Here is a 566343-nt window from a genome sequence, read left to right as displayed (position 1 = left end):
ATACTGTTCGTGCATTGCCTCGGATCCCAGGAGTTGGTGAATTGGGAACTTTCCCATTTCGACTTGACGTCTCCCGTCGCGCCGTCTTATTTACTAACTCTCCAGTCTAATGCGGCTTCCTTGAGGCGCCGAGAGTTCCTCCAGAGACTGAAATCCACGCCGAGGGCTCTGCACTGACTAAAACAAGTTAACTTACATCGCGTGCAAAGTTAATTCTGCTCGACAACAAGTTACGGTTTTTATAAAAATATCACAAAACGATTGCACCAGTGATTTTGAAAATAACACACTTCTACTTTATAAATAATTTAATTGCTAAAACACTTACATGAGATAATGTTACTTCCAGATATATTTAACTCAAAAAGCGGCTCGTCAAAAAAAAACCCCTCAAACATTACAGTGGGGTGTTAACAAATAATAACCTGTCTAAGTAAACTTTGCCATTACTGACAAAAATATTATATTAATATTTCAAGCAAAGATAAGATTACGAGTCTAGCCTGATAAAACATTTTTTTTATAAAAATGTAAGAAATTTTGATAATTTTATGTCAGTGACATAAATGAAAAACGAAATTAAATATTTTTGGCATCCTTTACTGAAAGCAAAGCAAAAAAAATTCAAATCAACTATCTACATTGACATTATAGTAGGTTAACGTCTTTGACTCTTCAAGAGCATTTAGCGCGCGGAAAAGGGAAATATCTCAAAAAGAAATATTTGAAGCGACCGGGAGCACAAAAGTTTCAAAGTCTCGAGGGGGCGGAAGACTCCTACTCCTTTCCCTATTGCAAATAACCGCGCGCGCAATTCCCACCCTCGCCTTCGCAGCTCGAAATGTTATTCCCTGTAACGAGATTCGCCTGCATAATTCCATCGCAGCGTTGTCCCTAGGGAAGGAAGGGGGGTAGTTTAAAAATGGGGGGGGGGGGCACGGTACCCCCGGCGGCCGGGACAAACAATGGAGAGGTTTTCTTAACGCCTCTTCATTCGAGGGGCCCCGTTCTTTCATGTCGCCGCCCCGAGGCGCTGTCGTTAATTAGCACCCCCCCCCCTCCACCGCCCAACCAAGTCAACGCCGCGCCGATTTCGCTAATTAAAACGCGCGCACCAAGCGCCCTGGAACACTACACAATTAGCTTCCATATCAAAATTTGTAAATAGCAGAATCCACCTGAAAAAAAAACATTAATAAATAATTGCATTAGACGTTCCGTAGCAGAGTATCAAATAAAGCTTAAATTCTTAAGAGTGTCAAAATAAATAATGTAACGGGAAGTCAAAGAAACGTAGAAGACCGATATAAAAGATGAAATATAGAATTATTAAAAGAAAAAAAACCTAATAGAACAAAAACAGTACACGATATAGAAGTGAAACTTCTTTGGTAATTCAAACGTCGACTAGTAAGTATATCGTAAGGGGCAAAACGGCACAGAGAGAGGAAACGATAAAGTAGACAATTTTCTAAATAAATATTTCTTACTGTTGAAATACACCATAAATAAAATCTGAGCGTGTTACTGTTTCTTCAAATAATTCTACAATTTGGAACACGTCATTTTTCTGACCGAAATATGAAATTCATAACAGGTAGCTCTGTCTATGCGGAAAATTCAGGCACTGTCTCAACAGAGCTCTCTGCGCTGCTGGTTGAACAAGAAAGAACGGTAGTGCGCTAGTATCAAATACAAATTTAAGGTATTCACAGCTGTCTGTGTAGGATACCTATATATATTTTCTTAAACAAGCTCAAGCGCACACTCTCTGTCTTATACATTCGTTCATATATTTCTCTCGGTTCTATTTTTTTGGTGCGGAGGACGAATAATCGCACATAGAGGAGAACGAAAACGAGCACAGCAACGTATAAAGCAAAGTGATCTTATATCTCTTTGGCCAAGTGGTGTACCTATTCTCTATCTTTTTCGCTTCAGTAACGTTTCACAGCAATGTTTCACGAAAACTTTGCATTAAAATTCGGCCTTTAGATTTTACTCTCATTGCACACAAAGAAGTTTCTATTCAATAACTGACACGAAAGGAACGCTTGGATGTTACAGAATGAGCTTAAAGTTTTTTTGTACTCTTACACATGTGTACACATGTCAAGATTGAGAAAGTGACAAAAATTTTACAGTCAAGAGAGATTTATATAAAATAAATTCGCAGAACTTTATAACTCACTAGATGCCCGACCCGGCTTCGCTCGGCTATACTAATGGAAAAAATTTAAGCCACATCTCCCATTTACAGTAATGGTAAATAAAAAAAATTCAGTGAAAATTTATTACAATGCTGTATAATGTACCGGAGAGAAAATGAATAGTACCGATGGTTTCCCGACTCGTGCACGCAAGGTACAACTGATGTACCCGTACTTCGCTACGGCAGTCTACAGGCAGATCACTCTTGATCCGCTCATTATACATGCCCCTCCTTGTGGGTACGCCACTGACACGCGATGCCCGTTGCCATGGAGACGCAGAAGGCATGAACAATTAAAATCCTGTTCTCATGCAGATAAAGTACCCACTGTTGCCTGGTTTTAACCACCCATGGGATATAATTTTCGGAAAATGTCATTCTGCGTAACATTAGGAACATTACTGTGAAGTTTCAAGTCGGTAAAATATATATACTTGAAAAAAGGGCAATAAAAAACCAATTAAACACAGAGAGAGGAAAAAAAATAGTTCAGGTTTGCGATTTAAAGTGATAAAAAGTATTTAAATACTAATTGAACTCTTATGAGGGCAATGATTGCTTCGTTGTTAATATCACACGGGTGTTTTTTACTTGTATGGGAAAATTAAGAATGATAAGGCATCTAGTGCGTGGCAACAATGTTAATAGGCAATAGAAAATAAACTTCTAGCGCCTGCGGCATTGTCAACACACACTTCGTACGTGTACTGCATGTTGTATGTAACCCCCTCCAACGCATTTGATTCTAAATTGGACTTTTAGTAAGGATCCCTAATGTTATTGATAATATAATATAGCCTATAGCCTTTCTCGATAAATTTACTAACCAACACTGAAAGAATTTTTCAAATCGGACAAGTGGTTCCTGAGATTAGCGCGTTCAAACAAAGAAACAAACTCTTCAGCTTTATAATATTAGTATGGATTGCAGTTTAATGACTATTTGATCTTCTGTAGAGATAAAAAAACAAAGCCTGTGTTGGTCTTTAAGGCAAACTCCTGTTACACTTATTGATACTGACGAGGCATTGGAAGTTTGTGCATTCTGACATATTTAATAGGATTTAATTTTTAATTTTAATATTTGACTAAGTGGAGACAGCACTGTTTGGCTAGTTTTGATGAAGTACCGTTACACATTTAGGTGAACATAATTCTCAATCACATTTTATTTCATAATACCAGCCGAACGCAACTAAAACAATTAAATTGTAATACTAAATATGCTCAAAAGAACCCTCAACCCTAAGAATTCTTCAAAATATTCGGAGTCTTATTCGCGTGGATCCCATAAAACCACTTCCGCCTAGGATGGATTCTCTTACGTGAGAGCACAGCAACTTACAGTGTTGCAACTTCATTACAAGTACGTTAAAATATAAATATATGTAATATCCTAGTAGTGCTGTGATAGTGGTACCACGGAGAACGACTTTTGAAATGAGAATTATTTACAACCGTTTTGGGTTTAAATGGAGTTGACGACGTACCAAAGCGCAACGGAAAGTGAAAATCTCAGATGGGCCTATTCAATGGTGGATTTAGGGCAAGACTCTATGCAGGTTTTCCAGTCGCCATTCCTGTCTCAATTTCAAACCTCCATTACAGAAATGCATTGAGTACTTTAATTTTTTTTAGTTTTACCGATCAAGGATAATATTGGAGTGCGAATTTTTGCTTCTAGCGTGAGTGGAGGCCACGCGCCCGTTTTTGTTTGTATGCTTATAAATAGGGGCAAGCATATTTCGCTGATAAATCTGAACGCCTATTAGACTGCAAAAAGGTATACGCGCACCAGCGGTTTCTTCTTTGTGATTGGCGGCCGTCTGGCGAGAGATTTCGTTGCCTCAACTGACCGAGCCACACAGACGCGTTTGCTACCGCACTGAATTACTGTGATTGGGGTTGTAAAAGAATCGTCGTGTACCTGAAAGAAAGACACCAAATAGCGAAACAGTGACGCTGTTACAGTGTTTTAACTTTCAGCTGATAGAGGAATCTTTTCGCGAAATATGCATGCCCCTACTTATAAACAGAGACCGGAAAAATTCGCGGATTCATTTCGTGATAGGCTGAAATTCAAACATGTGTACAATTCTGCTGGTTCTGCTATTTGCTCGCAGTTTAACTGGAGCTCTCTGGGCCAATGAGAGACTATCGACCAAAGAAGCGTCGAATCACAAGCTACCCAGTGGAGACGCCTCACAATTTAGTACCCCTTGAACACGCGTGTTTACTTGAGAAACGCAGAGGTCCCTACTTATAAACTAAAAAAACAAGTGAATGGTGGTTTTCTTTCTGCTCCTCGCGGGTTGGCCGGTGATTCCAGGCAGGCGGTCCACGAATAAGGAATCTTCAGTTGAAGGTCCGCCGGGGAAGAAGCGCACGAGAAGAACGGAGGTACTCTGGTTCTCAGTGTCTTGCCCTAGCCGGCTACGGGACGACGCGAAGCCCCGAAGGAAGCAATATTACATAAACCCTTCCGGTTTGGGCGCCGCGGAGGGAGGTTTTTATTTGAAGAGTGGGATGTGGAGAGACCTCGTTGAGGGGGAGTGGGGGCCGAAGGGGACCACATCCGCCGGGGGAGGGATTTAGCGGGTCCTCTGGAGGCGGCACCGCCACCGCCTCCAGACGCAATATCTCAGGCCGACACTCCGGAGTCCATCCTCTGAGTCCGTCATCGTCCGTGCGGCGGGATCAGCCCACGTCCGGGATCTCCCGGGGTCGTTACTCAGAGTACACAGTGTCGCGGCGCAAAGCTTTTTTAAACAAAAATGACACTTTTATTTATTTACTAGCTGAAGTAGTCCGGCGTTGCCCGGGCTGAACACACCATGACTAGAGACCTGCAAAATTCGCGGTTTCGATGGCCTTCAGGATGGACTGCACATACCCCTGTACACTCGGGCAAATAACGCAAGTTAATTGGCTGCCGACTTGTAAGTCGTCTCAGCTGGTTTGTCTGTGATTCGAACCTCCTTTGGTTGGATGTTTATAACTGGTTGAGATTCGTCCAGATGAACAGTAAGCCAATAGCAAAATTATCTAAGAGGTATTTTTGTTTGAATTCTAGCCTATCACCGAATTAATCCACGAATTTTGCAGGTCTCTAATCATAACATATGTAACATCACTACCGAGTGTCAAGTCTGTGAAAAAAAAAAGGAAATTTAGATTTTAAAGCCCCGTTGATTACTAAGTCACATTGCATCAAGGCTACGCATCAGCAAACCAGGGACGGAAATCTTAAACAGCTTTATTTTGATGGAAGGCAGGTAACCCCTAGGCAAGAAATGACGGACGCAGCAAACGAAAGCGCGATAAATATTCAAAGCAACGACATCTATTGACGCAGTTCTAAACGAAACGGTTATTAGCACCTTTAGTTCGCTAGCAGCCATGAGATTTACTAAACGGATAGGATTCGCCAAGGAAGAGGATAGGAAGTAGCCAGACCTTACTATATAACCGTGTGGCGGACATAGAGAAATGACACAAATTCACTGTTTGTGTGTTTATGACCTAACTCCTGCGATTTCCTATTATGAAACTGAATTCACAGTTTTTTCACTCCATTAGGAATGTAATTTCATAAATATATGTAGTCTATATCACTCTCCGGCCCAAAAAAAACTATATGCAAAAAAAGTGTAGATTCGTTGCTCTGTTGCTGCGTGAAAGAAGTACACACAGATAAACACACTTTCGCATTTATCATATTAGTAGGTATTCTTTTGTCTTATTTTAAGTGGCAATGTTAAGGCGTGGCACCTTGTCTTACACTTAACCACATACTTCTTTACAAAGTAGGTACATGCAAGATAAACTTAATAAAAACTATAGTCAAGAAAAACGATAAGTAGTTACAAACACAGTAAAATAAAAATATTAAATAGACAAATCACAAGCAATTATAAAATAACAACAAATAAACAACAAAGACATAAAATAACGATATTTCGTAAAAATTCACAGACAACAAACGTTTCTTAAGTGTTATTTTTTTTTATGAATTTTTAGGTTTATTTTTATTTGTACTTACAAAATATCTTTGAGTACAAGCCTCAGCAAGATATTTCTTTGTTTGCCGACTGTGTGGGAGAATTGTTTTCACGCTTTATTAAAAAAAATTTCTCTGTGTATTTACGTTTCGTTTCAGACATAACAAGTCGCTCGCTGGGACGGATGGACCTTCGCCTTCAGGCTATCACATACAGTACGTTCAGAGGAAGGGAGGATAGAGACTTGGGGACATTGGTCGTGGGGAATAGGGGGGGGGGGGGAGAGGGGTCACCTCGGCCGACCTAGAGCTCCGCGACCCCTGTCAAACTGCCGCATAACCGTATTTTCCTTGCGGGCGGTGGGGGTTGTCAGTCTGACCCCCTTGACTAAGGGGGGGAGGGGGGTAATTTCGTGGTGTAAACCGACAGATTTAAGCAGCCGCGCGTGACCCCGAACTAGGGCTGCGTGCTTTCAATCCCCTCCCCCCACTCCTTACCACCTCGCGGGCACTTACCGGAAGGGGGGGGGGGGACTAATGCCCGACCGTATTGGCCGCACCTCTCCACCCCTGCTCGAAACTGCCAATGGTTAGCTCTGAATAAGGGGAAGGGAGGGGGAGGGGGGCATGTGTGAGTCCCGCTTCTCTCAGCACGGCCGAGGAAACACAAACGACAGATACTAACCGCGAAGATGCATTGAAAACACAGATATACCTTCAACATACGAAATAAACAAAGACGATATTTCTCCGATTATTAGGAAAAAAAACATTTGTGTAATAGTTAAAATACAATATTGAATTATATTTCACTATTTATTCAAAAGTTTTCAAATTAATTTTTTGTATCACATAATTTGTAAAGTATTTTTTTCCTAAAATTTAAAATTTACAGCTGGCACCAATTTTATTCGGTGGTTTCATAAATATATATCTAAATACTATATTTTTACGTTGTGTTAATTTTACACACGCATGAATTTAATTCATACTTTACAAAATAGGGTCAAATAATCTTTAAAATAAATGTTACCATATATTAAATTAATACGTAAATAGAAAATTATATAAAATATTTTAGTTTTCGAACAAAAAGAAAGGTAGGAATATAGGAACTTACAAATTTTATTCCCATACAAATGCCTTATATGATACGTATTTTAAGTCTTAGGTTGTGTTTTGACAATGTTTGATTTTTTTAGACGCACATAAAGCAACAAATAAATAAGGATCATCAGAAGTTGTGAGTCAAGTTAAGGTGGGTATCTAATTAAATACACAGCAAGGAATATTATTGAATGGTCAGAGACAATTTACAAACATCGCAGTTTTAAAGAGGTTCTCCATTAAAAACAATTTTTTTGTAAAATATTTGTTTAATCATTTCATATATATGAGGAATAATTTTCATTTGCACAGTATTAAAATTAATTAAGTTTTTATAAAATTATTTGTGTACATATATTGAAATAATGTGTTCTTTTATAGTCATCATTTTTCAACGGGTGACTTATGTAGGCGCCTTACAACTAACTGGTACCAAATAGTGTACATATCTATTTCAATGCAATGCAATACCATCAAGTCCTTGCGATGTTTCAGAGAAAAGGCGTCTAAATTTTCGTATTTCATTGCAATGAGTAACATTATTTTTAAAAATACATTTTTTTTGTAAGGAAATGCGAAGACAGTAGTGTGACTAACACAGATGCAGTTTGGGCAGCGCCGTCTGGAGGAAGCGCGTGAACGCTCGGCTGGACAGTTTCAGCCAATGAGAAGCGGGCCCGGAGGTCTCGGGAGGCGGCAGCGGACGTGTTCAGACCCGCCGCCGGTCGCTACAGGCAGAGCCGCTAAGCCTGCGCCTGGCACCGGCCCGCGATGCAACCCGCCGTGACGGGTTCCCCTCCAAAGCCGCAACGCTCAAGCGTCCTGACAACCCCCCTTCCAGGAGTCGGCGCTGGGTATACACGCGGGAGGAGGGGTTTGCGGCGGGGGTTGCAGGGGGGTGTGAGAGGGGCTGCGTAACAAGCAGGGGCGCCCCTTCACGCGGCACCTGGACCGCCTAGCGCGTGAGCTCAGCTAGCCCCAGCGGGGCTTCCCGCCAGTCACCTGTCTCCGCGGGGTCTGGCCTCGAACAAGACTGCTCTGTCCTTATACAACAGTATACAACAGTATACAACCGTATACATGGCCGAGGGACCACTTGTCTTCTTGACTGGCTAAAAAAAAAAAAAAAAATTACCATGGCTCCATCTGGGCCTACGCTGCCACCTGTGGACGAAATATCCTAATTAACAAAGTCCAAAACGAATGCTCGACAGCATGGCCTGGACCAGAGACGTGTAATTTTCTTCAACTCACATCCAAATTATAGTTTAATGAGCCTTCCCCCTCCCCCCCAAAAAAAAAGAGACTTCCACTGCCGGCCGCCAAGTTGTCGAATGAGCAATGCGACCACCGAGACACCGTCTTCTGCCACTGAGGGGAGATAGAGCCATCATATGTCAGTCACAGAGGTTCTTACCATTTCCGCCAGTAATAAGACACCGTGATTCATTGCGGTCTTTGTCCACGGAACCGATCATACAATTTCTATTATCTTTGAAAGATTTGTGCAATGGGAGTGCATGACTTTATGTAAGCTTTTGGACATACGCCATTGCTAAGCACATGTATGTCTGTAGAATACACATGTTTGTACAGACATGCATGTGCTTAGCAATGGCGTATGTCCAAAAGCTTACATTAAGACAGAAGAGACATATGTCTTCTACAGACATACATGTGCTTAGCACATCTTTCAAAGATAATATCAATGCCCGGCATGGACCCGGTATGCATATTTCTCCGAGGAAGTTGGAAAATATTTATTCTACAGACATACATGTTCTTAGCAATAGCGTATGTCCAAAAGCTTACATCAAGTCATACAATTTCTGTTACCAAGCAAAAGGCACAACTGTCTCTCCCTCTTGTCCCACTTTACCACTGGTGTAATTTTCCATAAACATTGCATCAGCCTGCTTCACAACCTACACCCGTGTCAGTGAAGACAGCACAGTCCAACACAGAGACGAATACAAACACGTGCATACGAAGAGGATGGAGGATGAAACAAAGACAACGGTAAATTGTGACCTTTTTTTTTTTAGATTAACAAACAATTTTAACGGATTCAATAGTATGTCAACTAAGGGAGTAATGAATATTTTTTTGACCTCCAAAACTGGTTTATTTCCACGCCTTGGTTGGACGTACCAAAAATTTATCGACGTGCACTAAAGATTGCAGTTTAGTTGAGATCTGTGTTTTCAGTCAGTCCAGCATTCATACACGAGTTTCGTTGCGTTAAAAAAATAAAGCGCACAATCATAGCTATCTTCCCTTGACACGGGTGCTGAAACAGAGGTCTGTTGTTTGCAGGAAGCGCGCTAGGTACTCTGGGGCGTGTGCTCTGGGGCGAGACTGCTAGCCAGCTACACAGGCGCTGTGTTTATCAAGCGACCTGGTGCATGCACGTAGGGGAGAGGGCGGGGAGGGGGTAAGTGGGTCGGGAAAGAAGGAAGGAGGAAGTGTCTCGTGTCGGCGCGACGGCAGCGCTCCCGGCGGAGACCGCCGCAAGCTGCAGACCACGTCAAGCGCACGTTCCCCGTCGAGGCACACCAGGCCGCGGGGCTGGGAAATTTCATTAGCTAATAGAACTTCATTCGAAATTCAATTATTGAAATCAACCAAATTTGGCTAATACACCGCACTGCAACTGTGTCTGGAAATACGAAACAATAATTCATGATATTGCGTTTATTTACATTATGGTTTGCCTCTAGTAACAATAGCTCATTTCAGACAGAAATTAACAATAATTTGTTTATAACCTGTTTGAAAACTAAAACATATATATTATTTGAATAACAATATATAACAAGCCTAATACAACATTCTTGAAAAATGTACCATTTTTAAAACAAGAGAGCTGACATTACAAATGTATGATAATAATTGACCAAAACAAATATTATATTACAGTTTATTTAAGATAAATACAATAAAATTTTCAAGATAAACTAATTTTAAAAAACTTACTTGTAATATTTTAAATATATCTGTTACTTGTTATGCCACTCCAGTTAGTTTCCTTAATGTTCCGGGTGTATTTTGTTATGAGTGCTAAAATTAATTTATATGTATGTATGTGTTTGTGGCAAGTGAATATTATTTCAGGATCTTTATTTATTCATGTTATTATCTTTACAGTGCGGACTCAAACGGTTTCAAGTCTTCCTTCCCGTTCCTCTTCTTTTTCAGAAGTTCGTGATTCCTTTTTTTCTTGCTTCAGATATATATCGACCAGTCACTTGTCGTTTGGGTGGCATAATTGATTTTACAGAGAAATTAATGCTTTGTGACGACTGACAAAAATACATTTCAAAAAAGGAAAGGAAATGCATGTGATATATATTATCTGATGTCGACCGGTAATAGGAATTTCACAATCAACACCACTTGCTATGTCAAACACGCACTAAAAAGTCTTGTTCGTTTTATTAAGTTTTGTCATGCATGCTCACTCACATAACGAAAAACTATGAACTGCACAAAACTGTGTTAAATAAACACTTTTGTTGAAACAACTTGCGCTCCATCTATTGTAAAGAGGTAGTATTGATTCAGAATTCTTTGCACGCGTACGCACAGCTACTCACCAAAATTTCATCCCAATCTGATAAATGGTATAGGAACGCTTAAGGGACAAAGAGTGAAACATTCAATCAATTTTATATACAGTATGTCCATAAAGAATGTCTCAGTTATACATTTTAATAGTATTAACTGTAAGCTCTATAGTATAGTCACAATTAAGGAGTAACTGAAACAGCACGCGTGAGTACTGCTTTGTTGTTTTCTCGCTTGCAGCGCCACCTAGGCAATATGGCGACTCCTGAATGGCTCTTTACACCAATCAGCACGATGGATTCCCTCCCCACTGGAATCTGTTTGTACGAGAGTGGTTGAACGTCGAATTCACTGACCAATGGATTGGTCGAAATGGTCGAGAACGACAGAGCTCTTCTATTCCGCTGGGCTCCACGTTCACCAGACATAACGCCATGCGATTGGTTTTCTCTTTCTGGTTTTATAAAAGATCGTGTCTACGTTCCGCCGCTACCTAATTATTTTATAGAGTTGAGACAAAGAATTGAAGAGGCTATTGCTTCCAACACTCCAGACTTGCTAACCAAATTGCGGGAAGAATTGGACTTGAGGTTGGATGTGTGCCGTATAACTAAATGTGCACATATTGAAGAACATTTGTAAGAAAAACTAGATTAGTTTACCTTCAACTCGATGTATGCTTTGTTGTAAGTAGTCTAAATTAAACTGTTGTAATATACCGTTGAAAATGGGGCATGCTTTATATACAGAGAGAGCTCTGTGCCATGGTGCTGAAGGCCCCGCGGCGCCGGCAAGTTGGTAACGACGGAGCGCTTGCGGGGGGTTGGCGCGCCTGTACGTGATCCCGCACCGCGCTGCTACGTGCTGCGGTGGTGGTGTCGGCGCAGCGGCCCCTGATCCCGTATACCGGCCCGCATTACGCGACGGCGCGGCGTGTTGCTTCCCGGGCCCTGGCCACATCGTTACCGGCCCGGACTGCTGCGCTGCGGGCGGTATCGAGACGCGGCGCAGGCGGCGTCGTTAAAGGGACCCGCCCACGTGACCGGCAGTCTGCATGTCCGAGGGTCAGGAGCGAGACAGCGGCGTTGTGAAGGTGGCACGAGCAAGGAACATTATCTTCTTAGTGAATTAGCTTCTTTATCTGAAGGAACTGTTACAAATGTAACATGATGAAATAAATTACTGTTTTTTATCATTTAGAGTTAATTATTATTAATAGCAAAAACGTAATAAATGTTAAGAAAAAATTTCTTCAAAAATATATAAAATAACCACATTCATTATCTAAAGTACATTTCTAATAAGAACTAGTACTGTAGTGATTGAAAATTCATAGAATAAATAAATAATATTACTGTCTACTATTTTATTTGATTAAGATTCGTACAATGAGGCCACAGGTCCCTTCAATTAAAGGCCGGGTTGGAGATATTCGATTTGACTTAGTGTTGTTTTTTAAGTCTCTTCGCCTCCTTGTTGCGGAAGGCAATGGAAGACCATCCTGAATCACTCTCTTGATGCCTCATTTCTTCCACGGCACGAATCATAATGCAGTCTAGCAAATTGTGACATATAATGACGTACCATATCACGTCAAAACATGATAATTTTTAATAAAAAATTAGTTGTCTGTAAAGTTGGTTTACGGACGATAGCTTAACGTGACAACATCATAACAAAACATTGATGAAATGATTGATCCAGAAGAAAAGGAAATATATTCGGCCTGAGACTGAGCCGTTATAGGTTTTTGCAACCAAACCATTTAGGCATTAAAAATGTTATATTCTTTAAGGAAGAATTTTTTTTTAATTTTTCTATATTTTGTATGATAAAATCTACCTCTGCATGCTTATATGAATAAAATTGACAATTTTTTATTGAATTATCACTATTATGTATGGATAAAAAGGAGTGAAATTAAATGTACAATTTAATTAACAAATTTACTTTTATTTGCATTCATTAATTCAAATATATTTATTACGTTTGAAGTGTCGGGCAAGTCGTATTTATTTTTTAAAATACAAAAAAAAAATTCACTTTGGCCGGGATTCGAACCGTTGTCCTGTGGATTGGTAGTAAGCGATGCTAACCGCTCGGCCACGAAGCCATTTGGAAATTATTGTTTCAGATGTTATAAATTAATGATATTCAACGCACAATATTTGTTTGAATATCTTATTCTCTGTTGGACTCGAAATATTTACACGCTCGTGGGCTCATAACTATAATACGGTGTGTGATTTAGTTGATGAAATAATATCTCATGACAAATAATTACCAATGTCAAACTAAAGCGTGAAAAGTATCATACCAGCAATAAATATTTAGTTATACAGCTAAAACAATACTCATACAACACTGTTTAAATATACTGATATACACTAGTAATTAAAATAATACGTACTTGTAAGAACGCCATTTCCTTGCGAATATACTCCCGTGGCGCGGTGCACAACAATAACCTCGAACCCCGTTATGTTGTCGTCTGCCCCAAGCCGTGTGTGGCGACATGTGCAGGCGTAATCCAACCGGCGCGACCCGCCTATCCCTGCAACATGGCGGGGTGAAACCTGAGCAGTACGCCAACACGTGCCGACCGAGTTCTCTGTACCGTCCGCAACATACCAGAGAGATGTCACGCATGCGTAAACAGGACACATCCATAGTGGGACATCCGTAGTGGAACAATTTTTCGTGCGTGCAGCCAGCGTTCATCGATTTATTAGACATTGTCACGTCAAAAGGCTAAATCACATGTCCAATTCTGGCCAGATCACACCAGTGGCGAATTTTGGGATATGCGACATTGGAGCTTATCAGAGGATATTGTGGGGGGTTATGTATGAAATATATGTATATTTAGTTGAATTGGAAGACAGAAATTTGAAAAAGTAATAAATCCTTAGAATATTTTAATGCATATTTTTTGTATACATATTTATAACTTTATTTTTGGGTATTGTGGGGGAGAGGTTGAATCGCCCGTGTCATAGGTATGCTCTGGGACACCCATGAATTAAGTGCCAAAGACTGGATGGCGGTTTTTCAAGTGGGTATCAATTCACCGATGGCCAGCCACATGAGGAAAACAAAACAGATGTTTGAAGGGTGTCGCGTGGGTGACACGTAGCGCGGGATACTAAGGTACGCCACCGCCTCGAACTGGTCGTGTCCGAGCACAACGAGCTCTCTCTGCCGGCGACCAGGCGCCCTCGGCGGGCGGTGCAGATTATCTAGACCTTACGGCCGGCGTTCTTATGTTCCCCTCCCACATATGCGCCCTAATAGGGTAGCGTGGGAGAGGCGTTCCAGTTCGCTTTTAATAACATTCCAGAGCTTTTAAAGTTAACAGAACTGTTAGGGATCGCTCCCTGTTGTTGATCGGGAGGGTATTGGGACTTCGGCTCCGACCAGCGGCTGGGGTCACCAGCCCAGCATAGTCGCCGCCTCAGCCCCTCGCCTCGGCCAGTACAAGTTATTAGGCTCACGCCTCATGAAATCATCAAAACTCCCCCAGGCAACTGATCAAGCAAGGGTGTAATCCTGGTTAGGAGAAAAGATGGGTCTTTTACATGCATGACACTGTTGCCAGTGCCCAACATGAGTTCCGAGAACCAGGAAATAGATTTGCCATTTCCAATCGCAGCATGTTGCTGGCGAGCGCACGGCTAGGTTGAGAGTTTGAGAAGAGCCATCCCAACTTCGGCCCCGCCGACACACCCCCAGCTCCATCGTAAACCCCCAGACCACCTACAGGGCCAGCCCCCTCTGTGGAATCTGAGTAGAGCCGTCACGGAACCATACCTCTCACATCCCTGTGACCCCTCGGTGACCCAGTTGCTCGTGATCCAGCCGAGGCCTAGCCTACCTCTACCAGCTCAGCAGGCTAGTAGCTCAGCACTTCCACTCGTCAACAGGGCGGGGACCCCTCGGAGTGTTCTCCAAGCATAGGAGGACCACTACCACCACGTTTGCTACTCCAATCCTGATCCTGAGCCATTAGAGGAAATCTCAGCAGGGAACTATCACAGTAAAGGATCAGTCCCAGGGTACCCTTCATTTTCAGGTATAGTGCTTTCCCGGACAGCCTCACAGTGGCCGAGCTCCCCCGAATCAGGACATGGATGCCCTTGGGTAATTCAATATCAGCTTGTCTCCCGCCTGAAGGTTGCAGCTGTGCCAATGCCCGGGTAGGTAAGGTATCACCAGACCAAAGACTGCCCAAATTACCGACTCTTAGACTATCCTCCGCCCAAAAGCCTTGCCAGAGCCCGGGTGCCCTTACCGGGAGAACACCTCCACCACGCCACCGCCCTTCGCTATTCCATATGCATCATGAATTCTTCACATGAAACCAATGCTCTGAGACACCACCTAGGGTTTGGGGGTCCAAAACCCTCCAGATAGATTTTCGGCAGGGCGAGGCGCAGTCACCCGTCCACAGCCTACTTGTCTACCAGAATACCCGCTTCGACACACCGACGAAGTCCTCAAATTACTATGACGGAGGAATTTCCATCCATGACTTTTCCAGGTTTTAAAGTAGCTTCCTTGACTTTCCCTGACCGATTTAAACCTTTCCGACTTTTCCTTAACTCTCCAGGATGTGTAAACCGTGTTAGTATATCAGCAACGGCGCCACGAGAAGGCTAAGGGTTTGCCGTAAGCGGGAGAGGCCATGCATTCGCAACGCACGCCCGTTTCGGCAACCTGGCGAGATGTTCACTCGGATGCCAGAGCCGGCTACAGCTCCGACACGTCGTAGGTCAGCAATCGTTCCCCCGCGGGGACCCGGGCCCCTTGGCCAGCCCTCGGCCAGTGCAGTGCTCGCTCGAGGACTGGGGTGACCCCGCGGGCAGTTGGGGGCAGCCGGGGGGTGGAGGCCTGGTCGCCGGGAGGGGGCTAGGATCAGCGAGGATCGCCCAGGCCCGCAGCTCGCCCGGCGCGACCCTCCACACGAGTGGCCGCGCGCGCGTACACTCACGTGCGCTGCTCGTCGAGTGGCTCGATAACGAGCTGCCGAGCAGGCTAATCCGCCCGTGGAGCTCACCGACTGGCCAGGTGCTTCATAAGCATTATTATTATTTTTTTTTCAAATGTTTGTACTGAATTATCAAAGCAAACCATTCTTACGAAACTGGGTTAATCCATTGCCATTCTTTTCACGAGTGTAGATATGTAAATGTTTGTTATATTAACCAAAAAAACACAATAACATTTATTTACATTTGCTTATAGTATTTAAAATAAATGGTTTACATGAAACTTAAATAATTTTTTTTTAGGTGAATAATATACTATGCATCTTTCATTCTGTATATGTTATGAATTAAAACTTATAATAATGAGTAGAACTTATATTTTTTATTAATTTGCTGTAATTAAATTTCAAGTCCATAATTTAGTTATTTGCGAGTATGAAAATAATGAACATTAATAATTTTTTTTTAAAAGTTCTTTAGCACATCACAAACCTAAAATTTTTACTGGTACTTTATCCAGCAAAGAATATATGAAACTACACATACTACCACTCATTATATTTAAAAAGTCTAAACAATATTTCCCTGTATTTATAATTGTTGTTCATTTGTATTTTTTTGGTGCATTGTGAAAATTTATAATGGCAGTGCAACAAAATTTTCACAGGATGAAGAAAGGCTACAAACAATAAACCAAATACAAATAAACGTTACTTATTTGCTTTTTAAATATTATACTTTAGTGATTGATTTTGAATACATGTTCATGCAATTAAAATCCTTTATTTATTGTGAACATTAGTGATAGAAATTGTGTTTATAAACTTGTTCAAGTGATTTGCAAGTGTATTAAAATAAGTAAAATTATTTTTCCTTGTGTATGAAGATGTCAACTTCCATTGTCTCTAGCAGAGAGTGTCTGTGAGAGGTTTAGTTGTATCCTGACCGTTTTCATGGAAGTTTTTGTAAGTTTGTGTTCCCGAATGTATGATTTATTTGCTTTACAAACTGTAACATTAATATTTAATAAATAATTAAGATTAATTTTAATATACACTCAGCATGTTTATTATTTTCATTATTAATTACAATTAATCTTGGTTATTTAACAAAATTAAATAATTAATTTTTTGTTAAATAATTATTTTTTTTCAAATGTTTAAATTAATTTTGAATACTTAGCAATTTGTTCAAAAAAATTTATTTGATCAAATTTATGCTTTACCAACCGTATTTATAATAAATACTACTCCAGACCTTATATTATTTTATTTCTAGTATAATTTACATGCAAATTTAAAAGTTTGTATTTTATTACGCCAAGTAAGTATAACTTATGGCACGCGTTCATAATAACGCTCATAACGATCTTAATAAATATTTTTTATAAGTGTAAGCAATATTTTCAGCATACCTTTTAAAAGTAAAACATGAAGACCACAGTAGAATATCATGATAAAAATAAATTATTCCCTGTGAAACAATATGAGTCCGCGCATCTACGCTCACTCTCAGACAGAACTGCGTGTTTCAAGAAATGAAATAATAAATAATATCTGTAGATTCGTCGCTAAAAAAAAAAAAAAATAACAGCTTCCTTTTATAAGCTATAAAATTAATGGAGCTTTATCTGCACAATAGAAAACCATTAACGATCCGGTTATTGATGACTGCTGCGAACAAACAAAACTTTTTATGACCTGTTTTACTGCCGACTGAAGGGGAATGGCGGTAATTTATGGTTCGCGACGCTCGCTGACAATGCTTTATGTTGCGTTTGCAATCCCGGTCTCCGTAAAGCTTTCGCGGGTGGCAGCGTTTGAAGCTTGGACCCCACACTGGATATCAAGAAATTGGTATTGCATGACACAGTAGAATTATTTTCTCCCAATAAAAAAAAGGGGGGGGGGTTTGTCTGTAAAGTCGGTTCACGGACGGTAATTTTAAGTGATAACGTCATAAGAAAACATTGATGAAAAATTGCATACTTTTTTTAATTTTCAAATATTATTTAAAGTTTCTGCAAATTGAATTTTAATAATTTGTTTAAATATAATCACGAACAATTAGTTAAGAAGCCCGCCTTAACCTGCTTGATATTATAGAAGATTTTCTCGCACGGTGGTTGGCCGGTTCTTGCACGCTCGGCTAAGGCGGAACGTGACAATTTTTCGTGCGTGCAGCTGGCGTTCATCGATTTATAAGACGTTGTCACGTCAAAAACGGGTTGTGTTTGAAATTAAAATCCGTTGGTAAAGATATTGGCTCACCTAGTTAGAAACAATGCTTCCGCAGTGTCGCAGTACGAAATGATGTGGCGAACTCAACGTGAGTACAGGAACAGCATTACAGGATTTTTTATTTTTTTTTTCAGTTTGCAACCAGAACTTGCTACGTGGCTTATCGTTCCCAGTGCGCAGCCATTTCAGCGGGAAAGCTCTTTTTGTAAATCCAAGGAGTGAGCTTTATCGAGTGTCGGCCAGCGGGTGGCTGATGGGAGGGATAGAGTTCACTGAAGTAAGAGGCTCAGGAGCGGATTGCAGGTTTGAGGGTCACGTGTTCTGAGCAGCGAACATGGCGACCGGCTGCCAGGATAATAGCACAAAGAACTCAATCTCCCGCCCTATTCTCTCTTTCTCTTCTCTCTCCTTCTTCTCTCTCTTCTTCCTTTCCCTTCTTCCGCAACCAGCTTGAGTTTTGACGCGCTGACCACAGAGACCAAAAAGCTGGTTCTTGCTTAAATAAATGTTCTCAAGCCTCCTGCCAGATATCAATCAATATCCTTCCACCACGCGCCTAAATACGATCGCCGTGAATGCAGTGGCTTCTTGGTATTATTCGAGCAAATTGAATTGTATCTTTATTGGAAATGTAAAGGAATTTCCTTCACTAACATGTTTAAATGTACAGAAACAAACAAAAAAACAACTAAATAATTTATTCTAGATGCCACCAGTTTCAAACTTATTTTTTTTTGTAACAGGTTAAGTCGAGGAAATACTTGATTGCTATCATGACGATCAAACTACGTGCGCACAAGAGTGTGAACTTTTTATGTCGATCCCAGTTTTCGAAAAGCAGTATGTTTCAAGAATTTATTTAAAAATATTTTTAAAAAGCCTGTTGGGACTAAAATCAAAATTAATCTCAGAAGTATACCGAAAAACCAAACTGTTCTTAAAACTAATTGAAAAACTCAATGCAAAAAATATTCCACTTGAAGCGCTTTTTAGGACCCCCAGGAAAGTTGTAACCTTTGTTTTATTTTTATACTTCCCAGCTGAGCATTGTAGATGAACAACTAAAACGTTTTTAATAAATACTGTCGAAACAAGTTATTCCGGGCAAAGGTCGGCCTAGCCTCACCATCTCCACCTCCTAGGTATGAACCCGTTAGGGTATGCTAGGAGCACTACTTTGATCTTACGTGCTATCCAGGCATAACCTGAGGTATATAGTCTGGGTAATAGTTGGCCTTATTTGTTCCAATCTGCCGTATGAATCGTGCAACAAACCATTCGTTGTGCCATAACAGAGAATAACTTATCCATTCTGTTCACCGCTGTGCCTGCAGCCGGAATAAAGCATTGTCATTTGTTAGTAAAACCACAGGCACCGTGTCCACAATTTTGAAAACGGCGGTGGATGTTGCAAATCTTTAAAATTATGGAAAATCTGTCGCCTGCTACCCCGTGCCGGGGCGAGCAGCCCACATCCGTCCCTACCAGGACAGCCAGTTACAATCATTCTTTTTGAACCCAGCTGACTCTGACTTCACCATGGCTAGTCGCGTACACACGGTAGAGACGAAAAAATAAAATTAAACACTTGATTAGGTGTTGAGTATATTATTGCAGGGTTCATACAAATTACTTTGTAAGCAAACATTTAAATTTATTCTGACATAAAAAAAGGGATAAATAATAATTCACTTAATACTCACAAGTGGCATTTTAGACATAAAACTTACAATCCTTACGTGATGCCCGGCCGTAGCGATCACGTTACCTACAACACCAAGGCCTTGCCTTTGCATAAGTCTAAGTCCGTAGTTGAAGGACGGAGGGGAGGGGGAGTCCACACCAAAGCTTGCGCACCGTCCCAAACCAACTTCTTCTTCCATCAATAACAAATAAAGTTTTACTTACAATAATTCTCGCCGTGTAGTAGAAATTTACTAAAACTGTAGCGCACGCGGCACCTCCAGGTACCCTGGGTGTATACTCGGCGTAGGTGACACATGTAGCACAGTCAAATGGCAGCGGAGTTCGCACTTCGGGGCGAGGTGCTTTAACATTCGCGACTCACGAGAAGTTCAAGATCGCTTACGGTAAATACGTGGCCGTTCCTTCCAAATTACAAAATAAATAAATAAATAAATAAATAAACCAGCTGATGCAGGACCCGGCAATGATAGCACTGCGTAGCACTCTCCAGGATTAACAGTTAACAACGACCGTGTGGGTCGCGTTCCTACTCCTGTGCACGGAGCTACACCGACACCCCATATTCACAGCTGTTCCGTCGTCGGTCAACGCCCGCAAGTCACTTTCTCCCCCAGAGTCCAAACAATCTCTCCCCTGCATACGTCACACACCCGTGACGTCATCCACCTCCCTCCGCTAATTCCCCTCTTTCATACGTGGACAAGTCCATTCAACAGAGGTAAATGGCCGCACAGAATACCAAAGTCTTTAATTAATTTTAAATGAGACTTTTGAAGACGTAAATAAAAATAACTATAAAAGCATTTACTAAAAAAATTACGTTAACATAAAATTAAACATAATTAAACATTAAACATAATAACATGAGACACCAGAAGTGTCTCAAAGCTCAAAACTCACAGAATTTGTATTGCATAAAACGTCGTCCCTAATGGCATTAAAATTTATCTTATTTATAGTATAGTGAAGTAAAATTGGCAAATCAGTGTTGTTCGTTTTATCAATTTTACATTTTCAGGTTAACATGAATTGATGAAAAACTTTATTTTAGTAGTGATTTTAATTTTTTTAATGCTGTTTACAAAATGGATAAAAAATAATTCCATAGGAGATTTTGAAGCTTTCTGACAATACCTGAATATATATATATATATATATAATTTTTTTTTAAAGGGAAAACCCCATATTGCTTCCAAAGAGCCTTTCAGGTCATTTTCTTGACCGGACAACCAATAATGAGTTAAGTTTCATGCGAAAGGGAAGACCTAACGCGTAATGCACTCAGCCAGTTCAGCATTATACTGTGTCATCACTACGCCAGAGAGCCGTTCCCTCGGGTACCAGTGATAATCGACAATTGAAATAAACGCTTAATTAAATTAAAACAGACTCGTCGCGGACGCAACGGAAAATTGATAATTTATAACTTCCCCCTCCGGAACGGCTCGCGGCCATTTGTAACAATTTCCTTTCGCGTAATTAGTTCAGGGAACAAATGACGCGCGAAAACTGCCGGCCAGCCCTCGCGCTAACAGAGATGTCATAAACACGGGACTCCGTTCGTTTCCAAACAGGGAATTTCAGTTAAAACAGCGTGTTGTGGCTGCGTCAGTATACTTGCTCGTGTGAGGTTGGTATTATCGTCTGTTTTCCAGTCCCCTGCGAGTATTGTTTCTGCTTGATAACACTGTGACTGTACAGCCGTTAACTTACGATTGCAATATGTTCTCAAAACCATAATAAATTATCAACTTCATCATCATCATCATCATCATCATCATCATCATCATCGACTGGTTCCAGCCTACGGCCGGTTCGGCAAAGTATAACGCCTCCATGTTCCTCTGTCCTTCCACCATTTATCCTCCTTCACTACGTCCCATTCTTCTCCTCTCTACTGCACTCCTTTAACCATCTGCTCTTCCCATCCATCTCCTTGGTCTTCTTTGGGGTCTTCTTCCCATTTACTTCAGCTCTTCATTTTCCTAGGCAGCCTCTCTTTCCGCATTCTCCGGACATGATTCTCAAACGGTATTACTTCTAAGGTGGGTTTATAAGTCAGGTGCCTTTTCCACGAAAATTTATATCGCGTTACAATATATCTCGCTTCTTAAATCTCGCCACAAGTTACGTAAACTACCAAATAAACTGAAACACCAACTGCTCGTAACAACAACAAAATATCTGTGAGCTTGTTTGCCCTCTTCTCTACAGAACACAAAATAGATATCGACGGGTAAAATAAAGTTAGAAAATGCTTTTACGCCATCTCGGTTTGAAACAGAAAAAAAAAACGTTTTTTTTTTTAAATTGTGTTTTTTTTTGTTTCGTTACGCCCTATGGAAGTAAAGTTTTATTATGTTTTTATTTTTTGTTCGGTGAGGCGATTGGCGGACATGTTTTACACCACTGCGCGTGTCGGTATATTCGACGTTGTGAATGTTCCCCCCTCAAACTCCTCTTGTCACCGACAGCCCTGACGCTCCCTCATTTGGCCATGCGGACAACCAAACCCATTAGCTGTTCGCACAGACCACCTCCCCCCTCCGGCTCTGCTGGCGACCAACCCTCGACCGCGCTCCTCCCCGCTAGCGCCGGGCTCTGGTTGGCTGCGACAAGTGGACACGGCGCGCGCAAAGTGCATTATTTAGTTGGCCGGGTGGCCGCGGGGGTGCGCGTTCCCCCCCCCCCCCCCCCCTCTACATCAGGCTGCGGGACGAACAGCACGTGATCCGTTCCTCGCACGACGGCCTGCCCCAGCGAAACCATCTCGTTATTTCCGTGCATTCTTATTTCGGTCGAGAAACAACGGCCATCATACGCACATGTGTATTTTTTTTTAAATTTGTTTATCAAAACGGTGGAAGGGACGTGCACTCTTTTTAAAATATTTTCAAAATTTCTCAAAGGAAAGGACTTATATGTGTGGAAATGTTATCTACTTGAACATATTAATGTGAAATAACCGAAAGAATCTTAAACGATACAATTAAAAATGAAATAAATCCACATATACGGAACTGAGTCGGAAACCTAACACATCAAACCATATCACTCGTTACAATAGAAATAAAATGATTTGTACATAAATGTAGTTAAATAAATAAAATGAAGTCAAATTACATTAAAAATCATCAAAATAACCCATTTATAACGAAAAAAGTGTACTTTAATATAATCAAATTTCAATGATTAAATGCTCGCATAATAAATCAAAGGAAACATCAGAAATGTGTGGTAATCTTTCCTTACTGAACATTTTAATTATATTTCATAATTTTAATTATTCACGTGAAATTTCTAATATTCCTTTGTCGTATCGTAGATATTAAGCAGGCATTTTACTGTTTGTTAACTCGCTTACCTGAACATCACCTCAGTCATGACAAGGGTCTTCGTCTTTTGACTTTAGAGAAGGATACGATTGTGGCTTTGTATTACCTGGGGACAATTCACGAGGCTCTCTGCAGGTACAACCTCATGGCAGTCTCGCTCAGATCATTAACTGAGTAACGGAAACTGCCACGTGCGCAAATGCACACACATGCAGTGAGGAAAATTGGCCAGAGTGTCCGGTGATAGAGTTGTGGCGTGCGCCACTCTTTGTCAAACATTTTATTCCGATGCCAGATCTTTGTATATGGTGACTTATAAGCCATGATAGTAGTACCCGTCAAGTCATTCCAACCAGTTCTCCCCCCCCCCCTCCCCTCAGTCCGTCCAAAACCTTTGTCCATCAGAAAAATAAAGCCTACACTTATTGCAATTGTGTCAAGGTCGACAATGACGTCATCCCAGATTTTTGCATTTAAATTTCCGCAGGTTATTTTTCAAGTTACCTTTTTTATTAATTTTTTATTTGATGCTGGTTGATTTTATTTAATGGTATAACTTATCAACTATTTAGTTTAGACATTTGGTTTACTAATCTGGTAAATTTAGTTTTAATATTTGGTCAGGTTGGCTACACTAGCGCCAGAACACTACACAGCCAAGTTGCGAGAGCTTTCTGGCACGCCGCACGTGCGTGGGATGTACTTTTAAACTTTCATTCGCGAGAGAAAATTTTTCCAGAGGGAAATTTCGCGTTCACGTAATAAATATATATGTAATTTAAGGGGCCTAACTTCTTACACACGTGAGAGTGTCAGGATTCTGACAACACCCGAGTAAACTCGGGAAGGAATAGGGTTGTGAACGAGGGGGGATTAGTAGAGACCGGAAAATTTCGCGGATTCGTTTCGCGATAGGCTGAAATTCAAACATGTGTACAATTCTGCTGGTTCTGCTATTGGCTCGCATTTTGACTGGAGCTTCTCTGGGCCAATGAGATACTATCGACCAAAGAAGCGTCGAATCACAAGCTACCCAGTGGAGACGTCTCACAAATTTAGTACCCAATGAACACGCGTGTTTACTTGAGAAATGCAAAGGATAATGGAGGCTATCCTATAGGTCATTGAATCCGCAAATTTTTCCGGTCCCTAGGGATTAGGCAGGAGGAAATTCAAGATCTTTTTAGCTGAATTCGATATCTTCGCACTAAACGATCATATATTTCCCTTTGTCTGAGAAATGGTAAGGTGTGCCCAAGTATCACTCATTTAACACTTTATTCATTACCTTTACACGTATCTGCAACATACGGGTTGAGTCGCGACATGCCTGTACTCTACTCCCTCTAGCTTGGTTCCGGAGATCCCCAAAGGGGCTGACACGCAACCCGCTCTACTCTTAATACACAGACAGACAGACAGACAGACAGATAGACACACAGACACTCACTTCAAAGTGTGTCCTGAACACCTCTCGATGCAAACAACACTCCCGCGCTCTCTTCCTAGCTCGTACCGACCCGTCACCACTGCACGCGTCCGCCCAACTGACCTCTCGTCAGCTCCGTTGCGAGTCAGCGCGATTCCTCCACAAAATAATCTGAACTGGCGAATAACCAAGCACGCCTCTAACTGACGGGCTTCCGGAGGGAGGGGGGGCCGAACTCAGAGCTGACGATGAGAGTACTCGCACACCCGTACAGACTACCTCACAAAAAAAAAACTATTTTTTACCTAACTTACACAAATATTAATATTTTTTTTTAATTCCCCAACTACTACGTGCTTTTATAACCTTCCCATATTCATCTTTTTAAGTTATACTTCTTTAGGCGCGTTATGGAAATATGACGACAAAAAAATTTTACGATGCGCGCGCAGTATTTAACAAAAATCGATAGGATGAAAAAACTGTAAATAAAAATAGAAATTATATATGTACGTTTAAAGCATAATTTTTTAGTAATTTATATTAAATACTGCACCATATAAATAAAAAAATATTTTTTTGTGAATATTAGTGATAGAAATTTTATTTTTAAACTTGTTCAAGTGTTTTAAAATGTATTTATGTAATTGAGGTTATGTTCCCGTATTTAAATTATATTTGCATCATAAATTATAACGTTATTATTAAATACATAAATAAAATTAAGTTACAATACTCATACATCCTATTATTGAATAAAGTTATCTTGATTATTTTTTTAAATTAAATAATAATTTTATACATGTATTTATGTTGGATACTGAGAATTAGTTCAAATTATTGTATATTATTGAATTCATGCTTTACCCACAGTATGTATATCACTCCAGAACTTTGAAAATATTAATTCTACTAATTATTCGCATTAAAATTTAAATTTTTTTTTACTACGCCATCTAAGTATAAATTAAAACGCACGTACTTATGTACACGCAACTTTTATTAGAATTCTATATTAACAAATATTATTTAGACACTAAATTCTGGAATTTTTATGTACGTGTGATTTACCTTCATTATAATTATCAATCTGCAAATATAACAATTGTGTTAAACAATCTAAAAATTTTAGCCAAAGTGTTTCTAGTGAAAAAAATTTCGTCTTCATAGAAATAAATATTTTCACGTCTTGAATAAGCTTCGTCTTGAAAATTCTCAATGTAAACAACGATATTATCGAAATAAAACTGCAGATTAATTGATATTAATGTATATATTTGTATTCGTTAAAAGTTCTTTTTTTATTTTACATTTTTAAATTAAGCACATTATGTGCTACTATTTTAAAATTGATATTCATTTACGTATCTCCATTGAATAGGTTTATATCGCTTTAGATTGGACTCATTGCCGAGTAAAAATGACTTCTAGTGTCGAAGTCACGGTTTTTTTATTTAAGGTCAATTGTTGTTAAGGTCTCGTCATCGGAGAGAGTTGTTTGCCGGAGCACTTAACGAGCTTTCATTGACTCGCGCGTGTTTTGTTTTATTGCCACTGTTTCAAGACTGCGAGGAAAGTCTGAAGTCCGTGGCAGGGTTTGTCTGCAGTGCTTGCGAACAAATGCAATCCTGAGTATCTCCCCTGCTCGCCGATATGCACTGTCAGAGGGGAGGAAGTTGAATTCCCGACAGGATCTCGGGCGTGGGAGAAGGGAAAGAAGCGCCGAGGGTAGGTTTTGAGGAGGGTTTGTTCAAGGGGGGTTCAGGGGGATCGCTTACACTGCACCGCGCGCCCCCGCGTGTGGCGGTGGGAACGTGGCGTTGGAGATCCAATACTTGGTCTCCAGGGGACACCCCCTTTCCCATTCACCTCGTCTTCCCACCCGCCCGTTCAGAAAACACCCCCGGGGGCGCGACAGTTCTCCCCGAGAATCGCATTTACATCCCCCTTTCGCGCCTCTTCCTTATATCTCCATATTCGGCTCCTCCGGCGTCACTCCCCGCTCTTCCCTCCCGCGATATTCGTTTGTTTCCACACACATGCTCCAGTTCGCCCCGGACGTATGCCCCGCTCCTTTCAGCTTTGTTTGCGCCTCTGCGCTCCTGCGAGGCGTGTCTGGCTCCGGATCCGCGATCTTGCGGCCGGACACAGATCTATTTCAACTCGAGCTTCGTTGATCCTATCGCTTTTTATCCGTATTATTTGGTTTTCCTAACTATAAATTAGTATTTTTTTTATTTAAAGAAGTCCATTTCAAAACCGGCTGGCTTTATTAAGTTTCAAAGAGTGGCTGAGTATTAGGGAAGTTGTGATAACCGATGTTAAACTACCGAATAAATTAAGTGTGGCTGTACTTTTCGCGTTTTCAGAACATTCCTCCCCCCCCCCCAACCACCGTAAAACCCTACATTGATAGAGCGTAGGTTGTTTGCTCTTACGAAACGTTTATTAACTAGGTAAAATAATTTTGAAGTCAGTTTTGTTTCGTTCAAATTTATAAAAAAAAATAATATAATTATCTTAATTATCGGGCGATGTAGAGCGTAGACAGCATTCCAAGACCAATGAGTTTTTTTTTGTTGTAAAATGCACCCTATTCACTCACCTGCTGTTACCTATGATCACTTCAAATACCGAAAGCAGCTTTGGCAATAACAAGTTGCTGCATTTAGAAGCATAACGCATAAAAATGTACCTATACCTCTACACCTTTACCTCTTATAATCAGAAATTAAGTTACACAGCGCGTCAGATTTCCTCCTTGAAAAAGGCATTTAAAAATTATGAAAAATTAAACCTGGAAGGAAAATATTGCATTCAACCTAACATTTAATTTTTAGTCTTGGCCATGTGGCTATAGAAACATTTTAGACAGGTAAAGTCCGTTTTTATACATCTACAAGATTAATACCAACAAACTGCAATTCTTTTCTGTTCATAATCAAGAATTTCATTTAAAAAACAACATAAAAATGTTGGGGGACAAAAGAAAAGAGAAACGTTTGCCTGAGAAGGGAACACAATTTTGGTTGAGAATATTTTTTTCCTTAAGAAATAATAACTTACTGAAGAAGCCGAAAAAGTGTTGTACGATGGTAAAGTTAACCACTTGTATTTGATCAAACAATTGTTTCTTATGGATATTCATTTATTCATAATTGATTCTGGCTTGTACTTTGTACCTTCAACATATCAGAGACATATAAACTTTCCCCATTATTCTTCTGTTTTGGCTTCATCCTGAAAACAATCTAGACCGACATTTTACGTTTTGGTCTCTATTGTCTTCGTTCGAGACTGCAGCGAGTAGCCTGACTCTGGGCGTGGATGACGCAACAGAAACAGACCCGGGATCAGTGAGTCCAACAGTTCCTTGGAATGTGTTGGAATGTTCTCGGCCTCAACGACCGTTGCAGCCAACGAGTATTTAGGCCCACCGAGCAGGCGACCAGCCACTCGGTTCCATCAGGAGTCGCCAGGAGACTCGCTTCCAGGAAGTCTGCCGAGACCAGCCCGACGACACGACAGAAGAGGGCGACACGGAGAAACATGGCGGACGACGGCAGTATGGGTTTCACGAGTTTGAGTCCTCCACCAACGAGTGGCTACTCGCGGGGCGAGTTGTGGTGCCCGACAGCGAGTAGCGCCCGAAGTCATTGTCAAAGCACTCGTCAACGTCACAGCACCAGCCACGACCCGTGACTCGCTGGGCGAGTGTACGACTGCAGAGCGAGTGGACCGAAACGGCTGCCTCAAAGCGACGAGCACTGAGGAGTGGCTACTCGCTGGGCGAGTAACCCGGGCCCACTACACCGACACGACTACAGGCCATGACCCAGAGGGTAGCAGGACCGAAGGCGAGTAGTTTCTCACCAATGAGCCACGTCACTGGGCGGCTGACAGTGAACTCGATTTTGAATTGTAATTTTCAAAAGTAATATTTATGTAACCATAGCCATAGTGATGTGAGATAATATTTATTTAATTAAATTTGTTTTAAGGATCTATTTAATTACATATATATGTTTTGATATTTATCGTAATAAATGAGCGTATCTTCTAATAATATTAGAATTATCTATATTATTATCATTCCAATAAGTATTAATCGTATTCAAAAGTAATCCAAGTATCTTGGTGATGTATCAGAAATATTGTGGTATTAGTTTATGTAATCAAAACTTTTGCTAACATGCATCCCTAGTGTAAAATCCCTGGGTTATGGAAGCAAGCTCAGATTTCCCCTTAATTTTTTTATTTGTTTACCGTGGTATGTCAAAGTTATTTTGGGTTGTAATAAATTAATCTAAACGATGTTTAGTGCTTCTAAATTTCGACCTCTCTCTCTTCCCGTTATCCTGGTGGTTTATAAAATAAACCTACAATAAAACGTTCTTTGTTTATTGATGGTACTTATTTTTATTTAAAGGCAATTAATGTAAATTTGACCGATAGCTGGCCTGCAATAACGGTTGGTCACAAATTTTGTCACAATTAATTTAATAAACGTTATTCGCGAGCTATAAAATGTCACGTAAGTGATAGGATTCATAAATAACTGTGTGAATTTTCACAGCTATAAAATATCACGTAGGTAATATTTGGTAACAAACATATTTACATAAAATAAAATTCAAGCGAGCTGTTTTATTAAATTTAAAGAATTAGCATTGCTTTAAGAAAGTGCACTAATAAACATGGTGTGTCATAATATGTTCTACGGAGACTTAAGGATGTCATGCTATTCTGGAGATTTTTAAAAATTAAACATTTTGTTATTATTTAAGGCCAGAAAAAATAATATTATATTAAAATATGTGATTGTGGACTAAAATTAGGATATTTGTATGTCTAATATTATTTAAACTTCTGAACCCACGCTAGCTTCGACACAACCTGAAACACTCTAAAACTGTAGATTTTTTAATTTATCACGTGGAAACAAACTAAGCTTAGAAGTTTCTTTTAGACACCACTTCCAAGCGTGGCAGTTATTAGATCATAAAAAGGCTTTATCTTTCTTAGTGTCTGGAAATATTTATATAAATATATTCAAATATAATAAGTTTAAATTAATCTCTACGGGCTACCACTAATTTTAAAATAAAGTCGAACGTGAAACGTTATAACTACCTACCTTACATTCTGGCAAATATAAAAAGAAACGCAATTATGTTTTTTTTCTCCAGACATTACCCTTTATTAACATTATAAAAAGGCCTTACTGTTGTGGTTTCAAAGATTTTCTAATAATAGTACACCATTTATACAGCGTATTGTAAACTCATTGTTAATAGAAAAGTTTAAAAATAATTTGCTCTCTACATGACGATCCATTTAGATCAATATCAAAGGACAGTGTATATTTGCGATACAATTTTCGGTCGATGTGTTTAGGGATGATAAAAAACTCGAGCTGGCGCGCTGATGAAATGATTTCGTTGTTGCTGGAAAGCGATTACGAGTGCACAGCATTATCGCAGAATTGTCGATGGCCTACAAATCACCCTAACACGCGCGCATCCAGACCCTTTCAAACCGCACCTATCGTTTCAGTGGTTTCCCGATCGATAACGTTAATAAATTATCATCAAAAATATCTGAATGAGAGCAAACTGGTGAAATACCATATACCACAGCTTGTTAACCTGATTATATGAATGGAACTAGTGACTTTATGAAATTGGTAACTAGGTTTACTAACCTCTTTTATTAAAAATTTCTTCTAGATGAAAAAAAAAATTTGAAAATTAAATTCATTTCTGAAACTTATCAAAGAATTTTTTTTATAAAAACTGGGAAACGATTGATGAATAAAAAAATTCCAATCATATAAACTTTTGCGTGTGAAAATTGTGATGACTTATCTAGCCAAAAAAAAAAAAAAAAAAAAAAAATGCACACAAGCCGATTCTGACATTTAGCGTTTATGTATAAACTCATACGTTAAATTTACTTTAGGCTTTAACTATGGGAAATATGGCTAGTAGTTTTACGGTGATTTGTAAAAATGATTACTTATTCTAAAAATGATTTTTTTTAAGATATGTCGTAATATTTTCGTTGGCAGTTTATCATCCTTTTGGATGTAACTAAACCTTCTCTTGCAAAAAAAAAAATATTTATTTTAAACAAGTAATTTACCTTACACACACACTAACCTTGCATGTATTTTACAGTGAGATTAAAAAAAATTATTTTGTGAGTAGGGACGAACTTTGGAGGTTTGAATTACCAAGGATATAGTCCATGATAAGGAATTCGGGAAGAGTGTTGTATCATAAACACTCTGACGTGATAGTGAAAATCTCCAAACCTATGTCCTCTATAGTATTATTTTCCTCCTGACAGATTATTCCGACCTTACGGCCGACGTTCTCACGTTACCCTCCCACATATGCGCCCTAATAGGGTAGGGTGGGAGTAACATTCCCGTTCTCTTTTATAAACATTCCAGAGATTATTATTTTAAACAGAACTGTGAGGGATCACTCCCTGTTGTTGATCGGGAGGGTATTAGAGCTTCGGCACCGACCAGCGGCTGGGACCATCAACCCGGCATGGTTACCGCCTCAGCCCCTCTACCACACTCAGCTAACCAGACAGTTGGCTGTGTCCCGTGCCCTAAGACTTTCTCAGCACTGCTGGCGCCTTCCCCGTTCTCCCACATCACACAGGGACCCCTCAAAACACCCGGTGAACCCGCGGTCCGGTGGAGGCCCTATCCAAGCCTCTGCCAGCTGTCCAGGCTAGTGCCGGAGCCGTGTCGTCGCTAACCTTGTTGACTCCTCACATGGCTAGAGAACCCTCGGAGTCTGCTCCAAGCGATCGGAGCACCACCACCAAGTACGAGTACTACCCAATCAGAATTATGGGCCTAGAGGAAACTTCAACGGGACACCTTTTAGTCTTTCATATAAATACCTCGCTTCGAGGGACGAAGGAGGTAGAAGTCTGCTGGTGGACGACAGTCAGAGAAACTCGCAAACTCGAAACATTGACCTTCATCGCCACCTCTAGGACACCAAGTTGGTAATCCCTTACTGTACTCGTACTCACCGTAAAGTTGCCACAAGGACTCGGAAGAAATTGCGAGTCAACAAAGGCTGATTAATGATGCTCGTTCGGACTTTAAAAAAAAATCCGGCATAACGAGTAACGGGCTGACAGAGGTTGGCGTGTGGCGACAGCGTGGTTCTGAGCAGGCGAGTGGGAAAGGTGCACGGTGTACCTGATTAAGGACTTAACTGCCACGTAGCAGTTTACGTGTCGTTACCTTGTCAAAGGAACACGCAACTTGCAGCAGCGGGTTATCGAGATGCGGGGACCACGATTGCGGCCCGAGGTTGTTGTGTTGTTGACGTCCTTGCTGCCTGCGTTAAGGATAGGAGTCCTGGCGAGTCCTGGCGAGCCGGGTTGTGTCCTTCCGCGCCCTGGAGTGGTCAGCGACTCCGAGGGGGCAAGGATCCTGAGGGACATAAGGTCGACTCGTGACCTCGCTTGTTGAGAGGAGTCGTCCTTGTCAAGCCGACGACGTCCACGGACATCCCATCCTCCACCAGACGTCAACACACACAAGACCAGAGCGAGTTGCGTCCAGATCATAACCGCATAGCCACAGACGTTCGCCATAAAGACACACCGTGTACTTTATCATATACACGGCCTCTTTTGGACAATATAGCTGAATGGCTTATGGTAAACTGTAACGTAACATAATTTTCAATTGATATGGAGTAACTGTTACTGATTTTAATAACCAATAATTAGCCATGCGGTGGTCCCTTTTGTAATAGGGATTATATAAAGATCATTTTTTTACTAATTTGTGATTAACACGTGTTTTAAAAAGTGTATTTATTATTTTTTATATTATATTTATTAACGCCCCACGCAATATTTTCAATGTAAATAGAGGGACTATATAGTCTTTTGGTCTTCCATAGCTTCTTATTTGTGGGTTTTTTCAAGCTATATATAAATTGCTACTTTTTCCTAATGAGTAATCTAAGTGAAAGATTAATAATTTTCAGTAACTTTGACAGTGTAGCAGGTTATTTGTCTCACGACAGCGCTTTGTGCATTTGCTTGATATAAAGGCACATTCAGTTACGAGTCACGCGATTGCCTCTTTAAGGTTGATGTGCACGCATGTATTAAGGCTCTCTGCTGACTGATAAATTGTTTGCCCGCAGAATACTGTTGCATTGAGTTGAGCTGTGTGAAGACTTTCATTGCACGGCATATCATACGAATTTCACAGATGTTTAGTTATCGTCAGTTGTAAAGGGTTGTGATATCTATAATAAAAATGATTTTGTTACCTCTCAGCACTTGGTACACATTCTCTTGAAGAGGTCACCGCTAGGAAGATGTCATCTCGTGCGCCAGAATTCTTCTCCCCTCATCTCTCTCCATGGTACCATGACGTCACGTTTTTTCCTACATGTGCCGCCCCTCTTCTGCTTGACGCATGCGCGGTGGCGCCTGCTTTAAGCATACCTAAGCACAGGTTTTGACGAGGCCTCGCCTCTTTCGTGGTCAGAATTTGTAGCCGTGCGTTAGTCAGTCAAAGGTCACCTCTGGGGCGGGAACCTCAGGATCTGCATGGCCGAGTTTGGAGTTCAAAAGTTTTCATGGTTTGTCGTTGGTGTGTGTGTTGCACTACGGCTGCAGTAAATTAACGTAATTTTCACTTCAAGTGCTTTTACTATGTTCCGTTTCGATCACCGTCGTATAATCTTAAATTTTTAATTACTTTGTTTTGGAGTGGTGAAGTGAAGTGTTTGCACTGAAGTCGACCAACGACCACGAGGCCATGCAGTGTCTCGGTGTGTCCCTGGTGGCAGAGAGTGGTCCTCCTGTGCGTGGCTTCTGGAAGTTCAGCTCGGGCGCGTGATCGCGCGGGCTGTTATCTCAGCGGCCTGCAGGATGCAGCAGCAGCCTCCGAGTCGGTCCAGCGGCTCCGGGACGCAGGCGTGTTGACAGGGGCCCTTCGAGCTCCGAGCCATTATCCGCTTCTTAGGGATCGGCCGGGGAAAGAGACGGTAGGTGCAAGGGAAAAGGTGGAAGGGGGAGAGAAAAAAAGCAGGAATCCCTTTCAATCGCCGCGGAAAACTCCATCCCTCTCAAACGGTCTGCCTTCCCGTCGCCCCAAGCCGCTCCACTTCGGGTTTTCCTTCTCCTGCGAACCCCTTCCCGTTTCAACCCCTCCCTTTTTTTTTTTTTTGGCAAACCCAATTCTTCCTCCAGCCCTTTCGCCAGCGTAAATCTTCCCCCAGCACCGAAATTGCACTTTCTGTTTCCCTTTCTTCTTACCGTCACTTTGTTTTCGCTCGCCGAAGACTCGAAGAAGTGGTGGTGGGGGCTTCTGCCACCACCCCTCCTCCACCCCTGACTCGTGCGTCAAGCTGCGTGGAGCTCCCCACCCCCCCTCCCCCCTCGAGAGATCCTTGGTGGCCGTAGTCGCTAGGGCCTCATCCACTCGGGACGAAGCAACAGTCTCCATCACAGCAGTTATTAAACTGTGGCACTGAGTCGCAAGCCTTGCGACTCCAAGACAAACACGAAAATATATTTTCCTTCTCTTAATGCCCTACCTCGCCAAACGTTCTCAGTCACTGAGTTTTCTGGTAACTTATTTTACTGTAGTGAAATTCGTACTGTTTTTACAACACATGAACAGAACAAATCATTTCTAATGTAAACTTTGTCCCCAGATAAACACATTAGGTTTTATTTGTAAGAAGTCTGGAAATTTCTCATCACTAAAATTCTTGGTCAAACTAACTGTCTTATGGTCGCCCAAAATTAAATTAATTTGTATTTTTCTGCAGCAGGAAAATGCATTAAACTTATCTTCTACAAGTTGAAGTACCCGGCGTTTCCTGGGCTTAAGAGGCGTTATTTTGGAGGATGGAGTATTTGTTGGAAATGTCTAATATAGAGTGATTATTTTCTTTAGCCCAAAATGATTTCTAAAAAAATTTCACCCATCCTAGATATAGCTGTAGATTTGATATACAGGTTTATTCTATATATGAACGACCAACCTCAGCTGCAAATATAGTATGATTAAATAAGTTGGAAACATCTGCGCGACCTATGATCTAAAGTGTTTCCCAAGGCCGGCATACATTTTTGAAATCGGGGGTGTACAAAATTAATTAATGTAAATAAATAGACAAAGTATTTGAAATAGAACACCAAATGTCTGGAACACGTTTCATCGAATAAAATTATACAACCTCCGCAAATTTTGTCACTGCAAGCGACAACGGAAACTTACAAGCAACCTGGCATCATTATGTGACACTCTTTCGAGTGCCACGTTGTGTTTGCTCAGGCTGTGTGTGTGATCGAGGCGCGGGCGCAAATAGTGCACGCTATCTGTGTGAAAGCGCGCGCGGCGATCTGAGTTAGTTGCTGGTTTTGTCGCGCGGCGTTGCGATCTGGTGTGTTTTTTTGTGCTGTTGGTACGCGAGGGAATTTAGCGCTTGGGTGAAGGTATTGGCAGGAGTGGGCGTGTGTTAGGAGTTGGTAGGAGACAGCTGGTGGAGTGAGTTGATGCGAGTCGCTTAAACGAGGAATGTCGTACCTACTGAAGAGAAGGGTTGGAGGAGGAGTAAAAGGCGGTTAACTGTGAGGAAGCTTTCGCAACAAATGACGAGACGTTACAAAAAATAAAAATTTAGCTGCGCGCCCGAGAAAAGAGTACAACGGAATAGAGGCTCACATTTCTTCGATTAGCTAACGAGAGTTATGAATTCAATCAGCATTAGTTTCACGAGGGATTGTGACGATGAGTAAGCAAGTGGAGAAAGAAATGAAGCCGAACTGCGTCGGAGTATTGGACTGATCACGAGAATAAAACGTTTTGCTCTCATAAATCTACACGTTGGGGTGCCAGAAGTTGTAATAATATTTTTTGCAGAGGAAAAGAAGGCAGTTTACTGCAGAGAGAGTTTTTCATGGCGAATGAAGATATGAAGAGTGCTGCTACGAGGATGCCGTGTTCTACCTGCTTGGATATTGAAGTAGAAGCTGGAGTCTACGAATAGAAGTTTTGTGAAATCAGTGCAGCAGTGATGTCAGCGCGGCGACTTCAAGGCACGTCAGCGGCTGGAGAGAATGGGGCCGCTCCTCCGACACTTCTGTAAATTGCTAGGGGCAATTTGATTTTTCTTCATAGATCAGTTTTCCTTCAAACTGTAAGTGTTGACATTTTTTTTTTGTGGATCTATGGAAGATTTATTTCTCTCTTAATTAGGAGTCTAGGCATGTGTAGGTTTTCCTCAGATTTAATATATTTTTTTGTCTCGTGGAGTTGTGCTCTGATTGACCGCTATGTTGTATCGCTTTTCTTTCGTTGTGCTTTTTGGTGCCGACTAACTATTCGGCTGTAAAATCCGGCGACTAGGAAATGCTGAGGCTTAGTCAGGTTTGCCACACAAATAGGATGAGTAGTTAAAAAAATATATATTACTTTCCTGCTAAAGTAAAGTTGATTTTTTTCCGTTGGAATTTAAATTATATTTATTATATTTATTGGTGCTCACCTTGTTTATCTTCATAAACTAAATTCGTAACGGAAATAGTGAACTGAGGAAACTTTTGTTCTTGGTTAGGTATAACTATAATACTTGTTAGGTGATTATTAATTTTAAAAATGTTTTGTGGTATTATATTGTGATTACAAGGGACATAGTAGGTATATACTTTATTGCCAGTCCAGCTTGAAGCATTTTACCAAAATAGGTGTTTTATTATAATTTGTTATAGCACAAGTGCAGGTACATTCTTAAATACTCAGTAACTCTATCTTGGTGCTAAAAATGTATTTATTATTGTGAATAGGCCAGTGACCTAATGTGTATGATATTGATGTGTGTAATAGTACCTGAACAAGTAATTTAAATATTTTTATATCGATTGTTTATATATTCTATTTTGCTATATATATATATTATTTTTTTATGAGATTTTTAGTGGGGTTAAGTGGTCTGGTGTAACCGGTGCACCGGACGACGGGGGCAGGTGGTTCCAGAATTTGTGAGGCTGGAGGTTGTATTGGAGGGGAACGGCCTGTATGCCCCCTTTGCTAGAGACCTTGACCCCCATTGATTATTCTATTTTATGTGTCTATTTTATATGATTTTAAGACTATTGGAGTCTGTAAACTGAAGTTATGCCTTCTTCTGATGTGGAATATTTACTGTGTATATTTTTCTTTTGGAACTGAATATTATAAATTAATACCATCAGCCTGGGTTTAATATTATTGTAATCCAGCCTTCTGCTTGGTCCCTATAAGTGTTTTCTGGCCCGGTCAGGCAAAAGAGGGGGTTACAATTATACATACGAGAACATAACCTTACTTGTCTAAATACATTTACAAAATACTCTTGAAAAAGTTTATAAACCCGTTTTCTATAACAAATATTTACAGCAAATATTTATGGATACATTGACCAGTATTCAATGTAAATCACTTAAGTATCAGAATCGAAAGAACATTTATTTGTACCTGGTCTTTTTTTTTCTGTTCATCCTGTGAAAATTTCGTTGCATGGTGCGCGCGCATCGTAAAACTTCGCACTCAAACTTTTTTTTTGACGTGATAACGTCTAATAAATCGATGAACGCCGGCTGTACGCACGAAAAATTGTCACGTTCCGCCTGAGCCGACCGTGCAAGAACCGGCCAACCACCGTGCGAGAAAATCTTCTATAATATACAAACAGGTTAAGGTGGGCTTTTTAACTAATTGTTCGTGATTATATTTTAAACAAATTATTTAAATTAAATTTGGAAAAAAAACTGTAAATATTTTTTTGAAAATTAAAAAAGTATGCAATTTGACATGAATGTTTTCTTATGACGTTATCACGTAAAATTATCGTCCGTAAACAGACTTTACAGATAATCCCCCCCTTTTTTTCATGACGTGCCTAAGGAAGTGTAACTTGGAAAACTAAACGCTGGTGTTGAGACGAGCTCCGCGGAGTGAAGGGAAGGATTTCGGGGGGCAAAGCGTCGCAAGAAGGCCCTGGGCCGCAGTTTGTTGGCCAAAGACACAGCCGTCTCCCGGATCACTCCCCGGGGGGCCACAGCTCTGAGCCGCCCGACGAACGCGCCCTCCGCAGCCGGCAATAAAAGTCGCTCGCGCGAAACAAACCCATTTGCAGTGGCGCCCGTCTCTTGAACCGCGCCCCGCCGCGCCGACTTTAACCGCGCCTGCGAGCGCCTTGCAGTACACACACACACCCGCGGCAATTAACCCGGTACACCCGCACTCTTGCCCGACTACACTTGCGACTCGGATACCGAGTGCCTTCAAAGACACGTGCGCGCACCAAAAGTGAATTCGCAGATTCAATGACCTCTAGGATAGCTTCCATTATCCTCTGCATATCTCAAGTAAACACGCGTGTTCATTGGGTACTAAATTTTGTGAGGCGTCTCCACTGGGTAGCTTGTGATTCGAACGCTTCTTTGGTCGATAGTCTCTCATTGGCCCGGAGAGCTCCAGTTAAACTGCGAGCCAATAGCAGAACCAGCAGAATCGTACACATGTTTTGAATTTCAGCCTATCACGAAATGAATCTGCGAATTTTTCCGGTCTCTAAGCATTAGGTGTAGGAATACCCGTTAAAGACACTATTGACAAATCCAGCTTTAACCAAGAATACATTTTAAGGGTGTTTAACACCTTTGGATTAATGTGTGCGTGCCAGAACTGAAACTTCTTGCCTATTATACTATTAGGTGTAGGAAACATAATTCTCTTTGGCGGAGGTTGCAGATTGAAAAAAAAACATGGTAAAATAATTTAAATCGTATAGTGAACGTAATTCATCTTCATTTTTTTAAATTATTTCTGCTGTTTTGTTCTCTCTTTTTTTCCGTCTTTTTCGTTTTCATTATCTTTATCTCCTCCTTTTCTTTTTTCACATTTGCATGCATTGTTATCCACTTCTGAGCTATGGTCTAAATTTCAAGTATCTATCTCATCGTGAAGTTAGTTTAAAATCAATTACAAAATTCCGCCCGGACAGACGTACAAGAAAGCGAGTTTATAAAAAAAACATGGAAACATGATAAAAAAACATATCTATATGCAAGTATGCGAGCGATAAATTATGCTATCGCGCAAGTTTGCAAGTATGCAAGTGTTTGAGGATGCTGCGTCATTTGTACCTCTCTCCTGCACTCTCTACCCGGTTTCCCCACCGCGTATCTAACTATTCCTCTCATACGATAGGATAAAATTTTCATAATGCACGAAAATTGTTGGTCCACTTCAGCAAAACAAGTTTCACTTTTAAAATGTCCTGCACGGATGTTCGCCGCGAACATTCTTCTTTTCATCACTTTTCTGACACTACAGAATTCTCATTATTCTGCTGTAAATCGGCACTTAAAGCAACACTATTCAATTACACTGACGAGTGTTGTAGCACAAAGAAGAGCCGCTTTCTAAATATTATTCATACTGGATTTTTTTTTAAATTAATGGTTGATTTGTAAAATATAACCATATATATATATAACCTACGCTATTGCACTATTGCACCTACCGCAGGAGAAACCTAGAGTTTCACAGCGCGTTTGGCATGTATTTCAGTCCACCTTCCCCACCTGATAATCCTGGCATTCCCGGTCGCACACTCAACGGGGAAAAATAAAATGTTACACTGTGGTTAGATAGTTTCCGAAAAAAAAATATGTTAAGGTTTTTTTAAGCTACACAAAAATAGAATTAAATGCATGAACGATAAAGTTCATATAATGAAATTTATGATTTTTATTTTGCATAGCTAAACTAAGTTGTTTTTAGGAATGTTAAAAATAAATTAATATTCACGAAACCAAGTTTGTGTGTTAGTGCTTCTTGTCAATTTATACTACGTACGGTATATTCAGTATATTACCCGTAATACCTTAAAAAAAAACTAAAGATTACAAAAATCTTGATTATCTTTAATGAATTTTTCACCAATTTATCTCTAAAAAAATTTTAAATGGAAAAAAAAAATAGGCAATGTTACAACAAAGCAATTTTAAATTTCTTTCAGGCGAGGTCATGCTCCACGCGTGGACAGGGCCGGTGCAAGGTAAATTGGCGCCCTAGGCGAAAAACCTTAATGCATCCCCCCCCCCTAGCCGGACACCCCAAAAAATTTTTTCCTTGCCTCAAAATACATCACGTAATCCTAAGATTTTGTCAACAATCAAATGTAAGCAGGCTTGTGATTTTGTTTTACTGTTTTACTTATTGCAAATCATAAACAGGTCACCGTGTACTTTAAATAATTACTTATATATCAATATAAACATTCCAAACTGTTACAAAATTCCATTTTCATCTAGTTTCAATAACCGTTAAACATATTACATCAGCTGTTATGTGTCGTGCTGCGCCGCCCCCAGCTACTTGGCGCCCTGGGCGGTTGCCTGGTTCGCCTGTACGGACGCGCCGGCCCTGCGCGTGGAGACGGTCGTTCCAGAAGGAAGAGAGTTGGCAGGAGCGCATGTTCTTCCCGCCCGCCTCGGCATCCACGCGCGTCCGTCATCAATCACGCGACGGGCGCCATTCGTCATGCCAGCGAGCAGACGGCTGACGAGAGAGATGCCTGAAGAACGACAGCTGGCCCCGCCCACATCACCGCAGGACCGGCACCTCCTGCGAGGAGATACTCTTCCTTCGAGCGAGATCGATCGCAAGCGGCATCGACCTTCAGGAAACAAGCACCCAACGCTGGACCGTTCATTTAAGTTTGAAACATCGGAAATGGTATAAAAGGATAAGGGAAAGTTACATATAATCAGGGACCGGAAAAAATTCGCGGATTCAATGACCTCTAGGATAGCCTCCATTATCCTCTGCATTTCTCAAGTAAACACGCGTGTTCATTGGGTACTAAATTGTGAGGCGTCTCCACTGGGTAGCTTGTGATTCGACGCTTCTTTGGTCGATAGTCTCTCATTGGCCAAGAGAGATCCAGTTAAACTGCGAGCCAATAGCAGAACCAGCAGAATTGTACACATGTTTGAATTTCAGCCTATCACGAAAAGAATCCGGGAATTTTTCCGGTCTCTACAATACGCACACACACATAAACTTAACTTAATTTAACTTTTTAACTAAGCACTTTAGAATATAATATTTTTGCAACTCCGCAACCAAAAAAATATATATATTTTGACGTGTCCATCGAATAACTACAAAAACCAATAATAGTTTAGTTACTTAAAAAAGGAAAATTCAATATTCAAAACTAAATTTCTAAATAGAACTTTGCCTGAATGCTTAATATCTTAGACAACAATAATTCATCAATTTTTTTTGCAGTGAAATTGTGTATTTGATAGAGTCAGGAAAATGTAATTAATAATGTTATAAGATGAAAACTCTGCCAAAATTGTTTTCGTTGTTGATTTTAAATTCATATATGTTTTTGAACTTGTATTTATTTTTGATAGCTAAAAAATACAATGCCGTAGAATCTTAATCTGCAGTGATTATTTTGTGTTTTTTTAAATAATAACATAGTTGAATAATGACGTGGTGACATAGATAATCAACACACAATTACAAAATATAATTTAAAGAGGGTTTACACAGAATTTATTATTTTACCCTTAAAATTTAAAGAATCGAATGGAAAAAATTTATACTAACATTTTAGTTCTTTTTTTTTTTACTTTAAGAAATTTTGTTTCACTAAAACTACAACCATTTGTCAGGTAAGCATTTTTTAATACAAAAATTATTTGCTGGAAAGTAAAGTAAAATTCTTCTTAAATAAGAAACCATAGATACATCTGGAAAAATATAATTTAAAAATAGGTTCGAATAATTTGTAGAGTAAAAATGATATAATTGTGTTTGCATTGTTCATGATTTTTCATCGTTTATTCTTTAACGTTAGTCCAAAAAAATTGAAATTATTATTTTATCTAATTTTTCATTCAGAACTTAGAGATAAATATAAAAATTTTCATTTTAAAATTATTTAATCTATAAACTATAGTTTGAGAGAATGTGAAAGATAACTTTAGTGACCATGAAGTAAGTTTAGAAATACATTTCAATTGTAAATTTACAGTACATATGAACGGCAAATTTAGGATTCATTTATTTTTTTCTTTTCTAAATGAATTAAAAAATGTGAGTCAAATAGTAGATATGATAGTATAGGTACTCTTTTTTTAATTCCTATCATACACTTTTGTTTTTAACATAACATTCCAAAAAACCCAGATACTGATTGAAACATAGCAGTAGGAAGTAAATTTTGTATTAAAAAATTCTGTCATCTTATATAGGGTTTCCTGGAACTTTTTTTGAAGGGGGAGAAGTTTCAATTTTTTTTTAGAGTTTTTAGAGTGTCTAAATATTAAGGAAAAAATCTTGGAAAACAGTGATTAAAAGGAAGAGAAGAGTTACGGGTGATCCCCAACAGTTCCTTTGGGAGTGTCTTACTTTGCTCGCAGAGGGGTGGGTTGTGTCGGAAGTGGTTCCAGGGTTGGGGCGGGAACGTTTATAAAAACCCAGCGGAACTTTCCTTACCTCGCTAGCTGTCTGCGAGACGAGGAACTTTCAAGTTGTTTCTTTCAGCGGGGGTAATCCCGGCGGTACCTGGAGATACATCGAACCGGTTAGCACTGGAATAAACTGGCGTTAAAGCGTCGAGGTAGTTGAAGGTGCTGGTTTTTTTTTTTTTTCCAACTGGGGCCGCATCTGGAAAGATAAAAAAAACTAGGAATGAAAGCAGAAGAGATGTGACTGCAAACCTTTTTCTTCTTGTTATTTTCACGGACACATTTTTACTTTTCACATGGTCACATGATAAATAAGGCTTAATGTATCCTTGAAATCAAACCATTAAAAACAAAAAAAACGTAATAAGTTAGAATTCAGAACAGTTTAAAGCAACCATTTAAATATTCCTCGTAAATAAACTTATAAAATAATAAGGAATATATTAAAATACAATTTTAGGTCTTAAAAGTTTATTAACGCGAGCATGATAAACATAAAAAGTCTATTCATAGTTTTCCATAAACTCCCCGACGTTTCCTGAAACTTTCTTAACGCTTGCCAAACACGGAAGTTTCTCTCCTCAGCTAATTCTCGTGACGTCATCGCGTCACTACTCAGCTGTTTCTCGTGACGTCATCACGTCGCTCCTCGTACTCTGCACATAAAACGCTTAAGTTCACGTGTGGCCTATAAATTTTTTTATAAAAATAAAATTTAACAAAAAATATAATAAAAGAAGTAATAAATAAATTTCGTTTCATGAATTGTTTAAAAGCCTGAAATAATTAAAAAGATAAAAAAATAATTAAAGTTTCCAAAAAGGAACTTGAATAAAAATAATTTACCAATGTAGTAAAAATGTATCCTGGGGGACTTTTAACACGGTGTAACCAATGGAAAATTTGGACAATTCATACATCAAATATATATATATATATACATACATTGTAAAATTTCTTACCTTATAAGTTTAAATTTATTTAAATTAATTAATAAATTATAAAACTTCTTGTCGGAACGTTTAAGGAAGGTATTGACAATGTCCTATACTAAGGCGTATTGCGAGAAAACATTGAAAAAAATGACCATTTAAAAACCTGATCAGAATTCGAACGCAGGTGTTCCACAATTCACGATCCAGTTTTTAAATATTCCATCGACTCACTCCGTGACTCTCGTGGCAGTTAAAACCTTTGCAAAAAATTACTTTTTTTTTTCGTTTACTTTCACATTTTATTGAATGTCTGGATCCGTTTTATTTGTGAGCGCGAGTGACGGATTTGCCGAGCGGCGAGGAACTACTGTGACGAGGAGCTCCAATGCGGACTCTAAACGAGCTTCAACCCTAACGGCGTGTTCTTGTTCATCGCGTCTCCCGCCACACGGACACGTTATTAATTACGGCCGGACATGTCCTCGCTAATTAGTTCCCTTTGCCCGCGGGACGATCGAGGCTGGCGAGTTTCGTTAGTCGGCAAATCTCCCTGGCCTTGGACATCCATCCTATTTACGGTCTTTAAACGATTCATGTGATGGGAGATTTCGATTTAATAGTATTTTCTATACATGCGCCAATTCAGTTCTGCACTGTTTGTCATGGGGAAAAAAAACACTCAAGAATGCAATATAAAAATGAAATCATAAACCAACAGGCAACAAGCCTAAATCAGCTAATGTCAAACAGTTGGACCCAAAAATGAACCCAAACAAGTATTATGGACAACACAATGACGACAGCAAAGATGAACACATTCAGTCTAAAATAATAGTCAGCACAAGAATAGTGTGGAGGGAATTTAGTCGTGAAAAAAAAATAACAGCAGAAACGAAAAAATTGGGCTATCAAGGACGAGAAACTTTCAACAAACTCAGGAAATGTAGACAGACAACAAACCTGGACAACGAAGCAAACATATGAACACAACGATGAAAATAAACAGGTTAATCGACAAGACAAAGACAAAAGTACCGACGAATACAGTAGGTTTCGAATGACAAAAAATATTTGCAACGTTTCGGGAACTAGCATCTGTTTCCATCATCAGGTACAAACAGACTGAACCATCATGTTTTTTTTTCTTATAATTTAAATTCTTGTGAAAAAAAGTATCTGCCTATCAACGGATGAACATTTACAATTGGCTGCGGAAGAGGTAAAATGGGTTCTTTGCATTCCATGTGATGCATTAATTATACACCACAGTAAGAATCATAAGCCTAATATTTTACAGCAAAGAATAGAAGGATATTTTAAATTCTCAAAGTATAATAAAGTGGCGTTCATATGGACAGTTTTATTTATTTCCTGTCTGCCTTTAAATCATTTAATTTTTTTTTGGGTTTATTAAAATTTAACACAGAACTGTATTTAAATTTATTAATTTTGAGCCAGTTTTACAGGATTCGCAATAAACCAATTTTACATTTAATAACACCCGGTTACGGGAAGACGTTATTAACTGTGCCGACCAAAATTTCGAAACAAATAAATAGATAAATAATAATTCTGTTGATCTCAGAGTTGGTCACAGTGCACGCACTAATTGTCCCCGACGCCGACGGGGCTCTCGTAATGAACGCCAGGGTGGCACGGTTGGCAGCATTGCCGCGGGGGAACTAATCTGATTGGCTGCAGCGAACCGCGAGGGGCATACGTAATTCGCCGTGGAGCGCCTCTCCAGCGGCTGTGGACCGCCGCCCGTCGCGGGCTCTTAATCAAGTTGATTTCATTCCTCGCCCACAGACCCCCTGGCCGGGGGGGGGGGGTGGGGTTAGGGGGCTCTTTGACCGGCGGGGAGTCCTTTGAGCATCGCGGTCAGCGCAGAAGAACCGGAGACAGAAGGAGACAGCCGAGCGCGGCATCTGTGAGACCAGGCACCACAACAACCCAGAGAACCACCGCACGCACAGAGACAGCTGGGCAGAATTAAAGACGGCAGTACTCCAATCAATAGGATCCCTCCAACTAAACCGATCAAGCCATTCTCACGTCAAGCACTGTTGTGGGCTTTCACAAAACCACGCTACACAAAAAGTTTATGAAGCTTCTCTGCCTTGGACAGTTAATTTTCCCAACAACTTCCCGAGGTTTCGCCTTCAAATGACAACGTTGTCCGGTTGCTCATTTAACTAATGCTTATTCCCTAGCAAGGATTGTCAGGTATTTCTCTATGTAAGTGCTGTGATTGTTTAATGTTCATGTCTTTGGAAAAAAAATATATATGTTATGTTGGAGAGCCTGTAAAAATATTAACAAATAATAATTTACATGTGCATACTATATAAAACTGTAACAAAATATATATGAAAGCAGACCTATGTAATGCATGTTTTATTTATGAAAAGCAGAAATATGTAATGCAAGTTTTATTTATAAAAAGCAGAACATATCATCATTATTTCAAGCAGACTCAGTGAATATTTATTATTTTATTGTGACTAGAAATGTATAAGTTTTAACAAATTATTGGCACCCACGAACACTATATAAGTTCTTACTAATATTCTGGCAATTTAAAAAAAACTGCTATAGTCTGTTTCACGCTTAGATTGCAGTAGAGAATACCTTTGTTTATTGCGGATTTTATGTACACGGACACTCCTTCCGCTTGGACCTAGACCAGCTTACACAGTCTGTATTGAAAAATTTCAAAAAAAGATTATTAGGTTTATTGAATGGTGTAGACCTATTCCTTTCCTTTTACCCTGAGTGAGCACTGAGCAAGAGGCAATTAGCCTCGTGTAGTTCTGGAATGTAAGATGGCATTTACGAGGCTGGACAGCTTCAGGAATGCAAGAGAAGCTGTACAAGGCTTGAATGATATCATGCAAATATAGAGATTTATTCTACGGTAATGTGCAGAGAATGGGGAAAATACAGTGTCTGCCGCGTATGTCGGGTCCAACGGATCCTTCTTGGCAGCGCATTCTTACCACAGTCTTGGCAGGAAGGGGGGGGGGGGTAGTGAATAGGCGGAATAGTGGCCACTAAAATATTTGGGCGGTTGTGAAATGCCAACATTAAAAATAAAGTTTTAAATATGAAGAAAGCACAGAAATTTATTAAACTTAATTGACTAAAATATAAAAGTAATTTTACAGACATTATTATTAAAGAATTTATGGAATTGTGTATTAACGATGTGTCGTATTAAGTATAATTGCAAACTATTATACCTTGGAAAAATTGTTGACACTGTTGAATTATACTTTTTTGTTTTGTTTTGGTAGCAATGAAATAAGCATAGCTGGCTTGTGCACACGTGCATGCGTTTGCTCGTGTGATTTTTTTTTTCATTTGAAACTGAACTTATGATTTTCAACACACGTACTTTGTGGCTATACAGTTTTTTTTTAAGTTTCGAAACAAGAGATAAAGCTTTTTAACACAGTGTTTTGGTTGTCACGTATTGGAAAAAAAGATGATTTGTAATATTCACGGTTAGTATTCCGAGCAACGAAAGACCGGAAAAAAAATTAATCGAGACAGCGTGCATTTCCAATTCGGAAAGTTGACAAAAATTTTTGGGTTGTTAGGTCTCGCTCATGAACACTGCGGAAATCGCTGATTTGCAAGGAAAACGAGAACGTCAGTTGTGGCATTGAGTTGCGACGCTCCAGGTCTTCCTTGCTCTGTGGTGGCGGTGACCTGCGTGTTCCTCGCGGCCAGGAAAGTAGTCCGGGCGAGCGGCGGAGGGAAGTAGTTCCTGGGGCGGAGCGCTACAGTGACGTGCCCGCTATCTGCCGCGCCTCGCGGCACAATGAGCGGTCCCGCGCGGCCGCAGACGCCGGGGGGAATGTCCTCCGGCAGAAGATAATCCCTCGTTAATTGACAGCCTCCCAGCTCCTCGAGCTGTTCTCTCGGAGGAACAGAAGGAGATGTGCGAACTAAATCGTGGTCGGCACCGGTGCGACAAGAACAAGCAACTCCTGTTATCATTTTAACAGTTGTTCAGGAACTGGTCGAATTACCAGCGTTGAGACTTTTTTTGGAAACACCTCTGTAGAGCAGTCAGTTAGATACAGTAATTTTAATTTTACCAACTCTAAAAAAAAATACTTCTTGAAATAGTCATATGTAAAAATAAAAATATTATAATTAGGGCCATGCATATTTCGTGAAAAGATTCCGAGACTAGTTGAAAGTTAAACACACTGTAGCATAGTCTATGTTTCGTGATTGTGTGAGTTTCTTTCAGGAACATGACAATTGTTAAAAACACCAATCACAGTAATTAATTGCGGAAGAAAATGCGTCCTGAGTGGCTCAGCCAAATAAGGCAACTACTACTCTCACGGACGGCCGCCAATCACAAGGAACAAACCGCTGGTGCGCGTATACATTGTTGCAGTCTAATAGGCGTTTATATTTATTCGCGAAAATTGCCTGCCCCTAATTATAATGTATCAAACGATTAGACCAAAATACTGTATAACCTATTAAGTAATGCAGAGCGTTCTAAAATACTTTTAATTTTATAGATACATTTTTAGACAAATATGTTTGTCTGAAGTCAGTATTTTTTTTTTTAAACAACTCATAAAGTTTTTTGATTTCTTTTTTTCCTTCAGGGGTCAGGTATAGAGACCTGAAAAATTCGTGGGTTCATTTCGTGTTATGCTAAAGTTCAAATAATTATAATTTAGTGCTGCTTCTGTCATTGGTTCACTGTTAATCTTGAGGAATGAGGGCCAATTAGAGACCCTCACTCATAGAAGTGTCGAATCACAGACACTCAGTCGAGACGACTCACAAGTCAGCAGCCAATGAACAGTTGGCCTTTTCCCCTAGTGTGTAGAGAAATTTGGAGTCTTTCCTGGAGGTCATTGAACCCGCGAATTTTTCCGGTCTTTTGTCAGGTAGTGGAGCATGACTTTAGCGCAAGATCGGTTCACACGGACGTCATCGCCAACAGCTGTCCGGAGAAATGACCGTCAAGGATTTGAGGAGGAGCCCACAGACGTGACGACAGTCAAGGCTTGTGCAGACAAGTTTTCTCACTTCGCATTGATGATCGGACAACAGTGCTGCTGACACGCTTTTGGAGGCGGTGATCCGGTTATCAGCTGGGATTTTTTTTTTTTTCTCTCAATCACGCGTAACACACCAAAGGTTTTGACCTTCATACTAAGCACATGTGCCAAATGAGACTCCGTGACAGTAGAACCATCTCTACGTTTAGTAGTTTTGACAAGACATAATTGCAAACTTTGAAAAATATATACATCTATGTTCGAACAAACATGGTGACAAAGCTATTTAACATTTTAATTGTTAACTTTGATATTATGAACGCTGCACAACATATTTTATTTATTTTTAAAACTAAAGAGTGTTATAAAAAAGAAGCAATTCTTCAAACATTTGTGCACAGTTACAAACACAATTTTTTTTAACGTAACTACTACGGATGTTAAATTGCATGGGTTTAAAGAATTTTTATTTCTTCCGATAATGTAACGCCTTAATTGGTCAAACAGTGATCACATAGGAAAGGCTTCACTGTGCACAGGCAGATCCGATCTATAGCCTGTAGTGAAACGTATCCGTGAAAAAAATCAAGAGTGTTTGTATATGAAATGTAAAAGGAAATTAGCTGGGGGAGAGTGCTGCACACCCTTAAACCCCTCTCGTAGTCCACTCCTGGGAGCTCTGGTCGCAGCGGCGGCGCTGACATGGACGCCAAGGCGTCCCGCGGGGCGCCGCGACGCTGGCGCAACACCCCCCCCCCCCCTCCTCGGGGGACGCTGGTCCCCGCTGGCGTAATCACGCCCGGTCATCGCCGGTAATTGGCGGCGCCGGAGGTCGGGACTAGGGCCGTTGGCGCGATTAGGGGCGGGATGACGTCTGCGGCAGGGGCGGGCTTTTCAGGGGGGGAGGGGATACATCTATCCCCTCCTCCCTCCTCTCATTATCATACTTACGTACGCGCTTTAGAAGATAGGCTACACTTTCTTGGCGTTATACGTACTAACTTGAATTCTGGCATGCATATAATTAATGGAAATAAAAAAGAGACCGGAAAAATTCGCGTATCAATTTCGTGATAGGCTGATATTCAAGCATGTGTACAATTCTTCTGGTTCTGAAATTGGCTCGCAGTTTAACTGGAGCTCTCTGGACCAATGAGAGACTATTGGCCAATGAACCATTAAAACTTGCCTTTTAAGGAACAACAATCCTAATTATTAATTTCTGAAAATTACGTTCTGCAGAGGGCACTTTTGTCTACGTTTACACTCTTTGTATGGCTAAACTTGACATTATGTAAAATGTAATTGAAAAAAAAAATAATTCAATTGATACCACTCTTTCTTCCTTTTTAAATGAATATTTTAATGTTGAAAAAATTTTTTTGATAGTTTTGGCTAAGAAGTTATTAAATATTTAAAATTTATAATTTTTGGCGATTTTTTTTGGGTTAAAAATCGTACCTATCACGCGAGCTTTGAAGTGGCTATATGGAGGTGTTTTTAAAAAACCGAGTAAAAATTTTTGTTTTCATTGTGTGGGTATAAAGATAAAATACTTTATGCACGAGCTTGTATCTCTCATATCAGTCTTGTGCTTTTATTTTCTCGCAGACAGGCGTGTTCATTGTAACGGAAATGTAAAAGGAACATTATGACCATACAATGAATAAACCAACGCAACTATTTTAACAGATATGTGCAAGCACCACTTTTTCACAAGCATTTTATCTGAATTCTAATAATTTTGCGCTGTCTGCGGAATGTAAATAATTTGCTTTGACTGTTGCGGTTTAGCGGTTTATTCACCCAACGCGATTAATATCGTAAATTGTGCGAAAACTGTTATTCATGAATTAGAAATCGCCCCCGGTTTAGGTTACTTAAACATTCATGAGCATTAAACACGTTAATTTCCTGGAATTCAATGTTTGAAATCATGTGTGTGTAATTAGTTTAGAATATTTACTGGCCTAAATATTTTGTTTTATCTATTGCTGATGCCTATGATTAATCTAAGACTAACCAACAAACTACTTTAGTTATATTTTGAAAAAGCCAAGTATCATTAGTAAAAACCTATTTTTACATTTATTAAATTTTAGTTATTAACTACACTAAAGTAATTAGAAACAGATATGCAGAAAACCACGAGCATTTGCCTTGAGTCATTTCAGGTTTGCAAGGAAAACCACAGTCAAATTATTCGCATTGGGACTCTAACCCGGTTAACACCAGTGGTGGACGCAGAGGATGATTGGGCGATATATTCCTATCTCCAACACCCCCTCACCCCCCCCCCCCCATTTTGAAAAAAATTATATACAAATTATCAGGGCCATAAGTCGATGTGTTAATGGCAATAGCAATGCAAGTATTTTTAAATACAAATGAGTTCAAATTGTATTTTTTTCTGATTTTTCTATAAATCCTTCCCCCCTCAAACAATCCTGTAGGCTATCCGCTAACTGGTTACCCTTGAAAGTCAGATACAATTGTTCTGTCTTGACCTTGTTCCTTAAATAACGTACCACATTTTTGTGTATAATCATATATTTTAGAGTTTATGGAATTGCTTTTTTTGCTGTGGGTCTGTTTTAATGTTTGTTTTAGAGATCACCTTATGGCTTTTGCCGATTTTACCTCAGAGCTTACTGGTATGGCTAGGCCTCACCACCTTGGTACACTCACTACGAGATAAGTTGAGTCTTTTTTGCCATGTGTTGCAAGTTAAATTTAGATTATGACAGCAGTAATTTTATGATGGATTATTACTTTTTATTTTGAATTTTGTTTATTACATTTAAAAAAATCGTATTCAATGTGTGAATGCACCTTGCAGCAACGGCAGAAAAAGTGTCACCTCGTCTTGAACAGAGTGTATCTGCGCTGCTGGAGGTGGCGTGCGCAAGCCCCTCCCTTGGCAGATTCCAGGAAATCCTGTGTGGGAATAACTGTGCATTCCTGGCTCGGAACATGTTCAGAGGAGACAAGGGCATCGGCAGACGATGTGTTCGCTTTTGTCCCGGGGTATCAATTGCGTCACAAGCTGTAAAAGTAAGTAAGTTATTTACTCCAAAATACGGTTCCTAAACTTCATTCCTTCAAGCATCCGACTTCATTCTTTACTAATTCTACGCACTCCTTACGGTGGTAATTGTTTTTTTACAAAATGGTTTTCTGGGACATTTGGCTAATTTTTTTTTTAATATTTCAACTAAACGCATGTTTAATTTTTTTTTTCCCTTCGATCATGGTATGCTCTGAGCCAGGCATGCACAGTTATTCCCAGAGACCGGAAAAATTCGCGGATTCATTTCGCGATAGGGTTGAAATTCAAACATGTGCACAATTCTGCTGGTTCTGCTGTTGGCCTCGCCGTTTAACTGGAGCTCTCCGCACCAATGAGAGACTTATCGACCAAAGAAGCGTCGAATCACAAGCTACCCAGCGGAGACGCCTCACAATTTAGTACCCAATGAACACGCGTGTTTACTTGAGAAATGCAGAGGATTAATGGAGGCTATCCTAGAGGTCATTGAATCAGCGAATTTTTTTCGGTCCCTACCTTTAGCGGGACGAAGTTGCCTCGGGTGACGGCGAGGCGAGGACCTATGCCACGGCCGCCTCAGAGAGGGTTGGCGGTATGGAGGGTCCGCTCCAGGCCCGAGTGCGACGAGGCGTCCCGTGGTCGTGTTGCACTGACGCGTGGAGCCCTGCAAACCCGACGGCGCTCGTCGCGGGAGACCACCGGGTGCAGGGCACCGAGGTCCGACGACCTCGTCCGCCGCCGCCGGGCGAAACAGCAGCCACACGTCGACCTCTCCCAACTCGCCGGCCCTCGCGGAGCGGAGTCACTAACGAGCCAACTTCCACCGCCGCGACTCTCCCGTCGTTAGCCTCTGTCGTTCGAACTTGCTTCGTCCCGCTTCAGCGCTCCGAACGGCAGGGTCCAGTGTCGGTAAGTCAGAGTCGGGTTGGGTCGCTCTGTCTTGTAAGCCACCGCTGTCCCTGCAACACACACTGTGTCTTATATTAAGGCTTTGACCACATATGCTCTTCTTGCACCAATACTCTCTGCATCTCGCCCTACTCGCACTCGCCCGACGAGTAAACAGAAAAATTCTTCGGCGAATATTTTAACACCTTGGTGGCATTTGCCCTTATCCAAAAGTGGTTTTCCACTCTAAAACTCGCTCAGCGAGTAGTTACTCGCTCCGTACGTGGAGTCGATGAGTTTCTCGGCGCTGACTGGGCTAAGTCCGGCAAATTATTTTAAACAACAACTGTTTTAAACAAAGAGATAATTTATATTTGTTGTCTAAAATATTAAATAAATTGTATTATTATTCAGAGCTTTAGAAGAAGAATATTACAATTTATTTTCTAGGTAAAATATAAAATATAAAAAAACATAAGTGATCATCTGAAAAAAAAAATTAAATTCTTGTAGTTTATACAGTCCTGAAAAAAAATTTCTTTACATAGAAGAACGAATTGATGTCTTAAAATTGGAGCTTTATTTAAGTGTTTACCTGGTGATTTCCTTTTTTTTTTTTTTTTCCCCAGTCAGCTTAAGTGTGTAAACATAAAGTGATTTTATTTTCACCAAAAGTAGTACAAGTTTATTTTTACAAGTTCCTAGCTAACAGCAGACTTTAAACGTCTCTCTCTTTTTTTATTTCGGTTAAATAAGTTTAACCACTAAGTGCGGCAATGGCTTTCGCGTTACACTCTATCTTACCTCTGGGCGCGGAGCAGGAAAACTTGGTTATGTCGTCGCACGGCGCGCAACACGACACTTTTCAAAAGTGGGGCGGGCTCTCCTAACGGCACGGCGATGCAAATGAAGCGTGCGTAACGCCCGTGTACCGCAGCTCCTTGTTTTGCTCCGCTTCATTTCCAACACCATGATTACCCTAAAACACCTGTCTGATCCATTTTTTTTAACGCCAGATAACACGCTGTAGATTAAATAAGAAATTGAAACTTAGCAGCCATGAAATAAAGAGAGATATTTCTCAAACAAAAAGGAAATAAAGAGAGGCACACTTGCTGTGAAAAAATGTAAGGAGTAAATTTTGATCGGCCGGTAAGAGCCATAAAATTGAAACCAAGAAAGAAAAACTCACATAATCAAAAATATCCCACGTTAAGGAATTGCCGAAAATGAAAGTACGGAACAAATTTTTTTCCACTTTTACTTGAGCTTACCAATACATTTACCCACAATTCTATGGAAATTTTTAGTTATATATACGACAGAATTTCATGTTAGTAAAAAGAAGAGTTTTAAAAAGATTAAATTTGTGCAATTTTTTCGTTCGAAATGTTATAACTGCACATAAATTTAAGACGGTTAAAGCCATATATTAAAAAAAATACATTTAAGATTTAAAACAAACAAAGACATATGTTCACTAATTCTTTTTAGGTGCTGCTTTCTCTCTAATGGAGACAATTTCAGAATAACATTTAATGTGTAAGTGTAGTCCTAAGTGTGAAAATATCTTACAAGAAAATACACATGTTAATTATTGCGACTTTTCTGGCTCCGAAGAAATAATTGCAGCTACATAAAAAAATTAACCAAAAACAATTTTACATTAATGTTTTTTTTTTCTTTTAATAAATTAAGTTATTATTTTTAGCACAGCACCTTTTTTTAAGTCTTATAGAAACATTGCCATATATATATATATATATATATATATATATATATATATATATATATATATATAAAACAATTTGGAAACGACTTTACATAAAGAAGTTATGTTCACTGCAAATAAAAATTGTTCCAATATTAAAGTTAAACTTTGTACTTATAATTAATTATAAAGTCCTGCAGACTTTGCTTTTGAATTAAAACAATTACGGCAAATCACTTTCTTGTTAGACCTATGTATGTCTTTGATCACTTGTTCCCGCGGTATTTATCATGTCGATTGTTCTTTTTTTTTCTGTCCCACCCTTTTTTTTTTCCCCCACCGGCGCGATAACGAAAACAAATGAGCGACTTCCCGCGACCGGGTCATGACGGGGGGGGGGGGGGGGAGGGGGGGTTATGGAGCGGCCATTAGTCGAGGGGTGCGTAATTCAGGTTAATTATTCCGTCAGCGCTGAGCGGGGTGGGGGGTGGTTTGGGCGGGTGTGGAGGGGGGTGGTAATGAGGCGCGGCGGCAAGAAGCGTGCGTGGTTTCGGCGGGCGTGATTGCTGACGAGCGACTTAGCCCCGGCCCGCGATGTGACGTCACAGATATGCAAAACAACCCTCCCCCCTCCCGGTGGAACCTTCTGTTCCGAGCCGCGCTATCCTCCTGGCCGTTACTTCTGTTCTCCGTTAATTTCCTGCCTGTCGGCCATTACAGCGACCGCATGGAAAAAAAGAATAAAGTTTCTTCTTTTATTCACGTTGATTTCCTTTTTTGTCAGCCAGCGAAGCGCCTCTCAGACGAGCAATAGACGGGCAGCAACGGACTAATTCCGAAAGTTTTTAAGTCCTTAGCCGTGTGACTAAACAAGCAAAATAAACTGCCATAAATAATATTTCAGGGATTTGATATTTTTTTATTGCGGTTGTAAAATAAATGCATATTTACCAACAAAACTATTTGCATTATCATACAAAATAATTGTATTACTTCAAACTTTAGAATATAACTTACATATATTTACTGTATATGTTTAGGGTTAACAAAATGGTTGATGAAACCAATTTTTCTCATGGTTGTCTTTAAAAACGGCAGTGTTAATAATCTCAGTGTATGATTTTTTTGTAATGTCTTAATGCAAAAATTAACAAATTAATAATTATTCATGCAGGAAAAAATGACGCCTCTGTTTGCTAACTTTGGAGGTTTTTATAAATATTTTCTTTCACATTCCGTTATTTTTCTCAGCCATATTATATAACTGGTCTCAATAATATACTTTACATTTATATACAATGAATAGTTGTGCGGGATAGTCAAGTATTACATTTTTGTGAAATTGGTTAGTTGAATAATTGTAAGTAAACATATTCAATCCACCGAGCTACTTTCATTGCTTTGCAACACAAGTGTAAGTAGACCGAGAGAAAGGTGCCTGTTTCACGTTGGAGTTCCCTAAGGCGAAACTACACGCATCTGTGTGGCGACTCTAGACCACTAGGGAAGAAGGGACTCAAAGACGAAATAAGTAACTTCTGAGGACTATCCATTTGAGAGGATGTGGCAGTGCAAACAAACCAGGAGGCTCTGTCCCTAAACTTTTCAAGACATTTTCAGTGGCAGTCTATAACGCTCTGAGTCTTCTTTGTGGCCATATTTTATTTTGAATTACATTTCATTCGAAAATGGATGCTCGCAAATTTCGAGTGTACTTTTTTGTTTGTTCCGATTTTACTAACCATATTAGTATAACATTTATAAGTATACTTTTTTCAGTAAGAATTAAAAATGTATCAATGATTATTACTACCAGATGATTTTATTTTAGAACCAGAAAATAACAACAAAATGACACTTAGGCCACTTTTTATCACCAAATATTTTTTAAAAATAATTTTGGTTTTTCAACCGACTGTTTGGGGGACCATTCGTTAAGTTTTCAGTGGTTGAGGGTGGCAGAAAAAAAATCACATTATGTTTGATAGTATTTCACTTCATAAAAAAAACTATTCTCTAATAGCTTCAGTGACGTGGACCAGAAGAAAACTGCAAAGTGTACAATGGAAGCAGTGATGTGTAGTATACCGTACGTGCGTGAATCAACTTCCCATTATTCGATAGCAAGAGGCTGTCAGAAAACCCGTTATATCACCAATTTTCTCCCGCCGCTTTGATCTCGGGCTCGACCGACGACCATCATTGGCTGTCTGACGCGGCGGTATCTCAGGGCGGCTGGTGTGTGGTCATTGAACCTTCTTCTGCTGGCAACGCTCTCCATCACTTGAAACTACTACTCACAGAACAATGCTCACGGAAAACACTTGTGAATGTGTTTTAGTAGCCAGATGCAGTAAAGCTGGAGCCATCGACGGACACGACAGGGCAGACACGCTCAGCGGCCAATGAGAAGCAAGGTCGCCGTGACGTCAGCACGACGAAATACGCGCCCCGACGGCCCGCGAGAAGTAGACTCCATTTCTATTTTCGTCATGTCGTGTCGCACGACGAGGGAAAATTAAAACCATACAAAAACAAAACTTAAAAAACGATTGCTCCATTGATAAATCCTTATGGTAAAATCGAAATTTACTTTTACGTTGGAGTACACGTTCACATTTGTAGAGTGCCTTCAACTTTTTAATTGTGTTTTTGAAGTTATACTTCTAATGCGACTTCCAACAAGGTTGCGTTAAACGTTTAACGCTCCTGGGGATGGGGAATAGAAAGAGAGAGAGCGAGATTGAATGCTATTGTAAGGAACTAAGTAGAGAGTAAGAAAAAAAATAAAGATCCTGACAGTTTGTAGTGTCGCCATATTTGTTTCTATTTTTAATACCCTTTTTGTGTATTACAATTTAAATTGCAGGAAAAAATCATGTTTCATAGACACATAAATAGTGAGTGTGTGTCATTTCTCTATGTCCACGAGATCTCGCTGCGTCAATTTTCTCCTTGGGGCGAACCCGTCCGCTTGATTAAATAAACAGCTTTTATCGTTGAATGATTTCATTATTTATTTCATGAAAATCTGCTCTCATAAAAAAGTTAGTTTTATAGACATTCAATAGGTCTCTCTCTCTCTCTCTCTCTCTCTCTCTCTCTGAAAATCAATATATGAATCGTTACAAATTTATTTCCTTTATTTTTTTACTTTGATTTGATACAATATTATTTCACTAAAAATCAATTTCTACCCCCTTCTATTTTCATTTCCACATTACGAAGTTTCACTTCTTCCGCGCGGAGGGATTCCACGCACTATTTTTGCATGCAATTAAAAACTATTTTTTAATGATGCCAAAGAAGTATAACTTCTCACGCGCGTACCTAGGTACATGCACCCATTTTTTTAATTTTTTTTTTATTTTTAGCATAGCTATTAGCGGAATAATTTTTCTGTCCCTAATCTATATAGGTATATATAGCTTGCTTCCTTGTATCTAAATAAACTTCACCTACTTTGTGCAAGAGATGACTAAATGTTATAATTTATGCACTTCAACTATCAACAAGAAATAATATTTTCCTATAGTGATTGCACTGTTTTTAGTGCATTATACACTGCATTTTATGGATGCATTTGGCATGGGAAGATTTTCCGACAGCCCTTTCAGAGTTCGTCGTGGTATTGTGACTCCAGTTTTGGAGTACTGTTATTTAATGAGGATTTCTATGAGATTGTTGTGTTGTCTACTTATTCAAACCACCTATATCTGTTAAAATTTTAGGGTATACTAGGGGTTATTAGCTTCTTGTTGTTATCTCAGTTGAAATATGTGTTTTTGTGCCTTCTTATCTTAATACCTAGTTTTCTGCGGTTCGTTGCGGTTTATAGCTTGCAGTTTCGTGCATTATCCTGTCTAAATAATAATAACACCACACTAAGCAAAACATTTATTTTTCTAAGAAAAAACGGATGAAGAATTTTAAAGTGTTCATTATTATAATTTTAAAAAATCCTGCCACTAAACAGCAATCTCAACCAAAATTCTAGGCTATCAGTGAACGCGATGGTCAAAGAAGAAAGAAAATGCCCACTCTCGACCGCATATCGGTGGTTCAAAGAACGCGTAGTTTCCAAGTCACAGCGAGCCATGACAACCCGCCGTACTGATGTCTCTCTCTCTCTCTCTCTCTCTCTCTCTCTCTCAGGCCGGCAGAGAGACAGGACAGACCGAGGCAGACCGACGCGTCACACAATGGGCGCACAATCATCTGGAGAGCGGCGCTCGAAACGCACGCTTTGTCTTCTCGTGAATGTTTCAGCACCGGCCTCCAGTCGCCGCGACCAATCAGCGGGCTGCAATTTGTCACGCGGCCATCAGCGGGCCCTCTTTGGTCGGCTGCAACCACTCTCGCCCGGAGGGAGACAGGCCCGCCGCTTTGCATCGCTCAATGTTTTACCGCGATGTCCCAGCAGAGAGAAACGACATGTGTAGCGCTTAGGATAGAGATCGACAGAAAATTTATTTATTTATCGATTTATTTTTGTGGCAAAATTAAGGCGTGGCTACTTGTCTACCACTTAACCACAGACATGTTATTTAAATGATAAGTTACCACAAAAAATACTTAACTAAGCTACCTTAAATAAAAGTCAATAAACAAGAACATGATAAACAACTTTCAAAATGCAATACAAACTAAATAAACAAACCAATAACTTGCAAGTAATGAAATATGTCACTGATATCACAATTGACACATTTTTTTTTAAATAGTTAACACAGGACAGAAATATATTTAACAGAAAAAAATAAATGAAACTCATGCCAAATACAGTGGAAACTAAATTCTATTAATGTACTCAAGGTGTGGGCGAGAGAATAGTAGAGGGTCAGGCATGTGTTAGACTTTTTGCTGTCTCATGTGTGCGTCCGTTTATGCATAAAATTAATTTAGTCTCTTCTCTATGCCGATTTTTACCATTGAGGATAAACAAAACCTTCAGATCGGACGTGTTTTTTATTCAATATTTTATACATGACGCTATGATTAATGTTTTTTTTTGTTTACTAGCAAAATAGATACATTAAGCAGCCCGTGTTACCTAACTTCATTGTAAAATAACGCCAGAAAAGACATAAGAGTAAAAGCCATTTCTTCAGCTGATCAAAACACTTTCCGGGAAACTCTCAACTTTTTATCGCCGGCACTGATGACAACAGCAGGGTGTTGGGGAGCGCACCAGGCGCGGGAATTTAAAATATTCATGGCCTGAAAGGATTATCTTCGATCCACCGTAAAATATTCTTTATCAGAAGTCAGTCATCTGATCTTTGAAAGAGAAAGCGCTTTGAGGTGCTGCGACCTGAAAACATTTACATCACGTTCCTTCAGAATTAAAAAAAAAAAAAACACTTCAGATAGTCAATAGAAAGGGACAGCATCGTTACGGCAACATGGTTATGTAACGGCTTCTCTTGTTCATGCTTTTACATAATTTGTTATAGTACAAAATATTTCTGAATTACAATTCAGAGAAGTGAATTTTTTTTGTGCCCCTGATATGTATATCACTGGCGGAAAGGAAATTTTTGCGTAGCATACATATGCTCCCACATTTTGAAAAGAAAAAAATTTATTTATCGCAGAAAATATCAATAAATAAATTTATTTAGTTTTTAATTGCAATTTTTGGTCAGGACCAAGCGTATTTACAGTAATAATATGTCAAGTCTAAGATTTAGTGATCTTATTTAAACCTTTTGTATGTCTGACTGAAACGACTTGTTGTATTTTAATTAAAACCGTAAATGTAGCACAAAAAAATTTCTCATAAGAAAACTATAAATACATTTTTTCCTGATTAAAATAAAACTAGGCCGAAGCTAATTTATGTAGATGCAAGTATAGCATTAGTAAAAATTTAGATTTAGTAGTCGTATGTAAGAATGCATCGGTATACCTTGTGTGGACTCAGAAGCGAAGTAGAGATAGCTACATCCCCTGCAATGCACTACCATTCTTACCTTAGGTAAGGAATCTATTAGGTTACTATTCAGAAACTTCCACAGATTCAGTTTTCAAGCGGATCAGAGTCCGATATAATTTTAAGATTGAAAATTAAATTAAGACAAGTTTTAATCTTAACAAATGACCCACCTATTACTGTGCACAATTTTTGTACTTACTTTTGTAAGGAAAATTCTTGGAAACCGTGTTGTCAAGTTTAACAAATCACCTTACAAAACTCAAAAAACGCTTCGCGATGGAGTATTTTTTTCTGACGTATTATTGAGACTACAGAATTGAAAACTTAACAACTGGAGGTTATGCATCGTAAGGAACAAAACCGTAAATTTAATGCTTTTTTTTTTTTTGGGTAGTTTCTTTGCAGTGACGAGGCTATGTTGCCGTTGCGTACGGCTGGGCTGGCCGGGATTCAGCATCCGTTCTCGCGTGAGACCAAAGATGGCCGCCGTGAAAAAAAAAACAGTTTTTTTATAGTAGCTTTCACCTTGACAGTAGGCCGGACTGACGTCTCGTTTATTGACTTTCAATAATAATTGGGAACAGCACATCGCATCACAAGGATGACCTTCCGTTTGTAGTTTCAGTTTTATTTATTAGATAAAGTGAAGAAAAGGCTATATGTAAGAAATAAAGATTTAATAAAAATTTGTTTCAGAAAGTTTTCTTATACCTCTAGAAGAAAAAAACACTTTAAATGTTTTTTTGAAATTTTTTAGCTCTTGTTCTTGGGGGCCATTTTCTAATTAGCAGTCGGTGCCAGTCCGCCGTTGAAGTTTGTTCTTAGAGGGGAACCCTTGAAGACGACTGGGGCCGCTAATCGCGAGATCCGATGGCCATTTTCTTTCCAGCTCACACAACCGTCGCCCTGCTTTCTTTAATCCCTTTGCGTGAGGGGGGAGGGGGTCACAGGAGGAAGGGGTGGAGAGAGAGAGAGAGAAGAGAGGAGGTTACTTTCTCCCTGGATGAGGGTTCGGAGAAAGTCAGGGCGGTCGGGGGGTTTTGGGGGGCCGTGGGGTTTAAGGGGGAAGAAGAAAGGTGACATCAGCCCCTGGGCGCGCGAGGAAATGTATTGCCCTTATCTTGTCTCTTAAATTCACTTTCCCCCTCGGCTGTGGAGGAGGACTCCCTGAAACAGTCTCTACCTCCTCCTCCATTCCCGCGCTGCTGAGGAGCGGTGGTGCGAGGTTATTGCGTGGCGTATATAGTGCGGCGGAGGGGGACGGGGGCTAACACCCGCCTCTTTTCTACTCGCGCGGCCGACGCTGTTCTTATCTCGTGAGGGTCTCTCCGCAGGAGCAGATGGGACACCCCGGGACCAAGGGAAGCGCCCTGCAATAACTTGCTCCCAGGAATAACTTCCGGAAGGCGATACCATCTCCGAGCAAAAAAAAACATCCAGAGAGATAGTTTTTTGGGGAATTAACAGTGCCGGTTCTCAGTCCCCAAGAGTGGAATTGAAACAACAAGGGTGAATAAAAGCTGGGAAAGATTTAATGCTTGTTTTATTCGGTGCTTACCTAACACTTGCGTTTCTTTGGAACTTTTTTTTTTAACCAAACCGAGAAGAAGTAGCGTGGGTTGGAATACCGGAGGATTTGGTGAGGGACCACTAATTCAGGACTTCTCCTCGTGGCGAACTTCACGACTGGAGTCTGTGTGTGGGGTCGGGTCTCGTGTTGTTCTGCTGCTGGTTCTCTGATGTTGCCGTCTCTTCCCTGGCTGGTCTCGTGGTAATTCCCGCCACGTGTTCTGTCCAGCTCACCAGCTGATTACACGTACGAAAATTTACGTGAACGAAAATTTAAAGTTTTGTATGGTTACAACACACAGTTAAAATAGCTTACTTGAACACATAAATAGGCTATATACCACTAAAAAATTATTTTAACTTGTCGTTGTACTATTCAATTTAACGTGTTATGTTATATTATACTATATATATTATACTGAATTCAGTCATTTTATGCAGCTTATTTAATCTTGATGTCTACCTATTTGATTATTCAGTTGTGGTTTACAAATACCCTACGTATGTATATTCAAGATTGCTTACCAAATCCACTGTCAAAAGTTATTATGTGTGAATGAAAAAACCAAACTAACTGCGAACGCGTGCTAATAACATCGTGTCAGTGTTAAGAAGAATATAGTTCACCGCTCTACCGTCTGACTCTGGGGCAGAGCGCCTGCCTTGTGACTTGTATGACCCGGGTTCGCGGCTCTGCTTCTCCAAGGCGGATTGTCTCAGACAAGTGGTGGCATTTGTCTGATAGAAATACAGTACCTTGCAACAAGTCAGGCTACCAAAGAGACGGCGGGGGAAAAAAATCCTTCTAGGGTGGCTTCAAAATAGGGAGCACATATCTGTTATTGGGCTCCCCATGCGGAGGCCATCCGGGGGTTTCTCCGGGGTCGTGGAGTTTTGCTTAAAAAAATTGGTTGTCTGTAAAGTCGATTTACGGACGATAGTTTAACGTGACAACGTCATAACAAAACATTGATGAAATGATTGCATTCTTTTATGAATAAAATTGAATAATTTTTATTGAATTTACACTATTTTTAATGGATACAAAGAATAAGTGAAATGAAATCTACAATTTAATTGATAAATTTACTTTTATTTGCAGTCATTAATTCAAATATGTTTATTACTTTAACGAACAGATTATTTTAACTATAACTTTTATACATGTTTGCTATTTAACTTTTTCCAATCTGTGTTATTCTGTTAAAGATAGGACGATTATAGGAAAACTAGGAAACGAATGTGAGTGTTTCAAGTTTAATGTGCCTCGAAAAAGTCAAATCGATGGTTGTTCCAATCGAGTGGAAGAGAGATAGATGCGGCGCAAGCCTAAAATGAGCGTAACGGGACAATGAGCGTAATGGGACAATGAGTCATCATTCTTCGTGAGTGCAGGCGGCGTTCATCGATTTATTAGACGTTTTCAAGTCAAAAATTAGTTACTTTTTACTTTATATAGTTATTAAAATAATACTAAAAACGTTCATGTTCATAAAACTTATTGAAACACACGTCATTTAGACATTTTTTTGGTATATATGAATGTAATTACGAAAATTAAAAATTAATATCTCCGAAGCTTATTAAAATACGAATAAAACTATTTAAAAAAACAGGTTCTTGAAACCAAATGTAATCCCATATTTTTTTTTTTTTTAGTATTGTTTGATTTAGAAAAGCATACTAAATTTTATTGTTGTGTACACGATAAAAATTTTAAGCAAAATGATATTGTATTCCTGCGTATGCTTTTTTTTTGACGTTCCGGAAAAAAGAAATTCCAATGGTTGGCACACCTGCGTGTGGCAGGCTTTTTTTGTTGTCCGCGGCCGGCCATTGTCGTCGGTAGGGAACCAGCAGGGAAACATATGAAGCCGCGAGGAGTGTACACGCCGTTCCTGGAATTCCTTTCCGCTCTATTCCATTAACCGTTTCCACCCACCTTCTTCACGAGCGATTCTATAACTCAAAGCAGTTTAAAAAAAGGGAAAAGTGGCTGAAGAACACAGCCTCACGCCGCCCGCGTCGGCCCAAGAGGTGAAGATATCTCCGGAAGACAAGGCAGGAAGGAAAGTGGATAGGCTTTCCGGCCGGCTCCATGGTGGGAAGAAGGAACAAAAAAAAAAGGGAGAGAAAAAAAATCCTTTCTGTCAATTCCACTCGTCGTCGGTCAGCGCTGCCTCCGGCAGCGGGCGAGAAACTACGCGGGAAGACAAAACACAATCGCTATAAAAAAAAAGGGTTTGTCGATCCTTTTATTTTCTTTTTTTTTTCTTTTTCGCTCCTCTGGACCACCGGCCGGAAAACTGAGATGTCTCCGCGCCGAGATTTAAGTGTCGCAGTAACCTCAGGAGACGTGGGTGCCCGGGAACAACACCCTACGCCAAATTAAATGTCCGCGCTAAACTTACTTTTTGTTTCAGCTTTACCCGTAATGACAACCGATCCTCCACTGTCAAAAGTTTTCCCGGAAATCTCACATGAAAACGGCCAACTCTAGTTTTTGTGTGTTGAATTACAAGTAAAGTTTAAGGATATATAAATATTTAATTTCTAAAAATAATTCTTAACCATTTAAATTCTTTTTTATGGTTAAAACTCGGCTAGGCTTAATAATCTTAGGAGATATGATTTCATTTTTTATATGTGATTTAAATTGTTAGAATATTTTATGTTTAAGATTTTGTTTATTACCCTTTTTTGTTTTTAGTGTTATTGTTTTTAAAATGGGAGAGTTTTTTATTACAATTTTATTAATTAATTTTAAAAATTTATCCAAAATTTCTAGCATCAAAAATGTGTATTTCCAAGATGCGGTGGTAGAAAAAATTTCAATGCTACGTGGTTAAAATTTTAATTTGAATAATTTTCATGTGGTTCTGGCGGTACGTGATTAATAATTTCAGTTTCGTCACAGAAGCGTAACTGTGCAGACCAAGCAGCGATGAAACAAAGGAAAAAAAGTTATCGTTCGTTGTGAAGTTGTTTTGTTACCGTAATATGGCTTCCAGTAATATTTTGTAGAATGAATGCGTTGCTGGCGTAGAAGAGGAAAGGACTGGGAGTAATTGAAGTCTTGTGAATTCGGACGAACCTTTTTCAACGTTAAAAAAGAATAGCAGCCATGTTTCAGCAGCGTGGAGTGAAGCTGACTTCGTCATTGTATATCGCTGGACCTTAAATTACTTTTTATGGGATGTCGTTTATTGAGTTCTGAATTTTCAAATTAATTTCACGTGAATGCCTTCCACTATTACTGTGCCATAAATTGAGTGACGCCAACGATAATTGAGAATAAACCGATCTAAAGAATACAAAGACCGCAAAGTTGTTTATTGGCCATCGAAATTAGTAATTGCATCGAGATAAAAACTTACATAGAGAGCTAAGATTTTTTAAATAAAAATTTAATCCTTGAAAGTCTTTTTGTGTAATAATAGAAACCCTGGTTGATTTGTAAGTTATTTCATACGTAAGAATATATGTGTTCAAGGGTAAAAAAAATAATTTGAGAGCTAGATAATTTGGCAAATAATTTGGTTTCAATGTAAACTTTTTGTATTTCCACAGCCAGTTTTGAGATCATTCCCAATGAATGTGGTTGCTAATCCTTGGCGTAGAAATGTCACATTATTTTCTTGCAGCTGTAATGGCTAATATATAATTGAGAAATGCCGCAACATTTTAATTAAATATTACTTTTTAGTTTTAATGGTAGTGGATGAACTAGCTGTTAACGCTAAACTTCCGTATACTTACAAGTATTTGCGTACAAGTTGTGTGCTCACTTTGAGTCCATAAAAATAACACCATACTTTGGAACCTATGAAAACTAGCATTGTATGTCACAAATATGGGTCATGACAATAATGTTGGCCAAGACAATAATGCGAATCTTCGGACTTAAGGTTTTCTCTGACTGAAACATAATTTTTTTAGCATCCACAACACGGTTCATGAACGAACAATTGTTTCTGCTGTTCCTAGTAAATTTCTTTGGGGAAAACAAAACAAAAAAAAAATATTTTGCAGTGATTAAATTTTTTGGTAAACGGGGCACAATCACAAAATATTTTGTGACGTCCATGAATCCATATTTGTTCTCCGCTGTGACATGTCCCAAGATTGTGTGACCTTTATTTGCAGAGTCATGTTTCTTGCGCGTTTCTCCTTGTCACTTTTCTAATGAGCTGCCACGTGTCAATTGAAAAATGTTTTTCCTATGTTTAAATTGGCCAAAATAATAGGTCATTAAGCAATTTTCAACGCAGATGGCGTGATATTGCTCAAATGTGTGTACAAATAAAACTCGAATTTGAGGTCATCAATGAGTGCAATAAGTGAGCAGATAACATTATATTCACACAATATAAAATGATTTTGATAAAACTGTTTATCGAGGAATTTTGCTAATATTTGAGTAAAATTAAATAAATTTATGAAATTAATATGAATTGCATTCAACTCATGGTGTCCACGAGTAAAAAAAACGTTTTCACAAAGTAGGCTTGATCCTTACATTTTAATAGTCTAATGTATAAATTTCTGAGGATCAAAAGGCGAAAGGTGATGTAACTAAAGAGGTTGAATTTGTTGCTGTATTTAAGACGGTAAAAATTCTGAGTGTTTATATATATTATAATCCCTGACTAACCGAACGCTTAAATATTCTTTAATAGTGTTTCATTTTGGTCAAAGAAGGCATTATAATATCAAACTACACATTCTTACAAGGTATAAAATGTGTGTAAAAAGGCGTGTATGAGTTAAATTTGGCAAAGTTTCTGATAAGAATGAAAGTCGGAAGGCGATCTCAGAATCTCCCCAATGGCTGTAACGCACTGCAGGCAATTCTTTGACGATGTACCGCTGGTAAAATCTGCCGCGAATAAGCCGTTTACACGCTGCCGTGCTCAGCGTGAATAATTAAAGTTGGTGATGAGTAGATACCGGAAAAATTCGCGGATTCATTTCACGGCATGTTAAAATGCAAATAATTGTATTTTATGCAACTTCTGCTATTGGTTCACTGCTAACCAGGAGGACTGTGGGCCAATTAGAGACCCTCAGTCAAAGCAGTATCGAATCACGAGTCTCCCAATTGCGACGCCTCAGGAGTCAGTAGCCAATGAACAGGCGACGTTTGTCTGAGTATGCACAGGATCGTGGAGTCTATACTGGAGGTCATTTAATACGCGAATTTTAACAGGCCCTAGTGATGAGTGACGGGCGGGTGTGTGCTGCCTGTGACGTTGTTACCCGGTGGTACCCGGTGCTACCCGGTGGTACCCGGTACTTGAAGCGCTCCTCAACTGAACGCTGCGATGGGGAAGCCTTCCGAAATAACACTCGGTGGGATCCGAGCAACACAATTAAAAGGTCACGTCACTCTACGCTAACACATGTTAGCCGTGAAGCACTCACGCTATTTCAGACACTTCCCAATAACGATTCAGAATAGACATCCTTTCCTTTAATTGGGCAGGAAGGTGTTCTGCTTGTCATCTCGTCAACGAGGAACTCATTAGAGACGGGCACGTACATAACACGTCAGGAAAATTTGGGAAGAAATAAAATAAGTGCATACAATAAGGAACCACCCTGAGAAAAGAAAACAAATACAATCCCGTCTTCAGTCATCGTCAGAACATAATTAATTATGATATTCTGTGTTATGAAAATTTAAGTTTTTATGACACAGCGTGTAGTTAAATAAAATTTCTAAAATCATCAGTGGTTGGTTGAATTTTATTTGATTTGCCTTGTAACATCAGAAACATTCATATTACATGAATGAATTCAGTGTAACAATATTAGATAATAAAGGTCATTTCTACACAGTCTCGGAAAGTATGTTGATTGTTCCGATTGTTTTTTGTAACCGATTGTTTTTTTAAAGATAATATTTTTTTGCCAAACATTGTTCGATAAAAATCGTTTATCTTAATTCCTCACCTAACGGGAGATAGCCTTTGATAGGTTACACTGGCGAAATTCGTGGCTAAGCCGCCGAAGAAAATTGGTTCCGAATGGTTAGGTGGTCGATAAAGCGTCGCTCTCATGTTAACAGGAACATGTATCCATCTTCTACAGCTCTACATATCTCATATTCGTGAGCAACTAGGTTTTTACAGCCCGTCACATTTTAAAAGCATTTTAATGTAACAATTTAAATTTCAGAGAATTTTATGCAATCACTCTTGCAAAACATAAAATTTAACGCTGTAAATTAATATTCATAGTGATTTTTTGGACTTAAAAAATAATTTTCTCCGTTGAATAATTATTTTATATACATCACAGAGATTTTTTGTAAAATATACACAACACAACAAATATATTTTCGCAACTATTTTTGACGTGAAAACGTCTAATATATCGATGAACGCCGGCTGCACGCACGAAAAAGTGTCCGTTACGCTGTGTCCCATTACGCTCTTGTTCCGTTACGCTGTGTCATGTTACGCTCATTGTTCCGTTACGCTGTCGGCGAGTGCAGTAATAATAGGTTGTGTTACAATTGACTAAAAAGTTATTGTGATTCATATAATTGGTGATAGATATTTGATTATAGTATTTATATGAAAACTTGTTCATAATTATATTTAAACTTTATAGCTAAACGCCAGTTTTTTTAATAAATTACAAGTCATCTACACGTGAACTGTTTCGTCGACTGTTTATAAAATGAAGTGAAAAGTTAATGTGGTTTTCATTGCTTATTACAACAACAATTTCGTCAATAAAGGTTAATTATTCTTGCATTTTAAAAATCTGATTACTAGTATAATTTCAAGCATTTATTCTTTTATTATTAGAATAAAAATGATCCAATTATATTCATAAAAGTATGCAATCATTTCATCAATGTTTTGTTATGACGTCACGTTTAACTATCGTCCGTAAACCGACTTTACAAACGAGCAATTTTTTTTTAGACATCACAGAGATTTTGTGTAAAATATACAGAACACAAGAAAAATATTTTGGCAACTATTTTTTTAAAGATTTTTTTTTGTAAAAGGGAGAGTTTTTGTAGCAGCGTAGTTGGTATTGCGTATTGCGAGCACGACCGCGGGGTTGGCGGGACTGCGAAGCGTCGATGGGACCAGCGGACCGCGCGCGCGCGTTATCGCGGAGAGCGCGACGGCTGATTAATAATTTCGGCGCGGCGCGGGCAGTAATGGCGGACCGAGGGACAGACGCATTGGTGCGGGGGAAGGGAGGGGTTGTGTGTGGAGGGAAGGCGCTTCGCCGCGCATCTGTGTGAGACGGGGCGGGACGGGGCGGGGCGGGGCTTCGTGTCGTGTCGTGTGTCGTGTCGTGTCGTGTGTCGCGCGACTCGCGTGACGTCACGCCGTCTCGCACGTCTCTATGCGACGGCTCGCCTGCACAATTGCACATCCCGTCGTTGTACTCGTCAACCATCTGTTACTTGTAGAGACCGGAAAAATTCGTGAATTCATTTCGCGATAGGCTAAAATACAAATAGTTATACCTCAGTGCCGCCTCTGATATTGGCCCGCAACTCACCTGAATGACTCTGGGCCAGTGAGAAACGCCCGACCAAAGCTTTATCGAATCACAGGCTGCTACGTTGGGTCATCTCACAAGACAGCAGCCAATGAGTGGGTGGCATTTGACCGAGTGTACGTAGAACTATGGAGTTCATCCTGGAGGTCATTGAACACGCGAATTTTTCCTGTCCCTAGTTATTAGGAACCAGATTAACCGGCGTGGTGCGACAAAAACAAAACAGCACCAATAAAATAATGCACTAAACAGTATTGTGAATTTAAACATGATTACATTATTTACTGAAGATCTTTAACGACCCCAGCTTTATGCTACATGTTAGTTTTTTAAAAAATTGTAGGCAAATATTGAAACCACTATGTGAATCAGATAACGAAATCATACCTTAAATGGACTGTGGGCGACTATCTACGTACAGACTAAATTTTAATTTAATAAATTTTAAAATTTGAAACACAATTTATATTTTGAACCGAGAATGAATTCATATGGCATGTTTATTTTAAAGTAGCCACCTGTATGCATTTCTTGTTGTGCAACTTTTTATTTACAATATACTTTAAAATTTAATATTCTCTTATTATCAACGTTAAATTTTCACACATTAAATCAATAAAAAACCTTATTTTTTATTCCAGAGTTAAGTTTTCAATCATTACTGAAGTTTTAATACTATATAAAATATTTTATTATGTAAAGATTAGTGAAAATTATTCATAGTTATATTACAAACACAAAGTAAATCAAGACCTAAAACGCAAAGTTATAGAAGTAAAATAACTTAGGAAGCTACACTTTAATTACTAAACACACGAATATAACTGATTTTTAAATTGTAATTTGTAATTGATATGCCATGATTATACAATAATCGTTTCAAGGTTTAAAATTATTGCAAACAAATTAAGGCTGTAACATTTTTTCGTTGCCTGTAGACAATAAATATATGATTAAATTTTCTCCTCATTGACTTGAATATTTTAGGAACTGACATTTACTCAAACTAAATAGTAATTCAAAAACAAATATTAAAAACATATTAAATATTAAACTAAGTAAAAATTGAGAAAAAAATTAACAGATAATATTTGCAAAATAGTTACGTTTATCACAAATAAAACACATATAACAATATTTGTAGCGATTAGATTTAGCAACAAAAAAAATTAAGAATTATTCAGAATTTAAATAAACTTGGTCAAGCACTGCTATGAAGAGATATAGTATTAAGATTTACAGTTTTAATTTTTATGTGTTTTATATAAATTTTAATTTTCAGAATACTTAATAACATATAAATATTAATACAAATATTTCCCTTTCCTCAAAAATTAAAACATTTGATTTACTCCCATGGAACACCGTGTTTCTCATTATTGTTTACCAAACCTGACGTTCAACAAACAAGTGTTTCACAAACCGCTTTCATGAAACAATCATGTTAAAATATTTTTTAGAGCATCTGTTCAACTGAAGTGCCTAAAATATTTTACCATATATACTTAATTAGCCTAAAAAACTGTACCATCACTTTGCTCACGCAACACACGGGAGGATTAAAATTAAAAAAGAACGAATTGAACTTAAGTATATTCCACTTTTTAGTAGCCGATAGTAGACTTCATGTTGTATGTCAGTATAATGTGTCTGGACAATTCAATCCAATTGCACGACCATTACGTTATCTCGAAGTCACAAAGTCATTCCATCTATAGAAAACGTTTTCTACTTAAAAAAAAACGATCCTCTTATAGTCGTGGAGGCCAATCAGAAGTAGAATGCAAAATGATTTATTTTTAATGAGACACAAACATCAGTGAGCTCTTGCACAGTCGTATGATGCATCGCCCGGAGATGGAAAAAAAAAAACAACGAAGAGCTAAACGATTGATTGAAGCTCGGAAACATTAATCACCTAACGACCGCGGCGATGTTTCCCGTGTCACGTCACGGTCGGCCGCCATGTTTGTCGACCATTCCGGCCAATCAGAATTTCGCGCTGGTCCCCTTCTTGCGGCTGCGGCACGTGCCCCTGGCTCATCGCGAGTCCACAACCCGCGTGACGCATACGCGACGCACGTTGCCGGGTAAGTAGCGTCAGGCGTGGATCGAAAGGCGTCAAGACGCCACAAATAATCGTAAACATGATAACCAACTATTGGAGTATCACTTCAAACTAATTATACTTCTTGGTAAATGTATTACACGGAGGCCTTTGTGGTGTATAGGAAAAGTAAAAATAAAAATACATTATTTATTACGATGCATAATCATAATAAAAGGTATTTTACGGGTTACTTTAATTAATACTGCCATAATATTTAATGCTCAACGTGAGAAGATTAATATAAATTTACAATGGTGGTTCTCAAAAATAAAATGGTAAAAAAGTAACTATTAATGAAAATTTGTTTCATAAGGTGACACCTGAACATATTTATCAACTATAAGTAACAAATTATTTTTAAAATAATAAAAATTTAAGAGAGAGAAAAATTTCTTGTACTTTTCACATTTTATGATTTAGAAGTGATGTGTTTCAGCACTCCATCCAGAATGCTACGTCAACAATAGGCATACACGCATGGGCGTAGATCCAGGAGAGATCCACCCCCCACTGGAAACTGAAAGCCCCTCTCTATGCGGTCTCGCTTGCACACGCAAAATATTGACCGTGAAAAGAAAATGTTAAATAAAATTCCCGCTATTTTATCCCCCCCCCCTTCGGGAATCCTACAGATTATCGTTCTTTCCTACATGTCATATGTTTTAAAGTTTTCATATTCATAATTAAGAACCGGAAAAATTCGCGGATTCAATGACCTCTAGGATAGCCTCCATTATCCTCTGCATTCCTCAAGTAAACACGCGTGTTCATTGGGTACTAAATTGTGAGGCGTCTCCACTGGGTAGCTTGTGATTCGACGCTTCTTTGGTCGATAGTCTCTCATTGGCCCAGAGAGCTCCAGTTAAACTACGAGCCAGAAGCAGAACCAGCAGAATTGTTCATATGTTTGAATGAATGAATGAATAAATGAATGAATCCGCGAATTTTTCCGGTCTCTAGTAATACTTACCAACTTAGTTTGGCTTTCAGTTTTATTGGATCCACATGACCGTGTTATACAATTTAGGCGTCTCTGCTGTAGGTTAACAGGATGATATTCATGCAGTTATGTAGTTTCAAAGATGTATTCGTAAAATAACATTAAACTTTTATATATTCTATAAAAAAAAGTCATTGTTTCACACTTCGTACATTAAATTTTTTTTTTATTTCTCATATGGCTCTTTACTGTGGACTATGGCAGATGTTGTGTTTACTAAAGAAGAAGAAAATTTTTTTTCGGTCAGTAAGGAGAATTGCGCTGTGCTGTTTCCCAGGAGATACAAAGTGCAGGAGGGGTTTATTCGCGCAACTCACTGCGGCGGGCAGAGCTACGCGATGTTGTCGAACGCGCCGCCGGGCAGTTCCGACCACACGGGACGTTTGCGTGGTTTACACGGGGTTTGGGTGGGGGGATGGTAGAGGGGAGGGGGAGTACCGGCCCATCACGTGGTCAGGTGAGTAATGCCGCCACTCGCCGGACCACCGTGCGTCTGGGACCCCCGCGCGGGGTTTGATGACGCCATTTGCGCAGCGGTCGAGTTCCTGGAGGGTTGGGGGAGGGGGAGGCTGGGCATATGACCCGCGGGCTGCACTCCGCCGCAGACAAATAGCCTGGGTGATCCGCTGCCCCCCCAGGCCAGAAACCTCCGGTGTTCACAATTAAAATATAAATACACACACACCGACACACACATATATGATTTCCGATGCCCGGCATGTCGGCGGGCTAAATTACCTCGGGGAATTTGATCGACGACCACTTTTTTCCAAACTCTCCGACCTTCTGCGCGCCACACACATGTATGCGCTGCGGCTGTTTTGCAGGGCGCACGTGATACTTAACGGACACATACTGTCTTGGACGTATTTGGTTATAGATTCAACCTGCCAGTTCCTTTTTAATCCATTTTTTTTGTTAGATAAAGATCATTTCATGACCGAAAAATAAAAATTAAAAAAAAACACCAGGAAATTAGGGACGTATCGGCCATGACGTTTAACATGATACATAATTTTTTAATCAATGATTTTAGAGAAAATATTTCAAACAGATTACTGATGGCTACATCGGTATGCGAACCTATATAATTAACGTTGCGACTTCATTTGTTTTAATCACTCGGACTGTTGCATTATAATGAACCGAAATATTGTTGTGCTTAACCATTAATATCGTACCTCATGCTGATTTTATTTACTACAGTCATCATCAGATTATTACGAGTGGGAGATAGTGGGTTTAAAAGATGAGCCAATTTTTTTTACTCTACGTTTGGTTTAGTGTGAAAATTTTTCAGGGAGTCTTAAATGTCTTTATTAGTTATGTATCAGTCTAAATCCCTCTATGTAGGGATATTTAACCTAATTATTTTTCATTCATGCGCATGTGACTGGAGCCAGACACGACACACACAATATCTTGGTTATGCTTGTTTGTCCACTGCTGTACACGAACACTCTCTCACCACGGCCCACTTACACCCCGCGTTGCAAACCTCGCCTCTAGTCTTTCTCTCCTCGGCTCTGAGGCCGCCATTGGCAGCCACTCAGTCACCTCTTCACAATTCACAGTCAGCTATCGCCAAGCCAAGCCTTGATCCGATCAGCCAACGTTCTTATCGTGTGCGGCTTAGAATGAAAACATCGTATCTCAGAAATCCCCAAAACCTCACAAAATATGAGTGATATTTCTGACTTAAGAGGCCGTGTCAGTAAATTTTTATTTCCAATATTCTGGTCTAGAAGTTCTCTCTTTTAACAGTGAGATTTAGTGGCTTATTCAACCGAAGTAACTGTAACCGCAGCGCGTGATAAAGCTACTATACCGCCAGATTACTCGACGAAAAATGTATCTGGTTCCTCGACAATCTGAGAGGATGACAATCTGACCGGCGGCTCACTAGGAAATTGCGGATGCAGGGATTCAGAATCAAGAAATCTCACATTTACAACTGTAGTATGAGTCGTATCTAAAAATTTTAATACTTTAAATGTATCGGAATACAATTAATCTTCAAACATTGGTAATTATTCTTTATCTGGATGTAATATTCCGTGAAAAATAATGTTAGTTGACATTAAAAAGTATACGAAATTCATAGTGTAACGTTTTAAAAGGATAATACCTAAATTCTTATGCTTAGATATTGCATATGCATTACACACAATCTAAATACAATCTCACTTAAGTCAGACTACCTAATTTTTTACAATGCACCATCATACAGTTTAACAGAGGTAGGAGAACCTCTTATCGATGTTGTTTCAAAGAATCTAAATTTACAAATATTACTATTTATCTTATTATGATATGTATCTTTATGAATAAGAATTTACAAAAAAAATGAATTGATTACATTACACTTTAACATTACAAAAGACTAAAACACTAACAAAACTTAGTTTTATATATTGCTGTAGCATATTAGAAGACGAAATAACTCACTAGACTAACATTAAGAGGGCTGTATCACAAATTTACTTTACAGAGGAGAAAATATCTTTTAAAGATATTTCATTACCTCATTGATTACATAATACTGCCGTTGATGTGATCGTAGATATAAATTATTGAAAAATTAGATTTCATTATGTTTATGTAAATATTTAGAAAACGTTATTGCTTATAGATGCTCATTATTTAAATAATAAAGAATCTTTTACTTTTATGTACTGGACAAACAAAATACTTATAAGTTAATAAGCTTAGTTGAATAACATCTTCAATTTGTATTGAATTCAATGTACAAATTGAAAATCATGTACAATGAATGCAACTGATTGAATTCAATAAATATTTGATCTTGTGAAACGGCCATAATGGTGATGTAGATAATTATAGATACTCACATGCATTTTGAGAGTCCTTATAAAGCCTATTACAATTCTATAAGTATACATTAAAATGCTTTTAAAATAGACATGTGTAATATAATTAAAACTTGTTTAAATAAGATCATAAAAAAAATGAAAATCATTCAACAGTAAGTTATGTTTTATAAGATTTTAACAAAACACACATACCATAAGAGAATATTAATCATGCCACATAATTCAACACAAAATATTCATTCCAATAGGCGCTACGTAAAAATAACTTCTATTTTTATGCTGATAACTTTGCATTGTTTTATATATATCATTATTTCTAACTTTTAATATTCTCCACACATTAACTGAAATTAAGTATTTTCAGAGCCTTAGCAAATGTTGGTCTGTACCACATACAGTTCGTACGATATCTCTACGTGAAACACATACCGTTCATTATTAGTAATTTCAATTATATTTCCATGAACATAATGAAATTAGTATAGGGCCTAGGTTGTTCACTGTTGAGTACTTCTGAAGTATTTTCATTGTGAGTTAACATACATACCAAATGCCATTCTTCCAGTAAAGTTACAAAGAAGACAACAAGATAATATATGTATAATATATATAATATGTATAATATATATAATATGTATGTAGTACCATATTTTAAACCCCTATTAAATGAATAATAACTCAATCTCTTTTCTGGACTATTAAGTAATAGTTTTTGAATACTGTTATTTGTAACTTAAATAAAATGACAACTAACAAATTAGTAAAATATATATTTACGTGCGATATAGTGTGACCGTTTTACTTGGACGGCAAACGAATATAATAAAATGTCTATGACAATGTTAACTTTACTCATTATTATGGGAAGAAACAAAATGGGCAGATAAGCATATTCTACGCTGACATTTAAAAATGCTCAATTCAAAATGAACATTTCTTCCCGATGACAAACAAAAAAGTTGTATGGTCGCGAATAATACATTCGTATGGCGTCACATCAGCGGAATATTCCCTTGGCATAAATGTGTGAAGTCTGTGACACAAAAACAAATGAACGAACAGCTTTTTTTTTATAGGATGTGCAATCGGAGACCCTTGGGGTGGTTGAAGAGTGTCAGGTCGGTCGCCAGACCAGATAGTAAAAGCTCAGGGGCTTAGGATAGAAAAGGCCTATCTCCAAATTATTAAGTATAAATGTTGTCATGAAATAGTTAAAGACTTGATTACAACCAGGTTTTTAAACCCATCATGATCTTGAAGACACTGATCGGAAGGTAATGTACAATACATTTCAATGGCCTTTTCAGTTTTTGCTAAATAATTATAAATATAAGCGAAATTTCACTGTATCTGGACAAATCAAAATATTGATTATATTTTTTTCATCACAGAAATAATATATGATATGATAACTAAATTTGAAAAAAGCGGTTATGTTAAATGTATTGTATACTTTCAGTAGGCAAAATTTCTGGCCCCTACCTCTTATAGACTTTGAGAAAAACTGCCTTTTAAAATAACATTGATATAGATAGGAGCGCAAATTTGTGACACGGCCTCTTAACACAGTTATCTAGCAAACATACATGAAGTTTTTTTTTCTTCCAGAGCGCTGAACATAACATTATTACTGTTATTTTGGCTGGCAAATAGTTGAGGTACGAAGTTTTCCACATAATAATGTAATACTAATGTGTCTTTTTTTTAGCTATGAGTAGGGACCGGAAAAATTCGCGGATTCAATGACCTCTAGGATAGCCTCCATTATCCTCTGCATTTCTCAAGTAAACACGCGTGTTCATTGGGTACTAAATTGTAAGGCGTCTCCACTGGGTAGCTTGTGATTCGACGCTTCATTGGTCGATAATCTCTCATTGATCCAGAGAGCTCCAGTTAAACTACGAGCCAATAGCAGAACCAGCAGAATTGTACACATGTTTGAATTTCAGCCTATCACGAAATTAATACGCGAATTTTTCCGGTCTCTATAGCTATGTGGTTTGCATTCCAAGCAGAAGTTATAAATAATACGAAAGAGTATGTCGAAATATCTCGTAGCTTTCGGGCTATCTGTATTAAATGTCCTTTATCTGAGGACTGTGAGTTATGCGTACGAGGTAAAAAGCAATGTTCGGGCTGATGAAGACTAGGAATTCCTAGTTGCGTGGGCGAGGCACAACAGGAGCTGGGATGTCGAGGCAGGAGTCATCGCTCAGGACAAAGTGTCGCAAAGACAGCCGACGCCACGCGGCGCTACTCAAAGGAAAACTGTTCGCCCCGTAGACACAAAAGGCGTCGTTCTTCTCTCGTACTAAGTAGACTGACTGTTTCACAAATATTTCTTTTCGCAGCAGTGTTTTGTCACAAAAATTTATTCTGCATTTTAACTTTGATTCACATTTTAAGCATATTGCACTTTCAATTTTGGTCCAGAGTTGGAGAATGAAAAAATGTGTAGTAAATAGGCAAAAAATTCTTTAGTATCACTCTACGTTTATTACAAGTGTTTTATGTATCTAAAATTTTTTATGTTTGCTAAAAAAAAATACCAAATGTTTACGTGAATTTCCTGAATTAAAATATATCTTTATTTTTATAAGATTATTTCAGTTATATTTTAATAACAAATATCACTTATTTTTTTAATAAATTAAAATTATATTGCGAACTTAATATAAGATACCCCTTGTTTACATTATGAATTTAAGTGATTTTCAACAAGCGGGAAAAAAACGTCTCGCAAGAATCGGCAGACACTTATCTCTCTTTTCACTCGTCGTCACGTCCGAACAAAAAAAAATGCTGTAAACATTTTCCGTTCCCTTCTTCTTCTTTTTTTAAATCCTGGCACATAAATCGTGCAGTAGGCCGCGAAATTACCCACAAAGCATTTAGCATTCGTTCTTTCGTCGCCGACGCAGCTGCAGTCGGACTTGGAACTTTTGTGTTTACGGCTTTTCTCTCTCTCTCTCTCTCTCTCTCTCTCGCGAATCCTCCCACCTCCCTTGATTCGCTCGCTTCCGTTCTAATATCGGAGGGTATTGACGCGGCCTCGGTCGCCCGTTCGGACGTGAAAGGGGAGGGGGGTGGAGAAGGGGGTATTTTGGGGGTTGCGGTGATTTATCTGGAGCATTAACAGCCGCTGTCCGGGACACAGCGACTGCAAGGGGGCCGGGCATGGTTGTTGGGGGGGGGGGGGGTTGAAGCAGAGAGATAAATAATGCCGCGCGGGAAGGAAGAGAAAGTTACAGAGGCGTCGCGCGGGGGAGGAGTCGGTGTCGCCGGCGATATTACCATTGGACGACTTCCAGCGCCGCGACTCCGCCGCCCGACGTCCCGCGGGGGGTAAACGGCAGTTTTCGGGCCCCGCCCCTCCTCAGCCCCCCTTAAAAAAAAGGGTAGGGGGCAACTCCAGGCCTCTGGGAAGCCCTGGGACGTATAAAACATTCCGAAGAAAAGGTCTCTCTCCTCCGCCGTCTCGCGAAAAAGCGAAAAATCCCCGTATGCATCCGGCGTAGGTAGAATTTTTCCAAGTCTCTGTTTTGTTCAGAATTTTTTTTTCCCGTCTGGCAGAAAACAAAAAATACATTTATAATTAGAGGCCGGAAAAATTCGCGTATTAATTTCGTGATATGCTGAAATTCAAACATGTGTACAATTCTGCTGGTCCTGCTATTGGCTCGCAAATTAACTGGAGATCTCTGGACGAATGAGAGACTATCGACCAATGAAGCGTCGAATCACAAGCTATCCCAGTGGAGACGCCTCACAATTTAGTACCCAATGAACACGCATGTTTACATATTAGTCAAGATAAGTGTGATAGAACATATAGATAGGCATCAAAAATATTTACTATTTTGTGTGTCCCCTATAATAGTACGCACACTGCACTGTATTTTTTTTTTTTTTTTTCAAATTTTCAGTTCTAAAGATACCCACATTAAAACAAATAATGAATAGCGCGTGTACAAAACAAAAAAGCAGTGTATATTTTTAAAAGTAACTCGTAACTACGAAAAACTGCACTCGGCCCAGAACACACAAGCCACTAGGCCCCACTGAATTTACCAGAGTCTTATCTGTAATGTATCTGATGGTTGTAAGAGCAAAGGCTCGGTATCTGATCGTATCTGGGCTTGATTGAAGGCCCCGGGCGCTAAGTTATTCCAAGATAAAAACACGGGAGACTGAAAAAAAAAGAGGGTAGGCTGATAGGCAAAACAGCCATAACCGAGGAGATGCCTTGTTACTCCGATGCGATCGACGCGCCTCAGCATTCATTTGCCGCCGCGCGTAATAACACGCGCAGATAACTGGCTAACCACCTCGGCCGATAGTCGGCCGTGGTTTCGCCGATAGCCGGTGTTGCAGCGCGCGCGAGGTAATCTCCCGCGAGGAAAATTACGACCTCGCCCTTCGAGGTCACGATGTGTCTGCCGCAGTTCGCTCCGCGTTAATTGGACTTGGCTGAAGTTGCCTTTGTTTCAGACTCACTTCGGACTTATTTTTCTACACCTCATTCCCACCAAACCCCGCAATGTAAATTTTGACGTTGAAACGTCTAATAAATAGATGAACGCCGGCTGCACGCACGAAAAAGGATGACTCATTGTCCCGTTCGCTCATTGTCCCGTTACGCCCATTATCCCGTTACGCTAATTGTCCCGTTACGCTCATTATCCCGTTACGCTCATTGTCCCGTTACGCGCATTGTCCCGTTACGCTCATTGTACCGTTACGCTCATTGTACGCTTGCGCCGCATCTATCTCTCTTCTACTCGATTGTAACAATCATCGATTTGACTTTTTCGAGGCACATTAAACTTGAAACACTCCCATTCGTTTGTTTCCTACTTTTCCTATCATCGTCCTATCCTTAACAGAATAACACAGATTGGAAGAAGTTAAATAGCAAACATGTATAAAATTTATAGTTAAAATAATCTGTTCGTTAAAGTAATAAACATATTTGAATTAATGAGTGCAAATAAAAGTAAATTTATCAATAAAATGGTAGATTTCATTTCACTCCTTCTTTGTATCCATACAAGATAGTGATAATTCAATAAAAATGATTCAATTTTATTCATAAAAGTATGCAATCATTTCATCAATGTTTTGTTATGACGTTGTCACGTTAAACTATCGTCCGTAAACCGACTTCAAAGACAACCAATTGTTTAATGGCCAGTGCTGTACGTTTTTAGCCTGAGTTACCTTTTGATTTGTTTCATATTTATGTCCAGTACTTTGTGTCTTTTTTATGGCCAGTGCTGTACGTTTTGTCTCTGTGGCTTTTTTTATGGACAGTGCTGGACCTTTTGGCTTTTGCCATTATTTATGTCCAGTGATGTACCTACCTTTGGTCTTGTGCCCCTTTTTTATTGATAGTATTGTAAGCTAAGGCTCCGCCCACATTTCCGCGTGGGGGAAATGAGAGGTAGAAAAATTAGTCTGAAATAAAGCCAACTTCAGGCAAGGTTAATTTGGGGGGGAGGGGGGTGGTTACGTAAGCCAGGCGGCCTCGTGTGCGAAATCAACCTGAAGTCGCGCCTATTAAAGGCAATTACAACCCCGACGTAGCAAACGTAAAACAACCACTCTTCCAGTACCCGCAAATTTGAGCATAACTCTTTTAATAACATGGTTTGAACATGTTAATAGTCTTACCAATTTGCTTCCAATTTAAAACTAGGTTCAAGCCAAACTGCGGCACTAACGGACATAATTTTTTTTTGTTTTCCACGTGACCTCGAAAGTACGATCAGATTGTGGAGAGTGGGAGTACTGCAGGTTTGTGCACCAATTACACCTCTACGCCACGACATTTTTGACGAATTTTTGCGTGGTCCAACATAGTAAATGATGAGAAAAGTTTTATTTTAGCTGTCAAAGTTCTTACATTTAAAATAGTTAATTCGTACGTATCTACAAACACATTTTTTTTTAGATGAAATACTTATAAAATTGTCATTGATCAAAATTTTAAAACCACTATTTAAAGAGATAAAATTTTTTTAACATACAAACTATTTTTTGTGTGAATTTTTAAGTTCACATTATTCATATAAAAAGTGACATTAAAAAATCCCTTTCGGCACTGCCTACAAGAGTAGGTAGATTTCGAAGTACCTTTTTATTCTGGAAATGTTTGGGAAAATTCTCCAGAAAATTTTAAGAACTTAATGTTAATAACAACCTGTACGTTCGCCAATAGTCTATTCAAAAAAATATCTTTTAAACATTTTCTCATATTCCATCCAGCAAAAAATTTTTGCATTTTTAACTTAATGCAACCAGGTAGTTATGAAATTATTTTTGATCTTCAAACACTATTTTTCATCCTTGCACTAATGCACTAATACGTGGTCGTATAAAAAAAATTTGGGACAAAGGTTTAAGGTAATATTCAGTTGGTTGAAAATAAATTACGACAATATGATACTAAGGAACATTAATTTTTAACCCCTGCCTTTATGGTTATAGTTAGTTTAATAAAAAATTGTTTCAGCAAAAGTATTAGATAAAGTTTAGGAATTTTACATTAATTATAACGGATTTGATAGTGTATCTATTAAAAATAAATAATGACATATTTGTCTTTCTGACTTGATATTTCCAACCCTTAAAGTTATGGTTTGTTACATAAAATTTACTTTGTATATATCTTTTACAATATTAAAAAAATTAAACAAATATAATCATTAATCCAACAGAGATCATGGTAAGTAATTGTTATATATATTTTTATTTCTCACCAAAGATTTTTCATTTTTTAGAAAATAATTTAGATAAAAAGTATAAAATTTACAATCAATTTTAACTGTTTTGATGGTATGCCTTCTAAAGTTATTATAATTTCCTTTTGTATTTTTAACTCTCGTTTACCACCTCTTTCAGCACTGGCTGGATGTATCAAAAATCTATTCAGACAAAATATTTTGGTATTGCTCCTATAAGTTATAATACGTTCGAACTGATGCGATATTTTACATATTATGGCAGTTACGGCCATTTTTCTATTTTTCAAACACCTTCCTCTTTACTACCCATTTTGTCTGATATTACTTATAAACGGACTGGACCCAGATTTTCTACTACTAGATTATATGTACCAGTTTGTAAGTGATTTTTGAAAAATGGCGGTAGTTTTCTTGTCCATAAAATTGTGATATAAGTGTGTGTATATATATATATATATATATATTTATTTATATATCTGTGGTGTGTGTGTAGGTGTGTGTGTGTGTGTCGGTGTGTATGTAAACTTTTGAGTTGACGATGGTTTTGGTGTTATTGGACCATGTAAATAATAATTAAATTAAATTTTTTCGTAAGTTGCATCATTGTAACGGTCAAAATAGGTAGTATTTCTTTGAAATCTACCTAAAATATAATGGTACAAATAATGCCTTAAAAAACGTTGCAAATATTTTCTGAGATTGCCTACATAGGTTGAAAATATTTAAAAACCGTTGGTCAGGGGTGATATTTATGAAACTGAATTTATTTATAAAAACATACTTCGTTTTTCTTTTAACATTCAACCCCCAAAAGTACCTTAAATAATATTTTAAAAATTCTTTATTTTTGTTTCTAAACAGAGGAACGATTTTATCTGTATTTTAGTCAAATATCTACATAGTATATCTTAAATCCAATGTAGCATTAATTTTAATTTTATTTATATTGGTTATCTCAAAGAAATATAATTTAGGGTAAATAACGAATATCTTGGTTTCTAATCCTTTCACTTTAATAATAATGATGATATTTTACACAGTTTATCAGTTTCCCTTAAACTTACTTCTGCCGCTCGATCACTGTTTGCTATAAAAATAATATGTGTGGTGGGGAGGAAGCGTTTAATCACTCCCGATGACGTCACTGCAATGAAGCGTGCAGTGCGCTGATGGCAATCACGTCAGCCAAACTGCCCGCGGGGCTAAGTGACCACACCCCCTCGAGGGGAGAGTGGGGGGGAGGCAATCACACCCCAGTGTCTCGAGGGGGCAGTAACCCCCTGCAGGCGTGACTGCTGTGGCCGTCACGTGCGCAAGCAGCAGCCAATCCCAGCCAAGGGCACCACGAAGAGACGGCTTCCAGGATAGAACTGAATCCTGCTGAAACACTGCCGCGCAGCCATTTAACATGAATGCACTTGAAATGTCAGCTCGCCTTATATCTAGAGACCTGAAAAATTCGCGGATTCATTTCACGACAGCCTGAAATTCAAATAGTTATACCTTAGTGCTGCCTGTGCTATTGGCTCACAACTCACCTGGATGACTCCGGGCCAGTGAGAAACACTCAACCGTAGCTGTATCGAATCACAGGCCGCTACGTTGGGACACCTTCACAAGACAGCAGCCAATGAGAGGGTGGCATTTGACCGAGTGTACGTGGTCATGGAACCCGCGAATTTTTCCGGTCCCTTTTTTCCCTTGGTTGTAAAATAGTGTAGTTTGATTGTGTATATTTCCAGCTGCCTTCATCGTAACGAGATAAAATATATACAATTTTATGTAGTAATCATAATCTATTAAACACAAACAGATTTTATAAAAATCGGTCCTGTAGTTTCCGCGTGACGCCCGAACAAATAGACACACTTCTGTTTATATTTTTTGTAAAAGTATACATTTACAAGGTCAGTCTTTTTATTTTGCGACTACTGCACGTACTTTGAATGACCCACCTGAGTCAAAAAAGACTTCAAAACTCCCTTCCGATGATTAAAAAAACATTTTTTTCGGGTACTCGCTGAACTCCCGTGTTCATGTTTAACTCTGGTATTAGTGACGTGCGACTGAATATGCGTGAATGTGTTTGAATTATTACTATTGGAATATGTATTTGTATTTTTGGAATGGTTCATGATTTCGTTATTTTTATAAAAGGTTCTGTAGAATATTTTTTCTATCAATGATAATATAAAATTTGGTAGATAATTAACAATATATTTCAAATTCCATGTTTAGTATTTAATAAGTTAAATCATGTATATCTAATTTCCTAAGTTTCAAATTTGCTAGTGATAAGATAAATTGATTTGTATTTTATTTCATTTGTAAGCAATTTTCAATTTTCTTGGCTATGGTTGTATTAAGCTTATCTCACATGAAACTGATTTATAAATATTTAAGGTTTTAAGTATAAAACTTTACCGCTTAAAAAAATCGATAAAAATAAATAAATAAATGATTCCTGCAGCGGATTTCAGCTGTAGAGTGCTTTAAGTAATTTTTTTAGGACTCTACTAAACTTATCCGAATCTTTATTCATACTAAAATAGAACTGCTTTATATTACCTAGTATGCGTAGTTTAAAGTTTAAAAATATTTTATGCTGATAAAAATACTGTTGCGAGACTACTAGAGACGAAGCAACGAGGCAGGCCGGTCGGCAGAGGGGGTCTAGGTGAGGTTTTACCTCCCGGACAAGTAGCGTCGTCCCTCTACGGTGATCCGATTAGTAGCGGCGCCTCTCTCCCTGTCTTTCGAGAGTTGGGCACGTTCTCAGAGCCCTGCGTTCGTGAAGTGGTGTAACTAGAACACAATTTTTCTGGGAGTTTCGGGTGTCTAAAAACTGCGAGACATTTTCACAGCGAAGGGCCGAGGGAGACATACCTGCAAGGGCAGTGAAGGGAAGAGAGTGAGTGAACCCTTGGCGAACGAATGTGGACGAAAGAGAAACGGGCTTCGTATGCGAAGATCGGTGCATCGGCGATCAAAGCATCCGCGACTGTGTTTCGTGTGAAGGACGAGTTAGTTGTTGACGGCAGAGTGTTGGGACAGAGGTGCGCGGTAAGAGACGAGCTGTAGATAGAACCACTGTTGTGTAGAGCTCCAGCGAGGAGAGTAAGTGGTTAACGTAATGAGTGATTTATTTGTGGACAGACATATTATGTGTTGTAATTTAAGGAATATTTTTAATATTAGTAAGTAAATAAAACTGTATTAAATGAACTGCGAAATGCTTTCCGAATTTTTTTTCAGTCGTAAAAAAATCAAAACAAATCTGTATATTTACAATGCCTTGCCTAAAAGATACGTGCTGTGCTTTACGAAACACATAAGTGACAGCAGGTAACATTTTAACCTTAAATTCACATTTAGTTTATATGGTTGACGCTTGAAGTATCATCATAGTTCCAAGCAGAAAGACAAATAGTATTTCAGCATGGTTACAGTTTGCAAAAAGATACAAGTGGGAACTTGATCAAAGTGCTAATGTCATTTTTAAAGCTTCCTTATTACTTTTCCAATTATATATAGTAATTCTATGCATACGGACTATTTAAAAACGACTAACACCTTACTTTGTTTAAAGGGTTTTATAGATCATTTTTTCATACCAAAATATTTTATAGCAGGTGTATGTTTTGCATAGGTTGTTAAATAATAGTTTGTAAATTTTATTGTTTTGTATATATTTAAATTTTTTTATATAAAAGTTAAATTGGGTTTTTATCGGAATGCTTTCATTTTCCACATCCCTCAATTATTATTCGGATCCAAATTTCTCCGCACTCAATTTGTCATATTTAAGTTGTATCCAATCTGGCTAGAATTGCACTGTGCAAACACTCAATCAGATGAATTTTTTAAATATTTTCCTATAAATATCAGTTGTAGATTTGAACCTTTTATCTTTCCTTTTATCGGCTCAAATATGAGAATATGTACGTCAGACTGTGTTCTAACTAATGCAAACCAGAGGCTGCAAGTAGGTCCGTTAAGAATCAGGCTTCCTTGCCCTGTCGCTCGTTCTGTACCAAACGTAGGATTTCAATGTGGATCATTTCAACAGAAACGAACAAGCAAACTTGGTAACATTTGGCGGGCCTCTTCGCAGCCTCTCTGCTCGGCGCTTCAGGTTATGAGTTGAGCAGCTGGGCTGTGATGGAAGCTGCCAACAAAAATACCCAATGGGAGCATCTCAGAACTGCTGAGAGCAGTGATCGCTTTCCCTTCGCTTGCTGTACCAGTCCTATTAAATCACGTCACGAGTCCTACCATTTTTATCATCTCGGAATAGAGACCGGAAAAATTCGCGGATTCATTTCGTGATAGGCTGAATTTCAAACATGTGTACAATTCTGCTGGTTCTGCTATTGGCTCGCAGTTTAACTGGAGCTCTCTGTGCCAATGAGAGACTATCGACCAAAGAAGCGTCGAATCACAAGCTACCCAGTGGAGACGCCTCACAATTTAGTACCCAATGAACACGCGTGTTTACTAGAGAAATGCAGAGGATAATGGAGGATATCCTAGAGGTCATTGAATCCGCGAATTTTTCCGGTCCCTATCTCGGACTCATACGAAAAAAACCTGAGAGTAAACCATCCTCGTAAACTGGGATAGCCATACTATAAAACTCTCAAATATTATTTGCTAAAATATTCGGTCCCGAAAAGACTGACCTGCAAATTGATACACAGAAGAGAAAACGTGAGCTTGGAAAAAAAAATTTCGATCAATTCCAAACATACTCAAAGTTTGTTTCTCGTTTGTGTAACTTTACCACTTGTGTAGCTCGCGGTCAGATTACACACACAAACACATACGCATATATATAAATTTTCCGATTCTTTACTATTGTAAATGTCGCTGACTTCCCTAACCAAACTTATTTTATATAAAGTTCACATAGAAGTGCTAAGAAACTACACGTCTATACTCCCAAAAAAAAATTAACAAAGAATTTTGGCTAAATTAGTTTTGTTTAATTCACCTAACAAAACAACACACATTACCTTTACAAAACATGGTACATTTTTAATTTCAAATTTAACATGGAACAATTTTTTCCAAATTAAAAAAATTAGCTTTGTTTGTATGAACTATTTTTTGGTCATCGTGGTATATTCGATCTCTGAAGCACAGATCCACAGTGACAAATAACGAATTATAACTTCACACTAATATTTAGAGTTGCTGCAAGGATACTAAATTGTTTGTTGTTTATATGTAAGATATGGTAGTTTTTTGTAATATTGTTATTGTTTTTATGTGTTCTTGTTAATTCAATAGCATTATTTAGGTATTTACTGTAAATTTAGTGAACTAGATATGAATTAGTATCTAAAACTTTTACGTGTTAAAAATAAACCATCTGCTTAACCCAAAATATACGATATTAGAAAAAAAGTAGTTAAACTATTTTAATGTTAATCCTAGAATCTGTATTGGAATTTTAAAGTTTTTTTCTCATTTTAAGCCATTCTGATACAGTATATAAACATTTTTTTTACTAGAGAGGATAAGAACAGTAATTGAAGCTATACTCAAAGTGCATGTCAAAAATTTATACTTATGCAACAATATTTTTTTTCTAGAAAATTTCCCTGGAAATCATACTATTTTTTAAACATAAATTTTAATTTTTTATATCTCAATTTATAAAGTGTATATATATGATATGATTGTAAAACACTTGGAACGTAATAGTTTTAAGTTTGCTTGTACATCAATTGTAACACGTTTTCAATAATTGTTTCGAAAAATATTCTGAAAATAAATCATTCTAATATAAAACTGTTAAAACATGATTTTTATTAACTTGTTTTTCAATACGAATGATTGATGATTATAATAATTTCAAGGACATAAGCCTTTGATAGTCTAGAAAGTTTTAAGATGCTAATGTTGCTGAATTAAATAAACCTAGGGCGCACAATTCTGCCAAACAATTCTACGTTATAAAAGTTGTGGTAGATTGTCTGTTGCGTTAAATTTTTTTATATTACCTGAAATCTTCTAGGGATTTAAATTTAGCCACAAATGTTATTTTATATAATAACCTTTACTTGGTTATAAATATTTTGTATGATTTTAATTATGGCTGTGAGAGTTTATCACGTATTACTTTTATAATCTTTAATATAGCAAGTAAGAAATTTTCATTTGATGAGGAATCCAACGGTTTTATAGAGGAATCAAAACATCAGATTCAAAATATAACAGTGATTTATTAATTAACATGTAATTAATTGTACTTTTCTTTGGAAAATTCTTGGAGTATATTTATTCAACTATATCAGTTCATGTATTTCAATTTTCAATGTGTACACATACATTATGGCCAAAAACATTCTCTTTTGACAGCTCGTATGAAACAGAAATACATCACTGGTATCATTTGACACAAAAATTTAACAATACACTCAAAACAGAAAAAAATAAATGAACAGTTTCCAAACAAATTTCAAATTTTTTAATATATCAAATATTTTGATATTTACTTTAAGTACAAAATATGCAACGGCAACCTACTTAGTGTATTTTTTCTTAACTTGCCAAATGTGCATCAATATTATATGAAAATTATTATAATAAAACCAATTTTGAAATCTTCAGAAACTAACATTCACTATGAAAACATTTTTGGGAGTTAGATTTTTTTTTTATTTAATTCTAGTCATGACGTTTGGAAAAATTTATTATTCTGCAGGAATCACTGTCGTGTACACGAACATCCAAATATAAACCCTGATAATTACGTGTATTTTTTTTGTCTGTAGTACATAGTTCTTTTCACAAAAATAACATAAAATGGTAACATACCTTAAAAACTGTTTAAAAATCGCTACAGTTTTTTTATTTTCATTTCAAAGTTCAACTCATGCCATTTTCTTAGGCAGTGTAACTAATAGGTATTTTATTTATTTTATTTTTTTGGCAATATATTTCGATTCCATTAACCAAACCAACGCCTTCCCGAACAAACATCATCGTAACAACCACTCCATAAAAGGTATCTGCAAATCTCGCAACACGATCACAAACTTCCCGATTCCGGACGGACACAATCCAACCAATCATTACGCACCTTCACGACGAGATAACTCTTTATTGCGTCGACCACTTCCGAAGTAGAGTCCTTCCCGCACTCTCGGATCCTTTAGGTGTGTGTGTCGGTCCCAACGCGCCGCAAGTGTCCTGTGTGGCGAGGGACCCTGTCTGAGGGAATGTCCTGCGTCAGTCCTGGCATTATCTCTCCCTGAGGCGAGTGGAGAACCGGGTGTCGTCCAACTGCAGCTCTTCCACCGTCACCGAGTACAGCAGGCAGAGCACGATGAGCGTCACGATGTTCAACGAGCTGTTGGACAGCCCTGCCGAGCCCGTCTGCATGGCCGCCGGCCGCTCCCCTGCAAGGCACGTCAACACTGGTGGACAACCCTGGACACTGGTCCACCGAGTAGAGCAGGCAGAGCGCTATGAGGGTTACGATGTTCAGCGAGCTGTTGGACAGCCCTGCCGAGCCCGTCTGCATGGCCGCCAGCCGCTCCTCTGCAAGGCACGTCAGGTGTTAACATTGGTGGACAACCCTGGACACTGGTCCACCGAGTAGAGCAGGAAGAGCGCTATGAGGGTTACGATGTTCAGCGAGCTGTTGGACAGCCCTGCCGAGCCCGTCTGCATGGCCGCCGGCTGCTCCCTGCAAGGCACGTCAACACTGGTGGACAACCCTGGACACTGGTCCACCGAGTAGAGCAGGCAGAGCGCTATGAGGGTCAACTTGTTCAGCGAGCTGTTGGACAGCCCTGCCGAGCCCGTCTGCATGGCCGCCGGCCGCTCCCCTGCAAGGCACGTCAGGTGTCAACACTGGTGGACAACCCTGGACCCTGGTCCACCGAGTAGAGAAGGCAGAGCGCTATGAGGGTCATGATGTTCAGCGAGCTGTTGGACAGCCCTGCCGAGCCCGTCTGCATGGCCGCCAGCTGCTCCCCTGCAAGGCACGTCAGGTGTCAACACTGGTGGACAACCCTGGACACTGGTCCACCGAGTAGAGCAGGCAGAGCGCTATGAGGGTCACGATGTTCAGCGAGCTGTTGGACAGCCCTGTCGAGCCCGTCTGCATGGCCGCCGGCCGCTCCTCTGCAAGGCACGTCAGGTGTCAACACTGGTGGACAACCCTGGACACTGGTCCACCGAGTAGAGCAGGCAGAGCACGATGAGCATCACGATGTTCAGCGAGCTGTTGGACAGCCCTGCCGAGCCCGTCTGCATGGCCGCCGGCCGCTCCCCTGCAAGGCACGTCAACACTGGTGGACAACCCTAGACACTGGTCCATCGAGTAGAGCAGGCAGAGCACGAAGAGCGTCACGATGTTCAGCGAGCTGTTGAACAGCCCTGCCGAGCCGGTCTGCATGGCCGTCGGCCGCTCCCCTGCAAGGCATGTCAACACTAGTGGACAACCCTGGACACTGGTCCACCGAGTAGAGCAGGCACAGCGCTATGAGGGTCACGATGTTCAGCGAGCTGTTGGACAGCCCTGCCGAGCCCGTCTGCATGGCCGCCGGCCGCTCCCCTGAAAGGCACATTAGGGGTCAACACTGGTGGACAACCCTGGACACTGGTCCACCGAGTAGAGCAGGCAGAGCACGATGAGCGTCACGATGTTCAGTGAGCTGTTGGACAGCCCTGCCGAGCCTGTCTGCATGGCCGCCGGCCGCTCCCCTGCAAGGCACGTCAACACTGGTGGACAACCCTAGACACTGGTCCACCGAGTAGAGCAGGCAGAGCACGATGAGCGTCACGATGTTCAGCGAGCTGTTGGACAGCCCTGCCGAGCCGGTCTGCATGGCCGTCGGCCTATCCCCTTCAAGGCACGTCAACACTGGTGGATAACCCTGGACACTGGTACACTGAGTAGAGCAGGCAGAGCACGATGAGCGTCACGATGTTCAGCGAGCTGTTGGACAGCCCTGCCGAGCCCGTCTGCATGGCCGCCGGCCGCTGCCCTGCAAGGCACGTCAACACTGGTGGACAACCCTGGACACTGGTCCACTGTTTAGAGCAGGCAGAGCGCTATAAGGGTCACGATGTTCAGCGAGCTGTTGGACAGCCCTGCCGAGCCGGTCTGCATGGCCGCCGGCCGCTCCCCTGCAAGGCACTTCATTACTGGTGGACAACCCTGGACACTGGTCCACCGAGTAGAGCAGGCAGAGCGCTATGAGGGTCACGATGTTCAGCGAGCTGTTGGACAGCCCTACCGAGCCAGTCTGCACGGCCACCGGCCGCTCCCCTGCAAGGCACGTCAACACTGGTAGACAACCCTGGACACTGGTCCACCGAGTAGAGCAGGCAGAGCGCTATGAGGGTCACGATGTTCAGCGAGCTGTTGGACAGCCCTGCCGAGCCGGTCTGCATGGCCGCTGGCCGCTCCCCTGTAAGGCACGTCAGGTGTCAACACTGGTGGACAACCCTTGACAATGGTCCACCGAGTAGAGCAGGCAGAGCGCTATGAGGGTCACAATTTTCAGCGAGCTGTTGGACAGCCCTGCCGAGCACATCTGCATGGCCGCCGGCCGCTCCCCTGCAAGGCACGTCAGGTGTCAACACTGGTGGACAACCCTGGACACTGGTCCACCGAGTAGAGCAGGCAGAGCACGATGAGGGTCACGATGTTCAGCGAGCTGTTGGACAGCCCTGCCGAGCCCGTCTGCATGGCCGCCGGCCGCTCCCCTGCAAGGCACGTCAACACTGGTGGACAACCCTTGACACTGGTCCACCGAGTAGAGCAGGCCGAGCGCTATGAGGGTCACGATGTTCAGCGAGCTGTTGGACAGCCCTGCCGAGCCCGTCTGCATGGCCGCCGGCCGCTCCCCTGCAAGGCACGTCAGGGTTCAACACTGGTGGACAACCCTGGACACTGGTCCACCGAGTAGAGCAGGCAGAGCGTTATGAGGGTCACGACTGTTGGACAGCCCTGCCGAGCCCGTCTGCAAGCAACGTTTCTGCTAAATATTTTGAAGGAAAGAATAATAATAAAATAAATGTTTGTGATTCTACCGGCTAATGCACTTAAGGGTAACGTAAATATAACGATACATAATAGTTGTTTACGATTTTTTGAAAATATTTGTATACAACCACTACTGTATCGAGATGCTCTACTAGTTGTGAGAACATGTAAGAAGGGGGTGTTACAATATATATACATACATATATATGTATATATACATATGCATTAATATATGCATATATCTTCATACACTTATATACATACACTATATATGTTTATATGTATACTAGCTGCCAGACCCGGCTTCGCACGGCTATACTAATGGAAAAAGAATTATGCCACATCTCCCATTTACAGTAATGGTAAATAATAAAAAATTCCGTGAAAATTTATTACAATGCTGTATAATGTACCGATGGTTTCCCGACTCGTGCACGCAACGTACAACTGATGTACCCGTACTTCGCTACGGCAGTCTACAGGCAGATCACTCTTGCGCCGCTCATTATACATGCCCCTCGTTGTGGGTACGCCACTGCCGCGCGATGCCCGTTGCCATGGAGACGCAGAAGGCATGAACAATGCAAAAATGAAATAGCCGTTGCCATAGAGACGAATGAAGCATCAACAAAGCAACAGCCGTTGCCATGGTGATTTCCTACCAAAAACTGGAAATAAAAAAAAAATTTAGGGGTGGACTACCCCTAACATTTAGGGGGATGAAAAATAGATGTTGGCCGATTCTCATAGATACCGGATAAGCACAAAAAATTTCATCAAAATCGGTCAAGCCGTTTCGGAGGAGTATGGCAACGAAAACTGTGACACGAGAATTTTATATATAAGATAAAAAAAAGTGGTTGAATGGTTAGATACCGCGCTTCCCACCAAAGAGTTCAGGGTCCGAATCCTGGTTGGTTGGAACTCTGGTTTTCTCGCGACTGGGAAACGCAGTGCACTTTTCCGTCAAACCGGCGGAGACCAACCACTATGTTAGTACTCTGTCCTCATCTCGTCACTATGGACCCAGAGGTCAACGACACGTTAGGGCTTTGATCATTAGCATTCGTCGGGGAAAATGCAACCAAGTCCAAGTATCTTTAAGAGGTGTTCCTACCCTCCAATTTTTTAGAATGTTTTATACATATAACATTTCAATTTTGAAGATTTAAATTTTTTTTTTTTGGTTGTTCAAAAAAATTCTACTAAACCTTGTCTTCCCAAGGTTTAGTACCATAAAATTACCTGTCAATAAAAAATAACTGCTTAGGATATCAATAATTATAGATCATTCAATAATGATTAACTAACAAATAATATTACTCGCTCTTATAATACACTGCAAAGAAAAACTGTTCGTGTTACTGTTTCTTCAAACAATTCTGACATTTTAAACATGCCAAATCTCTGAACGAAATATGAAAAATCATAACAGGTAGCGCTATCTATGCGGGAAATGTAGGGACTGTCTCAATAGTGCTCTCTACGCTACTGGTTGAACAAGGAGGAACGCGAGAGCGCTGGTAGCAAATATAAAATTCAAGGCACTCACAGCTGAGTGCATAGGACCTGTATTTATTTTCTGAAACAATCACATGCGCACACTCTGTCTTATTCATTAGTTCATCTAACTCTCTCGGTTCTATTTATTTTTGTGCTGGGCACGTATCATCGCACAAAGAGGAGGACGAAAACGAGCCCAGTAACGAATATGTAAAGTTCTCTGTTTATATCTCTTGGGTCAAGTGCCTGTCCTTTTAACGTCAAAAACGTTTCAGAACAATGTTTCACGAAAACGTTTCATTAAAATTAGGCTTTCCTTAATTTTACTTTCATCGCGTCCAAAAATGTTTTTCTGCTTTTTCTGAAACATTACGAAGCTGTCTCTAGAGTTTTAGTACTTCATGGCCCACAGCTGGCAACAGTAAAACCAAACTAATGACAGATATAGTGGCCGGAGGGAGTGAAGGTACATCAGAATGCACCCTGCGAACTAAGAATGATATGTGCTGTGTGCCTTTCAAGGTGGAGATGGCTGGAAGGAGACGTGCTATGTGCCTTGTTAAGGCGGAGATGGTTTGAAGGAGACATACTACTTGCCTTGTCAATGCGGAGATGGTTCAAAGGAGACGAGCTATGTGCCTTGTCAACGCGGAGATGGTTGGAAAGATATTCGCTGTGTGCCTTGTCAAGACAGAAATGGAAGGAGACGCAATCTGTGCCTTGTCAATGAGGAGATGGTTCAAAGGAGACGCACTATGTGCCTTGTCAAAGTGGAGATGGTTGGCGGGAGACTTTATATGAGCCTTGTTAAGGCGGAGATAGTTGGAAAGAGACGGACAGTGTGCCATGTCAAGGCGGAGATGGTTGGCGGGAGACGTGATATGAACTTGTCAAGGCGGATATGGTTGGAAAGAGACAGACTGTGTGCCTTGTCAAGGCGGAGATGGTTGGCGGTGGGAGACGTGATATGAACCTTGTCAAGGCGGATATGGTTGGAAAGAGACGGACAGTGTGCCTTGTCAAGGCGGATATGGTTGGAAAGAGACAGACTGTGTGCCTTGTCAAGGTGGAGATGGTTGGCGGGAGACGTGATATGAACTTTGTCAAGGCGGAGATGGCCGCAGGACGTGACAGCCCGCTTACAAGAACTCACCGTTGAGGACATAGACTCGCACGCTGGCGACGTCGGCGTTCGACGGGCTGCAGGAGTACTTGCCCGAGTCGGACAGCTCGGCGTTCTGGATGAGCAGGTAGCTGGTGGTGACCTCGCCCTTCTCCGTGATGACGCTGACGCCGCCGCGGCTGGAGTCGTAGCTGATCACCTGGCCACGGGCAGCGACACGGGAGCGCACGGGGTTAGTGCCGCTCACATCGGGGGACCTCCGCACCACGTGTGCACACCAAACCTCTTACACATTCACTCCTTGTTCCCGCAGGAACGGCGGCTTGTGATCGTTGCTCATTAAGAACCAGTCATTAGTAGAGACCGGAAAAATTCGCGGATTAATTTCACGACAGCCTCAAATTCAAATAGTTATACCTTAGTGCTGCCTCTGCTATTTGCTCACAACTCACCTGGATGACTCCGGGCCGGTGAGAAACACTCAACCGTAGCTCTATCGAATCACAGGCCGCTACATTGGGACACCTTCACAAGACAGCAGCCAATGAGAGGGTGGCATTTGACCGAGTGTACGTAGAACTATAAAGTTCATCCTAGAGGTCATGGAACCCGCGGATTTTTCCGGGCTCTAGCATTAGTCACTTTATATCTTTCACATTGATTAAATGAATCTATAACGCCGATACTTGCTCATAAACGTTATTTGAAAAAAAAAACGAATGCTTGGATTATATTTAACCTTGGATTAAAATACAAGCTATAAAAGTTGTTCGCAAGTATACAAGATCAGTCTGAATTTGGCCGACAAATTTAAGCTGCAGGTTCATTATGTCAAAATAATTGGAAAACATCTATTATTAAGCCCCAAAGGAAAATAAAATTCAGGTGAACGTGGCGGCCAGCGAAAAAGAGCTCTGTCGCCTCGACCATCACAGCCAGTTCAACAGTCAGGAACTTTGACGTTAATTCACTCTCGTACAAACGAAACGCCCGTTGAACTGAAATTATAGACTGGCTCTTAGAAAATTAGAGAGAGAACACAAAACGCTTTACAATCAGGATTCGCCATTTTGCTTAGGTGGCGCTGCATGCGAGAAAACAAAGAAAGCGGTATTCGCGCTGCGCTTATCGAAACCTGTTCGAGATACTCCTTAATTGCGATCTTCAACCTAAACTCTGCAACGCTTACAGTTGATACTATTAACATTTGTAACTGGGACGTTATTTCATGTACAAACTGAAGTTTAAATTCCCTTACAAAGTAAAACGTCCGCAAGTTAGTTTCAGCTTGGGATTATATTTTTGAGAGAATGGCAGTTGTCTGGACATCGCATCGTCGCGAAATGGACCACGCCTCTGTGTTCCCAGACTTCGCAATGTCACGTGTATACCATCCCTGGCAGGTAGGCGGGTGGGGGAATATGGTCCATTGGGGAAAGGGTATCGAATTGTTTTCCTACTCTTTGTCACGTTCTCGGCCGCTCATAAAAACCCACCTCGACCAGCAGTTCCCTCCCCCCACCCCCTCTAGCAAAGAGGAAGGGGGGGGGGAGTGAAAGGGTGCAGACCAGCGCAACCCCGTTGCACCCCCACCTTCCCACAAGCCCCTGGCTTTTCTCATCCCTCCCCAGAAACCCAACTCCTTTTTTTTTTTTCCCACCCACGGGAGCCGTTCTCGAGAAATGAATGTCGGCTGGCGAGGCGAAGGTTACTGCGCAAAACGCCCCTTCCCCGCGTATCGACTGTTTTGAACGATGGAATGGGGAGGGGGTAGGGGAGGGGACAGCGTTCGCCCCACTTTCCGGTCCGTTGGTTGCCAAACTCTTCTTCCGCCTCACCCCCGTCGTAAATTCCCGCCCGGTTTTCGCGCCACGGTCAGCTGAACATCACAATTCTCTAGCGAGCTGGCGCGTGCACATTGATGAATGAATTAGGGGCATAGCGTTTACTCAACACGGAGGTCATTAATTGTGATAACAACATGAGTCGAAGGAGGCAACAGAATTATTTATTTTATTTATTTATTTGATTTGTTACATGCCACACCAACAGCACAAGGCTCCAACGGTGGGCACAACATTTCAAATGAAAACAATCACCTCTCGGGAAAGGCCCCTACGTTTAACACCCTCCCCCCCCCCCCCATTTTTTTTTTTTTAAATCTGAGACTTTGTTGTTCTCTTTGGTAATTGAACCCGGATGGTCTCGAAAGGGGGGCGAGTGCTCTGACACATCAACTACCGGGGCGTCCTGTGCGTTCAAAAAAAAAAAAAAAAAAAAAAAACAGGGCCTACATTTTATCCGCACGCGTAAAATTTAGTTTATTTCAAGATCTTATAATACTTATGGCACTCTCAAATTTATACAATGTATGTGAAATATTCACCGGATACAGAAAAGTAAATTTTAATGTAAAAGAAAACAACTCAGACTATTATTACTGGTTCAGTTTCTAACAGGCTATTTAAATTTAATTAGATATTTTAAAATGTATATATAGTAGACTCGGTCTCACAAACCATATTATTTTTTTTTTCGTCATAATTTTTAAGGATTATTTATGAAATTAAAATTCGATAACTTCTTGGCGCTTGTTGCTTGCCACAAATATTTTTAATATATATTCCCTTACTGTAATATCATTGGTGGAAACATTCGTGCAAGTTTTGACAATTACGAAGTATTACCCGCTCTGTTGCACACATGATATTAAAATTAAGTGAATATTTTTGAAAATATTTATGGTATAAAAACAAATGCAAGGGAGTTATATAGTTAAATTTGCAGAACATGCCCTTGTTACGTGGCGTGTTTGACTGACCTTTAACTTTCTAAAATTATAAATGGTTTAAACTTCTGCAAATAAGTGAAATTTCACTTAAAAGCTTAAACAAACGGCACCAATAATCTTGATTGGAGCAGTTTGAACAGTTTCCTTGTGAAATTCTTCTTATTAAAAGTAATTTAAATACTTTGTTATCCCTAATGTAAGACAATTTTTGCGTTATTGAATAATTAATAAACGTAATTACATTATGGAAACGTCAGATTATATATGTAGTTATGATAAATATATCTAGCAGGGATGTGATACATCATGTAATGAAAAACCTTTAAAAGTGTAAAGCTACCTATTACCTAAATATACAAAAATATATCGATACTTTAAGATAACTACATACATTTGACTTTCAATTCCATGCTACAATTAATTAACTAGCAAAGTATTTAAATTGTCTAAAAAATAAAAATAGCATATATTTATTTATTAATGAGCGTTTACGCTAAAAACATAACTTAAAATTCTCAGAATACTTTATAAAAAAGTAATTTTGTAATTATATAATTATGTTTTTCAATAATTTTTTACATGATTTCTTCATAAGGAGCTGATTTTCAAATTCATTAACTATCAATATATTTATTAATTTGAAACTTTATACTTTTTTAGTTCAATGTTTAAAGCCTTTTACACATTTTTACCAGTGCCACCACGGTAAATTCTTAAAGCTCTTAAACGTAATTCACACCGTGACAGGAACAATTCACATATTAAGGCTTTAAAATTTGAATAACAGGTTCATTAAAAAATACATTTAGTACATTCATAACAATCTATATTTTAAACGTGCAATTTTAAATTGAAAAGTCATGTAGCTACCATAAACAGCAACCAAATATTGCCAAAATATTCAGCGTTATTGATGCCCTGTAAGGTAAAAAATAAATGAGGAAAACAAGTCTAAATTAAAATTGCATTGAATAATATAATTATTAGTTTTTAAGTTATATTTTTGACGTGATAACGTCTTATACATCGATAAACGCCAGCTGCACGCACAAAAAAGCATGATTCATTGTCACGTTCCGCCTGAGCCGAGCGTGCAAGAACCGGCCAACCACCGTGCGAGAAAATCTTCTTTAATATACAATCCGGTTAAGGAGGGCTTTTTAAATAATTGTTCGTGATTATATTTAAACAAATGATTTAAATTAAATTTGCAAAAACTGTAAATAATATTTGAAAATTAAAATAGTATACAATTTTTCATCAATGTTTTCTTATGACGTTATCACGTAAAATTATCGTCCGTAAACCGACTTTACAGGCAACCCCCTTTTTTTATAAATTGGAATGATCCCAATTAAATACTTGCGAGGATGGTTTCAATTTCCTAAGCAAGAAATATATATACATATACATATACATATATATATATATATATATATATATATATATATATAAATGATTTCACGTGTGTTTACCACACGACCGCGATGTGATTCGTGGAACGTGCTGCGATTTTAATTAGAATAACGTGAGAGCTCGCGCTCTTTTCTCTTCCGTGATTATCGTCCGGCGAAGCAATTTGGGATTCAGGTCACGATCCGCTCGCGAAGCAACAATGCTTGCCGCGCGCCGTCGCCTGGCAACAACTCGACTGTACAGGAACGAGTCACTCAGGGAACATGGGAGACAGATCCCGTCGGTTTCAGGAAAGTTTCCCGCCGTGCTCTTTCTTGATACTCTCTTTCCTCACGAGGAAACAGAGATTAGGCAAACGGCACGCACTACGGATGAACTTTAATTCCTGCAATTAGTTTTTATGTAATCACTAAAAGTTCATTTGCAATTTACAATTAGGGAAACTTTTAACACCCTTTCAGTAAGAAACAGATATTAATTACATTTCCCGTTTGCAGATTTATTTAACTGCACTTGATAAAAATCTAACCTTATTAAAATCAAGAATTCATTAATTCATCTAAAATAAATCACCGCACGTCTTAAAAACAATAACTTGTGGTTCTAAGTAATTTTCGGAGTACTTATTTATGGATAAATTTATAGACAAAAATTATAAGATTAACCAACAATTCGTACGGATTCGATGTTGTACCTACGAAGTCATGATTTTTTTATTCTTCTGACCTATTTTTTTCAACCCCTTGCAGTATGGTTAGTCGTATCAAATAGTTATGGTTTTTAATTCAGACTAGAAGTAAAAAAATTTAAGATTTTAATGTTTATATTAAATTTTTCAAGTATATATAATTTTAGTTCATCGATAACATATTATTGTAAGAAATTGTTTACAACAGAAAGTTTATTCGTAATTATAAATGAAAGAACTTAATTTAACGTTGTGCCTTATAAACAGTTATGATATAATGAATAAACATATTCATGTCTCCCGTTTTTTTTTTAAATTTACCATGAAAATATTTTGCTAAAACAACAAATTAAGTTTTCTAATACTAAAATAATTATTTTCAGTGATTTCAAAATGACATATAACAAAACCAATAGTTTTCGTGAACGTTGCAGCAATATTTACATTCTTTGTCAGCTACACACTTTTTATTCAGTTATACTAATTTTAACACGTATGCCTACCTAGTATGTTAAACCCTTGTAGAAATCGTTCATACACCAACATTGGTTAAGAACCACCCACAATATTTAAAGTGGTTTAATTATTTTAGTCTACATATGTAATTCGATGAAGTGACTAGGTTAGGAATTTATTTTGTAATTTTTTCATACCAAATTCCTCGTTAAGATATGTGAGATTTTTAAAAATCTGGCTTACACACTGTCGATTATAAATATAACATATAAGTTCTTCCTGGGGATCGAACCCGTGACACCAGTTTATATAAAGAGAGCATGCAAGACAATGTACCACTAGCACTAAGGTTCCATGTCCCAGCCACACAAGTAGGTTAAATTTGGCCACATGAACTGGCCTAAAAGTAAGGAATTAATAAAATTTACCTTGAATTTATTACGACAAAAGCATTTTAAATATAAACAAAATTAGGGGATTAAAGGTAAGGCATTATTTTTTAAATATTTTGTAAAATTATGAGAAAATATGCCTGAAAGATTTGGAAACATTAGGATGATGCAATTCTCTACGAGAAAACCGCGAGAACAACGATTTGTGTATTTACAACCGTTTTGTTGCCTCTATTATCTATAATTGACTGTTGCCATAACTAAAACCAAGCAATTTTGCGAGAGAGCTATTTAGTTTCCTATTTATTAATAACTCACTTTCGTTCGCTTTTTTACTGTTGCAACAATGCACTCTCGTTGAAACGTTGCATCTATATATAAAATTGTATGTTGGTATTTATGTATGTATGTATGTATGTATGACGTTAATAAACTCCAGCACTTTTGAACGATCGCCAAGAAAGTTAGAAATCGAAGTGTTTTTTTGTTTGTTTTTTTCATGGAGAAGGTTTTTATGCTATCCATTTTTGTGTAACTCGTCGCTAGATGGTGCTGTAGCGCATCAACTTCTAAACCGTTCAACCAATTGCCATGAACATTTCTGTATTGTAATTTTTAATGTCATTCATCCTCAGTAACAACAAATAGTCATTGTGAGTGACAAGTATTTGGTGAGTAAGTTTAAAATGGACTACCATTTCAAACGCTTTATAGATTCTATATTACATACAAACCATCCATGTTATATATATAGAGGTAAATAAACAGTGGCAGGAAAAGTTGGCTAGTATATTATAGATAATCAACGCTGCATGGAAAATTTAATATACTAAAAACTAAGATATGTAAAATGGATAATTTTAGTATAAACTTTACTATTAAATTAAAATTAAGTGCAGCCAAATATGTTAATGGGTTTGTATGTTAATTCACCTACACAATTTTGCCTTGACATCTGAAAGACATGGTTTTACGAATATATTAATACAATTTCATGTCTAAATGAAAATCAGTTTGCCAGCTTAAACGTGAAAACCTTTTTTATATTCGACTGTCATTAACGACTAAGTTACTTTACTACTGGTTGATTTTTATTCATAGTTATATAGACAAGAGAAGTATCAGATAAATCAAAAGCATGTAATATAATACAACTATGTAATAATTTATTTTTTAAAAGCGAGTAGAAATAAATTTTATTTACCAAATACTCTTATAGAACTGTTTTTGAAGTCTACAGAAGAGCCTGGCGTAGTTTTGTTAAAATATTTATCAAAAATATTTAGTGTCAGATGTATTGTCAGTGTTAAGTTGTATTAACAACATTGTAGAATAAATATCATTGAAGAAAAAAGTTTTTTTCTAAAGTATAATTTTAATCCGTGAACAAAAAAAATTAACGACTCGTACTATAAAAAGTGAATATTTCCAAAAAAATCTTAGATAATAGTCATTGTAGTAACCCTTTCATATTACAGTGTTAACTGAAGAAAAAATAATAGAGAAAAAAATATAATTTTATGAAAATGCGTGTGGTCAATGTAGCTGAGGAAAGGTAAGTAGAAGTAAGTAGAAGTTTGAGGGCGGTTCTGCCGCAGTGGAGATCGCGCCGGGTGGCCGGGACATGGAGGTCTCCGTACAGCTAGGACACGCACACGTATAGAGCGTGATGGGAGATGCACACACCGATAGGTTGTTCCGTACCTCGTCGTGGTGGTACCAGAAGATGTAGGCGGGCGGCTCGGGGCTGAACCTGATGGTGCACGTGAGGTTGATGGTGCTGCCCATGTCCACGTGCAGTTCCGGCCCGCCTAGGATGGTGGCCGTCGGCACTGCAGCAAGGAAACGAGCATGATTGGTCCTCGCGCGAATCCGCCACGGCCCAATCACCTTCCGCGCGCCAGCACACTGACTCACTAACTTGTGTTGATGATGTACACAGGCTTTCACGGCCATTGTCTGTAGTAGCTTGGCTTCTGGGTTCTAGCCGCGTCCTTGGCGAACGATTCACCGGCGTTTCGGTCGACATTGCAGTCGCTATCATTAGTTACCTAGAGTAGATAACTGCTCCCTGATGATGGCGACTGCAATATCGACCGAAACGTTGGTGAATCATTCGCCAAGGACGCGGCTACAACCCAGAAGCCAAGCTACTTCTAAATTTTGTTGAACATACGGCCAACCCACTAAACCTCTTCAACTGCCACAAAGTTTCGGCAGAATTTTGTGCTGGAAAATTAAAATTCAACCACAACTAAACACTACATTTGCAGCTAGCTACATGATTTTTTTTTAAAAGCTACGAAAATGTTTTAATCGCTAAAAGATTATTTTGCTTCCCCCCCCCTCCCCCCGAAAAAAACATACATTTTACTTATTTTTATAAGTTACGTGTTGACAGCGGAAAAACTGAGTTAAGTGCTCTAGGGAATAAAATGCATTTAATGAATTCAAGTCCATGCAACAACTACATTAAAAAAAAAATTCTTTGTTTAAGTTTCACAAGATACCTTTTGTTTGGTATACATATTTTACCATTTAGTATATAGTGATGTTAACAGAAAATTTAAAGCCTTATTTTCGATAGACGACAATAATAAGGTCCGTGCATGTGTTTTATTAATTTTTATTACTAAATGATAATTTTCAAATTTTATTTATTTACCAATTTTACATTTTTATGTGTTACCTTTGTAATAATGAAACATAAATATTTTCATTCTGTAGAAGAGTTTTCTTCGTGTTTGGAAGCAAATCTCAATATAAGTGTTTGTATAAGGCTGTACAAAACAAAGCACAGTATATTTTTATAAAGGGTACATACGAAACGTACACTCCTTGAACTATTTCTTTGCATTTTAAATATTTTTCAGTTGCATCGTTTGTGAAATAAAATAAAGTTACGTTATACATATATTCATACAGTTTTATACAGGTGTAATTCACACATAATTAAAAGAAAATGCAAAGATGTATGTCAATATTATTAAGAAATTATCTTGACACAACTGTTGTACTGGCATTGAAACTTTTGATCGATGTTGACTTTTTTTGGATACAGCAATTATTTATACTAAACCAAAACTGACATGTAGTATAAAATTAGTTTACTAGAGTATTTCGCATAAAATAGTGAGTAGAATGATTAATGTTCACTAAGAGAAGCATTTCACCATAATTATCAGTATTGGGTTTAACTTTAGAATCGTTTCGTTTAGAACTCTGTAGGCCAATTTATCATAAAATTAGCGGTTTTTATTCAGTTATTTACTGATGCGTTGTCATCAGTCACGTATCCCGTTTGCCTTCCATCACACCATAGCTATTATATTTGGTGGTCATAATGCAGGACTGGAAGAAATAAACATTTTTACTGTTCAGAATATTAATACAGGATATTTCGATACTTTGACAATTATCGGACCAATTAATCAGGACGCAATTTGATTTACTGTCGTTGTTCGGCGGTAAATGGTTCCAGAAAGGAAAGTGTAGGGAGGGGTAGGCCAATTAAACATTACCCGTTGGAAGCGAGCGGTGTTTGTGCGCCCTGCGTATCCAATCCAACCGCTTGGTCGATACTTCGTCTGCGCGACAAGGAAGGAAATACTTAGTTGCGCTCTCTCTTTTCATGTTTGCGTCATTCCCTAACTCCCGTGTACATTACTCAGTCGTTGGAAACCGGCGCGTGGCCCAGAAAATAAATTATTAACAATAATATGAAAAGTACTTAGTTTTACAAGATAAATAAATCACACGGTAAATTACCTCCACTTCAAAGTGAGGAATATACAAGGATATTATGTTTAGTTTTATTGCAATGGATGTATGAATATGATTTAAATGTGTCTGAAATACAAGATAATAAAATGAACAGGAAATAAATGTACCTACGAATTTAGATATCAAGAGATTAACTAAAAATTAATATACATGTTTTAATTTTTTACAAATAATAAAGTGAATCATGCACTATCACTTTTTAAGCATGAAACCCTAAATTGTTAAAATACGAATAAATTGTTGTTCGCGCCTGATATTTTTAACGTGTCTGCCGTTTACTTCAAAAACTGTGGCTTCTATGCGAGGGACACAAAATTTTAAGTCAAAGTCAAGCTCGAGTTACCCTGAATTAAGCATATATTTATTCCTCTTACTCTGACATTTTTTGGATACTTCAATGATTAATACAAAATATTGGTTGTCTGTAAAGTCGGTTTACGGACGATAGTTTAACTTAACAACGTCATAACAAAACATTGATGAAATGATTGCATAATTTTATGAATAAAATTGAATCATTTTTATTGAATTATAACTATTTTGTATGGATATAAAGAAGGAGTGAAATTAAATCTGCAATTTAATTGATAAATTTACTTTTTTTGCGCTCATTAATTCAAATATGTTTATTACTTTAACGAAGATATTATCTTAACTATAACTTTTATACATGTTTGCTATTTAACTTCTTCCAATCCGTGTTATTCTGTTAAGGATAGGACGATGATAGGAAAAGTAGGAAACGAATGGGAGTGTTTCAAGTTTAAAGTGCCTCGAAAAAGTCAAATCGATGGTTTTTCCAATCAAGTGGAAGAGAGATAGATGCGGCGCAAACGTACAATGAGCGTAACGGGACACATCGTAACGGGACAATGTACGTAACGGGAAACTTTTTCGTGCGTGCAGCCGGCGTTCATTCATTTATTAGACGTTGTCACGTCAATAACTAAATGACAAGTGTTAAGTGGAAAAGTATATACCAACTGTTAATATTCTTTCTGCCGAAGGGAATATAGCGGCGAGTTAATGAGATAGCGTTGAACCACTGTTTGGTTTTGTTCGCTGCTCGGATGTCGGGCAGGCGCGCGCGACTGGAAACATTGCATCTGAAGTCGTGTCGCCTGCGGGCGCGGACCCGTCGCCCCGGAGTTAAGCCCTTCTGGGACTCGCTGCCGGAGCGTTCTTGTCATCCACGCTTCGCTGGGCCCCAGGGCTATTTACCTCTATGGAGATACTCCCCCGGAAAGTTTTGGGAAACTAACTCTTTCGAACTGAATTTTGAGCCGACCTTGAACCTAAATCACAATGATGGTTTTGCTAATTTATCTTAAGGAAATGTTCATATCATTTTCTGTTAAACTATTTTCCGGTCAGGTTTACACTTGCTAACATTGAAATTCCGGCCAAATCGCGTAACTATACGTAGCAATAAAATATATAAAGTTATTCTAGATCAAAATTTTAAAATTAAATCTTTATTTACCAGCACTTTAAGGATGTTATGTGCCCGTTCTAGAGCATTATTTTATTTTTACGTTTAACGCTGTTAAACTTGTAGAGTTTTGTGTGGCTGAACTTCAACAAAATGAAAAATATATATATACATACGGTGCCATTTCTTTGGATAATTAACTGGAACAAATGAATTTTAAAAATGTTTGTGCAGTATGGATATGGAGAATTGAATTTCATCCATAACGGGAGAGTTTTGGGTTTAAAGGCAATGCTAGTGGCGTAGTATGTTTCAATATTTATTTTTCAGAAAAATTTATTTAGGCTAGATACAATTTAAATAAATTAATGAAAAAAATAAATAAACAATGTCACATAGTAGCCAGTAAAATTTTCTTTAAAAATAAATTCTTCTTGTAATATATTTCATTTCATTCTCCTTATCCATACAATGACATTAACAATGCAACATTTCCAGCTAACTGCGCAAAAATAATGCACTTTTATTATTTTGTGAAAGTTCCAGCCACTCAATAAGTCGGGAAGTTTAACCGTATCGGACGTAAATGTAAAATAATGACCTGGAACGAGACAAACCTCATTAAGTTACATGATAGTAAAATTTTAATTATCCTGTTCCCATTATTTTCCATATTTTATAAAGAACACTAGACAAACTAGTGAAATAAAAATGAAAATGGGCTGGCTCAGCCCTGGAGCCGTTCATTCTCGTCGGATCTGCACGCCCCCATTATCCCTACTCCAAACTCAATTACTAGGGACGAATTAAGTTCCTGTATAGTCAGTAACAAAATCAGTGCGCATAAATGTCCTTATTTAAAACATTAATTTAAATAAACAAATTACAACCTTTGTTTTGTCGCTGTGTTAGACAAATTCGTTGTTGATTTGTATTGTTGCAACTTTATCGTTCTTTTAAAACACACTGCGTTATTCTGCGCTGAGATATCGTTCTAATTCCTTTCGCGAAATTCTAATTCATCATTTGCACACCGGCTGATTTTGGCTTGTATCCTGTACGTCTTTACGTTTTCACGTGAAAATACCTGTTGGCTCGTTGCATAGATAGATAGTCGTTCGAACTTTCTTGTATGACAAAATACCGTCACACTTGAACCGCTGATAGCTGCGAGACTAATAATGGGTCAGAAATGGTTGAGCCCACAACGTATAGATCATGTCTGAACGTGCTTAGTTTTATTTTTGCCTGTGACATCATTGTGCCTATGTAGGCGCATGTGCGTGATTGTTACTAATTAGCTTCGTGACAAGTTATAAGCTGGCGTAGCGTTTGAAACGCGTTTAGCCAGGACTTTGGTTCGGGTGTCATTGTGAACAGCTTGAAGAGCACTGCTAGAACCCAGAGGGAGTCGGTAAAAATAATTCGCCAGCATATACGTGAAAATCGAAATTTAATCGAATAATTACAAATTAATTAAAGATGTTGCCTCATGTGACTCGTAAATTTTCTCGGAATTATAGAAAAGCAAGTCGCGTCAAAATAAATAAAAAAGCCTTAAAAGTCCGCTGCTGAGCAAATGCGAGAGCTACGACAGCGTCAAAATAAAATAAAAATTAAATTACGCAAAGCAATCACGTAGCTGGCCCATTAGGCATACAGCGGTCGGTGACAATACAAACATCTACGGATAATGTAACAATTGTACTAAAGGGACTGATAATTTAATGGCATATTAATTTTAAAAAAAACATGTTACGATTATATTCCGACTTTTCCACGAGAAAGCTACGGCGCCAACCAGCACTGAGCCTTTTTCTGTTGTATTTTCAATTCTTTACTTTTCTGTGGCCATTATTCGGTGCAATATAGCAATGGCGTGTGATCCAAAATAATGTTTTACGTCGATCTTCTCCATTGCAAAAATCATTTAAAGAAGTAGCTTGGCTTCCGGCTTGTAACCGTGTCCTTGGCGAATAATTCACCGACGTTTCGGTCGACATTGCAGTCGCCATCATCAGGGAGCAGTGCCCTACCAGTAGGTAGGTAACTGCTCCCTCACGATGGCAACTGCAATGTCTACCGAAACGTCGGTGAATTATTCGCCAAAGACGCGGCTACAACCCAGAAGCCAAGCTACTTCAGACTAGAGACCGGAAAAATTCGCGGATTCATTTCGTGATAGGCTGAAATTTAACCATGTGTACAATTCTGCTGGTTCTGCTATTGGCTCGCAGTTTAACTGGAGCTCTCTGGGCCAATGAGAGACTAACGACCAATGAAGCGTCGAATCACAAGCTACCCAGTGGAGACGCCTCACAATTTAGTACCCAATGAACACGCGTGTTTACTTGAGAAATGCAGAGGGTAATGGAGGCTATCCTAGAGGTCATTGAATCCGCGAATTTTCCGGTCCCTACTTCTAGGATAGCCTCCATTATCCTCTGCATTTCTCAAGTAAACACGCGTGTTCATTGGGTATTAAATTGTGAGGCGTCTCCACTGGGTAACTTGTGATTCGACGCTTCTTTGGTCGATAGTCTCTCATTGGCCCAGAGAGCTCCAGTTAAACTGAGAGCCAATATCAGAACCAGCAGAGTTGTACACACATTTAAATTTCAGCCTATCACGAAATGAATCCGCGAAATTTTTCCGGTCTCTACTAATGATTGATCATTAAAAGAACTCATGAAGGGTGGAACACGCGGCTAATGGCAGGGTTGGTAAAGGGGAGTGGCCTATGCGCTCTCTCTCCGCGGAGTTCGTCGAGGGAGAGGCAGTGAGGTTGCAGTGAGGCTGCAGTGAGGTTGCAGTGAGGCTGCGGCGAGGGACGGACGCGAGGCCTCACGAGACATTAACCACCGCGCCGGGCCGACGGCGCCCTATCTGCGCACTAGCCGCCGCTCGCCGGAGATACGCCCCCGGGGGTTGATGGATGGAGGCAGCGGCGACTCGGCGCGCGCAGTAGTCGCGCACGAATTAAGCGACGCCAGCAACTCGTGACGCATTAACGCCTGACCGGCGACGGTAACTCACAATCGTTGCAGAAAAACAAAACAAAAAAAAATCCCTTTCTGCACAGCCCACAACGGTGGGTAGATTCCGAAATACCTATTTCTAGAGACCGGAAAAATTCGCGGTTTCGATGGCCTTCAGGATAGACTGCACATTTCCCTGTACACTCGGCCAAATAACGCTAGTTCATTGGCTGCTTACTTGTAAGTCGTCTCAGCTGGTTTGTCTCTGATTCGATCCTTCTTTGGTTGGAGGTTTAGAATTGGTTGAGATTCGTCCAGATGAACATTAAGCCAATAGCAAAATCATCTAAAAGTTATATGTATTTGACTTATAGCTCATAGCCGAATTAATGCGCGAATTTTTCCGGCCTCTACCTATTTCTTCTGGAAAAGTTTTTAAAACTCATGTAAATTCCTGGAACATTTTTAGAAACTTAATTTACATAACATACTATATGAACGCCAATATTAAAAAAATATATCGATTAAACATTTCCTCATATTCCATGTAGCAAAAAATTGTTTGAATGATCTAACTCAATGCATTCAGCATAGAATGTCTTAACTAATTTCATCTTAAACCTACTAAGGTAGTTATTTAATTATTTATGATCTTCAAACCATATTTTTCGTCCCTTACACATGTGGCTGTATAATTTTGTTTTGAGACATAGGTTTATGGTAATATTAAGATGGTTAAACATAAATTCCGACGAATTTAATACTAAGTATGTTAATTTTTTTTTAATTTAAAGCACTGTTTATACAGTAGTAGTAGTTGGTTTCATTAAAAAAAATTTCAGTAGAAGGTTTTAAATAAAGTTTAGAAGTTTTTCAATAAATTATTAAGTATTTGATTGTACATTTTATGGGCAGTTATTATTTTTTGAATATTTAAATTTGTATTTAAAATTATAATAATTTAATTTCTAATGAAGTAAAATCTACATTCCCTACATTTTTTACAGGCGTTATGATTAGAGACCGGAAAAATTCGCAGATTCATTTCGTGAAAGGGTGAAATTCAAACATGTGTACAATTATACTGGTTCTGCTATTGGCTCGTAGTTTAACTGGATCTCTCTGGGCCAATGAGAGACTATCGACCAAAGAAGCGTCGAATCACAAGCTACCCAGTGGAGACGCCTCACAATTTAGTACCAAATGAACACGCGTGTTTACTTGAGAAATGCAGAGGATAATGGAGGCTATCCTAGAGGTCATTGAATCCGCGAATTTTTCCGGTCCCTAGTTATGATTTTTTTTAAATGATCAACTGCCATGGTGTTCAAAACTTTGTATTTTGGATTTTTTTATTTTGAAAAATTTGTTATAAACTTTATTCTCACTATGCGCCTTAGTGTTCCTTTCTATTTATATGCAATCTTCATTTCAATATAAGCGCCCTTAAGGAAATCAGATACCATTAGTGAATGTCAAACATGGAGCAATCAAGTCATTTTTCATTTGAGTCGTGAGTCTTGACTCCCGCAGTAGGTTGGTCTGAGGTTTGCGTTCGATCCGGCGGGCGAAGGTGCGAAAAGCAGACACCTGCGGAATCCGATTCCGTATTATGAAGTAAAATTCATAAAAAAGGGGTTTGTCTGTAATGTCGGTTTACGGACGATAATTTTACGTGATAACATCATAAGAAAACATTGATGAAAAATTGCATACTTTTTAATTTTCAAATATGACTTACAGTTTTTGCAAATTTAATTTAAATAATTTGTTTAAATATAATCAGGAACAATTAGTTCAAAATCCTGCCTTAACCTGTTTGATATTACAGAAGATTTTCTCGCACGGTGGTTGGCAGGTTCTTGAACGCTCGGCTCAGGCGGAACGTGACAATTTTTCGTCCGTGCAGCCGGCGTTCATCGATTTATAAGACTTTTCACGTCAAAAAAGGACACTGAAAGAGGAAAAATTGTCAGGATTATTTTACAATATAAAATATTACGCAAATAAATCTTGTATTAAGCTCCTGATCTGTTACTTGAATCACGCGAGGCAGTTAAATAAATTGTCAGTTATCTTTATACCAAGCTTAAACAAAAGCTTTTGTTAACTTTTAAACGAATTAAAAAAACATTATGCATACAGAAAATGAAGGGGGGACATGGACAGGAGCGTCCATGATGTTCTCAGGATAAGAAAAGTCATCAAGAGACCAGAAAACCAGGGTTTCTGAAACCAGTTTGAAATAAACTTAACCTTTTTTTAAGCATAACATGACAAAATCTGTTAAAGAAGGAAGATACTTTTCAACTGACCCGTTTGTAACACAACGACATCGAAAAACATTTATGCTTAAATTTGTGCATATGATACCCTTTCCATTTCAAAAAACCAAATTCATTAAATAATACAAATAAATGGTATTTAATTAGTTATCGAAAGTTACACATTGTAATCACTAGTGTTAGTTGAAAAACACGTTGGATATTTCTTGAGTTTAACCGAACCTAATTCAAATACTGCCTGTGCTGAATACATTAAATAAATACGAAATATACTAAAATTCAGTTGAAGTAATTTTTTTTAGATAAATCAACATATTTGAAACAAAATAATTTTAAAACAGTTTTTAATTATATTTAATACAATTTATTATATTTAAAGATATATTTAAAAAAAATTAATAAGCTCGTTTTAAGTACCTAAAAAGTTTAATAATTTAAAAAAAAACATTTAGTTACAATTTTAATTGTTTAACCCAACGAAATATTAAGACAAAATTTATATTTAATTCGTAAATCATTACAACTTTCATAAAATACGGACAAAACGTAAGGCTGAAAAAGTTGAGGGAATAAAAGAGTTGATCTTTCGTGAGAAATCTACGCTGCAAGGAGGGCAGAACACCTCCTCTTGCTAAGTCATTGACCGTCGCGTCTAGCTTTGAGTCTTTCACAGTCCACGGAAATTCTGGTGAAAAAGCCCGGTGAGCCATGAGTGTGTCTCCATCAGGTCTTAAGCCTAAGCTGCAAGAAGGCAGTAGTGAAAGTCCTGTTAAGCTCAGCGTGCAGTTAGTTAACGGACAACCATCGTTAGTCCGGGAACACGGGACAGGCAGAAGAAAGCGGCAAGCGGTTAGCGTCGGTTAGAGAGGGGGGGGCGCGCGCGCCGGAACACACACAGCAACCACCACAACGGCAGGCGATGCAACACGTGAGTGAAACGGAACCTGTAACGCGGCCCTTCATGTAGATGGCGTCCAGAATGCTGGCGTCCTCGTACATCCTCGGCGGAGCGGCCGTCGGGACGTCTGCGAACAAGGAGCACACACACACTGGGCGTCGCTGAGGCGTCCCCGGGCCGTCGGCGGAACGTCGCGTGTCGGCGTCGCACGAGGTGTCATTGCGGCAGACCCCGCTGCAATGGGACTGTGTACGAGTGTACGTGTCGGCTCATGCGACCACACGCAGGACACGTACTAGCTGCGGTACCCTGCGTTGCCCGGGCTGAACACAGGGTGATATCGTTGGGCCCGGAAAAATTCGCGGATTCAATGACCTCTAGGATAGCTTCCATTATCCTCTGCAATTCTCAAGTAAACACGCGTGTTCATTGGGTACTAAATTGTGAGGCGTCTCCACTGGGTAGCTTGTGATTCGACGCTTCTTTGGTCGATAGTCTCTCATTGGCCCAGAGAGCTCCAGTTAAACTGCGAGCCAATAGTAGACCCAGCAGAATTGTACACATGTTTGAATTTCAGCCTATCAGGAAATGAATCCGCGAATTTTTTCCGGTCTCTAGTGATATGTTCTCCGCGAGTTAAATACAATAATGGATAGCGGTATATGGCCGCGCGGTGGACACAGAGAAATGATGGCACACAATTGTTGTGTGTACGTCTATCACCTATGGTTTCTCTGTTTACACGTGGCGATCGGTTGAACAGTTTAGAAGTAGATGCGCTGCAGCGCCATCTAGTGGTGAGTTACAAAAAAAATGGATAGGATATAAACATTCTCCATAAAAAAAATAAAACACTCCGATGTGCCAACTTTCATGACGATCGGTCAAACGTTGTCGGAGTTTATCAACGTCATGCATACCAACTTTCTGTATATATGCATGAATATATACTCTTTTTGTTTAATGTAAACATTGTATTGAAGAGATATATAAATATTTAAGACTTCGAAGTGGAAGATGATGAAGACCTCAAGAAGCCAGTTTGTGATAGAAAAAAATCTATCGAAGAAGAATAAAAACAGAGCTAGTAAGAATTCTCCTGTAAAACCCTAACAAAAGAAGTATATATAGGTATGAAGTTGGAAGCAATTGGCCATTGAATTAATCTATCGGCGTTGCTTCGAGATCTTTGGGGCTTCGTCGTCCGAAGACGTCTGCCCGGCCAGACTTTTGGCGCGCCCCTGCAACATGCTGATTGTGTTCGGTGCGCGGACTCGAACCAGCAGCCCCGGAGGACTTCGGTCCTCTGGGGGTGTATGACACTCATCTCTGGAGTTCGGGAAGGGCAGCGACCTCAGCCGTGTCCTGGCCCGAAGGATCGCCGAGTCCTGCGGTCGGCGCCAGTTGACTGGAGTGTGATGGGGCAAAGGCACAGTGCCGCCTGCCACTTGGATACTGTGACTGAAACCCTGCACTTGCTGCACGGCGGAAAGGGAGGGGGGGGGCATATTCTCCAAGAACTGGTCACCTTTTCTTGGCTCGGAAAAAGGTTTTTTTTGAAGCTGACTCCCGGGTACACCTTCAGAGGTGTAGGTAGGGAAGGGGCGGTGGAGGCAGAGCCGGTCAAATGCGCCATTAAAGTTGTCGGTGTTATCGATGACGTGACAGTCCGTCAAGTTGCGTAGCGGCAATCCGTCAGCACTTTCAGAATATGCTCTGCGTACCTATACATGTGTATATGCATATACATGTTTATTTGCATACATATAATTATATATGAATATGTAGACATATTTGTATATATATGAGTATATGTATATACGTGTATATGCATATTTATGTATATGAAATTAGAAGCTGATGTGTATATGTGTATGTATGCATATATGCAAATATATGCATAAAATTAAATACATATATGGAAATATATGCGTAAATGAGTGTTTTTATGTATATGTGTATGCACTTATATGTGTATATACTAAAAAATAAAAATAAAAGATGTAATAGCTCTGAAAAGGACACGTTTTGGCTCAGATGTTTGCTTGATGAATCATTATGTCGAGATAGCTGCACGTTGGGGTCTTTAATTATGCTCATTGATTGATGCATTGATCCCAATGTTCCGGTGGCAAGCATGACTTCCCTATTCTTCTCCAGCCCTCCTCCGAAGTGCGCCATACTCCTCATCAATACACACTCCTCGTCCAATTGTTCCCGTAACCAGCGATTTCTTCGCCTTCTCTCTCTAACTACTTTACTGGAGTTCTTCATCCTGCTTATAGGATTCCCCAGATATCCATCCCCTCTCATCAAACTTCAACACCTGTACTTACGCTGATATCCTCTAATAAAATGTGTAACACGAAAAATTACATGGCCATCAAGAAGGTTTTGCAAAGGGAGTCAATAAATCGCATTTCAATGTTGGACTGACCACACTGGATTGTATTTGTCATCACAGAGAACTTAGAACTCAACACAAGTATAGAGGACGTCGCACTTTATTTTGAAGAAAACTTTCTTTTCTCGTCGGTACTTCCTTTGTTGGATTACCAATACTCAGTACAAACATTTTTTGCTGTTTTTGTACGTACTAACTTTCAAATATCCATTTTTTGTTTGTAATTTTTGGTCTATTTTTTTGGCAATCATTTCGTCATTTGTGTTGTAATATGGTATTGTCTGGGTTGTTAATTGACATATATTGGTTCTCTCTACTTTTGCTCGTTGAACTTCAGAGTTGCAGTTCCAAAGAACACAATGCAATAGCGTATGTCCAACATTAATCTACATTTCAATAAAAATGACTTTTTCATATTTTAAAACAATAATGCTGTCTATTTTCCGTGATTTAACAAATTTGTATTTACAAAATTGTTATTATTTTACGAGATCGACGTCACTTAACTCGTAGAGGAACAGGAGTGTGTCGTTGTAATAATAAATGGTTTAACCGCGTGTTAGATGTGGCGGACGTTGCCGTTAGCAGATTGGTTTTGCCTCTGGTTCTTACATATTTCATCTTTTTTATTGATTAACCGAACAATTTCGAGTAAAAATTTGGTACCAGTTACAAGGATGATATTCAATAATAAGCTGGGTTCTATTATGAGCTGCCTGTGGAAGCAGGTTTTATCGTTTGTGTTTTTGATGTGTAAACATCTTATCTCTCGGTGTACGGCATTTGGTAGGAGTTATTTCGCGAAAATGGAACGGAAATGCCATACAACGGTCCTGCGTCTGCGCAGAAGTCTCATAAACCAGGAAAAGATGGCGGACCCATGCATAGTAACATAAATCCGTATTCTCGTCACTTCGGTTAATATTACGGTGCATACCAAACGTAATGGTGTGCCGAATTAAACTTTTTTGATAGTGAAACTACATTGGAATATATTTGGTGAATATAAAAAAGTCGTAACGAAAAATAATACCAAGTATTAAATGACCTGCAAATAACTGGATTTACAATAAATATAATTTATATTCTCCTTATTGTTTCCCAATGGTCTCGGTAAGATGTGCGTTTAGTAACCAAGAGTATTGTGGTTCAAATATTCGTCGAAAGAAAATTATTTTAATAATAATATTATACTATAATAGTATTAGATAATATGTAATGTTGAATCAGCTTAATAAGATTAAGGTTGGTTTTAGGAAGTATTTACAGACTGATATCAGTCGTTTAAGCAAAAATAAATACACAAACGTATACTTAGTGTTATGTGTTTTAAAAATTTTCAGTTTAATACTTTAGTGTGGAAAATTTCCCGTTTTAGTTGTTTAGTGAATTTTAACAATATGGAAAGTATTTTAAAATAGTTTCTTGTCAAAAATCTCAAATCCCTATCTATTGGACTGCAAATTATATTTTGATAAATACTTAAAAGATAGCTTAACGTTCGTAATGCTTTAGAGAACCAAGGATATGTAGCATGTCTTTGACGCCATGCTCGTCCCAAAACAGTTTTACCGGCTAATAAAATAAAGGTATTTTTAAAATTTCTATTATATTTTGTTATAACTATTGAAGTTTACCAATAGATTCAGGGATAGTTTTACTACCATACAGGTTACTCTGTCTCACCAATACGCTTAGTACATCCCTTATTTCCCCCTTAAAATTGCCTAGAGAGTATATCCTCAAAAACGATAGTACCTTCCTGTTAAACGTAATAATAATTAGGTTTTTAAAAGGGGAATAATGTTTCCCTTTTTCCCTTAAAATACATTTTTTTCATATATTCATCACGCTTGTCATTGTTTTAAAGAATTATACTTTAAATTATTATTCGAATTATAAGTAGAGACCGGAAAAATTCGCGGATTCATTTCGTGATAGGTTGAAATTCAAACATGTGTACAATTCTGCTATTCTGCTATTGGTTCGCAGTTTAACTGGAGCTCTCTGTGCCAATGAGACACTATCGACCAAAGAAGCGTCGAATCACAAGCTACCCAGTGAAGACACCTCACAATTTAGTACCCAATGAACACGCGTGTTTACTTGAGAAAGGCAGAGAATAATGGAGGTTATCCTAGAGGTCATTGAATCCGCAAATTTTTCCGGTCCCTAATTATAAGTAGAGACCGTAATAATTCGCGGGTTCAATGACATCCAGGATAGACTCCGCTACACTCTAAACACTCGGGCAAATGCTACCTGTTCATTGGCTGCTAACTTGTGAGTCGTCTAGACTGAGTATCTGTGATTCGACACTTCTATGAGTGAGGGTCTCTAATTGGTATAGATAGGAAAAATTTGCGGTTTTGTTTCGTGATATGCTAACATTCAAATAATTATACCTTTGTGCTGCTTTTGCTATTGGTTCACTGTTAATCTGGAGGATTCTTGGCCAATAGAAGACCCTCAATCAAAGAGCGATCGAATCACAAGTAACCAATTTGAGACGTCCCACACATCAGTAGCCAATAAACAGGCGATGCTTGCTCAAGTATGCAGAGGATCATGCAATTTATCCTAGAGGTCATTGCACCCGCGAATTTATACCAGTCTCTACTAATTTGCCCTCATTACTCCAGATTAACAGTAAACCAGTGGCAGAAGCAGCACTAAGGTATAATTATTTCAATTGTAGCATATCACGAAATGAATCCGCGAATTTTTCAGGTCTCAAATTATAAGTTTATTTGCAGCTCGTTTCCGAGGTAAGATGTTTACCTATCACTAGGGACCGGAAAAATTCGCGGATTCAATGACCTCTAGGATAGCCTCCATTATCCTCTGCATTTCTCAAGTAAACAAGCGTGTTCATTGGGTACTAAATTGAGAGGCGTCTCCACTGGGTAGCTTGTGATTCGACGCTTCTTTGGTCGATAGTCTCTCATTGGCCCAGAGAGCTCCAGTTAAACTGCGAGCCAATAGCAGAACCAGCAGAATTGTACACGTGTTTGAATTTCAGCCTATCACGAAATGAATCCGGAATTTTTCCGGTCTCTGGGAATAATGTTTCCCTTTTTTCCTTAAATTACATTCTTTTCATATAGCCATCACGCTTTAAAGAATTATACGTTAAATTTGGAGTTATAGTTTCGAATCATAAGTTTATTTGCAGCTCGTTTCAAAGGTTAGATGCTTACCTATCACTGGCGAATACCGAAAGACTTGCTCACATTTTTTTTTACTGTACGCCAGACAAATGAAGTCTTATCTGCAGCTGATAAATAAAAATTAACATATTCCTGGAATAATTCTCACTGGGCCGAAGATATTTTGAATAAATATGCACGGTGAAGGAGGATTTGTTTTTGATAATTAGGTTCAAAATATCGCTAACATATTAAAAGTTTTAATACGTCCTGATTTTTTGCTATTTTTTTTCTTGGCAAGTCTTTTTACCATGTGCTATTTTATGTACGTCGTGCTACTACTTGGTGCGTACTGATTCAAAGAATTTTGTTGTTTTGTTTTCATTCAAGGATAATTAATATTAGATATACAATACATTTTTTATATGATTTTTCAACTTGTCTTAAAAAACCATCCATGCTGCCTAAAATAAAACCTGAAAAACATTGTATAAAGGTAGGAAAACCTGAAATGTATTAAACATCAAGATCAAAAAATTTGTGAATTGCTATATTATTCTTGCGACTTTGATGTACCGTGCAAGAAAATAACATTTTTAGTAAGTCCTATGTCGTTAAAGATAACTTACAACAGATCAGTATGGGTCATTTCAGTGTGTTACCAATTTGGTCTTTTCCTGGAAAGAAAAACGAAGCGATCACAGTATGCAAGGTTATTACCAAGCCTAAATTCGTTTCAGGTTTGTTATTTTTTGTAAGTAGGCGTGAGTGACAGCCCCATATTACTCGAAAGTAAATGTCTTGCTTGTTTATTTTACTTATCCCGTGACATGTCCACTGACTGCTGGTCGCGCACATCAATATTAGTATGTTTGCTTCTGGCAACACGATGTGTCATTAGAACCGTATCTAAGTTCTTTAATGTCCTTAATTCATCAAAATGTGACAGCCTCTAATATTTGAAAAGCCAATTTCATTTTAATGCCAATGAATAACAAAAAAAAAATACAATAAATAAAACCACCGGAAACAACGTAAAATAGCTTTGTAGATACAAATTGTTAAGTTACGTAAACATAATATCAAAATAATTTCACATAATAGTGATAGAAAAAAAAATGAAAATAAAATACCCTAGTAAAAGCACTACACACAACTGAAAGATATTTCCACATGACTGAAATCATACACAGATTGCAAACGTTTTAAACATATTTGTCTAATTTTTTTGCCTCTGTCTGACAATGTAAAAAAAGTCAACTGAAACATGGTGATGTCATTAAACCAACACATTATTTGCACAAATATATTCCACTCCGTTAAAAAAAAAAAAAAAAAAAAACATGGTTTTTCCGAACAATCCCATTTATATAAATCTGCTGTCGGCCTTCAATACGATATTTGCTTCTTTATTTTTAATAGGAAATTTACTTACCACAATGCAAAGTTTCTTTAGCACGTTTCGCAACAATGCTGAAGTAAAATCGTTTTGTGGTGATTCAATAATGAATTTGGTAACGATTACCACAGCCCTTTTAGTTTCTCTTTTTTATTCGGTGCCTACGCCATTAATATTTTGCTAATGTGCTAAAATCCTAAATGGAAATTATCAAACTAAAAAAAAATTGTTCAGAAATTTTAATTATTACGTAATAAGTACCCAAAATTTCCTATGCAATTATATTTTCCCGAACAACTGCACAGAGAAAAATATTTTTGTACTTTAGCAATAAATCATTTGGAAAACAGATGAAAAGAAATAGTTTGTAATATTACAAGGGAAAAAAATGTAAATTGCTTTGGTTATTTATCTATATATTAAATAAGTTTTTTTGGAAACAATAGGCCTATGAATATTTCTTGTTATTCTGACGATAATTGGGGCAAAAATAAAAATTTTGGATAATATTTTATACAATCATATAATTTTTAACAATGGAAAATTAAATCGAATATTCAACCGTTATTAAACTTCATTTTGTTATATTTTACGTATAAATGTGCACAGTTAATACTGGAAAGCTATTCGGGGAACCGTTTACAAACAACTTTAATTAAGGTAGTAATTCAAACAGCATACAGGAAAAATGCCCGGACAAGAGTCTGAAACCAGTATTACTGTGAACATTTTCGAGCGCTGCAGTTTGAGTGATTTCATATGAATGCACAAATTTATAAACATCACAAACTTTACTAACACACGTGAACGGGTCTTTCAGTACTTGCCAGACATGTGTAAAATCTGACCTCGGTAACGAGAAAATTTGTGTTCCCATGTTACAAATACTATTATAACATAAAAATCGTAAAATCGTATGCAAAATTTATTGTAGAATTTTTAAAACAATGCCTAGCTTGATAAATATACAAGAAAAATGTTTTTTTTCAGCTGCATTTCTTCACGTGAATCGCACGTAGTTTCCGCGCCTGCCGCTAGAATACTTTGCTGTAGCAGCTACGTCGCCATCGAACCTATTCTATTTGCAGAGCGAAATATAAACTAAGTTTATAATGATGCGGTTACGATAAATTTTAAGACGAACAAATTACTAAATCCCTGCTTTGGACATGATATTTGACAAGGCATTTTATTAAAATACTGCCCATCTTAATAAAAATTCATTAAACCGTTAAGACTTTTAAAGTTTCCCTGTTCGCGTCATCCGACACAGATGGAAGAACCGTGGTTACACAATACTAGAGACCAAAATAATTCGCGGATTCATTTCGTAATAGGCTGAAATTCAAACATGTGTACAATTCTGCTGGTTCTGCTATTGGCTCGCAGTTTAACTGGAGCTCTCTGGTCCAATGAGAGACTATCAGACCAAAGAAGCGTCGAATCACAAGCTACCCAGTGGAGACGCCACACAATTTAGTACCCAATGAACACGCGTGTTTACTTGAGAAATGCAGAGGATAATGGAGGCTATCCTAAAGGTCATTGAATCCGCGAATTTTTCCGGTCCCTACAGATTACCGTTCTAATAGACTTCCGTTCCATTCGCGAAATTACTTCTACCGAATGCCGTACACCGGAGAGCCAAAATGTTACACATAAAAAAATTTACAGTGTAGTCGAGATACCAGAGATTAATAAGAAATTTTCCTAGCATCGTAGAGGTTGATAACGTCTTTTGCGGAGGGTTTTTTTTAGGAACACTCCCAAAAAAATGTTTTCCTGTCGCGGTGGTCTCGGGACTAGTTGGTGAGATGCGAGCCAGGCTCGTGCGCCGTCGACGGGGCTCGTCCGTGCAGAGACGAGATGTGGCGCCCCGGGGTCGTGAGTCACGCTGCGAGGACGCGGCGGGATTCACGCCCTCCGCCGGACCACGGGACGCGCGCCGGAGATCCCCCCGTGAGATGCGAGCCAGGCTCGTGCGCCGTCGACGGGGCTTCGTACAGGTAAGTCGCTTGTCTCGGGAGCTTTTCTCTCTCTCTCTCTCTCTCTGGTTTGCGTGCTCCTCGGGGTCTTGCATCACGCGGTCGAGACTTCGAGGAAAAGGTGACTTCCAGGATAATAACGGGCTACGGACCACATCGCTAGCAACTCGGTGTTTGCACATTTGTGTCAGGACAGGCACTACCCTCGCTCCACTGGTGATGATTGTGATAAATACACCGTTCGTCTTGGCCAAAATACTATAACTACGGTACCCAAAATAACATTAAGATTACATTTAAATGTTTTTTTTTCTTTTCTGTTTAGCGAACGTTTTCGCCAATTTTAATAGATTGTGCAAAATATTGCATACTTATTTCATCGAAAACGATAATTTTTTGCTGCTTTTAATATCACTGTGCCTCGGAGGCATAGTAAAATATGTCCCCTTGACCATCGTTTGACGTTTGTTCTAGTGGCATACGACACTGAGATCTGCGGTATATCAAAATTTCACATATTTTGGGTAGAAAATAGTTCAGTCAATAAGAGAGGCGCTATTTTATTTTTTTATAACTTTCCCGTTAAAACATGTTTTTTTTTGGTGACATAGTGTCTTATAACTTTAAGGTAGAGATTTAATTTTTTTTTTTTAAACATGCACGTTCATTCACAGCTCAGGCAAGCCACCGATGTAGACACTGCAAATTTTCATTAATTGTTTTAGTGCAAGACTCAACTCACCTGTCACCTGACCACAGAAGTATTATTTTTATTTTTGCTCATTGGATTTTTTTTTACTTTTTTAAGAAACATATAGTATTTTTTCAACTTTTCCGTGAGTGATTTAGTTGTTTTAATTCTTTCTGTCTGCTTTTGTCTCAGCGTCGTCTAAACCGCCTTAAAAAAACTAACTTCAAAACAACTTGATAAAAATGAGTCGTTAAATGAGTCGTTGTGATATACCTGCAACCGAAATAAATAATTTTTTTTTTCTGTAGAGGTAAGTCTTTTTGCACGAAGGTGGAGGGGATGTTTGAGCACGGAGGCTGAATAGTTATAACAACCGGATGGATCAAAATTGGTGAAAGGAAAACGTAGCAGACGTTGCTTTAATCACTGTGTTCTCTCCTCCCAGCCACAATATACTATTGTCATCGCCTCGTCTTTCGTTGGTCACTAATTATCTTGATGTCACTTATTATTATTTGAGCCACTAATTGTACTTTATTAATACTAATCAATTACACGTAGCCATTTTACAATAATTACAAAGCTATGTTATTGGATTAATAATGAAATTGAATATGAAGACAGAATATTGCCTTGACTATTAAATATCATACGCAATTAAAGGTAATTGCATGTTTATGTAATTTTTTCCAGATATGTATACTTTTGTTTTTGAAAATATGTCACGAGGTAATTATTCTTTGTACAATAAATGCCAGCATATAACAGTAACATTTTTTGTTTGACTTTCTGGACTGTGGTTACCAGGAAATTACTAAAGGGGATGTGGAAATGTACTCTCCTCTCCCTGAAAACCTAAAAAATAATCTATCAATCCCACCAACAAAAGAAAATGATTTGAAATCAAACATCAAGCAATGAAATTATTCGTACGCTTATGATGGTAACTGACTACAAGTTAGTTTTCCACTGTTGTCGGAACTAGACAATGCATAGCTATAGTTTCGAAGTATTTGTTGATGATAGTCAGGATTTAGCAACAGCGGCTGGGAATGAGTGGCTTTATGTCATAAATTATAAACACGCACTTTAGAAACACATAGCTTAGAAACACACAAGTTATGCCTGTTCTAAATGACGTGTTTCTAAATTATGATGTTTCTAAGCTGTGTGTTTTGTCGTTGCGTGTTTCTAAGCTATGGCTGTTCTAATGTTGGGCGTTTATAAGTTATGATAGTTATAAGTTACGAAGTTTATAATTTGTGTGTTTCTAAGTTGTGTGTTTGTAAGTTATGTGTTATATTTGAAAGATTTGTGCAATGGGAGTTCATGACTTGATGTAAGCTTTTGGACATACGCCATTGCTAAGCACATGTATGTCTGTAGAAAAAAACTAAAAAAAACCCTAAACACAAAAACATAAATTAAGCAAAAAAATTGCTGTTGCCAACAGGATATAAACACCACATAATATTCCATAAAAGGAGTATGGTCAACAAACAAAGAAAAACAAAGAAAAATGGACTAAGAGAACGAAAAAAAACCACAAATGATGACAGCACAAAATTATTGAATCCAAAAAAATTCAGCACAACAGTTGAAACGAGACAAGAACACGACAAAACGAAAAGACGAAACAAACACAATAGGTTTTTGTCTTTTGGTTTTTTTGTAGTTTTCTTCCACAGACATACATGTGCTTAGCAATGGCGTTTGTCCAAAAGCTTACAAGTAAGTTGTGCGTGTTATTTCTGAGACTTGTAGAATGATGACTAGAGACCGGAAAAATTCACGGATTAATTTCGTGAAAGGCTGAAATTCAAACATGAGTACAATTCTGCTGGTTCTGCTATTGGCTCGCAGTTTAACTGGAGCTCTCTGGGCCAATGAGAGACTATCGACCAATGAAGCGTCGAATCACAAGCTACCCAGTGGAGACGCCTCAAAATTTAGTATACCCAATGAACACGCGTGTTTACTTTAGAAGTGCAGAGGATAATGGAGGCTATCCTAGAGGTCATTGAATCCGCGAATTTTTCCGGTCCCTAATGATGACTCTTGTTTCCGAGCGGCGAGTGTGGAGCGACTCACCGACAATGTTGAGGTTGACGAAGTAGCTGCGCACCGGCTGCGTGCTGATCTGGCACTCGTAGATGCCGGCGTCGCGCTTCTGCGCCCACTTGATCTGCAGCGTCCACTCGTCCGTGTCGCGGTTGTGGTTGGCCTGGAAGCGCTGGTCGCTCGTGTACGTGTAGCCGCCCACCGTCAGGATGTGGATGTCGCGGTGCCTGATCCAGGACACCTGCGGGCACAGCCGTCCACCCAACTCTGTCCCTTCAAGCCTCCGGAGCCTGGCTTCAGTCCGACACCGGACTGTCGCCAGTGGCGGATCCAGGATTTTCGTTTGGGAGGGGCTTGACCCAGCTGAGGCTAGGCTTTATCAAGGCAAACACTAAAACAATAGTGTACCCAGATGCTTTAGAAAGGGGCTTGAGCCCCTTAGCCCCCCCCCCTCTCTGGATCCGCTACTGACTCTCGCAAGACATCTCTCTGCAAACCTGCCGTTACTTATGCGTGCGTGAGATAACTAGAGACCGGAAAAAATTCGCGGATTCACTTCGTGATAGGCTGAAAATTCAAACATGTGTGCAATTCTGCTGGTTCTGTTATTGGCCTCGCAGTTTAACTGGAGCTCCATCTGGGCCAATGAGAGAGACCATCGACCAAAGAAGCTTCCAATCACAAGCTACCCAGTGGAGACGCCCCACAAATTTAGTACCCAATGAACACGCGGGTTTCCTTGAGATGTGCAGAGGATAATTGGTGGCTATCCCAGAGGTCATTGAATCCGCGAATTTTTCCGGTCCCTGGAGATAACATTACGTAATATTGTTCGCAGGCTTTCAACGGCTGTCGTCTGAAGTAGCTTGGCTTCTGGGTTGTAGCCGTGTCCTCGGCATATAATTCACATTGCAGTCGCCATCATCAGTAGGTTAACTGCTCCCTGATGATAGCGACTGCAATGTAGACTGAAACGTCGGTGAATTATTTGCCAAGGACACAGCTACAAACACAGACGCCAAGCTACTTCATAACTAGGGACCGGAAAAATTCGCGGATTCAATGACCTCTAGGATAGCCTACATTATCCTCTGCATTTCTCAAGTAAACACGTGTGTTCATTGGGTACTAAATTATGAGGCGTCTCCACTGGGTAGCTTGTAATTCGACGCTTCTTTGGTCGATAGTCTCTCATTGGCCCAGAGAGATTCAGTTAAACTGCGAGACAATGGCAGAACCAGCAGAATTATACACATGTTTGAATTTCAGCCTATCACGAAATGAATCCGCGAATTTTTCCGGTCTCTATTTACAACACTACAAGCAACTTCATTACACTACGTATTGCTTACGGAATTTGGCGCATAAATATATATTTTTTTAATTGATTTTTTATCCAAGTATAACTTTCTATAAAGCATGGAGAATGTGATCGAATATTTAATAATAGGTTATTATTTATTTTGTTTTAATAATCATACTAGTGTGCGCATTTAGTACTGCATTAAACCGTGCATTTATGATTTGTGTTGTCCTAGTACTTCAAATAGTTGAAGTTATTTGTAAACCGTTTCCTAAACAGCTTTACAGTTTTATACGCGCCCATTACTAAGCATAATAAAAAATAAGTCCGTGGTCTAAGAAATTTATGCTTGAATGAAATATCAATGGAACTATACCTTTATGTACCAATTTTAGTAAAAAAATAATAATTTTCATAGCTTCTTAATTAGGTGCACCATCATAAAATTTATAATTTAATGCAAAAATTCTAAACATTGTCTAAAACCTCTGGCTGAAAATGTTTTGACGATCAAACTACCAACCTAAAAAAAAGGTGTTAAAATAATCAACTTAAAAAATATTTTTAACAAATTCGTTCAAATTTATTTTAAAACATCTTAATGTTATTTTAAACCTTGGTCCAAAGCACATACGATCACGTATGATGAAAAATAGTGTTTGAAGGTCAAAATATTTTTTAACTGCTTTAGTAAGCAAAACATTAAATTCGTTGTAAGCAATTAATTGCGGGATGTATTGAGTTAAAATCATTCCAAACATTTTCGCTGATGGACTTGAGAAAATGTTTTATCGATAATTTTAGAATATTTGAGAACATATAGGATCTCATCTACATTTAATTCTTAAAATGGTTCAGATTTTATAGAAGTTTCTATAATATTTCAAGAAGGAAAAGGTAGTTCGTAATATACCTACGCCAGTAGGCTGTGCCCAAAGAGTTATATATATTTTTTATTTACAGTACTTATTCCTTTCTTTCAACAGTATTTCAATTTAACGCAATAATACAATTATAAACAGAATTATATAATTTGATTTCACATTCAAATTTTTTTCTTCTTTATTTCATCCTAATTAACCCCTTCTTAAGTTCACTGTTCCCTGCAACATATAGCTTGTGCTTCTCAAACGTGCTTTCGCTTTGAGTTGAATTAATTTTAAGACCGAGTAATGTTATAATTAAAAACTTTATTTTAAGCTGGCTAATTTAATTTATACTTCGGAATGCCGCCAACATTATTTTCATAAATAACATGGGATAATTGTAAAACATAAATTTTTATGTGTTCATATGAAAACTCTTAAGCAGTCGAATTAACACTGATGGAAAACATAGAAATATGCATATTTTGAAATTATTTTTTTTAAAAAGTTGAAATAAATAAAATTGATTATTAAGATAAAATAAATACTCTAAATATTAATGAGTTCGTTTGTAAAATATTATAATAAATTGAGAATATACTGTGAGAGCCTAATTGATGGTTGAATATTCTAGTTAAACAATGCATTGTCACGAAGTATTTTTTTTCAATCAATTCATATCCAATTTTTACTGGGCACAACTGAAAAATAATGCACTTCATGAGTAATAATTAGGGACCGGAAAAATTCGCGGATTCAGTGACCTCTAGGATAGCCTCCATTATCCTCTGCACATCTCAAGTAAACACGCGTGTTCATTGGGTACCAAATTGTGAGGCGTCTCCACTGGATAGCTTGTGATTCAACGCTTCTTTGGTCGATAGTCTCTCATTGGCCCAGAGAGCTCCAGTTAAACTGCGAGCCAATAGCAGAACCAGCAGAATTGTACAAATGTTTGAATTTCAGCCTATCACGAAATGAATCCGCGAATTTTTCCGGTCTCTAGTAATAATAAAACCGTTTAGCTCGTGAAGTCATAGTCTATCAGATAAGTATAATAATTTTTCCGTATTTTTAAGGAGAAAAAATATTTCAATACTTAAGTTTAAAAAAAATAGATTAACGAAAGAGTACAGAACGAAATTGTGCTTGGAACGAATGCCGTCCTTCGGCAATTTTGTACGCAGTAAGTAAATAAAGAAGTCGTGTTGAAAGTAGCATACCTCCGGGCAAATCTTCTGCTCGAAGACGACAATGCTGTTTGTTTAGTGGGGAGAGCTTGTGGGAGGAATGAAGCGTCCAGGCGTGAGCAGAAGGCGCTGGGGTGTCGCAACATCGAGCCAAACAAAGCAAGGAGCCGGTTGGTGTTGGTGCTGCTTTGCGGGGGTGGGAAATGAAGGGGGTGTAAGTAAGCGAGCATCTCGCGATGAAGCAATTACCCCCCGGGTCGTAGTGAAGCGGCCAGCTGCGGCCGCAGATTCCTGACGACGTCGGCGACGTCGGAGAAACGAGGAAAGAGAGGAAGAAAAAAAAATACGGAAGAAAGGAGCAAGCAACAGAACACAGGAGTTGGCTCTTTTTTTTTCACCTCCCCTTCAACCCTCCCTTTTTTTTCCCGACCAATCGTATTCAAACGTTGTGAAACCACGGACCTCAAATCTTGGCAATTGAGAAAAATTTTTGTGTGTCTCTTAGAAAAAACAATCAAAAATTTAAGAGTTAAGGATTTAAATATACATGCCTTGGGTAAAATTGCAATTTAATTTTTTCCTCAGTAATTAACGTCGTTCGTTCTCGCACTCAAATTGTTTCAAGGTGAATATATGTTTTGGCTAAATGAAATGTTCAGTGAAATGTTACATGATGAAATTTAACTAATGGTTTAAATAAATAAAATAATTTTTTTTTTTACAAAAATAAACAAATTCTAGTACAGTTGCGCACAATTATGAAGTAAAATGTGTTCAAACTATCGTTTCATGATACATGAGCACACAGCAATTGTTGAAGGCTGATTACAAGCAAGGAAAATGCTGTTTGCGGCTGATGGGCTGTCTACATATCAACGAAAAGAAACACCACCGTCAGCTGGGATCGAATACACGACTTTCATCACCGAGCGTGCAGTAATAAGTTTGTGCCCCTACATGCGAGCTCAATATTCTCACAGCACTCAGTACTTGTTTTTTACCTCATCAGGAATTCTGAAACGTTCATTTATTCACCCCGACATAGCTGTTTCCCGGAAAACAAAAAAGGGTCGATTCACCGCTCAACTTTACACGTAACGCCTGAAAAACCACCCCCTTCCCCCCAATCCGCCATTTTGCTTGCGCCGGCATGACGTATGGGCAAATAGAATGTCATTTTCCTTCTTCGAGCGATAAATCTGGCCTCCCCTTTTTTTTCCACCTCCCTTCACCACCAACTTCGCAGCGGTGTCAATCATACCCCGCCGCCGGACACTAATTAAATTTCTCCCCCCTCCTTCCATCATGGAACCGTGCCATATTTCCTGCTCGATGCGTGCGCGGCTAATTTCAATGTAGGCTGGTTCATGGAGTGAGTGGAATAGGTGTAGAGGGGGGGGGGGAGAGAGCTCGAGAGCGAGAAACATAAATGCGGAGCAGAAGGCCTGGGCTAATGAATTGGCAGCAGAAGTAATTGGTGGCAATCAGCGACGTCATCGGCACATCACGGTCAGGCAGCCCGGGTGAGAGTGGCGGCGTGAGAGAGAGAGAGAGAGAGAGGAGGAGAGAAGGAGCTGGAGGAAGGAGTGGGGGAAGTGACGGACGATGGCCGGACAGACAGTCAGAGGCCGTGACAGGTTAACGGAAGCAGCGGACGAACGAAGCACGTCTGGCCGGCGACACGAGAGTAAACCCCCCCGCTCTGACGCTGGCTTCACGGAAAACCCCTGCGAGGCGCGGGATAGGCAGCCCGCATTGCGGTGACGTCACCGGAGCGGTCCAGCGAGGGTTATGGTGGGAGAACCTCTCATCAGCGCATCCGATATTTTATATCCTAATAAAAAAATAAGAACTCGACAAAACTGCACCATGTTCAGTTAAACAAAAACAAATATTTCTCAAAAAACGCATTAAAAAAACAAGTTTTGAGTTTTACCACCACCAAAGATTCCTTGCAGTGCCACTGATAATTTCTAATGTGAACAATTTTGAATTACACTTCTGAAGAGTAAATCTCGTTACGTAACTACAAGTAATTAAGGTCGACAGCAAAAAAAAAATTCTTTTAGAACTTAATGGCTTATGAAAAGCTTTAATTTTTGACATAAATTATAGAATCAACCATTTGATCTTGCTCTTTTTTTTTGTGCACGCTTGCATGAAAGGAAGAAAAAAATCTGTATGCTCATCTGTCATGAAAGGATAATTTGACATAATTTTTAGAATAATAACACGTTGTTTCCAATCCAATAGGTCGGGTTATGGTAGAAAACGTGCCGGGGAAAGAGTTATAACCCGCTTTGGAGACTGATTTTAGTAAAACCTCTGCTCAGTAAATGTGTATGTAATATAAAGAACATCCCTTCCGTGTTTCAAACAGACATATACTTGAAAGACATTCAAGAGCTTTCATTTTAACTAGAACTCACAAATTTATTTCAGTCTTCCTTTAAATTAGTTTTCCAAAACCATAAACGCTTGTTGTTTAATTTCATAACAATAATTAACTGGCAAGATAAAACCATTGTCGTCTTAATTTTTATTAATTAATTAATGTCTGCAGTTCTGTGGTTGTGCTGAAGTGCTAATGTGCTGTGGTAAAATAAAAAGTACGAAATGAGAAATAACAACTTTTTTCAAACATGGCGACATTTTATTTTAAGACTAAAAAGAATAAAAAAATCATAGTATAAAAAAACTAAAACAAAATCGTAAGTTTTTGTCCAACAGCCAAACAATGCACACCAACTCTGTACAACTACAAGCGTGAATGCTTGATATAATTTTTTTAATTTTCCATCACTTTTTAGGATGTAGTCATTACGAAAATGAGTATTTGAAATTTATAACAATATTAAATTAGAAATAGTAATGGGGTGCTTGGTACGAGGTACAGAAATTATGTATTTTTTAATTCTCCTGTTTTTACTCTTCATTTATGCAATGTTTCATAAAATTTAGATACAAATTATACAACTCACAAACAATTATAGCAGATTCGATAGTGTGCCTACTAAGGGTGTTATGTATTGTTTTAATACAACCCATGCTTTTTATCGTTCAGCAATTGTTTGCTTTAAAAAAAATTGTTTTGGGACAAAAGTTTTATATAAACATTAAATATTTTACAAACAATTAGAACGGATTCGATTATGTTCTCGCTGAGTGAATTATTACTTTTTATGTCCTCCAGTTTTTTTTCCCACCACTTGCAGAAATGGTTTGTCATATAAAATAATTTAGACATAAGTTTTGGTACTACTCATACGATTTATAATAGGTTCAAACGTATGTGATATTTGTCATATTTTGTGAGCTATACCGATATTTCAGTTTTTTTAATAAACCTTCCCCATTTCTATAATTTTGTGGAATTTTGCCCATTATTAGAGACCGGAATAATTCGCGAGTTCAATGACCTCCAGGATGGACTCCGCTACATTCTACACACTCGGGCAAATGCCACCTGTTCATTGGCTGCTGACTTGTGAGTCGTCTCGACTGAAAAATCTGTGATTCGACACTTCTATGAGTGAGGGTCTCTAATTGGCTCTCAGTCCTCCAGTGAACCAGTAGAAGAAGCAGAACTAAAGTATAATTATTTGAATTGTAGCATATCACGAAATGAATACGCGAATTTTTCAGGTCTATACCCATTATATATACAGCTGCAGACTTTTGATTGGTCGAGGCCAGGACCACGGCCTGCTATCTGCAGGAGTCGGTTCGTGTTTGGGTGTCGCCACAAACGACGATAATGACTCCGCGAGCCGCCCGCCAATCACAGTGAACCCCGCGCGTCACGTGGTTTGTACTATGCGGCTGTTTGGACGCGTGATGGCCCACCGCACGCCACAACCGATTCACGTCCGTAGAGCCTCCCGGTCGATTTATGAAGTCCTTCCCAGCCACCATGCTGTACCACCAACGAGTATTGTTTCCACACACACGGTTTATCACGGAAACAATTGCTTGTCTCGGGTTGTGATTAACTACTGTCGATTCAACGTATCGCCTGATGACGTTTACCGAGTGAAAATTAAGGAAACTTATGTATAGAGACCGGAAAAATTCGCGGATTCATTTCGTGATAGGCTAAAATTCAAACATGTGTACAATTCTGCTGGTTCTGCTATTAGCTCGCAGTTTAAACTGGAGCTCTCTGGGCCAATGAGAGACTATCGACCAAAGAAGCTTCGAATCACAAGCTACCCAGTGGAGACGCCTCACAATTTAGTACCGAATGAACACGCGTGTTTACTTGAGAAATGCATAGGATAATGGAGGCTATCCTAGAGGTCATTGAATCCGGTCCCTACTTATATATATATTTATACATGTTTACCGAGTCTTTCAACACTCGCTAGTCATGTGTAAACATCTAGCCTCAGTAACGAGCATAATCACGTGTTCTCCTTTTGCAAATAAAACTTATAATACGAAACAATGCCGAGCGTGATAAATATATGAAAAGAATTTATTTTAGCGAAAAAAAGTTTCAAAAAAATTTTTTTTTAATCTAACTATAATTCTGTTTAACAAGCTGGTACTTTCGTTCATGAGGTTTTAATTCTTAATGGCGCTTTGAGAGTGAAATTTTTTTGTATGCACCATAAATGTAATGAAATAAGCGCGCATTACGAAACGGAAATCTGACAGGTTGAAATAATGCGCATGCATGCAGGAACTGCTATAGCCACGAGTCGAAGTCGTCAAGACCCACGGAGGATGTACAAAGTGTATTGGTGTGCTAAAGTAAACTTTGTGGTGGTGTAAATATCCTGGAATAATACTCTTTGTAAACTTGAATAGTCATAACAAAATATAATAGCAACTTTGAAAAAGCTTTTAATAATGTTAGCCGGAAAAAGTGTGTTGGAATGAACACGGTGTTTTTATGCTTTTTTTTTAATGGTTTTATAAAGCATTACGAACGAGGCGCTATCTATGACATGTTTATCATACGAAACATTGCAGTCCAATGATCCAGGATTTGAGAATTTCGACAAACAAATATATGTAAATACTGCCAATCTTGTTAATTCATTCCACAGTTCATACTATACATTATCTGTATTAACCTGAAACAGTTTAAAGCACACAGTACTAAGTGTATGTTTATGTAATTGCTTTTGTCTAAACAACTAAAATTATATTTTAAATAATTCCTAAAAACAAACCTTAACATTATTGAGGTGATTTAACATTATTTTAATAATATTATTTTATTATAACTAGCTGAATTATCCAGCTTGCCCGGGCTGAACACAGTGTGAAGGTGCTTTTTTAATCGGATGTAGACAGTAATAATTGTCTTCTTAATTTGAAAGTTAGTGTGCAAAATTTAATCAATAGTTGCCCAAATTCTAAACCAAGTGTCGGAAAAGGGAATGTATAAGTAGTGTTTATAAACCTTATATACTGAATTAACTTTGTGTTAAAATCAGATGATGATATTAGTGTCGTTCTATTTTTAACGTCAAGTAAGCAAAATTTCATCTAGGAGGTCCAAAATATTTATTTAAGGGGTAGGTAAAGGAAATTGGGGTTATTTTTGGCAACTCTCGTGTTTTCAGTGAACGCAGTTTTTTGAATTTCGTGTGTTGATATTAAGTTCCCCTATTTGGTAAAGTAGAATAGGGGTGCTTATTTATAAACCCTATATAGTCAGGGATAAAGTAGTCTTAAAAGTAATTTTATTTTTTTATTTTTACATCAAACGTGAAAGGTTTTATAGGGGAGTAAAAATTTCTTCTTTAAGGGCCAGGAAAGGAGGTGTTGCAAGCTTACTGTAATGCAGGGCTGTGAAATGATAACAACATTGTTCACTGCAATATTTACTGGGCATCTTTGTGTGCAGTCACACGCCGAGCCTACAGACACACTCTCCCCTCGCGAGCTCTCCCGCTCCCGCTTCACGGCACCCCTCTGTCCGCTACCCTTCAAAAACGGTTTCAATCCTCCCCTGCCTGACCCTCTTCTGCCAGTACAGTCTGTCCATCACCATTATTGATACACAACATCAAACATTCTCCACCCCCTTGAAACCATTGGTTTCAAATTTAAAATGCTGAGTACACACACAATTTGTTGAGAACAAACTCACAAAAACTAGTCTGTAGGTAAAATCACAAGTTTCTGAACAGGTCGCTTCAAGATGCCACTGGAAGTTTTTACATTCACCACCCTGACTACACCATCAGTTCCAGGAAATGTCTCCTGGACAACTGCTAGTCGCCATCCAAGAGGAGGCATGTTGTCTTCCTTGACAAGGACCACCATTCCTGACTGAATGTTGGCATTCTTAGACTGCCATTTACTTCTTTGTTGTAGTGAGTTCAGATAGTCTTTAGACCAATGGGTCCACAACTGTTGAGATAACCTTTGAACATATTGCCACCTGGATAGCTGCTTCATTGGTAAGTCAGACACATCAGGCTCAGGAAAGGACATGAGTGGACAACCAATTAGGAAATGTCCAGGACTAAGGTAACTAGGGTCATTAGGGTCGTCGCACAACACTGTCAGTGGCCTGGAATTGAGACATGCCTCTATTTGAGCGAGCAATGTAGTCAGCTCTTCAAAGGTAAGAAGGGATTTTCCTGCCACCCTTCTCAAATGATGCTTCAATGATCGCACTCCAGCCTCCCATAGCCCACCAAAATGAGGGGAACTTGGGGGAATAAAGTGCCATGTGATACCCTCTGATGATGCAAACCCATGTAGCATTTGGCTGGATTCATCATTAAAGAAAAGTTTCCGAAGTTGTTGTAGTTCCTTGTTAGCACCAACAAAGTTGGTAGCATTGTCACTATAAAGATTTAACACCTTGCCTCGGCGAGCTATAAACCGCCGGAGTGCCGCAATAAAAGCCTCTGACGTAAGAGAACTGACCAGTTCTAAATGGATCGCTTTTGTTACCAAGCAGACAAAAACAGCTATGTAGCACTTGACCACAGATTTGCTCCTGACACTACCAGATTTTACTGCCAGGGGTCCTGCATAGTCAATACCAGTGTTCAGAAATGCACGAGCAGGCCGAACCCTTGCTGCTGGTAATTGGCCCATCAGTTGTTGGGTAACAACTCCCTTCAGTTTTGAACATGTCACACACTTGTGGATGACAGAGCGCACATTTTGACGAATTTTTGGTATCCAGAACTCCTGGCGCAATGATGCTATCAAAAGTTGAGGCCCCGCATGTAGCAGACGTTTGTGTTCAGCTGTAATTATGAGTCTTGTAATGTGGTGTTTGGGTGGCAGGATAAGTTGGTGCTTGTTACCGAAAGGCAGCTCCGAATGATGTAAACGTCCACCCACACGTAAGCACCCCTTTGTGTCAATGAAGATATTCAAGTCCTTTAACTCACTTTTAGAGTTGACTACATTAATTTCCTTTAAATCATTTATTTCCTTTAGAAACTCCTCATGTTGTGCAATCTTGATGCAGGTTTGCAAAGATTTCTGTAACTCTTCAGCTGCCAAGAAGCCTGTCTTTTTGTTCACTGTATGTCTTGCATTGTATGCAAATCTTTGGACGTATGCAATTACTCTTTTCAGTCTAGCTAGTGAGGAAAAGTCTCTCAGAGTGTTTTGAAAACAGTTCATGGTTGGTTTTGTTGCCATTGCAGAGATCACTGGCATTCGTTGTTCTGGAGTATTTTTGTCTTGATCCTTGCTGGCTGTACAGGGCCAAGCATCTGGTTGCTGCAGAAGCCATGATGGACCATACCACCACAGATGTAAGTGATGCAATGTCACTGGATCAACTCCTCTAGAGATTAAGTCAGCAGGGTTGTCTTGCGATCTTACATGTCTCCATTGACATCCATTGGTTAAATCCTGAATATGTTCTACTCTGTTTGCAACAAATGATTTCCATCTTGCAGCTGGTGAGTCTAACCAGGACAGGACAATTGTGGAATCCGACCAAAGTGTGATACTGGAAACACTGAGTTCTAGAACTGGCAATGTCCTGCTTAATAGGTCTGCAAGTAGTACTGCACCACATAATTCCAATCGAGGAAGAGTTGTGTGTTTAACTGGAGCAACCCGAGATTTGGAAACCAGTAACTTCACTGCCACGTTACCACAACTAGAAACAGATCTTAGGTACAGACAGGCCCCATATGCTTGTTCGCTGACATCTGAGAACCCATGAACTTGCACATCACAGTTTAGACCACTGACAAGTACATGTCTATCGATTTCGATGTCTCTGACATCTGCTAGTCTCACATAGAGCTTTTGCCACTGCAATGTAAATTCTGGTGGAATGATTTCATCCCAACCTAACTGGAGGGACCAAAGTTTTTGTAGAAATATCTTGAAACAAATGACCACTGGACTAATCAGTCCCAAAGGATCAAATATGGATGAAACTGCTGAAGATATCATGCACTTTGTTGTACCACTTAACTGATCATGTGTCCTCATAGCTGGTCCTATAGTATTCGTTGCTACATGAAATGTGTCAGTCACTGGCTGCCACAATAGACCAAGAGTTCTTACTTCATCTGAAGTTTCAAATGAGTGCAGTGCTTGATTTTCTCTATACTCTGGTGAAATTGCTTCTAGAACAGCTGGGTGATTAGAACAAAATTTTCTTAAGGGAAAGCCACCAGAGTTAAGAAGTTTGATCAGTTGATCTTGTATGCTAAGTGCCTCTTCTACTGTGTTAGCCCCACAGAGTACATCATCTACATAAAAATCCCTCTTCAATATTTCTGCTGCTTTAGGGTACTGGTGACATTCATCTGCAGCAAGCTGCTGCAGGCACCTTGTAGCCAAAAATGGCGCAGAAGCTGTGCCATAAGTTACAGTTTGAAGCTCATAGATCTTGACTAGATCATCTGGAGATTTTCTCCATAAGATTCGCTGAAGTCTGGTGTCATTAGGATGAATGTTGATCTGTCTATACATTTTTTCAATATCTGCTGTAAAGGCTATTGCATGTGTTCTGAATCTCACGATTATTGAATACAAGTCCTGCTGTATGGTTGCACCAACCAGAAGTGTATCATTGAGGGATACACCTGTTGTGGTTTTTGCAGATGCATCGAAAACTACCCGTGTTTTTGTTGTTGAACTTGATGCCTTTACCACTGCATGATGGGGAAGATAATATGCCATATTTTCATTTCTACTCGTATCCCTTATTTCTGACATGTGCCCTAACATCTCATACTCCTCCATAAATTTATTGTATTCAGTACGAAGTTCTGGTTGCTTGTGTAAACGATGTTCCAATTGCTGCAACCTTCTAAGTGCATGATCATGCGAGTCACCCAATTTAAGTTCATCTTGACAACGTGGTAATCTGACTGTGTACCTGCCATTGGAGTCCCTAGTGGTGTGGTTTATGAAGTGCTCCTCGCACTGAATTTCTTCCTTTGAGCCTAGTGCTTGATTAACTTCTTCTATTTCCCAAAATTTTTGTAGTCTCCTGTCAAGTGTTAAGTCACGTCTGGAAAGGAAAGACTTAGAATGTGAAGATGGAACCTTTGTGTTATGTGATTTAACACGTCCAGATAGGATGTAGCCTAGCTCTGTGTTTTGAAGTACTGGATAATAACCTGTCCTGGTTCTTTTATCCCCCTTTAACAAATGACAGAAAAGCTCAGCTCCAATCAGAAGATCAATTCTTCCTGGCTGATCAAACTTATCATCGGCTAGCACAACATCATGAGGAATGTTCCAGCCTTGGGTGTCTATGGATACTGCTGGAACATTGTCAGTTATTTTTTGCAGAATTGCACAGTTGAGATTTGTCCTAAAGTTGCTAGTGTTAGAATGCAGCTCAATGTTTACACTATGAGTTGCTTGAGCCAGGACATTACCGATTCCATGTATGGGCATTCTGTCGTATGACCGCCGTAGATTAAGTAACTTGGCTAATGAGTCTGTTATGAAGTTGCTTTGTGATGCTGAGTCAAGTAGGGCACGGCACAGGTGCAGCTTTCCTGAACTGTCGCATACCTTAACTATGGCTGTTGACAGTAAAACATGAGTGGTACTTCTGATTTTCAAGCTACAATAACTTGCTGTTGAGCCCCTTAGGCTATTTGCATTGCCAATGCCAGATTCTTGTGTTGATGCAGTGCTGTTCTCTAGGTATGATATTTTATTGTTATGATTCTGGCGGGTTTCTTGATTTTCTCGATGTAGCAGTGTGTGGTGCCTTTTTGTGCATTTTCCACAATGGCCAGACCAACATTTTGCTTCATGATGAGATGATCTAAGACAATTGAAGCATAAGTTGTGCTGCCTTGCATATTCGTACCTCTCTTCTACACTGGCTTCTGCGAATGAACTACATTTGTAAAGTGAATGATTCTGATTACAGAATGGGCAATTATCAGTGTTAGTTGCCACAAAAATGTTAGTATTTCTAGAAGTGCTAGCATACTTGATTTTGGAATCATTTGAAGTGACACTGGAGGCATTATTGAACCTTGCATTTTGACTTGACTGAATAAGTTCCAGTGCCTGGCATCGCTTTTCCAGAAATCCCAACAGTCTCTCAAGGGAAGGAAATTCACAAGATGCAGTTTCGTGTTCCCACTCCCTTCTTGTATTGATATCTGTATGATCAAGCAATATATGTATGAGCAGGGTTTCATGAAGTGGTGTGTCAGTCTTGAGACTAGTTATAGCATTTAGATTATGCCTGACATGGCTAACGAGCTGTCGTAATTGTGGTCCTGACTCTTTGGTTACTTTTGGTGGTGTTAACAGTTCTGTTACATATTTGGCCACAATAAGCTTGGGATTGTTATAACGCTGGTTTAGTAACTGCCATGCCACTTGAAAGTTTTCGTCGGAAATAGTCAAATTTTGCACCATTTCAAGTGCTTCACCTTTCAATGAAGAAATCAAGTAGTGAAGTTTCTGTACTTCTGGGAGAGATTTATTGCCAACGATCAAACCCTTGAATGTGTCCCTGAATTGTACCCATGTTGCAAAATCACCAGAAAATGTAGGCAGATTGACTGCAGGGAGATGTAAATAATTGGGTTTGCCATGGGTAGATTTATCTGTTGAACTGAGTGTCATAAATGTTTCTAAGTGGGCCTTAACATGATAAAACATAGCTTCAAATTCCGCTCTGTGTTCACTATGGTCAGTTTCTTCATCATCCAATTCCAATTTTAATTGTACATCGTCAAACCGTGACCATAAGTCGGGAAGTGCCTGTAATCTACTTAGAATCTCACCAATGTTCTGAGATTCACTGTAATTGGATGCAAAGGTTTGCATACGAGTCAATGAACCCTTGTACACAGCGCGTTGTTTCTTAAGTCGTTTGCACTGATCCTCATCCATGGTCAAAAATCGACATACAATATACAATGGATATGAGTAGGAGGATTAGTAGGGACAAGGGAGGCCTGTCATGATGTCTGACTAACCTGTCTCTGTTCAATGTTGATCCTGAAGAACCCCAGTAGTAGTCCAAATTATACTTCGTCTGCTGGCATTTGCACTTTATTGCTGGGAATACTTGTCGCGGATGAACGCTAGTTCAGATGCGCGCGTAGTTGCGTTTTTACCGCTCGTGCCTCGCCGGAAACATGCGCGGACGCGACCGGGAATGATTGCGATGACGTAACACGGGAAGCTCCCAAACTGCACCAAGTCTCTTACACAAACACATTGACTGTTCGTTACATTTGTATAAATTACGCCACTGTATTGTTAGTCGTGTTTTCATAGTGCGCGGAACCGGTAAACACTCACTTGTCGTACCGATCCGGCCCGGAGGACCAAAATGTTGCAAGCTTACTGTAATGCAGGGCTGTGAAATGATAACAACATTGTTCACTGCAATATTTACTGGGCATCTTTGTGTGCAGTCACACGCCGAGCCTACAGACACACTCTCCCCTCGCGAGCTCTCCCGCTCCCGCTTCACGGCACCCCTCTGTCCGCTACCCTTCAAAAACGGTTTCAATCCTCCCCTGCCTGACCCTCTTCTGCCAGTACAGTCTGTCCATCACCATTATTGATACACAACATCAAACAGGAGGATTGATTATATATTTTTAATATAATGTATTCAATAGACTTTTTTATGAAATGATGAGTACAGGAATTTTCCTCCTCTTTTGAATGCCAAGTGTGCAAGAAGTTATCAAGTTGTACCAGTTCCATACTTAAAGTAGTGGAAAATATAGACGCGGGTGGTTTTTGTAAAACTTATATATATAATTTATGGAGGAAAATTTTTAAATTAAATGCAGACAGTTAATTTTCTCTTAACTTGAACGTAGAGTTTCCATAATATCAACAAGAAGTACCATTGTACTGATTTAGGGGTAGTAAGAGGAACTAGAGGTGGTTCTTCGAAATCTCATGTGTACAGGAGGATGGGAGATATTTTTTAAACGAAAATATACAGTTATATTTCTCTTCATTTTAACGCCAAGTGTGCAAATTTTTATTAATGAATACTAGAGACCGGAAAAATTCGCGGATTCATTTCGTGATAGGCTGAAATTCAAACGTGTCTACAATTCTGCTGGTTCTGCTATTGGCTCGCAGTTTAACTGGAGCTCTCTGGACCAATGAGAGACTATCGACCAATGAAGCGTCGAATCACAATCTACCCAGTGGAGACGCCTCACAATTAAGTACCCAAGGAACACGCGTGTTTACTTGAGAAATGCAGATGATAATAGAGGCTATCCTAGAAGTCATTTAATCCGCGAATTTTTCTAGTCCCTAATGAATACCAATATCCTTTTTTAATGGATGGAAGATGGGGACAGGGTGGTTTCTGAAACTTCGTGTGGGAAAGACGATATGGAAGACTGTTTTTAAATCAGACGAAGCAGTTAATTTTCTCTTTTTTTTTGACATTAATTACGTATAATTTAATTAATATTTATCAAAAGTATGCTAAAAGTAGGGACCGGAAAAATTCGCGGATTCATTCGGCGATAAGATAGAAGTCAAATACATATACCTTTAAGATGATTTTGCTATTGGCTTACTGGTCATCTGGACGAATCTCAACCAATTATAAACCTCCAACCAAAGAAGGATCGAATCACAGACAAACCAGTTGAGACGACTTACAAGTCAGCAGCCAATGAACTAGCGTTATGTGGCCGAGTGTACAGGGAAATGTGCAGTCCATCCTGAAGGCCATTGAAACCGCGAATTTTTCCGGTCTCTAGCTATAAGGCATGAAAAAGTGGTTTGGGGTCAAAGTTCTGATTTAAGGGATTGCAAACGATATTGGGGATGGTTTTTTCGATTAGACAGTAACCTTTCTCGTGTTTCGAAGGTAAAGTATGCAACGTTTCATTGCAATTGGATGAACGGTTTAGGGAAAAAACGCGGAACAAACAAACAAATAAGCAAACATACATTTTAACATATATGTTATTAAACGTATAAGAAAAATTTCTTCTTTAAACAAGATTTAAATCACAGACCTCAAGCTTATGAAGCGTACATCTTACCACTATCCTACCCCGACAGAATGTTTACCAAAGTGACGCAAATACGTATTTATGTTGCTATACGTGCGTTAGCCATATTATCGGAATTTCTGCCTCTCCAGTCAACGACATACGGCTCATAATTGCGTGGTCGATCACGTGAGAGCTCGTATGCATGAGAGGGGCTCAAACACATATAAACCTCTACTTTCTAGTGTCCTCAAATAATGTGATTCCACCTGTTTGTAGAATGTCATTTTGGGTCAAATACTTGATTCTTCTCTCAAAGTTTCGTTCGAAGATGTATTTTTTTCTCTGTCTCGTCGTTGTTCAGCCTAATTTGTAAATCTGTTCTGTAATTATTTTTCCCGTCCAGGTACCATCCTCAGAATTATGTATTGTCTTAGAATGTAAATTTAACATCGTATATTATATCAGCCTTTTTTATGTTTGTTAGCCATCCCTGAGGTTTTCTAAATGATAACCATCATAATACAGCGATGGCTATATCCAACATATTATAATTATAACTTATGTATTAAGATAACACTATTTTCAGCTGTAAAAAACAATCTAAAAAAAATTCCCAGAAAATCATAACCAACTTTTAGAATCTTTAATTTTTTTTGTAATTTTATAAAGGTAATTAAACCCAGCTCCTTCTTTATATAATGTTACATTCCGGATTCATGGAGACTTTTCTCTCTCGATCTTTCTTCTGAGGCAATTCAAGGTTTTAAATAGCATTACGCGGCTTTGCTGCGAGGAACTAGCTACTCATAAAAGAACGATGATGGAGAACGAAACAGGAAATAACCACAAAAAGAGTTAGCTTAGAACCAAGTTCGCCGGAGGGAAATTTCCCAGGAGAAAGAAGAAGCGTAATATTATCGCTACCGGAAACTAAATTAATTCTCCTTTGATTTCTTAAAAGATGTACGAATCCGAAAACATGAAAAAGACCAAGGATTTTAAAAATGGTAGAATGAACTTAGTTCCTCTGAGTTTTCCTTTGCAGCGAATATAAAACAAGAGTTTTAAAAATCATTGCAAATTATAAGTTGATTTTTTTTAATGAGCATTTGAAAAATTATTCATTTAATATTAAAATATAAAGTTTGGTTATAAGCCTCTTACAATTCGCGATAGTGAATAGTGAAGTCGTAAATGTTCGTTTCATTTTTCGTGGTTCATTCAGCACAGGATAATTTATATGACGATGTATTTAAACTATTTCCCCCCCCCCCTTTTTTCTAAACCTCTTGAAAAGAAAGACTTTACTCATAAAGCAGTTTGGAGGTTTGCAAAGTGAACCTTATTTACCAACAACTAGCAACTACTCGGCATGCGTTGCAGTGCCACTCAAAGAAATAAAGTGTTTGCGTTTTAATTCTGTTAGTGAAGTGCTTTTACGATACTAAATATTTTTTGTTTGGAATATGTGTATTGAATGGCATAGGAATATCTGGATTGAACAGTGCATACTATAGTGGTTCTCCATCTTGTTTCCCGTTCCTTTTATGTCTCTGTAGCTCATTGTGTGGTTTTTTTGTGTTATAAATGTAGATCGACCAATCGCTACTCTTTTTGTTTACTTAGTTAAATCGGTAGCTAAAATAATGCTTCTGTGACAACTTTTACCAATTCGCTTGAAAAACGAAAATAAAATGCTTGTTATACCTATTATCTAAAGTCGACTGGCATTTGGGATTTCACAACCAACACTACTTGTTACGTAGGACACTTAATAAAATGTGCTGTTTGTATTTTAAAAAATTCAATTCAATTCTGTCATGCGTGCTCACTCATACACCTAAAACAAAAGAACTGGCCACCAAACTATATGATGTGTACACATTTGTTAAAACTACTCGCGCACCACCTATTGTAAATTAGTTGTACTGATTCATAAACCTTCACGGGCGTACGCACTATGTCTCACCAAAGTTTCATCGCAATCGTATGAACGATTTAAGAACGAGCATACGGGACAGACAAACAAACAATCAAACATTCATTTACATACATATATATATACATAAAATAAAATATAACAAGTTAACTAACATGCCCCACGAGAAATTAATTTAATTTAATAAAACTTCCACTTGTTATTTGTTAATTAAATGTACCCAGCGTCCTTTATTAAAAATATTAACATTTGTTACAGAGCTTCATAAATTCGTCAAAGGTACTCGAAGTCTTGTCTTGATGGCATGTGATCCAAAAAACCTTTTAGAAATTCTGTAATTTTAAAATACATTTGAATCAAACCAGTGTATTTTTTTTCCTTTCAAACGAACGCACATTTAAGTTACGTCTTTACTACGCATCGTTTAATAAAATAACAGAACCAATTGCGCATTTGTTGAACTGCTGTCCGTAGTAAAGCCTGAGCTAAGTTACCCTGACACAATCTAGCACAACGATATTTACATGAATGCCGTTATAGAAGCTTTCAGTTTTAACACATTGGCTTGCTTTGCGGTGCAGCTGTTGCAAAAGTATATGCAGTATAAGGCAGCTGGCACATGCTAATAACTGTTCGTTAGCAACGTCTGCAGGAAAGAGAAGTACGTGGTTACAACAAGCTAGTCTCTACTCTGCCAGAAGACCAGCAGTTATTTCAATATTCATTTTATAGTTGTTTTATTATTATTATTATTATGTATAACATCTTAGCACTCCGTGCACGGCATTAGGTAGGAGTAATTTCGTGAATGGAACTGAAGTAACATGGAACGGAAACCTGTAACCACAGTGCTGTCATCTGTGGTGGATGCCGTGAAATACAAAGTAAATTATTTAGTATTAACTATTGAATGAATTTTAACAAGACGGCCATTATTTGAATAAAATTCCTTGTCGAAAATAAAATGCAAATGTCGGGGTTTAGTAATTTGTTTTGTTATTTTCGCCTCTATCGGCGCTGTTTCACTATATAGTTTAACATTTCGCTCTGCAAATCGAATGATTCGGTAGTCGACGTAACTGATCCGGCAACGAATTCTAACGGCGGGTGCGTAAACTACACGTGATTGGCGTCAGTAAATGTAGTCTAAAAAATAATTTTCGTATATTTATAACGCTCAGAATTATTTGAAAGAATTCTACATTAATTCCAATGCCCGAGTTTGATATTTGTAACATGAGAACACGTGAATTTTCTCGTTTCGGAGGTTCTGCGTTGCACATCTCTCGTGAGTACTGGAAGATTTGCTTACTTTTTTTGGACAAACTTTCTTAAATAAAAGTAGTTTAACTGGCGCCAGCTTCCTAACATTAGTGTCACTGCCAGATCATGAAGATTTCTATGATATATACACTACACTGAACCAGTGTAAAATTTTCAATCAAGGTTGTGTACAGACTTTTATTTCAGAAATTTTTTTTAAAGACTATATGTAAAATATTTGGTTAGAATATTAATGTAAATTCAATGTCGGAAACGAGGGAATAGTTTTCTGCCAGTTCTTTCAAAATCATGCATTAAAGAAAGTCTGCTGCAGTTTATAATTTATTTATTCGTAGCGTCACGATGTTTCAATGACACGCCATAAATGATTCAAGCGAATCCGCTGAGACAACTCCGCAGGCCCATCGGCCCAGCCAGGAGAACACGTTTCTCGTAATCCGCTGCTATGTATACGGAGCGAGTCTACAGCCGTGCTGAATTATTCACGATGGCTGCTTCCGAGGAAAGGTTTACGTTATTTAAAAAAAAAATTACTTAAGCTGTGGTACGGAATTACTTGAAGAATTCTGTTTACAGAAAACTGTTTTGAAATTTTTATCTCATACTGATACTATAGCTAACAGCTTGATTTAAATAGTTTATAATTTTAATATATTAAATATCTTTCAAAAATATTGCACTAAAAAATTTAATAATTGGTTAAGGATTTGTTTATAAAATTACTTAAGCTGTGGTACGGAACTACTTGAATAATTCAGTTTACAGAAAACTGTTTTGAAATTTTTAACTAATACTGTAATACTGATATAGCTAACAGCTGGATTTAAATAGTTTATAATTTTCATATATTAAATATCTTTCAAAAATCTTGCATTAAAAAATTTAATAAGTGGTTAGGGATTTTGTTTATAAAATGGTATACGAAATGCACCAGAACTCAACATTAGACCAAGAACTGCTAGAGGGTTGATTTGGGACAATTATGATTCAAAAACAACAAAAAAGGGTTATATTTTTGAGTTTAAGAAAATTTTCAAAAGTTTTAAAACCCCCAAGCCTACACCAAATTATTATACACTGTTCCCTATAAAGTTAAATAATGTCCGATTTAAAATTTGTGTTGATCCCATTAAAATCGGATGATATTTATTGATTTTCAAAATGTCGGCCATAATTAAAAGATCCACGATGGCGGTCGAGTTCAAGGTCAAGGTCAAAGCTCCCCACCAGATGCTTATTGGTGGCTTGCCCAGGGGGAATTTAAGCCTCAATGGGAACATATTGAATTTTTGGATTTTTCTGGAATAAAAACGGAAAATTTTCCCTGAAACGGGGATTTTTTCCCCCCCTCAAAAAAGGGAAACTTTTCGGAATTTTAAGTCATTTTTGAGTAATTTTGATGAGATTTAACAACACAAATGGTCGCCATGGCATCACAGGTTGCTCAGTCATTAACCCCCTCCACGCTCCACCAGGGTGTCTGATGTCGTCCAAAAATAAAAGTATGTTAAATTTACTTATTAATTCAAAGAAATAGCAGTTATTGTCTCTTGAAAACATATAGATATTTTTGAGCATCGCCAAATAAATGTTTCTACTACATGAGTATGTTTTCTTACGAATGTACTAATTAATATTTGAGACAATATTCTTATAAAAGTGCCAAGTATATAGGTCGATTAACCTTCTACGTTAATATTACAAGCATATTTATTCATGTTGATAAACTAGCTCCATTTTTAATTGGCGTATCTCAGTAGGTTTCATTAATATTTTACAAGTAAACAATTTTGTTAGAATTTTCTAAAGGATCTATTTATTTATTTTTAAAATAACGGCGATATAAAATCGTTGTTTAAAATTGACACATATCATATTTTTTTAGTGTTTCAGGTATTGTGTGTTCTAAGATTTACAAAAAAAAAAAAAAACCTTCTTTATTGATCAAGTGACAGCTTAGCACTTGTACGGTAACCACAGTCATGAGATCACAAGGTACATTCTTGAGACCATTGCGGGTAGAGATGTTATATGATATCGTTTTACGTCAATAAAATTAGTTAAAGATCCAACCAGTTCAACTTGTAAGTTCCGTACAGCCAAGAAATTATCAATATATGGAAAATATAACGGTGAACACGGGGGAATGAAAAAATGGGGGATACAGTTTATCGTTAATTTTTTTTATAAATATTGTAGAATAATTTAGTGTTATGAACGAAACTATTTTTTTTAAACACATATTGATCATGCATAACATTTGTTAATTTTCCAATGTAACTATGTACACAACGTAGAGAAGGTACTGTGGCTGAAAGAAAAGTGAAGAATTTTGGGTACTGTACCAATACGAACAGGCGAATGAAATATTCAGAAGGTAGAGGAGCAGGTAGAAGTAGTCTTCGTCGGACCACAGGCGTCCCATTTCAGTGTTTCCTCGAATGTAAAATGCATAGAAACTACATTCAGTTTAAGGTCTCGCATGGGGAAAATGTACTTCTACAGCTCTTGCCCTACTGGGCAGGTTAGAGTTGTTTCATGCATGAAAATGTTGACTCGCCTGACGAAATATCACTGGCATAAATACTAGTTGGCACCTAACCAATGGACGTAGTAATATTTTAGTCCTCCACCCAATGGGCAGTACGTCTGGATGCTGAGCCAAAATTCTCGAGTTAGATACCTTTAAAGGTTTCAGATAATTCAATTCTGGAAAAAAGTTATTTCCTGGAAGTGGTCTAGTCCTTCCACAACTACAATGATAATTTGTGACTAACAACAGAAAGAGCACATTTTTTGATTGTTAACGATTATATTATCGTTGTGTTGACAGAAGAACATCTATTATTGAGGTTTATTAACTAACAGTTATATAAGTTTATCGAATATATTTCATTTAGTCTATAACGGTGTTTGAAACTTAAGAGAAGGGTTTACCTGCAGGTTGCAGTGACGAAGAAAACCGGAGTAGTACCACGAGTAAACCAGCGAATGTCTAGCCAAATACCCACTTACAAAAATTCAAGGTGTGAACCCACCGAAAAAAGATCCCTGATCACCATTGCATGAGGCGAGGGATCAAACAATTAACAGCCTTTTATACTTTAGATGAAGAAAACGGTGTCTATCAGAGTCGTTTAGTTTTATTTGGGCTCCAAATTTTGTCGACAATGGGATGATCACACGTGGATGCATACAACCAACATAGGGTAAGGAATGTCGATAACTAATCGGCATTTTGCATTAAGTGATAGATGTCATATCAGAAATCACTATGGCAGGAAAACTTATTTTTATTGAATTAAAAAAATGAATCACTAAAAATAAAAAGGTTTCAAGACGAAGGCTACACACGAACGTTTAGTTAATCCAACACTGTACACCACATTATATCATGTTAGAACTGACGTGAAATTTACATTTAAGTTAGTATAAACTATTAAATAAGGACATGTTTAGAAGAAGAAATCTTTTTAAAAGCAATTTAATATGGTAATATTATGAATTTATTATAATCATGGGCAAAAGCACGATATATTTTTAACTAAATAAGGACCCCTCCCTATTAAATGTTGAGGAAGATAAGAAAATGGAAGGAGGTGTCACGGTGCTAAGACACTGACTCTCATTTCAAAGAACCTCAGGTCGAACCAAAATTCTGCGATGCCCACTTATCCTCACCGTAGCTTACCTATCTGACGATGCTTTCCCCATTTTCATGGTTTCTGTCCCACATAAATTTACTGTATTTTCATGGTATTGATTTGTTTTTGTGGTTCTCCTGGACAATTTCTACTGATGTTTCACTACATAAGATCTATATTTTAAAATTTTTGTGAGAAATGTTATCCATTTATTGTCAAAAGTAATGCAAATATTACCACCAGAAATTTTTGCCTTGAATAAATAAGTCATTTTCATTATCTAGGCCATTTTCTTAGTCTCTACAACAGGTTGATGCGTAAAAATTACTTTAATAATATATTTTAGGAAACTTTTGTTCAAGTAGGTACCTATATCTGGAAAAACATGGCGAAAAATCTTAGCTTTAAAAGTATCCGCCTCTCAGTTCCTCTGTCTTGACGAAAAGTTAGCTCAATGCAACAAACAATTTTATGAAATTAAAAGAAAAGATAGGTGTAGCCGGAGTGTACCATTTTAGGGTATATAAAATCCACACACACCAAAAAACCTTAAAATTCTATTTTAAAAAACCCTCATTTCCACCAACAAAAGGAAAGAATTTGAAAGCAAATCGCAGGCAAAGTAGGCACTATAAACACACACCCCCCTCCCCCAAAAATATGGAATGGAATCTTGTGGAAGCCACAGCTGGAAAAAGTGGGAGCAGGAGAGAGATGTATGTGCGTGTGTATGCCTCACTGTCTTGTTGCCGAGGTTGGGAAGTGTGGGAGCGGTAGAGAGATACAGCTATACGACATGTGCCTGTGCCTCACCGTCTTGTTGCCGAGGTTGGGAACTGTGGGAGCGGTAGAGAGATACAGCTTTACGACATGTGCCCGTGCCTCACCGTCTTGTTTCCGAGGTTGGGAAGTGTGGGAGCGGTAGAGAGATACAGCTAAACGACATGTGCCCGTGCCTCACCGTCTTGTTGCCGAGGTTGGGAAGTGTGAGGTGTGGTAGAGAGATACAGCTACACGACATGTGCCCGAGCCTCACCGTCTTGTTGCCGAGGTTGCGCACGCGGCACACGAGGTACGCCGACTTGCCGACGAGCGCCGTCACGTTGCGCGGCGTCGCGGCGTCGAAGTAGGGTTCGTGGCGGCCGGCCGGGGGCGGCGGGGGCGGCGCCGAGCTGGCGTCGGGCGGCTGCAGCGCGTTGAAGCCGGGCCCGCCGGCGGCGCCGTAGCCGCCGCTCACGTACGACGCGCCTGCAACAGTTGCACTCGGTTGTCACGGGCTGGCGAGCCTCACAGCTGCAACAGGACATCTCCATTCCACCGTCGACAAGGGATCCCTGTGGTTCAAACATCAGCGAGCAAAAAAATATTTCCGCACACCATTCAACCTACATAAATGTAACAGCACGAAGATGCAAAATAATTTGTTCGTTTTGTCAAATTGCTCCCAATTCGTTTTTTTTAAACGTTTTTAAAAACATAATACATATAATAAACTAATATAAAAGCTTATTGTTACGAGGATGCTGGAGACGAGGCAGGCCAGGCAGCGACCAGTGGGAGGTCCAGGGAAACATGAAGCATTCTTTACTCCACTGTATGTTAATCCGATTAGAGCGGTGCCTCTCTTTCCCTCGCGAGTTTTCGTCACGTCCACAGAGCTTCGTCAGGGTGAAGAGTTCTGGAGACTTCGGAAGTTAATTCGACTTCGGTGACACCACGCTTCTGAGGGCTTCCAGAACTTTCCAGGGCGAGAGTTCCCAGTAATATAAGCTGATTACGACGTCCGGCGGTGCGTGAAAGAGTCTAGTGTTGCGACACCGGCGAGCGAATGCGAGACTTGTGAGAGCAGTGAAGGGAAGAGGGGGAGTGACTCCTTGGCGAGCGATAGTGGGCGGCGAGCGATGGGCGAAGATCGGATCATTGAAGGATCAGGGCATTAGGGCCGGTGTCGCGGCGGTTCATACGAGCGAACTCTGTTTTGCGACGCAGGTGCGCGGTAAGAGACGACGAACAGTCTAGAGAACCACTGTCGAGCCGAACTCGTGTGGAGAGAGTACCCAGTGTGCTTTCGAAGGTGTGATTACGTTCAAAATCTAGTCATTAAATTAATAGTGCAAATATATCAGCTGACAAATAACACTGCAATTTTATTACTTGTAACAATATGCTTACATACTTATTTAATTTATAAATAATATAGTCAATAATGTTCTCTGGCTTTCACGGCCATTGTCTGAAGTAGCTTGGCTTCTGGGTTGTAGCCGTGTCCTTGGCGAATAATTCGCCGACGTTTCGGTCAACATTGCAGTCACCATCATCAGGGAGCAGTTACCAACTGTAGCCTGTAGTCAAATCTAAGGAAAGTTACATGAAGACTAAATTCACACGATTGGCGTAAATTAAATCTTTGATTACAAAAAAATTATTGCACAAACAGAAAACTAGAAATAAAACAGAATGTTTGGTTCATCTTCATTATTCAATCGTTAAGTATTTGTCACGACAATTAAACATGTTCTCTGTTTATTGCGTGATGCAATTAGAAAGTCTGTGATCACATAAGGTTAGAAATTCCCAACATTTACAGACTTTTCAGTGATAAATTCCAAATAACTACATCCTCGTATAAACTACGACACACTACGACTTTATAGTTCTACGTATGCTCTGTTGTAAAGAGTGTAAACATTAGTGAGGAGGAAGAATATTTTTCGCTTTAGACTTAACAAATTTTACTAGATATTTATGATATATGATTCTGGTGAGATTATATTAAAAAAATAAACCTCATTACTTGTGAATTTAATAAAATACACTTGAGTAAACGAAGATTTCTGGATGATTTTTGACAAATATTTTCTTCGTAAATTCAAGGTGATTATTTTTAAGATTGCAGTTACATTACGTTCAAAGAAGAGTTGGAAAAATTAAACGTTCTGTTTCAAATTTAAGGTTGTATTTAATGTGATGCTCAAGTCTCCCCAAGATCAGCGGGTGTGTGACTGCATTCTGAATACTACTCACTCCCATTATCTGGTAAGTCGCAGCATGAGTGCAATCTGCACAGTTTTATCTCTGGTGCTCTCTCTCGCTTCGGAAGAGTTTACGACTCGTCCAGAGACACCAAGTTCTCCGCTTGGCACTTTAAGTTCTAAATTATTTCAGAAACTTTCCCTTGTAAGACTGCAGGTCGCGCGAGTCTCAATTATCGGGAGAAGCGAAGTTAAATCGAGTGAGTTTTTAGGGGCGGGAAGTGACTCGAGAAAATCGTAGATGTTATTTATCTTGGGCAGTAGTGAGCTGACTTTAAGTAGATTAATTTAAGGGTTTTTAATACTTGTCAAAAATAAATTAAATTTTAATACAATAGTTTTGACGTGATAACGTCTTATAAATCGATGAACGCCGTGGCTGCATGCACGTAAAAGTGTCACTTTCCGCCTGAGCCGAGCGTGCAAGAACCGGCCAACCACCGTGCGAGAAAATCTTCTATAATATACAAACATGATAAGACGGGCTTTTCAACTGATTCTTCGTGATTTATATTTAAACAAATTATTTAAATTAAATTTTCAAAATAAACTGTAAATAATATTTGAAAATTAAAAAGTATACAATTTGACGTCAATGTTTTCTTATGACGCTACCACGTAAAATTTTCGTCCATAAACCGACTTTACAGACAAACCCCCCTTTTTTTAATGAAGCAGAATTTGAAATAATTATGTTTATACACGTGTTCCTGATGTTGAACGCAGGCAATGAGAAGGCGGGTTGTTGGTGAGAGGGGAGGAGAGGTGATTGTGGATTCCTGCAGAGGGTGACCTCTATCGCTAGAGACCGGAAATATTTCGCGGATTCATTTCGTGATAGGCCGAAATTCAAAACATGTGTACAATTCTGCTGGTACTGCTATTGGCTCGCAGTTTAACTGGAGCTCTCTGGGCCAATGAGAGACTATCGACCAAAGAATAGTTCGAATCACAAGCTACCCAGTGGAGACGCCTCATAAATTTAGTACCCAATGAACACACGTGTTTACTTGAGAAATGCAGAGGATAATGGAGGCTATCCTAGAGGTCGTTGAATCCGCGAATTTTTCTTGTCCCTAGCTGTCGCCGGGTCGCGGACCCCAGGCCGGGGAAACAACACGTGTGCGCGCTATCAGCTCCTTGCGGGCCGTCGAGACGTATCGACACATACATCCCCGGATCCTCGGAGCGCCGGGGCAGCCGCTATCGAGGGCACCTTCAATAACGGGGCGGAACAGCGGCGCGCGACAGTTTACGACGTGAGGTCCCGTCCGAGAGGCGACGATAACACTAGATCGCGCTAGAGGGCGTGCCAGCGTCCAGGGCTCGTCTTTGCGCGCCTGGAGATGCTATGTTTATCGGGAAGCCTTCTTTTCACAGACGAGAGAGCCAAACTCCCGATCGTGCATCTTCGGTTTTTTTTTGTTCATTGTAACTCATGATAACTAATGGTTAGAGACCTGCAAAATTCGCGGATTCATTCAGTGATAGGCTAGAATTCAAACACATATACCTCTTAGATGATTTTGCTATTGGCTCACTGTTCATCTGGACGAATATCAACAGGTTATAAAACCCTCAACCAAAGAAGGATCGAATCACAGACAAACCAGCTGAGACGACATACAAGTCGGCAGCCAATGAACTTACGTTATTTACCCGAGTGTACAGGGGTATGTGCATTCTATCCTGAAGGCCATCGAAACCGCGAATCATGCAGGTCTCTACTAATGGTTAGAGACCGAAAAAAATCGCGAATTCATTTTGCGATAGGCTAAAATACAAACAGTACAAACAGTTATACCTCACTGCTGCCTCTGCTATTGGCTCACAACTCACCTGGATGACTCTGAGCCAATGAGAAACGCCCTACCAAAGCTTTACCGAATCACAGGTTGCTACGTTGGGACGTCTCACAAGACAGCAGCCAATGAGTGGGTGACATTTGACCGAGTGTACGTATAACTATGGAGTTTATCCTGTAGTTCGTTGAACCCGCGAATTTTTCCTGTCCCTACTAATGGTCAATTAGGTTACGTTAGCTACATTATAAATACTTTAAAACATTGTGGACGGCTGATTTGGTTAGGAAAGCTACATTAACGGGGGAAAAAAAAGCGAGCATGAACTTCGGGTTAATTCGGGTGTGGTACTATCGTCTGTGAAATGAAGGCTTCTCATGTTTATCGGCCGACACTTGTTTCTACCTACCAAGCCGCAAAAAAAAAATTATTTTTTTTTAGCGAAACTTCTTTGCTGCGGGGGCTTTCAATTTTCTAGCGTTACGAAAATTCCAAGCGCACGAGGGTAATAGTTAGGTACGTGGTAGAGTTGGAGCCGGCAGGGGAGAGGTAGCACTGACGCAGCATTCTCGCACACTTTCAAACTTGCATACTTACATACTTGCACACTTGCTCACTTCTACACTCGCATTCTTGCGCAACAGCATACTTTAGCACTCGCATACTTGGTTGTATTTTTTTTCTTTTTAATCTTCAACCTCAGCCAAAGAGAATTATGTTTCCTAAACCTAGTAACATAATAAGCAAGATGTTTCACCTTATTTGCGTGTAGATTCCATGCAACAATATGTTTTTTGACGAAATTGAATGAAATTTTTTTTGACTGGTCACTAAATATTTGTTGTGTACACAAAAATATAAATTGTTTGATCGAGAATCAATAATATTAATTATTTAAGTTCCAAAAATTATAAAATTATTATTTTTTGTATAATTAAACTTATAATCAATTTTAATCAAGCATGAGTGCTAGAAAATTCAGTCAAATCGTAACAGTTAGCTTCCTTTTTGAACGATTTGGCAGGCTTTGCAGAATCACTGCTTGTTTCGCTTGAACAATATAGCCAAAAGAAGTCTCAAAGATATTCACTGAGATCAAAATGAAAGGGAGAACAACAAAAAGCTATTAGCTGGATGAAAATCACGGGCAGAAGTAAAATATGCGGGGCTCCAGCCTGATAACGATTGATTTATTTTGACAGCAGGGAAAGTGTGTCTGGTTTTCTTGGCACGGGCTTCTTACAAAGCCCAGCTTCTCACTTGGGAACACAAACAAGTCTCGCTCGCGTTCTACCTTTTACGTCCGCAGTTTTTTTTATTATTTTCTTTCTCTCGCTTGAGAAATAAAAGTAATTCGGAAACGTGAGCACCCTTTGACGAGTTTTTTCTTCTTCAAATTAAAAAAAAAACTATATAAGGAAATAATGTCAATTTTATTGTTAATCACGTAGGTTACCGTTTAATTTAGATTTTTTAAATAATAAGCTAGAAGAAAAGGTAAACACTCATAATGAATAAAGTGCTTTTATTATTTATGTCCTACAAGACACTGCGTACTGATTTTACAGTTTGTTTTTGAAATAGCTATTGCAAATTAATGTAATACGTTTTTTAATTTTGAATATTTTTTATTTATTTTAGATACATTAACAAAACATCTGAAAATTTAAAGATATGTGTGAGATTTAAAGATCTGAATAATATGTGGGAAAGAGGCTCAAACAACAAGACAAAAACTTCTTTTCATCAGGTAAAAAAATTGGTTCATCGTTGAAGCAAGTGTATTAATTTGGGACGTTATTATTTTGAGAAGTAGTAAAGTCTCATTTTGTAAAAGTACAAAGTTTTGACGTGAATACGTCTTCAAAATTGCTTCCATAATGGGTGGCAATTCAAAAAACTAATGACAACAAAATTGGGGGATACAGTTTGGTGTTGCAGTTACATATCTATCATCTCCATCCAAACTTTAATTACACCACTAGATAAATAAAGGATCGAAGAATTCGTTACGCTAATTGAGGACTGTGACGCATCGCGCGCGGTGGAGGGAAAGAACGCCGCCATTTTGAGGTCATTTTGCTGCGTTCCGAGATTTCCATTTGGTATAACTTTTGACTCGGAGAAGCTACGAAGTTCGTTTGAGACTCAATCGTCATCTCTAGTAAAAATCTATCGATTGCATATAATAAACATTTGTTTAAAATTGTTACCTTGAATATATATGGTGTTGAAATAAAAAATAACTTTTTTTATTTTGCATAGGAAATATTACCTGTTACGTACACGTATTCGCGTACAACACACGGCAGTGTCTGTGACACAGCCACATCCCATTTTTGACGTGATAACGTCTTATAAATCTATGAACGCCGACTGCACGCACGAAAATTTGTCCCGTTCCGCCCGAGCCGAGCGTGCAAGAACCGGCCGACCACCGTGCGAGAAAATCTTCTATAATATCAAACAGTAGAGACCCGGAAATTTCGCGGATTCATTTAGTCGCAAGCTAGAATGCAAACCTTCACACTCTCGCACTGTGTTCATGATTGGCACGCAGTTGTTTGGACACGCCCGTCTACGACCGTGAAGCAATGATGCCCAGCTAGGAGAGAAGTAAGCGAATAAGGTAGTGCCAAATAACAAGGATAAAAATGTTCTCGCTAAGAAATCAACCAATGGAAAAGTAAACATGGGTCGAGCACAGCTATAACTTTGAATTCTATCCTGAGGCCAGAAGAATTCGCAAAATTTCCGGGTCTCTATCAAACAGGTTAAGGCGGGCTTTTTAACTAATTGTTCGTGATTATATTTAAACATAATTATTTAACTTAAATTTTGCAAAAACTGTACATATTATTTAAAATTAAAATTCATGCAATTTTTCATCAATGTCATCTTGTGACGTTATTACGTAAAATTATCGTCCGTTAACCGACTTTACAGACAACCCCCCTTTTTTTTTCCTTTAATTAAAGAATGACCCCCGTGTTTGAAGCGGAGTACGCCGAGGCTGCTACCCTCGCATCGACTCAGCTGCCAGGCTCCGGGCAGTGCTCTGACGCGCCCCTGGGTGGCTGCAGGTCTGTCGACGGACGGCAGAAGTTTCATTTCCGGCCGGCCGAGCGACGTAGCTCCAGCGCCGGCAATTAGAGTCCCCGCTGTGGACCGTGTCGGCATGGGGGTGTGGTGGGGGTAGCCATGTCAGGGGGTTGTTTACACCCCCCACCCCCCGGCCGGACCGCTGACGGCGGCGTCGGGGGCGCAGCTGTGACGTCAACCGCTCGAGACGCACAAACGGCGCGGCCGTCACGGAGGGAAAAGGGGTTCGTAAAGCCGGTGAGGTGGGGGGGGGGAGGGTTGTTTGGTCCACGGTCACTCCATCTCGCTCTTCCTTTGTCCCTCGCATCGATCCACCAAGCAGATCTCTCTGGGTCGACGAGCAACGCGGCCAGTGGCTATCTCCCGGTGCTCGACACTTAGGCAGGTATTTCAAAAAACACAGGAATACATGTCTAGGTGTCGAATATGCCACACCTGTACCTTATCCGTATTCCTACTGCACTATGGGTAGAGATCGGAAAAATTCACGGATTCATTTCACGACAGCCTGAAATTCAAATAGTTATACCTTGGTGCTGCCTCTGCTATTGGCTCACAACTCACCTGGATGACTCCGGGCCAGTGAGAAACACTGGACCGTAGCTGTATCGAATCACAGGCCGCTACGTTGGGACACCTTCACAAGACAGCAGCCGATGAGAGGGTGGCATTTGACCGAGTGTACGTAGAACTATAAAGTTCATCCTAGAGGTCATGGAACCCGCGAATTTTTCCGGTCCCTAACTATGGGACACGGCCAGTCACGTATTTCCATAGGGCACGGATATTGGTGTCCTGTCCGTTGCAGATCTGCCGTCCAAATTCCGCGCATGCGCAGAGCTCACTTTTACCTGGGGCCATTAACACATATATCTCTAATAAATCGATGAACGCCGGCTGCACGCACGAAAAAGTGTCCCGTTTCGCACATTGCCCCGTTACGCTGTGTCCCGTTACGCTCATTGTACGCTTGCGCCACATCTATCTCTCTTCCACTCGATTGGAACAACCATCGATTTGACTTTTTCGAGGCACATTAAACTTGAAACACTCCCATGCGTTTCCTACTTTTCCTGTCATCGTCCTATCCTTAACAGAATAACACAGATTGGAAGAAGTTAAATATCAAACATTTATAAACGTAATAAATAAAATAATGTGTTCGTTAAAGTAATAAACATATTTGGATTAATGAGTGCAAATAAAAGTATATTTATCAATAAATTGTATAATTCATTTCACTCCTTCTTTGTTTAAAAGTTATAGTTAAAATAATCTGTTCGTTTAACTAATAAATATATTTGAATTAATGAGAGCAAATAAAACTAAATTTATCAATTAAATTGTTGATTTCATTTCACTCCTTCTTTGTATTCATACAAAATGGTGATAATTCAATAAAAATGATTCTAATTTATTCATAAAAGTATGCAATCATTTCATTAATGTTTTGTTATGACGTTGTCACGTAAAACTATCGTCGGTAAACCGACTTTACAGACAACCAATTTTTTTTTTCTGCCTTGCTGCTGCTAAATCTAGTATCTTTGCCGTAACAATCGTATCGATGGTTGGGAATAATCCGCTATAATCCGTTGAGACCAAAATTCTAGCCTCGTGCAGGGCACCGTTTCTTAAAACGGTTTTCCGATTTGTTTCCTTACTGGGATTTCGGTTTTGGACACTTTCTGGAATACGGCCCGCGAGTTAGGTTATGGTTGTATCCCAACAAGGCAGTACTCATTCGCTACCTTACCCGAACGTCTTTGAATACCGCCTTTCACTTGTAACTAATTTTCAGACATTCCCGACGCCTTTCAGCTCACAATCACATATCTGCGTCAATCACTGTTTAACGCATACAATTTTTAACCAGGGTTATTTCCATGAAAAAAAATTCACAAATAAATTATGTTTTCCCAGAGGAATCACGATACAAGAGGGCTATTTTACATCCACCACATGCAAAAATAAATTTTTACCATCTTAACAATTTCATTGCTATTATTTTTCATAGAATTTTAATTTTTTTTTTTTACTGTAGTTCACGCACCTGGAAAAAAAAAATTCAGCCTAATGGATTATCCAAACCGCGTTGGCCACTTTTGGTGCACATGCCTATGCTACTATACAACGCTCCATCTAAATAGATAAAAAAAAATTCTAACAATTTATAAAGAAACACAAACTGTAGGCCAGTAAAGAGACAGACGTAACGAGAGAGGGAGAGGAAAAGAGATTTTTTTTCTCATAAATATAAAATATTCACTTGCGGAGTGTTTTGGGAACTATTAGATTTTGGAAAAAATATTTCTGTAAATGTAATGAATTCGACTATGTTTTTTATTTGTATTTGTGTCAATAGGTGCCTGTTACAACGTACTTAACAAAAACATTCCAAATATAGGTACGCTAGTAGTCCTATTTTAAGCACTAATTATTACTTGTTAAAATGTTTTTACGAGAAAAAAATTTATTTGCCATTATGATAACCAAACTGATAAATTAATACATAAAAATTATTTTACTGTGGGCTATAATTATTATTCGTTACGATGGCATAATGTAAAAAATTTTGACGGGAAACAATACCTTTTGAAAACTAGATACGACAGGAACATCTTCCACAGATTATTATTTTAAAATTTTATTCGTGCGCTACGTTCTCATTACAGTTGAAACTTTGTTCTACACAGAGAGGGGCCAAGGGGGTTTGCTTAAGTGAACAAGAACTTTTTTAATTAAAATTTTAAGGGAAAAGGTTTACAAACAATGATGCCGCAACTGCGTCGGCTGCATTAAAACCAACTTTGTTTTTGTTTCTAGCTTCAAAAGAAAATTCTCACTTTTTTTTAAATTCTATTAATTTTGATATGAAAGGTAGAAAAAAATATAGTTATTTTCTATTTTATTTTGTTTATTATTAAAATATAAATACACGAATTTTATAATTTAAAAATAAAATATAATTAAATTTAGTTATAGCTTTATCTTTTAGCCAAAATATATTTCAAAATTTCTTAGGCTCCAACCCCAAGTAACTTGTAAATATTTTCGATTCCTTTTTTTTTTGTATAGCTCCAATTTAGTCGTAAATTTCGCGCGCCTTCTTTTAGTTAGTAAAATTATACCTAAGACTTAGCAATACATTTCTAATTTATTTATACACTTTTCTTCTGAAAAATATTCAATATTTTAAAACAGTGTCACCGACGATTTCCATCGTAAGTTCAATTGCCTTTACTGTATGGAGAAAATAAATTCTAGGCAAGACATGTTTGAACTCGTTTTCTGCAGTCTTTACAGTATGTACGACACATCATTGAGGAAGAAAATCAATAATATTCTATTAAAATAAACATACTGGATTCGAAGTCAACATACATAGAATTTTTTCGTATTTTGTTTTCAACTTTATAATTCTTTAAATCTTTTAGTAGGTCTACTTAGTAAGATTCATTTCTGCTACATATTCCAAAGGCCGTTTACCCAAAATTCTGTTAAAAAATAATCAATAGTTTACTAAAAAAACACTACTTGATTGTAAACATTTTTGAATAAGGGTACAACAAAATGGGCGATGTTTATTTCAGCATATTACCAAAAAAAAACTTTTTTCTAGGCATACGTTTCTGCGAGTAAATTTTGGTATACAAGTTATCAGAAAAGAAATGAAGCCATTTGTATTGCAAAATAACCAAATAAGTTTGGTTTTTAGTAGTATGATATTTAATACAACTACATTAATGTACTTTAATATTCATTTTTCTTAGCTGATTGTGAAAATAATCTTAGTACGTCATGGAAGTATTTACCCTGGTGAAAATTATAAGAGTAGTATTTGTATTTTTTTTTAAATTGACGTATAAAATAGCTATTTTACACTGGCCATAAAACTTAAAGTTGAAATAAATATTACTGAGAGAACGCAAGAAATAACAGAATATGATTTCTCCCACCATTCATAATACCTGAACCCCTTGCTGCTGATTCTGGTCCTTTTGAGTTTCCTTCAGAACCTGTTTACGACTCCTTTAACGTCTGTAGCGCCATGACGCCAAAAGTTCCAAACGACACGGATTGAATCACTTCTAATAACAAAATTTCCCAACCGAACTAAGGGTTCCAAGATTTCCGGCCGCCCCTCGCGGCGAAGGAAGTAATAACCAAACATTTGAATAGAAATCGCTTCCTTATTCTTTGGGAACTCCATTGCCGTTGCTGGAAGGAGGAGTTGGGTTGTTAGCGAAGAAGGGGAGGGGGGTGTGGTTATCGGCGAGGTTCTCCATAGGAAACGAGGACACCTTAATAACCCCCCTGAAACCGTGTCCGCCCAGACCAGCTCCTTTAGAGGTCATTCTAACGAGTTCAGGATTCGGCGGGAGAAGTCGTATAACTGACCTGGTGCGCAAATGTTCCCTCCCAGTCTGCGCGGCTTTCGTTGAAGTGGTTAAACCAACGACGTGGCTTCTTTTACAGGGGGGAAAAAGTTCCCAGCCGAACAAAATGACAGCATTCGGAGCAATTCAGGAAACAATTATCCGTCTGTTCCCTTCACTTCAGCGAATTAATCGCCTGTGTTAGACACCGGGGGCTATGTCCTATCCATTATAGCTCCCTACCACGCAGTCCGCGGTGTCAACGCCCTAAATGCATACCTAGCAAAGGAACAGACATTCGTGTTGACATTGTTTTATATTTCAACGTTAACCTACAACGGAAAAATTCATTATTCGCAGTATTCTAATAACACAGGTCTGCGAAATTATTTTTTTAAAAGTTTCTTTTGTTAAATGGTTAATATTTGTTTTAATTGTTTAAAATTAATATAAAACGGTATTAATATGATATATACCACATCACATTCATCAGATTTATATGATAAAGTATTTTAATACGAAAAAGAACAAAACAAAAATTTAATAAAATGAATTATAATCATTTTAGAATATTTTATAAAGCTTTATTGACTCTATCGCTATTAAAATACAACATTAAGGTATACGACTTGATGTAAGCTTTTGGACATACGCCATACATCTGTGTCTGTAGAAAGAAACTACAAAAAACCATAAGCCAAAAAAACACAAATTAAGCAAAAAATTGCTGTTGTCAACAGGATATATACACCACATAATATTCCATAACAGGAATATGAACGAACAAACAAAGAAAAACAAAGAAAATTTGACTGAGAGAACGAAAAAAAAAAAAAACACAAATGATGAATTGAACCCCAAAACATTCAGCACAACAGTTGAAACGAGACAAAAACACAACAAAAAAACGAAAAGACGAAACAAACACAATAGTTTTAAAACAGAAATAAGCCAGCACAACAGTTTAAACGAGACAAAAACACAACAAAAAACGAAATGACGAAAGAAACACAATAGTTTCCCAAAACAGAAACAAGCTACGTTTCGGGAACTGCTATCTGCTCCCGTCCTCAGGCAGAGACACACATGGTACGAAAACACGGGTGCGACTTAGTAGGGGCTGGTAAAATGAGGGTATTTATCAGAGAATGGACTACATCTTGCTCAGCCAATGGCAGATAAGCTGTCTCCCCATTGGCTGTGTACCATGGAGTTCAAGTGGATTGGTTATGGTAAGAGACCGGAAAAAATCGCGGATTCATTTCGTGATAGGCTGAAATTCAAACATATGTACAATTATGCTGGTTCTGCTATTGGCTCGCAGTTTAACTGGAGCTCTCTGGACCAATGAGAGATTATCGACCAAAGAAGAGTCGAATCACAAGCTACCCAGTGGAGACGCCTCACAATTTAGTACCCAATGAACACGCATGTTTACTTGAGAAATGCAGAGGATAATGGAGGCTATCCTAGAGGTCATTGAATCCGCGAATTTTTCCGGTCCCTAGTTATGGTAGGTTGAGTATTGGCTATGGAGAAATTGGAACACGTATCAGCGGTTAAAAACCTTTTTGAATAAATTATATAAAATCATAATTGCGACAACATGTTTACTATTTCATAGACAATGCATTTATAACAGATAAAATTTTTTTTAATGTATATCCTAAGCAAAGTAGTTAATTTTAAATCATAGATGATAATAATAATTTTTGCAGCACAAATCAGTGTGCAATGCTTAACAAAGCCCAACTTCCTAAAATTAAATCATATAAACCAAAATTTTAACAAAAACTGTTGAAACCAAGATGGCTTCTTTAAATTACATATATATAGAAATTAAAAAAAATGGAAATTATCGGATGACTTAATACACTAAGAAAATGTATTTCCAAGCTCATTCCAAATTTTACCTTGCATATCCGACGCATTAACTATTAAACAAAAAAAATCAATTACATTGCAAAGTTGTGTCTGAAACTTTCGCGCTCTATGGAGTGCATTTGGCAACAGAGCGCTATCGAAACTAGGATCGCGCAAAAAAGGCCGAAAAAAGTGCATTGGCAAAGTTTAAAAAGCGCGCTGCAATCTATAAGGATGAGACGCGCCACAGTCGAAGAACTGTTGGCTTAGGTCCTTACGCATGGGGCGGGCCTCCAGAGCGAGTCCGCGGCGCCTTCTAGGCAGGTTGTCCACAAGGAAGAAATATTTCGTACCAACTTAGGCGAGAAAAAAGTACTAGATTTGAAAAAAATAAAGACTAAATTAAATTTGTTACGGTTTTAACAATTCAGGAAGTTATAATGAAATTGCAATGCTCTAACTTAAATATCACACCACACACATTACATACATTCCATAGTTTTTAAAAATAATTACGCTTAATAATAAAAACTATTGGAGTTACTGTAATATTATTATTAATTAAAGAAAAAAAGTACTAGATCTGAGCGTAAATGTACTAGACAACTAAAAAACTTATAAAAGTACTAGATCTAGTACGAAAGTACTAACTGTGGACACCCTGCTTCTAGGGCGCGGAGTGACACTTGATCGCGAAAGAGAGAGGCGCGGAATGATACGTTCTCCCGGAGCGGACCGACGGTCCTTTGAGTCGCAGACGAAAGGGATTTTTTTTTTACTATACTTTATCCAGCGCGCGTTGATAACGATTGGCCCCCGCGGCGACGGGCGGCGGAGATCAAAAGACCCGAGGGAGGCGTGGTCGTCGTCGCTTTTGAGGCCGCATTGATTTATCTCGCTCGTATTTCTGGTCCGCTGCAGCGGCCAGCGACCGACTGTGGGTCGCGTCGGACCGACCGACCCTTCAAACTTTCTTTTCATGTCCCGCTTCCGCGAGCCGAGGTCCCGGACAACCGAAACATTTACGCCCCTGACGCGACAATGACGCCGCCAGAGAACCCGGAGTTCCGTGAGCGGACGTGTGGGCCGTGATGTTTATTTACTGCCGTGCGCTGGGTTTCAAGGTTGTTGTCAATAACGTGGAATATCTAACTGGTTCGAATTTAACTTGATGTAAGCTTTTGGACATACGCCATTGCTAAGCACATGTATGTCTGTGGAAGAAAACTACAAAAAAAAAACACAATAGACAAAAACACAAATGAAGCAAAAAATTGATGTCAACAGGATACAAACACCACATAATATTCCATAACAGGAATATGGTCAACAAACAAAGAAATTTTCTTCCACAGACAAACATGTGCTCAGCAATGGCTTACGTGTAAAAGCTTACATCAAGTCATGCACTCCCATTGCACAAATCTTTCAAAGATAATGGTTCGAATTTAACTATTCGTCCGCTACAAATAAGTACAAAAGTTTTTTTTAGCATCTATATTGAACCTGTAAATAATAATTTTTCGCATTTTTTTAAGTCTAACTCTCAGTCTAAGATAGTAACCTTTATATTTATATTAACTAATAATATAATAAACCATCTTAAAATTCACGGCTTCGCTTGCGCAAATTACAGTGTATTGCTAACATCTTACCGTTTAAAGAAAAATATGTGACTAATTCCAAACATTTATTTTCTAAGTAAATCGACACAAAGTACTTTACGTAACATATTTTGTACGTTATCTAAGCTATGATTCTTACATCCAGTTTTGTTTGCTATGAAGATGTGAATTTTTTTATTTTAATTCATAAATTTTCCTTTTCACGTGATAAAGACGAAATCTGGAAAACATAAAACATGCAATTTGTAACTTTATATTCTTAATGTTCATTATTAATTTCTAACCGTTAGATGTAGTAGATTCCCAAATACGCATTTTATTTTTCTTTAAACCGAACGTAACACCTTTACACCCCTTAGGGGCGGAATCTTGCACATTAGTTAAAATAACCATTTTATTGTTTATTATTTGACAATTAATTTTCATCTTACTTAATTAGTTTTGGAGAAACGATTTTTTTCAAATATGTGAACACTTTACCCGTTTTATCCCCAGATAAAAGTAAATAAGGCAATACATATACCCTAGGCGCAAGCTGTTTTTAGTTTCTATCTTCTTAATATCATGGAATTTTAAGTATTAGATTTTATTTTAAAAACATACCAACCCCTTTACCAACCTTAGGGTTTGAATTCCGCAAACTAGTAAAATTGTGGTTGGTAGATTTTCTATGTTTATTATTGAAATTTTTAGTGCTTGATTAGCTTTGGAGGCATAATTAGTTATCTTATATTCATATTTACTTCTTTTTCACGCCTTAGGGATTGTTTTTCACAGAATGGTAAAATTGGGATTGGAAGTTCTCGTACGTTTATTATTGGTATTTATATAATTTATAATTAAATTCGGAAATATAATTATTATCCTTAAAAACATACTTACTCTTTTTCATCCCTTAGGGTTTCAAAATATAGATATTGTGTTTGGTAGTTTTCGTATGTTTATTAATAATACCCAATATCATCTGTTACGTTTAATCAAAATCGGACGCACCAAGCGATAGCGTGTTTCAAATTCCAGACAACGCCAGCTATTTTCTTACACCAAAAATGTCACGAACGTATGGGGGGGAGAACTGGGTTCATAAGGGATAGCCCAATTAAGTTTTATTACAGTTTTTATAACCACTAATATTTACATTACTACAAAACAATTGTTTTTAAAAATTTCTGATCACCAATCACTGGCACTAATGAATGTTTTTTCTCAAGTCACTCAATGTTCGTCAAGTTCCGCAGTTTTCACTCCTCACTGGAGCTAGGCTCGACAGTGGTCCGCCCCTCACCTTGCGCCTGTCCACACACACAGTCTCGCGCCACTCAGTCGCACTCTCACAGTCCCGTCGCTCCTCGTCGCACTTCCCTTCACCCGCAAAACACTCCGCGAACTTTCGGAACTCCCGCGGAGGTCGACGCCGCTGCTTATATAACCTGGGCGTCCTTCTCGAACGGACGAGAGCGGCTGTGACAAATCGCGTCATCCCGGGCCGACGCCGACGCCCGAAACATCGAGAATAGCGTCGCTTGCTCACGCTACTTCACGCGGCGGCATACTCTGTCGACCCGGCAGGATTCCCAGGCCGCTTAAAGTGTCAGTGGCAACAGTCCGAGGCGGGGTGGTGAGCGGGGAGCGGAGGGGGGAAGGTTAACCAGGCCCTTGTGGCTTTCGTGACGTCAGCGCCCGTGCGTGGCTCGCTGGCCAGACTCGCCGGAAGGCCCGCTCAGGTACATACCTTGCCTCCCAGCTCGCAAGTAACAATATCTTTGGCCAAGTACCTTTTACCTGTCATTTCGCATGAGAAACTTTTCACAGCAATGTTTGACCAAAACGTTGCATTCAAATTCGATCTTTGAAATTTTACTCTCATCGCACCAAAAAAAAAAGTGCGAAGAAAACATTCACCTTTAGAAGTGCAAAACTCGCAAAATTTCAGGTGAGGTTTTAAGCTGAAGATGGCCTCCTGAGAGTTGAACTATCGACCTTCCTCACCTTCCCCAAGGCGGTGTTCCATTATGACTTAACAAGACCCTCAGGCCCTCGGCGGTTAGGACTGCGGACGAGTGGGCTGGGAGGGGTGGGGGTTGGGAGGGTTCGGGAAGGGGATGTTAGACGATCTCGTGCTGGTCAGACGAAACCCCGAGTGCTGACCACAGTCTCGGTGAAACTTCAGACCACACCATTACCCCATTCGACCCCTCACCTTCGCCGTTGCCAGACCCGGCGCCCCTGGGACGGGCCATTAATACTGAACTGCTAGGCGTCCCGGACACGCTTCAATGGTCAGCAAATTAATTACCCTTCGGAACGTTTGCCGCCCGACGAAGCCAAGAGATGGGATCACTGGCGCGAACTCTGGCTCATCCCCCCCCTCTCTCTCTTACACTCTTCCTCTCGAGGGAAGCCGCAAAGGGCCAGCCAGGTACCAACTTGCCCACAAACTGCTGCATCGCACGGTTTCTGATATTGTTTTGCACGTTGCAGTTTGTACACTGTCTGCGCCAAACATCGAAGCGGGAGGGCTTGCTGCTGGTCGAAACAACCCGGCTAGAGAAGCCGGCACTCCAGACGTCCTAGCTGTTGATCGCCGCTCAAGTTTCCAAAAGACATACACGTTTGATCCCGCCAAATTGGCTAATATCGCATTATGATTTTATACAAAATTTTTGGACGTACGCCATTGCAGTTTTGCAAAGTTTGTCACGGCAAAAATTCGAGAGTACAAAGTATAAAAATAAATAAAAACGAAAACATATAACTACAGAGAGCAAGCCTAAATCAGCTGATGTCCTACAGATGGGCATAACGATGATTCAAAAATGGTTTTTGGATAGAGACCGGAAAAATTCGCAGTTTCATTTCACGATAGGCTAGAATCCAAGTGCGTGTAACTTATTGCCGCTTCAGTAATTGGAAAACAGTTTGCCTGAAGGACTGTGAGCCAATGAATTGTGTAATTTTCCCGCATACATAGTGGATCGTGGAGTCTATCCTAGAGGTCATCGAACCACGAATTTTTCCAGTTCCTATTTATGGAAAACACAACGATGACGGTAGTACATCAGCATAAGGTTCATCTGTTCGCAATCATTTGATTTAAGCTTGTTCTCTGTGGATTTTTTTTAAATTTTATTTTCTGCATTCGTGATTGTTTTCCACGACAAACCGTGGAAAAACTCCAATGGGATTTGTACAAAGAATTGTATTAAATCAAAGTTGGCAATTCTAAGAACTATTTAAAGAACGTATTATCGCATTATGTAGTGTCATCTCAGCGAGCGTTGGCAACAGTAAAATGACATTCGTATGAGAATTTTTTATTTTTCCGACAACTGGTCACGGCGTTCCTGGAGGGCCGTGAACGCTAAGGCTTCAACTCATGAGTAGAGACCTGCAAAATTCGCGGATTCGTTTCGTGATATGCTACAATTCAAATAATTATACCTTAGTGCTGCTTCTGCCATTGGTTCACTGTTAATCTGGAGTAATGAGGGCCAATTAGAGACCCTCGCTCATAGAAGTGTCGAATCACAGACACTCAGTCGAGACGACTCACAAGTCGGCAGCCAATGAACAGGTGGCTTTGCCCGAGTGTGTAGAGTGTAGTAGAGTCTGTCTTGGAGGTCACTGTATCCGCGAATTTTGCAGGTCTCTACTCAAGAGGCGCGACGGCGGGAGCATTGACGCTTCACGAACAAGCGCCACATGTATAGCGAAGTGACGCAAAGGTAGGACGTTGGACCAAATTTTGGGGGGGAGCCCTGGTTCTAACCCCGGACCGTCCAGTCAGATTTCGGCATTCCGTGTTTTCCGAAATATACTACTCCCGGTAAGAGGGAAGGACATGACTGATTCACTACCCCTTTCAACCCTGATCTACTGACGACATTACTGACGGGACGTATAGCGTGTTCAAGAAAACAAGTCAACATTTCGATAAGTGTTTCATTAAAAGTCCAACTTTGACTCCGAAATATTCTTATTAAATAAACCAAATAATTAGCTTTAGAGCATTTCGCTCTTAGATTGCAGTGTGGGAGTAACTGGGTGCTCTCTCTCTCTCTTTCTAACACAATTGCTTGTTCAAGCGCTGTTTCCATACATCATTCGAATTCAAAATTGTATTTTCTCCACAAAGCGTCTTTGCATATTGTATAGCATCGGAATACTCATCAGTCGACATATATTTTGCATACTTAGGAATATTTTAAAGGGAAAAAAAACCTAACTTCCTCGCTGGGAAATCTTTTGAAGTATCACAAAATGTATCACATCAAAAAAATTAACCTACCAATGTATTAAATTCAATTTTTTGTTAGTAATTTCATGTTATAGAACGCCACCGAATAAGTACCAAGACAAACACGCTCCATGTTTCTGTTATATAATTATTATTTTTTACCTATAATGCTTTTCCTCAGAAACAGACGTATCGAAACATTGTCCATCAACAAAATTTTTGCACAAGCTTTTCCCACAAGTGAAATGTTTAGTACGATATAATATTTTTCATTCAATATGTATATTGTATTTAATTTTTTTAGTAAATATCTTTGATGACATAACTTTTAAAATATATATAACGTAATATGGGACTATCATGCTTATAAATAGTATTGGAATGACTTAGGATTTTTAAAGTTAGCTTTAAAGTTCCATCAGCGTATTTCAATAACAATTCACTTAAAAAGTCATTAAGTCGTTTGCTGTTACACGATTAAATTCTACTTCCTCCTTACAAAAGATATGAAGGAAGCAGTGGTCTCTTAATCGGTTATTTTCCAGACAATCAACTTCTTGCCTATGATCAATATCCTGAAGCTCTGCTGCATAAATTATGTAAGGATACCAACAAATTATGCAAATTGATGTCGTTATCGTCGATCAGACTTTTTTCGAGAGGGAGGTCTAGCTTTCCGTGAAGCGAGCACTGCATTACACACGGGGACTTGTGAAGTATCCCAACTACTCATGAATTGCTGAATGGGGTAGTTTCCGAGATCTTCAGTGCCAACATTTACATAATTTATTCCCAGCTCGCCCATAACTACCAGCTATTACGTTCACCTCCTTGACGATATCTGGAATTTAAAGGGGGACTGTATGTCAATCTTCGTTGAAGAATTTTTACCTTCAGTGATTTCTTATCTTTTCTGTAGATAACCTTTTTTTCTTTTTCACACGTTTTATAAATTATATACAGAAAACATAGTCAACAATACAAACTTCTAGACATCAGTTAACCAAATATGCTCAAAATATAACCGTGTGTATCAATAACATTAACTATATACACATGCCAAACAATTAAAACATTGTTCGCCATTGTACCGTACCAACTGCTGAAGGCTAAAATTATTTTAAAACGTTGCAGCCTTTTACTACGGTATGATATATGGAGGTAAGAAATTAGAGAGTGTGTGTGTGTGTAATATTTGTCGTATTAACCAATTAAGTCAAAACAATAACGAAAACTCCCACATTATAGCAAAACATTATTTTATACAATAGAGTAAAATGCAAATACCATATAATTATTAGTCCACTATTTGTTATAAATGGCTATTTGTGCAAAATAAATAATAATAGATAACATTTATCTTACAAATTAGTGAAAAGTTAATAAATTTCGGAAAAAATGTTGACCAAGTGGTTTATAAAACTCATCACTTTCTACTCCCATTGCAAACCGGTCGGCTGCAACAATGTCATTTAGTTGTTAAGTAATGTCTTTTATATGATGCCCGTCGTGTTTACTTTTTTTATTCTTTAAGTAAGAAATGATTGCAACAATTTTTTTACCAGGACGATAAAATTCAAAACTTTAAATTCTTAATTCCTTGGACTCTTCTACGAATAAATTAGGTAATACACAGTTTTGAAACTTTATTGGCAAAATAGCTGACATTTAGTTGTCGCCAGCTTTTATTTATGCGTATGGCGAGATAAGTTGTGAAATTGGGTTGCAGGGATATTCTCGCCTCATAAGTAAGATTTCACAGCTTCTTCTATACTTCGTAGTAATTACATTTTTTTTTTGGGGAAAAAAGGGGGGGGGGGATTGGCGTACGTAATATTTACCAAGTAATCGTAGAAGACCTACCTCCCGAAACATCAGCAGAACTTAAAAACACAACTTTTTAAAATTTTCTTCATAAGAGATAGTAAAATTATCAATATTTACCCAAAATATCTGTCATGTTTCTAGCCATCCAAACATTTAATATCTAAAAAAAATATTATATAAAAATTTCTTTACGAGGAATAACTATTTTTTTTATTACTTTGTTTGGTTTCTCTCTCTTACTACTGGCATAAGTCAGTGCTATTTTTCAGTAACCAGTGGGTTTTTACCCCTCATAAATTAAAACCAAAAACCAAATTTTAAAGTTAAAAACAAATTTATTCGTTTATTTCACATAAAATATTATTTTTAATGTTACCAGTTAAGGCGTAAGAATATTGAAGAATATATAATTAGTGTATCTGAGGGTTTTTGGTAGGGCAATGAAGCTGTTATTGCATGTATTTATAAATAAGTTGAGAACTTTAAAATCGAATACATTTATGCAAAGTAAACAGGGAAAAAATGCAGACAAACATCACTGATTAATTCACTGATTAATTATTTAATAATAATTCCAACATGTATAATCAGCGACTGCAAAACACAATGTAGGATGTTATGGTATTGCAAGAAACTACATGATATAAAAACTTAAATTATGTGTGATATGTAATTAATTTTTTTTAATCTGTTTGTAGATCCATAAGCACAACACTACATTTCTATAATTCTAGTACTTTTAATGCTTTAGAGATATTAAACGAATATATTGTTCATCTTATCTGAATAGGCGTGTCCGAAAACGCTAATTAACTTCAAAATTTATGTAAGACAACCATTTCTTTACTTCCTACCTCCATGGTATTGCACTGAGATTAATTTACTGCCGACATTCCAGGAAAAAATTGACTAAATTTTTGTTCACTACTTTATAAATACATGCTAATTCCTGAAATTAGACTAAACCAATCATTTAGGGTTTTATTTGTTGTCCTTTTTCTGCAATTTGAAACCTCCGTAATTGAATTTAATAGCTATGGACATAACGCTTCGAACATATGACAGAAACATTCATCTTCTACTCTTACACTGTTTAATATTTCAATTTAAATCAGCAGCATTGAAAATTAAGGTAAATTGAAATTTGACACGCAAAAAAATTTATTGAAGAATGGTATTTTAAATGACATATGATTATAACATATGCTGTACAGTAAATGTTACAATATTGTTCTATATAATAACTGAAATAAGTATTCTATTAGTAATTGCAGTTTTTAGGGTTATTAAGAAACATTTACTTAAAATAGTTTAAAAAGTCCTTCTCTCCTCAAAAATATTACGCTTATATTTTTGCTAGGAAGAAAATTATAGACAGTAAAATTCTTGTAACAACTAAGTACATTATTATTTGTACATAAATATTTTTAACATACTATACTACTACAACAACAGTAGATTCTATTCATCATATAGCGTTCGTGATAAGTTTTATTTACTACTAGCTTAAGTACCCGACGTTTCCAGCGCCAAACACATCATAATATAAGGAACATCACTACCAAGTTTCAAGTCTGTAGGACTACCACTTGTAAAACGGGAAATTTTTAATTGAAAGACCCATTGATTGCATTATCTCGGTGCATTAAAGCTACGCATCAGCAAAAGTGGAACGCCAATCTACAGCTTAATTTGTAGGAAGGCAGGTGACCCCTGGGCGAGACGTGACGGACGCACAAATCGATAGCGTGTTACAAATTCAAGGCAACGCCATCTATTGACGAAATTATAAACCAAACTGTTATTAGCCCCTTTAGTTCTCTAGCAGTCGCGAGCTTCACTAAGCAGATGGGTGTCCCCGAGGAGAAGAATAGGGATTTGTCAGTCCTTACTGTATGACCGTGTGGCGGACATAGATAAATGTCACAAACTCACTGTTTGTGTGTCTATGACCTACCTACTATGACACTCTATAATGAAACTGAATTTACTCCTCTTTTTCACTCCCTTAGTGATAGAACTTCATAATTATATGTAGACTATTGTCACTCTCGGGCCCATAAACTATCTACATGCTCAAATTCGTGTATTTACTTTACTCAGTTTCTGCATGAAATATGGACAAACATACAAACACACTTCCGCATTTATAATATAAATAGGGATATACTATTTTTTACTGTTAATACCCAGTAGGTACCTCTAGCTAGTGTTGATGAAATGTCAATAGCTTCTTCCTGGCGCATACAAATGTACAAAGCTGTAGTTGCCCCATCGCTCCTGCTGGGGAAAATGGCGAGAGCTGCTCCGGGCAGTTTGCTCCCATCTCCCAGTGCTGCCAACCCACTCCCTTGCGAACTGTAAATAAGCAATGAGCGGCGGGAAGTGTAGCGCTGCGAGAGGAAACCTCGCTAATGGTTCGCGCGCGCCCCGCTAGGGGCCAGACCGGCGCCAGGGAGTGAAGATTGCGGCCACTTTCATCTGCCGGCCGGAGCAGCGGGTATGAAATATTCCCCGCTTCTGACACCCCCACGAGGTGGCGAGCCGGGAAGGGATGGGGGGTGGCAAAACCCAACCTTCCACCCTCTACACCCATCCTTCCCGAACACGCACGCACACACACGCGCGCGCAGAATGGAAACGCAAAAACTAGAGGAATAAAATATGGAGCAAGTAAAGTGGTCGGCGATAAAACGTGAAAGCGGGCGCTGGAAATTTCCAGGCAGAGAAAAGGTCGTTGCGAAATAAGACGAAGAGTAACAATGAATACGTACAAAAAAAAAGGGGGAGGGAAGGGGTCAAATAACACATTCCCTTGTGGTCAAAAATGCTCGCTCTACGGTTGAAGGCAGAAGAAGCAAAGGCGCCAAGACAGAAGTCGACACGCGCGGTTCTCCTGTAGCGGTTGGGGGAATTAACATCGCGCGCACATAAATCCGAGGGAAATTGCCCCGGAGACGAGACACACTGAGCCGGGCGGCGCTTGACGCTAATGATATGCTAACAAAGGACAGCGACGATTGTTGCGAGGCGTGATGTCAGGTGCCCTTCCATTACTAGAGACAGGAAAATTTCACGTATTAATTTCGAGATAGGCTGAAATTCAAACATGTGTACAATTCTGCTGGTTCTGCTATTGGCTCGCAGGTTAACTGGAGCTCTCTGGACCAATGAGAGACTATCGACCATTGAAGCTTCGAATCACAAGCTACCCAGTGGAGACGCCTCACAATTTAGTACCCAATTAACACCCGTGTTTACTTGAGAAATGCATAGGATAATGGAGGCTATCCTAGAGGTCATTGAATCCGCGAAATTTTCCAGTCACTATCCATTATGTAATACATTTATATATAAATATAGCTATTATTTCATCCTTTAAAAATTATTAATCTTGGATTAAATTTTCCAAATTTCACTCTACATTATAAAGCCAAGTGTATTGTATTTTAAAATTCGAAAAAAAATATATCAGCCACGAATGTAAGTGAATTTAAAATTCTCCATTTTTAGCAATTATCTCACAATACCCGCGCGCACATTTTGTAGAGATTGATATCGCACGTTTTTTGCACAATTGAACTTACGACCATTTTTTTTGTACTGGTATTATTGATGAACCAGGAGGCGGGCTCGTGGCATGTCTCTTGCATGAAATATTAAAAGGTATACTACGATTGTTATGCCATAAAATACACAGACCACAACTAAGCATAATCCACGATCCATACCTGCTGCGGAAAAAATTATTCCAAGTCCAGTTTTCACCCTTTGAGGGTTGCCCCCATCCCCCCTTCCCTAATTGTAGGTGGGGCTTCCACAAAGATTTAATACAATTCAGCACATGTACTCTTACGAATAAGGGAGTTCGAATCGCGAGCAAAAGTTTCGAACTTGAGAATAGAGAGAATCTAAACCCGAGTGTCTGGGCGGCGAGCGACTGTGCTATTACACGATTTAATTCTCGGAATTGGCTGGCCAGTGCGCGTTATTATTTTAAGGGGTGAACACCATATAGGCATGCTACTAATACTCCGAGTATCATTCCGAAGTGAATTTCCCAAGTCGTGCCCTACCCTTGTAAGCCTGAAACCAACACATATTCGTGTGAATTGATAATTGATTATGTAAGTATAAGCGAGAGAGTAAGGCCACCATGGTACAACTAACTTCTTATGAAGTTAATGCATTATATTATAAAAAAATTCAAACGAAAGAGAAATACACGAGTCCTCTTTTTTTGTTTCATTCCGTTTAGTTAAGTTTATAAGTCAAACGTGGTTCAGCCGCGAACAAAAATATATTTTTTAATAGCAATCATATAAAATATTAAGTATGACATTTTATATCACCATGAAATACCACCAGTACAAATTAATTTCATATATTGTGGAGAACATTAAAAAATAATTAGAAACCTCAACTGAAAAGAAAAACTAAACGATATGAAATATATAAAAGACAAATAACAACTGTTCAAAAATTCTTAGTAAAACAAGAGTTTTAAAATACTTATATTAGGTACACGCTTCACAAAATATGAAAACGTAAATGTAACAGTCAATTAGTACAGAATTCAGAATATCTAAACGTTCACATAATAAGTTTTTATTAGGTAAATTAAAACTGTTTTCAAAGCTTCAGACAAAAATTAATTGCATATTTGTACATGCGACGTCATTAATGCCAACTCGTCTTCTGTTCTTTTGGCTCAACACACGGGAATGTCACTCCGGTACGTTTGAAACAGAAGTAATTTGTCAGCCGTTTCAGTTTCAGACGAACTTACAACTTCAGACGCTGCGAGGGAACTGCGGTGAATTTTTATACGTATTTTTTTTTCCTTTAACGTGAGCTGCGTCGTTGTTTAATGGCGTTTCTTGTCTCCGGGGGAAGGCAGGCCCGAGGAGGTAGCGGGGTTTGTTTGTGTTCGTCAGCAAGAAGTGACAAGCGCGCGCCGTTGGGCGCCGACTTCCCGGGGGGTTTTGCATGTGTGGGGCGGGAATATTTATGCTAATCGCCGAACTCGCATCGCATTAGCATTATTCATATTAAGTAGGTAGAGGAGAGGGGGTGTTTCGGCTGATTCCGGGCGTTATAAACAGCCGGGGGGGGGGGGGGTAGAGAAGGATGCGACGCACTTCGTCGGCGGAAGAGGAGAAGCGCTCCGGCACGATTTATCACGACTTGTGTTCGCGTCTCGCGAAGAGACGGTTCAGGCGCGCGCGCGCGCGTGTTTGTGACGTAATTAGCATGTCGGGGTCACGCCCCTCCTCTCCCAACCCCCCTCTCCCCCACGCCACGGGCGCGAAGGGGAGGGAAAGTCTGCGCGCGAGTCACAACATGCATCTTCCTCCCGCCCCTGGCGCACAGGCAACCCCCTTGCTACTCCTTCGCGGCGAAACTTCGCTAATGCTCGACCCTCGGACTTGATGTAGAGTCGGGTAGCGCCGCAGATTCCATCCGGCCAAATGCACCCCCCCCCCCTCTTTATCCTCTTGGTAAGGGGCAAGAGAGGGATGGTTATCGCCAGCCAAGACGGGGCGGCGGGTCATTGTTCCCTCTCTCTCTCTCTCTCTCTCTCTCTCTCTCTCTCTCTCTCTCTCTCCCTGGTCTCGACATTCGCTTCATTTGCCAACGTGCCAAAATAAAATAAAAAAGAACTGTTTTAAGTTTCGAAAACATTTTCAAATCACCTCATAAAAAACTTTCTTAAATATATAAGTTGTGCATCTTGCAATATTGGTGTTATACGTTCGCCTGTCTTAGTCCACCACTGTATTCGAATTAATATTAAAAATCCCGTTTTATAGTACATAATGCGAGCTTATTATAATAGTTTGTAATACAAACATTTAATTTTAGGAAAATTCTTTGATTTTTTTTTAAATATATTTTCTTGGGAAACACTCCAATTTTTCATCTGATGGGGAAAAAAATCAATAGTTAGGGTTGTTCCCATCTCAAATACTGCCACTCCTTTTTAAAATTGTAACAACGATTTTATAATTGTGAATTTGTTAATGCAAGATTTTGCAGAAGGTGACAAAAAAAAAAGATCGGTGAAAATGTAGTATCATTACTTTATTGAAGACAAAAAAAAAGTATTTTTTTCCCCTTTAATTTTTGATAAACTAACAATCATACCTATAACATTAAGATTTATTTAAGACTCAGTTGATTTTATTAGTACAAATATATATTATAATTTATGATTTCTTATATTTTTGTATTTACAATAATAATATACATGAGCAATACTGTGGCCATATGTAGTGTTTTTGTTTGGCTTATGAAATAGAGTTTAGCCTGAAATATAGGACTGAAAAGTGCCTGAAGCTCACAAACGTAATCAAAACATTTTAAAAAACACCAAAATTAAAATGGTTATGTACGTAATCAAGTACTATTAATGAAGCAATTAAAAAACTACGTGGTATGTAAGAGCATCTTGTTGAAAGTTTTTAAATTTGAAATATCATAATAACTTTGGTCCTTCTCTTTATATATGCCAAAATATAACTTACGTTTTTATAAACCACTAACTTATTCAAGGCGTTTTTGCATCATATAACTTCACAAAATAGTTTTTATGTCGCTATACAATATTATTTTTTATTTCATTTTTTTAAACTTCAACAAACATTGTGTTTCTCAGTGAAGAAGATAATTCCTGGAACTAGTTTCATTGACTTGTAGAGCACCTGAACTGGACAAAAATATTATGTACTATCACATTAGATTTCTTTGAAAACCAGTTGCTAAGTAAAATTTTGTAATTCTACAAGTAATTTGTAACTTTGTGCAACACATGACTATGGTTATATGCATATATGAAATACGTTTTTCCGAGATAATGATGAGAATTTCTTACGACAATTGGTGCACAATTTTATAATTTGATTTATATTTCATTCAAGCTTAATTGATTAAAGAAAATTGAAAGTAAAAAATATATAAAAGATTGGCTGTAATTTCTTTTATTATAGTTATCAATATACCGAGTTAATACTGGAAAAATGTTCAGGGAACGGTTTACAATTAACTTTAATCTGTAGAAGGTTCTGGGACAACACAAAGCATACAATCCCGGGTAAGGATCCGAACCCAGTATTACAGCGAACACGATTTTGTAGTGTTACAGACTAAAAATCAAAATGTATACATATATTTCCTACGTGTATATTTATGAGCCATTTACAAAAAAAAAATTCAAGTGTGCCTTCGAGTTGAAGTCTAGTGTTACGGACGGTTACTTTAACAAGGCTTGCCGGAACACAGGTCTCATCATTAGGGCCTGGAAAAATTCGCGTATTCAATGACCTCCAGGATAGACTCCACGATCATGTGCATACACGGGCAAACGTCGCCTGTTCATTGGCTACTGACTTGTGAGGCGTCTCAATTGGGAGACTCGTGATTCGATACTGCTTTGTCTGAGGATCTCTAATTGGCCCACAGTCCTCCAGGTTAACAGTGAACCAATAGCAGAAGTTGCATAAAATACAATTATTTGCATTTTAACCTGTCGTGAAATGAATCCGCGAATTTTTCCCGTCTCTACTCATCATTAGAGACATGCAAAATTCGCGGATTCATTGACCTCTAGGATGGATTCGACAGTTCTTTTAATACTCGCGGAAATGACACCTGTTCATTGGCTACTGACGCGTGAGACGTCTCAACTAGGCTGTCCGTAATTCGGCACTTTCTTGGTTTAGTGTTTCCCATTGGCTCACAGTTCCCCGGATAAAATGTGGGCCAATCGCAGAAGCGGTACGAAAGGTATAGTTGTTTTGATGCTAGCCTATCGCGAAATGAATCCGCGAATTTTGCATGTCTCTACGTCATCGTGAACACTCTCTGGCGTGGCTTCGACCCAGCGACCAGCACGCGGCGCACGAGAACAAGAGCTCAGCAGACAGCAGACTCGCCTGTCGGCGCGAGGAGGGATCCTGGTTGGCGGAGCAGCCACTGACTGCTGCGTCCTGGGGCCCGTCCGCCCGGATTGGACGATCCGGCGAGCGTCGCATCCGAGATTCCCCGGAACCCGCGTCCGAAATTGGCGCCCGCGCGGAAGTGGAAACCATGTCGAGTTTCGGGGGAGGCGGGTGTGTGGGAGGGTTTTGGAGGAATGCGAAGCCCGCTAATTGGACGGGCGATCGCGCCCCGCGCGCTAATTGGTCCGCGCAGAGAGCGTGTTGCCACCGTCCACAGCATTATCCGATTACTGTTGACCCCGCGTCCGGTCGGCACGCGCAGGCAAGCGTCTCAGGAGCTCGCGATCATCGACTGAGTTACACCGGACACGCACTAACACAGCGTGTCTCAGATGTACGCTTACACCTGAGGGTGGGATCCTGACAATGTAACTGCGCCCGCCTAGAGACGTGCTCATGAACGGAGAAACGTAGACGTTTAAATGTCCTTTTGTTCCTGAAATTTTGCGCGTTTGAACGAAGACCTGCAAAGAATATATTAGGTAGTGCGCGGATTGTGAAGGACAGAGTTTTTTTTGTTCTGCCTAGAATCACACGCAGCTGATCCAGAACGCGTATCTTCAATTATTTTTCTGAAAATTCGGTTTTACTTAGCACACTTGGCTCCCTCGGCCAGCTCTCCGTGAGACCTCGCTTACCTGGAAAATGTTGGCGTGTATGGGAAGGAAAAAAAAAGAACATCACCAGTAAGAAATGCTCCATCGGTAGGGACAGGAAAAATTCGCGGATTCAATGACCTCTAGGATATCCTCCGTTTTCCTCTGCATTTCTCAAGTAAACACGCGTGTTCATTGGGTACTAAATTGTGAGGCGTCTCCACTGGGTAGCTTTTGATTCGACGCTTCTTTGGTCGATAGTCTCTCATTGGTCCAGAGAGCTCCAGTTAAACTGCGAGCCAATAGCAGAACCAGCAGAATAGTACACATGTTTGAATTTCAGTGTATAACGAAATGAATCCGCGAATTTTTCCGGTCCCTACCAATGCCAGCCCAAGCACACCGCGCGCGGGCCGCCAATGGGTGCATGGGGACACGGGTCCGGGGCAGAGAGAGCGTCGTGAAGGTTGGCCACGCGCCAAATGAACCCGCAAAGTTTTTTTCTGGGTCCCCCCAAAGATTTGTTCGCGGCCTGCCAACCGAGCGAGAACACGGGCTTCATTCTCGGTTGTTTGCACACGATGGGCCTCTTTCGTCGCGGGGGGGGGTATTTTTAAAACGCAGTCTCCTTTGGCCGCATCGTGGAAACTGATGTTCGCTGTTAAATTATTCCAAGTTGTCCGGAACAAGAGAAATTTCCTTTTTTTTTTTTTTTTTTTTTTGACGTGACAACGTCTAATAAATAGATGAACGCCTGATGTACGCCCGAAAAATTGTCCCGTTACACACATTGTCCCGTTAATATGTGTCCCGTTATGCTAATTTTACGCTTGCGGCGCATCTATCTCTCTTCCACTCGATTGGAACAACCATCGATTTGACTTTTTCGAGGCACATTAAACTTGAAACACTCCCATTCGTTTCCTACTTTTCCTATCTTCGTCCTATCCCTAACAGAATAACACAGATTGGAAGAAGTTAAATAGCAAATATGTATAAAAGTTATAGTTAAAATAATCTCTTCGTTAAAGTAATACACATATTTAAATTAATGAGTGCAAATAAAAGTAAAATTATCAATTAAATTAAGACTTCATTTCACTCCTTCTTTGTATCCATATAAAATAGCGATAATTCAATAAAAGTGATTCAATTTTATTAATAAAATTATGGAATGATTTCAATAATGTTTTGTTATGACGTTTTCACGTTAAACTATCGTCTGTAAACCAACTTTACAGACAAACAATTTTTTGTTATTTTTTTAACAGCATCAAGATAACATAAGTGCAGTAACATAAGATAACAGAAGGAAATGCGTATAGTTATGATGAAAAGGAATTTTTTTAAAGTAAATTATTTATTTATTATCTTCACTGGTTACATGGTTACAATGAACATACAACAGCGCAGAGAATGGCACGCCCCAACTATCCAAGTTTTTTCGTGCTTAAACTATTTACTTCATACATTACAAAACAGGTTTATAAAAAGAAAATATCTTCACTAAAATTTCCTGAAAAATTAAAAAAAAAAAAAACAGAATTCATCAATAAGTCAATAACCATAAAGTACAATCAGTCAGTTACATCAACTGCAAAAGAAACTACAGATCCTAAAACAAAAATTGAAGAGGAAGTGAGTCAATGAACGGAAGAAAAGTTTTTCGCGTGCTAGAGGGGTTTAGACTTTAGGCGGATATATCGATTAATCGTTGCCGTTCCGCGGCAAGAGAATGCTACGTGCCTAAGTCACAGATTTGTTATCTCACAGACATTTCCTTTTTCTTCCTCTTGAGTCACGATTTTTCCCGATAGAATTTTCACAATCTGCGGACGCAAACAATGACATGTTACTTTTATGACAACTAGCTATTTTAACCATTGCAATCTGTCGTGACAAATTTTAAAATTAATTTGGATGATTTGACAGAATTAATTTTTTTGACGTCATAACGTCTAATTTACACTCGATTGGAACAACCATCGATTTGACTTTTTCGAGGCATATTAAAATTGAAACACTCCCATTCTTTACCTACTTTTCCTATCATCGTCCTATCCTTAACAGAATAACACAGATTGAAAGTAGTTAAATAGCAAACATGTATAAAAGTTATAGTTAAAATAATCTGTTCGTTAAAGTAATAAACATATTTGAATTATGTAATGAGTGCAAATAAAAGTAAATTTATCAATTAAATAGTAGATTTCATTTCACTCCTTCTTTGTATCCATACGAAATAGTGATAATTCAATTAAAAATTATTCAATTTTTATTCATAAAAGTATGCAATCATTTCATTAATGTTTTGTTATGACGTTGTCACGTTAAACTATCGTCCGTAAACCGACTTTACAGACAACCAATTTTTTTTTTTTTTTACCGTGGAAGATAATAACCTACCAAACAGTTTTTACAAAGTTCAAACAGTTAAAGAAAACACGTGAACTGCGCGCACACGCGGCGCAGCTGTTAAGAGCTAGGTGCCCGTCTCGGCGCTAGTTAGTCCGCGGAGCGGAGCAGTGCTCGCTCGGCGAGTATTCCCGACACGCGCAAGGGGGCAAGGGGGGGGGGGAGAGAGACGGCGCACTCGCCTAATCCTCGGAACACCGACCGCGGTCCCGAGGAGCGGCTCCGGCCCGGATTAATGCCCGCCCGCCTCGCCCGTGCCTCGCATTGCGACGAGGGCATTCCTCCGGGTGGCGCGGCGGTCGAGTGTCTCTCCTTCTCCTGGAGGACCGACGACATGAAGTGCGGGCCCCCCACAGGTCTGGACCTGCTCGGGGGGGGGGGAGGTCATGAATAAACAAGCGGCGCGGACAGGAGTGCGCGCTCGTCACACCTATTCACCTCAGCACGTGACGGTACTTAACTGGCGGTGCAGCGCCACGGGTAGGTAAAGACATGAAAAATTCGCGGGTTCATTTCGTGATATGCTACAATTCAAATAATTAAACTTCAGTGCTGCTTCTACCACTGGTTCACTGTTAATCTGGAGTAATGAGGGCCAATTAGAGACCCTCACTCATAGAAGTGTCGAATCACAGACACTCGGTCGAGACGACTCACAAGTCAGCAGCCAATGAACAGGTGGCTTTGCCCGAGTGTGTAGAGTGTAGCGGAGACTATCCTGGAAGTCATTAAACACGCGAATTATTCCGGTCTCTAGGGATAGGTGTTTCACCCGTGCGTACACAGGCGCCACGTAAATACCTCGCCATTTTAACAATTTCAATGTTTTAACAAGCAAAACTCTGAACATGGCTCTCATGTTGCTAAGAATCTTTGATGTTGGACTTTCGTTGCCAGCGTCACTAATCAGTCTAGGGACCGGAAAAATTCGCGGAGACAATGACCTCTAGGATAGCCTCCATTATCCTCTGCATTTCTCAAGTAAACACGCGTGTCCATTGGGTACTAAATTGTGAGGCGTCTCCACTGGGTAGCTTGTAATCCGAAGATTCTTTGGTCGATAGTCTATCATTGGCCCAGAGAGCTCCAGTTAAACTGCGAGCCAATAGCAGAACCAGCAGGAATCGTACACATGTTTGAATTTTAGCCTATCACGAAATTAATAAGCGAATTTTTCCGGTCTCTAATTATAAGTGTATTTGCAACATGAGAACGCATGAATTTTCTCGTTACCGAGGTTCGATGTTAACACATCACTGGCGAGTACTGAAAGACTCGCTCTTTCTCCTTTGGTGATGTTGTGGTGATGATATGGCGATAAACCTTGAGGGTTGTTTGGGTCACCAGTCATCGCCATGAAAATATGGCCACGGCCTGTCAAGGGCATTGTTGGCTAGATGATTAGTAGAGACCGGAAAAATTCGCGGTTTCAATGGCCTTCACGATAGACTGCACATTTCCCTGTACACTCGGCCAAATAATGCCAGTTCATTGGCTGCTGACTTGTAAGTCGTCTCAACTGGTTTGTCTGTGATTCGAGCCTTCTTTGGTTGGAGGTTTATAATTGGCTGAGATTCGTCCAGATGAACAGTAAACCAATAACAAAATCATCTAAAAGGTATATGAATTTGACTTCTAGCTTATCGCAGAATGAATCCGCGATCTTTTCCGGTCTGTAATGATTAGGTGGTAGTTCGCTATTTCCTTCTACAGTAGGGAGATTAAAGGACTGCGCTTAAATGTTTGTCCGAAGAAAGAAAAAAATTAATGTTATCATCGTCCAACAATCCAAAATTCGTCAAAAAATATTAGGACACCAGCATAAAATAATAAGTTCTCGGTTATAGACGACTGAAAATTTTAAAAGAAATTAAAGGTTTCTATGGGTGTAATTTGCGATCTAACCGTATCTGCAAATGACTTCCCCAGCGCCGCTATCTAAGTTGGTTTACTCACTGCAAGTTTTAGGGGAGGAAAGCTACCGTCGGGAAGTGGGGGGAGGGCTGCGGTAATGAGCGGTGTTCACCCGGTGTCGACCAATGAGGAGCTCCGTCACACCGGACCAGGGGGAGGGGGGATTCCCGCAGATAGGAACACCTCCTCCGCCTGATCCGACATCGGAGACAGCTCTTCCGGCGAGACATCCGCCCAACAGCTAGCGGCGAACAAGCGCGCAAGTGCCTTCAGTTTGTAAGGTAAGGACAGTTGGACGTATGCTGGAGAATGAAAACTTGGAATGCAAGGGTTTATAAAGTAGCTGGGCTTCTGTGTTGTAGCCGTGTCCTCGGCGAATAATTCACCGACGTTTCGGTCGACATTGCAGTCGCAGGAGTAGGTGACTGCTCCCTGATGATGGCGACTGAAATATCGACCGAAACGTCTGTTAATTATTCGCCAAGGATACGTCAACAACCCAGAAGCCAAGCTACTTCAGGCAATGGCCGTGAAAGCCTGCGAACACTAACAAGGGTTTATAGATATTTGTCACACATCCAAGAGATCCTTGTCCATCAAAATTTCATAAGGAAATTATAAAAGCTGTGTGGTTCACTCAAAAATGAAAACATTTTAAATGTGTCAAATCACATGAAAAGTAGCTGCTGGAGCAAACTTTTATATTATTACTTATTTTCATCAATACATATATGTTTGAAGTTATTCAACTATAACACTGTACAGATTTCGCAGTCATTGTCTGATAAATTATCTTGATTTTCGAGGTTGATCCGCTTCGAAGTGGTAAATTTTACCAACGTTTCGCCTTGAATTGCAACAGGCATCATCAGGGATTTAAAAAATCAACTGAGTAATCGTCTCCCAAAGTTTACAAAATCGTATACCGCATTTAAAATGAGCCATATTTCTTTATCAAAAATTAGCATAGAACTTTATACGTAGAGACCGGAAAAATTCGCGGATTCATTTCGTGAAAGGGTGAAATTCAAACATGTGTACAGTTCTGCTGGTTCTGCTATTGGCTCGTAGTTTAACTGGATCTCTCTGGGCCAGTGAGAGACTATCGACCAAAGAAGCGTCGAATCACAAGCTACCCAGTGGAGACGCCTCACAATTAAGTACCAAATGAACACGTGTGTTTACTTGAGAAATGCAGAGGATAATGGAGGCTATCCTAGAGGTCATTGAATCCGCGAATTTTTCCAGTCCCTATTTATACGTTATTAACATTATTTACAATTTTATAAACTTTCCTAATAATTTTCTTTAGGGTACGGTTTACAAATAATTTTTAACTGTTGTATAACCTGGGATAACGTAAATAATAAATCCCGGGTAAGAATACGAAACCAGTATTTTGTTGTGATACAGTTGTTTTCATGTAAATGTACAATTTTAAAATTATCAGTAGGGTCATGCATATTTTGCGAAAATATATAGAGACTTACTGAAAGATAAAACACTGTAGCATCGTCTGTGTTTCATGATTGGTCGAGTTTCTTCCAGCTACATGTCGACTGTTACTGCACTAATTACAGTAATTCGGTGCGGAAGCAAACGCGGCCTGAGTGGCTCGTTCAAATAAGGCAACGATTTCTCTCGCAGACGGCCGCCAATCACAAGGAAGAAACCACTGGTGTGGGTATGCCTAGTTGCATTCTAATACGCGTTCAGATTTTTTCGCGAAAAGTGCCTGCCCCTAATTATTAATTATTTTACATGGATAATAATCTTCCATTTACAAAATTAAATTTACATTGTGACAAGAGAATTGTAGTTAAGTTGTTGAAACATGTCGGAATAAACTCTGGAAAAAAGGAAGGGGAAGGGGAAGGAGGAGAGATTAGGTAGGAGAAAATTCAAGATCATTTTGGGCTGGATTCTGCGTCTCTGGATCCACGCACTCATCGGATAATTATTGTCCTAGTCTAGGGAGTCATATTATGTGCTCAGGAACTACTCCCATGCCCGTTCATATTCATTGTCTCTGACATGGATTTGCTCTTCACAGCTTCGGTCGCTGGATGCTCCCACTCTGTCTCTCTCTCTCTCTCTCTGTCTCTCTCTCTCTCTCTGTCTCTCTCTCTCTCTCTCTCTCGGGCTCCAAACCGGAGGACCACAGCGTACTTACGCGACCCGAGTGTAATACATCCTCACTAACCGGGGGGGTTGCAACCCACTTTGCTCGTTGTGTCTGACCCTCTGCCTCGCATGTCTGGAAGCGCGTCCCTGCTAACTAACATTTCTCCACTCTCGCTCCAGCCACTGACGTAACTGTGCTCTCGTCCGTCGCTTCTGCGCGAGTTCGACTGACGCCTCGTCACGCACACCTGCCAGTCAGCGCGATCCCTCCTCAAAGAGAGTGGAAATGCTGAAGAAAACAACAACACACGCCATGCGCGGTGGTCTCCAAGGAAGCGACGAACTCAGAGCTGACGATGCAAACACACACACACACACACTCGTATGCCCACACTATACCTTAAGGGCTCCGCCTACCCGGGCACACACACGGCGTGCAGATCTTCAGGAAAAAAAAACAACGCGATTTCTAAACTAGTCAAGATATCCGGGTGGGGGTCTGCTCACGAAAAGCATTTAAGAGTTCGCCGAGGACCGAAAAGTACTTTTTATTCCGGATTAAAGTTTTAAACTGTGTTTTTAGAAGAGTTAAAATGGCTAAAACCCATGTTTTCAGAGTAATGTTTAGGCATGAAACAACCCACACACACCCTTGAAAGCACTTAAGGATTGCATTACCCCTTTATCTTAATTTCTCCGCAATATAATGTTACGGTCACCGCTCAAATTTCACAGTTATCCTGTGACGACGAGAAGACTGCGCGCCAGTTCTGAGCCTTGCGCATAGAGGCGACACAGCGCTAGAAGCACCGGTGAGCGTCATTCTTATCATCCAGCCTCACTAACACACATACACCCCTGACGAGGCGGGCCCCTTAACAACATAATCCTATATTAACTTTCCTTACAGTATATGTGTTTCAAGTCTTCTTTGCAACAAAATTAATCCACGAAATCTTTATGCCGATACCTATTACATATTATTAATAGGGAAAGTAATTTATTACGAAAATACATTGCTTGAAAATTTTATTTTTTACAAAAAAACACACTAAAGCCTCTTTATATACCTTTGATTAGAATACAACGTATTAAATTTCAGACTGATCATGAACGATGTGTTATATATATAAGTATTTACTCGTTGATACAGTCAAGTTAGCTGTTCAAAATGAGAAAAGAAAGAAATGTTCGAAAAAAATAAGAAAAATATGATAAATTAATTCTACGAAACTGGTATTTATGGGGCAAACAGTTCGAAAGCCAATTGTTATAATATGGCATTGGCTTGTTATATTATGTAATTGTCTGGCAATAATATATTAAAAAATATTTGTTCAAATTTAAATAAAAATAATTACACAGTAAATATTTTACTTCTAAAAATAATTTAGACCTTGAAAACATTTATTTTTAAATAACTTTTTTAAAATACTTTTAACAAAAATCCTTCTTTGCTATTTATTTCTTAACATAAATTTAAAACAGGCCAAATATCAACACTTTAATTGTATAGACATATGCATAAAAACTTAAAAATGTTAAGATACATTTTTTTAATTTTAAATAATTTTTATAATAGAGGTGTAGATGTAGTCATGTATGTGTACTTATTTCTGAATTTTTTAAAATCATTTTGGTAGTAAACATTATATTTTTAAATGGTTAAAAATTAAGTTTTTAACTATTCGTGGATTAGGAAACATTCTTATGTAAATCCAATTTACGGCGAAACCCTTAAGTCAAAGATCCGCATGCTTGTGGAAGCACTACAAATGATTCTCAGGCCGTGTGTTCAGGTCAGGAAGCATTAGGCTTATTCACTTACATTTCATGCCGATGTTTCCACTCAGGTATTGTCACAAAGAGAACAAAATTTCGTTGAAAATATTTTCAAAACCACTGTATTGCAAAATGTAATTAAGAATATTAATAATTCCACATTAGAAAGTCCTACTTAGGCACAGTTAAATGAATGCGGACCTTATAGGGTTAGTATTTTAATCATAAGAAATAAAGCAAGTGAATATAATTCAGACACTAAAAAATATCTATAAATGACATTCTCTAAAATGAAATTTAAAATAACACAATTTTTGTTTTCCCACTCGGTAGGAGAAAAGGTCTTTTCATTTTGTTAATGATATTGTAGAGGTTACTTGGATCCAAACTACAGTACTCGAGATTACTTCTTTTATCCACTCTTTTTAATACAGTGGTCATGCATTTCAAAGAAGCGCAGTGGAAATATATCATTGTTAATTTATAAGCTTTGTATATATATTAATTTAATAAATTATTGATGATTATTTAACAGAGTGAATAAATGAAATCATGAGAATTATTGCAATCAGATAGCAATCGTTAAAAACTTTCATTAGAGCAAATTACCAAAAGACCAATTTGGGAAAACTTTAGGTATTATGTTGACGAACTGGGCTTTAAAAAATCATAAATTTCCGAATTGTATGTTCGGAGTTAATCGGCGATTAAACAAGGCCGCGAAGCACCGGAGCTATCAGCCGTAACTCTCGCGCAAGGTTAATTACCTTCTCCAGTAATTAATGGATCTTCCTTGTTCCTTTGTCATTAGTCAGGCGAAGTAATTTCTGTCTAGATAAACAGCTTATTCATTCCAGGTTCAGACATTCCAAATCTAATTGCTTCATAGTTACTTTTAGGTGAATCTCAAGCTTGGTAGTATAAAAAAATTACATAGTTTTGAAATTAAAAAAAGTTGATAGAACAATGGTAATATAAGTGCAGCCAATTCAGTTTCTTACATAAAATTTTTATATTTGTAGATAATTGTTCATGTTAGAAAATAGTTTTTAAGGATTTTTATATTATACAATATATATAAAATTATTCACACAATAAGTGTGTATATCTTTTTTATTCATCTCGAATCAAAAAATAAAAGAATAATTTTAACTGAGAGAAACAAAGAATACGAATTTTCTATTGAGTTTTCATGATAGAAATAAATTTTGTATATTTTTAACGTATATAAGTTTTTCATTAATAAATGTAGTAATCTTTAAGACACAATATTCACGGGAGCAGATAGCAGTTCCCAAAACGTCGCTTGTTTCTGTTTTAGAAAACTATTGTGTTTGTTTCGTCTGTTCGTTTTGTCGTGTTTTTGTCCCGTTTCAACAGTTGTGTTGAAATTGTTTTTTTTTTTTTTGGGTCAATATTATTGTGCTGTCATCATTTGTGGAGGGTTTTTCGTTCTGTTAGTCCATTTTTATTTGTTTATTCTTTGTTTGTTGACCATATTCCTGTTATGGAATATTATGTGGTGTTTATATCCTGTTGACAACAGCAATCTTTTGCTTGATTTGTGTTTTTGTCTTTTGTGTTTTTTGTAGTTTTCTTCTACAGACACACATGTGCTTAGCAATGGCGTATGTCCAAAAGCTTACATCAAGTCACGCACTCTCATTGCACAAATCTTTCAAAGATAATAACAATATTCAAACCACATTGTTGTAACTATTTTGTTAGTTGCTGTAACAGAAGTGTCGGTTGTTGTCACGGTTGCAAACCAGCGGCGTAGCACGCTGTGTCCACACCCCGGGCCGCGGACGCACATTGAAACGGCGCGGCGATCGACCCTAGGGTCGACGCGCGGAGGTCGGGATCGATACATCGAGTCGCGCGTGACACTCGCCCCGGGGCTGAAATAGCGACGCCTCGCGTGCCGACGCGAATAGCCTCCCCGCTACCCCCTCCCTCGCTTCTTCACGTGACGACACACCTAGGCCTTGAGCGCGGACACGTAGTTTAATAAGCCCCCGGGAGCCTGAACACTCAAACACTAGCTGACGCAGCTTCGAAATTCATTTCAGGGAACGTGCGGATGACAGGAGAGTTTTTATTGTATGTAGGACCGCGTATTTATAGAGACCGGAAAACTTCGCGTATTAATTACGTGATAGGCTGAAATTCAAACATGTGTACAATTCTGCTGGTTCTGCTATTGGCTCGCAGTTTAACTGGAGCTCTCTGGACCAATGAGAGACTATAGACCAAAGAAGCGTCGAATCACAAGCTGCCCAGTGGAGACGCCTCACAATTTAGTACGTAATTAACACGCGTGTTTACTTGAGAAATGCAGGGGATAATGGAGGCTATCCTAGAGGTCATTCAATTCGCGAATTTTTCCGGTCCCTATGTATAGGGCCTGGAAAAATTCGCGGGTTCAATGACCTCCAGGATAGACTGCGCTACACTCTACACACTCTGGCAAATGCCAACTGTTCATTGGCTGCCGACTTGTGAGTCGTCTCGACTGAGTGTCTGTGATTCGACACTTCTATGAGCGAGGGTCTCTAATTGGCCCTCATTACTCCAGATTAACAGTGAACGAGTGGTAGAAGCGGCACTAAAGTATAATTATTTGAATTGTAGCATATCACGAAATGAATCCGCGAATTTTTCAGGTCTCTACTAAAAACATAACAAGCAAGAAGGTTCACTTCTGTCGCGCGCTGACTCGACGCACACCGTGTTTGAAAGGCGGCCAGGGTCGGTTGGGTGCCGACGAAGTGCGAACACGTGACCCCTCTTCGGGCGCTGCCGCGGGCTCTTCGGGAAGTTGTGCGTCACGTGTGGCCCCAGGAGGGGGGGGGGGAGACCAGCACACCCCCAGAGACCTCTGGGCGGAACGAGGGGGGAACGGAAAGTGCGGAAACTTCTCGCCGCCGCAGCACATTCCTCCACCTCAGTCGACCCCCCTCCCTCCTTTCCAGGGCGTCCGGGCGCTTTGTAAGCAGTAGGGGGGGGGGGGGAAACCGAATAAATAATTTATTTACCGGCGACGCGCGTCAAAGGGAAGCAGTCTGCCTTTCACCCCGAATACGCCGGTGACCTATATAAAAAAAAGGGGGGTGGTTGGGGGGAAAATTGGGGTGCATATGTATGCGGTCGGCTTCTCCCCCCGAGAGTCTGCTAGCAGCCGCTACGGGAGGGATGAAAATGTATATTCTACCCAGCGGAGATTCTGCACGCAAAGAAGCTCTCATGCCGAGGGTTTATTAAATAAGTTAGTCGGAGTCCACGAATCTATTCTTCCGAAGATGCGTATGAATAAAAAAAAATTGGTTGTCTGTAAAGTCGGTTTACGGACGATAGTTTAACGTGACAACGTCATAACAAAACATTGATGAAATGATTGCATACTTTATGAATCAAATTGAATCATTTTTATTTTAATAATAAAAGAATAAATACTTGAAATTATACTAGTCATTAGATTTTTAAAATGCAAGAATAATAAACGTTTATTGCCGAAATTGTTGTTGTAATAAGCAATGAAAACCACATTAACTTTTCACTTCACTTTATAAACAGTCGAGTGGAAGAGAGATAAATGCGACGCAAGCGTACAATGAGCGTAACGGGACACAGCGTAACGGATAATGTGCGTAACGGGACACAGCGTAACGAAACAATGTGCGTAACGGGAAACTTTTTAGTGCGTGCAGCCGGCGTTTATCGATTTATTAGACGTTGTCACGTCAAAAATTTTCAAATAAAACTGTCACCAAATTCAAAATAACTTTTACCACTAACCCTTTTTTTTTTTCAAAATTAATTATAATAACCGACACACCAAAAGCCCTAACAAACATATGAAAACCAAAAATAATTTTAACTTTAAACACATTATTGACACACAAACATTTTAAAAAAATATTTTACATCATAACATAGGTACTAAAACATTGTAAAAATTAAAAATATAAATATTACAAAATAATCATATTGGGATATTTTAGGTCGATACATACAAAATATCACCGTGGTATTCAAACCATCACTCGATTAGGAAATTAGGTATACCAGAATTTTAAATCGAAACAAATTAAAGGATCAGACATACGTGATAACAGGCTTATAAGAAGTAAGCGGAGATTTATAAAACATATAAAGAAATTTCTTAAATGAATCTACTCTTTACTATGCTCTACAAATACATTTTACTCATTTATCATCACAATTACTTTAGAAATGTGTTCTGTCGTAGCCTGGCCATTAAGAGACCTGACCTCATTGAACACAGCTGTTAATAAAGAATGATTGTGTAAAATACAGTATGTACATAAAATAATGTCCCAGTTATAAATTTTAATGTTATCAACTGTGAGTGTTGTAGAGTTTTGGTTCAATGTCACAATGAAAGAGTAACTCAGACAGTTTAAGATAAGCACATGTGCGAGTACTGCTTTGTTGTTTTCTCGCTTGCAGCGGCAACTACGCAAAATGGCGACACCTGAGCGTAAAGCGTTTTGTGTTCTGCAGTTTGCTATAGGAGTGAATCTGTAATTTCAGTTCAACGTGCGTTTCATCTAAAGTTTAATCGTGTTCCCCCACGTCGCAAAAACATCTGGATGTGTTTGTAAAGGGAAAAGCGCGGGACTACTAAAAGTGTACTTATGCACAGGGTGTTGACCACCTCAGAGCATCTTGCCTGCACGGTCCAAAGAAATCTTTCCGGAAAGTAAGTCTTGAACTTCAGTTGCTAAAGACGACTGTGTGGAATATTTTGAGAAAACGTTTAGGTACATATGCGTCCATATTGGTTACAGTTCTTCCATGCTTTAAAGCCAGACGACTGTGGTATACGGTAAAAATTTGTACCTCAAGTGTTTTAGCGTGTGGTGTTCATTGATGAGTCAACTTTTCATCCAAGTGGGAAGGTAAAATGCTGATAATGTTCGTATCTGGGGATGTGTGTCGCATGACTAAAGGTGCACATTTGTAATAAAAATTAGATATGTGTACCTTCAATTTGATGTATTATGTGTTGCAAAGAGTATAAATTAAACTGGAATATTATTTTATGAACATGCTGAACATCCACGAGGCGGGGTTGAGTCGTGATCCGTCATGTCTCAGCTGTGACAGCAGCTTGGAGTTTTTTATTCCTTAGACCTCAATAAAAATTTGAAATGAAACAACCAGTAATATGAATAAAAAAACAATGGCTTGCTCGAGAAGTGCCTCTGTCAACGCAGCTCACCACGCAAATATCGCGGAGATGGGTAGACAAACACTCGTCCCCAGGACTGGAAACGTTCTGAAGACAAATATCAGCTCCAAGAAAACATGTGGAAACCAAACCCTCAGGTTATACGAAACGAGATATGAAACTGGAAATATAACAAAAACAACGAAGAATACAAAAACGGCGTACACCAATATATTCATTGTGGAAACGATATGGGCAACATTCAGGTACAACTTTCTGACAGTGAAAACAATTTATCTGGTAACATTTGAACATGCATTTGCATAAGACTTAAAAAAGGGATGACATTTAAGGGACTTTTTAAAACGTAATTTCATGTTCAATTCACAAAAAAAAATTCAAATTATAAACTGCTAGAGACCCGTGAATTTCGCGGATTCAATGACCTCCAGTATAGACTCCAATATCCTCTACACACTCGGGCAAATGCCAACTGTTCATTGGCTGTTAACTTGTGAGTCGTCTCGACTGGGTGGCCTGTGATTCGACATTTCTATGAGTGAGGGTCTCTAATTGGCCCTCATCCTCCAGATTAACAGAGAACCAATGACAGAAGCAGAACTAAGGTATAATTATTTGAATTTTAGTATAACACGAAATGAATCCGCGAAATTCACGGGTCTCTATTAACAGCGTAATCTTTGAAGCTGCTAAAGAAGATTTATTTAGAGACATAAACCTTTTGAAATTTTTTCTATTAAAACCATATGTTAAAATTAAAAATATATATATAATACGTATATGTTTTACTTTAATTAACATTATAGTTTTCGTTACATCTGTGGCGAGGTTGGTTAGAAATGAAAGCCAAACTAAGAGCGATGTGTTCCAAAGTAAAGGCATTAACAGTTTATGTTGTATTAGTTGAAATTTTAATCAATATTAATTAATGGCAACCTTTCTGGCTTTCTCTACGTGCATATCCAAAAACATATAAAACTCACTTAAAATATTAGTTCAATTTTCCTGAATTACAGAACATTCATTTCAAAAGTCTTAAAAAAATAATACGTGAACTGCACATAATAATTATTTTTCGAGAGAATTTTTTCAAAGTAGGTCTAATTTATTTTTAAATTTAGTTGCGTAGTTTTTTTAAAAAAAGTATCGAACTAAACTAATCTGAACCAAAACTGTATTTTTGTGAGAATTATATTATAGTTTATTTCATAATTTATTTTAATCAAAAAAATTTTCAAATCACAAAATTTTGAAAGGCTTATGCTAACCTTAAGAATGGGATATATTTAAATAGGATTTTAATATTTTTTGGTAGAAAAAAATTTCAAATTTTAACAACTTAATTAATATTTTATCAAAGACGACCAGAGTACGGACAAGTGTTCACTATGGAAATCATCGACTGAATAAAGTATGTAAATTATGAATAAAATATGTAAGTGGTTCTCTACCATGCAATTTTTTTTTTAAATTGAACAGAAATGGCGATGTAAAATTACAGGCGTTTGTAATTCTGTACATTTACATGAAAGCAACTGTATCACTTCAAAAAAAGCTTTTTGCAGTAATACTGGATACGGATTCTTACCCAGGCATTTATGCTTTGTGTTTTCCCGGTTATCTCCAATATTTAGTTATTTGTAAACAGTTACCTGAATAGATTTCCAGTATCAAGTGATATAATAAGAATGATACAACAAAATAAACTCAAATTTTGAATATTCAGGTATGTTTTCCGTGGTTTAAAGAAATCATGCTTGAGAGAAAAATATCACTCAATTTCTGACAATTTTCCTAATAAATTCTTAGAAGTATCTAAGAAAAAAGGCTCTCACATATGAAAAAAAAATTGGTTGTCTGTAAAGTCGGTTTACGGACGATCAATAACGTGACGTCATAACAGAACATTAATGAAATGATTTATAATTTTATGAATAAAATTGAATCATTTTTATTTTAATAATAAATAAATAATTACTTCAAATTATACTAGCAATCAGATTTTTAAAATGCAAGAATAATTAACCTTTATTTCCGAAATTTTTGTTGTAATAAGTAGAGACCTGCAAAATTCGCGGATTCATTGACCTCTAGGATGGACTCCACAGTCCTCTAAATACTCGCGGAAATGACACCTGTTCATTGGCTACTGACGCGTGAGACGTCTCAACTAGGCTGTCCGTAATTCGGCACTTTCTTGGTTTAGTGTTTCCCATTGGCTCACAGTTCCCCGGATAAAATGTGGGCCAATCGCAGAAGCGATACGAAGGTATAGATGTTTTGATGATAGCCTATCGCGAAATGAATCCGCGAATTTTGCATGTCTCTAGTAATAAGCAATGAAAACCACATTAAGTTTTCACTTCACTTTATAAACAGTCGGCGAAACAGTTCACGTGTAGATTACTTGTAATTAATTTTAAAAACTGGCATTTAGCTATAAAGTTTAAATATAATTAGGAATAAGTTTTCATATAAATAATCTGTAATCAAATATCTATCATCAATTATATGAATCACCATAATGTTTTAGTCAATTGTAACATAACCTACCATTACTGCACTCGCCGACAGCGTAACGGAACACCGCGTAACGGAACAATGAGCGTAACGGGACACAGCGTAACGGAACAATGTGCGTAACGGGACACTTTTTCGTTCGTGCAGCCGGCGTTCATCGATTTATTAGACGTTGTCACGTCAAAAATAACCATGGCTGTTTTCTGCACAAAGTTAAAATATCTTTCTTTCAGTGTCACAAACCAATTTCTCAGCAACTGGTTTCCAAAGCAATCTTTTGATAGAAGTACAGAATTGTTGTCCCCTGTGCAGTGTGGGGTAGCATCACCGCCGGGAGTGTGAGAAAGGGAACGCGAGTACTGGCCTAAGGCGAGAGAGTGTCTAAGGACCTAAAGGGCCTAAAGGGCCTAAAGGGCCTGGCCGGACCGCCGGAGATGACCGGGACAGCCACGAGGGGGCGTCCTTTCAGGAGGGCGAGCCGGCGGGAGACGACTCCTTTCAGGAAATAATCGAAGGCCAGTGGCGTACGAAGGCGATAACGACGCGGGAGGGGCCACAAAGGGGTCGGTCACAGGGAAAGTCTTGAGGAGAGAAAAAGAGCTTCAACCACCCTCTGGTGTGCCGAACCAAGAGGAGAAAATCCTTTCGGTTCTTCAAAGTAGGAATAAGGTGTGCATGTGGAGATGAATATCGCAGGCTCTTCCCAGTACAGCCGAAGTGAGGAAAAAAAAATATGAATCACGTAAGGTTTTAATTATTATTAATACTGAAAAAAACAACATTGCCGAATTTTCCTGTAGTAAATTATCAAAATAAATATTATCGTGTTATAAAAATGGCGACAATAAACCCAACTATCAAGGGGGGAAAAACATTTAACTTCTTCTTAATTTAAATAAATGTGGTTTTATAAATGTTTTGAACAAAATGTGGTTGGTTTTTTGTGCAATTTTTAGTTCGATGTATTTAGATTATCTATAAATGAAAACACAGCACAACACAAATCAGAAATTTTTGACGAAGGCTGTGGTCTATTCTAAGTAAACTTCACAGCATAAAATTGAGGGATTTTGAGAAAAACACGGGAACCGGGAAGAAAAACAGGGCCCGGATTGGCACCTCGGTTCTCAGTGCTACCACAGTGGCTCTTCGCTTCGCATGTAATCAACTTGTCCGAACACTCTGTCACCTGTAGGAACCGGAAAAATTCGCGAATTCAATGACCTATACGATAGCTTCCATTATCCTCTGCATTTCTCAAGTAAACACGCGTATTCATTGGGTACTAAATTGTAAGGCGTATCCACTGGATAGCTTGTGATTTGACGCTTCTTTGGTCGATAGTCTCTCATTGGCCCAGAGAGCTCCATTTAAACTGCGAGCCATTAGCAGAACCAGCAGGATTGTACACATGTTTGAATTTTAGCCTATCACGAAATTAATCCGCGATTTTTTCCTGTCTCTAGTCATCTGGATTTGGTGCATGCAAGTTAGTGTTAAGACACTCTAGTGCTGCGCTAATACAGTTAGTTTTCGAACGTCCATTTGAAGTGAAAACATATGAACACTGACGTATGAAACTACGTGTCATAAATAATGTGCTTTCTTTTTTTTTTCGCTTTGTTTACTTTCGTCGCCATCATACTCCAGGGAAAATTTTATGAGAGAATTCTGTAACGTCAATAAAAGTTATTTTTGACTTGACAACGTCTAATAAATCGATGAACGCCGGCTGCACGCACGAAAAAATGTCCCGTTACGCACATTGTTCCGTTACGCTGTGTCCCGTTACGCTCACTGAACGCTTGCGCTGCATCTATCTCTCTTCCACTCGACTGTTTATAAATGAAGTGAAAAGTTAATGTGGTTTTCATTGCTTATTACAACAACAATTTCGGCGATGAAGGTTAATTATTCTTGCATTTAAAATATCTGATTATTAATACAATTTCAAGTATGTATTTATTCTTTTATTATTAAAATAAAAATGATTCAATTTTATTCATAAAGTATGCAATCACTTCATCAATGTTTTGTTATGACGTTGTCGCGTTAAACTATTGTCCGTAAACCGACTTTACAGACAACCAATTTTTTCGGGGGATTATTTAACAGCAAACAACCCAGGCTGTATATAAAAAAATTATTTCCCCAGTAATTATTGTGAGGAACACACCATGGGAGTTGTTTGGTCTGCAAGGGCCCAGGTTCCAGTTGTAATCACGTCACGAAAAGGCAGCAGGAAACCACAATCCCTAGCCCTCCGCTGCTGCTAAGTGCGAGTCCCTGTTACGTGAGAGCAAACGTTCGTTAGACCAGCACCCCCCCCCCCCCATCAAGCCGCTTCTTAAGGCCCGCCAAACCAGATTAACCCCCTCTCCTCCCGCAGCGGGGAGCCAAGTACTAATTGAGGTCCTGTGGCGCCTCTACAGCCCCGCGCGGCCGGGGCAAGAACTACAGCGCGCCCCCGCAGCCGATAACCGCGGAGCTGATTGGAGCAGGGCGCCAGCTGCGGTGGTTGGTCCGTGGCTCAAGGCCGTCCGGTCCAATAGGCAAAGACTTCAGAGTCCCGCCTTCCTTTATTGCTCAAGACCGGGAAAATTCGCGGATTCATTTCGTGATAGGCTGAAATTCATACATGTGTACAATTCTGCTGGTTCTGCTATTGGCTCGCGGTTTAGCTGTAGCTCTCTGGGCCAATGAGAGACTATCGACCAATGAAGCGTTGAATCACAAGCTACCCAGTGGAGACGCCTCACAATTTAGTACCCAATGAACATGCGTGTTTACTTGAGAAATGCAGAGGACAATGGAGGCTATCCTAGATGTCATTTAATCCGCGAATTTTTCCGTTCCCTATTTATCGCTCGAGCGAAGGGCCATTCAAACAGATACACCCAACAACTTCGTAGCCATCTGTTCATTTTTTCAACTCGTAGATACAATCCCCAGTTTACAGTACACTAGAGGTTAATGCTGAACATACAAATTATAATTTCTTTAATTTCCTTCAAGTTGCTTGTGCTTTAATATTTATTTTTCTGCGGAGCTTTAGTTCAGTTTTTTAGTTGTTTCTTCTTAGCTTGTGTTAAACCGCAAATTGCCGTTATACGAAGGATTTTATTTCAATCTCCACTGGGCTATATAAAAAACAAATTTACATAGCATAATAATTTTATTATCAAAATTCAGCAGGGTTTAAACTAATTTTTCTGCAGAATCGCCAAAACGATCGAGGTGTTTTTAATATCGTATAATAAGCTTCTCGATGTTTTCTTCGAAGAAGTTAGCCGCCAGTGAAAAGAGAAACAGGTAAAGCGCCTGGATAACCCTCTCCCTCATGACACCGCTGATAGTCGTATTGACTATAAGTCCTACATACTTTAAATTCGTCACGTATAATCCTTTTTCCACATATACTTCCGCTTTAAATATTTTACAAAAATTAGCTCACAATGGGATTTGCGGGAACGGTAAATTTCGCAATTCCGGTTTTTCAAGTACCTATATCTAACCTCGGTAACGAGTACATTTATGTGTTCTCTTGTTCCAAATAACCTTACGATTAAAAACTCGGACACAAAAATTTAACTTAGAATTCTTTAAAATAACGCCGAAGTTGATAAAAATACGCAAACTGTGTTTTCAAATACATTTCTTGACGCGCATCACGCGTACTTTCCGCACCCGCTACTAGAATTCGTTGCCGGAACAGCTACATAGACTATCGAATCATTCCCTATTAGCAGACCGAAATGTCAAATTAAATTATAAATATGAATCAGGTAAAAACGAAAAAGACTTGAAAAAATACAGTTAATATTATAACGTTTCCTTTTGTGTCTTTTAATTATGGTTAGTGGCATCCGCCACAGATTTCAGCACCGTTATCACACATTTTCACTTCATGTGACTTTCATTCCAATCACAAAATTACCATATACTGAGAACTAACATCAAAATTATACTTTAAATAGACTTAATTTGACATGGCAAATGATTCAGCGTTATCTACGAACTAGCGATTTTTTTGTATTTGACGTCATGCTGCACTTAGTTTCATTTCAAATGGAACTTCGATCCTCCCTGCCTTCCTCCCCCCCCCCTTCCTTCCCGTCCTACCGTGGGCAGAGAGCTGACGTGAGGGGCATTTATTAAAGTGACGTCACACAGCTTGGCGTGTGCTAAAGCCTCGTGTCTGCCGCGCTACGTGTATGTTAAAACGGCTCAACTGATTCAGCAAGTCTCAGGATGGCTTTAAAATAAAATGTTAATAAAATGTGTTTTATTTGTTAAACATGTGCGAGACAATGCGACAAAATTGCGAAAGAAATTTCCATGCTCTATGCGTAGTCAACTGTAGCTTGCGAGAACGTGCGCAACACGCCACAACCAGGCACCCGTCCCTACACGAACTCACAAACACGCTCCTTTTTTTTTAACTGTTTGAATAAACAGCAGAAAAATATTTCGTGCCGTCTAGAACTGGCTGGTGGCTCTTGGAAATAGGCGCTACGCAGCCAGGAATACACACGCGTAAAGCAGGTTGCATATCGCCAGGCGGTAACACCCGCACGCTACTCGCGTGAGACACGCAACCTGCATCGCACGCTCGAGACAACAACTTTTAACGTGCTGGCGACTATTTGGGACGAACCAACATTTAAAAAAAAAAATTAAAAAATCTTTCTTTAGGTACAATGACGGTTGCGTGAAAGATTTAAATATGTTGAGAGTAAAACTGACCATAGCTAAAACATAACTGAAGTTCGCAAGTGCAAATAAATTACAAGCTAAAGTGCAAGAACTTATATCCTACTGAAATTCTTGAGAATCCTGCTGACGGTTATCTTGGAGCATTACGGTGTGCCGTAATAAAACACCTTCAAACAATTAAATTTTTTCCAGGGATATAAGTTTACACAATTCATCAAGATGGTTCCAGTTGGTAAGCGCGACTCTCCATAGATATTATCTTAGCTTGTTAAGGATAAGTTACGTTGTCTGGAATAAACAAATAAACATTGATAATGATTTTGGTCACTTGGCAGCAGCATCTGTGGCTTAGAGTAATTACTTGCCAAATGTATCACACACAGCATTACTGTAGTAAAATGTTATATTTCATTAAAAAAAAAATGTTCTTCATCTGCTGAAACCTGCGAAAATAATAAATTTAAACTTTTTTACATCTACTGCTATGCTATGTGATATTTCACCCTTAGATGCTGTGTTTCCGATTCGAGCAGAGAGAATATAAACATCAAGCATACAGCATAGCTGCGCCCCGGGATATGAAGGGACTTAACAGCGCGTATCAAAACAATCCCACGCCGAGTTCAAACATAGCATCTCATTTGCTAATCAAATGGGGAAACTTCATACCTCCGGTGCTTAAAGGTTTGAACGGATATTTCCCTGGGCGGAGAACGTAACAGGGAGCTTGTTGAGTTTAGTCGAGCGCGTGGGATGTATTCAATTTCATCAGCAACGGCACTCAAATATACAACCACCCACATTTGACTCTTGTGGAAATTCCTGCGAGCGAGGAAAGTTTCTGTCATGTTTAATCCTTGTTTACAACATTTCAAATGGAAGATGCCTTTGTATGCTATTCTAAATATTTAGAAGTGCATTATCGTTCATAAATTAAACAACGTATTATTTATACAGTGAAAGTAAATGTCTAGAAAATTAGTTTGATTTTTCTTCCAGATTACTTATGATTAGAGACCGGAAAGATTCGCGGTTTCAGTGGCCTTCAGGATAGACTGCACATTTCCCTGTACACTCGGCCAAATAACACCAGTTCATTGGCTGCTGACTTGTAAGTCGTCTCAGCTGGTTTGTCTTTGATTCGATCTTTCTTTGATTGGAGGTTTATAATTGGTTGAGATTTATCCAGATGAACAGTAAGCCAATAGCAAACTCATCTAAAAGGTATATGTATTTGACTTCTAGCTTATCGCCGAATGAATCTGCGAATTTTTGCGGTCTCTACTTATGATATCAATATTGGCCCTTAAAATATGTGTTCTTTCCGCACTATCATAAAATATCATGATTTTCCCGTAGATAACTAGGCCGAGCGATATGCAGTTTCCTATACTGCTCCAGTGAATTAAAACGATACTCATACTATGTATCATACCAACTTATGTATATGAATTAATAAATTTTAGCTAACGTATACATGAAGTACAATTACTGGACGTAGGGGATTCATTTACTTTCGTTGTTTATTAGACTCATTAACTACTCTATATTAATTGGTTACCAACATAAAAACATTTGAAAATTTGAAAAAAAAAAATGTTTAAAGTTAAAATAATCTGAATTCCATGAAATTTTTTAATAAAAAGTTTTGATATATTTTCCCTTCCCTATTACACTCCGACATTAAACTGAGAGAACCAATTCGATTTAAGAGTTTTGCAGTTATTTTCCGTCATATTTTCAGTAATTTTGAAAGTATTTAATAGAGAGTATTTATTTTCAATTTACTATTTATAAAATACAATGAAATAAAAAAAACTTTAATTTAACACTCAATACTCGGTCATGCACTAAAATATAGAATCTTTTTTGTCGAAACCATTTCTTAATAAATGATTCTGATAATTTTTGTCATAACTGTTTGAAATAACAATTATTGTAAGTCGTAAATATTCTCACCAATTATTTACATATTCATTATTATTAGAGCTGTGAAATTCACGTGATTGAGTATAATTTATAACACGAGCTTCAAATTATACCGCTACTAGATAATCTATTTAAAGAATACGTAAGAAAATTTTTATTGCGCTTTAGTGAAAAATGTACCGGAAAAGAGTAACAGAAATGACATGAAGGTGGAAAATCCAACATGACGTTATATCAAGCCTCAAAGGGAAGGAACCTCCAATGTAATAGAGTGCTACACATCAGTAGGATATGACTCGCCACTGCTGCATGAGCCGAAGCTACGACACGTTGCTATCGAAATCCGAGCGCTTCCCACACAAGATGGACGCCTCAGAGACCACGGCCATGGAGGTACCTCGCCCCAGAGACCACTGCAAAGGAGGTACCTCACCTCAGAGACCACGGCCACGGAGGTACCTCGCCCCAGAGACCACGGCCACGGAGGTACCTCGCCCTAGAGACCACGGACACGGAGGTACCTCGCTCCAGAGACCACGGCCACGGAGGTACCTCGCCCCAGAGACCACGCCCACGGAGGTACCTCGCCCCAGAGACCCCGGCCACGGAGGTACCTCGCCCCAGAGACCACGGCCACGGAGGTACCTCACCTCAGAGAACACGTCCACGGAGGTACCTCGCCCCAGAGACCACAGCCACGGAGGTACCTCGCCCCAGAGTCCACGACTACGGAGGTACCTCGCCCTAAAGACCACGGACACGGAGGTACCTCACCCCAGAGACCACGGCCAAGGAGGTACCTCGCCCCAGAGACCACGACTACGGAGGTACCTCGCCCCAGAGACCCCGGCCACGGAGGTACCTCGCCCCAGAGACCACTGCCACGGAGGAACCTCGCCCCAGAGACCACTGAAAAGGAGGTACCTCGCCCCAGAGACCACGGCCACGGAGGTACCTCGCTCCAGAGAACACGGCCACGGAGGTACCTCACCTCAGAGACCACGGCCACGGAGGTACCTCGCCCCAGAGACCACGGCCACAGAGGTACCTCGCCCTAGAGACCACGGACACGGAGGTACCTCGCTCCAGAGACCACGGCCACGAAGGTACCTCGCCCCAGAGACCAAGCCCACGGAGGTAACTCGCCCCAGAGACCCCGGCCACGGAGGTACCTCGCCCCAGAGACCACGGCCACGGGGGTACCTCACCTCAGAGACCACGTCCACGGAGGTACCTCGCCCCAGAGACCACAGCCACGGAGGTACCTCGCCCCAGAGACCACGAACACGGAGGTACCTCGCACCAGAGACCACGGCCACGGAGGTACCTCGCCCCAGAGACCACGCCCACGGAGGTACCTCACCCCAGAGACCCCGGCCACGGAGGTACCTCGCCCCAGAGACCACGGCCACGGGGGTACCTCACCTCAGAGACCACGTCCACGGAGGTACCTCACCCCAGAGACCACAGTCACGGAGGTACCTCGCCCCAGAGACCACGACTACGGAGGTACCACGCCCTAAAGACCACGGACACGGAGGTACCTCGCCCCAGAGACCACGGCCAAGGAGGTACCTCGCCCCAGAGACCACGACTACGGAGGTACCTCGCCCCAGAGACCACGACTACGGAGGTACCTCGCCCTAGAGACCACGGACATGGACGTACCTCGCCCCAAAGACCACTGCCACGGAGGTACCTCGCCCCAGAGACCACGGCCATGGAGGTACCTCACCCCAGAGACCACGGCCAAGGAGGTACTTCTCCCCAGAGACCATGGCCACGGAGGTACCTCGCCCCAGAGACTACGGCCATGGAGTTACCTCACCACAGAGACCACGGCCACGGATGTACCTCGCCCCAGAGACTACGGCCATGGAGGTACCTCACCCCATAGACCACGACTACGGAGGTACCTTGCCCCAGAGACCACAGCCACGGAGGTACCTCACCTCAGAGACCACTGACACGGAGGTACCTCACCCCATAGACCACGGCTAAGGAGGTACCTCACCCCAGAGACCACAGCCACGGAGGTACCTCACCCCAGAGACCACGACTACGGAGGTACCTCGCCCCAGAGACCACAGCCACGTAGGTACCTCTCTTCAGAGACCACAGACACGGAGGTACCTAACCCCAGAGACCACGACTACGGAGGTACCTCGCCCCAGAGACCACAGCCACGTAGGTACCTCACCTCAGAGACCACAGCCCCGGAGGTACCTCACCCCATAGACCACGGTCAAGGAGGTACCTCGCCCCAGAGACCACGGCCAAGGAGGTACCTCGCCTCAGAGACCACAGCCATGGAGGTACCTCGCCCCAGAGACCACTCACCTGGATGACTCCGGGCCAGTGAGAAACACTCAACCGTAGCTGTATCGAATCACAGGCCGCTACGTTGGGACACCTTTACAAGACAGCGGCCAATGAGAGGTTGGCATTTGACTGAGTGTACGTAGAACTATAAAGTTCATCCTAGAGGTCATGGAACCCGCGAATTTTTCCGGGCCCTATCACAAGCATTCCAGTTGACAGGTTTCACAAGTCGGTAGCCAGTAAACAGGTTGAATTTGCCCGAGTGTGTAGGGGACTGTGGAGTCTATCCTAGAGAATTTTTCCAGTCCCTGCTGATGACTGAATTTAGTTACGCAGGCGTCTTGCACTCTGTCCCACGCCGCAGACTCATGGAAAGGGAGGGGGGGACTAACGGTGCAGGTGTCTGGCTTCCCACGCAATCGGCCCTGCACTTAACAGCTCAGGCCGCACTTTTACCCTGAAGGTGCGGCGGGAATTAGGGCCGGGAGGGAAGGCAGGCGGGAGGCGGTGCAATCCGTTAAGTACTCCCCGCGAATCGCCTTACTGCGGCCTTCGGCGGCAATCTTCCCGCCTTTCCCCGTCCTCCGGGTCTAGACCAGGCGAGCTCTGAACCCCCCGCTGTCTCCACACCGTCTGCACCGCGGAGTGTTGGTGTTTTTATAGTCATCACTAGGGACCGGAAAAATTCGCGGGTTAATTTCGTGATACGCTAAAATTCAAATAATTATACCGTTGCGCTGCTTCTGCTATTGGTTCGCTGTTAATATGTAAGACTCTTGGCCAATAAGATACCATCAATTATAGAAGTATCCATTCAGAAATTGCCCATTTGAGACGCCTCAAAATTCAGCACACAATGAACAGGCGCCTTTTGCCCAAGTAGGCAGAGGATCGTGGAGTCTATCTTGAAGGTCATTGATCTCGCGAAATTTTCCAGTATCTAGTCATTATTATTATTCAACCGGTTGTTTTACGCCTGAAAATTACTCTGAAAACATGCGCTTCCGCCATTTTAATTTTTCTAGAAATACAGTTTAAAAATATAATCCAAAAATCCAAAGTACTTTTCGGCCTCAGCGAATTCTTAACTGATTTCTTTAAGCAGACCCCGCTCGGATATCTGGAGTAGTTTTCAAATCGCGTTTTTTTTTTTCCTGAAGCTCTGCTCACAGTGTGTATAACCGGGTGGACAGAGGGTGCCCTTGAAAGAGCTGGGCGAAGCTTTATCCATTTCTCGTCGCGTGCAAAGCTCCAGTGTTGTCGAAGTCTTGGAGTGGAGGGGTGGGGATAGTACAGCATCCGTTACTGTCTCGTGGTCCTGAAGGCCACTCGTCAAACGATGCCTGACAGGTTTCGCGCGAGGCGGCGCCTTGACCGGACAATCCCCCTCCCCACCCCCCGGGCTGACCCTTTACTCGACGAACAATCGCAGCCGCCCCGTGAAGTTCGCTTCGTCCACCCGGGCTAATTGGATATTGTAATTAACCCCTGCGCGCCATTCTCGGTGCAGACAAAGGGATCATCGGGAAGGTTGTGTGGGGTGAGAGGGGGTGTAGGTGCTCCCACAGGGGGGGGGGGGGAAGCATGTCGCGCTTTTGTCGCACACCACGCGGGCACACCGGGGGGGGAGGGGGTATATTGTGTGTCGTCGATAGCGCAGCACACCGCACAACAGCACCCGGGCCTGGACGGCTTCCACGCCGTATCTGCGCTCCACGTATAGCGGCCCCGCCATGCGCCCGGTCTGTGCGGGTCTCCTCCCCCGCGTGTGCTGCTGTTACACTAGCTTCTGCGTCCACCCCGACGGAACACAGACTAGAAGGGACCGGAAAAATTCGCAGATTCAATGACATCTAGGATAGCCTCCATTATCCTCTGCATTTCTCAAATAAACACGCGTGTTCATTGGGTACTAAATTGTGAGGCGTCTCCACTGGGTAGCTTGTGATTCGACGCTTCTTTGGTCGATAGTCTCTCATTGGCCCAGAGAGTTCCAGTTAAACTGCGAGCCAATAGCAGAACCAGCAGAATTGTACACATGTTTGAATTTCAGCCTATCACGATATTAATACGCGAATTTTTCCGGTCTCTAACTATAACTTTAATTTGTTTTTAAAAGTTTCGGAATGCTACAATTTTGCAATTTTTTTCAGAATTTTTTTGGTAAGACATACAAAACTGAACTAAAAGATTTAATTCATTTTAAGTAGTACACAATATTTATGATGTTACCATGATTTTTTCTTCAACACAACAATAAAGTAATGATTTTTTATACAATTAAAATTAAGTATGGTAAATTATTTCCCTGTTTTGGAAAATTACACCCTGGATAACGTTTTATTCAATATTCTTCGTGTATCTGTATTATGTTACAAACTTTCTTGAAAGAAATATGATGCTTAAAGTAATGAAGTTAATTTGCTATATAATTGAATAAATTTTTTTTTAATTTGAACTATCCTATTTTGTTAAATGCAAAATTAATATTTTAAAATAAATATATTTGAGGGAATGGCATGGTTTTAATTCGTTATGGTTGTAGTTGAAGTTTTTAAATTACAGTATTTTATACTTCATAGTATCGGAAATTCAATATGATTAGTTGTAAAGTTTAATAAACACACTTTTTTACTGAGTTCAAATTATGATGTGTTTTTTAAGTACAAACGGATTAACTAATGATATAAATGAAATACAGCTACGAATGTGTGTGTTTTTTTTTTCTGTGTCACGTCCAGAAATCACGGAGTGCTCTAAGCCACGCTACAGACGGGCCGACACAACTCGACCAATCAGAGAGTGGCTCTGTCGTCTCGGCCAGCGGCCATAAACTCCAAAGAGCAGTTTTCCTGAAAGAGATGTCGGCCGGCTGGCGGTCACTCCTGCCCGCTGTTAGCCGTGCAGGGGAGAGGGGTGGTGGTGTGGTGGTCGTAAGAAGAATCGGACGTGAACGGAATGGAACCCCGCGAAGGGAGAAGAGAAACGTGTTTCTTTTTTCTTTTTTTTTGTGTGAAGGGAAAGTGGGTCAGAAAAGTGCGACGGGAGATGGGTTTCGGAGGAACAAGTTTCGCTGCTATGATTTATAACGGAATCCGGGAGCGGGGCGTAAGTTCTATCATTCCTTTAACTTCTTCCTCAAATGGAGTAGTTTCAGATATCGCGAGAGACATCTAGATCCACGCTGGAGCCGTTACACATGACTGTTTTTATTCCCTCGCCGTTCGAGTCACAAAGATATCACTTGGTTGCAAAAAAAAAAAAAAGTAATTTAAATATCATAGAAAAATTGGCTAGAAAGAATCGTTTCAAGATAATCTTAAAATTAACATAATCCTTAGAATTTTCAAAATAAACCAGTTAACAAATATTTTCCAAACAGTCTACTTCCCGTTCGGAAGTTTACAGCAGCTAATGTGCACTGTTGTTCAGGGCATCAAAGTCCTAATATGCTAGCTAAAAATTCTATCTTCTTTCTTTTGGGTCAAGAATTACGTATTTTCAACTAAGTGATTCCAATTTGTATGTGTCTTTTTTTTTTTAACAGAACTATTGTTGCTTGGATTATTACCTGCGCACAGGTAAAATTATGTGTCTAAAATAAAACTGAAAAATTATACAAAATGAAATAGTAAAATATTTTAACCACTTGTGAATTAAAAAAATAATTAACGAAATATACTATGAGACTAAATTACGAAGAAGAGTGTGATCAAATTACAATGTCGAGGCATATGGCGGATACACACACTCGGAATAGGGACCGGAAAAATTTCGCGGATTCAATGACCTCTAGGATAGCCTCCATTATCCTCTGCATTTCTCAAGTAAACACGCGTGTTCATTGGGAACTAAATTGTGAGGCGTCTCCACTGGGTAGCTTGTGATTCGACGCTTCTTTGGTCGATAGTCTCTCATTGGCCCAGAGAGCTCCAGTTAAACTGCGAGCCAATAGCAGAACCAAACGAATTGTACACATATGTTTGAATTTCAGCCTATCACGAAATGAATCCGCGAATTTTCCCGGTCTCTAACTAATTGCCAGAAACGACGCGACGGTTGGTAACGACGCCAGATAGGCGCCACTCGCTGATACCGAGCGGACCGGACTCTGCAGGGAGGGGGGGGGGGGGAAACCAAGATGGCGGACCTCCCCCGGCCTGGCACGAGGGAAGGTGTCGCCGATTGTGTTCGGTCGCGGCCCACTACGACGCATCATTGTTAGAAACTCCCGGCCGTGTCACGGCACAGCCTACACCAATTCCAATTCGTTTGAATACTTCTTGAGATGGTCGTTGATCCCAACAGGGCCAGATGGGACTGTGCCATCCCACTGGAATCATCATGACCGCAGTGGCGGATACAAAGGGGGGCACCAGGGGCAAGAGCCCCCACCCCCCCCCCCCCCCCCGAAAAACCAGTTGTCTACTACATTAATATTGCCGACAAAAATGATTGTTTCTGAAAGCGATAAAATATTTAAATATAATTAATGATTTTTTTGTAGAATCATAAAATCTGGTTGTTGGATGTTATGTATAGAGTGAGTAGATTAAATTAAAATTTAGTATTTTTAAGACATTTTTTTCTCTGGCTACTCTGAAATCCTAGAGTGCCCCCTTCCGAGGTGAACCTCTGGATCCGTCACTGCATGACAGTGAAACGCGTTCGACAAACGTAACCTTCGAAGCTATATATAAATTTTTTAATGGTAAACATCGCGTGCATTTTGGCGTTTTCTGCATATCGCGCGCGCAGTGGCCGACATATGGCCAGCGTACAACGTACGAACACCCTAAGTATCCAGGGATGATCTGCGTCACGATCAAAACCTTCGGGCGAATTTTCGCCCGCGCCCCGGGGGGGAATCCTGCATAGCTGCGCCCTCGAAAAACATTATGAGATCGGGCAGTAATCAGAAAAACGCGCCGAGCTGCAGGGGTTGGAAGGGGGTGGGGGTTACTCGTGGTCTAGACGCGACGAGCGGGCGAAGAGCAGCGACGCCCACGCAGGAGTCACGAGGCGGCAGGAAGACAGCCCGGGAACAACAGCGACGCCTCGCGACGGAAGTAACGGAACAAAAGGGGCCCGCGTGGGGTGGTAAGGGGGGAGGACGCGGACAATGGCTTCTAGGCTCGTCTTTGCGGGGTGGGGGAGGGGTTGTCAATGCGCCAAGAAAAGGTATCCTACCCCCCCCCCCCTTTTTCACAATCCGCCGGGAAGAAGATACACATTTAAAAAAAGAGCTGGTTCCTGCGGCGACGACGGCAGCTTTCAATAACTCCCAGACACCGGCAGCTGCGGTCTCGAGGCAAGCCTAGGCCACGGCAGCTCGCGAGAACAACGTGTCGCCATTTTTAATCGGCTGTTTCGTCCGTGCTATCACAGTAAAAGAAAAAAATTATCCTTCTGGGTGGGTGTATAATTATGTGTAGAGACCGGAAAAATTCGCGGTTTCATTTCGCGATAGGCTAGAATCCAAATGTGTTTAACCTTTTGCTGCTTCAGTGATTGGACCACAGGTTGTCTGAAGGAATCAGAGCCAACGAATAATCCTGAACGAAAGAAGTATCGAATCAAAAGAATTCTAGTTAATAGTTATCACGAGTCAGTAGCCAATGAGCATATGTAATTTGTCCGAGTGCATAGAGGATCTTGGAGTCTATCCTGTAGGTAATTGAATTCGCGAATTTTTTTCCGGTCCCTACTTATGTGTTTTCAAATCATGTACTTTACAGTTGTGATTGATATTGAATACTGGTTCATATAATAAAAAATATGTATTATGAATATTATTAATGGAAATAGTGTTCATAAAACTATTTAATTGTATTTTAAATAGTGAGGTTATGTTCCCGTGTGTATAACGATGTCAGGTTGCTCGTAAGCTTCCATGGTCGCTGGTAGGGAGTGTCTGTGGAAGGTTTAGAAGTCTCCTGGCAGTTTTCATGGGAGTGTTTGTGAGGTTATGTTCCCGTATGTATAATTTCCTTGCATTATAAGTTAATCTATTATTGTTTAATAAAAAATTAAAAGCAATAAATTAGAATTAACATTCAACATATTTAATGATTTTCATTACTAATTAAAATTTAACTCGACTATTTTACTAAATTAAATAATAAAATTAAACTATTTGAAACTGTTTCTATAAGAAATCCTAAATTCGAGAACTAAATAAATACAACAATTAATAGTGGGTGGGGTCAAGCTTTAACGTGTATAATAGTAATCAGGTTTTGCAAGGTAAAAAAGCCTTCACATTATGTTGTATGGCTACTTAAAACACATTTAGCGTTTGGCAAACATTTATTTCAAAGACCTTTACAGAGCGATCACTATGACTTTTTTTCACATTGACATTTTTTTAAACTGTCCTTCTAAGAAATCACATAACTATTTAAGTAATCTGCATTGTACTACAATTAGTGTGCACGCATAAAAAATTTATAATCACAATTAGCATAAACATTATAATCCGGTAAGTTGTAAATTTTATGGAATAGAGCTTAGAAGTTCTTCTTTTGGGTTACTTTAAGAAATCGTACAATAATAATGTAAGTAGGATTTTAATGGCTCCGTAGAACTTGGTGCCAAAGGGAGCAAACACATTTGAAACCAGCTAAATGCAGAGAACGCGTCTGGTCTCACATATGTGTGGAGCTTCTTAATGCCATTGAACGTAACCCTCTTATGTGTTGCTGGCGAGTTTCTTTCTAATCGGATTTAAACTGCTTCCCGCGCTTCGCTGCTGTCAACTGTTTTCTACCAGGAATATGCCGTGCCTTTGTAAATGTCTTTATCATATTTCATTTTGGAACGTTTATTCTTCACAAAGCAACAAAAAATCATATGAAAAGTTTTTTCCTTCCAAGAATTCTATGAGAAACGAAATTAGTATTTAAAAAAATTATAATTTATAATTATATACCTTATTTTAAACGGATGTTACCACTTTAACTTTTTCGATATAACCTATATAATTATACTTTTAAATCACCTAGAATACAACGGTCTTTGAAGCTTTGTAAAAAAAATACAAGTGCTCTGTTTCCTAGGTAAAATCAATGTCGTAGAATTACGTAAGAACTTTTCCAGCAGTAAGTGACGTAACGAAAAAAATAAATTTATTTTCTTAGAATTGATAGTTTGTAAATTAATCTACACTAATAATAAAATTGTTCGAGGCCAAAGTCAATACATTGGATTAAATGAACAAAAAACTATTTGGAATGGTTATTTTAATTTTCTGTAACCTAAAATTATAGTTTTTTTATATTTTTTCTCTGTTTCCTGTTCGTCAGTTTGTTTATTCGTCTGTTTATCTTTTTGTTCGAGTATCAATCGAAAAATACTTAAGGATTTCCATGAACATTTTAATTTTAATGGTCAGTGGCTAACTTAAAACCTAGATTTTATATAATGACAGAATTTCACCCCTAAGTATGTTAAAAGTGGGTAAATATGGTTTTATGATAATTAATTATACAATATTCGGTATAAAATTAACTAGTTTCATCTTTTTTCACCCAAAACAGATTATCGAATCTTTTCTCATGTAATTAAATCACTTCCAACGATTGATTATACACATCAATGTGAACAAATTACAACAGTTTTTCTCGTCTTCAACTAGTGAAACGCATACTATGGCAAGCGAAAAGAAAAGTTGGCGGTAAATGTATTTTTTTCTACCGCGCGCAATCCAAGGAGAGTAATATATCAATTCCGTGAAGATTCTAATCTCATTTATAGTTAGACCTTGCATACGTCCTACGGACTTGTGGGAAAATTTCAGGAAATTTTTTTTTAATTTTACTATAAATCTACACTGGTCTATTTAAATTCAATGTTGTTTAAAAATTTCAAGTCATTTGATTGTCTACTTTTCGAGTTTTGTGAGCACAAACACATGGATGCTGGATGTAAGAATCTCAGCATAAATAACGTAAATAATTAATTGCGTAGAGTACTTTTACCATTTTTCGATATTTGACCTGAAAGCAGTGAAACAGGGGCACTGAATTTTTATAGTAATAAATCATATATCCAAGCAAACTATGATGGATGTTAGAAAGTGAGCAAGAATAACGTACAAAATTACGATTTTATATCATGTTTTAATTTCTACATGTTTTCCATATTCGACAGCAAAAGAGGTTTAATGGCAGTAATTGTTTTGATTAAGTCGTATTTCTGAAGATAATCAAGCAGACTGTAAGTTATATGGTATGATTTATAAATATGCTAATTTTACCAACACTTTATTGATATAATTTGCAGAAGTTCTACTTTTTAAAGGGTAAAATATTGTAAACATAGTTTTAACATAAAAAAAATTATATCTTCCCATAAAATCAAACTAAATTTAAGATATTGTAAATTATAAATAAATAGACCTTCAGCTATCTTCTCATATCCAATGTAAGTTTATTATAATTATTTGGTTATTCACATATGCGGTAAAAAGAAAAAAACATTGTTGCCACATTTACGTAGTAGCAGGTTTTAAAGTTAGTTTTATAATACATCAACTAATTTTTTGAAAAACATTACTTATTCAGCTCTACCTGTAAAGCTTATGCCAGCATTAAGAGTACTTGAGACCATAAGTTTTCAACATTTTTCTTTCCCCATGGGTAACCTGCAGCTGAAAGTTGTCGATGAAATTCAGAGTCGTCTCGTGTAAAGCAAGAAGACAGGATGTTGCTTGAAAAATCCGCTCAAAGTGAACATTATACGAAGGGGTGGGGACCAATTAAGCAGAGTCTCATAAAGAATGTATTGCGCGTAACTTCAGTTCAGTTCTCCGCTCTCTCTCTCTCTCTCTCTCTCTCTCTCTCTCTCTCTCTGTCAGTTTCTTACACGCCTGTCCGTCGCACACTCCCAAGGAGAAGGAGTTGCTTAAAGCAGTCCAGCTTTGTGGCGTAAAAATGCTAAGGAGAAGACACGAACTTCTTAACGAGGTCATTCTCATCTTTGCAGAGTCGTGACGAGAATGTGATTTGAAACTTTCATGGACGTGTTTTGTGCGAGCAGAATTTCGCTTTCGTAGTTAGCTTTTCTCACCTCGTTGAATAATAATGTAGTACTCAAAAGAGAAACAACCTTCTTTTACAACATACTACACCAAACGCGGTTAAACTGTAGAACATCTGCAGCAAGGAAAGGGGTTCTCATTTCAACCTTCAAATTGTTATGATTACGTAACGCTATCTAAAATACCTATCTTACCGAAAATTTTTTAATGTACAATAAATTACTTCACATAACCTTTTACTTGCTGTCACTATAGTTTTTTTGTGTCTTTGGTGGGAGTGTATGACTTTATTGCACTATCTTCTTCTCCAAACATTTTTTTAAACGACTTGTGACGTTCAGTATAAATATGGAAACTATGGCATCTGACACTCACGTTATTAAAAATTCCACTTTATATTAAAATAGCTTTTTATAATTTCATTGGTGTATAGTTGGATCAAAATCCGTTCGTAGGTTTTTTTATTTTTTTTTCATTTACTACATTATATCTCCCGTTTAAATAGCTTCGGAGATACGGTTTTTTTTACAATAAAACCCTAAAATAGTCCTCAAATTTCTAAAAAAAAATATAAAATATATTTAAAATATCTCGTTATTAATATTATTCGTGCTCAGATTATTACACTTTCTAATAAATATATAGGGCATAAAGAAATTTTCATTAAAAACAACACCCATATATTCACTCCTTGGGGCTAAAACTTTGGAAAATCGTAAAAAGGCATTAGTTTTTTTGTACGTTTTATATAAACACCAGTTATTAACCTCTGAGTTAAATTTAGATACACAATTTTTCATAAACCTATATTAAACCTATATTAAACTTTTTCACCCTCTCAATTGGCGATTTTATAATGACAAAAAAAATATACATTTTAAAAGTAAAAACAAACATACGTGATTTTATGCATGTAATACTCTCTCAAATTTGTAAATTCACATTTATTAGGTCCACTGTTATTAATTTTTATTAGTAAAAACCAACATACAGAATTTTCATCCGGTTTGGGATGAAATATACGAAAATTTTAGACAATAATTATAATTATTTTGGTGTTTATTAGTAACAGTATATGGATTATCTTCAGCATGATTGGTTTTGGATTAATGATTTTTTTGATAACTCAATTCTAACATCGTTGACACCCCCATTTGTAGTGAAATTTCAGAGAAAGCTCTAAAAAATTAGTTGGTTGATTTTATGTTTTTTATTGATGCTTAATAACTTACCTCATTTTTTTTTTAATTTTTAACTAAATTAACTCTAAACTCGCTCCCATATGGGTAAAATGTAGTTGTACCTAATATATAACCAATATAAATATTCAGCACACTGTCGCTCTCTGTTTAAAACTTTTATCGTTATCAATTCTGTAGGAAAGACGAGAATGCGTTACAAACATCCGAACTTCAAATATGTATACATATATATCTTTCTTCCTCTATATCTCTATGCCTCTTTCTTTATCTCTACCTCCCTTTGCATAAAAAAATTTGCTATTTATATATTTATCTTTACAAAACAGAAGACGTACACTAAACATTCATATTTATATTTACCTATCTGTATTAGATGTCGGTGTATAGAAAAATGCGGGTATTCTGATGAAATGTTGTGTAACAAAAATTTCAAAGCAATCGGTGAAGAAAATTCTGATATTTAGGATTTTTGACGAACGAACATTTAACATGGTTTATTTATTCATTTCATGTTTCTTGGCTGTCAAAATCGTAACAAATTTGAGAATTTTGAAATGCCAGGTAAAATTATTTAATTTTTTCTGAAAGAAATTCAAACCATTTCTTGAAGGTGTCAGTGGCATCGCAGATAAACCTAAAAAAGTTTCATTTTTTCAATAAATTAAATTCTCATTATTTGCACAACCCAAAAACGTTAAAAATATAACTTTGGCATCTAATCATGCAAAAAGTATGCACTGTGTATATATATTTTTTCATTTCGTGAAAGTTAAACAATTTTAAAAATCCACACGTTCATCTGTAATTACTGTAAATATAAAATCTAGACCTGAAATGGGCGGCACCCCCTTATGGAGCTTAACAGGACTTGAGCGACCCTGAACACTGCGTGCTTGTGTGGTAGGGTGGAGCTCAGCGGTGATTCACGTGAGACGGAAGCGGCCTCTTGCGGCTTTTTCCGCCTCCACGGCGTACCACGTGACCAGCTCCGGCAGTTGTCCGCGGTCCTCCGGAGCATCTGTGTCTCCGCGCCGCGGCGCAGTTGTCTCTCACGTGCGTCACTTGCTCGTTGTCTGCTGTCAGTGCTAGCTGGTCAAGGTGCCTGGGTCCCCGCGGGGAATTATTGCTGACCTACGACGTGTCGGAGCTGTAGCCGGCTCTAGTATCTGGGTGATGCTCTCGCCAGGTCACCGAAACGGGCGTGCGATGCGGATACATAGCCTCTCCCGCTTACGGCAACCCATAGCCTTCTCGTGGCGCCAGTGTTGAAATACTAACAGGGCAATGCCGGGGGTGTCCACTCCTCTGACTTCCTCGGTGTGTCGGAGCGGGTATTCTGGTAGACTGGTAAGCTGTGGACAGGTGGCTCCACCTTGCCCTGCCGAAAATCTATCGGGGGGTTTTGGACCCCCAAACCCTAGGTGGTGTCTCAAGACACCTGGTTCGCTGTGAAGAACCAATGGTGTGCATGGATTAGCGAAGGGCTGCTGAGAGGCCTGACGGTCGCCGTGGTCAGGCGCATCACGGGCCTTAATTGGCGGGGGAGATTCCGAAGTGAGTAACTGAGGATATCCATGCGGCTGAGGGCGGCGGTCGTTGGGACTGTAGGCGGTGCCGGGAAAGCACTCTGCCTGAAGATGAAGGGTACCATGGGACTGATCCTCTGATAAGACAGATCCCCGCTGAGGTTTTCTTATACGGCCCTGGATCAGATTATGGAGATGGACTCCTGGTGGCAGTGGTGCTCCTATCGCTTGGAGCACACTCAGAGGAGTCCCCGCTCTGATGACGAGTGGCAGTCGTGAGCTACTTCAATGCTCGGGTACTAGCCTGCAAAGCTAGCAGAGGCGGGTATCCTCGGCTGGATCACGAGCATCTGGGTGACTGAGGGGTCCCAGTGATGTGAGAGGCATGGGCCGTGTCGGTACTCACCAGGCCCACAGTTGGGGGGCTTGCACTGGTGGTGTCCTGGGGTATTCGGCGGCTGGGGGGCCTGCGGTGGCGTAGCATGTTGGGATGGGTTTCTCAACCTCTGTGCGTAGCCGTTGGCCTTCAGAACTGTGCCGCGTCTGAATAACGTAAATATTCCAGGTCCCGTGGGACCCATGGTAAGTATGGGTGTTAAAGCTCACACCTGCCATGTAAAAAATCCACCATACTGAGTAAACTCAGATTCTGTCCTTAAGGAAGTACGTACTGAGCCCAGGTGCGCGCAGCTCATTGATCTTGTGAAAATCATTCTGTCAGTGCTGATAAAGTCTTAGGGCTCGAGACACAGCCAACTGTCTGGTCAGCTGACTGCGGTAAAGGGGCTGAGGTGGTGACTATGCTGGGTTGGTGGTATCAGCCGCTGGTCGGTGGAGAAGCTCTAATACCCTCCCAATCAATAGAGACCGGAAAAATTCGCGGATTGGGCCAATGAGCGACTATCAACAAAAGAAGTGTCGAATCACAAGCTACTCAGTGGAGACGCCTCACAATTTAGTACCCAATGAACACGCGTGTTTACTTGAGAAATGCAGAGGATAATGGAGGCTATCCTAGAGGTCATTGAATCCGCGAATTTTTCCTGTCCCTAGGCAATCAACAACAGGGAGTGATCCCTAACAGTTCCGTATATCAAAAAGCTCTGGAATGTTTTAAAATAGAACTGAAATATACTCACACACGACCCTTCAAGGGCGCATATTGGGAGGGGAACGTTGAGAAATGCCGGCCGCAAGGTCGGAATATATCTGCTGTCAGATTTAAAAGGTGTATGTACTTGGAGGGGGTGTGTAGTATCATTCATCTCTGGGGCACGGTTCTAGTTTTCCTACCCGGATTGACAAGTTAGTTTGGTTGAAGCCTGTCTGGTGGCAGACCTCGGTGGTCACCAGCTCCCGAGGTCAGCACGTACTGGTGGGGTCTGTGCCTGCCGGGCGAGCTAACTTCCTGTGAAACTCCGTCCACTGACTGGCGTGGGCAGTTAGCGGTCCGCAGGTCGGACAGAGCGGAGGGGACCTGTTTTCCGAGTCTAGTCCAGATGTTGGACTCTGGATCAGTGAGATCTGTGAGACGACTCCTGTTCCACCCTGAAAGGGCGCAGACATTAGGAGGGGAGGTGGCGGGCGAGCCGGCCTTTTGGCCTGAAAACAGTGCTGTCAGATGTACCGCTGCTGAATTCGACAAGTCTAAAAAATACACGATCATGTAATATAATAAAACAATGAGGCACTTTTTTGTTTCTAAGAAAACTAGTTCAAATCTATTTTATTAGAATGAATTATGAAAAACTGGAATATATAAGATATTTTTATATTGTTTTATACTGATCACGTTGGTTTGAAAAACGAACCTAAAGATAGTAAAAACAATGTAAATGTTGAAAGTTAAACTATATAATCCAGTTAGACTTAAAAAAATGTTTACAAATTGTATTAAAAAGTTATTAGGTATAAAAAATTATTTTGTAAATGTTTCAAAAGAAAAAGCGTTACACAATACCTTTCCCCCACTTTAGTAATCTCTTAAAATTTTAATGTATTTTTGGGTTTATATCTCGAGTCAAGATATTTCAAAATTGTATTTTTTACTGAAAAAATTTACGTTTATTGTTTATTAACATGAATTCCATTTGTAAAAATATTATATCTGAGCAAATTTCCGAGCCATAAAAATTTCAGACACTTTTTAATTCTGTAAGGTTAAAACTTTTAAATAAAATGCATAGTAGAGTTTTTGTTGCACGGCTTAATGTGGCCTAATATAAAGGTCTTTTTAATAATGGAAGATTTATTTTTGTAAGACCTGCATTGAAGTAACTAACAAAATTTAAGTGTTCTTTAGCACAAACACGTATTTAGAAATGAGGCATTTTATAAAAACCTACACGTTAAAAACATAGCCGATTACTAGAGACCTGAAAAATTCGTGGGTTCATTTCGTGTTTTGCTAAAATTCAAATAATTATACTTTAGTGCTGCTTCTGCAATTGGTTTACTGTTAATCTGGAGGACTGAGGGACAATTAGATACCCTCACTCATAGAAGTGTCGAATCACAGACCACCCAGTCGAGACGACTCACAAGTCAGCAGCCAATGAACAGTTGGTTTTTGCCCGAGTGTCTAGAGGATATTGGAGTCTATCCTGAAGGTCATTGAACCCGCGAATTTTTCAGGTCTCTACCGATTACTTAACTGAGAAAACGTGAGTATAATAGAATTCGACATGCACCGGCGCTTCTTATAATACTGCTTGATCAGCTTTATTGTGTGACAAAATGCAATTGAGCTCGCTTTTGACACCCAAAAAAAAAAATAATGATAACCTTGCTTCGTCCAGCGTGGTGAAACTGATAAGTGCAGCCATGACGATGGTGAACATCGTTGGGGTGAGAGCCAATGCGAGGCGTGTTCCCAGAGAGCGGATAAACCACCGATGTCCTTTTGTTCGTGTTCCGCGCTGTGCTCAGCGGTCGCGCATCTACTGCGGTGAACCTCCCAACGAAACGGTTTTAAATTAATCAACCCGCTCTCCAGGCCATGCTCTGGGTCGCTTGCAACATCCAGTTAATTACATCAGTGACGAGGACACTCGACCCGCGGCTGCATGCGGAACGAACCCGGGGGGGGGGGGGGGGTGAAACACGAGGAGTATTACTAAAGCAAACTCCGTTTCGTCGTTAAAAAAAGTGTGTATAGTTATTATGTACGCGCGTTAGAAATTACATTTTTTTTTAAATTTTATTTAAGAGTAGTACACATTGGTTTCTCCGGGCGCAGGTTCTAGGTTGCATTGTGACGTCACGGCGGCCATCTTTGTTGACCTTTACCCCCGGTCAGCCATTTTGGATCGGTCATCTTAGATTTTGCCATTTTGAATCATAGAATATTTCTACATATTAGAAAATAAACTATCAAATCACGGACAAACTAGTCGAGTAAATTACAGGGAACGTGAAGCATTTTCCCGAGAATGCAGGGTACTGTGGACGGGAGACGATCCTTCAGTTCACTGAACCCTGGAGTGCTTCCAGTCTGCAGTGAGGATACACAGACAGACAGGTCTCGACCTGTCCGCGCAGGAGGAACTTCCAGCGGGGGCTCCCGACACAAGTCACCGCGGTGTTTGAACTCGGCGGGTGAGACGACCCTGAAGAACGTAATCGTCCATCTTCTCCAACCACGGAGATACACTCGTCGCGGAGATAATGTGGAGATTCATTAGCGCAGCCTGGCCTGACGAGGGGTCGTGCCCGGAGAGAGAGAGACAGAGTTCCGATAAGAGGCAGAAGGGCGGTAGTTAGGCCCGAAGGCGTGTCTGAGCACCAGGAGTGATAGCACGGACGCCCCTCCAAAGATAAGAGCTGAATGGGTGCTTGCAAATCCTGCAGCGGAAAAAAAAAGTCGTGAATACGAAAAAAGTTTATAATAGGGAGAATGGCGGTCATATCAGGTAGCTGTAATAAAATTCAAGCCAAAACAAGATTTAAGGGAAAAACATCAGATTCGATTATCTACAATTGAGCAAAGTAATAATTTTGATTATACGTTTAGGTTTTTCTCAGTTATACCCTACAAGTTGAACTTATTTTGCACATACTAAATATTCCGAAAAACACAAATTCCCGTGGTAGGAATCGAAACCACGACTCCAAATCAGAGTTAGATTTCAGTCATTGGTAGGGACCGGAATAATTCGCGGATTCAGTGACCTCTAGGATAGCCTCCATTATCCTCTGCATTTCTCAAGTAAACACGCGTGTTGATTGGGTACTAAATTGTGAGGCGTCTCCACGGGGTAGCTTATGATTCGACGCTTCATTGGTCGATAGGCTCTCATTGGCCCAGAATCTCCAGTTAAACTGCGAGCCAATAGCAGAGCCAGCAGAATTGTACACATGTTTGAATTTCAGCCTATCACGAAATGAATCCGCGAATTTTTCCGGTCTAGTCATTGGTGATGATCGATTTCATTAATTTTATCAGCGGCTGAATAGAGCTAAATTATATACTTATTGTGTTTCAACGAAGATAGTACTACAGTTCTCTTGACTCTTAATAAACCACCTTCAACCATCTACACGAATCGCGTTTGTTTTTGGTCAAAGACAAGGAGGCTTTCTCGCTGATGCAGCACACAAGGAAAAAAATAGCGTCAATGCAGTTGGCACGCGAGAGTGCAGTTTGGCTTAGCGAGTCTCTTGTGCAGTAAGTTTCCACGAAGAACTTTCGTGTGTGTGTGTGTGTGTGTGTGTGTATATATATATACATATATATATATGACGCGATGCCAGACAAAGTATAAATGTACTCAGCACGTTTTTCTTCGATGCTCGTAATCAACTTGCGAGTTCTGTTAATGGTGCTACGAAATTGTATCTTTTTTTTTTTTGCCCCCGGTATAATGGCGTGTTCGCCGTTGGTGGGAAGGGGGAGGTGGTGTGTGGGTTTCGAGTTCGCATATTCAGTTCCGTTGGGTTTTTCCGTCCCTACCTGTTGTTCGCGCGTGTTCGGAAAAATAAAACATGAATAAAGCCATGGCATATCTCTGTATTTTTCGCTTTTTTTTATTTTTGAAGCCCGTGAGCGCAGACGGTATCAGTTTCTCTGGTGTGGTCCGGGCAACCGTTTGTTAAAAAAGGTTTTTTTTTGGGGGGGGGGAGGTGAGGGGCTGTTGGTACGTTGATCGGGGAGGGGAGGGGGTGTTTTTTTTTTTCAAAGCGTCGTTTTCCAGCCCTTGTTTTCCATCGGGGACCTGTCGCGCGCGAACAGATCGCCGACTCGCCGTCGGGTGTCGGGTGCAAGCTGAGGGAGCGACAATGGGACGTATCGCCCGTCGCGCCGGCTCGGTGTCCATATCGCCGGACGACGGCGGACGAACAAAGGACCCGAAGCTGATTGGCGGCGTGTCCGACGAGTGCCGCGGACAGCCGTCGGCGATACAAGCCGCGAAACAAAACGCCCAACCGGCCAGAGGAAAAAAAATCACTGCAAGCGTGGCTCCAGAAGGGGGGGCGGTGGGGGCGATAGCCCCTCCCGAGACCAATTTTATTCATTAGTGTATATTTATGTTTACTTAAATATTTAAATTCATATGTTATACGTTTATCTCATCAAAAGTTGCGTGGAGCCACTAAGGTTCTGTATTTGTAACCTGAATTTTTTGTAAATAATATTCCAAGGCCAATATCTGACCACTTTCATTTTTTGCAACTACGACCTTTCTTTGTGCGATAGCCCCTCCCGAAAAGTCATCCTGAAGCTGCCATTGAATCACTGCGAGATAGTTTCGAGTGGAAACTGCAGACACAGTTCGGTTTTCTGAAAACGACCTGGATGTCCGATATTTGGGTCCAGTCGTCATGTCGATGTTTACACTCTTAGGAATTCCAGTAAACTTGCGTTTTTTTACGTGATAACGTCTTATAAATCGATGAACGCCGGCTACACGCACGAAAAAATTGTCACGTTCCACCTGAGCCGAGCGTGCAAGAACCGGCCGACCACCGTGGGAGAAAATCTTCTATAATATCAAACAGGTTAATATATCAATAATATATAATATCAATCACTAAATACATGATTTAAAAAACATATAAATTTTTTGTTTGTATGCAACCTTTTACATCTTGTCAATTTTGATTTCATGCTTCGCGCGCATCGTAAAAATTCACTCTCATCCATTTTCTTTTACTAACGCGCCTGAAGACGTATAACTTTTAAAAAAATAAAAAAAGAGGATCATCTGCGACGACCACTCTCGTCATCTCGGTCGAGAAGGAGGCCTCCGAAGACCGCCGGGAACTTGGAACTCTCGCGGTATTCCCGGAGCGCGATATTGCAACACTTGGCGGGACGTGCGAACACATTCCCTTTTCGTTCCCGAAAAACAAAAACAAAACAAGTTTGGTTTTATTAGTTTATTTTTTCTCCGGACGCGAAGGATGAAATATCCCGCTCGAAGAAACGGAAAGTGATATGTGGCGAGATCGCAGCGAGTTATTTCCCTGAGCGGAAACCCTGGCTCCCTGCGGGTGTTTTTTTTTTTTTTGTTGGAGAGAGAGGGGAAAGTCGAGGAAAGGGTTTTTTCTGGCAAAGGGTTTGGGAGGGGAATGCGGGCAGAACGCCATTCGCGGCATGCGTCAGAGGCTCGGACGAGGAAGGAGTGTTCTGGGGGAGTGGGGGGAGGGAGGGAGGCACGCCAATCCTGGATTACATATTTCAACATCAGCTGCAGCGGACCGGACCAGGGGGCGCCGTCATCCGAAAATCCTTCCAGCGGCTGCAGTGCGTCAGCTGACCGCGGCGCCGAATACAGAATTTACATTTGTTTTTATTTAGCAGCCTGAATTTATGGGTAAATAACGACCATTTACTTTAGCAGATCTTTTTAGCAGCAAGCTAAAATAAAATAAACGCTCATTTTACGATGACGATTTTAATGGCCGTAGTATTTTTGGTTTTCTTTCACGAACTTAGTAAACACTTGGCTAGAATACATTTTTTTTTCCCTTCCTCTGAGAGCTTGGGGGGGGGGGGGAAGGGGCACCGCTTTCCCCAGGGCATGGGTGCCCATGATAAGTGAGTGCTAATTAAGTGATTTTGCAACATTTTTATAGTCAAACCAAACTGTTATATGTTGTGAAATATTTTTAGTAGCAGTAAGGGTGAAGTACGAAACCCTTCATTAGGTACTTCTTTACCACGTCATTAACGTTCTTTAACATCACACTATAATTATTTCTGTCTCATCATTGTTCATACAGTAAAAAAAAAAAGATTCTCCAAGCTCTAAAGAATTTTTTAAAAAAAAGAGTCTTGGTTTATTTCCATAACTACTACCATTGTGTCGGAGTAATGGATCTCCTAAACACAGAAACTAACTGAACTTAACAGCGAATAAGAAATTTCGGTGTAAGTACCTTCAAAGTTCATCTTTAATTGATTTTTTTTGGACACGCTTTTTACTTTCAGAAATAAATATATATTTTTTTAATATCTTAAATGCAGCTCCACATTTTCTGTGCACGAAGATAGTTAATTTGTTTCATTCCTAGTGAAGTTTGGTCATCCAAATATATATATATATATATATATATATATATATATATATATATATATACACCTATGTACACTCTTTTTGATATGCAAACAAACATCTTAGCTCTCGCTACAAGGCATTTAGTAGGAGAAATTTAGTTAATAAATCAGAAGTCGCATGGAAGGTAATGTGTAACAACGGTGCTGCTATCTGTGGAGGATGGCGAAAACCAAAGTTCTCAAAACCAAAGGGAAACTCTATTATACTAACTGTTTAGTAACTTTTAACAATATGGGCAGTGCTTTAATAAAATGTACTGTCAGAAATCAGTTCCAAAGCCGGGGTTCATTATTTTAAACAATATTTTTCGCTTCTATCGGAGAAATTTTTTGTCTGAAAATCACTGTCGACATAGCTGCTCCGGCAACGAATTTTAGCGGCGGGTGCGGAAACTACCAGTGATTCGAGCCAAAGATTTAACTAAAACAATTTTCGTATATTTTTACGCTGGGTATTATTTTAAAGAATCATACGTCAAATTTCTTGTCTCAGTTTCATGTACCTACTAAGTATATTTGCAACACGATAACACGAAAAAATTGCTCGTTACCGGGGTTAGATATTTTATTGACGTGATAACGTCTTATAAATCGATGAACGCCGGCTGCACGCACGAAAAAGCATGACTCGTCACGTTCCGCCTGAGCCGAGCGTGCAAGAACCGGCCAACCACCGCGCGAGAAAATCTTGTATAATATCAAGCAGGTTAAGGCGGGCTTTTTAAAATCAGCAATTTAAAAAAAATTGATTTATTTCTCCAATTTCGTCATTTCAAATTATCAATTTACTGACATTGACTTGATATCAGTTTATTTCTGTAACTAATTGTTGGTGATTCCTATATTTAAACACAAAATTTAAATTGAATTTGCAAAAACTGTAAATAATGTTTGAAAATTAAAAAAGTAGGCTATGCAATTTTACATCGATGTTTTCTTATGACTTCATCACGTAAAATTATCGTACGAAAAAAAGACTTTACGGACAACTACCCTTTTTTTCTTTACTATTATTAGTATTTATAAATATTCCCACAGCCTGGCGCTCTGTGATGGGATAGCCAATCACATTAGCGACACAGGTTGCCTTCAGGAAAATGGGCGCCGAGCTAACTGAAGCGCGCTTGACTCCCGCAAAGTACTCGGTTCGCTCGACGCATCACTGCATCAACAAGCATCCCGGTCGCGCGGCGAGAATGGCGGACAGCGATAGAAAGCAGTTAGGCACGCTCGCCCGTCGTCACGACCGACTTCATCATCATGAAAGCTCCGATAAACAACAGGCACTAATTTTTTTGAGTGCCTCTAAACGGAATCTCGAAATACAGTGATTCACGCCTGAGTCGTCTCAGAGCATCAAAAGAGGAAATTTTAGAGAATATATTTAAAAATAAAGAAACGGGTTTTCAGTTAAAATTTTCAAATTATCGTTAATCGAACAAAAAACTTTCCTGGTTAAAAAAAAAAAGTACTTATCTCGCTTCTGCAATCGTAGTAGTTCTGCTGTAACTTTTAAAATAAAAGCTGTAAGCATATCATTTGTCGGACAAAATCCATAAAGAATAACGCATTAAAAGTCTGTGTCAAACTTAACGTTGTTTGTGGATACAGATTATTTGTTTTTCTTTGTCCAGTGAACCTCAAAAATGACTCCGTTACGCTGTTTCACATGTTGCCTGTGAGACAGCAGCTAGTAATGATGCAATGTTGGCAGTACTTGGGTTAAGGTAGATCTTAATTACGTCCTGAAATTTTTTTTAGCCAATCACACACATTAACCAGAGAAGGACGAAGTAATCTTCAAACTTATCTAGTTAATACAATAATGGGCACTTGTACTTACGTAAGCACGTTAGATATTATACTTACTTAACGTAATACAAAACTAAGTTTCAATCAATTAAAAAAATTAAAGAAATACTCTTTATTAAATATTATTATATATATGTGTATAAAAAATATTTAAGTAAATATGCGATGTAAATTTTAATTAATAATTAAAAACAATAAATATGCTGAATGATATTTCTAAATAATTATTTTAACTATCAATTAAAAATAAATGTAAAAATTTATCATACTAATAAATTATACATACGGGAACATAATATCACTTAGGTATATAAATAAACTTGAAAAATTACTTATAAAGTTTATAAACACAATTTCTATCACTGATATTCACAATAAATAACGGTTTTGAACTGTACTGACCAGTATTCAATATCAATCACTAAAGTATGTGGTTTTAAAGCACATATATAATTTTTATATCTATATAGATTGTGTCATCCTGTAAAAATTTGTTGCATGCTGTGCACGCATAGAAAAAAATATTTCTCATCATATTTTATTTACAGTCCTTAAGAAGTAAAACTTCAAAAAACTTATTTCTAGAGGTAACTTACACGGCTAAAGTGTACCTATACAGCTGGAATCGATTCTACAGGTAAGATAACATGCGACTACCAGCACTAGATCAGACTTACCAACTTACCATCTGAAATTATTTTGGATGGAAACCAACATATTAGTAATACTGAGCAGCAGTTTGACTTTACTTTGTGCATCCAAGTTAAACGAAAGACAGTTTACCTAGGCTGCAATAATGACCATACTATAGCGATTGGAATTTAGTGTCAAACAAATTATAGTTGGCTTCTGCATAAATTTACTGTCACATTTTTAAAAATAAGAGGCAAAGAAGTTTCTCTGATTCATTTGGTGCCAATTGTAATTCACATTATTTGCATGAGCCTACTCTTTCGACCTTGTATTCTTCGTTAGCTGAATTTTTCGTTAAAAAATATTTTACCAGGACTGGAAAAATGTGCACTTGGTGGCTTTCATTTAATATAATTTAATAATAACACTAAAAAAATATATACAAATGTGTTGTTAAGACCATGTACACTGCAACTATGGAAGGTAAATAATTATTGAAATATGTGGCTATGAATATTATAATAAGGTTAACATTGGCTGTACACATCTTTTTTCTTGATGCAGTTAATATACCTACTTCCACCATAAGAACTACATTGTAGGCCCCATCATGGAATGTCTTAATAATGTAACACATTTATCGTGGCCATGTCTCTTCAAAATCAGATAAGAAAAACAAGTTAAAATACTACGGTGACTACAATCTCAAGGACACACGTAATAAGTATTGTGTGTAAACCAGTTTTAAAAATCCACTAGGTGAACTGAATAAACCTCAACTGTAGGGAACCAATGTAACTTTACTTCAAATTTATATAAGTAGCAGTTAAGCAACTTTCATCTTCAGCCATCATATTATTTGGTTCAGTTATGAGTAGCTTCGAGTAAGGAGATTACACACAGAGTTCAATAAAGCTGTAAATAGTTGCATACCGCTCGCTTGCTTGAGTGTTCGTCTGGAAGCGTCCATTAGCATCGTTTACCTGAAACAAAAGAGAGAAAAAAATTGTCAAAAAATGTCTTTAGGATGTTAATTTTCAATACTATAAAAACTAATTAAATAACATATATGCTGGCATAGTTCTCCAAATAAATAAATAACATCATGTCACAAGATACAAGGAACTTGTTTCATGGCTCTATGCTTGAATGTATCTGTGCTGACTTTGAAGGCCGTGCAAAATAGTTTCATTCTATTTGCAAGCAAAAATGTTTGCTGCACTGTAATTTCCTACTTACACGGAAAACGTGAAAAAAATGCAATGTATTATCTGTATATAATTACTAATAAAATAATTTTTAATATGCCACTTTTTTTAAGAATAAAAAAAAGTATAAAATAATTTCTCTTGGTCTCATAAATATTAAAAACACCATTCATGTTTCTCAAATCGTACAAATTTTCCCGAAAAATTGTGTTTGTGAGTTTTCAATAAAATGAAAAACGTGGGGCGCGTTCAACAAATAATTGATGTATTGTGATTTTCGACTAATTTTACAAAATTTTCAGTCGAAATATTAGTTTTTAAATGTTTAGCATGTGTTGATTAGAAAAATAATTAATCAGTCCATACCATTTGCAGTGCAATAAAATTGTTATTCGAACTGTTGATGCATCATTTGGTTGTTTTTCAACTACCTGATAAGAATGTGACTTCAATTACGTTGCAACATGCCGTCTCCTTCATGCTACAACCGTATGTTTTTGTTGAAAACACAAATGGACTGCTGCTTTGAATTAGTGGGTGGCTGGTGCCAAGGGCTGTAAACTTTTTTAAATATTTACTCCGTGTTTCCATTAATAATTTAGGTTATGATATTCGTTTTGATTTGTATTCAAGTTTTTCACGTTTTCTTTCTCTTCATCCAATCCTGAGCTATTTTCAAAATTTCAAGTCTATAATACACATCAGGAAGTTAGTTAAAATTTAATTACAAAATTCCACCCGAACAGACATTGCCCAAAGTGAGCTAATAAAAACGTGGTAAAAATGTAAATGTTCGTTCAAAATCTTAAATCTCAGAAAATGTTTCACCGATTGCTTTGAAATTTTGACACAAGGTTACATTCGAATACGCGCGTGTTTTTATGAACTATGTCGCAAACGTGACAGGTAAAAATATAGATAAAATAAATAGTTAAAAACATATTTTCTATATTTTCATTGCTTTATTGCCATGTATAGAGATATAGAGATGTACAGAGAGATTTAGATAAAGACATAGTTGTATTGATATAAAAAGAGATATGTATATAGGGATAGATAGACAAGGAAAGATAGAGACGGGTGTGTGTGTGTGTATATATATAAAGAGATAGAGGGATAGAGAGATATGGAGGTACACATAGAGAGATATATAGAGAGACAGATAATTAGAGAACTAGCGATAAAGAGATGCTTTGTATTTGTGTACCTACTTCAAACAAATTACAAAAAAAATGATTTAAGCATTGCAACGCATTCCAGGAATTGGTTTTTAAATATTTTATTTAAAACAGGAAATTTTTCAAGACTGCTCCCAGCTTCGCCCAGCTAATCAAGAGCTAATTACGCTGACATCAAAGAAGCGCCCTGCAACACCCGCTTCTGTGTGCTCTTCTGTTGCGCGACGACGGTATCGTTTCAGATCATTTTCCCTCCATAAAGCAATAAATTTGCTTATTTTCGCAAAAGCGGTTTTCGTGCAATAAATTGCCAGTTGTTTTATGACGGTTTTTTTTTTTAGTGTCTTACAGTCCTGCACTGTATTCTGCACGTCATGCAAAAATAGTGAAACAATAGATTCCCAATGCCTTGTTTCGTATAAATGGAGGCGGCCATTAAAACAAACAAAAAAAAATGGTGGAAAGTTGCTCCGCTGGGGGAAAACCTCGCTTACCCGGAATATATATATTTTTTTTTTGCCCCGGCAATATTGTTTTTTTTTTTCTAAGCGCCCTTTTATTTTGGTAGCTAAACACGAGTCCCCTATTCTTTCTAGCTCCGTCTCTCTTTACATTTTATCAACGCAACGGGTCCCAGTTAAATGCCAGCTTCCCTAACGGCCTACCCCTATGACCCCAAAACAGTCCGAAATAACCAGCACAAAAGGACGCCTGTAAACTGTTTTGGCTGCGAATTAATTTGCAGGTCGCGCGGAGAAAGCGAGAGAGAGAGAGAGAGAGATGGAGAGAGAGAGAGAGACAGACGGAGAGAGAGAGTCAGTAAGTGGGAGCTTTGATAATGATGAAGGGGGGGGGGGGAAAGGAAGGGGGATGACGTCATGGCCCCAGGTCAAAAGCCACGGCCACAGAGGCTTGAAAAACTTCGCCTCGCCCGAGCTGAGTATCTGCTGCCTCGCGTCTTGCTTCTTTGTGCAATTTTTTCTTTTCATTTCGTCGCAGCGGATATGCGCGTCGGCCCCATTTCGCTTTCGACTTGAAAAGATTCGCAGCTAATAAAACTAGGGATGGACGAATCAAATTCTCAGTATCTCAATACACCAATTTTATTCTTAGTATTCGAAGGATTTTATATTCGAGCATAAAAATATTCCAAGAAAAATATTAGATGTAAAATAAAGTAAATGAAAAAATTCCTGATAGGCTTTCTTCTTATATACTGCAGGGTTATTTTTTGGCGTGATAACGTCTTATAAATCAATGAACGCCGGCTGCACGCACAAAAATAGTCACGTTCCGCCTGAGCCGAGCGTGCAAGAACCGGCCAACCACCGTGCGAGAAAATCTTCTATAATATCAAACAGGTTGAGGTATGCAATTTTTCATCAATGTATTTTTATGACGTTATCACGTAAAATTATCGTCCGTAAACCGACTTTACAGACAACCCCCTTTTTTCCCCCAAGATTTTTCATCGTGCTGAACGTGAATGTTGTTTATGCGTGTTTAAGTGTGCAAGTATGCGAGTGTGTAATTATGCAAGTATGTTAGTGTGCAATTATGAAATTATGCGAGTGTGCAAGAATACAAATATGCTGCAAGTATGCCACTTGCCGTCTCCTCCTCTGTTTCCCCACACAGTACCTAACTATTCCCCTCATGCGATCGGAATATTTCGTAACGCTCGAAAACTGTCGCCACCTCAGCAAAGAAATTTCACTTTTAAAAAAAGAGTAAAGGAGAAACTACGTTAAGGTATGAATGAAAACACTTTTATAAAATTGAAAGCATCGATTTCACAAATGTGAAATCTGTAAATGGTCGTCTCTCAAGTGGTTTTTTTCCTTTTGTCCGCGCAAGTGTCATGTCCTGGGACGCTGCTCGCAAGGTGGGGGGGGGGGGGTGAGGGGCTGAAGGAGGTAGGTGAAGGGTCAGAGCTGGCCTCTTGACTGTCGTGGGGGGTCGCGGGTTCGAAGCCAGATGCCGACATCCGCGCGAACTGAACCGTAGGACGAGCAGTCCAAACCATCAGATCTGGCTATAAGCGACCCGCATTTCAAAGCCTAATGTGCACAACCACTCTGCCGCGCTCGATATCACCCGGAAAAAAAAAATCCCGGAGCTTTTAGATTAGTTATCTACGCCATCCATTCAACGAATGAAAAAACATGAAAAACCAATTTGCTTTTTTTTTTTTTTTGCAGTAGCCATCTTTATTGGAAGCCAGTAAACGTTGTGCGCTTTTTGTAGCGGTAATGAATGAGGTAGAAAACCGTTTTTGACATCAAAGTTTGCGGTAATTTTAATTTTGGCAGTGGATTGAAACAAAACTCGGAGTTGTGCTAACGTCAATGTTCCGTGAAAAAGTTGCATTAAAATTCGGCCTTGAAATTTTACTGCCTTCGCGCCCATAGAAGTTTCACTTCAAGAACATGAACTTTTTTGTATTCAAATTACTATCCATGGAAAAATAAATATATATTTAAAGCGTTAATCTCGGATGTTATGGAATCATTTAAACGTTGCTTGTGTTTGTTAATTCCTCAGTTTACGTAACGGCTAACGGTTGATGCTACCATATTCCTTTTGTTTTATTTAAAGTATCTACACTGTATTTATCCGAGTGTAAAAGAGTATCATTCATTTTTATGTGTATAGCGTGATTGAAAATGTAAATAAGACGTATGGAATTTTGAGGTTAGATGTAAAATTGTAATTTAATTTTGGTATGTGAACACTGTGATTATACAGAAATGTCAAAAACACTTAGGCCTACAGACTTTGAAATATACTTTGTAAGTGTAATGTATGTTACATTGGAGAATTTTTTTTCTTTCATTTTATTCAGCTGTAGATCATGATTTTACATCATTCATTAATATAATAAAAGCAGATGCTGATAAGAGGTAGATATAATCGAAAGCAACGTGGGAATGAACCACCAAAAGAGGCGCCAAACAGTGCCAGAAAACGGATGAAGTGAGTACAAGAATGCTGAAAAGGGCATTTTTTTTGTCTTAAATTAAAATCCGCATATTAATTATTCTCAGTTATTATCTCTTATTCATTAAAATAATACTAATAATTTATCTCTATTTAAACTTTATAAACAAGAAGTTTCACGCCTGTAAAACGTTGATTACACGTGCAATTTTTTTTAATTGTTTCCATTTTTTTTAATAATGTTATCTGCTAAAGAGACAGGCTGCTGCGGCGTAGCTCTCTTCGCGCGCCTTCGCGCGTCTTCGCGCGCCTTCACACGTCTTCACACGTCTTCACGAGCCTTCCCTTCTCCCGTCGCTCCCGCAGATAGCTCCAGGCCGGCTCGCTGGCAGACAGACGTCTTACCGGTCAGCGCGTCGCGACCAGCCGTGGGTGACCACAGGTTTGCTGTGAGCTGCCCCTGTTTGGGGGGGAGGGGGGTAATTTATGTTCGCGACCGGGAGGGAGACGAAGAACGCCCAAGAACGGCGGAGCGCACAAGGAGGGACCGGGAGAAGAAATCGAATAAAAAAATAAAAAAGAAAAGATATCCAGTTGCGAAGACGAAGTAAAGAGCAGAGGGTTAGAAAAGAAAACAACGGCGGGGTGAGAAGACAAAAAAAAAAAAAAAAAAAAATTTGGTAGCTGTAAATGGGCACTGAAGTTTTCGCGAGAACAGATATCTCTTCTTACGAAAGTAACCTGCGAAGAACTTTCCAGATAGCTTGTAGGGCCCTTCCTTCTGCCTTATCTCAACTCCTTCACGCCGAGTTTTTTTTTTTTTTTTTTTTGAAACCTCGTTTCATAAAATGGCGCAGTTCTCTCTTTTGCGTCATCCATAACGTTTCGGAACAAAAGAATTCTCTTGTGTTTGGAAACCCACTCTTGGATGGACTGTGTTTCCCTTGATAAAAATTACAATAGTGTAATAATTTTAAGGCCATTTAAAACTAAAAATTTATGTTTTGTATTCTTTCTTATCTTTTAAAGCCATCATTCTTAGTACTTAGTTTGATATTTAAGTAGTTAAATATATTTTCATTTTGTCTTTCCAAAAAATGTATTTTGCAAGGTGGGTTATTTCTTAAATTTGTATAGCCTAGGCTGTATTATTAATTAATTGTTTTCTTTATTTTGTTTTGCAGCATGTTGTTTACCAATTAAATTTTAATTGAAACAAGCAAGCGTAGTAAGTAATACAAGATAAATAAGTTGGTTGTTCTCTCTGTTAAACCAGATAATAGGTAAGTTCGATTGTTCATAGAAACGCGAAATTATTTACCAAACAATGTTTTATAGTTATCAGATATGTGAACGTGATATTTATTCTGCGGACTGAAATATTTTATTTGTGGAATGACCAGCGGCAAGATAAATTCGCAAGTCGTTTTCCATACATCACGAAACTTTGAAAACTTGATATTGTTTCAGAATGCTTCATAATTTTAGGTTCGTTGACATAACTAGAGTGTTAAAATTCAATAACAAACCCACAAGAGAGAAAGAGTAGATTGAGTACTATGAACTGAGTATAAACTGATTAAATGTTCAAATTCATACAAGTCACTGTCGATTGGACCATTTTTTGGATTAATATCTCATACCAAAATAAAAATGTTATGCTATAAATCATCTATAAATAAATTAGAATCTAAATATTACATGAAAATGTAACTTTATAGAAAATATAATGAAATAAAACACACAATTGGGTATACCAGATTTTTTTTCTGTTTCGGATCCTAAAAAAAATGGTCATTTACTCTTTCTTTCCAATTCATGGTTTCCCTGTTTCCCCCTGGACACTATGAGTACTCTGAGTTACGTTGGGTCGCTCTGAGCCTCTTGGGGTTTGCCTGAGTTTCCCTGGGTCATTCTGGATTATCTGTGTCGCCCTGCTGGGTCGTTCTGGCTCGCCCTGTGACTTAGATGTTGCATTAGGTTTTCCTGGGTATTCTTAGTTATCTGGGTCTTCCTGCTGGGTCGTTCTTACTTGCCATGGGTCCTGACGGTTGCATTAGGTTACCCTGGGTCATTTTGGGTTATCTGTGTCCCCCTGGTGGGTCGTTCTGGCTTGCCCTGGGTACTGACGGTTGCATTAGGTTACCCTGGGTCATTTTGGGTTATCTGTGTCCCCCTGGTGGGTCGTTCTGGCTTGCCCTGGGTACTGACGGTTGCATTAGGTTACCCTGGGTCATTTTGGGTTATCTGTGTCCCCCTGGTGGGTCGTTCTGGCTTGCCCTGGGTACTGACGGTTGCATTAGGTTACCCTGGGTCATTTTGGGTTATCTGTGTCCCCCTGGTGGGTCGTTCTGGCTTGCCCTGGGTACTGACGGTTGGATTAGGTTTCCCTGGGTCATTTTGGGTTATCTGTGTCCCCCTGGTGGGTCGTTCTGGCTTGCCCTGGGTACTGACGGTTGGATTAGGTTTCCCTGGGACATTCTAAATTATCTGTGTCTTCCTGGTGGGTCGTTCTGGCTCGCCCTGCGACTTAGATGTTGCATTAGGTTTCCCTGGGTCATCCTGGGTTATATGTGTCCCCCTGGGTGGCTCTGGGTCGCCCTGGGTCGCTCTGCGGGCCGTCCCCGCCCCGGGGAGCCCTGGTTATTGATCCCGTCTGGACCGCGGAGCTGCGCGCTCGCCAGATATTTACTGCGACGCGCGCCGGGGGCCCGGCCTTACGCGCGCCGCGTATTTCACGTTCCCTGACGCCTGTTCCCCCTGCGTGGTCATTCCTGCACCCGTCCCTCCCTCCCTTACCCCTTCCTCGACCGCACGCCGACACTTTGTTCGAATTGTACAAGTGCTTTCCTCTTCTTTGTGCTTGTTCTAGCGCTGTCCTCTTCCTCCTCCTTCTTCGTTTCCCTTCCCGCCTGGTTTCCCTCTCGCATCCGTCTTCCTCTCAGCCTCGCGTTCACGACCTCGCTGGGGGGAAGGGAAAAGAATCGCGATTCTAAAACGAAAACAGAAGTGACCTTCCGTCTTTACTTACACCTAGATTAGTATTTTTATTTCTATCTTTTTCTTATTTTTGATATAGCAAAAAGCACACAAAAAGACGATCAGAAATTAAATAATATTAGGGTAAAAGGAAATTTGGCCACGACTTTTAGCAAGAAACCTCTTAAAACCTGTTGCCGGATATATGCACGGACGATTTACATAGCAAATTTTAGCATATTTGCTCTTAACGTGATTTATATGTTTGCTTATCTCATAAGTGAATTCACCTGTTTCTTATTTCTTATTTGTGGACAGATTATTATTTTCGCACCTATTTTTTTCCCCACTCATTACAATAATATCCATTACCAAACAAAGCAGAAAATATTGTAGTATCGTTGACAAAAAAATTACTGAGCAAGAAGTTAATGGATTTTGTCATTTACATTGGTTTTCAAGTACGTTTTCTGATGTGCTGACCATACTTGTAGTAATAATCTACCTCTAGCCCTGATGTACTTATAACAGCGGATCAAACTCTACTTGGCTGCACACCCCTCAGTAAACAAGTGGCACTGAGCTGCGGTGGCGTGGAGTCTGGAGGGGGTGGGGACATTATATTAATAAACACAACTGAAGTAATTAGTGACATTAGCCGGCTCCTGCTTCGGACCTGCCGTCATTTAGGATATATGTAAGTGGTGGTGGGGGTGAGGGAGTGTAAGGCGGGAGTCCGCGAACTCCCCTTGTTAAATGAAGCAGTAGGTTTTTGCCTGACCGAGCCGCTTATCAAATTCCGGTTCCCGGCCGAAAGTTTTAATTGGGACCGGGCCCTGCGCGGCAACCCACGTCCTGCGGGGCCTTTGACTCTAAACGCCCGCCAGACCACTCTGTGCTCTGCAGACCCGCAGCTAGAGTCTGCCCCGCCAGGGATGGCAGTCCCCGCGGGGAAGCCGTTTTTTCACAGACGAGAGAGCCAAAACTGCTGTGTACCACAACGCCGAAATAACAACTGAATGAATTTGTGTGCGTTTCTTAAATGTACCTTAACGCCGAAATACCACAATCAAGCCTAAACTTACCTAACCTAACTTAGAGTAATATAACCTAACCTAGCCTAACCTAACCTAGTCTAACCAAGCTAGTCTAACCAAACCTAGTCTAACCTAACCTAGTCAAACCTAACCTAACCTAACCTTTGTGGCAGTCCTGCAATGACATTTTTTGGCGTCAGTGTATTTCGGCGTTGTGGTACACAGCAGTTTTCTAGCTGACGGCGTTGTGGTCAATTTGGCATTTCGGAGTTGTGGTATTTCGGCGTTGTGGTCAATTTGGCATTTCGGCGTTGTGGTCAATTTGGCATTTCGGCGTTGTGGTATTTCTGCGTTGTGGTCAATTTGGCATTTCGGCGTTGTGGTACACAGCAGTTTTCTAGCTGACGGCGTTGTGGTCAATTTGGCATTTCGGCGTTGTGGTATTTCTGCGTTGTGGTCAATTTGGCATTTCGGCGTTGTAGAATTTCGGCGTTGTGGTATTTCGGCGTTGTGGTCAATTTGGCATTTCGGCGTTGTGGTACGTCCCCCGCGAGATGAACCCCGTGGGCGTGTCCCAACGGCGACGGCGATCCCGCGGCGATTATCCGAAAGCGCGCTCGGCCGCGACTCCGCGCGCGACACGCCGTGGCTAATCGCGCGTCGGCCCGGCGCGATAATCATCGATAATGCCCGCTGATTATTATCACTTGCATTATTCATGGGCGACGCGCGAGTTGGCACGGCTTCCCCACCCCTCCCCCTCCCCTAAAACACACACACTAACCCACAACTAGTCAACCGACCGGCGACAACATTCACCCCTCCCGCGCTGGCCGGCTGCATTTTGACACCGGCGCCGCGTGTGCTAATGCGCGCGTATGTAAGCGGATACGGCCGGCCAGAGTCGCCTTAACCGCTCGCATTTGTACATATTCTGCGTTGAATCGCGTGTGACATGCAGCAGCACCTGATACCGGTGAGACCGGAAATAAAAATCACAAAATTAGCGCATGATTCAGGAGAAATGGACCTGAAACTGCACACTACGGCTTTGCATGTTTACATCTTCACAACATAATAATGAATGGTAAATTTTGAGTGTCCAAAAAAACTGGCTCCTATTATTTACACATGCATACGTATTATTGCAAACCTTTCCGTTGACATGCAGCAACACTTGATACCGGTGAGCCGGAAATAAAAATTACAAAATTAGCGTAGGGTTCAGGAGAAATGGACCTGAAAGTGCAAACTACGGCTTTGCATATTTACATCTTCACAACATAATAATGGCCAAATTTAGTGTCCAAAAATAAAAACCTTCTCTAATTATTTACAGATACGTATTATTGCAACCGTTCGGTTATATTTTATTGAATTTAATTTCAAATAACCTGTCTTTTGTCACACTTTTTTTTTTTGATAAATGGTATTTTATAATTAATTTTTAGTAAAACAAAGATGTTTACTTAAACACGGTCAACACTAACAAACCTATACTGGTATTGTGTGTACATGATGAACATATATATATTTCCCTTCTAACAAGCCATCATACGTTGCATTCGTCTACTGACGGGTGATGTGGAATGTAAATGTACAGTTGTTGAGAGACTGAAAGCGTATGTATGAAAACGTGAGTGCCTCGAGCAATCCTATTGGTAGAGACCTTCAAAATTCGCGAAATCATTTGGTGATGGGCTAGAATTCAAACACATATACCTCTTAGATAATTTTGCTATTGGCTTAATGTTCATCTGGACGAATCTCAACCAGTTATAAACCCTCAACCAAAGAAAGATCGAAACACAGACAAACCAGCTGAGATGACTTACAAGTCGGCAGCCAATGAACTGGCGTTATTTGCCCGAGTGTACAGGGGTATGTGCAGTCTATCCTGAAGGCCATCGGAAACGTGCGTTGGACCGGGCCGGGAAGTGAACCCAAGCCTCTGCGGTGTTTGGCGTGTTGCCTGACCACGCCTGCTGAGGGGTCCTTCTGTAACTGATTCTTTTTAAAGAAAAATGTGTGTTCTTTGATCCAAGGGGCAGCAATATTTTCATTTGGTTTACAAAATATATTTTTTTGTTAAAGGTTAATTATGTTTAAAATTGTTTATTTCAAATCATAAATAAAATTGATGTTAAGAGAAAAATAAATTTTTCACGTTAAGCCTAAAAAATTACTCTTTATTTATGGTTCTCTAAAATTGAGATCATATTTTATAAAAACCATTGGGTTTTCTTATACTTCATCGTAAAAAAATTAACAGTAGCCTATATAGTACTGTGCTAAGTTTTACTTCGTAATCTTTTGAAGCTCTGTGAATAATACGACTACTTATTTTATGGATTTGCAAAAAAGCTTTTCGATATACAATTCGCAGTATGTATGGTATGTAACTTATTTGGAAATTCTTTCTGTTGAAGCATTTACTTTTTAAATCGGCTATGTGACTTGTAAGAGGATTTTTCGGTTCATAAATATTAAAATAAATATTTTCAGCGAAAATGCCACTGTTCTATAAAAATGTTAAATTTTAAGCTAGTTTTTTATTTTTTTTTTAAATCGTAAGTGTATTTCAAACCTGTATTTTTCTCTACAGCAGTTCTTCTATAACATAAAACATTTTCCTTTCTCGTATTCGTACTGCACGAAAATTTATATTCATGGCCGCGATAGTTATGAAGTTGGAGCTCCTTTATTCTGCAGGAAGGATCAATTTTTATGGGGAAGTTCTCCCGTTCCTTTATTTGCACGTGAGACTGTCGAGAATATTTTACCACTGTGTATTTCCTCTCTCTCTTGTTTCGGAGTCGACCGATCCAATAGCAGTTATTTTCCTCGTGCCGCGATACTTACAGTCTGTACGTTATATAGCGTAGACACTCAGCCAGCCTTTCCTCCTTCTCGCAGATAGGGATCAGCGTATTTCGTGGAACTCGAAACTCCGTCTACTTAACTTTAGGGCCTCTTCCTAAGCGGTATTCTGTTGCCATCTAAATGCGCATTATGCATAGAATGGCCGTCGGCTCCCATTCAACGAGAAGAGTTACTTGTTTGAACATTTCCCGCTTCAAATACACGAAGAAAATCGGTTACAAGTTTTGCGAGGATTTTCACGAATTCACGGATATTTTAATTACCTTACGGATAGTGGTAATGAGTTAACTAGATGCATTTTCTGTCAAAAATTGCAAAAACAAAAAACAAATCCAGTGTAAAAATGAAAATAACATTTTTAATAATTAGTTTTAAAGTTTTTGGTTCATTTTTGTTTAATTTGTTTTTTTTCATAACGCATGCCTAAAAATGGTGACGAATGGCCGAATTCTGTACTTTCACCGGTTAAATCACTAGGGTTCAAAATAGAATATTTTTATAATGACTATAACTATGAAAATGTGATTCACAGACATTAAATTTTTGTCTGAAAATATATTTATGTGTATTTTAAGTGGCTCAACAGTTTTTTATTTTAAAATTTCGACGTTAAAAACTTTTTTGTTTGGTAAGGGATGTGTTTAATTATATTGGTGCGTGTACTTATGTGCGCGCGTTAAAAGTTACACTAACCTGGCGTGGTAAAAAACTAAACTTAATTTTGGATGTAGATAATTTAAAGAAATAAAATAAATACCTGATTTTATAAATACCTTTGGTAAAGTATGTATTAATTCATCAAATTAAAAAAAATAAAGTTAATATTCAGTATTCAATAATAAAATTAAACGTGTATAAAATTAATAATTTACTTTATTAAATTTATTGACATAAATAATAATAAGAAATGAAAATCTATAAAAATACTGAATGACTATTCTAATTTATAAATTTTAATTATTTATTTCATAATAATGTAACAAGAAATAATTCATAATGTAAATAAATTATACATAAGGGAACATAAGCGCACTTATATAAATAAACTTAAAAAATATTATAAACACAATTAATATCATGAATTTTCACAATAAATAAATAATTCTAATATATGGACCACTTTACAATATCAGTCACAAAAGTACATGATTTAAAAGCACATATTTAATTTTTATGCAGCCTTTTATCACTCTTGTAAAAATTTCGTTGCATGTTGCCCTCGCGTCGTAAAAATGCACTCCCATCAGTTTTTCATAAGGCGCCTAAAGAAGTATCAAATCAAGATGGCGTGTTAGACGTCACCTTCACGCTTCTCGCAGAGCCAAAGTGTGCCCCAATCTCACGGACACATGGCCCGCAGTAGGCCTACGCGCAGCTGCTGTCTCGAGAGTGAAGGACCAAAAGAGGGCATAAAGTCGACGTAGAGGAAACGAAGAGACGACGAGGGAGTTGTGAAACAAGAACAGAGAGAGCTTTCACTGGGTTTTAACTCAAAGCTGTTTCGCAATTATTAAGAAAACGTGGTGGATGTTACCGTGAGCCTGTAAGTTTTTGAAGTGAAACTTCTTGGCTGAGGAGGGAGGCTACATTTTCCGAGCGTTACGAAAATTTCCGATCGCATGAGGGCAATCGTTAGTTGCACGGTGGGGGAATCGGGTTGAGGAGGGGAATAGTTAGGTACGTGGTGGAGGAACTGGTAGAGGAGACGGCAGGATAAGAGGTAAAAAAAGACTCAGCAAACTTGCACACTTGCATAATAACATATTTTAGCGCACACATACGTGTATGTATATATATATATATATATATATATATATATATATATATATACACACACAGGATAATTATAAAGTCCGTGAAACATTTCATAAAATCGGTATAGCGAAATGGAAAAGAATGACGTAACAAATTATATAGCCCGTGAAAGAACAACTCTCAAAGTTTTTTTTATGTAGCGCCAAAAAGCTATTTTAAAAACAACCGACAGGGGCGCTATTGCATGAAGTTGCTGAAAATGGCTGCGAACCAGGCAGAGAAAGCCTTTTGTGTGCTTGAATACGCCCGTAGTGAGTGACCAAAGAGCTTTCGGTGGCAAGTTTAACAAAACACCGCCAGTTTACAATAGCATAATGAAGTGGTACAAGAAATTCGAGGAAGACGGCTGTTTGAGCGACGCAAAACGGTCGGGTCGGCCAGGCGTGTCACAACATACAGTGGGTTGTGTACGGGACATGATGGTGCGGAGTCCCAAAAAGTCAACTTATTGGGCTAGTGCAGAATTGATCCCTCAGCCAACAGTGTGGAAAGCTATTAAGCTTCGTAAGCTATTAAGAGTGAAGCCGTACAAATAGCAGCTTCTGCAAGCCATCAGCCACGATGACAAATTGCTCCGACTGCAGTTCTGCATTGCCATGCAGAACCGTCTTGAAGACGATATAGATACAGATATGGATACAGATATAGATCTGCGACCTCAGTCAAAGAGAATTAATTCTGTTTCCTATGCCAAATAATATAATAAGCAAGAAGTTTCACTTCTATCGCGCGTGGACGACAGGCACAAACATTTTTTTTTAATGGGTACTTTCATTTCCCGCATCCATTTACGTCATGAATGTTTTCAACTAGGGATGGGGTTCTGTTATTGAACGAGAGCATCAACATCTTTGTTCCAGCGTGGTCGCGTTTGAACATAAATGAAAAAAAATTCTATTAAATGCTCCAAAACACACACTTTTGCTGTAAAGATAAACACAAAATGTAATACTCTCATCATTTATAAACTTACTATAGTGTTTTCCAATTGAACGAGCGCATTTATCCTTTATTTATTTATTTATTTATGAATCCTACCAGTTTTATTTTCGTGTGTTTCGTCTGCGTATTTTCAACGACGGAGGGTGAGAGACACAGTGAGTTGGCAGGACACGGCAGGAGAGGACACTGATGGTTGGGGAAGATGAGGGGGGGGGGGGGGTAGGCAACTTTACGGCTAACTTGCAAACTTTAATGCGAAGCGATGTTTTCGAGAGCTATTTGTTAAAAGGCCTGGCGCACCCGGGGGTGGGATGGCCAGGGGTGTGTGGGGGGGAGGGGTCTCGTGGATGGTTTGTGAGCTCGAGGCACGTACCTCTTTATTACTTCCGAGTCTTTGTTGTTTCGTTTTTATGGCGACGGTCACGACATCATGGTTCCCGTCTTCACCCTTCCCCCCTCCACCCCTTACCGGCACCAGGACTACTTTTAGAAGAAATTCCTCTCCACCCTCCGCCGATGCAAGTGCATGGCCTCCTGAAGTAGCGGGCGGATGAGTCACATGGGTGGGGGAAACCTCGCAGCCAACCGGAACGCTCCAAAAAAAAAAGTAAAAAATAAAATAATAAATCCGCTCTCTGGCAGACGCCAGACCCCCATTTTCAACTCGTCTTTCCTGGCTGCATGTAACGTCTTCAATTTAAGTTCCGCAAAGTAGTGTTAAAGAGAGGGCCTGAGGGCGAAGTGAGGACTCTTGCTTTTCCCCGTCAAACTTCGCCGGTGGGATGAGCGTCACCTTGGAAAGACGAGAGGTGGGGTGTAGGGAGGGGGGGTTGCAGCACTTCGGAACTCGCGGAATTACCCCGCCCCTTCACCCCCCTCCGGTGTCTGCCGGAGAGGTTCGCCGACGCCCTGGCCCGGGGCGTCGCGACGCCGAAGTAACGCCCGGACGTCACGAGACCACCGACCGCAGAGCAGAAGAAATTATTATAATGGCCGTGTGGGTTTCCGCGCTGACGCGGCGGGTGGGTCGGACGATCCGGCGGCATTATCGACACCCCTCCCTCCCCCAACCCCCCGGCCATTAGGCGCTCCGTCGCGGGCCGTCGCCGGTGGCGTCGAAGCCCCACCACCACCACCACCACCACCCCCCTCTCTCTAGGGGCGGTCGCGTCTGATTGGTCCCTGAGGGGATGCGTGTCATGTCGGACTCACGCCGCGGTCCGACTGCAATCGATGAGCGACTGAGTGCTTCGCCACGGGCCCGCGCTTGCCCGCGCGGTGTTGCAACCGCTAGAGAAAGGACTAAAAAAAAAAATGATACAATACTACGTTTGGAAAATTAAATCGTCAATACAGGCTTAATTTGGACTGCGGTACATAAACCTATTTTTTTACCTTACCAACAGTTATTTCTTTTATTAATTTTAGTCCTAGGAAGTTTAACATTCGCCTGCGATATGATAAATGAGATACCGAAGGCTTAGTATCAAAATTAATGTTTTTTGGTGAACGTACAATCTGTATTGCCAAGGGATACTAATCTAGAGTCTTACGACTCGGTCCATAAACTTCGATAATGTATCTTTTCTCATCTTCAGATTGTAGTGATGACTCATGCTACAGGAGTGAGTGTACGATAATTGCATAACATTACAAATATATTTTTTCAGGCTATAGTACTCCATGTCAGCTATCATCACATGTCTTGAAAAATTATTGATATCTAATATTATAAGTACAACTATAAATGGCGATGTCCACAAATATGTTGTGTATTCAAAGAAGCTCATGTTTAATAACCCCGATGATTTTATTGAGTTTCTGAGGGTTTCATTGTATTAAATAAAACATTTAATGTCCTGCTTAACCCTGATGTAAGCTATTACCAAGAATGCTGTACTCAGGAGTACTGTAAATTCAAATAAAATATAGTTGTATTCAAATAATGTAAATATTTCTCAATAAGTAAGCAAATCTCACAAAACTAATGTCATCTAAATTCTTAGTCTTCAGAAACTGGTCGATTTAAGGTCGGTACTATCATCACCTAAAATTCCGGCGATGTCAGAGTGAAATTTATCTTTTAATTTGACATCTCCAACACTATCCGATCATTGATTTAGCAATTAATTTAAGATTTTGAAAATGCCTATTTGCAAACAGTTGTTTTAATAACTTTCCAGTATTAGCTGCGCATATTAAGCACGGTAAAATAAAAAGCCAAAAGTGAAATAACAAGGTTATCTTTACTGTGGCTTTAAAACCAAATAAATAAAATTTTATACAATAACTTCATATTTTAACTAAACACAATCTTTTAAAATCTAACATTTATTTCAAAATAACTTTACAATGACAGTGCAAGCTCTCACATATGTTTTACTAGTCTATATTTCTATATAATTATTGTAGAGTGAGATTGTATGTTTGTTTGCAGGAAAGTAACTAAAAAAATTGCCAGACTATTTATTTTTCACTGTTACGAAATTACATAATTAAAGCTGAACGAACAACATAAGAACACATAAATGTGTTCGTTGCCGAGGTTAGATGTTACTTACTGCACGTACTGCACGTGTCGATAACACACGAAACTACAGTAAACGCGTGGAATAACATCATGTCAGTGTTAAGAAGACTGCACGTATTCGCTCTACCACTCTGGTTCTGGGGTAGAGCGCCTGCCTTGTGACTTGTAGGACCCGGGTTCGCGCCCCGGCTCCTCCAAGGCGGATTGCCCAGACAAAATGGTGGCATTTTCTCTGGTAGGAATACAATCCCTTGTAACAAGTCAGGCTACCAAAGAAACGGTGGGTGGAACAGAAAAAAACCTTCCAGGTGGCTTCCAAATGGGGAGCCCGTTTCTTTTCTTGGGCTCCCCATGCGGTGGCCATTCCGGGGGTTTCTCCGGGGGAACGGAGTTTTGCAAAAATCTTTTTTGTAGTTTTGTAGCGTTTTAGTTTTTAGTAACTGTAGCGTTATCGTTCCAATATTAAAAAAATTTTGTTTTGTACATAAAATATTTGAATTAACTGTGTATCAGTCAGTGAGTTGTTGTATACCGATGTTGTGTGTTCAACCATTTATCGGTATATATATTATTGACAGTTTAATTTCAGTCTCAAACAATTGACCAATACCTGTTATGTAGTGTTTTTGACGAAAAAAAAATATTTATAGGCACATAAATTTTATTCCTGAAAAACCACGTAGTTTTCAGTCAGGAAGATCGTCTTTAACAAACACAGTATTATGTTTATATGTTTTAATTATCTTACAAATAGACGCTTTGCGGACAAATTTGCAAATGCAATTTCAGTTTCATGATATTAGGTGTTCCGTAAAGTAGTAGTTTATCTCAACTACTCTTTAATATTTAATAAATGATATTTCAACATGAGCAAAGCCTTTTATGCTTTCTAACCCAATCTTATTATTAAAAATTATCAATTTTAGGCCTCGTCAAACAATCCGTGGTATATATTTGTTTTAATTATCTTACAAATAGACTCAAATGCAATTTCATAATATTAGATGTTCCGTAAAGAAGTAGTTTATCTCAACTACTCTTTAATATTTAATAAATGATATTCCAAATGTAATTGGAATTGTCAAAAAAAGATGCTGAAGGAAAAAAATATATATATTTATGAAACTATTCAGCAAGATATTTCAGCTGTCCAGATCTGGTTTTCAAGTTAACAAAAGTCTCTGAATTACGATAGCATTTATTGTATAATATTTAGTAAAACAGACGAATTCAATTATTTAGAATTATCACATAGAAATAAATGACATTAAACGTGGTGTCCACATTTAATAACATCGATTTATAGTGGATGCCAAGTTTCTATTTTTCACCAACATGTAGATAATACTATTAGTTGCGCTTGAAGATCTTAGGTCTTATGAAATTTATAACTTTCTCTGCATCAATACCTGATTGTGTACTTTGTTCTTCAAATTGATTAGCTATGAAGTAGAATATTGTGTCGTAATTTGGCTAAGCTGCACGAAATTTTTATTTACCAAGCGGGATTAAAATTCGCCAGAATACCGCGAGCGTCTAGTCTCATTAGGCGAGTGACGATTTAAAACAAAAAGTAAGAGTTCCCTCTTGTCGTTTAGTTTTCCTCAGGGCGAGCAAGGGGGGGGGGAGAGTCGCCCGGGAGTTGTGCTGCGGAACACAGTCCCCGGCGGGCGAAGAACGACGACTTACTGCGGGGGTTCATGCCTCGCGGATCTCCAGTCCTCCGGGTGCCGTAGCAGCATCTTCGCCCCCGGACCACCCCTCTCTCTCTCTCTCTCTCTCTCTCCCCGCACGCCGACACACTTCCAGGGAAGCCTGAAATGTATTCCGCCGCGAGACCTACACCCTCCTTCACCCCTTTTCCCACTTTTCCCACCCCTCGCGAATCCGCGGAGACAATACCAACACTCCAGTCGCACCCGCTCTCATCACCCTTTCTGCAGATCCATTCTTCGTTATCTCACCCGGGAAAAACAACTTCTACCTCATTTTTTTTTCTATTAAAATAAATACACCCGCGGGTGTCTTTCTTTGTTTGTTTATTTATTTATTTTCGGAATAAGAGGTAAAGAAAAGGAGGGCGTGTTGGCTTGAAAAGAATTTAACGGCCGTGACGTCACATTAAAAGTAATGAATTTTCCTTTCAGGCTCCGCGCAGTAATAATAATAATGAAAGGGATAGCCAGACCCTACTCCCGTGTGGGTCAGGTAAGGGATGAAGTACAAAAGAGGGTTGCGGGCGAATAAGGGTGAAGTTCGCGGGCGCTTCGTTGACGAAGGGGGGGGGGGGGTTCTCGGAGACGGGTCTGCGCGTGTTTGTTCGCTACGGCGCGCCCTTTCGCCGACCAGAGGAGAGTTTCTTGTCGCGAGGTCGGGCCTAGCGCTCGCCTCAAGAGACGCACCAGCGACCTGTTAGTCGCCAGCCCGTGTGCCACGCGACTTGCGTCTCTGATTGGACAGTTACAAAACAGTAGTGCCTACCAGTAGCACCAAAGCAACGTATGTTCCTTAAAAAAAAATTAAAGAGTAGTTTAGATAAACTACTTCTTTACGGAACATCTAATATTATGAAATTGCATTTGCAAATTTGACTGAAAAGCGTCTATTTGTAAGATAATTAAAACATATATATACCACGGATTGTTTGACGAGGCCTAAAATAGACAATTTTTAATAATAAGATTGGGTTGGAAAGTATAAAAGGCTTTGCTCATGTTGAAAATAAATAGAATATATATTAAAGTTGGAATATCATTTATTAAATATTAAAGAGTAGTTGAGATAAACTACTACTTAACGGTACACCTAATATCATGAAATTGAAATTGCATCTGCGAATTTGTCCGCAAAGCGTCTATTTGTAAGATAATTAAAACATATATATATACATAGGTAATACTGTGTGTGTTAGACGATCTTTCTGATTGAACTACGTGGTTTTTCAGAAATAATATTTTTAGGAATAAAATGCATGTGCCTATAAATACTTTTTTCGTCAAAAACGTCTAAATTACTACATAACAGGTATTGGTGTATTGTTTGAGACTAAAATTAAACTGTCGATAATACTTCAAGAAAATATATACCGATAAATGGTTGAACACACAACACCGGTATACAACTCACTGACTTATACAAAGTTAATTCAAATATTTTATGTACAAAACCATTTTTTTTTAAATATTGGAATGATAACGCTACAGTTACTAAAAACTAAAACTAAAAAACTACAAAAAATATTTTTGCAAAACTCCGTTCCCCCGGAGAAACCCCCGGAATGGCCACCGCATGGGGAGCCCAAGAAAAGAAACGGGCTCCCCATTTGGAAGCCACCTGGTAGGTTTTTTTCTGTTCCACCCACCGTTTCTTTGGTAGCCTGACTTGTTACAAGGGATTGTATTCCTACCAGAGAAAATGCCACCATTTTGTCTGGGCAATCCGCCTTGGAGGAGCCGGGGCGCGAACCCGGGTCCTACAAGTCACAAGGCAGGCGCTCTACCCCAGAACCAGAGTGGTAGAGCGAATACGTGCAGTCTTCTTAACACTGACATGATGTTATTCCACGAGTGTACTGTAGTTTCGTGTATCAACACGTGCAGTAACATCTAACCTCGGTAACGAACAAATTTATGTGTTCTTATGTTGTTCGTTCAGCATGAATTATGTAATTTCATAACGGTGAAATATAATTTGTATAACTAGTCTGGCAACTTTTTAGTTGATTTTCTGCAAACAAACTTACAGTCCCGCTGTACAATAATTAATTAGAACTATAGACTAGTAAAAATATGTCAAGAGCTTGCACTGTCGATGGTAAAGTTATTTTGAAATAAATGTTAGATATTAAAAGATTGTGTTTAGTTAAAATATGAAGTTATTGTATAAAATTTTATTTATTTGGTTTTAAAGCTAAAGAAATGTTAAACTTGTTTTTTCACTTTTGGCTTTTTTTTGCGTGCTTAATATGAGCAGCAAATACTGGAAAGCTATTCAAACAACTGTTTGCAAATAGGCATTTTCAAAATCTTAAATTAATTACTAAATCAATGATAGTGTTGGAGATGTCATATTAAAAGATATATTTCATTCTGACATCGCCGGAATTTTAGGTAATGATAGTACCGACCATAAATCGATCAGTTTCTGAAGACTAAGAATTTAGACGATACTAGTTTTGTGAGATTTGATTACGTATTGAGAAATATTTACATTATTTGAAGACAACTATATTTTATTGGAACTTACAGTATTCTTGGTAATAGCTTACATCAGGGTTAAGCAGGACCTTAAACGTTTTATTTAATACAATGAAACCCTCAGAAACTTAATAAAATCATCGGGATTATTAAACATGAACTTCTTTGAGTACACAACATATTTGTGCACATCGCAGTGACATCGCCATTTATAGTTGTACTTATAATATTAGATGTCAATAATTTTTCAAGACGTGATGATAGCTGACATGGAGTACTAAAGCCTGAAAATATGTATTTGTAATGTTATGCAATTATCGTACACTCACGCCTGTAGCATGAGTCATCACTCCAAGGCAATCTGAAGATGAGAAAAGATACATTATCGAAGTTTATGGACCGAGTCGTAAGACTCTAGATTAGTATCCCAGAGAACACTGGTTCAAATCCCGGCTGGCCATTGTCATATCGTTTTGACGCAAAGCGTCTTAAAAATCACAGCGAAACACATGGGTAACAGAACAGACGAAAAGGTCTGTATCATCTTTCTTTAACATTTTCCTAACTTTATAGGCTTCGGTATTAGACGCATTTAAGAGTCTTCCCTACCCAGATCTCCCAAATAGGTACACTTAGTTTTAATTTAGGTACGGAAAAAAATTGGTTGTCTGTAAAGTCGGTTTACAGACGATAGTTTAACGTGACAACGTCATAACAAAACATTGAAGAAATGATTGCATACTTTTTGAATAAAATTGAATTATTTTTATTGTATTATCACTATTTTGTATGGATACAAAGAAGGAGTGAAAGGAAATCTACAATTTAATTGATAAATTTACTTAAGAACATCAGTGGCAGAAGAATACGAAGACATTCGAAGGCAGTCAAATTTCGAGAAAGGTTATATGACGAAGACTATAACGGCGAGGCAATACCGTTTTTTTTTTATTAAACTCCGAACGTTTATTCTTTTTTTGTGTGTTTTTTTTATCTTCCAGGAAATAAATATCTTCGCCTTATCTAAGGAATGTAATTGACGTGATAACGTCTTATAAATCGATGAACGCCGGCTGTACGCACGAAAAAATTGTCACGTTCCACCTAAGTCGAGCGTGCAAGAACCGGCCAACCAACCTTGCGAGAAAATCTTCTATAATATGAAACAGGTTAAGGCGGGCTTTTTAACTAATTGTTCGTGATTATATTCAAACAAATTATTGAAATTAAATTTGCAAAAAAAACTGTAAATAATATTTGAAAATTAAAAAGTATGCAATTTTTAATCAATGTTGATCTTAAGACGTTATCACGTAAATTTGTCGTCCGTAAAACCGACTTTACATACAACCCCCACACTCCAATAACGTTCGCTAAGAGACGATATTTTTTTTCTCCCCTCTCTTAAGTGAGCTCGGCCCCAGAGGGCTGCGGCTCGTTAGAGCGAGGACATTTCCGGAATTACCTGCGGCGAGGACATTCCTCGTCCTTCCAGAGGACTCCTCAAGTTTGACCGGACCCTTCGTCGGACGACATCCTGTCAACTCCCCCTCCGGTCCAGTCCCGGCGACAGCTAATTAAGGGGAGTGTCCAGCGGAGTGATAATAGAAGGGATAGGGGGGGGGTTTCTTGGAATAGTAAGTAGGTGGTGGGTTTAGATTAGTGGACGAGTGTGTGGCCACCCACCAACCAGAAGCTCTCAAAACCCGTCATTAGGCAGTTACTCTCAGCTGCCTTATGCGGCCGCTCATCCGTGTACTTAACTTCTGCTCCAACAACATATCTCACTCAATTTTACTTTATAATCAGTTATTTTCGGATTGGAACTTCTTTGCAGCCTACATGGGAGGTCGAGATCATAGCGCATCGAGGAACGAAAATTTCAATGTGCAGGAGCGGGGTTCTCGATGTTAGAAAAAAATATATAACGTTGGAATGACGAATAGAGCAGAGCGTCAGAAAACTGTAAGAAAATGTTGAACCTCCGGTGTGAACTTTCATCGTGTAACTTAATAGAAATTTTGTGTCATAGGAAGAGACCTGCAACATTCGCGGATTGATTCGGTGATAGGCTATAATGCAAACACATATACCTCTTATATAATTTTGTTATTGGCTTACTGTTCATCTGGACGAATCTCAACCAGTTATAAATCCTCAACCAAAGAAGGATCGAATCACAAACAAACAAGTCGGCAGCCAATGAACTTGCGTTATTTTCCCGAGTGTACAGGAGTATTTGCAGTCTATCCTGAAGGCCATCGAAACCGCGAATTTGGCAGGTCTCTAGTCATAAGTAGAGACCGGAAAAATTCGCGGATTCATTGCTCTCTAGGATAGCGTCCATTATCCTCTGCATTTCTCAAAAAAACACGCGTGTTCATTGGGTACTAAATTGTGAGGCGTCTCCACTGGGTAGCTTGTGATTCGACTCTTCTTTGGTCGATAGTCTCTCATTGGCCCAGAGAGCTCCAGTTAAACTGCGAGCCAATAGCAGAACCAGCAGAATTTTACACATGTATGAATTTCAGCCTATCACGAAATGAATCCGCGAATTTTTCCGGTCTCTAGTCATAGGTAATTGTAGCCATCAAAAAACTAGCCGAAAACAGAGAAGGCAGCAGCACGCTCGATGGAATGTTTACACTATAACAAACTTGCAAATCTGCGTATTTGAATACTTGCTCAGTCACACACTTGCGCACATGGATACTTACACACATTATTATCAACTCAAAAAGCTTTCGTTCTTATACACGTGTTTGAAATATTTGTGTAACCTACGAATTTCCTTTGTCTTTGTCGGTGCAGTTTCACTTCAAATGCGCGTGGTGGGCAGGCAACCAATTTTATTATTTAATAACTAGAGTAACGTACACTTAAAAGTTTCAATAAAAATTTTGATTATTTTTAATATCGATTTTTTTTATGTTAAAGGTTTTTATAGGTTCTAACTTAGGTTTTTCTACGAGAGTAAGGTCTCGTTTCGAGGACCTCGCCTGCCGAAGAGTTGCTGGCGGCTGGCTCCTGGAGTGAGACACCTTCTTTCTTGAAGTACTGCGGCTCTCTCGCCTGTTTGTTCAACCGTCCTCGCAGCTAAGTGGATCCGGGTAGAAGGACTATATGTGTACCCCGGTAGAAGGACTCTACGTGGACCCGGGTAGAAGGGCGCTACGTGGACCCGGAGAGAGGGACTATACGTGTACCCGGGTAGATGAACTCCACGTGGACCCGGGTAGAAGGACTCTACGTGGACCCGGAGAGAGGGACTATACGTGTACCCGGGTAGATGAACTCCACGTGGACCCGGGTAGAAGGACTCTACGTGGACCCGGAGAGAGGGACTATACGTGTACCCGGGTAGATGAACTCCACGTGGACCCGGGTAGAAGGGCGCTACGTGGACCCGGAGAGAGGGACTATACGTGTACCCGGGTAGATGAACTCCACGTGGACCCGGGTAGAAGGGCGCTACGTGGACCCGGAGAGAGGGACTATACGTGTACCCGGGTAGATGAACTCCACGTGGACCCGGGTAGAAGGGCGCTACGTGGACCCCGGTAGAAGTACTCCACGTGGACCCGGGTAGAAGGACTCTACGTGGACCCCGGTAGAATGACTCTACGTGTTCCCGGAGAGAGGGACTATATGTACGTGGACCCGGGTATAAGCACTCTACGTGGACCCGGAGAGAGGGACTATACGTGGACCCGGGTAGAAGGACTGTACGTGGAACCGGATAGAAGGACTCTACGTGGTCCCGGGTAGAAGGACTCTACGTGGACCCGGAAAGAGGTACTCCGGTTCCGGGAGGATTCTGTCTCGAAAAGCTGCCTTTTTTTTTCCGCGTGGATCCACTCAACAGACGAGACCACTCTTTCAGAGCTACCTTTATTCGGGTTAAGAAAACGTGTTTTTATTTTTTTACTAACTACGGTTTCAATACTAAGACATAAAGTCAATCTAACCCTCTAATTAATAAAATGCCCTTTAATATTCAACTGGATTTCGGCTATTTTGTTCAAACAACATTTGCCTACAATATAAAATTTTGATTTTTTTTTTATATATACAGACCAGTACTCCAAAAAATATAACTTGGTCATTTTACGATACTCTAAAGATTAAAAGATATTTCGGGGTTTGGTGGATTTTAGGCAGCTTACAAGTGCTTGACACAAAACCAAAAATCATATAAATTTGTTAATCAATTTTCTCAAAATAATAAAATTCAATGTTCAAACTTAAGCTACCTTAATTGAACCCAAATTTCACACAGAAACAAACAACTTGAAATTAAATCAAGTTAAATTATTTGTACCGAAAATGTGAATCAATAATTATTTTCGTTAACTCAAGCTGTTATTTCATATTAATTATAGTGGCTCAGTCCAATACTATTTATTCACACAAATTATTACTGACTTTTCTTTCGTTTATAATTTCCAAGTTAGGTTATTCCAGTTTACTTTCAAGTATGGAAACGGAATATAAAATCTTGAAGGCATACATCAACGGGCATCATATATAATATTCATCACTACACCATTAAATTAGAATTTCGTCACTGGAAGCATCATGGAGACGAGATAAGTTTGGTACCATGAGCGTAAGGGTAAAGAGTTTTCACGCAAGCCAGCCAATTTAGATCTTAACGCCTGCGCTCTCCATAATCTCAACCACGAAAAAGTCTTCGGCTCGACAGCAAAACAGTTAATAGACAGTAATTAGAGATTAAAACAAAACTACAAGAATAAATTATGTTATACCGTGGAAGGAACCGATAAAAAAAAATGTTTTGGTAAGGAAACATGATAAATTTTGCCAAGAGTTGTTTTGTGAAGATCGTTTGTATAACCGGTCCAAAAAACACGAGCCTTTGCTGGCTTACCCCTGCGTCAAATATCTCCGTCGCAGAAAGGACACACAGTTTATACTAACTCTCCTCTGGTACAACGGGCGCTCCTTAATGAAGCGAAGGGGTTTTGCCCCTGGCCTCTTAGGCTTCCCTGGAAACCCGCAACAACACTTAAGGTGGTGAGCCCCCTTAACCTATTTCCCCCACCCCCACACCCCCGCACCCAGGTAAGGGCCCGTCTCTTTATCGCCCGTGAGAAGGCCTCGTCTCTTGGTCGACGAGGATGGAGCTTTTGGGATAGCAGGGGTGAGGGGGTGGGTGAAGAAGGGGGGGGGGATGGGGAAATCTACTTGAAACTTTCATGCCGCAACTTCTTCCTCATCCTAAAGACTCTTCCCTGCGGCGGCAGTTCTCAGTTCGTAAACATCCGCCCGGGACGAGCAGACTGCCGCTTGACGGGGCTACTAGTCCCGCGCCGGGAGACCCGGGTATCCTGCCGTCGCCTCTCACCAGGAGGCGCGGCTGAACAGTCCCTCGACTCGCTCTCTGCCGACACATCAACCCCCTCACCCCCCCCCCCCCCCACAGTCTCGCGTCGCGTGTCGCGACCCCGTTCGCGCTGGTCTTCACATGATCCATCACTAGAGACCGGAAAAACCCTCGGGTTGATTTCGTGATGGGCTGAAATACAAACATGTGTTAAAATTCTGCTGGTTCTGCTATCGGCTCGCAGTTTAACTGGAGCTCTCTGGACCAATGAGAGACTATCTACCAAAGAAGCGTCGAATCACAAGCTACCCAGTGGAGACGCCTCACAATTTAGTACCCAATGGACACGCGTGTTTACTTGAGAAATGCAGAGGATAATGGAGGCTATCCTGGAGGTCATTGAATCCGCGAATTTTTCCGGTCCCTACAGATGATCCATCACTAGAGACTGGAAAATTTCGCGAGAAAAGTGACCTTCAAGATAGACTCCACGATCCTCTGCCAACTTGGGCAAACGGCGCCTGTTCATTGGGTGCTGAATTTTGAGGCGTCTCAATTGGGCAACTTGTGAATGGATACTTCTTTAATTGATGGTCTCTTATTGGCCAAAGATCCTACATATTAACAGCGAACTAATAGCAGAAGCAGCGCAACGGTATAATTATTTGAATTTTAGCGTATCACGAAATGAACCCGCGAATTTTTTCGGGTATAAATCAATCACCAAGGATTTGTACGTCACTGATTACCGAGGTGGACCACACGAGGAAGAAGCCGAAACCAGCTGTCGTCAAGAAATTTTAATAATGTTCGCAGGCTTTCACGGCCATTGTTTGAAGTAGCTAGGCTTTTGGGTTCCAGTCGTGATGTCCTTGGCTGATAATTCACCGATGTTTCGGTCAGGAATTGCAGTCGCTATCATCAGGGAGCACTTACCTACTGAGGAAACTACTGAGGAGTAGGTAACTGCTCCCTGATGATGGCGAATGCAATGTCGACTGATACGTCGGTTAAATTACTTGCCAAGGAAACGGCTACATTCTAGAAGCCAAGCTACTTCATCAATAAATTTAATTATTAAAATTTAAAAAAAAATATCTTCAGAATTATCAGGTCCGTAAATAACACATAGCAACAACAATCAAGTTAACAAGCAAAAGAACTACGACGACAAATAATTCACGGACACAAAACGTATGAAGACCACAAGACCATATCAAATAAAACTTAGTTTGCACCCATAAGATGCTTTCTACGACAGCGTAGCTCGAGGACGCTGCCTTAAAATGAAATATTTTCCAACAAGGGACTACGCCCATCAATCAGTTATTTGTCTTTAAAAAATGCCAATTTTTTTTTCTCGACAATTATATGGAGATTAAGTTTTTATTTTCAGCAGACTTAGTGGCAATGTATCCCAGACTTCTGAGGTACCGATTCTGTGTCCATTTATTATGATTTTAAAAGGGTAAATAAAAATGAATAATTTTTGAAGGAATTTCAAGCCATACCACGCAGTATCCACCAGCATTGCCTTTGAACACAAAAATGTTATTTTATTTGTTCCGAATGGTTCTCCTTATCCATACTGCACTAACATGTTAAAAATTCACATTTGCCAGCCAATTATGGGGGGGGGGGAAAGTATGCTCTACATAACTTTTTTCCCCCTGTTTTTGAAGTTCGGCCACTCAGAATGTCTACAATTTTAACCGTGTTAAACGTAAAAGTAAAATATTGACCTGGATCGAGACATACGCCCTTAGAACTGGCCGAACTATTTAAAACTATCCGGAGCGCCCACCAGTAAGGCAGTCACAAGCAGAAATAGCACGCACTGTTCATTATACGTACCCCTCCTCGTGGGTACGCCATTGCCTTTTCAAAATCCGTTGCCATGGACACGCTGAAGGCATCAACAAAGCAAAAGCCCGTGGCCATGGAAACTATGACAGCATCATCAATGTAATGGCGTTATTTCATCATATATTTGTAATCTAGTGCAAGGGCAATGAACTTGGTATGAGAGCTCACATTATATTGGTTGCACTTGGTTGTGAAAATAAAGTGATTGTATTGCTATATCTCCGGCTTCCATCAACAAACCCCCCCCCCCCCCACCCCGAAAGCACCGTCTTCAGCCTCGTTAGCATCGTTCGGTGATTCGGTGGTTAAAGGTCTTTAATCACTTTAATCGATTAAAAATATTGGCGTGATTTTAAAACTGGCATTGTAATTTTATTTTTTACTTCATTCAAGAGAAAAATATTATTTTATCATTTCCGAAAGCCACGCCATGGTAACAGCTACAATAGGTAGTATTTCTTTTAAATTATCAATTACCATATGGAAAAAAAATTACAAAGGAGGATCAAATAAACAAAAATTGTTTGCTTACTTGATTAAGGTTTTGCCATTGTTCCCAGATATAATTACAGGCGAATGTTGGGATGGGGCCTAACTACTGGCTGTAGCAGAAGAATATAAATAGTTGATATGCAATTTACAAATTCAATAAATGCATGTAGGATACAAATTTGTTATTTTAAAATAAAAGGAACCTTGACGAAAACGGAAGCATATATTTGTTCAAAATGTTTCGTAGATAATCATTTGGTCGATTCCAGCAAACCCCCTTTTTTTAAAAAAATAATGGAACCAGCTTTTTTTGTGCTGTATGTTTTAGACATCGATACCTGGAATTATCTTTTTCAATGAAATACCCGTTGAAACTAGTTTCAGACAAGTGTGTAGAATATAATATGCAAAATCACAGTTTTTTTTTATTATGAAATTCTATTTAAACTGTTCTACAGTATGAAATTAAGCGTCGCTCAGGTAGATAAAACCTCAATGGTAATTATTTTATACTTCATAAATCAACAAATGTGTAGAGAAACAACATTCTGAAAATCATTTACATGCACTGTAGAAGAAAAGTTAGTGTGTGAAAATATCATAATAAACTTGCATTGTATCAATTATGTATGTAATATTGTATAAACAATATAATTATACTCAAAGATTCTTTACGAATCATTATAGAATGCTAAAGAAAAAAATTCAGAAAGGCCTATTGTTGTCTCAAAAATTTCTATTAGTGCCTATTGTTGCAAATTCGCAACAAACTGAAATGTACATATAAATATTACTAGAATTATATCAAGGTTCATATCAATGCATGCATAATCAAAAATAAGCCTAACAGATATATTCTATAATTTTTAGTAAAAGTTTACCTTTAGGATGAATATTATAATGTATACATTCAAGCTTCACCATTGATGCACTGCAGTCACGTGATTAGTGAAAAGAATAAAGCTTTCTCTTGTTTTTATTTCACTGCAATAAAAATAAATCCATAGATAAATAAACGCCAACATGTAAACACACTAAAAATACCAGGAATGTAGCAGCCCATAGAGAAAACAATATTTGAAACAATAAAAAAAAGGGTATGTTGCAAAATTGCAACACCAGTCTAAAAGAGGTTCAAAAATTTAATGTACAGTTCAGTTCAACGAGCTGATGACGTTGTGACTTACATGTCGAGTGTCCTGAAAAGCCCTTCTGTCGACATCTGCGAAGGTCGTGATTGGCATTCGCGAGACCTGCCTCGCTGACGTCATCAGGCCTCTGTGAATGATAAGAGCGTGTTGACGACGGGAGTAATCCCGTGGTTCACCGGCGGTGAGGGGGGTGAGGGGGGTGGGGAACACGTCGTCTGAAGGGGAACACGTAAGCGACCGCCGAGCGAGCGAACTTGCCGCTAATGAATGCTCCGCGGCGCGACTAGCAACTTCGGCGCGACGAGGCGAACTTGCCCCGATAGCTTTCGCGCTCTCGCGAGGAGCCCGCGGTTGGCTGGGGCCCTTCCCCCTAACCCCCGACCCCTCGGTTACCCTAATTAAAAAACGTTAAGTCCTCCAAGCATTACTCGAGCTCCTTCGAACTCCAGGAGCGCGCGGCGAAACCACGTGAGTGGGAATTAACGGAATTAGGTAATTTTGCGTTGGGGGGGGGGCTCCCCTCGTTAGCTGGAAAACTTCTTCCATCTGCGACCGTATCGTAAACATTCGTCCGCGAAAGCTCATAAGCGGATATTTCGCTGCGTTAGCCCACTTTTGGCACATCTTTCCGCTGTTCGCACTCTAGCCAGTCACACTAAACCAAAGATTGCTATCTTGTATTCCTAACTTACTCGATTTAAAAAAAAAAAGCAAGTTACTTTTTTTTTCTTTTTCCATTCGTCTATTTTCAGTTTAAAGTGAACAAAGTGTAATTTATATCTGATAACCAATCGTGACAGTCAATACAACTTAATCGAGAAGGATCAGAAAAATATTTACGAAATTTGTTTTCGTGACAGTTTGAAATTGCAAATACTTGTGCATCGTGTGCTTATTTCTCAGCCAAAGTCGAACGTTTTGAGTGTGATTCTCTGCGCCAACACTGCGGCCTTTGGCGAAACGAGCGCTGTGTTGTGACAACCTTCAATATCACGGAGTCGAGAGACAAGGAACACGTGACAACGCGGTCAAATGGATAACAGCACATTCCGTTCTGCAGTTCGATGGACCCTCGAATTCAGCCAGTCCTTACTCACTGATAAACACGCCCAAAAAATATCTGGAAATAAGTTAGTTATTAGTCCAAGTAACAATTGAGATCAAAATAATGGTTCCACACATTTTAGTTCTTGAAATAAATTAGACTCGGATTCAATGCTTTGTAGAAGGTCCCCAGTATCTGTGTTTAATATAGGTAGAGACCGGAAAAATTCGCGGATTCATTTCGTGATAGGCTGAAAATCAAACATGTGTACAATTCTGCTGGTTCTGCTATTGGCTTGCAGATTAACTGGAGCTCTCTGGGCCAATGAGAGACTACCGATCAAAGAAGCGTCGAATCACAAGCTACCCAGTGGAGACGCCTCACAATTTAGTACCCAATGAACACGCGTGTTTACTTGAGAAATACAGAGGATAATGGAGGCTATCCTAGAGATCATTGAATCCGCGAATTTTTCCGGTCCCTATATATATATATATATATATATATATATATATATATATATATATATATATATACATACATATATCCGTCAAGTTATTTCACCTCTGTGAGATTCTGCATTCTATGTTTGTGGCGTGGAGGTGTGCAGCAGATTTGCATTTTGGAGTGTAAAATGGGGCAGGCGGCAGACTCGGTTTAATGGGGAGCCCGGCATTAAGGCGGCGGGGATATTTACCCAGGGAACGCCTAGGGGGTGAGGGAGGGTGGGGGAGGTGGGACAACGAGCCAAAAGCAAACTTCCCCCGGCGGAGGTTGGTTCAGAACGAACAAGTGTCGTTGGAAAGGGGCAAAGGGGGGTGAAGTTAGCGCGAGTGTTTGCCGAGCGCGTCGGATTAACGAGTAGATATTAATTATCTCGCTGCGAGTCGCTCTTGCTAATGAGAATTACCGCTGGAAAATTACCGAGGCGCTTGAACCATAACCAGCACCTCCCACGCCCTCCCGCACTTACCCCCTCCCCTCCCCCATGTGGGAATAATTACTTTACCATTGTCGCCTTGCGCGGGTCGCCTGCCCGCCAGTGCTTCCTGACGAATCCCCGGGGAAGCGAAGTGTGAACACTTTTTTTTTGGCATTTCCTTTTGGAGGCTCATCTAGCCGGAGACAAAGACTGGGGCGTGAAACGCCCCATCGCCTCGTAAACCCTTCAACAACCTCATCACAACATCACCACTCCTATGTGGTATGCGAGCGTACAGAATTCTCACTGTGTTGCGTGTAAAATAAAAAAATAACTTCAAGTGCACTGAACTCACAATGTTTTTATATGAAGAAAACAACCAAATATCACACTAGTCTTGTGGTTATATTATCACGAATTAAACGGTGCTTGGCCACGTCTGATGATGGTAAGAAAGTATGAATTTCAATCTCCGTCATTAATACCAGCCACTTTAATTAATAATAAAAATAAAAATGATTGAAAACTGTTTCTACACTGCAAACACTACACTTCGCCCAATGTTTTGGGCGTGTATCTAATATGGCGCAACAATTAACTTAAGTAATAAAACGGCTTCACACACCTACAATGAGGACATGGCGAGGACGCGGCAGAGGGCTGAAAATCACTAGACCGAAAGTCATTTAGCTGAAAGACACCAGACCGACAGGCGCTAAACCGAAAGGCATTCTGTTCAAAGGTACCAGTCCTAAAGTTATTTAGCTGAAAGGCACTAAACCGACACGCACTACACCAAAAGTCATTCAGATGAAAGGCACTAGACCGAAGTCATTTAGCTGAACGGCACTAGACCGAAAGGCACTACACCGAAAGTCATTCAGTTGAAAGGCACTAGTCCGACAGGCACTAGACCGTGAGTCATTTAGCTGAAAGGCACGTGACCGAAATACACTAGACTGAAAGGCATTACACCGAAAATTTGGCTGAAAGGCACTAGACCGAAAGGCACTACACCGAAAGTCATTCAGTTGAAAGGCACTAGTCCGACAGGCACTAGACCGAAAGTAATTTAGCTGAAAGGCACGTAACCGAAAGACACTAGACTGAAAGGCATTACACCAAACATTTGGCTGAAAGACACTAGACCGAAACGCACTACACCGAAAGTCATTTAGCAAATATTTCAGTGAAATGACATTCGGCGTGGTGCCTGCTACTCGCCGCCGCCAGCCCTCGCCGACTACGGGCCGCCCCCGCGGCCAGGAGAAGCGCGCCGCCAGAGCCGCCCCACGCGGAGGCGGCAGGCTCCAGTGGCGTGGAAGCTGCGCCTCCGCCGGCCGGGGGTGGTCCCCGCCGATTAGGTCCACTTCCGCGCAGGGGATCAATACCGCCGACCTCCTTACGGCCGCGGCCGAATGACCGCGATCAGTTTTTCTTCCAGGCCCAATTGTCCGGAAACCAGATATATGGGCACGCGGGGGAGAAAAGGGTACTACGTTCCCCGCTGCAGTGAAACGTAGATTATAAGAAATGACTTTCGCGCTACGATTCACTGCGCTCGCCTCTTTTTGCAGAAAGCCACGAAAAGACGAGGGACTTAATGTCTGTCGTTTCATTGCCACTGTAGTCGGCCACTGGATTTCAAAAAGCACCTGCGTTTGATCGAATCATACTTCAAAGCCTGATGAAAAATACCCTACATAACGCTAATCACTCACTCACTGACTCTGTAACGCCAAAGAAATATGTATACCATGGAGATAAGCGTATCATGAAGCACTATTTTTAACCTACTCCATAGAGATGTGTATAAAATAGATAATAGAAGTGAGCAATAGAGTAACTTTTGAAATACAGATAACTAAGTGGAACACGCCTCAATTATTAGATAATACTGTTTGTTATATCCATTATTAGACGCCTTACGAATAACTATGCTTATGATTACTAGAAGGTCTTATATCTTACAAAGTTTAGCTATAAACGAAAAACTGTGAATAATTTTATTTTTTGGAAAACTAAGTTTGTGTCACTGCGAATCTTTTGATAATTATAATTTTGTACGTATGCCCTTTAGAAAATAAATATATGCTTTTAAATATGCTTATATATTTTAAGTTTAAAATTTTATTCAACATCCTTTGGTGTTTTGGTTATCTATGTATACATATGTATGTATGCCCAAAAGTTTTTTTGGGGGGATTGGCTTTGTTGTAGTTACCCCCTTTTGAGTTTTTATATTATATTATTCTTCTGTAGTAACTTAATTTCTTGGTGATAAAATTATTGGTAAATATAACAGATGCACTTAATATACGTATATTAATATAATTTTTTGTCAATTGTGTGTATAACATATAAATTTGGTTTGCACAATATCAAAATAAATTGAAATTTTATTAAAAAATCGTGTATATGGAATTAAAGTGTTCGTTCTATTCTTAATTTTTCAACGAGACCCTTAGGCGTCTTACGATCTCATAGTATGACATATTGTTTTCTCCAATTTTATCCTAGTTTTAAAAATAAATCATTGAATTTTCTTAGCTTTTTTAGGATAAAAATATAAGCCATTCTGGTTTTTTATTATTTTTACAAATGTGGCCAACGAAGAAAAGCCTTATTCATAGGTAGGGACCGGAAAAAATCGCGCATTCAGTGACCTCTAGGATAGCCTCCATTATCCTCTGCATTTCTCAAGTAAACACGCGTGTTCATTGGGTACTAAATTGTGAGGCGTCTCCACTGGGTAGCTTGTGATTCGACGCTTCTTTTCGTCGATAGTCTCTCATTGGTCCAGAGAGCTCCAGTTAAACTGCGAGCCAATAGCAGAACCAGCAGAATTGCACACATGTTTGAATTTCAGCCTATCACGAAATGAATCCGCTAATTTTTTCCGGTCTCTACTTATTCATAAATGAGATGAAGTTGAACGTTTTGTTTCCGCTTCTGAGCGACTCTCTGCTCTGTGCCTGAGTACTGCATCGCTCCGCGCTGGTGTAGGACAGGACTTTGGCGAGTACAACCGTGATCGTTACGGCGTCTGTGGACGCGGCGGTTTCGCGGCGTTCTCTTGGGCGCCAGGCCATTGACATAACTGTCACATAAATAACTCCACGTCCCTTCAGACGGTTCGTTGGGTGCTGCCGCAGTGAACATCTCTTTCGCCTTTGAGCTGAGCCTGTGCATGACTCGTTCACACTTTTAGCTGTTTATGCGTAGTTCAGAATGAAATACAGTCAAAATAAATCAACATGAAAGCGCTTTTCTTTCGTGTCTTCCTCGGTAAAGATTATATCTGGGGTATTAATGCGCCATTACCTTAAAAATTAATATAAAATAAAGCAAACTTTCTAGACGTAATTACAATACAATTTAGTTAATTAACAGGTTGTAAATACATATATTTTCGTGTAGAGCAAAAATTTCAGTTATATAATGTATCCACCATCACAACGTAGAATCAAAAAAATTAATAAATAAGAGAGTCATTAAAAGCCAAAAATACATTTTACAATGGTTTAACATGGCCGCAAGGAAATATTGTAAAACTGGCATTAATAATTCGTTAAAGAAAGTTGTTAACTGTAAACATCATTTGGTTACTAATTAATTTCTTAGATTTTGGTATTTCCAAAATGGCCAGACTGTATACGAATGAAATTTAGACAATTGTTTTAAAAGAAAATTTCTTTAACGTTCTCAGCCATATGCCAGCTGAATATGCAAAGAAAGAGGCTCGAAGGATAATTTGATAGTACGTTAATTAATAACCAATATTTAGTTGCCATTTATGACATTTTTTTATTAAGGCAATTCACACAAATTTTAAAATATAATAAACTTTTGAACATTATGTTTTGTTGTAAAATTTTGTTATATATATATATATATATATATATATGTATATATGTATATGCATATGCGTGTATGTGTGAACCTTCATAAATAAAACGACACGTTTTACTAATTGAGTCCTGGTGGCGCCTTAGAGGTAGCCTATATGTTTTCCTGTTTCATCAACTGAATGGAACGTAAAATTTTGCTCAGTATAGTCACACTTTTGAATTGTAATTAGCCACAAATACTGCATCATAGCAGATCACTCCTGTTTGTCTTCCGCTTCATTAACGCAAACTTATCATTAGTAAGAAGGTCGCAGGAAGGTATCAGGAGGAAATAGAGAAACAGAAAGAAGCCATTAATGTTTCAATAATTTTTTGCCGTTATTATTTTCTGTCGTTTGATACTTAATATTCGACTTCCTTAAAACCAAAAAAATATAATCAAATGAATATCTTAATGTTAATAATTACTGGGCTGCTACAAGTAGTTTCAACATTTAAATCACTGAGATTTAGTATTGAACCAATTTTTGCTGTATGACATCAGTTGAAATAATTATTACTTTCTTTGAATGATTTTTCCAGGAATGTTATCCATTCCTGAGGGTTTTTTTTTTGTATAACCAGCAGTGACGTATGTTCACTATATATTACGTTAAATTAAATAATACTGTCAATAGACAATACATCATCGACTTTTGAAATCTACTAATATGTAGTCTCAGAACAAAGAAGGCAGATTTTCAATACGCACCGACATAAAATCGTAATAGAATAAAAAAGTTGACACCAATACGGCGTGTTTCCATGTCTATCGCTCCCCTTCACGGCCGAGTGTTCGCTGATATTGCTGGTGTCGAAGTGCAGCCCACCTTCATGCTGTCTGCCGGAGAATGGTCAACCCTCCCGGAGTAATGGCATGCAAGAGATCCCACAAGAAATGACCGTAGTGTTTTAACATCAGCCGTCGTGTATTTTATGCACGGATGCAAAATGGACAAGGAAATCTTATAATCTGACAAAGCTATATTCTGGCTGCAGGCAGGGCGGCTTAAACAGAATGGATAAGTTGTTTCTGGTTGAGGCAAAAGAATGGTACATACAATATTCTAACATTGGCACAAGGTAAGACTGAGGCCAATCGTCCAGATGCCAGCAAACCACCGGTTGACATCTGGACGAACAGACAAAGTAGTGCTCCTGGTGTACCCTGACGGGTTCAGTCCCTGGAGGAGGAGGCGGTGAGGCTCGACCGGGCTTCGGCCCGAAACAACTTGCCGGAGAGTGGTACGGGGCTGAGGTGGTGACTATGCTTGGTTGGTGGCCCCAGCCGCTGGTCGGTGCCGAAGCTCTCATTCCCTCCCGATCAACAACAGGGAGCGATCCCTAACAGTTCTCTTCCTTTAAAGGTTCTGGACTGTTAAATTCCACCCTACCCTATTAGGGCGCATATGTGGGAGGGTAACGTGAGGATGCCGGCCGTAAGGTCGGAATAATCTGCCGGAGAGTGGTGCTGACACCTTTTGGAAGAAGCTGCCTCCTGCTTGAAGTGCCGGAGCCATCGCTGACTCGTAGTTTTCGAGACAGAACCCAACAAGGGTGACTGGAAGGGTGCAAGCATGCGAGAGTATAGCCTCTACGCACCAAGGCGGATAGCTCTTGGTGGTTCCTGGGGGAGTTTACCAATGCCGAGGAGTCCTCGTCCCTCAACATCCTCATATGTCGGGAAGTGGTGTCTGGTGAAGTGGAGAAGCCTCTCTCTCTCTCTGCAAGGGACTAACTGCAGAAGGTTCGGAAAATTTACCTGGTGGGGGGAGGGGGTTTGTCGGCACTGCCGGGCCCTCAGACCGTCGGATCCCAGAGGCCATGGTACACTTTTAAAGAACCAATGGCTAGAGACCAGAAAAATTCACGTTTTAATTTCGTGATAAGCTGAAATTCAAACATGTGTACAATTCTGCTGGTTCTGCTATTGGCTCGCATTTTAACTGGAGATATCTGGGCCAATGAGAGACTATCGACCAAAGAAGCGTCGAATCACAAGCTACCCAGTGGAGACGCCTCACAATTTAGTACCCAATGAACACGCGTGTTTACTTTAGAAATGCAGAGGATAATGGAGGCTATCCTAGAGGCAATTGAATCAGCGAATTTTTCCGGTCCCTACAAATGGCGTAGTGGCAATGGTTAGTCTGGGCTTGTAAACGGACACAGCGCGGGGGCCGGTGGAGTACCCGAGGGGGCTGGCCCTACGGCACCAGTTCCCGAGGTCACCCTGGGTCTTCCACTGCGGCAGTTGCCGTGCCAGGACGTGTAAGACCTATAATCCAGGCAGTAGTGTGGGATGACCTTCTGTGAAACAGGGACCCCCCCGCTGAGGCCCGGAGTCACGCGGTGAGGTGTCGCACTGTCAGTTGGAGACTATAACCGCTTAGAGCAGCCTTCCAGCTACGATAAGAGGCGCACGCAGCGAGCGGCCGGACATGTTCGGGGCTAGACAGGACAGCTAGCAGAAGTTGGCTGTACTTCGACCACTCTACGGGCTCTTTGAGTTGGGGGGTTAGACCCAGAGACGTGGCAAACTTTGTCAAGCGCCTTGGAGATACTCTTGGGATGGCGGATGTCCTTTGAGCCAACCACAGGTTAGCGTAAAATGGGTTAAGGGTGAGCGGGTTGGCAATGATGCTGGGATGGGTAGCCTCGCCTTCTCAAAGGTCATCCCCAAATACCTCCAGAGTTGCGTCGAACTGGCGTATCAATTTCCCTTCGGCTCTGGGGAGCTCGTGTAGGTAGGTGTTTGAGTGATCAGGCGCCAGGGGGTGCGGTGTTGCCGTCAAGTGCGGTGTTGCCGGGTTGACCGCCAGGGAGTCCTCCGGCAGAGACAACACGCGCAAAGAGAGAGAGAGAGCGCGTCACGTGAGACGGCCGGCATCAGCGCTCCGAGACACGTCTCACGAAGCTACCACTTCGAGAGAACATGCAGCGTCAAGTGTCTTCGCAAGAGCTCACTCGTCAACTTGCAAGGACAAGTTTACAAGTGCTGTGGTCGACTAAATAAAACCAGTTTTTTACAACTATGGCTTTCAAACTTGACACTGACACCTTGTTGGTGAATACTACCTCACGTATTAGGTAGGTTCACTAAATATACTCCTATAAAGATGTGTTGTTCTATTTCTTTGAGTTAAAAAAAAAACTAAATACAGAAAATAATTAGTCATATCCAAATTAATACTGCAACAAAACTATTATTACTCTTACAAATGTATAAATTAACTGTCGCCAGCTTGGTCAGTTTGAAGAGTGGTCATGTTACCAAATCTAAATAGTTACAAGAATACCAACTACACTTCTCAAACACGACTGAAACTTTAACTTGTTAGAGATGCCTTAAGAATCTGTATGTGAAACGCTTGCTCGTAAGAACTTGTGATAGAAAATTTTTGTATATTTGTGATACCGACGTTTAATGGATTTGATTTCAAGCTTGTTTGACTCTAGCAAATAAATTTCCACATCTACATTTTTTTTCTAAAATAGCACAATCGTCCACATATAGCCTACATGTGCTACCAATAGATATTGCAATGTAATTTTTTCTCCTAATAATTATTTGCAGAAAATTATTCCAAGAAACTAGCCGTAAAAAGGCGAATTATTCTGTGAAAATTTTAACTTTGTGCATAATGTGTAAATGTGGGTTCTAAATATTCTATACAAATAATATGTATGATTAATTTTGATGTGAAAAATAATATATAAATATTCTAAAACTGTATTTTTAATACGGTATTCTTCACTGAAATTGGTGTAGCATATTTGTCATTATTAGAAAGTATAATGGCAAAAAAGACAGTCATTTTTCACAATGGAATATCTTATAATTTTTTACCAATCATTTTTTTCTGTTTCTTTAAATGGTCTCGTACATTGGTATTCCGGAAAAGGCTCTAACGATTTGGATGAAATTTTATATTTAGTTATTTTTTTTATTTTTCAAGTTCATCTAAATGCGTTTCTTCTCTGAAAAACCACGTTTTTACAACCCAAAAAAAAACAGCAAATCTCGGTCGCCCAGGTATTATACATAACAAAGTAGCTTAATTGTACCGAAATCTTTTAAGTCAAAGATAAAGGTGAATCTAAATTATTATCCTTTTGATTTCCGCGGTAGCTTCATTCCATAATGTTGCACAAATATTGTTTTTCATAGCCTAAGAATTTCAACGATTTCACAAAATCCGGTTAAATTAAGTCACCCCCTTTCCATCCTTTGCCGGGCATTCATTAAGAAGAATAATTTTCTGAAGTATCCGAGATACTAAGTTCTTGCCACTGAGGGGTTCCATAAATGCTTTTAAAACATCAGCCGCCTTGTAATTTGAATAGAGCCGTTCGCGTCTGCCTAATTAGAGCTGATGAATAGCAGCGGATCAAATGGAATCCCGCCAGACGGAGATGTAGCGTCTCTTCAACAGTCAGCGCTAAGACAGCCCCAGCTTTCTCGTAGGGAGGTTGCAGGCTTGAAAGTGTTCCCAGGCAATAATCCTAGTTATTAAATTTTTTTCTCGGGCTGTGGAATGCGTTAATTGCAAAAATCTTAAAAAGGATTCATTTAAATTTTTGAATAAATTCCCATGTTCTTGAAGTGGGCCTAATGAGCAAGCAAACTTACAACTCTTTTTAGCAGAATAATCTTTTAAATATAACTAAATTACAAATATTTTCATCAGAAAACTCCTAAGGAAAACCGAACATGCTCACCGGTAAACACCTTCCCTATAATATTTTTTAAAAAATTGCGTTTCCGTTGCTAACAGTGAATCTGTTTTTTCGAATTCGAAATGACCTTTTAATTTAAAATCTCAAAAAATTCTTTATCTTATAGAAACATCAAAACATTGATCTAATAACGAGATATTTGAAATGACCGCTTGGTCATAAATTAAATTTATTTCAAAATCAAAAAAAGTTAAAATATCTATGAAAACTGTAAAAATGTTAAACATATGGCATTGCAGTTACAACATTATTTATTCTTTAAGTAACATGGCTGTTTCATGATGCAATTTTATGAATTAAAACGTCACTCCTCTTCTGAACCCTGTATTAAAGTTAAAAAATGTTAAACGTCACACGGTCATGCGTGGATCTGGTCAGGCACAGATTCAGTATCTCATGATCTTTAAATCGTGCAGGGGGAGATTAGGCTCGAACTCACGACTCATTAGTAGTAACGACAACTGAGTAAGCCCCAAAAAGTCAAATTAATATAGCCGTTTGATAGCTAGCCATCGGCTTAGCAACTCGTAGACTTGTGAGGAGGCTTTTCCTCACTCAGCTAGTACTGATTAAACAAGATGACTTAAAATCATATTTACTCTCACCCGAGGGATAAAAAAAAGTTAAGATATTCTTGGCACTTGAATCACGTTGCTGTTTTAGCATTCTTACCAATTTCGTATTTAAACGCTTTTCTTTAGACTCAAACAACCAATCAAAACACAGAAAGTAATAGAAGTAAACACAGCGATAGAAGCAGACAAGGATTCTAATTAACATTTTAGATCCAAGCGAGCGGCAATTTAGCGAGTTTTTCCGTAACTATTGAATTCGCAGGTGGATAGATAGAGAGCTCGGGTCATTTAACTGACGCTTTATGTGGCCAACTGGCTAGGTTGCCGAACGGCGGACGGCACTCCAGGCGTTAACGCGCTATTAAAAAAAAAATAGGTTGTCTGTAAAGTCGGTTTACGGACGATAGTTTAACGTGACGTCATAACAAAACATTGATGAAATGATTGCATACTTTTATGAATAAAATTGAATCATTTTTTATTGAATTATCACTATTTTGTATGGATACAATGAAGGAGTGAAATTAAATCTACAATTAAATTGATAAATTTACTTTTATTAGCACTCATTAATTAAAATATGTTTATAACTTTAACGAAGAGATTATTTTAAATATAACTTTATTACATGTTTGCTATTTAACTTCTTCCATCCAATCTGTGTTATTCTGTTTAGGATAGGACGATGATAGGAAAAGTAGGAAACGAATGGAAATGTTTCAAGTTTAATGTTTCTTGAAAAAGTCAAATCGAAGGTTGTTCCAATCGAGTGGAAGAGAGATAGATGCGGCGCAAGCGTACAATGAGCGTAACGGGACACGGAGTAACGGGACAATGTGCGTAACGGGACACTTTTTCGTGCGTGCAGCCGATTTATTAGACGTTGTCACGTCAAAAAACAATCCATTCAAGGTTTAATAAAACGGGTTTGATAACGAATAGATTTAAAGAGCCGTTACACCAGTCTAGGCAAGTTTCGTTCAATGTTTTCGTCTGTAACGTGTATTTTCAGGACAGTAAAAAAAAAGCTAGAACGAGTGTTTTCAGGGACGTTTTAAGGTATTAAAAATTCTACACACAGTGTTGCAATTTCACCTAACATTATAGGGTCACCCCTCAACGTCCTCGTGCGAAGACTGCACGCCTTTCAGTAATCGCCAGAGACGTGTAACATGTAACCTCTGTAACGAGCGAATTCATGCGTTCTCTTGTTGAAAATACGCTTGTAATACGAAACTCTGACAGTAAATATAACACAGAATGTTTAAAAATATTACCGAGCGTGACAAATATACACCCAAATTGTGTTTTAAAATACATTTCTTCGCGCGAAACACTTGTAGTTTCTGCACCCACCGTAAGAATTCGTTGCCAGATAAGCTACGTTGGCTATCGGATTATTCGATTTGCAGACCGAAATTTTAAATTATATAATGAAAAGTCTCCAATGAAAGCGAGAAAGACTTAATATATATACTAAACCCCGGCTTTGGATTTAATAATAGAAAAAAAAAAATTTCATTAAAATTCTGCCCTAATTTTTATAATTCATTAAATGGATAATAATTAAATGTTTACCTTTGACTTCAAGAACTTTGGTTGTCGCCATTTTCCAAAGATAGCAGCACCGTGATTACTCCTGGACATGAAAAAGGCAACATGGTGCGCGAGACCGTGCCTCAGGGTCGGTGGCTGGAGCTGAGCTGGGCGCGGGGAAGCGCAACAGGGAGGGGGGGGGTGGTCTTTAAAACTGGCCACGCAGCGCGGGACCCGGTGATGGGAAGCCTTCTTTTCACACACGAGAGAGTCAAAACCCGAAGTTCCCCGAAGTCCTGGCTCGCTTTATTTCCCGTATCTTTAATGTATCTATCCCAACCAAATCAACCGTCCACGATGTTTTAAAGTATTTATAATGTAGCTAACCTAACCTAATTGACCATTAGTATCATTTTATCAACACCGCCATATTTATTTACAATGAACCAAAAAAAAAACGAAGATGCACGATCGGACGTTTGGCTCTCTCGTCTGTGAAAAGAAGGCTTCCCGTGTTTGTTCAGGTACACGCCTCTTGGTCGAACCACGGCGCGGGAACTCCATCGCGCGAAAAAACCAAAGCAAATAGCCGGCTATTTCGAGAGAAAGCTTTCGGTGTTAGCGTCGCTGACAACTGTTTGTTGATGCGACCACCCGGGAAAAGAGAGGGGTGTGGCATGACGGGCAGATGACGCCTTTCAAATTCGGTGCCGGCGGCGGTATCCCGACATATCGGATTTATTTTTCCCCCTCCCCTTTCCCTTCTCTTCCAACCGAATGATCACTCTTTTTTTTTATCTGTCTGATATTTACACGGATTATTTATACCGTGGCCCCGCCTGGAAGATCGGCATTCGACTATCGTCCTTCTGTTTCTTCGACGTCGAAGAGCTGTGCACGCGCTTCGGTATCGCAAACCAAAAATTCGCGCGACAGGCGCAATAAGCTGAAACGAAAACTGGTACACAGTGGGGAAGGTGGAAATCGGGAGGACACGTGAGAAGCAGTTCCGCTGCGCGCTGGGCGAGATACTTGTGCACTGGCTTGCGAGCTCACTAATCTGTAGGGACCGGAAAAATTCTTGGATTCAATGACCTCTAGGATAGCCTCCATTATCCTCTGCATTTCTCAAGTAAACACGCGTGTTCATTGGGTACTAAAGTGTGAGGCGTCTCCACTGGGTAGCTTGTGATTCGACGCTTCTTTGGTCGATAGTCTCTCATTGGCCCAGAGAGCTCCATTTAAACTGCGAGCCAATAGCAGAACCAGCAGAATTGTACACATGTTTGAATTTCAACCTATCACGAAATGAATCCGCGAATTTTTCCGGTCTCCACGAATCTGACATCGAACTCGATGAACGAAAAGTCACGTGTAAACGAGCAGCTCGCTTAGCACTGGCGAGTGAAAGTGAACTTGACTTTATATATATATCTCAGTGCGCTCCATCTATTTTCTGCTATCGGGCTGATAAAATCTCCGTTGGTGATATACCATAATCTAAATGGTAAAACATTCATGCATTTTTAGCTTTATAAATCTTGAAAAATTCCTGTATTCATAAGGGTTAGGAGGAGGAGAGATTAGGTAATGGTAAACACATCTTCTTCAGCAACCTTTACTGAACGAGTAGGTGAATAATTTTATTTAGTAGACATTCGCTGAGCTCGTGGTAGCTACTCTCCCCCCAAAAACGTAGATTCATATTTCGAGCATTTCAAGGCGTAAAATTTAACGTAAACTATCAGGTCCATTTATCTTAAAATTGGCTTTTAAGCGCGTGACAGTTTAAATTTTGTGGACGCAAGTGTTGACGTGATAACATCTTATAAATCGATGAAAGCCGGCTACATAAGTTTTGACGTGATAACGTCCTATAAATCGATGAACGCCGGCTGCACGCACGAAAAAGCATAACTCATTGTCACGTTCCGCCTGAGCCGAGCGTGCAAGAACTGGCCAACCACCGTGCGAGAAAATCTTCTATAATATCAAACAGGTTAACGCGGGCTTTTTAACTAATTCTCCGTGATTATATTTAAACAAATTATTTAAATTAAATTTGCAAAAACTGTAAATAATGTTAGAAAATTAAAAAGTATGCAATTTTTCATCAATGTTTTCTTATGACGTTATCACGTAAAATTATCGCACGTAAACCGACTTTACAGACAACCCCCTTTTTTTAAACGGAGAGTTGTCAGAGTTTGCTCAAAAGAAATGCGATGTGTGAGGTATAAAGTAAATTGTGTAATGATACGCCAAAACCGGTCAACAGCAGATGTTCTCTTACCTTGCGCAGCCGTGCGCGCGGTAAATAACCCTGGGGGGGAGGGGAAACAACAGAGCACACGTCTCGTTTGTTGCGCACAGAACATGGTCGGTCAGCGGGGTCGCTCTGTTGCTGACGTCGAGAACAGAGAGGTAGCAAGTTGCCTCGCGCGCTTTGTGCGTGCAACGCCTAAAACAAAAAAATATCAACAAAAAAAATGTATCTGGCAATCAACGCCACAAGAAGTCGCTCGCACGAAACCAAGTCTTGAAAAATTCTCTCATAGGTTTTTCCCCTAGTCAGGTTTGCGAGCGCCGAAGGTAAAACGCTGCTTGTAACCAGAGTTCGTGGCTGTGATCTCCGAACGGGCGACGCGCACTTACGCCCTTTGGTGACTTCAACCCGGTGACTGCCACGTGAGTCGTTCGAAGGGAAAGGGCAGAGTTACGTCGTTCGACTAATCGACGCAACACGTGATCGGCAAAACGACCCATCGTAGCGTGCCTTCAGGATTTAGCGCTGTGGGTAACTACTAATTACTTTAAATACGAAAAGTTCGCATTTACCTCCGGGTTATCTTCGCATATTTCACACAAATGTGTCTACAGAATTTGCCTTGGATGGTGAAAAGTACGTGTATTAGGTTTATTTAATTTATAAAAACTCATTTACATCATCAGGAAAAGTTACAAATACAATGTTCCAGGCACCCACCTACCTAGCGCGCAGTTATGATCTAGAGCGTTAAAAACGCCTTTTTTATAGTAAAAGTTCAACACGATATTTAAATTTATTTAGTGTACAAGAAGCATAAAATATTTGAACTAAATTGCATAATTAATTTAAAAGATTTTTCTAAAAATAAGAATTAATTTAAATCCCTTAAAAAAAATGAGATTGATATATTTTACATCTATAATTAATGAAAATTATGGGTAAAAAATGTATTAAACACTCTCACACATGTTCCACAGATAAATAGATATATGACTTAAATATCCGTTTAATATCAGTCAAGACCTTTTTCAAAATGAGCGTGTAATATTTTGCGGCTTCAACGAAAATAAATTTTCTATAGAGATTCACATTGAATGAATAGGAAATATTGTGTTCCATATCGTTATTTCCGGCTATTTAATCACTATTTAAACAGTTCACCTGTATTAAAGGGCATTCACCAACAAACAACCTTTAAACCAATTCCGTTGCACACGAACGGAGGTCTCAGTAATATGCGAGTGGACATAAAGACGTACCGCACGAGGCATACTTGCAGGCGAAATGATCTCGTAAACCGGTATGATGTACAAGACTCTCTTGGTTCTTTTTGATGGCTTTTTTTAGTAGCGAATAAACTTTGTTCCATTTCCGAACCTGCCCGCAGTGGCATCCACATTTATGTGTAGTTATATGTTCGGTGCTTTTTTTTTTTTTTCATTTCGACTCCGCTCTTCGAATGCGTTTGTGTTCCTATAAATAATAATCAGAAAGAGCGTCACTCAGCACATGCGAACTGTTTTATGGTTGATGAACTCTTCCAGTAACTCGTACTATAAATAGCTGATAAGAATTGTTAAGCATAACAAAAACGAAAGTTATTTAAGTCATGATACCACAGATGTCATAATTAGGTTAAGTTACTCACCATTCTAGCTTATTTAAAGAAAAATATTAATTTAAATTGTATTTTATCATAATATCAGTACTGTAGTTTGTATTTTAGGTTTAAAACTGTGTAAAATGTGAATAAATTAAAATATTAAATTATGTTTTTGTTAACAAAGTCCACTATATTTAGTGATATATGTATTCAAATAAATATAAACGTTTTAATACTCTAACAAAAAAATGTTGAGTTATTTTTTTCTTTTACACCGCTACTACAGATTTTACCAATTTCGGAAGTATTCAGGGCTTTAAAGATAATGGAACACAGTCGAATTAGAACATTCTCAAACTAGCTTATAGAATAAAAAATATTAACAATATTATTGAGACAGTTGTCCTATAGAAGAAGATTTTAAGAAGATTTTTTTATTCTGTTCTCGTAATTTAAATGCTGTAAGTATGAAAAAATAAAAACCTATTTTGCTTACTAAATTAATTTTAGTCTGGTTTATGATTTTAAAAGACTTAAATATTTTTATTCCATTTTATTATGCAGGGTATAATCTAAGAGGCATATATTCATATAAATGTATGCAAATTAACATTCGTTATATTAATGAGAGAACATCCACATTAATTAAACAGTAATTTTAATACATCCTATTATGAGTATGCGTATCTATCGTCATAAGTGTGTGTGTATTTTTATGTATACAATTTTTAAATTAAAGTTAATCTAATATTAAACACAGTAATTTTGTTTTACTCAACAAAATTCATTATTAAATATGTGTTTCATTGCAATCATCTTAGGTCATAAAGTTTTTGAAAATGTTAATATAATTTTTAAACGTAAATTTTTGCAGCAGAGATTTCTACAAGTAGGGGAGGACGGGGCAAGTTGGCGATGTTAAGAGTTCACCATTTATTATAATTTTAATTTTGGAAATACGATTTCCTTCTTTCCAGACACTATTAGAATAGTCTTTTGTCGTGGTGTAACTACATGAAAAAAATCTATATTTCTATATTATCTCATAAATTCTGCCCTTTTAAAAATATAATGCAAATGTGCCATCTTGCCCCGTTACCGGGGCAAGATGACTTTGACTACGGGGTAAGATGACATTTTTGACACAGGTTTAAACATATTTATTCTTAGAATGCAAACTACTGTAAACTTAACTAATTTAACATTGTTACATGCGTTTTTACATATAAGGCATGTTATTAAAGGCTTGGTTTGTTGAAAATTACAATTAATAGTTAACTTACATAACTAATTCAGAGTTGGTGTTTTATAAACAATAATCGCACACAAATTTTCCTCCTTCAAAGTTCGAGCAGTCCTCGTGCCACCATGTGTGGCATTTGCAACACTCGATCCAGTCTTCTGATGGAGGATTGACATAAATCTCATCACACACTGGACACTGCACTTCGGATATTTGAGCTGAAGTCATGCCTGTCGAAAGTTGGAGCTTCTTGGATTTTTCTCGAGAATCGAGCTTCAGTTTCTTAGTAACAGTTCCTTTTTTGGCTTCTCTAGACTCTTGTCTTTGTTGCTTCAAACGTTCTTGTTCTATCCTCTGAGCTCTCCTCTGAACCAGAATCGCTTTCATGGGTGAGCTAGTGATGACACTTGCATTTTGCTTATGAGATTATAAAGCTCAGAAAATCAAACAAAAGTTATAAAAGAGTTGTATGTGGATACCACAAAAAACGTATAAAGCACTTGGGGCAAGATGACGAGTCGTCATCTTGCCCCAGTCAACTTGCCCCGATCAGCAATGTTATTAGTATTGGATTTTTTCGCTAGGAAAAAAAATAAAAGGTTAACAATATATAGTGGTTAAGAAAAGTATATAGTCTAAGGTAATAATGTGTGGCATTGAATATCCAAATATCTTACCTGTTTGTCCATGAGATATTACTTCGAAGTTCTTGAAAATTACAATACGTCAGACCAAATGTACGAACATCATCTAACAAACAACTAAATGGTGGCAGCGGCTTCACTGTGCGATTCTTTAGTGCCCACCAGTGTGGAGCGCTAGTAGTGTCTGTTAGGTGGTGCTATCTAGTGCCATGACGTGGAAATAAGTCATTCGTCATCTTGCCCCGCTCGTCAACTTGCCCCGTCCTCCCCTACCTAATTTATTTATTTTATTTTAAATCAAAGTTTATTACTTATTTTAATTTATAGTATTAAATAATATAATGTTACTGTAATTACTATAAATTATAGAACTAATAAAGAATTCATTTAATAAGATAATTCTAACGTATCACTTAAACCTTCACATTAAAAACCAATAATATTAGGTAGTGTTATCATTTATTCATTTATTAACACAACATGATATATATTTGGAATAAAGTGACTAAATAAGTAAAATAAAAGTATTTAAGTATTTGCAATAACACTACTTAAGATATTTTATTCGTTGATTTTAATACATTTTAATTAGATAAAATAGTACCTGGCGAGAGAAATAATGCTCGTATTATCAAAGGGGTGAACGCATAAGTATGGCATAAGATTTTCCTTCAGTGGTTCGTATGGTGTTCTTTGTCATTTACCTTTACTTTAATTTCATATTAAATATGTATTTTGCATTTCTCTTTTTTACATCTTAACGCGATTGGTTGGATCCGGTAAGTGTTAATAAGTAAAATGGATATAAATTGAACTCAACACAGTCTCCCGACAGGACCAAGGGTTGCAGTAAACTATGGACGTTCAACTGTGTACGGAATTTACTTGTGGTAGTCCAAAGTATAATAACTGTAAACCATAAGGGCAAGGAACTAACACAGCAGGTTGTCTGTAAATTCGGTTTACGGACGATAGTTTAACGTGACAACATCATAACAAAACATTGATGAAATGATTGCATACGTTTATGAATAAAATTGAATCATATTTATTTTAATAATGAAAGAATAAATACCCGAAATTATACTAGTAATCAGATTTTTAAAATGCAAGAATAATTAACGTTTATTGCCGAAATTGTTGTTGTAATAAGCAATGAAAACCACATTAGCTTTTCACTTCACTTTATAAACAGTCGAGTGGAAGAGAGATAGATGCGGCGCAAGCGTACAATGAGCGTAACGGGACACAGCGTAACGGAACAATGTTTGTAACGGGACTCAGCCTAACGTAACAATGTGCGTAACGGGACACTTTTTTGTGCGTGCAGCCGGCGTTCATCGATTTATTAGACGTTGTCACGTCAAAAAATCTATCATTTCCACCAACAAAAGGAAATCATTAGAAAGCAACCAGCAGGCAAAGAGGTTCTATTTCCTCCCCTCGTCCCAAGAGAAATAACATTTTGCATAAGGTGATGGATGATCTTACTTTCTTGGAAGAGCCGCGCCGAGGTGGTATACCGAACCAACATTTTGCTCTACATTGCCGCAGGCATCTGTAGGTTTGAATTTCCAGTTGATTTTTCAACTCTGAAGATGCCTGCTGCAATGCGGAGCGAAACATCAATGCAGTGTACCGTTCGGACGCAGGTCATTCCCGAAAGCTAAGAGAGAGTTTATATTTGACAATGACCGCGAAGTCCTGCCATCTTCAATGTAAGAAATAATGGGTTGAGAATAAATTTATGTACTTTTTTTTATGCATGCCCGAAACTGTTTTTTTTTTCTTTCCTTTCTTGCATGTGCCTCTCACAGATGTAATGATAACCTGTTTAATATTGTTAATAGCTAGAATTGAAAATTAAAGTTAATTTTCCATGTATACTAAAATTAATTGATTCTAGTATTTTTAATGTTACGTAATATAATTCATACGCTAGTTCTGATAGGCCTACACTATCTTACAATAATATTTACTTTTCAGTTGGCCGTTTACGGCTAACCAAGGGTGTCTTGGTTTAAATTAAAGTATTCACCTATCAAACAAAGCATTTCACAGAGAAAATAAAAATATACAATTTGCCCGCCTGTAATAATTTGACTTCCGAATTTCCAAATTTCAGGTCATATTTTAGAATTTATGAGCCTTAGCGTAGCAGAATGATAACTGCTATTGTTTGGGTTTCTATAAAAAAAAAATACACCGGGAACACCATAGAACGTATTGTCAGTGAGTTTGTTTCGAACACAAGGAATGGTTAAAACAGCTAATGTAAGGGACTTCCTTGGATGGAAGCTGTTTCCCTATACAGTTTGAATTTAAAAAAAAAAGTTAGTTTTCCTGTGCGATGCGCTGTCTATTATGGAGAGGGAAGCGTTGGAACTCAAACAACTGCTAAACAACGCTTCGAGCCATTTCCCTCAGCGACACAATGCGTAAACATTTTGGGAGGGGGGGGGAATTTCCAAACAGTGGCCTGCGCTGGGAGTCGCCGTGCGCGTCGCGATCAATCGATACCCGCCGAACGATCAATCGATACCAATCGATATCAAGCGATGGCCCGCTTCCGGTCCCTCGCGGGGGCGGAATAAAAAATTCAAAAACAGCGAACGTGGGGTTGAAGTTGTTTGGAAGGGTTTGGAAGGGGAGGAGGTCGTGGCAGCGACAACAATAGCAACCCCCCTTCCCCTACCACTCCCTAGCGCGCTCGACCGCCTTCCAAATGCGATCGACGTCGTTGTAAAGCGGTCAGCGCGCGGACGCGTTGTCCCCGGAGAGCGAAAGAGCGTGGGAATTGACGAAGCGAGGGGGGGGGGGGGTGATAAGACCGCGTTCCGTTTGTAAATCGAAGGCACAGGAAAGCAGACCAGCGAACATCATTCCGTTACTTAAATAATGCGTTTGTTTTTCGAATGATTAAGAGGAAAAGACTTCCGGACATTTGTTGTGAAATTTTTATTTGAAGGAAAAAAACTTAGAAACTTCTACCATACAGAATGTTTGGGAATTGCTTGGTAAATTTTTTAAGTAATAAGAAATGAAACAAAAAAAGCTTTTTTCTATTATGGAACATATTTCCGGAAAAGCAAACTCTTTAAAATTATCATGCACAAAAATTAAAAAAAAAAAAACGCAAATTTGAACTTTGTGCATATCTGTGACTGGTTTAGTCGGAAGATGGCGGTCATTGTGACTTATAACATTTCTTAAAGAATTAAAAAAAATGTAAAACCTGTTCGTTTTCGAGAGAATTTACTTCAGGAAACAATAATCGACAGATTCTGTTATTTTTTAAAAAATTAACATATGTTTTCAGCGCCATACTAACTTCTTCAAGTTTTCTAGACCAAACGCTGAGCTGGATGCAGGGGTCTGAAGTGTTACAAATTTAATGGACACACTAATGTGTACATTTAGTCTCAGATGCGCATTCATCCAGTCAATATAATATATTACTCAGCAATAGCTTGATTTTAAATAATTTCTTAAACTTTCAGGTTCTTGGATATTTGCAGGGAAATAAAATGTAAATCTCAAACGAAACTATAACTTCTCAGGTTCGATTTGAATTCGTTCGGGCGGTTAATAGCTAGAGACCGGAAAAATTCGCGGATTCATTTCGTGATAGGCTGAAATTCAAACATGTGTACAATTCTGCTGGTTCTGCTATTGGCTCACAGTTTAACTGGAGCTCTCTGGGCCAATGAGATACTATCGACCAAAGAAGCGTCGAATCACAAGCTACCCAGTGGAGACGCCTGACAATTTAGTACCCAATGAACACGCGGTGTTTACTTGAGAAATGCAGAGGATAATGGAGGCTATCCTAGAGGTCATTGAATCCGCGAATTTTTCCGGTCCCTATAAGTATATATATAAATAAACCCGAAGTTGGCCGAAGGTGAATATTCGGGCGTGTTCGGTCAGGGACAGAACTTGATGTACACCTTAGGCTTCCCTGCACGGCGCGACCCCCGCAGCACCGCCAGCGAGCCCCCCTCCCTCCCACCCCTGGTCCACGAGGGTGACTGACGGCTCGCGCGAGCTGGCCGTCGCATCCGTCAACCACGTGGGGGGAGGGGGGTGGGTGGGGAGAGCGAACGACGAGGAGGGTTGGAAGAGTTGGGGGGGAAAAGCGGGTGGTAAAAAAAAAAACAACAGCGAATCGTAAGGAATGAGGGAGGGATTGATAATAATGGCCCCTGGTGGGGGTTGGGCGAAACGGGGAGCGGCCGACCAAAAGAAATCAATGGCCCCTGTAACGACACGGCTGCCGGCGGTGGAAGAGTTTTGTTAGGGGAGGGCGTGTGTGTGTGTGTGTGTGTGTTGTTTCTGGCGGGAGGGTTCGCTGATGCATCGGTCCACCCCTGATGTAGTTGGTGGAAGAGGGGGGACAACAGGGGGGATTGGAAAGCGCAACTGGGGCTTGAGGGACGCGGGATTTACTACGCTGCGGCGGTGGTACGTGATCAGGCGGCCCTCACATAACTTCACAGCCACTGTGTGGGCGAGTCCAAAAGATTTATAAAACCCGAGATCCGCGCGGGTCGAAGCCGGCCAGATGAACGGGCCGCTGTCCGAGGCGCACCTGGTCTCGTTGCTGGAGTGGGTACAGGACACGCACTCTGTGTATGGACCCGGGAGGGGCGTGGCTTCTGTTCGCCTCCGCCCCTCCCGTTCTAGTGTGGGGGAGGGAGGGAAGACATTCTTTGCCGCCTTCACCACCAATCAACTAATGCGCTTCTGTTGAACGACTTCTGGGGCTGGGCAAAGAGCAGTACTACTCCGAACTCCTCCGTAGCATGGATTCGTGATTACAACATAACTGATCTCCGAACCAGTTAAAATGAATTCAATGCACGCCGTTATATCTTACGCGGTAGGGACCGGAAAAATTCGCAGATTCAATTACCTCTAGGATAGCCTCCATTATCCTCTGCATTTATCAAGTAAACACGCGTGTTCATTGGGTACTAAATTGTGAGGCGTCTCCACTGGGTAGCTTGTGATTCGACGCTTCTTTGGTCTATAGTCTCTCATTGGCCCAGAGAGCTCCAGTTAAACTGCGAGCCAATAGCAGAACCAGCAAAATTGTACACATGTTTGTATTTCAGCCTATCACGAAATTAATCCGCGAATTGTTCCAGTCTCTATTACGCGGCTGCCTTTATCGGATCCATCTGTGCATTAGTTTATTATTTACCTAAAAATTTGATGTAACCAACAATGAAGACCTGGGATAATTGTTTGTATTGTGGTATTTTTGTTTTGGCCGGGATATTTCGACGTACTAAATTAAAACTGCAAGCATTACCTAACACAGGATCAGTTATACATGTGCGTGCCGTAATCTTGGATACGTGATACGAAACAATTTCGGGGTGGGTTTTGATCTCACTGTCGCAACACATTAAGGCACGCTTGGCAAGGCCCTGCGTGTATGCCTGTGAGCCCTTAAATTCGTCGCCAATTAAACTAGACAAGGATAAATGACATACGTGACTTCTGTTCAATTTGAGGTGCAAATAAGCACAACCAGTAAAATACTTCAAATTTCCTAACTATTGGCTAGTTTTTAATGGTCTCTGTGGAGAAGCAAATTAAAAAAAATTATAAAGGTTAATCGTTAAATAAAAATTAATTGTCAATTTATTGGTTACACCTGTTAATTTCAGTTAATCATTATTTAATTAATACTGATTTAAGTTTTTTGTATAAAACTTAACATTTAATATAAGATTTAGGAATGGCTAAACTACACATCCCAAAATAGCAAAAAAGAAGTTATCGTTTTACTATCCGGAGGATAAAAAATGATATTTCCTTACCGAATCCAGTAAAATCCAACGCCTGGTGAGATATCTCAACAAAAGAAACGCATAGAATCGTTAAATAAATAACACCGCTATCGGTTTTTAGCTCCTCTTTTACGACCGCGGTTATGCTCGCAATAGTTATGACGGTTACGAAATAAAACTGCCGATATAAAAAATTTCAAAATTAGAAAGAAAGAAAATAGACTGAGCGTTTAAAGCCGTATACAAGCAACACAAAAGTCCTCAGATCCAACTTAACAGTCGGCAGCGGAGGGGTGGGGGAAAGGGTGGACCCATTGTAACCGCGAAGCAATTTCTGTTTTCACAAAAATTTACTTTCAGCGACACAAAGAAAAATTTGTCGGACATCCCAAACGTATTATACTTCTACTTCCTCCGCGCGTTTCTTTTCTAACAACTGCTTTACGGTAGGAAGCGTGGTGGGGAGGGGGGTGAATGGGTTGGTCGGGAACAGACGCTTAGTCATTGGTTCGTGGGCGGATGCGAAAATATCCGCCGTGCAGCGGTGAGCTGACAATAGGAACGCTGGATCGCGGTCCTCCAAGGAGGTTGAAGTTAGTAGAGAAATACAGGCGCTTCTGCGCCAGTCCTAGGAGTAAAAACGAGAGGAAGGGATCAGGATCTTTGCCGGCTGCCGCTCTAAGTAACGAGTTATCGATCCGTCGGCGAAACCCCCTTTCCAACCCCTCCCACGCCCCTTCCTCGGGGCGCAGGCGCGAGCAGTCGAATCGTGATGAATATGTAACGCGGATCATCCCTTCTATCACTCCTTCTAGCCCCCATCCCCAAACCTCACCAACCCTTATCCACCTCGCCTCCGGAACCGCAGAGTAAAACGATGCGCGCCTCGACGTAAATTGATTCGTGTCGGCCATCAGCAGGTAATTTCCGAATCCGCGATTGTCTATCTTTCTCTACTTTTCCCCTCTTTTATAACTTTTATCTACCAAGCTTCTTATCTCTCCATGTTTGTGATGGTGCGGCATCATAGTCTGTTCAAAAATAGATGCAAGGTTAATTTAAACGCAGGCTACACTTGGATCAAAACTACCCACTTTATTCAGAAAAATAATATATGTGAATATTAATATGTGACGGTGTGTACAGCCGTAATGGTTTTATTCCTAAGCCTGTGCTGCGGTTAACCCGAAACATGTGCTAGTTTAGGTATGCACAAAGACCTATTAATTCGCCTAGTGTAAATGGGGCATTGTATAAGTCGTTCCAGGTACCAACAGAGGGCAGTAAACAACAGGCCGTCACCGCAGCTACGCCGGTAACAAGGGAGTCCAACTCCAGACCCAGGATGGTCAGAGCCACACATGACAACACCATTAGCAACCAGCAGGAACGAGAGGCGACTATGTCACAGCGAGTGATGTTCGGTCCAAAACTCAATGGGCGCGTCTACGAGCAAATTGAGTGACTATGACACCATCGGAGCGCCGAGCGAGCAGGAGACTCGCTGACTGCACCAACACTCGGGACCCGGATGGACTCAGAGCGAGTAGGAGACTCGCTGACTGCACCAACACTCGGGACCCGGATGGACTCAGAGCGAGTAGGAGACTCGATGACTGCACCAACACTGGGGACCCGGATGGACTCAGAGCGAGTAGGAGACTCGCTGACTGCACCAACACTGGGGACCCGGATGGACTCAGAGCGAGTAGGAGACTCGCTGACTGCACTAACACTCGGGACCCGGATGGACTCAGAGCGAGTACGAGACTCGCTGACTGCACCATAACTCGGGACCCGGATAGACTCAGAGCGAGTAGGAGACTCAATGACTGCACTAACACTCGGGACCCGGATGGACTCAGAGCGAGTAAGAGACTCGCTGACTGCACCATAACTCGGGACCCGGATGGACTCAGAGCGAGTAGGAGACTCACTGACTGCACTAACACTCGGGACCCGGATGGACTCAGAGCGAGTAAGAGACTCGCTGACTGCACCATAACTCGGGACCCAGATGGACTCAGAGCGAGTAGGAGACTCGCTGACTGCACTAACACTCGGGACCCGGATGGACTCAGAGCGAGTAAGAGACTCGCTGACTGCACCAACACTCGGGACCCGGATGGACTCAGAGCGAGTAGGAGACTCACTGACTGCACTAACACTCGGGACCCGGATGGACTCAGAGCGAGTAGGAGACTCGCTGACTGCACCAACACTCGGGACCCGGATGGACTCAGAGCGAGTAGGAGACTCACTGACTGCACTAACACTCGGGACCCGGATGGACTCAGAGCGAGTAGGAGACTCGCTGACTGCACTAACACTCGGGACCCAGATGGACTCAGAGCGAGTAGGAGACTCGCTGACTGCACTAACACTCGGGACCCGGATGGACTCAGAGCGAGTAAGAGACTCGCTGACTGCACCATAACTCGGGACCCAGATGGCCTCAGAGCGAGTAGGAGACTCGCTGACTGCACTAACACTCGGGACCCGGATGGACTCAGAGCGAGTAAGAGACTCGCTGACTGCACCATAACTCGGGACCCAGATGGACTCAGAGCGAGTAGGAGACTCGCTGACTGCACTAACACTCGGGACCCGGATGGACTCAGAGCGAGTAGGAGACTCGATGACTGCACCATAACTCGGGACCCGGACGGACTCAGAGCGAGTAGGAGACTCGCTGACTGCACTAACACTCGGGACCCGGATGGACTCAGAGCGAGTAAGAGACTCGCTGACTGCACCATAACTCGGGACCCAGATGGCCTCAGAGCGAGTAGGAGACTCGCTGACTGCACCAACACTCGGGACCCGGATGGACTCAGAGCGAGTAGGAGACTCGCTGACTGCATCATAACTCGGGACCCGGACGGACTCAGAGCGAGTAGGAGACTCGCTGACTGCACTAACACTCGGGACCCGGATGGACTCAGAGCGAGTAGGAGACTCGCTGACTGCACCATAACTCGGGACCCGGACGGACTCAGAGCGAGTAGGAGACTCGCTGACTGCACTAACACTCGGGACCCGGATGGACTCAGAGCGAGTAGGAGACTCGCTGACTGCACTAACACTCGGGACCCGGATGGACTCAGAGCGAGTAGGAGACTCGCTGACTGCACTAACACTCGGGACCCGGATGGACTCAGAGCGAGTAGGAGACTCGCTGACTGCACCATAACTCGGGACCCGGATGGACTCAGAGCGAGTAGGAGACTCGCTGACTGCACTAACACTCGGGACCCGGATGGACTCAGAGCGAGTAGGAGACTCGCTGACTGCACCATAACTCGTGACCCGGACGGACTCCGAGCGAGTAGGAGACTCGCTGACTGCACTAACACTCGGGACCCGGATGGACTCAGAGCGAGTAAGAGACTCGCTGACTGCACTATAACTCGGGACCCAGATGGACTCAGAGCGAGTAGGAGACTCGCTGACTGCACTAACACTCGGGACCCGGATGGACTCAGAGCGAGTAGGAGACTCGCTGACTGCACCATAACTCGGGACCCGGACGGACTCAGAGCGAGTAGGAGACTCGCTGACTGCACTAACACTCGGGACCCGGATGGACTCAGAGCGAGTAAGAGACTCGCTGACTGCACCATAACTCGGGACCCAGATGGACTCAGAGCGAGTAGGAGACTCGCTGACTGCACCAACACTCGGGACCCGGACGGACTCAGAGCGAGTAAGAGACTCGCTGTTAGAGTTTAAACCACAGCTCGGAGCGGGGTTGGATCGTGGCGACTGAAAGCGAGTAAGCCACTCGCTGCCCACCTCGACATGACGAGGCGAGTATTATCCGTGCCAGAAACTCAATAATATTAACTGTTGAACACTCGCCTCTCACCTTTTTTAAATTTTAACTTTAGCAGGAATTGCAGCTTCTTAAATTATTGCGATGGCTATTTGTTGGTAATTATCGGGGAATCAACATGCCTTCTTTAGCTTCTTCGGCCGGTGAGAGCAGAATGTTTCTTCCCAGCTCTATGAGGCGCAGCCTGGTACCGTTGCACAATCTCGGTGCATTAAGGTAACGCCATCTATTGAAGAAATTCAAAACTAAACTGTTATTAGCGCCGTTAGTTCTCTAGCCGCCGCGAGCTCCACTAAGCGGACAGGTTTCGCCACGGAGGATAGGAATTCGCCAGACTTTAACACATATATATGACACAGATATATGACACACTTACTGACTGTCTATGACTTACCTGAGATTTTCCATTTGATAACTGAATTTACGCCTTTTTCAGCTCCATAGATTTGGAATTTCATTAATATACGACCCAATTATAGCCAGTCGAAACCAAAACAATCTAGGGCCTTTGATCTAAGCCAGTGGACCACATTCAATTGATCTTGGAGTGGTTTTTATGTTATATCTCTAACTTCTGTATCCGTACAGAGATAAAAATATATTTCATTTTTAAAGTAAAAAATAAGCTTTCAAACACATAGTTTCATTAAAGTTGGTCTAGTATTTTTTGCGTGATGCTCGAACACAGAAACAAACAGACAGATACAGTTTTATAATGGTATAAATCTTTCCACATTTGACGTGTTCTTGGATTAATGTTGTTATTATTTAATGTGTTGCTCCTCAAATTAAACAAATCAATCATTTCTTTATGGTGATATCCATCTATAGTTTAAGAACTTGTAAAAACCGAGGGAGTAACAATTTCAATAATTTGAGGAGGATTTGTTGCTTTGACATGGAAAAAAAATTATTAATTTTTCCGAGATTATATATTATAAAATACTTTTTGAAAATGGGATTAGAAAATGTAGATCGCATTAAGTCCTGGATACGGTGTTGTCCTTCCTTAATTACATAGTCAAAGTTTTTATTTGCCATTGATTGTCTGCACAGGAAGGCGACACCAGGCTTAATGAACGTGGCGCTGTGGGCGCGAAGCGGTACACGCATCGCAGTAATAGGCGATGCGGCCCAGTAGCCAGCAACCTATCGATCGCCGCGACAATCGATCTCTCGTCCGGCCATCAGCGACGCATGCCAACAGGGAATATGGGTGGATGAGAGGGGTGTTTGCGCAGCTGGGGGGGGGGGTGACATCACACGGGGCAGAATTGGACAACTTAATTATACGCTGCGCGGCGGCTGTGTTGGTGACGTCAGCAAGCCGGTCTCCCGTCGCGTCGGACCCGGGTTCGAGTCCCTCTCTTTCTCGTGCAAGACCGCGGCTCGCTTCAACTCGTGGTCTTCCCGTTTCATACACACGCTCGTCACTTCAGAGCATCGTCCATTATTAGAGACCGGAAAAAATTCGCGGATTCATTTCGTGATAGGCTGAAATTCAAACATGTGTACTATTCTGCTGGTTCTGCTGTTGGCTCGCAGTTTAACTGGAGCTCTCTGGGCCAATGGGAGACTATCGACCAAAGAAGAGTCGAATCACAAGCTACCCAGTGGAGACGCCTCACAATGTAGTACCCAATGAACACGCGTGTTTACTTGAGAAATGCAGAGGATAACCTAGAGGCCATTGAATCCGCGAATTTTTCCGAGCCCTAATGTTTACACATCACTGTAACAGAAGATCATAGGAGTTATAACACGTTCAAACTAGGGACCGGAAAAATTCGCGGATTCAATGACCTCTAGGATAGCCTCGATTATCCTAGTACTGTGGACACGGTATCGATTGAAAAGTATCGGAAGAAAAGTTTTGTACTTACAAGTGAGGAGCTTTCGTGCAAAACTCTATATGTCCATCGCCAGTAAAAATGTATCTATGTTTCATATGTTTTGAGACCCTTTTTTTTTCTGAGGCGAAGAACACTACCATCTCACGACGATACAAAACTCGACATGTCCACGTACAGCTGTTCCACTTATCGGATATATTTAAAGAAACTTACGGAATATGCTCTAAATTAATGTGGGCTGTATCAGGTCGTTGCAGGCCATATTTGATTTACTCTTTCGTAGAAATATTATATTATAGCACTTTGTATTGCAACGGTTTTAAAGGGTAGTAAATTAATCAACACTAAATAAATATTTAATAATACTTTGGTAATGAATAATACGTATTGACACCTTGATTCATGGATACTTTTCCTTGATACTAAACGTTGTTTTTTTTTCTCTTCAAATAATAAACTTCAAGAAAAACAATATTTAAATAGATATATGATAACATATATCAGTTAGACACCAGCAATATCATATATATTGCCATTTGTACACGATCTGGAGTCCTGAAGATACATATTCTTGACTGTATGGTCAAGCACAAAGGACATTGCAAAATAATGAAGCATTGTAAATGGTTTCGCTTCTCTCGCTCAGTCACCCTTTCAATAATTGTTGTAAATAAATTTAAAAAAAATGCAACAGAACTTGTAGAACTGATCACACAACCAGATTTAGAATAAGTTTAAAATAGTTTTATAAAAATAAATATTTTGAAATATTATTTTTTCGACTTACAAAAAAGTACTCTTTTGAGTAAAAGTATCTTTTAAAAAGTACTACATCTACTATATCGAAAGGAAACTACTCGATACTAAAACGTATCGATAAATTTTCGCTATTCCTACTAAGTCCATGGTTTATCGTAAGTATTTTATCTTAAAATTGTTTTATTAATTTATCTAAATATATATCATATCATATGAAAACAAATTGAAGTTTTTATTATTTAAATCTTACTTTCCTCAAGTTACCGCAGTTAATATTTTTGATGACTTTAATATTTAGCTTCCATATTTACAAATTGTTATTCTGCGAAAACAAGAAAATTAGCTATCTATTTAAGTCCTTGTTGATTTTAAAAGTGAAACTGTAGTTAGTTAAATGTGTATTAATGTCACCGAGATAATTTAAAAATAAATTGAAGGAAATTTTGTGTTCATTGTTAAATTTTACCAAACCACGTACTTTTAAATAAGCTTGGAAACGCAGGTGTAATTTCTGTGGTATATAATTATAAAGGTTTTGATAAAAACACCGCGTTAGGAACAGTTAGCACGAACTTGGTAACAAAAGCAGAGCGGCGGAAGTAAATACAGCTATCTGCATTCTGCGTGGTCCCTGAGGGACTCTTAGCGACAGTTATCACAATTACCGCGCGGTGGGTCGCGACAGCGAGCGAAGTGGGGCGTGTATTCCCCGAAATGCGTTATCATTTCTGCTGAAAGTATTACCCTGTTCTACTGTACAGTAATGTAGCTGTCCGTACGTTTATTACTCTTGTCGTTTTCCCTTTTTTCTGCAACTAATTTATTTCCCGGCGAAATATAAAAAAAAATCAACGAATTGCTTGAAAACATGTTAGAAAACACCGAAGAAGCAAATAAATGCATCCAGAAAATTTCGTATTCACCATTGTGGTGATGAAAAAATATATATAATTTTTGGTATTTTATTTAAGTCATAATTTGATGTTATTCCATCACAGAATGAAAGAAAAATAAAACAATAAATTTAAGACCCTATCAAATTATTAGTATTGAACAAAGAAAGCAAAATTCATTTACAGAAATGTACTTATTTACAAACATCAATCTTACCTTTAATACCTTATGAGCGACAGAGTCGTATATGTTCAGGGAATATTTTAAGTAAAAGAGAGAAAAATATTTACAAACAATTATATCTAAACAGTTTTAGTGGGCCGTTGGGTCATTCGCCTCTTCACTTTTGGCTGAAAGTCTCCGTAAGATATGACTAACAAACTAACTATTTAATACAATGTTTTGAACACACGCCATTGCAGTTTTGCACTGTTTATCATGGAAAATACTCAATAATGCAAAATTATCCTCTTTTTATAAATAAACATGAATGTTTGTGTGTTCGTCTTCTATACTCTTTCGTCCGAATGAGTTGAGACTTTGCACACTTTACCTTCGAAACATGTGGAAGGTCAATGTCTAGGTGAGATTTCGTTAAAACAAATCCTTTAAGTATAATTTAATTATTCTTAGTGAAATCTCGCCACTCCATTGTCGTAGTACACACTAACTACAAAAGAATGAGGGCTATTAAATGTCGTTCACTTTGCACGAGACATGGCGTGCGCGTTGCATGCAATCGGCGAGCTATCGATATCGATATTGGACTGTACGAGCGCACTCTATACAGTAATCAACTTAATCAAATATGAATGCGCTGTAGATAAAGACTATAAGATTTAAAACGTCGTTACGCATCACAAACTTTGTATTTCTGGTAATTAAATAAGTAACAGCTATTATACTGACAAATAATGGTTTTCATCTTTAAAATACATTGTTCTATACGAGAAAAGAAGTTTATAAGCCACATCTTACACTGTAAAAAATTGGTTGTCTGTAAAGTCGGTTTACGGACGATAGTTTAATGTGACAACGTCATTACAAAACATTGATAAAACGATTTCATACTTTTATGAATAAAATTGAATATTTTTTATTGAATTATCACTATTTTGTATGCATACAAAGGAGTGAAATGAATTCTATAATTTAATTGATAAATTTACTTTTATTTGCACTCATTTATTCAAATATGTTTATTTCTTTAACGAAGAGATTATTTTAACTATAACTTTTATACATGTTTGCTATTTAACTTTTTCCAATCTGTGTTATTCTGTTAAGGATAGGACGATGATATAAAAGTAGGAAACGAATGGGAGTGTTTCAAGTTTAATGTGCCTCGAAAAAGTCAAATCGATGTTTGTTCCAATCGAGTGGAAGAGAGATAGATGCGACGCAAGCGTACAATGAGCGTAACGGGACACAGCGCAACGGGACTATGTGCGTAATGGGACACTTTTTCGTGCATGCAGCCGGCGTTCATCGATTTATTAGACGTTGTCACGTCAAAACATTTCATTATTTATATTTTATTATTGAAGGGAACGAAACATTTGACTGTATTGGACGGAAAATCGTTGTATTGTAATGGTTATTACCGTACTGTATAGGTGAGATTCTGAGAAAAACAATCCTGAAAGCATAATTTAATTGTTCTTGATAAAATTTCACCATTGCATTGATAACTCATCGTTCATCCAATTACTATGAAATATTGAAACAATGGAGGTTTTAGTATATGGAGTGGTTGTTGTTCTGAAATTGAAGTCAACTGGTTAGCAATTTGGTAGCAAAACAAATGGTAGCTGTATAAAAGAAAATTTGTTAAATAGCTTGAAAAGAACTCGCTAAGAAGAATCAAAAATCCGCCGTCATGTTGTAAATATTGCTAAAGAAACAAAATACCACTTTTAAACTAAATAGGTTTAAACATCATTATAAACAAAAATTTCTTTGCTATGCAGAAGGAAAAAAAGAGTTTAGAGGTCGTTCTCATTTTCATTTCAAGTATTAAAATAGCCAAGATTGTAAACACAATCTCCCTTACTGCTTACCTCCATGTTCAAAACACTGTTCAAGTGACATTTCGATGATACCAACCCTTAAAGCAAAAATTAAGGTGACGCACGAGTAGTATCGGACAATTACCAGTAAGTACTTTGTCAGTTTTTCTTTTCTATAGTCCGAATAATAATGGTGGTGTGCGAGTAGAGAGAGAAATAGAGAGATAAATAGAGATAGATATAGAGAAAGTGAGAGAACGAAAGAGAGGCAGAGAGTGACGAAGTGAGAGAGAGGGATAGAGATAGAGAGAATTATAGGTAAATACAAAGTGATGTAGAAAGATATATATAAGTTGGAATTATTTCTTGTTGCGACCATTAAAGTGTACAGAATGTATTCCAGGTTAGTTCCTCTATCACAATGTTACATTTAGCACACCAAAACGCTTTGTTCGGCCCCAGATGTTCACGGAAGTAAATATATACGAGTTAATGGCACCAGATGCGGATTCGCCCATCTGGAGGAAAATCAACGGAAAAGTGAGCTCTGCGAATACGCGGAATTCAGGCAACGTACGAGACACCAAAATCCCTGCAGTAGTAATACGGTCATGGCGCCGGTGTGGCGTATTCAAACACGTAAAACCTTATTTTTGACGTGACAACGTCTAACAAATCGATGAACGCCGGCTGCACGCAATAAAAAGCGTCCCGTAACGCACGTTGTCCCATTACGCAGTGTCCCGTTACGCTCATTGTATGCTTGCGCCGCATCTATCTCTCTTCCACTTGATTGGAACAAACATCGATTTGACTTTTTCGAGGCACATTAAACTTAAAACACTCCCATTCGTTTCCTACTTTTCCTATCATCGTCCTATCCTTAACAGAATAACACAGATTGGAAGAAGTTAAACAGCAAACATGTATAAAAGTTATAGTTAAAATAATCTCTTCGTTAAAGTAATAACATTTTTGAATTAATGAGTGCAAATAAAAGTAAATTTATCAATTAAATTGTAGAATTCATTTCACTCCTTTGTATACATACAAAATAGTGATAATTCATTAATGAATTATTCAATTTTATTCATAAAAGTATGCAAAAATTTCATCAATGTTTTGTTATGACGTTGTCACGTTAAACTATCGTCAGTAAACCGACTTTACAGACAACCAATTTTTTGATTCCTGGGATACCGACCTTGGGATTTGCCGGGCAGTCGACGGGTGTCGCGCGATCGACTCCTCGAGCCTACTGTCGAAGAGTATCGACGGCGCTGCCTCGCCGGCGCCGCATGACGTCTCGCCCCCGGGAGGTCGCCGACGAGGCCGGGCCGCGAGCAATAATTTGCCGCTGGGGGTGGCAGTGAGGGGTGGGAGTGTGAGGGGTGGGGGTTGCGGCTGTGCTGCAGGGGTGGCTTCCTGCGGCGCGCGCTTTCCCGGAACCCGCCGCCGGGCTCGGTGGAGGAGGGGCAGAGGGGGGGGGGGGCGCCTCCAGGAGGAGGAAATATGGGGAAAATTTGCATGGCGCTGCCGGGGGTTCCCCGGCAGGGAGGAAACAACCCTGTCCCCCCACTTCTCCCCCTCTCAACCCCCCCCCCCCCCGGCACTAGAGGCTCCAGCCACATCCTCGCCGAAAGAAACACCCCCCCCCCCCCGCGCCGATTGAAGAGACGTCGCGAACCATCCAGTCCAGCGAGTGCGCGGGTTGATGGTCTCCGACTGCTTCCAGACGGCGCAAAACAATCGAGCCGCGAAAAGTGCAGGAGAAGAAAACACCCGAGCGTGTCATCACAACTAGTACGTTCTTTTAAAATGTCGCATGCGATTGGTAGGGACCGGATAAATTCGCGTATTAAATGACCTCTAGGATAGCCTCCATTATCCTCGGCATTTCTCAAGTAAACACGCGTGTTCATTGGATACTAAACTGTGAGGCGTCTCCACTGGGTAGCTTGAGATTCGACGCTTCTTTGGTCGATAGTCTCTCATTGGCCCAGAGAGCTCCAGTTAAACTGCGAGCCAATAGCAGAATCAACAGAATTGTACACATGTTTGAATTTCAGCCTATCACGAAATGAATCCGCGAATTTTTCTTGTCTCTAGCGATTGGGAAATTTTTTATTTAATACCATTTTCTCGGACGTACGTGGTCGCAGTTTTTCACTGTTTGTCATGGGAATAATTCATGAACGTAAGCAAAGAAATAAAAAGGGGGTTGTCTGTAAAGTCGGTTTTTCAGGACGATAATTTTACGTGATAACGTCTAATAGAATTTTTTTTTTTCAACTCCTGATTTTAAAAAGCCCGCCTTAACCTGTTTTATGTTATAGAAGATTTTCCCGCACGGTGGTTGGCCGGTTCTTGCATGCTCGGCTCAGGCGGAACGTGACAATGAGTCATGCTTTTTCGTGCAAGCAGCCGACGTTATCACGTTAAAAAAAAAAATTCACTTGCAAACAACAACTCTCGCAGCAATTGGTGCGCGGCCAATCAGGGAAGCCCTCGCCCGTCATTGGGAGTGCTAGGGGAGGAGGTAAAACATATGTAAACCCCCTGTTTTCCATTGTCCGATACCCAAAGAAAAATATTAAAAATCAAATCAAACCAAAAATTTACAATTTTTCTATGAAAATTAATAATAAAAAAAAGGACGTAGGATCTCTGCCTGAGTACTGCCTTATCACGGATACCTGTACAGGGATAACTAATGACATGTGTGGTTAGTCCACCCGCCTCACAGCGGCGTTGTGAGGGAGAGGATTATCCAGGCGCTGGCCCTGTATCTCTATTCAGTGGCGGCTAACTTCTCCGAAGAAGGCATCGAAAAGCTTGCGTTACGATATGACAAATACCATGATCGTTTTAAGCGATTATTTAGAAAAATATCTAAGACTCTGCTGAACTTTCTGTAGTAAAATTGAGATGTTATTAATTTTTTTTCCCTTTTTTTATAGTCCATCGAAAGTTGAAGAAAAAAACCGTCGTATTTTTTTATGATTCTCGTGGGTAAGTGTTCAAATTAGTGAACTCTGCAGCCGTATATTTACTAACATAACCGTAGATTGACAAACACCTCTGGATATCTTTAAACCAGAGTTGTTCGTAAATGTCTATAATGTGACTATACTGTTTTAGTGCCCTTTTGTAGAACAACAGTAACTCAACCGGATGCAAAGCAGTCCGCATTTCGTGTGTTTGCACGCATCGTTTTACATCCGAGTGCATTTCACCTGTGATTAACCGTCTGTAAGCATTGAAGTGTCCACAGCGCTGCGCGTGTACACGTGTGAGCTGTGGCCATGGCAAATGCAAACCTGCGCCACTCATTTGTCCTGCTTGCTCTCATCCGAGCGGCGCGCTCACATTACTCTTAATTGAAACACTTTCGCGGGGGGACGCTGTCTGAAACAAATGTTGCCCCACAACCCATTCGGTTTTATGGCCCGTTTTAAATCAGAGCTCCTGGTTTTTGGGGAGCTCCGACTTTGGAGATCCCGGCGACGAAAAAGCGAGCGAGAGGATGGGAGGGGCAGAAAAGAAAAAAAGAGTTATTCTGATTTCTCCGCGGAGATAAAAACCTGAAATATGGGCAACTGCAGTAAAATGAGGTCACACCAGCCCTCTTCACTTCTCTGCTCAGTGTCTTATTCCTATCCCCATAACCCCTCCCCCAATTCATGGATCAGAATCTCCGTGCGACCCGCAACTGAACCGAGTGCGTGTTCATGTCGTGTTGACGACATAAGAGCGCTTCTCCCGGCGTCTCGACGAATTGGCCGTGAGACAGCTCTCGCGTGGGGCGTAACTGCGGGATCCTCTGTTCGCGAGGTTTCCTCTTCTGGCTTCCCTGGTTCCGATCCCTTCACCGTAAAGGGACTTACTGAACACAGGTTTATACTAAGAAATGATAGGTCTAGGTAAAAAAATAAATTCTGAGAACAAATATCGTAGCCACGATAGGGACCTAATTTGTAAATATAGTAGCTACTGTTGGCAAGACTGGGTGAGGATAGTGTTATCAATGCTTTCGTTAACATTTCTTGGCTGCAAAAATAAATATCCAGTCATGGGGACTATCAACAGAAGTGAAAACTTGAAACTTTTTTTTTAAATGTGTAATACATCATTTCCACGTCAAATGTACGTAATAAAATGAATTTGGTGTTATATAAGTACGATGTCAGCATGATATTTATTCTTACATCATTTTTTAGTCACAACAGATGTCAGTGCTATGTAAAAAAATTACGTAAAAATTCATTACCTAGCTATGACGTACCAGTGATGTCAGACCTAGGTCATGTATTCACGTGGTAAAATTAACTTCACTTACTGCTACTACAGCCATGTCGGTGATGCGAACTCACAAGATTTTACCCATCCAAAAAAGAGTCCAACACGCACATGATACAGTCGAGTATATACAATGTATTAGTGTATATATATGCGTATACATGTACACACAGGCCGCTGCGATTCGCCAGTCTGGCGCATAAACGTCACTAGCATGTCGGTGACGCTAACCCATAAGTTTTTCCCCTATCAAAAATCGCTCAACGCGGCTAAAGGAGTTTTCACTTCAAAAATATTATCAAAACATCGCAGAACGACAGATCGGGTTAGTGCCCACAGTACAAGAATCACCACAGACAACATCCGAAAAATTCACTGCACTCGTCGATACGCTGTTCAATGTTATTTTTTCTGATGACATTTTTTTTTCAATGAACGGGAAATTTTAACTTCGCCGTCATTGAAATGTACTAGTAATTTCACCAACAAAAAAATTTGATTTTCTTAACTTATTTCAAGTAAACACTTTCATCAACCACAAAATATTTCGTAGCTAATCATAACAAAAGTCGTCCCGCATTTTATTCACAAATAAATGACATAATACAACTTAAGACCCACGTTGTCAAAAACGATTATGTAATGAAAGTAAATTGCATTTAGCCTACAGTAAAATGGCTTCTAGAAGTTGACTTTATATAAAAGGAAATGTTTTCGTGATAGTATGTTCTCCGAGCAAATATTAACAAAGTTAGTTGGCAGCTATTTACACAAGATTAAAAAATTGTTCAGTAAGAAAAGGGGGGGGGGGTCGTCTGTAAAGTCAGTTTACGGACAATAATTTTACGTGATAACGTCATAAGAAAACATTGATGAAAAATTGAATACTTTTTAATTTTCAAATATTATTTACAGTTTTTGCAAATTTAATTTAAATAATTTGTTTAAATATAATCACGAACGATTAGTTAAAAAAAACCGCCTTAACCTGTTTGATATTACAGAATATTTTCTCGCATGGTGGTTGGCCGGTTCTTGCATGCTCGGCTCAGGCGGAACGTGGCAATTTTTCGTGCGTGCAGCCGGCGTTCATCGATTTATAAGACGTTATCGCGTCAAAAATATGCTAGGTTATGAATATGGTGATTGGTTTTGTAAAACTAATCCCACGTATAGGTAGCAGCCCACGGCAATGATGGGGTTCTCACACGGTACTGTGATACGTCAGATGCTAGTGTTTATTTTCGCAGAACCGGCCCCACTGAATGCTCACCCCGCTGTGTGTTCCGAGCGCCTGGTTGTTATGTTAGCCGCGTGGCACGGTTTTAATCCCCGCGGCGCTGCGCAGAGGTGCTCCCGGGCTGCAATCTCCATGGAAATGGAGAGTTCTCTGCAGTTTCACAGGGATGGGAGCCACGCACGAACTGTTCCGAAGGTCTCCGAATTTTGCCGATCGCTCGTGGAAAAAAAAAAACACCAACCGACGGAAATTTAACTTCACCGCCAATAATATTTATCTACTAATATCACCAATACGAAACTATTTAATTTTTCTAACTTATTTCAAAAAAAGATTTTGTAAATAACAGAAATTTGCGTAGCTAATAATAACCAGGTGATACGTTTTCCCACAGCCTGTTCGCAAATAAATGATACATTTCATCATAAGAAATATTTTGAGCAAAAGAATACAAGCCTCCTAATACAGAATAACTATAATTAGATGATTAACCAGAAATCTTGATACTATAAATTTTAAACTAGCACAACACAAAAAAAATTATACCTAGGCTTGTCATACACAGATTACAAAATTAGATTAAATAACAATTTATATTTTTTTTTTAACGTTCATAGATTATTTTAAATAACGCTTACCTAACCTAACCGACCTTTCATTTCAGTTACGATAACATAACCTAATGATGTTCGCAGGCTTTCACGGCCATTGTCTGAAGTAGCTGGCTTCTGGATTGTCGCCGTGTCCTTTGGCGAATAATTCACCGACCCAGCAAACATTAATAGAGAAGATGGCTACAAATTAAGTAAAATATGGAACCCACTCTTTAGATATCCTCATAACATAGCTCCACATTCAACTTCAGACAGATCTCCCCTGATTGACAAAACAGCCCAGCCAACCAGAAGAAAAGTAGGTTCTGATTGGCCCACAGCATGAGCCAATCAGGAAGCAGGATAACTGGTAATAACCTCAGTAAGTAACTGCTCCCTGATGATGGCGACCGCAATGTCGACCGAAACGTCGGTGAATTATTTGCCAAGAACACGGCTACAACCCAGAAGCCAAGCTACTTCATAAAATAAACTAACCTACCATCCCGGAAAAATAAGTAACTATTATTAGAGACCGGAAAAATTCGCGGATTCATTTCGTGATAGGCTGAAATTCAAACATGTGTACAATTCTGCTGGTTCTGCTATTGGCTCGCAGTTTAACTGGAGCTCTCTGGGCCAATGAGAGACTATCGACCAAAGAAGCGTCGAATCACAAGCTACCCAGTTGAGACGTCTCACAATTTAGTACCCAATGAACACGCGTGTTTACTTGAGAAATGCAGAGGATAATGGAGGCTATCCGAGAGGTCATTGAATCCGCGAATTTTTCCGGTCCCTAACTATTATTCATTGCACTGGCAGTTTACTTCGGGTTACTTCGGAACTGTTCGGGTTTAGGTTGCGGCGCTCGGCCCTGTGAACTTTAGGCTATCGCCAGCGAGTGATGACGGCACAGGCTCCCACTCTCACGAGCCCGCGGGCGCGCTGCTTTGTTCGCGAGCAACCGGCCTCGTAAACAAGAACAGCCATGAATATCCACCGAGCGGCGTGGCGGAGTGCTGCGTGCGGCCCGGCAATGAATATTTAAAAATAAAGCACTCTGGGAAACATCTAATTTTCTTTGCTCCCGTAGTCTATGCGTTGTCGAGGGACAGGCTTCGGTCTGCAGAGGCAAAAAATTAAAACTGTTTGTTCGAAGTAACTGCAAACTTCTGAAAATATTTAATGAACTCATCGTTAAAAGAAAGATGGAGTTGAAAAATTTTCTCACTTTTATGTTGTTTTTTTTTAAATATTTTTTTGTGTTAGTAAAAATTAATTTCTGATGACAAAATGCTAATAGTTTTCAGTAGTATAAATGAAATAGATGAAAGCGACCGATATAACCAAGGCCATGGCAGAAGTTTTGCGCGGTGTAAGTACTTGTACCGTCGCACTTGAAAACGGAAATCGGCAAATAATTCTACAATGAGACCTTCAAGGCTTTTATGAAGAAGTTTGGCATCACACACTAACTCTATATTTAGTTATATCAAAGCCTCCGTTGTCTAGAGGTTTAACGTAACTTTGCGTAACCAAAATGTGGTGTCAGTTCACGGCTAATAGAACTTAAAAGTGGATAGAAAGTGTATTGGTGAACCTTATTAGCGAATACAATATCACGGTGCATTCTACCACGAAAGTAAAACCCCAAAGACGTAAAGGATGACAGCCTAATTCGTACAATGTTGACCCAAAAATTTTTTTTTTTTTTTTTTAACTCAAGTGAAAATTTTGTTAGATGTTAAATTCCAGTTTTGTTACTATCCAATTTTGGTTAGGAATAACAAAATATTTTGTTACAGCAAGTAAATATTTATTTCACCATTTAATCATAATATTTTGTTTGATTAAAACAAACCTTTCTTCTCTGTGTACTTTCTAGCTTGTAATACATTAATATATCATGTGTGTAGAGTTTCCAAAAAATTTATCTTTGCCTGCGAAAAAGCGGATGCTTTGATGAATTCAATAAACAGGCAAAAATTTAAAAGGATTGCGTTTCTCTAGCTAAACTTTGCCGGGATTCAGGTTCCGAACCAACTTATGTCGCCAACCGGTGAGGCAAAGCTTCTCTGCAGCATCGATCCATGTTCGTTACTCGACACGTGTTCCGGCTCGGGGGAGAATTCGACGGTAATTATATTTCGCAAGGGCGCGTGCGAAATTCTCGCCAACGTGACGCGGTGGTTGGGAAAATAAAAATTGGGGAATAGGGTGTAAAGGGGGGATGAAATTCCAGGCCCTTTTCGAAGCCTGGTGCTAGGGTTAGGTTTAATTTTCTCCTCCACAAGTGTGCGTAATCGTTTTGCCACCGTTCGAACAGCAATTTAGCTGGAGCCCGTTCCCCTGTCGAACAGTTCTGCCCACTTGCAAAAAGGCAACCAATCACAGGATAAGCGAACGCCCTCGATTTTTCCCGCCATTAGAAAAAGTCACTCATTTAATGGACCACCTTACGAGAACATATGCCTATTAAAGTAGTGGAAACCCGTTTTGTGCTGTGTAAGCCGTTTTTGCCCCGAAATTTTTCTGGAAGTTTGGCTCCAGATGTTGTTCGGTATTACCAGGTTCGAGGCCTAATTTTATCATTCTTACGAAACCTTTTAACGAATTTGTTCGGCAAACTTAGATGTGAGATGAGCCCGTTGTTGTCTTACCATAACAAAGAACAAACAAAGATTGTCTCGGAATTTGATGCGTGTTCTCAAATTAAAAAACTGGTCTATTCTGCGTACACTACCTAACTCCTTAAAACATTTCTCAATGAAAAAAAAATAGTCTGTTGAGTTTAGCCATTCTGAAGTAGATTATCTGGGTTTTTAGCAATAAATACTGCTATATAACAGCATTATTTTATTATTTCATTTTATTCTTTTGTTGGAAACATTCTTTGATCATTATGTATTGATATGCATGCGTTTTTAGTTACATTTTGCTGTTTTGGCATTGTTTTACTCCTCCTACATCGTGTCTTTGGTAATTTTATTTTTATTTCTAGTTCATAACCATAACAGTCTTCGCAGATTTCCCGGCATATTTATTCGAGGCGTGACGTCGTTACTCAGCAAATCGGTGTCCCAACACACACGCTGTCATTTTTAAAAGATAAGTATAACGTTTTATTCTGTGCGCGAGCATATGCGTATAGTTATATGAAGTTTTGAAAAATATAATGTACTGTGTACAGTAGAAGGTATTTATGCGGGCGTGATTGGCAAGTGTAAAAAAATGCCTGGAATGTGTCTGGAGTAGAAATGTTACATGTTTTATATTTAAAAAAATACAAAGCTATCTTTACAGTAGAGACCAGGAAGAAAACTCAATAATGGCTTTCGAGCAATCATGCAGATTGTGACGTACTTTAGGGTTATTCTCCATCGATTTTGAATGCGAAACCCTGCATCGCAATAAAAAGCAGCAACAGAGTGCCGTGGATTATTTATTCAGACCGCCAGCTCCTTATGAAACACCGTGTAGCGCTCGCAGCCTGAAAACACAAAACTTCTCTCCCCCCTCGGTGACGTAGAGCGAAAAAAAAATTTGGAAGATAAGAGAAGCGAGACGCAACATTCGCCCTTCGTTCCGTTGGTTTTAAGTTTTCTTTCGCAAGAAAAAAATTCATTAAACTTTTATAACTTTGCGTGCCGAACATTTCAATATCAATAACGATGGAAACTGAAGCTCTTCACCAGACGAGAAATGCAATTATTCCTTGGGTTCGTTCCCATGAATACTGAATTGTGGTATCATCAATATGAACTGAAATATTGCATATTAATTGTGACCTTTTTCATTATATGTTTACGTCTACCATATAAAAAACATTTGTAAATGTCATATCACATTTATCTTCATAGTTATAAATTTAATATGACTGAAATGTTCTATTTGTTTGACAGCAGTTATTTTGAAGCACACAATTATGAATAATGTCACTTGAGTGAAAATCCCCAATTATAAAATGTTTCTGTAGGAAGTATACCTGCGATAGTCGCCAATTACAATGAAATCTCCCGCTTGGCTCTCAGGCAAAACAAAAACATGATTTGGAAAAAACAACCAAACGCATTGCTGAACAAAGTCTGAACGAAAGCTGAAAAATTCTTAACTAACTTTTAAGCTTAAAACCAATTCAAGGGTAGTGTAACAAATAAAGGCTGTCTGAAATTTGCCTGTCTACGTTTCGCTAGGTCAGGCACTACGTAAATTTGGGATACTAAGCAATTAGCTAACTGTGAATTTTCATTGAAATAAAGTAATGATGATGAACACTTAAGGATGTATGTCGCTTTCCAGGTCATTATTTTATATTTACATTCCACCAGGTGAAACGTGCCGACATTTTGAGCGGCTGAACGTTCACAAAATTAAAACTTATAATGAAATGGAATTTAAAACTGAAACGTTTATGGTTTTAAGTAAATTTTACTGGCAGCTATTTGATATGGTTTCATTTATTTCAGAATAAGTTATTCGATTATACCTTTGAATATATATAGTACTGTATAGAAGTCGCGAGTGGATAGGATTTACTCTACGTTTTTCAGAAGCGTATGATGAGCAGCTTGGGAACTTCACCACTGCAGTGCGCTGCCGCAACGCCCTGTATCGTCTTAGTTGTTATTTACACGTTAGAGCGCAGCGCTGTCGCCTGCTGTCATTCCCCGCACCCCTCATCCATCATTCGCTGCAGCTCAACGTCGTTCAACAGGAGGGGGAAGGGGTGTTTGAATAGTTCGACACTTGTCCGCTAGGGACCACCACAAGTCGATGCCCTAGAGATGGTGGCGATTGCGGCGGTGAATTAACCAACTACCTCAAAACCGTATTAGAAATTTTAACCTGGGCTGGCGACTTCTATACAGTATATATATTCAAAGATTATACCCAACCTTTAAAAATCATAAGAAGTTTTATAATTTTAAAGGCCAATAAAAATAAATAAATTTTCCTAAAATTATTTTAAACCATACCACGCAGTATCCAAAAGCATTGCCTTTAACCCAAAAATTAACAGTCTTTTTTTTTCATTTGTTTTTCCTTAGCCATAATGCACAAACACGTTAAAATTTCAAATTTGCCAACTAACTATGCGAAAAGTCTGCAATTTATATATATATTTCATTTCGTTGAAGTTTAGCCACTCGAAAAGTCTAAACGTTTAACCGTGTTAAACGTAAAAATAAAAACAAATTGGTTGTCTGTAAAGTCGGTTTACGGACGATAGTTTAACGTGACAACGTCATAACACAACATTGATGAAATGATTGCATACATTTATGAATAAAATTGAATCCTTTCTTATTGAATTATCACTATTTTGTATGGATACAAAGAAGGAGTGAAATGAAATCTACAATTTGATTGATAAATTTACTTTTATTTGCACTCATTAATTCAAACATGTTATTACTTTAACGAATAGATTATTTTAACTACAACTTTTATACATGTTTGCTGTTTAACTTCTTCCAATATGTGTTATTCTGTTAAGGATAGGACGATGATAGGAAAAGTAGGAAACGATTGGGAGTGTTTCAAGTTTAATGTGTCTCGAAAAAGTCAAATTTTTGGTTGTTCCAATCGAGTGGAAGAGAAATAGTTGCGGTGCAAGCGTACAATGAACGTAACGGGACACAGCGTAACGGGAAAATGTGCGTAACGGGACATTTTCTCGTGCGTGCAGCCGGCGTTCATCGATTTATTAGACGTTGTCACGTCAATAAAATAATGAGCTGGAACGGGACATAGGCCCCTTAATTGCAAGACGACTAGAGCTGGTGCGAGGGCCTCCCATGGCCACATGACCAACACGCTGTCCTACAAACGTCTGCCGAGGATCCAGTTCGAACCCCCGGCACCGCTATCACGTACCCTCTCAAGTGTTCGAACAAGTTCAGCCGCCAGTGAATAGAGATACACGGCCAGCGCCTGTATATCCCTCTCCCTCACGACACCGCTGCGAGGCACGCGGCGCAATGGCCCCCGCGTCAATAATTATCGCTAGAGACCGGATTCGATTCGTGATAGGCTGAAATTCAAATTAACCTGGTTCTGCTATTGGCTCGCAGTTTAACTGGAGCCCTCTGGGCCAATGAGAGACTATCGACCAAAGAAGCGTCGAATCACAAGCTACCCAGTGGAGACGCCTCACAATTTAGTACCCAATGAACACGCCTGTTTACTTGAGAAATGCAGAAGATAATGGAGGATATCCTAGAGGTAATTAAAAACGCTAATTTTTCCGGACCCTAATTATCGCAAGAAATGCGAATAGTGGGTCAGAATCCGCCGTCAGATTAGTAGAGACCTGCAAAATTCGCGGATTCATTGACCTCTAGGATAGACTCCACAGTCCTTTAAATACTAGCGGAAATGACACCTGTTCATTGGCTACTGACGCGTGAGACGTCTCAACTAGGCTGTCCGTAATTCGGCACTTTCTTTGTTTAGTGTTTCCCATTGGCTCACAGTTCCCCGGATAAAATGTGGGCCAATCGCAGAAGTGGTACGAAGGTATAGTTGTTTTGATGCTAGCCTATCGCGAAATGAATCCGCGAATTTGGCATGTCTCTACAGATTAGTCCACCCGCCTCACAGCGGCGTCATGAGGGAGAGGAGATCCAGGCGCTGGCCCTGTATCTCCATTCACTAGCGGCTGCCTTTATAGAAGAAGGCATCGAGAAGCTTTTTTTTTTTTTAACGATATAAATAATATCTCGATTTTTTTGGTAATTATGTAGAAAAATAAGTAAGACCCTGCTAAACCTTTGGTAGGAAATTTTTTTATGTTACGTAAATTTGTTTTTTTTATAGCCCATTGGATTTAAAAAAAAATCTCTTGTATGTAAAGTACTAAAGTCCTTATTCGTGTTAAAAACCTGCAAATATATTTTTATGTATCTGACAAGCTCATGAAATAAATGTTTAATATTCATTAAACAAAAAAATAACAATATACAAGTTAATGGACATCCGTCCCTGCTTCTGACAGACACTTGATCTCTGAGAAAATATACTGAAAGCATATTACTGCTGGTCTTTTTTTCAGCTTTGTTAGCTTCTTTCTGTGGATTTTTAAACTACTGAATAATTTATAAGCAGCAGAGACAAGGGTTTATTTTTTGTTAACAGCGAATTGGAACGCTATATAGCATCATAATAAAAACTGCTTTCGTGGCAAAAGTTAAAAACCACTGTGTAGAATTAAAAAATAACTCACGAAATTTGTCCGGGTATGCTATTGGCAATTCAGAGGAGTAAATACATCGTATTTTTTTTACCATTTCTTCAGAATATTAGACTCTTTGATGTTTTCAAAAAACAATATTTTTAAAAAAGACATGTTTTGATTACGCACTTATTAGTCCATAGTTCTTATTTTTAATGGTTTATTTATTATAACATTTTGCCAAACCATGTAGTTTTGTTTAAAGAATATAAGCAAACACTATATTGTATAGAATTCAAATGCGATAATTCGATTTGCTGTTATTTTTTAAGGCAGTTGCTGTTTCTGTATGAGAAATAATTAACAGTGTGCCAACAGGAAACGGATGCTGAAAAGAAATTTAATATATCTTGAAATACAAATGGTTTCCTTTTTATAGTGTTTTGAAAACATTAAGGGAAATCTCAAAAAATTCCTGCATTAAAAAGCACTGATTCTACTCAACAAAATGGGTTACTGAAAACATTATTTGTCGAAATAAAAATTTATATGCTGATTTACAATAAATATATATATTTTTAAAGAAATTCACCATACAACGAAAAAGACCATTTATTTTAAATATGTAATTATTTAAAATATTCCCAATCGTGATGAATAGACACAAATTGTGTTTTCAATCACATTATGGTCGCGAATCACACGTGGTTATAATTCGCTGCCGGAGAAGCTAAGTCGACTATCGAAATTTAAAACTACATAGCAAAAAGCCTCCGATAAAAGCGAAAAATACTTGATAAAATAACAAAGCCTCTCTTTGGACCTAATTTTCTAAATTGATATTTATTTAAATACCACATATATTCTTTAAATCATTCAAAAAAATTGGTTGTTGGTAAAGTCTGTTTACGGACGATAGTTTAACGTGACAACGTCATAACAAAACATTGATGAAATGATTGCATACTTTAATGAATAAAAGTGAATATTTTTTATTGAATAATCACTATTTTGTATGGATAAAAGGGAGTGAAATGAAATATACAATTTAATTGATAAATTTACTTTTATTTGCACTCATTAATTCAAATATTTTTATTACTTTAACGAACATATTATTTTAACTATAACGTTTATACACGTTTGCGATTTAACTTCTTCCAATCTGTGTTATTCTGTTAAGGATAGGACGATGATAGGAAAAGTAGAAAACGAATAGGAGTGTTTCAAGTTTAACGGGACAATGTGCGTAAAGGGACACTTTTTCGTGCGTGCAGCTTGCGTTCATCGATTTATTAACTTTGTCACGTCAATAATTATATTTTCCCTTTGGCTTTGTGAGGTTTGGTTCGCGCCATCCGCCACAGACGGCAGCACCGTGCTTGTTGCACGGAATGACTCCCACCGAATGCCGTACACCGGGAGCGGAGATGTTAAGGCGCGTGTGCACGCTCGCGCCGCGGCTGCGAGGCAACACGGCGCGCGATGCGCGGAGCGACACGGAGCGCCTCGGACACGCACTGAACCGCCTGAAACTGGCTTCACTGCGAGGGAGTGGGCGTGGTTGTAAACCTCTGCTCAACGTTGCTCGCGACGAAAAAACCTAATGGTCGATCTCGACGATGGTGGCGCTCGTATCTTTTTTTTTTTTAGATCGTGCGGCTAACGAGTTGTTAGTAGGGACCGGAAAAATTCGCTGATTCAATGACCTCTAGGATAGCCTCCATTCAACCTCTGCATTTCTCAAGTAAACACGCGTGTTCATTGGGTACTAAATTGTGAGGCGTCTCCACTGGGTAGCTTGTGATTCGACGCTTCTTTGGTCGATAGTCTCTCATTGGCCCAGAGAGCTCCAGTTAAACTGCGAGCCAATAGCAGAACCAGCAGAATTGTAGACATGTTTGAATTCCAGCCTATCACTAAATGAATCCGCGAATTTTTCCGGTCTCTACCTATAACTAGGATCATGCATATTTCGCGAAAAGATCTCGAGACCAGCTGAAAGTTAAACCACTGTAGCATCGTCTGTGTTTCGTGATTGGGTGAGTTTCTTTCAGGTGCATGACGATTGTTAAAACACCAATCACAGTAATTCGTTGCGGAAGCAAATGCGTCCTGAGTGGCTCAGCCAAACAAGGCAACTACTTCTCTAGCAGACGGCCGCCAATCACAAGGAGGAAACCGCTGGTGCAAGAATACCTTGTTTCAGTCTAATAGCCCTTCAGCTTTATTCGCGAAAAATGCCTGCCCCTACCTATAACCTTCCCACCACTACGTTTTCGCTGCCTGCGCGCTGGCTAGACGAGCGAGCCCCTAACACGTCCACTGGTTGCGCCGAACCCCTTTGTTCGCGTGAGTCCGGATCGCGGCGCGCACGTGTGTGCACGCGCCTTAACGCCGGCCCCCACCCGACAGTGTTGCCAAGTCTCGTCGCGGGCGAAGACTGGTGCGTCTGCTCCTCGCGGCGAGGCTGTTCGTGTGCTTGTGAGGTTGGGGAAGGGGGTGAGGGGACGTCGGCAGTTAGCTTGTTCGAGGGTTAATGCGCGGCAGATGGCGGGAATTGTCTGCGGCGGCGACATTTGACGGCGGCGAGGCAGTCGGCGCCAGCTGACGGGGTCGCGCAAGCCGTTAATAAACCCGCCGGCTTCGCGCCGCATCGACCCTACCTGCCTCGCCCGCCGGCGTATGATTGGGCGCGGCTGGCAGGAGGACTCTTCACGGGTTGGACCTGCACTGAGAGAATGTTTTGTTTGCCTCAACAAAATATTTCTTTATATACGGCTAGAGACCGGAAAAATTCGCTGATTCATTTCGTGATAGGTTGAAATTCAAACATGTGTACAATTCTGCTGGTTCTGCTAATGTCTAGCAGTTTAACTGGAGCTCTCTGGGCAAATGAGAGACTATCGATCAAAGAAGCGTCGAATCACAAGCTACCCAGTGGAGACGCCTCACAATTTAGTACCCAATGAACACGCGTGTTTACTTGAGAAATGCAGAGGATAATGGAGGCTATCCTAAATGTCATTGAATCCGCGAATTTTCCGGTCCCTATTTATGGCGAAATAAATATATTTTCTTAATTCAAACAAATATTTTGTAGTAGGAAAGATTCTGTTGACCCAACAAAATGATTTTGTCAACTCAAATGTATGTTTGGTTAGGAGTAACAAATTTTTTTTGTTACTTACCGAGTTTGTTTAAACTATAAAACTATTTTGTTCCACCAAGTAAATATTTGTTTCGCCATATATAAACAAATATTTTTTTATTCAAACAAACCTTTTTCTGTGTAAAGTAAATGAACACCATGCAAACCAAGAACACGGGAGGGAAAATATTTTTTTTATTATCGCTACATGTGTGTATTTAAAATTTACTTCACACCAAAACTATACTTGACTATACACTATACACTATATTGAACCTAACTATCTTACACGGCATAGACAGGACATACATTTATCAATTCCTCTATTTCATAAAACAATTTCGCAGAGATATTTACAATTTTTGCGTCCAATTTTTTTTTAGTTATTTACACTAAAAGATTTTAAACAAAAAATATTTTTCAAAAAATTATGTGAATCTTTGGCTGGATAACCTAACTAAAGAAGATATTTATTTAATATTTAAATAAGGTTTTAAAGAGTGATTTAATTTATTTACTTAGTTATAATCTAAAGGTTAACAGGTAATCCTCTTAGTTTTAGAGGTTTGAGTTAAAAGTTTCGTTTACATCTAATAAAATTATAGGCATTATAATTAATGAAATTTATTATCTTCCTTTTTTGAATTAATGCTATTTTTATATTACCTATTTCATTTTTTTGTTGCACTTTGTACCCAGAATGTGAATTCCAAATTTAAATTCATTTTGAGAAATTACTTATATATTTTAAATTTAAAAAAAAAACTCTTTTTATTAAGAACTTAAAATATTCATTTTTGTACATGGTTGATGCAAAATTTTCACCCGTGTAATGCTTGTAAGGAAAGCTAACACACGTGGTGGATTACTTTATAGACGGAGAGCTATATAAGAATCTTCGCATATATTTATTAACAATAATGAAACCAAAAAAAAATCTTATTTATTATGTATGGGTTTTAAAATATAAGGTTTAGAAAAACATGACGGTTTTGAGTCGTAACTTTCATTAAATCCAGACGCAATACAAGAGAGAGGCATTCTCTGTCATTACTTCAACTTAACTGACAAATGCGGAGAAATATTAAGGCATTGGTATGGATGATCACTAACCAAGCACCCAAATAAATGGGGAAAAAATGCTTACCAGGGAAAAAAAATTTCAAAAACAGAGAAGGAATTAGTAATAATTAGGGGCATGCAGATTTCGCGAAAAGATCTAAACACTTATTAGACTGCAACAAGGTATACCCACACCTGTGGTTTCTTCCTTGTGATTGGCGGCCGTCTGTGAGAGAAGTCGTTGCCTTATTATTTAACCAAGCCACTCAGGACACGTTTGCTTCCGCACTGTATCACTGTGATTGGTGTTGTTACAATCGATATGTACCTGGAAGAAACTCACCCAATAACGAAACACAGACGATGCTACAGTGTTTTAACTTTCATTTAGTCTCGAAATATTTTCGCGAAATCGTCATGCCCCTAGTAATAATGTTATATACGAAATGCCTAATCAACACGATGTTAATAACAGGCTGAAATATGTCTAATGGCTTTCGTTCGCAGACCACCGCGAGCTTCATTAAGCGGATGAATCACGTCAAGGCAAAGGATAAGAAGTTGCCAGGCCTATCAGGGCATTGATACATACCTACCTTCCACGTTGTGTCAAATTTATTCGACTTTCCAAACTTTTTTTTTCGTAAATTTTAGCTCGAACTAAACAGCAAACTTGAAAGAAATACACACAGCAAATACCAATCGAAAAGATAACGTTTGAGATAAGGATATCGAAAAGAGCTCTTAAACGTAAGGCGAATGTATTTTGCTCGGATCTCTGTTTGAACAGCTCTGGTTTTATGTAGTGTGTGAATGTTTTTTTTTTCTTTCTTCTGTGTTCCACGTCCCTCTCCTACCCTGTTAGGATACCCGGAAAGCGATCTGGTGCGATTTGATCTCTGACTCGATCGATAACCCTTTCAACAAACTTTTATGGATAGGAACGAGTTTTTTTTTTTTTTTTTTGCGAATTTTCAAAGGGACTTTGTAATAAGTATACACTGCGGAGGAATAACTTTACAGGCCTGCGGTGTAGCAATGGACCTGTCGGGAACTGTCAGTCTGTCAGAAACGACCCGTGGTTAGGGGGGGGGGGGGGGAAGGAACTCGGAACTGTCTCGCTGTTCCCGAAGAGAAGACGACGCCCCGAGAATAGACTGCGCGTCCGGAGGAAAGTATATCGCGCCGCTGGGGAAGTTGTGCGATGGATTACCGTCACCTCGACCCCGTCATCGGAATCCAATAACGCGATTGGCCGATAAAACTCTTTCTTCCCTCCCCGCCGCGGACCAATCCCCCATCGGCCGTAAATTCCCGGGTGAGGAACGTCTGGGGGCGGGGCTCTTGCACGGGGAGGCGGTAACACACGCGAACGAACCAACCGCCTCCTTGCGTCAAGCTTGCCAGTGTGTTTCCAGACTGCGTGTCTTTGCAGGTGCGCGCAGTCACCACCAAACTATTGTGGGATTTTTTTTTTTCTAATATTCCCCATGCTGTTATGAATATTTTATCGTCTATTGTAAGAGACCGGAAAAATTCGCGGGTTCATTTCGTGATTCACTAAAATTCAAATAATTTTACCGTTGCGCTGCTTCTGCTATTGGTTCGCTGTTAATATGTAGGACTCTTGGCCAATAAGAGACCATCAATTAAAGAAGTATCCATTCATAAGTTGCCCACTAGAGACGCCTCAAAATTCAGCACCCAATGAACAGGCGCCGTTTGCCCAAATAGGCAGAGGATCGTGCATTCTATCTTGAAGGTCATTGAACTCGCGAAAGTTTCCAGTCTCTATCTATTGTAATCCTGTGTGATATGGTATCCGTATCCCTTGTACCTATATTTATTCATGTCATGTTCTGCAAGAAGGGGACTATGAAGGCATCTGGCATTGCAGCTGTATGTACGTACAGTGTTTATTTATTTACTAATGTTGTTATTGCATTTCTCGGCTTCTCCCGTTTGTAATCTATTTCCGCTAAATAAAAGAATTTAATAAAACGAAACCGAAACTTATCAAACTAAATAGAAGGGTGGAGTATCCTTAAATATTTTGCTCCATTGTTTTGGTGGTTTTCTTCATGATTTTAAACATATTCATAACATAACCATCGTTTTTTGTTTTAAAAAAATTATGGTTGATTCAATCTTTTTTTCAAGTTATAATTGTTTAGTTGCGTCATGAAATAAAAAATATATGTGTGTGATTTTTACGATGTACTACTACACCGTGCAGCGAAATATTCACAGGATGATAAACAGGCTATATAACAAAAAAAAATGGTAACATAAAAATAATAATTATTCAGGATGATTTATATAAGCTTAAAAAAAATTTAACTGTCATGTTGGTGGAACCCATTTAGAAATTATATTTTGTGCAAAAAGGCCCTAGATTTCCAATTTTTTGTTAATTTTTTTAAATATATATTTTTTTATTTTTACCTTCATTGACCTTTAACCCATATGGTACTTTTGTTGCGAGGTTTAGATTTCATATCTTTATTTACTTTTTGTCCCTGATGAATTCTTTGTCTAGATGCAAGTCAGTTTTAGATTCAAATAACTACTAAAGGATTAGTTCTAAACTCATAAAGTTAGTAAATATAAACAAATAGGCAAAAACATTAACTTAATTTTAAAAATTTATCGTGTTCAAAAAGTTCAAATGCTCACCTAAAAAACAAATCAACAACAAAAAAAAACAAGAAACCTTAGCAGAGGAAAGACTGCATTATAGTTCTGTAGTGAATCCCTGGGTTAAAAGTAACTGCAAATATAATACAAGGACACTAAAGAAAGGTAATTTATAACACGACTCGCTACAATTGTACATATAGTGTAGCATAGGTGTTTGCAATCACTTACAAAAAAAATAAAATAAATAGTTATTTATTTTACCAAATATTTTGTGGTGACAAAATAAAACAGTTTTCTTGGTGTTCAAAAACTGGTTTATTAGGTAAAAAAAAAAAAAAAAGTTGGCTACTAACAAAACATATTCGCAGGCTTTCACGGTCATTGTCTGAAGTATCTTGGCTTCAGGGTTTTAGCCGTGTCCTTGGCAAATAATTCACCAACGTTTCGGTCGACATTGAAGTCACCATCATCAGGGAGCGGTTACCTACTGATGATGGCGAGTGCAATGTCGACCGAAACATTGGTGAATTATTTGCTAAGGTCACGGATACAACCCAGAAGCCAAGCTTCTACTAACAAACCACTTTGTTTATGTAACAAAAAATCCACTGACGCATTTTATTTTAGGAAGATTTTAAACGTGTGTTATTTATGTATTGCGTTGTGGGATTGTGGGTGGGTTGATCGTTTTTGTTTCCTTGGTGTTGATAATTTGGTGAGTGTTGCCTTAAGGGGCCCGCCTCGTCAGAGGTGTAGGTGTGTTAGTGAGGCGGGATGATAAGCGCGACGCTCACTGGTGCTTCTAGCGCGGTATAGCCTCTAAGCGCAAGGCTCTGAACTGGCGCGCAGTCTTCTCGTCGTCACAGGATAACTGTGAAATTTGAGTGGTGACCGTAACATTATATGGCGGAGAAATGAAGATAAAGGTGTAATGCAAGTCCCGTAAGTGCTTCCAAGAATCTGTACTGGTTGTTTTACGCCTAAAAATCAACTCTGAAAACATGCGTTTTAGCCATTTTAACTCTTCTAAAAATACAGTTTAAATTTTAATCCGAAATCACAAGTACTTTTCGGCCCTCAGCGAACTCTTAAATGCCTTTTCGTGAGCAGACCCCACTCGGATATATTGAGTGGTTTTATAATCGCGTTGTTGTTTCCTGAAGCTCTGCGCACCGCGTGTGTCCCGGGTAGGCGGAGGCGGCAGGACCGTGTTCCCAGCAGCTTGCGCCACCCCTGAGGACCTCTGGTGGCGAGAAGCCAGGTGCGGAGCTCGGCTGGCACGGAGTCTGGCTCCGCCTTAGTCATTAACCTCCAGCCCGTTGTGGCGCGGCGCACAAAGTGCCGGGCTATGAATACCTTGTCCTGGGCCCGCGTGGGAGTAGGCCAGTCCTGTGGCCCGTCAGCTGCTGCCGGTGACCGCACCGTCGAGGTTCCAGTTCCGATTCTTCCACCGCGATCGACACATTCTTCTTGACGTGATGACGTCTTATGAAATCGAAGAACGCCAGCGCTGCACGCACGGAAAAAAAAAGCACGACTCGTTTGTCACGTTCCGCCTGGGCCGAGCGTGCAAGAACCGGCCGACCACCGTTGCGAGAAAAATCTTCTATGATATACTACAAACAAGATAAGGCGGGCCTTTTTTTAACTAATTGTTCGTGATTATATTTAAAGAAATTATTTTAATTAAATTTGCAAAAACTGTAAATAATATTTGAAAGTTAAAAAAGTATGCAATTTTTCATCAATGTTTTCTTATGACGTTATCACGTGAAATTATCGTTCGTAAACCGAATTTACAGACCACCCCCACCCTTTTATTTACTGGTCAGAGTGTATTGAGTTGTCGCCGTAGCGCCAGAAGAAAGTCTCGCCCCGCTGTGGAGCGAGTGTATGGTGCGGAAAGTCGAGGGTTGAGGCGGAGGCGAGAACTCCCGGCTCCGCACTTGGGGGAAACTCCGGGACTCTGGAGCGACGCTGCGGTCCATTAGGGTCAGCGCGTCGTTGAAGGCCCGGGCTGCGCTCGCCCTTGTCGGCAACTTGGGGGTCGCCCCCGGGGACACTGCTCGCCGCGTCTCTCTCCTCCCCCCGACCGCCAGCTGACCGCTAATGGTCAAGATGGCGGGGCCTCCTTTCTCTGCGTGTGTCCGCGCTTTGACAGAACTTGGGGTGAAATTGCGTCGCCGAAGCCGTGGGTCCCTCACCCCCACCCCTCCTTTCCCCAACTCCGCGGGAACTGCGCGTGACTGACCTTCTCCACTCATCTCGCAGAGAGGCACTCGGAGATTGCACAAGTTCGCTCATTGTTGTTTGCGAGGTCCGACTCCTGTGAGCTCTCCCCCTCTGACGTCCAGGGCGAACTGTCGGGTCGACCACGCAGATGTCCCGGACAAAACAGATATCCGCCAATACCCATCGTTAGTGACCTGTAAAATTCGCGGATTCATTTCGCGATAGGATAGAGTCCAAATACTTTTGACATTATTTTGCTTCAGTGATTGGGCCACATTTTAACTGAAGGACTCTGGGCCAATGAAAAATCTTTAACTGAAGAATTAGCGTTTCACGATCATTCCAGTCAACAGGTGTTAGGAGTCGGTAACCAATCAGCAGATGTAATTTGCACGAGTGCGTAGAGGATCATGGAGTATATCCTTTAGGGATTTGAAATCGCGAAATTTACAGGTCTCTACCCATCATTATTAAGTACCTTTCAATGTGAAGAGTAACACCTGAAAAAGACCGCGTTAATTCACAAGTTGGCTTTAACTGATGTTTGTGATTCGGTTTATCGATTACTTCCACACTCAGGAAACCGAATCCTGATTTCATACATTACTAAAGAACGTTTCATGACAGATTCATCATACCGGCGGAATTAAAATTTTTCATGGCGTATGTATTCAAAATTTCTCATGGATACGTTACTAAAATAATACCTTAACTACCTATTTTCTTTACCTATCTCAACCAAATCAAACAAAGGGCTAACTGAACTGGTGTTTATTTAGCTCGCTCTGATATCGATTTTCGTCGGGCGACATACGCAAATGGAGAAAATTCAAGACAGCACCTGGATTCTTGGAACTTACGGGCATGACAATCTGTATTTTTGTGATGGAATATCCATTATTTTAACGTAATAAGTCATTAAATTGACGAACTGATCTCGTTCGAAAACCTTTCAGATTCATGAAACGGTGTTTTTTATAGAGTTAATGCATTAGCCTGTATTTATATTCGGAAAAGTTAAAAAATATTATGATTTAAATAATTATTTTTGACATCCGCAACGCCATTTCTAGTTTGCACTGTATGTCACGTTAGAAAACTCGATGAACAGACAAATAAAGCCCAAAATCAGCCGATGCTGCCTTTTAAACAGTTTTCTCAATGACGTACAGTGCACACTAGCAACGGCGATGACCAAAATAATAATTTTAATCAGTCTCGCACTTTTTTAGGAATCATTATATAAATAATTAGATAATATTTGTGAATTTTGGTTAAGGATCCATTGAAGTTCTTAATTTCATTAAAACATTTTTGTTTCTTCATTTTTCGCTTTTAGTTATTAGGCTTCTCCCGAAACTTGACACTAAGCTGTATCCTAGAGACCAGAAAAATTCGCGGATTCGTTTCGTGATAGGCTGAAATTCAAACATGTGTACAATTCTGCTGGTTCTGCTATTGTCTCGCAGTTTAACTGGAGCTCTCTGGACCAATGAGAGACTATCGACCGAAGAAGTGTCGAATCACAAGCTACCCAGTGGAGGCGCCTCACAATTTAGTACCCAATGAACACGCGTGTTTACTTGAGAAATGCAGAGGATAATGGAGGCTATCCTAGAGGTCATTGAATCCGCAAATTTTTCCGGTTCCTACTGTGTCCTGCCTTCCTGTTGGGCCATCCTAGCTGACGTCATCCTGCCGACTGCGCAGTGTGACGTCTGGAGAGCACACCTAGTCTGTGTCCACCACGGGACCAAGGTTAACCTTGCCACGGGACCAGCCAAGGGCACCAGGGCTGATCCCTTCACTCCAGCCTACCCGGGCACACACACGGTGCGCAGAGCTTCTGGAAAAAGAACGCGATTTCAAAACTACTCAAGATATCCGAGTGGGGTCTGCTTACGAAAAGCATTTAAAAGTTCGCCGAGGGCCGAAAAGTACTTTTGATTTCGGATTAAGTTTTTAAACGGTATTTTCAGAAGAGTTAAAATGGCTGAAACGCATGTTTTCCGAGAACTTTTTTAGGCGTAAAACAACCGGTGCAGATTCTTGAAAGCACTTAAGGGACTTACATTACACCTTTATCTTCATTTCTGCGCAATATATTGTTACGGTCACTGCTCAAATTTCACAGTTATCCTTTGACGACGAGAAGACTGCGCGCCAGTCCAGAGGAGACACCGCGCTAGAAGCACCAGCGAGCGTCGCGCTTATCATCCCGCCTCACTGACACACACACACACACCTGACGAGGCGGGCCCCTTAAGGGTGAGGACGGATTTCCCCCCCCCCCCCCCCCCCCGTGCATGCGCTCCCTTCAACGGCGGCCACCTGGAGTGGAGCTGGTGCCAGCTGGACCGAGATATCGCCGACTGCCCCCCGTCTCCACCCGACGCACACGGACAGACAACGTGTTCAGGAAGGAGGGGGTGGGGGCGGGGAAGGACCCCCCCCCCCTCCCTTCTCACATCCAAGCCTCGTTGCACGTGTGTACTGGTCAGTAGATACCGGTAAAAATTCGCGGATTCATTTCGCGATAGGATTAAATCCAAACACCGTAACCTTTTTTGCTTTTTTTGTAGTTTCCCTGAAGGACACGTGAGTCACTAAAAATCCCCTCAACAAAAAGCTATATCGAATCAAAAGCACCCCAGCTAACAGGTGTCTCGGGTAAGTAGCCAATTAGCAGGTGTAATTTGTCCGAGTGCATAGAGGATAGTGTAGTCTACCCTAGAGGTCATTGACCCCGCGAAATTTTCCAGTCCCTACTGGTCAGCCACTGTGAGACACGCAGCAGAGTTTCTGAGCGCACACGGATGTACAATTTCAACAGTTAAGGAAACTAAACGTTATTGGAAGAGATGAGAAAAAATAAATTGATGTGAGTGAATTTTCACGATGTGCGCGCAGAATGAAAACAGTCTACATACAAAATAAAAATTATAAATGTGATATCTATTGAATACCGGACTATGTGATTAAAAAAACAGTTGTTTATTGTGAATAAAAGTGATAGAAATTGTGTTTATAAAATTTTTCAAGTGTATTAATATAAGCGATATTATGTTATACCTACTTCTTTAGGTGCGTTATTAAACGATAATGAGAATGAATTTTTTTTACGATGCGCGCGCAAAATGCATAAAATTTGACAGGTTGAAAAAAGACTACATACAAGTGAAAATTATGTATGTGCTTTTAAATGATATACTTTAGTGATTGATATCATATAATGGTCCATACCAACATACCGTTAAAATTTTTTATTGTGTATTTTAGTGATATAAATTGTGTTTATAAACTTTTCCATTTGTAAATTATGTGAGTGATTTTATTTTCTCAGTTCGTATAATTTATTTGTATTTTAAATTGTAAATACTTTATTATTATTATTTATTAAATGTTAAATATTAATAAATTATAATATATGTGAATAATATTTAATGATTATCTTTTATATTAAATTTTATCTCAATTTTTTTAAATTTAATAATTTGTTTTATGCTTGCGTTTATATTATTATTTAATAATGTTTATGATTTAAATTTTTAATTTGATTGAATTCATTTTTTTACAAACATTGACATTGACGAGACAGTTTCGACAATAACAGTAAAAATGCAGGCAGACAGCTGAAACCCGGACAACGCAGCTAGCATGAGAACACGACAATGAAGGTAAACAGATACATATTATGGACAAAACAAAGAAGAACACGGTAGGTGCTCCTATGACATACATATATGTCGAGGTCGGATCGCGAGTCCGTTGTAACCAGAAACATGATTCGTAGCTCCCAACTTTCCCCTTCCCCGACGGCCCCTTCTTCCTTCTCAAAGCACGCACATTAGGCGTGTCCCGACGAGCCGAAATAGGCACCCGTACCCACTCGCAGCACGCGATGCCTTCGACGCAGCTGCGCGCGGCTCAGACCCGGCTGTTGTTAACCTGGAGAGTTACGACTGTGTAGACTTGTTGCCTCTGCCTTGGGGAGCGTGGTAAGAAGGTCCGGGGGGGGGAGGGATGCTGAAACCTTGACTTGGGGGGGGGGGGGGGGGGGGGGAAGAAAACAAAGGGTCTGGCTGCGACACGTCGTAGGCTAAGCCCCGACGGCTGCGATGAAGACCCTTCGTTGTGTTGCAGACCGCGGCGACCTACCTATAGCTGGCGGAGCCCTCCTGTTTACTGCTGTCCTAAATCACGGGACGAGGATCCAACATCTCTCTCTCTCTCTTTCTCTCTCTCTCTCTTTTTCTCTTTCTCTCTATATCTTTCTCTCTTTCTCTCTCACTTTCTCTCTCTTTCTCTCTATTTCTTTCTCTCTCTCTTTTTCTCTTTCTCTCTATCTCTTTCTCTCTTTCTCTCTCACTTTCTCTCTCTTTCTCTCTATTTCTTTCTCTCTCTCTCACTTTCTCTCTCTTTCTCTCTATTTCTTTCTCTCTCTTTCTCACTCTCTTTTCTCTTTCTCTCTCCTTTCTCTCTCTCTTTCTCTTTCTCTCTCTTTCTCACTCTCTTTCTCTCTTTCTCTCTCTTTCTCTCACTCTTTCTCTCGTTTTTTCTCTTTCTCTCTCTCTTTCCCTCTCTCTCTCTTTCTCTCTCTCCTCGAAGAGCACCGCCATCACGACATGCGGGTCTCGGAGGCTATGAACGCGTCCCGGGATAAACCGAAAAAATTTCAGTTCGTTTATTTGATTATTTTATTTCCTTGGGCTCAACCGACCACAAATACTTGATTTTGTTCCCTGGTTGAATCCTAGAATCCGCGGATCAGCGTAAATGTTACATCACCTGCAGTCGCCCGGCGTGAAAGTTTCTGTTATATCCTGGTTTCTGGATACAATTAGCGTTTCGAAAATTTTCAAGTTTTAATGGTATATTATTTAGAAATGCTGTACTACACAATAAATTTTGATGCTCAAATTTCGGCAGAGGGGGAAAAAGTAGCCAACAACATTTTTTCTAAGAGAATTATTAGTAAACTTTTAACTGTGACCTACTTACCTTTTGAGTAAGGTAGAAAATTAAAAGTTTAAAAGTGACGGCTACAAATTTATTATCTACAATCGTTAATAACCCGACGTTTTCAGGTACCTAGCCTGCAAGTAAATAACACGCGAACTTGTGAAAATTATCTTCACATTTCAATTTTGGTGTAACATTTGTAAATGTTTATTTTAACAAACTTGTAAAAATGTACTTTTTTTGTGAAATGGGTCCCTGTTATGAAATAACATAACCTTAACATCTTCTGTTCTATCCAAGTAATAATTTTTTGTTGTTTCCATATTCATGAGAAAAAATATATATATATGTAAAACGAAAATTCCAAGTTCGTACAACTTTTTTATCATGCTGAAGAGCAAAAAAAAAAGTGAGAATCGTTTGAGAGGTGTGTTGTTCTGGATAAGTGCTCACGCAAAATATAATTAATTCGTAGCTACCACACAAACACGGGAAGGAAAGGCAGTTTTGTTTTTGGTCTCGGTTGTAGCTGGTTGGCTGTGACGTCACATTACCTACCCTCTACCCCTCCCCCTCCCCAGCCCTTCTCGAAGCTCTGACCGCAGGCCACCGCGAGGTGCTGCCAAAAAAATATATATTTCCGCCCGTTACTCAGCGAAATCCTCCCACGCCATTCCTCAGGCAGAGGAATTTCCACAGCCCCCCCCCCCCCCCCCCGCAACTTGCGCCAATGATTTATACCGACGTCTTATTACGCCTGCCCAAATGTACGCTGCTCATAACGATCGTAACAGCAATTCTTTTTTTTTTTTTGTTATCAGGAACCTGCACCCTTGATTAATGTTGTCCCGTCAAATGCGCTAAGTGCTCGCAGCCGCAGTTCCTGGAAGCCTTGGAGGGCCAGGCCCTTCCCTCGCTCTCGAGTGCGGGGGCGTGTGATGGATTTCGCTCTGCTCGCTTCCCAAAAGAGGTTTCAAATTCCCATTCGTCCGCCGAGAGAGAGAGATTGATGGTTCGGCCACAACGCCTAGGGGAACCCGTGGAGGTATTGTCGTGTGTTTTGGAGAACGTATAGCTGTCAACAACGCCGTGCGCGCGCCAAGAAGTTACTTCATGGATGGATGGGAATACACACTTGAACTGAAATTATTAAACGAAAATTTAATTTATTAACTATTTTGACACAAAATTTATGATATACACACTTTTATGGTGAAAAAAAAAACATTCAAATGTTTGCCTTTTTAACATTGTTATGGTTAGAAAGAAAAACTTAATGAACGCATGGAAGCACAACCATTGACAAAACAACCTTTGTTTTCTAGTATTATTATTATTATCAAAAAGCAAACATTTCAAGGTTCCAATAAATAATATTCATCTGAAGGCGTGTCTTAACCATTGCCCTTCCATTTGTGAACGAAATAAAATATGTTCCATCAAACACTAGGAAACAGAACATTGAAATTACACTGTAATAACTGATTGATATAACAATTGTCTTTGAAAGACAGTCAAGACGAATTAACTTAATTTATTACTTGACTAACAGTATGCAGTGAATTTCGTGATATCCAGTATTGACTAAACATAGAACTTTTGAGTTCCATTGTGCACCAACATCAAATATTGGTTAGTTATTCCTCATTTTCATTAGCTGGAAACATTTTGAATGCGTTGATTTTAAACATGTAAACAAATTAATGGCAAATGTAGTCCATATTATTATATTATGTGTACATGTGATTGTACGTGGTTTTTTTTTTTTTTTTTGTTTTCCGCGTGTAGAGAATTATCATCGATATTAGATAAATGAGAACGATTAACATTATTCTGTTTAGAATATAACAGAGACTGAGAGAAATATAGTAGAAAAAAAGGGGAACATAAAACAGAGTTTAATACGTCTGTATTATAATTCGTTTATTTTAGGCCAAGAGACTTTATTTCAAACAATTTTAGGTCAAATGACTTTAGGCCAAACACATTTATGTCAAATGGTTTTAGGCCAAATATGTTTAGGCCAAACGTCTTTAGGCCAAATAATTTTAGGCCTAATGACTTTAGACAAAAAAGTTCAGGCCAAGTGAATGTTCTGAAACAGTTTAGGCCTAATATTTTAGGCCAAACGACGCGCTTCCTACGTTTGTATTAAATGGCAAATCTTAAAGTACACCAGACAGGCGAGATCTCAACAAACAAAGAGCGGAGCCGCTACAGTCAGATAGCGAGCCCACCAGCCACTTAGTCCTAGTTCGATTCCCGGTCGGATGCATTCGGGGTTTCCCGCGGGTAGGAATCGTGGCGGACGAGGTTTCGAGCGGTGGATTTCCTCCGGGTGCTCCCGTTTCCCCCTCACAAATTCATTCCGCCAGCGCTCCGTACTGATGACATCACCACTCATCGCAACGTCCTCAAGTTGCAAAACTCTAATTTAAATATTTAATTCAACCTACATTTTAACACTTATGAACAGGATCTCAGCAGTAACGCAGTACCAACCGGGTGTCAAAATAATTTAAGAACATTATTCAAGTAACAAGTCATAGTTAGAGACCGGAAAAATTCGCGGTTTTAATGGCCCACCAGAATAGACTGCAGATTTCCCTGTGCACTCTGCCAAATAACGCCAGTTCATTGGCTGCTGACTTGTAAGTCGTCTCAACTGGTTTGTCTGTGATTCGATCATTTTTGGTTAGAGGTTTTTATATTTGGTTGAGATTCGTCCAGATGAACAGTAAGCCAATAGCAAAATCATCTAAAATGTATATGTATTTGACTTCTAGCTTATCGCCGAATGAATCCGCGAATTTTTCCCATCTCTAGTCATAGTTCTACTCACAGGGACTCCCTATTTTGTTTTACACACAAACCAATGTGTTAAAAAATTAATATTTTATCCACGCTATTCCCAGTATGCTTATGACCACTGGAAAGTAACTAGTTCAGTTTGATTTCAATGTACGATCTAATTTAACAATACAAATAGCGACATTTCCAACAATATTGAGATTTTTATCTCAACATTGTGCGACTTGAATTTGGTCATTTCCAAGAACATGTTTTTCTATGGCAGGATAAATTAGGTTTTGGGTTGTGATTCTTGGTCGTTCCAAAGATTCCTTAAAAGAAGGATTTACTAATGCATGGGTATGTATCAAATTTTAATTGTTATAAAACCTATATCCTTGTTTTTTTTCCTGAAACACACAAATGCCTATGTACAACCTAGAAAGGGCGTTTTTTTTAATATTTTTTTATTTAAATATACCATTCATTATAAAATTAATCGAAGTAAATAGTACAAAACAATATATCAGGACGTATTTATGAACTATAAGAACGTAGCGTGCATTATTTGCGGCCAACATAATTTACCTATATCCTGGCCTATTAACCCTCTTATTTAAAACAAAGTATTATTATGAAAAATTGTGTTTAGCAATTAACAACCGTTACTGTTTAAACGACAATAATGACTCATGTTTAGAGACCGGAAAAATTCGCGGATTCATTTCGTGATAGGCTGAAATTCAAACATGAGTACAATTCTGCTGGTTCTGCTATTGGCTCGCAGTTTAACTGGAGCTCTCTGGGCCAATGAGAGACTATCGACCAAAGAAGCGTCGAATCACAAGCTACCCAGTGGAGACGCCTCACAATTTAGTACCCAGTGAACACGCGTGTTTACTTGAGAAATGCAGAGGATAATGGAGGCTATCCTAGAGGTCATTGAATCCGCGAATTTTTCCGGTCCCTACTCATGTTACTAAAGACGCGAATATAAACGTATCTTGGCGTTTTATATAAACACTGTAATAACAAAAAAATACAATTTTAGTATTCAAGTCGTTTTAGCCAATAATTGTTACATTTAACAAAAAATAATAATTCTAACTTTATATTTCAAAAATGCTCTGTAATGGGATTTTATCCCTTTTAAACAATTCCATGCACGTGTTTCCACTGAATCACAAATCTGCTCTGAAATCGCATTTCAGCAAGAGCCTGGAACAGGAAATGCGATCATGCATGCTAAATGTTTTATAATAGGTAAACATTTGCTGAATGCAGTGGATTTGAATATTTATGAAGGCGACACCGTGCAGGCGTTATTCGAGCACGAATAGAGAAAAAAATGTGCAGTTATTTTTTAATGTAATTATGCTGTGACCGTATGCCTTGTTTTTTTTAATAACTACATTACATGTTCTTCAATTTTTAACAGAAAACATGAGAACATTGCAATTATGCTTTTTATTACTAGACACATTTTAAATTAATGGTGAGAATGTGATAGTGAAATGTTGTAGTATAAGTAAATTCATTTGAATTTATATCACTTTAACTAGAAATATTTTTAAGCATACGTGAATTTAAAAAAAAAATGGCTTTGTTTGCCTGACGTTTGTACATACAAACCATTAGTAATCAAAGATTTTTTTATAATTACTGGTTATAGTTATAAGTGAGGTGTTTGTGTTTTCAGAGTACGGACTTATAAAAATCATATTATGTTTTTTATAAAATTACTTTTGAATTGCAACTTGTGTACAATTTTTGAAGGTAAGTATTCAGCTCGTTTAAAGTAAACTGTTTTTTTTTCTGTGTACTGGATCGGGAAACGGATAATCTTGCATATTCAATAGGATGTTTTTACCTAATTCCGAGCATACATTAACTAAGGGCAACGTTGTATCTTTGTTAAGTTGTTCCGTGTTGGAGCACGTAAGTCTGGCACAAATGAAAGAAAAGAGTTAAGCCACCCGATACAAGGTAAAGTAGAGTAGGGCCTACCTCTCACCAGCCCTCCGACACCCAAAACACAACACCGCCTCTGAGTGCGGAAAGAAAACACTCCTTGAGTGCACGCGACGACACTCACTCACACTGAGTGCGAAAACCGACTCCTGGCTCTTGAAAGCTGGTCCATTCACACACACCAGCTACCTTCGCATCTTCTTTAAGCCTCTTTATTTTCCAGCTGTTTTTACTGAATATTCAATATTCCGGGTCCACACACATTTCTGCAATATTGCTCTTCACATTGTAGTGTTTTCAATTTTAAAAAATTAACAGATTTCTTGGTTTATTTATATCCTGGCGGGACTATTGGTAAGAACTCTTGTAGCGTGTTGTTTAATATTTAGTTGAGATACGTTCCACTTGCCAAATTGCATTACAATTTATTCTTACGACATCCACGGGCAATCTGTTTACTGCTCGCGTACATAATTATGTTTTTTTCCAGTAGCCTGCCTCTTCAGTTCGAACAATAGTAAAGCACAGATGTTCCTGGTTTCGTAAATTGGAAATTTTTGGAGTGTTTGGATTTCCACGAAGTTTAAATTCTACAGCTGGTGGTAACTTTTCCGTGCGTGACGTAATTTGTTGTGTCATTAATTTCGTAAGAGTCAACAGGTAACTGTATTTTTTTAATCGGGCCCATTACTTTTCAGGAATCAGACATTTCAGTTATCTTCATCGATATTCGGTATGCAAGCATATGTTTGAAAATCTGCGAGTCCAATAAACTATTCTCCTTCCAGTTCTAGAGGCGGGAGATAAACCACCCGCAGCTCCGAACTATGACATGTCGAGATAAGTGTTAAAGGTTTAACTGTTTATTTATCAATATTACATATTTCTTTTATTTACTTAGAAAAAGCTATCTCTGGCATAAGTGCCTGCAGAAACCAAGATTGCGAACAAACAAGATGGCAAATACCAGCAGAAAAAAAACAAGATGGCAGTGGTGATATCACTCTAGATGGTGGCCTCCAGCTGACGAAAATAAGATGGTGACATCATAATCCAAGGTAGATATCTCCAGCAGACGAAGACAAAATGGTAAACGTGAAATCATAATTAAAAATGGCTGAGTTCTAAGATGGATAATTATATGTTCTAAAAAATAAAATTTCAGAAGGTTCTAGAAAACAAATGGCGTGATGTTCTATAATCCAAAATAGTCCAGATCTCAGAATTCAAAATGGTGGACATGACATTATAATTAAAATGGCGTACATGTCATAATTAAAAATTCTGGTAACTTTATCAATTCACAATGGCATAATACAAAATGGCCGCCAGCAACAAGATCATCTAAGATGATAACCGGGATCAAAGTAAAAGTCAAAGTCAAAAGTTAAGGGCATCCAAGATGGCCCCAGTGATATCACAATACAAGATAGTAGACCCCAGTACCTGCTCCACACTCTTCATCCTGTGTTTGCGTACCTTTTATGTACTACTCAGTGTGTTTATTGGCTGTTTTTTACGCATAGCCAAGTCACACGTTGCATCAGTTTTACTATTGATAAGGATGTATTAGCAGTTCAACAGACAACGTGGAATGGTAAATGTATCGCCAAGTTATATGATTCTGAATTCTTGCCCAATAGAAAACGAGTTTTACACCTTGCTTTTTCGCATGGAGAATCTTAACACATGGAAATAGTCACAGTTACGGCTGACTCCGCACATATTTTTCACCGACTCAATGCTTGCTCAAAGAAACACTAACCATTTCGAAGTAGGATTTCCAACCGTCGACAGTTTCCTCGTCACATTATCGTTCCGGCTTATCAGTTACGACCATCGAGAACTCAAGTCCTAGAAGGAACGGTCACAAAGAACCTCGAGCTTTGTGCCGGCCTCGTGCGGCAGTCGGCCAAGAAAAACAACGCGAGTATTGAAAGAAGAGATGTTACCAATGAGGCCGCTTTTATCTTAACGCTCTTGTTTTCGTTCACCCTCAGTGTTTCGACTTTCATCATCTGCTGCTCTTCCCCGGCTGAGCCAGCGGTCGTATTTTCTCCCAGACAAGAGGCGAACCTTCCCCGCAAGCATCCGGCTGCAGCCTTCGAGTGAAATATCTCCGCGGCCTGCGGACAAATGGGTTAGTCACCGCAGTCTCACAGGTGACGACTTTGTCTCCCGCCCGTAACTCGGGGGTCGTTAAAATGCCATCTCGTGAGTCATGCAGGACGAGGAGGGCAGGGAATCTTCTCGGCGCGGCGCTTGTATTCTCCCGGGGCCCCGCCCCTCCTGCCCCCCCCCCCCCCCACCCCCCGAGAAGCAAAAGAAGGCTTCGGTGTTTCGCCGTCAGCGACTGTGATCAACGGCAACAGTTCCCAGTCGCCAGGGGATCTCAACAGATCGCTAACGACGAGGAGGACTGCTCAGGATAACTTTTTCGGGGGCGTTCGGGGATTTTTTTCTTGGGTTACGTCACCCATGGAGGAAGCAGAAGTTCTCCTGCGCCAGTTCGCAGAGACCGGTGAGAGAAGCGAGACAGAGCGAAATGTGAAGTACAAAGAATTTGGGATTTTTAGTTTGGCCGCACGAGGATAGTTGTTGGATGCCTTTTTTTCTCCCTGGCGTGTCGTATCAAGAGCGATACGGTCAGATTAGACACAGTATATAATATGTCTGGTGGACATACAACATCGGCTGTACTTGCAGGTAATGAATGATCTTCTTCACCGTGTAACTGATATTCCACAATCTAATTAATTTTTTTTCTGGCACTGGCACTGACGTTTAAAACATATGTAGGGTATCAGTAAAGGCGTAGTTTTGGTACTTATTCGTCACGACACCGTGTACCGCATAAAATTGGGATATAATACTGTATGAAAGGGGTTCAAAATTTTAAGTATTCGTTGCATTTACTTGTTATAACGAGATGCAACTATATCATCTTGAATCTATATTCTAACAGACAAATTTACTAGCTTAGAAGAATTATCGATTGACATTGCTAAACAATTAAAACTTTTGTTTGTTTCATAAGATAACAAAAATTATGCAATCTTGTTCCTAATGCATTGGTCACTATTCAAGGCACCACAGCTTAGGTTTCCTGTGTTGTGTCTGAGTAATCTTCTTGCCATAAATAGACCACAGTTCTTTCTAACTGAGTTATAGATAACTGTACATGAGATAACTACAGGTTAAACTGGTGACTGGATGCCTCAAAGATGAGCCAAAGGCCACAGGCATAACTCAACCAATTTTCTCTGGCCTTACATTTGTAAAATAAATCTTACCCACTTTTTGACTGGGTCACAATCAAATTTTATTTTTTTACATATTGAGATTGCACGTGCGTGAAGTGGCCGCAGGTGTTAACATGTTTCACACTGAATTTTTTAGACATTAAAAGGAACAAATAACATCTTTGTTAACAGAAGAATCTCTGATGTACCCATAATGGTAAACTACCCCACTTGAAAGGGGAAAAAAAATTTAAGTGAAAGAGAATGAAGACAAAAAAAATATTGCATATTAGGCTACCAAAAAATAAAAAAACTCCCTTCCCTCTCTGGTATAGGAAAAAAAATTGTGGTCCGTTATTTCCATGGCACCACCGAAACTTTATATCCTGCCTAAATAGCTTTATTCTCGAGACGCGATGGGAAAACGGGCAATCGATTTGCCGCGGCCCGACGCAAACAGTTATGGAAAGTAATTTTCCGTATGAATAATGGATGCGGAGGAGGGGTACATTGGCCCGGGGAGAGGGGGGAAGGTGGGTACAGAGAGGTAAAATGTTTGTGAAAAGGAGGGCGGGGGTGGTGGAGGTTGGGCGAGAGGGGTCACTTTCTGGAATGGAGTCTCCGCTCTGCTGATGGGACACTGGGACTTTCGGAGAGAGGACGGACCGCTACCTTTGCCGAGCAATGAAATTTAATCGCTTTCCATTTCGTGGTCGGCTGGAGGCCTGGCGTCATTCCTCTTCCTCCTCCCCCCCCCCCCCCCTAGGGTTCGAACCCTTCTCTCTCTCTCTCCAACTCCTGTAGCTGCCCGAGGCCTAAGTCTCTCTCTCTTTTTCTCTCTCTCGGGCCGCGCGAGTTCAAAGGCATCGGGAAAGGGGGGTCAGCCCCTCTGCCGATGAAGCCGGCCAATTTACCGGTAATCGTATTGGGAAACGAAGAGGGGGTGGAAGGGGGAGGGAAAGCGCGTGCAGGAAGGGCAATCGGCAGCTACAATTGGGGGGGGGGGGGGTGTCTGCCCGCCGGAGGGGCACAAAGTGAACTGGAACCTACCCCCCAGCGCAGAGGCCTCCTACGCAGCAGCAATCAGTGGAAACATGAACGGGAACTGGCTGAGGTTCAGCTTCCCTTCAGCTTTCCCCCTGGCCGTCAGCTCGACGACAGACGCACTGACAGCTGCTGGCTGTGTTGCCGGGGGGGTGGAGGGGGGAGTGGGTGAAAGGAATTGCGTGTTTCTGGCTCGACCAGACACGAGCGCGTGCGGATTGTTTCCCGATCCTCTGTGCTGCACGAAGGTACCGACGAGAAAAATAAAACAACTACTGATTTTAACAACATCTGTGATGCATAAAAACAAGCGACAAAGAATTAATTTTTTATATGACAGTATCTGCGAATACTTAAATTAAATTATCTACACAGGAATTTCTGTTAGGTTAAAAAAAATAAATTACGTTTTTAAAAGTAACTAAGTAGAAATCGTAAGCTAATAAAGAACTAAGATTTATTTTACAATAAACCGCGTGTTTTATATTAATGCACTAAAACTTTAGTTGAATTTTATTTTTTTAAAGTTATAAACGTATTTTCTAAATATTTCAATAATCCCATACAATAACATAAGCAGTTAAAACTCAAATAAAGTGTTGTAAACAGTATTGCATCAACGGATTATTATTTATTTATTTTTTTTTTGTATTTTCGATTTGAATAAGGATTGTCAATTGAATACCGATGAGATAAAACTTTGACTTCTTGGGAAAATAAAATGTTTTGATTACTATGTTATGCATAATCAGAAATAAATATGTGCTTTAGATGCGTACAAAAATATTACTACTTAAAATATTTTATTTTCAACCAAATGAACCTTTACTTATATATTTCTTTAAGTTAACTCTTTTTCACAAACAACTATAACAAAATTAACTTTTGTTTGGTAGGTCCTATACACGGGTTAAGTCATTTTCGTAAAACAATACAGAACTGATTAAAATACCCACATAGGTTCAATACGAAGATTCACTATAGACATGGGAATAAAAGTAAATAGTTTTCTCGTATGGATAACGTACCCAGAGAAAATAAAATGTATTTTCAGCCAGTTGGAGATACAAAACACATTTTTCAAATCAGATCTTTTGTAGGTAACATTTTAATTTATAATCAAATTTTAATTGTTTACCTCGCCAAATAAGTTGATTTTTAAAGTGTACAGTCGTTTTAAATTAGAATAACAAAATGTTTTGTTTATTTAAAAAATTAAAAAAATAAAACCATTTTTTTTTAAATTTATTTAGATAAAGTAGTGCTTGAAATATTACTTTCTTCAGTTGCTAAGTAAGGTTTAGTGAATTTTTTTTTGTCTTTTAATTCTAAGAGGTATTGGATATTACAGTAAAAGTCTAAAATCTCCCAAAATTAATTATGTTTTCGTTATAAAAGGTGGAGTTTCATGTTTTTGACGTACGGATCATATTTATAAAGTGACGAGTTCAATAAAAAGGGTTTTTTCCCCCCAATTTTATCGTACGAAACAGTAAGAGAATTTTATTGTTCCTTATAGTTCCTTATCTAATAAGGAGTGAAATTTATTTTTGAAAGATGCCGCTTACGGTCAAAAAATTAAGTTCCCAGTCCATTCCGCACCATACGCGACGTCCCAATTTCGCAAATGTGGCGTTAAATAAAGGGGAAGCACTTCTCGGAGCGCACTCTAATCTCGCCGATGGGACCCCCGAAGTGGGCCAGTAAGCAAATAAAGGCGAACTTTGCTCTGGGAGAGTGCTCCGGTCTAATCATCGTAGGGACTTGGGAGAGGGTTAAGAAGGAATTGCTGGAAAGGGGGGGGGGTAAGGGGGAGTTTAGAGACTCAAGACGGCCGGGAAATTGGAGACCGAGTCCTGTGTTCCTCGGGATCTTCTTCTTCTTCTTCTTCTTCTTCTTCCTCCCAGAGAAGTCGCTGTTGTCATTTCGCCGCTAAGCCGGTCTGCTGCTGTTTTCGCCTTAATCGGCTTGTTTCTACTGGCCCGCGCCCAGATCGCGCTATACATCAAGTTGTTCCTGGCGAGCCCATTGGCTGGAACACAGCCTTCCCCCCCCCCCACCCATTTACCCCCCTCCACACACCACAAAACACGCACACACACCAAACCCTTCTTTCCTCCCGAAGAAGAAGAAGAAGAGAGAGCTGCCCCACAGAGCGAGAAAAGACGTTACATACTTCACGGCCCGACATATACACGCGTGTTTTATCGCAACCGTTATACCAGTGTTCGCCGCCCCTTAAAATGTCTGCGACATTTCTTTCTTTTTTTTTATTTTCGTACTAACGACTGCGTTGTGTAGTTTGTGAATGGCGTCGTGTGTGTGTCCTAGCCAATGGAGGGCTGTGGCACTCGGAAACAACTGAAGTCCCCCCCCCCCCCCCCAAACTGTCTTCCTGGGAGAATGGAGTTCCACTTCACCTCTTCCTCAGCAAAAAAAAAAAAAATAGGTGCTACATAGTTGTCTGCGTTGCAGATATTAACTGGGATAATGTCACAGGATAACTTTCAGTTGTAAGGTGAGAAGAAATAAAATAATTTGAAGTTTTAAAATAATTAACACCAGATCTGCATTAGTTGACATTTACACTTTGTACACCTAAAAGTCAATACAATTTTTTTTTATAATTAGTAGTTTTCTTATTTATAATCTGTATCCAAACACCTTATTTTTCCATATGGTATTGAAAACTCGACCCCTTGGTAGAATATTGAGCAGATTTCACATAACAGATGCATTCATGTTACATATAATCAGCACTAAATACGCTCTTTAGATGCATATAAATAGAGACCTGCAAAATTCGCAGATTCAATGACAACCAGGATAGACTCTACTACACTCTACACACTCGGGCAAATGCCACCTTTTCATTGGCTGCTGACTTGTGAGTCGTCTCGACTGAGTGTCTGTGATTCGACACTTCTATGAGTGAGGGTCTCTAATTGGCCCTCATTACTCCAGATTAACAGTGAACCAATGGTAGAAGCAGCGCTAAGGTATAATTATTTGAATTGTAGCATATCACGAAATGAATCCGTGAATTTTGCAGGTCTCTACATTTAAATATTTGCTGTACGTGACTGTTTTCGTATTTCCAACAAATGAGCCTTTACTTGTAGTTATCATTTCAATTTTTTTTTTTTTTTCATTTCCAGCTATGACGAAGCAAACCTTTGTTAGGAGGTTCTGGACGGGAGTTGGGATATTTTCACATAATATTTCCAGAATAAATTAAAATCACCGCATAATAAATTATTTAAATTAATGAAATAATAAAGATAAAATTTAATTAATACATAAAAAATTGCTGAATGTTTATTCTAATTTATTAATTTAATGTATAAATAAAATATAATGTAATAATTTATAATGCAAATAAACTATACATACGGGAACTTAACCTCATTTATATACACTTGAAAGAACATTTTCAAAAATATTAAAGACAATTTTTATCACTAATATTCACAATAAATAAATTTTTAAAATTATATTGACCAGTATTCGATATCAATCACTAAATATAATATCTAAAATAACGTACATAATTTTAAAATTGCATGTAGTCTTTTAAATCATCCAGTAAATTTTTTTGCATCATTGTAAAAAAAATTTCTCTCTCATCATTTTTTTTTCCATAACGTGCCTTAAGGAAGTTTTAACTTCAATAAGAAAGTATTAAATAGTGTTGAATGCTTCACGTAAACGCCGGTCCACAAGCAACGTTTTCAGCAACGATTTACCTGCGCAGGTCACATCGTTGTAGACAAGACGTAGCGTGCAGACAGGAAAACTGCGCAGTTTTGTGAACTGCGCGGAGACGGAATACGGAGAAGGAAAACTGTGGTCAAGAGCATTTATGTCCGCGCAGTTTAGTCGACCTGCACAGACTTGTCGTAGCGTGTGGACACTTCCTCCGTCTTCTCCGTACACGGGGCTCAGTTCTCCCTCGGTATTTGTGCCGGAACAGTGTCATCTGTTCAACGATGACCGATTTGCGACAGTGTTCACGTGAATTTCTAACAGAGTTCATTGGTCTGTACAAGTCCTTTCCGTGTTTGTGGCGGGTCAAATCAAAAGAATATAGCGATAGGGACAAAAAAAAGTCAAGCGTATGAAGCACTTGTGCAAAAATGCAAAGAGGTTGACATCGCGGCTAACAGAGATAAAATCACAAAAAAAAATAATTCTTTGAGGTCGGTATACCGGAAAGAATTGGCCAAAGTAAGGAATTCTCGAAACTGATAGGTAGGGACCGGAAAAATTCGCGGATTAAATGACCTCTAGGATAGACTCCATTATCCTCTGCATTTTTCTCAAGTAAACACGCGTGTTCATTGGTTACTAAATTGTGAGGCGTCTCCACTGGGGTAGCTTGTGATTCGACGCTTCTTTGGTCGGTGGTCTCTCATTGGCCCAGTGAGCTCCAGTTAAACTGGAACCATCAGAATTGTACACATGTTTGAATTTCAGCCTATGACGAAATGAATCCGCGAATTTTTTTCCGGTGTTCTACTGATAGGTTAAAACTTGGCTGCAAACTTGTGTTGTGTGGACACGGCTGAACTGCAACCTTTTTGTTTGCACAGTTTTGCCTCCGCAGTCAAAACTGTGTACAAAACGTTGCGTGTGGACCGGCCCGCCGTTAAGGGGCCCGCCTCGTCAGAGGTGTATGTGTGTTAGTGAGGCGGGATGATAAGTGTGACGCTCGCTGGTGCTTCTAGCGCGGTATCGCCTCTAAGCGCAAGGTTCTGAACTGGCGCGCAGTCTTCTCGACGTCACAGGATAACTGTGAAATTTGAGCGGTAACAGTAACATTATATGGCCGAGAAATGAAGAAAATTTTGTAATGCAAGTCTCTTAAGTGCTTTCAGGAATCTGTACTGGTTGTTTTACGCCTAAAAATTACTCTGAAAACATGCGTTTTAGCAGTTTTAACACTTCTAAAAATACAGTTTAAAAACTTAATCCGAAATCAAAAGTACTTTTCGGCCCTTTGCGAACTCTTAAATGCTTTTCGTAAGCAGACTTCACTCGGATATATTGAGTAGTTTTGAAATCGCGTTGTTTTTCCTGAAGCTCTGCACACCGTGTGTGTGGCCGGGTAGGCGGACCCCTTAAGGCCGAGCAGAAGGAAGACGCGGTCTTCGGAGCCCCGCGCCAGGTAAAATTAGCGTCTGGCGGGAATGAGTGCCAGCGCGGAGGGGGGTAGTGTGGAGGGGGGAGAGGGGGGGCGGATTGTCGCGTCTTCATCGCGGGCCGGCGTCGCGGCGTCGGCGCGTGAAACAAGGACGAGACGCCATCGCGGCGCTGGCCGGCCGCCAGGGGCTGACGGCGTCGGCAGTCCGAGATTACCCCCCCCCCCTTCCTCCTTCCCGCCTAAACCCCCGCAAACACACTTCACCACGGGACTGCCTGGTGCCGCCGATCCATCACACTGCCAACCGGGGCATTTTATAGAGACCGGTAAAATTCGCGTATTCATTTCGTGATGGGCTGAAATTCAAAAATGTGTACAATTCCGCTGGTTCTGCCATTGGCTCGCAGTTTAACTGGAGCTCTCTGGGCCAATGAGAAACTATAGACCGAAGAACCGTCGTCGAATCACAGGCTACCCAGTGGAGACGCCTCACAATTTAGTACCCAATGAACACGCGTGTTTACTTGAGAAATGCAGAGGATAATGGAGGCTATCCTAGAGGTCATTGAATCCGAAAATTTTTCCGGTCCCTATAGATAGCACCACCATAGCCAGCTAGTTCTTTTCAAAGTGCACGGAGAGCGTTAACACTTATAGTTAATTAAATAATAATTTTATAAAAAAATTTTGATGGAAGTCAATGTACGAAATATAGGCTAAGTATAATAAATAGTAGTAAAAAATAAATTATTATATAGTAACAATTATTTTTGAATTTTTATTACGATAATGTGTTACTGCCTGATCGCTACTATGATAATTGAAGAAAATAAAATCAGCAGGTATAATTTGTTAGTAGTCTTAAAATTATGTGCTAGGATTTATGTTCTCGTGGACATTGAAGCTAACGTTTATGATATGCATTTCTTGAAACTGTGTAATGGTTTTCAATGAAACGTGAATGCAAAATTTTGCTTTACCAATAAATCTTCTGGTTTACCCTACAAAACTACATACAGTTCCTTTCAAATACAATTATTTATACAATTCACAAACCTAAAAGAACGCTACTTCTTAATTTATCAATTGTACCCTCGAAAAATTGCTTAAATTTAGAGTTAGTTGTATAATTTGACATAGGGCTGATTTATTTGAAAATCAATTTGCAACCAGCTTACAAGAAAATATTTTATAAATTAAAAATATATATAGCCTATTCAACAAGTTTTCATATTCCTCAGAAAATAAATTATGAATTACGCGTTACTTATTTGGTTTCGAAACTGTTTAACACCGTGATATTGTTAAAATTGAAAGAAACTCATTAAACATGTTATACATACTTTGGAATTTTTGGTCCAGCCAGCATGACAGGTAAAGGAATCAAAATCTACCACCTGTTATCGCGCACTGCTTCACAAGACGGTCAGCTGGAACCCTGCCGCATCAACAGAGGCAGCCTGCAAGTGTGACCTTACCCAGTCAATATCACCAAAGACAACTGCTGTATAATGTATAGAAATAAAACTCTTAGGCTTTTTACGAATGTGAACTGATTTATTTTATTTATTGGAAAGGCTTGCATTACTTTTTTTACTGTGTTAGTTATTAAGTACTTTTATAGTATCTGTAGCGTGGTTAAATATTTAGTGTCAACCTGATGTTTTAATTTTTTAAATGTGTAAAAAATTCGAATCAAAAAAATTCAAGCTGGCCTAGTGCTGAATATTTTTCGTCTATAAATAAAAACTTCTAAAGCCTTATTAGGGCGTGTATGTACTCGCACTATAATATTCATTAAGCAGCCAGTGAAGTAAAAAATAAATAAATTTTACAATGGACCAGTCATATGTCAAAGGAATCTTGTGATTGACGAAGAAAAGTTGCTCGTAACTAGGGACCGGAAAAATTCGCGGATTCAATGACCTCTAGGATAGCCTCCATTATCCTCTGCATTTCTCAAGTAAACACGCGTGTTCATCGGGTACTAAATTGTGAGGCGTCTCCACTGGGTAGCTTGTGATTCGACGCTTCTTTGGTCGATAGTCTCTCATTGGTCCAGAGAGCTCCAGTTAAACTGCGAGCCAACAGCAGAACCAGCAGAATTGTACACATGTCTTGAATTTCAGCCTATCACGAAAAGAATACGCGAATTGTTCCGGTCTCTACTCGTAACTAGAGACTTGGGCACTTCAGTGCGCTGTAGACTAAAAAAGCGCGGTGTCTCCTCTCTTCCGCTGACCTGGAACTGTCTCGATGGTGACGAGAGATCGAAGCTCCTCCGTCGCGGAGGTTAGTGGCTTCCCTTGTCGCTTGTCGGGAGAAGAATAGGGCCACAGCCTGGGAGGTGGACAGCCCGCAGTCTGAGAGCGCTGTGAATTAAGGGGGTTCCTCACATTTCACGTCGAAATTTTATATTTAAAGTAATTTCTAGAGTTCGTCAATAAGTTTGATGGATACCCACTCATCAAGTAACGGCTGAACAAAAGTGATGGACAAGATTTATGACTTGGTAGTTAATTCATTGTAACATGTGACATATCATATCCACTGATTTCAAATCGCGTCTTTAAAATTTCAATTTTTGTTATAATTGTCGTTGACATTATTAATGTGAAGTAATCCACATCGACATGATCTAACTGACATATTCAGCAACTGCTGGAATTACAAATTTCGTATTTCATATAATGGCACCACGTGGAACATTACCTACATATGAACAAACGTTAAACGTTAATATTCAAAAACTAGCAAAATAATTAGAAAATGCGCAGTCGCTAACGTCATGTTATCACTTATTCCCTGTCCTCTGCAGTCCTCTGACCATCATAACTTCAAAAACAATTTAAAAAATCTTGGATCCGTTTTAGTGATGTCTTGTCATATTAAACGTTAGTAAATTAAAAAAAACGATGTTCTGAAACCACTATCATAACAAAATTTCTAACCATGACTGTTTTCAGAAGTATGTTCCCTCATTTCTTACTATATTAAGGATATTCCGTGTTTTCTCTGAACTATCATACATCATTAACGTTTTCCCCTTCAATAAACTTCCATTTCAATATATTATTCCTTCTATCGTTCTTGACAGTAAGCAGGTACTTATCTTACAGTGTCGTATTCAGCCCATTTGCCTCCGTTTTCGAATTTTCCTAGAATCGTTAATTTTTTTCTCTTATTTTTGTTTCTCGACATGTCTTCTTTTTTCACTTGCCGCGACTTTCTACTAATTATCTTTCCGGAAGCATCTACCCTCCTCACAATCTCTTCCCGGTAGTTGCCCAGATTTTCTCTGTCTCCATCTATTACCACGCTTCACATATAGCAACTTGCTATTCTCTTACAAATGTTGCTGCGAAATAACCTGGTAGGAAGAGGAAGTCGCATCTTACGTAGACAGGAGTAGGTTGCGAGAGAAAACAGTTGCCTCTTCTTCGTAACGAGATACGCCCGAGAATCATAAAAGTTTATTTTGCGGTAGCGTTAATCATTAACAAGTCGTAGTTTGTCTTTTTTTAATGAAAATTTTGCTTTACGCGCCCAGGAGAATTATCTTCGCAAACAAGAAAACATGGATGGTAAATTAGTCAAGTAGCATGAAAAGATGTACAGAAGTCGGCAGAAATTTAACTGTAGCATAGCCAACAGACAAGCGATATCTACAAAGAAGACACGGAACATTTGGGATGGGGTTTTGTAAAAGGCTGAATAAAAAATCTTTGTACATGTGACTGGCATTTTTTGAGCTGATTTTTTTTTAATACACCAGCCGAATAATAGATAACTTCTGAACCAGAAGATAATGTTTGTTATTAATAATTACATTAAATTGTTTGATGTGTAAACGTCTCAGCTTTCGGTATACGGCATTTTTATAGGAGTAATTTCGTAAATATAACGGAAGTCTCACGGAACAGAAATGTATAACCACGAAGCTGCCATCTGTGGTGGATGGTGCGAATCAAAGTTCACAAAACCAAAGGGAAACTTATAATTAGGGACCGGAAAAATTCGCGGATTCAATGACCTCTAGGATAGCTTCCATTATTCCTCTGCATTTTTCTCAAGTAAAACACGCGTGTTCATTGGGTACTAAATTGTGAGGCGTCTTCACTGGGTAGCTTGAGATTCGACGCTTCTTTGGTCGATAGTCTCTCATTGGCCCAGAGAGGCTCAAGTTAAACTGCGAGCCAATAGCAGAACCAGCAGAATTGTACACATGTTTGAATTTCAGCCTGTCACTAAATGAATCCGCGAATTTTTTTCCGGTCCCTAAGCATCAGTATCGCCGTCGCGACCCGCCAGATCGCGCAGACGTCGAGTTTGCACCGGGTGAAGAGTCGTGAGAAGAGTGTTGTCGGAGAGAGGGGAGGGGTGTGCTGACGGTGATAAAGGGGGGGGGGGGGGGGTTACGCTTCTCGCCAGAACCAACCTTGTCGCAATCCGTAACTCAAACACGACGCGACAGGCGACAGGACGTCCACGCAGGGATGTGTTGTCGGCACCATCGCAGCGCCATGGACGATGGGTTGGAAGGGGGGGGGGGAAATGGCAGGAGTCGGGCAGAAGGGGGTACATCACCCCCTTTCGATCAATATCCATGCTGCAGCCAGTTTCCCCGGGGACTGGCAGCAGAATTGGGGAAGGGGGTGGTTTGGGGTGTGGATGGGGGGTTAGCGATACCCGTCGCTAAACTCGTTATGTCATGGGAAGCGCATGATGGATGAGGGGAAGGGAGGAATTTTCCCCGAACGATATTCGCAACGTGGGATGGAAAAAAAAAAAATTTCGAAGCGGAAATTATCCGGATGTGTCGAAATTCGTTTCGACGAGCGGAAGAAATGTTTCGCGCGTGTATGTTTTGTGACTGGACTTTTTTTTTTTGGCGATAAATCTTTCAATCACTGGAAAATTCGAATTCACGCGAACAGTTAGTCAGATTGTACCCACTTTACCCCCCCCCCCCCCCCCCTCCCCACTCCTTCTCCTCACGCATCGACCTACAAGTTTAGATGTCTCACTCAAGAAGATAAATCTTTTCGAATCCTTGATACTGGTGCATGAGGTCATATTTTGGAGATATGCAAGGATGTAGGGAATTCGTTATTCACAGGCATAACCAAGATTGTATAGCAACAAACTACAATTTGATACCTTGTAATTATTGCACCGAAGTTTATGTGGTACTTCCTAATATATATATATATATATATATATGTTGGCAAAAAAAGCTGTATCAAAATAAAAATATAATATGTGAAATACTTTCTAGGCTCTAATAAAATAATTTATATTAAAATGGTTAACCCCTACATAGTGACATAACTTACAGATTAAAAATTCATAATATCAATATTAAAATCAAGATAAAGAGTTCTATGAAAAAATTTTATGATACCAAATATTCGAATAAATTAAATACAATTTGAGGAGATTCAATACGTCAATAATTATTACTGTATAATTGGTTTCAATTCATACAGATAAAAGAAAAACAAAAAAAACGCTAGTTGTGAAAGTTTTTCAAAGAAACGAATAAAGATACGAAAAATAATATAATAAGTTATAACAGTTCATTTATAACTGTGTGACAGTAAGTTTTATGATTTTAATCCAGGAGTTAAATATTAGGATACGATAATTGTACATAAAAAAATCGATATGTTAGCTGCAAGTAACATTTAGCGGGATTACATTAGAAGCAAATCAAAAATTAACTTAATATATTTATTAAAATTAATAATAATCTTTATTGTAAAAAGCCATTTGAGAGAATGCAGGTCAATTTATATGGGTGTAATGAAGCCTAAATTTTGAGCAGTGTTAAAATTTTTAAAATCTGTTGAAAACCTCAAATGAGAAATCAACAGTTAGTAAATGATACAGATAGTGTGTATCATTTCCGTATGTATGTCGGCGAAACAGTCATATTGTAAGGTCTGTCAACTTACTATTCTTCCCTTTGGTGACGCTAGCAACGGGTAGCTATCTAACGGCTTTAATAACGGATTAGTTTTGAACTTCGCCAACAGAAGGCGTTGACTTGAATTTAAAACGTGCCATCGTTTGGCACGTCCGTAAATAAAACAAACAAACAGATTTAAGACATTCCCATAGAAACATCAGGGTAAAAATATATTTAGATACATAATAAGAGTCAACAATAGCTCAATAGGACCCAATATGGGTTACAGGAAATCGGTGACACCTCCAGGGAAACTGAAACTCTTATCTCTTGGCTCGTTCTGCAGCCAGCCTCCCGTGTCGAACTTCCCTGCAGTCCGGAGCTGAGAGGGATTCCCCTCTGCCGACCCTCTTCCAAAACTCCAACTGCCAGTCTTTGAAGTCTGTTCTTGCCGGGGGATTTGCCTTCTCTCAAAAGGCCTTTGTCGTAGCCGCAAGCTTACCCCCTTAATTCCCCCGCAGGTTTTTTTTTTTTCCCTGTGGCGAGATAGCATCCTCCGGACATCCCCTTAAAGCCCTCGGGACGCGCGGTCTGCGGCGAGACATTCGGCGGCAGCTTTGTTGCCTAATGGCCGCCCGCTGCCCCTTGTGCGATTTATTTTGCGATCGAGTATCTCCGCTGGGCGCAGAATCCGGAGTAGGTCGTGTAACGGTACGGAGGTGGCGGGTTCGAGTCCCAGTTGTGGCGTGGGCGCTACCTGAAATGACTCCTGTTAACAGGAATTTGACACAGGTGCGTCAACAATATAGTGCTACGAAAGCGAGAGACCAGACCACGATGCCAGGTTCGGAGCTGGCTGGCGGCAACGGGCTTCACGCGCCGTGTCACGTGTCCTCCGCTGACGTGAGGCATGCCACGCGAGCCTGACCCCTCCCCTTCCGATCCCCGCGCATCGTCCTGCCTCGGCGCTGTTTCCTGTCGCTGAGCGGCCTTGGAAATTCCGCAGACCGCCGTGTGGAATGGCGTGAACAAGCGACGCTGTTCTTGATGTTTCGACTTGTCGCGGCTGCTCTCGACGGTTCGAGAAGGGCGCCACAGTACTTAAGCAGCGACTCCGACATCCGCGCAGAGTACCGCGCGTGTGCCGAGTTCCACGCGAGTTCCGAGAGTTCCGCGAGTGAAGGACAGTGCGACATCGGCTAGGAGGGTGAGACACAGAGTTCGACTGGATAGTGAGAGTGCCGCGACCGAGTGGCGTGAGACTATGTGTGTGTGGACAGGCGCGAGGTGAGGGGCGAACCACTGCTGAGCCTAGCTCCAATGACGAGTGCGAACTGCGTGACTTAAGAATAAACATTCATTACCAGTGATTTGTGATCGGACAGTTTTAAGTACAATTATTTATTAATAATGTAAATATTAGTAATCAATAAATATGAAACAAAACTAAATTGGGCTATCCCTTACAAACCCAGTTCTTCCCCACATTAAATCGTACCAATATGTTGGTTTCTTTGACAACAAAGAATCTTACCGTTTATCGTTTCGTTCTGGTAAATAAAAAAACTAAATAATTGTCATTTATTTATAGTGCCAGCCAAAACAACTGGTCAAACACACGGTAGCACTGTACAAATATAAAAATAAATTACATAGAAAGCACGTAACTAGAAGCAAATGATGAACAAAACAATTTGAAGTCCTGATATGGATATCAAAGCTATCGGCCACGGTTGCATTATAAAACAAATGAAGTTACCGTATTCTTAAAAATAAATTAATGCTTATATTGAATTCATAACATTTCTCTTAGTCAAAATCTGCAGTTATTTTAATCATTTAATTAAAAGTATAACACAAACACATGTAATAATAAGTAAATTAAGCAGTATTGAGCGCTGAATAAAGGGTTCATATGGGAAGACATATCATGAAACCGGGGATATGTTGCAGCAGTCAAGATATCATATGTGACATTTATAAGAAACGTAGGTGGATAATATTCCAGGCAAAAATGTTCATAACCTGTTCTAAGGCGTTAGAATTAGTTCAATAAATTATTCCTAATGTTAGTTGTATCCGTGCACAGAAATATTTCATTTCCAGAAAGCAAAATGAGTATTAATAAAATTATTTTTAAAATGTTCCTCCATTGGCCAATTACAATTAGGACTTGGTGGCTAACACTGTGTCTAATATTAGAACTTCAATATCGCCAGAAACATAAAAAAAAAATCAATTTTATTCTGTGGATGTTTACGTCCACACGTAAAATTATATTGGAATTTGATTTGACATGTCAAGACAGACACGTCGAGTCCAATACGTTAAAGTCGAGGTAAATGTTTTTTAATCCGTCTCTGAGTCGATATGAGTAAAACTTCGACGGTCAACATGTATTTCTGGAAGTCTTAAAGCCGTAATTCCATTGAGCTAGGATAAAAATTATTATAGTAAAAAAATAAATAGTAAATGAGAACAAAAAGAAAAATAATTTACCGAAAATCAGTTAAAATTTATTTTTCAACAAGATATGAGAAAAAAAAAACATTTTTACAATTCGCTGCGCCATTCATAATAACACATAAATAAAGACGATATGTAAATTTAATTGATCGATAACTGTTTATTTGAAATCATCAGTTCGTAACTGCAATCCACATTTCGCAATTTTTACTTTTCAAATTGATATTTGACTACTGCTAGACTTATTGAAGTCCCCACAAAGCATTTGCAACCTGCTTCTCTGAAATATAAAATAAAACAAAAATATATATATATTTCCCGTCTACCTTTGATCTCACGAGTGTTTTATCTTTCACTGATCTCTGATTTCCCTACCTTTCCAGTCCTACGTGGCATAAATGGCTGGAATGGATTTGTTTTTTTTCTTTCTCCTGCAAGCATACCTGTTCGCTCAGCTACCGGGCAAACACGGGTTAGTGGGTTTAAAAATAAATATTTAAAAAAAATGACAGGGGAGGAAAATGTATTTCACAACCGTTTCCGAGTTGCCGACGAATTCCCTGGCAGCGCAAAAACAGAATACTGTGTGTGTGTGTGTGGTAGAGAGAGAGAGAGAAAGAGAGAGAAAGGTAGGAGAGGATAGTTGTAGAAGGGGAAGAGGGTAGGAACAGCCTCCGGCAACGACCAATTTCGCGGTCCAACGGAGTCCCAATCGAATTTGACTCCGACGGGGTTTACGCTACCTTTTAGCGGCGAGTTATCCCCCCCCCCCCCTTCCTCCACGCCAGGGGCTGGAAAGAAGAGAGGGGAGGGGTGAACGACCACCCCTTCCTCCCCCCTGCATATAGCGTGTGCACGAAGTTGTGTTTGTGTTGCGAATCTGCGTCCCTCCGTCACTAGTCTTTACTCTCGTTTCGTTTGCCCCCCCCCCCCCCCTCCTTCGCAATCCTGATACCAACCCAACCTTCCACATGGGCCTGACCAGGTGACTCGGGCTTGGTGAACCTGCCGCTAGGGCCTTAACTACGTGCGGAGTTGCACAGAAAAAAAAACTTAAAGATTACAGGGGGCTCAGAACCGCTTGGTTGCTGTTCCGTCGCTCAGAAAATCAAATCTTGCCAATGTTGCCAATGTTGCCAATTGCTAGAGACCTGAAAAATTCGCGGATTTATTTCGTGATAGTCCAGAATCAAAAACCGTTTGCCTTTTTACTGCATCAGTGATTGGGCCACAGTTTTTCTAAATGACACTCGGCCAATGTAAAACTTTCAACAAAAGAAGTATCGAATGATTAACGTCCCAGTTAACAGGCGACACGAGTCAGTAGCCAGTGAGCAGATGTTATTTTTCCGCGTGCATAGAGGATCATGGAGTCTATCCTACAGGTCATCGAAATCGCGAATTTTCCCGGTCTCTACCAATTGCAAAGAAATTCCATCACTTGTTTACCGAGTTTTATTTTCGAGAGCTTCATATTCTTTTTTTTTAGATTGAAATAGGAATTCTGAGTATATATATAAATATATATATATATATATAATATGTTGGTAGGTATGTATGACGTCGTTACACTCCGACACCGTTTGACCGACTGCCATAAAAGTTGGCACATCGACGTGCTATAACTCGCTGATAGATGGCGCTGCAGCGCATCAACTTCAAAACCGTTCCACCGATCGCCTATATAAAGTATTGCAAGTGTGTGTTTCCCAAACTTTCATGTTTGCAATACAGCAGCGCTGATGGAAAAACGTTCGTTAAGATTGGCGATTACTTTATTTTTAAACAACTATGTAATTTAGCTTGTTAATGTGTAAATATAACATATTTATTAAATAAGTACCTATATGTTCTAAACATTTTGGTTTCTGTGTAAAATATACTATCTATGACCAAACTGATCTGAAAAATTGTCACGGAATACAGTTTTCTCTTTTGACTTAAGTAATTTAGTATCTACCATAAGGGTTGGGAATTATTATTGTAAATAGTTTGTTTATTAAATTGATAATCATTCATTTGTCATTAATAATATTTTTTAATTAAAAAGAGAAGTTATTAGGAAACTAGTTAATAATTTAATATGTTTGTAAGGCTGAAATAAATTCGTTTACTACAGTTATACTTAGTCTAAATCCAAATTTATCTCCTAATGTGTAAACGTATGCTATTTTTCATTATTTATATCTTGCTTCTTTGATATTGTATTAATTAAACACATCTCACAGATTTTTACGATTAAAAAATTTACTTTGTGCTGTTAAAATAATTTGAGGTTATTATTGAAATAATTTCGTTATAAATGTAAGATTCACCTTTGAGCATAGAATGTTTCATCTTCGTGAAAGATGTTTTTATTAATATACAGAGTGTCCACAAAAGGCCTTTACAACTTCAAACCTTACAAATATATACAAATACATATTGAGATTTATTGACTGAACAACTGGACTGAATTCACATAAAAACTTGGAGAGATTCTGATCACAATGCCACAAACCTCATTCAGATACCTTGTCACGTTATTTTTTTTTAATTTAGGTTTGAAGTTGCAAAGGATTTTTGTGGACATTCTGTATAACAAAATAATTCTGGTTAAACAGATTTGGACCAAACTCCCAGGGATAAAGAGCGGATTAACTCGCTGCTCGCTCTGGACAGCAGGACGGCTGAATGTCGGTTCCAATTGCGCTGAAGAGGCAAGAAGCAACAACACTCGGTGCTTGTCGCGGTAAGTAACGGTCCAGAGCCGGCGAGACCGACGCTCGCTAGCTTCGCGCAAAAAACAGCTCTCAGCCTGACAGCCGGCCATAGTTCAATTACGAGTCACCGAGACATTTCTGCCGCAACAGCGAACAACCCACGCACACACCGAACGGGGAAAAAAAAAACTTCCAGTGACGTTTCCATCTCTGTTTACTAAACATCAGTAAGGTTTCATTTATTTTCTGTTTTGAAAATTATCCTCAACGGTTTTCAAGAGTTTGAATCGGAAGGCGAATTAACGATGCTTAAGTCGTCAAGATGGCGGACACACGTGTAGAAACATAAACCCCGTATAAAGTCACTTTCGTAAAGGTACATACCTAACGTTTTGGTTTGCCAAATGAAACTTTACGATAGTGAAACTACCTTGGAATATATTTGGCAAACTAAAACAGTCATAGTAAAAGTATTCCATGTTTTAAAACACGTATGAAAATTGGCATTAAAATTATTATAATACATATTCTCCTTGCAAAATCCCAACAGGTTCGATAGCATAGCGGTAGAGCGCGCGCTAGTAAAGCTCAAGGTTAAATTTTTGAGGTGGTTCAAACCTCGTCACTGAAAAAAAAAAGCTAATTTAATTGGTAATATTAAATTATGCTGTTATAATGTTCAATCCGCTTCATAATGTTAAGGTTTGTTTATGGGAAGTATTTACACAATGAATTTATTTACTAAAGCAAAAAAAATGTTTTAGGTTATTATTTTAGTAATTCCATAGATATACATAGTACTAACAAGTTGGTGAATTTGAACAACATAGGTAGTATTTTAATAAAATTCCTTGTCGGAAATCTGGTTCAAAGCAACATTTTTTTTCAAGTATTTTTCGCTTTTATCAGAGCCGTTTCAAATAGTCTATTTTAAAACTTCCGTTTGTTTCGCGCTGCCATCTGCCAGTGGCGTTGTTAAGCAACGTTTACGATTCAGGCAATGTATTCTAGCAGCGGGTGCAGAAATTACAAGTGTGACTTTTATCCGGAAAGTTTAATATTTGAAAAGTAAACATTTAATTTATCAGCATATATGTCTACGTTGAATTTTCTGCCAGAGTTTCATATAACAAGTTTATTTGCAACACGAACAACATGAGAACACGCGGATTTACTCGTTACCGAGATTAGATGTTTACTAGAGACCGGAAAAATTCGCGTATTAATTCCGTGATAGGCTGAAATTCAAAACATGTGTACAATTCTGCTGGTTCTGCTATCGGCTCGCCGTTTAACTGAAGCTCTCTGGACCAATGAGAGACTATCGACCAAAGAAGCGTCGAATCACAAGCTACCCAGTGGAGACGCCTCACAATTTAGTACCCAATGGACACAAGTGTTTACTTGAGAAATGCAGAGGATAATGTAGGCTATCCTAGAGGTCGTTGAATCCACGAATTTTTCTGGTCCCTAATGTTTACACATCACTAGAGACCGGAATAATTCGTGGGTTCAATGACCTCCAGGATAGACTCCGCTACACTCTACTCACTCGGGCAAATGCCACCTGTTCATTGGCTGCTGACTTGTGAGTCGTCTCGACTGAGTGTCTGTGATTCGACACTTCTATGAGTGAGGGTCTCTAATTGGCCCTCATTACTCAAGATTAACAGTGAACCAGTGATGGAAGCAGCACTAAAATATAATTATTTGAATTGTAGCATATCACGAAATGAATCCGCGAATTTTTCAGGTCTCTAATGATGAGAGACACTCACTCACGAGATTTTTTTTTTTTTTTAATACACATCTAGGCCAGCTATCTTTCCAGCACACGCGTGCCTTGGTGTGTTGTGCTCGGAGACAAGACGTATGTGGGCGGGAGATATTAGCTGAGACGTATCTCCGAGTTGGCAAATCAATTTCATCCGTTCGCCCTCGCGGCGATTTCGGTTTGATTTAGTCCCGGTCGGCGAGCGGCTCGAACCCACGAGACGGTAAATCTGCGCGAGACGTCCACCAGATGGAGACGTAATGGATCCAGGAATTGGAAAAAAAAAGAAGAGGATTCCAGAGCAATCGAGGCCGCGAGTGGTGCGGAGAGAGAGAGAGAGAGAAGAAAGAGAGACGGGGCGAAGAGACAAAGAAAATAAAGAAGCTGTTAATAACCTTGCTCCTGAGGATCCGTTCGAGTGACGCCAGCCAGATTACTTCTGTCGCCTCGCGAAGATTGGTCCCCGTGGAAGAGGCTGGGTTTACGCGCGTGTCTGAGACAACGCCGTTTCGTCGTCTGTTTGGATTGTACGACATTAAGTTAACCTTGCTTCCAATCATTAAAAAAATTATAATAATTTCATCCTTCATCCTTACTCAGGAAATAGTTTTGCATCGTTATAAATAACATTTTGGAAAAAAAAGTCACCATTTTTTTAACCCTCTTCAAGCTAATCTATATATATAAAAATTTAGCTTCCGTATGTATTTGGCCGCAAAACTCGGAAAGTATACGATGGTTTGGATTGAAATTTTTACAGAACATTGCATATTAACAGAAGAGTGTTTATATGAAATAAAAGTTTGGGAAAATCCACCGGAAAAGTCGGAAAAAAAAAGTTTCTATAACTAAACATCATGGTCACCCAATTTAGTTGTGACCACGCTCGACGATGCTGTACCATATAGTCGAAGTTCAAGCACATCAGGCTACTCGACCATTGTGCCTTGACGACCATATTTTACACAAATATGTATATATATATAATTCAAGAAAGAATAAAAAACTTTATTTAATTTGAAAGTATATTCTTTCGACTCTATTGATAAAAATACGTTTAAATTAAAAAATATTCAAATTTTTGGAGCACAGTAAAAAAAATGCATTTAACCACGAATATGCGAGTTAAACTTCAGAACGATCCAACAGCAGTCATATTTTCAAGACAATTAATTGAAGTTGGTAACGGCACTGTACCTACAAATCCAGAAACAGGAAAAATCAGCTTATCATCTGATTTATGCAACATCGTAGATTCAAAAGAGGAATTAGTAGACAAGGTATTCCAAAACATCGAAACAAAATTCAAAAATCATGCATGGTTGAGCGAAAGAGCCATTCTAGCGGCTAAAAATGTTGACGTACACGATATGAACAATAGTATTATAAACAGAATCGAAGGTGAAACAATGACATACAAATCTATTGATTCAGTAGTGCACCAAAATGAAGCAGTGAACTTTCCAACGGAATTTCTCAATTCACTCGATGTTCCAGGATTACCACCACATATTTTGAATTTGAAAATTGGTGTGCCAATTATATTGCTTCGAAATATCTGTCAGCCTAAATTATGTAATGGTACACGATTAGTAGTTAAAAAATTAATGGATAATCTTATTGAAGCAACAATTTTGATTGGACTTAATAAAGGTGAAGACGTATTACTTCCACGAATGCCACTTATTCCGACAGATATGGCGTTCGAGTTCAAACGACTTCAATTCCCAATACGCCTTGCGTTCGCTATGACCATCAATAAAGCACAAGGACAATCTTTGCAAGTGTGCGGTTTGAATTTAGAAAATGAATGCTTCTCTCATGGACAGTTATATGTCGGGTGCTCCAGAGTCGGTAAACCATCTGATCTATATGTTTATGCAAAAAATGGGAAAACAAGGAATGTAGTCCTTCCATTAGCTTTACAATAAAAATAATTAAGCTAAACACATTTTTATTTCTTCTATTACATTCCACAGCCATGCACAGTAAAATATTAAATTAAACAATGAATTAATATTAAACTGTGCCACAGCAAAGCGTGGCCGGGTTTAGCTAGTAACTCAATATTTATGTTTTAAGCATAAATTTGTATGCTACTTATGTGCCATTAAATCTAAATTTGGTTAATTTATACTGCATTTTTTCTGAAAATAAACTTTCAAAAATTACTTCGAATGATTATATTTTCAAGCTTCGCCTAGATCAACTTTTGATTTAGGCCTAAGAATCGGAAGGGAGTTTTCATTAAAACATTATTTGGAGCTCACAGCCTGTGGTGTTATGTAAAAAACATCCGAAATCCCGCCAAGGTAAAACCATGACTAGAGACCCGGAAATTTCGCGAATACGTCTGGCCTCAGGGTAGAATTCAAAGTCATAGGTGTGTTAAACCGATGTTTGCTTATCCATTGCTTTGATTTCTTAGTGAGAACAGTTTTATACTTGTTAATTGGCACTAGCTGATTCGCTTACTTCTCTCCTGGCTGGGCATCGTTGGCTCACTGTCGTAGAGGGGCGTGTCCAAATTACTGCTGTGCAATCATGAACACAGTGCGAGAGTGTGAAGGTTTTCATTCTAACCTGCGACTAAATGAATGCGTGAAATTTCCGTATCTCTAACCATGACACTACGATTCGGTGGGCCACAGCCATTGGCGCCTCTGACTACGTAAGGGGCAATCACTTTACGCTCTGTACGCTCGGCCAGGAATCGCGCTCGGCACATCGATTTTCCTTCGACACGCGTGTATCCGTCGCCAGTGGGCAAAGTTGCAGTCCGGCTCGTTCGAGCGCAGTCTGCATCCCTACCCGACCTGCAAACTTTCAGGTCTATACGGACAGTTTGCATTTGATCGGGAAATTTCCGCAGAGCTTTCAGCTAAGTGCAACCGAGAGACCACGAGCGATCCGACAGTTAGTGGTTTCTGGTTTTCCAGGCGGTGTCGAGAACGTTAGCACACCACGCGCGCGGGTGATTACGTTGAACGGCCAGAGAACAGACCAAACACGTGGCTATCTGTCCAGAGGCCTGACCTCCCCTCCCCACCCCCCTCTGGAGTGATCACCTGGCGCTGACGTGAACCAGCGAGTTAGTTGCTTCATGTTTCCCCTCTCGGGCCGGAGATTAGGGAGACATACAGGTGGAGCATGAGGTCCGATTCTGAACGAGGGGGAAGAATAGGGACCGGAAAAATTCGCGGATTCAATGACCTCTAGGATAGCCTCCATTATCCTCTGAAATTCTCAAGTAAACACGTGTGTTAATTGGGTACTAAATTGTGAGGCGTCTCCACTGGGTAGCTTGTGATTCGACGCTTCTTGGGTCGGTAGTCTCTCATTGGCCCAGAGAGCTCCAGTTAAACTGCGAGCCGATAGCAGAACCAGCAGAATTGTACACATGTTTGAATTTCAGTCTATCACGAAATGAATCCGCGAATTTTTCCGGTCTCTAGCCATGAGTATAGACGTGCAAAATTCGCGGGTTCAATGACCTCCAGGATAGACACTACTACACTCTACACACTCGGGCAAATGCCACCTGTTCATTGGCTGCTGACTTGTGAGACGTCTCGACTGAGTGTCTGTGACTCGACACTTCTTTGAGCGATGGTCTCTAATTGGCCCTCATTAATCCATATTAACAGTGAACCAGTGGTAGAAGCAGTGCCAAGGTATAATTATTTGAATTGTCGCATATCACGAAATGAATCCGCGAATTATGCAGGTCTCTATCCATGAGGCGTCTGAGGAACAGTAACTTGAGACCCGAGTCTGGAAGCCCTGGAAACTGGAAGCGAACCGGCGCTCCAGGAAGAAGACGAGTTCAAGCCTCCGGGAACCTCGACGGCCGAGTCCCGGCCCGGCCTCAGCTTGACGGGAGGTCGAGGGGTCCAGGGGTCGCCGACGAGGCAGAGGGTCGCCGCGGCTGGGGCAGCTAGGGGTGGGGTGTCGAGGGGAAGGGGGAGAGAGGCAGCGCCGCTGCTGCTTTCCAGGCACGTCCTTCCTGACTCGTTCTGACCGTCGGGACGACAACACCCCCTCCTCCTCCTCCTCCTCCTCCTGCAGAGGCGATTACGACGGCGAACTGTTGTGATTGGCTGACGGAGGAGGGAAAGAGGAGTGCGCCAAAACATTCCTGGCAGCCACACGCTCCCACCTCCCTGTCCCCTCACCATCCCTCTTTCGCTCTGCGGCGACGGAGGTACAACTGCCCACCCCTGCCCGGCGGGGTAGCCTCCCATCACCTTTCAGGTCATTCATAGAGACCGGAAAAATTCGCGGATTCATTTCGTGATAGGTTGAAATTCAAACATGTGTACAATTCTGCTATTCTGCTATTGGTTCGCAGTTTAACTGGAGCTCTCTGGGCCAATGAGACACTATCGACCAAAGAAGCGTCGAATCACAAGCTACCCAGTGAAGACGCCTCACAATTTAGTACCCAATGAACACGCGTGTTTACTTGAGAAATGCAGAGGATAATGGAGGCTTTCCTAGAGGTAATTGAATCCGCGAATTTTTCCGGTCCCTAGTCATTCATTATTGGATTCACGTGTAACACGGTTGTGCTTACGTTCCTTAAATGATTCACGCAATGGGTAGAGACTGGAAAAATTCGCGGGTTTAATGACCTCTAGGATAGACTGCATGATCCTCTGCATACTTGAGCAAGCATCGCCTGTTCAGTGGCTACTGACGTGTGGGACGTCTCAAATTGGTTACTTGTGATTCGATCGCTCTTTGATTGAGGGTCTTCAATTGGCCAAGAATCTTCCAGATTAACAGCGAACCAATAGCAAAGGCAAAGGCAGCACAGAGGTATAATTATTTGAATGTTAGCACATCACGAAACAAGACCGCGAATTTTTCCGATCTCTAGCAATGGGGAATCTTGATTTAATACAATCTCTTAGACATACGCCATTGAAACTTTGCAGTGTTTGCCGCGGGAAAAAAATACACAAAAAAAAACACAAAGAACAAGCCTGATGTCAAACATATGAACCCAACGATGGACATAAACAGGTACCTACTATAGACAACCCAACGACGACAGCACAGAACTAGGTTGTGCTTCAGCAGCAGGCAGTGCTACCGTCTGTGTTTTTTCTTAAGCACCTTGAAATTTAAAACATCCAACAGAAATTCGCGGTTCGATTGGCTTTAGTGTTGATGCTAGTACAGTGAAATTACCGTTTATGTGTAAATCATCTAATTTTTAAAAATTAAGGACGGCTCCAGGGCCCCGCCTTGACCCATTTTTTTTTTTAATTTCGTTGTTAAGAATGTGGACTTTATTGGGAAAATTAAAGGTTTATTTTTTTTTAGAATGGAATTTAAAGTGATTGTCTATTCGTGATTTCGTATAAGAAAACCTTTCTAAGATTAGTGCCGCTTAAAATAATTTCAGTATACTGGAATTTGATCTTAAGGTTTTATTTAACCAACCCGAGAATAATTTATCATGAAATAATACAAACATTTCTCGCGATAAATTTTTCAAAATCATTGTCAAAGCATAAGTTCCAGATGACCTAAAAAAATATATTATTTTAAAGGGTTTATATTTAAATTTTCCGGAGGAGGGCATGAGGAGTATTACATAAACTCGTTAGGCTTTTCGGTAGGGACTCTCTTTAAAGATGTTGGCCCTGTAACAGCAAATGCCCCAGGTCCCCACGATATCTAAGGCCAACACTGAAACCAATATTTTAAACCTCAAAAAAGTAGTTTTTATTTTGAAAGCACACTTCATAACAACGTTTGAAACGTGTATCGCGGGTTTTACTAAGGACACAGGAAAACCCCAACAAGGAGGAAAAAGGGGCGTTTGCGGGTGGTTATGAAATTAGTTGCTAAGTTAAATTCGATCCAATAACAATTTATTGACAACTTAATAACACCAAAAGGAATTGTATTGATTCTCAAACTGACATAACACTTAAACAAGTCGGGTTCTCGCGGAGACGAACTGCTGTGGTAAGTTTCCACTAGAACACAAAACGCACGAATTAACGCTACGTGGTCGATTCCTGAACAATTACAAACAAAACAAAACAATACCCTTAATTGTGGCGAGCCGTGCGCTCGTCACAGCTAACGATCAAAACGCCGTCAATTTCAACTACTAAGGCTATACTATTTACAAAGTTACAATGAACATACCTAATCTTAACATTACTCAATGTTACACGTAACGTAAATACAGATAGTCAATACCAGAGGTTACAATTATATACACGCAACTAGTCGTGTAACGCTGTCAATGTTTATAGGTTGGTTTTCGTTACTCTTCCCCCGGTACCATGTGAAGTTCTCTCCGCATTCCCGTAGTAACGCGTAAGTTCGTTATCTTGTTCACTGTCTTTTGTGGCTACGATTCTTCCTTACCGGCGGTAGAGTTAAGAGTCCAAACTGTGTAGCGATTTGGTCGCGATAGTGTCCTGATAGTGTCGTGATTGTGTCAATACTTCCGCTCGCTCGGCCCTCACGGAGTTTGCTAATGCCCGCCCTCTTTGCCCTTGTGGCTGAACCGTCGTTTTTAGTTAATGTTCGTTCTGAAAGATGTTATGCTTTATCCAGCGACGCTTCCACTTGAACTGTCTATATCCTGGGTTACAACTCGAAGAGGTCTCACCCAGTCGATGCCTTGTCGGTCCTCGGGTGGCAGCAACTCCGCGGCGATTGACGGTGTAGGCCGGCGAGCGGTGTCGGAGCAGCGAGGCAGCCTGCTCGCTCGATGTCCCAGTTGGTCTGCTTATCGATAGTCTGGGCGCATGCCCTTTTATACTCGCAGGCTTCCCAGACGAGCTGGAAGAAGAATAGTCTCGTCTATTCGGGGGAAGCCTGCCCAGCTCACTGTGTTGCAGGTGGTATGCCGTGAAAAGTCAGGGGTACAATACTTAGCAAGTGTACGTAGGTACACACGTTACACGTGCTATTTACGTATCCTCAGTCCTAACCAATCACTTATGACTTTTTTTTCCTTACTGGAAAAAAAAATAATTTACTACAAGTCTTAAAGTGTTTTATAAATTATCACTCCGTACAAACTTACAACCACTCTCAGTATTTTCTCCAAATGACTCTTTCCCCTGATACATTTCAGCATCATCTCTGAAACAACCATGTCCCATTAACATAACTAGGAGAGAAAAAAAAAAGCTGGTCAGAGGGGAAAATGAGATAGCGCACACACACCAAGTGCTAGTCACTCATGTGGTGAGGGTAAGCGTAATCTATACCTACCCTAGATATGGCAGCAAATTATTTAATTCTTTTTTTTTTTCCTTTTGCCTCTTGTCGCCACGTAAGTGCAAGTGGAACAAATATGGCGCCGAAGTATCAAAAATCAGCCGCGTCGCTCTCCTGCTGACGGTTACGCTCGGTTCTTCGCGCCTCTGGTGACGTCATCGCCCGGGGTCGCCCCCGCCAGAGATTAGAGAAAGTTACAGATGGAGCATAAGCTCTGAGCACTGTGGCCCGTTTGTTCACGTAAGAAGATGGCGGCCATTTGTTTATATTCGCGAACAGCTGGTATGTGCGTAAGATGTCATAATAACTCTCATCTGACGGAAAGCAAAATAAATACAAAGTGTATGTATATATTCTGTTACCAGTATTAAAATATATGTATACTCTACTAGGCCCAACCGAGAGGCATATTTTAACCTAACATGAACACTCGAGGACAATGATTAAACTTACTTGTGAAAAGTTATTTTCTTCTGTTTTTCTACTTCCAGCTATTCGGCCCCCTTCCTTGCACTCCTGTTCGTGCACCCATATGCCGAACAAGACGACATTTCACGTAAATACACACTCCTAGAGCTCGAATTCCCATCCAACACGATCCAACGTTAGCACAGCTGTCCTAATTTAAGTAAAACACTTCCAATTTGGCGCTAAAAGTTTCCACTTAGTATATAGAAATGTAGCTTACTACATACTCTTGTACATAATCATTTTTCTCGAGTCAACAGTCTTTATTTGTTTAATATTCATGCACTTTCCCACCACCATACATACATCACTTATGAGAAAATGCGATTTTCTTCATGGAACAATATGGCGACGACCTGCTTCCCCCTACCGTCCCCTGGCTTCAGCAGAGATACCTACAAACTGTGTTTATGCTCCATCTGTAACTGTCTCTAATCTCTGGCCCCCACAAAGAGGCGGATATCACGTGACACGGCCGACCCCTCACCCCCCCCCCCTCCCACACCAACGTGACTCGAGCCTTTGAATATATATACTGTATAGAAGTCGCCAGCCCAGGTTAAAATTTCTAATACGGTTTTGAGGTAGTTGGTTAATTCACCGCCGCAATCGCCACCATCTCCAGGGCATCGACTTGTGGTGGTCCCTAGGCGGACAAGTGTCGAACTCTTCAAACACCCCTTCCCCCTCCCGTTGAACGACCTTGAGCTGCAGTGAATGATGGGTGGGGGGTACGGGGAATGACAGCGGGCGACAGCGCTGCGCTCTAACGTGTAAATAACAACTAAGGCGATACAGGGGCGTTACGGCAGCGCACTGCAGCGGTGAAGTTCCCAAGCTGCTCGTCCTGCGCTCCTGAAGAACGTAGAGTAAATGCTATCCACTCGCGACTTCTATACAGTATACAGTATACAGTATACAGTATATATATTGAAAGGAGGTACCGAGCGCCACGCGCCACGGGAAGCGCGGGGCAGGAACGCGAAAGGCGGACGGCGAAGGAGTGGAGGAAAAAAAAAAAAAAAACAAGTGTCTATTTACGTCGCGGTGTAAAATCTGGTGGGCCGAGCCTTTCGCCTTGTAAATAGTTTACGCTTGCCTGTAGGCGACCGCTAATGGGCGCGCTCCTCTGGTTTTCTCGGGGTATCTCCCACTGGGCTCATACTCTATACCTCGAGCTAAACCCCCCATTTTGCACCTTGTCTTGAGTGGGCGTTCGTGGTTGTTTACGCAAAGGTTTGCATAATCAACTGCGTTCTTTTTTGCTGATTTGGTGTGAATGGGAGCATTGAATTGGAATTGGAATTGAAATTTTCTTGGAGAGAGGTTAAAGGGTATCGGGCACTGCCCCACCTCAAAGTTGGTCCGTGGGTGGCAACGACTGTTGGCTATCAGTCAGCCGGGTTTTTTTTCTGTGTGCTGCTATAAGACCAACAGCGGCTAAGAGGGCAGCTGGCTTGGGGTGATAGCCTCCTGCTTTAACGCATGCCAGACAGTCAATAGTACTGATTAGACAGTGTGAGCCCGCTGGTTCTACGATGGATCGAAAGCATTGGCATGAAGATTTGCAAGAGGCAGTTAAACATCCAATAGAAGGAGACTGGTCCGAAAGGAAAACCCTTTTGACGGATTACACTAAGGACAGAGGATTGGACTTGAAGAGAGTGACCATACTGGTTGACAAATTGCTGGATAAGAAAGTAAACTGGGCTAAGGAACCAGTACCAAATTTAACTGAAAGAAAATGGCTGCTATCTGTTGGTCCCATAATATGTGAACAAGACCCTACTATAGTTAAAATGATGATAAGGGAAATCTTCAGGAAAGACAAAACTACGGCTGAGAAGGAAGAATCGATTGAAGAGTTTGTGATAAACCCTAAATGGGATGAACAGGAGGTGCTTTCATGTGCTGAAAAATTAATAATTGAGCTAACCACCTACACGACCACAGAGATATCTAAGGTTAACAAAGCATCTACAAACTATATTCTGCCCAGAGTAACACAGCTAAAAGGCCTATTAGATAAGGTTCTGATAGACAATTCCCGGCTTAACGGAGTGATAAAGGGGATAGAATTAAGTAAAGGCCCTGTGATAAGGAAGACGTATGCGGAAGTAACAAGTGCAGCTGAAATTGGAGGGACTACTCGTCAACAGATCATACCTAAACAGAAGAAGGAGTTGCTGATTGTCCTGCCAAGTGACGAAACTCAAACAAGTGACACCACCAAAAGAGAGATCTTAAAGAACATTGATCCAATAAAGAATGGGCTGAAATTCAAAGGAATAAGGAAAATTTCGAAAGGAGGAATCATAATCGAAGCACAAGACTCCAGCACGATTGAAAAACTGCAAAAAGATGAGAAAATATCTAAACTAGGACTACGTACTGAGCGCCCTACAAAGCAGGGCCCGAAAGTTATTATGTACGACGTGCCTAGGGAGTTCGATAACCCTGATATAGCTGGCACAATATTTGCTCAGAATCTGAGCGCAGATGAAGTCTCACTGGAGGAGTTCAGAGCTGGTTTCATGGTGCGAACAAGACGCGGCAGAAAGGATAATAAAGAAACAGTGCACCTTGTCATTGAATGCACACCTAAAATAAGGAATATCTTGCTAAGCAGAACACATATGTATATTGGCTTTTCTGCATGTAAAATTAGGGATTTTGTGTCAATAACTAGATGTTTCAACTGTCAGAATTACGGACACCCCGCACATAAATGTAAAAGCAAAACTATCTGCTCTATATGTGGACTTGATGGGCATAAGTATACAGAATGTAGTAAGAAAAATGAAGGAAATAAGTGTGCAAATTGCAGACGAGAGAATAAACCACACGAGCATAGGGTAGATAGCACTGATTGCCCTGCCTATAAGAGAGCTTACGAAAGAGAAATAGAAAGAACTAATTATGGTGAAATATGAAAATAACATAAAAATAGGGCAACTAAACGCACAACGTTCAGCTGTTGTCAGTGCTGAATTAAATAAGATTGCAGAAAAAATGAAGCTTGATGTGATCTTATTACAAGAACCCTATGTATTACGTGGGCAAGTTGCAGGAATCCATGGTTTAATATATGCAATAGGAGATAATCCGAAATCGGCAATTTGGATTAGAAATGAAACTCTAACTACGATGTTACTCTCCGGCATTTCTAATGAACATCATGTTTGCATGATCATGCAGATGAGGATGATGAAAATATACGTTATCTCATCCTATTTTCAATTCTCAGATCCTATTGAAGTACATATTGATAAGCTTAATTCAATATTGGATACAATTGGACATGAAAATATAATAATTGGTGCAGACACAAATGCAAAATCTTCTTTTTGGAATTCACCAGTGAATGACGAAAAAGGTGAGATCATGAACGTTTTTATCATGGAAAGAGATCTATATGTTATTAATGATGATCCATTAACAGGAACATATCTATCACCAGCAACTAATACTGAGACTTTCATTGATGTGACATTGACTGATAACAACATGAAAGAAAGAGTCAATGAATGGAAGATTCATCTGGACAGTTCAAGTGACCACAGATTGATGACTTATGAAATCCAATTGCAAAGAACTGAGATGCCTCCCATAATAATAAGTCCACGGTACATACATAAGAACGCGGATTGGAAGAAGTTTGATGAATTAATAACAAGCAAAATAAATGAATTATCACATGAAGAAGATGTATATAACTCCGCAGAAGCACTCGCCATGAGATTAACAATTATATTACAGAATATCTGTGAGAAATGCTTTAGGAAACAAACGAAAATTATTCCTGGAAATCCCTGGTGGGATGTTGAATTAGAAGAAACTAGAAGAGATCTGGAAAGACTAAGAAGAATCATGAAGAGAGCGGCAAATGGATTTTATAAACTTTTAATTTTACAACAGTACAGAATAAGGAGAAAGAAATATAAGAAAGATATTTTATTAAAGAAGAAGGTATACTGGGAAAAACTTGTCCTTAACAAGGGGAATATGGACCCTTGGGGATATGTGTACAAGGTGATGGCTGGCAAAGTACGAAGTTCTTTTGAAATCCCTGGGATGATGATGGCAAATAGACAAATTACTGACATTACAGAAAATTTGGAAACTATTCTACATGATTTACTACCTAATGACAACCCAGATGAAGATACGAATATTCAAAAGATGAAGAGAGAAGCGATGAAAGAACTGCCTGATACAGAAGACACAGTTTCTTTCACCATCCAAGAGCTTGACAAGATCATTAAAGAGTTAAAACCACGAAAAGCACCAGGTAAAGATAATATAACAACTGAGTTAATTTGGCGAGCTTACCCTCGAATCAAGGAAGTACTGTTACATCTGTATAATTTATGCTTATCTTCAGGAACATTTCCAAAAATATGGAAGGAAGGAGTTCTCAAAATCATATACAAGGGAAATGCTAAGGACCCGAAATTAACTAAGTCATACCGGCCTTTAACTATGCTGCCTAACATGGGAAAAATTTATGAGCGGCTCATTAATGCAAGACTAACAGCTTATTTGGAAGTAATACAGGGAATAGATAAACAGCAGTATGGCTTCAGAAGAGGGTATAGTACAGAAAAAGCGCTATACGATGTAAATCAATATATTAAAAACCTACAAGAAAAATATGTGCTTGGAGTGACGATAGATATAGCAGGAGCATTCGACCACGCTTGGTGGCCTCAAGTATTATGGCGCTTAAAGAATCTTAACACACCTAAGAACCTGTATGCCGCCATAAGGGGCTTTCTGCAAGATAGAAAGTGTGAATGTCGATTGGGCCACATAGTTGTGGAAAAGAAGCTCTCCATGGGCTGTCCTCAGGGTTCAGTCCTTGGTCCGCTACTATGGAATATAATATTTGATGAGCTTCTGAAAATTGAGTTACCAGTAAATAACATTATATATGGCTATGCAGATGATGGCTTGCTCATTATACCCGCTACTTCACGCTACGAATTAGAGCAGACAGCAGAAATTATTCTACGCTCTATCAACACCTGGGCAAGCAGTGTCCGACTTCTTATATCATCTGAAAAAACTGAAGGCGTATTACTAAAGGGAAAATTACATAAAGACAGACCACCTTTAATAAGATTTCAAGAACGAATAGTGAAGATAAAACAAAAAGTTAAGTATCTAGGGGTACAAATCACAACGGGAACAGGATACCAAGAACACATACAAGAAGCATCACAAAAGGCCCTACTGTTAATGCAAAAAATAAGGAGTCATAAACCTACAAATGTAGGATTGAGCACTAATACTATGACAACACTGTACAATGGAGTATACCTGGGCATACTTACCTATGCTTGCTCAGTCTGGTATGAACTACTACGCAATTCACATGTAAGAAGAAGGTTAAACTCATCCCAACGAACAGCTCTAATTGCTGTAACAAAAAGCTACAGAACTACGTCTTTAGAAGCACTGCAGGTTATCGCTGGAGCCTTACCTATAGACCTACTAATACAAGAAAGAGCAAAAGTTGTGATATTAAAGATGAACAAGGAATACACTGCTTCAAAATATCGCAGAATTCACATAGAAAATATTGAAATCTGGCAAGAAAGGTGGCGAAACTCTGACAAGGGAAGGCATACACACAATATATTCCCTTCAATAGAAGAACGGATGAAATTTTCATGGATAAGTACTGACCACTACACTTCACAATTCCTAACAGGTCACGGGAATTTTAAACACAAATTAAACTCTTTTAACTTAGTGGAAAGCCCTATGTGCCCTGTGTGCATGGAAGAAGACACAGTAGAGCATGTTCTAAATGATTGCGTTAAAATAGAAGACATACGAAACAAGTACACAAGGAAGATGGCTATGGAGGATGTTGATATTAAGGATATTAATCAAATTGTGAGAGATAAGAAGACTTATGACATATGGAGAAATTACACCTTTGAAGTATCCAAGAGACTGGAGCGTTTCGATAGTTGGATGCACGAACAATCTCTGATGGAAGATCTGCTTTCCGATACGGAATAACTTACTACAGAAAAATAAAATAACTCTTTGAATCTCCTACACAAGTTTCTTTGGCTGTTCTTCTTGTGTATAGTGTAATCGAACAGTCGGAATATTATATCAAATTAGATAAATGAACTGAAAAGAATTAATTAAGAATAAGAGAATTAAAAATATACACCAGATCTCTCTTTGAAAATAAGAATAAGAATTATGACAGAATAACGCCCTGGAAACCTGTATAAGCAAGCTAAAAGGATATGAATTATTATATAATATAAACTGTATTATATTATATAATATATATATATATGTGTGTTAAAAATATAATCATGTGTGCAATAAATATAAATAAACTACTCTTGCAAACCTTATAAAAAGGATTATATCCAGAGTAGTCTTTAAGTAAACATACATAATCTATAATATGATTATTTTCTATAAAGCTACAAGATAATCTGTGCCGGAGAATTCCGGGAACGGCTCCCCTCCTTCCGCCCCCCCCCCCCCACCAAAAAGGGGCCGATTCTTCCCGACACCCTCCCCCTCTTTCAAGAGCATTCTTATGATACGTAAACAGCCGTGCCACTGCGTGCACGAGCGTGAAGGGGGGGGGGGGGGGGGCAAGTCACGCGTGTGACGTGAGAAGAGAGATAGGGGATGTGAAATTCCGTCGTACGCAAGCAGACAAGCAAAAATTTGCTAGACACCATGGAGGATCATCGAAAACCACCCCTAAGAAGAAAAAAATCTATTTTCGGACTGACTCTTGAATGTTTTTCAGAAACACCACTCCCATTAATATGGAAAATATCACATCCGTTTGAACGTATTATAACTTCTATGATCTTCTTTTACAGAAATTAATCTCAAACTTTTTTTTCATCACCTTTTGGTAGAGACCGGAAAAATTCGCGGATTCATTCGGCGATAAGCTAGAAGTCAAATACATATACCTTTTAGATGATTTTTCTATTGGCTTACTGTTCATCTGGCCGAATCTCAACCAATTATAAACCTCCAATCAAAGAAGGATCGAATCACAGACAAACCAGGTGAGACGACTTACAAGTCAGCAGCCAATGAACTGACTTTTAATTATAACTATAAGCCTATACACCGATTAACATATTTCTAAATTCATAAAAGACAAACTTTCATAAAACTTTCATCCCATATTCAACCCCTCTAGGGGATGACTATTCTAAAATCCTTTAGTAGTTCTCACCTGCGTTATATAAACATATATTTGTTATAAAACCAAAAATTACAACAGTATTTACCTTGTTTTTAAATTGTAAGTGAGCGCTTTTGGAATTTAGTGTTTAATTATCTATAAAAGATTTTTTTTATTTGTAAAAGGCAAAAAAATTACTAACTATTCACTTTTAGAACAAATCTTTATATTTTGTTTTATTCAATATTTTTGCACGGCAAACGTTTCTTCATATGTAATTATTGATTATGCTTATGCTAAAAACATAGAGCATGCGAAAATAATTTTGGCTATAAATACTACCAGCTATGTCGACAACATTGACGTATGCATCCTTCAGCAAATGTTAATTAATGCAATGCCTATAAAATTTTTACAAACAATTCTCCTACTATCTTTTTTTTTTCAAAATAAAAAAAATTTAAGATTTTGAATGGTACCGAGTAAAATATATTGTTTTTTTTTTTTTTTTTTAATTCCTATACATATCGGGCGAAAAATTGTGTTCAACCGGTTCATCGGGAGTAAGGGATTGCTAGAGACCGGAAAAATTCGCGTATTCATTTCGTGATAGGCTGAAATTCAAACATGTGTACAATTCTGCTGGTTCTGCTATTGGCTCGCAGTTCAACTGGAGCTCTCTGGGCCAATGAGAAACTATCGACCAAAGAAGCGTCGAATAACAAGCTACCCAGTGGAGACGCCTCACAATTTAGTACCCAATGAACACGCGTGTTTACTTGAGGAATGCAGAGGATAATGGAGGCTATCCTAGAGGTCATTGAATCCGCGAATTTTTCCGGTCCCTACGAGATGATTAATCCTCGCTCGTACACGTTCGAAGAGCGTTTTTCCTCCATCGGAGGCGCGCCGGAAGCCCTGAGGCGTGGGCGCGCGTGCAAGTCCAAGATAAAACTGCTGGTTTTGTTGTTTCAACGGTTTAACGGTTCGCGCGGTCCAGCGCTGTTTGTTTTGCGAGCCGGGCGAACAGCACGAGGGGTCAGCTCGCTGCTCCCTGCGCCGGCGAAGATCCGAGCCACGTCAACCCGCTGTTTGTCCCCGGCTTGGGTCTCCGCGTGTGCAGCCTGCGCTAAGGATTACCACCATGACGTAGGGACCGAAAAAATCCGCGGATTCATTTCACGACATGTTAAAAAGCAAATAATTGTATTTTATGCAACTTCTGCTATTGGTTCACTGTTAATTTGGAGGACTGTGGGGAAATTGGAGACCCTCATTCAAAACAGTATCGAATCACGAGTCTCCCAATTGAGACGCCTCACAAGTCAGTAGCCGATGAACAGGCGACGTTTTCCCGAGTATGCACAGGATCGTGGAGTCTATCCTGGAGGTCATTGACTACGCGAATTTTTACAGGCCCTAACCATGAGTAGGGACCGGAAAAATTCGCGGATTCAATGACCTCTAGGATAGCCTCCATTATCCTCTGCATTTCTCAAGTAAACACGCGTGTTCATTGCGTACTAAATTGTAAGGCGTCTCCACTGGGGTAGCTTGTGATTCGACGCTTCTTTGATCGATAGTCTCTCATTGGCCCAGAGAGCTCCAGTTAAACTGCGAGCCAATAGCAGAACCAGCAGAATCGTACACATGTTTGAATTTCAGCCTATCACGAAATGAATCCGCGAATTTTTCTGGTCTCTATATATACGGGATTAGGTTGCTACCCGTGGATCCGCCATATTTGTGCCACATTTTAATTCGTCATATTTATTTCCATTTTCACTAAATACCGTATACCGCGAGCTAAGATGTTTACACGTCCAAAAAAAAATATGCGAGATCTTTGAGTGACTCAAGGTGAACTGCTACATCTGTAACCACAGATCACTAAAGACCTGTAAAATTCGCGGATTCATTTCGCGACAGGATGGAGTCCAAATACTTTTGACATTATTTTGCTTCAGTGATTGGCCCACAGTTTATCTTAAGGACTCTGGGCCAATGAAAAATCTTTAACAGAAGAATTAGCGAATCACGATCATTCCAGTCAACGGGTGTTACGAGTCGGTAACCAATCAGCAGATGTAAATTGCACGAGTGCATAGAGGATCATGGAGTCTATCCTTTAGGGATTTGAAATAGCGAATTTTACAGGTCTCTACAGATCACAAAAAGGCAGTGTGGGTATTTGTCCAAAACCTTCGTTATTGACCGAATATTTCAGAATACAAAAATTCCTATTTGTTTTCGAACCCCCCTTCCGAAATAATCCCCGTGTCCGCCACTGGCGGTGAGCATGCCCCCCGCTGAGAGTGAAACATTTCTGCCGACTGACCTCCCAAAGCGACGTCAGCTGGAGCGAGCAGTGTCCGGTCGTCATGGCAACGGCCTGGGATCGCCGCGTGAAAGGAAGAATGCGTGCGCACATGTCCATGCTGGCGAAACGCTGGCATTAGTGTTGCGCACCAGCGACTAATTTCCACTATCGAATCTTTAATCGTCATTCACACTGCACTGTAAAAATAACTATTCGTTAGTGTTAGTCGAACAACCTTCGCTGCAAAGCTCCAACGGTTTTCATTGACGACAGAATATGTCTGAATAACAAAACACTGTTGCAGTTACAATTCACTCTGCAAATAAATGATTGATTTTTTGTTTGGATACAGATTTTAACTGGCTCATTGTACCGTATATTCCATGGTAAGGATGTAAACTAACATACTATTAATATAGTTTAAAATTTATCTAATGATAATTTAAAAGATCTCAATAAATTTTTCGTATTCCCTCCTAAGACATGACTTGCATTATTATGATCATGAATGAACAGCAAAGTAATAAAACAAGAACAAAAAAATTTAGCGGTTTATTTTTTTTTAATATTTTTCAAACAATAGTTTTGTTTTAAAAATGTGCCTACAATGATATACATCGATAGCATCATCGAAAAGTATAATCTTTTAAATCTAGTTTAAAGTAAAGATCAACTTTAATTAATACTAACTTTAGTTAATACTAAACATCAACAAACCAACATACCGATCGACCCCGAAGGAGGGGGGGGGGGGGGTAGAATGTGAATAACTAATGACTAAATTCAATCGACTGATTTTTATGTTTGTCGCGATTAACAATAGTTTCGTACTATCGATTTAGTCGATGGTTTTCATTCGATGGTGCCCTATCACTAGGGCCTGGAATAATTCGCGTATTCAATGACCTCCAGGATAGACTCCAAGATCCTGTGCATACTCAGGCAAACATCACCTTTTCATTGGCTACTGACTTATGAGGCGTCTCAATTGGGAGACTCGTGATTCGATACTGCTTTGACTGAGGTTATCTAAATGGCCCACAGTCCTCCAGGTTAACAGTGAACCAATAGCAGAAGTTGCATAAATACAAATATTTGCATTTTAACATGTCGTGAAATGAATCTGCGAATTTTTCCGGTCTCTACCTATCACTAGGGACCGGAAAAATTCGCGGATTTAATGACCTCTAGGATAGACTCCATTATCCTCTGCATTTCTCAAGTAAACACGAGTGTTCATTGGGTACTAAATTGTGAGGCGTCTCCACTGGGTAGCTTGTGATTCGACGCTTCATTGGTCGATAGTCTCTCATTGGTCCAGAGAGCTCCAGTTAAAATGCGAGCCAATAGCAGAACCAGCAGAATTGTACACATGTTTGAATTTCAGCCTATCACGAAATGAATCCGCGAATATTTCCGGTCTCTAATCATGGTGGGGTCCGCACTAACCAGGACCGGTTGCATCAGTGCAGGAGAGAGAGAGAGAGAGAGAGAGAGAGAAATACAGTGTTGTGAAAGCTAGGCTGGAGCAAGGCACAGGCGCTGTCTGTCCGTCTGTCTCCCCGCTCGTCGGCATGACAAACTCAACCGGGTCAGCCCCGCGCAGTAAATCTGGGCGCGCGAGTTTCGACCGCAGTAAAATTAGCGGCCAGCGCGTTTATGTCTCCCTCTCCCCCTCCACCCGCCAAAAACCCTTCGTTCCCCCCGCTCTTTCCTAGCCTCCCCCCCCCCCCCCCCCCCGTAACGACCACGGCTGTTTAGCGCGGACGCATCCATCTCCCGGCATTGTGTGCGGCCGGCCTCCGCGGCGCCATCTTGCCACATTGTGTGCGGCCGGCCTCTGGCGATGCCAGCCAGTGATAGGTAGAGACCTGTAAAATTCGCGGATTCATTCTTTGATAGGCTAGAATTCAAACTTATATACCTCTTATTTAATTCTGCTATTGGCTTACTGTTCATCTGGACGAATCTCAACCAGTTATAAACCCTCAATCAAAGAAGGATCGAATCACAGACAAACCAGCTTAGACGACTTACAAGTTGGCAGCCAATGAACTTGCGTTATTTGCCCGAGTGTGCAGGGGTATGTGCAGTATATCCTGAAGGCCATTGAAACCACGAATTGTTCCGGTCTCTAAAAATTCGCGTATTAATTTCGTGATAGGCTGAAATTCCAACATGTGTACAATTCTGCTGGTTCTGCTATTGGCTCGCAGTTTAACTGGAGCTCTCTGGACCAATGAGAGACTATCGACCAATGAAGCTACCCAGTGGAGACGCTTCACAATTTAGAACCCAATGAACACGCGTGTTTACTTGAGAAATGCATAGGATAATGGAGGCTATCCTAGAGGTCATTGAATCCGCGAATTTTTCCTGTCCCTAGAAATAAATGGTACCTTCTTCTTAAACTTCTTGTTAGTTAGGTTATGAAAAGAGGGAAAATTTTTGACCGGTTTCTCTTAAATCAGTATTTTTTGCATATTTATCAAGCTCGGCATTATTTTAAATAATTCTGCTTTAAATTTCCTGTCCGAGTTGCGTATTAAAAGTTTTTTTTTTTTTTTTTCCAACATGAGATCACATGAATGGGCTCGTTGCCGGGGTTAGATGTTTGCACATCTCTGGCGAGTGTTTAAATCTTTATTTAAATTCAACCCGACAGTAGTTGCGCCAAAGTCTATCGAACAAAACGTACCTCGCCCTCAGCAGTGAAACCGGCTGGAAACCGCTCGGCCATCCTAGTTTGGGTTTCCCTCGGTTCCCTTGCATCTATCCAGTGGAATGCTGGAAACATTTCCAATACAGGCCGTGGTTGATTCTCTCTCCCTCTCCACCCATTTCAAGCTTGGTTTGTGTGTTTCCCTCCGTGCTACCGTATTATCGCTAACCACAACTCATTCATGAAAATTAAAAAAAAAACTCATTTACCATCATCAATCAACTTATTTTATGATTGCCTTCTTCTAGTATAGTGACATGTATTCTCAAATCTCTCAATTTGTTTTAATTATTGCTGTTAGATTTTGGCTAAAATATTTTTTCCCACGTATTCATTATTTATGTTTAAATATAAAATTAACATAAATAAATATAATTCCAAGTGTTTTGATTCAAGAACATCAGATTAATAGATTTGTATGTTTGCACACAACTCTTTTTTACAAATCTGTTAAAAATGATTTAAGTTGTAGTATAAGAAATTACTAATTAGTTTAAAATTATTTTAAAAATGAATAACCAAAATATTACATTTAAGTTTAACATTTTAAAATGAGATAAATGTAAGTTTTTTCTCTAATAATTGAAACCCACTTTCACGAAATATTTTTTTTATTTAAAAAAAATTCTGTCAAAAAATTATCCATTTTCACTGGAAAAAATTATTAAAAATCACCTCAAACCAAGTGTTCTTAAATATTCCAAGCAATGTGTTGCAGCCGATTATGTTAGCTAGTATTCCTTTAAGAAGCTATAAAAAAATAGATATTCTATGAGCTAGGAACGCTTAAGATTGTTGGGGTGGTTGCAGAGCAAATAATTTAAAAGTATTTACATTCCAAGCAGCAGTGATCAAATTTAATACAGTGATTAAGAAAATTAAAATTTTCCTGACCTAATTAATATTATATCCTTTTCCTTTTATGAAAAAAAAATTCTTTGTTTGCAGTTTCTCTAGAGCAGGAAATAAACAAAGAAAAAAATAATAATTTTAATGAAAATTTTTTGCATGATTTTTTTTAACAATGATTTTCCTTCAAATGAAGGACGTGCTATGTGAATTCTTTCTTCTTTTCAGTGCTCGTGATGTTTGGCAAAGACCTCAGCTACATCGTCTAATTAGAAGTTTGAGTTTTGTCAGAATGGGTCGCAGCTTAGTTCGTCATCAGAGTTCTGTTTCTAGAGGTGGGAAGGAGAGAGAAAGGGAGAGTGGGAGTTCGCTCCTGGGCCAAGCATGGTTTATTTCGTGACGAGCAGCGAAGCAGCGGATAACCGCGGGATGTTGCAAACTCCGGATTGCCAGGGACCGCAACGCGGCAGTGAAGTGAGGGACTGCGCGCGCTGACGGGGCTTCTGTTGGTAGGTGCCAGCTCGGAGCGCGCTTCGTTCAGCCCACAGACCCGGGGCAAGCCGAGAAGAACGTCTTCGGGCGAGTAAGGAACGGGTCTTTACCACAACGCCGAAATACGATAACGCCGAATGTCAAAATTGACCACAACGCCGACAGCTAGAAAACTGTTTTGTACCACAACGCCGAATACCATAACGCCGAATGTTAAAATTGACCACAACGCCGACAGCTATAAAACTTCTGTGTACCACAACGCCGAAATACCATAACGCCGAATGTTAAAATCGACCACAACGCGGACAGCTAGAAAAATGCTGTGTACCACAACGCCAAAATAACAACTTAATGAATTTATGTGTGTTTCTTAAATTTACTTTAACGCCGAAATACCACAATCAAACCTAACCGTACCTAACCTAACCTAACCTAGCGTAATATAACCTAACCTAGCCTAGTCTAACCTTACCTAGTCTAACCTAACCTAACCTTTGTGGCAGCCCTGCAATTACATTTTTCGGCGTTGTGGTAATTCGGCGTTGTGGTACACAGCAGTTTTAAAGCTGTTGGCGTTGTGGTCAATTTGGCATTTCGGCGTTGTGGTATTTCGGCGTTGCGGTGCGTGCGTGCCCGTTCGCGGGGTAACTACCTCCTGCCTTGCGGTACGCCGCTCTCGCGGGCAAACACACGACGAACACAGAAGCGGCTTCCTAGCGTCTGCTGACTATAGGCATTCATCAACACTTCACCTGACTTATAACGTAATTCAGAACAAGTCACATTTGAAGCTCGTTGCTTTACATTTGGTCTTAACTTGCCACCCAGAAAAAAATTTTCACCTTAAAAAAAAAATCCCTACTAATATAAATGCAAAAGTGTGTTAGTTTGTCCTTCTTTAGCGCAACAAAGGAGCAACGCGTCGACATTATTTTTTTGTGCATACAGATATTTTATGAGCCGGAGAGTTACACAGGCTACAATATGATTATGATATTCCATCCTTAATTAGAAGGTAGGTCATAGACACACAAACAGTAAGTTTGTGTCATTTCTCTATGTCCGCCACACGGTCATATAGTCCTAATCCTTCTTCTCGGCGGGCGAGCTCGCGGCTGCTGACGAACTAGAGGCGCTAATAACAGTTTAATTTAGATCTTCGTAAATAGATGGCGTTGCCTTGAATTTGAAAACCGGTATCGTTTGGTTTGTCCGTCACGTCTTTCCTAGGGGTTACCTGCCTGCCCACAAAATGAAGCTGAATATATGCGTCCCGATTTTGCTGAAGCGTAACCTTGATGCACAAAAATTGTGCAATCAGTGGGACAAAAAGAAATAGAAATTTCCCGTTTTCCAATTGTATGCCCTCCAGACTTGAAACCTGGTAGTGATCATCCTTATATTATGATGTGTTTAGCCTGGTACTTCAGCTAGTATATTAAGAAAATGGTAATGGCCAGAAAGGCTGAGGAATTATCACCCAGAGCTCCCTAAGGCTCTGATATAAATATTAGCCTAAAATTGTAAACAAATTTGTGGAAAACATACATATTTGTGTGAGCGCTGGCGTTGGAGGGGTTTATAAATAGCTGTCATATCAAACACGTTTCCGCTTTAGAACGCCACTGAATACCCACTAAAAACTTGCAGCGATCAGTATATAGATTTAAGTCTGGGCATTTGAAATTTTATAACAAATAACTCTCTTATCCTGAAAAGGGCTTTGAAATTTTTAATTAAATAATATTGTCCCGTAAACAAAACAGTGGGAAAACTTGTAAAGTATTTTATAAACCTAAATATTTATTAATATTTATAATTTATCAAATTATATTGGTCTCTTACACGCATGCCACATCAGCTTAAAGGAAGCTTTTTTTAAAATCTTCTTGAAGTATTTAAATTTTTATTTATAGGCTATATTACGGTAATTTGTTAAATAGCGATCATTTTTAGGCATCAAGTTATTGAATGTTTATAAAACTTTAAATTTAGAGTTCTAACATTACCTTATAACCCTTACAAAAGTATAAAAAGAAATAGGTCAGTTGTTATTCAAACCAATTTTAATAGGTTATATTTTTTTTTGCTTACAAATTTCAAGAAAAAAACCTACCCAAATGGTTTCAATAATCAAAACAAATAGATTAAATTTTATGTGTAAACATCATAGCTCTCGGTATACGGCATTTGATAGGAGTAATTTTGTAAAAATGAAACGGGAATCGATGAACGGAAATGTGACACAAAGATGGTGGACCCACATGTAGCAATATAAATAAGTATATTTTCACTTAGGGCATTTACCAATCATATGGGTGTGCCAAATGAAAATTTATGAAAGTGAAACTACCCTGGAATATATACGGTAGACTGAAATATTTAAAGTAAAAAAAATTCTCAAGTTTTAAAATACCTAAGAAAACTGGCATTACAATAAGTAGTCATAGCACATATTCTCCTTATATTACAGCAACTGTTTCGGTGGCACAGCGATACAGAGCGCGCTTTTTAAATTAAAGGTACCATGTTCAATTCCCGCCACTGTCATTAATTATTTTAACGTTTTTAATATTATTAAATACTTATATTATATAATAACGTTGAATAAACACAATAAGGTTATGGTTTTTTGTAGCAAGTGTTTTCAGATTTCAGCAGGTGTGTTCTCTCAGTCGACAGAAACAGTTCTCTGCTCGCGAACAACATATTAATCAGTTCTTTGACAAGTATCAGGAAGTGACAGTTAATCTTTTTTTTTTTCGTAAATCTTTGGTTTTAATGTCTGCTTCAATATGCTACAGCGTCTGCAAGTCAAAGTTAAGCGGATATAAGCTCTAACTATATAAAATGTGTAATTCATTCTGCCAGTAGAAATTTCTTCATAATTATGCAAATAAATAAGGTGCTTGAATCTAATTATACACAATTACATCTACGACCACGAAAAAAAAAGTTTTATTTTGAATGAAAAAAAGGAAAATTACAATGTCAGTGTAAAAATCACGCCATAATTTTGATATCTGTAATGATATTTTAGTCGCTCTTTGCAACTGGAATAGTGAATAATTAAAAACAGACCTTCATGCCCAATAACTGATAATGTTCACCATATAAATAAACAATTATTCAATCGGAACCATAACTGCCATAATTGGTATTGGAAAATATCAATTTAGCTTATCCCTAGCTGCTATCTGCGTTTAATGCTGGCAAGCGACATTTGGGATTCAGGCAGAGAATTCTAGTGGTGGGCGCAGAAATTATATGTGTGATTCGCACCCAGAAATTTTGGTATTTGAAAACCGAATATTTTATTTGTCAGTTTATTTGTGACACTCGGCATAATTTTAAAGAATTCGATGTTTAGTTAAGTTTACGAGTTTATGTTATAATTTTAATGAAATATGAACAACATGGGACACGTGAATTTGTTCGTTACCGATTTTATATGTTTACACACCATTTCTCATTGGCGAATAATAAACGACTCGCTCACATTTTTTTTATCTGTGTAAAAACCAGAGGATGTAATGTTTAGTTCCATTATTTTGAAAGCACTGTTTTCGTTCTATTATCTTTCCTACTATGCACAGACTTTCGCCACATAACGAAACTAGGATTGTCTGGCTCTAAAGGTAAAACAATTCTTACATCTCATAGAGGACGAGACCAAAAAAGTTCCATTATAGTTGCATGATAGATACAAAAGTTTAAAAATTAAATTTACAGAAAAATATTTTTATTATTTTTAATTTATGTTATTTAGTGTTATTTTACCTTGGTGCATATACGTAAAGTTCTAATGAAAACTATTTTTTTTTGCGCAATGCTGTTTTAAATATCTTATTCACCTTGAATATTACAAACGAAACCATTCCAAAACAGATAAGCAAACGACAAGTGAAGTTATAATTAAATTAATGATCCTAAATACAAACTTGCATGCAGTCGAATTTTATTAGTATAGTTACACAGTTTGTGCGATTCGGGTGAAAAGTAATTTGCTCCAAAATTTGTCTGTGAATAATTTCCATTTAGTGATCTGAAAATATCATGTAAATTTTCTTCCCAGTCTGATTGGTGAAGTATCAACAAATTCGAAGTTCAGTAAAAAAATTATAGTTTATATTCTCAATATCCTTTACTCAAATAGTTTAATTAACGTCGAGAAATATTCTACTAAGAATAATAAATAGATACTGTCAGGATAACATGCCTCAAGTGTAATAAACGAAGGATTTTAAACATAATTAGCAGAAGATTCGTTACGATCCACTAAAAGCATTACTTGAGGCCCATTGCCGCCCATTTATATTTTTTAAAGTGTAAAATTAAATTTATATAATAATTTACTGAGCCTGATATCTGTCGTTGCGATCTCCAATAATCTATTGGCACACAATCTTGCGTGGAAGTCAGTATTTATTTTTCAGTTTTCCTTAATTTTACACTGCGGAAGTACATAAGTTTGAAATCACAATCAAAGGAAAAAAATTGGTTAGTCTAAAATTGCAAGACTAATAATTAATATAAATAAATATTAATAAAATATGTTCTTTAAATAATTTTTAAAAGTTAACCTACATGTAAAAAAGGCACTTCATTTTATTTAAAAAAAAAAAAGTCTAGATTATTTTCTCTACTTCCGGAAATACGTAATATTATATGCGTCTGAAAAACTTATAAACCTTTCAGCACAATTCCCGCATTTTTTTTAATTCTATAAATTTCTGTTATTTTCAATTTGGTTAATATACTCGTAAACGTTTGTAATTATATTTTTGTTAGGAAAAGCATCCTTAGTATACAATTTAATGTTGCAAAAAGGTAGACGCCATAAAAATCTCTGCTGACCGACGTTATACAGCTTTCCACGCCCTGGCCTGCTTCTACACGGTCGATAATAATAGAGAAATTATTATCGACGCAAATTTCACCAGAAATTATAAGAATTTTATTATAAGCACATAAGTATATTCAAAATTTGTCTCAGAACTTCATATTTACTCTTTTTATAAGCTAGGGAAAAGTTTTGCACCAGTGTTAACTACAGAGGTACATCTATGTATCAAAAGCACAGCTTGTAGTGAACGCAATAGTATTATAATGTACAAACCACTTACAAACAATAAGTGACATTCATTACGATTTCCAAACAGCCCACGAGACATAATGTTAAGCGATGGTGAAACTGTTATAAAATTTACAGCCAAAAAAAATAAGGCAATGATATTTGAACTTAATATTTCACGTCTAGGTACAATTAAACACACAAATTTGTTTGGTGTTCATATTTGAAAGGATAAAAGTTCCAAGAAAACACAGTTAAAAGTTGAATAATGTTTAATCCAAGAGGCTTTTGTAAGCTTTTATGAATGACGACCAAAAGGATGAACGAATTTAAATGTTTCCAAACGAATTAAATACATGTGGTATGTCTAAAACACACTGTTGTGCTCTGTAGTCAAATAGGGCAGTTACTATGTTGTAAGACGTACCAAAAATTTAAAGGCGGAAATGTTTTTGACAAAACCTCCCAAACTGATTGTTTCTTGATATACGGCTGGTCCAAATAAATATTAATAAATAAATGAATCAAAAAAAGAAAGGATATTTTTAGATACGACTTCAAAAGCAGAAATTTCGCCAACACCCAAAGTTTTACATCTGCACCATGATTGATGTTATTTTCGGAGTCTTGTTAAACATTTTACACGAATTATGATATATGTTACAGAAAACAGATTCGGAGTCAACTAATCAACAAGGCAAAGTCTTCTTAAAAAAAAGTAGTGGAAGCCATTTAAAAACAAATAATTACTAGTTAAGCTATAATAACTTGTTTGGTCACAGTTATAGTTGAAAAAGGTTTCACAAAAAAGATGGTCTATTTTACACATTACGGGCCAATAAGCAACGAATGTCATGATGTCCACTACCGCGGCCGGTAGGCGCTGAAGGGTGTGGTCACACAGAGACCAATGGCCAAACAACAATATTAAATGTCTACGTCTTTCAAGACCGGCGAAATGAAAAATAAAACACACATGTGGCCATCACAAATTTATATTGTCAAAATAGACTCAAATATATTTTTCTATTTCCAAAAAAAAAATATATTGGTGACAACATAACTTTGCTATCACTAAGCTAATTCGTTGATATTATAACAATGATTTTGCTCGCCAAACAAAATATTTGGCACATGCAATGTCATGACATATTAATATTAATTTTATATAATTACAAATGTTAATACTAGTAATTCTAGATGTTTGTTACTCAATCACGTACTATTTACTTCTAAAATGATTTCGATGAAATTTGAAACAGAAGTATCCCAACAAGATTAACACCAAATCTTTAGGTCATAACGAAATTCTAAGTCTTAAGGGGTGATAATAAAAGTACATTCAATTTTATACTGAAAAATAATAGAAGGTAAGATATTGTGAGTGTTGTTTAACATTAAAAAATGATGAATTTCGACTAGCTAAACGTGTAATGCTGTTGTTGTTCCAAAGGCACGTAATATGGTCGTATGAAGCTCAAAAAATTGGCATAGTCTTACGATGACATGATAAATAGCGTGATATTTACATTTATTAAGGTAGTATGATTATACGCCTACTAAAAACTGATGTTGACTCGCATAATGTGTTCATGGAAATAAACAAAGAAAATTATTCAAAATAATTTCTTCACTGTTGTCTCTGAACGCTTATCAATTGGTACGTACGATATTGGAATCACTAAATTAACAATTTCTACTATAATGTAAAGTTTCAATGTCTATAGTGATGTCTCACACGCTATCAAATCTTAATTTTGAATCAATTTTAATAACTTGGAAATAAAAATAGCCCACATTTAATCTTAAATAATGGGAAAATATCCATCGTTAATAATTAAACAATTTCCTAAACGAATTGCAAAACTGAGAAGCCTACAGGCCGTTTCAAAATTTTCAGAAAACACAAAGTTAAATTTCATTGTAATTGTATTTCTTTCCAGATTATATGTTAATGAAACTGAGATTATCAGGCATTCTAATAGATATTTAATACATATTAAGAGTCATGTTAATCATAACGGTTTGAAATGCAAGAAGAAACATAACCTGTCAACCACGGGTACCACATTTAGTTGACAAAATATTTTTAAGATGGCCATGAAACTTTTTTTTTTTTAGTTCCTCCACACGCTTGACTCACTATCGCTTGTTTTGGAACTTCTGCCTCGGCCAGATATCAGTCTTCATTCTGCTGCTTCGATTTGAAATCACTTTTTTTTTATCCCTGTCGGCTAGTGGCTGAGAGCAACTTAGGTCGTGTCTAAATGAGTATGTTTTTAAAAAATTAGCGTCCAAGGCCTACGACCGCTAAAAGTACACCAGGTGACCGAAATAATGTTGAAAATTTTCGGGTTTGAAAACTTCCATTCGAACAGAAACTTGTGAAAAACAGCGAGACAGTTGCTCCCAGGATCGATAATTCGGATCGAACCCAATCAGTAGCTCCAGGAACTGCTGTGACGACAATTGGGGAAGGGGTGGTGGTGACGAACCCGCTGAAGAACACTCGCTGGACAGCAGATGACACTCGAGGACATGCAGGACTGGGTCCCGTCAAGGGTGGAACCCTGGGTGGTTTCCAGCGGCTCTGAAGGACCACCGGAGGCTCCTACCTGACTCCCGGACGACCAGCAGCGCCGCCAGAACGAGGAGCGCCGCGGGCATGCTGTAGGGGCGCCCTCTGCCCGCCGACGACGTCGCGGTGTCCTCCGGGTGCTGCCTACATGCTCCGCCGAACCCCGGACGACGCACCGGCCACCAGAGGGACGTGTAGACGCAGACCCTGGCAGGGGGGGAGGGGTTCACACACCCGCGCAACCACCCGCCGCGCGGACAGACCCGTCGACGGACGAGCAACTCGTCGCGAGGCCCTCCATGTCGCGGCCCGGCCCGGCACGCCGGCAGACACAGAGAGTGACGGGAGGGAGAGGGGGTGTCGTCGCGCGGAGACGTGACGCGAGGGGGCGGTCCTGCTCGTAGCGCGGACCGACTGCTACTGAGGCGCTTCTATCGACCGCGAGCGACGCCGCGCCGACGCGCATGCGCGCCGCGCGCACGGACCCGCCCCGGCCGGACAGCTGACATTTTTAACTGCGCCGACGAGGCCCCAGACGTCCCGCGCGCTGACACGCGTTCGTGAATACACCTGAACACACATGCATAGGGACCGGAAAAATTCGCGGATTCAATGACCTCTAGGATAGCCTCCGTTATCCTCTGCATTTCTCAAGTAAACACGCGTGTTCATTGGGTACTAAATTGTGAGGCGTCTCCACTGGGTAGCTTGTGATTCGACGCTTCTTTGGTCGATAGTCTCTCGTTGGTCCAGAGAGCTCCAGTTAAACTGCGAGCCAATAGCAGAACCAGCAGAATTGTACACATGTTTGAATTTCAGCATATCACGAAATTAATACGCGAATTTTTCCGGTCTCTAAGCATTACAAAACAAAATAAAGTACAATTGTTGAATATTCGACTAACTTTCCCATGTTTCAAAACATATATGCTTGTATAAAACAAGAATAGAAATAGAAAATCAATTGCTGATTTTGTAAGCATGACAAGAATTATCCATTATTGTGTCCACACTGTTATAGAGATTTATATGTATGAACAATATAGTTCTTGAATTACAAACTGTTTCTTGGCGACTGGTTTGCAAGGAAATATTTGTAAAAGTACAAAAATTGCGGGTTTTTTTTCCCTCTGTGCACCTAGAATGTAGTTTTTTTTCATATTGTAGAGTTATATTATTTTATAAAATAGGCACGTTTGACATGTTTCGTTAGGGCTTCATGTCTCTTCGGAAATGAGTTCCCTATGAAACGGCTACTCACATCGTCACTTTCAGCGATGCTGGGACAGGATCCACCATGACCTACCGCTAGCATTCGGCCCTCGTGTGGTTCCGGGAAACCACGGGAATAACAGACATCAGGATAACTGGAATGCGGATCAATTTTCTCAACTCCGAATTTTAAAAATGTAATTTTGACGTGACAACGTCTGTTAAATCGATGAACGCCGGCTGCACGCACGAAATAGTGTTCCGTTACGCACATTGTTCAATTTGCTGTGTCCCGTTATGCTCATTGTTCCGTTACGATGTGTCCCGTTACGCTCATTGTTCCGTTACGCTGTGTTACGTTACGCTGTCGGCGAGTGCAGTGTTAATACATAGGTTATGTTACAATTGACTAAAAAAGGATGGTGATTCATATAATTGATGATATATATTTGATTACAGTTTATTTATATGAAAACTTGTTCATTATTATATTTAAACTTTATAGCAAAAGCCAGTTTATAAAATTAATTACAAGTCATCTACATGTGAACTGTTTCGTCGACTGTTTGTAAAGTGACGTGAAAAGTTAATGTGGTTTTCATTGCTTATTACAACAACAATTTCGGCAATGAAGGTTAATTATTCTTGCATTTTAAAAATCTGATTACTAGTATAATTTCAAGTATTTATTTTTTTTTATTCAAATAAAAATGATTCAATTTTATTCATAAAGTATGCAATCATTTCATCAATGTTTTGTTATGACGTAGTCACTTTAAACTATCGCCCGTAAACCAACTTTACAGACAACCAATTTTTTTTAAAGCATTTTATTGGCTGATGAAAAATAGCCAGATTTCGTGGCCGCTCTCTGAAGTTGCTTGGCTTGTGAGATTTAGTCGCTTCGAGGGCGAAGGTTTCAGCGACGTTTCGGCCGAAATTACAATCTCCACCATTAATGTAGCATTCCACGTATTCGTTGCGTACATTCTGCATTACCAGCTGCCATAGCTCCGTTTGAGACATTTTGGGGAATCATCCATAAGTAGAGACCGGAAAAATTCGCGGATTCATTTCGTGATAGGATGAAATTCAAACATGTGTACAATTCTGCTGGTTCTGCTATTGGCTCGCAGTTTAACTGGAGCTATCTGGGCCAATGAGAGACTATCGACCAAAGAAGCGTCGAATCACAAGCTACCCAGTGGAGACGCCTCACAGTTTAGTACCCAATGAACACGCGTGTTTACTTGAGAAATGCAGAGGATAATGGAGGCTATCCTAGAGGTCATTTAATCCGCGAATTTTTCCGGTCCCTAAGAGATCAGGTTGTGCTCTCGGACCGCAGACCACCCGGCGGCGGGGAAACAAGAGGCGCTGTGGCGTCGGGGCCTAAGCGAGACGCATGGGCGTTCAGGGCCCGTGATTGGCCCCGCGGCCAACCAGCTGAGGTCTCGGGCGTCGCGGCGCCGGAGGGGGGGGGGCCAGAGAGCAGGGGGCGTCGTCCCAGTCGAAGCAGCCCGCCGATCTGTTCCGCGCGATCCCGGAAGAAATCGGGCGCGGTAACTCAGCGACGCCGGCGGAGGAAGAGGCGAGGAGGGGTGCTTCTTCGGGCGGTTTTTATCTTTTACAAGGGGTTGTTTGTGGGGGTTGGGGGGTTGGTGCCCGCACCACTCGGCCAGAGATACCGCAAGAGCGCTGCATCTCGGCGCAGACCGGGAATTGTTAACCGAGACCTTTTGTCATGTGCCATCCCAGAGCTGATCCCACTCTCTCTCACTCTCTCTCTCTCTTTCTCTTTCTCTCTCTCTCTTTCTCTTTCTCTCTCTCTCTCTCGCCGCTGTATCCTCGTATCGGGGAGAAAAAACAAATCTCTCGGCGCAAATACCCCACTGACATCTCTTTCTTCCATTTCGCCCTGCTTCTGCTTAGCCGGGATGTCGACCACAACATGTGAGTTTAGTTTACACAAATTACTTAAATATTACTAATATCATCCGGCATTAAAAATTAACAAAACACGTATTTTTCTTGAACTAGTTATTTATTAAAACCTAAACTTTAAAATGAAATTTCTTTTACATTTATAACTCTTCTGAAATAATGGTTGCATGACAGTTTCAACTATTTACGAAGTAATGTATTCAGCTATTTACAATTACCTCAAAATAAAATTTAGTTTAAAATACACTCAAATTTTAAAGAAATCCTGTAGTTTGTCTGTTGTCCACGAAAAAAATAACGCCAGCATTAGAGAACATTCTACAAAATACACAAATTTAGGCCTTAATAAAACTCATTAATAGTGTCATTAATATTAGGTAGTGGCCTAGTATACTAAAAGTCAATTTTTAGAAGAAAATTGCACGTACAGCGTATAAAATACGTATTTGTTAGACTTTGTTAATTAAGTTCAGATAAAATTATTTGTAAAAATAAATAATAGTTTAAAAAACTAAAAAACAAGCTTTATATAAAAAACCAAACTAAAAAATAGAAAATAAATTTTAATAAATTAGAATTAAGAATATTGTAAACATTTTTAATAAATATAAATTAATAGACTAATAATGTAAATAAGAAAAAAATGTATTTTATTTAAAAAAAAGCGTGGGGTGCTTTTTAAGATATTATCGAACAGATAATCCTTCTACTCATATCTGTCAATAAAATATTTATAACTATTGACACAATTCACACCATGCTTTTGTTTGATAAAATACTTTTTTTATTATTTACATTATTATTATTTTAAAATTATTCAAAAAAATTACACTATTCTTAATTCTAATTTATTAAAAAAAATTCCTATGTTTTATTTTGGTTTTCTATATAAAGCGTGTTTTTTTTTTAGTTTTTTAAACTATTATTTATTTTCTACTTTTTAGTTTGGTTTATTTATATTTATACAAAGCGTGTTTTTTTTAACTATTAATTATTTTCTACTATTTAGTTTAGTTTATTTATAAAAGCGTATTTTTTTATTTTTTTAAACTATTATTTTTACTAAAACAAAATTATTAGGTAACTCAATCACCATTCATTACAACAGTAAACGACGCTCTTTCCTAAAAAAAATTGTAAGTTTAAATTCCTGCTTATTTTGTTGAATATAAAATTCTCTTTTGTATTCGGAAATTAGTTAATATTAGAGAAATCGGCTAAATATAATGAATGGAGGTTAATTTTAACATCAAGGCCTGCCTTATCGTCTATAGATAAAAATTATATAAATTGACAAAAATCTAAATTTTACAAATTGAATAATGGAATAATCTTATCAAATTAGTGTTTTGTCATCGGTCCTCGATAAATCGACAAAGTTTGAATGAAATCTGGCCGTTTAAAGTGGGTCAAAATCGCACCCAAAGGAGTCGGTTACAAACATACAAACATACAGGTGAAGCTAATATAAAGAGAGTAAAAAATATGTTCTCTACAATATTACGGAAAGTCAAGGCAGGCTGTTTTGTGGACACACCCGCAAATACTTACGTATCCTTACACCGCCATCAGCCACGTCTGCTCTCAGTGGACACTCACGGAACCACCGGCGTCGCAGGGGATAACCATAATTGCTTCCTTGACTAAATCCGTGTTTAAATTCAAGTACACAGCTGTGTGCTTGTGACTCCACATACTTCACTTAGTCTTTGATTGCAAAAGTGCGATATTCGGACTGATCAATTTTGACATCTGTGAATTGTGTTAACAAATTAACATGTTTTCATTTTTTTATTACAATATAAATAAATACAAACAAAACCTGATAACACAATTTATTTTTTGCACTCAGCTACAAAGGCATTAATTTTGTTGCGTATTTTACAATCGGAACACGAGAATTATGTGCAAGTAAGTTTGACACATGCTTAAAAATAAGATTTAATATTTATTTAATCATTTGTTGATATAACATGTAGTTTCTCGACTCTTTGAAACACCAAAGTGCTCAAGTGAAATGTGATATTGTAAGCAGTTATCAAAATGGACAAAATTCATTGCACCTGGAAGTACACGATGGTAACACAGGTTCGTTTACTTGCTTCCCTGCAGGCTTGTCATCAGATCCACGCCGGCCTCGCGGTGTCTGCTCCGAGGACGAGCTGGCGCGGGCAGACACTCCGGGCTTGGCTGGACACTCCGGGCTGGGCCGGACACTACAGGGCACAGACGCGGCCGGAGAGGCTGGATGCGGTGCGCGGTTGGCCGTGTCGCCACGCGGGATATTGACCCACACCTCGCGGTGCTAGAGGGGGGAGGGGGCCTGCGATCCCTCCCTCCCCCCTGCACCGAGTATAAGCAGGCGCACCCCGGCCACGAGTCCTGGACACACAGCCGTAAGAAAACATCGAGGGAGAACCCCGCTCGCGTGCTCCTCAGCAAGCTTAGGCTACACTGTAATATTTTTTGAAGTGTATCTCCTTTCCAGAGGGGGCTACAACTGTCGAGCGTTACGAAAAGTCCCGATCGCTTGAAGGGAATAGTTGGGTACCTGGTGGGTAGTGGAGGAGATTGCGTCAGCGGCGACGCCATTCCAACGCATGCACTAGCGGTCGAATGGGAAGTCGGTAGTGGAGAGCTTGAAATGACGCAGTAGTGATGCTACGGCAGCAGCGCTGCTTGTGATTGTCTACTCCTGAATGCGTTGTGGCATACGGAACTTACACCACTACGAGTCCTAAAGTTTCTGCTAGTTGCATGCCTGAGAACCTGAACGAAGACCAATCCCTAGACACCTGCAAAATTCGCGGTTTCGATGGTATTCAGGGTAGACTGCTCATACCCCTGTACACTCGGGCAAATAACGCAAGTTCATTGGCTGCCGACTTGTAAGTCGTCTCAGCTGGTTTGTCTGTGATTCGATCCTTCTTTAGTTGAGGGTTTATAACTGGTTGAGATTCGTCCAGATGAACAGTAAGCCAGTTGCAAAATTATCTAAGAGGTATATGTGTTTGAATTATAACCTATCACCGAATGAATCCGCGAATTTTGCAGGTCTCTACGCAATCCCATGTTTGGGATCCCACCGAAGAACTACCATCCAACAGCGAAAATGTGTCTAAATTTCCTCATTTGCATGTTAGAACCCGAATTTTAGGGGTACCGTAGAACGGATCAAATTTAGGTAGTGGAAGAATGCGTTTTCTTGGTATAATCTTAAATAATAATACAATTTTATGCGTTCATATTTACACGTAGGCGTGATTCCGAATAACTCTTCGTACTAAAGGTCGAACACATCAGTTCATTGGTAACGGAAGTTTAAGGAAGACTAAAAATTTAATGTGCTTGGTTCTGCGTATTCTTGGATTATGTTTATTTTAAGTGGCCCAGAAGTGACGTTTTACGTGACAACGATTAAATTTGTGGAATACTCTGATCAAAATCCAATTTTAAAAAAAAGTTTTTACATCCGTGCGTATCTATTACTAGGGACCGGAAAAATTCGCGGATTCAATGACCTCTAGGATAGCCTCCATTATCCTCTGCATTTCTCAAGTAAACACGCATGTTCATTGGGTACTAAATTGTGAGGCGTCTCCACTGGGTCGCTTGTGATTCGACGCTTCTTTGGTCGGTAGTCTCTCATTGGCCCAGAGAGCTCCAGTTAAACTGCGAGCCAATATCAGAACCAGCAGAATTGTACACATGTTTGAATTTCAGCCTATCACGAAATGAATCCACGAATTTTTCCTGTCTCTACGATGAGCCACAGAGCACATCAGCGTGGTTATCCCGCCTCAGACACGCGTCGCCACTCAAACAAACACCGCGGCACCGCGCGCGCGAGCGAGCCTGTGGTGTTATTTTTAAACTGATAATCGGGTTGGCCTGACGTCACGGGAGCGCGCTGCGGTTCGCCTTGGAACGGCGTCGCCGCTAGCGGGCGGGCTGGTGGCGCCTGCGTCCTGAAGCGCCGAGACGCCGACCCATACGGGCGTAACTCTCCAGCTCGTCGGGCGACGCCCCGTCGCTTCGCGCGCTCGGGTGAGCACACGCCACCAACTGGCTCAAGCGATCCAGTGCCAACAATACAAACACTGTTTACGGAAGATGGTTTAACGTGACAACGTCATAAAAAATAATTGATGAAATGATTGAATAGTTTTATGAATAAAATTGAATCATTTTTATTGAATTATCACTATTTTGTATGGATACAAAGAAGGTGTGAAATGAAATCTACAATTTAATTGATAAATTTACTTTTATTTTCACTCATTAATTCAAATAAGTTTATTACTTTAACGAAGAGATTATTTTAACTATAACTTTTATAAATGTTTGCTATTTAACTTCTTAAAATCTGTGTTATTATGTTAAGGATAGGACGATGATAGGAAAAGTAGGAAACGAATGGGAGTGTTTCAAGTTTAATATGCCTTGAAAAAGTCAAACCGATGGTTGTTCCAATCGAGTGGAAGAGAGATGGATGCGGCGCAAGCGTACAATGAGCGTAACGGGACACAGCTTAACAGGACCATGTGCGTTTCGGGACACTTATTCGTGCGTGCAGCCGGCGTTCATCGATTTATAAGACGTTTTCACGTCAAAAGATTCCATCGATAGTTAGATTTTACCACGGAAAAAAAAAAACAAATCGTAGATTCCAAAAGAATTTTCAAGACGTTATAGAATTAAAGTACATATCATTAAGAAAGGGGGGGGGGGAGGGATAAAGAATAAATCTGCAGCCACCAAATTACTTTCACTTTCCTTATTTTTTTTTTTTTTGAGTTCTTCTACAACCAAATCCTTGACGCTCTCGTAAACGCCACTTAGAAAAAAAACTGAGGGGTTTTATCAGCGAGACGTGAAGGCTCATCAGAACACTGACGGGAAACAACTGGGCGTGAATAGCACTTTGGTGGGATTCCCGAGGCGCGGGAATGTTGCAGAAAGCTTTTCGACGTTACTAATCGGTTTTCTGCAAATGGAAGGGTGTGGTTTGGGTGGGCGGGGGGGGGGGAGGGGAGGAAGTGTTAAGGAGCGAACGGCGGAGAGCGGAAAGAAGACTTTAAACGAATCACCGGTCCGGCTACGTCTGAGTGCTGATTAAAAGCACGTTCCAGCCCGCAGGAATGTTTTCCAGGGGAGCCGAATGCTTTTTTTTTTTTTTTGTGTTTCATCCTGACTGTCGGTGGACGACGGTTAAGTATTTTGCTTCCGAGGAGAGACTGGGGTCTGTGAGCTAGCGGTGGTCGGCGGCGGAGGGGAAGTGATTACGGCGTTGAAAAGGGAAGGGGAAGTCCCGTCATTTGTCTCGGGGCGAGAACAGGTGCGTGACGCAAGTCTGAGGAGGGCTTCCAGGTAATCCCAGGTGCGGCTTAGAGACCATCCACGACCCTCCTCCTGGGCAAACAGGCGTCTGCGCGAGCCTTCCCCCCACCCAGGGATCGCGAAACTCTACAACACGTCGACACATTTGGTCTTTCGATACATCGCTTAAATTATACAGATATTTTCGATACATCGGTCTATTATAATTAGAGACCGGAAAAATTCGCGGATTCATTTCGTGATAGGCTGAAGTTCAAACACGTGTACGATTCTGCTGGTTCTGCTATTGGCCTCGCAGTATAACTGGAGCTGTCTGGGCCAATGAGAGACTATCGACAAAAGAAGCGTCGAATCACAAGCTACCAAGTGGAGACGCCTCATAATTTGGTACCCAATGAACACGCGTGTTTACTTGAGAAATGCAGAGGATAATGGAGGTTATCCTAGAGGTCATTGAATCCGCGAATTTTTCCTGTCCCTAATTATAATACACAAACTTCTACTTGTTATAAAATTATTTAGGTTGTATTGAGTTCTTGATACGTCTAAGATAATATATATGAATTACCTAATACATTAAAACATTGATAATTCTGTATACTTATATAAAATCAGATACTAGACATAATTTATTCCACGTATCTACTTCCGGGTCACCGCCCACTGCCATTGCCCAACAGTCTGTCACTGCATTGCAATGCTTCAACTTACCAACCTATGAAATTCCCTACAGCGAACTCCAATATTTCCCTTTTTCCTTTCCTTTTACATAATAATTAGTTCTTTCCGAAGCTTACGGTTCACCATTTTATCTTTTTTTTCTGCCAAAATTATTTACAGTTAAATTTAATAAAATAGCTTTTGCTTGAAAACAAAAATATGATGTTATTAATATTCGATATCATCAGAACCAAATATCGATACCAAATTATCGATATTGCGAATTTCCGATGCATCGATAAAATATCTATATTACCGATGTATCGATATATCGTTGCCATCCCTATCCCTGCCAGCCTCGTCTACTAATTGATGGGGATATTCTTATTGCGTTAGGCTCTGCCGTCCTTGAAGTCCGTACGCACGGGTGTCGTTTTGTGTCGCAGTGCAAGTAGCGCTGTAGCGCATCACTCAACAAAGTGAGTTATTTGCACACTCCCGCGCTCTTTCGTGAACACTCTCTGACAACTCGAGGTGCTGCACTTTGTACCTCTCTCTCTCTCTCTCTCTCTCTTCCTGGGAGACTTACATAACAAATTTATATAAATATGGGGGAAGACACTCATGCGTTAATATTTTAGCAAACTTATGCATGTATTTAATTATTTTAATACAAAAAAATACTTTTTCTCAAAAATTAAAACTGAAGAAATTATTATTTTCCAACGTTTATATATATAGGTACATATAAACACAAATAATATCAAAACTTTATTTCTTAATAAACACGATAGCTATATTAAAACACAGACTCATGTTAACTAATTGATATGTATGATGTATATCATTGTGGTCCACTATCCTGCGAAGTAACCTCGCCAAACTAGAAGATTTCCCAGAAGCGCAGGAAGTAATCAGACTTAGTTACAACGTCTGTTTACAGTTCACCACGCAGGCAAACAGGGACTACTTTGGAATACACATCAAAGGGACGCACATTAATGTTACCAAGAACCTGTTTGCTTCGCTCATTCCTGGAAGTATGCTGACATGATGTCCTCGTGTTGGAATGTTGCTTTGATTTATGTTGAAAAATTGCCGCTGTTATTGTGAATAAACCAGAAGCTTTAGTTGAACTTTCAGTCTTTGTCCAGCCTGACGTGTTGAAAATCATTCTATGGAAAAGTACCAAAATTATTTATAGTGCTATGAAAAAATTGATGAAGTGTGGCCAGATATGTTCAAATAAATGTGTTATCTTATTGCGAAGCAGACAGTTACCTAAAAGTCAATATTTTAAGTAAAGAATATATATATAAAAGGTTCAGTTGTATTGATAACATTCTGAAGTTATGATATTTGACTGAAACTAGGCTAAACACAGTGTTTCTCTGTGTTGAGAACCTGCACGACAAACTGTCATCAATTATATTATTTTATTTCATGTTTTACCGCTAGAAAAAGGATAGTTGTGCAGCTGAAGGAATGTCTGTTTAAATTGTTCTGCAATAATTACAACCTACATGGGACAATAATGTCGCACTCAACAAGGTGCAGTACTTTGATCAAGAATAATGTCTCTCTTAATCGAAGAAAATGAAGGTGATCGCCCACTTGATGAACCTTTTTTAAAGATTTGGCATTTCCTAGATGATGTCTTATATATGCATCAAAGGGAATCAATTTCTCTAACATCCAGTCACGAACAACAGTAAGTCCTTTGTTACGTTCTCGGTGTTTTTAAAATCTAGCACTCTAAGCATCACTTGTCTATTTGATGAACCAAAACCGACGTATATCCCCTTATCCTCAGTAGCTCCCAACATCAGAATCGCATATCGTCGGCGTATTTTTATGTGGTAAGACTTTGAAACCTCATTTAAAAATCGACAGTTAACAAAAATTTTAACCGTATAAATAGTTTAGTAAATTGGGAATTGCAATAAGAATAACTTCTTTTATAAAAAAACATCATTGCACAGAAGTTCCACATTAAAAATATTTGTGATTGATTTTTCGAATGTATTAGACAATTTCTAATGAATATTGATTTTTACGAATGAAATGAATAAAACAGATTTTTCTAAAGGGAAAAAGCACTGTTTCTTTTTAAGAAAAAATGTTTTGCACCATTGCTGAAATATTTGTGAAAAGTTTTTTTTACCAAGATGGTGACGCGAGCTCATCTCGTACGAAGTAGGAAATCTGTTGAACTTTTTTTTTCCATCGTAAAATTACAACATGACTGCTCTGCAAATACTTGAACATTAAATAATGTTAACAGGAAGGGAATGAGCTGACGTATTCCCACAGATCAAGTGTGTGTTTAGTGTGCTCTGTCTTGGGTGCAACTCTGAAGTCAGAAGCCAAAGACTGCGCAAGCGCCAGCGAGTCTCCCACGACGCTGTCCTCCTGGCGAGGCTGGGCAGAGTGGCGCAGAAGTGTAGGGCGAGGGGTCGTTAGTTCGAGGACCGCCCGTCTAATGAGCGCTGCTTGCCCGAATAAAGCCCCCCCCCCCCCTTCTCTACCCATCCGACCATGAGGAACTCCCTGCGAGAACAGAGGAGCTACCAGCCAGAACAGAGGAGCTACCAGCCAGAACAGAGGAGCTACCAGCCAGAACAGAGGAGCTACCAGCGAGAACAGAGGAGCTACCAGCCAGAACAGAGGAGCTACCAGCCAGAACAGAGGAGCTACCAGCCAGAACAGAGGAGCTACCAGCGAGAACAGAGGAGCTACCAGCCAGAACAGAGGAGCTACCAGCGAGAACAGAGGAGCTACCAGCCAGAACAGAGGAGCTACCAGCCAGAACAGAGGAGCTACCAGCCAGAACAGAGGAGCTACCAGCGAGAACAGAGGAGCTACCAGCCAGAACAGAGGAGCTACCAGCCAGAACAGAGGAGCTACCAGCCAGAACAGAGGAGCTACCAGCGAGAACAGAGGAGCTACCAGCCAGAACAGAGGAGCTACCAGCGAGAACAGAGGAGCTACCAGCCAGAACAGAGGAGCTACCAGCCAGAACAGAGGAGCTACCAGCGAGAACAGAGGAGCTACCAGCCAGAACAGAGGAGCTACCAGCCAGAACAGAGGAGCTACCAGCCAGAACAGAGGAGCTACCAGCGAGAACAGAGGAGCTACCAGCCAGAACAGAGGAGCTACCAGCCAGAACAGAGGAGCTACCAGCGAGAACAGAGGAGCTACCAGCGAGAACAGAGGAGCTACCAGCCAGAACAGAGGAGCTACCAGCCAGAACAGAGGAGCTACCAGCCAGAACAGAGGAGCTACCAGCGAGAACAGAGGAGCTACCAGCGAGCAACCGGGGCCTTGCTCTGTGGCGCGAATCAGCTAGGCGTGTTTTTTTTTCCGTCAACCACTCAGTCATCGTCAGAGAAACACAACGCAGCGTGATAACCATGAGACCGGAAAAATCCGCGGATTCATTTCGTGATAGGCTGAAATTCAAACATGTGTACAATTCTGCTGGTTCTGCTATTGGCTCGCAGTTTAACTGGAGCTCTCTGGACCAATGAGAGACTATTGACCAAAGAAGCGTTGAATCACAAGCTACCCAGTGGAGACGCCTCACAATTTAGTACCCAATGAACACACGTGTTTACTTGAGAAATGCAGAGGATAATGGAGGCTATACTGGAGGTCATTTAATCCGCGAATTTTTCCGGTCCCTAGTCATGGCGCAAACCGCTGCCATGTCTTGCAAATCCCCTCCTAGCACGAGTTGCATTCGACCCTCTCCCTGCATGGCTGGCCCTTAGGTGTATAGGCGTCAACCTGAGACGCACTTAGGTCACTCCCAAACCCAGAAACCTTTTACAAAAACAATTAGTTTATAGTTACGTAAGACAAAAAAAAGTAAAAGCGCGTGGGAAAGATGTGAAGATCATCTTTCGTACACTTTAGTGACAGAGAAATGAGAGAATTGTCAAGCTACATTAAAAATACTAAAAAATAGTGTGGACGGTTGTTTAGGTTAAGTTAGCTACAGTAAAAATCCTCTATAATAATATGGACTATTGATTAATGTTTAGTTAGCTACATCTTAAATTAATAATTTATAACCAAAAATATTGTTTTACGGTATTTTTAATGTAGCTAACCTAACCTACCATTCTCACTAACTCACAAATTGGTAACATTTACACCAAACCTTAACATGGTAAACTACTAATACTGAATGCAGTTCTTTGGACATACGCTATTGCAGTTTAGCAGTTTTGTCATGGAAAAATTCCGAAAACAAAAATATATATAGGTATATGAAACTGAAAAATTCACAGAAAACAAGACTGAATCAGATGATTCTGACAAACGGAACCAACGATTAAACTAAACAAGTATTATGGACAACACAAAGACGGAAAAACGGACAAAAAATATTCAACCTCTAAATATCAGACAGCCCAATAATTCCGTTGAAGGAACTTAGCCGTGAAAAATAAAATAACAACACAGACGAACACAGTGGGCTAAGAACGACCAGACAGATTAAATGCAGGCAGAGAACAACCTGGACAACGCAGCGAACACATAAACACAACGATGAAGAAAAACACGTAGCATTGAGAACACAACGTCGATAGCACTGATGGACACAGAAGGTTCCCAATGACAACAGTTGCGACGTTTCGGGAAGCAACATCTGTTCCCATCATCAGACACACGCAGACTCACTGGAAAAACTTCCTTAAAAATTACGAAATGTTCTATTACCAAGAGACTCGATGTCAGTAGTTCAGCGAGTAATTAAACATTATTAATGAGTTTCATATAGAATCCAGTTTTTACTTTTGTGCCAATTTGTTGATTTGCTGCAAACGATAATTAATTTATACCGAGCGCCAAAATAATCCAAAATGATTATACGGCCCACTTAATCCGTGAAAATTTAACAATGATGCATCGCGACTGTATGAATAATTAATCCGCCAGATGATTATAATATTTAATCGGGTCTGTATCAGCACGGACACAAGGATATGCTTTAAATTTTTAAAATGGAAATTATTTACTTTTTTATTGGCTTACCATGTATTTATCATGTGTATTCAGACGTCAGTGGTTATACGTTTCGTTGGTTAGTTAAACGGTAAAATTTTTCAACGAAAAAAATTATTCTACTAAAAAAAAAAAAAAGGTGGAAGCTTTGCAATGGTTAAAGGGTCACTTCCACAGCCAGGCTCTCTGTAAACGTACTAGCACACTGGTGTTGTGGGTTGTAAGAACACTAGCGTCAGATTCAAACACATCCACTAAACTCCTGCGTTCATGTTAACAGGCGTATCTTGATCTTCAAAAATTTCAAGCTATCGTCGATGCAATTGGTTTCTCTACACAAGAGACTCTGATTGGGTCAACTTTTTTAGCTTAACGTCAAGCAGAACTGTAACTCAAATTAAGTGCATTATGGTAACCAGAAAACTTTTAACTTAAACTTGAATAGAAAAACTTCTGTTCAACTAGTGTCTGGCATAAAACTATCAATACATCCATTGCTAGAAATGGAAATTTTAAAATTAGAGACAATTAAATCTCTCACTTGGTTTGTACAAAGTAACATTATAATTGTAGTGCTTTTTTTAAATATTATTGTAAAAATTTCATTTATTCGCTACCGACGTATGGTTATGTCTCTTTGGCGTTTGTCTGGCTGTTGTTCGTGAGACTGAAGGTAGTACTATAGCAAATAATAGCCTTGGGTGGACGCATGGGTCATTCATTCATAATTGTGTATGTGTTACCCGAGGTCAAATTAAAATAAATACTTCATGTGGGCCATGTTAGGCACGGAGACCTTATTTGCTTAAAAGCAAACCACTTGTAAAAAAAGAAGTCATGATAGCTTGTCAGTGAGCTCATGTACTTTTCGGGACAAGATTCCCAAGACCAGCTGTGTGTCAAATCTTTGTATACTTGCCTGTGTTTGGTGGTTGGCTGGGTATCTTTCATGAACATGTCTACTGTCAGGGCACCAATCATAGCGGCAGCAAACGCGTCCTGAATAGCCGGGCCAATTAGGGCAATGGCTTCTGATGTAGACGGCCGCCTATTAAAATGGAACAATCGCTGTCATTGATGAGTCGGGGACCGGAAAAATTCGCGGATTCAATTACCTCTAGGATAGCCTCCATTATACTCTGCATTTCTCAAGTAAACACGCGAGTTCATTGGGTACTAAATTGTGAGGCGTCTCCACTGGGTAGCTTGTGATTCGACGCTTCTTTGGTCGATAGTCTCTCATTGGCCCAGAGAGCTCCAGTTAAACTGCGAGCCAATAGCAGAACCAGCAGAATTGTACACATGTTTGAATTTCAGCCCATCACGAAATGAATCCGCGAATTTTTCCGGTGTCTACTAATCAGTAGGGACCGGAAAAATTCGCGGATTCAATTACCTCTAGGATAGCCTCCATTATCCTCTGCATTTCTCAAGTAAACACGCGTGTTCATTGGGTACTAAGTTGTGAGGCGTCTCCACTGGGTAGCTTGTGATTCGACGCTTCTTTGGTCGATAGTCTCTCATTGGTCCAGAGAGCTCCAGTTAAACTGCGAGCCGATAGCAGAACCAGCAGAATTGTACACATGTTTGAATTTCAGCCCATCACGAAATGAATCCGCGAATTTTTTCCGGTGTCTACTAATCAGTGATTAGACAGTTTCGAGAAAAATATACGCCCTTTCTGTTTTGTCACAGGAAACCTCCTGTGTTCGTCGGTGTTGCAGTCATTGTATGGTCTGTTCATCTTCATCCTTGTGTTCGTATATTTGCTGCGTTGTACAGGTTTTGTTGTCTGTCTTGTTGAATCTGTCTCGTCGATTTTAGCTCACTGTGTTCGTCTGTGCTGCTGTTATTATTATCTTTTATGTCAAAATTCCTTCCACGGAATTCTTGTGCTGTTCGATATTTCAGTTTGAATGTCTTCCTCTGTGCTGTCGTCGTTGTGTTGACCATAATACCTGTTTAGGTTCGTCGTTGGATCGTACTGTATGACATAATCTGATTCAAGCAGGTTTTCTGTGGGTTTTATGCATGCTTTCATTTTTGACGTCATAACGTCTTTTAAATCGATGAACGCCGGCTGCAGGCACGAAAAAAGCATGACTCATTGTCACGTTCCTCCTGAGCCGAGCGTGCAAGAACCGGACAAACACCGTGCGAGAAAATTTTCTATATAATATCAAACAGGTTAAGGCGGGCTTTTTAAAAGCAGCAATTTAAAAAATTTGATGTGAAGTTATCACGTTAAATTATCGTTCGTAAACCGACTTTACGGACAACCCTCTTTTCTTTATTTATTATTTTACATTTATGATTTTTTTCCATGACAGACAGTGCAAACCTGCAACGGCGTGTGTCCAAGAAATTTTACTAACACATATATCATTGTTTATCTTAAAACTCTCCGTATCCCCCTCCCCCTCACCACGGGAGAGCGGCCGGTCCCACGGTGCATGCGCGCGCCTGTCGCCAGGAACTGTCGGGACTCGAACCCGGGACCCCCGCAGAGCGCTGGCGCGGCGCTTAGCGTCTCCTCCGCTAGACGCCGAGCGTCGCCCCCATTTGTCACGTGTTCCGACGCCGATTGGTGGAGCTCGCCACCGCCATACTCGTAAATCAACACGCCAACACAACAGCGTCCCAGAAATTAAAGCAAAAAGAAAAAAAGATGTGATTAAAACGCACGGGGGGAAATTTTTAACATCGGGATCCGCTTGGCTAATAACTCATCTCTTATGGCGAAAAGGGAGGAAAAAAAGTATTTTTTTTACCACCATGTAGGGATTTCATTATTTCCTTTTCCCTTAGTGCGATAAAAGTGTAAATGTGTATAATTTTTTTTTACGTCTGCTTGGAAACTTGTATGAAGGCAGTTTGCAGGGAAAAGAGCGGACGTTGACTTTTTTTTTACGCGTGCTGTTGCGATTGGGAATGGAGAGGGCGTGTGATCCGGGTCATTTCCCAGCAGCGCGCGTAATTGAATCGCAACCTTTTACCGCACGTACGTCACGTTCCGTTTCGCTCGCTGGAGCGGTTGATGCCTCGCTGCTAGAGACCGCGCGAAAGATGGATACAACCCCCCCCCCCCCCCCCAAGCCGCCATCCGTGCTCAAACTATCGACAAGGCTTCAACCGCTAATCAGCTGGCCTGCGTAATGGAAGTTTAATCTCTTCCTCAACCATCCCCTTTTTATTTGCCCGTGTTTTAAGCTTGAAAATTATTTTCCAGGCCCTTTTTTTTTCCTGCCCGACTCATGGGAAATTTCATGTCAACGGGATGAGCATAGAGTAAGTAGTTCCCAGCGATTTGGGGGCTGAGGTGAAGAGCGGAGAGAAAGCGAAGGGGATCTGTCAGCTTGGATTTCTTTCTTCGATTTAATGATGTGAAATGGCCATCCCTCTCCTGGAAATATATTTATGCATGATATTTCCAAGTAAGAATTATTCCACACTCGGATACCGAGTTGGGATCAAAACAATATATTTTTTTCTTATAGAAAACATGCTTGTAATTTTCTTTAAAAAAAAGTCCTATATTACCAACAACACCTTATGAATTCAGTTACCACTGAATTGATTCTATATTATATTCTTCACTAGCTAATATCCTATATCATACAAAAATAATCTCTATCTCCTTCACTATCTCTCTATCTCTATGTAGCTCTATATGTCTCTTCATATCTCTCTATGTAACCACTATAGGTCTCCCTATGTCTCTATATACATCTGTATTTCTTATACATATATACATCCCTCCATCTAATTCTATATCCCTCTAACGCTCTCTTTCCCTCTATATCTATCTCTATTTATATATCTACACATCTCTTTATCTATCTATATATCTCTCCATCTCTCTGCCTCTAGATCTCTCTATATCTATATCTTTCTCATCTCGTGTGCCACCACTATGTTTCCGACCATAGAAAAGAGGAAATGACATAAAATATTTACTGGTAAATATCCGATAGTACTCGCGCGCAACTTTGATGCTGCTTTAAGGGTTGGTTTTTACTGAAATCTCATGAAGACGGTGACCTTTCTCGAGTTTCAAAAGGTCAAGTGTGCATAATTTCATCGCAATTGGAGTGATCATTTAGGAACGCATACGGGACAAACAAACAAACAAACATTTTATAAATTTGAGATGAGCTGTTTATTTCCAATACTTGGCACAAAACTATTCAATAATATATAGAATTAAAGATTTAAGGAAACTGAATGAAGCTGTTGGAAGAGTGTCCGTTGCCGACGCGAGACAATGCCGTCTTGCCTGACTCGGAGAAGTTTACGACGCTCAAGTTGGCAACCCCGCCGCGCGGAGTTTAACGGCGGCGCGGTGCAGAGACAAGCGTCCCATTGGCTCCGTGAGAACTGAAGCTGTAAAGTGCGATGTTGCCGGATCATCGTAACCTGACGTCTCCGAGGACTCGAAAACTGCTCGCGTCTCACAGCTGACGAACAAATTACGTGGAACATAAAATATAAATAGGGACCGGAAAAATTCGCGGATTCAATGACCTCTAGGATAGTCTCCATTATCCTCTGCATTTCTCAAGTAAACACGCGTGTTCATTGGGTACTAAATTGTGAGGCGTCTCCACTGGGTAGCTTGTAATTCGACGCTTCATTGGTCGATAGTCTCTCATTGGTCCAGAGAGCTCCAGTTAAACTGCGAGCCAATATCAGAACCAGCAGAATTGTACACGTGTTTTAACTTCAGCCTATCACGAAATGAATCGGCGAATTTTTCCGGTCTCTAAATATAAATTACTAACTGAAGCACCCGGCGTTTCCCGGGCTTCGCGTATCGTGAATATGCTTATTTCAGTGGCGTGGGAATTGCATTTTTTCGAATACTCATGTAGATCAGATTTGATTTAGACAGACAACTTAAATAAAAACATAATTTTTAACCTTGAAATTTAAAAAAATATTTTGGGTACCTACACATAGTTTTTCTTTTTTTTTTTCCATTCTAAGCGTAAAAAAAATCCGTGGTGCCGATTGACAAAACCGCGTATAGTTGTACAATGTGAAAAACACGAATTTTCCATGTTGGTACCTGCCACACGATGTGATGACACCTGTGCACCATCAGTGTAAACATTTTACTGTAAAATTTCCGTTCAAAAAATAATTTTTTTCCCTGTGTGGTTTAACAACACTATTTCATTTTCTTTTAGTGTGCCATATTTTTGTTGGGAAAAAGGGGTGAATATATTTAACATTATAAAGCAAAAGTTTAAATATATTTGCTGTGTAGCTGCCACGCGGAAGAGAAGCAGACATCTGTGACACGAGCACGCAGGTTCACAGGGAGAAGAGGGTTTGGGGGTAGCAAGCAGCCAGCCACCCCTCGGATAATGGTGCCGGCGCTGCTCCACTCCAGACGGCATTGCTCCCTTCTTCCAGGAACTGCGGGCTTCAGGGGAGCGCGGCGACTGCAGCGCTGCGCCGCAGGGGGTGGTGGCGCCTCGAAGCTCCCCGGCCGAGTCGGGCTGGAGGTACAGTCGCCTGAACTAGCTGCAACAGCCCGAGGTTGCCGTGGAACTTCTGTTCTTCACTTTAACAGCGATTACTGTTTCCCCTCCCCCTGAAAAAAAAAAGTTAATATAACGTCTTATAAATCGATGAACGCCAATAGGTGACTCAGTCACACCTGTGTTTTCGTACCATGTGCGCCTCTGCCTAAGGACGGGAGCAGATTGCAGTTCCCGAAACGTCGCTCGTTTCTGTTTTTGTTTCGTCTTTTCGTTTTGTCGTGTTTTTGTCTCGTTTTGACTGTGGTGCTGATTTTTTTTTGGGTTCAATATTTTTGTTCTGTCATCATTTGTGGGGTTTTTTTTTTTGTTCTTTTTTGGAAAACCATTGTATTTGTTTCGTCTTTTCGTTTTGCTGTGTTTTTGTCTCGTTTCAACTATTGTGCTGAATTTTTTGGTTTCGGTATTTTTGTGCTGCCGTCATTTGTGGGGGTTTTTTCGTTCTGTTGGTCCATTTTTCATTGTTTTTTCTTTGTTTCGTTGACCATATTCCTGTTGTGGAGTATTGTATGGTGTTTATATCCTGACAACGGCCATTTTTTGCTTTATTTGTGTTTTTGTCATATGTGTTTTTTGTAGTTTTCTTCTACAGACATACTTGTGCTTAGCAATAGCGTATGTCCAAAGGCTTACATCAAGTTTTAACTAATTATTAGTGTTTATATTTAAACAAATAATTTAAATTAAATTTGCAAAAACTGTAATTAATATTTGAAAATTAAAAAGTATGCAATTTTTCATCAATATTTTCTTATGAAGTTATCACGTAAAATTATCGTCCGTAAACCGACTTTACAGACAACCCCCCTTTTTTATAGTAACACGATGCCCAGCTTTATTATGGTTGAGTCCAAGCTCAACGTCAACTTCGCAAGCACGTACTCCCGGAGGTCGGGTCGCTGACAGTTGCCGCGCCGACCTGAGCTCTTGATTGATGGGATCGCCGCGTCAGGGGCTCGCAGCAAGTCGGCTCCGCGTGAAGACGAGGGACTCGGTGGAGGCCCGCTGACGGCGAGACACCGCAGCGCTCCAGGGGCGAGAACCCGAGGAGTGGTAAGCACCAATCTCTGGCGGCGGCGTAATATACGGCGGCTCGTAAAGAGCGGGTTGCCGCGCGCGTCCAAATGGGCGGGGAGGGGAGAGACGGATGAATGGCGAAGTGGTCCGGGGGGGTTGAAGAAATGCCATTCTCCCGACGCAGGGCCCCGGGAATTAAGGGGGTGCGCGGGCGTCGACAGGCGCTCTGTCACGCGCCTAATGAAATGCGTCGAGAAGCACCGCAGCCCTTTTCCCCCGTCCTCCCCCAACCGACACCACCCTTAACAACGCCCCGTCGATATGCCAATCACGGGCTGCCGTCGGCAGAGGCAACCTGCCTCTGCAGAGAAACACCTGGTGTTGGCAGGGAGGATTTCTACATTACAAAACCTCTGTTCTTGGCGTTAGAACGTATATTCTCTCGTTGCAGTGATAGTCGGATTGTGTGACAAAATACGGTCAGATTCGAATCGCTACTAACTACGAGGCTATTAATTAGTAGGGACCGGAAAAATTCGCGGATTCAATGACCTCTAGGATAGCCTCCATTATCCTCTGCATTTCTCAAGTAAACACGCGTGTTCATTGGGTAGTCTACTAAATTGTGAGGCGTCTCCACTGGGTAGCTTGTGATTCGACGCTTCTTTGGTCGATTGTCTCTCATTTTCCCAGAGAAGCTCCAGTTAAACTGTGAGCCAATAGCAGAACCAGCAGAATTGTACACAAGTTTGAATTTCAGCCTACCACGAAATGAATCCGCGAATTTTTCCGGTCTCTACTATTAATGCATCAACAATGGTTGAGCTTACAACTGATAGATGCTTGTCGTGCAGTATTTGTTTTGCCTGTGACGTTATTGTGCCTATGTAGGCGTATGCACGTGATTGTTGCTAATTAGCTTCGTGTCAAGTTATAAGCTGGTGTAGCGTGCAGACGCGTCTATACAGGACGTTGGTTCAGGTGTCATTGTGAACAGCTTGTGGAGCATTACCAGGACCCAGAGGGAGACAGTAAATATATTCGCCGGAATATACGTGAAAGTCGGAATTAAATTGAAAATTATTTAATAATTAAAAACTACGTTTTCATATGACTCGTAAATATTCTCGTAGTTAGAGAAAACGCCTCGCGGCGGAAGGAATCCATGAAGCCTGAAAAGTCCAGTGCCGAGCGAACGTGAATACGTAGAAAAGGAAATGAAAAATAATAAACATCCTTTATGATTTTAACCCGGTCGTTTTCACGGAAAATCTACGTCACGGACCTGAACGGCTCCTTTCTCTGTGTGTGTGTGTGCGAGGGTTACACTGAGTTACATTTACAAGTACAAATTTACTTACCGAAGGTATCTTATTTTTCAGTAGCATGAGTTACGTGTTGATAAACTTGTTTCTGCTTTGTCTCGGAAGAATAGAAAGAAAATTTAAAAATGCTGTATAATCCTTCGGGTTCGATATATATATATATTTATTTATTTATTGTTCTGCTAAAATTTAAAGGTTATTTGGTTTTTAAACAAAGAGTGTGTGTGTGTTTAGGTGTGTGTGCGCCCGCGAGTGAAAGCGGCTCTAGAAGCAATTGCGGTGTTATTTAGAGTTAGTTTGAATTTCACTAACGTTAGAGCCGCGAAGTTTAGACGCTGGAACAGTGTTCGCTGACTCGCAGTGCGGGCTGTTGCCACAAAAGTAGCGTGTGATGAATGTCGTGCCGGTGTGTTGCGGTCCGAGCGACCGTAGCGCCGCCGCATTACGGTACACCCTATGGACGCTCGGGCTGCTCTAGCGAGCCACCTAATTACACCACACTCTTTATAGCCATGTTGTCTTGAAGTAAAAAAAAACTATTTTTAAAGATATTTTTTTTTACTTTTTCCGCCTTTATTTGTTTATATTTTTTTTCTCTGCTGGTACTAAGATAGAATATTTTTTTTTGTTTATTTATCAGCTTAAGGTGCTGTTCGTGTAGAGCGAATGACGCACGCGAGTAACGTAATGCGTCTGACGCAGAACTCTGCTACGGTGGAATGTTATGGAACTGATTCCCAACAAAGCGTCAGCTACCTGCAATTGCCGCTAGGGGCAGCACAGCCGCGCGGTCTTACTTGAACACCTCCGAGGGAAAAATACTATATTCACTGCGGGGGAAAGTGAGGAACATGTGGAAATGATAAAAACATTTCCTTCAATCTACGATATTTCTTTGCTGTGGAGGGCAATTTTTGCACTGAAACTACCGAGAGACTACTTACTGCCATCTGCCTCGAAACCCGTTGGCCGGAAATCTTTAATGACTACTCCAAACTCCTCCCAGCTATGACTTCCTTAATTGCTTCGTTATTGGACTATTTTTGGTACGGTGATTGCCAAAATGCTCCAAATTCAGAAATAGTACAGTAAGTATGTTTTCAACTGTACTTATTCAGGTTTATTAATTCCACCACCCCCCACAAAATCTACTTACATTATTTATGCCCATCCATCAGTTATTTAACCTTGCAAGAAGTGCATGTCATAATGAGAGATATGAGTAAAAGATATGTCCACAAGACAGAGGTAGTTCAGTTATTAAGATTAACCTCAAGGTTAAAATTCTTTAGTAACTAAATAAAAAAATCCACACAATTATGGATCTATCGGGAAAAAGACACCATGACAAGTTATATCTACCCCTTATGTTTTTCTTCATTATTTTCAGATTTTTCTTTGGCTTTTTCGAACCCTTTATTTTATTTTTGTTTGTGTTTATTTGGGTTACGTTAAAGTCTCAAATGGCTAATGTAGAGTGTATGCAAACCTCACACAAAGGTACTGATGAAGTTCCGAATCAAGATTATTTCTTTCTGAACATAAAAAATAAATTGTTTGGAATTTATCGAAATCATCGTTTTGACCGTTCAATTACTAAAATTATGGTTTGATGTGGAATAATTTCGCTAATTTTTTCCTGTAGTTGTGGAATTTTAGTTTGCCAAATCCAGAGGAAGTACTGAAGGTAACAAGAGCCAAGAAAAGCGCATACATGTGCGTGTTGGTGTGGACAGGAAAGATGAAAGGGACAGCGAGAGGGAATAAGAGAGGCAGAGGAAGCGTGGCTACAGGAATGGTAAACATTGGGAAGCATATTTCAGGGTGGGTTAAGTTGGAAAACACGGAAATGTGAAAACGTGAAGCGGCCATAAGCGCTGGGGAACGAGGCAAGGGTTAGCGGTTTTACCTGAAGCGGAAGACAAGTGGAGAGTAATGTGCTTAATTAATTTCCCAGCTAAACTCGGGAAAACGAACGGTTTTCAAAAAAAAAAAGTGAAAAGGCTCCATCACGCAAAAAATCTAGGCTTGGCAGTAACGCAGCTTTCCAACCCAGGAATGTTTCATTCACAACGGCGAATAAGCATCCACTGAGTCCATTGTGTGACAATACGAATAGCGTTGTTTAAAATGTATTTATTCCGGTAACTTAAAGCTTCGTTGACTACATCAAAACTGTGAAACAATTATGAGAATTTGAGTAGAAAGTTTTGACTGAATGCGATTATTCATGCACCAAATCAACCACAAATAAAAATTCAGGTAGTTTAACCACAGCTTTATTATAAATTTATGCGGCCAAATTTGTTACTTCGAAAGATAAAATTATTTGATTAGCATTACAAAATCAATTAAAAATATGTGACACAATGTCTAAAAGAAACACATGATGTGATCTTTAAAGTGTGAACTTAATAGTAGTCTCCATATAATATTCTCCAAGCTAGTACTTGTTAATCGTATGCTGCAACAAATATTTGCGTAAATGCGAACTATTTTTAGAACTGTGTGATTTAATTAAAAACAAGTAAAATTTATATAATTATAACCTAAAAACACGGCGTGGCCAGGCTTCAAGCTTCATTTAAGAGGGTGAAGATATTCCTGCCGCCTGTGTGGAAATGAAGATAAAGTTGTAATACAGGTTAATTTAAGTGCTTTCAAAAATCTGTAGATATCGGTAGTTTCATGAAGAAATTTTAACACACGTTTTACTCATTTTCATTCTCCTGTAAATGTAGTTTAAAAATAAAACACAGAAACATAACTACCCATACACCCTAAGCGTATTCTTAAATGATTTTCTTGGACCAACACCACTCGGATATCGCAAGCAGTTTTTAAATCGCGTGGTTTCTTCTGAATAAATTATTTTTATTTTACTAACCTAACTAAAACTAAGGGAATTTGGGGGGGGGGGGGTTGGATTAGGGTAGACTCTAGGTACGTCCCAGACCAAAGCCTGGGTTTCAGCCATGCATGGTGGCATACATGGTGTGCTTTTTTTTTCGGGGATTGGCCGCCCACGGTAGCAATGGATGCCACACGTTATTTAAAAAGTATGTATGCAATGGGGAATTTAGATTCAGTGCAGTTTATTGGACATTCGCCATTGCAGTTTTTTATGTTTGCCATGGGAAAAAATTTCAAGAAAGTAAGTGAAGAATTAAAAATGGGTTGATGAGTCTGTTCGCGCCTGTGGACGGGAACAGATGCAAGTTCCCGAAACGTCGCAACTGTTCTTGTCATAGGAAACCTTACGGTCTTGGATGGTGTTGTCGTCATTGTGTTGCCCTTAATATCTGTTTATATGCATCGTTATGTTCGTATATTTTCTGCGTTGTCAGTTTTTTTTTGGTTGTCTACCTCCTTTTACCTATTAAATTTTGTAACGTCTCATCGTTTTTAGCCAATTGTGTTCGTACGTGCTGTTATTATTTTTCATCATTACTTATTTCCTGTCTGATGTTTAAGCGTGTTGTGTTCATCTGTGCGGTCATCATTGTGTTGACCACAATACCTGCTTAGGTTCATCGTAGGGTTTATCTGTTTGACATCAACAGATTAAGGCTTGTTCTTAAGTTTGAGTTCTTTAATATTTTTCCATGACAAACAGTGCAATGACTAGGGACTGGAAAAATTCGCGGTTTCAATGGCCAGTAGGATAGACTCCACGATTCTCTATGTACTCGGGCAACTATCACCTGGTCATTGGCTACCAACTCGGGACACCTGTTTACTGCGATTCTTATGATTCGATACTTCTTTTGTTGAGTGTTTGCCATTGGCTGAGAGTCCTTCAGGTAAATTGCGGTCCAATCACTGACGCAGCATTAAGCTAAACGAGTTTGGATTCCAGCCTGTCTCGAAAGGAATCCGAGAATTTTTCCGGTCCCTAGTAATGACATATGTCCAAGAAATTGTACTGAACTGATGCGATGACTGACTCAACCTGTCTTGGTTCTAGTCAAGTTGGGCCCAGGCGAAGTCCGCAGGGCTCGTTATGGCGGGGTTAAATGGTGCAAGCAGTAAGCATGGGAGGTACAGTGCAGTACAAGAAGGGCGTGCACACCGAAAGCGCAGGGTGTAAAGCTCAGCTGTTAAGGGGCCCCTCCTCGTCAGGGGTGTATGTGTGTCGGCGAGGCGGGATGACAAGCGCGACGCTCGCTGGTGCTTCTAGCGCGGTGTCTCCTCTGGACTGGCGCGCAGTCTTCTCGTCGTCACAGGACAACTGTGGAATTTGAGCGGTGACCGTAACATTATATGGAGGAGAAATGAAGGAAAAGGTGTAATGCAAGTTCCTTAAGTGCTTTCAAGAATCTTTACCGGTTGTTTTACGCCTGAGAATCGCTCTGAAAACATGCGTTTTAGCCATTTTAACTCTTCTAAAACTACAGTTAAAAAACTTAATCCGAAATCTAAAGTACTTTTTCGGCCATCAGCGAACTCTTAAACGTTTTCCGTGAGCAGACCCCACTCGGATATCTCGAGTAGTTATCAAATCGCGTTGTTTTTTCCTGAAGCTCATCGCACTGTGTGTGTGCCCAGGTAGGCGGAGCCCTTAATAGCATTTTAAAGATGGTAACATGGTGTTTATTGACAGTATTATGACAGTTGTCATTCCTAAAAAAATGAATCAACTACTAAACGCCATTGACTTCGCAGGGGAAAAATTTTGTAGCAACCAATCTATAAATTAACTTCAGGAATTCCATTAAATTATATATTTCTCTTTGACAAAACCATATTTTTATAATTTAAACCGAAAAAAATTTGTTATGGAATATCTGTAACTCATATCTACGAGTAAATGGATACGCGTACACACCGGAACACGCGATGAGCAGGCCGCGGTCACTGCCAGCTCCTGCCCGGCGCAGGGATATTTACTGCAAGAGGCTCGCCACGAGGCCGTGTTCATGGCGGGTTCAGGAACTACTTTCATCCGCGCCTTCCCTTCTCCCGCGCGGGCGTCGTGTCGCTGTCGCGGCGACGCTCGTTTGTCACGTGGAGCCAGCTTCCAGCGCGCAGTGGTGAGAGAAGCCTAAGTTGTACATTAAGTTCTGTCCCTGCCCGAACACGCCCGAATATTCACCTGCAACCAACCTCGGGATTTGTTTTATTTTTGCGCAGGAAAAATGAATACAAATATTAAAAGTGGTCGGTTAGGTTAGCTACATTAAAACACTATGGATGTTTAGTTAGGTTAGTATAGCTACATTAAAATAAACAGAGAAATATATATATATATACCCGAGGTTGGTCGAAGATAAATATTCGGGCGTGTTCGGGCAAGGACAGAACTTGTACATCTTAGGCTTCCCCAGTAGTGAATACACACAGCAAAAACATCGATATTTCAGTTCAAACCATCGATAGATTGGTATCAATATTTTAATGGCAGTAACTTAAAAATATCGATAAAAATCTGGTAGGCTGATTCAAATTTAAAAAAATGGTCCAGTGATGGATCTTTCGCCCCAATAAGGATTTTTTTAAACTACACAGGGACATAAGATATATATAAATATAATATACAACACAATATAATTATTAAAAACATTTAATTTATATATATTTTATAAACATATAATTTTTGGACTAAGCGATTTTTTTTTGTATTGTACAACCTGACCACAGTTTTTAAATTCAACTATGTTATTAGTCTTATATATAATCATATATAAATTTATCCCATTTTTAAATACAGACCATTCAAAATTGTTATGAAAATTTAATTCTTAACCAACTACGTATATGATACATACAAAAACAATCAAGTAAATTCTGTCAAATGACAGAAAGGGTGTTGAGAGTTGTATTTTTATGAAAACAGTTAAGCAAATATTTTTATCAAGAAATTTTTAGGAATGTACGTTATTTTAATAAAATGCGGGAAATGGAGATAGAATTAAAAGTCTGAGGGAAATACATACTAACCTGTTAAATGAAAACACAATCCCTGGGAAACCATTCCTACTCTCTCAGAAATTCCAATCTTCCGCGTGCTTCAGTAACGGTTCGCGTCTCGCTGTCCTGGAAAATGATTCACCCTGCGGTTAGCTCCGACGAGAACGTAAGCTCTCTGCAATTACGTTATTATTTTTCTCTGGCGATCCTCCGCAGGCGAAAGGAATAAAATAAACGGCTCTGGGCGAGGCGTACGTAGCGAAAGCATGTAATTAAATGCAAGCTCAAGGCATTGTTTCATCTGTAGCCGGGGGGGGGGTGAAGGGAGGGGTTGAGGAAGCGGGGGGGAAATGAGGTAAGGGCAGAAAAGTTTTATTTTTAGACGGTTTGGTATCCAGCCGGCACCGGGAATCCTCCTGCGCTTTGAGTCGCCCATGCAAATCACCGGAGCTGGGCAAGACGGACTGGCAAGCTATGCGCGGGGGTGGATTCCCACTGGTTAGGGGAGTGTTTGCGGGGGGGGGGGGGGTGGCGTTGGGGGAGGGAGGACTATTATTACAACTGACCCGCCTTATCTGCCGCCGCCACGCCGCAAATTCTCAACGGGGCCTGGCGAAGGCAAGGTGACTTGGGCGGTCCGGGCCTGACCCGGGATGTGGGGGGGGGGGGGGGGAGGAGTTTTCTGCGGGGTTGGCAGAGAGAGAGAGAGAGGGAGAGAGAGACGCTCCCTGTGCTGGTATCCGCTCGCCTTCCAATAACATTTTTATAACTCGTCTAGTACCAGGTAAAACTATGACTTCGGTCAGGGGTGCCCATCTCGCCCAAATGATAATAGCGCATTCCCCCTACCCCTTAAACAAACAATATTCTCTCCGTCCAAAAAAAAAAAAAAAAACATTTACATACCTAAGAATTTGAATATGATAGTGTCTAACAAGGTGGTCCGGTAAATTTTTTAAAGATTAGTTTATCAACATAGTTTTTTTTTAATGCGAGTACAACACTAAAACAGTAAAGCTAAATATTACACTTTAGAGGCAATTAATTTCAACTGATAAAGTTTTTTTTTTTTAGATTTGTGTTTGAATTCCCCCCTCCCCTAAATTTTTCTCAGTGCATTTCTCCTGTGGGTGGTGGCCTTGACTTCAGGTACCAAAATAATATCCAACTAGTTCACGTACCAAAATTTAGAATTTTTTTATTAATTTTTCTTTTCTTGTTGTATTTTGTAAATTTTTAAAAATTGAGGGTTTGGGGCGAAAAAACAAGACAAACATATTTAACAATAACAAAAAATAAATTAATAGAAAATAAGTATTGTTTTGTTTGTACGTGAGAACGTCGAGGCCGTGGAGTTAGTTACCTGGAAACTCCCCACCGGGTGGCTCGAAAGACATTGACTGAAGGAAATCAACTACCAAAAGAAGCGAGCTCGGACGGCACGTGGCCCTATTGGCCAGGGGGGTGGAAGAGGAAGGTGGGGTGGTCACCCTTGACCCACCTGACCCCGGAGGGACGCGCGGGGTACGTGTCCGCCAGCCCCGCACCTGGGCCACCCCTCCGACACTCACCCCACTACACTCGCCACCACCCCTTCAGTGCTAGTCATCCAATTCGCACCATCGTCTACTGCACGTCCTCACACGTGGCAGCCAAATAGTACAAGTGGTAATTTGTTTTACTCTTTATTACAATATTACCAAAAAAAATTTGCGCTTCTTTTAAATTAGTAATTTGTAGAGACCGGAAAAACTCGCGGATTCATTTCGTGTTAGGCTGAAATTCAAACATGTGTACAATTCTGCTGGTTCTGCTATTGGCTCGCAGTTTAACTGGAGCTCTCTGGGCCAATGAGAGACTATCGACCAAAGAAGCGTCGAATCACAAGCTACCCAGTGGAGACGCCTCACAATTTAGTACCCAATGAACACGCGTGTTTACTTTGAGAAATGCAGAGGATAATGGAGGCTATCCTAGAGGTCATTGAATCCGCGAATTTTTCCGGTCCCTAGTAATTTGATATAAATAATTTATTGTGTAGTGTTTTATATAACAACTAGCTGAATTACCCGGCGTTGCCCGGGCTAAATAACCCTTGGGAGTTGATTTTCGGTCAGTCAGATTCTCAGTTGATGTTTATGTGATGTAAGGAACATAACTGCTAAATTTCAAGTCATTTGTACATATACTTAAAACCGGGAAATTTTTATGTATAGCACCCCCACTACCCACCTTGGAGGATAGTTTTAGGAAAACCCTGTGCCCAGTTAATATGTGTGTGATATAAAGGACATCCCTACTGAGTTTCAAGTCTGTAGGAAATATTTTTGAAAGACGGGAAAGTTTTCATCTTTAACTCCCCCAAAACCTGCCTTGAGAGATGATTTTCGTAAAATACATACTTTTTTAGTGGATATCTGCGTAGCAGAAGGAATATACATGTCCAAATCAAAGTCTGTAGGTCTCATGGCTCCGGAGAATTTGTGATGAGTAGGTCGGTGGGTTGTATTTCATTTCATACGAACTTAACCATTTCAAATATTTAGGGATGATAACATTGCAAAAATTCCCTGCTTAGTGGACATCTGTGGCACTCTAGGAATATTTCCTCCTAATTTCAATTCTTGTTACACCAGTTTAAGCAGTGCGTTGTGTGTCAGTCAGTGTCAATCAAGAATTTTATTAAGTGTATATATATACATATATATACACAGTACGTACAAAAAATGTCTGTACAAAAAATGTACTGTTTTCGTTGTTTTGTCCAAAATACTTGTTTAGTTTCATCGTTGGTTCCGTTTTTTCCGACTTCAGCTGTTTCATTCAGTCTTGTTTTCTGTGAATTTTTTATCTTCATATTTTCATTTTTTTTTCGGAATTTTTCCATGACAAACAGTGCAAAACTGCAATGGCGTTTGTACAAAAAAACTGCGATAAATCAAAATCCCCCATTGCATTATTCATTTAAAGAATGTATAAAACTTTCGATTTTACCTTTCTAAATAAGCGACACAACAAAATAAGTAGGTAAATTTGTACCAGAGTGATGCTTAGTAAGACACTAGGAGAAGAATGAGCAGTAATACGCGAATAGAATAATCTAGTTTATTTATAAAATTCTTGCAATGAGAAATTTTCATTTGATACAATTATTTTGACATACACCATTGCAGTTTTGCACTGTATCTCATAGGAAAACTTTAAGAATGAAAAATAAAAACGAAAACATAATAAACCCACAGAGAACAAGCATATCTCAGCTCATACCTAACTTTAAAAATCAGAAGCGTAAAATATTCAGTGGAATGTATTTCGTCTACTTAATGTGCCATCTCCTCTAAGAAGGTCGGCAACCATCATGGATATCAGGCTTTAGATCTCGTAGCAATAAATAATTCAGTGGTGGTACATAAAGACCAACTTCTTAAGTTTTTCAGCCAGGAAATGTTTCTTCTACCTCTTTCTCTTCTTCCTTCTCTCTTCCCTTGAACTACGAGCTTCAGTGAGCGATAATATTCTCCTCGCATCGTGTGTCCCAAATTCTGTAGTTTCGGATTTTAATAGTATTCAGTACTTCTTTTATCTTCCCAATTAGGTCATACAAAAATAACAGCTCAGACGATGTTTCTGCGCTGTCTGATATTTAAAGTTTGGCATTGGCTGTTTTAGGCTTGTGCTATGTGTGTTTATGTTTTCATTTTTTTTTATTTGCATTATTAAAGGGATTTTTCTGTGACAAGCAGTGCAAAACTGCAACTGCGATTTTCCAAAGATATGTATTCAACCAAAAAAAAAAAAGAAAAACAGAATAAACCTGGTTTACTCCACCAAAGTACTCAGTTAACCAAAGCTCTGAGGAGGAAGGTATTTCCAGGGGAAGGTTAGATTGGGGAGAGTGGTTTGAAACAGCTGCTACTTTCCAACACGACACGCCACTCCCCCAAACGCTCGCGTCTAATTTATTCATTGTTTCTTCCTGCAGGAAGATGGCAGACACTCTTCGGATTTTTTCCCTCCTCTCTTCGAAATTCTCTTCGATCTGTGACGGAGTTGGGCGAAAAGGGGCGAAAGTTGGTCCTTCCACTAGCTTCAAGGTTTTGTCCCATGCCACCTGCTTTCTTCTCTTGCTAGCGCCAACCACACCCCCTCCCAGCTCCTAGACCGGAGCCTATCCAGCAACCCTTATTCAGGTGCGCGCCTTCCACCCCAACTTCAAAAGAAATTACCATTTCTCGCCGAACCCGGCACCCCGGGACAAAAAAAAAGGGGCGAGATAGTGTTTGCTTTCCGCCTGACAATTTTCCACCCCCTCTTCCGTCCCTCCACGCCGCAACGCCCTACCCAACCATGGCGCGGGCTAAATTTGGATCTCCCTGGAGCGCGCACTTTCGACTTCTCTTTAACGGCCGTTTGGGGAAGCTTTCCCCTGGCCAGAAGATATCGCATGTTGAATGTGAAGTGAGGCTTTTAACCAAGCAGTAGATAAAAGTGAAACTATAAACATAGACACCACTAAGATTATAGATATCCTGGAACCGCAAAGGTTTTTTTCTCCTGGTAATAACGAGCACTCTAAACCTGAATAACTAATTTTATTATAGAAAATAGATGAACTCGCTGATGCCTCTTATTTGCAATGAGTGTGATATTGCAAAATGTTAAATATCTTTGACGCCATGTTTGTTCTAACACAATTATCCCGGCTAATAACTTAAAGGAATTAATTTTTTTGGAATAGTAGCTTGGTATGACTATTAAAGTTTATAAAATGTATTCCGGGATAGTTTCATTATCTTAAAGTTTACATTGGCACACCAACAGCCTATGCGTACAGTACATCACCCGATGTTCACGAATGTTAGTATATATGGGTGTACGTTGACTCCGGCTCGTGGCTATAGCAGTTTCTGCATGCGTGCGTAATGGACTTTCAACCTGTTAAATTCCCGTTGTGTAATGCGCGCTTATTTCATTGTATTTCTGGTGCCTCAATGGCCTACAGAAGTGTAACCTCCTAAACGCAAGCGAGATAATTCTGGTCTAGGGGGAAATGTCACTTGTTCAGCGTTCTGTATTCCTATTTTTCGGGTAGCCCTGAGAAATCAACAATCGTCTTGTTAAACATTATTATAGTTATATTTTTAGAAAGAGGAAAATTTTCATTTTTTTTCCTTTTAAATAAATACCTTTCGTGAATTTATCAAGCTTAGCATTATTTTAAAGAATTCTACGTTAAATTTCGTGGCTTGAGTTTTGTACAAGTTTATTGGCAACATGAGAATACACGAACTTGCTCGTAACAGACATTAGATGTTTACACATCACTGGCGAATACTGAAAGACTCGCTTACGTTTTTTTTATTATTTGTTTCACGAATCAACCCTGGACCCTTATTCCCGACCTTAACCCGTAAGGCGGCGTTGTCAAATTAATACGAACTTCAACTGCCACTGACTAATGATTGCCTCCGCGCACTACGTAGGCTGTCAGGATATTAATTAGAGCAGTTCAGCAGGTCGCTAGTGTTTGCCGCAATTAATTTCTGCCCTTTCCCTCCCCCACCCCTTAGCACACGCTTCCAAGCCACTTCCCCTCCAGAATCGTCCTTAACCCTTAGCCTCTACAAACTAAGCCACGGAATTTCCTCCCCCCGCCCACTCCTCTTTAGTGGGTTATCCCCTCCTCTTACCATCCGCCAATATTCACCCAAACGTGGTACAATATTCTGCTGCAGCGGTTCGCAGCGGTTTCAGCTCGCACACAATTTCACTCCTTCGTCCCCGATGAAATATCTCGCATTGTGTCGTCTATCACAGACAGATCGTTTGGTCTAGTGTTCAGGACTTAATGTTTTTTACCCGCCTATTTAGATAACTTAATAAAAGTCTAGCCTTCTGACGCGCCTCTATATCACAACTGGTCGGTGGGGACTTTGATTTCTGGCTACGTCTGAGATATTCTTCACTCGTGGCAAATTGTTGGACATGGTGATAAGTTTTTGTTTCCCTTATACCTTGTTACACTGCAAAATTGTAACGGGGTGAATAATAAGCAAAAGTGCTTTTGGACCAGAACAAAAGATATTTGAAAAAAATAGAAAGACGACATCGAAATACAATTGGAAATCGTAAATGACTTGTTCGTGCCTCATGGATCCCTAAATGCCTTCAAGCTTCATTTATTGGTTTGCTATAAACATAAAAATATTGGGCATGATAATTATGAACAAAAAGTTTGACAAAACCTGCAAAATTATAGCCGATTTTAAGTGACTTAACATCGCGAATCAAAAAATTCTACTGGGTGTTTATTTAAGTTCACATACTATTCTAACTTAGTCTTTCTACAATTGTTCTTTTGGAAATGATAAAACATTATTGCTGAGTGAGTAGATGAATACAAAAGCTTTCGCGTTGCGATCTATCATTTGTGGGGGTATTTTCGTTCTCTAAGTCCATTTTTCTTTGTTTTTCTTTGTTTGTTGACCATATTCATGTTATAGAATATTATGTGGTGTATATATCCTGTTGACAACAGAAATCTTTGCTTAATTTGTGTTTTTTGTCTTTTGGTTTTTTTGTAGTTTTCTTCTACAGACATATGTACATGTGCTTAGCAATGGCTAGGGACCGGAAAAATTCGCGTATTAATTTCGTGATAGGCTGAAATTCAAACATGTGTACAATTCTGCTGGTTCTGCTATTGCCTCGCAGTTTAACAGGAGCTATCTGGGCCAATGAGAGACTATCGTCCAATGAAGCGTCGAATCACACGCTACCCAGTGGAGACGCCTCACAATTTAGTACCCAATGAACACGCGTGTTTATTTGAGAAATTCAGATGATAATGGAGGCTATCCTAGAGGTCATTGAATCCGCGAATATTTCCGGTCCCTAGTTATAATATTTCTGAGTAAGAAAGTTTCTAAGTTGCGGTTTCTAAGTTAGTATAGTTCTAACTTACCGTAGTTCTAAGTTATGTGGATTTTTTTGAGAATTCTAAGTTATGACCGTTCTAAGTTGTGTTTCTAAGTAACGTGTGGATCCCGACGCGGGGACGCACGCGTTTCAGACGACGTCAAACCTCAGCCTCACGCATCCTTCTCTGTCTTCGCTCGCACGGCCGGTGTTAATGCAGCCTCTTGCCACTTAGCCGCCGTCAGCTCCCTGTGGGGACTCCGCACAGCGCATTTTGTAAATAACATCCCTCCCTCCTGCCCGAGAAGCCCACAATACCCCCCCCCCCCTCCTTGCTCCACTAGGGCCAGCCAACCCCAGCAATCCTCTCTCTCTCTCTCTCTCTCTCTCTCTCTCTCTCTCTCTCTCTCTCTCCGTGACACTCGCCCTGCTCGGCTCCCTCCCGAGAATTGGATTTCAACTTAGCTGCGCGGCTAATGGTCCTAGCGGCCGAGGGGGAGGTCGGAGATGTGTGAGGGGAACAAAAGGGGGAGGAAAAGTTACGAAAGGGGAGGATCTGGTGGGCAACTCTTGCCAACGCAAAGCCCTTCTGAGGCGCTGCCGGCGGGCTGAAGGTCACATTCCTCGACGCTGCGAGCCCAGACGTGGACAGTGGCTCAGACTTGTTGCTTAATCAGGCAATACCGCCGCAGGGTAGGCTGCAACTGTACTGTCATCACAGCCATTGCGGGCCTCGAGGTCCGAGTGCCAGATCCGGCATGGAACCACAGGCCCCCGGGTACAGTTCCAGGCCGCGGATTGCCCGCCCCGCTATCTCTAGTTGCGAAAATAGATATCAGGTTTTAATGGTGATGTAGATAACGGATGTTTGGTGACCCTGAGGTGTGTGTGAGTTGGGTGGTTTGGCCGGGGTCGCAGTCAGGACTCGAACCCGTGACTGTGCTGAGGGCGATTTCAGGAGCACGGTTGGAGAATGTGTGTTAGTGTGATTTGGGTTCGTGGGTTCGAATCCCAGTGGAGAAAGTTTCAGCGGGCTGCATGCCCTGCGCTCTTTATTTCGGGTGTGTAGGTTTGTTAGCTGGCTGTTGTATCTAGTCGTATTGGGTGAATGAACAGTTGGATGAGTTATAGGATGGTGTAGGTTGATGGTGACTGTGATTTTTGTGGAACTTGTTCGCAACGAATGGTAGACCTGAGTGAGATGTATTGTGAATCTCGCTCCGCACGTCGGCAACCAATCAGAACCAAGGACGCAGCCAGAGGGCAGGTCCGTGGGGTCCAGACCCCTCCCTTCCAGGATCTCGAATGAGAAAAAAAAACAAGCATAGATAGAATATCAAATAATTGCAACTCAGCTACATCAACCTTCTGAGAGATTATTTTAGAAGGATTATTGTAAAACTTAGTAGGCTAAATGTATTTCCTCCCGATTACAGCCTCATACACAGAAGCGGAAGTACCTGTGTTTCAAAGTATTCTATATTCATTGTCGGATTGCAAATGTTTTAATGTAAGCATGTCTTTCATGTGTGATTCATGTATTTATTATCATTAACACATGCGAGGAATTGTGACTTGTGTTAACGAAATCTAACAAGTAATTAAGAACTAATTAAATAAATACAAAAATATATCTTTTTCAATTTTCTTTTTATAAAAAAATCATAATTTAAATTTATATATGTAAATTGTGGGGTTCCGGAAGTCTGCTATTCCCTGACATTTTAGTGTGACATTCAATTATAATTAAAAAAAATTATATAATGGTTAATTTGGACCTTCTCCTTCACCAAATCCTAGCTACGGCCGTGTCGTAAAGATACGACAGTAAAAACTGCAAGCATAATAATGCAGGAGAAACTCATAATCCTTGCACTGATTTTTTTTCTATTAAGCACATTTGTGACAATGTATTTCAAAACTTGCACGCATAAATATGTATTTACCTAAGTTGTATCCACATTTTTTCAGAACTTTTAAAAATGAGACATTCCTATTCGTAAAATAAAGCAATGTAATTTTATCCCTGTAATGTATTATTTCTGAGAAAATTATAATTGTTTTACGAGTTGCAAGAGGTTTTTAACAACTGTCACCTTATCGAAATAAATATACAGTATTTACGTAAAATTTTATATATAAATATTATGCATCCTACAAGAAACTTAAACTTGTGATTGATAATTGTTGTTGACTATTGTCACGGATACTTGTAGCAGTCAGGTTTTGGTAAACTTGTTACTGACATATGAATTTTTTTTCTCGGAGATATATGAACCACTTTTTCGTGAAAACTTGTGATTGATTTCAAGTTATTATCTCTTACAAGTTATTGATACTGACAAGACTTGTCTGTGTCGTGGTACCGTCGTGAAGTAAAAAAAAAATCATATTGCTTTATGAGTCAAAGTTGTACGAGTAAAATACTTTTTTTTGACGTGATAACGTCTTATAAATCGATGAACGCCGGCATCACGCACCAAAAAACAGTTCTAATTATCACGTTTCGCCTGAGCCGAGCGTGCAATAACCGGCAAACCACCGTGCGAGAAAATCTTCTATTACATCAAACAGGTTAAGGCGGGCTTTTTTAAAGCAGCAATTTAAAAAAATTGATTTATTTGTCCAATTTCGTCATTTCAAATTAACAATTTATTGACATTGATTTCATTTCAGTTTATTTCTATAACTAATTATTTAAACTAAATTTGCAAAAACTGTAAATAACATTTGAAAATTAAAAAGTATGCAATTTTTCATCAATGCTTTCTTATGACGTTATCACGTAAAATTATCGTCCGCAAACCGACTTTTGCCGATAAAGTTATAAACACTGTACGCGATGACATGAAAATATAGTTTGCGTGAGGGGTTTTTGTTTAGCGTCGGTGGACGAAACTCTGACGACCAACTCGGACACGTGAAAAGGGCGTATATTCGTGACGGCTATACCTGCTCGTTATGCCGGCCGGTGAAAGGGTCGCGAAAACACTAACAAGCTTGGGAAACACGTGCGGAACTTTCGCGTGCTTCCCCTCCCCCCCCCCCCCCCCCCCCAACTCTTTTTTTTTCCTCGTGTTATTTTTTTTTTTCTCTCTCTCTCTCTCTCTCTCTCTCCCCCGCCGCTTGCCCTGTCCTGTTAGCGCCACCCCGTCTCCTGTCCACGTCACAGGGTTGTTCCTCGGCTCGCCGGGAATTTATTATTGCGTTCGGCCCGCAGGGAAGGTGAAAATTTATTCACGGCCCAACGATTTACCCGCGCTGAACTTTCCGCATCAAAGAGTGCGCGGAGTTTACGCGAGCCACATCGCCGACGTAGAGGGCTGGAGGGTCCGCGGATGCTGTTGGCGCTCCTAGACCTCGCCGGGGGGGAGGGGGTGAGTGGGGTCGTCGCTATTAATCACGGCTCCGGCACGGCGAACCGCACAATCGATTACCATCGCATCGGGATATCGACAGTGCGCTTCGACCGATACGCGTTTGCCCTTGAGGTGGCCCGCACGGGCGGGGAAAGCATTCATTTCACAGATGAGAGAGCCACGCCCGAAGTTCCCCGAAGTTCATGCTCGCCTTTTTTGATTTTTGATTTCACAGTATCTTTAATGTAGCTATCCTAACCAAATCAACCGTCCAAAATGTTTTAAAGTATTTATAATATAGCTAACCTAACCTAATTTACCATTAGTTATCATGAGTTACAATGAACAAAAAACAACCGAAGATGCACGATCGGACGTTTGGCTCTCTCGTCTGTGAAATGAATGCTTCCCGCACGGGAGAGGTGTGATGCGGGTTGCGGACCTTTTCATATCGAGGAACCGCTCCCATTTTCTACTCTACGCGCCAATATTTGTAGAAACCTAAATGACTTCCCCACTCCCAATTCATGTAATGGAAGTCATGTACTCAAAAATATTGGGTGAATATTTTCCCCACGAATTCATGGAATAACTCCTGAAATAGTCAATGAAAAAAAAAATAATATATTTTTACGATTACTTTGCTTATAATTTCAATTCTAGTTCAGGAAAAGTTACCAACAATTTATTTTTAAAAGCGCCTTCTTAATTAATAATTTAAAGAAGACATGAATTTGTTCTTTCACAGTATATGAGTTGTTGTCCAGAGGTTTAGTTGGATTAAATGGAAACAGCTTATTTATTATTCAGCACACAGTGTGAATTTTTTAGATTTTTATTTTCGTTCTAATCACCTACCATTCCAAAAAAATTTAAATCTTGTATTCGGAAGGATAAAAAATTCAAAGGGAATAAGGAAAATTTTCATTCAACTCCTCACTATTAGACTAAAAATATAACTTAATTAAATGCACAGTAAATGACGCAAACCTCACAAAGTAAACTTAAATCGGTGCTTGGATCTAAGTCATTCATTGTAAACTAGTGTACAGTATCATTTAATTAATACAGTTAAATTACTAAACTGTTGATTTAGGTAATTTTATCAGATCAGATGTGAAATTAAATTATTTTAAAAATAATGATTATTCATGAGAAATTTATCAGGCTAAGTGTGCACAAGCCAATTTTGCCCGTACTGGTCATTTGTAGTAGTTTTTTTTTTCAATTAAAAGAAACTATCAAGGGGAGCTTAATATAAGTCAGCCACACAGTGCACAGCTTTATCTTCGCTGCAGTTCGAAACTACAAGATCACGTGCTTGCATGATGCACGGCTATAAGTTTATCACGCAAGTTGTTCCGTGCGCCGCGCATGTACGGGCTTTACGTTTTACGTTACAACAATCTGCGTCCACGCTGCTCTCACGTTTACACGCCTCGTCGTGGCTGAGAATAGCTTCGAGATCGGCGTCATCGGAAACACTATCGCTGCACGTAATTCAGCCACGAGTCCCCCTAACAGTCCCCCCCCCCCCTGGAAATCAGGTGGCAGAACAAAAACCGCATTTAATATGACGGTTTTTAAGAGAAATATATTTGAAATTTCTGTTAAATTCATTACAATTCATACATTCGTACATCTTTGAAATTCGATTCAATTAAAGAATTTTATTTCATTACAATTGGGTTCTTTTGATGATGTTTCGTGTAATTTTACTTCATTTTATTTATTAAAGTATATTTGGGTACAAATCATTTCATTTGAATTGTATCAAGTCATTTTGTTCGATGAATAATTTTCCGATGCTTATCGTCTTTATGTTGGTTGTATTTCATTTCCATTTGTATCGTTTCAGATTATTTAGGTTATTTCACATTTGGACATCGGTTGTATTCGCGCCGGGATTGTAAAAATTACGTCCGACGCGTTTCGAGGCTTCGGTCGACAACAGCCGCAGGACATTTCTACCCTGAAGATGGCGTCTACTATGCCGTTGGAAACGTCGCATATCATTTCTTCAAAAATTAAAACCCACGCTACAAAAATAATTCAAACAATGGCCGTTATAGCTTAAGTAAATAACAACTATGTAGGTAATGCTAATGCAAGAGGATTCACTCCCATTTTTACTGCATGTTAGGTTAAAAGAAACCACCCGAGATTCGATTCATACAATTGAATGTAGACTTCAGTCTCTTTCTCTGTGTATAGAAATATATTATTTACTTGTTACGCGGAGCGACGGGATCGAGAGAGTGCGACTGAGTGGCGCGAGACTGTGTGTGTGGACAGGCGCGAGGTGAGGGGTGAACCACTGTCGAGCCCAGCTCCAGTGAGGAGTGCAAACTGCGGAACTTGACAGACATTGAGTGGCTTGCGAATAAACATTTTTAAGTGCTGGTTACTCGTGATTGGACAATTTTAAGAACAATTATTTAGTATTAATATAAATAAAAATATCCAATAAAACTACTTGTGCTATCCCTTACGAACCCAGTTCTCCCCACATTATAAATCGTAAAAATATTTTATTCTTGACTTCATGTAAGCTTTTGGACATACGCCATTGCTAATCACATGTATGTCTGTAGAAGAAAAATAAAAATTACCCCAAAAAACACAAATTAAGCAAAAAATTCTGTTGTTTTTTTTTTTTTGTTTTTCTTTGTTTGTTGACCATATTCCTGTTCTCGAATATTATTTGGTGTTTATATCCTGTTGACAACAGCAATTTTTTGCTTAATTTGTGTTTTTTTCTTTTGGGTATTTTTTAGTTTTCTTTTGACGTATGTCCAAAAGCTTACATCAAGTCATGCACTCCCATTGCACAAATATTTCAAAGATAATATTTTATTCTTCATGCACAATTGTAATATTTGCTTGTCTACGCATTTCGATACCAGGTTGTAAAAAAAAAAAATTCTCGAGCTTCCGAAAATCCTCCGCGGTGTTAGTTCACGACCGCATGAAACTGACATCCATATTTATCCTCCGAACATGCATACATTTCCACCCCCCTTCTCCTCCTACTCTGAAACCCCCACCTGAACCGCAGGTCAGTTATGCGATAACAGGCAGAGGCCTGACACTTCGTGCACACGAGCCATTACTCAGGCCCCGCTCCTGCGGCCGAGCCACCGACTTCCTCGTCGTCGCGAGGGCGGTGCGAGGGGCGAAGAAGACGTGGAGAGAGAGAGAGAGAAGGAAAGGGGAAGGAAGGGAGAGACCGTGTACCGGAAATGTTTATCGTCCGCGATGCAAAGTCAATCTCGCCGACCGGTGACCGGGGAATGGCCACGCGCACGTCGTGGCAGGGGGGACGGGGGCGACTCAAGGGCATACATCACGCTGGACGTTGCCCGTTTTGGTGGAGGCGCCGGGTATTTGACGGTAAGAACGCGGCGGGGAGCTCGGAAGGTTACAAATCACCGCCATTTACGCTCTCTCACCGACTCCTTTAGCCGCGAACTCTTCCCCTCACCGCTCCTCGCGGTAAGGGGTGGGGGGGAGCTGCTTCGGACGCCGGACGAGGAGGGGGCGATACCTGCTATCTTCTGTTGCGGCCGATCGCGAAGCGTCGACAGCCCGCAACAAGATGAATGAGCCCGTCTTTTTTTTTCTTCTTCTTCTTCTTCTTCTCCGTGTGATCGCGGAGGGCCGGCCGTTATGTTAGCACTAATCCCTAACCCCCGCTCCCCCCCCCCCCACTCTCCCCCACCTGGTTTTAACCCCTTCCCCTTCCACCCACCCCTCCCTTCCTTCTCCCCGATTGAACGATCAGGATGGCCGCTTCGCCCCCCGCCAAAGAACGAGGAAATACCAGCAGGCGCAACTTCTTTTCTCCATTAGCTCCCGAGAACGCGTCTAAGAAAAAAATTGCGTGGCTGGTATTTCTTTAATATAAAATGGCGATTGCGATATGATACTTTTAGAAAGTGGTAATAAATGCTCTCGGGGTTAATTTTTATTAACATTCCTAGTGCTGGATAATACAATTCTCTTCATCGGATACCACAGCATTTAACGACTGCTAACCTCAAATATGGTAAGTGAGAATTACAGATTTGACACAACATAATATAATATCGTATAGAAATAACTTTTACACTTCAGGAAGGATATTATTTTATATTCTCATTTCATTATCGGTACATAGTGGCCAGACCGACAGATTTTTAATTTTTTCTTACAATATCACTATTTTAGGAGCAGCTTGCCCCACTTCAACTGCTTTGTAATTGGTAAACTTCACTAGTGTAACCACTATCTGTGCAACGTAATTTTATGAAACCCAAAGACAAAATTAATTCCCTTAGCCATTTAAACTATTATTTACGATAAAAATACTCAAATTTTGATTGCTAATCAAAACCATACAGCATTTCAAACTAATATATACGTTATGTGTCTCAACCCAAGATTTCAAATGTGTAAACCATTTAAAATTATTTCCACTCATCTTACTTTTTTTTATTAATGAACCATTTTCAATCGTGCTAAGGAATAAGTAAAAACATTCATAAACACTGAATATTGGAAGGAACACGCTCAAATTTATCGTTTGTCATAAAATTACATTAGTAGTTTCAATTATCTGACTACCAGCAACTGGTATAGAAACACATTTGACGTGGGATTTCCTCGCAAACAGTGGACTTAAAACAAAATAACCACTCTTCTGTTAATTCATTTGTCCAGCATTTAAAACCAATTATATAACTGTTACTAATTGACATAAGAAAAAATTGTGCATTGTTACATATCTTGCTTTAGCAGTACAACGTTTATAATTCAACAAAGCTATAGCGAGGATGTTGTTGGTTTTACTTATCAAATAAGGTATAATACGTTTATGTTATGATCAGTTGTTTATAACTTATATTCTATTAAAATAAAACTCGAGGCGTTAAATAGAATAAACGAAGTTTCTTAAAAATGTATAGTGAAGAAAAATTTTTCTCGCTAATAATAACACGAGCAGTACACTTTGTTTTGCATGTCTCATACATCTTCGGTATTTAATTCCAATTGGTTTCCTACAGAAATGAAATTGTTTAACAAGGCAAAAGACTGTTTGATGTCGTAAACATGAGAAATGATTTTGGTGAGCTCGAATGTTTAAACGAAATTCATTTTTTTAAGGGATAAATAAATCCCAACTAAAATAAAACACTGGAAAATAACCAGTCTTGTTCAGTTTCTGAGCCCGAAGAACATAGCTAGACATTAAAAAAGAAGAGAGAGATATATATATATAGAGACAGAAAACTACGGGAACAGACATGGACATGGAATCCGACCCTTTTAATTTCAAATTATGTTTATGCTCGTTTCCTTTGACAATAGTTAAACTAAGGGTGGGGGAGGGCGCCTTGCTGTATAATTCGTGCCCCAGTTTTCGAACGTTGCTTCTCTCTGCGCTTCTCCGCGCTGTCGAAGCGACCAGGAGAGAGAAGGGGGGGGGGAATGGTGAGATGGCGGCCTGGCCCCTCCCTCCCCCCCCCCCTAAGTTCTTGCTCCTCCAGCTCCACCTTCCAACATTCTCGATAATTATGTTCACTTCGCTGTCTCCACTGTTTTCCCATCGTCTGAAGAACTCAAGGTGGAGAAATCCTTCCCATATCGGGCACGGCTGTAATCTTTTGAATATTTCTTCGCGATAGAACGTAAAAATTTAAGCTTTTCGTGGCAAGTGCAATCTTTTGGCAGGTTTGCATGTACAGGCTACATGCAGATTAAATAAAAATCCCATCACGTCTCGTTAAAGATGATAAAAATAGAGAATTTTACCACAAATAAAAAAGCTTTGCGTCACTGGGATTTCTGTGCAAGCATAAGGCCCGTCCACTTGATTGCGTAGACCTCCTATTGGCTGAGTAATGTTTTTAACCAGTCACCTAAATAACCAATCAAAGTATTTGACCCTGAAGCCCATTAGCCTCCAATTCCTTCTTGTTACTTGAGTCTCACCAAGACTGATGATGCCTACTTTAAGATATTGTGAAACCTTGGTTAGAGTATCTACCAAGCTAATACTCCAACAACGTATTTAATACATTTGGCTAGTAAAAATGTTTTCTTGACCAGTTTGAAACAAGCAGTTTATTGTATCATCTTAATATCTTTTTAGTTTGGTATTATTTTAAGAAATACTGTATTAATTAAAACTGTCTTTTTTTTCTTAGCTCTGAAATTCTTTAAAATAAAAAAATTATACTCTGGTACTCAGTACCATCTTTTTGAATTGACATGCTTTCCCTTCTTAAACAACATTACGTATTAAAGATTGTATTTTCATATGAAAAAGAGGATTCTATTTTCTCTAGTTGGTTACCCACCAAAAAGTAGACGCAGCAATTTATACCACTTAATTAGTAAACGTAAGAGAGAAACATTCGAGATTAATAAAGCAACCTTAACAACCCTTTTATTATTTCTTTTTTTCTGCAAAAAGTCTTGGAAAAGTTTTTCTTTCACGTTATTACTTTGACCAATCTAACTTCTTCGAGTCCACCTTTCCGTCGAAACCTTTAAGCTGCCTGGGGTCTGCTATCATGTTTGCCATCTCCTTTTATTCTCCTTCTCTTTCTTTTCCTCTCTGCATGCATTCAACTCCGCCTCCCCTTTCTTCCTCTCGACATCTGCCATCCACCTGGAGCGCGCACTTCGACTCGGCTTCGTAGTGGAGCATGAATGTTTGATGAGGCCGCCCCCTTCCCGTCTGCTCGCTGCAGTCATCTTGTCACAGCTGTGCGGCGGGACAACGTAACCAGATCGCGTCAGGCGCAACGAGTTTAACACGCGCTCAGAAGTCTTCCACACAGTTTCTGCCCCATGCTCGTTTGCGACCATGATTAATAAACAGCAACTTAGTAGGCGCTGCCTTTTACTGTTTCCTCCGCAAGCCTATCTGCAGCACAGGACCCAAATCTTTAAAACCTTAACACTGTAACCCAAAACATTAGCTCAAGTATAGTTTTTTTTTTTTTGACGTGACAACGTCTAATAAATCGATGAACGCCGGCTGCACGCATGAAAACATGTACCGTTACGCACATTGTCCCGTTTCGATGTGTCCCGTTGCGCTCATTTTATATTGCTCTTTGCTAACCTGAACCTCCTAGCATTGCGACCGAGTCCGTGGCGTAATTTTTTTTCATGCATTTTAATGTTACATTTTCATTGCTCTTTGCTAACCCTTTCCTCTTAGCATTGCTGCAGAGTCCGTGGCACAAAAATATTATTTTTGACTGCATCTTGGTGTTGGGTAAGCCATTTTCCTGCACATCATCCATGAAACACTCCCATTCGTTTTCTACTTTTCCTATCATCGTCCTATCCTTAACAGAATAACACAGATTGGAAGAAGTTAAATAGCAAACATGTATAAAAGTTATAGTCAAAATAATCTCTTCGTTAAATTAATAAACATATTTGAATTAATGAGTTCAAATAAAAGTAAATTTATCAATTAAATTGTAGATTTAATTTCACTCCTTTGTATCCATACAAAATAGTGATAATTCAATAAAAATGATTCAATTTTATTCACAAAAGTATGCAATAATGTCATCAATGTTTTGTTATGACGTTGTCACGTTAAACTATCGTCCGTAAACTGATTTTACAGACAACCAATTTTTTTTAAATTTAGGCTTAGGCGTATGATTATAACAAAAATTTGAAACACGATTTTTTTTAAGTTTTACAGTTTTCGATTGAATAAAATAATGGTGACATTGCAAACTAACTCTCTCTTATTCGAACTGATGCAATTTGAATATCTGTAAGGAAGTATGCACGTTTGGAAACTGTGGTCGGGTAAACTTTGTGATGTGACAGAGAGCCGAGTTAGCCCAATGGGTGAAGATCCCGTGAAGGTCACGCACTGCTGACGTCACTCCAAGGTCGGCCTCCCCTCGCCCCCGCACCAGGGACACCCTGAACAGGAGCCGAGGGAGCAGGCATCCACCAGGACCAAGTCTGAGCGCGCGCAGGGGATTTCACTGAGAAAAAAACTGCTTGCAAGGTTTCTCTGTCAAGCTGCAAACAAATACGTTCCCGCAGAGGAGACATAAAATTAATATTTTTGTAAAAGGAAATTTTAATCTAAAAATAAAATAATTTTTATTAATAATATTAATTTAAAGGAAAAATAATATGAATTTTGGAAGCACTTTATGAAAATAATTTTTCTTTTTCAAGTAATGTTTACAATATCTTTCCGATAAAATTTTTTTATAAATGTCATCTCGCTTGATACTTGCTCTATGTATGTAAGATTATTATGTGAACATTAATTTTTATCCAGTTTATATCAATATATTTTTATAATTTAAATTTATATAAATTGTTATTTTTAAATATTTATTTTTATAATAATTATTGTCAGCTACATTACCGATGATTCCCCATATGAATTAAAATGTATTTTATACATGTTTGCTTCTGTTCTGTAATTCATGTTAGAAACGAAATTACCCTCAAGTGTGATACTTCCTTGTTAGCAAAGTGTTATTTAACAAGATAGAGATGTAACGTGATGGCGAAACCATCGCTCGGGATTGTAATCCAACACGTAACAAGATTGTTGGTTGTTTTTTATGTACCTGCTGACGAGAAGCGACGCCCGCGGTTTCCACCGCGTTATAAGCATTTCCTCCGCCTTCCCGTTTTGGCTTCTCGCCTCGGCCCAGAGATCCGTAATTCCCCCTCAAATGAGGGACGTTTTTCATTTGACCCCTTTCCCCCCTTTTTTTATTCATCACTCGTCGAAACAAAGTCCTATCCACGAGAACAAAACCCATTACAGGCGGAGTAGGAGGGAAAGGGGGTGGTGGTGTTTTGCTCTCCCCCTTTATTCCTCTTCGAGCGCGTCTCCTCCCCTCTTCTTCGTCCGGTATTCTTCCCGCTGCGCGCGGAAAAGGAGCCCGAAGAGGAAGCGACGAGAGACGTGACAAGGAAAGGAAGGGCGGGAACATTCTTGTAGCATCCATTTGGCACAGGATATTATTTTCACGCCCCGACAACTTGCGAAAACGAAGTTCTGATTGTTCCTGGGGGCATTTTTGTACCCGGCTAAGACGACCCCCAAAGGATCTTCGCTTTTATTCGCAGGCTTAGCGCGCGTTCGGGTCACCGAAATAAACGTCGGATTAAAAGTTATATCAACGACTGCGACGTTGAACATTTTCTTTCCGCGGACCATTATCAGGGAAAATCCCTTTCCGCCTTAATGGTTCTGGATGCAGTGCATTTTAAATTTAGAGCTGCTGTGTTTTGTACGAATTTAAGTAGTGAAGCGGCTCTTAATTGAGGTAAATTATTCCAACATTTTAAAAATGGACTATAAGCACATTTTTGGAACGAGCTTTCTTAAAGGAAATTCGTAAGCTAAAATCTCTATTCCAAGTAACCTGCAAAAGAAATTTTTACCTAGTTGACGTGTGGGGCTGCTAACGAGGTTATACGCAACGTGTGCTTCAAGAATATAAATGTCGGTATTTGTTTAGAATCAAAACACAACTTTGTTCCTACTCGTACCCTTTCTACCAGCTTCACTGTGTTTCTTTTTTTTACACAAAAACTTATTTTTTTAAGAGTTACAAACATGTATAAATGAAAAGAGCCAACAGCTAAAGCCATATGATACATTAAAATAAATACAACGATATTTTGCACTCTAAACCCCACTCCCTTTCCGAGTTGGTAACTCCCTTAAAAATAACTCTATCCGCAAACATTGCTGCTTCCGCAACACACCAAACGCCGTTGAAGAAAAATTAGCTCCATAAATTTTGTTCTCTTGAAGCGAACGATTTAAACTCGAAGGTCTGGAATGGAAAACGAGCGAACAGGGAGTTGTGTAAGTAATTGAAAGTGTTACAAAACACAGTTATTTCCCGCGTCGGTTCAGTCGGGGATTATATCATCAATTATATCCTTTCAATCCTTTTTCCCGGCCCGTACGAAAAAAATAAAAAAGCAGGAATGGAGGGCGAGTGGTGGCAAGGGGGATGGTTCTTTATATTTATGTCTGGTGTTTATTTTCCCTTCTCTTCTCGCTGCTCCGCGCTTCGCCGCAGGGGCTTAAACCCGGCCGCTCGTTTGATCAAAGCATTATGTAAAGAGGTTTATCGAGCAATCCCGCGCCGCAACCAATCCACGCGCTCTCCTCCGCCTTGCCCTGTCGTCTGCAGCGCTCCAATCGGCGAGCAACAACACGTGACCGGGGCGCAAACCAACCACCCTTCGCCCTTCGCGCCCTGCACAGAACCCTGCGTCATCACTAGGGACCGGAAAAATTCGCTGATGCAATGACCTCTAGGATAGCCTCCATCATCCTCTGCATTTCTCATGTAAACACGCGAGTTCATTGGGTACTAAATTGTGAGGCGTCTCCACTGGGTAGCTTGTGATTCGACGCTTCTTTGGTCGATAGTCTCTCATTGGCCCAGAGAGCTCCAGTTAAACTGCGAGCCAATAGCAGAACCAGCAGAATTGTACTCATGTTTGAATTTCAGCCTATCACGAAATGATTCCGCGAATTGTTCCTGTCTCTAGTCATTACACCCTGCGGAAAACCCCCGAGTGTGGTCAACATCACCCCGGCAGAGTGGCGAAGTTTCAGTTCGGGTCCCACAGGTCAAGACTACAGCCCGCGAGAAAAGGAGCACATTTGTGTGGAACGCATGGGGAAAGTGCAAAGGACTTCTCGGTAGCTGCGTGACATTTATTTATATGGTGTTGCCAAATTCTAAATGACACTTGTTTAAGTTATTTTTCGCCAAACAAAAACTGAATGCTTATTAGACTTGCATATTGTATGCCACCGACCTCTTTCTTGTAACTGGCAGCCATTTTTTAAGAGAATCCATTACCTTTTTTGAGCCTAACCATTCAGGAAGTTATTTCTTGCGCAAAAATAAAATGTATGTGATTTGGGTGCAAATCAACCAATCACGAAACACAGACATTGCTCCAATGTCTGAACAAACAGCTAATCTCGAAATCTTTTTCACCAAAAGTATACATGCCCCAGCACATGTATGGTTAAAACTCTCCAGTATAGTCTCTTGAGTGCAAGAATCACCAACTGTTCACAACATAAAATTCTGCAACGGGGCTGGCAGTCCACCTGCCCGCCTCCTACCATTGTGTGCATGGGAAGTAACGTCTTCCATCATTGTGGAGACCGGAAAAATTCGCGGATTCATTTTGTGATAGGCTGAATTTTAAACATGTGTACAATTCTGCTAGTTCTGTTATTGGCTCGTAGTTTAACTGGAGCTCTCTGGACCAATGAGAGACTATCGACCAAAGAAGCGTCGAATCACAAGCTACCCAGTGGAGACGCCTCACAATTTAGTACCCAATGAACACGCGTGTTTACTTGAGAAATGCAGAGGATAATGGAGGCTATCCTAGAGGTCATTGAATCCGCGAATTTTTCCGGTCCCTAATCATCAGGCATCACGATGTCTGGAGCTTCTTCTGTGGCCAGGGTGGTCGCACTAGGGCGTTCCTCGCCGCCTCGGTTCAGTGGATACTTATAAACTGTTGTTTCTTTAGCTTTACATCTGGTTAATAATTAAATGTACATTATTGCGTACTTTCACATAGTTTCAAACTTCACCAACACCCTTGTCTCTATAAATAAATTACTGTCCTCTAATGGCTGAAAATAGTTAAGACATTCATGTCTTCGGCAGGATACGTTTTTTTTTAACCCATGCTTTTGGTTGCAAAATCATGTTAGTAGGTTAAATAGATATTTTTTTTTTTTAACTTTGCTTAGTATCGACACCAGAGTTATTTAGGACGATGAGGGGATAGTGCGAACGTAATGGTTCATTAATGTAACACAGCAAAGTCACTACAGACGCTGAGGGAGAAATTAAATAATAAAGGAGATTTTATTAATGAGTGGCTTTACAAACAGGAGCACCCAGAGAAAACATAACGGCTTAAGGTAACATCCGTCAAGTTTCCTACTTGCGGAAAATCCGGTATTGACTTTTTTTAGTAAAGTCTAGGGTGAAACTTTCTAATTTTTGACTGCTTCTCTGCAAACATAATCGTACGTGACAATACAAGTTCTTTACATGATTTCTTTAGAAAACTGAGACCTATTCTTTTGTTGTTAAATTTTTGTGGTTCTTTTCCAGTTAATTAAACATCAGATGTAATTTTTCTTTAAAAAAAATTTAATGTTTTTGCAACTTTCTAACATAAAATTAAAATAAAAAGTTAAAGATTTCTAGTTTTTACTAGCGCCAAAAAAAATTCTTCACCATATCTACTACAGTTTTAAGGGGTTCCAAAAAAAACATAGTTTTTTTTCTCAAGTAGCTTGGCTTCTGGGTTGAAGCCGCGTCCTTGGCGAATAATTCACCGACGTTTCGGTCGACATTGCAGTCGCCATCATCAGGGAGCAGTTAACTTCCAAAGGCCATGATAGCCTGCGAACTTTTTTTTTCTTTCTTTCTCCGAAGATGGTACTGTGGAGCACCCTTAAACCCTCCCTCGCTTGCTTTGATGTGTGCTCTGCGGCTGTGTTTATGTAACTCGGCCGGGAGGATCGCCTTCGAAGAGTAATGAATCATAAACTTCGGTATCAGCGGCGCATCAGCGTGAGGGAGCGACGAGTTCGCGAGGATAAAAAAAAATGAAAGGTCGAGCCGAGAATAAATGTCCGAGCTCAGCGGCTCGTGATGGGGACGAGACCTGCAGGGACTTATTTTTCTGTTTCAATTAATCTCCCGAGTGTCGCGAGGGGTTGCCGCCCTACGGGAGAAGAAGTGGAAGAAGAAGGATAAATCAAAGCGGTGCTCCAGGACGAGGTGGGAGAGAGGACGTCCTGAGGGAGAGAGACTGAACAAGACGTCCTGAAGGAGAGAGACTGAACAAGACGTCCTGAGGAGGCCTTGATGGGGCCGGGATTGTCAGCGCTGATAAATTGTTGCCGCGAAGTTCTGAACAATTTTTAAAACACATTTGTGAAGGGGTATAATAAGAAGAAGGTGAATATGTAACTGCATATATATATTCAAACATGAGTTAAGGCCCCAATGTTCGAGATTCCATTTTCTTGTCGATACAAGGACTTTTCCTGTGATTTTTTTTTCCCCCAGCAGCGCCCTGGCATAATGTGTTTCGTCTCAAATTTTCTCAAGTTAATCTAACAGTGGTAAAATTTTGGGCAAGTTTTATAATTTTATTTTACTTTCGTAATTTTTTAAAGCTCGTAAGTAAACATTCAAAAAATATTTGGTGAAAATGTTTTATTCCAACAAAAAATATAAATTCAAAAGATATATCTTTGACAACCAGGCTTCCCAGACCGAGCCTTAAGGATATGATTTCACGCCACAAATGGACGTAACTCCACTAGATTTTTTTTTCGATTTTTGATATTTAATTTCCGATGCGTTTGTGTCGTGGTTGGAGTTCCGGGCAAATGAGTCGACGTTCCCTGATTATATTTCCTTCTGTGTCAGGGATTTCAACTCGCGGAGAATTTCCTTCGCAGGTTCAGGACTGGGTGTCGCGTCAACACGACATGTCGTGTTGTCTCTTCGCTTCCACGCAGCAGAAGGCAGTGACAAGCCATCGCAGGTTCATCTCGCCTGTTCTCCCAAGCCAGACCGTGATCATCTCCCCACGGTGATGACAAGGGTTTGACACCTGCCTCAGAACTGATAACCCCATTATCGACCAACAGTTACAAGGAATTTTGTGTTCCTGACTTTTTGCTATAAAATCTTTGCTTCCACAGTAAAATTTATTTTTCTTGCGTGAAGCAGTCTTGTGTAACGTTGATGCTCTTCCTGAATTCGTTGACTGTTTGCAAATAAATATTTATAAAAAAACCAATACGACAAAGTTAACATTTTGGTTACTTACCACATATGCAAGAAGTATGCGCCGGTACAGGTTGCTGTTTTCCTATTTTTTTATAACTATGTTTAGAGGATTTTTAAGAATAAATATACTAAAAACGTTAGCTATTATTAATTTATATGCCTAAATAGAGTATGGCTTAAGCAGTTCAGTAGCTTGGCAAAACAGACAAAATTTATTTCAAACTTTTTTTTTGTGGCGTTAATGGTAAGAGTTTTGATAAGAAGAGGGAGGAGGAACTCATTCCTCACAAATTTTTAAAATTAAAGTTTTTAGCAGATCCCAGTTGGATTATTTCAAAACTTTTATTTAACCTTTTTGATTCGGTTGGTTTGTCTTTTAGATTGCTTTAGGTACGTTTTGAGATCACTCAAACCAGTGAATTGATCAGGTTACGCTGTTGTCTCTCCCGAGGACGGAAAGCATTTTCATATCAGCTGCTACACGCAGATGGCATAATGTAATAATATAGGAGAGTCAGGAGAATTTTAAAAGTGTATCTTGTATAACTAACAATTTGGATAGAAAAAATTTTTTTAAAACGCTCAGTGAATAATGTATAAGTGCGAAAGAACAAGGTCAAGAACGGAACCAACCATTCATTAGGAACAACTGTAAGACTTGTTTAAAATTTAGTTTCAGTCCATGTGATTTGCTGTCTGCCACTAGCCATCCGATACGGGTAAACAAACGTCCATGTTTTATTTACATAATCTGATGTCGACAGTATATGTTGTAAAATCGTGAGTACTAAGTCTATGTCATTTATTAGTGTATGAAGCACTACGCCAAAACTAGCCAATCACCACCGATCTAACATAGCGAGGACTATAACATCGCACTGAAACAACAAGGTGATCACAAAGTGTGTGCCCTAAACTAAATGCTTCATTTCCGATAAATTACTGCCTATAAATTTTTTTCCCAAATCCCAATCAAAATTATTACTATTCTTTTTAATATAACGAGTTTATTGCTTTGTAAAACGTTTACTTTTATTCAGAAACGTTATCTTGTGTAGTAAATATTCAAACAAGAAAGTGTCTAAATTTATCTTTTTCGAATGAAGGAATTTATTTTAATTTCAGTTACCTAGACTACATAGATTTTATTTTTATTTGGTCTGAACGTCTTGTCGTCAGACATAGCGTCATGAGAACATAGCGAGAGAACAGGTTGCTAGACACCAAAAATTGCGTGTTTTTTTTTTTGACATGATAATGTCTTATAAATTGATGAACGCCAGCTGAAAGCACGAAAAAAGCATGACTCATTGTCACGTTCGCCTGAGCCGAGCGTGCAAGCGAGAGCGCGGAACAAGCGATAAAGAGGCACAATCGGCCTAAGCGTTCGGCTTGTGTGGCATCTATCTCTCTTCCACTCCATCGGCCGATGCGTCCAAGTGGAAAAGAGACAGCGGCAGCACACAACCTACACGTGAACTGTTTTGTCAGCTGTTTATAAAAGACGTTATCACGTAAAATTATCGTCCGTAAACCAACTTTACAGACAACCCCCCTTTTTTTTGACGTGACGTCTAATAAATCGATGAACGCCGGCTGCACGCACGAAAAAGGATGACTCATTTTATCGTTACGCACATTGTCCCGTTACGCACATTGTCCCGTTACGCACATTGTCCCGTTACGCTTTGTCCCATTACTCTCATTGTACGCTTGCACCGCATCTATCTCTCTTCCACTCGATTGGAAAAACCATAGATTTGACTTTTTCGAGGCACATTAAACTTGAAACACTCCCATTCGTTTCCTACTTTTCCTGTCATCGTCCTATCCTTAACAGAATAACACAGATTGGAAGAAGTTAAATAGCAAACATGTATAAAAGTTATAGTCAAAATAATCTGTTCCTTAAAGTGATAAACATTTTTAAATTAATTAGTCGAAATAAAATTAAACTTATCAATTAAATTGTAGATTTCATTTCACTGCTTCTTTGTATCCATACAAAATAGTGATAATTCAATAAAAATGATTCAATTTTATTCATAAAAGTATGCAATCATTTCATCAATGTTTTGTTATGTCGTTGTCACGTTAAACTATCGTCCGTAAACCGACTTTACAGACAACTTTTTTTTTTTTTTTTTTTTTTTAGTGGGATAAGGTTTTTAAGAATCAGTAGGTACTGTAGAAATTTAGAACCTGTTTCTTCAACCACCAACGCACTTCTTGTGTGTGTGTGTACGTGTGTATATATATATTTATTTTTTTCTGCGTGGGAAGTGTTTGGACTAGCGCGAGCGGACGACGTCTCGTTTGCACGGAGGACAGGTCCGGCCCTTCCATCCGTCATCATCGGTCACGCTCGGCTTGACTGACGCGGTGATGAAGTGGGGGCTCCGGGTCGTTTAGCCCGCGCTGCTGACTCGTCGGTAATCTCCGCGGGTCTGGCTTCCCCCTATACCCCTCTACCACTCCCTTCAACCCAACACAGCCACACACCTCCATCACCAAGACAAGAGTCCTCCTTCCAGGCTGAAGTTTCCATCAGATACCGAGCACGAGGACCTTCAAGAGAAGGAGAGATAACTATCCGAGAGGCGCCATCTTTGTTCCAACAGTTCCGTGGCCCGTAAAAGTCCCCCCCCCCCCCCCGTAGTTTGATTATTTAAACTTGGCTTCGTTAAAGCATGATATCTAGGGACCGGAAAAATTCGCATATTCAACGACCTCTAGGATAGCCTCCATTATCCTTTGCACTTCTCAAGTAAACACGCGTGTTCATTTTGGGTACTAAATTGTGAGGCGTCTTCCACTGGGTAGCTTGTGATTCGACGCTTCTTTGGTCGATAGTCTCTCATTGGCCCAGAGAGCTCCAGTTAAACTGCGAGCTAATAGCAGAACCAGCAGAATTGTACACATGTTTGAATTTCAGCCTATCACGAAATTAATACGCGAATTTTTCCGGCCTCAAATAATATCTCGTTTAATGGAATCCCTGAAGGTAACAGTGGCCGGCTGCTGCAATTTTTATTCCCATGTGACGTCCGTGGCGTTCAGCAGTGAAATATTTTTTTTTTTTTTTTTTTTTTGGAATGTCTACAATAATACAAATTCGCGAGGTTATTTGGGACAAACGCCATTTTTGTTTTCACTGTATGTCATAAGAGATCTCAATAACGGAAAAAAAAATATGAACATGCAAACACACTGAAAACAAGCTTATATCAGCCGACGTAATAAAAATTAAAAACTATTATAATTTTTTTGACAAATTTCTTCCACAAAATTTCCTGTGCTGCTATGTTTTTAATTTTTTTAACATTGACTGATTTTTTTTACTGTGTGTTTGAAAGAAATATATACATGTATGTACGGTGCCTGGGTGCCGCTTTTGGTGCTACTTGTGTCCACCATCATAGATGAACTTGACAATGGCCGCCATCTTGGTTTATGTAGTCACTGCCACCATTTTATCTTAGTATCCTATTTTGTTTCTTAGAACTTACCGCCATTATAAATTATGACAGCACATCAGACAATTGGTTTTCTATAAATTTATGCCACATTGATTTCGCCTGCTGTAGGTTGCCATATTGTTGTTTTTGCTGAATATTACCATCTGAGATTCTGATTTCACAGTCGCCATCTTGTTATTTTCTTCTAGAGGATGGAATCCTGGATTCTTACGTAACAGCCGCCGTCATGATTTTCTGTTGTAGGTCGCCATCTTGGCAACACATCAAATTTGTTTTTACTGGGTTTTTTTTCCTAGAGTCCGCTAGCATCGCTCTGTCACATGCATATAAGGTCTTTGTTCCACTATCTAACATGATTGTATGATCCTTATAGACATATTAAATTTGATTTTTTAGACAATATACATATAAATGTGGTTATGTTCCCGTATGTATAATTTATTTTCATAATGAGTTTTAAATTATTTACTTTATTTTTTAATAAAATTTAATAAAATAGACATTTAAATTCAGAAAATTTATAGTTTTTTATAATTAATTAAAATTAATCTGCTATTTTACGATAATTTCATACACGTGTTTAAAATAAATAATATTGAATAAAGTAGCTTGGCTTCTGAGTAGGTGAACTGCTCCCTGATGATGGCGACTGCAATGTTGACCGAAACGTCGGTGAATTATTCGCCCTGGACTGCGGCTAAAACCCAGAAGCCGAGCTACTTCAGACAACGGGAAGTGAAAGCCTGCGAACATTATTAATATTGAACACGTGGTGTAGTGTTTATTTGTGTGTTATTTCGTACAGGCGACAAGCAATTAATCGCGTTGAGTCCTGGACACACTTCGCAGGCAGACTCGCGAGCCGGTCTCGCACGAGCTGCGCTTCTCGTATCATCCGGGGGTTTATTCCCTCGTGGGGGGGGGGGGGGGGGGGGGTTGGAGCCCTAATACACGAATGGCCAGCGAGGCCGCCAGCCATTCGTACATCTAACTGTCACGGGGAATATGACCGCGCCGGGGCCGAGCCGACAAACCGGGCCTCGCGACCATAAATCTCCATGAAAAGCGTAAAGCGAACTGCAGCGTCTGGCAAGAATAACGATTCGCGAGATAAAGTAGTACGGGCTCCGCGCGCGCGTGTCTGTTTCGCCCCCTGGCCACTAGAGAGCTTCCCGGAACAAAAACGAAAAAAAATATATATATATTCCAATAGATAACCTTTTTCCTTGTATAGGCAGATCTGCTCAGTAAGACACATTCACAAACTTCCTAGGCAAATAACAAAATTTCGAAGTACACCAGAGAAACGTTGTGGTATTGACTGACAAGTAATTACGCTTTATGTCGTTTGTTCCTGTCTTATGTCTGTATTGTTTTTCAGAGAATAAAAAAATATTACAATTAAAAACATTTTATATGAATGCTTGTAAAAGTAATGGTATAATATTAGTAAACAAGAAAATGCAAGAAAGTCTTTTAGTACTCGCCATTGATATGTAAACATCTAACCTCGGTAACAATCCAAATTTTTTAACTATTAGAAACGGCTTCGATACAAGCGGAAAGGACTTGGAATAATTCTAAATCCTGGTTTCGGATTTGATTTTTGGCAAGGAATTATATTAAAATACTGCCCATCTAGTTAAATCTACTAAGCAGTTAATACTATAAAGTTTTGCACACGTAAGAAGTTACACTTTTATGGCATTACTTAAATGTTAACCTGAACTATTTTAAAACACATATTATAGCATTAAGTATATGTTGGTATATTTGGTTTTTGCTCAAACGAATTATATATGCTTGTAAATACGTCCTACATACCAATCTAACCTTTAGTTACGATTGGTATGTCCCCTTAAAGTTTACGAAAGTGACTATGTACAAGTTTATGTTGCTACACGTGAGGCCACTATCTTGACAACTTTGGCACCTTGGTTACACTTCTCCGTTCCATTTTCACGTAAATACTCTTTCCAAATACATATACCGAAAATTTTACAGATCAATAGTTATGTGTTTCTGTGATAAAAATATTGCATAAATTTACAACGCGGGTGTTCATTTATACTTCTAAATTCTTTGAATGCTTGCGCAATATTATATTGTACTTACAATATAATATTTCGTGACAGTTTAAGTAAACCACATTAATTTTACATAATTTTTTTCTTTACAAAATTTAAACTTAATTACTATTGAAATATTTTGTAGGTCTGTACTTTAAACGCACTCAAATTTTGGCATGAGTTCATTATTTCTAAGTATAATACGCAAATCGCTAAGATGCGTTATGACTATCTAGATTTTTTTCTGTGTGCGATGGAAGTGATAAACCCACTTGTGATGGAGACGTTGCAAATTATACATGCACGCAAGGATCAGTGCGAGGAAAAAAAAATCTTGACAAATTTTTTCTTTGAGCATTTAATTTAATTGTACGTCGTTTTAGGCGTGCACACACGTTTAGGCAAAACACTGTACTCACAATTTCTAGGAGTGTTTTAAAACCTGAAAAAAAGGTACTTATCACCGTTATTTGAAAGCCTGTTGTAAATATGTACTAACCTGAAAAGTAAAAATACCATACCTCAGGTTTTACAAATCAGATATTATTTACTACAATACCGAAGTTAAAGCTGTATAAAGTTTTAGTTGTCAGTCTTCTATATGAAAATTTAACTAAAATTAAAATTAATTTGATGTCAGAGAAGAAACATGACCAAACAATTGAACAATCATTGATACATTAATTGAAATGAGATATTCATCGCTGTGACCCAAATAAAACCTAAGGCCAACGCGGCAAATATCAATTAGTATGGCCATGATGTGGAACTGAAATCGTCAACTTGTGGAAGGCAAAAGTACTCTAATCTCACCTAATGTGACGCAATCTGCGTAACAGTGATTTATTGACTGGTTTCGAACAAGTTAAAGATTAAAAAACTGCCGTTTAACGACGTATTGTCACGCAGGACGATACCGGCGCTGAGATTACAGTTATTTAATTTTTTTTTTTGACGTGACAACGTCTAATAAATCGATGAACGCCGGCTGCACGCAATAAAAAGTGTCCCGTAACGCACGTTGTCCCATTACGCTGTGTCCCGTTACGCTCATTGTACGCTTGCGCCGCATCCATCTCTCTTACACTCGATTGGAACAACCATTGATTTGACTTTTTCGAGGCACATTAAACTTGAAACACTCCCATTCGTTTCCTACTTTTCCTATCATCGTCCTATACTTAACAGAATAACACAGATTGGAAGATGTTAAATAGCAAACATGTATAAAAGTCAATGTTAAAATAATCTCTTCGTTAAAGTAATAAACATATTTGATTTAATAAGTGCAAATAAAAGTAAATTTATCAATTAAATTGTATATTTCATTTCACTCCTTCTTTGTATCCATACAAAAAGTGATAATTCAATAAAAATGATTAAATTTTATTCATAAAAGTATGCAATCATTTCATCAATGTTTTTTTATGACGTTGTCACGTTAAACTATCGTCCGTAAACCGACTTTACAGACAACCAATTTTTTTTCTCTGCAGAGTGCAGTGGTATTGCAAGGAGCGCTGCTGGTGATAATCCAACCAACACGCGTCACCGCCTGGCCCTCGCATGGCCTCGGTGATCGCGGCCACGGAGGAAGGTAGCACGTGCTACATCCCGGGGACTCGTGCTGCGGGTTGCAGGGCTGCGCAGGAGCAGCGCGCACCAGAGCCTTGGTGAACCTCGTCACGACGGAAGGCAAGCTGCAGACACGGCCTCTCCTTCCGACATTTCAGTTCGCTTCACTTTTCTCTCTCTCTCTCTCTTTATTTTCAGCGCCCAAGTTGAAACTAAAAAGTTCATTAAAAAAAACAAATGGGTGCGTGTACCTGAGTGGGCGCGTTAGAAGTTATAATTAAAAAACTACTTTTAATGTTACATGCAAAAGTTAATATTAATGAAAAAATAAGAGAACTAGAGTGAAATAATATAAAAAATTTGGTAAAGTATAAATTCAAATAAAAATATTTAAAAATTACTTAGTATTCATCATTGATATTAACACTTTTTTTATTTATTTGAGTAAAATCATCTAGATAAATTTTAATTAATAATGAAAATCAATTAATATACTAAATGTCTATTCTCATTATTAGTTTTAATTATTTTGAACCCGTACGAAGGAGTGTGAAATCGCCTTATACACTCTCTCGAGGCGGGTCTCAGCCTCCCCTGCCCCTACTGTTCGTAACACAACCTATCGAACGTCTTTTAAAATTGGTGCACAGAAAAACATGAGCACTGTACCCGTCATGTCAATTTTTAGCATTAAGTATGTTGCTGCACCTAGAGTATAATACACTCTGACCATGAGTATATTATACTCATGGTCCTAGGCGAGGAGTATTTTTATCAAAATTAAAATCGTGTTCATAAATCTTTCTTTTAATGTTACCATTTTTAGCAAAACAGAACATGAAATAAATAAAGCAATTATTTAAAAAAACAGAAATTAATGGCTCGACGATTGGAGTACACAATTAATACAGTTTAAATTCTCCTATTATGACTTTAAAAAACAAACACGTAATCTTTGACATGGTTTATTATCACCCTGCAAAATTAACAAAAATAACAACGTTGAACAACAACTGTGTGAGACTCCACACCACTTGGCTATCATGCAAAATTTACAAGAACATTACGCCCACTCGTGATCATCTTTTTTATTTGTTAAAAACTCGAATGAAAAAAGAATATGTGACAAATAAAAATACTTATCAAAACGCCTTACTACAAACCCTCGTTCATTTGTTTGCATGAATGCGAAAGTGCATATGCTGATCCCAAAGTGTTCACTACATTAGACATGCAATTCATTTGTCCGAATACATACTCGTGCATGAGATAACAGATGACATATGACAATTTGCGATCTTATACAAATTTACTGACAGCTGAATCCTCAAGTTCTCTGCGTTAAAAAAATTTCCAGCTCGACAAAAACTGACTTCTTACAGAGTCCATTAATACAAATGTAAGTGTGTGGCATACGGTTACAATGTAGCAGTAATCCCTCTGCATGTAACAAGTACCACATGCACCGCGTCTTTCACTAGCGCGAACCCCGTGCAAGGATGGCAAGTGTTATTTAGCATCGTGGAGCCTGGATAACCTCGGTCTAGCCTGGTTACTTGCACGCTCCTTGTAAACAGAAACACGCACCTCCCTGTTTCATCGCCCCTCCCCCTTCCTCTATGTCACTAAGGTAAAGCTACCTCCAAAAACCCAACCCTGGTCTTGGTACAGGAAGGTCCAAAGAACGAATGACATTTTCGCAAATTTCAAGATATAAAATTTGACATTGTAACTCGATTGAAGCATCAGTTCTTAAATACTTAACTTAAAAAATAATTTTAAACCTCAGTCTCAAGCACCATTATGATTTTCTCTTTCCTTCGTATTTTTTTTTTATTCAAGGGCTTTTTACATGCTTTATATTAGCTTCACCTGTATGTTTGTCTGTCCGTCTGTAACTCTTTCGACTGAGAGTGAGTGACTCATCACTGTAAAATGTCCCACCAATTTCATTACGTTCGTTAGCCGAGCGGTCTAAGGTGCGCAACTACTGAGACGTCAGCGTTCGGACTCAGCGATCGTGGGTTCTACTCACGGTCACGCCGGAAAAATTTTTTTTTAATTTTTCCCCGGTAAATTCTAAGATTATATCCATACATCTAACTGTAAATGATTCGGAGAGACTTTACCATTTCTTTGTGACGTTGCAACTCCAAATAGTTATCTCAGATGGTAATAGGTAGTGTCGATAACTCATATCCCTATGATTATTATACATAAATATAGTTTAAAAAACTAAAAAAACATGCTTTTAAAGAATATCAAACTAAAAAGTTAAAAATAAATATAGTTTAAAAAACAAAAAAAACACGCTTTTAAAGAATATCAAACTAAAAAGTTAAAAATAAATATAGTTTAAAAAACTAAAGAAACGTGCTTTTAAAGATTATCAAACTAAAAAGTAAAAAATAATTTTAAAATTTAATTTATGACAATAGTATATAAGCAATACTAGTATAAATGAGAAAAAAAGCATGGGGCGCTTAATATACAAAAAATATGGCACAAAGCGCCTCAAGCTTTTTTTCTCATTTATACTAGTATTGCTTATATACTATTGTCATAAATTAAATTTTAAAATTATTTTTTACTTTTTAGTTTGATAATCTTTAAAAGCATGTTTCTTTAGTTTTTTAAACTATATTGATTTTAAAATATTTCCGTACCTCTGTTGCATTCGTTTGTTCTGACACAAATATTTTCTACGTATGTTCACTTTGCACATGTCTTCGTAACTATCATTACCGCGTGATTTTTTTACATACGCGATATTGCAGTGTGTAAATATCTGTTGAAATTATCTGTGGCAGATTGTAACGTGTGTACCTGCGTACACATGCAAAGGTTGGTGCCCCTGACTTGTCAATGAATACCACCCGCGCAACAGCGAGCGCGCGGCCGTTCAAACGCCGCGGCAGGAGGTCGGCCGTCGTCGGACGAGTTCGTGCGCCGTCGGCTGCGCGCGGATCTGGACGGGAACTGAAGTTGGGCTGGCTTCCCCCGAATAGACGAGACTGTTCTTCTTCCAGCTCGTCGGGTAAGCCTGCGAGTATAAAAGGGCATGCGCCAAGTCAACCAAGGAGCAGAACAACTGGGACATCAGCGGGCAGGCTGCCTCGCTGCTCCGACACCGCTCGCCGGCCTACACCGTCAAAATACCACGGAGTTGCTGCCGCCCGAGGACCGAGAAGACTTCGACTGGGTGAGACCTCTTCAAGTTGTGAACCGGAATTCAGACAGTTAAGATGAAGCGTTCGCTGTATTTGGCGCATAATATTCTTCAGAGTGGATATTTACTAAATTCGAAGGTCCAACGACAAGGCCAAGAGAGCGCGCGATAGCAACTTCCGTGATGGCTGAGCGAGTTGTTTATAGTAAAACCCGTGACTATATCAAGGAAGGTAACCAATTGATATCATAGAAGTAGCCCTTGAAATAAAGTTATGATAAAAAATTTATAATAATCAAGATAACCTGTAGGACGGAGCCTTAAGTGTTCTTGTGAAGAGGCAGCTTTAGTAAATGTTGGCAGATGGCAGGTTGACCACCGAAACTCTGCACGCCGTTGGTGGTCCAGCCAAGCGAACTCAAAGATCGGCCATGTCAAATCATCGCATCACTTTAGCTGCAGAACTATCCCTACGGAAGTTCCGCTAAACAGGCATGGCGTGAGGCTTTGTTGCAAATATTCTCCGTCCCGTCGGATGTAAACTATATGTTATCTGCTTGTAAACAGAACAGCCAAATAATCATAACCAACGATCCTAATTGACTAATTGTTTCATTGAATGATTCTTTTATAACATATTTATGGACAAACGTCAATGCTGGTTGGCACAGTATGTCATAAAATCACCTCAAAAATGTTAAACACATACGAACACACAAACACAAGTAGTACACGCTGATTTCAAACTTGATTGTGTAAACCGTGAATGGTGTATGTTCAGAAATTTGTTTCGAATCGACTAATTGTGCTGTGGCTATCCGCTAGAATTTTTTTTTCTCGTTTTTCCTCGGCTTTTTTTAATTCGGACGGAAATCCTTGCCTAAATAGTCCCATTTTTGAAATTTTCCTTTCTAAACCTCTGGGATCAGCAAAATATTGGGTATCCAACATGGCGATCAGCGCGAACATTGAACCCCGCTCCTGCCTCCGGCGCATTAACCCCCTACCCCACCCCCTCCGAGCGAGTGAGGGGCGGCGATTGTTTTTGTTTTGTTCCCTCGCGATATGCCAATAATATGTACGTACACCCGCGGACCCGAGCTTTAATCCCCTGATCGTCGGATCCATTACAATGTCGAAATATGTACAATATACATGCTTTTATATACAGTTCTTGACCAACGTTTTTTGGTCCACAGGCGTATTACATATAAAATTACTCTACAGTATATGCCGCTTTTCTTCAGCAACAACTTCGTGGATATTTTGTAAACTTAATAGGCCCCATTCATTAGCTTGTTGCAAGAGGCTATACTGTCTCTCTAGTTAAATAGACAATATTTATATTTATATTTTAAACATGCAAAAGTAATTCATTATTTTTCTATATATATATTTTTTTTCCAAAATGTACAAAAATATTTCTTGTGCACATGAGTGAAAGAACCTCTGAGGAAATTATATACATTTTATATTTTATTATGTTCTTAGTTTTAATAACGGACCTATGTGCTCAGTGATGGAATGTTTGTGTTTTTACCTTTAAAAAATTCTGAGTGTTTAGGTTAAACGCATTAGAATTTTATGTTGGTTAAGCAATTTTTATTTTTTCAGCCTGGTCAGTTATTTTAAAGATATGTAGGTATATTGTTATAGAAACATTCAGGAACATATTTCATAGAATCCTCAATAAAAAAGTTATATCATGTGTAAAATTCATAGTACTGTAGAAGATACATAACTAAATTGGAAAAACAGTTTTATGAAAACAAAACCCCAAAATTTTCATTTAATGTTATTTAATGTATATGGTTGTTGTTCGCAGAATAAGACTGCAGAAGAATTTCTCGGAACCGTGACTAGTTATTTTGTGGTCGCTCGGAATGAATTTCAACCATATTGACACAGCCATGGCCTCATATTTTAAGCATATGGTTAAGATTGCTGTAGACTAAACTCATCTGATAAATGTCGCATCTTATACAACGTTAAAATAAATTGTATATATTTTGTTTCTTAGTATGAAGAGTAAATAAAAGTGATAACCTTACTTCGTAGATTGAAACTAAGCTGTCAATAGCAATCACAACCGCCAAGGCAGTCAAAATAGTGGCAAGTAACATAGTCAACGATGATGCGGTGAAATATTTTGTCTTTTGTCGGGGGAAATGACACTGCTATGGCATACTGCCACTCTATGCTTTATTTACAAGCTAATGGAGAATAAAATTTGTATCTTCTTGGCCCCTTTTTTTTTTTTTTTTTTTTCAAAAACATGTAACAGCTGGGGCTAAGGTTCCGAGAACTTACACAAAAATTTATTTCAGTTAAAATTTTACTGACTTAATACCATTTAAAAATACTAGGATGTTAAGGAAAATTGCATATTTGTTTTTAGTTTTATACGAAGATTTTTTTTTAAACAGTGCCCGAGGTTATCTCACAGTGCTAACCATTTCTGCTCCACAGCGAGTGTACTAGGGATATTTGCGTCGCTGGCAATAGATGCGGGTTGCCCATGAAGGTACTAATCTGCGCACTGTTTGCGTGCCGGCTGTGTGTTATGGTTTAATTACACGCAGTGCACTGGGGTGAAAAAAAAGCGTCGTCTTTTGTTCCCAGAATTCCGCGCAAATGTTCGACGCACGCTCACGTTAATTCTCATTTCATCCTCCAGATAATATAAAAAAAAGTTTTTGTTTGAACATTTTTTTTATCATGTTAATAAAACGTATGGTTGGAACCAGTAATTTAATGAAACTTTTATGTACATATCTCTCTTAGATGCAACTATTTAATTATACATTGGCTTAAAATCTACGCAGTTCATGATTTCAGAACAACACTTTATGAAGCGTTTTATTCACATTTGGGAGGGCCAATCCTGTCTACCTGATTTTGGTACTTCCATGATTTCCCGAAATCACTTCAGAGAAATGCTAAAGTGGTTCCATAATACAGTCCATGGCCGATCCTGTCCAATTATCTTTATTTTTTCGGTAGTGTGGTTGCTTTTCTAAAGCTAGACCCACGCGATACCCATTTCCTTGGCAGTTTCCATACCTTTTTCCTGTTAGTGCGCCTGCTCTCTTTTAGGTAACATTTCAGCACCCTTCCAATGGGTGGCTCTGGGGACAAAAGTTTTCGTACCCAAAGTCTTAACTAAAACGTACTAGGACGTGTTATATTGTCTGCTAAACCCACAAGTAGGACGTGTTATATTGTCTGCTAAACCCACAAGTAGGACGTGTTATATTGTCTGCTAAACCCACAAGTAGGACGTGTTATATTGTCTGCTAAACCCACAAGCGAAGTCTTCAAGATGGTGGACCCACGTGTGGAAAACGAACTCATGCGTAATCTCTTTCTAGAATATTGCGACTTACCAAACATATCAGGTGATAAAAAGCATATTTGGGGGGGGGGAGAAGGAGCTGTAAAACCCATAAAATAACCACTATTTCTCCACATTTACCTCCTATTTATTTGTATAGAACATAGATTGATCACACGGTAAGCTAATAATTATGTTCATATCAGGCCCAAATTTTCTTGGGTGGGTGAATAACAGACATTTGGAATCTCACAGAAGGTTTTAAATGTTAATTTAACTACTTGACGACTAATTTCCAAGTATCAGAGGGTTTAAACTGTGCGAGAAACACATAATTCTGCAAAATGATCATGGAATGCGAGTGGTCAGAATACTCAAATATTTCAACCTTATGTCAGTGGCAGATTAAAGCTTGTTTTACCAGTTGGTAATTTTTTTTAAAAGCAAGTTTAGGATTGATAAATTTAACTTGGTCTCTAAATCACGCCGCAAATTCAAGTGAATATTTCTGACGGAAGCAATAGTGGGTACCAGGGTGCAAGCATCGTGGTGCCGTCTCTGGTACCAGGGTACGATGGAGATGCCAGGGTGGCTTGTGGTGGTAGAGAGGGGGGTGGGTGGGTAAGTGTTCAAAGAACACATTCAACCGACAGCATTGCGCCATCATTTCCCGGCAGTTTACTGCAGATGGCTTCTTCCAGCATCCCTTTTTTTTCCTTTTCCCCCTTCACCCCCTCGTTCGCGACTCCTGAAGCTACATCAGGAGCTTCTTCCCAGGGCCATTCGCCCCTCCCCCCCATACCCACCCACGATACCACCCCCCTCCAGGTGCTTCTCGCGGGCGAATGGGCGTGCTGCAGACGTCTGTTTGCATTCCGAGCTGCCGGCACAACCCCCCCTACCCCTCCACCACTACTTCAGGGACGAGCGAGACTAGCGACGAACTGCGGTCGGAACTTCCCCTCGCAACTCCTCTCCCCCCCCCCCCCCCCCATCACCACAGCGCGGGAAGGCCTAGGCTTAAAAGAAAATTGAAACTAATATTTGCGAGCGGCCGAGAAGAGCGGCGCCACTTGTAGAAGCCTTCTCTCTTCCTTTGTTTATCCCCGCCGAACCGAGCGGGGGTTTCTTTTATTCCCGCTCTTTGGGATGTGGACAGGCATAGACAGCACACGGCAGCGCCTTCTCTGAAATATATTCTCTAAATGGCCTCAGGATTCCTGTTCCTCTAAGGCCTTTGGTAAGTTTTGCCAACTGCAATTTCTTATTACAACATAATTCAAAAACCATTGCATTTTTTTTTAATATTTTCTTGAATCACGACTAATATGACATATGAATGATCCTCGGATGACAACTTATTCAAACCTTTGAAAAATTTCTCTGCCTAATTTCGCACAAACACAAATATGTATGCTCAACGACAGCTAACAAAAAAATATTCTGTCTTTCTTTTGGCATACCTTTTACAGAAATGCGCTTACCATAGCTATTTTGCATAAAATTTAGTAAAAACTGTACAGTTAATTTGAAAAACAAAAAATATATATATTTCCGACAAAAGTTTATGTTAGTGCCGAAATTAGCCAAACACAGCGTGAATCTGTTTAGTTTACAGCCAGAATGTTTAAATAAATAGTTTAAGGAATGCTGAAAGCATAGGAGTAGACTTATATTCAAAAAACTGATCGGCAATACTGCTTCAGCGGGCTTGTTTAATCTCTGACGCAGCTACACATAAACTGCAGTCCTGCACAGCTCATAAATCCGCGAAGAGGATCGCCGCAGACGTTGACGCGAGACAAGGAGCGGAAGGTGACGGGGAGCCACTACACATTCCAGCCGGTCGAGTGCCCTTATGCCATCTGCAGCTGTCCTCTCAGGCCGGAGGCGAGGGAGTGAAGAAGCCTAACCGGTGCTGCCCACGTCCCCAGCTGGGTTTTTGGAGCACGTCTGTTCCTGTTCCCCCTCCCCCTCCCTCTTTCCCACGGGAGCCACTCCCCCCACCCCAAAACACCAGTCGCCTAATTGCGTGTCACGTGACATTGCCCCAAGTGGCTCCGCCCGTGATGAAGAGGTCCCCGCACCGGCGGTCACTCGCCGCGGCGATAAACTACACCCGAGTAGGATGACACAGGGAGTTCTGGTGCACTTCCCCCTCTCCAGCCAGCCGGGCCCGCTGGCTCCGCCCTCTCCCTCCCCTCCCCCCTCCATCCCCAGGTTCGCTTGTCGCGCGCGTGGATCACCTCCTGCTGACGTCATGTGAGGAGGGGGTTCAGGCCTTCTCACGCGCTCACACGGAAGAAGTAGGAATAACCCATTTGAAACTTTTTTGACGTGACGTCTAATAAATTCATGAACGCCGACTGCACGCAATAAAAAGTGTCCCGTTACGCAATTTGTCCCGTTACGCTCATTGTACGCTTGCGCCGCATCTACCTCTCTTCCGCTCGATTGGAACAACCATCCATTTTACTTTTTCGAGACACATTAAACTTGAAACACTCCCATTCGTTTCCTACTTTTCCTATCATCGTCATATCCCTAACAGAATAACACAGATTGGAAGAAGTTAAATAGCAAACATGTATAAAAGTTATAGTTAAAATAATCTCTTCGTTAAAGTAATAAAAATATTTGAATTAATGAGTGCAAATAAAAGTAAATTTATCAATTAAATTGTAGCTTTCATTTCACTCCGTCTTTGTATCCATAAAAAAATAGTGATAATTCAATAAAAGTGATTCAATTATATTCATAAAAGTATGCAATCATTTCATCAATTTTCGTTATGACGTTGTCACGTTAAACTATCGTCCGTAAACCGACTATACAGACTACCAATTTTTCTTCTTACAATTAAATTTTCATTTTTCTTTGAATAATGCTTGAAATACTAGACGGTTAAAAATAAATAAAGCTGTTATAAATTTATGATGATATTTATTACTTACAAGGATAAAGATCATGTTTAATGAAAATTTTAAGATAAAATAAACTTTATCTGGACTCGGTATTATCTGAACCTTTAAATGATATGTGTTATCATGTCCCACAGATAGTTTTAGCTTCACGCGCACATTGCGTGCATGTCCAAAATATTATTATGTTTTCGTAAGGCAGTAACACGTTGATATCTACGTGTGGTAACTTGTTTCAGAATTTGACTGTTGTCAAAGGAGTACCAGTGGTCTAAGTTTCATCCTACCGCTGTTCTTCTGTCAACAAATTTGGTAAACAACTTCGCGTTGTTGTCAGTGCTGCCAGGGGCAAGATAAAAAAAACTTTAAAACTCTGCTTATAAAAATTGGTTGCGTGGTTCCACGCCCGTAAGAAGTGGAACTTCGCACTTCACTAATCCACTTCAACGATGAGACTAAACAATGAAATACCTAATTGATGTTTACAACTGTAACCATTTATGGCGACGAAAAACCAGCAAAGAGTCTAACACATGCCTGACCATCTACTATGTATTCTCTCTCCCACATCTTGAGTACATTAATAGGTTTTAGTTTCCACTGTATTTGGCATGAGTTTCATTTCTTTTTTTCTGTTAAATATATTTCTGCCCTGTGTTTACTTTTAAAAACTGTGTCAATTGTAATTTCAGTGACATATTTCATTACTTGCAAGTAATTGGTTTGTTTATTTAGTTTGTATTGCATTTTGAAAGTTGTTTATCATGTTATTGTTCATTGACTTTTATTTAAGGTAGCTTAGTTAAGTATTTTTTGTGGTAATTATCATTTAATTGTGTGATATGACTGTGGTTATGTAGTAGACAAGTAGGCACGCCTTAATTTTCCCACAAAAATAAGTCTATAAATAAATAAGTTTTCCGTCGATCTCTATCCTAAGCGCTACACATGTCGTTTCTCTCTGCTGGGACATCGCGGTAAAACATTGAGCGATGCAAAGCGGCGGGCCTGCTTCCCTCCGGGCGAGAGTGGTTGCAGCCGACCAAAGAGGGCCCGCTGATGGCCGCGTGACAAATTGCAGCCCGCTGATTGGTCGCGGCGACTGGAGGCCGGTGCTGAAACATTCACGAGAAGACAAAGCGTGCGTTTCGAGCGCCGCTCTCCAGATGATTGTGCGCCCATTGTGTGACGCGTCGGTCTGCCTCGGTCTGTCCTGTCTCTCTGCCGGCCTGAGAGAGAGAGAGAGAGAGAGAGAGAGAGAGAGACATCAGTACGGCGGGTTGTCATGGCTCGCTGTGACTTGGAAATTACGCGTTCTTTGAACCACCGATATGCGGTCGAGAGTGGGCATTTTCTTTCTTCTCTGATCATCGCTGTCACTGATAACCTAGATTTTTGGCTGATATTGCCGTTTAGTGACCGGATTTTTTAAAAAATTTTAATAGTGAACACTTTAAAATTCTTTATCCGTTTTTTTCTTAGAAGAAATAAATGTGTTGTGTAGTGTGGTGTTATTATTTTTTTAAAAAAAAAAGGTAGGCTAGACATGATAATGCACGAAACTCCAAGCTATAAACCGTAACGAGCCGCAGAAAACTAGGTATTAAGATAAGAATGCACAAAAACACATTTTTCAACTGAGATAACACCGAGAAGCTAATAACCCCTAATATACCTTAAAACATGAATATATCTAATGGTTGGAATAAATAGAGATGAGGTTTATATACTTTGGAAACATCTCTATAGATTCCTTCATTGTAAAATTTTATTAATATGTATGAGTTTTACTTATATTTTTAAATCTCGTTAAAAATATTACCAAATAGGGCTTGATTCGAATCCTCTCATTATATCGTGTTCATACAAATAGGATACATGTGCAATAGTTTAAAAAGGGTAGAAAATAAAAGAAATTTAGTCTGCAAATGCTTTTGAATATCTCTAGAGCCGTTAACGCGTGCAATGCTATGTTAGACGCCATATCCTCAACCATACGTATGGCGTGTTGGGTTCTCTGCACACGATTGGGGAGATGGCGTTCCGCATAACAGGGACTCAGTGTAACGGTTACAGGGAATAACCAGCTGTTTTTCTGGTCCTATCTTCAATGGCATATCTGCCTCCTTCTTTTTTTTTAATTTTCTGCGTATGCACCCACAGTTTTGATATCTTATAATTACATCGTGATGATTTGTTGGAATTAATATTTATAACTGTCACCATCTATGACATACATCACCATCATGTTTTTCAATCATAAATAATATCTACATGGTTTTTAAAGTTCTTTCGAAACTCCGTGAACACACAAAAATCTCATAGAAATCAACATTAAAAAATTACTCTAAAACTCGAGTCACAATCCACGACGAACACGACACGATAAATTCGATTATACATGTACGTCGTTCCATCACGGCAGATTTATTAGGGTAGTGTCACAATTCCACGACGAACTCTAAAAGCGCTTTCGGTAAATCTTCCCATGCCAAATGCATCCTTAAAATGCAGTGTATAATTCACTGAAAACTGTGTAGTCCCTGCAGGAAAATTAAAATTTCCTGTTGATAGCTGAAGTGCATAAATATTATAAAATTTAGTCTTCTCTTTCACAAAGTGAGGTGAAGTTTATTTAGATGCAAGGAAGCAAGCAAGATATAGATATGTTGATTAGGAACAGAAAAATAATTTCGCTATTAGCTATGCTAAAAATAAAAAAATTAAAACATAGTAAAACAGTTGAAGGTACACTACAAATATGTGAACGTGTACCCCAACGTAAAAAGTAAATTTCGATTTTACCATAAGGATTTATCATGGAGCAATATTTTTTTTTAAGTTTGGTTTTTGTATGGTTTTAATTTTCCTTCGTTACGCGACACGACACGACGAAATTGTGAATGTAGTCTATTTCTTGCGGGCCGTCGGAGTGCGTACTTCGTCGTGATGACGTCACGGCGACCTTGCGTCTCATTGGCCGCTGAGCGTGTCAGCCCTGTCGTGTCCGTCGATGGCTCCAGCTTTACTGCATCTGGTTACTAAACCACATCTACAAGTGTTTTCCGCAAGCATTGTTCTGTCAGTAGTAGTTTCAAGTGATGGAAAGCGTTGCCAGCAGAAACAGGGTTCAATGACCACACACCAGCAGCGCTGAGCTCGGCTCGCCGTGAGATACCGCCGTCAGACAGCCAATGATGGTCGTCGGTCAAGCCTGAGATCAAAGCGGGAAGAGAAAATTGGTGATATAACGGGTTTTCTGACAGCCTCTTGCTATCGGATAATGGGGAGTTGATTCACGCACGCACCGTTTAATTAATCCACGCGTGCCCCTGGACGGTATACCACACATCACAGCTTCCATTGTACACTTTGTAGTTTTCTTCTGGTCCACGTCACTGAAGCTATTAGAGAATAGTTTTTTTTTAAGAAGTGAAAATACTACCAAACATAATGTGATTTTTTTTTCTGCCACCCTCAACCACTGAAAACTTAACGAATGGTCCCCCAAACAGTCGGTTGAAAAACCACAATTCTTTTTAAAAAAATATTTGGCGTTAAGTTTCATTTCGTTTATCTGGTTCTAACATAAAATTATCTGGTAGTAATAATCATTAATACATTTTTAATTCTTACTGAAAAAAGTATACGTATAAATATTATACTAATATGGTTAATATAATCGGAACAAACAAAAAAATTACACTCGAAATTAGCAAGCATCCTTTTTTGAATGAAATGTAATTCAAAATAAAATATGGCCACAAAGAAAACTCAGAGCGTTATAGGCTGTCACTGAAGTGGTCTTGAAATGTTTAGGGACAGAGTCTCCTGGTTTATATGCACCGCCACATCCTCTCAAATGGATAGTCCTCAGAAGTTACTTATTTCGTCTTTGAGTCCCTTCTTCCGTAGTCGACTAGAGTCGCCGCACAAATGCGTGTATTTTCGCCTTAGCGAACCCCAACGAGAAACAGTCACCTTTGTCTCAATCTACTTACACTTGTGTTGCAAAGCAATGAAAGTAGCTCGGTGGATTGGATATGTTTACTTACAATTATTAATATAACAAATTTCACAAAAATTTATACGCAAAATATTTTTTTGTAAATGTAAAGTATATTATTGAGACCAGTTATATAACGTGGCTGAGAAAAAGAACTCAATGTGAAAGAAATTATTTATAAAAAAACCTCTAAACTTAGCAAACAGAGGCGTTATGTTTTCCTGCATGAATCATAATGTTAATTAATTTTTGAATCAAGACATTACAAAAAAAACATACACTGAGTTTATTAATACTACCGGTTTTAAAGACAACTATGGAAAGAAAATGGTGTTATCAAACATTTTTAAAACCCTAAACATATAAAGTAAACATAATGTAAGTTATATGGCTGACCTACAGACGACTGCTCCCACACTTAAGAGCTTAAATGATATTAGTCCCCGCTAGCTTATTTTTTACAATATGTAGCCACAACTTGTGGTAGAGCTTCCGTCAGAATTGTTGTGGCTCTACACAACACAGGAAAAATTTTCCAGGTTTTTTTGTCTGTCTGCATTTACTGTTATTGCTAAAACTGCTACATAGTTGTTCGTTGTTCGTCTGTGATGTTATAATTTTTATTTTCATGACTAAATTTAAGTTACATGTTTTTGTCTGTGCTGTCTTAAAGTTATCCATAAGACCTGTTTAGGTCGGTCATCGGGTTCATCAGTTTGACAAAAGCTGATTTTAACTTGTTTTTTACTGTGGGTTTATGTTTTCATTTTTTATTTCTTATTTTTCAGTTATGAAATTTTTCCCACGACAAACACCGCGAAACTGCAACGGCGCATGAAGTAGCTTGGCTTCTGGGTTGTAGCCGCGTCCTTGGCGAATAATTCACCGACTTTTCAGTCCACATTGCAGTCGCCATCATCAGGGAGCAGTACGTAGTTTCAGCAGAGCATCAGTAGATAACTACTCCCTGATGATGGCGACTGCAATGTCGACCGAAACTTCGGTGAATTATTCGCCAAGGACGCGGCTACAACCCAGAAGCCAAGCTACAGGTACTTCAAACAATGGCCGTGAAATCCCTACGAACATTGCAACGGCGTATGTTCAAGAAATTATATTAAGTATTAAAGTTCCCCATTGCATAAATCATTTAAAGTGCGTGGAATTAAATTTATTCGGACCGTCAGCCGGCTAGGAACACGGCAGGAGGCTATGGCATCGTTGTTTCCTGAAACAAGACCAGTAAATAGAGGTTTATTTTTTTTTTCGCTCGGGCGCGAAGCCGCAGCTGTGGACAGCGGCGTGTTTCTGCCCCACGCGACGTCGCCGACAGAGGAACAGGAGATGAGAACATATTCGTGGAGGCCCGTGTGTGCCCGCAACTACGGCCGCCGCGCCCGGGCGGGGAAAAAAAAATCCTTCCCCAAATTTACGACTTTGCAATACATTTTCCCCGCGGCAATTTCCCCCGAGGCCGCAGAAATGACAAGAGGGGGGCGGGTGTGTGGGGGGGAAAAAGGAGGGGGGTTGGGTGTGTAAACGCGAGTCGGGGTAGGGTTAAATCTAGTCCCGGCGGAGCCAGAATATAAAGGAGGGGGGGTTGTGGGGTAAGCCATTAAAATGCGTTTCCCGTCCGCGCCATTTCCGACCCGGGGTTCGGCTAATCCCGCCCCGGGGGCCCTGGGTTCGCATCCCGGTTGCAGCGCGAGAATATCCGAAGGGGGAGGAGGGGGACTTTAATTTAGGACGGGCGGGTGACGTAAATAACGTGGTAATTAAACCACTGTGTGCGCCCGCACGTAACTGCCACACCCCTTTTTCCCCCTTCTCCAAACCCTTTACCATCGCAAACCCTAGGGGTTTGTTCGAGGAAGGTTACGAGTGGGGTTGTCAACAGCCTGGTTCGTTCGATGTCTGTAAAGCATTCTGGCTTGAATTATACTTGCCCTGCAAGCCTGCTGCGGCGAACTTGACTGACATCAAAATTCATCACACTTATATTCAGCATCCATGCATAGTCATGACCCTGATAATTAATTATTTTAAAAAATATATATGTCATTTTTCTGTTTGGATTTTCTTTTGACGTGATAACGTCTTATAAATCGATGAACGCCGGCTGCACGCACGAAAAATTGTCACGTTCCGCCCGAGCCGAGTGTGCAAGAACCGGCCAACCACCGTGCGAGAAAATCTTCTGTAATATACAAACAGGTTAAAGCGGGCTTTTTAACTAACTGTTCGTTATCATATTTAAACAAATTATTTACATTAAATTCTGCAAAAAACTGTAAATAATATTTGAAAATTAAAACAAGTATGCAATTTTTTCATCAATGTTTTCTCATGACGTTATCACGTAAAATTATCGTCCGCAAGTCGACTTTTTCAAACACATAAACCTCTGTAAGAGATCTGAGTTTATCGATAATGTCCAAAGGGGGATTATGTTTGCACTTGATACTGTATTCTTTCCTGTAGGAGAATCTGTGCATATATTTTTTTTCTCTCCCTCCGGGACCTTTGAGGCAATCGAAGGACCTGCAAGGACGAAGTAACGAGCTCGCCGGGTATTGCAGGACCTCCTCAAAGAGTCCTACCACCAGTTCCTCTCTTTGACGCCCGCCAGTCCTTCGTTAGCGCTCGTACGCGCCTGCCCCCTCTACGACACGTCACATCTGCGTCACAAAGCGCCCCGAAAACGTAATATATCTCACCCTCGAAAGGGGGAAAAAAATAAAAACATTCCATGACAAAGAATGCAAAGCAACATCAAAGTTGAAGAGCAGAATGTTATAGAGTAAGAATCCTATACGCGTGTTACAAGTTGAATTTAAAAAAAAAAATTGTTATCTGTAAAGTCGGTTTACGGACGATAGTTTAACGTGGCAACGTCATAACAAAACATTGATGAAATGATTGCATACTTTTATGAATAAAATTGAATCATTTTTATTGAATTGTCACTATTTTGTATGGAGACAAAGAAGGAGTTAAATTAAATCTACAATTTAATTGATAAATTTACTTTCATTTGCACACATTAATTCAAATATGTTTATTACTTTAACGAACAGATTATTTTAACTATAACTTTTATACATGTTTGCTATTTAACTTCTTCCAATCTGTGTTTTTGTGTTAAGGATAGGACGATGATAGGAAAAGTAGGAAACGAATGGGAGTCTTTCAAGTTCAATGTGCCTCGAAAAATTCAAATGGATGGTTGTTCCAATCGAGTGTAAGAGTGATAGATGCGGCGCAAGCGTACAATGAGCGTAACGGGACACAGCGTAACGGGACAATGTGTGTAACGGGACACTTTTTCGTGCGTGCAGCTGGCGTTCATCGATTTATTAGACGTCACGTCAAAAACAGATTTCTTTGTTACAAATTTATGCCCTGTTCGTGTCTTGTGTGCGTTTAAGAAGGCAGAAATAGACAAACACTTGTCACTTAAATACAGGTCATATGTCTATATAAGTAAGGAGATTACGAAGTTTTGTATTTTTAAAATAATATTTGGCGTTTTTTTAATGTTAGTGAGTCTTTCAATTCTCGACAGGGATGCGTAAACATTTAACCTTGCTAACGTGGAAATTAATATGTTCTCATATGGTTATTTTGCAAATAAACTCATAATTCGAAACTCTGACACAAAATTTAAAACCACAATTTTTTTATATTGCCAAGCGTGATAAATATACTGACCAATTAAATATTCTTTTTTTAAATTCATACCAAAATTTTTAGACTCAAATCACACACTTACATTATGCGCACGCCGCTATAATTCGCTTCCTGAATGATAAACGTTGCTTGCCACCATAAACAGCAGATTTCAGCACGAAACAAATAGACGCCATCTTGGTTTAAACATTTGTTCAGCAATAAAAATTATTTACCGTGTAATGTTCCAAAATTTGTCTTCGTTAAGGCATGAAAATTACAATAAGAAATATTCTGACAGTCTAAAAAAAAAAAATAGGGTCTGTTGACAGTAAGTACTCTTTCGTTTTAAGTAATTCTCAAAAATAAATTCCAAAACGAAACGCCGCCGATTGACTTCCCAAGGGGAACTTTTCGTAGTGATGACCTCTTACCGTTAACCTCAGGACACTCCGCTTGGTAATGTGAATACTTTAATTCAAACGAAGCCGAACATGTGTGACCCAAAGTGGTTGAAATGAAGATGGCGTGTGTTCCCGTGTCAGCGAACAAAGGGACGGACCAGGTCTGTCCCGTCACGTGACAAGCGATGCGCCGCCCAGGCGCGCGCATTGATACACACGACCGAGGCCCCTTTTTTTTTTCTTCATTTGTACTTTCGAGCGCGTGCGACGCGTGGACAATGGAATTAATTTCCATGCAAATGAATGATTTGCGAAGGGAGCTCCCCTTCCCCCCCCCCCCCCCCCACCATTCCCCTCCCTATGTCTGTCCCCGCGCACGAGTTGTGCTCGGAGCGCTAATGCGGGCGGATGGATACATTAGAGCTAGAGCCGGATGGACGCGCTCCGAGCCGCGGGTGGCGCCAGCTGCGCGTCTGGCGAGCGATAATGAGTCGCGGGATTAGTCTAGCTCGCGATGTTTTCCACCGCGCGGAGCTGGTTGGTAGATATGCAGGACAGCCGCGACATCATACATACTGCAAACAACCGCCAGTCCCTTGGGAGCTTTCAACAATCCCTACCGGGTTATTCGTGACAACAACAACAAAAAAAAGACTATGTCTAGAAAACACCGTGAAAAAAAATTTAATTTAAAAGTCAGTCAGTCAGTCAGTTAAGTGAAAACTTAACATTTTGTTTTTAAATGTGTAATATGAAATCATTTCTACATCAAACGTACGCAAGAAAATGATTTTGGTATTACACCGCTAGCATGTCGGTGACGCGAACCCATAAGTTATGCCCCTACCAATAATAACTTTAAAACTAGAAGAAATGAAGTTGTTTTTTCATTGAAAGAATAAAAAAAATATCAACTTAAATCTACAAATAATCATCATTATCTCTAATAAATCAGTAACCTCACATTTGAAGAAATTCGCATCGTAAATAAATTAAAAAAAGAAAAAAAACTTAAACTCAACTTAATTACCTACTCAAATATATCCAATACTCGCAATATGTACCACACAATAACGTTAAAATTTCCTTGGAAAATAAAGATAAAATTAATAACTTGTATCTGTAAAAATATAATAAATTAAGTTTTATCCTTGAAATACAAAAAATTAACACGTCACATGACCATGTCGATGACGACTTACTACCTATCCAAACCTTCCTATAGAAGTTTTCACTTCAAAAATATAGAAACACAACCACTCATCTGTAGGGACCGGAAAAATTCGCGGATTCAATGACCTCTAGGATAGCCTCCATTATCCTCTGCATTTCTCAAGTAAACACGCGTGTTCATTGGGTACTAAATTGTGAGGCGTCTCCACCAGGTAGCTTGTGATTCGACGCTTCTTTGGTCGATAGTCTCTCATTGGCCCAGAGAGCTCCAGTTAAACTGCGAGCTAATAGCAGAGCCAGCAGAATTAAACACATGTTTGAATTTCAACCTATCACGAAATTAATACGCGAATTTTTCCGGTCTCTACTCATATGTCCTCGACGTAACAGAGACCACTCTGTTGGCGGGAGCAGTTTTTCGAAAAGCGTGTTTTGTTCTGTGGCTCTGCGCTGTGTCTGTGCCCAGGCAGGCGACATGAAGCCCCGTTTGGGTCGCAGAATGTTCTCGTCGCACTCCGCAGCGGAGAAGAGATGCGTGCCGTCTTTCGGTGCAAAGGTTCCTGTGTTCGATTACCGCCTGGGGAAAGACGGCGAATCTTTACTGCAGAGCTTGAGTTTGCTCACAGGTTAATATATATATTTGTTGACGTGACAACGTCTAATAAATCGATGAACGCCGGCTTCAACCACGAAAAAGTGTCCCGTTACGCACATTCTTCCGTTACGCTGTGACCGTTTCGCACATTGTTCCGTTACGCTGTGTCCCGTTACGCTCATTGTACGCTTGCGCCGCATCTATCTCTCTTCCACTCGACTGTTTATAAAGTGAAGTGAAAAGTTAATGTGGTTTTCATTGCTTATTACAACAACAATTTCGACAATAAAGATTAATTATTCTTGCATTTTAAAATCTGATTACTAGTATAATTTCAAGTATTTATTCTTTTGTTATTAAAATAAAAATGATTCAATTTTATTCATAAAAGTATGCAATCATTTCATCAATGTTTTGTTATGACGTTGTCACGTTAAAGTATCGTCCGTAAACCGACTTTACAAACAACCAATTTTTTTTCCTGATATTTTAAACTGCTGCTCATTTTATTTCTACTTTTGTAATATGTCTAGAAAAATAATGGTGGCGTTGAGCTCACAAATGATTTAGATGTGAAACTAACTAACTTTAAGTCATCGGCCACGGAAGAAGGAAGAATCAACAGTGCAGCAGGCGTTGCCACGGGGGTTTTGATCTTTAACGCACCCCGCAACTCACACTAGGAGCTGATCTACGTAAAATTCTTTCTTAGACGATTCTTATGTAGCAACAAAAATATACATTCAAATTTTAAAGTCTGTAGGACCTATAGTTTCAGTGAGTGGTAATTCATATAAATGTATAAAATCTGTGTATCATGTTGACAAGGTATTGCTGATCAAAATTTTTAAATTTGCAGACCTTTAAAAAAACTGTAGAATCTAAGATGGCACCTACTACTCATAATTTTTCCCTGTTTATCTTAGGTCTGAAGATTTTTTTTCTTCATAAATATATTTCCAAAACTTTAATTTTTTTAATTTTTTTTAAAAGTAGAAGCGTACCCACGAAGAAGAGCATGTGTAACGGACAAGGTTCTGCATGTTCGGTATGCCGTAGTTAAACCACGTGTGGATCAGGTAGTTAGTGTGTTTTTCTTACAACTTGCGTTGTCGCCACGGGTCGTTACCACAACGCCGAAATACCATAACGCCGAATGCCAAAATTGACCACAACGCCGACAGCTAGAAAACTGCTGTGTACCACAACGCCGAAATAACAACTGAATGAATTTGTGTGTGTTTCTTAAATGTGCCTTAACGCCGAAATACCACAATCAAGCCTAACCTTACCTAACCTAACATAACCTAGCGTAATATAACCTAACCTAATTTAACCTAACCTAGCCTAACCTAACGTAGCCTAACCTAACCTTGTCTAACCTAACCTAGTCTAACCTAACCTAGTCTAACCTAACCTAGTCTAACCTAACCTAGTCTAACCTAACCTAGTCTAACCTAACCTAGTCTAACCTAACCTTTGTGGCAGTCCTGCAGTGACATTTTTCGCCGTTAGTGTATTTCGGCGTTGTGGTACACAGCAGTTTTCTAGCTGTCGGCGTTGTGGTCAATTTGGCATTTCGGCGTTGTGGTATTTCGTCTTTGTGGTGAGTCCCTGTCGCCACTGCCTCCACTGCACAAGGCGAGGCTTGCAGTGCTGAGATCGGCCTGTCTCGGGAGCTGGACCGGCCGACGATGCGGGGATATGTAGTCCGTCATGAGCGGGTCTCCTCGGGGCTGCAAGTCGCTGCGATAAATTAGCGATCCGGCCATTTGGCACCCGCCCGCTCTCGTATCCCCGACGCCGTCCAGCCAGTGGGGGGGGGGGGGGGGGGGTCATTAGCAAACGGACCGTGTCGATGAGTCGGCGCTGAGCGCCCGGAAACAGTCCGCCGCACCGCCGGGCACCGCCCCCTTCCGGCGCAACGAGCCGTGATAGGTCGACGGCGCTCCGTCAGCTCTGACGTCACGAGCGCGACGGTCGCCATCTTGCAACACCGTGTGAATGATGTTTAATAATGTTCGCAGGCTTTTTACGGCCATTGTCTGAAGTTGCTTGGCTTCTGGGTTGTAAACCGTGTCCTCGGCGAATAATTCACCAACGTTTCGGTCAACATCGCAGTCGCCATCATCAGGGAGCAGTTACCTACCGTGTGAATGTTCGTTCGTTCAAAATACTGAATCTCCGAAAGTTCTTCGCCTACTGCTTTGAAACTTTGACCCAACGTTGTGTGTGTGTGTCAGCGAGTCTTTTCAGTACTCCCGAGTGATGTGAAATGTCTTACCTCGATAGTGAGAACATTCACCACGTGTTTTCTCGTGTTATAAAAAATACACTTTGGTATAATGCGAAACTTCGACACAAGGTTGAACATTGAAGTCTTTAAAATAATGGTAAGGCTGATAAATAATCGCAAATTGTGTTTTCAACTACAATTCTGGACGTGAATCTCACGTAGTTTCCGCACCCGCCGCTAGAATTTGCTGCCAGAGCAGCCAAGTCGACTATTGAAATTTTCCATTTTGTGGACCAAAATTTTAAACTATATAACGAAATAGGTCCAATAAATCGAAAAAAATAAAAATAAAAAAACCTTGAAATAAAATACTAAAACATGTTTAGGCCTGCTTTTTGACAACAATTTTTATTAAAACACTGCCCATCTTGTTTAAATTCACCAAACAGCTAATACTATAAAGTTTCTCTTTGTCTTTGTGAACTTCGGTTCACACCATCTGCCACAGATTGCAGCACCACTGTTACAATTTTCCGTTTCACGCGACTTCCCGTTCACATCCGCAAATGTACTCCCGGCCAAACGCCGTATATCGAGAGCTTAGATGTCACACATCAAAAACAGAATTCGGAAATTGAAATACGGCGTGGTCCCCGCAAACATCCAAAGTGTCCGCTGTTTAACTTATCTGTCACTTGTTTACCTGTTCAGTAATGTGTAATAATTATGTTATTGTGAGTAATATCAGTCTCAAGAGTTTTAACGTAAATAATTAGAATGTTTAATCGAGTATCCAAGTCAAAAAAACTTGTTTACTATTCTTTGTTACCTAGAGAAACAGCAGATTGCCTTTTAGAATATTTCATTAGTGTGTGTAAATGTTCTGGCTGGAGCAGTAAAGAATGGTTTATTTTTGCTGTCACGTAGTTTTTTTTTGACAGTGTAAAGCCGACGCCCACGCCGGGGTCGCGTGGCAGTTGACGAGCCGCAAGCCCAGCGTTTGTTAAGGCGCTCTCACTAAAATAAGGGCTCTGCCAATCATTTGTTTTGTTTGTTTGTTCGCAGTTACTTTCGACTTCTGTTTGGAGCCACGGCTCTGAAATCAAATGTCCTTCTTTATAATATTCTGCATTTAATCTGATGTCATTAAGGGTATGTGTTTCTGGATGAATAAATGTCTAACACATTACACACCTCTGTTTTCCATTTCATCCCTTGTGCCCCTGGGGTTAGACACGAGAGGTTACAGAAGAAGAGCCCTTCGTTTGCTAGAGATTAAACCTTGGCTCGAAAAGTAAGTAAGTGTGGTGTGACTTTTAGGGGAGTACATAATCATTGTAGCAGGGATGTCCACAAGCGAGGAGGTAGCGTCGCCCCGGGTCTGTGGTGGAAGCGTGGCACACCTCGCAGAATGGTCACCCCTGGCGGAAGAAGAGACCGCTCGCCCGTGCAGATGTCGTTTGAAATGCATGAGCCGCTGGTTGTTGCTTAAATATTCCGCCTTCGAGTCTCCCCTTGTCCTCTGGACTCTGACCCTCCTCCCGTTTTCTCTTAGCTTCAGTCCTTCTTTCTTTCTTCCTACTTCACTACTTCGCACGCGCCAGGCACGTTCGCGTTCGCAGGCACGCAGAGAAAGAAATAAATACATTAAAAACAGCCCCTGTGTGTATCGTACAATGTTTGTAACTTCCTTTCTTATTTGTAAGCAACGATTTATTTTAAATAGTTAATAACATAAAAAGAGATCAAATAGTTCTTCCAGATAACATAATACATGCGTTTATAACTTGTATATAACTACAAACGATGCGTATTAGATGCAGTATCAAGCGTTTGAGCATATACCGATGACTGGAAACTATTTGTTTACAAAACCATTTGATTCGTAACCAAGCTTAGGGTTGAAACAAGTAAAGCATGCTGATCGTTTTCACTGCAACCAAATATTTGAATGGCCGCTAAAGTAAACAAGCAAAATGGAGGTTAAATTATCGTTGTAAACATAAATGACGATGATCGATGAGTTTCACTTCATAAATTTTCTGTGCACTAACGTGACCATTCTATTTTATGATTTATTCCGTTAGTTACCTTCAATTAAACATGCGTGCGTGTAGGCTATTAATGTACACGCGTTAGAATTTATACTTAACTTGGCGTTAAAGTAAACAAGCAAAATTATTTCCATTGTGTCTTTACATCTTGGTAATACTATTTTATTTTCGTATGGTTTCGCAGAAAAATCGGTAGCAGCTATATATATTCTGAGAACAAGTCAGAAGCCAATTGTTAGATGCACACAAGAACAAGTGCATAGTCAAAAAAAGAACAAGTGTGGCGTGGGTTTGAAAATTCGGTTTTCGTGTTCGACAAGATACTTCGGGAATGCAACTTTTGGCTTTTCGTACATATACTCACTTTTCTATCAACATTCTAATTATTATTTTTTTTTTGACAATTTACGAGCAATCTTTTACATAATAGTGAGATTTATAAACTATTCCTTACGCTCCGCTAGCTTCCTTATGAGCAACTGGTTGAATGCGTAGGTCGCGTCGCGATATGGAATCCGGCCGTGCAAGTGCAGGTGAGACAGCACACGACACGCAACACGACAAACAACAGACAGCGCCGTCGCCACGTCTTTGCTGTATCTTCCCCCGCCGTGAAGGAAACTCTTCAGACTGGCGCTCGGAGGGGCTGTTCTGCGACGTTCAGGCCGGCGAGGCTTCCAACCTCCTTCGACCGACGCAGGACGTCCTGTTGTAAATCAACCCGCTTGCAGTGGGCGTGGTAGTGATTTTTTTGACGCGGGGAAGGAAAAAAACAGAGCTCAGAAACGGGGGATGAATGGCGGAAAGTAATATCTGTTTACGGGCGAGTGAGCGAGGGGGTGGTCGAAACACGCAAATCCCCCCCCATTGCCCTTCTCAACACCGCAGAACTACTACCCCATTTCCCGATTGTTGTAATTTTTCTTTTTTATTCGTAAGGGGGGGTGGATTTTTGTTTCAACTCGTTGATGAAAGGGGATATGGACGGGAAAGAAGAGAGTGGGTTACTTTTAAAAGGAATAAGAGTGGGGATGAATGATGGAGTGGACTCTAGCGTCCAGCGATGCGCGGAAACAGCTGACATCGGAATCCCCCACCCCAACCCCCCTTTTCCCGATAGCCGCCCTCTTTCTTCCGGTCGGCCGGACTGCCGCCCCTCCCCACCCTACCACCGCCCCCCCCCCCCCCGGGCAATGCCCCTAATCCCTCCCGTTCTTCCCCTGGCACACGTGATCTCACGCTGAGCAGGCAACCGGAAGATTTTTTTTTTTAACGATTTCCGATCGGGGCGCATCTCCGCGCATGAGATCCCGGGCGGATGCTGCGCTGGACCAACGACACGTCTCCGGCGCCAGCCACGCAGTGTTGCCACATCTTCACCCTCGGTGCCTCCAGGCCGCGTCAACAAGTCCAGTTATAATTCCTCCGAGCCGAGCACACGTCTCTGGCTTAGTGACCCGAGTACATGCCTGAGTCATAAATATCCATGTTTACATTTTTTAGACGTGACAACGTCTAATAAATCGATAAACGCCGGCTGCACGCAAGAAAAAGTGTCCCGTTACGCACATTGTCCCATTACACACTTTATCCCGTTACGCTGTATCCCGTTACGCTCATTGTACGCTTGCGCCGCATCTATCTCTCTTCCACTCGATTGGAACAACCATCGATTCGACTTTTTCGAGGCACATTAAACTATAAACACTCCCATTCGTTTCTTACTTTTCCTATAATCGTCCTATCCTTAACAGAATAACACAGATTGGGAGAAGTTAAATAGCAAACATGTATAAAAGTTATAGTTAAAATAATATCTTCGTTAAAGTAATAATAAACTATTTGAATTAATGAGTGCAAATAAAAGTAAATTTATCAATTAAATTGTAGATTTCATTTCACTCATTCTTTGTATCCATACAAAATAGTGATAATTCAATAAAAAGGATTCATAAAAGTATGCAATCATTTCATCAATGTTTTTTTATGACGTTGTCACGTTAAACTATCGTCCGTAAACCGACTTTACAGACAACCAATTTTTATGATTCACATGCTCTGGCAAAGTCAATTTTAATCTGATTTCAAGCTGGCTTCACGCTGACGAAAACACTGTTTCAGACGCTCACATCTTAGATCAAGGCTTCGAGCCAATATTGTAATTCATAAAATCCGCAGACGGTGTGGTTTGGGTCCATCCCTCATGTGCTCAGTTTGTTTACTGTCTCGTTTTCATTACACATTTTGTGGTACTTACGTGGAAAATACACAAATTTTAAAATAACGTAACAGTGTTTCTTAGCATATGCTAGGGTTGTTTGTATAGAGTTTGTCTTGTTAGTGTAGCCTTACAAGTACGTATTCCACTGAGTATTATTATACACCAATAAACTGTCTGCCAATATGAATTTTTAAAAAAAATACATTAAACATTACTACGTGTTATTTTACACAGACGAATCATTTTGGTTAATTTAGTTAGTTTGGTAAATTTTCGGCCTCTCTTGCCATTATAGATCTATTTTTTTATAATTCTATATATTTTTGACGAAATATTATGGAAATGTTGGGAATGACAAGTGACGCGTGTATTGTACATGATGAAATAATGATCAATAAGAAGTAACTTCTCAATTCTTATATTGTGAATATTGGTGTGATTTGCAATATAATCAAAATAATACCATGGAAATGATGGAAATGCAACTATCTAAATGGACCTTCAAGCTAAGTTTTGTGGTGTCTAGAGAAATCCCTATTTGTAATTATCATTTACATTTAAAGAGCGAAAGACTTTTTGGTGGTAACAACTTTATGTTTTTAATTTATTGATTTTAATTTTCGTCTTTCAATTATTTTTAACCATTGAAAAATAGTCACAAGGAGGAACATAGTTCTGTAGCGTAGGAGTTTTGTGTTTTATGACATGTGTATTACACCCGTTATGACTGCAAGTATGTATGTTTGATTCCTTAAACAGAACCTGTTAATATCATCTATCGTAGCGTTATTGTTATATCTAAATGCATGCAGTTCTGAATGTCTATATCCTAGAACTGATTGTAAATGGCATTTAGGCCTATGGAATTTTTGTTTTATTTTACTAATCAATTTATTTTTTGTGTATATAGAAATAAAAAAATATTAAAATATAGTGAAATGTGTAAATTTTTGTATTTAAATGAACTATTTTCTTTATTTAATATCTTTGAGAGAAAGTTTGCATAGCTTGTTTCAGTGTGTTTAGTATTTTGTACCCACAAAAAAATGTAACTTATTACTGAAATCGCAGGTAATATATTTTTTTAATGAAATTGCATATCAATCGTAACAATTTGCCAGTATTTGCATTCAAACGAAAAAAAAAGTTTCTTTAAAGGTATCACGGTCCCTTTTAATTTACAAGTTTTTTTTTTTAACGGACATAGAGCTCTCAAAGAGTTTGATGGAAGAGAGAAGGGAAGTTGAAATGTTTCGATATCGCATCTCAAAGCAAATAATAGAGTCGTCCCGCATTTGTTTTGATTCCATTCCGCAGAGTCAACAACGCATTCGCTCCAGATTCCAGGGAAATGGAACTTTTTAAAAACATTTCGAGGCGGGCGTGGAAGTTTTGTCCCTCCCTCCCGCCCTGCCCGCTCTTTTTTTCAGTTTTGTCTCCCGGACTTGAGTTGGCTGGCGAAGAGAGAGCTGCGTATTCGAATGTCGAAAAGCGATACCAGCCCGGGAACCAAATAAAGTGATTTTATGAAAACATTTAAATAAAAAATAAAAGAAGTATCTGAAGGTTAACCTTTTCGAAAGCTATCTCCTGGAATTGCACAACCAGGGACAAATGTTTTGGCGCGTTTGTTTAAACTGCCGTTCGTATGAGACTCTTTCAATATTCCCTTACAATAATTTATATAAAATTCCAGTCTCGTACGTTGAAACCCTGCACGAAAATGTGTTTTTTTTTTTGTCAGTTAACATTAAAAATTTGTTTTTTTATCTTATATATATTTCATATTCAAGAATATAATTTTACAGGATTTGCGAATACGAATTTATATTTCTATAAGCTTATGCCTTTTTTTTTGTAAATGCCTTCCTTATAATAATATTTACTCTTTTTTTGTTTTATAATTACGTTTTGTGTATAAACTAGTGATGAAACGGATAGCCTATCTGGCCTAAATTTACTTACTACCTGGCCAAATACCGGATAATAAACGATCTTCACCTTCATCGTCAAAATTACAAAACATTTGTAAATGATAAAGAAACAGGATAAGCAACAGTATCGTGTTATCTTCTAATAAAATCCCCAATCTTATTGCTTACTAAAATTATTACAATGGTCTTAAATACATTTACTAAAAAATTACGAACCAGAAAAACTATAAACGACGACTTGAAACTTTCTCCGGACCCAAAGATATTTAAATCACCAATGAAATAAAACGTCACCTAATAAAGGGCGAAACTTCACGAGCCACGCAGGGTCATAAGTCTATCCCCTTGTGTTCCTCTCTGCTGTTTCTGTTTTTACGATAGCATTTCAGCTGCTAGCTTCTCAGCTGATCCCTATTCTCGGGTAACTTTTTTTTGTATCCGTTATTCTACATACATCTAGAAGAAAGGGTGCTACAACATTTATGGTTGGCTCGTACCTTTTTAACTCCCCAATCAGACTTCCTTTACAGACCGAATACTCGCAACTGTGTTTGGAGATTTAAATAAGTAGTATAACATGGATGCTGGGACGAGATAAACTCAGTTCTTCTTGATATTTTTTTTGTTCGTTTAAAACGTCAATAGTCGACTTCAGTGCATCTACAGCAAAAACTTGTTAAACATAGGTAATAATACTTCAGCGCAGAGTGTCAGAACATTTCAGTTCAATTGAGCAATACCATTATTTTTTTTTTGGAAATGGAATATAAATAATCATAAAAAAATCACAGATATTTTTAAATTTGTACATTCACATAAAAAAAAAGTTATTCTCACCACAAAATAGTGTTCTCAGATATTCTGGGTTCTGATTTTATACCCAATCATTTATGCTTTGTGTTGTACCAGTACCTCCAATTGTTGAAAGTTATTTTGTAAACCGTTTCCTGAATAGCATTCCAGTATTAACTACGCTCATTAATACGCATGATGAAAACCAAATAAAATCAATTAATGGAATCATATATAATTGTTTTCTATAGTTTGAAAATATTATGCTTGAATTAAATATCAATTGAAATATCATATTATGCGGCAAATTTCGTAAGGAATTCTCAATATTATCTCGGAAAGAAAACCATTGCAGTGCGTTGTAGAGAGTATTTCTTGGAAACTGGTTTCCAAAGATATCTTTTGTAGAAGTCCGAAAATACAATTTTCCGTGGGAAACCTTTCCGAGAAGACGGTGAGCTCCGACTGTCGCCGGTGGCGCGGGGGTGGGGTGGGGTGTGTAAGGGGGGAGGGGCTGATGTCGCAGGATGGGGGTCAAATGCTTCCGCAGGACGAACAAACATCCCTCGCTCCATCCTGCCGCTGCGTCTCCAGAGAGAGCGCAACGGGTAACACGAGACCCAGTCCGGGGACGTCTTCCGAATACCCTGTGCATCTCTCATCTTACAATCTTCCGAATATCCTGTGCATCTTTCATCTTGCAATCTTCTTAATACCCTGGGCATCTTTCATCTTACAATCTTCTGAATACCCTGTGCATCTCTCATCTTACAATCTTCTGAATACCCTGTGCATCTCTCATCTTACAATCTTCTTAATAACCTGGGCATCTTTCATCTTACAATCTTCTGAATACCCTGTGCATCTCTCATCTTACAATCTTCTTAATACCCTGGGCATCTTTCATCTTACAATCTTCTGAATACCCTGTGCATCTCTCATCTTACAATCTTCTGAATACCCCGTGCATCTCTCATCTTACAATCTTCCGAATATCCTGTGCATCTTTCATCTTGCAATCTTCTTAATATCCTGGGCATCTTTCATCTTACAATCTTCTGAATACCCTGTGCATCTCTCATCTTACAATCTTCTTAATATCCTGGGCATCTTTCATCTTACAATCTTCTGAATACCCTGTGCATCTCTCATCTTACAATCTTCTGAATACCATGTGCATCTCTCATCTTACAATCTTCTTAATACCCTGTGCATCTCTCATCTTACAATCTTCTGAATACCCTGTGCATCTCTCATCTTACAATCTTCTGAATACCCTGTGCATCTCTCATCTTACAATCTTCTTAATAACCTGGGCATCTTTCATCTTACAATCTTCTGAATACCCTGTGCATCTCTCATCTTACAATCTTCTGAATACCCCGTGCATCTCTCATCTTACAATCTTCTTAATACCCTGGGCATCTTTCATCTTACAATCTTCTGAATACCCTGTGCATCTCTCATCTTACAATCTTCTGAATACTCCGTGCATCTCTCATCTTACAATCTTCCGAATATCCTGTGCATCTTTCATCTTGCAATCTTCTTAATAACCTGGGCATCTTTCATCTTACAATCTTCTGAATACCCTGTGCATCTCTCATCTTACAATCTTCTGAATACCCCGTGCATCTCTCATCTTACAATCTTCTTAATACCCTGGGCATCTTTCATCTTACAATCTTCTGAATACCCTGTGCATCTCTCATCTTACAATCTTCTGAATACCCCGTGCATCTCTTATCTTACAATCTTCCGAATATCCTGTGCATCTTTCATCTTGCAATCTTCTTAATACCCTGGGCATCTTTCTTCTTACAATCTTCTGAATACCCTGTGCATCTCTCATTTTACAATCTTCCGAATATCCTGTGCATCTTTCATCTTGCAATCTTCTTAATACCCTGGGCATCTTTCATCTTACAGTCTTCTTAATACCCTGGGCATCTTTCATCTTACAATCTTCTGAATACCCCGTGCATCTCTCATCTTACAATCTTCCGAATATCCTGTGCATCTTTCATCTTGCAATCTTCTTAATACCCTGGGAATCTTTCACCATACAATCTTATGAATACCCTGTGCATCTTTCATCTTGCAATCTTCGAGTTTATAGAGCTTTTTATTTTGGTGCACAAATCACGTCAAATGTCTCATTTTTCCACACAGTTGTGGAAAAATATGAAAAATATTCAATTAATAACAAAATAACCATGTTAATTAATTTCATTAGAGAAATTTATATGGACCTCCCTCCCCCCTTTTTTTTAGATAACCATAATGTGTTAAATTAACACATTCGTATGTGGACTTAAAATAAACCTCCAAGGCCACTATGAAAAGTTAATTGGGTTGTTAGCGTGTTCGTTTAGCGTGAAGTGTAGCATCGGAGACATCAACAGGCATGTATGTTTCGTTCAAGTTGAAGAAGACCAGGCGAACAAAGATTAATTCCCGTTTCTTACGCCCGTCCATCTCGCTGATGATCCATCGGCATAGCTGAAGACCTGGACGTTGAGACGAATACTTTCCATCATGTTCCATTCCGTTCGAGTTCGTGCCTATTAAAAGCCTTTTCGGCGGTTGAAAAGAACCCGGTGACCGGGTTTGTGTGGATGCAAGCGCGCTCGGCCTCTCCTGGAGGTTTAGGAGCTCGTTGAAAGTGCGTCTCCCGGGGCTGGCAGCGGGTCTAGTCAACACCACTGCCGCTTTTTACAACCCTCCCTTCCCCCCCCCCCTGCCGGGGAGGGGGAACAGCATCCCCAGGGACGGCTATAACCGGGGCCAGGATAATTGCAATTTTCTCCTGTTTTACTGCCTCCCGGCGCGGCCGATGAATACATTCATGAAACAGCGTACATCCAGCCGCCTAATGTTTGATGCGAGCCTGAGTCGAGATGCGTGCTCCTCTTGCAAACAACAACGCACTTGCGTTGATACACTTGCATACAAAGTCACGTACTCGAACAGGTAACAGATTTTAAATTTTTTAACTGAAGCTTCTTTTTGCCACGATGAGAGTAAGATTTCAAGGCCAAATTTTTATACAACGTTTCCGTGAAACATTGTTGTGAAACGTTTCTGACGCGAAGAAGACGGAGAATAGGTACTTTGCAAAAGAGATATAGAGAGAGCACTATGCTATGTACGTTGCTGGGTTCGTTTTCGTTCTTCTCTTTGTGCGATGATTCGTCCCCCCACGTAAATAAAATATAACCGTGAGAGTTAGATCAACGAAAGAATAAAACAGAGAGTGTGCTCATGTATTGTTTCAGAAAATAGATATAGGTATCCTACACAGTCAGCTGTGAATGCCTTGAATTTTATTTTTGCTAGCAGCGCGCTCGTGTTCATCCTTGTTCAACCAGCAGCGTAGAGAGCGCTGTTGAGACGGTCCCTGCATTTCCCGCATTGATGAGTTTCATCGTTCAGAGATTTGGCGTGTTCCAAATGGCCTAATTGTTTGAAGAAACAGTAACACGCACAGTTGTTTATGGTGTGAGAATTTCAACAATAGTAATATTTATTGTCAATTAATCATTATAAAAATTGTCTCCTTTGTTCTCTTTCTATCTCGCTCTTCCGTTTTACCCCTTACGATTACTTTCGAGTCGAGATTTGAATTGCAAAAGAAATTTCGCTTCTACCACGAGTTACACGTGCTAAATGCTCATTTTTTTACCATGGCTAACATATTTGTTTTCAGTTACATGCTAAGACGTATGATCTTAATGTTTGATCTCAAACGTCATATTGATTTTGTTTTCATATCCTAGTCTTTAATACAGTTTAAGAACTGTTACCTTAAGTATATTACGATATGTCTTATGCATTTGATATTACGTTATTTTCGAACTGTAAAATTTCACCTACGTAATAATTATCATGTACATTTGAATATATATTTTACTGTTACTTGGTGATATTTAGAAATCATCTGTTGAGAATATTTTAGGATTAACATGTAAGGTTATCAGTCAAATGTATATGCCATTGTCTTGTGAAGCCAAGTTGTTGTGCTCGCCAGGGTCACGTGGAGGTCCAAGACATCTCCCAACCAATCAGAGCTTCGCTCACGCCCGGCACAGTAGCTCGTTCTGCGACGTGTTTCTGAAGCCTTCCGCTCGGAGCGCTTCGATCGTCACGCGTTTGCAATTTGGAATTTTTTCGCAGCAAGTGAATCGTACGGAGACGGAATTAAGTTAAACTGATGAATAATAATTGTGAAGTAAAAAAAAAATACCTCATTTATTAAACACTTGTAATTTATTAATGACGATTGTTCATAGTGTTTTTATCTACAGATATTTTATTTTCCTTTAGTATTTATGTAAATAAAAAGTTACAATTGGAATGACGCTATGTTATTACTTTATTTTATTTCTGAAATTATTATCTTTTAAGATAAAATAAAAGGAGGTACACGGCAGGCGAAAATAACTTTTACAATTCGCTGGGGGAAAAAAAGTTTTCGTGAACACTCTGTTAAAAAAAACCTGTAGAAAATATATAACATGGCTTTTGTTTTTGACCGCCGTTTTCAGGAAGTTTCAGAAGACTGTCACTCCTCCCTTCCTCGCAAACTCAAACTGACCCGGATACAAAACGCTGCCTCCCCCCCCCCCCCATACCCTCCCGACGGCCAATCAGGAGCGGCGCAGAACCCCCGCTAATTGGATCGCCGTCCTACCGGCAACTTATAATGATTCGCGGCCTTTCATTTTCCCTTTTGTGTCTCCGCCACGTGGGCAGCTTCCCCCCCCCCCGTTTCCCCCCTCAAATGTTCCTCCCTCCGCACTCTTTCCATCCAGCCAATTAGAATCCGCCAGCGAGAAAAAGCAGAGCGAATCAGCTCGCGCCTGGAGCCTGTACAGAAACTCCCGCGCGCTCACATGACCGCTGAACTCTGCCGTCAAGCTGTGTGCGTCAAGCTATGTCGAGTATCAACTGCTTGCGATTTATTGAATGGCCTGTCTATGATACATATACTTTTCAAGAACCTTTGAACGTTTGCACGTCATGTTTTCGTTTACGTTAGTAACGTGTGTGTGTGTGTGTGTGTGTGTATTTTTGATGTGTGTCGTTTGGTGGGAATTATTTCGTGAATGTAACGGAATTCGCATGGGACGGAAATATGTAACAACCACGGTGCTGCCGTCTGTGGCGAATGGTGAGGACCAAAGTTCGCAAAGACAAAGGGAAACTTTATGGTATTAACCGTGAAGTGAATTTTAACAAAATGGGCAGTATTTTAAGAAAATTTCCTTTGTTGAAAATCAATTCCAATACGGGTATTGGTAAATTTTAAAGTTTTTCTTTTCGCTTTCATTGTAGCTTATTCATTACATTTTTTTTTTAAATTGAGGTCTGCTAATCAAATGTTACAATAGTCAACGTAGCTGTTCCGGCAGCGAATTCTAGTGGCGGGTGTGGAAACTACGTGTGATTCACGTCCAGAAAATGATGTGCATTAATCACGCTCGGCATTATTTTAAAGAATTTTACGTTAAATTATGTGTCAGAGTTTAGTATTACAAGTGTATTTCAACATACGAACAAGTGAATTTGCTCGTTACCATGGTCAGATGTTACCACCACTGGCTAGATCTGAAAGACGCGTTGGCATTTTTTTTCTTTAATACCGAATCAGATAACCTAATAATTCATCATCTTGCTTCATCAGTTATTTTATTTTAAATAATCCTAAAACTAGGTTATTTCGCAATGTATCAAGGGAATAAAATAATTGGGTTTCGATATTTGCGAACATTTTCTTGCAGCATCTCAGTTGCTCCATAAAATGGTCACGTTTCCAAGAAACACTGAATGGTAGCGAATCAAGGCATTTTTTCACTGGTCATGTTGATGTTTTTTTCCATCGTTACTCTTATTTTAGGGCTATATCTAAAATTTAAAACTCGATATCACCCTTGCATTTTTATTTTGCCATAATATATTCAACAGATATTCACTTATTTTAATATTATGGGTGTAAAAAGGTGCGTTCGTAATTATCATCACTTGCACGACGTTTTACACTAAGTAAAAAAATATTTTGACAATATTCGTAGCAGAACAGCAAGTGCAAGGAAGGTATCAAACTAAAAGCATAAAAATATCTTACAAATGAAAGAAATGAGGAAAAGATAAAAAAAAATCAAAAATGCTTGTGACACCGAGAATTAAAAACTGAAATAAGTATTTCAGTTCGTGATCTCTTGGTTCCCGATAATTTTAAGACTCAAAACTAAACATGACTCTAAAAAAACGCGCTGTGGCAACTATTTCAAAGGAAATGAAAGACACCACGTTTTATTCCTGTTTACGAATATGCTCCCGAATGTTCTCGCCATTTGGCGGCTGTGGGCCTAAGGGGTCACAGGTAATATTCTGTGGAAGAATTTGTTAAGATAAAGCTTTATCTCGGCCAATCACGTACGTATGTGTTTATAAAATAAACGAAACGAATAAGAATGACGGACTATATCCAAAATTCAACATTTAAAAAATTTGTTAATACTCTTAGGTAACGACGAAAAACGATCAAAACTTGAGTTTTGACGAGTAAAACAGCTAAGCTCGCAGGCAGCAATAGACAAGGCTGAATTAAAACAATTACACATAAAACTCATAAACCAAGTAGCTTTCTTATGGATCTGTTTAAAAATGAACGACATTTAAATCAAATATTTCTAAAAAATGTATACAGCATTTAAAAAAAATTTTTTTTTTTGTGTGCAACATTGAAATGTTAATGAAAATTGCACCTAACCGTAGAAAATTAAAAACAGATAAGAGTAATAACGGTGTGTACAGGCCCACACACCGTACTTCTTCTGTTATAGACCGGCTCTGTTTTCAGTCTCCAGAGAAAAAGTCTTCAGTAGCAAAATCGATTTTATGGCCCTGTTCGGTTCGTTCGTTGTGTGGCAGGCGCGGGAAGGGAAGACCAAAAAAAAAAAAGGAAATATACGTATATATGCATTCTCTTTCAATTTCTCTTTTGTCTCGGATTGGCCTGAAACTCGACTGCTTCCTCCAATCCCTGCCGCAATAGGCCACCCCTCCCCTTCCTCCCACCTCCTTCCTGGCCCCAATCTCTGGGGCTCAGCGGAATAAAGTAGGTCACAATCCCCCGGATGTTTGACGCGTGGTTCATTCTCTTCATCTCTCTCTCTCTTTTGCCTTGGCGGAGTGGGCGGTAAATAGTTGCACGGATGAGGGAAATGAGGAAGGAGGCAGAGAAACGCTGTATCTCGGCGTCGCGACGCCCTCTGATGAAGGAGTCGAGATGTAAAACTCGCAGGAACTTCCGGTGAAGCTCGTCCGAGCCCGACTCAACAACCCGGATTGCCATCGAACCCCCCGCTCCTCCCCCCCCCCACTGAGTCACAAGACTTGCGACTGGATCTCCGCGCGTCAGGAACCACGTGATTCCACAGCTGGTATGTGTTTCCCTGCGAAAATAACTCCAGGCAAGCCCACGACAAGAGACAGGCTTTCTTTACGAAAAAAAGAAATCAGATAAAGAATGCTTCTGGGTGATCCCATAAAACTGTATCTATGTAACATTTCGTGGGATTCTTGATTGCAATGTTTTTTGGTCTTCCAAGATCCCATTAAGTTTCTCGCGTTCACTTTGATGTTATTTTTTTATACAGTTTCTGTGTACGTTATTCAAAATAATTGTGAACACACCATACTTGTCTTCACAAGGTATACGTTCTACAAAAATCATTCATTTAATAATAAATAAAATTGGATAATATGTTACAAATAAAAGCTCGGCGCATTTAAATAGATGTTACTTTTAGAATTAATACAAAAAATATCATTCATTGACAGTTACTATTTATTTCGTATTTTGGATTATATTTATATGGATACTGCTCTAATTGACCAGCAAACTAAACGAGCGTATGATAGACCATTGAAGAAATAAGAGTGTTTGGTTTTTTTTTACTTTGATTTTTAAAAAAATGATAGAACTCTAAAGGTAATTCTGTTAGTTCATCATTTGTAATTTTAACCTTAAAATGAAAAAAAAATGTCAAAATATTTCGCGTATTCTAAATACTAAGATACACTGGCCTACTGACTTTCAAACAAAAACAAAAGGAATATTTCATGTACTCACACGGAAATAAAATTTTTGGAATTGCACAACGAAGACAGTACATGCGCAAGTTCCAAATGGAACGAACAAAGAGTTAGTTGTGCCAATAAAAGTATATTGTGTCCATAAAAGATTGTCCCGGTTATAAATTTTAATAGTATCAACTTTAGCGTTTTAGAGTTTTGGTTAAGGATCACAATTAAAGAGTAACTCAAAACGTTTTAGGTAAGTAAGTTTAGGTAAATGCTTCGTTGTTTTCTGCTTTGCAGCGCCACCTACGGAAAATAGCGACTGCTGAGCGTAAAGTGTTTTGTGTTCTGCAATTTGCTAAGAGTGAATCTGTAATTTCAGTTGTGCGTTTCGTTCGAAGTTTAACTGTCGAAGACCATAACCGTTATACTGGTCGTAGTGAACGAGACTACATGGCTCTTTTTCGCTGGCTACTACGTTCACCTGACATAACTCCATGCGATTTTTTTTCCTTCGGAGCTTTTTAAAAAGATTGTGTCTACATTCCACCGCTAATTACTTTCCAGGGTTGAGACACAGATTTTAAGAGGCTTACGTTAACTCCGGGCGTGCTAACCAATGTGTGGGGATGTGTGCCGTGTAACTAAGGTGTACATAATGAACTTTTAGTGAGAAAAACTTGGTTGGTTTACCTTTAACGTCTAATAAATCGATGAACGCCTGCTGCACGCACGAAAAAATGTCCCGTTACTCACATTGTTCCATTACGCTGTGTCCCGTTTCGCTCATTGTTCCATTTCGCTGTGTCCCATTACGCTCATTGTTCCGTTACGCTGTGTTCCGTTACGCTGTCGGTAAGTGCAGTAATAATAGGTTATGTTACAATTGACTAAAAAATTATGGTGAGTCATATAATTGATGATAGATATTTGATTACAGTTTATTTATATGAAAACTTGTTCATCATTATATTTAAACTTTATAGCAAAAGCCAGTTTATAAAATTAATTCCAAGTCATCTACACGTTAACTGTTTCGTCGACTGTTTGTAAAGTGAAGTGAAAAGTTAATGTGGTTTTCATTGCTTATTACAACAACAATTTTGGCAATGAAGGTTAATTATTCTTGCATTTACAAAATCTAATTACTTGTATAATTTCAAGTATTTATTCTTTTATTATGAAAATAAAAATGATACAATTTTATTAATAAAAGTATGCAATCATTTCATCAATGTTTTGTAATGACGTTGTCACATTAAACTATCGTCCGTAAACCGACTTCACAGATAACCAATTTTTTGTTGTAATTTGTCAAACTTCAACTTTCATAGTACAACACTGAAACTGGGACATTCTTTTATGAACAGCCTGTATTTCTCCAACAAGCTGGCTGCCCACGCGTCACACCCTGTGGCGGCGGGGGTCGACGGGGCGTATCCGCGTGAGCCCCGCCCTGCGAGACATACCTCATCCTGCGGGTGTCGGTGCCAGACATTTGTTTTAATCCCCCTCTGCGTCACGTTCCCATTTTAAAACTGAGTCATGGGATGAAAAAAAGAAAAATACTTTGTTTCGCTCGCCCTTTTTTCTGGTCGCCCATGGCAACATCCATATAAATAAATGCCCAAACTACGAAATAAATATTAATGGCTGAGCTAAGGGATCCTAGAATGATTTTTTTTTAAATATTCTGTTTATTACGTTACAGTTAAAGGTTAGGTATATTTACTTAAATGCGGTAAAAGTTTGTTTTAATTTTTGACGATAGATTGAGCTTTTTTTTTAATTTAAAAAAAATTCGTAGACCCTACAACCTGTGATAACAGATTTTTTTTTTTTTTGAAATTTGGTTTTTACACAATTCTTGTTTAATTTAATTTGTAGAAACGTTTTTAAATAAATGAAAAGTGAAAGTTAGAAGCTGTAACAGGGATCAGCGGTTGAAAAATCAAAATCAAAAGTAACTCCATTCATTCAAACGCGAAGATTGGTTGAATGATGTCACAGTTGTTAGTACTGGAAGCTTCAACTCGACGATCAAACAACCCTTCCAAGGTCTGAGCGCCATGCTCGGGCAGCCAAAGTGCGGCGCCCCGGTAATTCGCTTTCCCGCATCCCCTCACACACGCCTGCTAGCCGTGTTGCGTCACGCGTCTTTACAGGCGCGGTCCCAAAGATCGCAACTGCGCCGGAGAGATAGGACACGACGCCGCCCTGAATATTAATTGGCGCCGTCGTGATAGAAGCTTCTCTGCCTGCCAGACCGACAGTAGGTACACAGTTGCAACCCCTCGCCTCCCTCGTACATCTCGTCACTTTACGGCGGTTGCCGAGCAGATGTTCAACCATGGCTTCAAGTAACAAAATGTGCATTTCTCATTTTTTTTTGTCAGTTAAATACGTGCCACAAACACTCGAGAAATAATAAAATTAAAAAAATTGGTTGTCTGTAAAGTCGGTTTACGGACGATAGTTTAACGTGACAACGTCATAACAAAACATTGATTAAATGATTGCATACTTTTATGAATAAAATGGAATCATTTTTATTGAATTATCACAATTATGTATGAATACAAAGAAGGAGTGAAATGAAATCTACAATTTAATTGATAAATTTACTTTTTTTTCCACTCATTAATTCAAGTATGTTTATTTATTTAACAAAGAGATTATTTTAACTATAACTTTTATACATGTTTGCTATTTAACTTCTTCCAATCTGTGTTATTCTGTTAAGGATAGGACGATGATAGGAAAAGTAGGAAACGAATGGGAGTGTATCAAGTTTAATGTGTCTCGAAAAAGTCAACTCAATGGTTGTTCCAATTGAGTGGAAGTGAGATAGCGTACAATGAGCGTAACAGGACACAGCGTAACGGGACAATGTGCGTAACGGGACACTTTTTCGTGCGTGCAGCCGGCGTTCATCTATTTATTAGACGTTGTCACGTCAAAATATTTTACTTTTTTGTTGGACACGATCCAACATGTATTAAAACTCACGCTAAAGTACGTTTGTCGTAAGATTATATTATTTTTAGTCTATTGATGTAACGTGGAATTTTTAATTCCAATGTTAAATTAAACAAGAATTTTAAGAGTATATCAACAGTAGAGATAGTTTATTGAGCTAAAAGTATGCCATTGGAAAGCATTTCTAGGAACCAGAAAATTTTTGCAAAATAAATTACATTAATAATTCCACACAATTACTCTAGCCAATATCAATTGGTGAACAATTATAATTAGAAGTAAGATACTAAAAAAACCTGCATATAAATTTATGTATTGCTTTTTTTGCGCTTATATAGATTTAGTCTTTTAGTTGGGTGATAACGGGGTTAGTTTTCATTTTTTTTAATCGTATCTCTGAAACTAAGTTTTATGTAATTTAAATAGTAAAATGAAAAAATAAAAATTATTATTTCAATTAATTGCAAGATTTATTCCCTAAGGGGAGTAAATAGGTAATGTTAGGAGTAAAGAAAAAAAATTTAATGTACTAGATTTAAGGGTTAGAAATTAAGAATGAACAAGTACATAGAGTTACGAATTGTATTCTTTCAGTTTTTCCGGATTTCGTGTTTTAAGGATAGGAAAAGGGAGTAAGTTAAGTTTTATCATAAAAATGTTATAGCTACACAACAAATAAAGCTGGATGTAATAAACTTAGCATAACTAACCTACCTTCTCTTATTCAAACTTTTCCGAAATATCCCTTTTAGGTTGTAACTGGGGTTAATATATAAAAAAAATTGAAATTTTGTGTTTGGTTTGTTTCGTTAATATATATGGCCATATTTATTAGTCTTAATTTTTACATTGGCATACCTGTGGGAAAAGAGGTGAAGTGTTAATATTTTGGAATTTTGTTTAAGTAATTCTAAGTAAACCAAGTGTCAACTAATATATGTTATATAATAATTTCTATATCTGTATATTATAGTTTAAATACATATGTGATTGTATAAAATGTGCTTTAATAATGACAGGTATTTATAATAAGGTGAAATTATTTAATAGTTCTAAGAATAACTCTAACCACAGGAAATGAAAGTTTCAGTGTAAACGATGACGTAAAATTTGTTAAAATATTTTAGATGCAAGTTTAAGATTTTTTTAAATTGTCTACGTAACGAAATGAAAAGGAGGTAAGTGTGATTTCATCAAGGTAAAATAGATCTTCAAACACTCTTAAACAGAAGTTTGAAAATCAGATACTTAATATATGCTAAAAAAAATGCATACGCATAACTACTCCAAAAATATCATTATCAAATAGTTATGTTATGAAATAAATATTTTATGCATCTGGCAATTTATTTTGTTTATTTATTCAGTAAACATATTTGTAATCAACTCATAAAGTTTTTTTAACGATAGTGTTTTAGCAATGTTCAGAAATTGTGAGAGCGAAGCCTAGGGAAGTTTTGCTTATTTCGCCTGTGTACTCCACGCGAACAATTTTTTTTAAGGTAGTCTAATTTTGTTGTCACCAAACAAAGTCAGCTTTGGTACAAATTCAGTTGTTAATTCAATTAATTATTTTTGACGTGACATCGTCTAATAAATCGATGAACGCCGGTTGCACGCACGAAAAAGTGTCCCGTTACGCACATTGTTCCGTTACTCTGTGTACCGTTACGCACATTGTTCCGTTACGCTGTGTCCCGTTGCGCTCATTGTACGCTTGCGCCGCATCTATCTCTCTTCCACTCGACTTTTTATAAAGTGAAGTGAAAAGTTAATGTGGTTTTCATTGCTTATTACAACAACAATTTCGGCAATAAAGGTTAATTATTCTTGCATTTTAAAAATCTGACTACTATTATAATTTAAAGTATTTATTCTTTTATTATTAAAATAAAAATGATCAATTTTATTCATAAAGTATGCAATCATTTCATCAATATTGTGTTATGATGTTGTCACGTTAAACTATCGTCCGTAAACCGACTAAGTTAAGTTCACTTTGAAGAGGAGTAAATCACGTTTCGTTGGATTTGCTTTCCGTTGAAATCACTGATAGTGGACAGTAAGGTGGCTATAACATTGTAATGTTCACTGACGCCAGTGCAGGCACGCGCGACCGTTCACTCCGCGCGGGCAGGTCAAACAAACTGCCTCTGTTTGTGTTCGCTGCGTTTACACGTCATGATTGATGAATTGGCTCTCGGAGTCGATTATTACCGATGACGGCCGAATGTGTGTGCCCTGCGGAACGGCAGCACTCGCGATTCTGTCTGTGGTCCTGAGTGGACCAATCGTAATGAAGTATGAACATTTTGCCGCCGTGTATTAGCGATTTATATTATAGTTTCGCCTGAAATATAGGCAGAAAAATATTTATCTAAAGTACTCAAAAACCATTTTTATCTTGTTGTAGTTTGTTTTCTTCTCAAAATGATTATATTTTTAGTAAAGTATTCATCACAACATTGCTAGTTTGAAAATAGGCTACATGTATTACTATTCAAATTTAATGGAATGTAGAACAAATTTTTATCGACTGATTTCCATAATAAATGGTAGTATTTTTTGTTCATAGGTTTAGTTATTTTACTGACTTTTTAAACTGTCTAAGAATTTTATTTTAAATGTTTTAAATTTGCACATCTAAAAAATTGTAAAAGAAAGCACTATTTTCACAAAGTGTCGTAAACGAGTTATTTGTTCTCTGACCTGTTTAGTAATATTTCTCTGTTTTTAAGCACCAACTGGTTTTAATTTTGCCCTTCAGTATATTCCAATAGTGTTATTTAATTACTTGCAGCCTTAAGAAGATAGTCATGTCGTGGAGTAAGCCTAATACGACTCGTATTTTATAGTAAAATTCGAATTATCAGTGTGTTTATAACAAACCATGGTAAAGTTCTAACACAGGAAAAAAATTTAATGCATTTATTTACTTCATTCGTTCATTTAACTGCAACGTGTTTGTACCAGTTTACATTTGGTATCGTCCATATTAATACAAAAATATATGTGTTCATTTATTTATTTTTGGCAGGCATAAAAGTGTTTTTAACTGTACACCACAATTATACTAATGCATGGGGAGGAGCGAATAAGCTGTAAACTGGCTTCCAGTTCTGCAGGAAGCCAATTACCTCATCATTTTAACCGTTTGGAACTTGCTCAATCGAGCGATGCATTTTTACGGCTGACTCGAACTCTCGATAACGCAAATAATTTTTTTTTAGGCAGAGCAAAAGCAATATTGAGTTAAATTTAAGGCTTTTGATGTCCAGCCTATTTCCGACGTAAAAGCAAACATTAATTGGTGCATAAACAGAGTGTTGCATAAGTACCCGAGCAGCAGAGGTTTTGCCCGAACATCCAAACATTTGTTTTCCCCCACCCCCCCACCCCACCCCACCCTCCACCATTATCGACTATTCAAGCAGTGAGTTTGCTCGGTTTAATATCAATATTACCTGCACACAAGTGAAGTTAGCCAACTGATCTCAAAACTCCGTGCATACGAACTAGCGGCTTCACAGAGGATGAAGCGTCTTCTTGCTTGTATGAGGCTGTTAGCGATCTCCAAAACACGCAGTCAAATTTCTTGATTCTATGGCTAATATATATATAACAAAACCTGAACGAAAGAAATTGCAGTATTTTAAAAATTGTATTTTACTAAAACGTCATATTTGGAGTGCAAGTAAGTTGGTTTAATCTTTCTGGTACTGTTTTAAAATTTTAGTATTTCAGTGAAATGCAATTTTTGTGTTTATATAATTCATATGTATCTACAATGTAGAATATCACTACGTAGAAGTATGACCAAATATTATTCAATTGCTAGGGGGAAATTTATCCTACTTAAAAATAAAGAAAGAATATATAATATACTAGTCCTGAAATTAAATTTTCTTCAACTTAGAGATATAAGCAAATATTTGTTTTTTGATTAAGATTATATTCTTCGGAAAAGTATAGAAAACGTATGTTTGCTTATCAAGTTTTCCGTCTTCACAAATTATGCAAGCTAGTCAAAATGAATCGTTAGCTTGAGAAGTAAGCACATATTAAGAATACAATTAAATAAAATCTGTCAAAATAAATGTTGAAATAATACCGTGATTTTTTTTTTTTTGCGAATTTATTGGCTTTGGCTTTGGAAACAATTTTTTAACTAAATGTAAAATAATTTTTACAGTAACCATGCAACTCAACCCGTTTGCTGTCGATAGTAAATATTTCTCTTAGCAATGAAATTACACTTTTTTATGTCTATTTCAGAGTCGCTCCAGCCAACTTATCAATATTTTGTTCTCGTTATCACGTATATTTATTACATTGTAATTTTTTTCTGTGAGTTTTTTTTTGTTAATGGGTTTAGTGACTAAATTAACTGTCCGGAGTTTCACAAAAGTATATTTATATAATTCTGACAACAGCTTTATTTTGGATGGTTGTATTTTTTTGACGTGACCACGTCTAATAAATCGATGAACGCCGGCTGCACGCACGAAAAAGTGTCACGTTACGCACATTGTTCCGTTACGCTGTGTACCGTTACGCTCATTGTACGCTTGCGCCGCATCTATCTCTCTTCCACTCGACTGTTTATAAAGTGAAGTGAAAAGTTAATGTGGTTTTCATTGCTTATTACAACAACAATTTCGGCAACAAAGGTTAATTATTCTTGCATTTTAAAAATCTGATTACTAGTATAATTTCAAGTATTTACTCTTTTATTTTTAAAATAAAAATTATTCTATTTTATCCATAAAGTATGCACACATTTCTTCAATGTTTTGTTATGACGTTGTCACGTTAAACGATCGTCCGTAAACCGACTTTACAGACAGCCGATTTTTTTTTTATTTTGCGCACAGACACTCGTAATTTATATGTCAGCGTCGGAAAAAATTCCCTGGAATATCTACGGAACGAAATTATTTCTGAACGTATCGCTGCCACGCGGACACCCACTTCCTCTTGAGGGCGCACCGACTGCAGTCCCCGGGCAAGGAGGTCGGATTGCGGGCGAGGGAACGCGTGCGCAAAGAGACGCCGATGGCCCGGTGGCGCCTCTCGCGGTCATCTCGAGACCCGGGGGACGCTGTAGCTCGAGGCAGAAGAAGACGTCTGCCCAACCCCCCTCCGGCTGCCCGCCGCATTCAATTACCACCCCCTTCACCGCGCTCCAACCCCTCGCCAAGGGTGTTACACGGGCGGTGGGGTTTCTGGTCGTCGTCGCCTCCCTTGACGACCACGAGATGGAGTCTTCCTACGAGACGCTGGAACCCTGGGGGGGGGGGGGGGGCAGAAATGTGATTTTCTTTTCCAGGCTGTCCGACGCGCTACGGCCTGGTATATCTGGAGCCCCTCCCAAACCCTTCCTTCTTCATCCCAGCCCCCTTTTCCCTCCTCCCCTTCACGTTCGGGGTGAAGCAGGAATCATAAACGGGTCAGATCATCCCCCATGCTTCATCCTTCCAGGTCATCCCCACCCAGGACGACCAGCTGAGGGATTGGTCGGTCTCCCTCTTAGCGGAAGCATCGCTGGCGGAGTTGTAGTTCCACTCGGTTTCAGCGCCTCGTTCGACGGCGATGTCGTCAGGAACTCGAAAAGCGGGGTTCGCGCAAGGTCATGTCCCGTTGCTGGTGAGAGAAGTCCTGCGAAAAAAGGACCGTTCCAGCTGGTTCCCCGGGAGAGATCCAGGGAAATATCCAGGATGAAGGGTCCATGGATGATATCTGCACGCGCGCAGCAACTATGTACGTGCCCACGGTGCAGTGGAATGTAACAATTTATTGTAAAGATTTCGAAACCAGTAATTCCAATCCTTCCAAGCTCAGCACTTTCTTAACGATTTACTTTCATTTTCATATATTCACTTTAACAATTAACTCTATGCATCTGAATCATGTCCGTTTTTATTGTTAATTTCACGACAGTAAAACCTATTGTTTGGTCTGTCAAAAAGACAAGAGCTTCCCTTGACGAATATTGACAAAAGAAAATAAAACAATTTTACGTGGTATTGGTGTCTATAATAAGCACTGAAAATGAATTATGAAAGCCTTTTTTTAGGTATTAGTAGAGAGGATTTATTGTGAGTTTTTTTTTTTATCCAAGATGAATCGCAAATCAATGAAACCTTTTCACGCTTCGGATTAAAATTAAATTTGTTTGACATGGCATTGTGAGTAACTGGAGAATCAAGAACGCTCTGTGTTGCATTATGTGTTTCCTCATTGGCTGTGATAAATAAGTAACGAGCTTCTTTCGCCGATCAGAGCTAGTAAGAAAATTAATGTTCCAAATTGGGATATAGTGCATCGAAACCTATCAAACTGACAAAAAACGTATTCCCGCGATGTAATAACTACACAAGACGGTATAAAGGAAGTTTGGAAAATATTTAATTTCTTTTAGAATGGTTGTACATGGCACCAAACTTACAAGGGGAGGGTCAGAGACGGGACTTGCCTATTTGGTTTAAACTGTGTGAGTAGAAGAAGGTAGGTGCCCTTCTCAAAGTCCTGAAATGTCTTGCCACAGTATGGACCCTAGGAAGCGAGGAAAAAAAATTGGTTGTCGGCAAAGTCGGTTTACGGACGATAGTTTAACCTGACAACGTCATAACAAGACATTGATGAAATGATTGCATACTTTTTGAATAAAATTGAATAATTTTTATTGAATTATCACTATTTTGTATGGTTACAAAGAAGGAGTGAAATGAAATCTACAATTTAATTGATACATTTACTTTTATTTGCACTCATTAATTCAAATATGTTTATTACTTTAACGAAGAGATTATTTTAACTATAACTTTTATACATGTTTGCTATTTAACTTCTTCCACTCTGTGTTATTCTGTTTAGGATAGGACGATGATAAGAAAAGTAGGAAACGAATGGGAGTGTTTCAAGTTTAATGTGCCTCGAAAAAGTCAAATCGATGGTTGTTCCAATCGAGTGGAAGAGAGATAGATGCGGCGCAAGCGTACAATGAGCGTAACGGGACAGAGCGTAACGGGACAATGTGCGTATCGGGACACTTTTTCGTGCGTGAAGCCGGCGTTCATCGATTTATTAGACGTTGTCACGTCAAAAGCACTTTAATGATTTTAAAGTACAGTTTGAGGGATCTTGTTCATGAATTTTGAAGTAAACTGCGTGGCGCATTGTCTGGCAATCCGTAAGATCTTCTGAAACGAACATACATGTACGGCACTACGCTATCCACTAACATGTCATGAATTTACGCATATATTATGGGACTTTTTGTGCTACTTGTACGGGATCACATTTTGAGGGTATTTATTTATGTATCGCTTCATCGGGAGTTTCATTATCACCAGGTACGGACTCAGGGTGATTTTAACATCTTACCTGCGCTTGAGTGGAGTATGTGCCTTTTCAAGCGAAATCGCGAGCAAGTATAATTTTTTCCAGTCCCTGCACGAAAAGCAAACGATGAACACAGTGGTAACTAGTCACGTAGAAATATTGGCCCCAAATGGCTTTTAATTATGCTCAACGTGAATCTCACAAATCTACACCGTACAATTTGATGTTTACCTTCACTCCAAACAATCCTTTGTCAAATCTTTGGTGTCTAAATGATCTTCTGCCAGATGATTCTAAACACGAAAATGCAGTTTGGGCAGGCTCTTACAAGGAAAATATATGGGAGGCTCCTAGTTACAGTTTCCTGTGATGCCAAAGCTTTACCAATCATTATGTTTAATGTCAGAAACACAGGGTCAGTCAAAATTCAACCGACAAATTCGGCTAAAGGTTAATTTCAGACACAAGTGAACGCTGGTCTGTTGTCTTCGCCATGTTCTCGTGTGCTGGTGGTTCAGACGACAGTTATTTCAAAGTCGTCGATTGACTTGCTTTAGTTAAAAAAATAACATAATGTTGCAGTTGAAATAAAACACATGGGGATAGTTCTAGGTGCGAGCAAAACAAACTGTGTCAGTGTGTCGGGCAAACGGGTTTGTATGTAGAGCGTTTATTAATTTTATTTTGGTGACTGATGGGGAAAGCGTGGACACGGCAGCACCGGTTGAGGGTGGAGGGTTGTGGAGGGGAGGGGGTACTGCGCGCCTACCCCCACCCCCGCGGTGCTGTCACTCAGGCGAGACTGGACATGACACGGTCCGTCAGCGCTGTTGCCACGTCTGTCGGACCCCCTCCAGGGGGCCTGTTCCACCCTCCCACCCGCCTCCACCAAGACTCCAGCCAAACCATTTGCGCCGGACGCAAGGCCAGAGAACTCACCCCCCTTCCCCATTTTTAATTTTTTTTTTTTTTTTTTTTTTTCACCGCTCGATTCACGTCACTGCAATTAACGTCGGTGTCAGCCTGCGTTATCCTTCCGCGACGGTAATTTACGAGGGGGAGAAAAAAAAAAGAAATGTATCACAAAGGCAATCAAAACGGAAAAATTTCATATCAATATTTGAAAAAAAAAAAAAAAATTCAGTTTCGTACATCCCCCCTTTTACCGATATTTACTCTTTCATTTCCTTTGTGCAGAATCATGGACGTGTTTAACTAGCAAGCGAGTTCTGTTTATTGCCAACACCCTGTTCGACGGAGACCGCAGCCCGGTGAACGCTGTGTACGTATATTTGGAATGTGCAGACGTGTGCTTTGTAAACGAATTTTTTTTTTCAAGCAAGGAATTTTTCCATGCTTTTAAAAAAAACTTCAATTGCCCTCAAAGTGCTATGGGAAATATCAAGCGCACATTGTGTAATTTTCTATGTCATTATTTTGACTTTATAATTATTTTAAAAAAAAAAGTATTTTTATTATTTAAAAATAAAATATATAATATTTTTTTAAGTTCAACTGGCTTATGCATGTACATTTAAAACTTTTAAATCCCATTAATTTAACCCCCCCCCCCCCCCCATAAATTGTAAATTAGAAACAATTTTTTTTTTTAATTATGGTATAATATTATGGTTTTTGTAGTTTGAGCAAGAAAACAAATGTTTGCTTTATGGATGTGAATCACACTTACTTTCATGCGCCCGTTGCTATAATTCACTGCCTGAATCGTAGAGGTTGCTTGCCACCAGCAACGCTGATAGCTGCACGTAACAACCTGAAGTTTTAAACTATTAGAAACGGCTCCGATAAAACCCCAGTTTTTGACTTAATTTATTAAGGGTTGAATTTTTATGCGATACTGCCCATCTTGTTAAAATTCACTAAACAATTAATGCTTAGATGTTTGCGCACACGTAAGTAGTTATATTTATATGTAGCGACCGGAAAAATTCGCGGATTCATTTCGTGATAGGCTTAAATTCAAACTTGTGTACAATTCTGCTGGTTCTGCTATTGGCCTCGCAGTTTAACTGGAGCTCTCTGGGCCAATGAGAGACTATCGACCGAAGAAGCGTCGAATCACGAGCTACCCAGTGGAGACGCCTCACAATTTAGTACCCAATGAACACGCGTGTTTACTTGAGAAATGCAGAGGATAATGGAGGCTATCCTAGAGGTCATTGAATCCGCAAATTTTTCCGGTCCCTACATATAGAATTACTAGCATATTAACCCAAAACATTTAAAAACGCATATTAAAAGACTAAATATGATTTCGTATATTTTTTTTGCTGAAACGACAAACTTATTCTTATTTAGAAGATTGTTTTTTTTAAAATAACGATGTTATTAAAAAAATAAACATAAAATACAGTGCTGAGATCTGAACTTCGTCCCTTGAGGTTACCAAACGCGCGCTCCACCATTGCCTCTTGGGAATTTTTAAGTAGAATCATTGTAATACAAGTTTTCTTGGGTATGTTAAAACTAATGATTAAATGTTCTATGACTATTTTAGATTAAAAAAATATTTTTCCCGTTAGTTTCACTATGATAAAATACCACACCAATACGTTTAGTACTTATGTACCCTAATATTTACGAAAGTGACTACATATATACCGGTTTATGTTGCTTCACATGGGTCCACTATATTTGTAACACATTTCCGTTCTTCGACTTGCTTATAAATTTTACTTAATGACTCCTACCAAATTCCGTCTACCGAGGCTTGCTCACTTGTTTAGTCATATAAAAAAAATTCGGCTCGATTACACGTGGGTCCAAAAATGTTTCCACATCAGCAACATCGTGTGTAGGTACTATAGGTTTAGTAATGGGTGGAAAGGATTTTCAAACAGTTAGGAAAATAAAATAAAAATTCAGTAACAGAGAAAAGTTGTACTTAGTGCCGGTGAAACGCAAATACCAAAAAAAAAAAATGTTTCTAAAAAACGGGATTCGTCGCCCACCCATACCCCTCCTCCTCCCCCCCCCCCCCCTTCGGCGAGATCAGGAGCTTCGCGCGCTATTGGGGTCGGCAGGTGCTACAACCAATCAGAGGCGGGGCTAGTAGCCTCCAGCGCCGCTGCTAAAAGCCTCTAAAAGCACTTAACAACTCCCAAATTCTCTTTCGCAACAACGGTCTTATTTTCTGCACCGAAAAAAAATAAAAATAAAAATCTACAAGTATCCAGTCAATGAGCTACACGCAGACAACTTTCAGCGGATTTATTTCACAATAGGTTAACATTCTTCTGCAATCGGCAGGTGATTATTGTGGAGTCCCCTGAGCCCAATAGAAACCCTGGTACAAAATAGTGTCAAGAACGTGACACCCTATTGAGACGTCTCGCAAGTCTGCAACCAATAAACACATTATTACTTAGAAGATCGTGCGGAGAGTGTAATCCAAGTGATAAATTTTTCCAGACACTACACCACTGCGATTTCTTTGTTCACTGGCAGCTGAAACAGTGATATGATACATTTACTAAGGATAGTTTGTCCAGTATCATGACAGATGTAGCATAAGTGTTTAGTTCAGGCCATAATATCTCTCTTTCAAAGCCAGGTGCGATTCAACATTAACTTAACTAAAAAAAATGCAGGAAAATTCTTAAGCCGACAAGACACACCAAGGCAAATAATAGGAAGTTGCCAGACCTGTCTGAATGACCGTGCGTGCCAGCGCCAATAGAAACTTACAAGCAACCTGACATCGTTATACATACAAGAACATAACCTCACCTTTATAAATACACTTGAAAAACTTTATCAAACAAGTCCTGTTTAAATAAATAAATCATAGTAAACTTTACAAAGTTAAATATAATAATTTTAATTATATGCGTTTAGCTGTTTCAATACATTTAATTCCTGTAATTAGTAGTTTTATATTGCGATAAATAAAAACTGAAAATGTAAAAAAAAAATATTACTCCCAGTGGGAACCGAACTCTACTTCGCAGCCTTCCAGGCTAAGCATTTGACCACCGCACCCAGCCAGTAACAACAAAGTGGATAAAAATGTGTATAAATATAGTTTTAAAACTTTCAAAGAGCCTTTTCTTGCTTCCTAGGACCCACTAAGGCGTTAATTTATTTCGTTAACATTCACAATAAATAAAGGTTTTTAATTATATTTACCGGTAGTCATAATCAATCTCTAAAGATTTAAAGACACGTATATATTAATATTTGTAGTAGTCTTTTTTTCATGCTGTCAATTTTTGATGCGTAACATCTTAGCTCTCGTTATACGGCATTTAATAGGTGTAGTTTTGTGCATTGAACGGAAATGTGACATATGTGGCTAATTGCAGGGAATAATTTATAGAATTAACTGTTTTATTTTAATAAGATTCATTGTCGAAAATCATAGCCGAGGTTTAGTTTTTTTCATGTCTTTATCGCTTTTATCGGAGCGATTTCATTATATATTTTTTAATTTATCTCTGCAAATGGAATAATTTGATAGTTGACGTAGTTGCTCCGGCGAAAATTGCATCAAGAAATTTGCGTATATTTATCACGTTCGTCATTAAAGGATTTTGCGTTAAATTTCGTGTTATTATTGTATTTGCATCATATAAATTTGCTGTTTACCGAAGTTAGATATAAGATACACATCACTGGCGAGTAATAAAATCTCGCTCACGTGTTATTTTTTAATATCCTACGAAGGTAAATATTTGCCTTAAATAAACACGTTTTAATAACTACAGTAAACACTTGGAATAACATCATGTCAGTGTTAAGAAGACTGCAAGTATCCGCTCTACCACTCTGGTTCTGGGGTAGAGCGCCTGCCTTGTGACTTGTAGGACCCGGGTTCGCGCCCCGGCTCCTCCAAGGCGGATTGCCCAGACAAAATGGCGGCATTTTCTCTGGTAGGAATACAATCCCTTGTAACAAGTCAGGCTACCAAAGAAACGGTGGGTGGAACAGAAAAAAACCTTCCAGATGGCTTCCAAATGGGGAGCCCGTTTCTTTTCTTGGGCTCCCCATGCGGTGGCCATTCCGGGGGTTTCTCCGGGGGAACGGAGTTTTGCAAAAATATTTTATATCATCCCATCTTGTACTTTTTTATTCAAGACATTTAACTGGCTTTAATACAACCAAAATATTGATAATTTTATTAGCTGAATGTTTATTCGAATCCATTAATTGATAAAACTTCAAATTGCAAAATAAAAGAATTCATTAAAATACACAATAAAAACGAAAAAATACTGCCAACCTGGTTTCTGCACACGTTTGACTATATGTTTTATACAGTTGTATTTTATAATGTTTATACGTAGCGTGATTAATTTAAGTAATGAACTGAACTATGCATTTAATAATATTATAGCAATATGATGAACAAACAAAATGTTCTTTCTTAAGGCACACTGTATGTAAATTTCCTATAGCTTATTAACGGCGCACTATAACCACTATGTTACAATGCTTGACGGAATATTGATAGGTTTTTTAAAACTTTAAATAACTCTTACTATGACTAATTTAGTTTACCAAATATATTCCATGGTAATTTCACTATCACAATTTGGCACACCAATACTTTTGGTTCCATGTTCATACACGTCGATGCGCCATCTTCCTATGAACATTTTCTTGCCTGCTGCGTTGCGTGCAAAACAGGACTGGTATGGAGTTAAGTGGCGCTCTGGTTAAGACACTGAAATTGTTTTTTCGCTTCCAGTCCCACCATTTTTTTTTATTCTTCCCAGAAAGTACTTGAAGTTCCTTAAAACACTCTATGATCTAGGGTCATGAATATTTCGAGATTAGTTGTGTGTTAAAACGTTGTAGCATCGTCTGTGTTTCATTATTGGTTTGGTTTTTCCCCGACAAATGTCTGCTGTTGGCGCACGAATCCCAGCCATTCAATGCAGAAGCAAGCGCGTCCTGGATAGTTTCCTTCAACTGTGTTGTCGAGTAGAGACTGGCATGTAATAGTTATTGTGAACCGAGGCGATTTCCAAGCAATCTGGAGCCTCGATGTAGTGTGGTGAGTCTCATATTCGTTTTTTTATAACATTTTTTTCAATTATTCTTTAATGTACATAACTAACCGATTATATAAGACAACACACACACGCTTATTGCGAAAAGCCGCACCGTATACAATGCGGTTTTGTATATTGTCGAAAAATGTGCTTTAAACCAATTTGTCTGTCTTAAACTTCCTTCATTGACATGTTTCGTCATAGATTTTGTATCTTATTGCATAATTCCGTGATGGAGTCCTTGGCAGTTCCTCTTTTGAGTGGTCTGGCCGTGTTAAGTCCTTCATTACTCACTGAGTCTTCGTCTCTTTTTTTTTTAACGTGTCTTCAAGGATGTTGTTTTTTTTTTCATTAATCAGACATTCTTGATTAACGGTATCCACATAGGAGTTATTTTGTGGGACAAACAGATCACAAGTCGGCGCGCTCTTGGTCAGAGAACTGCGGAATTTCCCTCTGCGTCTCTGGCAAGTTTTGTCCGCCGCCGTCTAATTTGCTTGTAAATCACAGACTTGGCCAAGTTGACCTACCCTGCATGCCCCTGGCAAGAGCTCGCCAGACCGACTCCCCGCGCGCTGGCCTTGCATATTGATAAAGGCGAGAGAGGTTCTCGGACAACCCGTCTCTTCCCGCGTTCCTTTTTTCAACCCCTCCGCCCGGACCCTGTGACCTCCGAGGCCGAAAACGACGCTGTCTTCTCGTCGCGGGAGCGGGGCAAATGGCCTCCTCCCTTCGCGCCGGTAGCTGGGATTCAATTTCGTCGTGAATAATGGAGGCGTTCGTTCCACGGCGGGCTCCAGCTAGCGGGCAGTCAGCGGACAAGGCAGCACGGGGGTGGAGGGTGTCGTACCGCCGATGCAGCTTGCAGCGACGGTAGACTGCAAGTCCGAAATGACTCAGATACGAATGTCGGTCTAACAACTACTGTCAGTCAATGACGTTTAGGTTAAATGACTTTAGAAAAACTGATTTTTCAGTACACCTACTGGATTATTCAAGAGTTTGGGCATTTCACCAACCAGAAAATTTTCCTGGTTCTAAGTAGATTAAATGACTGTTGGAAAAACTTATATCGGTCCAATGGCTTTAAGCAAAACGACTGTCTGTCTAACAGCCTATCGGTCAAACGATTTTGGATCTAATACCCGTCTGTGAAACAGTTTTTTTTTCGTTCTAATGCCTCTTGTTTAAATTACCTTCAGTTAAACGACTGTCTGTCTAATACCTTTCTGGCGAACTTTTTTCGGTCTTCTGCCGTGCGACGTAGAAGGTGAGACGTCATCAAAGCAGCCAGCGACTTGGTGTCATCGTTTCCCGACGACGTTTGCAGACATTCGGACTAGTTACGTAACATACCGGCGCATTCACTTTTGGGCCGCGTGTGGATGGACACTTCTGGACAACCCTTTTGACTATCTTCTTTCGCGTCAGCAAGCATTCTTCAATAGAATTTTTAAATCTAACATGTCTTCGTGTAGAAAAAAAATCCAGTTCTTCTAACCATCTTAACTTTATCTTTATTATATATATATATATATATAATGTGTGTGTGTGTGTGTGTTTAATGTAACATCTTAAAATTTTAGTGAGGTAAAATAAAGAATAAACTTTTCTACTTACACAAGGACACCGTTTAGTTTAAAAATTAATGTTTTTAGTCTGTTGTGTCAAATGTATAATTTTTTCCACCTTGATGACATCATGAATCAAGACTGATATTACTCTGAAGTTTATTTCACGACAGTTTAAAGTTCTAATGCCCATACTTGGATGAGGCAGCTTCGATTGGCCAACAGACCTCTGCGCCAATAACATGACTCTTAGTCATGAATTTTCTCATGACGTGAGACCCACTCGAGACTCTTGCAAATTAGGCAGCCAATGAGCAGACGACATCTACCAAAATCGGTCGGATCGCGGGAAACCGCAGGGAAACCACCCCGAAAACAGAATTGTTGCATCGGAACTCGGATCGGCATGTCCGACAAATGGGATGTCGGTGTTTTTTTTTTACAAAATTGCCACCGCCTCGCTCTGACTTCAGATTCACCACCCTCTTCCTCTTCGGACACCGTTTATTTATAACCTCCCTCGACGCACCCCCCCCCCCCTCAACAACCCGGCGAGTGTTTCAAGTGCGCGGGAAGTGGGCCCGGCACACAATGGCGAAAACCAGTCTCTCATAATCTCCATTTTAATGGGGTGTTCAAAACTCAATTAAACATCTTGCCGACGATCCCTAGCCGCCGCGCGTGCAGGGGTGCAGAGGCCGGGGGGGTGGGAAAGAGCACGGAGGGAGGAGGGGCTGGGGGTGTGTGTCGGGGGACGCGGAGGCCAACGCAGGCAGGGGAGCGTTGAACTTGGCGGTGCTCCAGTTAAAACCGACTCCACTCCCCCGAACCCCCTTCTTTCCGGGGGATGTTTGGGCAGGCTCCCCTGGTCGCTCGGGCATTAGCACTTCCAGGAGCGTCGTCGTATTTATGGATGGAGCGCTTCAACCACCCCTACAACTCTTACCTTCCTTTTCCTCGCTAATTATCAGACCTCTCTCATTTCCAGACCCCTTCCCAACTCCTCACTCTGGAATACTCTGCTTAATTCCGAGACCCGTGTATTTCTTTCCTCTCGACCGAGATGTAATAAAACTGTAAAGGGAGGAGAAAAAAAAATAAAAGAGGGCGAGCAAACGAGGAAGAAATTACTGGAATAGGTTTCACCTTCGTCGCCGTTGTTTCGGCTCGAATATTTCTCCTCGCCTCGCAGTCGCTCGCCGACTAATTAAGGTAATGTTGCGGCTGGAGAGGTTGAGATGAGTATTTTTGGCGCGTCTGATGGCTCAGTTGGTAGGACTGCGGGGTGAGCTGGGTGGTGGGGGGGGCAGGTCTCCAGCCTCCAGGCGGCACGGCACAAAGGCCGGAGCATTAACAGATTAAACGGTGTTTTCTTTGAAGTCTTCGCGGGCTGGAGTCCCAGAGGGCTTTGGGATGATAAATATCAGGCCTGTGGTGAAAAATCATATAGCTACACTAAAAAAAAAAAACCTTGCGATAATTTTTCTCCTCGACACGGATAAGTGTTTGACAATGCTATTTCAAGCAGAGTTTACCAGAAACTACCTAATAAGAAGAAGTTATATGGATCATGTCATTAACTTTAACTGATCTTTCTTAACATTAAATATATTTAGTTTACATGTCATAAAAACGTGAAACATTACAGAAGCTACCTCGCGTCTCAATTACATGCGTGAGATAGCGTACGGAACTGACAGCACTCTCTAAACGGTTTTAGTGACTTAAATATATAAAACAAAATTGCAACTGAAAATAATGTGTATGATGTGTTGCAGACTGACCAATCATTTGGCTTCAAATGAGACAAACCTAGCTAAATGTAGAAAAATGTACTGCAACGTAAGTGTTTAAATTGTTAAATTTAGTCACCTAGATACGCTTTAGCATTAGACTTATTAAAGTTAATAGGTTATATTAAATTTAATAATAAAATTTAAATTATTAATATCAGATTACGCCGTTTCAAAATTAAAGTGTAGCATGCCAGCACACATAATGATGTTGGCGTCCAATCAGATCGGCTCTTGTTTACTTATTTATTTCAGTTATTTTTTTATCTTGATTGCAATGAGATTGAGATTGTTTTGTTTTGTAGTAAGAGCATGTGTCTAACACCCAACTTTAAGTATGACACACATTAGTTCAAGAAAAACTTGTTAGTGTACATGCAAGTGGTTCCCATTCTATAATCATCCAAATGGCTCCACCGAGTGGCGTCTGTTTACGAAAAGCATTTAAGAATACCCTGAGGGTGGATAAGTATTTATATTTACGGATTTAGTTTATAAAATGTATATTTAGAATATTAAAAAGCGCTCAAATTAGTGTTTCCAAAATAATATTTAGGAATTAAACAACCCGTACATATTCTTGAAAGCACTCGGACTTGCTATACAACTTAGTTTTCATTTCCCCGCCATATAATGTTATGGTTACCGGTTACGGCTCGTATCTTATAGCTTCCCTATGCACGAAGAGAAGAATGCGCGCCAGTTCCGAGTCTTGCGCTTAGAGGTGAAACCGCGCTGGAAGCACCAGCGAGCCTCGCACTTATCATCCCGCCCCACTAACGCAAGCACAACCTTGATTTGGCTGGAACCTTAAAGAGTTCCGTTTCCTTCAGCCGTTCCTGCTTGCGCATCTTCTTTAAATAATATATTTTAAATACTGTTACGTGTTGTTGGCGATAAGGTATTAAGACGAAAATACGACACCATTCAAGTAAGGGGTGTAAGGAAAAAAATCGACCATAACATAAATATATAGTGACGAACTAGCCTTGCCTACGGCATGATTGATTTCGGGTAAACCAGCCCGAAACCAGGTTGGCTAAAGCTGGTAGCCTACAGTTCACGGGGATGAGAGCCACTCCCGAACAGTTTCAAAAGGGGACGCACCACAACGCCGAAATACCACAACGCCGAACGTACAATAACGCCGAAAACCATAACGCCGAATGCCAAATTGACTACAACGCCGACAGCTAGAAAATTGCTGTGTACCACAACGCCGAAATACATTAACGCCGAAAAATGTCATTGCAGGAGTGCCACAAAGGTTAGGTTAGGTAAGATTATATTAGGCTAGCCTAGGTTAGGTTAGGTTGTGGTATTTCGGCGTTAAGATACATTTAAGAAACACACAAATTCATTTTTTTGCTTCTGTGGCCGCACCCCTCGCCGCAGCAACATTTTTCGGCGTTATGGTATTCGGCGTTATTGTACGTTCCGCGTTGTGGTATCAACACGTTTCAAAGTTCAACAAAGTTAGCTGATCGCTTGTAAAAAAAACACTATATTGCAAGGATTTATATTTTTTAATGATCGCTTACCTAACCTAACCAACCTTTCATTTTAGTTACAATAACCTAACCTACCTAATCTATCCTTCCAGGAAAAAAATAAAGAAATATTATTTATTATACTGACCGAAACTAATATAACCCACCCTTAACTTCGGTAAACGTCGGGACTGTTCGGAGTTGTTGTTGTTGTTGTTGTGGCTTCCATCCGTGTGAACTATAGGCTATCCGGCTAGAGCAGGATTCCAACCCGGGTTTTCCTGAGCGCCAGTTTTACTGTTTAGCCTATCGCTCGGTTCACAGAGAGTAGGTAGCATTTAAATTACTGAAACCTTAATAAAAACAAATATAATGAAATTTAAAATGCATGCATAAAATATGTGCCGCATCTTTACATCTTCCATTACTTCAACGGATTTTTTTTTTGTGAAAAATAAAATGGCCTCCCGCGCGCAGCTTACTCGCATCCAACCTTTCCTCTGCTTTGAACCGAGGACAAAGCAGACGAATATTTTAGCGCGGGCTATTCGTGTATATTGCTTTCCGCCTTGTTCTTTGAGCTTGGGGGGGGGGGGTGGGGGGGGCGTGACAATGAAATGGCGACAAAGGCCAGATATTTCATCTACTTCAGCTTGGAAACTTTGTGACAAATTGTACCATGGCTCATAGTATGTTTCAAAATAATAATTATTTTAATTGTTTGCTGCTCTCGAATTCCGCCGAGAAATCTGACCAGCGACTATAGAATGTTCCACAAGAATATTTCAATGTAGAAGTATTATGGTTTTCTTTTCGTTAACCACGTCCAAACCCTGATTCGATGTTCATATATTTTATTTATCTTGATTCTTTATTTGTATACTATATGTGTCCAAAACTTCACAACTTCAGCCATCGGCAGACATGCATCTCGCGTCCCCCAAAGCCTCCTTCTCACTTCTTTCGGCAGCATTGTCGTTCTCTGTGATTTATTAGAGTTCGCTGGCTAAACTCCGAACTGAAAACCATGCAAATCAAATTATGTAAGCTGGTGATGCTGGAAATGTTAAGTTAGTAGTTAAATATTAATGCATGCTAGTGTAAAGAGCAGAGATTCCCAGAACCGATACATGAGCTGTCACACACGTGCCACCATCTTACGATGAATTTAAATTGTTTACAGCTGCGTCCATGACATACAAATATAAATATATATAAATTTTAATTCAAATAAGAAATAATGTTATTTACTATTATATAGTATAAATAATAGATTTTTAATTTAGAATTATAAAAAAATTCTATGTAAAGGTTTTTTTTTTAAACAAACATGATAAAGAATATTTTAAAATAATGTACACACAAGTACACTACACATGAAAAATTAGATTACATTCTAATTATAAATGGGAAATAATTTTTTGTATGTAATTAACATCATATCTCCCGGAATATTTCAGGAATCACAATACAATTAATTTTAAATTAATATTTGGGTAACTATCACAAACATTTTTGAATTTAAAAACACTACCATAAACAGTTTTCGTTTTAAAACTTTTTTTTGTTTTAGATGTCTATTTTTCTAATAGAAAAACCATATATGTGTAATTTTTTTGAAAATAACAGAAATACAGGTTTTATTTTTCTTTATTTTCGTGAAAAGTCTAGTCTGATACCGAAATTCATATTAATGAATAGTTACGTTTTGAAAGATGCACGAGTTATGTGGGGGCGAATGACATTTTGGGAGCAGTGCAAGACAGAGAAATGGCCACTGCGTCACAAACTTCAGAATTACCACGGTAGTCAGAAACATCGTGTAGGGTGAGCATGCAGTCTGTTTGACCTACACGCGTTTCGCTTTTCAACCCCCTCCCCTCCCGTCCAATAAGGGCCGTGTGAAACACCGGTGACCCTGGGAATCGCAGCTCTACAGCACAGTTTAATTAAATTCCCCACCCCCTCCCCAGACTTCGACAAGGCACTCTGAACGACAATGCGACCGGAAAAAAAATTCCCCACACGAATTTCGAGGGCTCTGTGTGATCTGATAAAGTTGAGGGGAGAAGGAATATCGGGGTGCAGATTATTGAAACTACCCTCCCCTGTACTTTTACATCAGTAGCCTCTCATTGCCCTTTGGACCTACTTTTTTTTCCCCTGCCCAACTTGGAAAGAGGAGATTACATTACAACCTTTGCAAGAGAAATCCACACACGATCGTCGCCTTTATGGCTTCTGTGACGGTCAGACAACTGCTCTCAAATTGAGACAAAGTAGCTGGAAAATACACAGAGTTGTATCACTCCTAGATTATCGTAGGTTCCTTCGTTACTTGACCATGACCCAGTGAAGTGGCATCCCAAATCGTTTCAAAGAAATTTTGTTCTAAATAACCAAACCACAATGGTATCAGCCACATATCAAGTGCAAACTGGTTCAGATGAATTTCGAGCTCATTTAATAAAATTCTCTTACACATATTAAACTATAATATTCAAGGTGAAACTAATATTAGATTATACTGTATTCTGAAGTTTATATTTATCTTTAACAGCAACAATATTCATATCATTATAATTGTAAACAAAATGAAAGTTTAAAATTGAATGTTCAATATATTTTAGTTAAAGGAGGAATGTCCTTTTTACTTTTCTTTAATAATTTAATATTTAGTTTTGATTTTAAATTAATTCAATATAATAGTATGTCTTATTGTGACATTAAAGTTTTAGGCCAATTAAATTTTTTTTATTCTTTTTTATGAATATAAAAACGATTTGTATTTTTAGCTTAGCACTAACTGAAAGCACGTAATCATGTGAAATAACTTTTTTTTTCCTTCAAAATTCCTGAATAAACCAAGTTGTCAAGTATCTAAGGGGAAAAAAATGTTTAATATATTTATTAATTTAATCTTTAAAATGAATAGGTTTATAACAGAGACTTCTCACGAATGCTTAATCAAAAGTTGTATTCCAAACAATTACAGTTCATATAATTTAGCTTTTAGGTTTATAAAAAAGTAAAAAAAAAAAAACTTTTTTTATTTACTAAACTTGTAATAAACTATTTGGCGATATTTACACCGTGGACTTATTAGATTGAAGTTCGAGGCTAAATGATTGAGAAAACTCGCCGCTTAGTTGTTCAGTGAAACTGCCTCTCTCCACCAGGTGTTGTTCCCTGGAAGTGACCGGCGCACACGCAGACCGGAGAGGCCTTCGCAGTCTCGCCCAGGTCTCACACTTGATGGGTGGGGGGGGGGGTGAGGGGCTGAGCTACGAGTTCCTGCTAGGCCCGCGTAATGGCTGCTCGAAATAACAGCATTAAGCCTCACCGACAGAACATTAATTACATCCTTCTTCGCCCGGCTGGTAAATGGGTTGAGAACGAGGAAGAAGGGGAGAGGCCAGGAGGGAGCACGAGGGGGCAGGAGGGGGGTTAACAGTATTACCAATAATCTCGCAGGAAGGAAAATTCCCCTTTTGTTGTCGACGAAGGAGGGGGGAGGTATGGGTGGCGCAGTCGATATCCGGCCATAAACAAGATCCTCCGGTGCCACGGCTATAAATTTAGCGCTTTTCAAGGTCATTCCGAGCGGATTTGCTTTCCTGTTCCTGGAACACCCTTGCTTATTATCATTCGGCGCGTTGCAAAAAAAAATACAGTTTCACAGATGTTACGTTTAATTAACAAATCGTTTTTTTTTTCAGTGAAAGGCTTAAGTAAAGTTAAACAGACACGGAGCTAATTGGAGCAAATCATCCTGCACCCCTTAATTTTTATAGCGAAATTAAATGCTATTTGTTTAATTTGTTATCACTTTCTCCTGAAATAAAGCTAGTTCAGAGCATGATAATTTATTTCGTAACGATTCACACTTTGTTTAAGATATTGGGCAACACCTTTACATCAATTACTAGCCAACATATTAAAAGTAAATATATTGAAAAAATAAAAAATAAGGAAATAAATATATGTAATGGATTTAAATCGCACAAACTTTTAAAACATTTCGTGCTCTTCTGTAAGATCAAATATATATTAATATCATGCTGAATTTAATCAAATAGTCACGTTGAGCAATTTTTGTATTGTTCTGTAACGATTTATTTTAATATCGGAATTTTTTTTTAAACTAGTGTCTTGTACTTTATATAGTTTCTTACCAACAATTCTAATACATTAAAAAATATATATTCCAAGAACAGACACGTCTTTGTTAAAGGTTTTCCATATGTGTAGATGAAACGCAAATAAATATGTGATAGATTAAAATCGCTACAGAACAAAATACGGCATTTTAACTTATTTCCTAAGTAACCTAAATCTTAATAAAATAGGACATTGACACTAATTACTATCTCAGCTAGTGTCCAAGAAAAATAGTAGTCAATACATGTGGTAGGTTTATTTGTGCCGATTATTTTCCACGTCAAGTAAACATTGTATACATTCATGTACTTTATTGGACTGGAATTAATGTGCGCATGAAAAATATGTTATGATTTAATTAATGTTGCTACTCTGAATTTTTGAGTCTTTTTACACTGAATTCATGAAAGAAAAATAATGGTAAACACAGCCGATCCTATATTCCACTGGCTAGAGTACAATTCCGTGCATGCTAGTCGCTTAAATACTCGGCGGCTGTACAGAGTGTACGTTTTATTGTACGACAAAGAGTCACGTGTGTACTGGGCTTGAGCTTCGGTCCCACACGCCATATTGGTTATGTCATTTTATTTTCGTTGCTATTAATTAAGAGATTTTCCTGTAAATTTAATTCAAATTGCACTTTGATGTTTGTTGTTGGATCACAAATTGTCTCAGCATATATTTATTAAATGTTATTTTCAAGCTGTAAAATATCACACAAACTATCATAATAATAAACGGTTGCCTGATTTTTCACCGCTTATAGGTAACATTTATTCAATATCGATTAGAAAATTTAGGAATAAATTGTAAATGGCTCATGCAAACTCAGTTTACGCGTCAGATTTTCATGTGTTACGTCATGTCTGAAAGAGTAACGGAAGGAACATCTCATTTCGTCCGACGAGCTGACTGATACCCGAGACATCTGTTCACTCCAGTCGAGTGACAGTTCCCTTCTGTCAAATGACAGTTCCCTCCGGTCAAGTGACAGTTCCCAGTCAATTTACAGTTCCCTCCGGTCAAGTGACAGTTCGCTCCGGGCAATTGACAATTCCATCCGGTGAAGTGACAGTTCGCTCCGGGCAACTGACAGTTTCCCTCCGGTGGTGACAGTTTCCACCGGTCAAGTGACAGTTCCCTCCGGTCAAGTGACAGTTTGCTCCGGTCAAATGAAACTTTCCTCCTGTCAAGTTAAGGCGTGTAGTCCCGCCTCAACTTAGTTATTTTTGTCATTTGTAATCTTTATTAGAGTTAGTTATTGGATCTGCCTAACGCAATTTATTGTGTTTTGGAACTAGCTTTTTAGCGCTAGGTAGGTTGTGTTGGTACTCGTGTGTACCGTATCTACGGCGCGCCCTGGCCGCTGCGAGGCGCTGCGAGCGGAGCTGCGACACGGCGGACGTCATGAGAAGTCGATGAAGAAACTAGGGTAGCCGCCTGCTACCGGCTGCTACCTGGCAGCATGTTCAGCTGCACCACCCGGACGAGACGTGGCATCGAGAGGCATGGCAGAAGCGGGCAAGCAAGTGAGGTGGACGACCTAGAACACTGTGGTCTGGAACTGGGACCTTTTTTTTTTTGACGTGACAACGTCTAATAAATCGATGAACGCCGGCTGCACGCACGAAAAAGTGTCCCGTTACGCACATTGTTCCGTTACGCGGTGTCTTTTTACGCTCATTGTACGCTTGCGCCGCATCTATCTCTCTTCCACTCGATTGGCCTATGCGTCCGAGGAGAAGAAAGACAGCGGCAGCACACAACTTACATCTACACGTGGACTGTTTCGTCGACTGTTTATAAAGTGATGTGAAAAGTTAAAGTGGTTTTCATTGCTTATTACAACAATAATTTCGGCAAAAAGGTTAATTAATTATTCTTGCATTTTAAAAATCTGATTACTAGTATAATTTCAAGTATTTATTCTTTTATTATTAAAATAAAAATGATTCAATTTTATTCATAAAAGTATGCAATCATTTCATCGATGTTTTGTTATGACGTTGTCACGTTAAAATATCGTCCGTCAACCGACTTTACAGACAATCAATTAATTTTTTTGGTGGATTCGTGTGACATTGAAGCTAGGACTTTAAGCAGCAGAATAATGGCTTTCTTTTGCGAGTTGCTAACACGCATTTTTGTATCGCATAAGTTGAACTGCGTAAATATAAAGTTGATAAATATGGTGCCATTTACACTGGATACACAGAACTATTACTTCAAACATAATGATGGATTTATAATTGATTTATTAAACAGCAAATACTCTGTCGCATGCATTTGTGCTCACGACAGAACGCCACGGCAGTCAAGTAGCGGTGCGCGTCGTGTTGGTTAAAATATAGCTTATCCCACGCAGCAAGGCGTTTTATCGTTAATCTACTTTAGTTGACACACTTTATTTTGGACCTGTAATGTTCATGTTATTCTTAAGTATGATTCATGGCAGAGACTAAAAGTATTTGGACGTTTGAGGTTTTTGGAACTTTATTTTTATCAGAATTTGCGTGACCAGTAAGGTGGAAGAGGCTATGTGGAAGTCGGCGGGATGGGAGCAGTAAGGCCACGTGCGACTGTTTGCCCTTCATTAAACTGTAAACGTTTTCTGCTATGTTTTGAGGAAAGCTAACAGTAGTTGAAACACATGCTAATTCTAAAGTGGTAAAAACAAATGTTTTCTGTTCTTACACAGAAGATTCTTTTGGAAACTAGTTGCCAAAGAAATATTTTGTAATCCTACTAGAAATATATTGTAAAATAATATTGTATAACGTATATACAAATAAAAAATACAAAATATTGTAAATACAAAAAAATTGTAAATACAAAATATTGTAAATACAAAAATATTGCGCTACTAATGACTGTTATTTTTGTACTTATGAAATACGTTTTTCGAGAAAATATTAAGTATTTCTTACGTGATTTGGTCATAATTTTATATTTTAATTTTTCATCCAAGCAAAACGTTTTTAAAACAATATTGAAGATAATCAAATATTAAACAATTTGACTTTGTTTTGTGGTTTAATGCTTATTATTTGCGCAGTAAATAATGCAAAGCTGTTCACGGAACTGTTAAAAAGAATTTTGAACTATTGGACGAAGTGAGGAAACACAAAGCAAAAATAACCGGGGAGGAAGCTAGAACCAGTATTACTGCGAGCACAATGTTATAGTGATACAAATGGTTTCAAGTAAATGTGCAAATTTACAAATAACTGTGATTTTAAGATGAATATTTCTGACCCATTTACAAAAAAAAATTACAGGTAATCTTACAGGAGAACTAACCATCTGATGGTAAAACTGGAGGAAATAGACGAAAAACTGAGCTGTGGCTACAGACGCTCGGTTCAGTTCAGTTTATCCCTAAGTCCATAAAAGAATATCCAAATTACAAACTTTAATAAGCATCCGCCGATAGGCTATTTGAATGAATGGATGTGTTTGTAAAGAAAAATCACGGGACCTTTTTTTTTTTATTTTGGGGCTTTATAAAATATTTCTAAATAAGTAAGCAAATCTCATAAAAAAATTGTCATCTAAATTCTTAGTCCTCACAAACTGATTGATTTAAGGTCAGTATTATCATTACCTGAAATTCCGGCGATGTAAGTATGAAAATATATATTATTTTAATTTGACATCTACAACACTATCATAGATTTAGTAATTAATTTAATATTTTGAAAACGCCTATTTGAAAACAGTTGTTTGAATAGCTTTCCAGTATTAGCTGCTCATATTAAGCACGGTAAAACAAAACAAAAAGCCAAAAGTGTTATAAAAAAGTTAACTTATCTGTGGCTTTAAAAGCAAATAAATAAAATGTTTATACCATAACTTCATGCTTGTAAGCACACACATATTTTAATAAAATACACATTTAATATCTAACATTTATTTTAAAACAACTTTACCATCGACAGTGCAAGCTCTAACATATTTTTTACTAGTCTATATTTCTATATAATTATTTTAGAGCGGGACTGTAAGTTTGTTTGCAGGAAATCAACTAAAAAATTGCCAGACTAGTTATACAAATTATATTTCACTGTTATGAAATAACATAATTCATAATAACACATAAATTTGTTCGTTACCGAGGTTAGATGTTACTTACTGCACGTACTGCACGTGTCGATAACACACGAAACTACAGTAAACTCGTGGAATAACATCATGTCAGTGTTAAGAAGACTGCAAGTATCCGCTCTACCACTCTGGTTCTGGGGTAGAGCGCCTGCCTTGTGACTTGTAGGACCCGGGTTCGCGCCCCGGCTCCTCCAAGGCGGATTGCCCAGATAAAATGGCGGCATTTTCTCTGGTAGGAATACAATCCCTTGTAACAAGTCAGGCTACCAAAGAAACGGTGGGTGGAACAGAAAAAAACCTTCCAGGTGGCTTCCAAATGGGGAGCCCGTTTCTTTTCTTGGGCTCCCCATGCGGTGGCCATTCCGGGGGTTTCTCCGGGGGAACGGAGTTTTGTAAAAAAAAATTTTGTAGTGTTTCAGTTTTTAGTAACTGTAGTATTATCATTCCAACATTAAAAAAATTTTCTTTTGTACATAAAATATTTGAATTAAGTGTGTATCAGTAAGTGAGTGGTTGAATATGGATGTTGTGTGTTCAACCATGTATCGGTATATATTTTCATTAAGTGTTATTGACGTGACAACGTCTAATAAATCGATGAACGCCGGCTGCACGCACGAAAAAGTGTCCCACTACGGATGTTCCTGTTTGCTCATTGTACGCATGCGTGGCATCTCTCTTCCACTCGATTGGAACGACCATCGATTTGACTTTTCAATCATATTTTCGTCGTTTGAATTATTAATATTATGTAATTTAACGATCGTCCACCGATTTTCAGCACAATCGGTACGGTTACTTAAAAGTAATGTTGAATATTCAAATAGGTACGTTTTGAACCAACAATGGTGTTTTACAGTTACACATAATTCGAATTACAACCGGGATCTTTTGCATAATGTTTTAGAAAATATTGTTACACCTTATAAATAAGTTTGGTGTATTTGGGATGCGTATTTGTTATAAAATCAACGAAATAATATTATCCCCCTACCGTGAACAAAATTTTTATAAATGTATATATAACATTTGAAACTATCTTATTTTTAAATATGGCCTCGTGGCTGAGCGGTCAGCGGCGCCAATTTGCAATACTAAAGTTGTCGGTTCGAATCCCGGTAAGTGCGAAGTTTATTTTTTTTGAACTTGTAAAAATAAATACGGTGCACGTAACATTTCAAAAGTAATGAATATATTTGAATAATGAATGCAAATAAAAAGTAAATTTATTAATTAAATTGTACATTTCATTTCACTCCTTTCTATCCATACAAAATAGTGATAATTCAATTAAAATGATTCAATGTTATTCATAAAAGTATGTAGAGGTATATTTTATCATACAAAAGATAGAAAAATTAAAAAAAATTCTTCCTCAAAGAATATAATATTTTTTATGCCTAAATGGTTTGGTTGCAAAAACCTACGGCTTAGTCTCAGGCCGAATATTATATTTCCTTTTCTTCTGGATCAATCATTTCATCAATGTTTTGTTATGACGTTGTCACGTTAAACTATCGTCCGTAAACCAACTTTACAGACAACCAATTTTTTTTGACAGTTAAATTTTAGTCACAAACTATTGACCGAAACCTTTGTTATGTAGAATTTTAGAAGTTTTTGACGAAAAAATATTAATAGCCACATCAATTTTATTCCTAAAAATATTATTTTTGTAAAACCACAAAGTTTTCAATTAAGAATATCGTCTTTAACACACACACGTATTTTATGTGTGTATGTACGAGTATAACATCCAGGCATAAATAACATATTCTATTTATTTCATCATGAGCAAAGCCTTTGATACTTTCCAACACAATCTTATAATTAAAAAATAAATTATCAATTTTAGGCCTCGTCATCAATGCGTGGTGTGTATATATATATATATATATATATATATATGTATATATATATATATATATATATATATATGTATATATATATACACCATGTGTGTGTGTTAAAGACTATATATATGTTTTAATTATCTTACAAGTAGACGCTTTTCAGTTAAATTTGCAAATGCAATTTCATGGTATTGGGTGTTCCGCCAAATAGTAGTTTATGTCAACCAATAGAAAAACCCGGGTCGAACGTTTTACCGCTACGTCCCACCATTATCACCACCAATAACACCATAAACATCACGAACAAAATCAACCATTGTCATCACCACCACAAACATTACCACTGCGTTCGTCACCACCAATATTATCATTACCATAATCACCATCACCAACAACATCATCATGATCATGAAGTGCTCCAGCAGGAGTACCAGATTCATCCGTGACCAGACTGTAGACATAGCCAGACCAGATCCAAAACATTCTGGTGTGCGCGGGGTTGGGGAGACGATACTGCTGCTCCTGGCGGAAGTGAAGTGAATTACGCAACATTCCCGTTACCAAGAAATCTATCCTTGACCTACAATATGGAAGCGTCGCAGATCTACCTCGCGGTTCGAGTACATGTCTACTTCGCCATTAGAGCCCCTATCATTTCGCGAATTCTTTTTTCTCTCCATGATATTATCAACTGTTTCACGTTTAATAATAAAGCCGTTTTAGTGGGCTCACTGGATTGGGTTGCACAGCTTCTTTTTCATTACTGACCTAGGTGAAGTTCAGGGCTTGTCAAAATAACTGCGGTCCAATCAGAAAATATAGCACATTCATATATTATTGTGTATATAATAATTGAAGAGAAGATTGCTTCCATTACTCCGGACATGTTAACCAAAGTGTGGAAAGAATTGGACTTTAGGTGCTCAATTATTGGACATATTTGTAAGTGAAACCGGGTTAGTTCATCTTCAATTTGATGTATGATTTGTTGTAAATTGGTCTAAATCAACCCGGTATAAACTGGGAATTTCCTCTATGGAGAATTTGTATATTCTTCAGGTCAGGGTTCAGTTACGCTGACAGTAAAACTGAGCGTTGTGACAGGGCCTTGAGAGATCTATCGCTAGAGAACGGAAAAATTCGCGGATTCATTTCGTGATAGGCTGAATTTCATACATGTGTACAATTCTGCTGGTTCTGCTATTGGCTCGCAGTTTAACTGGAGCTCTCTGGGCCAATGAGAGACTATCGACCAAACAAGCGTCGAATCACGAACTACCCAGTGGAGACGCCTCACAATTTAGTACCCAATGAACACGCGTGTTTACTATCGCGATGAATAGACGGGAAAAGTCCCTCCGGTTGCAGTTGCGACGGGGAAATGGACTGACGGCCGTGAAGGGTGAGTTCGGGTAGGTACTCCCGCTCTGCTGTCGAGTGACGAGCGACGAGCGACGAGCGACGAGCGACGAGCGACGAGCGTCGACCGCTGCGTCCTCCGGGTTCAGTCTGTCGTACGTCCGTAAGCGGCGCGGTCGATGCCTGCCGCGCAAACAGCGCTGTTGACAGCACAAACTGCCCGTCGTGGACACACGGCCTGATGAGGGTCGCGTAGGCGCGTCCTTCCAGTCGGCGGTTCCCGCACACGGTCAAAAAAAAAGGGGGAGGTTGTCTGTAAAGTCGGTTTACGGACGATAGTTTAACGTGACAACGTCATAACAATACATTTTGAAATTATTACATACTTTTATGAATAAAATTGAATCAATTTAATTGAATTATCACTATTTTGTATGGATACAAAGAAGGAGTGAAATGAAATCTACAATTTAATTGACAAATTTACTTTTTTTTCACTCATTAATTCAAATATGTTTATTACTTTAACGAAGATATTATTTTAACTAAAACTTTTATACATGTTTGCTATTTAACTTCTTCCAATCTGTGTTATTCTGTTAAGGATAGGACGATGAAGGGAAAAGTAGGAGAAGAATGGGAGTGTTTCAAGTTTAATGTGCCTCGAAAAAGTCAAATCGATGGTTGTTCCAATCGAGTGGAAGAGAGATAGATGCAGCTCAAGCGTACAATAGGCGCAACAGGACACAACGTAACGGGACAATGTGCGTTATGGGACACTTTTTCGTGCGTGCAGCCGGCGTTCATCGATTTATTAGACGTTGTCACGTCAAAAAAGGGGTTTGTCTGTAAAGTCGGTTTATGGACGATAATATTACGTTATAACGTCATAAGTAAACATTGATGAAAAATTGCATACATTTTAATTTTCAAATATTATTTACATTTTTTGCCAATTTAATTTGAATAATTTGTTTAAATAAAATCACGAACAATTAGTTAAAAAGCCCGCCTTAACCTGTTCGATATTATAGAAGATATTCTCGCACGGTTTGGCCGGGGCTTGCACGCTCGGCTCAGGTGGAACGTGACACTTTTTCGTTCGTGCAGCCGGCGTTCTTCGATTTATAAGACGTTATCACGTCAAAAAACGGCGCAGTAGCTTGGCTTCTGGATTTTAGCCGCGTCCTTGGCGAATAATTCACCGGACGTTTCGGTCGACATTGCAGTCGCCATCATCATGGAGCAGTTACCTACTTAACTACTAGTGGTAGGTAATTTCTCCCTGATGAATTGTTCTCCCAGGACGCGGCTACAACCCAGAAGCCAAGCTACCTCAGACAATAGCCGTGAAAGCCTGTGAACATTGTTAACCTTCGACGTATGTTGTGATAGTACAATAAATTACGTTTACTTTGGATGAACCATAACTCAACAGGAAAATTCACCTGCCGGTTCATCACACATGTTCAACTTATGTTCTAAAGTTCTTTCCGATGCTGGTGCACGCACTTGTATTCAGAACTGCAGGTATTGTAGATTGTTTTAAAATTCAAACTCTAAAAGTCTGGATTCAAACAAAGTTCTACAAACCTTGAAAAATATTATAGCTGTCATAAAATGATTTTATTGAAATAACTTGGGTTAACCCCCTAGGTAGGCTATATTATTATTTCGACGTTATTTCAGTGACACTATTTGACGATGAGAAGTTTGAATTTGATTGTAGAGCTTTGCTAAATTAACGATTATATACAGACACTCATTGTTCCACTTAAAATAAAGTGATATTATTTGCAATAGAAATAGAATTTTCAGCTACAACTTTAAAGATCTGTTGCCAAGCATGTTTTTAATTTTTTTTCTTCTTTGAATTATGGCTCACCTTATATATAGTCACTGTCACTTCAATGTAGTCTGTAAAAAATTACGATTTTGCGTGAAATAAGATAAAGCTAAACTTTACTGCAAACAAAATACTTTTAAATTACCTAATACTGAAACGTAACTGATAAGTGATATAATATTTTTGAAACATAAGTGGTGTTTAAGAAACTTTTTGGATAATAGTTTCCATGACTAAACATAACTCACGAAAGCTCAATTATTGATTCCGACAACCACAGATAGTTAAGCTCGAAGTGTTAAGATGAAGGGTTTACTCAATGTAAGCTATAGTTTGGAACACTTTAAGTCACGTTTTTGATAATGTTATATTCCAGCACAGCTGATAGTTCTAATAGGTATTTTTAAGAGAAACACCATTAATATCTTATTATTTTGTTAATTAGAGTGACTTAATTGAACATAAAAATAATTGATAGTAAATTCAACAAATATTGCCCCTATTTTATCAATTTGATTCTGAAACTTTGTAATCCTTCCTTATTTGAGACCAAAAGTACAATTTGTGTTATACTTTTTTTTTTTTTTTCATAATTTCATTCAGCTTTGCTTTTTTTTGACGTGACAACATCCAATAAATCGATGAACGCCGGCTGCACGCACGAAAAAGTGTCCCATTGCGCACATTGTCCCGTTACGCTCATTGTACGCTTGCGCCGCATCTATCTCTTTTCCACTCATTTGGAACAACCTTCGATTTGACTTTTTCGAGGCTCATTAAACTTGAAACACTCCCATTAGTTTCCTATTTTTCCTATCATTGTCCTATCCTTAACAGAATAACACAGATTGGAAGAAGTTAAATTGCAAACATGTATAAAAGTTATAGTTAAAATAATCTCTTCGTTAAAATAATAAACATATTTGAATTAATGAATGCAAATAAAAGTAAATTTATCAATTAAATTGTATATTTCATTTCAATCCTTCTTTGTATCCATACAAAATAGTGATAATCCATAAAAATGATTCAATTTTATTCATAAAATTATGCAATCATTTCATCAATGTTTTGTTATGACGTCACGTTAAACTACATTACGTAAACCGACTTTACAGACAACCAATTTTTTTTTTTTTTTTTCCCGTCATATCGACCATCAAAACACGAAGTGGCGTAACTGCAAAAATGCCGATGTTGAGATATACTGGCTACAGACATATCTTTACGTGGTCTATCATGTCACGAAGTGGCGTAACTGAATTCCCAATGGTTTTGAAGATATAATGCTTTTTCATTTCGTCGTAAGTGTTTTGGAGACTATTCAGCAAAACACGTACTGACTTAAGTTAACTTACGCCTGTTCGTGTTTTCCGAAAAAAAAAATTGTTGACTATTTCTCGTTTTACACGAAGTGGCGTAACTACATGTGGGGCGGTCGGAAAATGCAACCTAATTGTTTTGTTGCACAAAGATGGGAATAGAGGGAAAACACCGGAAGGAAGACTGATACCGCAATACCGCACTATCTATATACTGATCTGCACCACTATCTGCTCGTCTGTCCATCACAACACATGCTTTAGATGTAGAGCCCAGGTAAGCATTTTGTTAAAATATTACTTATTAGGCCTACAACCATAACTAACCCTTAACCACAGACGTGAAACTTTTGTGCGTATATACAGGCGTGAGGTCCCACGCTGCAAATAATGCTGACACTAACACAGACGTGAAGTCAGGTGTCAGATAACCACTTATCGCTCCGGCGGCAGAGAGAAGACTGAATGGTAGGAAGGTACTGAAGATCATGTGTCCACGAGGTTACTGGTTACTGATGGCAGAGGGCGTCAGAACGCTGTGTGGTCCCGGGGACCTCATGTCTGTGGTTAAGGGTTAATAAATTAGTCTGCATATAATTTGTACATCAAGAACACTTATGTTCACCTTTAAATGCATTGTTTGATAAACTGTTTATTAGTGAATTATTACTGCAGGTAAAATTAACTCTAGGCTATTTTGAAGTGGACGTTACAACATACATTGCAAGTTTAATTTTGTATATTTATAATACATTACTTATTGTATCTTACAGATCGACGCTGGAGTTTGCATGCAAGTAAGAAGTGGACTAAAAGAAGATGGACGCTTTAGTGAAGTGGACTGACGGCACCCGGAACGTGGTGAGATTAACTGATTTAATTCCAGTTGATAAGGGCAATGCTTTTAAAAAAGGCTCCAAAGTTAAAATGCTTTACAATAAAACATTTTATTTTGGAACAATAATATTGTTAGAAAACAGTGATTCAGATAGCATGTCTGATGAAGACGAACAGGCATTGGCCGAATTTGTGCCTCTTTCCCGCCTTAAGAGCAATAACAGAGATACCGAAGCTGATCACAACCCCAACACTTCATTTGGAAATACAGATATAGCCTCTAATGTAGACTTAAATTGTTTTGGTAGTGAACCCGATGACAGCGACGCGGATCCAGATTTTACAGAACTGTGCGAATTAAAAAAATGTAAACTAGTAGGTGTTCAAACATGTTGTTGTGGATTGCTTGTTTGCAAATCCCACTGGTCAAAAAATGAATGTGACCATATTGTTTTAACTGATAGCAGCGATGAAAGATTCATTGCTAAATCTCCAAAGAAGAAAAAGAAGAAACCCCAACCTAAGTTTGCAGAAAAGAATAATATTGATAATACAGATCCCATGCATTCTACATGTACTTCCAACGGTTGTAACTTAGAGATTTTTGCAGCTTGTGTGAGATGTCTTGAGTTACTATGCTTTAGACATTTTGAGGAAAGTGATGAGTGCAAAAACCATACAGATAATTTAGAAAAATTGGAAATGCTCATCGAAGAGCCAAGAGAGCCAGAAGATTTTGTTACAGAAGGGTCTGCACGAGAATTTCCCTTAGAAAAACGGTACAAAATAAATAGACAGAAAGAAAGAAAACAAAGGAGAAACACTGGTCACGGCTATACACAAGAAAAGTCTTACAATTTAGTTGCTCCAAGAGAAATTAAAGACCGTTGCATTGGTAGATTCTGTGAGAAAACCAAGAAGTCTTGTAGTAAATTTACAGATGAAGACAGACAAAATATTTTCAAGTCGTACTATGCTATGGGTAGTCTTCAATTACAACGAGAGTTCATTGCAAGACACATAGTGTCAGGGGCAACAAAACGCAAAACTACAGTTGGCGACAGTCGTAGAGCACAGTCAAAACAGTATTTTTTAACATTAAAAAATGAAAAAGAAGCAGTGTGCAAAAAGTTTTTTCTTAATACTCTTAGTATTAGTGAACGAACAGCAAGAACAGCTGTTGGAAAAGTAGCAGAGACAGGTGTTTTAGAACCAGAAAAGCGTGGAGGAAGACAGGAAACCCTAGCAGCTAGAGATGCAGATATTCGTAAGCGAATGACCGATCACATCAACAGATTTCCAAGAGTAGAAGCGCATTACTGCAGGGCTAATACAACCAGAGAATTTCTACATGATGATTTGAATATTAAAAAAATGTTTAACCTTTACCAAAGTGAAGATCCCAACGCCAACAAGGGCAGCATCGGGTTATACAGACTTATTTTTAGAAGTTTAAATTTAAGTTTTCATCATCGTAAAAAAGATATGTGTACTCTCTGTATGACTTACAAGACAGGCGATGGAGACACAAAGGACAGAATTAAACAGAGGTATGACCAACACATTGCGGAAAAAACAAAAGTTAGAGCAATAAAGGAAAGGTGTAAAGCAGCAGCAATTGAAAACAAAACTAATGTTTGTTTAGTATTTGACCTTCAGCAAGTAATCTTCTTGCCGAAAACCAACGAGAGCGCCGTATTTTATAAAAGACGCTTATCAGTGTACAACTTTACAATATACGACTTGGGAACCAAGGACTGTCATTGTTTTACTTGGAATGAGTCAATAAGTAAAAGAGGTTCATCTGAAATTGCTTCTTGCATATTCCTCATGCTTAAGGAGCATGATAAAAACAACGTAGGCAAAAAAGTGACTTTGTTTGCTGATGGCTGTTCTGGCCAGAACAAAAATAGTATTCTGCCTGCAATGTTCCTTTACTTTTTGTTCAATAGCTCTAACATTTCTGAAATTAGTTTGAGATTTTTTGAACCTTACCATGGTCAAAATGAAGGTGATGCTGCTCACAGTGCGATTGGCCATGCCATAAATCAAGCAGGCGATCTGTTTGTTCCTTCCCAGCTGGTACCAATAATTAAACTCGCCAGAAGGGCGCATCCTTACATAGTCCATCAAATGGAAACAAGGGACTTTTTGGACTTTAAAAGACTCTCCAAAGAACTGCGCATTCTCACCATTCGAGAGGATAACGAAAAAGGACAACCCATAAATTGGCCTAACATGGTAGAGTATGCTTTTAAGAAAGACCATCCTACAACAGTTTTTTTCAAGAACAGCCATCTTGATGAAACGTACAGGTCATTTACTTTAAAACGTGATGCTGACAAGAACCTGAAGATGCCCCTAGATCGTCTCAACGTTCTACCGCAGGCTATAACAAAAGAAAAGTTCAAGGATCTGATATCACTTTGCGAAGGACCTACTCCCGTTGTAAGGGCTGCAGAGTTTCAGAACTATTACAGGTCCTTACCTAATTAACTTTTCAAAGATTGTTGTCTAGAAGAGATGAAACTTGAATATCGTTATTAGTGTTTCTTCTTTGTTATTGATATTTTATCAATCAATATTATTTAGTTAAGATAAGTTTTTTTATCATTTTGTATGGTTTTTAAAGCTAAACAGTACTGTTTTTATTGAAATTGACATCAGGTTATTTTATTTTACTTTTTTTTAAAACAAATTTTTTATTTTATGAAACCAACAAAGTTGAGTATCACTAAGTGGATATTGTAGTTCTGATAATAATTATTTTGCCTAGTTTTTGTTGTTTAGAAATTTTTGTTTAAGAGTGTAGATTTTTCAATGTATACATGTTAGTTTCACTATAGTAAAAATTTTTATGTAAGCAGTTTTCAAACCTCTACTTTTTTAAAACCATAACATATTATGTGAAGCTACTCGATTAAAAATTTTTTTTAATAATACACTGTGTGAAGAAGGCCCAATAATTAATGCTGAGTGATTGAGTTATTTACTGCTAATATGATATACTTTCCTAATAACCTTTAGTGTTTGTACTAACAAACGATTTGTATTGTTATAAGTAATAAAACTTGAACATTTTTCATTATTTAAATGTTTTATTTCGCGGCGTAACTCTGCAATGAATGAAAACAACAAAACACGAAGTGGCGTAACTACAACATTTTTTATATTTTATTATAAATCTTAAAATATAAATTTGTAATAAATAAAGTAATTATAGGTAACCCAAGTCAGACATCTTAAATATATATAAAAAATTAAATGAAGGGTTTTCTAGTTTGGGATTGTGCGGTATAGCACTTCAAACATAGGTGCTTTTCTTATTTTTGCTCTCCTGAAAAGTTGGCATTTTACAGATACGCCACTTCGTGTTTTGATGGTCGATATTTCCCCTTTCATAATTGTGCAATGTTGTCGACTTTTCTTCAATGACTCGCTTGTAGAATATTCACTTGGTCATTGTTTTTCCTTGCGAACTCTTCGTTCGTCTCGGGACATCGGCTTTGGTGAGCCACGCCTCTTTTTGACGGCGTAGATGGCGCTTGTTTGCGCGCCGGCGGCTCGCTGATTCCTCGATGCTTAACGACCGCCAATCCCCGAGACGTGGCGAGGGTTAGGGGGGGGGGGAGTGATTGGAGAGTTGTTCCCGCTGAGCCCTGCGTCACGGACAAAGATATTCTGCAATAGCATTATGTCCCGTTCCAGGACAGTGTTTTATTTTTGCGTTTAACATTGGTTACAATTGTAGAATTTTAGAGTGGCCAAACTTAAACAAAATGAAAATAATATATATTTAGTGGATACTTGCATTATTACCTAGCAAGGATGAATTCTTAATATTTTTGAGCAGTGTGGATAAGGAGAATTAAATAGATTTAACTGAAAATATTTATGTTTTTTAAGGCAATGCCGATTGATACTGCGTGGCATGTTTTAAATTTCTTTCAGAAAAAAAAACACATTTAATTTCATTTAACCTTTCAAAATCAAACTAATTCTAAGGATTTTCAAAGACCTTACAACCAAAAAGTTCCAGTTTTATTTTCCATTTCATCCTCTTTATCCATACTGCAAAAAAAAATTATTTAAAAAGCAACTTTTAGTAGCTAATTATAAGAAATGCAATTTATATATATTATTTTTCATTTTGTGAAAGTTCGGCTACTCAAAAAAATCGGCAAGTTAAACCATGTGGAATGTAAATATAAAATAACGACACGGGACGGGACATACGCCCTTAAGGCTCTGACATAACACGTATGTTGTAAGCTGCATAGCTGTTTCTTTCACTGAGTTCACAGTCTTCCTCTCTTTCCCTTAGACACGTCTGCAATCATCTGTCCCTTATATCTCATTTTCATCAAGAGGACTCTCTTTCAAAAATTTGTCAGTGTTGCTCTGGGTTCTGATGAATTGCCATTTTATACCTGGTACATGTGCATTGCCACCATAATTATTACATTCAGGCAACAATATAAGGAATCAATGAGATTTATTTATTTATTACGAAGGCAGAGGACGCGTCATAAATGTGTGTGCATGTATACATCATGTCCATAAAAATTTACCCAGTTATATTAATTTTAATAGTAACAACTGTAAGGGTTTCAGATTATTGGTTCCAGTTCACAATTAAAGAGTAACTAAAACAATTTAAATATGAGCATACGCGATTTACTGCTTTGTTGTTTTCTCGATTGCAGTGCCACATATACAAACTGGTGACTCCTGAGCGTACCGTAAAACGGGGCTACTTTGACATGTTTTGGAAGTTTTTTGGTGGTTACATTTTTTTAACATCCAAAATTAATTATATATTTGATCCAACAGAACAATGTGTTCATTGGCTATCCAATTCATATCAATATTACTCCCCACTAGTCCCCCAAAATTTTATTTATATTTTTAAAAAAGTGTCAAAGTTACCCCGAGTGTGGGGTTACTTTGACAAGGCATTTAAATGCCACTGATGTCAAAGATCTAAAGCGTAAAGGTTTCTTTGACATTATTTAGATAAACAAATATTAATATTTTATACATTATACACAAAAATAAAAAGTAAAAACGAGTTTTTTAAAACAATTTATCATTTTTATTAAAGACTTATTTAACACAATAATACCAAACACTTAGGTTACAATTATAGGCACATAATCAGTCTTGCAATTATCTTTGAAATCATAATTAACATAAGCATTATTACAATCAACTTTAGTAATAAACGTAACAAATTTGTCAATATAAAAAGCTAAAATTAATTATTAATCCGTATCTTCGCACTCCATACATTCATAGGCAGGATTGGTTGAGCCTTTGTTACACATGCCACAAATCCATTTGTTGCAAGTGATGCAGCAAATCCAGTCAGCAGCATGGTGGTAGAATCTGAAGTCACACTTACAAATGTAACAGAGGTTGTCCTTGTTCTTGCCTTTCTTATTGCGCTTCTTTTTGCCCGTTATTTCCATCTTACGAGACAAATCACTTAGAGGAACACCTTCATCTGAAGAAGTCTGGTCAGTCTCAGGCAGAACCCGAGATGTTGAGGGAATTGATGTGAAGGTCGGGTCATCCTCGATAGCTGAGACAGTTTCAACTGAGACATCATTTTCCATTTCTGGAGCATCATCGAATGCTGGGACATCTTGGGTTGTTATAGAGATCTGTGTACCTGGTTTATGAACGACTTTCTTTCCTCTTCTGTGTCGAATTCTTTCAGAGTTGTAGCCCCTTGTCTCTTTTAAAAACTCCAGCAGACTGCTGTCGAGGACACGTCCAGACTCTTCTGAGCGATCTGCTGGAAGCTTTTTCAAAACGGCTTCCGGATCAAAAGGGCAAAGACCTGTAGTTCTGAAGGAGCTCTGTAGATTTTTTTTTATATTAGGAGCCAATGCATCCATCAATCTCTTTAGCAGCATGGGAAACTGTGGCTTTGGGATGGCGCCCCGTGTTCTTGATTCTTTTCTCCAGCTATCCAGAACCTTCCGCCATTGTTTCTTTAATGGTCCATAGATACCCACATCCAGTGGTTGCATCATGTGCGTCGAGTTAGGGATCAGAGTTGTAAAATAAATGTTGTTTTCTAGTGCAGTTTTGATGACTTCAGGTGAAAAATGAGACGCCAAATTGTCACCAATGACAACGACTTTTTCATTTTCTTCTCTGTGTTCCTTGATGTGCGGTAGCAATATTTTGAAGAACCATACTTCGAAGAGGTTCATATCAAACCAGCCGCTGCTGCTGTTCCTGTAAATAGTTTCAGGTGGCCCACCCAGTGTCCAGTTGTCGTAAAGGTGCTTCGATTTGTAGACAACCATGGGAGGAATCAAATGTCCTTCTGCTGTGCCACAGAACATGATGCTGATAGATGATTTTGAATGCTCCTGGACTCTTTCCACACGTTTGTGCCCTCGGCGTACTAGGACTTTTATCGCACCCGGGTCGTCTGTAATATTTGTCTCATCATAATTATAAATGAGAGCGGGACGTGTCTCCTCTAAAGCTGGTCTCAGATTCTCGAAAAACTCTTTTATCTCGTTAGGACCCACTGATGCCCTTGAAGTTTTGATGTTTGTGGCCAGTCTCTGCGTGAGGTTGTTCCGAGCTGCAAATTCGTTCACAAAGTCATAGCCTGGCAAATTGTCTTTCCACTGTTTTACAACTCTACCTTCCCTGTTGATAATCATTTGAACGATTGTTCGAATGTCAGCTTTTGTGAAAGGAAACCCCCAGTCTGCTAGTACACACAAGGTATCTGCTATTAATTTTTCACTCTGAGGTGTCAAAACAGTGGGGTGGCCTGGCTTTCCTTCGTGCTTGTGATGGATCCTGTTAAGAATTGTGGTCCTATTAATTTTGTATTTCTTGGCAGCACCTGCCTGAGTAAGTGTCCCCGCTCTCACTTCTGCAACAGCTTTAGCAAGGTCTTCATCACTATAATGTCTATAGTTTCGGGCACCGAGTTTTCTTTTATAAGTTCGCACCATTGTGACTCATCTGTAATGCAAATAAACACAAGGTTAACCTATAACAAATAGAAAAACCTTATATACCTACCACCGATTAAATCACATATGCACACATTTATATCTTAATCTACCAAAAAACTATATATGATTACGTAAATAATACTATAAACTTACCGAAAACTAAGCATCCAAACTGAACTAAGACGTATTTACGCACCACACTACAAACACTAACGACGAACACGCTCGGACTAGTCGGTGAGTCAGGTGATCGCAACACAACACACGCGCCCCCCTTACCGCGCCCCCCTCACCAAGCTACCCCCACCGCAACATGTCCCACTTCCCCCACCAACAACTCGTCCCACTTCCCCACTCCCCGCAGTAACCCATTCCCAGCACACACAGCACTCCCTTTCTGCCTCACAAGTCACGAGAATTCGCTCCGCACACGTTTACACCTTATTTTGGCACTCTGTTAAAGTAGCCCCAAAAACTGTCAAAGTTACCCTTAAAGTCAAAGTAACCCCGTTTTACGGTATATCACATTTTGTGTTCTTCAGTCTGCTAAGAGTAAATCTGTAATCTCGGTGCGCCATTTCGCGATGCGGCGACGTTAAGACAAAATGTCACTTCAACTACGCCACAGCCTGTCATCTCCCGATGGTTGTGAGCATTGAAATTATTTGTTAGATTTTTTTTGTTTAGAATTTCATCGCCAGTTATACTTTGTTCGTTGGAAAATGGACGCCATTGAAAGCCATCGTCTACCGGCAGTGTCTAACCCGGATGTTTCACAAGTAGGTAAGATGGCGGACGTCTTTGTGGGTTTTCTCAGGGTACTCTCTTTTCTCCCACCAGTTCCATTAGAACGTCGTCACCTTTCGCCATCTCTGAGGTCTAATTCATTCATTAGCGAGGCGGCTCAGCCTTAAGACTGTCTTCCTCGCCTGGCGGAGCGATATCGCGCCGGAGACAATCCTGGGTCCGGGGAGTGGTGGGGGGCAGGAAGAAGAGAACCATTAGCTCGCGGGCAGCTCTGGGACAAAAAAGCCCTGCGGTTAGGGGGGAAGGGCAAACAGGAGTGGGTTGGCAGGGGGAGGGGGGAAAGGCTGAGCGAAGCCTGAAAGCAGAGCCGGTAATTCCTCCACGCCTGTCCCCGATTGAATTCCTCCTTTCTCTCTGCCCCTTCCACGCCCTCGACGGCCTCCTTCGCAAACATCCCCCCCCTCCCTCCTCACCCCTTCCTCCTTTTAACGGACGATCCGAACAGGAATTTGTATTCGAGGCGATCGGCGGAAAACATTTCCCTTGCCCCCTCGCCGAACAGTCGTCAGCGCCGCGGGATGCTGTCTGTACCCAGTAGAGCGACTCCTCTTGTAGAGCACTTTGCTCAGTGGATCGCATTCTGCAGTGATGCTCGAGGAAACGGTTCCAAGTTATCCCTACAAATATTATAAATGTCAAAGTGTGTTTGTCCGTCCTTTCGCGCAGCAACGGAGCAACGGTTCGACATTATCTTTTATTTGTAAACATATAGTTTATGGGTCGGAGAGTGACATGGGCTACATATAATTATGAAATTACATCCCTGAAGGAGTGTATAAGGGTTAAATTCAGTTTTATAATAGAAAAACATACGATATAGGTCATAGACACACAAACAGTGAGTTTGTGTCATTTCTCTATGTACGCCACGCGGTCATATAGTAAGGTCTTACAACTTCCTATCCTTCTCCTTGGCGAAACCCGACCGCTAAGTGAAGCTCGCGGCTGCTAGCGAACTAAAGTTTCTAATAACAGTTTAGTTTATAACTTCGTCAATAGATGGCGTTGCCTTGAATTTGTAACGCGCTATCGTTTGGTGCGTCCGTCACGTCTTGCCTAGGGGTTACATGTCTTCCCTCAAAATGAAGCTGAAGATTGGCGTCCCGGTTTTGCTGATGCGTAGCCTTGATGCACCTAAGATTGTACATTCAGTGGGACGATAAAATCACAATTTCCCCGTTTTTCGAGTGTATGTCCCACATATTTGTAAATCGGTGGTGATGGTTCCTTGTATTATGATAAGTTCGAAAATCTAATCGGAACCAAATTTATTATCATTGTGAAATCGCAGATGCTACGGGCACCTGCTCGGAACGAATACTGGGCGCAGCGGGGGTCCAATGGCGGATTTAGAGTCAGCTCTCGCTTCAAGTGAGGGTGTTCTGGTCCTGACGACTTCGGCAACATTTCCGGGGGGGAAGGGAAGTGGCCAGCACCCATGCCAGAGAACACCCCCCCCCCCTTCCTTTTTCCCAAGATGCTCAAGAAGGGGAGGGGGGAGAGGCAGGAGCTACTGCCGCACTTCATCACGTGTCTTCGAAAGCAGGCGCTGCCCCGCGAAGGAGAGACACAAAAAGCATCCACGCACCCTCTAACACCCTCTCACCCTCTATCTCTCTCTCTCTCTCTCTCTCTCTGCCTCTCAGCTGCAGGAGGACTTGCAAGAGTAGTTCAAGTTCTAGAGGCCCCGTCCGGCTGGCGTCTCTTGCTCGGTTTGCAATGTGGTGCTGGCGTCTTTGTTTACCTCGAGATGGGAAAATATCGAGTATCTTTAAAACGTTCAGTTTTTTTTTTTAAGTTACACTTCCTTATGCGCGTTATGGAAAAAAAATGATGTCAGTGAATTTTCGCGATGCGCGCGCACCATGCCACAACATTTTTTTACAGGAAGATGGCGGACCCTCGTATGAACATAAAGCCACCAGCCGCGAGTAAGCTACCGATGCCTTCTTGGCCGCTATCTTGAAATTGTGAAATTTTTCTGCTATTTTTTTTACGTAATTTTATGACTTCTTATATATTGACTATGTCATGTTTACAACCATCGCTATTTTTTTCTTGTTTCAAGTTTTGTATAGTATAATAAAATGTTATTATAGTTTTATCTGCTAAAAGAACACAGAGAAACTCGATTTATATGTAATTAAAAATAAACTTGAAAAAAAAATGTGTCTCTTTAACTGGATCTTTGTGTATGTATGACACGAACAATATTTTATGATAATAGTGAATGAAAATACACATTTTATGATACCAAATGACACACCTTATTGTTCAAATCCGAAAAAAAAAACTAAAGCCTGGTATCTGTAAATATTTAAAACACTTTTTATTGCTGAGAAATATCTTGTTCGGCTTTCTTTTGTGTTAGAATTTACTGTTTATACGAATTGCGTACAACTTCCAACTTGATACTTCCCCCCCAACGGAAAAGTTTGGTAGCTAATTGAAGACTAGTTTTGAGGCTATTTGTGGAGTGCTGCCATTTCAAAAAAAAAAAAACATAAAGATTCATGAATGCTAAACTGCGATTTCAACTTAATGTTTGATACGTATTTCAAAACTGCAAACTTTGAAATTATGTAAAATAAATATAACTCTGAAAATTTTCATTTCAAACGCTTGGGTTTTGAGAGAAACATTTCTTTGGGGGCATTACATTATAAAGTTTTGAAATATGTTCCCACCCTACTGAGAAATTTCAGATGAAGTTTCCAACCCACGGAGCTACTAAAGAAGATAGTTAAATTAATTTAAATCTCAAAATTTCATCAGCATCTCGCCACATTTCCCAGTATTAATGTCTCACGGCTAATATTTATTTTAACGCAATTTTAAAGGGATACTGTAAAGAAACCGGAAGATTAAAAATTTGATTGAAATTCCCAACCGTTAATAACTGATTTACGGGGCATTCACTAAGCTCAAAAAAAAGTTTTTTCTAAGTGTAAATTCATACCAATAATTTTAATTCATAGAGAGTCGCAAATAATTGGCGGAGTATTATTAATAAGGGTGTTTTTAACATAATAAATATTACATTTCTAAGTCCAACTATTTGATGTTTTAATTGAAATTAGGTTTCAATAATATAAATTTTTTTTCAGATATAGTATTTACCTTAAAATCGATTAATGCTGTTACAATTATTTCATTCAGTAATAATTTAGGTTTCAAGCTACAATTTTTCATAACCCCTAGCGGACTTTAGAGACATACTGTTTTTCTTGTTATGTAAACCGATAGTATCCAAATTTAAACAAAAAAAATACTAAAAATTGTAACACAGCAATAAATTTAACATAATTATGTAAAGTGTTTTTAACAAAATATATATTTTTTTAGCTTCTCTATCACAGGCGTTAAAAAAATTAACAATAAACTTTTTAAGAAACAAAATATTTTGTAAATTCATATGACATAAGGTAAAAATCTGATTCCCTTTTGAATCATTTATATGCTGTGTCATTTTATTTTGTCGGTAGATACAATATTTCCCCTTTTTGTATCAACAGAAAGAATATTCTAAAATATACAGTTCATTTACAATTGATTAAATACAGAAAAGGCAATTTATTAGAGTGATTAAGTGGGCAAATTAAAAATAAAAGTTTTTAAAAAGCAACGACGTTATAGTTGAAACTCCCTAGATATAATTTAAATAAATAATAAAAGTTAATAAATATTTTATATAATGATTTCTTAACATTGAACTTTGTACATTTCAATTCTAGAACAAATTATTAAAGTACAATAACAGTAGCCAGTTTTAAACAAAGCATAGACTGTAAAAAATTTAAAGTGACAATTATTGCGCAGGTAAAAATATAGTGACTCATTATTTAAAAAGCGTTCGAGAAAACTTGAATTGCATGTACAGCACAGAATCCAGCTATCATAAAAAAAGGGTCATCAACCTTGGTGACATGTCAATTCTAAGCCTTTTTTTTTTTTTTTCAAATATATTATAAGAAACGATTTCCAACTAGCTGACGCAGCTTTTCCTCTCATTTCATTTCTTTTTTTTTTTCCCCCTTTTCCTTTTTCTCTTCTTTCTTTCTAGTCCTTCGTTTTCTCAAAAGCTACTTTCTCTGGAGTTGACGACGGTTTTTCTGACTTTTGTGATCTCCGTTTGCTCTTTTCCAGCTGAAAGTACTTTCGGCACGTGCAGACGCTGAGAAATCGATAGCTTGTCTTAGTTGGTGAACTCGCGGGATTTTATGGTCGCCGAATTCATTTGTTACACGAAAAGTGCTTGTATGGGTTTTCTGTCCAGCTCAGCTTGTGAAGTTGTTTTTTTTTTTTTTTTTTGCCCTATTGAACAACGACGGTTGTATGAGAGTTAATATTTCAGAAAGTAGGGGAAAAAATGCTTTATTTCATGTACATGATCTGCGAGAAGATCTTTAAAATAATACATTTTTTTGTTGATTACTGGAAGCATAGAAAGGGTGTATCTTCAACCATGCATTCACAAAGATCACAAGACCACTTTCCGGAAACTCATATTAAACATTGTGCACAAAGTTGTCGGGTGGGTATTGATGACATGGTCCTTACCGCATGAGTGACAGGCACGTGACGTGTGCTGACTCTTCTGTCCTGCTGTTTCATGTGATATCGTATCCTGGACCTCAGACTGTTTAACATATAATTAATACAGTTAATTAACTCTGTGCTCCCTTGTGTGTACTAAATTAAAGGTTCTGTTGTATTCATTTTTTTATGAACGTGTGTTTTAGACACTTTTAAAACTCTTAATATTAATATAGGATAATTTTATCCAAACAAAAAATATATATTACTATCAAATTACTAATTGCGCTTCTGTTGGCTAATGAGTTTCAAAATACTCGTTAGTTTTATTATTATGAATAACAGCATGTAAATCTTTGCAATGTTTCCAGAGTGAAAGATTTGTGCAATGGGAATGCATGACTTGATGTAAGCTTTTGGACATACGCCATTGCTAAGCACATGTATGTCTGAGTCGCACCTGTGTTTTCATACCATGTGCGTCTCTGCCTGAGGACGGGAGCAGATAGCAGTTCCAGAAACGTTGCTTGTTTCTGTTTTAGAAAACTGTTGTGTTTGTTTCGTCTTTTCTTTTTGTTGTGTTTTTGTCTCGTTTTGACTGTTGTGCTGAATTTTTTTTTTGGGGTTCAATATTTTTGTGCTGTCAATATTTGAGGGGTTATTTCGTTCTCTTCTGTTTTTGGAAAACTATTATGTTTGTTTCGTCTTTTCGTTTTGCTGTATTTTTGTCTCGTTTCAACTGTTGTGCTGAATTTATTGGGTTCGGTATTTTTGTGCTGTCATCATTTGTGGGGGTTTTTTTTCGTTCTGTTAGTCGATTTCTCTTTGTTTTTCTTTGTCTGTTGACCATATTCCTATTGTGGAGTATTGTGTGGTGTTTATATCCTGGCAACAGCAATTTTTTGCTTAACTTGTGTTTTTGTCATTTGTGGTTTTTTTTCTTTTGTAGTTTTCTTCTACAGACATACATGTGCTTAGCAATGGCGTATGTCCAAAAGCTCACATCAAGTCGTTTCCAGAGCGCGGGTTTCAAACGCAAGCTATTTCCCCACACGCTCGCACGGGGCTGTTTCTCGGAGTGTGTTGCGGTCTGAGCCGGGGAGAGAAGCTCGTCAAAGGACGCGGCATATCACAAGTTCAATATTGCGACAGTAAATCTGGTCGGCGCAGAGAGCGGGGAAGCGTAGGTGGTGGTGGGTGGTGGGGGTGGTGAGTGTGAAGGGGAGAGGGTGCAGCTCTGATATGTTCCCGGGAGGCGCGAGGACACAACTCGCAGGCACGCGCCGACAATGGCTGCAGCCTCGCGACGCGCCGCTCGGTAATAACTGGCATAACTGGAGGCGCGCATTCCTCCGGAGTCCCAATTGTGTGGTCCAGGCCGGGGACCCCCCCTCCCTTCCTCCCTCCCTCCCTCCCTCCCTCCCTCCCTCCACCCCCTCACCAAACCACAACCTGCTTCGCTGGCTCGACGCGCCCCGCATAGCTAGACGCGAGCGCCCAGATGCAGAATTCGTCAGTTGACAATAGGAGCGTAATTTCATTTGTACATTGGTAGGGCCTGGAAAAATTCGCGCATGTATTTAATGACCTCCAGGATGGACTCCACGATTCCTGTGCATACTCGGGCAAACTTCGCCTGTTCATTGGCTACTGACTTGTGAGGCGTCTCAATTGGGAGACTCGTGATTCGATACTGTTTTGACTGAGGATTTTCTAATTGGCCTACAACAGTCCTCCAGGTTAACAGTGAACCAATAGCATAAGTTGCATAAAATACAATTATTTGCATTTTAACATGTCGTGGAATGAATTCGCGAATTTTTCCGGTCTCTATCCATGCGTGGTCGGGGGCAATTTGCTTTCAAATTCTTTCCAATTCTTTTTTTTTTTTTTTTTGGCGGATGTAAAAGAAAATTGTTTTGGAAACTATTTTCATCTCTTTTTTAAACTCAAAAAATTGTTTAACTGTGTTTCGATGTGGGTTTAACATTTTATACTTTTGACTTGTCAATGGTTTTAATCAATTTAAGGTTTCCCTTAGAAACATTAGTTGATAAACTAACGATATCTCACAAAACTATTTATTCACCAGCAGTGTGTACATACACACTCGGTCCAGTGGTTAAAGGTTATTTTAGGTAAGATATCGGTCGAAAGATGATGAGAAGCTTAATAGTGTGTCATCATAAATATGTAGAGCAACTTTGGAATATCAAAGTAGATAATGGACGGAGAAAATGATGACCGTAGCAAAGATTAACCAAGTTTACCACACAGGAAAAACATTAGTGAACCCATAAAGCACCTCATATGTATCACAGTATCCGATTTCTGTAGTGTAGATCGTCAAAATTATAAATATACTGTTGTTAGCCCTACAAAGAAGGCTTCTGTAGCACCACACAGAAGCAAAATATATTTTGAGCAGCATACAAATATAATAATACTACACGCAAAATTAAAATCAATTAAGTATCACTTTACTGAAACAAAAAAATTTAATTTTAACCTGCAGCATAAATAAAACAATGTGCGTACACACTTTTTAAAAATTACCTCGCGGGTTGCATGCCACCATTTGCGGGCCACCATTTACATACCCCTACTTTCGATAAAAAAAAAAGTGATGGCATATCAAAAAAGCTGGGAAATAAAAGTCACCCAGGTCTGACATAAGAACAGCAGAGGAAGAATATGTGAAAGGTAAAAAATAAAAGCTGTCTGAGGACGTCAAATCGGGAGAGGCAGCAAAGAGTGAAGAGACGAGTGGAAACAATGCCTTGTGCTTTCTGTTCTTTGGTGTCGCAAAGCCCGAGGATGGAAACGCAAAGCCCGAACGCGAATACAAAAAAAAATAATCTCGCAGCCACGTTCAGCCTCAACAAGCACTGTCGATATGTCTTTGCTCGTTCTGATTCAGCCCCCGGGATCAACTTGACGACTGACGTGTCGGCGTTGCATGTGTAGCGAACGGCTTGTGCCGGTGTTCGCTAACCGTCCATTCAGAGAAGAGTTTTTAAAGTTGTTCACTTCGCGTTACGTTTAAAGCATCATTTGTGTGCATTACTGCCAGTCAAAACCCAGCTGATTTCAAACAGAGGCTGAAAAATAAATCTTTTGGTACGCCTATTTTTTTTTTCCACGATCACTTCTCGACTTACCTAATGACTTCATCTGTGTGTGAACATGTAACTGGTTTTAATGTAATAATACTTATATTATGTTTTTTATTCGTCAACAACGGATTTTTTTAAGTGTTAAAGACTATCCAGGAAGTTCATCCCTATGCTTATTTTTTTATTACCTGTAAATTAGCTTTTTGGTTTAATTTGGTAATGGTTAACTCTTACGTTTGAACATTTAGTCAAATCGTAATTCTGCTTTCTATCTCATTGCCCATTTTATCTTCTATTTTATTTATGTCATTTTAATTTTGGTAAAATGTAAATATTTTATGTAGTAATATAAAATGTGGTTAAGTGTAATAAAGGACGTATCGCCTTAACTTTGCCACCAATTAAGAGGATGGTAAATATACAAAATAAATAAAAACTAACAAATTTCTACTTGGGTTAATCTAGTTTCTGGGTTCAGTTGATCGTTTGAACCACTGGATGGCCATGTATGCATGATCACGTGGTAACCGGGTGAAGCTGTTCATTTCAAGCTCACTGTCGCCGCCATGTTGGCTAACGTCCAAAACATTGTCTGACGCGTAGTGTTTGCACTGTGGGAACAGTTTTAAAGGACTGTAAATAATGTAAGTGACCGTGTGTAACGACAGAGATTTCCAAATTCATACATAACCAAGACAATTTATTAAGGCACCTGCCAACCATCACGAAACGTCGTCCAGCAACTTTCAGCAATTATCTTTGAAATATGTGTGCAATGGGAGTGCATGACTTGATGTACGCTTTTGGACATACACCATTGCTAAGCAATGGCGTATTTCCAAAAGCGTACATCAAAACTTTCAGCAATGTTGCGGGCGTGAAAATACGGCGATGGCGAGGCAAAACTACATCACAACATTACGTCCCTGACAATATTTCTAATACCGTGATTTAAGCGACAGGAAAGCCGCCCAGAATTGGAGGAAAATATCTTGATTTACGTTTTCTAAACTAAAAAATATATATTTTTTTGACGTAACAACGTCCAATAAATCGATGAACGCCGGCTGCACGCACGAAAAAAGTGTCCCATTACGAACATTGCCCCGTTACGCTGTGTCCCGTTACGCTCATTGTACGCTTGCGCCGCATCTATCTCTCTTCCACTCGATTGGAACAACCATCAATTTGACTTTTTCGAGGCACATTAAACTTGAAACACTCCCATTCGTTTACTACTTTTCCTATCATCGTCCTATCCTTAACAGAATAACACAAATTGGAAGAAGTTAAATAGCAAACATGTATAAAAGATAGTTAAAATAATCTCTTCGTTAAAGTAATAAACATATTTGAATTAATGAGATCAAATAAAAGTAAATTTATTAATTAAATTGTAGATTTCATTTCACTCATTTGTATCCATACAAAAAAGTGATAATTCAATAAAAATGATTCAATTTAATTCATAAAAGTATGCAATCATTTCATCAATGTTTTGTTATGAAGTTGTCACGTTAAACTATCGTCCGTAAACCAACTTTACAGACAACCAATTTTTTTTTTTATTTTGCCTCATTGTGAAGTATGTCGCCCCGAAATTTGCTATCCCACCCTGTTCTGCCACAGATGTTCCCGGGGAAGACAGTGAATATGTAAAAGTAACGGTTTCCGGACTGCAGGCTCCGGGCGCGGGGACCAAGTTGGCGCCGACCGCGGCGACCTGACAAATGACTGCAGCGCCCAGCCGCCGGACCAATGAGCTCGCTGATTGTTTTCTGTCCCGCTAGGCGACACGCGGCCAATTGCCGCCGCCCGGTCGATCGCACAGGAGGGGGGAGGGGCAGGGGAGTGTCTGCGCAGGCGATGTCCTCGATGACTTCTACAGCAGCGCGTTATCGGTAGGCACCGGAAAAATTTCGCGGATTCTATGACCTCTAGGATAGCCTCCATTAACCCCTCGGTTTCTCAAGTAAACACGCGTGTTAACTGGGTACTAAATTGTGAGGCGTCTCCCCTGGGTAGCTTGTGATTCGATGCTTCTTTGGTCGATAGTCTTTCATTGGTTCAGAATGCTCCAGTTAAACTGCGAGCCAATAGAGCAGAACCAGCAGAATTGTACACATGTTTGAATTTCAGCCTATCACGAAATAATACGCGAATTTTTCCGTTCTATAGTTATTGGACTTGTGTTTTGCGGGTGCGGGGTATGTATACGTACATTATATATATATATATATATAAAGTTAAGGGGGTTACAATTTTTGAGCGTTGCGAAAAATTCCGATCGGACATGGGGAAGATTTAGATAGGTACATGATGAGGGAGTATGAGACGGCAGGGGAGAGGTGGAAATGATGCAGCATACTTGCACACTATCACACTTGTACACTTGCACGCTTGCACACTCACACAATTGCATACTTACAAACTTACACTTACACTTGCATGCTTGCATAATAGTATAATTTGGTGTTCACATACTTGCATTTTTTTTACCTGCGACCTCAGCCTAAGAGAATATTATTTTTTAAATACCTAATAATATAATAAGAAATAAGTTTCACTTCTGTAGCTCGTGGACTCCACGCTGACAAAAAAAATTTGTGTGTGAAACTTCACTACGGCTGGTAGTGTCTGTTGAGGTGACGACATCATCAGAGAGTAACTAAAAGTGCAAACCTAATGTAACGCTCCTTCCGTCCAACATGGAAGGGGGGTTACGTCCCCGACACACTTAGGGTAGATACAAATTAAAAATATGAAATACCAAAAAAATGTTAAGAGCTCAAAAAAATCAACCCCTCTATTTACGCAAGTTATCGAGCCAAAAATAGAAATGTCATCAAACAAATTATAGACTAGTATTTGGCTAATAGTAATAAAAAAGCAGAGTACAAATATGCAGAGTTTTACTGAATCATACTTCATCACGATACTTCAGATGGTCAGAAGTTGGGAGCTTGAAGGAAGATGCTAATGATGCTTCAGTATTCTCAGTATGTATTTATTTACACGTATGACGAGAATAACGAATAAAGTAGTGGGTCGGACAACCATATGAATTTTTGCAGGGTTTTTTTCGTAACAATGTTTGTTACAGTTGTGAATACCTCTGATGTGAACATCCATCGGTGAAGTGAACGATGAAATATTTCACTTAATAGTTCAAGTGAACTATTGAATTGAGAAGTTTCTCTTCTATCCCGCGGGAAGGCCACGCACCCTTGTGTGTGTGTGTGTGTGTGAGTGTTTTTAATGAGGCACCAACATTTCGCCAGTAACGATCAATGGTTATGACTAAAAGAGGGATACTGCAGGTTCTGGAGCATGTGATCCTTTATTTATAGAGACCTGCAAAATTCGGTGCAATCCAGAAAATGGTATGTCTATAAAAAAAATTTTAATCAATCTTCCCCGTGCGGTATGGGCCCATTAGGCATCAATGCATTGGGCAGCTGGAAAATAAAATGATCCTTTAACATTATTATTTAAATATATTTACTTACCTCCGCAAATATCGCAGCAGTAGTGACATTCCTAACGGAATAACTGTAAAGTGTCCATCAAACAGCAAACAAGCTCGTAAAATAATAGCAAAGGCCAGCCTGAACCTTTTAAATGTGAGAATAGTGCTTCCCTGTTCCCGAAAAACAAAGCTGGCCAATGAAATTAAAAAAATACAGTAATGTTATATGTCTGTGAATTGTATTTAAATATTTTATATTTATAATATTGTTGATGTTAACATTGTTCTGTATTAAAATCGAATCGTGGAAATTGACAGCAAAGAAATGTTGTACCAAAATTTGCCAGATAACTCTGTTTGGAATAAGAAAAAAAATTTTAAGGTGAAAGTGTTGAGCTTTAATAATTAAATTTAAACTAGCAAAAAATATAACACTTTTCATATTACAATATAATAAATACTGTTTGGTAAAAAATATATATTTTATCTTAGTGTTGCAATGCTAAGACAATATTTTAGTGAATTTTTAGCGATGTGTTTTGTTCACAATTGCAGGGGCTCATTACCCGGTTTGCAAGAAAATAAACCCACTCCTCCCTTCCTCCGCATTTCGCCCCTGAATAATTCATAACTTCTGCCGAAGAAAAGATATGCCCTTCCTACCGAACTTCAACTAACCCCCCCCCCCCCCCCAACCCTCTGTCTATGCACGGAAAAAAGTTCATTTAATGTTGTTTGTCCAGTCATCGCGACCTTCCTCCCCCATTTCCGAAAAGAGAGCCGGGCTGAAATGGATTCCTTGTTTACCGACTGCTTTGCAGTTGAAGGATTGACTCCGGGCTGTGGAGAGCAGGGCTTGGTGGCGGGAAGGGGGGGAGGGGCGGTGGTTCCCAAAGTTAAAGCCGGTAAACTTGCGATGGCGGAGATCCGTACGATGCTCCCCTCGGGATTAAAGGAAGCTCTCGGCCTGTCCGGGAGAATCAGAGAAACAGTTCCCTTAGATGGCGGCGAGCTTACAACCATGCTCTGCTACCATTGTGGACTGCCAATCAAGTGCTGTATGACAAGTAAGCGAAGTAAGAAAAATATTTTCGTAATAGAATGTACATATGTGAATTCAAATTTTGTAAGAGAGAGGTTTTTTTTATCTCGAACATTAATCCAACATCACCCTGCATAAAACTCCATATTTAGTTACTGCCAAGCAGATCTAGCATTACTGAGGATTCTTTAGGCTGGTTCTATAAGCTATGTAAGAAATGCAAGATTAAAAACATTAAATAATGATGTTATCAAATACAGTGTTATAATTAACACAAGACAGAAAAACAAATGCAATGTCTATTGTTTTATTTTTATTACAAACAACACATTTTCACTCACAAAAAATCTATGACAAGTTAAATAAAATGGTGCTTTTAAACTCATTGAGAATTTATAACTTTTACAAGAAAGAAAAGAAGCCTGACAAAGAAAGGTTTCTAAAGTTTTATAGTTTCAAGTGTTAAGTTTGGTTTTGTATTGCAACTTATGTAATTTCTAGACTACTGTAGTTTCATTAATTTTTTTCTTATTGCTTCCTTGTACTCTTGCATTTATTGCGAAGTCTTAGTTCCAGTCTTAGTTCTAGGCCGTAGTCCACCGAACTGTCTCAGTGAAAGGGCAATATATCTGAATGTACTTTACTTGAGACTGTATGAAACAATTAACTTATTAGCAAAATAGACCTTAAAGAATGGAATGAGGTGGAGTAGTGGTCAGACACTACATCCGCCCTCCACAGTACCTGGGTTCAAATGCCGGTACAGCCTACTTGGTTTCTGTTTCCGTGGTTTTCCTTCAACCACTCAAATAAAATTATGTTATGGTTCCTCACAATAGGCCATGACTTAAGTCATTCCACAGTACCATCGAACTGAGTTGAGTTTACCCGTATCTAATGATCTCGCTGACCACAAAATTTCAAGTCCTAGTAAAATTAAATTCATATAATATGCTTTTTTCATATATTTAAGTTTTCGTAGCAATAATACAGAACTACTCATTGCTGTTGTAACTATCTCCATTTGTTTGACCAATATTCTCGGTTTCATGGGCTAAGAATATTCAAATTCTCGCAACTTATTTTTTTAATACTAGTAATAATGTTCAAAAAAATAGTGTGATATTTTTGATGGCCTACTGTAAGTGGAAAAAATATCTTCACAAACATTCGGGGTGTCATAGAGAGCTCGTTGAGAATAATATGAAAAAAAATTAATGTTTTAAATAGGATTTATAAAGTTAAATATGTTGTTAGTAAAGCTTTTTTAAACATTTGTTTGTTTTTTTAGATATTGTTCCAACTGGATAGTGCTTTCTTGTAAACATTTAAAAGAAAAAATGTTGTATCCGAATGTAAAATATAATTTATTCTTCAATCTAAAACAGTTAGCACAATATTTTATGTGTTGTTGTGAGTTGCTAATGTGAAGTTTAAATTTATAGTTTCGTTTATTTTCTGTGCTGTCTCCTGGTCTGTGCGTGCGGACGTTGGTGGAACAAGTTCGCGGAGAAAGGCATTGGGAAAAGGAGGGGGACGGGGGAATTGGACGGTGACAAATGTCATTCCCTCTCCACCTCCCTTCCCCCTAACAGAGCCGCGGATATCGGCGACGCCTCTGACGCGGGGACCGGCGGGGCAATTTCGGCGCCGCGACGGACGTTATTACACGGACCGTGGTCCCGCCGCCGTGAACTCTGACCCCTTCGTCCCTGGCCTCTCTCTGCTGGGCTGTCGCTCTCCCCCCCCCCCCCCACCCGTTCTGCCGGTGTCCCCCCACCTCTCCTCTATGGTTGTCCGTCACGTGACACGTGCGTCACGGGGTCGCGACGCCTGTTGACAAGACATGAAGGGGGCACACGAGTACTCATCTTTGCGCTATGGCCAGGGATGACCGTTTATGGCGTTCAATGTATTTTTGTCAAAAAGGTCTTTGATGCCGTAACTTCTTCGTCCTATTTCGGTCGGAAGAAATACTTTCAACGTGACGTAGTTATTTTCAGACTTATAATGGACGTTCTGCAGTGCAACAGCTTCATTCTCATCGGTTCATTTAGAGCCATTCAATCTTCTTTCGCCAGATAGAGCCAGTAAGGAAACTATTTTTTGCTACCGTAAACAAAAATGTGTCCTTTTAATGATTATTACAATAGGGATTATTGATTTAAATTGATTTTTTTTTGTCATATAACATTGTTATTTTACACTGTTTCTCATGCAGAAACTTCAAAACGGACAAAGAGGTTAATACTCCAACACATAGAAAACAAGCACAAATCAGCCCATGACTAATTCCTTACACGGATTTCTCTGTGCTGTCTATGAATTTAACTCTTGAATTCGGTCGATTTTGACAAATTTTTTCCTGCTTGTTTGTACATTAATCTCTTTGTCTGTTTTGAACTTTCTTAATGAGATATAAGTATTTCAGGATTCCTTCTCCGCTTAGTTTATTAAGCACCAATTATCCCGTGTGAAACCAGCATTACAATCCTCTGGCGGATTGGTTTGTCACGGGCTCCTTAGTCATAGGAGAACAGATACGCCGTTTCATCGCTAGAGACCGGAACAATTCGCGGATTCATTTCGTGATAGGCTGAAATTCAAACATGTGTACAATTCTGCTGGTTCTGCTATTGGCTCGCAGTTTAACTGGAGCTCTCTGGACCAATGAGAGACTATCGACCCAAGAAGCGTCGAATCACAAGCTACCCAGTGGAGACGCCTCACAATTTAGTACCCGATGAACACGCGTGTTTACTTGAGAAATGCAGAGGATAATGGAGTCTATCCTAGAGGTCATTGAATCCACGAATTTTTCCGGTCCCTATTCATCGCGACCAGGAGGTGTTTGAGGATGAGCTTCAATGAGAGACTGAGGCTATCCATCCCAGCGTCATTGATTCACACCTCCCCTTAAACCACTTATCTAACCTGTGGTTGACTTACGGGAATCCCCATACGATACTGAAAGTTTCACGAGGTGCTTATCCAAGTCCACCACATCTCTGGGACCCCTCAGACAACCCAGAGAGTCTGTGGTCTGGTCGAAGTGCATCCAACTTCTAATATCTTACCAGGCTAGTAGTGGAACTACATTTCTGCTCATGGCGTCCATCCGTCAGTAGAGTGGGGACTCCTCCGGACTGCGCTAAGCGGTCAGAGCCACCGACTGCCAGTGCGACACCTCGACATGTGACTCTCTGCTTGCATGGACTCCCAGCATCAACAGTGTGAACCATCTAGTAAAATGGCCAAGTCTGCATGATTGCGCGCGTGAAGCCAATTTCTTTTCCCCTTCAAATAATTGTTACGCCATGTTGATTAGACGCACAAAACATTTAATTGAAGTGTTTCCATTGTGGAAACAGTTTAAAAGACCTTTTTTTTAAAAAGGCTGACATACTAAGGTCCCTCCAGAGTTTGCGATGAAACGCTTTTGTTGTCGCCGAAAATTGTAATGAATCTCATGACTCAAGCGGTTGTATCGCCAGGTGTTGTATATATTCTGAGAATAGACCACTGCATGTTGCAATTGTTTATGTCAAACAAAAAAGTTTTAAAATCAAACAAAAGTTTCTTAGGCCTTATAAACTGACCAAATTTTTCCCACGGTCAATCATTGTTCTTTGCGAGTTAACAGTGTCTGTATGGTTTATGTAACACACGTTTATAAGGCTGTAGAATATGGCTGAAACGTAGGTGATAATACTAAATATTTTTAACTGTTCGTGCCTTTTCCTGTTACAGAATGGTTGATTGATCTTTATTTTCGTTTTACTTTACCAGTTTTCCTATACATACATTTTTGAACGTTTAACGTTGTGTAAAAGACTTCGAAAGACTGAGATTAAATTATTTCCCATTTGTTTAGTAGTAGGTTTCTTTTTCTGAAAATTTTAAGTGACAGTAAAGCCCTGAAATTCTCAGCGTGGAAAATGATTTCGACGTCGGTTCGAGTTACTATTTACATTTCAAAAAGGTCCATTTATAAAGCAGAAATTCATTAGGGAAGTTATAAGCGGGGAACGATCGTCGTGGAAAGAACGCATGGAGTTTGTTCGTAAAAGTTGGATGGGGATGAAAGACTAACCGTGGCGGGGACAAGCATCGGAGTGGAAGGTGGGGAATGGGAGGGAGGTCGTAGGGGGGGGGAGCTCTCTGAATGGGGGAACGGGGGCCGTGACAGGTTCCCGGGAAACGGAAGTTTTGCGCGCGCATCGTAACTATGCTCACGGGCCGGCGGCTCGGGACCCGAAGTATTGCAAGCGTCGACAATGGCCGCGGCTCCCCTTACCTCGCAGCTTGCTTGCCCCCCCCCTACCCCCCCCCCCTCCACATCACGGGGATAATCGCGGTTGACGTGGGCCTCGGCGTCTCCGGCGGAGACCTCGTGCCCGGGGCCCGGATCACCGGAGGAACAGTCACAGGGGCCCGGAGGGGAAGAGCGAGAACTTCTGTTCAGACCCCCCAAAAAGTGAAAAGCGGTGGAGGATGGGGGGATGAAGAGTTCGACAAAGACCGGCTGGCTGGAGTTTCTCGTTCGCAGACGCCGATAAAACGGGAAAGGGGAGGGGGTGGGGCACCCGGAGACAAAGAACCGTCAGAGCAAGGCTTCAGCACAAAGAGACATCCTGGCCCCCGACGACGACTCACTTCCCGTGTTGACTGCGAGTCGCGGCGGGAAGTTAAATAGTCCTAGGAGTGAAGTCGGGTGTCACCAACCCACCCCCCCTCCTTCCTTTTCCAAAAACTTCCCTGTTCCTCCCCTCGACCCCCCTCCCGGGCTCAGTACCTCACGACCTGGCAGAGAGGATAAAAAGGGAAGAAATGCGGGAAGTAAAGGCCGATGTAATCAACTTGAAAGCAGGGGCATTATGTTCAGACCGGAGCAAACACACAAAAAGCCCATAGCCAAGCCCTCCTCCTCCTGCCTTATCGCCTTCGGGGAAGATGGATGGGTCGCGGTGTGGTGGAGGGGAGGGGGGGAAGCTGATTAAACACAGTTTTCTGGGAATCCGCTCGTCTTAACGAGGCCCGGGGCGATGAGGCTGGGGCGGAGTCCGTCTGCGGGGAGATGCGTGCTCCTCCAGCAGCAGAGACGACCCAAGCCATGCCCTCCTCCTCCCAGCCACTCATCAGCGAGGGACCGGAAAAATTCGCGGATTCAATGACCTCTAGGATAGCCTCCATTATCCTCTGCATTTCTCATGTCAGCACGCGTGTTCACTGGGTACTAAATTGTGAGGCATCTCCACTGGGTAGCTTGTGATTCGACGCTTCTTTGGTCGATAGTCCCTCATTGGCCCAGAGAGCTCCAGTTAAACTGCGAGCCAATAGCAGAACCAGCAGAATTGTACACATGTTTGAATTTCAGCCTATCACGAAATGAATTCGCGAATTTTTCCGGTTCTTACTCATCACTTACCGCGTAGTTACAACGAACACTGCTATACTTGATCCTTGAATGCAAACCGAATGCGTGAAACATTTTCACCAGAATCACCGATCCAAATCCAATTGATGCGTTCTTCAAAAGATTCATGCAATTTGGGAATTTTGATTCAATACAGTTTCTTGGACATACACCTTTGGAATTTTCCACTGTTTGTCATGTCACTAATTCAAAAAAAATGCGAAACAATAAATTAAAATTTAAAAAAAATTAACACAGGAAACAAGCCCAAAATCAGCTGATGCAAAACAGATGAACCCAATAATGAACCTAAACAGGTGTTATATATAACACAACAACAGCAGAGACAACACCGACGAACGTAGTGGGTTTCCTATGACAAAACAGTTGCAGTTGCACTTGCTTTGTCATAGGAAAACTACTTTGTTGCAGTTGTAACTGTTTAGTCATAGGAAATATTCTGTGTTCTTCGGTGTTGTCGTCTTTGTGTCGTCCATAATACCTGTTTATGTTAATCATTGGGTTTATCTCCCTGACATCAGATGATTTATGCTTCTTTTATGTGGGTTGGTTTCCTTTTTATTTAATTTTTTTTGCATACTTAACAGATAGCGACACCTGTTGTGCCTCTTACGCCTTTTTTCTTTAAAACTAAAACAACTCTTTAATAATTTGTGTTTGTCTCTTTCAACACTAAAATTCAAGTTTAACTTACAGTTGGTTGAATTAGCATAAGTTTTAAGTTTACGTTCTTGTTTATTTAACAGAAACGGGTTTTCGGCTAGAGAACATTTTGCGTTTTCGAAATTTTTGGAGAAATCAATTCCAGGGTATTCTCTTTGGTTTGTAAGTCCCTCAGTTCATTTGGATCTTTACACCTTAATTTAAATTTCTTTTAAGAGTCACTTATTCCTTTATTATTTTAATGGATAGATGAGCAACGGCTAAACTAAAGGGCAAAAAATTTATGAGTGATCAATGATATTTCAATTATTTTAGGACACACAAATTGTAAAATTAAAAGTAATACTGCTTTAGTTTTACAACTTGTAAAACTTACTAAATACGCATTATAAGAACACGTGTGTGTTTGCATGATGCAGTGTAGATTATGGAGTCACAATTACCGGGAAAATATCAAGCAATCCCTCAACTTTACCCAACATTTGAAAACAATCTACTTAAACCTTGAATCTTAGAAACGTTATTTTCTAACATAAACATGGAAAGTTTTTTTTTTTCGTTAACGTGAATAAAATGTATGTACATCGCTCATTGCGGTTGTAAAAAAAATTCTCTTCTTTATTTTTTTTTCCCCTAGTTTTATTATACCGCACGGTACAAATGTCCATTTGGTCTCATGCACCGCGCATAATAAGCTGAGATAAACGATGTTATCGTGGGCAATACAAAGAGAAGGTAATTTTTTTTCTCTCTTCTCTTAACTGCATATCAAGTGAAAGAGGAGGATGGGAATTCGATGTCTGTGCGAGTGTGAGGGAGAAAGAGAAAGAGAACTTCATTCCGGATCCCGGAGCCGCGCAATGCGCGCGCGCCTTCGCAACAACCCGTGATGGCGGCGCGCAGATGTGGCACCCACGCCCATAAAAACGAAATTCTGATTTCACTGGGGAGGGGATGGGGGTGTTTCTGTCTCCGAGGGGGGGGGGGTGTGATGGTGGGGATGAGGAGCAGGGGTTCGTTTCCAAGTTCCCGAGCCCTCCCCGGCAGTTAAAACAACCATAATAGGGGTGGAACCCGCAAGGCCGGCGTCGGCGAGGGGTGGTTTTGCAGGGAAAACAATCCGCTCGCTCTTCGTAAGAGGGTATGGGGTGCGGGGAATGATGTTGGCTCATTTCGTTTGGGAAGGGAGGGCGGGTCCCTATGACCCTTCTTTACGTGGAGGGGGTAATCGCCACTGGCTTGTTCGTTCCCCGTTCCACCCCCACCCCCTGCCCCCCACCTAGACAGCGCCTTGTCCCGGTCCGACGGCGCGCGGCGTGTCTCTTGGACCGCAGGGAAGCTTGCGGGTTGAGCGGCCAGGCGAGTTCGGATCGCAACCTGGGAAGTTCTGCCTGCGTCGACCCCACTGCAGTGCGTCGCTCCCCCCCCCCCCCCCCCCCCGCCCCGCCGCGAGGAGAGCCTCTTCCGACGACATTCAGGTTACACGTCTTCACGCCCGTCGCGTGACAACGACGAGAGGGAAATTTTATTTCAACGATGCGTGCGAACCGTGCAACGAAATTTTCACAGTTTGGGAAGGAAAAAAATGCCACGTGCAAATAAAATTTATATATATATATACATGCTTTTAAAATCATTAACGTTTGTGATCCGCATCGAATACTAGTCCGTATAATAGAAAACATTCATTTATTGTGAATATTAGCAATATAAATTGTGTTTATAAATTTTTTCGGGTGTATTTTCAAGTGTATTTACATAAGCTCATTACAAATTTAAGTTATTGCATTATTATTTTAATTCAGTGTGTTTATTGATTTACATTAGTAATTTAAAGTTATTTAACTAAAGTTAATAATTAATTTTATATAATGTGTCTTTAATTTAAAAAATTTAATCCGAGTAATTTTTAACTTTACCGACCGTATTTATAACATCACTCCAGTCATTTTTTCTATTTTATTTCTATTAATTATCGCATGCAGAATTAAAGCTAGTTTTTTATTATTTTTTATTCGGAGCGTAAAAGCCATGAAGCATATAATGGCGTACTCAGAAGAAAGGACAGTGAAGTATCCACGATGAAGGGCAGTAGCGTATCCATGAGGAGGAGCAGAGGTGGACTTAAGTAGCGTAGCTTGATACCAACAAAAAATAAAAAGACTATTAATCGATTAATCTACCTAATGACTAGAGACCGGAAAAATTCGCGTATTAATTTCGTGATAGGCTGAAATTCAAACATGTGTGCAATTCTACTGGTTCTGGTATTGGCTCGCAGTTTAACTGGAGCTCTCTGGGCCAATGAGAGACTATCGACCAATGAAGCGTCGAATCACAAGCTGCCCAGTGGAGACGCCTCACAATTTATTGTCCAATGAACACGCGTGTTTACATGAGAAATGCAGAGGATAATGGAGACTATCCTAGAGGTCATTGGATCCGCGAATTTTTCCGGTACCTACTAATGACATTAATCATTCAAACACAGAACGACATAAGTGAAAATAATGCATGCATATGGAAATACAATGGACGTTTATATGGGAAGATAATGGTAAAACACAGTAAATTAGAATAAACATTCAGAATGTTGATTTATTTTCATTATTAATTAAAATTTGTCTCGATTATTTTACTAAATTAAATAATTAATTTGATAGACGTTTTTATATTAATCCTATACATAGTTACGCTCATAACTGACACACTGACTCTGTAACGCCAAAGAGAAATGTGTACCTTAGAGACAAGTGTATAAAATATAAAATGGTAGAGTCACAATAGAGTAATATTTTAAATACAGCTACATTAGTAGAACACGCCTTGGTAATTAAATTAATTCTTATAGTTACTCAAATATTTTATATCTCGGAAAATTAAGCTCTAAACGAAAAATAGTGATTTTTTTTCCTCCTTGGAAATCTAAGCCTCCGGCATATATCTTTAATGTTTAAAATTTTATTAAAAATCCATCCATATGTATGTTACATATTAATTAAAATCAATTTTTTTTCAGTTTTATGTATATATAAGAAAAATTTTCATTTACACAATATTAAAAGAAATTAAATTTTTAATAAACATTTCCCGTGTATTAAATTAGTGCTTGTTTTATACATAATATTTCCACGGGCATATTAGACGCATATAACTTCCTTTGTAGCCGCCGTAGCGTAGTTGTTATTGTGCGCGGGTGATAAACTAAGAGACATTGGTTCTAAACTTGGCAGTGGAAAATGTTTTTAGTTTATTTTTAATTACAGATTATTGGATTATACAAATTGTGCTTTAAGCAAATATATATTAATACATTGTTTTTGTTTAAATTATTGATATAATATATCATTAAGTACATAGCTCAGTCAATTCGTTTTATTATTCCACGCTAGGTAGTTCTTAATTATCTATTTTTTCTTAAAGTAATATTAAGTTCATTCCATTTGTTAGGAAATTAATTTACATGAACTCGCATAGATAATAAAAATAAAACATTTTAATATTTCAACTACAGTCCTTTAATACTTAATAATTTATAATAAATCTAATGAGTGCGGAAATCTTATAGTATTAATTTTTTAATGAATTTTAACCAGATGGGCAGTATTTTAATACAATTACTTGTCAATAATCATGTCCAAGCCGGGGTTTTTCAAGTCTTTTCGTTTTTGTCGGAGACGTTTCATTATATAGTTTAACTTTTCGCTGCGTGAATCGAATCAATCGATAGTCGACGTAGCTGCTCAGGTAGCGAATTCTAGCGGCGGGTGCGGAACTAACTGCGAGTCGCGTTCAGAAATTTAGTGGCTGATATTGAATAATTGTCCATATAATTAAAAACTTGTATTTATTGTGTATATTATTGGATTATGTTTATAAATTTTTTCAAGTGTATTTATATGAGTGAGGTTATGTTCCTAGTGTTAATAATAATTTGCATTATAAATTATTTAAATTTTTACTTAATAAATAATTAAAATTAATAAATAAAAGTAAAAATTCAGCATATTTTATCTCGTATATTTTACTGAATGGCATAATTAATTTTATACATATATTTATGTTAATATTGAATACTAAGTATTAATTTAATTATTTTTTGACGTGACAACGTCTAATAAATCGATGAACGCCGGCTGCACGCACGAAAAAGTGTCCCGTTACGCATATTGTTCCGTTATGCTGTGTCCCGTTACGCACATTGTTCCGTTTGTCTGTGTCCCGTTACGCTCATTGTACGCTTGCGCCGCATCTATCTCTCTTCCACTCGACTGTTTATAAAGTTAAGTGAAAAGTTAATGTGGTTTTCATTGCTTATTACAACAATTTCGGCTATACAGGTTAATTATTCTTTCATTTTAAAAATCTGATTACTAGTATAATTTCAAGTATTTATTCTCTTATTATTAAAATAAAAATGATTCAATTTTATTCATAAAGTATGCAATCATTTCATCAATGTTTTGTTATGACGTCACGTTAAACTATCGTCCGTAAACCGACTTTACAAACAACCAATTTTTGTTACAATAAATATCAAATTAGTTTAATCAAATATAAGTATAATTTCTTACGCACGTACAGTAGTACACATACTTATTTGTACTTTTTGAATGTGGTGTCCGACCCCTTTCCTCCTGTATACGCGCTTGGCCGTAGCCGCACAAGACTTGTGCGTCCAGTTCTTACAGGATGACCAACATTGCCACCACGAATGGACGAGACAGGCTTTGCTCGTAGCTTCCCCGCAAGTACGCCCACAACTGTCCGACACAGCAGTCCAACGCGAGCGTAAAGCCTGTAAAGCTTCACACAGGAACAATCTAAGAAAAGAAATTTCAAAGAACCCCATAATTATTAGTAATTAATTTCGCAAACATTAATACCCCCACGAAACTGGAGTTTCTTCTTTAATCTGTAGCATTAAGGTGAAAGAAGAAGCGTTTATGAACCAGGCAAAATAAAACAAAAGCCATACACGTGGAATAACTTAATGACAAATAATTTGAGGGTTTTGTACTTGAGCAGGCTGTAAGAAAGAAGAGACCGGGGGTAAATTTTTCACAGTCTCGAGGCTTCAAAGACTTGGAATAGGGTAATTATACAGACCAAGAAGTACCTGGGTAATTGCCGGGCTAAATATATTTCGCCGTAATTAGTGTTCGAGACCTTCTAGTCGTCAGGAAAAAAAAAATTTTGCGCATTTATTTCCTTCTCGTGCACTCTTCCTCTCTGTGTCTGTCTCTATGGAAGATCCTTCCGCGCCCTTCTTTTTTTTCTCTCTCTCATCGGAACCTGGAGGGATGAGACACTTTCTTTCAATTACGTCACTTACCACCCCCCCCCCCCCCCCCTCTCTCTCTCTCTCCCTCCTCATCGCGTACCTCTGGCGGCTTTAAATCTGACCCCTCCCTCCCTTCGCAGGGCTGCCACCCGCGCAAGGCCGCTCATAAAACACCCAGTTATGCGATCTGCAGCCAGCGCCGCCCTAATTTGCAATGCAGAACTCCCTGCTACTCTGCATCAGGACCCTCCCCCGCCATCTTTCTCTGTCTGTCTCTCTCTCTCTCTCTCTCTGGCGGAGAGACAATTTAGAGGGCAGGCACTGCGAAGGAACAAAAAAAAAAAGAAATACCTCTTTGTTTCTCCCCCGCGGTCCTCTTTGATAATATCTTTCTCTGCGAAAGTCTCTCGCTTTTGTTCCGTAACAATAGCTTCCTGCAGTTCGCTCTTCGAGGAGAGAGCCGAGAGCAACAGGAAAACCAAAACGGCGAAAACAGTTGGTGGTAATACTTGGTTAGGTTTTTGAGTTTGGCACCGAACCACTTGCGGGCGGCGTGGGCAGGTTGGCCAGGTGGCCAGGTGGCCAGGTGGCCAGGTGGCCAGGTGGGCGGGGTCTGAAAGCGACGCACGCAGCACCGTGTTGTTTTCGCGATGCGCGTGGAGTACTTGATGTGAATATCGCGTGTCATGGACGCTGAAAAATGTTTCTCTGAAAGCGAACGATCCGTCTTTCTCTCTCGGAGGAGCGTGTCGGCCCGTCTTCATGTTTTATTTTTGCTCACCCCCTCCCCTCTCTCTTCCTTTCGCTAAACGGCACGTACATAATTCTTCGCGAAAATGAGAGCTTCAGATTCCGTGTCTGTAACCATAGCACGGTGAAGAGAGGTCGTATTCGATGCTGATTTAACTCGGACCTTCATTGGGGAAACAGAAATATTATGTCAAAGTGTTAAGACTTGCGAAAATTTAGCCGGCCACAAAATGGCCGATTCCATTTTTTTCACCGCAGATTTCAAAGCCCTCGTTATTTAAAATTATATACGGAAATAAACGTATTAAAAAAATTCATAACCTTTGTAATTTCATAAACGGCAGAATTCGATACCACAATATTCACTGTATTTCGTACTGTATCTTCGGTAATAATGTGAAGTATCTGTTTCCATTATTAAGAGCATTTCCCAGATAACGATGCACCTTGGTTTCGAAAGAGCAGAAATTTTTGTGGTGAGGCTTGAAAAAAATTATGGATTTTTTTGGGGTGTATTTTAATGCGTTCATGTTTGGTAAGATAAGCCACAGAGGACATTTTGAAGGGTAAGAACTTACTTCGTAACATATGTGAAATATTCTGGTCATTGGGAAGGCTAAAATACTAGCAAAAACCAAGAAATAAAGGGAATTTGTGTAACAAAAAAATTTCAAGAATTGCTCACCCTGGAAGACAATCAGTTATGATTCACTCGATTCACTGTTCAATGGCTAGACGTATTGTTCTCGCCAGAGCGTGAAAAGTACGTTGTTGCCTAGCAATAAGAATGTGCAAATGTTAGACAACTGTTCTTACGAAATATTTACTTGTTTGTAGGGGTATGCACATTTCGCGTAAAGATTCCGAGACTAACTGAAAGTTAAAACACTATACCATCGTCTATTTTTCGTGATTGGGTGAGTTTCTTTCAGGCACATGCCGATTCTCACAGCACCAATCACAGTAGGTCAGTGCTGAAGCCAACGCATCCTGAGTTGCCTGGTCAAATAAGGCAACGACTTCTCTCGCAAACGGCCTACAATCACAAGGAAAAAACCGCTGGTGTTACAATCTAATAGGCGTTCAGAAATGTTCGCTAAAATGGCGTGCCCACACTTGTGTGTCATTATCTCGGTACAGTAATGTGAGGAGACAATGTATGTTAGTATAGTGCCATAAATACGTTGTAGTATTGAAGTGTTGGAAGAATTGTATAGATTGCAAAAACCTTACATGTATAGTTTTGCAGTACACCCGGGATACGACTGACACTACACTACAATACACTGACTCTCAGTGTTTATTAATATACTTTTAACTAACATAACACGAGGACATCAAACCATACATCATATATGGCCTTAACCACACCACCTCGTACACGTAGAAATGGTGCGTACGTAATAAATAATAATCATATACACACTAGAAACGTATGTTTAAAAAATTGTTTAAATTATTACGTTTTTATAAGTATTTTACAGTACTCAACTTCCTCTCACGTACACATACGGTAGCGTAATATTTACTGGCACCAGTCAAAGGAATTATGTAGGGCACAATGATGTTTAAACAAAATTTATCATAACGCTGGATGCTATAGTTCACTTTAACATAAAATATTATTTATTTTGGATGAACAAATTTCCAGATAATTTTTAATTGCATTCGGCTTTAAATCTCAGTGTAGTACATGGAATTGGTCACAGAACCTCTGATTTCCCACGAGTCATAGGTAGGGACCGGAAACATTCGTGGATTCAATGACCTCTAGGATAGCCTCCATTATCCTCTGCATTTCTCAAGTAAACACGCGTGTTCATTGGGTACTAAATTGAAAGGCGTCTCCACTGGGTAGCTTGTGATTCGACGCTTCTTTGGTCGATAGTCTCTCATTGGCCCAGAGAGCTCCAGTTAAACTGCGAGCGAATAGCAGAACCAGCAGAATTGTACACATGTTTGAATTTCAACCTATCACGAAATTAATCCGCGAATTTTTTCGGTCTCTAGTCATAGGGACTAAAACTATATTTGTTGATAAAAGTTTTAATTTTGCGTATTTGATATAACTGTTACGTTCTATTTATCGGAAATGACAAGCAAAACACGAGAAACAACAATACGTGTCTGTCGGTCTGACAGTTTTCATTCAAACGCCATGGCGTCACTATGCCTAAATAGCGTCTTAGACTTACCTCAGGAGCGAGCCACGATTTTGCATATCTCTCACTCCTAAGTATGTTATCGTGAGATATCTGCCTCAACCTAAATTACTCACATTTCTCGACCGCTAAAGCATAGTTTTACATCAAGTGATGACATGGCGTCACTTTTCAGATACAAGGATGACGCGTTGACGTCGTCATAAAAAATGCATTTGAACAATGTAAACATACAAAATTTGATAGCCGAAAAGAGCTATTGCTATCACAAATTTAAAATAAGGATTTGTGGCATGTTAAAATTATGTACAGAATACTTAATTTCCGTTGCTGCTAAACGTAAACACAGCTACCATATATGGACGTGGCCATACTTAGAATGCATATCGCTGCAACAAAACATGTCCCAGTTCAGTGTTTTTGGCATCCTTTCAGGATTCAAAAACTTTAAACTTTATTACAATTTAGGCAAATGTATAGTAGTAGCCGTCTATGTGCACCTACAACTACAGTAATTTTAATTTAGAAACTATAACGCTAAACTGCTTGGGGGGGAAAAAGGAGTATTAAAAGTAAATACGAATCTTGTTTCTGTAAGGCTGTTTACGAGACGGGAGACAGCAACGGTCTCCTAACGAAGTTACTGACTCGGTAAACGATAGGATTGGAGGAAAAGAGGAAATAGAAAGAAGTGCAGTGGTCGGGCAAGGTTGGAAGAGCGGGGGGGTAGATGATTCCTCATTAGAGCGCGCCGCCGGAGAGGGCGGGCCCTGATTGGCGGAGCGACCACTCGAGCGCTCCTAGTGGCCGGGTGGCGCGGCTCGGGGGCAAATGAGCATCGACGCGTGGTAAAGTTCCTCGCCCCGGATTGCCCTTTCCAACCCGGAGACCGGAGACCGGAGAAAGAGAGAGAGAGAAGAAACTGCTGAGGAAAGACACAGGGGCACAACTGATTGCTATCCTGTCACGTCAGTTCCTCCCCTCGGCTCGACCCCTTCCCACCATCCCCCCCCCCCCCAAAGAGTCCAGAAACAGCCCCAAACGAGCGAAGCCCCGCCAGACGACACACCAGCACGTGCCGGGAGTCAGAAATGAAACGTCAGCAGTGCAGAGGCCAGCTTTTTCTGCCTTGTCTGTGATCCCTCGACTCTAGGGCACGTTCCGAACTTCTGCCGATACGTCTTCTGTTCTCGTCACTGCCCAACGACCCCCCCCCCCCCCCTAAATGGTGTCAGTAACATCCGAGTGACCAAAGTGACCAACTACTAGGGACCGGAAAAATTCGCGGATTCAATGACCTCTAGGATAACCTCCATTATCCTCTGCATTTCTCAAGTAAAAACGCGTGTTCGTTGGGTACTAAATTGTGAGGCGTCTCCACTGGGTAGCTTGTGATTCGACGCATCTTTGGTCGATAGTCTCTCATTGGCCCAGAGAAGCTCCAGTTAAACTGCGAGCCAATAGCAGAACCAGCAGAATTGTACACATGTTTGAATTTCAGCCTATCACGAAATGAATCCGCGGATTTTTTTTCCCGGTCTCTACGCGGGTAATTCTCGTAACTCCGCCCAGGAGGCCGAGGCTGCAGATTCTCCTCATCCACACGCACTTAATGCGCCGGAATAACGCTGACCGCCCAGGATTGGGTCGTTGTTCGACCGACGACCCATGCTTCCCTTCCCGGGGTGACTTGGACCAAATCTAATTCCCTCTCCTCCACCGCCGGCCGGGAGAATTCATCCAGTGGCCCATTCGACCGACCGGACTGCTTCTCGCGATGGGCCGGGGGGGGGGGGGGCAGGGCGGGGCGCTATCTTGATTACAAGTTCGGCGGACAGGGGCCGAGAGTATAACGGGGTCCCCCGGGGGTGTTGGAGGGAGAGGGGGGTGTGGCGCCACCCCGCGCGCAGGAAGTAATTTAACTGCTGCTGGCATCTATTGGCGACGGCGGGAACTCTGGAGCGACAAACGACCCCTCGCGGGAGACCAGGTCGCCGACCGCAGAACACACGAGGTGCGCGCGCCGACGAGACAAGTCCCCGACCCTTCGACGCAAGTCTCCTCACACGGTGGTAGGGACTGGAAAAATTCGCGGGTTCAATGGCCTCCAGGATGAACTCCACAGTTCTACGTACACTCGGACAAATGTCACCCACTCATTGGCTGCGGTCTTGTGAGACGCTTTGGTTGGGTGTTTCTCATTGGCCGAGAGTCCTCCAGGTGAGTTGTGAGCCAGTAGCAGAGGCAGCACTGAAGTATAACTATTATTTTGTATTTTAGCCTATCGAGAAATTAATTCGCGAATTTTTCCGGTCTCTACACAGTGGGTTACTACTGGCCTCGTTTCTGATTGGCCGGCAGGGTTCGCGAACCTTGCAAGCTCGCTGGTTGGCCGGCCGTGTTCCGTCTAACCGCTAGTCTGTCCAGCCTTCTTGTGAACACACGTTCCTGCCTTCATGGACCGACCAGCATCGCCTCCGGGTGCTCGGGTTTACCCTGACCTTTGTCTGGTTGTCTCCGGAGGACACTGTAAGCGGAATAGGTATATGAATTTTCATTGGTGAAATATTCACTTTCAGGCTAGTCAATAACAGAATATGTGCCGATATGTAGCTGTTTTAGTTATTATTTCTTTGTTATCTTGACAGACAGAAAAAATATATATTTTTGTTTCATTCCTTTATCTAAAAAAACTCTTTTTTTTTCATTCTTTTTTTGTTGTTACAAGGTACCTATTATTAGCTGTATATGCAATGAAAATTTTAACAGATACATTTTTTATAATTATTTTCGGATGAAAGGAAATTTTCGAGTTTTTTTTTTTTTTTTTGACATAATGAAGAGAACAATAGGTGGTTTCATTCTTTAAAACACTCCAAGAATTTTGTTTCCTCCAAGAATTAAATATAGGTGTCTGATTGGTAATTTTTTATTTATATTACTTAAACTCTGAAATTATTTTTTTATTAGACTTTTCGTTTACTCTGCGTAATGGACAGAGGAAGACATTTCTTTATTTTTAGGTTAATTATATCACGGAACTTCCGCATTTTCGTTCTAAGTAATGATTACTTCGCGTAACTGTGTTGTTACATTAAACAAATAAATGAAGTGCAATAGAATCCACAGATGTAAATGTCTTTCTTAACATTTAAAAATGTGAAACATATGAACTCAAAATTATTATCATAACTATAGGCAACGATTGAACACTAGCTATAAGTAAGTTATAATTTTCAGCCCGCTGTTACCTAAATACATTAATGTTAATTGGGAAATTTACTGTCTCTTGAGCCTTGAATATATATTGAACATAATATATTTCCCTATTCTTTAAATATACGAATTTAAGACTATAAAATGCTTCTTTGTATGTATCGGTCAACTATAGCATATTCTTATCTCTCAGAATTAAATTATAAAAATTAATCACAAATGCACAGGAAAGGAGTACTCGCAATTAAAACTTTCTATCATTAAGTGCATTAATTTTTATTCATTCCATTATCTTAATACAATATTATGACATGTGTGCATAGAATTTTATTTGTTCACAAATATTTATTCATATTCGTTTGCTGCAATAAATATATTAAAGAATTCGTGTAATTATATAGAACACAAAACACTATTAATTATTTTAAATATCACATACACATTTAAATTATCAATCAATACTACATTTATAATAATTTAATAGATACCTTACATCATATTTACTATTAATGTTTGTCTTCATATATGGAACGAAAGTGTTTTCTTGAGATATGGAGATAAGGTTTATTTACGTATAATTTGTTTGAGCTAAAACAAAATATATTTTTTCTATCTTTGAGATTTTAGTTAATTTAGTATCGGTTATTTTACCACCCAAATTTACTGTAGTGAATAACATTTTTTTAATGAACAGGTAAAAATAATTATATGCATGAAGTTATTTAATTATATATCTAATCTAAGACAATTTATTACCAGCAAAATATAAGTAAGATTTAATTATTATAAAGATATTCTTTCTTTAATGAACCTTATAATTAAGATATTAATTAATGTATTTATTTTCCCTTATACATGATATAAATATATTTATTTTATACATGCATTTATTTAACAGATCTAACACCAAAAGACTTTAAGAATTTTTACTGTAAGTCCCTAATATTTTTTTTTATAAATACTCCCATATAAATAATTTCAAAAAAACAATTATTTTATATTTTTAGACATATTTTGTCACAAACATACACCTATACTGTTGAGTTTTTTATAACATGGATTCTACGTGCAATTATTAAAATTTATACGTTGACAAATAATATTTAACTGTACAAAGTTAGCAGTCCATCTATGTAGGTGCGTGGTGATAAGACTCCGAACTCATATTCCAGACGACGCAGTTCCAAATCGCCGGTTGGTAACAGTGGTTTTGGTTTTCCATGGTTTTCTGAAATCGCCCCAGGAAGATGCTGAATTTGTTCTTTACTGCAACCCTCTGTTGATTCCTTCCATAAAAAACATGGACCTTCACAACGACAATACTAGCCTCCGCGTTCAGCTTATCTTGGAACAATCTATAGCTCGGTAGTCTCTAGGCACTACTGCTAGCGAAATATATATATAACTAGTTTAAATGTTAGACGCCTAAGGTGCCAGTTGAAAAGTGGTGAATATAGCAAACAATTTAATATACCTACATGAAATATTTATTAAAATTTCAATTTATTTTAATACTGTAATGCTGACCTTAACTTCTACATAAGATTACCCAATAAAGTTAGTGAATGGATCCCCAGGACTGGTCTGCGTAGTTGAGTATTTCCTTGCTTAATGGCCTCTCTGGCAGAGTTAGTCCAAATTATTTTTAAAATTAGATGAAACAATATTTATAGCCACTTCAGCTAGCCATTAAGAGGAAAATTTACATATTTATAATAAGCCAAATTCTATTGGGGCTATAAATCGTTACACTTAAAAAACCAAAAAAAAAAAACTAACGATTTCCTACAGTTAAAGCAAGTAGCGTGATCCTAAACGCACAGAGATTGCAAGTATATAATCAAATATAACTTATTGGTACGGACCGGAAAAATTCGCGGATTCAATGACCTCTAGGATAGCCTCCATTATCCTCTGCATTTCTCAAGTAAACACGCGTGTTCATTGGGTACTAAATTGTGAGGCGTCTCCACTGGGTAGCTTGTGATTCGACGTTTCTTTGGTCGATAGTCTCCCATTGGCCCAGATAGCTCCAGTTAAACTGCGAGCCAATAGCATAACCAGCAGAATTGTACACATGTTTGAATTTCAGCCTATCACGAAATGAATCCGCGAATTTTTCCGGTCTCTACTTATTGGTCATCCTTAGTTGAATTGTTCATCGACTGACCAGTATAAGTGGGAGTGATCTGCAGCAGAACCAGCAGGTATGACGCCACAGACATGACCATGCAGCTGAGCAACTGTGCGTCCAGAGTGAAGAAACCGGCGGCGCTGAACGTCAGGTCTTCTCCGCGGATCTGGTCCATGAAGAGATCCAGCTGCTTCTTCGCGGACCTGGACGGTCGAGGCTGAAGAAGAGCTTCCTGCACGGCGCCCATCGTCTCCCTGACGCCGTCGCCCGTCGCTGCGCAAGACCGCACTATCGCCACCGCCTGACCCGCGTACAGCACCGTCCAAAACAAGGCGATACAGCACGTCCAGCTCCCGTATTCGTCCCCGGACGACACTTTCAGTCTAGTCGCAACCAAAAAAATTAGGCCCAGAGTATTTTCAAAGACGCAAACGAAGATAAAAAATATTGGAAACCCAAAACTTTCGTTGACGAGAGCAACAGTATCACACAAATGTTTGTAAAGTACTCTTAGTTGAAAAAGTGTTGATTCCATTGTGTTGGCTGTGTTGGATATCATTCCTTCGATGTTCTGTAGTTCTGTTGTAGACGTTGGCGGCGTTTCTATATTAAGTATGCTAATGTGAGACTGGGTGATTTGTCTTGCCATTGCAACTGGATTACTTACACATGTGCGGATGGTACGTTTTTTCTGTGACAGTTGTAGTTTGCGAATTTCTGCATTGAGTAACTTAAACCTTTCTCCAACCTTAAGCACCCAGCTTACGTAGTCAGCAGAAATGATCATAATAATGATCTCTACCGTGTTCAGAAAGATCATCAACGATAGCATTGTGAAATTGGGTGCTAAGTGTTCTAGCCATATGTGCAAGCAGGAAATGATTATTTTATAGAAGATTATAACTGTGAAAACGACTGAAAAACAGTTTGATCTCTTTCTGTAGTATTCACGACTATCGTCTAGCAGCCTGTGGTCAACTTCCAAGATCAACTGTATCATTCTGTGCCTGTTCCTACTGTTTGTGCGACTGGTCACCAAAATTATTACGACAGTAACAAACATTACAACGTACACAAGGCCAATCAAAAACGTGTATATATTATTTGCATCACCTTGAGAAAAAATCCCATACGTGTAGAGGATCCCAGCTCCTAGTGTGGATGCTGTGACCAGACAATTGTAGACTGTGGCTGGCAGAGACTTCTGGAACTGCACAGTTGTCCTTGAAGATGTCTTCCGGACGGTGACGTTGAAAGTCTCCAGCGCAAATATCCTGGACATTGCGCGCAACAGCTTAGGCGTGGGGAGATAGTTTTCCGTCAATGTTGTCTCCATTCCTGCCTGCAATGAGAAGTCGTTCAAAATGAAAGTACATACCTCAATGTCTCTGCAACCTTCATTAAATAAATGTTTTATATCTTGGATATATAGGAAGGCCTATTTCCACAGGCGTTTCCTTCGGGCGTAACGCCTCTGTGACATCAGTGTTTCTAAACTGTAAAACTTTTTGTAAATGGAACACAAATTTTTCTATAAAATTACATATACTTTTTAATTTGTTCATTTACATGAAAACAAAATGTATACTAGAAAATAGTGTTCGCATTAATACTAGGTCCGGATCCTTGCCCGGTCATTCATGATTTTGTTGTTCCAGTATCTCCAATATTTAAATTTATTTACAAATCGTTCACTAATAGCTTTCCAGTATTAAAAGCACACATATTAAGCACTATAAAACAAAATGAAGTCAAATTGTTGAATATTATATTACCTTTAATATGTTTTTTTTTAAAATAAACTTGGATGAAACATCAATTAAAATATATAATCATGCGGTTATCTTCTTGAGAACTACCCAAAAATATCTCTGCAAACGTATTCCATATATATGTGAAAATAACCATAGTAATGAGTTGTACAGAGTTACAATATCTTTCTGGTAGTATTACTATTTCTTGGCACCGGGTTTTCAAAAGAATCGTTTGTCTAAGTACAGACTAGTCATGAATGCTTCTCCCAGAATATTTGCAACTAGTCATGACTGCTTGTCTCAGAGGTGTTGCTACTTGTCATGAATATAGCTAGATAATACTGAAGAAATAAAAATTAATTTCAGGAGATACAATTAACTATTTGTGAAATGTATGTGTTGATCTATAAACATGTATTCTTTTTTTGCTACTATTTTCTTCCCAGCCCTCTTATTTTAACTGTGTATTAAGCGAGCGCAAACTATTGTGACTTACCAACGAGGATCTCCACAGGAGGAGACGAAAGTGGCTGCTGCTCGTCCTACAAGTAACTCGTGAATGTTCAAGTCCTACAAGTAACTCGTGAATGTTCAAGTCTTGCAAACATTGACTGCTGCAAAGAATACAAACTGTTTTTTTGCAGGTGCGCCATGTAATCGCTTCACTTCACGAAGTTTTTATACGCAAGCTACCGATTGATTGCGGCACTATTTTCGTATATTTTATTCGAAATGTCAATACCATTTAATTTCCATTAAATATGACTTCCAAAGACTTCGCAGTAAAATTTTGTTAGTGTTTAGTTAGGACATGAAAAAACAAACGCGAAATTCGCTTTTTTTAATTTCCATTTTACAATGAAAAGAAGCATAGTAAGCTGTCTTGTGAGAAATAATGTTTACTGAACAATTACTTTAACAACTACCTGAGTCTGTTTGCCTTTACTCTAGAAATAGCTCGTAGATAGGAAAGTAAATCGTTTCTCATAATTGTGTTTTTTAAGTTGGAAGTACTGTGTATCTACATTCGTAAAAAAATTTTGTCATCACAACACCGTTGCCTTTCGCAATATAAGTTTGTGTATACTTTTTACTTCTTTCATAACAAACATAAAATTATGCTGTCACAATAAAAAAATATGTAGTCGCCACAAAATATTTGGCAGAGTGAAATTAAAATACTTTTTATATTTGGTGTTCTAGAGGCACACCTAGCTGCACTCATAATTTGTACGAAAACACCAAAAAGCAGCTGACAATAAAAAATATTTAAAAGGCTGCTTAAAGATGACTCAGGTGAAACATTAATCGAGGCACTGTCTCGAGAACCAATTACAATATGAAGTGATAAAAAAATAAAAATATCATAATGAAACCTCATCTTCAGTATATCTGCGGGCTAACAATATCAAACAATACACAACCAAAAGAGAGAGAGAAAAGTTAACGTGTATCACTGCACCCGAGTACTAGTGCGATTATTAGAAACAGCCAACTCGCCTCAGAATTCGACTCCCTAGCACATGGAAGGAGTCACCACGAAGCTCTGTCTGGGTGACGATGTCACGGGTCGGTGACCCCGGGACTCGCAACTCACAGCAGTTGCTGCGAAGGGTGTTGTCTACCTCGGAGACTCACCCCAAGGCAAACCTCTTGTTCGGCGGCTCTACACGAGTCTCCTGCTGTACAGCTCGTGGTAACTGGTTAACCCTCTACTGCATAAATTTGTTTATATTTATGGAAAAAAATATATGTTTATCATTTACAGCATGGAGATTACAGCAAAAATATTTTAAAATTTTTAACTTAATTTTTAAATTTTTTATTTAATAAATCAATTTGTGCCACATAAGGCGCAATATTTAGCTATCGGAAAATACAAATAATGTAATATAAAAATATCTACAACTGAACATTTTCGTCCAGTAAATAATATTAATTAACAGTAGGTAATATACGCAAAACAATTATATTTTTGTTTATGTAATGATCATCAGGAGCTGCCAGAAATGGTTTCTGTAGCTTGTGCCACGTATGGAACCCCATGCAGCTACTGTCCTGGAGTAATTTCGTTTGTGGAGAAAAGTCTAAAATACTTTGTGCCATATGTGTCACAGTATGCAGGAGATGGTTAATCATCGGACAGGACTTAACTGGACTCACAGTCTCTTGAACTTCACGAGCAATAAAATGTTACACAGTAATCATGTAAGTTCATGGTAACATCTTTCGACCGCCCTTTTCTCTACCTTCAGAGACTATGTCTGTTTCATACCTCCATCAGAGACTAAGTCCCACTACGTATCTAACGTAATAAATTGCGAACTCCGAAGTAAAATCTAAAGATAGAGTCCTGAAATTGATGAATGTTATACAGCCGGACAAGAGGATCTCAAATACGCATAACATATTTTCTTGCGTGTCTCTTGTTATTGCCAAAAGTCTTAGTTGGAAGTCCAGTAAATTTAACAATCGTTCATTTTCTACCTCTCCAGCCCCTCCAGCAAATAGAATCTGAAACTAGCACTGCTGCCACAGGATACTAGGTCCTTGCGTAACTCGTTGGTTATCAATCACTGAACTTCAGAGATCAAATAAATAAAATGCCCACAATTACAAGACACTTTACAACAAAAATATTCTATCACCAGTGTTTCTAAGTGCCACGCTACTAGTCACCGCACTCACAATAACGACGAGAGCACGCCAGGAGTCGTGTTAGTTAAAGACGTAAGCGCGGCTCGGGACGGACACGGCTAGGTCCTGGAATGAGGATGGTCTCCCGGGAGTCTCCGAGGGTCCTTCAGGAACTCCCCCCCCCCCTTCCCCTTTTCTCTGCAGCAGGAGCAAGCTTCCCAGACCTTCCGTAACCGAGCGGCAAGAAACACACTTCCATGTACACAGGACACAAGCAACACTTTTGATCGGTAAGCACGGTTTTTTTTTACCTTGTAGCATTTTGATTGTGGAGGCCTTGCCAGTTGCCTACATCCCAGGGATGACGCACAGCACTAGCCACATTTAAAAAAAAAAACATTCAGGCTTCAATAAAGTACAAAAATTAGGAAAAGTGTAGGAAAGGGGCCAATAGGTACAGCAATATTAGTTGGGGGGGGGGGGGGGACGGGATATAATCAAGGTAAAGGTAATATAAAATGGCGGACTCCTTGTTTTGTAATTATTTATTTCACATAAAAATTAAATTTCATAAAATTACTAACTTGTTGTGAGGATTCAATAGTTCGGTTTGTCATTAAATATTTTTTTTATATATCACAGCAACGTTACTAGTTTCGTCATTTAAAAAACAAAAATGTCTTGCACTGTTTCGATGGCAACGCAAACTCTATTTCATTGTAAATTTGCACGCTTGGGCCAAACTTGTGTTTGGCAGCGAAACATGTTCGCGAGCAAGCACTCTCTTGTCGCGACGAAGGCAGCGGTCCGTGGCGCGGACCCTGGCGGGATGAGACATGGGCGCGGGGCTCGCGAGGGGGCGGGAGGTCACGAGCTTCTTGCCCCCCCTACCCCCCCCTCCCCAAGGGGAAGATGACCCCATGAATAATGCACGGCCCGCAGGCGCGGAAAGCCCTGTGTTTTACATCGCGGCGCTATGAACTGGCGGGCTTCTCTTCCCTGAGAGAGGCGAGGCGTCTGCGGCCAGACAGGTCGCGGCTGGGGCTTTAGGGGGGGGGGGGGGGCGCCCGTGCACCGAGTTTTACGATCTGTGGTTACCAGGGTGTCCACAAGGGAAAAAAAAAATATTTCGTACCAACTTATGCGAGAAAAAGAATACTAGATTTCAAAGAAAAAAAAGTACTAAATTATAATAGGTTATGGTTTCAACAATTTAGGAAGTTATTATGACATTGCAATGCTCGAACTTAAATATCACACCACACACACATACATTCCGTAGATTTTAAAAAAAAAATAATCACACTTAATATTTAAACATATTGGAGTTACTGTGATGTTATTATATGAAAGAAAAAAGTGCTAGATCTGAGCGTAAATGTACTAGACCACTAAGCACTAGATCTAGTAGGAAAGCACCAACTGTGGACACCCTGGTGGTCACTGGCTCGTCGGGCACGGTGAAGCAGAATTTGACGAGAGTGCGGCACCTCGAGTCCACGGATAAAGAAAGAAGAAGAAAAAATGCACCGTTAACGTGGCCCGCTACGCGCGTTCTATAAGTGAAACTTAACACTTCGACGATCTGCTTTGAAGGATAAAGTCGAACACTCATTACCATCATGTCTACCAGATGTACTGCTGGAAAGCTCCCAGACGGGAGCGGGGATGTGGAGACGAGGAGTAGTGGTCAGCTGTACGAGTGTCGCAGAGAGTCAACATGGTAACAGTCCACAATGACGCAACACGCCATGACTAGAGATCGGAAAAATTCACGGATTCATTTCGTGATAGGCTGAAATTCAAACATGTGTACCATTCTGCTGGTTCTGCTATTGGCTCGCAGTTTAACTGGAGCTCTCTGGGCCAATGAGAGACTATCGACCGAAGAAGCGTCGAATCACAAGCTACCCAGTGGAGACACCTCACAATTTAGTACCCAATGAACACGCGTGTTTACTTGAGAAGTGCAGAGGATAATGGAGGCTATCCTAGAGGTCGTTGAATCCGCGAATTTTTCCGGTCCCTAGCCATGACCAGCTTCTAGAGCTTGCCACATCTGGCATTCGCACTTTTCTGATAGCGGTATAAAATCGTGTAAATAACACTTACGAAGACGCCCTAGAAGTAGAACAGCTATAACACCCCCGAAAGGCATTGTTGAAGACGGCGATGTTGTTAAATAATTGTTTGCGCGTATATCTCATCTGCACAACGTTTGATTCCACTTCGAAATTGTTCGGAGAATGGTAAGGTTTCACAACGTGAATTTTGGTCACGAATGCTGGAACTGCTTGTCTATTGACTTCTGTGATGAGAGGGTGATATCTGCACCTGGCCGTTGCGAATAGAATATTGGGCCGAGATCTAAAATTGTATTCTTTCTGCAAGTGTCCCAGTTTGCAAGACTCTCTTCCTGTCTCTACTGAAGTTCTTTGGTGAAGCAGTTCTTACAAGCTTTTAAATGCGTACTTGTGTTATTTATTTTTTGTTTTTCTTACCGTTCGAAAAGTAAAATAATGAATGCCCGTGAGCATTTTCGTGTTACCTTTTGTGATCGCTATACGCTTATTTGACAAGCCGAAGAGCAGACTGAGAACCAGATCTGATAACCGAATCTACAGTAACTGATACTCAAGAAGGACGAAAAAAAATTCTCGTAATAAAGGCAGCAGCTGCTGGGCGTAATAACATTATCCCTAGCCCTTCGATATAAAAATATTATTTCAGGTTTTCTGACAGAATCCGCGCAGGAGGGAAATTTTTTTATCTTACTCAGTAAAGATTAAGGCAAGGATAAAACCTGAAGACAGAAGTTTGTTTTCAAAATTGTATTTCGTGTATATAAAAATAATCATGGCAATTTTTTGTACAATTTTACAACATTTTTCTTGTATTGTTACAACTTATTTCTTGGCAACTGGTTTCCAAAGGAATCATTTGTAAATGAACAAATGTATTATTGTGTTTGTACATTTCTGGGCCAGCAACCAGGATTTGGTGTTTCAGTTGTTTCCCGACATACCTCTGGCATGCATGGTTGCTTCCTTCCCTGAAACCACGTATTTATTTGAGTTCATTTGTGATGAACGTCGCTGTTGATGAGACGTAAATATACATTAAAATAAAATAACGTATCTATTATTAAACTGATTAGACTAATATTAAGAGCCCATACACTCGTTTAATTTTTGTAAAACATTTAGAAAAAAACATTCACTGATAAGACGTAGACAAAGGTCTACACAGTTAATGAAGTCCAGCATAACTATCCCTGAGCTGAAGAATCTCTTCCGGTCTCTATTGGTAGGGACCGAAAAAATTCGCGGATTCAATGACCTCTAGGATAGCCTCTATTATCCTCTGCATTTCTCAAGTAAACACGCGTGTTCATTGGGTACTCAATTGTGAGGCGTCTCAACTGGGTAGCTTGTGATTCGACGCTTCTTTGGTCGATAGTCTCTCATTGGCCCAGAGAGCTCCAGTTAAACTGCGAGCCAATAGCAGAACCAGCAGAATTGTACACATGTTTGAATTTCAGCCCATCACGAAATGAATCCGTGAATTTTTGCGTTCTCTACTTATTGATTTCAATTCTTGAAGACAATATCAGCTGAATTCGAGGTGGCTACTATAAGGAGTGAAGTAGCTTGGCTTCTGGGAATGTAGCCGTGTCCTTGGCGAATAATTCACCTACTGTAGGTAACTGCTCCCTGATGATGGTGACTGCAATGTCAACCGAAACGTCGGTGAATTATTCGCCATGGACACGGCTACAACGCAGAAGCCCAGCTACTTCAGACAATGGCCGTGAAAGCCTGCGAACATTATTACTAGAGACAGGAAAAATTCGCGGTTTCATTTAGCGATATGCTAGAATCCAAATGTGTTTAACCTTTTGCTGCTTCAGTGATTGGACCACAGGTTGTCTGAAGTAATCAGAGCCAATGAATAATCCTCAACGAAAGAAGTATCGAATCAAAAGCATTCTAGTTAATAGTTGTCACGAGTCAGTAGCCAATGAGCAGATGTAATTTGTCTGAGTGTATAGAGGATTTTGGGGTCCATCCTGTTGGTCACTGAATTCACGAATTTTTCCGGTCCCTAATTATTACTATAAGGAGTGTCTGCCAAAGAAACTGGATTTTTTTTTAAGTAACTTCAGCCGTTAGCAGGATGTTTGCCGAGTATAAATTTCTGTCCGCAGATGCTCCGACGAAATGTTTAGCGCGCGTTCATCTCCGCGGGGAGGACGATACATTTGGAAGATTGTAGGCATTCGGCGAGGGAAACGAACCGCCGTCGATAATCGCATTCCCGACATTTCCGGCGCCTGGCAGCGGGGAATGTCGGCCGGCCGGGTATTCCTCGGGGCCGCCCCATTGGACAAACTGCAGCGCCGGGGAATCCCGGGCCGCCCACGCGGCATTCCCGCCGGCAGGGTTGCCGGATCGCGCGCTCCGCCCGGCGCCGACTCGCTGGCCAAAGATATGTATATACCTTGGAGACACGCGTACCGTGGGGGAATAAAATACTAGCCCACTTCATAGATATGTGCAGAAAATAGAAAATGGAAGTGTAGCAATAGAGTAACATTTTTAAATGCAGCCACATAAGTGGGAACACCGCTTGGTTATTAAATATAAGTGTTTGTTATATTTATCATTTTTCAATGGGTGCCTTACGAATAACTATGTTTATATATAAGTACTAAAAAAAGTTTATATCCCAGAAAATTTAGCTCTAAAGAAAAACCAGTGAGAAATTTTAATTTTTGTGAAATATACGTTTGATGCATTAGGATGATGATATTTTAAACTTTCTACTTTTACTATTTCTAAAACCTTTTCCTTTTTTATTTTATAAATATACTTATATATTAGAAGATTATAGTTTCATTTAAAAACCGTTGGTATTTTTTGTATTATATGAGTATATGCACGAAAGTTTTTTTTTTTTTTTTTTTTTTTTGCAGATTTGCTTTTTGTAGTTACGCCCTTTTAAATTTTCATATTATATTCTTTTTTGTGGACTCATAATTCCTTGTTGCTAAATTTATTAGTAAATAGCGCAGACGCACTTGATAAATATATTTTTGTCAAATATTTTTTAAATTATTTCGTAAATATTAATCTGAATTATTTTTCATTTGCACAGTAACAAAATTAATTAAATTTTTAATTCAAATTTTGTGCATATTAAATTTAACGGTTTGTTATATTTATTGTTTTTCAACGGACGCCCTAAGCGTCTCACGGTCTCCTCGTACATCATAGTAGCGCCGATTTAAAGGGGAGAGATAAACTAAAACCGACGTATTTTATTCTACACTTTTTAAGAAGTATTAATTCAATATGTTTTTATTGATTACCTATTTATGTTCGTAAATACAGGGAGAACACATTAATATAATTTATAAGGCCGTGAAAAAGTGAGTAGCCACATCGTGGCCTACATGCAGGTGTAGCTGGATAATTGCGTGTTTTCTGTACGAAACAACAAACCAAAGAGTACGGACGAAATAAAGCATGGGTCAATTAATAAACAAAATAAGTGATTAAATAAGCAAACGGCATGAGAAAATAAGTCTTGAAATATTTTTTTTTCTTTTTCATTTCAGAGAGTTGAAGTAGCGACTATATATATGTGTGTGTGTGTGTGTGTGTGTGTAGGTAGCAGCAATAACCCGATAAACACTAATTGGCTCACAAAGTCAAGCACGATTCCCATTTGAAAAATGTTAGCGAGTCTTTCAGTAGGTACTCGTTATTGATGTGTAACATATAACCTCGTTAACGAGCAAATTAATGTGTTCTCGTGTTGCAAATAAACTTATGATACGAAAATGGGGCACAAATTTAACGTAGAATTCTTTTCAAAAATAACGCCGAAAATTGTGTCTTCAAATCTATTTCTTGGCGCGGATCGCACGTCATTTCCGAACCCATCGTTACCTGAGGAGCTGAGTCGACTTTTGAGTCATTCGATTTGCAGACCGAAATTTTAAACTATACAGTCAACCGGCTCCGATAAAAGAGAAATTAATTTAAAAAAATAAATAAACTGAACCCCGGCTTTGGAACTGATTTTCGATAAGGAATTTTATCAAAATAGTTCTCATCTTCGTGTGTTTTGGGATCGATTTTTTTTTTTAATTTTTGACGTAATAACGTTTTATAAATCGATGAACGCCGGCTGCACGCACGAAAAAGCATGACTCGTGGTTACGTTCCGCCTGAGCCGAGCGTGCAAGAACCGGCGAACCACCGTGCGAGAAAATCTTCCATAATATCAAATAGGTTAAGGCGGGATTTTTTAACTAGTTGTTCGTGATTATATTCAAACAAATTATTTAAATTAAAATTTTTCAAAAAACTGTAAATAATACTTTTAAATTTAAAAAGTATGCACAATTTTTCATCTATGTTTTCTTATGAAGTTATCACGTAAGATTATCGTTTGTGAACCGACTTTACAGACAACCCCCCGTTTTTTTTTTTTTTTCGACTTGCTGCGTGCAATTCTCGTCCCGGGAATAAATAGTTCCGGGCGTTTGGGCGACACCCTCGCAGTTTTCGTGGATTCTCTCTCTCTCTCTCTCTCTCTCTCTCTCTCTCTCTCTCTCTCTCTCTCTCTGTCTCTCTCTCACTCTCTCTCTCTGTCTCTCTCTCACTCTCTCTCTGTGTGTCTCTCTCTCACTCTCTCTCTCACTCTCTCTCTCTGTCTCTCTCTCTCACTCTCTCTCTCTGTCTCTCTCTCTCACTCTCTCTCTCTGTCTCTCTCTCTCACTCTCTCTCTGTCTCTCTCTCTCACACTCTCTCTCTCTCTCGTCCCGTAAGCCGCTCTCGCCGGAAACACCGACTCAGACTCGGGCGACGAAAGGTCGCGGGGGCAGGCGCCGGATCGGGCGAGCGACGTTAATTAACGCCGTGTCGATGGCACCTGATGGCAACTCCCCCCTCCCAGCCCCCCCCCCCCCTCATGCACTCCGACGTGCGGCGCCCAGAGCGAGCACAGTCGAGCTCATGAGACTCCGGCTGACGGCGAGACCACGGACGGCGGCGACGCCATATCGCCGCAGTCGCAGTCGACGGGAGGCAGACATCTTGTTTCCTCGTGCGACGACCATTAACATTTACCCCGTGTTGCTCTAAGTTACCGTGCCTAAGACAACTTTTATTGTTGCAGCCAAGAAATGTTAACAACACTGTCCTCACCCAGTCTTGCCAACAGTAGCTACTGTATTTACAAATTAAGTTCATATCGTGTTTATGATATTTATTTTCAGAAAAAAAATTATGTTTATTCGTAGACCTATCATTTCTTAGTAGCTTATAAAGTTGCGAAATACGCAAAGTTATTTTGTGTGGCTACATTGTGTACCTGAAAATATTTTTTCGAAGTAAATTATAATGAAGAAGGTATGTTTGTTTCACTTTTGGTTTAAAAAAAAATTATTTCAGCTAAAACTGTATAAAACTGTAAGGGAATTTAAATGGGCTTACTTTGAAAATTAAGGTTAATAAATAAACTAAGTACTAAATTATAATCTTGTTGACTAAGTGTATATTCAAGATATGTATGCAGAGATTTGTGCAGTTTACATTCCAATCATTAGCAATACTTGACACACGTGTGAAACGTGATGCTTGTATTTATTTCATTGTTCAGGCTTACAACTATGACTTTTTGCATGTGCGTGACTCATGTTAAAACTGCAACAGCTCAATTTTTCTATTTTTTTTTTCTTTGTCTTCGATAAAATATATTTAGTAATCAATAGTGGTCTATTTTATTTAGTCATGGGAGGCTAATATTTAACTTTATGTACATGATGCAGAGATATTTTTATAGGTAAAAACTAGCGGACCCAACAGACGTTTTTCTGTTCAAACGTTTTAAATCCTAAAGTTTACAGGAAGTTTCCCTGAATCTGATTGCAGCACCATCTTCCGGGTCGAACTGAAATAAAAATAAAATATTTTTGGAATATTCGATAACGCGATCACAGCGCTTCCTACCAGATCCAATGTAAAACATCCGAAGTTCAACAACAACATTAATTAAATGAATTAATTTAAAAAAAATATTATTTATTGGATTTAATTGTGAATCCAAACCATTCTCGAATCCACCTGAAGACACACAAAAAATTTCATTAAAATCTGTCCAGCCGTTTAGGAGGAATTCAGTGACATACGTACACACGCACAGAAGAATTATTTATTTATATATATATATATATATATATATATATATATATATATATATATATATACCCTATATATAAGTAGCGACCTGCCCCGACTTCACGCGGGTGCAATGCTGATACTAAATATACTACAGAATATATTTATATGCAACGTTTACAGCTTTTTTGTCGTTAGACAATACAAACATGTTTTCTTTAGAGGTTACTCTTGAAAGAGCGACATATAATTGAATCAGCCATTATTTCTCGTAAAAAGAAAAGAATAAAAAATGGTTATTGTGGATTATCTTAAGAGATAGACATATACCATCGCAGACTTTTTTGTATGCCTTTTTAAGGTGTACAATACTGTAGTACATTATTTTGATCTATTTCCTAGGGTTCAGCCAGCGTTTGCAATGTAAGCGCAAAAAAAAAGTGTTTATTTACGACATCACATTAGAAACCTCTAAAATTATCAGTGTTTCTCTACTATATTATTCATGTATTCTAATATAAACCTTCCTCTTGAATCACTCTATCTATTTAAAAAAAACTCATCAAAATCCGTGGCGTAGTTTTAAAGATCTAAGCATACATAGGGACAGACAGACAGACAGCGAGAAGCGACATTGTTTTATACCTACTATGTAGTGAAGATGTGTCTTAATAAACTAGAAGGTATAGTTAGGGACCATAAAAATTCGCGGATTCAATGACCTCTGGGATAGCCTCCATTATCCTCTACATTTCTCAAGAAAACACGCGTGTTCATTGGGTACTAAATTGTGAGGCGTCTCCACTGGGTAGCTTGTGATTCGACGCTTCTTTGGTCGATAGTCTCTCATTGGCCCAGAGAGCTCCAGTTAAACTGCGAGCCAATAGCAGTACCAGCAGAATTGTACACAAGTTTGAATTTGATTCCGCGGATTTTTCGGTCTCTAGGTACAGTTTTTTTCGGTTACTGACGCCAGCGACTTGTAGCGGCGCCGGTCGCACCCGACGCTGGGGGTGTGACTCGAGGGGTGTGAGGGGCAGAGGGGTGTGAGAGCCACTGCCACCCCCTGACCAGGCTCGCCGCAGCTGGAGGGCTCCCACGCCGTCACTGCCAGCAATGGAGGCGGCCAGGGAGATTGTTTTTACGACGCAGCGCAGTGATCCTGCTGGAGGCCCCTCGTACGGGGGCCGGGCAGGATCCTCCGAGACCCCGAGGGAGGGGAGTGGGGGGGGGTTGCATTCAACCCCCGTCCCTCCTCCGGAAAGGACAAGTTGTAATTGCTGCGAGGGTAATGAAGTGGAATAGGGCCGAAGGGACCCCTCTGGGAGGGGCGCGGGTATGAGGGTGTATTCAAGGATGAGCAAAAAAACGGAAAGGGTAAAAGTGTATTTTAAGGGAGAGGGGGGTAGTCGAGTTGCAGGGAAGGAAGCTATAATTAATGGCCGTCGAGGTTGGTCGCGGTGTTGGTCGGAAAGGGGTGGGGGTGTGGATGATGTCGGAAGCGCAAAACCACCCCCGGGCGGAGGGGTCGCGGGTTGACGAGGGGTTGGTCGAGGTCACCCCTTGGGGCGACGACGGAAACAGACGGAGACAGCTTCGCCGCGAGCTGCGAGTTGTTTCTTGTCAGTCGGGACCGCGGCGTCTCCGGCGCAGACTGCACGCACCGCTGCGAGTTACCACAGATCTGTGCTGGATCAGTCTTTCGTCCAACTACTGGGGACCGGAAAAATTCACGCGGATTCATTTCACGACAGCCTGAAATTCAAGTAGTTATACCTTAGTGCTGCCTCTGCTATTGGTAGAGACCTGCAAAATTCGCGGTTTCGATGGCCTTCAGGATAGACTGCATATACCCCTGTACACTCGCGCAAATAACGCAAGTTGTAAGTCGTCTCAGCTGGTTTGTCTGTGATTCGATCCTTCTTTGGTTGAGGGTTTATAACTAGGGACCGGAAAAATTCGCGGGTTCAATGACCTCTAGGATGAACTTTATAGTTCTACGTACACTCGGTCAAATGCCACCCTCTCATTGGCTGCTGTCTTGTGGAGGTGTCCCAACGTAGCGGCCTGTGATTCGATACAGCTACGGTTGAGTGTTTCTCACTGGCCCGGAGTCATCCAGGTGAGTTGTGAGCCAATAGCAGAGGCAGCACTGAGGTATAATTATTTGAATTTCAGGCTGTCGTGAAATGAATCCGCGTATTTTTCCGGTCTCTATTTATAACTGGTTGAGATTCGTCCAAATGAACAGTAAGCCAATAGCAAACTTATCTAAGAGGTATGTGTGTTTGAATTCCATCCTATCACCGAATGAATCCGCGAATTTCGCAGGTCTCTGGCTATTGGCTCACAACTCACCTGGATGACTCCGAGCCAGTGAGAAACACTCAACCGTAGCTGTATCGAATCACAGGCCGCTACGTTGGGACACCTTCACAAGACAGCAGCCAATGAGAGGATGGTATTTGACCGAGTGTACGTAGAACTATAAAGTTCATCCTAGAGATCATGGAACCCGCGAATTTTTCCGGGCCCTACTAACTACCAGTAGGAGCCCGTTTTCACTCTTCAGCTAGACTGCATGAGATTATATGCAATACATATGCGCAAATTGTAAGTTTTTTTTTTATGTAAGTTTTTGGACATACGCCATTGCTAAGAACTTTTTCTGTTGAAGAAAAACTAATAAATAAAATAAATAAATAAAAATAAAAATACTCAAAAAAAGATACAAAAAACACACAAAATTAAGCAAACAATTGCTGTTGTCAACAAGGATATGAACACCACAAAATATTCCGAAACAGGAATATGGTCAGCAAACAAAGAAAAAACAAAGAAAAATGTACTAAGAGAACGAAAAAATCCCCACAAATGTTGACAACACAAAAATATTGAAACCCAAAATAATTCAGCACAACAGTTGAAGCGAGACAAAAAACATGACAAAACGAAAAAACAAACAAATACAATAGTTTTACCTAAACATTTGTATTTGTTTGTTTTTTCGTTTTGTCATGTTTTTTGTCTCGCTTCAACTGTTGTGCTGAATTATTTTGGGTTTCAATATTTTTGTGTTGTCATCATTTGTGGGGATTTTTTCGTTCTCTTAGTACATTTTTCTTTGTTTTTTCTTTGTTTGCTGACCATATTCCTGTTTCGGAATATTTTGTGGTGTTCATATCCTTGTTGACAACAGCAATTGTTTGCTTAATTTTGTGTGTTTTTTGTATCTTTTTTTGAGTATTTTTATTTTTATTTATTTATTTTATTTATTAGTTTTTCTTCAACAGAAAAAGTTCTTAGCAATGGCGTATGTCCAAAAACTTACATCAAGTCATGCACTCCCATTGCACGAATCTTTTAAAGATAACAAGTTTTTTTTTAATGTGCTCCTTTTATTTTAACTTTCAAACAACTAACACTCCTATTCAGTAACGAATTCTTTAAAATATCTAACAGCTATCTTCTTTTTTCCACTTTTGACGTAAAACGTCTTTAAATTTACACCGAAACATACGGGTACAAGATCAGAAATTTGTACTGTAACGAAAAGGTTTGTATAGTATTGCCTTAATAATGCCCTATCTATTAGTCTTAGAGACGTAAGGGAGGTGTCATTATTTAACGTATACAGTCAACACGCTGATACGACCTTGAGTTTGCGTCGCAGGCGGGCGGGTGGAAGGGGAAGGGGTACCGCGCTGATTGGTCAGAACCGGCGCTCTCGCTCCTTTCTACTCAGCCCTGTAGACGTCCAAGGTAAGCACAATATCCACCGGTTTTTTTTTTTCAACAACGTGGGGAACACACAAGATGGATTAGTTCCTCTGGGTCAATTAGTAACAGCATAAATTATAGCATTGAAGAAAAATTGGGAACAATATAGTCGCATAAACCCCTACTGTATACTCAAAACTTAAGCTACTTCTAATAAGGGCAGCAGATAAGTTAATAACAAAGATACTGCTCTATCAGAAAACAAACAGTACATATTACTAGAATTATTTTTTCCACTTGCATATGTATCGTAGCTATATGAGTTTAAACCCAAGCACCCTCTGTTTGTTTACCGCCTCTAGCATAGGTTAAACAAATACACTCCAAAAACCATTGCTGATGATCTCGCATTGTTACCGACCTTTTGGGGTAGAGGTGTGCTGTATGAATATTAACTATTGCACACGCACACACACGCAGTGACACGGCTTGTTGGGATTGAGTGCAATGCTCAGATGATGCCAACATACACCCAGTGCCATGTTCATTTTGTACCATCCCGGTCATGAGTAAACTATGTTGTTAGATGTGTGTGTTTAATGGTCTGCGCGATAGTTTTATTTTACTAACAAGAAACCAGCTACCAAGTATGCAGTTTCATTTGCATAAACATTTAGAATGATGCCACTTCTTTTCTACTGCTATTTGGGTAGCAGTCTTAAATAAAAAAATCTCTGAAATTTGAACGTATTGTTTAAACACAAAAACGGTTGTCAGAAATTTTTAATTATTTTTTTATAACGGTATGAAGTACCACACCTATGTGTAGGAGTGTCAGCCTCGCTCGCACTTCCTGTAGTTACTTGTGCCGTCTGCCTGATTCTCGAGTGTTAATGAACCCGTGACAGCTATTTGCGCAATTTAATAAGTACACTCACCCACCCCCTCGCACATCCTGCAATCTAGCCCAAAGCTTTGTGGCGCCCTGCGTGAGGCCACTCGTGAAGTGTACTTGTCCTCGTGCGAGTGAACTTACCCTCTCTCCTGCGGATCGTGGTATTCCGTGTTTGCCGATTCTGAGTTATCAACCCCCATCCTATCATAACCACCCTCTCCAAGCAAACACCACATCTCTGAAGTGACCACCTAACAGCCTTTCCTGCCCTCTTGCATCCACCCGACAACATTGGTCAGAGTACCGACCAAAGACGGTAATTGTGGTACACACTTATCGGACCGTTTGTTTGTTGTTACCACTATGATTTATAACGGGGGGAGGAGGGGTAGTTTATCCGCTCCCCTCTCCCTCCTACAATTCACAAACCGACCTCCCTTTCCCGCCGTCAAACTAACACAATCCTTCCCCTCGACGACGGACAAATTAAGTTCAAACATTTGCGTGTTTGGAAGCGTGCGTGATTGTGCGGGTAAGGGAGTGGGTAATAGCCCTCAGTGTACCCTTCCCCCCTCTCCATACTCTGCCCCTCTAAATGCGCTAAATTCCCACCTAATATTTGCTGGTGAGCGCGTTCGAACGCAACGACAACATCGCGTAATTTGTTGCGAGCTGTTTTTGTCGTCTCGCGGTCCTGAAGCTAATCCGTTCCGAAACGTGAATGGTGAAGTTTACTGCCACTGCGCGGACGCAGTTTCAAGGCGCAGATTATTTTGTGTTTGCGTTTGTACCGTGAAGTAGTTTTGAAGTATCACGTCACTTGTCAGTCAGTGTGTGATTTACTCATCTGAACATCGCGCTTAGTATATCACACATACGTAGTTAAGTTCCTTATTAAAAGTTATCTTAATAATTATAAATCCAGTGTCCTGATGTTTTGTTCCAGTGAACTCTTCACCAAGTCAACCTATTTCGATGAAAATTGGCATTTCAGTGTAATTTTTTCCAACTTGAGAGATAGGATAGTTTTTATTTCGATTAATTGTCTTAATAATTTATAATTAATAATAAATAATAAATAACCGATCGCCATGGGTAAACAAAAAAATCATAGGTCATAAACATACAAACAGTAATTGTGTGACATTTCTCTATGTCCAACACACTGTCGTATAGCGCTATCCAGTTTGCTTTAACTCGTAGACAATAAATATCAATGTGTTTAGCCAGGGCAACGCCAGGTACTGCAGCTAGTACGGTATAAATATTTAAAAATATAACTTTTCATCGCATTGTTTACCATTATCAGTGTAAGAAAATTTTCGTTTTGTCCATTCATATAATGCTTGAAAGTATTATAAGGAATTATACATCACTTATTTTCAAAATGAAATGTATTGTAATAAAAAAAATAGAAACATCAATCCTGTTTTTTTTCGTGGTAGGTAGGAAATGTTTCATACATAAGAAAGCCATTTTGTGCTTGTTTTGTTGCAACCATTTAGCTAGTGTAATGATTCCGTCCAATTAATAAGTTATCATCCGAAATTGTCTAATTCAGACTATTTAAATTCATTGACTTAGCTTATTCATAAAAACTATCAATCAGGTAAGGAATTAATACCACCAAACTTCTATTCCTTATTACCTAAAGGTTTATTTATACTGTATTCGTATTTGATGAAGTATGCAATTAGAAAAAAATTAATAAACTGCTGCAAATGATTAAAAAAATATAATTGTCTCGTTCTCGTACGAATAAAATATTCCTAGAACTACATAAGCTTGAAGACACTTCCAAACAGATTACAAACACATGAGCACATGTTTCGACACGGTAATTTCAACATGAATTAGAGTGATTTCAGCCAATTACTGTGCCCTCTGGTCGGTAAGGAGTGTGCATGGCTCAATTTCAGCTTCAAAGCATGGTTCGTGCTCAATTATTAGAACCAATTTTGTCAAAATTTTTGGAACTCATGATCCCATTTTCCGCCATAGTAGTCATTAAAGGTGTTTTCGTGAGTGAAATTATTAAATTATGCCCATCACATGTCGCAAAATCTCTATAGTATTCATAAACAAACATGCGTGATTAGCAAATCATGGGTCAAATCTTGCGTACGACATTTAGGAACACCGATTTTCGTCTCTCACAAAAGCTTGATGCCTTTCCTCACAACTGCAAGTGCCTACAATTGGTTGAGCACTTATAGGACCAAGGACCTAACTTACTGGCATCCGCGCATGCAATGAGCATTGTTTCTATGAATTCCCTAAGCCAATGGAGGCAGTCCATGCTGCCGATTCACTTCCGTTTGGTCTACATTTTGTTTCCGACCTCTTGACAAGTGAGTTGCTGAGGTTTTGTGCAAACACAGTTTTTTGAAACTATTTTTTTCTAATAAAACTATTGTTTGATAACTGTATGAAAAAAATAATAGACATGTATATTAAGAAATTCTTCCTTTTTTTGTTAAAATTATTTGTAGGACTTCATTTAAACAGGATATATTTTTTATCTTTTTAATTGCTTTGAAACTGTTGCGTTCATTTTTTTTTACACAGGCAACGAAATGAATGTTAAAAGCAATGTTAAAAGCTATATATTTATTTTTTAATAAAGGGCAGTGTTTCATCCGGGTCTTTGATACTATCTTGGTAATTTCGTCACTATTTAGTTTTATCAAAGGCGTTCAATAACTGCTTTCAGTTCTTGTTTGTTTTTTTTTTTTTTAAGTAAATAAATTAAACACGCCTACAATTGCAGAGTGGGACATTGTATAAAAGACAATTATAAAATCGCTCTAACGAAGCTTTATTGCTGTTATTCAAGAAACGCAAATTGAAACAGGAGCCAAATGAACGTCTTGATACACCTTCTATTCTTTATTTCAATTAATTTTTTTTCTTTTGCGCCTTGGTTCGGAAATGAAGGTTGCGGGTAGCGGATGAGAGGTGGAATGAGAGAGTGTAAGAAGGGAGGCCTGGTTTCTCTCAGTTCTTCTTCTTTTACGTTCTTCCTGCCTTCCGCGGACTCCTTTAAAAAAACACGCCCGCTTGCTTGTTCGCTCGGGATTAAGACTTCTCTCTCTCTCTCTCTCTCTCTCTCTCTCTCTCTCTCTCTCTCTCTCTCTCTCTTCCGTACCCCATGGTGCGGCTGGGCAGACGGGAGAGAGCGATAAGTGTGTGTGCGAAGGAGAGAGGAAGGTTGGAAAAGGGGTTGAAATTCTCGCCTACACCCCCTCGCCTACACCCCCTCTTCTATGCTCCGACCCGGCTCTGAGTGTGTGCGCAAGGTTTCAGTCCCCGAAGGCCTTTCAATACCGTTGATATTCCCCGCGTCATACGCCCTCGATTTTTTTTTCTCTCTCCCCTCATTTTTTTTTTCAGGGTCGTGTCCCAAAAAAAAAACTCTACCCGCGCGGGGAGGATCTTGTCTGCATTCGCGATGAACCTCAATCCTTCTACCAATCCTCCGGCTCCTCCGCAGACGCCGGTGATCTCGCGGACACAATCATCGCCTCGAGTGTCGGTAACCTAACCTAGTCTAACCTAACCTAGTCTAACCTAACCTAGTCTAACCTAACCTAGTATATCCCAACCTAGTCCAACCTAACCTAGTCTAACCTAACCTAGTCTAACCTAACCTAGTCTATCCCCACCTAGTCTATCCCAACCTAGTCCAACCTAACCTAGTCTAACCTAACCTAGTCTAACCTAATCTAGTCTAACCCAACCTAGTCCAACCTAACCTAGTCTAACCTAACCTAGTCTATCCCAACCTAGTCTAACCTAACCTAGTCTAACCTAATCTAGTCCAACCTAACCTAGTCCAACCTAACCTAGTCTACCCTAACCTAACCTTTGTGGCAGTCCTGCAATTACATTTTTTGGCGTTAGTTTATTTCGGCGTTGTGGTAATTCGGCGTTGTGGTACACAGCAGTTTTCTAGCTGTCGGATGTTTGGTCAATTTGGCATTTCGGGGTTGTGGTATTTCGGCGTTGTGGTACACAGCAGTTTTCTAGCTGTCGGATGTTTGGTCAATTTGGCATTTCGGCGTTGTGGTAATTCGGCGTTGTGGTACACAGCAGTTTTCTAGCTGTCGGATGTTTGGTCAATTTGGCATTTCGGCGTTGTGGTGCGTCCCCGTCGGGGTGAGACGTCTCTGTTCCATCCTCCAAGTTACAGTCCTCGCGGCGGTGTAGTCTGATCCAACACCCGCCATCTTGGACACACGGCGCCGCGCGCTGGTTGTCGCGTGCCAGGAGCCTACCTCACACTCTACCACCACGTGCACGAACTTCCTAATCATTTGGCAAGCTTCAAGATTAGAATCATTTAAAATCAAAATTTTAATTGTACTTTTGCGCAAGTTTTGTTTTTGAATGTATCGAGAGAAAAAATGTTTGTAGATATTTTTTTTTATTAAAATAATCTACCATTTATTTATTCTTGTGGAAAATAGTTAATTCAATTTGAGATCATACCTAAAAAAAAAAAAAAAAAAAAAACAGAAGTTTCACTGTCGTCGCATGCGTACTCCACGCATACATCATTTTATTTATTTTATAAATATCATTTTCCGAAGTGATTGAAATATAAGAAAAAATAATAATAATTTAAAATACTTGTGCTTTAAAAAAACGGTACGTGCACCATAGTTATGGTTCGTGCGCGATAATTTAGGTGCGCGTACCACATTTACTGTGTTCCCTCTGTGGTTATGGTACGAGCTGCGTTGTTTTTGCTGGAGTTCCCATCACGGGCCTCATTCGGGGAGAAATTGAGTTCGGTTGTGCGCCCAGCCCGTGGTGTCGAATGGGGAGGGGGGGAGTCTGCCGACCGCCCGCACATCCGTCAGGTGGACAGGCCGCGGTCGCCGGGGGGGAAGGAGGGGGGGAAGACAGACTCCGCCCCCTGACCCCCCGTCGCGGCGAGCGCCTGGGATGAGGTCACCCGGGGGCAGAGAGGCGCGGTCCAATTTCGGACGAGAAGTTGCGGAACGCGGGCGCGACCGCGGAAACTTGGGCAGCCCTTCGTCGGCGGCTGTGCCGAAAGGGGTGAGCGGCCTTTCCCCGTCAGTCGCTTCCGGGTGCGTTCAACCCTTCAACCCCCCCCCCCCCCACCCCACCCCCTCCTCACCCTCGGGACGACGAGGGCCGGGTGGAATGCAGACGCCTCGTTCGAACTGCGCGCGGAGGGCACTTTCCGTCGCCCGAAAACCTGCGGACGTTATTAAATCGTAGAAGTAGAAACATCGCGAGGGCCGTCGCTTGCGACGAGGACAGGGCCCTTTGTGCCCTGCCTGGTTGGAGATCAAAGCGATTCGCGTTAGTGACCCGTTGGAAACTACAATCGAAGCGAATTTCGCGAATGCTCTCCGTTGCAAAGCCGGACATGGGCGGAATAGTTTGTTGGCAGCCAGAGTATACTCGGGAATGTGTTAAATGATCATCATTTAGCCTGAACCGTTTATGATCGACGTCTGTATACAACCGCAGATTTTGTAACTCAAACATAGCCTGCATTCAACTGACAAACAAATTAGCGCAAGAAGTTTCTTATTGGCTCAAAGTATACATCTGGCAAGAAATTCAAAAGTTCTCAGATTAGCGAGAATGAACTGTTTACTGATCAGTGATCCCATAAATTATAATTTTTTTACTTATATGAAACGTTAGCTGGCAGATAAAAATATTTTTCGTCAATATAGACCCCCCAACAAATATGCACAGTAAGATCACA

At 39.6% G+C, this 566343-nt stretch overlaps 2 protein-coding genes across 6 annotated transcripts; one reads left to right on the top strand and one right to left on the bottom strand.

The window, feature by feature from the left end:
• Positions 1-87697: 87697 nt before the first annotated feature.
• Positions 87698-371679, bottom strand: LOC134532551 (protein sidekick-like). Of its 5 annotated transcripts, none has more exons than XM_063369064.1 (7): positions 371319-371679; positions 147611-147822; positions 122958-123168; positions 111285-111365; positions 101549-101694; positions 94150-94318; positions 87698-88893 (listed from the first exon to the last, which is right to left on the bottom strand). In XM_063369064.1, the coding sequence occupies exons 1-7, from the start codon at positions 371368-371370 to the stop codon at positions 88736-88738; spliced, it is 1029 nt and encodes a 342-aa protein (XP_063225134.1). In that variant the 5' UTR covers positions 371371-371679; the 3' UTR covers positions 87698-88735. The 5 variants fall into 5 exon arrangements, with proteins under 5 accessions (XP_063225134.1, XP_063225135.1, XP_063225136.1 ...); XM_063369065.1 differs by having other exon boundaries at positions 101567-101694; XM_063369066.1 differs by lacking the exon at positions 111285-111365.
• Positions 371680-382975: 11296 nt separating this feature from the next.
• LOC134533374 (golgin subfamily A member 6-like protein 1) lies at positions 382976-390979 on the top strand. Its single transcript, XM_063370895.1, has 2 exons — positions 382976-383768; positions 390846-390979. The coding sequence occupies exons 1-2, from the start codon at positions 382976-382978 to the stop codon at positions 390977-390979; spliced, it is 927 nt and encodes a 308-aa protein (XP_063226965.1).
• Positions 390980-566343: the final 175364 nt, after the last annotated feature.

Source organism: Bacillus rossius, chromosome 6, assembly GCF_032445375.1.
Source record: "Bacillus rossius redtenbacheri isolate Brsri chromosome 6, Brsri_v3, whole genome shotgun sequence".
Taxonomy (NCBI): Eukaryota; Metazoa; Arthropoda; class Insecta; order Phasmatodea; family Bacillidae; genus Bacillus; species Bacillus rossius.
The sequence above is the reverse complement of the archived record's forward strand: the minus strand, read 5'-3'. Positions and strand labels throughout refer to the sequence as shown.

What these genes read in the sequence shown, in the direction of transcription:
- LOC134532551 (XM_063369064.1), bottom strand. Translation starts at nt 371,370, where the DNA reads ATGCCCGCGGCGCTCCTCGTTCTGGCGGCGCTGCTGGTCGTCCGGGAG. An exon ending in CGTCAACCTCAACATTGTCG is followed by an intron (nt 111,366 to 122,957) that starts GTGAGTCGCTCC and finishes CCTTGTTCGCAG; the next exon opens with ACGTCCCGACGGCCGCTCCG. An exon ending in CATGAAGGGCCGCGTTACAG is followed by an intron (nt 101,695 to 111,284) that starts GTTCCGTTTCAC and finishes TCCTTGCTGCAG; the next exon opens with TGCCGACGGCCACCATCCTA.
- LOC134533374 (XM_063370895.1), top strand. Translation starts at nt 382,976, where the DNA reads ATGAGGAACTCCCTGCGAGAACAGAGGAGCTACCAGCCAGAACAGAGG. An exon ending in AGCAACCGGGGCCTTGCTCT is followed by an intron (nt 383,769 to 390,845) that starts GTGGCGCGAATC and finishes GCTCCACTCCAG; the next exon opens with ACGGCATTGCTCCCTTCTTC.